Raw genomic sequence first — 542941 nt, 5'->3', positions numbered from 1 at the left:
AGATAAACGTCTGTATAAATAATAAAATCTTCAGAACCACATGCACAAAAAGGTTTGCACCCACCTGGCACCATAAGCAAAAGGGAATCAAAGGTAAACTTAAAGATCGTAACCTAAAAAAAAAAAACACAACAAACTATAAAAGTACAAGGAAATACAAGAAATATTTTTATAATTATTGGGAGAGCCCTTACCAAGCATGACGTAAAAATCTAGAAGCTATCAAAGAAATATTAATAAAACGTACAATAAAGTTTTAATATTTCTGTATGACAAAGTATAACAAAGAGATTAAAAGGCAAATGATAAAATCTATTTCCAACAGAAAGGGTCAAAGTATCTAAAGTAAAGCAGCTTTTATAAATCAAGAGGAGAAAAAAAGAGAGAAATGGGGAATAGGCAATCTACAAAAGAAACACAAATAATTACCACCAAAAATTAATACTAATATATAGCTTGCCACGTGCCAGGTGCTGTTCTACTATCTTTCATAATTAATAAATTTAGAGCTCACAATAATTCTAAGTAGGTCCTGTTATCACCCCTGTTTTACAGATTAGGAAACTAAGGCACAGAGAAATTAAGTGATTTGTCCAAGGTCACACAGGTGTCCCACTCCAGGCTCTTTCTTACCCACAGTGCTCTATCATCAGTCCTATGTACCCAGAGGGGGGGCAGTCTGTATTTAGAGAACACCTTTATTTCAAGAGTTCTTTCTTCTTTTTAAAACAATTTTATTTATTTATTTGACAGACGGAAGAGAGAGAGCACGCGCACAAGCAGAAGGAGCGGCAGGCAGAGGGAGAGCGAGAACCCAACATGGGGCTGGATCCCAGGACTCTGGGATCATGACCTGAGCCGAAGGCAGACGCTTAATCAACTGAGCCACCCAGGCGCCCCTCAAGAGTTCTTACAACATGTACTCACTCCCTTAGCATTGTGTTCATTACAAAAAGTAAACTTAGCCTTTTCACATGGATAGGAACTACGTATTGTTCTTTGCTGCACAGCAAGGCAGCACTATTAACTTATAGTGGTCAATAAAGCTAATCACTACCGAAATATCAGAACTGCTGCATAATCATCCAGTTTCTCTTAATCTCCCTATCTCGGTAATCATCACTATCAAACAGGGTATACCTGGTTGGCAATAAGGATTCAGTTTGTGGCTAAGGAACAATGTGAAGCCTAGTAGTTTACAAATGGTAAATATGAATACTTAAGTACCTTCTTCAAGGAAACAAAGCAAGACAGAATTGGGATCAATATTTGAAAAGACAGACTAGTATATGCAATCCATGAATGTGTAGTTTCTTTAGTGAAAATTTCAGATAGAATTTTCAGCAATAAAAATACAATACTGCTAATTCAAAGGATCAGTTTATTATGCCTGGGGTCTACTATTTGGTTCTACAGCACAAAAGAATTGAAAAGTTAGGCATTTACAAAAATAAATAGTCTACTTTCACATGAAGAAAATCAGTTCACTCCAGGTTAACAAAACATCAAAAAATCAATTAATTTTGTTACGAGGAAGAAATCCGGCTCATACAGGTAAAAATTAAGTACTCTTCACATGAGTATTGAGGGAAAAAAGAATTACATTACTGAAGTTATCTGAAAGAGAATTTGGCAAAGCACACTGCATTTTTCTTCTCTTATGACTACCTGGTTATTCAGTGTCATTTCATTAGATGAACACAGTGCTTATTTCTTCCTTCAGAGTAAAACATGTAATCAGGCAGGCAAATTTAGAAAATAAACCAAGTTGCACAAGACCAACACACATCAGCTTCTTCTCTTAAGGTCAGCAATCAACACAACCAATTGGTCATGGGCCTCTGGTGAGAACGACAAGGAAAACGGCTTATGCTCTATTTAGAAAGAATGAAAATTTACATTCTCAGAGTCAGTTACTTGAAGAAGAATATAAGCACCAATATTTCAAAATGCTCAATGTCTATGTGATTTATAAACAGCTACTACCATCCAGAAATGTAATGAGGAACCACAGAAAGCAACAAAGCTGCAATAAGTATTAGCTACGTTTTACAAGAGCAAAAGAGAAAGAACTACCTTGACCTAATGGAGTTGGTGAAACCCAAGAGAGATGGTTAGCAATGACATTTATCAACAACTATATAAAATAATTTTAAGATGATATTTAAGGAGAGGGGAAAAGACTTGGTAAGTTGAAGAATGGGTGCAAATAAGAGTCCTTACAAGACTATGAAACAAATTACTTTTAGAGAAGAAGTGTTACAGAGACGTAAGATGTTACAAGAACATGTTGCATTCTCAGTGGTGAAATGGGGAAGATAGGAAAAAAAAGCCCATTTAATGGAAAGAGAGTATATATGTTCGAGGTGAAGACAAACCAACCAACAAACAAACCAAAAAAACTGATGATACCTAGAGGTGTGATGGCATGGGGAATGGGAACTCTCAGCTGCTGTGAGTTCACTTTAGTAAACAATCTGTGATCTCAGATGAGGTTTAAATTCCTCTTATGTTACAGCCCAGCACTTCTACTTCTCGATCTACACACTAAAGAAACACTTATATGTGCATGAGGAGACATGTACAAAAATATCCACTGAATTGTTTTATTTAAAAGCAAAGAATGGGAAAGACCAAATGTTTACCAATAGAGGCATTGATTTTTTTTTTAAAAGTGTAAGAACTGTAGTATACTCCTGCTGCACCGTATGATAAACAATTAAAATGCATGAACTAAAGCTGTAGCAATACAAGTCTCCAAAAGAATGTCAGAATGTTTAGCGGAAAAGCAGAATTATCTCTACAATACAATGCAACTTACATAAACATTTAAAAACCACTCAAGCACTGATGGTAATGGTACAAATCTATTTCACGTAGTTCTCTCTGGGGAGGGAAAGGAAAAGGTTTCAGGTGAGACAGAAAAGGGACTTCAATCATGTCTTTATTATTATTCTATTTCTTAAAAAAAAAAAAGACTTGTAGCAAATATAACAAAAGGTCAGCATTGCTAATTTTGAGTAGTAAGTACTGAATTTTTGCTGTAATGCTTCTTTTTTTGGTCTTGACATTTTTCATTAAAAACATGTTCTAAAAACAAACAATAGGAAAATAGCATCAAAGGGTGGATATATTTGAAGTTAAGACTAGAAGTTTACCCTTGATCTCATGAGGGATAGAAAGCCTGAATAATAGAGGAACGTATTTTAAGAGAAGCCATAGAGAATTATTTCAGTTACAATTGTAGATGGACTCTGTTCTACCAGGTAAAATGTTATAAGAATTGTGGTGGAAAGTGACTAGAGCCTAGACAAAGGACTGAGAAGGCTGAAAAGGAAAAAAGAGATTTCACTCATTCATTCTAATCTTTTGGTTAGGTACTATGTGCTAAGCACTGCTCTGACTGCTAAGGATTATCGCAGTGAAACAGGCGGATAGGACCCTTTTACTCAAACTGCTTCCATTCTACAGCAGGGAAAAAGTCAACAAGATAATTACTGACTGTGATATGTGTGTTAAAATCAATAATATTAACAGCAAACTCTGAAATAGCTATTATTATTCACAAAGCACTATTCCCAAAGCTTTCACTGTATTAATTAATTTAATCCTCATAATAACCCTGTAAGGTTGGTACTCTTATTATCCCAATTCTACAAACAAGGCAAGTGAGGCAGAGAACGGGTAATCAGCTTGCCCAAGGTTGTAAGACTACTGAGTGGCAGAGTTAGAATTTGAATTCAGATAGTATGGTTCCAGAGCCCTTGCTATTAGCCATTACCTATATTATTGCCTCTAGAAATGAAGAGATATAACAGAAAGTAACTACCTGGGGGAAGCCAACTAGATACAGGAGTGGTCAGGGAAAAGGTTAGGGCTGTGATAACTGAAATCGTTAGGATACAACACAGTGAAGGTGTAGGTGGTGCTTGCTACCCACGACACAGGAAATATCTGAGGGGGAAAAAAAGGATTTGGTGCAGAACAATGATTTCTGTTATGAACACAGTAAGTTTAAGGTACCTTCAGGACATCTGGGTGGAGAAATCTAACAGGATGTTGGATGACCTGGAGCTAAGGAGAGAAGGCAGGGCTGATTCTATTTATTTGGGTATAATCACTGGATAGATGGAAGCCTTGAATTATCAACATAGATGAAATTGATAAGGAGCCACCAAGCAAGACAAGAAGTAGGCTTAGGATAGAATCCCTAGAGCACCACAGACCCTTACAGATGATGAGTAGAGAGGTGGAGGAACAAAAAGAGTCTACCAGATTTGGCAACAAAGTTAACAGAAGATGCAAAGTTAGTGGAAGACTGTCAGGATGGAAAGTGTGTAGGCCAAAGAGAAGCCAGAAGAGAAAGGAGAGAGAGGCTGGAGGTTTAAGAGGAAAAAAGAATAAGAATTAGAAGAAAAATCTGAAGTGGAAAGAAAAGAAAAAAACGGGGTCGGGAGCACAAATAGAGACATAGACCTTAAAAGTATTCATTGTCCTCAGAAACTGAGGGAATTCATATCTAATAAATACATTTTCTATTTTACCCAGAACATTTCTTGCTGGAAGTCAGGAAGTTGGGATGACTGTAGGGGTTGGGGAGAACAGTGGGTGAGGATAAGTCCTGGAGTGAATCTCTAAGGGGAGGCTCTTTAAGTCTGACACCTACATCCAGGACCATTTAGGCACAGTTCTCCAGGAGAAGTCTGTAGACTACAAGATTTAGGGTTTCTATAATTCTGTAACTGAGGTCAGTGTAATGGGAGTGATTTAAATGAGATAGCTCAGGTGCAATTTGGCTATAGAACAGGCCAAATGTCCTTTCACAACCATTCCAGATCTGACTTTATAGTACTGTGTGGTACAGGCTTAAGAAGCCTAGTAATGTCACGGGTGCCTCGGTGGCTTAGTTGGATAAGCATCTGACTCTTGATTTTGGCTCAGGTTGTATGATTGAGCCCTGCTTTGGGCTCCCTGCTCAGGGGGGGAGTCTGCTTCTCTCCCTCTTCCTCTGCCCTTCCCCCAAGCCTGCGTGTGTGTGTGTGTGTGTGTGTGTGTGTGTGTGTGTATGTGTGTGCGCGCGCGCGCTGTCTCTAAAAGAGATTTAATTTAAAAACAGATTTGATTTAAAAAGAAATCAAATCAAAAGGTAAAACCAAATCAAAAGGTAAAAAGTTAGAAATTAGGAAAGCTAGAGTACTAAAAGAGCTCTACATGTATCTTCATGTAGCAGGGGCCCTAGTTTGAGCCAAAGCAGAAGCTAAAGGGAATGTTTTCATTAGTGAACCAAAGCAGCAGAGAAGTGGGAGACAAAAAGCTTTACGGTACCCATGTGATGGAGCCAGGAACAGAAGACTCTAGGGAATATGGTACCCTGAAGACTGATGTTGGATGCTCTAGGAGATGGAACCTTGGGCAGGGACATGAGCAAATTATTGCAAGCACTACCAAAACTGGTAGTGCACCAGAGAAAGACAAAATTGGAATAGTACAAAAGAGCTGTTCAGGAGCTCCCAGGAGATACCTGGAGAATCCTGGGGTAACCTGGCGAGATTCTAAAGGCATTTAGATATTGGGAGAGGAAGGCAAGAGACAACGCAGTATGTGAGGGCCATTAATGTAACTCCATAGTTGAAAGCTTTATTAACCACCTCTTAATACAGTGGTAGTGAGGATAAAATGTATTTTGCCTTAATTCTAAACCTATCACAGTCTGGGATTAAACTGGGACCTCCCTACTTTTGTGTTAAATGTAGGATTGAAATAGATCAAGTTCTAATAAGCTCTCTTGGCACATAACAAAATCTCTTTTAAAGACTACAAAGAGAAAAAACGACTGGTCTTACCATCTGATCATGCTTTGGGAAATAAACAAAGAACATTTAAACGTTTAGATTCTTGGAAACTGGGCACAGATAATGAGGATGAGACAAGAACTTAAGATAATGGGCACGTAAGGAGAGAGAACATGGATTTTTATTCCATATTGAGTTTAAATGATTATAGTTCATTCTTTAAATAGTGTATTATCTACTCAGAGATGCTTCTAAGCAATGCAACTGGATAGAGGGAACTGGTTGGAGGGAGAAATATTGATGTATTCAGTCTGGAACTCAAGTTTTTCTCTTCTAAATAATGAGAACCACAAAAGTAAATTATTTACCTAATACAGAACACCAAGAAATATGATAGAGAATAAAATATTGTATAATGAAGAATTTGGCTGGCCTTTTCCTTTGTTCCTGGGAGGTAGCTTCCAAATCCTTGCCATGGGAGTGTCTTTGTTACTACTGGTTATGTCCTGATAGTTTACCCTAATGAGGTGACTCATGGTGGGCCCCTAAGTAGTTTATGCTAATGAATGATCCAGGATGGGGACAGGTCACACCAGAAAGACTAACCAGGTAATTAGCAAGTTGGGGTTTTGAACCATGCGATAGCAGCATGACCTCTTAGAAGGGAAGGGTGGGGCGGGAGTATGAGTTCAACTGCACAGCCAATGATTCAATCTTTCATGTAACAAAACTCCAATAAAAACTATGAATGCTGAAGCCTGGGTGAGATTCCTGGACGGCAACATTCTGCCTATTGTCACATATCACTGAATGGGAAGATAATGCATCCTAACTCCACAGAGAGAGGGCAAGGGAAGCTCTGCATTTGGGATTCTCCTAGATCTGGCCCTGTGTGTCTTTCCTTTGGTGCTGACTGCATCCTTTATAAGAAAACTGTAATTTTAAGTTTAGCACTTTCCTGAGTTAAGTTGTTCTAGTGAATTATCAATTCTGAGAGGGTAATAGGAACCTTCATATTTATAGCCAGCTGGTCAGAAGTGAGGGTGGTTTGGTGTCTGAAGTGAGAGTAGATTTGTAGGGAGTACCGTGTCCTTAACCTGTGAAGTTAAGCCCAACTCCAGGTTAGCTGGTATAAGAAGTCACTGCAATTATCAACCTTTTGCATTGTCTAGTCTCATTCGTTACATTCCTTACCAATGTATTTTGTGCTAGGTTCATAGCATATCTGTAGTTTATAGCTCATGAATAAAAGTGAACATCATCATGAGCATATTCAGCCATTCTTAATGCCATCAATGAGAAGGTATATACTTTACATAGACTGTGCCAAGTGCTAGGCTGGTCCCATAAGAAACCTTTATAGTCTTCATGGTATTTTAGCTAGACTGTGATGTGATGTTCCCTTTACTCCTTCAGAATTCTATTTCATTTGGTATTTTTTTCTCTGTATAACTAATATAACTAAGTGAATTTACCTCCATGTACTTTTTAGCCATGACGAGCATTTCATTCTTATCAAAGGATCACAATGAAAATTCTTTGAAGGCCTTAGAAGTATTAAGCTCTGTCATCAAAGAGTCTTAGTAAAACTCATGCTGGGCTTCTGGCACATGTATCTAATCCACCCAAAGGTTCTTTGATGGCTTAATATATTTCATCAACATGTGAAACTTCATATTTTCTCTAGCATTTGAATCAGTAGACCCAACAACCCATTTCTTTCTTACAACAAAATCTGTTTCCTTTATAGGATTTTAATTTAGGTTACAATTGGCATTCTGTTTTATAACTACTGATATGCCACTCTTTATTTCTTGAACTGCCAACTACATTCTTTCTAACAAAGGATCACAACCCTCTTTCAAGAAAGCACCTAGGGATTATGATTGGAGGGAAAAAAAAAAGCTCAAAAATGTTTTATTTCTTCTTTCGGTCAAAGAGTATTTCATGGTCAGTAAAAATAGCTTAAAAACAGCTTGAGGTAGAACAGGTGCTGTCTTTCAGTTGCCCTCGTCTACCTTCAGACTCGACAAAAGGATGTGTACAACAAAGTGCAAATACTTTTATAGCTTGAGGATGCTGCTACTAGGCATGAGTGAACACCGCTGAGACCTTCATGGTCTCTAGCATTCACACCATACACTGAACTTGTACAATGAGCAGATAAAATTTCTCTTTAAAACACCTAAGGTTCTGTCTAATTTAACTGGTTCAACTGCCTATGGCTTTGCAAAAAATGAATAAATTCAATGTCTAATACATTTCAGATCTGATTTTTTAATGACTTTCGTTCATTATTTCCTAGCCATGTCCACATCAAATTGTTTTAGTAGTTATTAATATGTAATAAATTTCTTGCTTTCTTTACAACTGTTTCATTGGAGCTCAATGGGGGCATGCAGTCCTCAATGATTTTGGCATTCCTTTTCGACCTATTAAAAGAAGTTGTGGTTTAAAAGTACTTTGAAAGTACTGAGGTAACAGAACATTCTGCTGTATCTCTCTGGTGATCCCGTATTGTAGTTTGACATCAGATGTGTGTGGTAATCAGTCATTGCGTATGTTCAAACTACTTGAAAAAAACTACATATGATTTTTGTGGAAGTGCCTCCTGTTGGAGGAAATCATACACCCTTCTAAGCATTTGAAAATAAAGGGAAAGAGAGAAAATGTTAAATCCATATAGATTAATGATTTATAGACACCATAAAGCAGTAATTCTTAATTATTTTTAGACCATGAAAGGATCCTCTTGAGAGTCTTATTAAATCCAAGGATCTTTTCTGTAGAAACGCAGCACTCATACTTGTGTATGTTCAGAGACATTTTTGCATGTGGCTTTCAGGGTTTCTTGGTTCTCCAGAAGCATATACATGAATCCTAGAATTAGCAAGTCTTATTTTATATTTTACATGTAATATTTTTATATGCATGTTGTGTATAAAATATAGAATATATATATATGTGCATACACACACACACACATTTCCCCTCCCTTCATTCCCCCCTCCCCCCAACCTTGCTCTCGTCAAATGAGAAGGTGGGGCTGGGTCAAGAGACATTAACTGGGCTTCAGGCTTCCCTCTAGTTACTAAGGCACATCTGTGGAACTCTATGGCTTAGAGGATCTTAGTCTGAAAAAATAAAAATCACTGTATTAATTTTATTAAAGATAACCTGTATCAATCAGAATAAGGGTTGGTCAGCCAGAGAGGTATGATGAGAAAGTTTACAGAGACAATGACTTTTCAGTCCTATTTCACTCCCACCCCACAGGACCAGGAGTCTGACTGAACAGCAGAGAAGCAAACTATAACAAGCAGGGCAGGAAACAAAAGAAGGTAGAAATGACAAGTGCTACATAATTTCAGAGGAGAGATATATGTGAAAATGACATTTAACTCTGCTCTGAGAAGATTTTCATCTTACATAGCTTTCTTTGCTTTTTAAACATACATAACTTGTTAACTGTGAATTTTTCTTCCCAGATAGTTCTATGCTAGTTATCACGAAACCACCATGCTATTTAAGAAATACTATTGCCTTCATCAAATTGCTGTCTCAATCTGCTTCACAAAACAAAGCAAACACAGTATAATGACAGTTGCTAGGTTTGTGATTATGTAAACAGGTAAATGCTAAGTGAATTTTTGTTCTTCAGAATATTTTTAAAAACTGAGACACTAGATACAAAATCTTGAGGAAAGCATTTAAAAAATCTTAAAAATCTTTAAAAACACACATGGGACCTCTGTGTACTATTTTTGCTGTTTCCGGTAAATCTATAATTATTTCAAAGTAAAAAGTTAAAAATGAAAGAAAAAAAATCCCAACATATGTCCAATGTAACACATTTGGAAAATACAGGATGGTATAAAAAAAAGCCATATAGGTATTAAAAATAATACAAGTTTACCATAACCTGGAACACAATTATGAGGTGGGATATTGTCTTAATTATCTTGAAAAGTTAAAAATCTTGAAAAATACAAAAATTATTTAAGAGAAAAAGAATTCCCTTTAACAGTGTAAACATGTCTCTTTGGAAGGCAAAACATTTTAAATGATAATTTCAATATGTAGTCATTTCAATCCACTTATAAGGCCTGAAACATAAGTTTCTAAAAATAAAGAAATTGAGCAAAGGGTAAAATCTGTTTATTTAAAATATATGTAATTATTTACCCCTTAATATCTTTTAGAAAGCACAGGGTTTAATTAACATAAATTAAAATGCAACTAGTAACTGCTATTAATTAACCAAAAAAAAAAAAAAAATTAAAGTCAAGTGCAGATCTGGTTCCAATGAAAAATGAAAAACTGTATGACAATGAAAATTGGAGAGTGTAAGTGTGTGAGTAAAGCTTGGTCAGGAAAGACAGAAAGACCTGAGGGTAGGGTGAAAAGTGAGCAAAATGCCAAGAAAGGGAGGGAGGGACACAGAAAGAGAAGGGCAGTCAGGGAGAATGGGAAAGACAGAAAGAGGGTCAGAGAGGTAGGGAGAAGGTGAGGCACCGAAGAGTAAGAAGATGGTAAGTGAGGAAGAAGGAAGGGGTAGGGGAGAGGACAGACAGAAAGAAAGAGGGAGGAAGGGGCACACTGAGAACCCAGAGACAAAGGCAGAGGGAGAGACAGACAGAGACCAACAGAAAGGGAGAAAAGAGATAGACAGAGAAAGACAGAGAGGGAGATACAGAGATGGCTAGACAGGGACAGAGAGGCAAAAACAGAGAGGGAGATACCAGGAAGAGGGAGAATCAGATGAGCAGAAAAGAAAGAAAGACAGGAAGAGAGACCTTGAGACACCAGACAGATGGACAGAAAGGGAAAGAGACTGAGACAAAGTGGGAAAGACCAACAGGCTGGGGGAAGGAAAGAGGGAGAGAGGAGTGACAGGAAGAGACACTCAGAAAGTCTCTCTCTCTCTCTCTCTCTCTCTCTCTCACACACACACACACACACACACACACGGGTGGGGCAGGCGAAGGCAGAGAGAGATGCAACCAGAAACTTAAAGGAAAAAAAAAAGAATAAAAAAGAGGAAAGGTATTTAAAAAAGTAGAATATGACAAAAGATGGATGAAAGCAGTTGTAGGCAAGAATTCAGAGAATGTGCTATTTAATTTTTTTCTTTTCTACTTCTCAACATAAAACTTCAAAGAAACCCTGAAGCTTAAAAGAGAAATGATGAAATTCTCCTGGCATTAGGCTGAAATAATGTATCTGATAAAAGACCCTAATTTTATTAGTAGCTATTAATATTTTCATGATCCTAATTACTTACACAACTGGGAAGGAGAAAGAAACAAAAGAAAGAGAAGTAATGATATTCAGCATTGATAATAGGCAATTTAGTGATTTTCCTCCTGTTTCCTCTAAAAGAGAGGAGTTATTTCTCAAGATCAAAATAACTTTCTTATGGGGGGGGGTTGAAAATAGCACAGAAATTCCATATACTGGTAAAATTTCGGCTAACTGTAGGTGAAAAGGAAGCAAAACTCTCAAAAACCTTTCAAACGAGCCAGTTACACACTAATGGACATATTTTAGTCATCTCAGTATACCTCACCTATATGGTGAGATTCCTGTTTTGAAGAATTATAAAATATCAAGGTAAATGTCAAAATTTTTAGACAGTATGATTAGAAATAAGATAGTTCTTTAAAATTACAGAGTTTTATTAGCATTAACTCCTTTGCAATGTGGTATGATTATGCTAATCACAGCAATGACAGATCTAGGTATTGCTCTGTTACAAGCACTTTAAAAATTATTCTACCTCTTCCCCCTAAAAAGGGTACAAAAAATTAATATCATCTTTGAAAGTTAAGGTTCTTAGTTTCCTATTTTCAAAAGAAGACTCTCATCTATACTGCACTTGTTCCACAATGAAATTTTTAAGATTCAACAAGCCATACAGCATGTCTATTTAAGATGAACCTGAAAGAAATCATTTCGCCAAATGACAATTTGTTCTGTTATACACAAATAATAAGGAGCATACAGATAAACTGTTCAATCAATACAGTACAAAGAGTTACCACAAATTTGGGGGTAGGGGAGGAGAAACTTGTCCTCGGCTAAGAAGTAAATGACTCCTACTACTCATTCTATCAACCTAAACAAATCTATCTTTGCAAAAATAAGCAAAAACCATTTTTAAAACATACTCTCATTTTGGACAAGGTAAGGATTTTACCACACATGCCCCTAGCAAAATTATGGTACTAAGTGACATGAAGAATAACTCTTCATATATTTGATTACCTTTTGTACACATTTAGCAAATAAACGAAGAGTCCCATACATACCTTCATTGTACTGGTGTTTGCTTCATCATACAGAGTGAATGAAGATATACTTCCCATAGTATCTGTAAACTGGTGCTCTGCATTGCTCCTCTACAGAGCTCCCGCACACACAGCCAGCTGATTAGTCAGGCATCGGGAGAGCGCTGCTTTAGAGCAGTCTAAAGCACTTGCCGAGGACTCAGAGACAATAGAAAGTCAACAGCTGTATGTTGTGATGTCAGTAACACTCTAGCCAGTCACCACCAGAATATCTGAAATGCATCAGAAGCTATATTGAGCTCTTCATTAGCAATTCAGAAGCAATGATGCAAAAGCCCATGAAACTGTGAATGTGCAAAGGCTGTCAGGATTTTTGAGATTTCTCACTCTTAAATTTTGCACACTGATTCCTGACCTCACACTGGTGAAAAAAGTTGAGATAATTACCTGTCTCTGAATTCCCTAAAACAAAAGGTATAGAATCTAGGCATGGTTAATATATCAGCTTTTTAATAACTCTCTTTGACACTTTTAGTATCATTAGCAAAAAAGTCTATAAAAAAATAAAGACAATCTGACTATGGAAGCTGACATCCCATCATAGTTTTGCATCTTCAAACTGACTTAACTGTCACAAAGGAAGAAAATGCAATTAAGAGCATAATTCCTTATTTGTCAATTTGTTTTTGCTAAAATTAAAATGAGCTCGCTTATTCTGGCAAGAGCATTACTTCTTCACACCAACAGATGGAGACAGCAACAGAACTGAGATCAGAGGACAATTCTGCCTTGTGTCAAATGCTTGTTGTCTAGATGAGCTCAAGTGGTGGACTTACAAGAAAAGGAATTAACCGAAATCAAATAAAAAAAAAAAAACCCAAAACAACTTATTAAACATTCAATATCTAGGAGCAGACACACAAAATAAAATGAAGAAAACAGACAACCAATTGTGTCTGTTGGGTAAAACACCAAATAAGCAGACAAATGTGTTTTTTAAATTCTCAGCATTGATTTCTGTGATAGCTGGGTAAAGCACATGCCTGTTTCCCATTCTGTGAAACAAAGATCATACTTTCTGTAAGCATACAGGAATCTTGTACGGATCCTAATCAGACAAGGCTTATACATTACTGGTACATTGGAAGAAAAAAGTATCCCACCAACCAGACATACTACTTTTCTCTGCCACTAAAAGATTAAGTCTTAAAGAGTTGATACGCTCTAAAAGATCAGCAGTGCACTATATACCAGCTAGCAAACAGCAAAATAAAAGACACTGACTTTTTAACTTGGAAATGTTATTCCTTTCTCAAAAATAGGCTCTATTTCAGTCCTATAAATAGACTTAATAATAGATTTAAATCCACAAAACCTTCCCTGACTATACAAACAACAAAGGTGGTAACAGCAGCTACTATCAGGGATTCTTGACTGAGAGGTTTCACATTAATTTACTTAAAGTTCCTCAAAATACCTACCTCCCCAGTGTACAATCCTTACCATGCCCTGTACTTTTTGGTATCTAGGTATGTGTTAAGAGGTAAAAATCAAGCATGAGAATCCCAAAACAAATATCCAAGTTCTTGACTTTTCCATAAATGGTTACTGCTTTTATCAAAGGGTACAAATGATTTTTTCTCAGATAGAATCTGTTACTTATGAGAAACAAATTCAAGGCAGCTTTTCTTAAAAACCATAATAAAGTCTTTTGCTATGAAACAGATGGACAAACTAAAATGCAGAATAATGAAGGAACTCACTTTCATTGTGGCAAAAATTAAAATGAGTATTTCTACTAGTCAGAAAGGTCAGGATAAATCCACTTGTATACGTGGATGATAATGTTCCACATGATTCCATTTCTCTTTGAGCTTTGGAAATTTTTAGGCCTTATAAATTCAAGGAATTTTGAATTAGTGAAAAATCATAACTAAAAACATTTTAAAATGTAGTTATATTACTGTCAAGTAGATTCTGAAGGGAAAGGACTTAGATGTTAATAGTGAATTCCATGGATAATGAACCTTTCTTTTTTTTTTTGTTTAAAGATTTTATTTATTTATTTGACAGAGAGAGACACAGTGAGAGAGGGAACACAAGCAGGGGCAGTGGGAGAGGGAGAAGCAGGCTTCCCGCGGAGCAGGGAGCCTAATGCGGGGCTCGATCCCAGGACTCCAGGATCATGACCTGAACCGAAGGCAGACGCTTAACGACTGAGCCACCCAGGCGCCCCGATAATGAACCTTTCATTTAGGAACATCTACAACTAGCCAATAAGACACAGAACCTTCAATATTCCTTTTGGATACTATACCATTAATAACCATTAATGGATACTATTATCATTAATTACCAAGTCACCTTGTCTGCACCCTGTTAGGTATTCCACACAAATAAATAGTGCAACAGATTTAGAAAGGTTTCTTATGATGCCTTAGAAATGTGCTTAAAACATGCCAACAAGGTCAGGTAACAAAGGAAAACTTTCACGAATAAATCCTCAGGAAAAGAAAGATGAATTAAAGAATTTCATTTTTTGCTTGCATCTCAAGTTTCATACTATACTTCTTAGAATGCTCAGTAATGTCCTCTGCAAAAACTGAAGCACACTGACTCTATTAACATATTGTTTAACTGTAATTATAAGGTAAAAACCTAATTCCCAACCGAATTATAGGAACTAGGGCAACTATGGGACTAATAACAGAAATTTAATTGTCTAAATCTAATTACTGACATTCCTGATAAACTTTCTTAACTTTTTGGTGCCTTAGCTCTCACTTGACTTTTTAAGTACCTGACCTTTAAAGGTGAAAACAACATCTGAATCTAGTTCTCTCACATATTTCCCAAGACATTGTAAATAAAAAGAGCAAATGATTACCATAAGCAAGGGACGTCTTACGGGAACTAATTTTTTAAAAAGTTAACATTTTCCTACAAGTAGAAAATCAGTATTTTGCAACTAGTAATGTAAAAACAGATTCTGGCAAAGATCAGGAATATATGACACAACCTACTGGGTGAAAGACAGTTACTGCACAAGATACTCTCCAATTTATGGTAATTTTTAATTACAAAGAGTAAAAGATATGTTTACAACCTGCAGACTCTACCTTAACCAAGTGACCAAATTTAACATCACAGGCTTCCTGATGTAATGCAGTAGGGGACAAAAATAACAACCTATGTGATATTCCTCTGAAAATATTTCAGCTGAATCTAGTCGTGAAGAAACAATCAGACAAATTTATACTGTGGACCATTCTACAAGACAGCTAGCTTGAACGCTTCATATATCAATATTATGAAAAAAATAAGCAAAATTATGAAAGACTAGAGAGATATGACAACAAATATGAAGTGTTATGTTTGAGTGGATTCTGGATTCTTAAAAAAACTATGAAGGATATTTACAAACAACTGGGGGGAGGTGTCAATCGTATGGTTACTATATGAGATGAAATTTTTATCAATATTAAAATTTGGGGGTATGATAAAAATACATTAGCCAAAGAGACAGAACAAGCAAATATGGCAAAATATTAAGAACTGGTCAAACCAGAAGGTATTTGGATGCTCATTATACTACTATCTTTAAACTTTTCTGTATAACCTGTTCTAGCAGTCTTCCTTCCTTTTTTCTTTTTGAGGTAAAGTCTTAATCTATTGTAGCTTTTTTTATGTATGGAATTTGACATATCTTTTAAACTGTGGTGTACTTTTATTAGGATTATTTTTTTATAATGTTATAAAAGGGGGGCAGGGAGACTGTCATAAGGCAATACTTTATTAGCAAATATATTTTCCTTTCGAAAACTCTGTAATTTGGTAAAAATACTTCACTTTAAAGTATTAAAAAATAAGATGCAGAAGACATTATCCTGCTAAGGGAGGGTTCTTTCTACTACTCCATGCCAAAGAATGTGGGTTTCTACACCTCCCTCCACCCCCTAACACACTCCTTGTGCTACTGAGTAAGCTAGTCTCTCCATGTGGTATTCTGTGTTAGAGATACATTTGAACCCTGGCAATTTCCTCATTTCCTTAAGATTCTGCTACTTTTACTGAAAATGAAATCACAGCAACATAAAAAGAAGAAATTCATTTCCTGTGTCTATTTTTATTTTTCAGCCAGAATAGCCCCCCTCAATAGAAACACTTATTTCCAATAATTGTCAATAAACAACAAAAGTACGAAAATCTTGAGTCTTGGCTTGGTCAAGACACTTCTTTTTATATTATACACCTTTAGTAAAATGCTTTTGTTGATTTATGAAATAACTAATAGAATTTTATACATTTGCAATGAACCTCAAGAACACTCTTACCTAGTCCCCACCTTATTTTATAGTTTGGCAACTAAAGCTTAGAAGTGAAGTGACATGATGACTGCCTGTCTTACTGTAAACTGGATGGTAGTATAAACTAGCTAATCAGATTTTTTTAAAGATTTATTTATTTGAGAGAGAGTGAGAGAGCGCGTGTGAGTGGGGAGAGGGGCAGAGGCAGAGAGAGAGCCCCCCCAAGCAGATTCCCCGCAAAGCCCAACTCAGGGCTCCATCCCAGGATCCCAAAATCACAACCTGAGCCAAAACCATGAGTCGGATGCTTAAACGACTGAGCCACACAAGTGCCTCGCTAATCAGATTCTTTAACAAGTTTTTATCACACACTACTTACAAATTGCCCCAAATTAATCTGGCCTAACTGTTGGCTTGTTTGCAATCAGTGCATTTAATAAATTGCAAAGGTGGATAATATACACATGCAGGGATTATGTCCCTCATGGGATGGATTCCTTTCATCTTGTGAACAATGAAGTTCACTCCTTGATTGCTTTTCCCGTGTCCTGTCCTAACGAGTCTCCAGTTGTCTTATTACTTACATTTAGATGCTATGTTCAGCATTTTTAACATATGCTGAACCTGATATTACCTCCCCCAAAGTGAAACTACTTCATGTCTTAAGTGTTTCCTGTCCAATTAATACATACGTGCAGTTACATTACAAAAATATACATGTTTTGAGTGCTTCAGTAATGATCACCTACGATTAATGTCAATACACTTTTATTTGTTACCAATGTCAGAAAAATGTGGCAAATGTAGTATGCTAGGTAGCAAGCAGTTTGTAAATGTTAATTTAATTAGACCTCATGACAATAACCCTAAAGGAGACATTATTATCCCTATTTTTTTTAATTTTTTTTATTTTTTTTTTAAAGATTTTATTTATTTGAGAGAGAGGATGAGAGGAGAGAGAGAGCACATGAGAGGGGGGAGGGTCAGAGGGAGAAGCAGACTCCCTGCTGAGCAGGGAGCCCGACGTGGGACTCGATCCCGGGACTCCAGGATCATGACCTGAGCTGAAGGCAGTTGCTCAACCAACTGAGCCACCCAGGCACCCATCCCTATTTTAAAGTTGAAAAGTCAATGGTACAACCAGATTAAGTGATTTGTCTTGTGTAGTGTCAGACCCAAGACGTGAGGCTGGATTTAAATTCTACAGCCTTTACTCTTGATTAGTACACGATTCCCTTCCTCTGTAGAAATTAAGGCTAAACAAATATTGGCTCAATTATGAAAGACCTTAAGAATCAAACATTAGAGTTTAAAATGGAAAGATTTTAAAGAAGAATAAAGCAAGAGCGAAGGGATATATATTTACAAAGCCCTCATCTATTATCTCATTTACTACCATTCTGTCAAAAAATTAAATTCACTGAGATACTTCAGGGTCAAAGCTTAAAGTCAAAATAACTGTGAATCTAAGTTGAGGATAATGAGGCAAAGAAAGTAATAATGTAACCTGGGAGGTTCTTATAATAATCTAAATATAAGATGACTATGGTTGCAGATGGGAGTGCTATTTAGGAAAGAAAATGAAGGCAGTGGAGACACTTCAAGGCAAAACTTGGCAAGTTATGGACGACTGATGAAATGACAGGGAAGGTTAGGTCAACGATCCACCAAACACTAAAAACTGGGGAAGGGAAAGAATGTTGATGCTACTATAATAAGTAGGACATTTGGCATGGAAAACTGACATGGGGCAGAATCACTAATTTCTTTTTTAAGATTTTATTTATTTATTTGTCAGAGAGAGAGACTCAGCACAATCAGGGGGAGGGGCACGCAGAGGGGGAAGCAAGTTCCCCAATGAGCAAGGAGCCCGATGTGGGACTTGATCCCAGAACCCTGGCATTATGACCTGAGCTGAAGGCAGATGCTTAACCCACTGAGCCACCCAGGTGTCCCAGAATCACTAATTTCTTATCTACCCAAGCTCATCCCCACCAAAATCAAGTAAACAAATTAGCAAGGGAGCAAATAAACAAGCCCAATCATCCTCTTCAACTCAACATGGCACACAGAGAAGATTCTAGAGTAGTAAGATATTCCCCAGTTAGTCAGATGAACTGAATCAATATTTCACAGACTTTCGCAGTTAATTACAGAAGTAAGGTATCAAGACAGGTAAAGTGAAATGTTCCACATTTCATTTATGACTTTAAGGCAGGATTCATGAGCGTCTCCCAGCTATGGATCTAATGGCAAACAGGACAACCCTGCCCTCAAGGGTCTTGCAATCTACTTTCTAAATGTTTGGATTAAAAAATAAAAAAATAAAAAAATAAAAATAAATGTTGGGATTCCATCGCATTACCATTGTTGCCTTCCTGCTTGATTTCCCCAAGCAGGGGAACTGGTCTCTCTAGCTTTAAAATAGCCATGTCCCTTTCCAATGTATTCTTTATACCACAGATAGTCTGATGAGAGATACAAACATTATTATAATAGCGTGGTGCGTGCTACAACAGGGGAACTAAGTGACGCTACGGAAGCATCTAAGGGGCCAGTGAATGATTTGGGGGAGAAGAAACAGTATGAGCAGGAACCAAAAGGCATAGTATGAGTAAATTTGGTGAACTGAGAGTAGCTCAGCAAAGCAAGAACTTCAAACTCAAGGAAGGGTAAGAGTTTTAAAAATGAGAGTGAAGATGTAAGTCGGAGCAAAACAGCCAAGGACTTGTGAGTGAAGTTTAAGAGCTAGAACTTTTATTGCGACTAATTCTAGAACTTTTATTGCGACTAATTAGGGAGACAGTGAAGACGATCAGGTTGGTGACATGAACAGATTTTTCAATGAAAGGGTGACAGCTGATGCCAAATAAATGGATGAGCTCTCTGAGAAAGAGAGAGAGAATAAGCAAGGACCCGAAGGTTGACCCCTGGGGAATAAAAATAAATACTAGACCAAGTTTCAACAATACTGCAACATAAATATCAATAATAAATACATGTATTTGGTGAATCTATTCACCCTTATTTCAAATAGTCAGAGTTCTGACAGCAAAGGTTACTGTTTTGTCAAAATTTATCCGGTTTCTGAGTTCAGGTAACAAGAGTTCAGGCAGTAGAAGGTACCTGTATCTCAAGCCCTTATCTGTTTTTTAAAAACGTTCTATTTGGAAATAATTTTAGAATTGGGGAAAAGTTGTAAAAGTAGCAGAGTACCTGTATATACTTCAATCAACTTCTCCTAATGATAACATGTTACATAATGATAGTACAATTACTGAAGTCAGAAAATTAACAACGATAGAATACTATAAACTAATCTGACCCTAGTTAAATTCTTGAAGCAAATTAATTCTCCAGTTTATCAATCAATAAGAGCTTTTAATTTTTTTTTTTTTTAAAGATTTTATTTATTTGACAGAGGGAGAGAAAGAGCACAAGCAGGCAGACAGGCAAGCAGTGGGACAGGGAGAAGCGGGCTCCCTACCGAGCACAGAGCCCGACGCGGGGCTTGATCCCAGGACGCTGGGATCATGACCTGAGCTGAAGGCAGATGCTTAACCGACTGAGCCACCCAGGCGCCCCAATAAGAGCTTTTTAATACCTTTTCCTGAGCTAGGATCCAATCCAGGATCTCACGTTGCATTTAGTTGTCATGTCTGCTTACCCTCCCTCCCTTCAATCTGTGACAGTTCCTCAGATTTTGTCTTTCATGACCTTTACACCTTTGAAACACAATGGTCAGTTATTTTATAGAAGGTCAATTTAGGTTTGCCTTATTTTCTCATTAGAAGTTAGATTAAATTAAGATAATGCGTTTTTGGCAAGAATAACACGGAAGTGAAATTATACCCTTCTTAGTGTACCACATCCGGGTATACATGATGTTGCCATGTTGTCTTATAACTGGTGATTTTTACTTTGATTACTTAAGGTGGTATCTGCCATGTTTCTCCTATACAGTTGCTTTTTTCCCCTTTGTAATTAATAAGTATCTTGTCGGGAGGCATTTGGTAACTTTGAAAACATCTTGTTCCTCATCATAATTTTGCCAATATTAGCACCCACTGATACTTCTTGCATGCAATAATTATTACAATGCTGTTTGCCTAAGGATGATTTTCATTTCCTTCTTCTCTTCTATACTTATTGGAAGTATATAGTTATTGGAATTCCATTGTAAGAAAGCACTATCCCTTCTCCCCCTTTAATTTTGTTTTATATGTATGAATATTTGAATATATATTATAATCTAATACCCTCATTTAAAAAATTACTTTCTGGTACTACATGACATTCCAGGCTCATTCATATTTTCTGGGTCCCAGACTCAGACAGAGCCACTTCTCCAAGGATCCATGTTTCCTTTTTTCCAGGAAATGGTATTTACAGAGGATCTGGGCACTCATGTGCTCATTCTGACTAGGGTCTCAGTGCTCTTTGTCCCTCTCAAGAGAGAGAGAGCTAGGACATAAACATTCATACATCTATATTTACTTTTGTATTTCTGCATTTGCATATGCATTCAATCATGGGTTCATGATTTAATGATATGTCCAACTCCAGGGAAAGAAAACACTGTTCATTCTAGACTATTCCTTTCACTATCTTTAAGTGCTTTATCCAACAGTGAGAAATCGTACTTTTGTTATCTATGATATATTCACTTAGTTGTTCAAACTCAGTATACAAAAAAGATAGTCTCAGAACTCCCAACCAATACCTCTGGAAGAACACATTTAGTACAATATTTGTTCTTTTTGTCTTCAGAGTACATAAGTACTGTTTCCCAAGGTTAGTTCTTTTCTTCCCCACTCAAGTCACTGTACTTACATTATTTATTTGTAATATAGTTAGGTTCACTGGCTAGGATTTGTATTCCATTTTGGAATCCCCACCCTCACCCCTCTGCCTGCCCAAACACACACACTGGGTTGATTTTTATTTATTTCTGGAGGGCATGTGAAATATCACCAGAGTTCTAAGAGTCAGAATTATAAAGAAAAGTATAGTTGGAGACATGTTACTTCCTCCTCATCCCAAGTATCTCATTCCCACTATCCCCAACCTTTCTACCACATTCCCACTCATTTCCTATAGGAAACCAATTTCATTAGTTTTTGGTTTATCATTCCTGTATTTTTTGCACAAATAAGCAGATACATGTGTATACTTCGCTCTACTTACACAGAGTAGGACAGTATACACTTTTATACTTTATTCTTTTTTTTTTTTAAAGATTTTATTTATTTATTTGAGAGAGAGAATGAGAGACAGAGAGCCCGAGAGGGAAGAGAGTCAGAGAGAGAAGCAGACCCCCCGCTGAGCAGGGAGCCCGATATGGGACTCGATCCCGGGGCTCCAGGATCATAACCTGAGCTGAAGGCAGTCGCTTAACCAACTGAGCCACCCAGGCACCCTATACTTTATTCTTTTCACTTAGTTGCACCATAACAGTTCAGAGATAATCCTTTCTTTCTTACAGCAACATAGTACTCTATTGTGTGGCTTTACCATAATTGATTCAGCCATTCTCCTGAATGGGCATTTCAGTATTTTGCAACTACAAACACTCCTAAAATGAACAAACTTGTGCATATGGAAGGGTTATCTTTACAGAAGATTCCTACAAGTGGGACTGTTGTGTCAAAAGTGCACGTGTAAGGGGTGCCCGGCTGGCTCAGTCGGAGGAGCACGCGACTCTTGATCTTGGAGTTGTGAATTCGAGCCCCACATTGGGTGTAGAGATTAAATAAATTTTTTTAAAAGTGCATGTGTATTGGGGCACCTGGGTGGCTCAGTCGGTTAGGCGTCTGCCTTCAGCTCAGGTCATGATCTCAGGGTCCTGGGATCAAGCCCCACGCTGGGCTCCTTGCTCAGTGGGGAGTCTGCTTCTCCTTCTCCCTCTCCTGCTCTCCCTGCTTGAGCTCTCTCATTCTCTCCCTCTCTCTCAAATAAACAAAATCTTAAAAAAAAAAAAAAGCATGTGTTTTTATTAGGGATTGCCAACTGCCCTCCAGAAGAAGGGCTATGCCAGTTTGCATTTTCCACCAGCAGTGTGTAATAAGGATGCCTACTTGCCAATAATCTCACAAGAGAATGTGCTGTCATTCTTTTTAATTTTCATCAATCTGACCAGTAAGAAATGTTATTTCAATGCTGTTTACTTTGTATTTCTCTAGTTTTAAGTGAGATTAAACTTAAAAAAAAAATTTTTTTTTTTTCCTAAAGATTTTATTTATTTATTTGACCGAGAGAGATAGCGAGAGCAGGAACACAAGCAGGGGGAATGGGAGAGGGAGAAGCAGGCTTCTTGCCGAGCAGGGAGCCGATGTGGGACTCGATCCCAGGACCCTGGGATCATGACCTGAGCCAAAGGCAGACGCTTAACGACTGAGCCACCCAGGCGCCCCCCCCCCAAAAAATTAAGGGTCATATTTACATTGTGAGTTGTCTGTTTATGTCTTTCCCCCATTTTTCCATCATGTCTTTGGTCCTTTGTCTCTCTCTCTATATTTTTTGTCCTTTAATTATTAAGAGTTCATGGGGAACCTGGGTGGCGCAGTCAGTTGTGCCAGACTCTGGTTTCCACTCAGGTTGTGATCTCAGGGTCATGAGATCGAGCCCCACATCAGGCTCTGTGCTCAGCCTGCTTGGGACTCTCTCTCCCTCTTCCCGCTCCCAGCCCCCACCCGTCAATCCCGTATGCACCCATGCACTCTCTCAAATAAATAAATAAATCTTAAAAAAAAAAAAAAAGAGTTCTTTACTAAACCTTTGTCTGTGGTATATGTTGACAATATTTTTTCCTAGTTTGTCAGCTGTCTTTCAACTTTCCTCATAGTGGTTTTTGCCATGCAAAATGTTCTTATTTTTATGAAATCCACTTTATCAATCTTTTACTTCTTCTGGACTTTTGAGTCATAGCAGGAAAATCTTTCCATACACCATGGTTAAACAAGAAAATCCAATTTCTTCTAGTACTTGTATGATCTCTGTCTCTCTTTTGGAAAATTTTATCCATCTGAAGTTTATTATTATTATTTGGTAAGAGTTTTATTAATATATAATTCATATGCCATACAATTTGCCCATTTAAAGTATCTAATTCAATGGTTTTCAGTATATTCAGAGTTGTTCAACCACCAATACTTTGACCAAATTTAGAACATTTTCATCACCTCAAAGAGAAACACTGTACCTTTTAGCAGTCATTCCCCTTCACCCCAAATTCCCTCAACCCCTAGCAACCACTCACCTGTTGCTATCATTTGCCTGTTATGGACATTTCATGTAAATAATTAATAAAATCTGTGGCCTTTTCTGACTACCTTCTTTCACTTAGCACGTTTTCAAGTTTCTTCCATGTTGTAGTATATACAATATACTACAGTACATACAATACCACTTGCTATTGCCATATAATATTTCATTGTATGACTATCACATTTTGTCTATCCATTTTTTGAGTGATAGACATTTGTGTTGTTTCCACTTTTTGGATATTATGAATAATGCTATGAATATCTCTATACAAACTTTCACATTAAGTCTATTCTTGTGCAAAATGAGGATCTAATTTTATCTCTTTCCAAATGGCTACCCAGATATCCTGATACCACTTATTAAAAAGGCCTTCTCTACCTGAGTGATATGAAATGCCACCTTTATTATTTCCACTTGTACCTTGGTTTGTTTCTGGGCTTTCTATTCCATTGCTCTATTTTATTCCTGTGGCAGTAGGACACTTTTTTAATTGTAGAAGTTGTATGGTAGATGTTTTAATGTCTGGTAGGGGAAGTTCCTCCTGGCAGTTTTTCCTTTTTTAGTCTCTTCTTGGCTATTATTGTATGTTTGTTTTTCCATATAACTGAATACCAATGAGTCTATCTTTATTAATAAAAAGTTTCTTGGTACTATCGCTGGGATTGCATTGAATTTAGAAATTATAATGCAGTTGTCCTATTCAAGTCTACCACTGACCTTCAAAAATGTTAGGAAATTATTCTCATATAGGTTTTGCACAATTCTTTTTAAGTTTATTCCTAAGTATTTAACCTTCTTTGTTGCTATTGTAATTGGGGTTTTCACCACCATTACGAGTATTAATTGGTAATTGTGTATATGAGGCCAAGTTAATTTTATATACTGCTACTTTACTGAATTCTTTTGTTTGATTTAGTCTTACCAGTGATCCTCTGTTTGCTAGCTATACTACCATAAAATATGCAAATAGAGATAATTTTACTTCTTTACCCATTCTCATGCCTCTGATTAATTTCTTACCTAATTATATTTCTTAATACTTCCATTACAATGTTGAATATTAGTAGAGATAGCGAGCACTCACCTTGTTTTCATATAATGTGGAAATACCACTAGTATTTCCCATCTTATAAGCTTTCTGGCTTTAGAACTAAGGATTTTTTTAATTTAAAAAAGTATCCTGCAATTTCTATTTCCTTGAGTTGATATGTGTGTGTGTTTTATTTTTATCATGAATGGGTCAATTTTTTTTTTTTTGAAGCTCTTTCAGTATCTATGGAGATGATTTTTCTTACCAAATCTATTAATATGGAGTATCATATTAATAGATATCCTAATACTGAACCATCCCTGAATTCTTGGAATGAATAAATCTCATATGATCATATCATATTACTTAATAATAACAATGATATTATTTAGTATTTTTGTATCGATATTCATAAGGGATATTGTAGTGCTTTTCTTTTTATTTCGTACTGTTCTCATCAGGTTAAGTATCACCACATTTGTTCCATAAAAGGATTAGGAAATTTTTTATAATTTTCTTTCTTTTTTTTATTTAATTTTTTTTTTTTTAAGCTTTTATTTATTTGCGAGAGAGATTGAGAGACAGAGAGCATGAGAGGGAGGAGGGTCAGAGGGAGAAGCAGACTGCCTGCTGAGCAGGGAGCCTGATGTGGGACTCAATCCCGGGACTCCAGGATCATGACCTGAGCCAAAGGCAGTCGCTTAACCAACTGAGCCACCCAGGCGCCCATTTTCTATAATTTTCAATGCTCTGGAACAATTTATATAGCAGTGGAAATAAAATGGGGTTCAGTAGAAATCCTCTATGAAACCATCTGGCTTTTTAGCTGATGCTTTTTAGTGGGGGTAATTTCTTAATAACATTATTTCTTCTGTGGAAATTGGTCTGTTTAAAATTTCTCACTCAATTTTGGTAATCTGTATTTCCCTAGGAAATTATTCATCTAGGTTTTCAAATTAATTGCTGTGAGGTCTGCTAAGTAGTCTCTTATGAATTTTAAAATAAAAAAAATTTGTTTTCACTAGTTATTTTCACCCTTATCTTATTTTGCATATTTTTGCTTTATTCCTCTACATGATCAAGTTAGCTAGTAATGTCTATTTTGGTAATTTAAAAGAAATTCATTATATAGATTAATTAGGTCTACTGTTTTTCTATTCTCTACCTCATTAATTTCTACTTTTATCTTTGTTATTTCCTTCCTGTGCTCTCCTCAGGTTTACTCTGCTGTTGTTTTTCTAGATTCTGTTTTGAGCTGGAAACTGAATTCACTTATTTTCATTTTTACAGATAAATCTGCTTACGGCTATGAATTTTCATCTGAATACTATTTTAGAGGGATGATTTACAGATACCTATTTCAATGGTGCCCTCTTCTGTCAATATTGCAAATTCCAGATATTTCAGCCAACTGTTTTGTTCTGGGGGAGAAGTTGGTTATGAATCCTGCAGTTTTATGGTTCCCTTTGTCTTGCTGGATTCTGAATTTCCTGCTTTTGCTTTACTCTTTCTTCACCACCCAACTGCCAAAGAAGGCGTCTCCCTTCCTTATGTGCCTTCTTCCCTCCCCTGAAGCTAGACATTTTGAAAGCTGCCGCCTCAAATTGTATCTTTACGTTCTTTCCCTACTCCGATTTGAATCCTTTTTCTTTTAGAATTTTTAGTGTGTACTTAGTCTTTCTGGCTGAGTGTTTAGATCAAGCTTAGCTTCCCTCTCCATTTTGCCCCTCCTTTTTTTGGGGGGGAGCTTTGCTTGCCATAAAATGTTGTGTGGCAGACAGGATGGAGTGAATGTGAGAGCTCATATGCTAGATTTTATATTTTTTCTTTTTACTTAAATTTATTTTGAGGTTTTAAATTCTCTCAAATTATGCTATATCTACAAGTTTTATATAAATTTTTTCTTCTCATTCTGTATTTTTCCCAAGGAAAATTGAGAGACAGTAGCTACATGGCCACCACTGTCTTCAGTGGAAGCCCTCCTGACATTTACTTTTTGTAACAGTTTTATTGAGATAGAATTCACATACCATATTATTTGCCCATTTAAAGTGTACAATTCAGGGCGCCTGGGTGGCTCAGTTGGTTAAGCGACTGCCTTCGGCTCAGGTCATGATCCTGGAGTCCCTGGATCGAGTCCTGCATCAGGCTCCCTGCTCGGCAGGGAGTCTGCTTCTCCCTCTGACCCTCCCCCCTCTCATGTGCTCTCTCTCATTCTCTCTCTCTCAAATAAATAAATAAAATCTTAAAAAAAAAAAAAAGTGTACAATTCAATAATGTTTAGTATATTCACAGAATTGTGTAACTATCACCACAATCAATTTTAGAACATTTTCATCACCCCATAAAGAAACCCTGTATGGTTTAACTATTATGGCCTAATCCCTACAACCCCTACCCAGCCCTAGATAATCATTAATCTATTGTCTCTATAGATTTCCCTATTCTGAACATTTCATATAAAAATGATAGACACTTGAGGGTTGTTTCCCATCTTTTGGTTATCATGAATATGCTGCCATGAACATTCATGTACAAGTTTTTGAGTGGACATATGTTTTTACTTCTCTAGGCTATATACCTATGAGTCAAATTGCTGGGTCAAATGGCAACTCTACTTTCCCAAGTGGCTGTACAATTTTGCATTCCCGCTAGCAGTGTAGGAGAGTTCCAATTTCTCTCTATCCTTGCCAACATTTATTATCTGTCTTTTTGATTACAGCCATCTCAGTGGGTATAAAGTGGTATCTCATTGTGGCTGTAATGTGCATTTCCCCTGATAGCTAATGATGTCTGTTACCCTGCCATGTGCTTGGCCATAGGTATATCTTCTTTGGAGAAATGTCTATTTAGATCATTTGCTCATTTAAAAATTAGATTATGTGTCTTTACTATAGAGTTTTAATAGTTCTTTATGCATTTTCCACATAAAAGTCCCTTATTAGATATTTTCAAATATTTTATCCTTTTCAAATGGGTTGTATTTCTCAATGATGTCCACTGAAATACAAAACCTTTTAATTCGACAAAATCCAATTTATCTATATGTGACATATTTGAAAAACAATTACCAGCAAACATTCTATACTCCACATTAACTAAAAATACATATTGATTCCAGGAATTCTGGTAGTAGAACATGTGTTAAAGCAAGGTATAGTCATCTTTGGGCTCAAGAGAAATGAGTCAAAGAATGTTAAAAGGTGTGTATTAACTTTTCTAAGGGGTAGAAAGGCAGTTTTTTTATAAAGTCATTGCCTAAACGAGTCTTCTTGAAGGAAATTTGGTCACAAAAGATATGTACATCAAAAATAGTTTTGAGGGGGCGCCTGGGTGGCTCAGTTGGTTGGGCGACTGCCTTCGGCTCAGGTCATGATCCTGGAGTCCCTGGATCGAGTCCCGCATCGGGCTCCCTGCTCGGCGAGGAGCCTGCTTCTCCCTCTAACCCTCCCCCCTCTCATGTACTCTCTCTCTCTCTCATTCTCGCTCTCTCAAATAAATAAATAAAAATCTTAAAAAAAAAAAAAAAAAAAAAAAAAGTTTTGAGGGGCGCCTTAGGTGGCTCAGATAGTTAAGTGCACAACTCTTGATTTCATCTCAGGTCGTGACTTCGGGGTTGTGAGACCTGAGCCCTGTGATGGCTCTGCGCTCAGCAGGGAGTCTGCTTGAGATTCTCTCCCCCTTTGCCCCTCCCCTCCAACACTTTCTCTCTCTTAAAATACATAAATAAATCTTTAAAAATAACAGTTTTGAAAATGAGATAGCAAAGCCTAATCAAAGACAAAGGACCTAGAATAATGAAAATGTGTATCTGATGTCATGCAAGAGTAACAAGTCCTCTGGTAATATTGGTGAAAAGCTTTATTTTACATCTCAACAGCAATGTCTAAGATTTACTTAATTTCATTATTTTCATGCTCATTTCTACAACTTTGGGAGAACTGGATAGCTTTAAGGGGAAACTGATATTTTTTTCTTTTGTTTTTAGAAAGGGAGGGTAGGAGGGAAAAAAAAAAGAGGGAGGGAGGGAGATGGGGGTGGGGCGGAGGGAGGGGGGAAAGAAAACCTTCAGCATGCTCCATGCACATCAAGGAGCCCGATGCGGGGCGGAGCCCAAATCAAGAGTTGCATGCTTAACCAACTGGAGCTACCTATATGTTCCAGGGGAAATCAATTCTGATTCTTGCATGAAGTGTGGGATATCATTTTTTTTTTCCAAAGAAGTTTTCGGTCCGTTTGGGTATATGAACCAGTTTTTCTGGTGTTCATCATCCCCTTCTTAGCTGACAAAATTAAGTTATACAAAATAAATTTCCAAGAGGCTGAAGGTAACCAGCTAATCACTTAACCACCAACAAACGAAAGATTTTTTTTTTTTTTTTTTTTGCCAAGCATATGGGCTAAGGCACTATTTGCTTATACATTCCTAAATTAGAGAGACATGTAAGAAAATGCATTACAATTGGACACGACATTCAACATCCAGATCACTTAAGTTGTATATCAATTAACAACCAGAGAATTAATCTGGAGATCAACTGGTGGAACAAAAACTTAAGTGGCAAAGAATAAGGATGACTCAGTTGCTTAAATTTTAAAATGACTACCTCAAATACTCTACCTAAATAAAAGAGCTATTGATAATTAATAGATACAAATTTATTAGCCAAAGAACAGATTCTTCTAATTCTTGGACAAAAACAGGAAAAGGACCATGACCTAACGCTTAGAAAGGGTTTACTATGTGACAGGTAGGTATAGGTAGGTAGGTTTAGGTTTGCCCAAGGTCACACAACTAGCTAGTTGTAAAGCAAGGATTTGAAATGAGTAGTCTAGCTGCAGAGTCCATGTGCTTATTCACTTTGATATATCACCTATTTGTGATTGTATAATTTTTTGAATGTCTTCTACATTTTTTTTTAAATGGAAGGATCCTTTATTTATTTGAGAGAGAGAGTGAGAACAGGCAAGGGGAGAGGCAGAGGGCCAGGGAGAAGCAGACTCCCTGTTGAGCGGGGAGCTGATTCAGGGCTTGATTCCCAGGACTCCAAGATCATGACCTGAGCTGAAGGCAGACATTTAACCAACTGAGCCACACAGGTGCCCAATCTCTTCTACATTCTTAATTGGTTTAAATGGCAAACATTACCATCTAGTCTTGTTTCCTTTTTGTGGTACAAAGTAGGGCAAGTCTGGTCCATATACTCCAGAATATAAAGCCAGTGAAAACAAAACAAAACGGGATTACTGGATTGGGGAGAGACGGAGAAAATAAATGTGATGCTAAAGTTTCTGGCCTGAGCAACTGGTTTTATAGAGCTGAAGTTTGTTAAGATCATGATTCCCTGGGGTGGAGCTGGGGGAGGAAGAAGTCTTCCCTTTGCTGTCTCTTTGCACATTCTTTGTCTTTCACATCAGAGAAATCCCAGAACAGAACTGGTAGGCCTCTTATCTACCTGAGGTGGTTACCTATGTGGAAACTGTTCCTCAGCAGCAAAGTGTTAACTCCGTATCCCTCCACTCCTTTCTTCTAACAGGTCATCCAATATTCACCCTTTGAATAGGGGTTCTAGTGAAACAATTAAAAAGAGAAGAATAATAAAAAGACAAAAAAACCCTACATACAGAAATAAACCCTGAAATGAGACCAGTAGATGATTCTTAGGCATGGTTTAGCCCTTCAATGAAAAGGAGCTGTTATGAATACCACGTCATTTTTTTTTTTTTTTTAAAGGTTTTATTTATTTGACAGAGAGGGAACACAAGCAGGAGGAGTGGGAGAGGGAGAAGCAGGCTTCCCGCAGAGCGGGGAGCCCGATGCGGGGCTCGATCCCAGGACCCTGGGACCATGACCTGAGCTGAAGGCAGACGCTTAACGACTGAGCCACCCAGGCGCCCCAATACCACGTCATTTTAGACATTTAATTAAAAATAGGAAGACCTAACTTAGTTTTTTTAAAGGCAAGATATGAGAGCTGTATCTTGATATATTCTGCATTGCTGGAATTATCAACTTTACCATTCTTGGCAGTACTTCAGGCAAGCAGTGTGCCCCCAACCTTCTCCTTGTAGTAATAAAAAGATTACACTATATGGGTCAAAAGTAAAGCTTATGTGTGTATGTGCATGCAAACATACTACACAATTGTCTATCTTTGGGAATAAATCAAGTCACTGTAAATATGACTCCAGAGTTTAATAGCACCTAAAGTACGTGGGTATATAGTCTCAAGGAGTGAGTACTTATTAATTATATTGGGCCTTAACTGGACCAAGTCTATAAAGAGAAGCAGGATTTATAGGCTATTGCAGGGATTACCAGACTACAAACTGCAGACTGCTGAGTAACAGCAAGATCTATATCCCAGGCATTTTACTACTGACCTTTTAGAAATTAAAACGAAATTCTTTCATACTTGAAAAAGTTGAGACCCTGATCTTGAAGACAAGTACGAGAGTCAGGAGTGCCAACACCAACAAGGAAGAAACCATTTTGCCCAGGCCTATAGATTTGATTGTTCCTTCCCTAGAATAGGTATATTCCTCTGCGACCATCCAACCAACCAACTCACTTTAATCTGCACCCTGGTCACCAAAAACCTTCTAATTATAATCAGCTAGCCCATGCAGGTTACCCTGGATAGAATGCACTGGTAATGCTGACTAAAACAAAACTCAACTCTCACAATCAATTAATAATCTGACATCTGGATTTATTCATTCTCTGTAAACTTTATTAACATATATGACCTGAGTACTTGCTTTATGTGAGTAAAGTGAATCAAAAACAAAACTTCAAAGTTGAGGCTCCAAACACTACAGTTGTGTAAATCCACCAACATAAATGATATCTTGTAAGGTCTGTTGGCAGTACCACTCTTACCCCTAACTCATGCCCCTTCTATAGAGGGAACAGGTAAAATAATATCAAGCATTTTATACGTATCCTAGATCAGTATTCCAAAGCAACTGCCAAGTTTATGAAAACAGAAAAAGAGAAATCTAGTATTCTACTTAGTGTTTCTAGCTCAGGGAGAGTGGTTGTTGAGGAGAACCTTTCAGATAAAATGAAATTCAAGAGTGATATCTGAATCATAAATTATTTGGTAAAGTTTTCAATTCACTATATGTATATCTGCATTTAAATTTCAAACATATCTTCTCATTGCAAAAGGCAGTAATTTATTCTTATTGTTGAAACTGCAAAGCATCTTCAGTTAGCTCTGTGCAATAATTTCCAGTAATAAAAATTTAATAATTACTGTTAAAGGATATTTTTAATTTCTAAATAAAGAAGAAAAAGATGAACATACCTGTGAAAAATAGGCAAAAAAATAGGTATTTCACAGAAAAGAAATTAAAGATTTTGGATTAAAGAAAAGCACAATTTTAGAGAAGAGCGTTTTTCACTGGTAAGGACAGAAGAGAACTCTGACAAGTGCATGGAGGGCCCAGAAAAATGGGCATTTTCATACATTGTTGGTGGGAGTGAAAAATGGTCCAAAAACTTTGGAGGTAAAATTTAGCAGTATATATCAAAAGCCTTATACTGAACATATCCTTTGATCCAGGAAGACTACTTAGAGGAATTTTACCCAAAAGAAAAAATTACAACATGTATCATACTACAGTAAGAAAAACTGAACAAGTGTAAACACTACAGGACTGGCTGAGTAAATGGAAATACACTCAATAAGCTGCAGAAATTCCTTTATTGGCACTCAAGATGATGATATTTAGGTGAAAAAGAAACAAACCAGACCACAAAACAGTATGTACAAAATGATCTCATTTTTTGTTAAAATAAAAAAAGGAATTACTTATTAACTTAGTGATAACTATTTGGCTAGGAAATGCAAAAAATACATTTTTTAAAGTCTGGAAGGATATATACCAAATGTTAACAGTGGTTTTCTCTCCATAATAATAATTTATTAGTGGCTAGTTTTCTTTTCTTTTCTTTTCTTTTTTTTATTAGTGGCTAGTTTTCATTATTTTGGTTGATTTGTATTTTTCTTAACGGTCTTCTAAAATGTATATTAGGTATTTGTTTATAAAAATCAGTAAAAATCTACATGCCACTTTCTATACTTGTGGGAAATGTGACTCTGTCAGACTTACCTTATTCTCCTCTCAAAAATAGACGCAAAGATTAAGCAACTGTCCATGACTACCTTACTGCTGAGGTAGAGATACAAAATATACAGGACAACACATAATAAAGAGCCAAACCATAAACGTTAAAACTTATTTTAAGGCTAGTACTAAGTAGCTAGCTTATTTTTAGTTGTTGGTCTTTGTTCCCTGTACCAGGGTTATAAAAATATTACACTCAGCTTTGCGTACTTTCTCCACCCAGCCTCAGTTTATTTCAAAAATAGTAATGGCTAACATTTATTGAGTGCTGAAAAGGTTATGATTTTATACCAATTACCTCGTCCCAAGTTTAAGATGGCTTCCAAAGTGCCAAAGAGTATACCATAAAATCACTCTCACGGAAAGGAAGACATATGTTAACTATCAAAACAGCTACTACAGATAATCTGATTGAGGATTAATTTGGGTCTGAGTGTTAAAGCAGCAAGGGCAAAAGGGGAACAAGAGAGACATGCAGTTTTCATTCTCAGAAATGAGAAAATGTACCAAATCCTTCAGAACAGAGAGAATTTTTCTTTCTTTAAATTAAAAGGCAATTCTAATACTTCCTTTGGTGGTGCATAGGCAAAAATTAGATTATATGACCCCTGCACAATGATGACATACACATTTGTGAATTATTCTCCTTGCTAAGGATTTCAAGGTACCCAAGTATCGTCCTGTAGACTACTTGCTGTTGTAAGGGATAAATGAAGCAATCAAGTTATCAGCCAAAAAATCCAAAACACCTGAATCCAAAATATTTCTGCCAATGATGGCCATAAGCAAATGACAGAGAGACTGACCATGTAATTTTCTGTCCAAATTAGGGAGAGTGAAGGGGGGCACATTATTTTTCACAGGGCAACAGGTGTAAACCAGTACTTGTGATCACCACAGTTATCAACCTAACAGCAAATGGTAAGGTGAGAAGTAAAAGGAAGAGCTCATTTATTTCCACAAGAAATTAAATGAAATCAATAGTAAACACTTAAACTGCAATTGAAACAGGAAGTTTACCTTTCCTAAAGCTGAATATGTCCCAGCCAGGTAAGTTTAGTTTATTAAACACACTTGGCTTTAAAAAGATACTTGCTAAAAGTACAGGACTAAGGTAGGGATAAGAAGGCCAAAACACATAGCCAACTTAAAATCTCAAGTGATCAACTGTTCAGGTCATCTCATGAACCTGATAGCGTAAATAAACCTGAAATGGTAAGTTTTTTAAAACTAAGGAGATGAAATTTTTCAGAAGTCTAGATATTGGTAAGTGATCTCCCAATTTTCAATAAATGGTGTAAAGACTGGTAAATTTGAGGTCAGTCCCCAGCAAAATTCTAGACTGAATTATTACAAGAAAAGCAACTAAAAAGGAAGAAGAAGAAAACAACATATGATCTTTAATTACTAAGAACTAGGATAGAAAAGTAAATCATATAATAATAACCACAATTTTGAACAGGGTTACTTTTTGTTAATATACTATAGACCATATGCTTTATGATTTTAAAAAGTTAATAACCAAATATGCTATGGAAGCTTTAGGGATAATGCTCAAAGATGGCTAGAAAGATCAAATGTAGAAGCTAATATTCACTTTTGGAATAACTGCTTAAAGCTCACAAACCTTAAAGATCTGATATCTCAGTCTCTCCCTAACCCTGGATATCCATATGCCTTATTCCCACAAACAGCCTAAATTAGCCATCCTCTGTGAAGATACAGAGAGAAAACTATTAAAAGATGGATTTCATTATAAACACTTGAGTATGACCATATGATGTCTGATGGCCCATTTCTCTTTAATAGGAAATCTCCCCACTTTCTTTAATCATTTTCTCTGTGATATGGTTTCTAGACTTTTGGTCTAGCCATCCTAGTGACCATTCTTATACACTAACTTTGTCGATTTTTCCTTTAGAACTGGTTGCCTTTAATTGAATAGATGTGGCTACACTGGTTGTCAAACAGTAGAAAGATACCTGCACTAAACAGAAGACAAGGTTACAATTGGATTAATTTTTCAATTGTCATTTTACTGCTTTACACTAAGTTGACAAGTTTTTTCTCATGAACTGAGTCTGTCTTACCACTTATGCAACTGTTTTTCCTAAAATTAAGTGCAGCTTAACACTTTCTAGTTTATATAATTTTATTCTGAGTTTAATTTTTAAAAATCATTTTTTATTCTGTTTTCAGAATTATCACTCTAGGAGAGATCTGAAAACTATCATATAATAATAAAAAGCTGCCATAAAGTATAAACTTTATCCAGAAGCACAAATGGAGCCAAGAGATAAAATGGTATCAAGAATTTGGCTTACTAAAAAGAGAAAAGTTTCTTACATCTGGAGTTGAACTATAATGGAACAGGCCCTTTTACAGAATGTGCAGTATGGAGATTCCTGATGTCAGAAGCATTCTGCAGGAATCTGGTGGGGTGAGGGATTCAGATGAGATCACCTGTATATTAGTCAGGTTATGCTGTAATAAATAACACTACAACTCACGGGATTAACACAAAAACTTGTTTCACTTGCACCATACATTTGATACCAGTCAGGTGACTCTCTAGTATAGATGTTAGGACCTGCTGCCCCTTTCATATGTCCCTTGAGCTAACATGGTTTCTTTCATTTTTAAAGATCTGTGAAAACAATATAAAACAAACGACAAAAAAGAATGCGTGACAGGAATGGTACGTAGTCTGCAAAACCTAAAATATATACTATCTGCCCTCTGTGTGAGGACTCAAAGATTCATGCTACTTCTACCTGTGACTTCTTGCTTCCTTCTCTAAGTGTCTCTGCCATCACAACACCTACCCTCCATGACTCTCTTCTGCTCACCCTCCAGAAGGACTCATGTGGCACCACTTAACTGCAACAGGGTTGGGAAGTGTGTTGTGCCTGATGTCCAAGGAAGCAGAACAGTACTGATATGGGAAAGCACTGCCAAGTCTCCATCACAACTCACATATTTCATTCTAACTCAAAGATTTCATGGTTCTAAATATTTCAACTATAATTTTCATTTTTAGTATAAATCTTAATGAAATGGTTTTAAAATTGAGTTAGAAAGAAATGTATCGTAATATTGCAGCTGGTGGTAAAGTAAAAATGCTTTATGTGTGTTACAACTAAGACAAAGGAACCTAAACATCATCTGCAGCATGTCTGGATTAAATTGTTTAGTTTACATAGCCTTCAATTTTTAGTATGCCCACAATGTTACTAATGATTCATAAAAACTTGAAATTTTAAACATTAAATGATTTAGAACAGAAGAATTGATAGGTCTTGCAAAAAAAATGTACATGTAGTCACTTTGTAAATAAAAATAAAGTAATTCCTATGCCATCACTGCAGGGAAAACTTGGTAATTTGGTCATTTAAAAATCTCAACACTTTCCACTGAATTGATTTAGTAAGTTATGGAACAGCTGCAAGCTGAATTATACATGATGATAGCAAAATATTTTATAGATTGTTCAGCCATATCTACTGGGCATACTAAAAGACATAAATTGGAGTACCCCCTTTTTTTTTTTAAAAGATTTTATTTATTTATTTGACAGAAAGAGACACAGCAAGAGAGGGAACACAAGCAGGGGGAGTGGGAGAGGGAGAAGCAGGCTCCCCGCTGAGCAGCGAGCCCGATGCGGGGCTCGATCCCAGGACCCTGGGATCATGACCTGAGCTGAAGGCAGACGCTTAACGACTGAGCACTCAGGGGCCCCTGGAGTATCTCTTTTTTCTTTAATTTAGCAAGTGAATATTTCATTACTTGGTAAAAAGACTTTCATTTACACAAACATATCAAGTTTTAAAAACTTAGTTCACAGTTCACTATAGGTTTTAAAAAACCCAGGTAAGTCGGCATACCTGCCCTATACTCATCTGTCAGGCATAATAGGAAACTATATAAATGATAAAAAATATTTTAAAACACACACTAAAGATCAAATGACAGAAAAAAAACTAATCATACCAGAATATGTTATCACATTAGGAAGACTGAAAAGTAATTTTAACAGTCTACATCTCACAAGGAAATTACAAAAACTAAGATCGCCTTTTTATGTTAATAATCAGTATCAATATAGAAAATGAGGAAGGAGGTATAAGAAATGAGATGAAGTACAACATATAAACTTCTAAACAAAGTTCACCACCATTATTACTATGAGAAAGCTAAAAACTTGAAATTAATTTTAGTTCCACATTTCAAAAAGACAAAACACTGTCAGGCATACTTCAAACATTCACTGGGATAGATCTTTCAACCAACTATTGATAAGAAACAACAAACTAATAAACAACTGTCTAAAATATTCAATTGGAGATAATAAACAGGTGGATTGTAGTGTGAGAGGTAGGGAAATGCAAAGGCCAAGGGACTCAGCACTACTTAAGTATCTAACACTAATGTAGCAATTAAGGTGGTCAAGGACTTAAGGAAAAAATTACAAAAATAGAAGAAATACAAGAAGAACCCAGTGATTTTTCTAACATTTCAAAACATTTCAGGGAACAAAATATCAAACAGGTATTAAGGAATGAAAAAAAAGGGATGACAGGTAACATATTCTGCAAAATCGTGAACACCATTAATAAAGGTTAGTTTTAAGATCTCAGTAGGCAAACAATTTAAAAATGGAAGTAGATTAAAATGTAGTAATCTCTAAATTTTGTTTAGTTGTATTCTGACTTTCAGAGAAGGAAATCCTTAAAGAAAAGTTCTGCTGAAGATACTAATCAGTAAGGCCATAGCTATTACTGACAATTCAAAAAGGTTTCAGAGTATTTTTAAAAACATGACTATCATTTTAAAGGTTTCAAAATACATTTAGCCACCTTAAAAATGGAAAATACTGACCAAATCACCACAAATTATGTTCACGGACTTTGGTTTGATAAATACAATTTCCCCCATCTCTCATGACAACCAATCCCAAGAGCTGACAATACTTAGTACTGAAATGTTCTTCCCTAAATCTCTCCAAGCTATATTTAACCCCGTTTTCTATGCTCAATAATTCAGTCAATAATAAGGTACACATTATCAGTAAATGGCCCAAATGCTACAGCTCCAAAAATCTTCAAAAAAAACCAAAAAAACCAAAAACTTAATTAATGGACTACTGGCCCATTTTTTTTTTTTTTAAAGATTTTATTTATTTATTTGAGAGAGAGAGAGAGACAGCGAGAGAGGGAACACAAGCAGGGCGAGTGGGAGTGGGAGAGGGAGAAAGCAGGCTTCCTGCGGAGCAGGGAGCCTGATGTAGGGCTCAATCCCAGGACCCTGGGATCATGACCTGAGCCGAAGGCAGACGCTTAACGACTGAGCCACCCAGGCACCCCCTGGCCCCCCATTTCTTTAGCTCCAATTCTAAGGTGATGAAATGATGACAACAAAGATGATAATGACTAACACTTGAGTGCCGTCTACCAGGTATGTGGTCTGAATGGTCCCCCTAAAATTCATGTTGAAATACTAATGCCCAATGTGAAGGTGTTAGGAGGTAGGACCTCTGGGAGGAGCTTAGGTCATGAAGTCATAATTCATGGAACCCTCATGAATGGGGATTAGTGTTTTTAAAAAAGACATCCCACAGTACTCCCCTTTTGTTAAGTTGATATGCTTTGGATTTCTGTTGCTTAAAATTAAAGGAGCAGAACACTAATCAGAGATAAAGAGTTCAAAGACCCTTGGTATTGTTTGGGAAGTAGAATAAGACACTAATGATCTATTTATGTTAAATATGCATAGTAAAAAAGGGTAACCACTGGGCACCTGGGTGGCTCAATCATTTAAGCGTTCTGCCTTCGGCTTAGGTCATGATCCCAGGGTCCTGGGATAGAGCCCAGCGTCGGGCTCCCTGCTCAGCGGGGAGCCTGCTTCTCCCTCTCCCTCTGCCTGTGGCTCCCCCTGCTTGTGCTCTCTCTCTCTGTCAAATAAATAAATAAAATCTTAAAAAAAAAAAAGGGTAACCACTAAAAGAAATAAATTCCAAATTAGTAAAGCAAAATAAATGGCAAAATCAACCCCAGAAAACCAGGAGTAAACCAACAAAAAAATACCAACTTAGGATAACTATATTGCTAATTGCCACTGCTGAACAAGTGGGACAAGAAGGGCACTTGTCCTAGACTCCCAGTTCTAGGTCTCTGAACTAGAGCCAAGATGGGGTTTAAATGACTCATTAAGAAAGAAAAAAGGCTGTCAAGCCTAGACATTAGCCTGTGTTTTATGTTATTCAATCTTTAACCCGTGGCACCTTTCCTACAAGGGTAAACTACATTTCTGTAGGAAGCTACAGCAATATGATCTAGCTATATAGGAAAATGATGAAACTGTAAGATCTAGAGAACAGAAGTAGAAGAATTTTAATAGTTCTTTTCCCCCTCTGAAATCTAGTGAGTGTTGCTCCAAAATGACAATTTTGATTTTTGTTTTATTAAAGTTAGTTGCTAATGATTCTGTCTCTACAACTAAGAAGGAACTTAAGTCTCTTAATTGTCTTTTCATACCTAGTATTTAACAAAGAACCTGATATACAGTATGTGTAATAAATGATTATTCAATCAATTGTTCCTCCTGCCCACAAATTACAGTGATTTATCATGTGTTCTGTTTTTTAAAAAACTGCTTTATTGAGATACAATTCACATACCATGCAGTTTACTCATTTAAATGTGTAATCCTACGCTCTTAGTATATTCAAGGAATTGTACAACTTTACCACCATCAATTTCAGAACATTTTCATTACCTGAAAAAGCAACCCCATTTCTCTTGGCCATCACCCCCTAATTGCCCCCATTCTCAAAACCCTAGGCAACCACTAATTTACTTTGTGTCTCCAGAGATGACCTATTCCGGACATTCATATACATGGAATCACACAATATGTGGTCTTTTGTGACTGTCTTCTTTTACTTAGAATGGTTTCAAGGTTAATCTATGTTGTACCATGAATCAATACCTCATTTTTGCTATCATATAATCTTCCACTGAATGGATATACCAACTTTTGTTTATTCATTTTTCAGTTGAAGGACATTTGTGTTGTTTCCACTTTTTCACTATTACAAATAATGACGTTATGAACATTCATGTATAAATTCTCTGTGAACTTACATTTTCTTTTCCTTCGGTTATATACCTAACAGTGGAATTCCTGGGTCTATGGTAACTAATGTTCAATCATTTAAATGCTTACTCATTTTGAGGAACTGGCAGTTTTTCAAAGCTGTGCCATTTTAATAACCATGGGTGGTATAAGATCCTAGTTTCTCCACATCCTCAATAACACTTGTTCTTATCTGCTGTTTTGATTATAAACTGTAGGTATGAAGTAGTATCTCACTGTGGTTTTGATTTCCATTTCCTTGATAGCTGATGTGTACTTGCTTTTTAAGCTGATTCCTGAATGCAACAGCAGGATTATGTCATCGGCACAAAGGAGGACGTTTATTTGTTAGGATAGAATGGGCATGGACCATTTCATCTTTGTACTAATTTGCTAAGGTTGCTGCAAATGAAATACTGCAACTGGGTAGCTTAAGTAACAGAAATACATTGTCTCACAGTTTTAGAGGCTACAAGTCCAAAATCAAGGTTGCTGGCAGCATTGGTTCCTTTTGAGAGGTCTATTCCCGGACTCTCTCCTTGACTTTCAATGGTAGTCTTCCTGTTTACCCAGCATTTTCCCTGTATAAGTATCTATCTCCAAATTTCACCTTTTATAATGATATCAGTTATATTGGATTAGAGGCTTACCGTACTCCAGTAAGACTTCATCTTAACCACTCTATCTGCAATGACTCTATTTCCAAGCAAGGTTATATTCTGAGGTACTGGAGGTTAGGACTTCAACATAAGAGTTTTGCATTGTGGGTGGGGTTATAATTCCACCCATAATATTTTCAAAATTTATGGTTTAAAAAAGATGATACTGAAGGAAAGGGCATAGCTTTGTCTTAGATACCCCTTTAAAATTAGATCTTGCTGTGCCAAATGCCTTTTCCATGGACCACGATTCCTACTGGTACTGCTAGGAATATTTTCCAGCAATAACAAAAGCCTGGGATCTTTACTGTTATAAAATGGCTTAGGTCATAAACTGTTCCTCTCCACGTAATCCTAAGGAAGCTAATAGAAGTGGAGGTTCTCTTAAAGAAATATTAGTCTTAAAAAAAAAAGTACTTCTATATTTCAGAAGCTTCTGGCAGTCCAGTGGCTTTCAACTTTCTCATCTACTGCTTTATTTTTCATTGTACCTTGGTGAATGTTTATTTCTTTTCAAATACAAATGTCTTTTATACAACATAAAGTTTTGAAGACTAGAAACAAAAATGAAAAAGTTTTTAAAGAAATACTAAACTTATCCCAGATGTGTAAAAATATTTATGAAATAGCCAACTGATATAGATACCAGAATTTTAGGAACAGCATTCCTTAGATGACCGATACTTTCAACAATAATATAACTGACTTGTAAACTTGGGAAATCCTAAGAAGTTTATAATGCATTTTAAAAACAACTTCATCAATTAAGACAATTCTAATTTACACTAGAAATGTGTAATTATACTATACTCTTAGATTGATTTATTAAAAACTGACTGAAGAGTAAAGTTAATTTCTTAAAAACCACATATGATATATATTTTCCCATGTCTAACTTAGTCCTCTGGAAACAACTTGAAACTGTACAGTGTCTAACTATATTTCTGATATATAGCTTCAATTGTTGCTAAGGAAAAAAATACCAGTACTCTTCCTTATATTATTACTTTGTGAAGCATCCAATATTTAGGCTTCCAGTTACATGTACAGCACATTTTAACACATGTCATTAAATAACAATGGAATCTGGCTTTTAAAAAGTATTGCTTAAAACTGAAGCCCAATAAATCTACAATATAAACAAAAAACACCTCCAACTCAACAATAAGAAAGCAAATAATCCCCATTAAAAAATGGGCAAAGGACGTGAACAGAAATTTCTCCAAAGAAGATATACAAATGGCAAACAACCACATGAAAAGATGCTCACCATCATAAATAACTAGAGGTATGCAAATAAAGGCCACCTCACACCTACTATTAAAAGAGCAGAAAATAACAAGTTTTGGTGAGAATGTGGAGAAACGAGAACTCCTGTGCAATGTTAGTAGAAATGTAAAATGGTGCAGGCATTGTGAAAAACATCATGGTGAATCCACGAAAACTCACAAACAGAATTCTATATGATCTTGTAATTCTACTTCTGGGTATATACCCAAAAAACCTGAAAGTGGGGTCTCAAAGGGATATTTGTATACTTACATTCACTGCAGCATTACTGACAGTAGCCAAAAGCTGGAAACAACCCAAATGTCCACCAACAGATGAACAGATACACAAAATGTAATATATACAAAAGAATTTTTGTCTCAGACTTAAAAAAGAAGGAAATTATCTATAGTTTTGTTTTTCTTTTTCAAGACTGCTTTGGCTATTCAAGGTCTTTTGTGATTCCATACAAATTTTAGGATTGTTTGTTCTACTTCTGTGAAAAATGCTGTTGGTATTTTGATAGGGATTACATTAAATGTGCGGATTACTTTGGGTAGTATAGACATTTTAACAGTATTTGTTCTCCCAATCCATGAGCATGGAATGTCTTTCCATTTCTTTACATCATCTTCAATTTGTTTCATCAATTCCAGACTTCAAGTTATATTATAAAACTGCAGGAATCAAAACAGTAAGGTACTGGCACAAAAACAGACACATAGATCAATAGAATAGAATAGAAAACTCAGAAATAAAACCCACAGTTATATGGTCAGTTAGTCTTGGACAAAGGAGGCAAGAATATGCAATAGGAAAAAGTATCTTCAACAAATGGTGTTGGAGAGCTACACACAAAAGAATGAAACTGGATCACTTTCTTACACCATATATAAATTCAAGATGGACATCAAAATAAATTCAAGATGGATTAAAGACCTAAATGTGAGACTGGAAACCATAAAAATCCTAAAAGAGAGAGCACACAGGCAGTAATATCTCTGACATTGGCTACAGCAACATTTTTCTAGATATGTCTCCTGAGGCAAGGGAAACAAAAGCAAAAATAAACTATTTTTGACTACATCAAAATAAAAAGCTTCTGCACAGTGAAGGAAACAATCAATAAAACTAAAAGGCCATCTATGGAATGGGAGAAGATATTTGCAAAGACAAATCCAATGAAGGGTTAGTATCCAAAATATATCAAGAACTGATACAACTCAACACCCAAAAAACAATCCAATTAAAAAATGGGCAGAAGACATGAACAGACATTTTTCCAAAGACATACAGATGGTCAACAGACACATGAAAAGATGGTCAACAGCATTCATCATAAGGGAAATTCAAATCAAAACTACAATGCGATATCACGTCACACCTGTCAGAATGGCTAAAATTGAAAACACAAGAAACAATAAGTATTGACAAGGATGGGGAGAAAAAGGATCCCTCTTGCACTCTTGGTGGGAATGCAAACTGGTACAGCCATTGGGGAGAACAGTATGGAGGTTCCTCAAAAAGTTAAAAACAGAACTACCCTATAATCTAGTAATCATACTATTGGGTATTTATTTAAAGAATATAAAAACACTAATTCAAAGGGATACATGCACTCCTATGTTTATTGTAGCATTATTTACAAAAGCCAAATTATGGAAGCAGCCCCAAGTATCCATCGATAGGTGAATGGATAAAGAAGATGGGGAATATTATTCAGCCATAAAAAAGAATGAAATTGTGCCATCTGCAATAACATGGATGGAGGTAGAGCATATAATGCTAAGCGAAATAAGTCAGAGAAAAAGAAATACCATATGATTTCACTCACATGTGGAACTTAAGAAACAAAAACAAATGAACAAAGGGGAAAAAAAAGAGAAGACAGACTATGCAACTCTTGATCTCGGGCTTGTGAGTTCGAGCCCCACACTGGGTGCAGAGATTACTTAAAAATAAAGTCTTAAAAAAAAAAAAAAAAAAGAAAAAAGAAACAGTGCAGCGCCTGGGTGGCTCAGTCGGTTGAGCATCTGACTCTTGGCTTGATCTCAGGGGTCGTGGGATCGAACATGGTGGGCTCTGCACAATGGTGGGGAGTCTGTTTCAGATTCTCTCCCTGCGCCCCTCCCCCCACCCCGCAAGGGCATGCACATGTGCTCTCTCCCTCTTTCAAATAAATAAAAATTAAAAAAAAAAAAGAAAAGAAAGAAAGAAAGAAAAAAAGACTCTTAACTATAAAGAACTGATGATTACCAGAGAGGCGGTGAATGGGGGGATGGGTGAAATAGGTGGTGGGGATTAAAGAGTATACTTATCATGATGAGCCTTGAGTAATGTACAGAATTGTTGAATCACTAAATTTTACACCTGAAGCTAATGTAACACTTTATGTTAACTATACCAGAATTAAAAAACTTAATTTAAAAAAAAAGAAGGAAATTCTGACACATGGATAAACTTTGAGGACATTATGCTCAATGAAATAAGCCAGTCACAAAAAGACAAATACTGTTATGATTCCACTTGAGGTACCTAGAGTAGTCAAATTCATAGAGATCCAAAGTACAATACTGGCTGCCAGGAGCTGGGGAAAAGGGAATGGGGAGTTATTGTTTAATGGGCATGAGTTTCAGTTTTGCAAGATGAAGAGTTCCGGAGATTGGTTGCACAACATGAATATACTTAACATTACTGAATTATACACTTAAAAATGGTTAAGATGGTAAATTTTATGTTACATGTATTTTACCACAATAAAATAAAACAAAACAAAACCTGCCAATCACCCAGTTTCAAGATTTTTCTGCCCTAGGTTTAGGATTGTGCACACATAAACTCATAAAGAGAACATATATTAACTATATATAAAAGTACCACATTCCAATGAGATACTGTATTGATGTATAATTAGAGCATGGAATTTTACACACACACACACACATACACACACACACCCCCGCAGGGGCTAGGGGTACTGACCCCTGCATAGTTGAAAATCCATGCATAACTTTTAAGTCCCTCAGAACTGAACTACTAATAACCTACTGCTGACTGGAAGCCTTACCAATAACATAAACAGTCAATTAACACATATTTTGTACATTATATGTATCATGTACCATATTCATATAATAAAGTAAGCTAGAGAAAATGTTAAGAAAATTGTGAGAAAATACATTTATAGTACCATACTGTATTTATTGAAAATAATCTGCACAGAAGTAAACCCACACAGTTCAAACTCATGCTGCTCAAGGGTCAAATGTATATATAATTTTGTATATATCACATATATTTCATATGTATAAATTATACACACAAAATAAGAAATAACTGGATTTAAGCTGTTCAAAAGGTTGGGATTAGTAAAATATATATAGGAATCTTTACCACAGCAGTAGATCTTCAGCTTTTTCTTTTTTGCTACCACACACTTTAGAGACATAATATACTCCTTTCAGAAATCTCAAATGGGAAGAAGGAGAAGGTATAATGTAAAAGAGGCTCCCACCTCTTATCTCCTTGAGGGAAAACAATCTTTCTCCTTTCCATTAAAAAATTCTCTACTTCTCGGAATACAAACAAAAATGAACAAATGACAAAGATGAGAACACTGCAAACAGCACAAACACAGACCAGTAAGCTTCTTTTAAGAATTATATCTTGGGGCACCTGGGTGGCTCAGCTCATGATCTCAGGGTCATGGAGTCTGCTTAAGGTTCTCTCTCTGCCCCCCAGCCCCACCCCCGCTTGTGCACCCTCTCTCGAAAAATAAAATAAAATTGTATCTTACTCATTACTGTGTTTCCTAGAAATCCTGTCACAATCCCTGGCACACAGTTAGGGATCAACACATTCTAAAGAAAGGTGAGGAGTAGGTTTGAAGGAGAGGGACATCTCTTCACTTGGGAGTCATAGAAGAAAAAAGAGTATGGGCATCGAGACAGATACTTCTGAAGTGCCCACACCTAATTCAGTGATCCCATACATAATAAATAGCCTCAATGTCTTCAGAAAAAAGGAGAGAAATTCATTTATGAAAATAAGAGGAGGCAAGGGGGCTTAAAGACAGAGGAGAAAAGAAAACCATAAATGCAGGCTGTGAAATACAAAAGAGATAATTAAAAGTATTACGATCCAAGTCCAAGCCAACATTGATTAAAGAAAAGGTTAAATACAAATACTTCTCTATCTTCTTTTAATACCACCCACATATCAGAAAAAGCATAGAAAGGAGACCATGTGGGTGATCTAGAAATGAAGGTCAGGGCACTGGCCTTGGTGAAGTAACACACCAATGAGAATTTACTTGAAACAAAATGGGTGAACAGGTGGCTAATATCTCTCTGAAAAGGTTTCTAGAAAAGGTAATTTTAATATGGCTTAACAGAACAAAAGTATACTACAAAGCATTTTTTTTCAGGTTAGTATTTATCCTTAGCAATTACACTATCAGTTTCTTATATGGCAGTGTTCAAAACAAGATAATGTCAATTAGCAGTTTGAAAATCAATTCTCCCAACTAGACGGAAAAGCAAGTTCCTCAAGTAGCCATGAAGACATACTTTGGTCCAGAGAGGAAACATGAGAGCATTAGGAAGGATAAGGACAGTTCAGTGTTCATGGATCAACCTAACCGCAGTGTTAAGACTGGGATATGGCATTAACTGGGATACAGGCATCAGGCTAATGAATAGGACATGAGTCTTGAGTTCATTAAACAAAGGGTATCTGCCAGTTATCAGATTGTAATCATTTCTTATCAGAGTCACGCTTAAACCAAGGGGGAAAAATTTTACTCAAGATAAGGTTTTGACAAAATTTTATCTTGAAGTAGACTATCTTTGAATTTATGAAAAAGAAGTTTCTTTTTCTCAACCTGTTACTAAAATATTCTAGAGCTGTAAGGTTCAGTCCTACTATTCTCACGAATCAATACAAGATATCTAATTACATTTAATTCCACATTTATTAAGTACAGTGGTATACAAGGTATTCTATCAAGCTGACCAAGTCCTTGACCTCAGGTAATTTTAAAATGGAGCAGTGCTTCTTTGGATATAGGGGGAAGGCAGGTAGTTAATGGAGGAGAGGTTGTGTACACGATGAACTACATTTAACACAAGGTTCAGAGTAATAAAAGTTAAAAATGACACATATATAGTGCCTCAGAGGAACAAATGTGAGAGAGCAGTTCTGGTATGTTTCAAAACAAAATTGGCATTTAAAAACAGGTTACAGAAACGTGACATACATAGTGGGGGAGGGAAGGATTAGTAAATGGTAATTTCAGTTTGAAGAAATATGAGCAAAGACTGGAAGTGAGAAACTGCATGAGGATTTTAGGGATCACTCAGTTGTTTGATCTGAGTAGGGTTAACCCTGTGTGTTAAGAAATGGTATCGTTAAACAGGAAAAGCTTTATCCATTTCATCTTTAAAGGTTTTTGACACACATAGGGGATTAAATATGCAGATTAGCGAAATTTTATTATTCCTGTGCTCATCAGTGTTTATGGCATCCCCTTTTATTGTTATTTATCTATTTTCTATGGTTCTGTCCATTATTAGGTACATATAATTTAAAATGGCTGTTTTCATTTTGAACTGAAACTTTTACCTTTAGAAAGTCCTGCTTTTTTATCTCTAGTAATACTTTTTTGCTTTAAAAGCTACTTTGCTACAAGGTTGTATGTGTTAAAAACAAAAGAGAAATGGTAAGGTAAGAATTAAGGCAGGATGTTGCTCCACTGCACCCTGTACGTACCTCAACACACCTTTTGCTTTTTTTTAAACAAACAAAACAAAACAAATTATCAAGTGGATTTGTAATTACTTATTTAGATCGCCTCTCCTATTAGATTGGGCTCCTCCAGGGCAAGAGTCCAAATCATTGATTTTTGAATTCTCAAAGCCAGGCAGATATTCACTAAATGTTTTTTTGAAGTAATTGCTAAATGAACAAATGAATGGACAGTATAGTAGAACCAGATCAGAGAGTCTTAAATGCTTATTATTTTCTTCTGTAGGAGATCAAATGAAAATACTTTATGCAGTATCACATTTAAGGGACAGTTAATTCCTAGGAAATAAAAAAGTAGTCAAATAATACTAGAAAATAAAAACAGAAAATTACAGGGCGCTTGGGTGGCTCAGTCGTTAAGCGTCTGCCTTCAGCTCAGGTCATGATCCCAGGGTCCTGGGATCGAGCCCCGCATCGGGCTCCCTGCTCCGTGGGAAGCCTGCTTCTCCCTCCCCCACTCCCCTTGCTTGTGTTCCCTCTCTCACAGTCTCTCTCTGTCAAATAAATCTTTAAAAAAAACAAAACAAAAAAAACAGAAAATTACTCTAAAAGCCATAAAAGTATTTACACATAATCCAACATGGGTTTAAGGAAATTGTATTATTAAATTCTCACAACCTGAATTTGGCTTTAAGATAAACAGTTACATGTACTTCACATTTTAAATGCAGTTTTTATCTATATATTTGAAGTTAAGAAATCAACAAATGATGAGATGAGACTAGAAAAATACTCTTGGGACCTTCTCACTTTTTCCTAAAGTCTACATTTATAATGTCTACGGATCCTTTACATTCCAGAAAACAAAACAAAACAAAACAAAACATAATTTTCTTAAGCTGAACTTGCTTTGCTTCTCTAAATATATATTTTAAAATAAAGGTCAAGAAAATGAGACAGTATAATTTTGGATCTTCATATACAAGGAGGGCCCAGTATCTTTAAATCTTTCCAGACTCAATTATGTTGCCTAAAATTCATATTCTTGAAAATTCGTAATATTTACTGAATTAAGCCATACTTTTAATACTATAATAGTAGTGGAAATTATTTTGTCCCTCTCTTCCAGATCTAGTATTATTACTTTATTGTAATTAAAGAGATTTGATAATACCAAGAAAAATAAGGTGACAGGTTGATTAACATAATAAAATAAAATTAAAAAAAAACTATGAAAAAAAGTCAATAAAAAAAAGAATTTAAAAACCAATTTCCTGATAACCACAACTAAAGTATTAAAGGAAAAAAGGCTAATAGCATAAAGAGGCAGAAGTAGCATTATAAATACCTCAAGAAAAACACAGCCCAAGTAATAATAAGGCAAGGAAATCTGAAATCAACTATCTTGCTCAAGAAAATCTTCAGTAGTTCCCCTTGACTCAGAGACACCATTTAAATCCTTCAGTCTGGCATTTAAAATCTTCACCAATTTTACCCAAACTTAACTTTCCATTTTTATTTCCCCTCAACCATCCCAGACTGCAGCCAAGCCAGACCACTCACCTTTCATTACCTATACTCACTGGTTCTTCCCTTCTCTAGAATGTTCTTTCATCCATGTCTACCTAGTGAATTAAATCTATTCTCTAAGCTCTAGCTCAAACTCTACTGGACCCCTTCCTGTGTTGTCGTTACCTGTTTCATGACCTACTTTCTTCCTCACAACTTTCCCTAACCTCTCCAGTCCAGCCATTCCTTATTCTTTTGAACTTCTCAAGCAGTTATTATTGTGTTCTTCATTTGGCACATCATTATTTGCTCTTGTTCTCTCAGATAAATATATACAAATGAAAAGTCACTAGCTTTTGGAGACAAGAGTACTTGCTCCATAAATATGGACAAGTCTTAGTAATAATCCAATGTAAATCATCTTACTATAAATAATTCATGACAGTTTCCCCAAGTTAAATTAACAAGCTGTTTCATTTCTCCACTCAGTTACTGTATGCTCAGAAGACAAATTATAATGGCAGACTTGCCATAGCATCAATTAAAAAAACCAGCATCTCTTCCAAATACACTTTGAATATATGCAGTTCATTGTACATCCATTATACCTCAATAAAGCTAAAAAAAAAAAAAAAGTCCCCCCCCAACCAAAGAGTTTTTGGATGAAATACTGTGGTGTGGATAATTATATTGAAGACTGTGTTCCTTGGTATTACAGCCCATATAAGAGTTGGCTTGATTTTCTGGCTAATGGAAATATCATGAGGCAACAGTTACGTTGGGATACAGATAAATTCCTAACTTTCCAGCCATTTCTTAACTAATTTCTTAATTATGTGTCATTGGTGGTAAAGGGTGATCAACCAAATGACCAAATGTGAATGGCCCAGTATAAGACCCTCCACGAATAATTAGTGCATATTACTTGCTTTATACTGAGTCAAATGTGTTTGCTTTCATCTTAAAGACAGTTATACAATTAGCAAATAAAAAAATCTTAAAAAACTTGGATGGGCATCTCTGACACCTGTGTAAAAATACAGATCTCTTACAAGTGCCTGACTTACAAATGACCATGTGTAGAAATATTCTCAAATCTCACTGACCCCCAAATAAATAAAAACCAATGGTACTACATTTTTTTCTGTAACCTAGCCTCGGAATCTGAAAAAACTTCTCCCACACCTCTGCCATTAGTTCTTGATCCCAGTTCTCAGGTATGAAGAACATCTTCATGAATCTCTCCTCTACTCTCATCCAACTTAAAGGGAAACATTACCGAGATGTTCAGTTTTGCTCATTGCCTCCATCCTGAGACCACCCTACTTCTAGAAATGTATTTCCCTTTCTTTTCCCATACTCTTTTGCCCCTAAGAGCCTGTCCAACACGTGTATTATGAAATATTCCTCCTCTATCGTTACTTTAAGGAGAAGGATGGCGCTAGCTTATCAAATGAAATTATTTCTCTCAAATTTTAACTTGGAACTCACTGTCCCACTAAAACAATGATAATGGGTTTTGGGTCACAGAGCAACACCAGCATTCTGCTAGAATAATATAAATGTGCTTGACCTTGAAGTTGCTAAAAACTTATTTCCAGGCACCTTTCTCGGAGGCTCTGATCTAGTAGGTAGCAAGTGTGTATTTAAATACTCTAGGTTAATTGTCAGTAGGATGGCCATATCATTTATTGTCCAAATCAGGGCACTTCAAAGTGAAAGAGGGCACTTTTATAATTATGCCACAACAATAGGCATTAACTGGGACTGTCCCAGGCAAACTAGTGACTATCCTAAATATCACATAAGTTTGGAAAAACAGATGAATCAGTATCTCTCCAATTCTCCAACAGGACATAGAACTAACTAGGACCTTTAATGTGTTCATATATACACTGGCATTTTCTGTGGAACACAGAGCCTAAATACTGAGTAATTGTAGAGTGCATAAAAGCTACACAAACATCTAGATATCAAGGTCTACATAAACTCAACAGTAGCCAATAATAAGTACATGAAAAAATGTTCAACATCTTTAATCATTAATGAAATGCAGATCAGAACCACAACAAGATATTACTGCACACCTATGAAAATCACTATAATCAAAGACTGACAATGACAGCACTGGTGAGTATGAGGAGACTGCAACCCCTTCATATTGCTGCTGGGAATGCAAAATTGTACAGCTACTCTGGAAAATAGCTTGTCAGTCCTTCAAATGGCTAAACACAGTTATCATGTGACCCAGCAATTCCACTCCTAGGTATATACCCAAGGGAAATGAAAACATATACCCACACAAAACTTATACAAAAAATTTCATAGCAGTGTTATTCATAATTGCCAAGAAGTAGAAACAACTCAAATGCTCCTCAACTGATGGATTAAAAAAATGTGGTATATCCATACAGTGGTGTATTATTCAGTCACAAAAAGGAAAGAAGCACTGATTCATGCTACAACATAGATGATTCTTAAAAACTATGCTTAAGTGAAAAGACAGTCACAAAAAATGACATATTGTATGATTTCATGTATATGAGATGTCCGGAAGAGGCAAATCTATAGAGACTGAAAGTAGGTTAGTGGTTCTCTAGGTCTGTCTTTAAGATGAAAGCAAACAGTGCTTGCTTCGGCAGCACACATACTAAAATAAGATGAAAGCAAACACATTTGACTCAGTATAAAGCAAGTAATATGCACTAATTATTCGTGGAGGGTCTTATACTGGGCCATTCACATTTGGTCATTTGGTTGATCACCCTTTACCACCAATGACACATAATTAAGAAATTAGTTAAGAAATGGCTGGAAAGTTAGGAATTTATCTGTATCCCAACATAACTGTTGCCGCATGATATTTCCATTAGCCAGAAAATCAAGCCAACTCTTGTATGGGCTATAATGTACAATGTACACTATTAAATTTCTTAATTAGCCCACTCTGAGTAGCTCAGGCTTGGTTATAATGTCATAAATAACTAGCACTTGAGTCAAGAGGGAAGGTCCTCTAAATACATAAGTAATTAGTTTTAAGCAAGTAACACTGTAACGTATAAATGAACAAAGTATGGAGGAGTTTGTTGTAGTATGACAAGCTATCTTGAAATATTCTCCAATAAACTTGCCTCCGTTAAGTTCTGAGGCTAAAAAAAAAAGCATATTAATTGACCTGATTAATTCCTTTATACTTGGTATAGTATAAAGTTGGACTTGTAGTTTAGAGATGTGTGATGAAGTCTTGGCTGGGCTGTTAATTTAGTATCTTTGAAGCATAGGATGCCAGGTGAAGAGTTGTGAGAGAAATGAGATCAAGACAAGAATACCTGTATTCTTTTAAAAAAAAATTTATTTGCGAGAGAGAGTGAGAGCAAGAGAGAGCACAAGTAGGGGGAGGGGCAGAAGGAGAGAGAGAAGCAGACTCCCTGCTGAGCAGGGAGCCCCTAAATATGGGGCTCTATCCCAGGACCCGGGACCACGACCTGAACCGAAGGTAGACACTTAACTGACTAAGCCACCCAGGTGTCCCTAGAATACCTGTATTCTTTATGACAGGATTTTATGATAGGATACGTGAGAGCAATTCAATTCATAGTTACCTGACCACCAACTTTCACTTGGTTTTCTATTGTGCATTTAGAAGGGTAAACCCCTTGGATTGAGATTCCTGTCCTTTCTTTTCCTTTTTTTTTTTTTAAAGATTTCATTTGTAAGTAATCTCTACGTCAACTGTGGGGCTTGAACTTACAACCCCAAGATCAAGAATGGCATGCTCTAGTACTGGAGCTGGCCAGGTGCCCCTTGTTCCTCCTTTTTCATAGCTCATTCATCCTGTCCTATCTTTAAGTAAATATGTTCAAAGACAAGGGGAAAGAAGAGAAGAACAAGTAGGTGGAGGAGAAATCAAGAAAAGGAAATGGAAGCTGCAGCCATTTACAATATGGAAATTTTGACTCTAATGGATTTCCACTAAGTCATGAGCTTCTTGAAAGTAGAGTTTATGTCTTCAAGGACAGAAGCAATTTATTTAGTGGTCATTTCTGTGATTTTAGTGGAACTTTCACAAACAAGAACATCAATTATCCCTTATCGTAGTACCAGCATTTCTTTAAGCATTTTCACAAATGCCACATAAACCAAGAAAAAAATGACATGAGAAAAGATGAATAAGTCCTTTCTAAAATTAAAGTATAGGTGTTATACGCCAATAAAGTCCAGGTACACATAAGCAGTATTTAACATTTAAATCAATCCTCTCAAACTGTTGCCTATTTTATTACTGGGTTTTCCATTTCAGTAGTAAGGTAAATGCTACTGAAACGTTGTGTAGCAGCTGCATGTAGTTTTGGAAAAGCCATAAAATAATTTTCATACGCCACAAACACGGCCTGAAAACTAGACTACAAAAGACACTACTCTCTTTTTGTTTTAATTAAATTTCAAAATCAGCATTCATTAGGCATAACATTAACACTCACAAAAAGCTGTGGAATGTGTACACTGGAACATTATACCAGGATAACCCTTTTGTGTAATGTAATATGGCAACCAGAAAATTTCATTCTTATTTACCATAAAAATTTAACAAAATTTTAAGCTAGAAAAGACCCTCTAGATCACGTATATACGATTTTAAAATTGGGTCTTTAAAATTTCAAAACAATTACCAGTAGAAGCGACAATCTTTATTAAAAAATAAGTGAAATACACAGTACTCCTGCATAGTAGACACAAAACATAACTCAAAAGGTCATGCCTCTCTAGATTAAGGGTGATTCATATAAAAGTTAATGTCAAATTAATATATTCTTTAAAAACTTCTACCTCTAAAATTCAATGACTTTATGTGCTGAAATGCTAATTTCTAGGAAAGACAATTACTTTAAACACCCAATTACCTAAAATCAGTCAATGGACTAGGAAACACAGGTTAATCCTAAAATTTCAATAAGAATGTTCAAAACTTTAAAAAAAGGGGATGACTTTACGGGGTGCCTGGCTGGCTCAATCAGCAGAATATGTGACTCTTGATCTTGGGGTTGTGAGTTTAGCCCCATGTTGGGTGTAGAGATTATTTTTTTTTATTCATTTTTATTTTCTAAAGATTTTATTTATTTATTTTGACAGAGAGAGAGAGAGCGAGCGAGAGAGGGAACACAAGCGGGACATGGAAGAGGGAGAAGCAGGCCTCCCGCCAAACAGGGAGCCCGATGCGGGGCTTGATCCCAGGACCCTGGGATCATGACCTGAGCCGAAGGCAGACGCTTAACGACTGAGCCACCCAGGCGCCCCGAGAGATTTTTTAAAATGAGGATGATTTAAATAATCTTTCTACTTGCTTTTTGTATAGCAAGAAATAAAAAAGCGTGACGGGGCGCCTGGGTGGCTCAGGCGGTTAAGCAGCTGCCTTCGGCTCAGGTCATGATCCCAGGGTCCTGGGATCGAGCCCCGCATCGGGCTCCCTGCTCAGCAGAGAGCCGGCTTCTCCCTCTCCCTCTGCCTGCCGCTCTGCCTACTTGTGCTCTCTATCTCTCTGTCAAATAAATAAATAAATAATCTTAAAAAAAAAAAAGGCATGACAATATTCTCAGCTATTGTGCCTTAATTTTGTATTAACAAAAATTCAAGATCTAGGAAATGAATGGACAAAAGAAATAAATGGATTTTTGTGCTGTACACTGCATGTTAGCAGGTGTTTCTAATTTGAAGTTTAAAACTTATTCTCAAATATTCTTGCGAGTCAAACAGCTTTATTTTATTTATTTATTTATTTATTATTTATTTTTTTATTTTTTTTAAAAAAAGATTTTATTTATTTATTTGACAGAGAGAGATAGCGAGAGAGGGAACACAAGCAGGGGGAGTGGGAGAGGGAGAAGCAGGCTTCCCGCGGAGTAGGGAGCCTGATGCGGGGCTTGATCCCAGGACCCTGAGATCATGACCCAAGCCGAAGGCAGACGCTCAATGACTGAGCCACCCAGGCGCCCCCCAAACAGCTTTATTTTAGATAAAAAGCAGAAACAACACATAGGTGGCAATCGACAGAATAGAAAAACAAATTCATACATGCAACAACATGGATAAATGTGAAAAACATGCTGAATTAAAGAAGCCTTACACAAAAGAGCACATATTGTATGATTCCATTTATGTAAGTCCCTAGCACAGGAAAATATATGATGAAAATGAATCAAAACTTTTGGTTGTTGTTTACTGGCGTGATGGTAATGTTCTATATCTTGACAGACACATGAGTCTATGTATACAATTTGTTGAAAATTCACTGAATGGTAAGTTCCTGATTTATGCATCTCCTGTATGTATATTTACCCATAAAAAATAATCAAATACTGAACTCTAGTTATTTACATGCATGCCAAAGTGTTCAGGAGTGAAGTATACTGATCCTTGAAATTTATTTTGAAATGTGTCAAAAAAATGAGATGGACTGATCTAGAATAAAGCAAACAGAGCAAAATGTTAACTGTAGAAATGAGTCACCTATCAAACTTTGTATATGCTTGGACAATTTCAGCAGCAGGTTTCTCAAAAGCAACCCAGATGCTAGAAGACACCAGCGACACATATAAGTACAAAGGGGAAATGACTCTGAAGTTAGCATTCTATACCCTCCATCAGGTATGATGGCAGAATAAAGACTTCAGGCATCTAAAGTCTGAAAAGGTTTACTTTTCAAGCAACCTTTTAAAGGAAAATATCTCAGGCTATAATCTAGCAAAATGAGTATAAAAACCAAGAGATGAAGGATCCACAGAAGTCAGCAAACAGCTGACTCAACCTCAAAGGGCAGAAGGGAAGTCCCAGGATGAGGGCAAGAAACAAGAATCCAAAAGAAAATCTCTGAGGTAAAGAGGCCTCCATGAAACTGAGACTGAATAACTTTGATATGTTGATGGTACATTATTGCTTGTCAATCAGAAGAAAAGACAATTAGAAACTCCAGAATAAATTTTAAAAAGTTACAGAAAATCCATGCTTTCAATGTGTAAGAAAACAATGTGACATGATTTTGATAAATTGATGGAAGCATAAAGAAGAATGCATTTGATTTTTGGTGCTAAGAACATTCTAGCTCTCTTCAAGACACTCCTGAATCCAGATAATAAGATAGTAGATAAGGGAATGATAATCAATTACAGATCCACTGTACTATTTGATTTTTATGTGCAATACACTGATTTGATTTTTAAAAAAGCTTTTAAAAACTACAAACTTTCCAAAAAGTTCATTTTAGAAAAGCAGTGAGTTTTAAACTGGTTCAGTTTTTATCCCAGTCAAAAAGTAAAGCTTACAATCTGTTGAGTGTATTAAATATTTTAAAAAATTTTAATTTATTTTTTCCTTTTTTAATGAAATATTTTTGACTTTAAAAGACACACAAGTTGGCAAAATTACCCAAGTTAAAAAAGCCAAAACACTTAATTCTGAGCATATTTTTCAAATCAGCTTATCAAAATAATTTAAAAATAGTTTTTAAAACTGTCCTTCAAAACATTTCTTTCCTGTGATCGTACCATCTTGCATAATATAAAAACCTAAAACCAGAAAGTGGTATCATTATGGTCTAGCTTCCTCGTACTGTGACAAGATCTAATGCACTTTGAGGACTAGGATGGAGTCTCTCAGCCAGTAATAATATGGAATACAATCTGGTAAGTCTAAAGAGGGTGCTAAACATCCAGGGGGAATAAAATGGGGAGACACATACCTACCGAGGACATTTACAGGGTTACTTTTCCTTTCCCTTTTCCCCGTTATTAGGACAACTAGGCCAAGCAGGAGGGTCTTACACCTGGGCAGGTAAAGTCTCCCATCCTTACCCACACCTTAGGTTCTACTCTCTGGGGGCACTACTTTTTGTGTGGGATATTTTTGACATGGATATTGATGCACCTTTATGATTAACATTTCAATTACACTCTTCTCCTCCAACTAGATCTCCTCTCCGCTGACTATGCCCTTCCTCCATATATCAAAAAAAAAAAAAAAAAAAAAAGCTATATACACACACACACACACAAATATAAACATACAAATCTACACTATGTACACATCTGTATATATGTATATATCCATATCTGTGACTATATACCTGAAGACGCTGAAACATCCCTTAGAAATGTACTCCTGTCACAAGAATAGTTCAAGCAAAGGCTTAATGACTGTCTGCCTGATTTCTCTGTCCTATCAGATCCCCACCACAGCTGGCTTGAAAGGCAGGAGCCAGGCATCTCTCTCTCCTGTCCTCATTCTAATACCCTCTGGAAGAAAAAAGGAAATGAAAAGCAGATAACTTTAGGACAAGCTGCCCAGGTGATTGCCACTGGATTGATCCCTGAGAACTACTGAGGTTGGACAAGATGAATTCTCACATTCCAACACAAAGATGTGCCTACTGCTCTATGTAAATGCAGGTTAATTTTGTTTAAGAAAAACTACTGCATCTTTTGGTTTAGCACTGAAAAGACAAGAAATCCTTGATAAGTGAAGATTAAAGATTTGGGTTGAGACTTTGCAAATGTCCCTTAAAATGCAGTACATTTGGGATTAAGAGGGTCTACAGTGGAAATGATTCATTTGGCTAAAAATATGCACAGCTGACAGTCCCAGAGCCACACCTCAAAGTGTTCTTAATGTACTTGTTCCTTTAAATACTGTCTTCAGGACAATGCTGCTGAACATCAGTAAACAAGTATAAGTTCCATCTCCATCTCCTCCATTTCATGGCCTTTGCACTTTGTACCTTCTACCCGGAATGTTCTTCCCTTACATATCTCATGGCTTGTTCCCTTACTTCATTCAAGAGTTTGCTCAAATGTCAAGAGGTCTTCCCTGGTCACCCAGTCTCAACAAATAGACCCTATACCTCATTCCGTCAATCCTTAAGCTCTCAACCTGCTTTTGTTTTCATTGCAATAATTTCTATATTTCTATCTGACATTATATTTTATATATATTTCATTTCTTTGTCTCACCCACAAGAAAATGAGATCTAGGAGGGCAAAGGCATTCTCTGTTTTACAAAACCAGTGGAGGGTACAAAGTAAGTTTTCAATAAACACTTTCTGAATGAATGAATCCACACTTTCCATGTCCTATATACTAACAATCAATTCACTTTATTTAGTTTTGCAGATAAATGCAAAGTTAAACTTACTACTCTAATGATGTAGAGTTTTAGTGGCAAGAGTTTTTTTTTTTTTTTTAGAACACTATATATGATTTGGTTCAGTATTATAGAATCATTAAAGATTTGGAGTCATTTATACTTCAATTTTATTAATTGAATACATGCTAAAGAACCATTCTTTAATTTAAGGCAGAGGATTTTTTGGCAGTTTCCTTAATTCTTCAACATTAATAGCAGGTCTGGAGTGAGTGACAAATGATCTTAAAGAAGGCATCAAAATTACTCCCCCATTTCTGATAAATTCTTTTACCTTCTTTGTCGACCCTTCTCTTTCCTTCTTACCGTGATTCCTAGCTAAAAGGAATGATAATAGAAAACTATATAAATAAAGCTCCACTCTTAAGTAAATACCACTACAATGAACCAAATTTACATAAAGGTTACCATGCTGTGGTATGTGAACTTTCCGTGGAAAAAAATTAGCTAATCCCATACAACAGACAGAGGTGAACAAGTATGAATGGAAGAGAACAAGAATCAATTCTTTGGTGGTTTCTATATTCCCAAAACCTTACAGGCATGATCTTGTTTCCTCCCTTCAAAGTATGGTGTCATTTTCCCCATTTTACAGATGAAGAAACAGATTGAAAGGCTCAAAATCGTATCAGTTGTTCAGTGGAAGACTTGTGATATTTAATCAAGTCTCTTGAGTTTCCAAACATGTATTTCTTTCCACTGGACAAGCTGTTTTCAAAGTGTGGTTCAAGGACCACTGTCGATCAAGATCCTTTCAAAGGGTCCATGAGGCCCCTCACTTTTCTTCTGAATATTGGTTTGTGGCCAAATTGTCTTCTTATATTTCAACCAAAATCAAATGTCCTATCAGAGTGAATGCAAAAGCAGATAAAAGAACCCAGCTACCTTCTGATAAGTCAGACATTAAGGAGATTTGCAAAAATGTAAAACAATCCCATTCTTCTTGCTATTTTTTAATTTGGAAAGTTATTTTTCATAAAATATGGTATTTATATTAATATGCAATGAGTTTATTATTCTTTTTAAATGAATCATTACATGTTAAAGAAATTCTCTTATATAATACTGTTAAAAATGGTAATATTCCCCAAATTACCAAACCTACCTACGTGTTTGCCACAATCTGTATCAAAAGTCCAGGCTGATCTTAAACTAGTGAAGAAATAAAAGGGACCCAGAATAGCCATAACAATTCTGAAAAAGAGCAAAGTTGGAGGACTCAGAAGTCCCAATTTAAAAACTTGTTACAAAGTTACATAATCAAACGGTGTGGTACTACTGGTCTAGTGATAGACCTATAAGTCAATGTAATAGAATTTAGAGTTGAGAAATAACCTCCTACATTTATGGTCAACAAAAGTGCCAAGACAATTCAACAGGGAAAGAACAATGTTTTCAACAAATGGTGTGGAGATAAAAATGATATCCACGTGTAAAAGAATGAATTTGGACCCCCTACCTCATACCACACACAAAAATTAACTCCAAATGGATCAAGGTCATCCATATCACAAAAGATGTATCCTCCCCAAGTTGGTGGTCTAACTTTTACTTTTGGCCTCCTCACATTACTCTCCAGTTGCTTTAGAACATTTAGTACTTTTGTATTAAAAAGTGTAGGGTCATACAGTAACTACAGTGTAACTTAACAAGCACTTATATCACTTTCTTCCCCCAAATGATTTATTTGCTGGTTCTGTATGTCTTTACAAGAAGATAACATCTTTTTTTTTTTATAATCAATAGGTTTAATATATAAATATGTGGTTAAATAATGAATACATAGCCTCTTGACAAAATCCTTTTACTGCAACTAGAAAATGAACAATATAGATAACTAATGTCAGATTCCTTTTAGTTTATATGAAGAGGGGTTGAGAAGTCAAAGGGTAGCAAGCCTTTATAAAAGGAGAATGAAGAAAGAATTGGCATTTAGGGAAAACAAGGCATATAAAATGAAAACAGAAACTGCACCTTGGATATGTCTGATGTAGAGGTATTTCTGTTGTCCTCAGATGCATGTGAACTTGACTTGGTAAAACTAACACAAATGAACAATATAAAATGTATGAATGGTATTTTAAAGGATATTTGCTTAAAATTATATTTTTTCTCAATACTATACAGGAACATATATGTAAATACCGGGGTTTGCGCTTAACTTTCATTTTTCAAATAATTATATATTCATAGGAAGTTGCAAAAAAAAGTATAGAAAGCTCCCCTGTACTCTTCACTGTTTCCCCCAATGATAGCATTATGTAAATACAGTTCAACATCAAAAGCAGGGATTGACATTGATATACAACCTTATTCAGATTTTGCCAGTTTTACATGCACTCATTTGTCTTTCTTTTTTTTTTTTTTAGAGAGTGAGAGAGTGCATATGCACAAGTGCTCATGCTTGAGTGGGGTGGAGGGGCAGAGGGAGAGACTCTTAAGCAGGCTCCACGCACAGTGCAGAGTCTGACTCGAGGCTCCATCTTACCACCCTGAGATCATGAACTGAGCCGAAATCTGGAGTCAGACACTTAACAAACTGAGCCACCTAAGTGCCCCCATTTGTCTGTGTTTCTATGCGATGTAGATTTAGGTAACCACCATACAATCAAGACACAGACCCGTTCCATTACTACAAAGATCCCTCATGCTACCCCTTTATAGTTACAACCATCCTGCTCCCTCAAACCCCATCTCTAATGCCTGGCGACCACTAATCTGTGCTCTATCTTTATAATTTGCCATTTTGAGAATGTTATATAAATGAGACCACACGGTTGTCCCATTTTAAAATTGTTTTTTTCACTTGGTGTAATTACTTTAAGATCCACCTAAGTTACTTTATCAGTGGTTTGTTCCTTTTTATTGCTGCATAGTATTCCATAGTATGGATATAGAATAGTTTAACCATTCACTCAAGGAAGGGATTTGGGTTGTTTCCAGCAAAAACATACTATTTTTAAACATAGCAATTCTGTAATAAGCATCTTTCCCAAGAGCACTTTAAAAATGAGGGCCTTATGTTCATTTAAGTCCTTGCTTTGCATACATTTACAGTTTTTTTCCCCACAACATTAGACCTTTCTTTTGTAATTAAATTCCATAGCTTCTCTCCCTATTGAGAAACAAGGCATCAAGGTAAATCTGCAGTTAAACTTCCAACTCAGACTATAAGTTGATATACCGGTTAAGGAATATCTTTCAAGCAGAAGAAAGGTTAGTAAAGTTAACCGTACAACTAGCCCACAAAATTAATTTTTATCTGTCAGTGATAAAACTAAAGTTGGGAGAAGTCAAATCATAGTACTTTAAGCTCTTAGGCAAGACAATATCAAATTATTGCCCTTCAAGAAGAAAGGTCAAGAATAAAAACATATGTAACTTATTTTCCATACTTAATTTCTTTTCAAGAGAAAGTACTTATAGGGAGTTGTAGATGAAAGCACTAGTCAAGCAGGCTATAAGAACAATAATTTAAACATGCTATATGGTTTAGTATTTATGAAATAAGAAGGCACAAAAACCACGATTTGCTTAGAGAAGTGAGCTTACAGGTAGAAGTTTTTTTTTTTTAAAGTTACAAATCTACAGTTCACAAGGCAAAGAGAACAACAAAGATCGTAAGTACAGGTTTTCAAAACTCATTGGGAAAAAATTTTAAGTTAATAGGCACATGTAGAGACTAAGAAGGTAAGAAGAGGCAAAATTTTCAAGGACAAAATCTGGGAAAAAACCAAACTGTTGGAAAATAAGACAAAGAACTAGCTTTGAGCCAGGATTAAATAACTCATCTCTTATTTCAACCATCATCCGATGACTAATTGAATTAAATTCTGGAAAAGATACACATGCTTACATCTTATCAGGTACACACAAATTTGCTTAATTTATATAACATATCCTTATTTGGAAAGCAAAGTTAACTTAATAAAATTCTGTTTGATTTTAAGATTTGATTCTTTGCACATGTCTGTATTACTAGTAAACATGAGACTTCACAGGATCAAATGCAAGACTATTTTACTTTTTTAGGAAAAAATTACTATTATACTGAGAAAAAACTGACATGCTCCTTATGTATCCTAGTTATCTTAAATTATAAATTATAAATAATAAGTTATCATCACTGTATACAGGTGTGACTACAGAGTATAGATTCTATGATTTGGAGCTATAAGAGCCTTTTGAAAAGTTGACTGCTATTTATAGCCACACCTCTTTGACACACAGACTGCCAGAGTATTTACAATAGATCATGAAAGTGTTAATAGTGAAATTTTCTAATTCAAATAGCAACAATATATTATAAACCCATCAAGTCTTAAGTGTTTATTATTGTAATATTTTCAAGAATGGAGAAAATAAAAACTTTATCAACTCTCAGTGCTTCTGTTTCTGCGGAATTAAAAGTTAACATCAACTCAAATGTGTATAATTAGGTATTCTAAAGTGCCAGTACTAGAAAATCTCTTTATTTGGCAAGGCATGGCAGTGCATTTCTTCTGCATAATTTTTGAAAAAGTTTATTTCAATTTTATAAAATATTCTGCTGATGCCATGTAACGCTCCCCAAAGGAGCATCCAATCATACTGTGTTCATTCACCATTCAGCATAAGGTACAGCTGCCGTGAACCCTGGCCAGGCCTTACTATCAGAAGACTTCACAATAAAACTTCATGTTAAACTTTAATTTGCCTACCGGGACAAACTCAAAAGACACTATTATATGTGAAGACCAATACATTTTCAAAAGTGCCTGAAAAGAGAAAGGAACAATGTATCTGGGATACTGTTTCACAGAAAAGAAACACTCAAGTACTGATAAATATTGAGAATTAAAAACAGCAACAAAACTGCAGTCAGCCTATGGCCATAATGAATTCAAATGACTTACTTAATCTTCACTCTGTATTAAAGAGTTGCTTGTCAGTAGCCTGATAGCACAGTGAATATGGAAAGCAACAATATAAACCTTGAAACACCTATCAGCTAACTAAAATTTAAAAGATTTTACAATTTATCACTACAACAATTTACCACATACTTTTATTCCAAATAATTCATTTGAAAGATATTCCAAACATGGGGATTTTAACGCAAAAATTAAAAACCTTCTCTAAAATCAACAACTCTTCAGTATCTGATTACCAGTTTCCCACATACCTTTTACTTTGAAAAATGGCTAGCAGCAAACTGCACCAATTTCAGTCCCTATATAAATGAAAACTCCCGTCGTACTCTGCCATAACAGAGCAAGTTCTGAGGCTTCAACATCTTGTGCATGTATATCACTCATTCTCTTAAGATGCATTAGTAAGTTAATATTTAATAACACATGCTATGTATTAAACACAATAGTAGGAGCTTTATATACTTCATCTCTAATCCTCACAACTCAAAGAGTTAAGTGCCATCATCCCAACTTTATACATGAGGAGACTGAGCTGAGGCTCATAAAAGGGTCCCACAGCTAGTAAGAGAATGTAAAAGTCTCCTGTATTTTCATCAGCCCTTTCTGTACATAAAATATATGAGATCTGAAAGTATCAATTCTGTAACTTATCAATTAGCCAACAAGTTATAGAAAATGCTAAGCTGAGTGACACGTGAATACATATATACTTATCAGTGCTTTGTGGGGAGCTGTGCGAATTTACCTTCCAGGGTTTCATTTTTTTAGCACACATCCACATTTCTTCCATATCCTGAATGTAGGATCTATGTAATTCTGTGTGCAAGTATATTAGCTATGGAACATGTAAGATCATTAAGCCAGTAGGATCTCCTTAGACCCTGAAGAAATGGTCTAACACATAGTCAAAACTCTGATTATTTTTTCAGAAGCCAAGTTTACTCTGGTAACAAGTTAAGCCTCAGAAGTGGGCCTAAAATTTTACCTTTGATACAGCCTTGTCTACAACAAATTATAGAATCCATTATTTAAGGACATACTCACCCACGCAAAACACACACACACACGGCGTGAAAAGATGAGCGCCTAATCAATATGTGAGAAAAAAGCAATCGCTCTCAAATATGCCAAATTTTATTAAACTGAAGCATGTCCAATTACTCTAGTTACACTGGTATCGACTATATTAAATATTACATAGATCTTACTCTTTCAAATATTACAACTAGGTTAGCTTCCAGTTAGACTTTAACCACCTTTCATTACTCAAAAGTTCTTGTAATCAATGACATACAAGCTAACAGCAAAGGGTTTCTTCAGAATTACAATTTGACAAACTATAACCATGGATACTTAGATCTATATACACATATTTTCTGGGACATCATATTAGAAAAATCATCTGCTATTTACTAAGCCTTACTTTTACTTAACTTGCTATCCAGGAAATTACACACGGGACAAGACAGCCTCAACAATTTGTTTCTACATAAAAGCAAGCTCAAAATGCAGAGGCACTCTCCTCTGCACCTAGTAACAAAAAAAGGGAACAAAAAAACCTTCAAAAACATAGGTTTGCTCCTAAGGCTCAACCATAAGGTGTGTAAATCTGACCCCCGGGGTCCGTGGCACTAACAGTCATTCAACTTTCTTTTCAATAATCCCATTGTGCTTTTTTCTTGTACCACAGGCAAGATATGCCTACATTTTACCAACTGGTCGGAACGCCTTATTTCCTTTCTAAAAATTCTCCCGGTGCAAGGCCGGGGGCTGAGGCGTGGGGTGGGCCGGGGAGCCCGAGGCATCGGCGCCAGCCACCCGAGAGAGCAGAAACACGCACGGCACCCGCTCCTGGCAGGCCTGCTGTGGCTGGTTCCCGAGTCCCTGGGGCTGCAAAGGCAGCAAGCAGCAGCCATAGCAGGGACTCGGGAACCTTTCCCCTGCCTCCTCCGCTAGGCCTCGAGGGGTTTGCTTTTCACATGGCCCCCGGGTGGGGGCGGTGGGCACAAGGTAGTGGATGCAGCTGCAGCCGCAGCCGCAGCGGCGGGCCAGGCGAGCCGGGCTCCCTCGGAACCCGACCTCCCGGCGGGCTGGCAGCAGCAGCACCTCGGCGGGGGCCTGGCTGGGGCGCCGATGGCTCGGCGGGGAAGGCCACCTTCTCACACACCTCTCCCCTGCCTGCCTCCTTCTCCGTTAGCGCTACCGGTTGGCGGGCGGGGGAGGGGACCGAGGCGCGTTATTCCCGGGGAGCTGGAGGGGGGAGGGGAGGGCATCTCTTACCCGCGTTACTGAGGAGGAGGAGGAGGAGGAGGCGGTTGGAGCGCGGCGCGGCGGGGCGACGGCGGGGCTGGGTGGGTGCAAGTAAGAGTCTTACGAAAGGGAATTAACCCCATCACCAGCCCGGACACCGGCTCCAGCGGCAGCCGCGGCTGGCAGAATCCCGCCCCTTCCCACCACGCACTAGCCCCGCCTCTTCGTTCTCTTTGAGGGGCAGTCCACAAATCATAGGTTATACATCCTCCGAGTGACAGGAGGATCATCCAATCAGGCTTGAAAAAACTGCCTTCTCTCCTCCCCTTTATCTCCTCCCGGGCCGCGGGAGAGCCGTGCCAAGTCTTCCTCCACCCTCAAGAGAAAAAGAACCAATCGGTGATAAGTAACCGCCCTTGAAGGACGCAAAGGACAACCAATGGTAAAACTAAGAGGACAGCCATTTTGCCCACTTGTAAAAAAGGCACCTTTTCCCACGAGTTGGGAGCCTGAGGTGGCAGAGTTCTGTGGAGTTTTTACTGACCTGGAGATATCGGAAAGACAACCATATTTCTTTAGGGAATATTTATAAAGCTTTCTTGGAGTGAATGAACATTTTTATCCTCCATGGGAGGGGGAAGTGAGGAATGCTGTTTAAGGGCTTGGCTCCTCCCTTTAGCGGTAACGGGTTCTAAGCCGAACACCTGGTTTCTCCAGCTTCAGTGGGGGAAGGCGGAGTTACTGCTCTGTTCGGCCTGCGGGGGACTACATTTCCCAACGTGCTTTGCCCCCGCCGCTGTCCTTTCCTGCTTTTACTTCCCGTGGGGCCTGACGGGAATTGTAGTTCCTGGGAGATACCCATGGCACTTCGTTGACCAATGAGAGGAGACGACCTTAAATGATTGGAGTTTGGAGCGGGGAACAAGTTGCAAGTGTGCGGCGAATCCTTTTTGCCACCCTAACAGAAGAGGAAGGCATAAAAGAGAAGGGTACTCAGAGAAGAGTCTTCTCAGAACGCCGCAGGGGTTTTAGATTCCTGGTATTTGAACTCTCTTACTTTCAGTTTGTCCCTTTGAAGTCACTTCCGCCTTGGGGCGGACGCAAGCCAAACCTGTGGCGGGAGTTGGAGATTCTGCAGCGAATACACCAGGTGTGGCTTTCGGAGTGGCGTGGCGGGCAAGTCAGTAGTTTCTTTCGAGAGAGATAGGAAGTTGAACGGCATGTAATTGTGTTTTAAAGAAAGAGTGGGTGAAATGGGATGGCGGTAGTTCCTAAGTCCGGAATGCCATTCTCCACCTCTAGTCTTCAATCCCAGAGTCCCATTTTTCTTACCTTTTGACTTGCTCACGATTAGATTGCACCCGTGTATTTGTGGAGGGTGCCTCTAATGTTTTTAGCCGCTTTGCGTGCATGAAGCATGGCTTCAGGTCGTCTGTTTGAATAAAAATGGTCTTAGAAGTTCTGAACTAACAACTCCCTTACATACAAACACTCTACTAAAGACTGGTTGGAAGGAGATAAGCTACGGAAGGGTACAGGATTAATACTCAAAAATGGTCCATTACCATTCTTGGGTTTTTTTTTTTTTTTCTTCAGTAAAGCATCAGTGTTGTGGGACCAACAGTCAAAGCATTATCTCTTTTTTTTGGTAATATTTTAATTCAAGTTTGTTAACATATAGTATTAGTTTAAGGTGTACAATATAGGTCTCTTGTTTTCTTAATGCAGTTGGGATTTTCAGTATAATTTTGCAGTGTAGTTTCCTATAGATGCTTAGTTTTGTTTTTGTTGTGAGTTCTTCAAGTAAGAAATAGTAATTGTGGCCATCATTTTTTATTGAGTGTTTCCCCAGCCAGGAATGATATTAAGTGCTTTAAGTACATTTTTCTTGAAATAATCTGCAAGTATTGTTATGTGACATTTATAGTTGAAGAAATTGGTGTTCAGTGACGTTCATTAAGACTTTAAGGCCTTGATCAGTAAATTTTGGAGCTGAGCTGAGATTCATATCCAGGTCTGTCTCATTTCTGATCTCTTAATCACTACTCATCTTGCCTCTCAAATATTTATTAATTCCCCAATATGTGCTATAGACACATAGGGAGAGAGAAATGTAAAATTCCATTCTAGAATTCTGGAACAAATGGTGGCAGTCACTTCTTTTGAAGTATTCTCTGTCACGTACATAGTATGTACTCATTGTATTTAAAAACAAGGAAAATATAAAAAAGGAGGTCATCTGTAATACTGTTATCCAGAGATACCACCATTAAATTGGGGTGAATATCCTTACAGATCTGTTATAGGTACAGACATTTGCATGAATGCTATCATACTACCTTGCTTTTTTGTAAACTTTTTTTAATTCAACAATAGGCTGTGGATATGACTGGATATATATTAATGTCATTTTTAAAATATCATTTTTGGTTGCTATCTGGTATTTCATTGTATGTCTCTAAGATAATTCCTACTTGATGGATAGTATTTTTGATTAACTTTTTTTGATTGTGGTAAAAAACATAAAATTTACAATCTTAACCATTTTTAAGTGTATAGTACAATAGTGTCAAGTATATGTACCTTGTCATTAAACAGATACATGGAACTTTTTCATCTTGTAAAACTGAAACTGCACTTTTTGTACAACTCCCTTTTCCCCCTCCCACAGCCCTTGGCATCTACCATTCTACTTTTTTTGAAGAGTTAAACTACTTGAGTTCACTTGTATGAGTGAACTCATGGCAGTATTGGTTCTTCTTTGACTGGCTTGTTTGACTTACCATTGTATCCTCAAGGTTCATCCATGTTGTAGTGTATGACTGGATTTCCTTTTTCAAAGCTGAATAATATTCCTGTTTGTGTGTGTATACACTACATTTTATTTATCTGTTCCTCTGCCATTAGACATTTAGATTGCTTCTACCTCTTAGCTATTGTGAATAATGCTGCAGCCAACATGGATGTGCACATATGTCTTCAAGATCCTGTTTTCATTTCTTTTGGATATGTGCCCAGAAGTGGGATTGTTGGGTCGGTTATTAACATTTAAAAAGAATGCTCTTGTGAACAAATCTTTATATGCTTGTCTGATTATCCTGTAAATCTAACTTTTTAGAAGTAGGTTATTTAACCACAAATACTCTATAATTCCTAAATTGCTCTTCAGAAAGGTTGTGCCCATTTTCTTACTAACAGTGTTTGAGAGCACCCACTTCCCATCTTTTATCCCATCCAATCAGATTGCAAAAAGTGATTCTTCATTATTTTGTTTGTAACTGAATTCTGTTGATGTTGAGCATTTTTTATATGTGTAGTGTCCATTGTTTAATCTCTTTTAAGTAGCTTGTTATTGGCTATCATGATCTCTTAATTTTAAAGGAATTACTTCTTAGGTTTTTAACTCTCATATTTTGCAAGCCTTGACTCTCATTTTGAAATTTGTCTTTTTAAATTTTAATGCTGTTTTTCCATGAAATAGTTTTAATTATTTTACTTTTGAAATCTGCCTTTTTTCTTTTACAGTTTCTAGTTTATTTGTGATGCTTAGAAAAACATTTCTGATGCTTATAAATTAGATAATAAAAAATAGTATGAATATATAATTTAAAATTTGTTCTTACATTTAATTTTACAATTTATACATACTTGATTTTGTTTGGACTCTGTTTTTTTTCCCCCATTGTTCTGTCTTCGACTTGAACCATACACATTATCTTAATTTCTCTAACTTTAGACTATGTTTTGATATCAAGTAGGTAAAGTGTGCTTCCACTTTTCTTTTTTCGGTATTTTCTTGTTATTGTCATATTTTCTTGTATTTTTTAGATGGATTTTGGTATCATTTTGTCAAAAGTACATCTCGGCACTTCTATATTTTAATAAAGTACAAGTTTAACATTTATATAGATACTGAATGCTACTTAATGACAAGTATTTCATTTCTTATTAATACAGAATTTTTCAGATACAGTCAAGGCTCAATGGGGGCTCTCTGTGCTTTGTGAAAACATGTTTTTATTACAGAATTGGATCTAAAAGATTACAGTTTAAGAGCATTTCCAATTTTTTAAAAATTATATGATCGCTTTTTATTATAAAGGGGCTTCCATTTTACAGGTGGTTTCCAGTAGAAGCTGATGACTTCTGCATGCTTATTTTTTTAAAAAGATTTTATTTATTTATTTGAAAGAGAGAGAGAGAGAGAGAGAGGGAAAACATGAGATGGGGGAGGGGCAGAGGGAGAAGCAGACTCCCTCCTCAAGACAGTTAGTCTGATGTGGGTCTTGATCCCAGGACTCTGGGATCATGACCTGAGCCCAAGGCAGACACTTAACTGGCTGAGCCACCTAGGCGCCCCTTTGGCATGCTTATTGTAACTATCCCTCTGTACTTCATAGTCTTCTCCAAGTACTTCAAACTTAGCATGTCCCCTAAACCTGTTCCTCTTCTCATTTGTTTATTAACAATATAAATAAATAATAAATATTGTTAATATTTATTGAGCACCTACTAAGAGAAGTACTAGCTAATAATCAAGAGAATGGGCTCCAGACTGCCTAGGTTTGATTCTAGGTTCTGCCATGTACTTGTTGGGTGACCTTGTGCAGATTAGTTAGCAATCTGTGCCTTAGTTTTCTTATCAATAGAATACCTACATCACAGGGGCGCCTGGGTGGCTCATTCTTTAGGCATCTGCCTTTGGCTCGGGTCATGATCCCGGGGTCCTGGGATCGAGCCCGGCGTCGGGCTCCCTGCTTGGCGGGAGGCCTGCTTCTCCCTCTCCCACTCCCCCTGCTTGTGTTCCCTCTCTCGCTGTGTCTCTCTCTGTCAAATAAATAAAAAATCTTAAAAAAAAAAAAAGAATACCTACATCACAGGTTGTTGTGAGGATTAAATGACTTCATATACATAAAACACATAAAATAGTGCCTGGCCTATAGTAAGTATGTGGTAGTTGTGTTAATACTGTTTATTGACCTGGCTGATGCTAGTGTGCTGTAAAATGATAAACAAGACAGTTTATGGTCTTTGATTTTATGAAGGCATTCTAATAGGAGGGAAAGACAAAATTCAAGTAAATAGAGGAATTGCTAATTATAATAAGTGCTTTAAGGAAACCAACTGATATTAAGGAAAATGTCAGGGAGTCCATTTGGGAGCTATTGCAGTATTCCAGTTGAGCAGTAATAGCTTGGGATGGCAATGGAACTGGAAAGAAATGGATGCATTTGAGATATGCCTTAGGAATAATTAGTAATAAATGGATTTAGTTTGGTGGGTAAAGGAGAGGGAGAAATCAAGAGCGAACCCAAGTTGCTGGTTTGAGTAACTTGCATGGTTGTACTATGACTGAGAGATTGGACAGGGAGCACCCAAGTTTGGTGGAGAAATAAGACTTTGATTTTGGACATTTAGGCTAGAAATGTCTGTGAGATGTCCAAAATGTCAGGTAGGTAATTAAATATAGGAGTCTGAAGCAAAAAAATTATAAATTGTATTACCTGGGCTATTTGTGGTAGACTTCTAAAATGTTGTTCCAACCCTTACATCTATTTTTCCATATTTGACAAGGTAATCTTTGTAAACTAATGGCCTGATCAAAGTCTAAGAAAGGTCCCCAGTTTCTTACAGGATAAAGTCCAGACTCATTTTCACATGGCATATGAGAACCTCCCTAACCTGGCATAATATTACTTCTCTACCACTTGTCACAAGCACTGTATTTTTTAGCTATGCTAAACTGCTTAGGCTTTTCTGAAACTTTGTGCTTTTGCAAATAAGGCATCTTCCTGTCTAGAATATCCTTACATTGATTGTCCATCTGCAAACCCTGCTTTTCCTTTAAGTTTCAACTTGCATCAACATTTAATTTAATATAGGGGCACCTGGATTGCTTAGTTGGTTAGGTGTCTGACTCTTGATTTCGGCTCAGGTCATGATCTCAGGGTCCTGGGATCGAGCCCAGTGTGGGGCTCTGTACCCAGTCTGCTTGGGATTCTCTCTCCCTCTTCTTCTGCCCCTCCCACCATGTGCTCACTCACTCTCTCAAATAAATCTTTTAAAAAAAATACTTAATATAATGTCTCTTATATACCAAGCATTTTTTTCTCATAAGTGAAGCCTTCTTTGATTGCTTGCTACCTTACACAGAGCAAACACATCCACTATTATATGGTATTCATATATATCTACTTCTTTCATAGCACTTATTGCATTGTGTTGCAATTATTTGTTTATAAGTCTTATTTCTGCCCTAGATTGGGCTAAGATGTGAGGCTGCAATGGCACAAACTCATCTTTGTATACGTGGTATTTTCTGCAATGCCTGGTACATAATGGGCACTCAAAAAGTATCTCTTGAGTGAGTGATTTTAAGAGGCAGTGTTGTATAATGGCAAAAATTCAGACTTAAAATTAGAAAAATCACCGTTCCAGGCTTACTTAATATAACCAGTTGCTAACTGGTAAGAAATTATTTCACATCAATTTTCCTGAACCTCAATTTTTTTGACCTTAATGTGAGGATAATAATACTTTGTGAGTTGTTTTGAGAATTACAAGAGATTAAAAAAAAAATGTGCTCACAGAGAGGTCACTCAATAAGTGGGAGGTATTGTATCATTATTCTGGAAACAGTTGCCTACAGAATGAAAGGTTCTAGTGTCCTTGCTTTTAAAGTAATTAGATACTAGATATGGTAGTTTTTAAAGCCCCATAAATGATTTTTTAAATATTATATAATTTTGTAATTTACTGAAATTAACTTATCATTTTAGAATATTCAGTTTTATTGACAAAAAATGTGATTTCCATTTATTTAATTTAGGTTGTAGCTTAACTGACAATTTTTAAATATAGCTACATCAGATATAAACGTAAAGAGAATGTATGCTATTATGAAAGCACTGAGTATGTTAAAATGTGACATAGGTACATTTTCAAGTCTTGTTCAGATTTGAAGAGTTTCTGTGATTGAATATATGACTTTGTGTATAATCACTTTGAAAATATTTGAGTGGATAAGTAGACTTCTTCATTGACTACCTTTTGAAACTTACAACGATAAACTTTGTTTTGTTTTTTTGTGAATCTGTGGTTTCTGGAATCCATGTACTTTAAAGCAGAATTGTCCAATAGACCTCCATATTAACCACTTGCAGGAACTGGTACTTTTTCAAGCCAAATTTATATCCCCAATAAGGAACTTGGAATTATTTATGTTATTACATGGTTACTTCCCTAGTTGGGAGAGGTATTTACTGAGGTTCCTGGCTTCTAGTCCTCTTCCCTTGCCTCTATCCACCTGCCTCTTATTATTAGTGGGATGGGAGGAGAGGAGGTGTGAGTAATCAGATGTTTTATCATAGGTCCTCCAAGATTTGTTAAGGCATTTCATTGTCACAGTATTTACTGGTTGTATCTATGTAGCCAAACTGCTGTACTACTTGGAACCATTTCCACGGATCATTTTTTTGTTTGACTAGGATGAATTTATGAAATTTAGTTATCTGGATTAACTGAATTTGATCTTAATTTCAACAGAAGATTTGATTGATACTCTGTAGTAGGAAGAATTTTCCATATATAGGCATCCTTTCTATCTTAGAACTTTTTTTAATCACAAATTATTTATTTTATTCATTCAACAAATACTGGTAGAGAATGTGCACAGTGTGCTGGGGACAGGAAGGAATACAAAGTTGAATCGGGCATGGCTCCTAGCCTCATGGGAGGTAGGAATTACATATGCCATAAAAAAAAAGGAGTATGTGAGACAGCTGTCTTCTTAGCTGGGTGAGCAAAGAAGGCTCTTTAGAGAAGGGCACCCAGTGACTGAGGGAAGAACAATGCCAGCGTGGGAAGAGCACCAGCAAAGAGATGACTCTTCAGGGTATTCTAATACCCTAATATCCTAATAGGGAGCCTTAATCTGTATTCAATAAACAACCCTCCCTCTAATCTTAATCATTCTGCAAACTGTGTCCCCAATTTCCCTGCTAAAACTTGAATTTGACTTACTGTCTTTCTGTCTACTTAGGGTGATTTCTGCGTTTGAATGTTTAGCCCAATTGACACAACATGCTAGTTTCTTAGTTCCTGGACTGCTGTGTCTCCTGTGAATTTTTTTTTTTTTTTAAAGATTTTATTTATTTGTCAGAGAGAGACACAGCGAGAGAGGGAACACAAGCAGGGGGAGTGGGAGAGGGAGAAGCAGCTTCCCGCTGAGCAGGGAGCCCGATGCGGGGCTCGATCCCAGGACCCTGGGATCATGACCTGAGCCGAAGGCAGACGCTTAACGACTGAGCCACGCAGGCGCCCCTCTCCTGTGAATTTGATTTCCACACTAGTTCAGCCATGCACTCCTATGGTCCTACTTTATACTTCCTCATCTCTATGAACTACTCTACCTCTAAACTCTCTAATCATGGTACCCCTGTCCTTTGAAACTTGAATGTAACAAATAATATTGAGTGCTTGGTGCCGGGCATATCTAGATGCATGGAATACACCAGGAAACAAAACAGACAAGAATCTCTGTCCTTTTGGAGCTTATACCCTCATGGGGAAAGACAAAAACTGCAATAGGAAACTAAATCATATAGTGTCTTACAAAGTGGTAAGTGCTGTCAAGAAAGAAAACGTAGGGTAAGGTAGAGATAATAGGGAGTTGCAATTCTTGTTTGTTTTTTGTTTTTAAATTTTTAAACTTTTATTCTGAAATAGTTTAAGACATACAGAAAGTCACAAGAATAGTGCCAAGAACTCCCATATGCCCTTGACCCAGAATCACATATTGTTGCCACATTTACTTTAAAATTCTTTCTCTGAAAAATATGTAACAATTCATGAATTTGTGTGTCATCCTTGGGCATAGGCCATGCTAATCTCTGTGTCGTTCCAATTTTAGTATATGTGCTGCTGAAGCAAGCGTGAAAGTTGAAATTTTAAATAAGGTAGTCAGATTTTAAATTTGACATTTCAGAAAAGACTCTTGAAGGAATCAAGAGAAGTAGCCATGTAGATAATTGGGGGAAGAGTGGTATAAGCCAGTGGACCAGCTAGTGCAGAGTCCAAAGCAGGAACATGTAAGGACATCATTGTGACAGAGAAGAAAAAGTGAGGAGGGACGGTAGTAGGAGTGGGAGCAGATTGTAGAAGGGCTTATAAGCCATTAATAGACCTTTTATCTGACTAAAACTGGGAACTGCTGAGGAGTGTTAGGATCAGACTTACCTTTTCAAAGTATTTCACTGACTGCTACATTGAGAGGAGAATGTAGGGAGGGAGGTAGAAGCTGGGATATCAGTCAGATTCTTGCAGAAATTCAGACTAGAAATGATAGTAGCTCAGATCGGGTGAGTGGATTTAGAGGCAGTAGGAAATGGTGGGATTCTGGGTATATTTTGGATGTAACAGGAGTTGCTAATGAATTGGATATGCAGGATGAGAGACACTGAGAGGAGTCAAGGAATTGGTGTGGACAACTGGAAAGATGAGATGGGGAAGATTGTGGATGGAACAGGGTTTGAGAGAAAGATCTAGAGTTCAGTTTTAGTTGTGTTAAGTTTGAGATGCCCATTAGACTGCTAGGTAGAGATGTTTGGTTAGATTTACGAGTCTGAAGTTCAGGAGAGGTCTGATCTCTTTATATAAATGTGGGAGTCATTGGCATAGAGGTAATATTTAAAGCCATGCCACTAATGATATCTCTGAAGGATAGAGCAAGGGTTACTAAGAACTGAGCTGTGGCACACTCTAACCTTAAGTGGGCAGGGAGATGAGGAAGAACCAGCCCAAGTGTAGACTGAGCAAGAATGACCATTGAAGTAGGATAGAAACCATGGGGATGTGGTGTTCTAGAATCTTAAATGAAAAACGTGATTTAATGAGGAAGGAATGATTTACTGATAGGTCCAGTAAAATGAAGACTAAGAATTCCTACCTGCTCTCTGCCTTTTATTTCCAAATCAGGGCCTTTGTATATGCTTCTCATCTCGTTATTGTGTATTCTTTATGTCTCAGCTTTGTATGTATCTCTTAGGAAGCCTTCCAAACCTCCAAATTTGAAAACTGAATTTTTGTTATATGCTTCTTTAATACCTAGTACTTTCCCTATAGTATTTCTTCAAAACTACATCTATTTTTTGTATTATTATGTTTCCAGAGCCTAGTGCAGTGTCTGCTCCATGTCAACACCCAAATATATTTTTGTTGAATGCGTGAAAGAATGAAATTCAGGAATAAGATTCATTAGATAATTACTTATTTTTTAACTGAAATTCTTTTCAGGGCAAATATTTTGACTGTTTAAGATAGATATTTTCACTGTGATTTAGCTCTGAAGCAGAGGTGGTGCATTCCTGTGTTGAAAAGGAAGCAGAGACCCAGGTATATGTTTTACTTGTCAGTGGCTACATAATCTTAGAGTATTATCTTTGTGGACCTCCTCCTGCACTTTGAGATCCATTGCTGTGTGTTAAGCTAGAGTGTTTTCCCATTTTTTTAAATTAAACTTTATTTTGAGATCATTGTAAATTCACATACTGTTGTGAGAGATAATGCAAAGAGATCCTGCATATGCTTTACCCGGTTTTCCTCAATGGTAACATCTTAAAAAACTATAGTACAATATCACAACCAGGATATTGACATAATTAAGATAGAGAACAGTTGCATCCCACAGGGATATCTCATGTTGCAACCATCACTTCTGTCCCTCTCCACCTTCACCCCTGGCAACTACTAATCCCTTCTCCACTTCTATAATTTTATCATTACAGGAATGTTATATAAATGGAATCAAACAATATGTAAACTTTCAAGATTGGCTTTTTTTCACTCAGCATAATTCTCTGGAGATTTATCCAGATTGTTGTGTGTATCAGTTGTGCCTCTTTTTTGTGAATAGTGTTCCATGATATGGATGTACCACAGTTTGACCATTCACTATGAGTATAACTGAGTTCTTTCTAGTGTTTGACTGTTATGAATAAAACTACTGTAAACATTCATGAATAGTTGTTTTTTTGTGTATGTGTATTTTTTGTTTGTTTGTTTGTTTTTGTGGACATAAGTTTTGATTTCTTTAGGATAAATGCCCAGGAGTACCGTTGCTGAGTCAGATGGTAGTTGCATGTTTAGTTATTTAAGAAATTGTCAAACAATTTTTCCCAGTGATTGCATACCCCATCTTCCTAGGAGCATACATCAAGACAGGATTTGTTTTTTCGTTTGTTTTAAAGATTTTATTTATTTATTTGAGAGAGAGAGAGACAAAGAGAACGAACGGGGGGAGGGACAGAGAGACAAGTGGACTCCCTGCTGAGCGGGGAGCTGGACACTGGGCTCAGTCCCCGGACCCTGATATCATGACCTGACCTAAAGGCAGACGATTAGCCAACTGAGCCACCCAGGCGCCCTGTTAGTTTGTTTGACTTTTGCTTGTGTTTTAATTCTTTGGATGAAGATTTACTTCTTTTTAGGCTTTGTAGCCATAGAAGCTTACATTTGAATCCTGGCTTTCTCACTCACTGTGTCATAGTTTCCTCATTAGTGAAGAAAAAAGTACTTGTTGCATAAAGTTCTTAGGATTAAATGAGACAGTATGTGTTCAAATTCTTGGCAAAAAGAAGACACTGTGATAGGCACTCCAAAAATATCAGTTTTCTCCCCCACCTTCAGAACTAATACCTGTTTTTGCTGATGTTCATGTTGTTTTAGTGACATGTCACATCATCTCAAGAGTTTGTTTATATTATAATCAGTTCCAATCTATTAACAGGGTTATCACTTCTTTGTTTTATGTCTTGTTTAATTTTACTAAACATCTCTTATAATTTTTGTTTACAGTTCTTGTATTTCTTTTTATTAGGCTTATTTCTAAAATTTGAATTTTTTGATGCTCTTGAGAATGGTTTTAGTTTAAAATTTTATTTTCTGCTTTTTGTTTATATAGAGGAACACAGTTGACTCTGTATATTGATTATGTATTCATTAATCTTACTAAATTTGCTTATAAACCTACTAATTATATATAAATTATTTTTGTTCTGTCTACATAATCCTGCTATGTCATCTGTTACATTTTAATTTTTTTACTTTATATTTTTAATTGAAGTATAGTTGACATAAATGTTACATTGGTTTTGGGCATACAATATAATGATTTGACAAGTCTATACATTATGCTCACCACATAGCTTCATGCAACTTTAATTATCATGCAACTTTAATTATAATACCATTGACTATACTCCTTATGCTGTATCTTTTATCCCTGTGACTTATTTGTTCCATAACTAGGAACTTGTATCTCCCACTGTCCTACACCCATTTTGCTCATGCCTCCCTCCCACCACTGCTACTACATCCATTGGTGTGTTCTATTTATGGGTCTGTTTCTGCTCTTTGCTTGTTTGTTTATTCATTTGTTTTGTTTTTTAGATTCCACATATAAGTGAAATCACATAGTATTTGTCTTTCTTTGTCTGACTTATTTCACTTAGTGTAATACTCTTTTGGTCCATCCATGTTGTTGCAAATGGCAAGATTTCATCCTTTTTTATGGCTGAGTAATAGTCCATTGTATATATACCCCAACTTGTTTACTCATTTATTTATTGAGGGACACTTGGGTTTCTTGGTTATTGTAAGTAATGATGCAGTAAACATAGGGTGCATATATCTTTTTGAGTTAGTGTTTTTGTTTTCTTTGGGAAAATACCCACTAGGGGAATTACTGGATCATATGGTAATTCTCTTTTTAATTTTTTGAGGAACCTCCATACTGTTTCTCACAGTGGCTGCAGCAATTGCAATAGTGTGTGAGGGTTCCTTTCTCTCTGCATCCTCGCCAACACTTATTATTTCTTATCTTTTTGATTCTAGGTATTCTGACAAGGTTAAAGTGATAATTCATTGTGATTTTGATCTGCATTTCCCTGATGACTAGTGATGTTGAGCATCTTTTCATGTGTCTGTTGGCCATCTGTATGTCTTCTTTAGAAAAATGTCTATTTAGGTCCTCTGCCCATTTTTAATCAGATTTATTTGTTTTTTCGGTGTTGAGTTGTGTAAGTTCTTTATATATTTTGGATATTAATGCCTTACCAGATAGATCTTTTGCAGATATCTTTTCCCATTCACTAGGTTGCCTTTTCTTTTTGTGGATGGTTTCCTTCCCTTTTTATTTTGTTATAGTCCCGATAGTTTATTTTTGCTTTTGTATCCCTTGCCTGAGGAGACATATCTAGAAAAATGTTGCAAAGTCAAAGAAATTACTGCCTGTGTTTTCTTCTAGGAGTTTTATGGTTTCATGTCTCACATTTAGGTCTTTAATCCATTTTTTTTTTAAAAAAGATTTTATTTCTTTTTTGACAGAGAGAGACACAGTGAGAGAAGGAACACAAGCAGGGGGAGCGGGAAAGGGAGAAGCAGGCTTCCCACTGAGCAGGGAGCCCGATGTGGGGCTCAATCCCAGGACTGTGGGATCATGACCTGAGCCGAAGGCAGACGCTTAACAACTGAGCCACCCAGGCGCCCCGGTCTTTAATCCATTTTGAGTTTATTTTTGTGTATGATGTGAGAAAGGGGTCCAGTTTCATTCTTTTGCATGTAGCTGTCTAGTATTCCCAGCACCATTTATTGAAGAGACCGTCTTTTTCTTATTATGTATTGTTGCCTCCTTTGTCATAGATTAGTTGACCATATAAGCATGGGTTTATTTCTGGACTTTCTTTTCTGTTCTGATGATCTATGTGTCTTGTTTTTGTGCCAGTACCATATTGTTTTGATTACTATAGCTTTGTAGTATATTTTGAAATCTGGGACTGTAATACCTCCAGCTTTGTTCTTTCTCAAGATTGCGTTGGTTGTTCAGGGTCTTTTGTGGTTCCATATGAGTTTTAGGGTTATTTGTTGTAATTCTGTGAAAAATGCCATTGGTATTTTGATAGGGATTGCATTGAATCTGTAGATTGCTTCGGGTAGTTGGGACATTTTAACAATATTCTTCCAGTGCATGAGCATGGAGGGTCTTTCTATTTGTGCCATCGTTCATTTCTTCATCAATATTTTATAGTTTCCAGAGTAAGTCTTTGATCTTTGTGGTTAAGTTTATTTCTAGGTATTTTATTCTTTTTACTGGGATTGTTTTAATTTTTCTTTCTGCTACTTTGTTATTAGTGTATAGAAATGCAACTGATGTATGTGTATTAATTTTGTATCCTTCAACTTTACCGAATTCATGTATTTTAATAGTTTTATGTGGAGTCTTTAGAATTTTCTTTAAAGATTTTATTTATTAGAGAGAGAGAGAGAGTGCGCATGAGCAGGGGGAGGGGCAGAGGGAGAGGGAGAAGGACAAGCAGATTCCCTGCTGAGCACCGAGCCCATCGTAGTACTCGATCCCAGGACCTGAGATCATGACCTGAGCTGAAGTCAGATCCTTAACTGACGGAGCCACCCAGGTGCCCGTGGAGTCATTAGAGTTTTCTTTTTTTTTTTTTTAATTTTTTTATTGTTAATGTTAATCACCATACATTACATCATTAGTTTTTGATGTAGTGTTCCATGATTCATTGTTTGTGCATAACACCCAGTGCTCCATGCAGAACCTGCCCTCTTTAATACCCATCACCAGGCTAACCCATCCTCCCACCTCCCTCCCCTCTAGAACCCTCAGTTTGTTTTTCAGAGTCCATCGTCTCTCATGGTTCATCTCCCCCTCCGATTTCCCCCCCTTCATTCTTCCCCTCCTGCTATCTTCTTCTTCTTCTTTTTTCTTTTTTTTTTTTTTTTAAATTTTATTTATTTATTTGAGACAGAGAGAATGAGAGAGAGAGAGCACATGAGAGGGGGGAGGGTCAGAGGGAGAAGCAGGCTCCCCGCCGAGCAGGGAGCCCGATGCGGGACTCGATCCAGGGACTCCAGGATCATGACCTGAGCCGAAGGCAGTCGCTTAACCAACTGAGCCACCCAGGCGCCCTCTTCTTCTTTTTTCTTAGCATATATTGCATTATTGGTTTCAGAGGTACAGATCTGTGATTCAACAGTCTTGCACAATTCACAGCACTCACCATAGCACATACCCATTAGAGTTTTCTATGTGTAGTATCAGGTAATCTGCAAATAGTGACAAGTTAACTTCTTCCTTAGTAACTTGGATACCTTTAATTTATTTTTCTTGTCTGATTGCTGTGGCTAAAATTTCCAATATTATGTTAAATTAAAGTGGTGAGAGTGGACATGCTTGTCTTGTTCCTGATCTTAAAGGAAAAGCTCTTTGTTTTTCACCATTGAGTATGATGTTAGCTATGGTTTTTTCATATATGGCCTTTATTATGTTTAGGTATTGTCCATATAAACCTGTTTTGAGAGTTTTTATCATGAACAGATGTTGATTTTTGTCAAATGCTTTTTCTGCATCTATTGGGATTGAACAAATGATTTTTATCCTTAATTTTGTTGATTGTGGCATATCACGTTGACTGATTTGCTAATATTGAACCATTATTATGTCCCCGGAACAAACCCTCTTGATTGTGGTGACTCATCCTTTTAATGTATTGTGAATGTGGCTTGCTAGTATTTTGTTGAAGATTTTTGCATCTGTGTTCAGGGATATAGTAGTTTTCTTTTTTTAGTAGTGTCTTTGGTATCAGGGTAATGCTGGCCTCATAGAATGAATTTGGAAGTTTTTTTGTTTTTTTTTTCTATTTTATTCTTTGGACTAGTTTGAGGAGAATAGGTATTCATTCTTCTTTAAATATTTGGTAAAATTTGCCTGTGAAGCCATCTGGTGTTGGACTTTTGTTTGTTGGGAGCTTTTTGATTACCAGTTTAATTTTCTTACCATTAATTAGTCTGTACAGATTTTCTATGTCTTCCTGATTCAGATTTGGGACATTGTGTATCTAGGAATTTATCTGTTTCTTCTACATTGTCCACTTGTTGGCATATAATTTTTTATAGTATTGTCTTACAATTCTTCATATTTCTGTGGTGTTGAATGTTACTTCTCTTTCATTTCTAATTTTATTTTTCTCCTGTTTGATTTTGTTTTTTGATAAGTCTGGCTAAAGGTTTTTCAATTTTGTTTATCTTTTCTAAGAACCAGTTCTTAGTTTCATTGATCTTTTCTATTTTTTTTGTTTTGATTTTAGTCTCTGTTTCATTTATTTCTATTCTGATCTTTATTAATTCCTTTCTCCTACTAACTGTGGGCTTTGTTAGTTCTTGTTCTAGTTCCTTTAGTTGTAAGGTTAGATTGTTTCTTTGAGATTTATATTGTTTCTTGAGGTAGGCCTGTATCACTAAATATTTCCCTCTCAGAACTGTTTTTTCTATGTCCCAAAAACTTTGGACCATTGTGTTTTCATTTTCATTTGTCTCCATGTATTTTTTAATTTCTTCTTCGGTTTCTTTGGTGACCTATTTGTGTTTTTTCCAGTTTTTTCATGTGATTAATTTCTAGGTTCATACTGTTGTGGTCAGAAAAGATGCATGATATGATTTCAGTCTTCTTAAATTTATTGAGACTTGTTCTGTGGCCTAAGATGTGATCTGTCCTGGAGAATGTTCCCTGTGCACTTGAAAAGAATGTGTATTTTGCTGTTTGGGGATCAGATGTTCTGTATGTATCTGTTACGTCCTTCTGGTTTAATTCAAAGGTGGTGTTTCCTTATTGGTTTTCTGCTTGGATGAACTATCCATTGATGTAACTGAGGTGTTAAAGTATCCTACTATTATTTTATTACTGTCAATTTCTCCCTTTATCTGTATTAACTTTTGCGTTATGTGTTTTGGTGCTCCATCATTGGGTGCATAGATGTTTACAATTGTTATATCACCTTTTGAATTGTCCCCTTTATCATTATGTAGTGTCCTTTTTTGTCTCTTGTTATATTCTTAGTTTTAAAGTCTGTTTTGTCTGATAGAAGTATTGCTACCCTGGCTTTTTTCTCACTTTATTTGCATGGAGTATCTTTTTCCTTCCTTTAACTTTCGTTTTCTATGTATTTTTAGGTCTGAAGGGAGTCTCTCTCTTTTTTTTTTTTTCAAAGATTTATTCATTTGACAGAGAGAGCACAAGCAGTGGGAGCGGGGGAGGGAGAAGCAGGCTCCCCGCTGAGCAGAGGGAGCCTGATGTTGGGCTTGATCCCTGGATTCTGGGATCATGACCTGAGTTGAAGGCAGACGCTTAACGGACTGAGCCACCCGGGCACCCCTGAAGGGAGTCTCTTGTAGGCAGTGTATAGATTGGTCTCTCTCTCTCTCTTTTTTAAAAATTTTCTGCCCCCCTTTGTCTTTTGATTATATCATTTAATCTATTTACATCTAAAGTAATTATTACTGGGCATGTGGTCTATTGCTATTTTGTTAATTGTTTTTAGTTGTTTTTGTAGGTCTTCTCTATCCTTTTTTCTTCTCTTGCTCTCTTTCCTAGTGATTGATTACTTTCTGTAGTGTTATGCTTGGCTTTCTTTCTCTTTATTTTTTGTGTATTTATTATAGGCATTGTGTTTGTGGTTACCATGAGGTTCAGATGTAGTATTCTAATTATATAGCAGTCTATATTAATTTGATGGTCACTTAAGCTTGATTACATTGATGTCACAACCCTGAGGTCATGACCTGAGCCAAAATCAAGAATTGGATGCTTAACAGACTGAGCCACCCAAGTGCCCCTTATTTTTCATATTTTTATTTGTAATTTTCTTCTAATTATGAACTTTCCTTTTCCACTTAAAGAATTCCCTTTAAGATTTCTTGTAAGGATGCTTTAGTGGTGATATACTCCTAGCTTTTGTTTATCTGGCAATTCTATCTCTACTTCAATTCTGAATGATAATCCTCCTGGATAGACTATTTTTGGTTGTAGGTTTTTTTCCTTTGAGCATTCTGAATATATCATGCCACTCATTTCTGGTCTGTAAAGGTTCTGCTGAGAAATCAGCTGACAGCCTTAGAGTGTTTCCCCTGTATGTAACTTACTTCTTGCTGATTTTAAAATTCTCTCTTTATCTTAAACCTTTGACATTTTAATTACTATATGTCATAGTGTGCACCTTCTTGGGCTATCTTTTTTGGAACTCTCTATGCTTACTGAATCTGGATGTCTGTTCCTTCCCAGGTTAGGGAAGTTTACGTCTATTATTTTTTCAAACAAGTTCTCTACCTTTTTCTTTCTTCTTCTTCTGGGACCCCTATAATGTGATTGTTCATTTGGTCTTGTCTAAGAGAACCTTTACCTTATCCTCATTTTTAAAATTATTGTGCTTTGAATTTGTTTTTTGCTGTTCATCTCAGGTATTTTCCAAACCCTGTCTTCCAGATCACTGATCTGTTCTTCTGCATCCTCTAATGTTTTGTTGATTCCCTCTAGTGTAATTTTTATTTCACTTATTGTATTCCTCAATTCTGATTGGTTATTTTTTTATATTTTCTCTTTGTCAAAATTGTCATTAATTTTTTCCACTTTTCCGTGTGGTAAGCATTTTTATGATCATTACTTTAAACTTTTACCAAGCGTATTGCTTTTGTTTTGTTTCATTTGGAGCATATTCCTCTGTCTCATTTTGCTTGACTTTCTGTATTTGTTTCTGTGGATTAGGTGGAACAGCTGATTCTGTAATTGTCCCCTGTGAAGACTGTGTGTGCCTGGTGACTTTGGCTGGCCGGCTGGAGCTGTGTCTGGGGTGCACTGGGGTTCCTGGGACAGTCTGTACTGGTGCTGACCTGATATGATGGCCTGAGCTGAAGTGGGCATACATTGGGGTGGTCTCAGGGCTCTTTGTGCAGGGGGCACCCTGGCAAGACAGCTAAAGTTGAAATGCATGCTATCCAGAGTGTCCTGGGACTGTGCAGAGAGTGCCTTGGTAGGACAGCTAAAGCTGAAGTGGGTGCGGGCCAGTGCAGTCCCTGGGTTCTCTGCACAAAGGGCACTCTGGCAGGGTACCTGAAGTTGAAGTTGAAGTGTCCCAGGGTTTGCTGCATAGAGGGTGCCCTGGTGGGGCAGCTGGAGCTGAGGCAGGGTGCAGGCCAGGGTGTCCCTTGTGCTACATGCAGGGGCACCTTGTTCAGATAGTTATAGCTGAAGTATGCATGGGTGGGGCATTTCCTAGGGCTCTCCATGTAGATGGTGCCCTGGGAGGACAGTTGAACCTGAAGTGGGTGCAAGCCAGGATGTCCTGGGATGCGTAGCACAGGGGATTCCCTGGTGGGGTGACTGGAGCTGAGACTGTTAGAGGCTAGAATGTTCTGATGTGCTCATGCAGGGGGTGCCCTGGCAAGGTGGCTGGAAACTTTGTGGGGTGGGGACAGTGGTGTCCTGCTGCATTCCATATAGGTGGTGCCCTTGGCAGGTAGCTAAAACTGATGTGGGCATGGGCTGGGGATTCCTGGAATGCTCTGTGGAGGGGGTGCCTTGCATGGGTGGCTGGAGCCTAAGCAGGGGTGAACCGGGAGGTCCTGGAGCACTCTGTACCAGGGCTGCCTTAGCAAGCTTTCTGGAGCCAGAGTGGTGTGGGCCTGGGGTGTTCTGGGGTGCTTCGGTCCTGTATCACCTTGGCAGTATGGCTGGAGTTGTAAGCAAGTGCTGACCAGGAGTGTCCTTGTGTGTGCTGCTCTGGGGCTGTTTTCGTGGGATGGCTGGCCCTGGTGTGGGCTAGGGGCCCATGGCTCACTGAGCAAATAAGCTACATAGGGCACCCAGACCCTGCTCCTGTTTGCACTATCAAAGTGGATACAGAATGTAAACTGTGATGCTCTCTAGCTCCTCCACCCTGGAGAGAGTTCCAGCAGCTCCCTTGCTGTTTGATGGAGATCTATGGCTGGATATTTTACAAACTAGCCTCTCTTCGAAACCCTGACATTTTCTTCTGTGCCCAGGGCATCCGGGGCTGCTATGGGCCAGGGACCCTGTGGTCACTAATGTGGTAGGCTGGCTATTAACACCTGGACCCTGCTGCCATCTGTACTCTCAAGGTGGAGGATGTGCGTAAATGTGGGGTTTGCCAGCCTCTCATACTTGGAGAGAGTTCCAGCAGCTCCACCATTCAGCAGGGTTCTAGAGCTAGTTCCTTTATATTGCAGTTGCCCTTTTAAACTGTCGCTTTTTTTTTCTGTGCCCCAGGGTAGAAGAATCTGCTCTGTGTCTTTCAGTCTTATCCCTTCACACTGCAGATTGCAGCATCAGAGGTGGCATTTCTTTGTTACCATGTCTTCATCTCTCTTGCCTTTCTCTATGTGGTCTATCTTTTGTTGTATAGAAGTTGTTCACTCAGCCCTCAGTTCTTCAGGAGGAGTTGTTCTGTAGTAAATAGGTGTAGAATTGGTGTGTCCATGGAGGAAGTGAGTTCAGGATCTTCTTACGTTGCTGTCTTGGACTGGAACCAAATTTTAATTTTTTTTTCTCTTATTTCTTTGTCCTTTTCCTTTTGTCTTATTCAACTGAGGTGATTCCACTATTAAATAAAATTGGCAATAACAGGCATATTTGTGTCTTTTATGACCTTGCAGGTAAAGCTTTCAACATTTTACCTTAAGTATGATGTTTGCTGAAGGTTTTTGGTAAAAACTTGTATCATATTAAGGAAGTTCTCTTCTATTTTTCCTATGTCAGGTAGCTTTTGTTGTAAATGAATTTCAAATTTTATCAAATGCTTATTTCGCCACTGTTGAAATGACTGTACAACTTCTTTATTTTGTTATTTTTGAGGATTACATTGATTGAGCTTTTTTCACAGTGCATTTTTTAACAGCTTAATTGAGATGTAATGCGCATACCGTAAAATTCACTTATTTTGCAATTCTGTGAGTTTTGTTATATTCATAGAGTTTTGGAACCATCATCACAATCTAATTTTAGAACATTTTCATTACTTTAAAAAAAAACCTAGTACTCATTAGCAATTGCTCTCTGTTCTCTGCCATCCTACTTTTCCCACCCCCTGTCCCGACTCTAACCCTAGGCAACTATTCATTTACTTTATGTCTGTATGAATTTGCCTAATCTGGACCTTTCATATAAATGGAATTACACAATATGTGGTTCATTGTGACTGGCTTTTGTCACTTAGTGTAATGTTTTCAGTGTTCATCCATGTTATAGCATATATCAGTGTTTCATTGCATTTTATTGTCAAATAATACTCCATTGTATGGATACACTGTATTTTCTTTACCAGTTCATCAGGTGATGGACATTTTGTTTGTTTCCCATTTTTACTTTTATGAATAATACTGCTATGAAAATTTGTATGCAAGCTTTTGTGTGTATGTGTTTTTGTTTCTTTTGGGTATATATCTAGAGGTAGAATTTCCAGGTCTTATGGTAAGCAATTATGTTTAAAATTTTGATGAACTGCCAGACCGTTTTCTACAGTGCTATATTTTTATACATTTCCACAAGCAGTGTTTGAAGGTTCTAATTTCTCTACACTTTTGTCAACACTTGTTACTATCTATCGTTTTTCCTTTAGCTGTCCTAATGAGTGTGAAGTGTCTTATTTTGGTTTTGATTTGCAGTTTCCTTACTACTAATGGTGTTGAACATACTTTTGTGTGCTTATTGGCCATGTATATACCTTCTTTGGAGAAATGTGTATTCAGATCTTTTGCCCATTTTTAAATTGGATTTTTTTTTATTATTCAGTTGTAATTCTTCTTTATACATTTTTGTCATACACAATGTACAAATATTGTCTCCCCTTCTTTGAGCTGTCTTCATTCTCTTGATTTGTAGCTGTAAAGTTTTTAATTTTGGTGAAGTCCAGTTTATCTATTTTGTTGTTGTTGCTTTTAGTTTTGGCTTTGTATCTAAGAAACCGTCGCATAACCCAAGGTCATGAAGATTTATTCTTTTACTTTCTTGTAAGAGTTTTTCCATTTTGGCTACTACATTTTAGTCTTTGATCCATTTTGAGTTAATTTTTATGTATGGTGTTAGTTAGGGGTCCAAGTTCATTCTTTTGTATCGGGATATCTAGTTGCTCTAGTGCTATTTCTTGGAAAGACTGTTCTTTTCCTGTTGAATTGTTTTGGCACCCCTGTGAAAAATGAACTAACCATAAATGTAAGAGTTTATTTCTGGACTCTAAAATCTATTCCATTGATCTGTCTATCATCATGCTAGTACTACACTGTCTTAGGTAGCTTTGTGCTAAGTTTTACAACCAGGAAGTATAAGTCCAAGTTTGTTCATTTTCAAGATTATTTTGGGTTTGATTGAGTTTTGAAAGTTTAACTAGGCTTGTGTTCCTAAAATAAGCCCATTTTATTTTATTTTATTTTCCCTAAAATAAGCCCATTTTACATGTCTTGATATTTTAGGCTTTTAATTTATTGCTGTCTTTGGTTTGCTAATATTTTGTTTACCCATGAATATGAGAAAATGGCTTGTGTGTGTGTGTGCTCACATGTGTATGTTTGTATTGTGTTTGTCAGATCAGTGTGTTTCTCCCAACCTGATGGGGGCCCTCAAATGTGGGGTGATGATGATTGGGTGGGGGCTTTTGATATGGGTGGTGAAAGAATTCACCTGAGGCGGGACAAAGGAGATAGAAGTTTATTAAATACACCACAAGGGAGCAAGGGGCAGGACAGCAGAGGAGAGACTGCAATGAGGCAGTGGTTGAGGGTTGTTTTTAAAGGGGGAGGGTGAGGAGGTATTGGGATATATGGAATTTTCCCTTTTTTGGTAAATGTGTGTTTGTTAGTACTCCATTGGTCAGTTAGGGCTTATGGATATTTTGAGGTGGGTTTCCTGATGGGCCTGTCTGTATTCAGCTAGGTGGTCGCTGTGGGCTCTTTTGCCTTGTTCTACATTCCATTGCTCAAGCCTGTTGTCTAAAAGCAGCCTCTACCGGACGCCTGGGTGGCTCAGTCAGTTAAATGTCTGCCTTTGGTGCAGGTCATGATCCCAGGATCCTGGGATCGAGTCCCGCATCAGATTCCTTGCTCATCAGGGAATCTGCTTCTCCCTCTGCCTGCTGCTTCCCCTGCTTGTGCTCTCTCTCTGACAAATAAATAAATAAAATCTTAAAAAAAAAAAAAAAGCAGCTTCTACAATCAAGTTTAGGCTGGCTTCATAGAATGAGCTTGAAAGGAATACATCTGTCATTCACTAAATGGCTCAAGTTTGTATATTGGGTTCTTCAAATCTTCCATATCCTTTTTCTATTTTTAATCTGCTTATACAATCAATTACTGAAAGAAATATATTAAAGTCTTCCACTGTAATTATAGATTTGGCTATTCTCCTTTCTCAGATTTTCCTTTTGTTTTTGTGTATTTGCATTTTATTTTTTACATATTTTAAGGCAATGTTTATGTTTTTAGTAAGCTAAACCTTTTATCATTATAAAATACCCTTTATTTCTAATAATGCCCTTTTAGCCAATATTTGTTGCTTTATGTTAATAAAACTATACCAGCTCTATTTTGATATGCATAATATGTTTTTTTTCATTCTTTTCCATTCGGTGTTTAAGATGTGTCTTTTTAAAGCAGCATATAGATACTGATTTTTAAATCCAGTATGATAATCTTTTTCTTTTAATTGGCATTTTACTTCATTTCTATTTAATGTGTCTTCTATTCACTGATTCTCTTTTTGTCTGTATCTATATCTACTGCTTATTTCATCCAACAAATTCTTTTTTAAATTAAATTAAAATTTTTTAAGATTTTTTATTTATTCATTTGATAGAGACACAGCAAGAGAGGGAACACAAGCAGGGGGAGTGAGAGAGGGAGAAGCAGGCTTCCCGTGGAGCAGGGAGCCCGATGCGGGGCTCGATCCCAGGACCCCGGGATCATGACCTAAGCTGAAGGCAGACGCTTAACGACTGAGCCACCCAGGTGCCCTATAAATTAAATTTTATTTTTAAGTAATCTCTACACCCAGTGTGGGGCTTGAAATTGCAACCCTCCGACCAAGAATTGCATGCTCTACTGACTGAGCCAGCCACACATCCCTCATTGAACAAATCCTTAATTAAAAAAATAAAAGTAACAAAATCATCTCCTCAAAGTCTATAATTTCTCTGAGCAGCCATTTGGTTTTTATTTCCAAATAAATTTATTAGTACTATATTTCAACAATAGCTGATTCTCCTCAACACGATTCTAATATTTATTTAGGAATGTATCAGTAAATTCCATTTGAATTTATCTTGTTCCCAATTGATTATAAAAATGCCATCTTGATCTTAAATAAAATATTGAAAATGAAAACTTCCCTTTATTCACTTCTCAAGTGTTGTTTATGAAGAGAATTGCTCAGAAAATGAGTTCTGCTAGATTTTGCTTTTACTAAACTTCCCTAGCCAATGATTTTAATTTTGATAATTTTAATAACATGGTATTAAAAGGTAAATATTGTTGGTTCCATCTTACCAGCTCCCCCAATCTTACTAAAAAATAAAGTTGTATGTATACACTGAATAAAACTTTTTCCTAAATTTCTGAACTAAATTCTCTATACTTTTCATGATTAGATAGACATACACACTTAGTATTAGTTTCTTGATAAGTTAGAGAGAAGATGAAGCCCAAGTCTTCCTTTATTAACACAATATTGGTTACACCTGACCTTTTGCAGCAGACGAACCTATATGACTGACCTAAATGAGGTATTTTTTATTATAATATAATTTTTAGACTTTCTATAGTATAAGTGGGAAAGGGTATTTTAAAATTATTTTATTTTGAATATTAACTGGAATATCCCTGTGTTATTAATTAATCGTACCACTACTTATTTTTAAGTTCTTTATGTATCCAAATACCTATTTGAATCATCAGTGAAGCAGACATACCACAATTTTAGTTCAATTGAAAGTTTTCTAAACATTTTTGTACTATTGTAGACTTTTTTAATCTTCATCTATATTTTTTCTCTTATTTGCGACTCTCTTACAACAATTTTTTTATTAAGATGGCTTTAGTTTCATTGTTTATTTTTACAAATGTAGTGCTTGATTCAGTCTTACTAAAATAAATCAGATAAGTTGCAGTATGACCTCATTTTAGCAGGTATTTTTTTCTTGGTGTTCGTTAAAAATTTTTACAATGTAAAGAAAGCAAAGATAATAGACAGTAAAATGGTTTTTGTATTTTTTTTTCTGAGCTTCTTGCTAGTGTTCCACCCTAAACTAATGGTATGAGGTACTCCTTAAAACGTTAACCCTCAAAATTGCTTCTGAAACCCTATTAGTTTTGGAAAGCAGACGTGGCACTTTCTACTGCTGCTACCCTTGCCAGAATGGGTTTCACTTATTCATTGCTTCTTTGAGTTTTGACTTTCTGGATTAAAGTCTGGAATGGGTATATCTAATTAGCAAATCCAATTTCTGTAAGGCAGGCTGAGAAAGCAAGAATTTGCTATTTCCAGCTTTTCTATTGGGACATGGTATCTGACTCCTACTCAGATTTGTAATATGAGGAAATTCCTAGACATAGCAGGGGTCCCAGATGTTGGGTGGCCTCAAAGAATAATGTAGATAGACTATCCTATGTCAACTCCCAAATACATATATCCAGCCTTGTTCTCTCCCTAGGGTTCCAGACTCATGTATTTCCAAATCTATTAGACATTTCCACTTCATAATTTACAACCATCTCAAAGTTTATATATTTCTAAAAGATGTATTGATTTTTTTCTCCCCAATCCGTTTCTTCCTTAGTCTTTACTATCTCAATAAATTTGCATAAATTCCATCACTCTAAATGTACATCTTGAGTTCACATGTCCCTCATTCTCCACATGTCTTCCATCAGCAAGTTCTGTTTGCTTTACTTCTGATTCATTTCCTGAACCTCTCCAGTTCTACTGCCAAAGATGATTCTCGCCTTGTCTGTTTCAGCCTGGTAATAAATTTCTTGCTTTAATGCTTTACGCTTTTTGAACCATTCTCTGTTATTTACTCAGTGTTTTGGTGGTGGTGTTGAGAAGGGATGCCTACTCACTGGTGTTTAGGAGGACCTTATCAGACAGGTTTGAGTCTGTCATAAGTCATATCCAAATCCAGTGGCCTTCAGATGTAGTGGGGCCTTTATGGACTGGCCAAGTCCTCTAGGGACATTTCTTTCTATTAATAGCTTTGTCTTCTACTGGTAGTTTTTAAAATATAAGAGTGTGTCTCGCTCCTGCTTAAAACTCTCCAGTAAGTGCTGTCTAATACAGCTTTCAGTGAAGATTGAAATGGTATATATCTTCACTGTTCAGTATGATAGCCACTAGCCACAAGTGGCCACTGAGCACTTGAAACATGGCTGATGCAACTGAGGAACTGAAGTTTTAATTTTTTTTATTTTTATTATTTTTTTCCAAGCCAAACTGTATCCAGCTTTATTAAAGATACTTTTCATAAACAATCATGGTATTTCAGGCAGCACATGGGAAGATAGTCATTAACAATATTCTGTAACTATTATACTCCCTTCTTCCATGGATTACCAAAATCAGAAAGCCACTATAAAACCCAATGGAGTCTTCATCTGATCCCCTGAACAGGGGAAGTTTAGAGTGAGGGTTGACATTTCACATTTAGCATGTTGTTCAACAACCTTTTCACAAGCAGACACTGACTTTCAGGAAATGAAATGAAGATAGCATAATTAGCAATCTGAAGATCCACAAGCTAAAAAAGGAGGTCTTTTGAGGGATGCCATCTCCATGGTGACACTGTAAAGTCCAGATTGCCTGACATATACTGGGAACCATGTCTTGGGGTCAAGTTCCAACAGATCTCTGGGTTTAAGGGAGTTAAGTCTATGTTGAAGGCAGACAGGGAGAAGAGGACAAAAAAAAAGAATTTTAGTTTTTCCACACCACAAGGCATTTGTGCCAAGGTGGCTAATGTGTTTCAACATCAAGGAATCCCTCCTCCTGGGAACCAAAAGGAAGATTCTCAAAACTACAAGGGAATGGTGTTTTTCCATTTGTATCAGTCTAGCTTCAGAGATACTCTGTTAGTGATATATGCCCTTCCCCCCAAACAACAATGAAATGTTCTGTGTGCTAACAACATAGCTTAAAAGAAAAAAGTAAAGCAAAATTCTGCATTTTTATAAAACTTGATAAAAAATAGTATTTCAAACTGTACAGTCACAAGAAATACACAGCTATCAAAAATGCACACACTTCACTTGGCATCTCCAGCACCTTCAGCTTTCTGTGCCTGGTCTGTTTTGGCATCTCTGTTTTCTGCAGGGTTATTCCCAATCTTTGCCCATTGGGTACCTTCTCTCCCTTCTTTGCAGGGGCCTTTCTAGGCTTGGGCTCTGGCTTTAGAGGAGCAGGTTTAGCAGATAACTTTGCAGATCTTCTCTATGGCTCATTCTTCACCTTAGCTTTATCTCCTTTAGCATCCACTTCAGCCTTTCTCTTGGGCATGGTGGTGACGGTGGCACTGGACGCGGAGATATAGTGGCATGGGCTTTGGCTGTCCGGAGGTCATTCTTGTCTCTTCTTCACACCATGCCTGGAGTTTTAATTTTTAACTTAAATAGCCACTTCTGGTTAATAGTGTTTTGGATGGCAGAGCTGGATTGGCTCCCCTTCATTCTTAAAATAGAATCCAAAGCCCTTATCAGGGCCTTCTATGATTTTACTCTTGCTTATCTCAATAGCTTCATCTCATACTATTCTCTCCCTTGGTTCAGCCACATTGGCCTCCTTTCTGTTTCTAAAGATCACTCAGCCCTTTCTCAGCTTGGAGCCTTTCCGCTGATGCTGTCTGCTGGGAGGGCTCTTCTCTCAGTTTTGAACTTGGTTGACTCTTTCACACCCTTCAGTCTATGGAGTAAGCATCATCTAGGAGAGTCCTTACCTGGTCAGCCTACCTAAATTGGCTGTTACGATCTTAAGTTCCTTCATAATATTTACACTATACTGTAATTAATCATTTATTTATTTATTTTTAGTCTCCCCCTTAAGAATGTAAGCTCTGTGAGGGTATGGTCCTTGCTTCTCTAGATCCTGGCATGTAATATCTATTTATTAACAAATACGCACTGAATTCTTGAGATTCTTAGACATTGGATACAGAGGTTGATGATTTTTTTTTGGGTGGGGTAAAATTTTATAAGTCTGCAAGCAATTGAGAAAAAAGTGAATTTGTTTTAAAGATGAAGTGAGATTACACATAAACAGATGAAAAGGTGCAACCTAAATACGAAGTATTATTAAAGAAGTTTTATAGTTTAGTGATTTAATAGGACTTTTTCTTGCAGAGCTCTGAGAATTTACAGATATATGAAATTTTCATATAGAAAATTAAATTGACATTTGTGGAAACCCAGGGGTGAGGGAGGTGCCAGTCAGGCAGAGTTTATACTGTGTATTCATTTGATTTAAAAGAATTCATTTTAATATTTAAAAATGAGTCTCATTTAATATTGATTTAATTATAAATTTGGAGTTAATATCTTTGTATTTTGTAATTTTTAAAATGCAGTTTTATCCCATTCTTAGAAAATTTGGTGTGATATGAAAATGTACATCTACAAAAGGATTAATTAGAAAAGAATTCCTCTTTCTGTAGCAAATCATTCCTTATTTAAAAAATTATTTAGTCTTAAAAATCTGGCTGATGTATAAACTTTCAGTAAAACATTTATTGCTTAAAACAGGATAATGGTTATGTATATGGTTCAATTTGAAATATAAATGAAATAAAGGATGCTGAGTTCCCGAATTGTGCACTAAGTAATTGCTTTTGGACTTAGTGCTTTGAATTTTCTTAATAGCTCATTTTGGATTGTGATGTAACCAATTTATATCTATGTAGATAGTATATCAAAGCTAATGGTAAGTACTTTATTATTATTTATGTTTAGTTCTCTAATACACTCAGTAATAGCTATTTCCCTACCCCTCCTCTTTTGTGATTTCTTTTTTTTTAGGATCAGGATGCCTAAAGTTCATAAGATAAAAAAGTCTCTTACACCTCAGATTTCTTGTTTGACAAATGAAGATTCTTATAAACAGTTGGATTTTTTACCTGACAAACTAAGAGCAAAGCTGCTTCCTTTCCAGAAAGATGGCATTGCTTTTGCCCTCAGAAGAGATGGCAGGTAAAGTACTTTTTTCAAGACATGCTAAAAATATTTAATTTTGGAGTGTGTATATATATAAAAAAGAAAACAACAAAAGTTTGTGCAAACCAGTTTTTTGTGTGTGTACATAGTCTTCCTATTAATTTTTTTTTACTGTATCTTGAAATAATAATTTTAGGATATACCTCATTTTGCCTTCTTGAATTATATTTTAGTTGACAATACAGCTCTACATTAATAGCCATTTTTTTCCTAGCACGTGGAAGGTTGTATCCTATTGACTTAATGTCTTTCATGGTTGCCATTAAAAAGTATGCTCTTGAGTCTCAAAAACTTACTTTGCAGTTGACTTACTGATTACAAAGAGAAAATTACAAAATGTTCATTTAGTATAACCAATAGTGGGGCAGCTATAGGCATAATGTGCTGCACAGGAGTTATACAACATTTCTTTCTGGAAATACTTGTCCTGTTGATAATGGGGAAACAGTCAAACCAGTTCAGAATGTGAGGTATTTTTTTAGGACAATTGACCTGAACTCTTCAAATGATACAGTGTCATGAAAAACCAAGGGAAGTGATGAGAATGTCCTAAATTGAGAGACCGAAAAGTTAAAACATCTGAAAGTAATACATAAATCTTGATTAGATCCTGGATAAGTAAAAAAAAGCTTTAGAGGACATATTAGGATAACTAGGAAAATTTCATCTGTGCTCTCTTAGAGTGGTGTTATTGAATTAATGTCAATTATCATGGGTGAGGTAATGATGTTGTAGTTGAATGTTCTTGTTCTTGGAAAGTGCATGATAAAGAATTTGGGATGAAGAATTGTGATAGCAGCCTACTTTCTGTATTTTCCCAAAAGGAAAGGACATATATATGTTTAGATAAACTTTGAGTAAGTCAGTCACAATGTTAACACTGAAGCTGGTGAGTGGTTAAGGGTGCTCGCTATAGTATTCTCTTTGGATTTTCTGTCAGTTTGAAAATTTGAAAAAAGAAGTGATCAGTCTGATTTTCATTCCTTTGTAGGTCATCTGTGTTTTCTGATTGGATCCAATCTTTTTCTGTATCTGATTTTAAGATTTTCTCTTGGTCTTTGGAGTTCTGCAGTATCACAATAATTTATTCAGTGTGGTTTTCTTCTTGTCTATTCTCCTTGAGATTATTGTGCATTTTTTAATCTGGAATTTATGTCATGTTGATTCTGGAAAATTCTCAGCTATTATCTATTTTTAAAAATTATTTTTAAAGATTTTATTTATTTATTTGAGAGCAAGAGCATGAGCGGTGGTAGGGGAGAGAGGGACAGGGACAAGCAGACTCCCTGCTGAGCAGGGAGCCCGACGCAGGGTTCCATCCCAGGACCCCACAATCATGACCTGAGTGGAAGGCAGACGCTCAACCAACTGAGCCACCCAGGCACCCCTATGTCTTTAAATATTGATTCGTACTCATTCTGTTTATTTTCTTCTTCTGCAACGTCAATTAGACTTAAACTTAACCTTTTCACTCTATCTTATGCTTCCATTAACGTGTCTTATATTTTCTGTGTCTATCTCTGCTACAATATGGCTACTTTTAAAGATCTCTTTTTAAAAATAAAAGATCATAATTTAGTTATTCTAATCCATTTAACTTACCTATTCAGTGTTTAAAGAATTTTTTGAAATGATGTATAAAATATATGGAAAAAAGTATGCAGATTATAAGTGTACAACTTGAAAAATTTTTACAGTATCACCATCACCAAGATCAGGAAATAGTACATTACCCGCATCCCAGAAACCTTTCTCTTGCCCCTTCCCAATCACTACTGCCTCCTTCCTCTCCAAAGGTAACTACTTACCCTAACTTCTCAATCTACAGATTACTTTTATATATTTGACTGTATCATTGTAATCATCCATATGTATCTTTTGTGTCTGAGTTCTTTTGCTCAACATCATTGTGATATTCTTTCTTGTTATTGCATGTGGTTGTAGTTGGTTCATTCTCATATAAAATTCCACTGTGTAAATATACCATAATTTTTTTTATTCATTCACTGTTGATGAATATTTGAATTATTACTAGTTTGGGGCTTTTACAAATAATAATGTTATGAACATTCTTATACAAATCTTTTGGTAAATACATAACATACACATATATTTCTGTCATGTGTATACCAAGAAGTATAATTGTTGTGTCATAAGATCTGTATGTATTACAAGTAAATAACTTCCTGTATTAGTTTGCCAGGGCTGTCATAATGAAATACCACAACTGGGTGACTTAAACAACAGAAATTTATTGTCTCACATTTCTGGAGTCTAGAAGTCCAAATTCAAGGTGTAAAAAAGAGTTGATTCCCACTTAGGGTTGTGAGGGAAGGATCTGTTCCAGGTCTCTTTCCATGATTTGTAGAACACTGTCTTCTTCCAATGTCTTTTCACATCATCTTCTCTCTATTCATGTCTATTCCCTTTCTTTAAGGACACCAGTCATTATTGGATTAAGGCCCACCTTAATAATCTAATTTTAACTAATTATATCCGCACCGATTCTGTTTCCAAATAAGGTCACATTCTGAGGCACTGGGTGTTAGAACTTTAACATATAAGTTTTGTGGGGACATAATTCAACCAATAACTCAGACAGTTTTCAAAGTGTACCAATTCTTATATCAATAATGTGTAAGAGCCAGCTGTATCACTTCTTCACCAACACTTCTTATTGCCTATCTTTAATTTCATTTTAGGTATTCTGGCAAGTATATAATGATACCCATTTAGGTTTTCATTTGCACTTTTCTGATAACAAATGAAATTTAACACCTTTTCGTATGCTTATTAGCCATTCTGTCGTCCTTTATTATTAAGTGTCTGTTCATATGTTATCCATTTTTCTACCAGGTTGTTGGCCTAATTGTTTTCTAGGAGTGTTTTGTCATATTTATATTCTGGATACAAATTTTTTGTCAGATATATATGTTGCAAATAAAATTTATCAGGCTACAGTTTTCCTTTTCTCTCTCTCACTGATCTCTTTTGATAAGCAAAGTTCTCAGTTTTAATGTATCTTAAATACTCATTATTGGTATTGTATTTTATGGCTGGCACTTTTTGCATCTTATTTTATAAACCTTTGTTTACTACAAGGTTGTGAAGTTTATTTTCTATGTCTTCGAAAAACTTTATTGTTTTGGGGTGCTTGGGTGGCTCAGTCGTTAAGCGTCTGCCTTTGGCTCAGGTCATGATTCCAGGGTCCTGGGATCGAGCCCCTCATCTGGCTCCCTGCTCCACGGGAAGCCTGCTTCTCCCTCTCCCACACCCCCTGCTTGTGTTCCCTCTCTCGCTGTGTCTCTCTCTGTCAAATAAATAAATAAAATCTTAAAAAAAAATTAAAAAATTAAAAATAAAACAAAGTTTTTATAAAAACAAAGTTTTTATTTTTTAATTTTTTAATTTTTATTTTTTTAAGATTTTGTTTATTTATTTGTCAGAGAGTGAGAGAGAGAGAGGAGGCATAAGCAGGGGGAGCGGCAGGCAGAGGGAGAGGCAGGCTCCCAGCTGAGCAAGGATACCAATGTGGGACTCGATCCCAGGACCCTGGGATCATGACCTGAGCCGAAGGCAGACGTTTAACCGACTGAGCCATCCAGGCATCCCTGTTTTATTTCTTACATTCAAGTCTACATTCCACTTAGAATTGAGTTTTGTATGTGGTATAAGGTGGGGATCAAAGTTGATTATATATTTATTATTGTATTATTTACTTTTGTCTATTGGTGTCTGATTGATCCATCACAATTTATTGGAAAGACTAACTTTTCCCTACTATATTAGACCTTTGCCATAAATCATATAATTTTATGTGTGTCTTTCTAGATAAGTGCTGTCTAATGGAACTTTCTGCCATTATGGAAATGTTCATATATATGCTGTTTAATTCAGTAGCCACATGTGACTGCTGAGTTCTTGAAATATGGCAAGTGTAACTAAGGACTGAATTTCATATGTTAATGAATTTTAATTAATTTAAATTTAGCCACGTGTCTGGTGGCTACCATATGGGACAGTACAGGTATAGATTCTTTGTTTTATTTTTCTGATTGTCAGTCTGTGTCAGCACCATACTTCTTAATTATTATAACTATAATAGATATTTTGGTCTGAGATAGCATAAGTCTTACAACTTTATTATTTTTTTCAAAATTGCCTCAGCTCTTGTTGACCCTTTGCATTGCCTATAAGTTGTAGAAATCATTTATCATTTTTCACCAAAAAAGCTGCTGCAATTGTGAATGGGATTGTTTTGTATCTGTAGATCAGTTTGGGGAGAATTGATATCTTTACAGTATAAAGTATTTTAATCAATTAATGTGAATATTTTTCCTTATTTAATTGTCCTTCATTTATTTTCATCTCAATTATTCTTTCCTTTAATTTCTTTTCAATAAGGTTTTTTTTTTAAGATTTTATTTATTTATTTGACAGAGAGAGACACAGTGAGAGAGGGAACACAAGCAAGGGGAGTGGGAGAGGGAGAAGCAGGCTTCCTGCGGAGCAGGGAGCCCGATGCGGGGCTCGATCCCAGGACCCTGGGATCATGACCTGAGCCGAAGGCAGATGCTTAACAACTGAGCCACCCAGGCACCCCTCAATAAGATTTTATAGTTTTCAGTATATAATTCTTTCATGTATATCATTATATTTATTCCTAGGTGTTTAGTATTTTTGATGTTGCTGTAAAATGTCATTTCCTCCCTCTGGCTTTTCTAAGATTTTGTCCTTGTTTGGTTATCCAAAAGTTTTGCTATGTATGATGTGCCTAGGTTTGCATTTAAAGTTTTTCATCTGTGGGTTGATGTCATTTATTAGTTCTAAGAAAATACTCAATTTCTTGAAATCTCTTCAAATATTATTTTTGCCCCATTCTTTTCTCCTTGGTCTCCCATTATACCTATATTAGACCTTTTCTCTGTGTTCTATATATCTCTTATTATTTTATTTTTTAAAAACTTTCTGTGCTTTATTTGGATATTTGTGGTTTACTTATATTCTTCTTTACTAATCCTAAATTTTGCTATTAAATTAATTTATTGGATTCGCTAAAGGAAAAGACCATCACTCAAAATACTTGAAACCAAAACCCATTAATTATTGCTGAAACAAAGAGGCTGAATTTATTACTTGCTAAGCAAGGGAGAAACTGTGCTTCTTAAACATGGCAAACATAGCAAAGAATTGGTGTTGAATCAGAGTTTGGGGAAGTTTGGAGTCTTTAAAAAGCCGGAATGTTTTAAGTATTTGCTCAATATCACAGTATACTTAGGATTAGCTGACTGATGTCAAAGAACAGTTAGTCCTTCCCTATCTTGAAATTGGAGAACAGAAACATTTATTTTCTGTTTTTGATGTCAGATAGTGTATTTTTAAGTCCTCGAATATCCAGTTCCTGTCTGCTGGTTATGTTGATAATATCTTGCTTCTTGCCATGTTTTAATTCCATCTCTTCTTTCTGTAAATATTTAGAACATACTTATTTTACATATCTGAAGTCCTTTGGAGGCTAATTTTACTTTTGTTCTTGTTATTCATGATGGTTTATTTCCCAATGTATTTGCTAATTTTTAAAATTTTTGTTTTTATAATTAGGTAATCTTAATCTCTGAATCTTGAGAGACTTAAAGAATGGTTAATTTTTTTAGGGAGGATTTGCAAAATTAAGTTCTTGGTTTTTTTCCCACAGCACAGAGGCAGTATAAATTCAAAACCTCAAATACATTTTCAGGTAGGCTTGTGATTATGAATTTTGATAATTAATTATCACTTCATGTTAAACCATAAGTTTCTTTAGTGGCTTTTAAAAAAATTTAGATATAATTAAATTTAATAAAATGCACAGATGCACAGGTTTTATGTGTATATTTCAGTGAATTCTGATGTTTGTCTACCCATGTGTTTTTTAATACCTCTGTCAATATATAGAACACTTCTACCACCCAGAATAGACCTCTTTCTAATCAACCTCATCCCCATGAATTAGGAAACTATTGAGCTGACTTTTGTCACCAGAATATGTTTTTTTATGGTTACTTGATGCTCTTTATTTTTTTAACTTTTAATTTTGAAATAATTTAAACTTTGATTTAAAAAAGGTACAGAAATAACTTTCATATACCCTTTACCTCGATACACTAATTTCTAACATCTTAGCACTTTTCCTTTATTGTTGTATTATTCTCTCTCCCTCTTCTGTCTTTCTACACACACACACACACACACACACACACACACACACGTGCACTTGCACACAAAGTAGTATTTATTTTTTTCAAAGCCATTTGAGATTAGGTTGCATATATCTTTCTCCTTTAACCTACAGTATTTAAGAATAGTTCATATTTTAAGAACAAAAATATTCTCTAACATAACCACAGTACAATCATCAAATTCACAAGATTTAATCTTTAATCTCCATATATGTTGTTTTTCAGACTTTCATGACACTGAATATAGGCCAACGTATTTTATAGAATGTGTCTCAATTTTTTTAAACATTTTCTCATTATAGGATTTAGATTGTGCAGTCCATTCTGGATTAGTACACAAGGGAGAAAGAAGTTCTATCCTTCTCAAGATACTGCTTTTGAAGGTACACAGTATCTATCAGCCCCTCAGTGGTAGTGTTATTTATTTTTTTTTCCGGAATGGTAGTGTTAATTTTGATTGTTAGGCAAAGTGTTATAACTACCACACTCTCTACCACATAGTTGCTATTTTTCCCTCTCACAATTGTTGCCTATTTAACAAACAACTAACATGAGATGTTCAGACCATGTAAATATGCTTCCCCTTATCTAGTTTTCTCTTTTGAATTTAACTTCCATACATGTTCTTGCTCAAAATAATTTTTCCCCTGATAGTTATGAAATGATGATTTATTAATTGGCATTTTACTGTAAGGAAGAGCCCTCCCTTCTGTTGCAACAATCTCTCTCTTTTTCTCTTTTTCCCTGTCTGTTTCTACCCATTTATCTATCCATCCATTCATCCGTTCTCTTGGATTCCTAGTGGGTTATAATCCCTTACTATACCATAGCTTACTTTAGTCTATTTTGGAACTTGTTGCAAAAGGAATCATGCAGGTGATATGAGTCTCTGACGACTTTTGCTCATCATGTTTTTGAGATTCATATATAGTTTTGATCTCTGAATATAAGAGTTATTTTGTTCATTCACTTGCTGATGGACATATGGGTTGATTCTAGTTTGGGAGTCTTATGAATAAAGATGGTGTTAACATTTATGGACAAGTCCTTTTGTGGACATGTTTTCAATTCTATTGCCTTTTTTTTTTTTAAGATTTTATTTGTGTGTGTGTGTGAGAGAGAGAGCATGAGTGGAGGGAGAGGCAGAGGGAGAGGGAGAAGCAGACTCCCCACTGAGCAGGGAGCCCAATGATGGGCTGGATCCCAGGACCTTGAGATCATAACCTGAGCTGAAATCAAGAGTCTGATACTCAACCGACTGAGCCACCCAGGCACCCCAGTAACTCACTGATTTTGAATTTGTATTTTCCTAAAGACTAATAATGTTGGCCTCTTTCAACATATGTTAATGTTTTACATATGTTTTAATTACTGTCTCTTTATTATTGATTGAAGGAATTCTTTTATTATGCATAGAAGACCTTTGTCAGATACATGTATTATAATTTCTCCTAGTCTGTAGTTTGCTTTTTTAATTTTCTTTATAGTATTCTTTGATGAACAGAAATTCTTAATACTCTGGTTTTTCTTCAGTTGAAATAAATTTTTTGCCTTTTGATGAACAGAAATTTTTAATTTTCTTTTTTTTTTTTTTTAAAGATTTTATTCATTTGCGAGAGAGAGAGAGAAAACAAGCCTGTGGGTGGGAGAGGCAGAGAGGTAGGGAGAAGCAGACTCCCCACTGAGCAGGGAGCCCAACATGGGACTCAATCCCAGGACCCTGAGATCACTATCCGAGCTGAAGGCAGACGCTCAACCAACTGAGCCACCCAGGTGCCCCAAGAAATTTTTAATTTCATAAAATCTAATTTATCAAGTTCTTATGTAGTTAATGCTTTTTATGTTGTCACGAAGAGGTCTTTTCCTACCCCAGGATCACAATGTCCCTATGTTTTCTTTTGGAAGCTTTCTAGTTTTAGCTTTTATGTTTTGATATATGATTCATCTCAAATTAATTTTTGTGTATGGGATAAGACAATAGTTCTAGGTTCAGTCTTTCATATTGATATCCAGTTACTCTGGCACCCTTTCTGGTGGTGCCAGAGTAAAGTCTCTTCTGTCCCAAAAATTACCTTGACATCCTTCTGAAAAAGCACTTGACCATATGTATATAAATCTGTTTTCAGTTTTTTCCCCCCATATTTGTCTTTTTTTAAATTTTTTTTTATTGTCACCCCTTTTCCATTTTTACTTAGGTTATAGCTTTCTTAGGCTTAGGGTTTGTTTAGGAGTCATTTTCAACCTCTGCTTTGTGTAGATATAAGACCTTATTACCATTGCTCTGCTTGGCTGTTAAGTCATAAGATTCCCTGTTGATGGTGTTTGCAGACACCTTCATTGTGGCCTGTAGTTTTATCACTCACCTATCACTCAGGTTTTGATTTTTCTCTTTTGTTTCTGGCAGTTGTAAATTTTTTTACTTTTCTTCAGAACAGCTCTGCATTTTAAAAGATGGTATTTTATCTAAGTTAGCATTTCTAGGTGTTTGCAAAGGGAAGGATCTGAGACTTTATAAACCACCATAGCACTGGGAGCTGAAATCTTACTATTAAGTCTTCATTCATTAAAGATTATACTTGCTATCATTGTAAAATACCCTTATTATAGAATTACTTAATTCTTTCCTATTATATTCCAAATTTAATATTATATAATTTCCCAACAACGATTTCTTTCTGACCATATTTTCCTTGCATGCCTTTAACTATTTTTCTATTTTCAACATTTTTGAGACACTTCTTTTAAATGAGTTTTTAAGTTCCAGATTTGTATTTCACTTTGTGATTCCGTTTGTCTTTTCTTTTAAGTAGTATTAAGCTCACTTTCATTCATTGACATTAGAGCTGTATTTGGTCTTAATTTTGCCATCATAGCATTTGTTATGGTTTCTGTTCCTAAAAATATGTTACTATATAATCACTATATGATCCATTAAATATATTACTATAGTAGCATCAAAGTTTTCTTCATGTTTAGTATACACTTTTAGTAAATTGAAGGGTTTGGAGCTTGAATCCATTAGTAATCTTTGTAACTATAGCCTTGCGTAATACAGTTGATTCTCTCTTTTATTTTATTACGCAGTGTTTTCTTATTCCCAATTATGTACAGTGGCATTTGGTGTATTACCTTTTCCTTCCTTTCTGTCCTTCTTTCTCAGCACATCATATTGGTTAAATTATTTTTCTTGATATTCACCTTTGTATCTTTAAAAATACTTAAATTTGTTCCTATGAAATATGTATTATATATTTTTTGCAAACTTTAGATGATCTTTGCCTTTTTCTCCTCTTTGCCTCTTGTTAAGTATGTCATTTCTGTGCAGTCATTGTCTGTAACTGTTACATTCTTTTCTGTACCCAGATTATTTAAAGAACTAAGTACTTTCATTGCTTTCCTCTCGTCCATTTTGTTTTGCACAGTGTTCTTTGGTTGGGGTTATCTTCTCAAAGTTCTTTTAGAAGGGCTAATAGGAAGTCATTTACCCAATTTCTTGCATTTAAAAATGTCTTTTCACTGAGTTTATACTAAATGACAAATTGGCTGAGTAAGAAATTTCTCAGTCCCAGGGCACCTGGGTGGCTCAGTCGGTTAAGCGTCTACCTTCAGCTCAGGTCATAATCTCAGGGTCCTGGGATCGAGCCCTGCGTCGGGCTCCTTGCTCAGCAGGGAGCCTGCTTCTCCCTCTCCCTCTGCTGCTCCCCCTGCTCTTCTCTCTCTCTCTCTGTCAAATAAATAAAATCTTTAAAAAAAAAAAATTCTCAGTCCCAGTTTCTTTTCTGGCTGGTGTTATAGTTATTGTTCCACTGTTTGCTGTAGACAAGCCTGAGGGCTGCTTGGCTTTTTCCTCTTTGGAGATGGTTGTTTTTTTTTTTTTTTAATTTTTTTTGTCTCACTACTTATTTTGGCAATCCAGTACTAGGGTATGGCTTGTTGTTGACACTTATAGGTCTCTTTCCTTGTTGTGCTTTATTATTTTAATCTCTAGTTTATCTTTTTCTTTAATTTCTGGAAACTTTTCTTGAATTATATTGAGAACAGTTTTCAGTTCTTTTATTTTGGTTTTCTTCTTTAAAGACACCAAATATGCCTATGTTGATTTGTCTTGACCTATCATCTGTATCATTTGTATTTTCTGTCTTTTTGTTTCTTAATTTATTTTTTCTCTAAAACTCTTTTGGTTTCTTCATTCCCTTTGAAAATTTCCTTTCAGTCCTGTCTCGTGTGTAATCTCCCCCACCCCACCCCCTTTTTTTTTTTTTAGCAGTACCTATTCTCTCCTGCTTCCATTTTGTCTTCATTTCAGTGATATTTATTTTTCTTTTACTTCTCTGACCTTCAGCTCACATTTAAGTTCTTCATGTTTCTTGCCATATCTTTCCTGAGTCTTGTACCTCTGCTTTGTGGTTCTTGTGTCATAAAGGTGATTGCTTCTTTAAGTTTATTTTTTTAGATTTATTTATTTAAGAGAGAGAGAAAGAGAGCACAGGGGAGGGGGCAGAGGGAGAGAGAGTCTTAAGCAGATTCCTTGCTGAGTGCAGAGCTAGACTCGGGGCTCGATTCCAGTACCGTGGGATCATGACCTGAACTGAAGGCAGATGCTTAACGACTGAGCCACGCAGGTGCCCCTGTGGCAAAATGTTTGACTATGATTTTCATCTGCTTCATAGGTACTTTTTTTTTTCTGTGTGTTTTTCCATTTGATTTCCCTTTTTCCCTTTTTTTTATTTTTGTAGAATTGATTTTTTATAGTTACTACTCTGTATTCATTGAGGAACATTTTTCCTGAGCCTGCTATTTGCAAAAGATCACCTGAGAGAGGGCCAGAATAATGCTCTAATAATGTTCTAGACTAACACCTATTCTCTCTATGACATTATTTTTATATGTATTTTTTTTCATTTTATTTCCTGAGCCAAACGAAATCAACATAGCGAAGTAGCTAATGTTGCAAATCTGTCATTCCTGCCCTTACTCTGCTTCCCCCCATCTGGGAGTTTTCATTGAAGGCCTTGCCTTCTCTGCTTCTCCTTGTAGCCTGGCTGGTCCTGGGGATATTCTGGCCACCAGTCTGTTTCTTGTCTTGTGGTGATGCGAGGAAAGGATTCTTGATTACGATACAAGTGTCCCTCTCACTTTGGAACTATGTCTTGCTGTTTTGTTTTGTTTTGTTTTGTTTCCCTGAGATGTTTAGTCAAGTGTTCTTTCCAGATATACCACTTTAGTTGTTGTTGTTGTTGTCTTGTTTTTCATATTTAATATTTCTGGTAACCCATGCTCTTTTTTGTCTAGTTTTCAAAGATGATAAATAACCATGCATTAAATTTTTAATCTGTGCTCCAATAAGCTGCATATTGTATCTATTACTTAGCTCTTTATTAAATAATTATTTATATACATGAATTTATGTCTGCATATATGTGGATTTACATGGTTAAAAATAATTGACAAACTTATTAATATATGAAATTTTTGGTATATAGTTGAACAAGAAGGTTTACTGTATGTTGTTTGCTTATTCACATCCAATGAGATGTAAGAAGTCTGTTACTGAATGAATTAATTAGACTTGTCATTGTTACCTTTGTCATTAGTTAATACTCTTTGTATAGATAGTGTTCTGAAATAAACTGTATTTCATTTCTTCTGAAAAGTCTGGCAGAACAGTTTGTTTTAATTATCTGTCTGCGTGGAGGAAGAGAGGACTTTGTGGTATTTAAAGCTTTTACAAAAAGTATAAGAGATGATTTTGTAGTAATTTGTATTCTTTAAGGTATCACTTGATGACAGCCTAATTGCTTTCATTGTTTTCTTTTCTCTCCTAAAATTGAATAGTTTTCTGTTATATTACCCATTTAGATATACTGCTTTTGTAGTGTTACACTCCTCAGTTGTTTCGCTGAATGTAGATTGAATTTTTGCATCAGTGAACAAATATATTGAAACACCTGGTGGTTTTGCTATGAGAAAGTTCTTTGTTAAACTCTTTTAATATTAGGGTATAAATCACCATGCTTATCATTTCAGTTTAAGATAAGAGTAATTAAGTGAAAGTATGAATGAACCTTGAAGTATGGATATAAAAAAGCCAGACGAAATAAGTTAAACAATTTTACTTATTAATTTTATACAGTCTAAGTAATCTGATTTATGAAGTACAAAATCTTGCTATTCTAAATAGTGTTAATTTGAGTTTTAGAATGTCATTGTTTTGCCTCCTCCCCAGGCAGCGAGGGACCCTATAAGGGTGTGTAGAGAGAGGCTTGGCTGTGTCGAAAAGTGTTATTGATGCATAGGTATACATTTTGCACAAGCCAAAAAAAAAAAAGCAAAAATAAATAAATGGGACTACATCAAAATAAAAAGCTTCTGCACAACAGAAAATACAGTCAACAAAATGAAAAGGCAGCCTATTGAATGGGAGAAAATATATGCAAACTATATATCCACTGAGGGTTTAATATCCAAAATACATAATAAACTCGTTCAACTCAATAGCAAAAAACACCCAAATAATCCAATTAAAAAATGAGCAAAGGACATAAATAGACATTTTTCCAAAGAAGACATACAAATAGCTAACAGGTACATGAAAAGGTGGTCAACATTACTAATCAGGGAATTACAAATCAAAATCATAATGAGATACAAGCTCATACCTTTTATTAGAAAGGCTCTTATCAAAAAGGTAAGAGATAACAAATGCTGGCGAGGATGTGGAGAAATGGGATCCCTTGTGCACTGTTGGTGGCAATGTAAATTCGTAAAGCCATTATGGAAAACAGTATGGAGTTTCCTCAGCAAATGAAAAGAAGATGTACGGTGTGATCCAGCAATCCCACTTCTGAGTATATGTCTAAAGGAAATGAAATCAGTATCTTGAAGAGATATCTGCAACCCTACATTCATTTTAGTGTTAGTCACAGTAGCCAAGACATAGAAACAGCTAAGTGTTCATTTATGGATGAATGGGTAAAGAAAATGTGGTGTATATGTATATGTATCTATGTGTGTATACATACATGTATTTTTTGTAATGGAATGTTATTCAGCCATAAAAGAAGGAAATTCTATAATTTGTGACAACATGGATGAACGTTGTTGGCATTATGCTAAATGACATGTCAGAGAAAGACAAATGCTATATCTCATTTATACGTGGAATGTAAAAACGCTGAACTCATAGAAACAAAGAGCATATTAGTGGTTGCCAGGGGCTGGGGTGTGGGGGACTTTGGGAGATGTTGGTTAAAGGGTACAAATTTTCAGTTGTAAGATGAATAAATTATAAGGATCTAATGTATAGCGTGATGACTATAGTATATATATACATAATATACTATAAAAATATACTTGACTGTTTACTTGAATGTTACTAAGAGAGTAGATCTTAAATGTTCTCACTACACAAAAATTGGTAACTATGTTTGGTGATGGATGTGTTAAATAGCCTTATTGTGGTAGTCATTTCAAAATATATACATACATCAGGGCGCCTGGGTGGCTCAGTTGTTTAAGCGACTGCATTCGGCTCAGGTCATGATCCTGGAGTCCCGAGATAGAGTCCCGCATCGGGCTCCCTGCTCAGCGGGGAGTCTGCTTCTCCCTCTGACTCTCCCCCTCTCATGCTCTCTCTCTACCACTATCTCTCTCAATAAATAAATAAAAATCTTTAAAAAATAAAAAAAAACAAAAAAACCCCAAAATATATACATACATCAAATCATTACATTGTACACATTAAACTTACGCAACGTTATAAGTCGATTATATCTTGATGAAGCTGGAAGAAATAGGTATCCATTTTAATAGATGAGCTTAATTGCTGCTTTCGCTTTAGGTAACCTGACTTAAAATCAGACTTATTTATTTGAAAGTATCCTGTGGATTTGAGGAATAAAGTTAAGTGTGCTTTGGTCAACATATGTACTAATTTCTGTTGGAGATGTATATAAAAGCAAAATTGCAATACCACTACTCACCCACTAGAATGGCCTAATTAAAAAAAAAAAATCAGGGATGTGAAGTATCTGTAATTATCTTACACTACTGTTAGAAAAGAAAATTGGCACATCTACTTTGGAAAACTATTTGGCAATATCTACTATAGGTGAACATATGTATATATTCTGAGACCTAGTAATCCTATCTCTAGGTCTATAGATACATATATATGTTCACTATAAGAATGCTCTTTACAGCATTATCCATAAAGGTAAAAGTTGTCCATCAGCAGTAGAAAGGGAAATAACTGTAGTATATTCACACAACAGAAAATTTAAAACAATGAGAATGAACAAATTATAGCTACTATAACAGCAGGATGAATCTTACAGACATGGTGTTGAGTGAAAGAAGCCAGACATAAAAGAATACATACATTAACTGTATATATCCATTTATATAAAATATATGTAAGATACTAATTTATTTATGATCACTTACATAAAATAAATATACTAATTTATGGTGTTAGAACTCAGGAAGTGGTCACCCTTAAATGGGAGAGCATTATGAAAGGAAGAGGGTCAGTCACAAGGGAGGCTTCTGGGGTGTTGATAATATTCTGTTCCTTGATCTTGGTGCTGTTACATGGATATCTTCATTTTATGAAAATTCATCAAGTTGTAGCCTTAAGATTTGTTTAATTTTCTATATTTTTTATATGTGAATAACAAATTTACCAAAAATATTAAACGTGGGGGGCACCTGGGTGGCTCATTCCGTTGGGCGTCAGACTCTTGATTTCAGCTCGGGTCATGATCTCGGGGTCATGGGATTGAGCCTCCCATCGGACTTTTTGCTCAGCAGGGAGTCTGCTTGAGATTCTCTTCCTCTGCCCCTCCCTCGCTTGCTCTCGCGCTCTCTTGCTCTCGCGCTCTCTTGCTCTCGCACTCTTTCTCTCTAAAGTGAATAAAGCTTTCAAAAAATATTAAATGTGCTTTGCTTTTAAATACATATATACATGTACATATGTACACATATATGTCTGTACATATGTATGCACATAGATTTTTTAAGCATAGACCACTATTGAAATATTAGTGTTTCACTACTTTATCAAAAAGAATGCAGGGGTGCCTGGGTGGTTCAGTCGGTTAAGCATCTGTCTTTGGCTCAGGTCATGATCCCAGAGTACTGGCATCAGCCCATGTTGGGCTGCCTGCTCAGCGGGGAGCCTGCTTCTCCCACTCCCTTTTGTCCCCCCCCCCCACTTGTGCTCTCTCTCTCTCCCTCTCTCAAATAATTAATCTTTTTTTAAATGCAATTTCTTTTTTGGGGGGGAGATAAATGTTCATAGTAGCTTGATTAATAATAGGCAAAAACTGGAAAAATTCAATGTCCATTAGCTGTTGAATGGATAAATTACAACACACTACTGTTCAATAAAAGACAGTGAACTACTGATACATGCATCAACATGGATGAATTTCAAAATAATTACACTGGGTGAGGGAAGCCAGCTCCCCACTCCCAAAAAGACTATGTACTGTATGATTCCATTTGTTTAAAACTCTGGGAAATGCAAATTAATCTCTAGAGACAATCAGATAACTTATTGATTGTAGCCTCGTTCATTTTTGTAAGTGCTCTGTGAGTGCTTTAAGAGAATATGTATCCTCTAATTGTTGGATATATAATTTGTTTATGTTATCTTAAATTTGTTAATTTTTTGTTCCCTACCCTTTTGAATTTTATGCTCTCTTAATCCACCAATTACAGAGAGACATTTGTTAAAATGCCCTTCTTTGTCAGTTTAACTCTTGTATTTCTGTTGATTTTTGCTTTACATATTTTGAGGTTATGTTATTAATTGCAAACAAGTTTCTAATTGCTTCATCTTCCTAGAGAATTTTTCCATGTTCCTTTTTTTTTTTTTTAAAGCTTTTATTTATTTATTTGACAGAGAGAGACACAGCGAGAGAGGGAACACAAGCAGGCGGAGTGGGAGAGGGAGAAGCAGGCCTCCCGCCGAGCAGGGAGCCCAATGTGGGGCTCGATCCCACGTCTCTGGGATCATGACCTGAGCTGAAGGCAGACGCTTAACAACTGAGCCACCCAGGCGCCCCCATGTTCCTTTTTCATTACGATTCTTAGTAATGTTTTCTGACTTAACTCTAATTTGTTTAATATTGATATAGTAACACCAGCTTTCTTTCATTGATATAGTAACACCAGCTTTCTTTCTATTAGTAATTTCCAGCTCTACCTTTTTTTACTCTTTTACCTTCAACTTCTTTATATTTTATGTGGATTTTTAATAATAATTGTTAATAATTCATAACAAATTTTAATAGCACACACATATGGTTTCTATATGTTACCTGAACTTGTTAATATTCTGTTTTGTTATTTAATTAGTCAGTAAATATGCTAAGATGGTTCAATTTAAGAGATTTTAATGAGGGACTATTAGGAGGTATGGGTGAAGTTAAGAGAGCCAACATATAGCTAGGGGCTACAAGCAGCACCTGTGGTTCTGGTGGGACCCAGCCACTCGCAGACCTCCTTCTTCCCATTCCCTAATCACCTCCCACTATCTAATCTCCAGCTGGTACCTTCATTGATCAAACTGTTTGAAGCCACCTGGCATGGGAGTAATCTGTAGGAGGAAGAAAATGGAGAATAATCAGTGAAATTACTTCGACTTTGGAAAACTCCTTCCAGAGAATTTATATGGAATATGATGTTTTGCCCTCTAATCACCTTTTGCCTCTGAAGTTCCATTTTTGGTGATTGTCATGTTAAATATACCTATCCATCCATGCATTTTTCTTTCTCTCCCTCTTTCTCTCTTGTTTTTATTGAAGTGTAGTTGATACTGTTACATTGGTTTCAGGGGTACAACATAGTGATTTCACAACTCTATATGCTGTGCTATTCTTACCACAAGAGTAGCTATCATCTGTCACCGTACAACACTATTACAATTCTATTGACTATTTCCTGTGCTGTACCATTCATCCCCATGAGTTATTCATTCCATAACTGGCAGCCTATTATCTCCCACTCCCCTTCATCCATTTTGCCCATTCCCTACTCTCTTCCCCTCTGGCAACTATTGGTTTGTTCTCTGTATTTATGGGTTTATTTCTTCTTGTTTGTATGTTTGTTCTTTTGTCTTTTATTTTTTTTAAAGATTTTATTTATTTATTTGACGGAGACACAGCGAGAGAGGGAACACAAGCAGGGGGAGTGGGAGAGGAAGAAGCAGGCTTCCCACCGAGCAGGGAGCCCGATGCGGGGCTCGATCCCAGGACCCTGGGATCATGACCTGAGCCGAAGGCAGACGCTGAACCAACTGAGCCACCCAGGCGCCCCTGTTCTTTTATCTTTTAGATACCACATACAAATGAAGTCACATGGTATTTGTCTTTTTCAGACTTAATGTATTTAGCATAGTATTCTCTAGGCCCATCTATGTTGTCACAAATAGCAAGGTCTCATTCTCTTTTATGGCTAAGTAATATTCCATTGTGTATATATGCCCCATCTTCTTTATTCATTCCTCTTTCAATGGACACTTATGTTGTTTCCGTATCTTGGTTATTATAAATAATGCTGCAGTAAACATAGGGGTTCTCTATATATAGGCACATATATGTATGTGTATGTATATATACACACATACTTCACAACAAGTAAAATTAAAATTAACACTAAATTTAAAATCACTAAGTAAAAACAGTGATGATTTGTGAACCAATATGATGGTAAGAGTTTAAAACAATAGAAAAAATTTAGGGGTGCCTGGGTGGCTCAATTGGTTAAGCGACTGCCTTCGGCTCAGGTCATGATCCTGGAGTCCTGGGATCGAGCTCCGCATCAGGCTCCCTGCTCAGCAGGGAGTCTGCTTCTCCTTCTGACCCTCCCCCCCCCCCCCATGCTCTCTCTCTCTATCTCATTCTCTCTCTCAAATAAATAAATAAAATCTTAAAAAAAAAAAATAAAACAATAGAAAAAATTTAAGTCATTAGAAATGTGGAGAACTGAATAGTGGTTGAATTTTCAGGGTATCCCTGTACTGAATTTTGCAACATGGTTACCCAAAGTTTTATACTAGAAAGAAATTTTACAAAGTTCAATACTGCAGTTTGTTTTATCCAAACATTTTTATTATGGAAATTTTCAAGTGTATTCAAAAATAGAATAGTATACGGAAACTTCGTGTAGTTGTTACCCAGCTTTAATAATTATGAACATTTCTAGTTATTTGTTCTATTCTGTATTTCTTCCATAAAAGCATACTTTTCTTTAGCTGGTATATTTTAAAGTAAATTCAAGAAATTATATTTTACCCATAAACACTTCAGTTTTAATCTCTAAAAATAGGGATGTAAAAAAATAGTGTAATTATCACAGCTGATAAATTCAAGGTAATTAATTCTTCATTATATCTATTATTTAGCCCATTTAAAAATTTTCCCCACTTATCTCAAAGTGTCTTTTGTACTATTGGTTTTTTCATATCAGTTTGAAACAGGGTCCACACATTGCATTTGATGGGCTCTTTAACTTACAGATCAGCAAATTTATAGGAATATTATATTTTTGTTTATAAATTTGCCTTATTAACTTTTAAAAATTTTCCTAGGTTGAGCTGGATTATTTTTAATATAAGGGAACATTCTGTAATGAATTTAAATATCCACTAGCACTTTGCATTTTTTTTGAATCCTCAAAATAATCTAATGGAATAAAGAAATACTCTAATGACTGGCCTTTCCAGAAAGTATCTACATAGTGCCTGCTGTGGTGCCCAGCACTTGAAAACACTGGTGTGGAGCAAAAAGAGCATGTGCTTTGGCCGTAGCTGGCCTCATGTCTGTTTGTTCCCTTTATTTCCACCATTACAGTCATGGTCATATTTTAAAACTTTGTGAAATGGGGGATGATAACATGATTCTCAGTTCAAGAGAGATTCCCAAAAAGTGTTAGATTTAATTATTGTGAGTTACTTAAAATATTTATGAGTAGATGAATTATATCTGGGAATTTCAGACATTCAGAATGACTGCAGTCAGAGACGTAGATGGAGGGCAGGAAGAACATACTCTCTAGCAGGAAAGACAGAGTAACTGAGACCCCAGTGTTAAGTGAACACTTCGTGTCTAAGTGTAGACTCAGTGGTTAGACCTGATTAGACTATTGCAGAGGGAAGAAGGTCAGATTTTTATCAGTAACAAGTCTGCTTTTTTATTCAAAAACAGACTTTTGGGAATAGTGACAAAAAATGGGAAGCATGTTACATTGATGAGTAGTTACTGTTTCTGGCAGCAGTTAAAAGTGGTCACTGGGAGAGTGAATGGTTGATTCTATCATTAGAAAGGGGGGAAACCAACAGATGAAACACAAAGTAAAACAGCCCTTTGTTCTGCAGAAGAAAAATGCCACCATTCCTATCTGCTCCTGTAGGCAGAGCCCGATGACCAGTATCCTGCAGTAAGTCCTGTGTGTGAATAGTGTGGGTGGGTGGTCTGTGTTGGGATGACGGTCACATCCTTTTGAGTTTCTTCTTAGTTCTGTGTCTCTGCTACCTCTCTGGTATTTATATATACCCTCCCTGCTTTTAAAATATTTAACCTTCATCCCATCGTGGTAACTGAACTACATAGGAATCAAACCACAGCTATTGTTAAAAATATTTCAGTATCCATTCTTTTGTACAAAGAAATTCAGGGCAGGAGTTGGGGTCAAACGTGGCCGATTCCGTTGAATTCATATTCGTTACTCCAACTGGCATGAAACTAATTCTTCTTGATTTTATTGTCATAGATTTCTCTAAGTATATTCATCTATTAAGGAAAGTAAGTTTCCCTTGTAAAAGGTCTTTTTTTTTTTTTTTTTTTTTTTTTTTTAGTTTGGAGCTCCAGAGCTGAGAGTGATTTCTACTGCTCTGGGCCACACTGCCACCTGGGGGCTAACAGGAAAGGCTGTTCTGGTGTTGTCCTAGCCAGTGCCAGAAATCTTTGACATTGACCTTGATTTTATTAAGACAAATACCAAGACACCATTATCTATTGGTAGGTACCAAAATAATGCAGTTGGCTTACCTGGTGGTGGTGTGGTATGATACAATATTATAAAAACATATTTAAAAATTTAATGTGATACTTCCATATTCTTTTGCTGTCTTTCACTTTTCCCTTATATTTTGGGGTATTACCAACTATCTTGAGACAAAGTTAATGTACATTTCCTGGGTCCTTTTATATGTATACTGCTACTTTATACTTATAGAGAGTAGTATGTGAGTACTGGTAGTTTACCTTTTATTACCATAAAATTGGTTAGTATATGAGTGTCCTTCTAGCAGAAATATTTTGAACATATATAAACATTTTTGTACTATTGATATGTATTTCTTTATTTTCTTTAATGAAAGATGATTTTTGTTACTATATGCTATTTGGCGCTTTAAAATGTGTAATTGAAGAACAAAAATTATATGATTCCACTTATATGAGGTACCTAGAATAGTCAAATTCATAGAGACAGAAAGTAGAATAGTAATGGCCAAAGGCTAGAGATAGGAGTGGGGTAATGGGGAGTTACTGTTTACTGGATACAGTTTCAGTTTGGGATGATAAAAAGTGCAGGAGATTGACAGTGGTGATAGTAACACAGCAATGTGGATGTACTTAATACCATTTAATTAGACACTTAAACATGGTGAAAATGGTAAATTTTATGTTATATATATTTTACCCCAGTAAAAAAGGTATTCCTTTAGTAGTATTATTGGGTGGTATACTTTCTTAGGGCATAGGAATGAGTAGGTATGTGAATTTCATTTTATAAAGCAGATGTTATGTGCTAGAAACTTCACATGTATAAGGCTATAACCCTATGTGGTATATACTTACTAGATTTCTTTTACCCATTAAGAAACTAAAGCTCAAAGAAGATCTTTTATAACAAATTTACTGACAGCTTAACTGTTCGATCAGCTCTCAGGATAATTTGTCACAAGTATACGATTTATAAGCTAATGAAAGAAGTAGCGGAGATGTGGACCTATTTCTGCTTGACTCTAGCATATGTTCTTTCTATTCTACCACCCTATCCATGAGAACATTTTAGGTTTATGTTACAGTGAAATGCTGACATGGCATCCTGTTATACTATAGATTCTGACATGTCATCATTCGATATTGGAAAAAGGCCCTATAACAGCAGTGGGAACACCCTGAAATAACCCAAGCTGTATGTAACATCTGAGGGCTTTAAACAGGTCATGTCTAATTTGAGTAGACTATATAAGGTGGAAATGACTCATGTGCTGAGAGGTCATCTAATATAGTATTTTTTATTTTAAATTAGTTTTCCATCAGACATAAGGTTGGTGCTTCTTTTCATAATACCACGAGTCTCTAAGGGAAGAGGTTCATTCTTGTATCTGCTATTTTAAATTGCATTCTTCATTCCTATCTGCTTTTCTTGCTTCCTTTGGGAGACTCCTTCCTTCCAGTGAAAGAAAACTAAAGGTATCTCATCATGATGAGTAATTTAATGAAGAAGTCTCAGCATAATGATTTTTAAACTCTAGTCATGAAACCACCGTCTTTCAGTAATGTTCTAAGCAAAAGAATTTTAGTGTAGACAACAAAAAAGATCTGGACATTCCCTTTATATTTGTGGTAATCTGATTTTACGTATATAACCTTTCAATTACCCTTGGAATTGGATATTTAGAATATTTCATATACTGTGGAGAAAACTAAATCAATCTTACTTTTCTTGAACCCTAGTATTTAACCATCTTTAGTGTTCCTGGGAATAATTCCCCAGTAAGAATGTAATTGTTAAATCACTACCTAATTACTTGATTTTGTCTATGCACAAAATAACTAGTATTTGTAAAACACCTAGGTTTTTAAATGAAGTTAGGATATTTGACTACAGTGAAACAATTCACATATTTTGTTAACGTGTGCCCCAAACTCTTACAGAGTACTGAGCCATACTGGAATGCTTCTTTGGAGGCCAAAGAACTTGTTGCTGACATAGTAATAATTTGGTTGTTTGCACATTTTATAAAATATTAAAATGTTCCCAGTTACCATAGTCCTTAAATAACTTAGGGTGAGATGTTATCTGTGAAGTGTTGGCTTGTGAGTAGGAGGGAAATTATATGTTACAGTGTTATATAAAACTGACTCATATGAGTGGGTGAAAAATCCCAAGAATACCAGACACCCACACTTGAAAAAGCCAGTATGTGTCGTTTTTCTTTTTATACCATGTTCCTGCAGGCTGCTTAATGGAGCTGCATTCATTAAAGAAATCTCTATAAGTTCTTTCATTGCCTTCATGAATATCTTCCTGTTAAAAAAAAAGTGAAATAACATTTTTTGTCATTTAAAAAATCATTGTTCACAGGACAAAAAGTTTGATTCAGTATTTGAAGTAATTCACTTCTCTGTGCTTCAGGTTTTTTAAATTGGTTAAAATCAAGAGAATCAAACATACCTACTTTTGGAGTATATTAGAATATTTGTTAAATCCTATATAAATACAATTAAATTATCTTTTAGCAAGTAGTAATCTAGGTCTTGATAAACAGCTAATGCTGTTTTACTGATTAAAAACAGTATATTATATGGCGATGTTATCACAGATTAGCCCGTTAGGTAATTCAAGTTTAATCAAGGTATTCCTTTGCATAGTAACATTAGATATTTTTAAATATATTTGTTATGTTATCCAAAATGTTTTGGTTGGATTTCACAAATTAGGTTTTGTTTCTATGGAGATTTTTGTTGTTGTTTGATTTTTAAAGAACGCTTCCTTGGTTCTTGCACCACATGTGCTAACTAAGCCTTACTGTTTTATTCAAATTCTCCTTCCTCTTTTTACCATTCTTTGTCCAAACTGAGAATCTCAACTGTACTAAAAAAAAAAAAAAGTTCCTATTGGTTGAGAAGAATGTAACCTTCATTTGAAAATAGTAAAAGGACAGTTCTTGCTGTGAAACAGGTCTTCCAAAAGACACTTTCATTTATGTTTTTTAATTATCATAAGACCTCTTTGATGGTGATGGTGTTATCCCAACTTTTTTGAAATGAAAGCTATAGCTTTGAGAGGTAAAGTAACTTGCTCATCTAATAGAGTTGGGATTTCAACCTAGACAAAACCTCTGTTCTTTTATTTTTATTGTGCTGTAAAACACAGTATATATGCATTTTTGTACATAAATCTTTTGAAGGGTGTTTTGTTGCTGTTTACAGATGTAGCATATATATATATAATTTCTGGTATATAATTTCTGTTATATATATTCTGTTATATATATATATTCTGTTATATATATATATATATAATTTCTGTTGAATTGCATGCCTGTCTTGAACTCTGTTAAAAAAAGAAATCTAATGAGCAATTTGTCCCCTTAATCTTCTGAAAATGAGATTCTATTCAAACTGATTTCTATTATGATTATTAATATATTTTTAAAAATGAGTTTAATATGATTATTAAAATAACTCTCCTTATGACCCAATAGTAATTCTTGTTATAATTGTCATACCCCATCGTGTAACTAAAGCTGTGATCAAATTACCAATATTATTTTTACAAGATGCTTATTTGCTTTAGTTAAGAGGCAGCATGAAAGCATATTAAGTTAATCCTAATTTCTTTGATATATATATATACACACACACATATATATCATGTATGTATATGTATGTATTTATCATTTTGTATTTGTGTATGTATGTATCATAAAATTTTAAGTAGGGTATGTTGCACATGTAGAAAACTGTTGATTTGTCATTTTTCCTGAGACTTTTCTTAGTTAATGAAAAGTTAATTTGATCAGCAGGGACCTCAGAGGATAATTTTAAGTTAGAATCTTTCATACTTGTATCTAAGATTATCATTGCTTGGACTCATGGGGCATCTTTATTTTTTATCATTTATACTTTAATTTCTATGATCTCATCTTAGATATTACTCCTACTGTCTGCAGATAGATGTGTTGAGGTGATAATTCTTGATGATTTTCTCAGTAGAATTTAAGCTATTTGTGACAACTGATTCTTACTTAGTTCTATCCACTAAATCATTGTTTGCAAATATGTCTGTCATATCTATGGGAATTTTTTATTTTGTCTTTTTGTCTTAGGGATAAAAGTTATATAGGTAAAAACTAGTTTCCAGAAATAATTCCCAATTGGAATAACATTTTCATAGAATTGGACTTTGTTTCTTAAACCATTGTTCCTCACATTAGAGTCCAAATAACTCACTTGTTTTCTGAGGTAATTTCAAATAAATATCCACTGAATGGCTATTTACTGGACACAGAGAGAGGCCCTTGGAGTGCAGAAGTGGATAAGACATTGTCTTGTTTTCAGGAAATACATTGCCTAATAGCAGAACATACATAAAGAAATTTTATTGTAGTGTGATGGATGTTACTGTAGAAGGATGTTCGAGGTACAGAATGCATACTGATTGAAAATGAGGGCATGGAACAAAGATTGTATGAGAATGCTTCTCAGGGGACTAAATCTAAGCTGATTTTGAAGGACAAATATGCACTTACTAAGAGGCTGGAATATAGTAGGGAATTTTCATGGGCTTACTTCAGGTAAAATGAACACTGTTTAGGGAAATATATAGAAAAAATTCATATTTATTCCAAAAGATTATTTTAAAACTGTTTCTCCTTGTTTTTTAAGTAAAATATTGCAGTAATTAGAGCATTTATCAAGAACACTTGCAGTGGGTGCCTGGGTGACTCAGTCGTTAAGCGTCTGCCTTCGGCTCAGGTCATGATCCCAGGGTCCTGGGATCGAGCCCCACATCGGGCTCCCTGCTCCGCGGGAAGCCTGCTTCTCTTCTCCCTCTCCCGCTCCCCCTGCTTGTATTCCCTCTCGCTGTGTCTCTCTCTGTCAAATAAATAAATAAATAAAATCTTTAAAAAAAAAGGAAAAAAGAACACTTGCAGTGACCTAAGTATTCAACCATCTCTGATCGTTGGTAAGCATTAATGGTGGTCCTAAATAGCAGATAATGGAAATGAATAAGATACCTGGATTATCTGCCAACTTTTTATATATAACTTTATTATAGTTAGCTGAAAATTTAACTATGTTATTTAAAGTGTAAATTCTATGTGTGATTTATTTATTTAACATACGTATATTGAGTTGGTACCCCCACTTTACAAGCAGAAAACTAAGGTACAGAGGTGAAGTAATTTTCCTACACGTACTGGTATAAATAGAGGAGCCAACATACATTTTGATTCCAGAGCCAGTGCTTAAAGAAATAAAAAAGGTCAGTAGGCTGGAGTGGTGAGGGTGAGACAGGGCACAAAATGAGGCTGGAAGCTTGGCTGTGCTGAGGTGGGAGAGAGTGAAGCTAGAGAGGCAAAGTAAGGAAAGGGAGGCATTCTTGTTTGTTTTTAAGTTGAGTAATACTTAGCCTATGGAAATGCTAATAAAAATGATCCAGCAAAGATGGACAATTAGAAGATACAGGTGACAGAAAAGCTAATCAATAATGAAGGGGCTGAGAATGTAAGATGGGGTGGTACGCCTCTGAAGAGGAAGGAGATGAGCATGGTACTGAAGCAGGTGAGTTAAGGTTGGTGTTGGGAAGTTAGAGGTGGTTAATATATCACCTGCACCAGCCTATTAGGCTGCTTCATTTCTGCACATCATCTTTAACCGATCTCTGTGGTATACCTGCAAGAACACCATATACAGTTTAGAAGTGTTCATGGAATTCATTTGGGAGTGTAATAACTGAAGAGGATAAGAATAGGAGGCTTGGTATTTGGAAGTCTTAAGGGAGAAACCTGTGACTGCATAGTACAAGGGGGAAAATGAGGTAATAGTCTGCTCAGTTTAAATGCAAGCAGAGAATGAAAGCCACTTAGGGGCGCCTGGGTGGCTCAGTCGGTTAAGCATCTGCCTTTGGCTCAGGTCATGATCCCAGGGTCCTGGGATCAAGCCCTGCATCGGGCTCCCTGCTCGGCGGGGAGCCTGCTTCTCCCTTACTCTCTACCCCTGCTTGTGTTCCCTTTCTCACTGTCTCTCTCTCTCTGTCAAATAAATAAATGAAATCTTTAAAAAAAAAGAAAAAGAAAAAGAAAGCCACTTATTCCAATCTTAAGTAAGCTTGGGTCTAGGAGAAGCTGTAGCAAGAAATACAACTAAGTTATAGGAAGAAGTACTGGACTCAGAGAGAAAATACCTCTACCTTAAAGGAAATGAAGACATTCTGTCCACAGTAATAGTGATAGCATCGCACTTTAAAGAATCTAAACTTTTTCTAAGCTCTTTTTCTAAGAGCTTTTGTGTGCAATAACTTTTCAGATCAATGAATCAGAATTCTAAAGCTGGAGGATACTTAGGTATTATTATTGTCCATTTAATAGAAGAGAGAACTGAGACCCGCAGAGGTGAAGTGATTCATCCAAGATCTGAAACACAGCTCTTGGTGTCCAAACTCATACTGCAGGTTCTTAACTTCTAGTTTACTGTTCTTCCCACCACACAATGCTGCCTCCCGTTTCAGCAACTTAACTAAAACTGTTTTTGCAAGGCCCTTATATGTATTTGAAGATTGCCATAATGCCTCATCCTCACATTTCCAAACATTTTTCCTCTTAAAGTAATTTATTCATTCATTCTTCATATGTTGTGTTTTTCATATTCTTCACTCTCCTGGTGACTCTCTTCTGAGTTGCCAGCATTTAATCGATGTTTCTCTTCAAGTGTATAATTTAGATTGTCAGCTACTTGGTCTGCATAATATCTGTTAGATGAAACCATGAACTTTATTTTGCTACTCATTAAACATTTATGATGTGGTAGGATAAATACTCTCAGTGAATATGCTACTTTCTTATTAACTTATATTTTAATTATCTTATTTAAAAACTGTATCAACAGAGCATCCTTTCTAAATTTAAATTTCAACTTTAATTTTTTTTTCTTCCCCTTAACTGGCAGTTACCTAATCTTTTGATGAAAATCTTTGAAAGTTTAAAATTCAGGTCAAGTGACAGTTCATTATCATTCTCAGGATGTATCAGACTGGCTATTCCAGAAGGAATTTGGTGAACAAATGAAGCAATAAGATTTCATATTTTTCTGAATTCTTGTTGTTGTTGTTGTTTTTTGCTGGATTAAATTAATTTGCAGAACATGAAACTGAATATGTATGTGAAGTTGAAAATAAATGTTTAATAACTCAGACTTGTACTCCCGGATATAGATTTCATTAAGTTTTTATAGCGACAGATGGGTAGGGTGATGACAGAATTAGGTAACTGCCAGTTAAAGGAGAAATGTTTAACTGAACCTTAAAACGCAATAAGAACTAAGAATTTCTGAATCTAAGATATTTTGCATGAGTGTCCTTTGATAAGTCTGCTGAGGATTTATTTTCCTCATCGATAGAATGAAGAGACTTATCCATGCATGCAGGAATCATTTGCATCATACCTACTTGTACTAGGAACTGAGGGTACCATTCCAATTCTAACCTTCTTCCATTCTGTTCTCCTTCTGCTTTCCTGTGGACTGAAATGCCTTCTTCCACCCACTTTCTTTTTGGTGTTGGGGTGCAGTCAAGCTGGGGCTGTTTCTCAGTTCATCCTGCTTGCCCAGAGTACAAAAGCTTCTAACTAAATGGGTCTGGAGTAGTTTGTATAGTTTTCTTTCGAAGCAGAGCTGGAGTCCTAACACATCTAACAGACTCCCATCTGGCAACTCCTGTCACCTATTACAACATTAAGTGATAGAGAGATCCTTAAGCCACAGGAGTTAGATGAGTGGCATATGCATGCTGTGAAAGAAGCATACATATGAGGTAACTTTGTACTGTAGATCCTCTTCAGAACCATGCCTGAACTCCTCCTCAAACTACCTTGCAGCGGCCAGGTAGGTAGCACTTACCTCATATCTCAGGGGATAGCTGCTACTTGGGTCCAGCCAGTTATTGTCATACCAGAGGACCCACCAGAGGACCCATCCAATTTTGCTAGATTTCTCCATTTTTCAAGGATTTTTTTAAAAAGATTATCTATTTATTTATTTGACAAAGAGAAAGAGCAGCGCAAGCGACGGGACGGGGGGCAGCAGAGGGTGAGGGAGCAGGGACCCCACCGAGCAGGGACCCCAGTGCGGGGCTTGATCCCAGGACCCTGGGATCCTGACCTGAGCTGCAGGCAGATGGTTGACTGAGCCACCCAGGTGCCCTTTCAAGGATTTTTTTTTAATGAAATATTAGGATTTTTAAATGTTAGCAACGAATATGAATTTCCAGAAAGCTCTCTGGGTCCAAAACAAGTCCTTTTGTGAGCCAGACTGCCAGTTTGCAGCCTCTACTCTAAGGAGAACAGTGTGACATAGATCCCTGGACGTCCCCATAGCCCCACTTGCTACCACTGCCATTTTTACCCTGACTCTGAGACTGGTAAGGAGGAAGAATAACAAAAGCAAGTGGGAACTTACTTGCTTTTTGGGTAAGTTGCATTACTTCATCTCTTCTATTTTTTGAAGAGGAAAAGCATTTAAAAAAAGCATTAAACATTAAAGCTTTAAGCCTATTTTCCTCTGAGAAACTTTTTTGGGTAAGTTTATGTCAAAATGATAACTGCTCAATTTTGTTTCAAGAATTGACCTTACCTGTCTGTTGAAATTGACTGTAGTACATCTCTGAGATTTTATAATTCAGCCTTTTCTTGTCCTTTTTGCTTCTTAAAATGATGAGAATTGTGGATATTTGCAAACATTAATAGGTAGAAGCTTATGGTTTATAGATGAATGGATTTGGAACTTGGTCAGAGTATTTGATTTTTCTCTGAATTAAACTGTTCCCAAGCTTTTTTTTTTTTTTAAGATTTTATTTATTTATTTGAGAGAGAGAGATCAGAAGTGGGGGTAAGGGACAGAGGGAGGGAGACAAGCAGACTCCCCACTGAGCAGGAAGCTGAATGCGGGGCTCTATCTCAGGACCCTGAGATCATGACCTGAGCTGAAGGCAGATGCATAACTGACTGAGCCAACCAGGCGCCCCAAATAATTCCCAAGCTTATAATTCTAAAGCTAATTTCTGTGGCCAATGTTTATGTTAGTCAAGAGAAAGTTTCTGATACATTTTTGGGGAAAAACAGAAGGAAAAGCAGGGGCAATTGGCATTTGTAAGAAAGACCAAATGCCATTTACTGAAAAGGCAAGACTACTTAAAAATTTCTGCTTACTTATGTCATCCTTCCATAAAATTTTTAAATGTTTAATATAGATCCTTTCAAGCATGTATGTAACAGAAAAAGAATAATATAATAGCTTCAACAAGTTACCAACCCACATAGATCCCCCAAGCTTTATCATCCTGCTGGAATTTTTTTTTTTTTTTTTTTTTTTAGATTTTTTTATTTATTTGACAGAGAGAGACACAGCGAGAGAAGGAACACAAGCAGGGGGAGTGGGAGAGGGAGAAGCAGGCTTCCCGCGGAGCAGGGAGCCCTACGCGGGGCTCGATCCCAGGACCCTGGGATCATGACCTGAGCCGAAGGCAGACGCTTAACGACTGAGCCACCCAGGTGCCCCTGGACTTTTTTTAAAATTTAAAAATTTTTATTTATTTTTAAAGATTTTATTTATTCATGAGAAAGAGAGAAAGAGAGAGAGGGGAGGGCTGAGGCAGAGGGAGAAGCAGCTTCCCACAGAGCAGGGAGCCCAATGCAGGACTAGATCCCAGAACCCCGGGATCACAACCTGAGCTGAAGGCAGACGCTTAACCGACTGAGGTTAAAAGTCCAGGCAGCCTGGATTTTTTTTTTTAAAGCAAAATCACAAGCTTTTAAATATTATGCTTCTATGTGTGTACTCAGTTAAAGGGAATTGTCACCACAAATTTCTTCTATAACTGGATGCAGTCATTGGGAATAAGTTTTAAAGTGACCCTTGGGGCCTCAGTTGCCGGGAAGTAGGAGCTTTGTAGTACTTGTGATCAACTGAAGTAAAGAAGACTCCTGCACTACTAGATTTGTCAGACGAAGTGTCTGTTGGTGCTTTTATGTTATTACCCAGTCCATAAAGTGTTTATTAGTGGCACAGCAGTTTATTCAAATGTATGTGTAAGTGTATATATCTGAAGATTGAATAAACTAAGGTAATTAATGTTTTTATTTTACTTTAAGTTACATTTGTCTTTTAATTTGAATTCACATCCAATTTAGTCTTTTTCAGGGTAAGAATGTTTACTGAATTCTTAACTTGCCTAGAGACTCTGCTAAATGATTTACATGTTTTAAATTATTTAATCCTTGTAACAGTCTTTTGAGACATGTACTATTGTCTAGGTTTTGCTAATGAATAAGCCAGACTCCAATGCATTTAATGTTTCTTGGCCAGAAAATGGTAGACTCCCTATTTGAATAGTTTGTTTGATTAATGAACTACTGTCTTTTCATCATACCCTATTGCCAGAGAGCCTATTCAGAGCTGTCTGGTCAGTGTTAAGTGCAGTATTTTCAGTTTATCAGCTCACAGTTTTAGTCTGAACTACTAAACTATAATACCGTAATCTACTATAATATTAATGTTGATTATATTTATCTATAGCAAAAACCTGCTTCATGAATCTGCCACTAGACCTAATTTACAGGCATTTTGTTTACCACTTACTTGACTGTGAAGGTCAAACCTGCCATTCTTATTCATAGTGTAATTTATGAATAATGTATGCATCAACTATCCAGGAGTGATGAAGGTGAGCGTATAAATTTTTCACTCTTATCCTCAATAGGAATATCCGCCTGAATGATGATTTTCAGGCCTTTTCTCTGTCACTGTCTAGTAGAACTTCCTTTAATGAAGGAAATGTTCTGTCTTTGTGGCTGTCCATTATAACACCTGCTAGCTACTGTGGCTCTTGAGAACTTAAATGTGGCTAGTGTGACGGAGGGGCTGAATTTTTTTTTTCGTTTCATTACATTTTTATTGAAGTATAGTTGAAACACAGTGTTATATTAGTTTCAGGTGTACAGCCAGTGATCTATTAACTCTGTATGAAAGAAACTTCATAGAGGTTTTCCCAAATTAGATAACATTCCTAGAAATGTACATGACTTATCAATATTGAGTTGGGAAATTAAAAGGCTATTTGTTGTTTTTTGTTTTGTTTATTTTTGTTTTAATTCCAGTATAGTTAACATACAGTGTTAGTTCCAGGGGTACAATATAGTGATTCAACAATCCTATACATTACTTACTACTACTCATTGCATTCTTAAATGCCTTCACCTATTTCCCCCATCCCCCTACCCACCTCCTTCTGCTAACCATCCGTTTGTTCTCGGTAGCTAAGAGTTTGTTTCCTGGCTTGTCTCTTTTTTCCTTGTTCGTTTGTGTTGTTTTTTAAATTCCACATGAGTGAAATCATATGGTATTTCTCTTTCTCTGACTGACTTATTTTGCTTAGCATTATACTCTATAGATCCATCCATCTTGCTGCCAATGGCAAGATTTCATTCTTTTTTATGGCTGAGTAATACTCCATTGTACATATATGTCCATGTGTATATATCCATATATACCTGGATACGATGAATATTAATGGATAAATTCTTCCACTGTATATGTATATATACCCTTGTATACACACACACACATACGCAATTCTATTCTTCTATTGATAGACACCTATGTTCTATTGATAGACACTTAGGTTGCTTCCATAACTTGGCTACTGTAAATAATGCTACCATAAACATAGTGGTGCATATATCTTTTTGAATTAGTCTCTTCATATTCTTGGGGTAAATACCCCATAGTAGAATTACTGGATCATAGAGTAATTCTATTTTTAATTTCTTAAGGAACCTCCATACTGTACAGTGACTGCACCAATTTGCATTCCCACTAACAGTGCACAAGGGTTCCTTTTTCTCCACATCCACTCCAACACTTGTTTCTTGTATTGCTGATTTTAGCCATTCTGATGGTGTGAAGTAATCTCATTGTGGTTTCGATATGTATTTCTCTACGATAGTGATGTTGACGATCTTTCATGTGTCTGTTGGCCATTCATGTCTTCTTTGGAAAAATGTCTATTCATGTCTTCTGCCCATTTTTAAATTGCATTATTTCATTTTTTGTTGTTAAGTTCTATAAGTTCTTTATATATCTTGGATACTAACCCTTTAGAAGGTTGTCTTTTACTTTTGTTGATGTTTCCGTTGCTGTGCAGAAGCTTTTTATTTTGATATAGTCCCAATACTTTATTTTTGCTTTTGTTTCCCTTGCCTCAGGAGTCATAGCTAGAAAAATTACTGCCTATGCTATCCTACAGGATTTTTATGGTTTTAAGTCTCACATTTAGGTCCTTAAACCATTTTGAGTTTTCGTGTATGGTGTAGAAAAGTGGCTGACTTTCATTCTTTTGCATGTAGCTGTCCAGTTTTCCTAGGATCATTTGTTGAAGAGACTGTCTTTTTCCCTTTGCATATTCTTGCCTCCTTTGTAGAAGATTGATTGACCATATAGCTGTGGATTTATTTCTGGACTCTCTGTTCTGTTCCATTGATGTATGTGTCTATTTTCGTGCCATTACTATAGCTTTGTAGTATATCTTGAAATTTGGGATTGTGATACTTCCAGTTTTGTTTTTGTTTTTCAAGATTGCTTTGGCTATTCAGGACTTTTGTGGTTCCATATAAATTTTAGGATTATTTGTTCTAGTTCTGGGAGAATACTATTGGTATTTTGATAGGCATTGCATTAAATGTGTATATTGCTTTGGGTAATATAGACATTTTAACGATACTTATGCTTCCATTCCATGAGCATGGAATATTGTTCCATTTGTTTGTGTCATCTTCAATTTTTTTCATGAAGATTTTATAGTTATTAGAGTACAGGTCTTTCACCTCCTTGGTTAAGCTTATTCCTATATATTTTATTATTTTTCGTTCAATTTTAAGTGGGATTGTTTTCTTAATTTCTCTTTCTGCTGCTTCATTATTAGCGTATAGGAATGCAACAGATTTCTGTATATTGATTTTGTATCCTGTGACCTTACTGAATTCATTTATCAATTCTAGTAGTGTTTTGGTAGAGTATTTAGGGTTTTCTATTTATAATTTTATTTCATCTGCAAGTAGTAAAAGTTTTACTTCTTCCTTATCAATTTGGATGCCTTTTATTCCTTTTTCTTGTCTGATTGGTGTGGTTAGGACTTCCAGTAGTATGTTGAATAATAGGAGAGTGGATATCCTTGTCTTGTTCCAGATCTTAGGGGAAAAAGCTCTTAGTTTTTCCCCTTTGGGCATGATGTTAACTATGGGATTTTCATATATGGCATTTATTATGTTGCAGTATGTTTCCTCTAGATCTGCTTTGTTGAGGGTTTTTATCACGAATGTATGTTGTACTTTGTCTAATGCTTTTTCTGCATCTACTGAAATGATCACATGGTTTTTATCCTTTATCTTGTTGATGTGGTGTATTGATTTGCAAATATTGAACCACCCTTGCATTTTAGGAATAAATGCCACTTGATTGTGGTGAATGATTTTTTAATGTATTGTTGGATTCATATTGCCAATATTTTTTTGAAGTTTTTTGCATCTGTGTTCATGAGATACTGGCCTATAGTTCTCCCTTTTTTTTGTAGTATTTTACCTGGTTTTGGTATCAGGTTAACGCTGGCCTCATAGAATGAATTTGGAAGCTTTCCTTCATCTTCTACTTATTGGAATAGTTTGAGAAAAATAGGTATTAATTAACTCTTCTTTAAATGTTTGGTTGAATTCACCTGTGAAGCCATCTGGTCCTAGGCTTTTGTTTTTTGGGAGTTTTTTTGAATACTGATTCAGTTTCATTTCTGGTAATCGATTGGTCTATTCATATTTTCTGTTTCTTCTTGATTCAGTTTTGGGAGGTTATATGTTTCTAGGAACTTATCCATTTCTTTTAGGTTGTCCAATTTGTTGGCATATAATTTTTAATAATATTCTCTTATAATCTTTTGTATTTCTATGGTGTTAGTAGTTATTTCTCTTCTTTCGTTTCTGATTTTATTTACTTGAGTTTTCTTTCCTTTTTTTTTTTTTTAAGTTTGGTTAAAGGTTTTTCAATTTTGTTGATCTTTTCAAAGAACCAGCTCCTGGTTTTATTGATCTGTTCTAGTGTTTTTTATTTTCTATTTCATTTATTTCTGCTCTAATCTTTATTATTTCCTTCCTTCTACTGGTTTTGGGTTTTCTTTGTTCTAATTCTAGCTCCTTCAGGTGTAAGGTTAGGTTGTGTTTTTTATTTTTCTGCCTTCTTGAGGTTGGCCTGTATTGTGATAAACTTCCCTCTCAGAACATTTGTTACAGCATGCCAAAGATTTTGGAACAAATTTTCATTTGTCTCCATGTGGTTTTTTTATTTCTTTGATTTCTTGGTTGACCTGTTAATTGCCTGTTAACCTCCATGTATTTGTGCTCTTTCCAGATTGTTTGTTGTGGTTGATTTCTCCTTTCGTACCATGTGGTCAGAAAAGGTGCATGGTATGATTTTGATCTTTTTGAATTTGTTGAAACTTGTTTTGTGGCCTAATATGTGATCAGTTCTGGAGAATGTTCCATGTGCAGTTGAAAGGAATGTGTATTCTGATGTTTATGGATGGAATGTTCTGAATATATCTGTTAAATCCGTCAAGTCCAATATGTCATTCAAAGCCACTATTTCCTTGTTGATTTTCTGTTTGAATGATCTACTTTCAGATCCTTTAGGTTTGTTATTAACTGTTTTATGTATTTCTGTGTTTTCATGTTGGGTGCATAAATATTTACAATTGTTTTATCTTCTTGTTGGATTTTTCCCTTTATGATTATATAGTGTCCCTCTTTGTCTCTTGTATAGTCTTTGTTAAAGTCTGTTTGTCCCATATAAGTATTGCTACCCTGGCTTTTCACTTCCACTTGCATGAAAAAGTTATTTCTATCCCTTCATTTTCAATCAACATGTGTCTTTAGGTCTGAAATGAGTGTCTTGTAGGTAGGTTATAGATAGTCTTGCTTTTTTATCCATTCACTCACCCTATGTCTTTTGATTGTAGCATTAGTTCATTTACATTCACAGTAATTATTTTCTCAAAAGATTTTATTTATTAGAGAGAGCGAGAGAGAGCATGAGTGGGGAGAGGGAGAGTCAGGCTCCCTTCTGAGCAGAGCTCGATCCCAGGACCCTGGGCTCATGACCTGAGCCAAAGGCAGACACTTAACCAATAGAGCCACCCACGTACCCCCATTCACAATAATTATTAATAGGTATGTACTTATTGCCATTTTGTTACTTTTTGATGGTTGTTTTTGTACTTCTCTGTTCCTTTTTTCTCTTGCTCTATATTGTCTCATGATTTGCTGACTTTCTTTAGTGATATACTTGGATTCCTTTCTTTTTTTTCTTTTTTTACATCCCTATTACTGGTTTTTGGTTTGTGGTTACCATTAGGTTTGTATATAACATCTTTTACATATAGTAGTCTATATTAAGTTGATGGTTGTTTTAGTTTGAACCCATTCTTTAGTCCTCTCCCTCAATGCTTTAGGTATATGGTGTCATACTTTACATTCTTCTATTTTGTGAATACCTTGACTAATTTTTATAAATACACTTATTTTTACTGTTTTTAACTTCCTACTTTTCTTACTCTTACTTATAGTCTTTCCTTTCCACTCAAAGAGTCCCTTTGAACATTTCTTGTAGGGCTGATTTAGTGATCATGAATTCCTTTAACTTTTATTTGTCTGGGAAACTCTTTTTCTCTCCTTCTGTTCTGAATGATAGCCTTGCTGGATTGAGTATTCTTGGCTGCAGGGTTTTTTTTTTTTTTTTCCCTTCAGCACTATGAATATATCATGCCACTTTGTTCTGGCCTGCAAAGTTTCTGCTGAAAATTCAGCTGATAGCTTTATGGGGTTTCCCTTGTATGTAACTGTTTTCTTTTGCTGTTTTAGAATTTGCTTTTTATCACTACTTTTTAACATTTTAATTACTGTGTCTTGGTGTGGACCTCCTTGGGTTGATTTTGTTGGGGTTCTCTGTGCCTCCTGGATCTCAATTTCTGTTTCCTTCTCCAGATTCCAGTTTTCAGCTGTTATTTAAATACATTTTCTGCCCCCTTTTCTCTCTCCTCCTTCTGAGATCCCTATAATGCACATGTCATTATGGTTATGGTGTCACCACGTTCCTCCTTTTCTTTTTTAGAAAATATTTTATTTATTTATTTGAGAGAGAGAGTGTGAACACATGAGCGGGGGAAGGGCAGAGGAGAGGGAGACAGAGAGGGATAAGCGGACTCCCTGCTATATATCCAGTGTATTTTTAATTTCATTTATTGAATTCTCCATCTCTAATTTGTTCCTTTTTATATTTTCTATCTCTTTGTTAAGGGTCTCACTGAGGTCTTCCACTGTTCTCAAGTCCAGTGAATATCTTTATAACCATTACTTTAAATTCTCTATCAGTCATATTACTTATCTCTGTTTTGATTAGGTCTCTTTCTGTGATTTTGTCTTATTCTTTCATTTGGGACATATTTTTCTCTCTTCTCGTTTTGTGTACCTCTCTGTGTCTTTTTCTTTGTGTTAAGAAAGTCATCTGTGTCTCCTGCTCTTGAAAGTAGTGACCTTATGAAGATGGAATCTTGTAGTGCCCTTCCATGCAGTATCCCCTGTTCAGCAGGACCTGATGCTTCAGGGGTATTTCCTATGTGTGTTGTATGTACCCTGCTGTTGTGGCTCAATTGCTTTTCCCTTCAGACCAGTTGTCTACCATGGCTCTCTTTGCCTGTTGTAGACAAGGTTTGGTCCTTGTGTTGTTGGTGGGCAAGTCTGGGTCCTCCCTGGGCTTAAGTTGAGTCTAAACAGGCATTTGCTAGAGATGCAGTAGCTCCAAACTACAGGGCACTTTCCTTGTGTTATCCCTAGAGAAGATTTTGTTGGGCGCAGGGCCTGCAATCAGACCACATGTCTGCCCCCAATCCACTGCTGGGGCCTCAATTTGACTGTGATTATATTCCCCTTGCCCCTGGGGCAGGAGTCACTTTAGAATGTTGCTGGCCCCTATCAGGGCTGCTTGCACACTGTCAGGTTTGTGACACCAGTTTGAATGTGTTCCAGCCAAGGGTCTGTGGAAGGGGAAGTCAACAGGACAATGTGGGGGTGAATTGCCCAGTACCAGCAAGGATTGCACCAGTTTGCTGAGTAAGGGGACCTGTAGCTGCCAGGACAATTTGAGACAGTGGATTCATAGAAGCCCATGTAGGGGCCTGTGATGTGTGCAGGGTTTGCCCAGATCTGCTTTGGGAGGAGACCTGGAACCAAGGCTTGGCCGGAGGGGGCATGTCCATAGGATAATGCGTGGGCAGGGTGTGCTGTTAGCAAGTTAGGTAACAAGTATTGGTGCTGCCCTGGTGAGAGGCTGAATTTTTAATTTAATTTACTTTTAATTAATTTAGATTTAATTTGTCTAGTGGCTACCATAATGGATAGCACAGCTCTATAATAATCCTATAGGATTATAGTTTATATTAGATATGAATCATACATGTTATATGTTTATTTTAAATAAAAAATAAGGTATTTAATTCAATTTGGTCCTGAGAAGCCTTATTGGAGCAAGGAGTATAATTTATTAAATTGAACACTTAATACTTGTAAAGAAAATAAGAAATTGCCTTACTCAGATAGCAGAGACCTTATGAAACTAAACTTACTTCGGTTTATTTTATGCAAAAATCATTAAATAAGAAGTTTAAAATATTACTTTATTAATAATAATGCTTTTGGATGGGTGGAAAACTTTTAAGTTCAAAAGTTGTTAGCCATTTGGTCAATTTGCTATTTAAGCAGTAGACAGGAAAATAAAAACGACAGTTGCAGTAAGGAATTCTTGTGGCTGCATTTATAAAAAATTTGAAATAGTAAATCTTAGCCAGGTCAGGAAGAGAAGTCTTAAAATCTTATCTATATTGCCTCTCCCACCCCACATTGATTACCTTCCCACCCTCTGAATATTCTGATATATTTCCCTTTCTGTTTCAAGTGATTTTGTAAAGTATGAAATGTTACTGATGTTGGTGGTATACACACCTCTGAGAATGATGAAGACAATGGGGGAAAAAAAGACTTGAGAGCCAAGGTTTTAAATTTTATAATTTGGAATAAATCAACTAAAGATTTGTTACTTAAAATTCTTCCTTCTTTTAATTTAAAAAGTTTTATTACCACTGTCAAATTACTGTAAATAAATCAGCCAGCAGATTTCTTTTTCTCTTTTTTTTCATTGTCACTATTCCAGAAGATTATATTGAAAGTTTGAATAGAGTCCACTAAAGATGACTACACTGTTAAACAGTTTTCTTCATAAGGAGAATTTCTAAGTAGGTTTTAGCCCTAGAACTGGATGAAAACTTTTTTCTTTGTACAGTTCTTAATTTTGGGGACCTTTTTTTTTTTTTCCTGATTTTAAAAGACGGGTAGAAAGTTAAATAACTTTTTTTTTTAAATCAAAGAATCATAATTTTTCTTTTTTTTTTTTATAAGATTTTATTTATTTATTTGACAGAGAGAGACACAGCGAGAGAGGGAACACAAGCAGGGGGAGTGGGATAGGGAGAAGCAGGCTTCCCGTGGAGCAGGGTGCCCGATGCGGGGCTCGATCCCAGGACCCTGGGATCATGACCTGAGCCAAAGGCAGATGCTTAATGACTGAGCCACCCAAGTGCCCCGAATCATAATTTTTCATTGGAGCAAAGGATTCTGGTTTCTTCTCTCAGGGGCTCTCTTCAACAGAATGATAATAGGACATTTTTAATAGGTATTTGTAGTAATGTTCATTCGTCTGTGTCCAGGGCATGCTTCTTTCTTTTTCCTTTGATTTAAACCTCAAACTTTACTCTGGATAGAGTGGGGCACTAACGCTGTCAGAATAAGCTGAAAATGTATTAAAAGAGATGAAGAGATGAGTTCTAATAGCATGTTGATTGCACTGCAGCCCGAAATAACTCATGTGTATGAGAATAATCTTATGTTTTAACTGAGAGAAGAATGAGGCAGAAGGAGTTAACAAAGTAGAATGATTATATTCTTCCGTAATTACCAATTCCATCATTGGATTATCAGGACCCTGTGAATTCTGAGAATCTGAGAATCTGTCATACAGTGAGAAATAGTCATGATCACTATCTTTTTTTTTTCCTTTTTAGTTATTAAAGAAGATATAAGGAGTAACATGTTTGGGGAAAAGAGGTTTCAATAAACCTAAATTAGAATTTCTCAACCACAATGTCTGTCTGCTGGACTAAGAGCTAAGAGACCTGGGTTCCAGTTTTGTTCTAATGTTAATTATGTGTTTCACCTTGAGCAATTTACTTAACTTCTCTTGATCAGTTTTATTTTTCCCTTCAAATCCGTATTAGGGTTTTCCAGAGAAACAGAACCAACAGCATATCTATATTTTTGTCAAGACTTATTATGAGGAATTGGCTCACATGGTTATGGAGGCCAAAAAGTCCTGAGATCTGCAGTTGGCAAGCTGGGGACACAGGAGAGTCAATCATGTAGTTAGTCCAAGTGTGAAGGCCAGAGAACCAGGAGAGCCAAAGCTGTAAGTTCTAGTCCATAGGATACAAGCTTGAGACCCAAGAAGAGCTGATGTTTCAGTTCAAGTCCAAATAAGAAAAAAAAAAAAAACTGTTGTCTCTGCTTGATGATAGGCAGGAGTTCCTGTTTACTTGTAGAAAGGTTAGCCTTTTTGTTTTATTCAGGCTTCTTTTTTTTTTTTTTTTGAAGTAGGCTCCATGCCCAGTGTGGAGCCCTGTGTGGGGCCCATTAGGGTTCCAACGTGGGGCCTGAACCCATGACCCTGAGAAGAAGACCTGAGCTGAAATCAAGATGCTCAACCTACTGGACCACCCAGGTGCCCCTTGTTTTATTCAGGCTAAGTGATTTAATAGGACCTACTCTGATTAGGGAGGACAATATGCTTTACTTTGTCTACTAATTCTAATGTTAATCTCATTCAGAAACACCCTCACAGACACACCCTGAACTTTTACCCAAATTTCTGGGCAATGCATGGCTCAGTGAAGTTGAGCCACAATGTTAACCATCATACTGTTGCTTCCCACCACCCCCCACCCCTGCCATTTCAAGGCTACATTCAAACACTTCACTACATTTAAAATAGCATATGTAAGGTATTGTTTCTAATAAAGCAAAGTAATAAAATTAGCATTGTCAACCTACAATCCAAATTAAAAAATAGAACATTAGTGATGATGTGGAAAACAAGGGCAAAAGAAATGTAGGTAAAATTAAATCTCCTTACAATTTGCAGCCCATTGACAAATACTTGAGTCAGGTAGAGTGACATTCCTCAAGGAACTTATAACTGCCTTAATGTTAATACTTTACTAAAGGCAAAAAACAACCTTAGCCTGTCGTTAGCCAGACCTCCAGGATCCTGTAAGTCTTCTTTAACATATGAAAATACCTTTGGAAACTTCCTTTATCTCTACCCGCCCCCCCAAGATATATGTTAGTAGCCATCCTTCAAACATACGGCCCAGTGATAAATATCTGGAGGGTCTCATGACTTATGTTTTACTAGACAGTGGTAAATAACCTTATCTTAATGGCAGCTAGCCCCTCAAGGTCCTGGAAGTCTTGCTTCCAAATTCCTTAGAGATTTAAGCTATCCCTAACCCCCACTAAGAAGTATATAATCAGTCACTCATCATTATCCCAGTGCAGTCTTACTGCACACAGGTCCTGTCCCCATGCTTTAATAAAACCACCTTTAAAAAAAAAAAAAAAAGATTTATTTATTTATTTAACAGAGAGAGAGAGAGAGAGAGAGAGAGAGCACACACGCACAAGGAGGAGGAGTGGCAGGGAGCCTGATGTGGGGCTCAATCCCAGGACCCTGAGATCATGACCTGAGCTGAAGGCAGATGCTTAACCGACTGAGTCACCCGGGCGCCCCATAAAACCACCTTTTTGCACTGAAAACATCTCAAGAATTCTGTCTTGCTTGTTTGCTCCCAGACCCCAACTTCACATCAAGTGATACAATTGAATTTAATACAGGGTGTTTTTTATTTTTTTAATATTATAGTATTATAATAGATTTCTATTTTTTATCATAAACTTTTCAGATTCCAAGTAATGTTTATTGAAACTTGCATCACATTTTTTTCATCGATGGTGCTCAGTATCCCTGTAGTACCAATCATATGTTACTGAGCAATTGATGTATTATTCTACTGTGAACTCTAGACTTCGTAACATCTCCATTTGCACGTTTAATAGATATGTCAAAACAGTACGTCTAAAACCAATATATATTATAGATTCAGTGCAATCCCTATCAAGATTCTGGCTACCTTTTTTTTTTGTAGAATTGACAAGCTGATCATAAAATTCATATGGAGTAAGATGCCCAGAATAGTCAAAGCAATTTTGAAAAAGAAAAACTCATATTTCCCTACTTCAAAACTCCTACAAATAAAATCAGAAATGAAAGGTATGACAGAAATACAAAGGATCATAATAGACTACTATGAACAATTATATGCCAAGAAATTGGACAACCTAGATAAAATGGATAAAGACTGAATCATGAAGTAGAAAATCTGAACAGACTGATTACTAGTAAGGAGATTGAATAGGTAATCAGAAACCTCCAAACAAAAGTCCATGACCAGATGGCTTCACTGTTGAATTCTACCAAGTCTTCAAAGAAGAGTTAATAATTATTCTTAAACTCTTCAAACAATAGGAGGGAATACTTCCAAACTTATTTTATAAGACAAGCATTACCTTGATACTAAAACCAGGCAAGAATGCCACGAGGAAACAAAATTAAAGGCCAATACTCCTGACTAACACAGATGTAGAAATCCAGTAAAATATTAGAAAGCCACATTCAGCAATGCACTAAAGGATCATACACTGGGGAGCTTGGGTGGCACAGTTGGTAAGCATCCAGCTCTTGGTTTCAGCTCAGGTCATGATCTCAGAGTTGTGAGATTGAGCCTTGTGTTGGACTCCACACTCAGCATGGAGTCAGCTTGAGATTTTCTCTCCCTTTCCCTCTGCCCTCCCACTCGTGCTCTCTCTCTCTCTCTCGAATAAATAAATAAGTCTTTGAAGATAAAAAAAGATCTGGGCACCTGGGTGGCTCAGTTTGTTAAGCGGCCAACTTGATTTCCACTCAGGTCATGATCTGAGGATCGTGGGATTGAGCCCCAGGGATCGAGCCCCACATCGGGCTCCTTGCTCGGTGGGGAGTCTGCTTGAGATTTTCTTTCTCCCTCTCCCTTTGCCCCTTAACCCACTCATGTTCACATGTGCATGTGCTCTCTCTCTCTAAAATAAATAAAATCTTAAAAAAAAAAAAAGGATCATACACCATGGTCAAGTGGGCTTTATTTTAGGAATGCAAGGATGTTTCAACATCTGCAGATCAATCAATGTGATAGACCGCATTAAAAAAATGAAGGATAAAAATCATATGAGCGTCTTAGTATATGCCAAAAAAGTCTTTGACAAAATTCAACATTAGTTCATGATAAAAACTCTCAACAAAGTGGGTATAGAAGGAACGTACATCAATTTAATAAAGGCCATATATGACAAGCCAAGAGCTGAGATCTTTCTCAGTGGTGAAAAGGTGAAAGCTTTCTAAGATCAAGAACAATAGAAGGATGTCTACTTTTGCCACTTTATTCAACATAGTTTTGGAAGTCCTAGCCAGAGCAGTTAGACAAGAAAAAGAAATAAAAAGCATGCAAATAAGAGAGGAAGAAATAAAATTGTCACATTTACAGATGACATGATATTTTATATAGAAAACCCTAAAGACTACACCAAGAAAATGTTAGAACCGATCAGTAAATTCAGTAAAGTTACAGGATACAGAATCAGTATAACAAAAGTCTGTTGCATTTCCATACACTAATAATAAAGTCTCAGAGAAGTTAAGAAAATAATCCTTTTTACAATTGCATCAAAAAGAATAAAATACCTAGGAATAACTTTAACCAAGGAGGTGAAAGACCTTTACACTTGGTTTCAGCTCAGGTTGTGATCTTATTAATATGATAAGATATTAATGAAAGAAATTGAAGGGGTGCCTGGGTGGCTCAGTCAGTTAAGTGTCTGCCTTCAACTCAGGTCATGATCCCAAGGTCCTGGGATAGAGTGCTGCACAGGCTCCTTGCTCTGCAGGGAGCCTGCTTCTCCCTTTCCCTCTGCCTGCTGTTCCCCGGTGCTTGTGCTCTCTCTCTCTGTGTCAAATAAATAAAAATTTTAAAAAAAGAAAGAAATTGAAGAAGACACAAACCAATGGAAAGATATTTCATACTCATGTGTTAGAAGAATCAATATTGTTAAAATGTCCATACTCCCAAAGCAATCTACAGATTCAGTGAAGTCCCTATCAAAATTCCAGTGGCATTTTTCACTGAAATAAACAATCCTAAAATTTGTATGGAAGCACAAAAGATCCTGAGTAGTCAAAGCAATCTTGAGAAAGAAGAACAAAGCTGGAGGCATCACACTCCTTGATTTCAAACTGTATTTCAAAGCTATAGTAATCAAAACAGTATAATACTGGCATAAGAGCCACATAGATCAATGGAACAGAATAGAGCACAGAAATAAACCCATGAACATATATGATCAGTTATCTCCTGTAAAAGAAGTAAGAATATACAATGGGAAAAGGACAGTCTCTATTGGTATTGAGAAAACTGGACCACTCTATTACACCATATACAAAAATTAACCTAAAGTGGAGTAAAGAAAAAAAATAATAAAATGGATTAAAGACTTGAACGTAAGACCTGAAACCATAAAACTCCCAGAAGAAAGCATAGGCAGTAAGCTCCATGACATTGGTCTTGGCATTGATTTTTTGCCACCAAAAACATAGGCAACAAAAGCAAAAAATAAATAGTAGGACTATATAAAATTTAAAACTTTCTGCACAGCAAAGGAAAACATCAACAAAATGAAAAGGTAACCTTCCAAATGGGAGCAGATATTTTCACATCATATATCTGTTAAGGGGTTAATATCCGAAATACATAAGGAACTCATAAAGCTCCATATCAAAAACAAACATACAATCTGATTAAAAAATGGTCAGAATATCTGAATAGATATTTTTTCAATTAAGACATACAGGTGGCCAAAAGGTACATGAAAAGATGTCCAAAATCACTGATCATCAGAGAAATGCAAATCAAAACCACAATGAGGTACCACCTCACACTTGGAATGACTATTATCAATATGATAAAAAATAACTAGTATTGGTGAGGATGTGGAGAAAAGGGAACCATGGGCACTGTTGGTGGGAGTATAAATTGGTACCACCACTATGGAAGACAGTATGGAGGTTCCTCAAAAAATTAAAAATAGAACTACCATATATTCAAGCAATTCCACTTCTGAGTATTTATCCAAAGAAAATGAAAACACTAACTTGAGAAGATACATGCGCTCCCATTTATTGCAACAAGGGAAATGCCTGTTAACTGATAAATTCATGAATGAAAGTTGTATATCCATACAATGGAATATTATTCATCTTCAAAGGGAATGAAGTACTGATATACTCTACAACATGGATGAATCTTGAAGATATGCTGAATTAATGGAGCTAGTGAAAAGGCCACATATATGATTACATTTATATAAAAGTTCCTGGAATTACATAGTGGTGATAGTTTACAACTTTGTGAATATACTATAAATCACTGAATTATACAGTTTAAAAGTGAATTTTGTGGTATGTGAATTGTATCTCAGTTTAAAAATACTGGATTTAGTGATTTTTCCCCCCAAACCTGCCCCTTCTAGTCGTGTTTCAAAAGCTAGGGACCATTTGAAAGGCGTTCTTATGTTAGAGGTGACAGATTATTGAATCAGAAAGAGACTCAGAGGTAATCAGTAGAGGGATAGTCTGAGGTTCTCTAGGAATAGACTGTTTACCTCACTTCTGTACTTCCCACCTACCGAAAATCTTTGCCAGGCATCACATAATGCGATGGTCTAATTTCAGATCAATTAGTAAGTGTGACTTTCTGGATTCCTTGGAAAAATCACCAGAGCTTTAGGTGGCTGGAACCTTCCAGGATGAATGAGAATTCCTTCACGCACAAGATTAACTAGATTGACACAGTCTGCCTCAAAGCAACTCCCATCTTTCCTCTAAAAATAAATTGTTATAAATAGTGCTTTGACAGAATGGCTATGACAAGACTGATAGCTATTCACCCCAAATCCATTTCCTTTTCTTCTTGGGTATACAGCTGGATACATTTCCTCACCTTTCTTATAGGTAAAAGTAAAATCATGTGAATGAATTCTAGGCAATGAAATATTAGCAAAAAAGAGACTTTCCGAATGTGTTCCTTCACTTTCCCCTTCTGCCAGCCAGATGGAAAAGCTAGAAAATGGCAGATCCTCCTGGAGCCTGTGTCCTTGAATTAGATAGACAAGAGGTGCTTACCAACCAGAGACACCCCTGTTGTATTACTATATAATTGGGAAATAAATTCCTTTTTTAGTTGAATATTTATACACTTTGGGGTCTGTTTGCTATTACAGCCATGCCCACACTAATTAACATATGGGTGACTGCAATTCTAACAAAAATTAATGATGAAGAAAAATCACCGAAGTATTTTAACAGCAGAGGCATGTTGGTACTAGATACTTTTATATTCTTATAAATATTGTTGAGCTTTGTTCTAGGACCCAGCTAATTTATCTAGAAATGGTTTGGTTCTTTTGGGTCTTTAAAAACATATTCAAGTAGGACCAAAGCAGTGTTGAATCTAGGGCTGATTTTGCCTTGCTATGAAGCAAGACCTTTCTGAGTTCCCAACATTCCATGAATTATGAGCAGAAACTATTCCTGGTCTGGAGGTTGTTCTCTCCAATATTTCAAGTGAGTGTTTCCTTGGATTTGGGCATTCCCTGATCAGTACTTGGACAGATTCTGTAGATATCTGGAGCTCTCTCTTTGGGCAGCTCTTTCCTCTTTACTCAACCCTGTGAAATTTGATCTTCATCTCCCCACATTCCTAGTATCGTCTCCGCTCAAGGAGACTGTGGAGACTACCAGTGTGTTCCTCTTGGAAGCTCTCTCCATGCAGTAACCTTTAGCACTTGTAGGGCTCATGTCCTTTGACCTGTTGTTCAGAAATCACGGCCCTTTTTTGGCTCATGTGCAATGTCTTAAAAACCATTGTTTATTTTGCAGGGCACCTGAGTGGCTCAGTCAGTTAAGGGTCTGGCACTTGGTTTTGGCTCAGGTCATGATCTCAGGGTCATGGGACTGAGCCCCGCGTCAGGCTCCATGCTCATCACAGAGTCTGCTTAAGACTCTCCTTCTCCCTCTCCCTCTGCCCCTCCCTGCTGTGCTCTCTCTTTAAAATAAATAAATAAATCTTTAAAAAACATATATATGTATTTTGCATGGGTTTTTTTGGTTGTTTTAGGTGGGAGGATAAATTTAATCTCTTATCCTATTTTAGCTGAAACTCTGTATAATTGTAAGAATAATATAAAAGCGATATGAAAAGGCTCTGAAGCTTTATTGCTTCAATTTAAATGGTGGCCCTTAGACTAATTAGCTGTTTGACTTTGGGCAAATTACTTAAGTTCTCTGTTTCAACTTTCTAATCTATAAAAGGAAAATAATGGTAATACCTCCATTCTATAGGGTGTTTGTGGGGATTAAAAGAGTTATTAGTACATGTGAAGTACTTCAAAAAGTGATTGGCATATAAGCTCTCAATAAATGAGTTATTACGGTTATTATTATAATCATAGAAAATATCTAATGCAAAAAACTTTGAAGTAAGGGAGTTCTTTGTTTCAGTAACCAGCTCTACCACTTATTGTGGCCTTATATTTAGCCTCTGTTAATCTCATTTTGCTCATTACAAAAAGTGGATAATAATAACACCTACTCATTAAACAGTTGTGTGGGTGAAATAAAATGATAATAGTACAGCATTTGGCACAGTGCCCGACACAGATTGGGTACTAAGTGATTGTTATTATTTGGATTATTTATTGCTACATAATCAATTGCCAGGAAGCTTAGTAGCTTAAAACAGCAGTTATTGTTTTATTATCTCTAATGGTTCTCTCCTGCAGTTGTGGTCAGACAATGGCGGGCCTGCAGTCATCTTGAAGGCTTTCTTAGTCATCTGCCTTGTAGTTGATTCTGGCTCTTCACTGGGATCTCTTCAAACCCTCACAGCATGGTGACTGAATTCTAAGAACAAGCATTTTAAGAGGATCAGGCAGAAGCTGCATTCTGTTTTATAATAGCCTCGAAAGTCAAAATCACCTCGTGTTATTTTGGCTGTAGTTACAGGCCCACCTAATTTAAGGAGGAGAGTCAACATCACCTTGCAAGAAAAACGTGTGTAATGGGAGATACTGCTGTAGTCACTTTTAGACAATACAGTCTGCCACAGTTAGCTACTATTCATGTTTACATATATGCAAACATTTTGCATAAAATTTTCATTTCCTCCAACACCACACTTTATATAAGGTTTTCCATGTACTTTTTAAAGCTTTTTAAAAAAGTTTTTATTTTAATTACACTTAGCATACAGTGTTATGTTAGTTTCATCTGTACAATATAGTGATTCAACAATTCCATACATCACATGGTGCTCATCACAACAAGTGCCCTCTTTAATCCCCATCACCTATTTCACGCATCCCCCCTGGTAACCATGAGTTTGTTCTCTAGAGTTAAGAGTCTCTTCTTGGTTTGTCTCTCTCTCTCTCTCTTTCCCCTTTGCTTGCTTGTTTTGTTTCTTAAATTCCATGTATGACTGAAATCATAAGGTATTTGTCTTTCTCTGACTGACTTATTTTGCTTAGCATCATATTGTCTAAACTTTTTTTTTTTAACTTTATTTTTATTTTATATTTTTAGATTTTATTTGAGAGAGAGAGAGTGAGAGAGAGAGCACGAGCAAGGTGAGGGGCTGAGGGAGAAGCAGGGAGCCCAATGCGGGTTCGATCCTGGGACTCCAGGATCATGACCTGAGCCGAAGGCAGACACCTAACCAACTCAGCCACCCAGGAACCCCAGCATTATATTGTCTGGATCCATCCATGTTGTTGCAAATGGCAAGATTTCATTCTTTCTTATGTCTGAGTGATATTCTGTTGTAGATATATATCACATCTTCTTTATCCATTCATCAATTGTGGGCTGCTTCCATATCTTGGATGTTGCAAATTATGCTACTATAAACATTGGGGTGCATGCATCCCTTTGAATTAGTGTTCTTGTATTCTTTGGATATATACCTAGTAGTGCAGTTGCTGGATCGTAGGTTTAATTCTATTTTGAAAAATTTTTTTAAATATTTTATTTATTTATTTATTTGACAGAGAGAGAGAGAGGGAACACAAGCAGGGGGAGTGGGAGAGGGAGAAGCAGGCTTCCCACCAAGCAGGGAGCCTGATGCGGGGCTGGGATCATAACCTGAGCCGAAGGCAGATGCTTAACAACTGAGCCACCCAGGCGCCCCTCTATTTTGAAATTTTTGAGGAACCTTCATACTGTTTTCCACAGTGGCTGCAGCAGTTCGCATTCCTAACAGCAGTGCACAAGTGTTCTTTTTCTCCATATCCTCGCCAACACCTTTTGTTTCTTGTGTTGTTAATTTTAGCTATTCTGATAGGTGTGAGGTGATTCTTATTGTAGTTTTGATTTGCATTTCCCCGATGATCAGTGATGTTGAACATCTTTTCATGTGTCTGTATGTCATCTTTGCCATCTGTTTGTCTTCTTTGGAGAAATCCATTAATGTCTTCTCATTTTTAAATTTGATTATTATTTGGCTGTTGAGTTTTAAAAGTTCTTTATATATTTTGGATTTTAACCCCTTATTGGATATGTTTTTGCAAATATCTTCTCCCATTTCATAGATTGCCTTTTAGTTTTGTTGATTGTTTTCCTTTGCTGTGCAGAAGCTTTTTATTTTGATGTAGCCCTAGTAGTTTACTTTTCTTTTGTTTTCCCTTGTCTCCGTAGACATATCTAAAAAACAGTTGCTACAGCCAATGTCAGAGATGTTACTGCCTGTGTTATCTTCCAGGATTTTTATGGTTTCAAGTCTCACTTTTAGGTCTTTAATCCATTTTGAATTTATTTTTGTATGTGGTATAAGAAAGTGGTTGATTTTCATTCTTCTGCATATTGCTGTCCAGTTTTCCTAAATACCATTTGTTGACGAATCTGTCTTTTTCCCATTGGATATTCTTGCCTCCTTTGTTGAAGATGAATTGACCATAAAATTGTGGGTTTGTTTCTGGGTTTTCTATTCTGTTCCATTGATCTATATGTCTATTTTTGTGCCAGCACCATACTGTTTTGATTACTACAGCTTTGTAATATAAATTGAAGTCTGGAACTGTGATGTCTCCAGCTCTGCTTTTGTTTTCCAAGATTGTTTTGGCTATTCAGGTCTTTATTTATTTATTTATTTTTTAAATTTTGTGGTTCCATACAAATTTTAGGATTGTTTGTTCTAATTCTGTGAAAAATGCTGTTAGTATTTTGATAGGGATTGCATTAAATGTGTGGATTCTTTTGGGTACTATAGATATTTTAACATTTGTTTTTTCAGTGCATGAGTATGGAATGTCTTTCCATTTCTTTGTGTCATCTTCAGTTTTTTTTATCAGTGTTTTATCAAAGTACCAGCCTTTTACTTCTTTGGGTAGGTTTATTCCTCAGTATCTTATTATTTTTGTTGTAATTATAAGTGGGACTGTGTTTTTAATTTTTTTTCTGCTGCTTCATTATTGATGTATAGAAATGCAACAAATTTCTGTGCATTGATTTTGTATCCTGTGACTTTACTGAATTTGTTGATTAGTTCTAGCAGTTTTGTGGTGGAGTCTTTTGGGTTTTCTCTATATAATATCATGTCATCTGCAAATAGTGACAGTTTTACTTCTTCTTTACCAATTTGGATGCCTTTGATTTCTTTTTTTGTCTGATTGCTGTGGCTAGAACTTTCAGTACCATGTTGAATAAAAGTGGTGAGAATGGATATTCTTGTCTTGTTCCTGACCTTAAGGGAAGAGCTCTCAGTTTTTCCCCAATGAGGATGATGTTAGCTCTGAGTTTTTCATATATGGTCTTTATTACGTTGAGATATGTTCCCACTATACATACTTTGTTGAGGGTTTTTTTTTTTTTTTTTTAAAGATTTTTTATTTTTATTAAAGAGAGAGAGTACAAGCAGGCGGAGCGGCAGGTAGAGGGAAAGGGAGAAGCAGGCTCCCCACTCAGCAGGGAGCCCGATGTGGGACTCGATCCCAGGACCCCGGAATCACGACCTGGGCCGAAGGCAGCGGCTTAACCGACTGAGCCACCCAAGCGCCCCCGTTGTTGAGGGTTTTTATCATGAATGGTTGTTGTGCTTTGTCAGATGCTTTTTCTGCATCTAGTGAAATGATCATGTGGTTCTTATCCTTTCTCTTATTGATGTGTTGTATCATGTTGATTGATTTGCAAATATTGAACCACCCTTGCAACCCAGGAATAAGTCCCACTTGATCATGGTGAATGATTTTTTTTTTAATGTATTGTTGAATTTGGTTTGCTAGTTGATTGATTTGCAAATATTGAACCACCCTTGCAACCCAGGAATAAGTCCCACTTGATCATGGTGAATGATTTTTTTTTAATGTATTGTTGAATTTGGTTTGCTAGTATTTTGTTGAGGATTTTTGCATCTGTATTCATTAGGGATATTGGCCTATAGTTCTCTTTTTTAGTGATGTCTGTATCTGGTTTTGGTATGAGAGTAATGCTGGCCTCATAGAATGAACTTGGAATTTTTATTTCCTCTTTTATTTTTTGGAATAGTTTGAGAAGAATAGATACTAACTCTTCTGTAAATGTTTGGTAGAATTTGCCTGTGAAGTCATCGGGTCCTGAACTTTCGTTGAATGCTTTTTGATTACTGATTGAATATCTTTGCTACTTATCAATCTGTTCAAATTTTCTATTTCTTCATGTCTCAGTTTTGTTAGTTTATATGTAAGTTTATATCTAAGAAATTTTTTGTTTCATTTTTTTTGTTTTTGTTTTTTACTGATTATATCACAGAATGATACTTATATCTTTATTTTTTTATTTTTCTTGAAGTATTGTTGACGTACAATGTTATAGTAGTTTATATGTAGTTTATATCTAAGAATTTATCCATTTTTTTCTAGGTTGTCCAATGTGTTGGCATATAGGTTTTCATAATATTCTCTTGTGATTGTTTGTAATTCTGTGGGGTTGGTTATTTCTCCTCTCTCATTTGTGATTTTATATATTTGAGTCTTTTCTCTTTTTTCCTTGATAAGTCTGACCAGGGTTTTATCAATTTTACAGATATTTTCAAAGAACCAGCTGCTGGTTTCATTGATCTGTTCTGTTGTTTTTTTTTAGTTTCTATTTCATTTATTTCTGCTCTAATCTTATTATTTCCTTCCTTTTGCCAGTTTTAGGTTATGTTTGTTGTTTTTTTCTAGCTGCTTTAGGTATAAGGTTAGGTCGTTTATTTGAGATTTTTCTTGCTTCTTGAGGTAGACCTATATTGCTTTAAACTTCCCTCTTAGAACCACTTTTGCTGTATCCCAGAGGTTTTGGACCATTGTGTTTTTATTTTCCATTGTTTCCATGTACTTTTTTAACTTTTTCTTTGATTTCCTGGTTGACCCATTCATTGTGTAGTAGCGTGTTATTTAACATCCATGTATTTGTGTTCTTTCCAGATTTTTTCTTGTGGTTGACTTCTAGTTTCATAGTGTTATGGTCAGAAAAGGTGCATGATATAACTTCAGTCTTCTTAAATTTATTGAGGCTTGTTTGGGGCCTAATATGTGATATATTTGGAGAATATTCCATGTGCACTTGAAAAGAAGTGTATTCTGCTGTTTTAGGATGGAATGTCCTGAATATATCTGTTATATCCATCAGGTCTAGTGTATCATTCAAAGCAAATACTGTGGAATATTAAAGTCCCCTAGTATTATTGTATTATTATTGATTAGTTACTTTATGTTTGTTATTAATTGTTTTATGTATTTGAATGCTCCCATATGGGGTGCGTAAATATTTATAATTGTTATATCTTCTTGTTGGATTGTTCCCTTTATTATTATAGTGTCTTTCTTTCTTTCTTGATACCATCTTTGTTTTATTTTATTTTATTTTTATTTATTTATTTTTAAAGATTTTATCTGTTTGAGAGAGAGAGCAAGCAAGAGCGAGCATGAGTGGGGCGTGAAGGGGAGAGGGAGAAGCAGACTCCCTGCTGAGAGGGAGCCTGATGTGGGACTTGATCCCAGGACCCCAAGATCATGACCTGAGCTGAAGGCAGACACTTAACCAACTGAGCCACCCAGGCAGCCCCTGTCTTTGTTTTAAAGTATATTTTGTCTGATATAGATATTGCTACTCCAGCTTTCTTTTGGCATCCATTTGTATGATAGATGTTTCTGCATCCCCTCACTTTCAATCTGCGGGTGTCTTTGGGTCTAAAATGTGTCTCTTATAGGCAGCATGTAGATGGGTCTTTTTTTTTTTTTATCCATTTTGACACCCTGTGTCTTTTGATTGGAGTATTTAGTGGAAGTTTATACCTCTTAATCCCCACTACTTATTTAACACATTCCGCTATCTGCCCCCCTTTGGCAACCACCAGTTTGTTCCCTGTATTTATGACTCTGGTTTCTATTTGTTTTGTTTTGTTTTGTTTTTCATTTTTTAAAAATATTCCACATATAGGTGAAATTATTTGGTATTTGTGTTTTTCTGACTTCTTTGACTTAGTGTGATAACTTCTAGGTTCACCCTTTTTGCAAGTGGCAAGATTTCATTTTTTTTGTTTTTGTTTTTTACTGATTATATCACAGAATGATACTTATATCTTTATTTTTTTATTTTTCTTGAAGTATTGTTGACGTACAATGTTATAGTAGTTTCAGTTTTACATTATAGTGATTCAACAGTTCTATACACTGTGCTCACCATGATAAGTGTGGCTATTATCAATCATCACATAACATTATTACAATGTTATTTACTATATTACCTGTGTTGTACTTTTCATTCCTTATTTATTAACTTATTTGTCTTAGCATAATAGTCTCTAGGTCTATCCATGTTGTTGGAATGGCAAGATCTCATTCCTTTCTTATGACTGAGTAATATTCCACCATACCACATCTTCTTTATACACTCCTCTATTAATGGACACTTAGGTTGCTTTCATATCTTGGCTATGGTACATAATGCTATCATAAACATAGGGGTGCGTATATGTTTACAAATTAGTGTGTTTTTTTTTTTTTTAGGTAAATACCAAGTAGTGGAATTATTGGTTATATGGTATTTTTATTTTTAATTTTTTGAGTAAACTCTATAGTTTTCCCTAGTGGCTGAACCAATTTACATACTCACCAACAGTGCACAGGGGTTCCCATTCTCCGCATCTTTGCCTATACTTGTTATTTCTTGTCTTATAGATAGTACCCATTCTGACTGGTGTGAGTTGAGATCTTGTTGCAGTTTTGATTTGTATTTCCCTGATGAGTAGTGATGTTGAGCATCTTTCTATCTGTTAGCCATCTATATGTCTTCTTTGGAAAAATGTCTATTCATTTGGTACAATGTCTACCCACTTTTTAATTGGATTGTTTTATTTTTGGTATGGACTCATATGTGGTTTTTTAAAATATATTTTGGGGGTGCCTGGGTGGCTCATTTGTCCGACTCTTGGTTTTAGCTCAGGTCACCATCTCAGGGTCATGAGATTGAGCCCCATTTCTATCTCCGTGCTTAGCGCAGAGTCTGCTTGACATCTCTCCCTCTCTTTCTGCCCCTCTCCCAGCTTGTGTGCACATGCATGCTCTCTCTCTCTCTCAATAAATAAATGAAATCTTCAAATTACATATATATAGATGTTAACCTTGTATCAGATATATGATATGCAAATATTTTCTCCCATTCTGTAGGTTTTCATTTTGTTGATGATTTCCTTTGCTGTACAGAAGCTTTTTAGTTTTATGTACACCCACTTGTTAATTTTTGCTTTTTTTGCCTTTACGCAAGGATACAGATCCAAAAAAATACTGCTAAGACTCATGTTTGAGATTTTACTGCCTATGTTTTCTTTTGGGAGTTTTATGGTTTCAGGTCTTACATTTAGATTTTAAATACATTTTGAGTTTATTTTTGTATATAGTATAAGAAAGTGATTCAATTTTAATTTTTTAATATAGCTGTCCACTTTTCCCAACATCATTTATTGAAGAGTCTCTCTTTGTCCCCATTGTTGTTTTTTTTTTTAAAGATTTATTTATTTATTTTTTAGAGAGAGAGAGAGAGAGAGAGCATGGGCATGAGCAGGGGGAGGGGCAGAGGGAGAGGGAGAGAAGCAGACTACCACTGAGTGTAAAGCCCACCCAGGGCTCAATCTCATAAACCTAAGATCATGACCTGATCTGAAATCAAGAGTCAGATGCTTAACAGAATGAGCCTCCCCAGCACCCCCCCTGTTGTATATTCTTTAGTCTTTTGTTGTACATTAATTGACCAAATAAGTATGAGTTTATTTCTGGACTCTCTATTATGTTACATTGATCTATCTTTCTGTTTTTGTGCTAATACCATACTGTTTTGATTACTGTAGCTTTGTAGTATAGTTTGAAATCAGGGATTGTGATACCTCTAGCTTTGTTCTTTTTTCTCAAGATAACTTGGGCTATTTGGGGTCTTTTGGGGGTCCATACAAATTTTAGGATTATTTATTGTGGTTCTATGAAAAATGGTGCTGGTATTTTGATAGAAATTGCATTGAATCTGTAGATTGTTTGGGTAGTATGTACATTTTAACAATATTAATTCTTCTAATTTATGAGCATGGTATATATTTTAATTTATATGTCATCTTCAGTTTCACCTTGGTTAAATTAATTTTTAGGGTTTTTCTTGGTGCTATTGTAATTTGGATTGTTTTAACTTCTTTCTGCTGGTTTGTTATCAGTATACAGAAATGCGACTTATTTCTATGTATTAATTTTGTATCCTCAAACTTTATTGAATTTATTTTTTATAAAGATTTTATTTTTATTTATTCATGAGAGACACAGAGAGAGAGAGGCAGAGGGAGAAGCAGGCTCCCTGTGAATCAGGGAGCCCAGTGCGGGACTTGATCCCAGGATCCTGGGATCACAGCCTGAGTTAAAGGCAGATGCCTAACCGACTGAGCCACCCAGGCGCCCTATTGAATTTATTTATTAATTCTAATAGTTTTTTTGGTGGATCTTTAGGGTTGCTTATATGTAGTATGTCACTGCAAAGAATGACAGTTTTATTTGTTCCTTATCAATTGGATGTCTTATTTTTTCTTGTGTGATTTCTGTGTCTAGGACTTAACAGTACTATGTTACATAAAAATGGTGACATTTGACATCTTATCTTGTTCTTAATCTTAGAGGAAAAACTTTTAGCTTTTCATCATTGAGTATGATATTAGCCCTGGCTAGGACTTCTTCCAATATTATGTTGAATAGAAGTGGCAAGAGTGGGCATTCTTGTCTCCTTTCTAATCTTGGAGGAAAGGCTTTCAGCTTTTTAACACTGAGTATGTTTGCTGTGGGCCTGTCATATATGGCCTTATGTTGTGGTATGTTTCTCTATACCCACTTTTTTGAGTTTCTATCATGACTCAATGTTAAATTTTGTTAAATGCTTTTGCTCCGTCTATTGAGATGATCGTATAATTTTCAGCTTCATTTCATTACTGTGGTTTATCTTGTTGATTGATTTGTGGATATTGAACTGTCCTTGCACCCCTGAATGTATCCCACTTGATTGTGATGCATGATCCTTTTAATGTATTGTTGAATTCAGCTTAATAATATTTTGTTGTGGAATTTCATGTCCAATCCATGCTCATTAGGGATATTGGCTTGTAATCTTTTTTCTTTCTTTCTTTTTTTTTTTTGGTAATATCTTTTCTGGTTTTGGCAACATGGTAATGCTGGCCTTGTAGAATGAATTTAGAAGAATTCCTTCCTCTTCTATTTTTTCGGAATAGTTTGATAGAGATAGTTATTAACTCTTCTCTAAGTGTTTGGTGGAATTCACCTGGTCCTGGAAGCCATCTGGTTCTGGACTTTTGTTTCTTTGTTTTGGTTTTGTTGTTTGTTTGGTTTTTTTTAATAATTAATGCAATTTCATTACTAGTAATTGGTCTCTGATTCTTCCTGATTCAGTTTTGGAAGATTATATGTTTCTAGGAATTTATCCATTTCTTTGAGCTTGTCCAATTTGTTGGCATATAATTTTTTGTAGAAATCTTACAATTTTTTGTTTCAGTGGCTTTGATTGTAACTTCTCCTTTTTCATTTTTGAGTCTTCTTTCTTTTCTCTTTTTCCTTTTTTTTTTTAGCTAGACTTATCTGGTTAAAAGTTTTCAGTTTTATCTTTTCAAAGAACCAACTCTTCGTTGTATTCATCTTTTCTTACTTTTTAGTCTCTATTTCATTTACTTTCACTCTGATACTGTTATTTCCTACCTTCTACTAACTTTGGACTTTGATTTTTTTTTTTTTTTACTTCCTTTAGGTGTAGATTAGATTGTTTGAGATTTTAGTTGTTTCTTGACCTGCATCACTATAGATCTGCATCACTATAAACTTCTCTCTGAGCACTGCTTTTGCTACATCCCAACAATTCCAGAAAATTTTGTTTCCATTTTCATTTGTCTCCAGTTATCCTTTGATTTTCTCTTTGATTTCTTTGTTAACTCATTGTCTGTTTAGTAGCATGTTGTTTAGCTTCTGTGCATGTCTCGCTTTTTGTTTTGTTTTGTTTTCTTCTGGTAACTGATTTCCACTTTCATACCACTGTGGTCAGAAAAGATACTTCGTATGATTCCATCTTCTTAAATTTATTGAGACTTGTTTTGTTGCCTGACATGTGATCTGTCCTGGAGAATGTTACATGCTCACTTGAAAAGAATGTGTATTCTGCTGTTTTGGATAGGATGTTCTGTATAAATCTGTTAAGTTCATCTGGTCTAATGTGACATTCAAAGCCCCTGTTTCCTTTTTTTTTTCTTTTTTTTTTAAAGATTTTATTTATTTATTTGACAGAGAGAGACACAGCGAGAGAGGGAACACAAGCAGGGGGAGTGGGAGAGGGAGAAGCAGGCTTCCCGCGGAGCAGGGAGCCCGATGCGGGGCTCGATCCCAGGACCCTGGGATCATGACCCGAGCCGAAGGCAGACGCTTAACGACTGAGGCGCCCCGCCCCTGTTTCCTTTTTATTTTCTGTCTGGATGATCTATCCTTTGATGTAAGGGGTTTAAGTTTTTTCGTACTGTTATATTATTATCAGTTTCTCCCTTTATGTCTATTAATATGTGTATTATGTATTTAGATGCTCTTATGTTGGGAGCATAGATATTTACAATTGTTATATCCTCTTGTTGGGTTTATCCCTTTATCATTATGTACTGCCCTTCTTTGTCTCTTATTACAGTCTTTGTTTTAAAGTCTGTTTTGTCTAATATATATATTGCTACCCCAAGGTAATTTTTGTTGCCATTTGCATGGAATATTATCTTCTTTCCTTTCACTTTCAGTCTTTATCTGCGTTTAGGTCTGAAGTGAGTCTCTGGTAGGAGCATATAAATGGGTCTTTTTTTTTTTTTTTTTTTAATTTGTTCGTTCACTGTGTGTCTTCTCATTAGATCATTTAGTCCAGTTACATTTTAAGTAATTATTGATAGATATGTACTTACTGCTATTTTGTTTATTGCCTCCTAATTCTTTTTGTAGTTCTCTGTTCCTTTCTTGTTTTCTTGTACTCTTCCTTTGTGATTTGATGACTTTCTTTAGTGCTGTGCTTGGAGTACTTTTTCTTTTTTGTGTGCGTATCTGTTGTAGATTTTTGATTTGTGATTACTATGATGTTCATATATAACATCTTATAAATACATAGCTATCTATTTTAAGTTCATGGATGCTTAGTTTGAACACATTCTAAAAGTTACGTTTTTATTTCCCCCTTCCTTGCTGTATGTATTTGATGTCATAATTTACATCTTTTTATTTTGTGTATCTCTTAATTAATTATTGTAGGTAAAGCAACTAGTGTAGACATAATTAAAATTACTACTTTTGTCTTTTTACGTTCATTCTAGCTTTATAAATAATTAATTACCTTTAGCATATGTTTCCTTTATCATTGAAATTATTTCTTTTGTAATTTTCTTCTAGTTGTGACTTTTTTTTAAGATTTATTTATTTATTTTAGAGAGAGAGAGAGAGAGCACACGCATGAGTGTAGGGAGGGCTGGGCAGAGGGAGAAAGAGAATCTCAAGCAGACTCCCCACTCACTGGGCACGGAGCCAGACTCGGGGCTTGATCTCACTACCCGAGCCGAAATCAAGAATTAGACACTTAACCCACTGAGCCGCCCAGGTACGCCTAGTTGTGGCTTTTTCTTTTCTGCTTAAAGAAGTCCCTTTAACATTTATTTTAAGGCTGCGTTAGTGTGATAAATGCCTTTTACTTTTCTCTTTCTAGAAGGCTCTTTATCTCTCCTTTACTTCTGAATGATAACCTTACCAGTAGATTATTCTTGGTTGTGAGTTGTAGCTTGCAAAGTTTCTATGAAAAATCTGGTGATAGATAGCCTTATGGCTGGGAGGGGTCTTTCGTGCATAACTAGTTGCTTTTCTCTTGCTGCTCTTAAGATTCTCTATTTTAATTTTTTCACATTTTAATTATTATGTATCTTGGTGGTGATCTCTTTGAATTCATCTTGCTCGGGACTGTCCATGCTTCCCCTACCTGATTGTGTGTTTCCTTCTTCAGATTAGCGAAATTTTCAGCCATTATTTTTTCAAATAAGTTTTCTGCCTTTTTCTCTCTCTTCTTCTGGGAGCCCTGTAATGTGAATGTTAGTGTACTTGATGTTGTTTCAGTGGTCCTTTAACCTATCCTTATTATTTTTTTAATACATTTTTTTCTTTTTGTTGTTCAGTTTGGATGATCTCCACTAACCTATTTTCCAGATTGCTGATCTATTCTATATCATCTAATCTCCTTTTGAGTCCCTCTAGTGTATTTTTCATTTCAGTTATTGAGTTCTTCAGCTCTAATTGGATCTTTTTTATATTTTTACTCTTTTTGTTGAAGTCCTTGGTGAATTCAACCCTTCTTCTCTCAAGTCTGGTGAACTTCTTCATGATCATTACTTTGAATTCTTTATCAGGTAGATTGGTTATCTCCATTTTGTTTAGTTATTTTCTGAGGTTTAGTTTTATTCTTTTATTTGCTACATGTTCCTCTGTCTTTTCTTTTTTGTCTCTCTGTGTTTGTTAGTATGTATTAGCTCAGCTATGTCTCTTTATCTTGAAGTTAGTGGCCTTGTGTAGGAGTACCCTATGGGCCCTAGGAGCTCAATCCCCCCTGGTCACCAGAACCAAGTACTCCAGAGTTGTTCCATGTGTGGGCTGCTTACTGCTGCCCTTGCATTGATGGGTGGGGCTGGCTACAGTGGCTTGCTGTAGCTGCTGTGGGCTGGCTATTGGGTGGGGTTAGCCCCCAAACAGCTGGCTGAGACGCCTTGCTGCAGCTGCTATTGATGTGCTGATGGGTGTGGCCCTTCCCCCTTCCCCAAGGAGTTGCTTTGGCGGGTGCAGAGTCTTGGCCAGGGCTGCCCTGTGGGTGTGGCAGGGTGGTAGTCACTTTGAACATTGTTGTTTTGGGGTTTGGTGGCCCCACTGATACTGCCTGCCAGGTTTGATGAGGCAGGAATTCTTTGGAGGCATGCCAGCCAGGGCAGGCTGGTGAGCTGGGTGGGTTCACAGGAGAAGTCCAGCATGGGGACAAGTAGTGTTAACAGGGTAGGGAGAGGGTGCCACAGCTCTCACCCTTCTGCACGAATGAGGGAAGAAAAATGGTACTTACCAGTCCTTCCATTTTGGAGAAGTTCCTCTTGCATACTCCCTAAAATTTAATCTGTCTTACATGTGGCTCAGGCACTTTTCATATCACTCCTTCTCTGCTGTGTCTCAGAATGAGTGATATTGTGTAGTGTCCTTTAAAACAGAGTCAGTTTCCAATAGCCTGCTGGCTCTCCTGGAGTAAAGCCCTGCTGACTTTCACAGCCAGATGTTGTGGGGGCTCCTCTTCCTGGTGCAGATTTCCAGACCAGGAAGGGAGGGTGCCTGATGCGGTGCTTAAGCCCTCGCTCCTCAGGACGCTCATGATATCTTTCCTGCTTATGGGTCACTGTGCAGGGGGTTTGGTTTCTGATTATTCAACTTGAAATTTTAGAGGAAAAAAAGCATTTCCATTTTTATAACCTTTTAAGAGCATTAAAACTCCCCATTTTCATGTATTTGAATGACTATTTTTAAAATTCCTTTAGACATATTTGAATTCTTATTTTTTATTATGGTCTATTTGGGATTATTTTGACAGTTAAGATCCCAGTTGTGTAATTGAGATTTGCTTAAGTGTATTATTTTAGTATCTTTGATTTCCTGCTAGCTTCATTTTTCTTATTCTAATATTCTCTTGTTACTTTTTTTTAACTCTTAAGAAGACTCTGTTCTTTAAAATTGAATATTGTCTCTTCAAAGATTTATAAATAATCTCAGTAGTTGGAATCATATCGACATCTTTATTTATAGTACCGTGATGGTTTATTAATTAAAAAATTTTTAAGGACAAGTTTATTCAAGTATAATTTACATATAGTAGAATTCACCCTTTTAAAGTTTGCAGTTCAGTGTGTTTGGATAACTTTATACAATTTTGTAACTACCGCCAAAGTCAAGGTAGAGAAGACTTCCATTATCCTAGGCAGCTCCCTTGTACCCTTTTGTGAACAGTCACGTCTTACAAATCTAACTTTTCACAACAACTGATTTGTGTCCCTATAATTTTGTTTATTCTAAACCTTCATATAAATGGAGTCATACAATGTGTAGCATTTTGTGCCTGGCTTCTCTTATTAACATAATACTTCTGAGATTGATCCATTTGCTGAATGTATCATTCCTTTTTATTACTGAGTAGTATTTCATTGTAGGGCTGTACCAAAATTTATCTAGCCATTTGCCTGTTGATGGACACTTTGGATTGTTTATAGTTTTTTATGGCTATGAGTAAAGCTACTATAGATGTACACACACAGGTCTTTGTGTGGGCATGTTTTTATTTCTCTTGTGTAAATACTCAGGGGTGGGTGGGATTGCTATGACATATAGCAAATTTATGTTTAACTTTATAAGAGACTACTGTGCTGTTTTTTAAAGTGGGTGTATATTTTTGATTTGCACCAGCAATTCCAGTCACTCTGCATCCTTGCAAAGATTTGGCCTTCTAAATCTTTTTAATTTTAGTCATTCTACTAGTTGTGTAATGGTATCCTATTGTGGTTTTAATTTACAGTTCTCAGATGACTAATGATGTTGAGCACATTTTTGTGTGCCTCTTGGCCATCTGTACATCTTTTCGGTGAAATATCTATTCAGATCTTTTGTCCATTTTAATAATTGTATTATTGAACTATAAGTGTTATTTATATATTCTGGATACAAGTCTTTTGCTGGCTAGTACATACATGTTCTCCTAGCCTGTGACTTATCTTAGCAAGTGTCTTTTGAAGAACAGATGTTAATTTTGATGAAGCCCAATTGATCAGCTTTTCAGTAGTTTGTGCTTTTTGTGTCTTATCTAAGAAAAGACTAATTCAATATCACAGATTTTTTTTGTTTTCTTCCACAAATTTATGTATTTTTTTAAGATTTTATTTATTTTAGAGAGAGCATGAGCAGGGAGAGGGGCAAAAGGAGAGCAAGAGAGAATCTCAAGCAGTCTCTACACTGAGCACAGAGCCTGACGCGGGGCTTGATCTCATGACTCCAAGATCATGACCTGAGCTGAAACCAAGAGTTGGACACTTAACTGATTGAGCCACCTAGACCTCCCCACAAATTTGTATTTTTATCTCTTACATATAGTTTTCTTTTTATTTATACATATTTAATTAAGATGGAATAGGCATAAACCAAAAAGAAAAAAATCAGGATAAAGTGTCACTGCCATTTTGTTTGCAGGGAGGGGTCAGGAAATGGAACAGATTATCTGGGAAACATCCTAAGACCATCCCAAAGTGGCTAGATTACAGAATATTAAGAGTAGGGCGCCTGGGTGGCTCAGTTGGTTAAGCGACTGCCTTCGGCTCAGGTCATGATCCTGGAGTCCCTGGATCGAGTCCCGCATCAGGCTCCCTGCTCGGCAGGGAGTCTGCTTCTCCCTCTGACCAGAATGTTAAGAGTAAATGATAAAACTAGGTATTATTCCACTTAATCTACAAATGAATAAAGGGAGTCAAAAGTTTATCCTATTTGGTATAAGAATTTTTACATTTAATATATAGTGATTCATTTCTCAGAAAGTAATACCGGTAACTTTTAGAAGAAAGAAATTTCCATTACACAATTGACTAGAAAATCTCAAATGCAACTAAGCAGCTATGCTATAGCTCAGTATGTACCATTAAATTGTTCTGGGCTAGTATACATTTCAGTTTAATATAGAACTGCATTTTGGGTTTTAGAAAGGAGCAATAGTTATGTTTTGGGTTTTATTCTAGATGCTTAACAGTTAAGGCGATAGTTTTATGATACATTTCAACTTAAATTTTGTATATTTTTATATATGGTATGAGATAGAGGTTGAGGGTTTTGTTTTGTTCTGTTTTCCATGTCCAGTTACTCTAGTACCCATTTGTTGAGAAGTCTGTCCTTTCTCCATCAAATTGTCCTGGTATGTTTGTTGAAAATCAATTGATCATGTATGTGTGGGTTTATTTCTCCACTCTATTCTGTTCTGTTGATTCATATACCAACTCTAGACAAACACCACATTGCTTTGATTATTGTAGTTCTATAATAAGACTTAAAATTGGTTTATTCTTACCATGGGAAAACTAGTATTGAGATGAAATTTTTCCATCTATACTTTCTTCCCATTGGTCCTATGATCCTGTTGGTCCTATTATTCTAGAATGTCCTCTAGAATAAGATTACCTCCTATTTTATATGACAGTCTTTCATCTATATGAATAAATAAATGTTTACACAGTTTAATTTGGACTAAGCCTCCATAGGCTCGAGATCTTTTAAATTTAGGACATTTTTGTCTTTTTATCAAAAGAGCTTACCACAAATTAGGAACTCAGTAAATATTTGTTGGAATTGAATTGAACTCTCTGTGGAACAATTATTCATTAGTATCCTTAAAGCAGGTTACTTAAATTCAGCATAGCAAAGAAAGCATAGTTCTTGTGACATTAATTTCATTAGGAAACTGTGGTTCTCATAATCAAGAAATAAATCTTTCTGGACAGTTGATTGTTTGCAGCTTTTTTATTTTCCCGGTTTAGGCATTATCTATTAAGTTACTTTCATATTATGTGCTAGGCACTGGCTGAGCCAATTCAATATGAAAACTCAACTTCCTTTAGTTGGGGAACTTTAAAAATTGTTAATATCAGTATTGTTTATATCCTCGTTTTCTCTTTTTATTCTTTACACATTATTCAGATAATGGATGTCTTGAGTTGATCGTCTAATGTTCCTTTCTCTTTTTTCCTGTTTTCAACTCATTATCTTTTTGTCCTTTGTTAGAATTCTCTTCAACTGTATCTTTCTATTCTGTTAAGCTTTTGATCTCTGGTATTATTTTTTAATTTTCAAGAGCTATTTTTTTGTTCTCTGAGTATTTCCTCTTACTAGCATTCTGTTCTTACTTCATGGGTGATATATCCTCTCTGAGAATTTTTTTTTTTTTTAAGATTTTATTTATTTGACAGACACAGAGAGAGAGGGAACACAAGCAGGGGGAGTGGGAGAGGGAGAAGCAGGCTTCCCACTGAGCAGGGAGCCCGATGCGGGGCTTGATCCCAGGACCCTGGGATCATGACCTGAGCCGAAGGCAGACACTTAACTGCTGAGCCACCCAGGCACCCCTCCTCTCTGAGAATATTAATGACAGTTTTTCTTGAGTTATTTTCTCTTTAAATAGTCATGATTTCCTTCAACTTTCTTTTAGTATGTTTTGAATATTATCTGTCTTTAATATTATTAGTTGTTCTTAAATGTCTAGTGATCTTTCTCTGTCTAGTGATATACTCTGCTTCACTCTCTCCAGAAGATATACTCAGACCTTTGATAGGGTGTGGGAGGACATTGTATGAAGTAGGGAATCTGGGAGTTTAACTGTTTCATAAGCTTTTAACAAATCATACTGTTTTCTTCCCTATTTTTACCCTACTTGCAAATGTACCTTATTGTGCCACTTTCTGAGCTCTTTGGGGGTTCCTCAGTACCAGTCACATTGCTTTTCAGCTTTATTTTCGCTGAAGTAGGGTTTCACTTTTAGGTCTGCTAAGGTGCTTTTCAGTTGTGCATCTGGTTTCACCTTCTGAAATTTGCTTGCTATTTTCTCCCTCTGTCCTATGGGTTTATGTTTTTTAAAGAAAATTCATTTATTGTCATGTTAAGATGGATTCACTGTGATGAAGAAATAAGAAAGATTTCTAGTTAAAGATAACATTTGAACATATAATGTAGCTTTACTTCTTCTTAAAACTTCTCTTTAATCAGAAACCTTTCTTCATTTCTTTAGCCAAAAACCTAATTCTTTTTTCTTTTAAGAGAGGGAGAGAGGTGGGGGGAGGGGCAAAGGAAGGGGGAGAGAGAGAATCCCAAGCATCCTCCATGCCCAGTGCAAAACCTGACACAGGGCTCAGTCTCACAACCCTGAGATCATGACTTAAGCCAAAATCAAGAGTCAGATGCTTAACTGATTGAGCCTCCCAGGAGCCCCCAAAAACCTAATTTTAATCTGAGGAGTAAATGCTGTAAATCATCATTTGCATTAGTAACTTTGATTACATATGTGGAGTACAGTGGGCTTCCCATGCCTGTCCCCTGCTGTACTCTTGCAGTGTGCTGGTGGCTATGCTTTCAATATGATATTCTGCTGCTGTAAAGACCTAGAACAAGAGTGAGGCTGAAGTTATCCTTCAACCTTTATCCCTACCTACTCCTCCTTCCCCCCTCCCCCACTTGTGCTCTCTCTCTCTCTCATGCTCTCCCTCAAATATTTGAGCTGGGGGAGAGGCAGATGGAGAGGGAGAGGCAGACTCCCTGCTGAGCGGGGAGCCCTACCCAGGGCTCAATCCCAGGACCCTGGGATCGCGACCTGAGCTGAAGGCAGACGTTTAATTGACCCAGGCACCCCCCTTTTCTTACCTCATACATAGAAATCAACCCAAAATGGATTAAAGACTCATTTATAAGATCTGAAACTATAAAACTCCTAGAAGAAAACATAGGAGGAGGTAAGCTCCTAGACATTGATCATGGTGATGATTTATTTTTTTTGGCAACAAAAATAAATCAACAGGATTACCTCAAACTAAAAAGTTTCTGCACAGCAAAGGAAACAAAGTGAGAAGGCAGCCTATGGAATGGGAGAAAATATTTGCAAACTGTTTATCTATTAAAGGGTTTATATCGAAAATATCTAAGAAACACCTCCAACTCAAAAGCAAAAAACAAATACCCTGATCAAAAAATGGGCTAAGGACTTGAATAGACATTTTTGTAAAAGATATACAAATAGCCAATAGGTACATGAAAATGTTCTCAACATCACTCATCTTCAGGGAAATACAAATAAATCAAAATCATAATGAGGTATCATCTCACACCTGCTAGGAGAACTATTATTAAAAAGTTGAAAGATTTAAGAAGTGTTCATGAGGATGTGGAGAAAAGGAAACCTTTGTGCACTGTTGGTAGCATTGTAAATTGGTGCAGCTATTATGGAAAACAGTATGAAGGTTCCTCAAAATATTAAACATAGAACTATCACATGACCCAGCAATCATATTTCTGGGTATATATCCAAAGGAAATGAAATCCCTATCTGGAAGAGATATTTGCACTCCTATATTCATTGCAGCATTATTCACAGTAGCCAAAATAAGATAGCCATGGTTAGTGGATGACTGGATAGAGAAAATGGTTGTGGCTTACACACACACACACACACACACACACACACACACACGAGTATATTATTCAACCTTTTTTTTTTTTTAAAGATTTTACTTATTTATTTGATAGAGATAGCAAGAGAGGGAACAGAAGCCTGGAAGAGCTGGAGAAGGAGAAGCAGGCTTCCCGCTGAGCAGGGAAGGGAGCCTGATGCGGGGCTCGATCCCAGGATGCTGGGATCATGACCTGAACCAAAGGCAGACGCTTAACGACTGAGTTACCCAGGTGCCCCTATATTATTTAACCTTAAAAAAGAAGTTAGTCCTGCCATGTGTGACAACATCGATGAAATGAGGACATTATGCTGAGTGAAATAAGCCAGACGTAAAAAGAGAAATAATGCTTAGTCTCACTTATACGTGAAATCTAAAAAAAAAAAAGTCAAATTCAATGTAATAGAGTAGAATGGTGGTTACTGGGATGTAGGGAAAAGAGATGTTGGTCAAAGGGTACAAACTTTCAGTTGTAAGATGAATAAGTTCTGAAGACCTAAAACACAGCATGGTGACTATAGTTAATAATCATATCTTGTATACTTGAAATGTTAAGAGAGTAGATTTCAAGTGTTCTCACCACATACACACAAAAATGGTAACTGAGGGGATGGATATGTTAATTAACTTGATTGTGGTAATCATTTCACTATATATCTCAAATATATATATATCTCTCTCAAAACATCTCATTGTATACCTTAAATATATTTAATTTTTATTTGTCAGTCAAACCTCAGTAAAGCTGGAAAAAAGAAATACAGTGTTTTTAAACTACAACCTCAGATAGCATTAGGTTCTTAAGGGTACATTCAGTAGGTGATGTATTACATATGCCATCAACTAAAATTCACAGATTTTTAAAATATGTTCAGGACTATGGGAACTAAGGCCACAGACTCAAGGTTTAGAGTAGCACTTACTAAGTTACACCCAGGAAGTAATGGGCATGAGGACATAAGAAACTGTAGTTCACCTCAATTCCTAGATTGGCTTTTTATAGACATTCAATTTATATTCTTGAAAAAAAAGCATATAAGATTGGGCAGCAGATTTTTTTTCTAGGCACATTAAATCACAAGATAATGATGTCAAAATGTTGTAAGAAATGTTATATTGCTTAATATTCTTTGTTGTTCTTATAATTGAGTTGTACTTAGAATGCTATTTGTGAAGAATGCTGATAACATGCTTTTGAAAGAGAAAGATCTCAGTATTTGGCCAGAGGAAGTGAAGCACAAAATTTTATCAATTTGAGACTACTTTTTCTCTAGTTGGCTGTCTGTGTGACATTGTAGCTCTTTCTATCTGTGGCATCTGATTTCTTTCTCAACTATTATTTTGTATTTCCTCAATTCTGAATTTATAACAATTCTGTTTTTATACTCAGGCACGGTTCTTTGAACTTAGTCCCATAAAATTACATCTATTGGTATGGGCTTTGCTCATTCTTCTGATAAATCCACATTTTGTTTCTCCATGCAGTGTTAATAGAAAGGTTTTCTTTACCAAACAAAATTCGTAAACCTTTGGCACTGTACCAGAAGCTGCCTTTAGGTCATTAAAGGTAGTTCATGAATATATTCTGAGACCGAGATTGGCAAACTTTTTCTATTAAGGGCCAGATAGTAAATATTTTAGACTTTCCATGCCATACAATCCCTGTTACTACTACTCAGTTCTGTTTTAGTCACACAAAAGTAGCTATTAATAATATGTAAATGAATGAGCTGCACTGTATTCTGATAAAACTTTATTTACAAAAATAACTGATAGGCCGGATTTGGCCCATGGACAGTAATTTGCAAACTTTTGTTTCAAAGGAGTCAGAATTCTTGTTTTTAATTGTTTAGTGCTGAGTTTTCATGTGGATTATAATCTAAAAAATAGTACTCTAAAAGTTTCTGGATTATCTGAATAACTACTTTATTCAGTTGTGGGTATAGTTGATGCTGTTTTACAATTCAGATTGAATGAGGCATCTTTCCTCCTGCACATACTCAGACTAAATACTTGTTATTGTGGAACACTGAATGAGTAGAGGTTTTTACAATAGTTGGAATAGAGGAAAGTGAAATAATTGAAATGTCACCTGAAACATAGGAGTGCATGCATGCAGAGCATCATAGTAATAAGAGAATTGATTTTTCTAGCTTCCAAACTTCTAACTTTCATTATCAGTAACGGTGATAGTCAATATGAAATGAAGAACTTCTTTTCTTCTTGAGTATAGCCATGGCCATATACCTATTTGATACAGATTTCAATAAAACCTCAGAGCTGACTTGATCTGTATGCAATACAGGCTACAGTGTTCCCAAATCACTCTTACCTAAAATTGCCCTTGGAATTTGTGGCAGAGCCTGAGGTTGCTTTCCCAAATCCCTTCTTACCTTTTCCTTCACAAATATAACCCTGGGCGTGGGGTCTATGTGACCAGCTGAAACACTTTTTTCTAAACTCCGTTTTGATTAGGAGTGGTTATGTGATACTGTGTGGCCAATGAGACACCAGTAGAAGTCACTGGATGATGATTCTGGGAAACCTTGCTAAAATAGAGTTGACTTGTTTGGCAGATGCCCTTTTATCCTCTTCCTTTCTTCCTGCATCAGACATTGATGCCAAACCTGGAACTGTGCCAGCTGTCTTTTGACCTACCTGGAAGGAAAGAACAAGAAGGCTGTAGGTGACCCTGGTACCTGGCCACTGCTCCAGCGTGGACTTACCTAACTCCAAACTTCTTGTTAAGGAAGGGGGCGTGGTGGTGGGTGAGGTAGAAAATAATCCTGTCTATTTTAGCCGTTACTGTTTGGCTTTTTATTATGTGCAAGTGGGCTCAAGTGTCTGTCATTGAAGAAGTAAATTGAAACAATATGATAGTAAATTGAGTTGTTTTTATTTTGTGGTTTATTCTTTGTAAATGTGTTCTCATTTTGAAATATTTTCAGATTTTACATATAATTCATTAAATCCAAAACCAGGCAAAAAAGGAATTCATAAATAAAGGTTAGTGTTCTATTATATTCTGAGAGAGGCTCTCAATTTGTAATAAATTATTTAACTTATTTATCTGCCTGTCAACATTTAAGTATCACTGATGTACCTGTCTTTATTAACAAAGCCATTTTGATACTATGAATCATTTTTTCTACTTTTAAAATCACTTTAGACTAGATCAAGCAGACCTAACTTACTCCTTGGTTTCTTTTTATATAAACTATATTTTGTTTGTAGCTCTAATATATTCTAATGAATGTTATTATCTAACTAAGCCCTAAAAATCTTCCACTAATTGCTATAGGAATAATCAACTTTTTTGACCTGAAGCTTTATAAACAAGAATAAATAATTGTGTGAAAGCTAGTATGTGATATAATGGCCCAGTGGGAATTATTATACATCCTGAAAACAATAATAATTCTCTCAAAACAGCTGATACACACCTTTTTTTTTTAAAGCCATCTAGGCGAATGCAGAGATTTTTTCCTATTTTGCTCTTATTAGTAAAAGTTATGGGGCAATTTTGTGCTAATGAAGTCAGACTAGTGAAGCACAATATTTTCAAGATATTATCAAGCATTAGGGACTAGTTTAATTTTTTTTTAATGCTTATGAACAGACAAAGCAATTCTTTTTAAAAACTTACTTCGTTTTTGGTATACAAAGGATTTGTTCATATTACCCCACATCTTTTAGGTACCTTTTATGCCCTTTCTGTATGACTCGTGTTTCATAAAGGTAAAAAGAACTAAAAGAAAACAAAACACCAAATATCCTTTTAACTTGGTTTTCTTTTTCTTTTTTTGAGATTTTATTTATTTGAGAGAGAGAGTACAAGCACTGCACGAGCAGGGGGAGGAGCAGAGGGAGATGGACAAGCAGACTCCCCACTGAGCAGGGAGCCCAATGTGGGGCTGGATCTTAGGACCCCAGGATCATGACCTGAGCCGAAGGCAGACGCTTAACCTACTGAGGCACCCAGGTGCCCCTTAATTTTGTTTTCAAAGTCATAACAGGTGCAGCAGATGTGAGTTGCTTTACCTAAAGTCTTTCTCCTCTTCCTTCCCTATTAACAAACTCGAGAATTCTTTAAGTACACATTTCCTGTGCTTCTGAACATTGGTGGATAAGGATGAATTGTCTGGAGCTATAGGATGACAGAACAGAAAGATGACATGAGTGGGCTGTGGAATTAACCACCCTGTAACCATCCCACTCCTGAATTTCTTGTTATGAATTATGTGATATATTAATTATTTTTAGTGATTAAACCATTTTGAGTTGAGTTTCTATTCTTGCATTGCATCCTAAAGGAAACATTGTTTATAAAACCAGTTTTTAAAGTCAGTCACATTTCCTTCTTTTTTTTTTTAAAAAAGATTTATTTATTTGACAGAGAGAGACAGCGAGAGAGAGAACCCAAGCAGGGGAGTGGGAGAGGGAGAAGCAGGCTTCCCGTGGAGCAGGGAGCCCGATGCGGGGCTCGATCCCAGGACGCTGGGATCATGACCTGAGCCGAAGACAGACGCTTAATGACTGAGCCACCCAGGCGCCCCTCCTTGTGTTTTTAATGCCTAAATTTGAAGCTCCTGTCCTAACTCCCCTATATCCATTGCCAGTATTTAGTTTCTGACAGTGAGCATAGTTATTTGTTGTACAGAACTTATCACCAGCAAAACACCAATAAAGTTTTTTCCATTTACAAAGTACTCTCTTACCTCATTTGATCACAGCTCAGCCTACTTTCCTTAATCATTTCATAAAATAGATGAGACAAAGAAGCTGGATATAGAGGTCTAGGATATATTTAATCATATACTTGCAAATAAAAGCATTGCTTTAAGCTTTTACAGAAATTGGGCAGACTGATTTGACATGCAACCAAAATAAATACTGTTGTTTTGTAATTTTAATTTTAAACAGAAATTTCTGGCCCAAGGGTAAGAATCACACTCAGATTAATTGTTTGAGTAACTCCTTTAGAAATTTTTATTTTATTTTATTTTATTTTAATGTCTAGGGCTTACTTAGCTTTAGTTTCAAATATCAACATACATAGCATGTTATAATAACTTCAGGTTATCAAGGAAAAAAATGTCCAAATAGAGGTTTTAAATGCGAATCTGGATCATATGCTAAAAGCCTTAGGTACAGATTTAGAACTCATATGGGTATCACTTAAAAACTAGGAGAATGGATTATAGCCTTAGGAATAGAGGTAGAACACAAAGAGAAAATGACTATAAAGGTTGAACACTGAACAAGGTGGGTAGAGGTGGAGGCATAGAGGAAGGACACAGAGATGAGAGCTAGGAGAACAGAGCATCTGGGAGGCCCAGGAGAGCTTTTCCAGGAAGTGGTTGTTCTATCCCAGATGTCTATGAAGAGGCCAAGCTAGAGGAGAACTGAACCTGAAGGTTCAGTTGCCAAAGCAATGGAAACAAGGATTTAAAAATAATATATATTTTTAAAGATTTTATTTATTCATTTGAGAGAGAGAGAGACAGCACAAGCAGGGGGAGAGGCAGAGGGTAGAGGGAAAAGCAGACTCCCCACTGAGCTGGGAGCCTAACATGGGGCTCGATACCAGGACCTGGAGATCATGACCTGAGCCAAAGGCAGACACCTAACCATCTGAGCCACCCAGGCACCCCTAAAAAAAATATTTCAACCTCAGTTTTTTCCTTTTCTTTTTCATTCTGTTACGTGCTATATGGTGCACTTTTGGGATTTTACACAAGGTCAGGAAAGGTTAAATCTAATGTTATTAGATATATATGTGTGTATATATATAATAATACTTATATATACACACACATACTTAAACAGAATATTTCTAAAAGGCTACACAAGAAATTGGTAACTTTGTCATCTTCAGAGCAGCTAATATCTGGGACACCCTTGACGAATAGAGATTGGAGAGAGACTTTCCACTTTTGTACCTCTTGAATCGTGTACATGTGGATATATCCCCTGTTCAAAAAATAAATAATATTAAAGCTAAACAAAATAAAGTCCATTTTATTATGTTGAACTTTTATAGTTATGGGGGGAGTATTTTGAGACTTTGCTCTGGCTGGAAAAAGTATTATGATTTGATCTTCTGAACCCATGGTCCCTGTAGCTTTGTCTTTGGGGAGAGTGTGTGGGGTTTATTAAAGTTACAGTAAGTTAGCACTGGTCAGTTATACACATATACTAAAGGGTAGTATGAGATATAATATGGTTTAGTATATAAATGGTTGATTCTTCCTGAAGGACAGATTGCATATAAATATCTAGAAGGTTAATATTTTCCCAGAGGAAATAGCCCACTTCTGAGGCCAAAGCATGCATGGTAATTGACTAAGCAGATCTTGTGTTCAGGTACCAAGTCCTGATTTCTGCACTTACGATTCCAAACATCTTACATATGTTCATTTTACATGTGTTCACCTCACTGAATTATCAGTGTTACCAAAATATCCTTTTGCTGTTTTCTTTTTAGACATGATATATTCAAGAAATATGGGTGTTATTTATTAAAAAGGTGGGTTTTTTTAATAGAAAGAAATTGGAGAAAAGGTTTGAGTTAAATACAAATTGTTCAGTTCTGTGAGTCTTAGATTAGAAATTTAGCTGGTGGGTAAAATGATTCTCAGAAAAGTATAATGCTGTTTAGGGTTTTCTCTTCTAGCTGTATGAAAATTTGAGTTAAAAATAGCAAACACTGAGCGTGTGCATCCAAAGATATGGCTGCTGCAAACACTGGAATATATATGTCTTGATATTGTAAGTGGAAGATTAATGTAAGGAGCCTCAAGGTTTTGGGAACAACTCAGTGAAATGAAAAGTTGCTTTTTGATGTCTGCAGCCAAGCTGGATAAATTATAATTCAAGCAATTAACATGAATTTGGAACAAAGAATATTACTTATTTTTTGTAACATTGGAAAACTGAACTGCTTGTAAAATTCAGATAGAATTATATAGCTGTTGGCACATCAAACCAGGCTTGGCAAATACAATGGATATTCCTTTAAAGAAGGAAGTTTTCTTTTTAGCTGTAGGTTAAAGTCTCTGTAACTCACATTGTGTTTGCCATTTCCCAATGGGAAAAAAAGGGTATTTTTATTTCTATAACTGTGGTTATGGATATAGTCTTTTGATTACAAAGTAGAATTTAGCTTCATCAAATGTGGTATAAAATTTCTCTGAAGTAAGAAATTGTATTGGCCATATTTTCCCTTTTTAAATTATGGTAGCACGGTTAGGTCTTCATCAGTCAGCTTCCTTGTTTTCTTTCACAGTATTAACTCCTTGCCCACTCTTAAGGTTTCCAACATGTTCTGTAGCTACTGCTCTATTTTTAATCTTTTTTTTTTCTTTTGCTACCAAAGTTTCTTTTTAATTACTCTGTATCTGTTGACTCCCTTTTTTGCTGCCCACCATCTTCTTAACCACTTTTGCATAATGCTTATAAGTAAGCTCCTGGTAACTTTTATGATAGCCTTTTAGCCCTCATCCTTTGCAACATCTTTGTGGTATTTGGATACTGTTAACCCATTTACTCTCTTGTGAATGTATTTCCCCTGGGCTTCTTAGACCCTGATCTGTGTTTTCTTTGAACACTTCTCTTCCTTCCCTTTTTTTTCCTAAATGAGACTGTTTCCCAAGGGCCTAGCCATGAAAAATTCCTCTCCATCTTTTTACAATTTCCACATGAGAACCCCATTCATTTCTGTTTCTTCTATGATCATCTCATGCATAGCTACTTTCTCATTTTTATTTATTGTCTTGACTTGATTCTTTATTTCCTAATTCACACTTCTACCTGCCTGCTAGATATTTCACTCATAGGATCAGTAAGGTACTTATTGGGCTATTTTTACTATTCTATGTTTATAAAAAAGTCTTCTCCGCGTCTGGGTGGCTCAGTTAGTTATGCGACTGCAGCTGATCCCAGGGTCCTGGGATCAAGTCCCACACTGGGCTCCTTGCTCAACGGAGAGCCTGCTTCTCCTTCTCCCTCTGCCTGCCGCTCTGCCTACTTGTGCTCTCTGTCTATCTCTCTATCAAATAAATAAATAAAATCTTAAAAAAATAAAAATAAATAATGATGATGAACATTTTTTCATGTGTCTGTTAGCTGTTTGTATGTCGTCTTTGGAGAAGTGTCTGTTCATGTCTTCTGCCCATTTTTCAACTTGATTATTTGTTTTTTGGGTGTCGAGTTTGAGAAGTTCTTTATAGATCATGGATACCAGCCCTTTATCTGTAGTATCATTTGCAAATATCTTCTCCTATTCTGTGTTCATCATCATTAGCCATCAGGGAAATGCAAATTAAAACCACCCTGAGATACTACCTTATACCAGTTGGAATGGCAAAAATTGACAAGGCAAGAAACAACAAATGTTGGAGAGGTTGTGGAGAAAGGGGAGCCCTCTTACACTGTTGGTGGGAATGCAAGTTGGTACAGCCACTTTGGAAAACAGTATGGAGGTACCTCAGAAAATTAAGAATAGAGCTACCCTATGACCCAGCAATTGCACTCCTGGGTATTTACCCCAAAGACACAGATGTAGTGAAAAGAAGGGCCATATGAACCCCAATGTTCATAGCAGCAATGTCCGCAATAGCCAAACTGTGGAAAGAGCCAAGATGCCCTTCAACTGATGAATGGATAAAGAAGATGTGGTCCATATATACAACGGAATATTACTCAGCCATCAGAAAGGATGAATACCCAACTTTTACATCAACGTGGATAGGACTGCAGGAGATTAAGCTAAGTGAAATAAGTCAAGCAGAGAAAGTCAATTATCATATGGTTTCACTTATTTGTGGAACATAAGGAATAGCATGGAGGACATTAGGAGAAGGAAGGGAAAAATGAAGGGGGGAAGATTGGAGGGAGAGATGAACCATGAGAGACTATGGACTCTGAGAAACAAACTGAGGGTTTGAGGGGGGAGGGGGATGGGGGGATTGGTTAGCCCGGTGATGGGTATTAAGGAGGGCACGTACTGCATGGAGCACTGGGTGTTATAAGAAAACAATGGATCATGGATCACCACATCAAACACTAATGATGTATGGTGATTAACATAACATAATAAAACAAAATTAAAAAAAAATAAAATAAAAATAAATAAATAAGTTCTCTGGACCCTAGTTTTCCTGCCAACTACTACCATGTTTCTCTTCTTCCCTTTACAGGGTAATTCTTTGTGACGGTAATCTCTATTTCCTCTCTCCCCATCCTCTCTTCCCATTCTCTCTTGAACCCACTCAAGGGAGGCTTTTGTCTCCTAACATTTTATCAAAGTTGCTCTTGTCAGAGTTATGAATGATCTCCTCCCAAAGCACATGGTCAATTTTCAGACCTCATTTTACTAGGTGTTTTTAAGAGCATTTACTATAGTTGCTCATTCTCCCCTTCTCAAAAAAATGTCTTTCTTTGGCTTCCAGGGCATCATACTCCTCTTGTATCTTTTTACATTACTGGACACTCCTTTTCAGTCCCTTTTGCTGGGTCCTTTTCCACTTCGTACCCCTGTTTGTTGGAGTGCTACAGGGGTCAGCCATAGCTCTCTCCTCTTCTTCCTATACTCTTACTCCCTAGGTGATTTCATTTAGTTTCCTGACTTTAAAAATTATGTTTGGTGTTCTGCTTTAGAATAGTTTTAGTACCCCCTCTCCTTTTCTGTAAGTGAAAAATTAAAGAGAGGTAATAAAAAAAAAATCTCTTTAATTTTTCACTTACAGATTTTCAGAATATGTCCCTTCTGCTTCTAGAGTCCTTATGTAGAATACACATCATCCATTAAATTCATGCATATGAAGCTTCATTGCTGACTAGATTTCCTTTTTATCTTCTCCTGTCTTGAATCTGTATTAAGGTGTGTTTTTTGTTTGGTTATTTTCTTAAGTAGTTTTTCCTTTTCTGGTTTACTTGTGTTTTATAATTTTGGAGATATTGGTTGGCCTCAAATATCTTTTTGCCGTTGCTTACAAGTAATGGATATCTTGGCTAGAATAAAGATTCATGAGTTCTGCTTTCTGTTCAGGTAGTCCGGATCCTCGTTCATGGTTTTTTAGCTTCTAGTGTTGATCATGATAATTCCAATGCCAGCCTTGGTTTTTCCATTTATGGATAGTTGTTCTTTTTTTTTTTTTTAAGATTTTATTTATTTATTTGACAGAGACGTGGTCAGTTGTTTTTCTATGATGACTCATTGAAAATCATGTCTTCTTGTTGAACTGTCCTTAACTGCAGGAATCCTGGTCCTTACCTAGTCCTTACCATTCCCTTGATGCACATATCCAGTTGCCTACTTAACAGTTCGACATGGTAATCTAACGGATACAAAGGTTGCATGTCCCATGCTTGATTGTCATCACCAGACCTACTTCTCCTGAGTCTTTCTTATCTCAGTGAATGGCATCTCCACCATTTTTTAGGGTTAATTGCATAAGCCAGTATCTTAAGATTCATTCTTGACTTCTCTCTTTTATTTTTACATCCACATCCCAATTGATCAACAAATCCTATTGGCTGTACTTTCAGAATGTACCTAAATTGATCACTTCTTACCCCCTCTACCTCTACCACTCATCTGTACCTCATTATTTCCCTCCTGGTCTACTGCAGGTGCTTCCTTACTGTTCTTCCTGCTTCTGCTCTTGCCCTCTACAGTTTATTCTGTATAAGCCAGAGTAATCTTTTTAAAAGGTAAAATGTTGCTTCCCTCCAAAGGCTTCTAAGAAAAGCCAAACTCCATGCAATCGCTTATGAGGCTCTCCATGCCATACGGCTCTCCCAGCTGCCTTCCAACCTTATTTTCTATCATTTTCATGACTTAGTGCATGTTAGTCACATTAGCTTCCTTTTTCCTTCTTAATTGCATCATAACCCTCTTATCTCAGGGCCTTGCCCTTGCTGATCACTTTGTTTAAGAATATTCTTCTTCCAGGGCTCAGGGCTTCCAGGGCTTCCAGGGCTTCTTCTGTGTGGCTCAGATGGTTAAGCCTTCGGCTCAGGTCATGATCCTAGGGTCCTGGGATCGAGCCCCGCATCAAGCCCCGCATTTGGCTCCCGGCTCAGCGGGGAGCTTGCTTCTACCTCTCCCTCTGCCTCTCCCCCTGCTCATGCTCACTCTCTCTCTCTCTGTATCTCTGTGTCTCAAATGAATAAACAATATCTTAAAAAAAAAAAAAATAGTCTTCTTCCAGATTTTCTCATGATTCTCTTCCTCATTAAATTTGTGTCTTGCTCACATGAACAGACATTTCTCCAAAGAAGACATTCAAATGGCCAGCAGACACATGAAAAAAATCCTCAACATCACTTGGCATCAAGGAAATAGAAATCAAAACCACAATGAGATACTGCTTCACACCGGTCAGAATGGCTAAAATGAACAACTCAGGAAACAATAGATGTTGGTGAGGTTGCAGAGAAAGAGGAACCTTCTTACCCTGTTGGTGGAAATGCAAACCGGTGCAGCCACTCTGGAAAACAGTATGGAGGGTCCTCCAAAAGTTAAAAATAGAACTACCCCATGACCCAGCAATTGCACTACTAGGTATTTTTCCAAGGGATACAAACATAGTGATTCAAAGGGGCACATGCACCACAGTGTTTATAGCAGCAATGTCCACAATAGCCAAAGTATGGAAAGAGCCCAGATGTCTATTGACAGATGAATGGATGAAGAAGATGTGGTATATATATTACTCAGCCATCAAAAAGAATGAAATCTTGCCATTTGCAACAACATGGGATGGAATTAGAGGGTGCTAATTGAAATAAGTCAGAGAAGGACAAATACCATATGATTTCATGCATATGTGGAATTTAAGAAACAAAACATATGAGCATAGGGAAAGGGAAGGAAACATAAAGATAAAAACAAGAGAGGGAGGCAAACTGTAGGAGATACTGGCTTATGCATGTAACAAACAGGATTGCTGGAGGAGAGGTGGGTAGGGGTATGGGATAGTTGGGTGATGGGCATTAAGGAGGGCACTTGATATAATGAGCACTGGGTGTTCTATGCAACTGATGAATCACTAAATTCTACCTCTGAAACTAATAGTATAGTGTATGTTAACTAAACTGAATTTAAATAAAAAAAATTTTTTTTAATTGTGTCTTGCTCAAATCTATTCATACTGCCTTATCATAAAGACTGTTCCCTACCATTCTATAGAACAGATCCTTTTCTATGTTGCCTATACCACCTTACCCTGTTTGAGTTTTATTAGCACCTTTTACCACTTAAGCCACATGTTTGCTTATTGTCTTCTTCCAGGCACCTTCTATTAAGAAAGAACTCTGTAATTCACTGCTATATATCTCTAGCACTTAGAACAGTGCTAGGTATATAGTAGACACTTAATATACACTTCAAATGACATCTTTACCAAATTTGAATTGCATTTTAAAATGAAAAAATAAGTATGCATGTGGACCTTTCTGGGAATAAATCATGTTTTTAGATTATTTTTTAGTTTTCTGTTTGTTAGACTTGTTTGCAAAACATGTAATACACTTTTTTACTTTTGAATGTTTTCAATTTCAGTTCAAGTATTTGTATTTTATTTTTATCTAAAAATACTCATTATGTAACCTTTTTTTTCTAAGATTGAAATTCCATTTTACCTATAACTTATCTTTTGATGGTATTTTTATTACCAAATTCTTAGTTTGTGTTTTATTTTAAAAGAAATCTTATAAAACTGTGTGATGTTAAGACCATTGGGAATAAGGGAAGAAGAGAATGGAAATAAGTACTTTATTCCTTTCTAATTCTAATATTCTAGTGTTTTCTAGGTTGTCTGGAAATCCCCTCAGTTACAAGATTGGCTTTTCCCCATATGACGTACTCAGTGTTTCTAAGGGACCCCTCATGATCCTAACCACACCTGCTATTCTTTCTTTTTGTTCTTTGTTTTCTCAGTTTATGACCCCTATCTTCAATTTTCAGTGGACAGAATTTACTTCTATTGGTGAATAAGAAAGAATAGAGAAGAGAAAATTTAGCCAAATAGTAGTAGAAACCAAAATTCAGCTTGCAAATAGGCTTAGCATATATAATGTAGCTATAAAATTGTAGGTATAACATGCTAATATGTGGCTAAGATACATTTTTTTGTACTTTAATACAGCATTCTTCTCATCTCTAGAGAAGGCCAATTTTAAGATTTATTGGTAAGGAGGGCATTCATTGGTACAATCACTTGCCATGTTGCCCTCATTTTTGAAGGGTTATTGTAAGTATCGCCATGGGTGGACATGGGGAACATTTCTGAAGCTAACCCTCCTGCATACCCATATGCCACTGGCCGCTGGAGAGTCTTACAAAATCAGCAGTGGCCCATGTTCTCAAGCACACTTGTAAACACGTCTCTTTGGATTAGTACTTTTAACATTTGTAAACTGTTTTCTGGCAAGCTACTTAATCAAAACTTTTAAAATGGGTGACTTTGGTCATTAAAATATTAACTTGGTTTTATTTTTATTTTTTTCCAGGTGTATGGTGGCTGATGAAGTAAGTGTTTCATGATTTTTACATCTTTTATAAAATTCCACAACCAATTTTTGGTGTCTACTATTTACCATGTATTCTTTGTCTTTCCAAATGACTCTCTGTCTATATATAGAGAGAGAAGGAGAGGGGACAGATAAAGAGAATGAGAATGAGAATGAATGTGTTGTGTATGTGTTTGTGCTTGCGTATATACACACACATGCATGCAAGGTGTGTACTTGAAACATATTAACATTAGTGATCCAAAATTTTATGTTCTTGGCAGAGAAAGCATGAATGTGCTTAAATTCAGCCTCAAATGAAATGGACTCTTTTTGTCATAATACTGCTTACTTAAAAGTTGAATTTTTAAGAATTTACTCTAGAAGTTATTGTTAATTGTTTCCTATGAGTGTGAAACATAATATTAAAGTGTTACTTTATTATCACTAAACAAAACAATTTGGTACATTTAAGTACCATGTACTTATATATATATAATATTCATGTTTTCTCACTAAAATGGAAGTTCTTGTTGTATAAATTATGATACTCTTTACATACATTCTCAGTAATGTGAATCAATAAAGTTCTAATTTTTATTCAGTTTGAGAAATGTGTTGCTGTTTTTATGATGCCTTTAAAAGTAACAGCAAAACGTTTAAAAAACAGAAATGAAGAAAACATACTGAATTTTTAAAAAAATAAAAGTGGAACCAAAGAGATTCTCCCAATTGACTGTCTTAGCTTTAGTTACATATAGACTCACCAATGGCTGATCTCCACAGTCTCTTCTTTAAGAAAAAGAATGAATTAGAGTGTAACATGCACATGAATGCTGTGCAGAAAGTTTGATACAAGGTTTCTTGGTTTATGCTGATTTATGATTACTGAAGTTTTTAGTTTGAACTCTTTATTCTATACATATTCTATATATATGTATATATAGGCATTTCTTTAGATTAGATGTTAGGAGTTAGAAACATAGTCATTGCCTATGAAGAATTTCAACAATGTAATTGAAGGGACAGGACATAGACATTTGGGAAACAGCAGCAATTTCTATTTTGGAACAGGATGAATTCCAAAAGTCTCTTCATAAATTAATAAATTTGTGAGCCCAAAATGACTGAAAGAGGCTCACATTTTTAGTCCCTGGGTGTTTTCACCAAATAGAAATGTAAACTCATCCTTCAAAACCTCAAAACTGGGGCGCCTGGGTGGCTCAGTCGGTTAAGCGGCTGCCTTCGGCTCAGGTCATGATCCCAGGGTCCTGGGATCGAGCCCCGCGTCAGGCTCCCTGCTCAGTGGGGAGTCTGCTTCTCCCTCTCCCTCTGCCTGCCTCTCTGCCTACTTGCGCTCTCTATCTATCTGTCAAATAAATAAATAAAATCTTAAAAAAAAAAAAAACAAAACCTCAAAACTAGGCATAAGCATTTTATATAATATATATAAAATATATGTGTGATACATATATAGATGCATGTGTGTGTTTATATCAGTTTTTTATGGCAGTCCATTTAAAGATTTTATTTATTTATTCGAGAGAGAGAGACAGAGAGAGAGAGAGTGTGTAAGTGAGCAGGGGGAGGAGCGGTGGGGGAGGGAGAGAGAAAGGGATAGAGAGAGAAAGGGAGAGAGAATCTGAAGGAACATGGAGCTCGATCCCACAATCCTGAGATCACCACCTGAGCCAAAACCAAGAGTCCAATGCTCAACCAACTGAGCCACCCAGGCACCTCTATATCAGTTTTTAAACAGATCAATTTTATGTCCATAGAGATTATACTGTCTCAGGTAACAACCATCTTGATAATCTCTCCACAGGTGATAGAGAGGGAAAATCTTAACAGCTGTGTTATGTCATTGCTACCTTGTTCTTTACTTTGATGTCATGGAGACATCATAGAACATTTGAATGGGCCTTAAATCTATGGAAGTGTTCATGGATTAAAATAAACACTTGATTGGCCCCTTAAGCCTTCTTAACTTTTCTTCAACCAACTCCTGCTTCTCCTCAGTTAACATTAGACTAAGAATTGTGTGGAGTTCATGATGAGCCTTTAGCCGGTACGAGTTTTTCATTATACCAACTGCTTTTCCTCATCTCTTACTATTTACAGTTTCATAGCACTTGTCACATATTGAGTGATTTCAACACCATTTGTACAACAACATTCTTATTTCTTAATTTAATAAATTTAAAAGAACTATTTAATATTTCCTCAGCACTTTAAAAAAAAACTCTTACTTTGTGTCCATCATAATTACTTGTCTCTTTTCACCCACATTTTAAAGACTTCCTCTTTTGCACCTATTCGACTTTACAGGGTTATTATGTTAAATCCTATCAGTGATGTTAATTATGAAAAAAGAATCCTCAACAGTGTGATGCACAAGTGTAAGATCATAGCTCACAACCTCTAATATTCTCTGTTAGCAGTAGAGTTGAAATGCCATTTTTATGGAATCTTACTAAACTAATGTGGATGAAAGTTAGTAAAAGTGATGAAGTAGAAAGAACTTGTATATATGTAAATTATGTGAACTCTGGTTTTGACCTTCATTCGATTTTTTAATACTGTTCTTTTCTTGCTCTTATCACAAAGTGGTAGTCAAGTCAGAAGGAAATGTAGTTTATAATTTGGAGGTCAACCACCTTTTTCTGATTTTTAAATTAAAAAGTATGTTTTGATATGATGAATATTTGACTTATCAAATAGCTAAAAGCCTTAGGAGGGCAATTTTACATCTCTGTTATCAAACCTCCTTCTTTTAAATGCTTGAATAACCACTTGGAGTGTTGTGTAATGTAGCTGTCTACTGTGATCTTTCCTCCCTAGCTTTAGAAACAAATGACTTCCTTCAACTGGCATTACTCCTCCTTCTAGTATTTTTCCACTATTATCTTTTTCTAATGTAGTCATTCCTTGTGAACTTATATAATCTATCTAGTGTATATAAGGTAATAATTAACTTTAAATTGGAATGAAAACTAAATTTTAGAGAACAACAAAGCTGCAACATTTAATAAAATTAACTTTAAAAACTGTTTTAAACACTTCCTATTCTCCCCCCCCATCTTGGTTTAATGCAATTAAATATTGTTTCAAGAACTGTGTAATGAATATACAGAAACTCTTGTCAATTTGTGTTCCATAAATAATGGAATTCAGACCACAGTCCACAGTGCGGCTGTTGCACTGTTACCTTGTTTTTTAATAATTACTTGTAAACCACTTTGTCCTTGTTCTTCAGTTGAAAATTATTAAAAGTCTTTATTCATTAAAAAGTTGTAAATGCAGGGGCACCTGGTGGCTCAGTCGGTTAAGCGTCCAGCTCTTAATCTTAGCCTGGGTCTTGATATCCAGGTTGTGAGTTCAAGCCCTTCATTGGGCTCCACACTGGGCATGGAGCCTACTTAAAAAGAAAAATTGTAAATGTGAACAATAGTTTCACATTAACACAAACCAGGTAATTTAATAGGATATACATGCAGAAAAATATTAAATCTACACATTTCCTACCTTATTTGTCAAGTATTTAAAAACTATTGTTCTTGGGGTGCCTGGGTGGCTCAGTCAGTTAGGTGTTTGCCTTCGGCTCAGGTCCACATTGGGCTTCCTGCTTAGTGGGGAGCCTGCTTCTCCCTCTGCCCCTCCCCCTGCTCGTGCTCTCTCTCTGTCAAATAAATACATAAAATCTTAAAAAAAAAACTTGTTCTTTGTAGAAATATAGTATTAGAAAATTTTACAATGTTCATTTTTACTTAAGAAGATGGGATTAATATCCTGGATTTTCATAATGGCCTAATATGGTGTCATAATGGACAAAAGTTTCAGTGCATGGATTCTGTCTTTACTTGTCTACAGTATCTATTATCAAAGCCAGAAAATTCCTACTTTCATCTTATTTAACATTTTTTTGTTAATACTCTATTTTAGTTCCCCATCCCTAACACACGCACACACACACATACACACACACACTTTTTAAAAAGTTTTCTCCTTCCTGTTACTTGAGAAAACATTTGTGGGGGGGGGGGAGTATACCAAATAAAGTGTTGCTTCCTTCCTTTTTCAAAAGAAAAGGAAACCATTTGTTAGGGCTGACCTACTTGGTTTCCCTTTGTGGCTATTTTGGGACACATTAATAGATAAATATTTGGAACAAAGGCCCTATAGTCATCATTATCAATGCTTTTCTTTTGGTCAAGGTGCTTCTCTGGAAGAGGAGTTTGGAGGGGGGAGGCTCTGGGTCTTGTTCCATGCTGGTAGAAGTATTTCTACAGGCAAAAGTCAAGTTTGAAAACCCTTGTCAGTTTCTCTGCAGGCAGAAATGTGTAGATGTGTGGAAACAGTGAAGGACCCCCTTTGAAGGTTATTTTTGCTCAGAAGACCTTAAAATTGATACTGTGATATATACTCTGCCAATATTAACTTTATAGATTTGAGGACTAAGAAATTAAAATAGACATGAAGAATTTTAGTTTTCCTTTATTATAAACTACCCACATTTGACAAAGTGAGCTGAGATGGCAGTTTTTATTCCATTGGTATCTACAAATCTTAGATTTCCTTTACCAGGCCCAGGCTGAATTACACTGTCTCCTTGAGCTCTTACTCTTTTGGATTTATAAGCTTCCTGTGTCTATTGATCCATTTTTGTTGAATGAATGAACTAGTTAAATAGTTAACACTTAACTAACACCTGTGTGCCAGGTTCTGTTCTAATGCTTTACGTGTATTAATTTACTTCATCCTCACAACAACCCTATGGGGTGGTATTATTATTATTATTATCATTATTATTCTCATTTTATAGATGAGAAAGCTGAGGTACAGAGAGGTTAAGTAAATTGTCCAAGAATATGCAGCTAGTATGTGCTAGGAGCTGAAATACTTGACCTGAAGTAATCCAGCTCGTAAGTCTCTCTATCAATTACTATTCTATACGAAGTCTCTAGGTGCCAAACTTTCTATATTTAGCAACAGGAGTCTTTAGGACAGAAGAATCTGCAGGACACAGTACTCAAATGAATGTAGCTGAATGTTAGATTAAGGGTGATGGCATAAACATTTTGCGCTGGTGTGAGTATCTGTATTCCTTTAAATCAGCATCATTTGCCTGTTTCCTTACTTTCCTTATTTTTAAGGCCAGCCTTATTTTTTTTAATGTCCTTTTTAAAAAATAATCTTTTATTTTAGATTTTTAGAATTATTTAGGTTTTGAATTTATAGAATTACAGATAGTACAGAGTTCTTGTGTACCCCATATCCAGTTCCCTATTATTGTCTTAGATTAATATGGTATATGTGTCTTAATTAATGAACCAATATTCATGTGTTATGATTAAATAAAGACTATACTTTATTTAGGTTTTCTCAGTTTTCCCCTAATGTTCTTTTTCTGCTCTCATGCCAGATCCAGGGTACATACCATCAATATGACTTTTCGCCATAGGTGTAAATCACCTGTCTTGATACAGTGTGTGTCAGATTTCTCCACTGTAAAGTTACTATTTTTTCCTTCCTTTCCATACTGTATTTTTTGAAAGAAAGTAACTATATGCAGCCCATAATTAAGGAATATGGAGTTATACTCCATTTGCTTAAAGGCAGAATAAATACACAAACTATTTGGAATTCAATCATTCATGCATTCACTTTATCCGTATGGACTCCTGGATATTTATTTTTATGTTTTGGGTTATTATCCACTGCTACTTTATTTTTTTTGTTGCTCAAATTGTTCTAGCTTTGGCCAGGGGGAACTCTTTCAATTCACTCCTGTGTCCTTTTGACAAACTCCCTTCATTGTGGGCTGTTTTGTTTGTCCAATTTGGGGTTTTGGTTTTTTTGAAGGGTTTTCTTTTATTATTTTGAGCATTTTCTTACTTTTTAATACTACAAGGTGCTCCAGCCTCATCTTATATATTTCTTGTCCCAGTCCTAGAATCACCCATTTCTCTAAGAAATCCTGGTTTCTTTTTATTGAAGAATGATATAAGAACCAGAATCTAGGGGGCTAGGTGTGTATTCATATCTATTGGGGTGTCATTTCTTTTAGATCCTTTCAGCTGATGGAGCAAGGAGAAATGTGTATGTGTGTCTGTGTGTGTGTTTTTGTGTATACACACATACATACACATACTTACAAATACTTTTATATGTAACCATCTGTTCATACTTATGTCTCCAACTGTAATTGATTACCATGTAGTTAATTCTAGCCTCTTCCTCTTGCTTATCTATAACCTCCCATTCCAACAGTAAGAATCCTGGCTCCCACCATCTGTCATCCATTTACTTAATTGTTCAATTCCAGTATACAGGTATGGTCGTTTCAGTAGTGTTAACCCATATACCCTTGGGAAAGAAAATTGTCAACTAGAATATAGTGCTTACGTACAGTTCATTTTGCCATTATTCTTACAGATTCCACTCAATTCTAAAATTACTTAGCTCAGCATCTTATTCCTCTACTTCCTTCAGTGAGAGTGTTTCATATTTAATGATACATTTAAATTCTTTTATCACATTCTGCATTCCATCATGAGATCCCCTGACCACCTAACTTTTTTAAAAAAATATTTGTGAACATTTAAGTTTACTCTTTGTAATGTAAAGTTCTATGGGTTTTCACAAATGTTTTATGTCTTGTATTCACCATTACAGTATCTACAGAATAATTTTACTGCCTTAAACAGTTCCCTGTGCTTCACTTATTTAATTCCTCCCAAGCCAATACCCCAGACAACCACTCATGTGTTTAATGACTATTGTTTTGCCTTTTTTAGAATGTCATATAATTGGAAGGACACAGTTCACTGCTTTCTCAGACTGGGTCTCTTCAGTTAGCCATATGCTTTTAAGATTCATCCATGTCTTTTTGTGGCTTGATAACTTTTTCTTTTTACGACTGAATAATCCATTTTATGGATGTGCAGTTTGTTTTTCCAGTCACCAAGATAAAGCGATATCTTAGTTACTTCCAGTCTTTGACAATTATTAAGGCTACTGTTATTGTTCACATGTAGGTTTTTGTTTGGATAAGTTTTTAATCAGTTGGGTAGTTATCTAGGACTGCAGTTGCTGGATTGTATAGTTTGGTTAGTCTCCTAGAACTGCCATAAGGAAGTTTCACAAGCTCTCTGGCTTAAAACAACAGAAATTTAATCCTCTCACAATTCTGTAGGCTAGAAATCTGAAATCAGTGTGTCCGGAGGTTTGGTTCCTTCTGAGGGTTCTGAGGGAGAATATGTGTGATGCCTCTCTTCTAGCTTCAGGTGATGGCCAGCAGTCCTTGGTGGTTCTGGGCTTATAGATGAATCACTTCAATCCCTGCCTCCATCTTCACGTGCTGTTCTCCCTGTTTGTTTATATCTCTTCTTTTATAAGGATACCAGTCAGATTGGATTAAGGGCTCACCCTACTCCAGTATAACATCTTCTTAACTAATTGCATGTGCAACGACCCTATATCCAAATAAGGTCACATCCTGAAGTACTGGGATGTTAGGACTTCAGTATATCTTTTGTGGGGGACACAATTAAACCCATAATATGTGGTAAGACTGCGTTCATTTTTGTCAGAGGCTGTCAAACTGTCTTCCAAAGTGCCTGTGCCATTTTGTATTTCTACTAGCAATGAATGAATGCTCTTGCCCAGCAACCTTACTAACAGTTGGTATTGTCAAGTTAATTTTTTTTTTTAATTTTAGCCATTCTATTGGGTGTAGTAGTGTGTTCTTTTTGTTTTAATTTGTGGTTCTCATGATGTTGAGCATCGTTTTGTATATTTATATGCCATCTCTCTCTCTCTCTCTATAGGTGTGGTCTCTGTTCAGTTCTTTTCCTCATTTTTAAAACTGGATTGTTTCTTTTTTGTTATTAAGTTTTAAGAGTTCCTTGTCTATTTTAGGTCCAAGTCCTTTATCAGTTATATGTTTTGCAAATATTTCCTCCCAGTTTGTGGCTTTTCATTCTCTTAAAAGTGTCTTTCATAGAGCAGAAGTTTGTAATTTTAAGTCTAACTTATCAATTTTTTCTCATTGATTTTCCTTTTGGTCTTGTATCTTTTTATGCTATGATATCTGTATTACATTGTTCTTTTTATGATGAATGCCTTTCCTTCTGTATCCCACTCTTTACCCAAGTCCATCAACAAAATCACCATTCAAAACACTCTTCAGATATCTCTTATTCTGTATCACCATCCTTGTTGCCTAGTTCTTTTGTGCTCGTATTTCTACTATAGTTTAAATTATGTTCTGTACTCATCTGCTCCTCTCCCATAGATGGGAACTCCTAGGACTCAAGCCATGTCTATCTAATAGTATCTGGGGAATACATTTCCTGTTAATGCTTTATGAATGAATGAATGAGAAAGAGAGAGAACTTTTTTTTTCTTATTAATGTTTTTGTTGTCATTGACTTGAAACCATTGAAACTCATCAAGTAATGTCTCTTTATTTGGACAAGAGGGATATCTTGTCTACCAGTTACCAGTATTTTAAATCAGGTCCACAGCCTACTACTATCCACCTTCACTTATTCTAGGCACAGAGGTAAAGGAGAAAAGATTCCTTTAAGTGGGCTTTGGGGTTAGGGGATCTTTTAATACACTTTATTAAAAAGTCATCTTTTACACAACTATTCAAAATCTTTGGGATGCAGCAAAGGCAGTCCTAAGAGGAAAGTATATAGCAATACAAGCCTTTCTCAAGAAACAAGAAAGGTCTCAAGTACACAACCTAACCCTACACCTAAAGGAGCTGGAGAAAGAACAGCAAATAAAGCCTAAACCCAGCAGGAGAAGAGAAATAATAAAGATCAGAGCAGAAATCAATGAAATAGAAACCAAAAGAACAGTAGAACAGATCAACGAAACTAGGAGCTGGTTCTTTGAAAGAATTAACAAGATTGATAAGCCCCTGGCCAGACTTATCAAAAAGAAGAGAGAAATGACCCAAATCAACAAAATCGTGAATGAAAGAGGAGAAATCACAACCAACACCAAAGAAATACAATTATAAGAACATATTATGAGCAACTCTATGCCAGCAAATTAGATAACCTGGAAGTAATGGATGCATTCCTAGAGATGTATCAACTACCAAAACTGAACCAGGAAGAAATAGAAAACCTGAACAGACCTATAACCACTAAGGAAATAGAAGCAGTCATCAAAAATCTCCCAAAACACAAAAGCCCAGGGCCAGATGGCTTCCCAGGGGAATTCTACCAAACATTTCAAGAAGAATTAATACCTATCCTTCTGAAACTGTTCCAAAAAATAGAAATGGAAGGAAAACTTCCAAACTCATTTTATGAGGCCAGCATTACCTTGATCCCAAAACCAGACAAAGACCCCATCAAAAAGGAGAATTACAGACCAATATCCCTGATGAACATGGATGCAAAAATTCTCACCAAAATACTAGCCAATAGGATCCAACAGTACATTAAAAGGATTATTCACCACGACCAAGTCGGATTTATCCCTGGGCTGCAAGGTTGGTTCAACATCCGCAAATCAATCAACGTGATACAATACATTAACAAAAGAAAGAACAAGAATCATATGATCCTCTCAATAGATGCAGAAAAAGCATTTGACAAAGTACAGCATCCTTTCTTGGTCAAAAATCTTCAGAGTATAGGGATAGAGGGTACATACCTCAATATCATAAAAGCCATCTATGAAAAACCCACAGCGAATATCATTCTCAATGGGGAAAAACTGAGAGCTTTCCCCCTAAGGTCAGGAACGCGGCAGGGATGTCCACTATCACCACTGCTATTCAACATAGTATTGGAAGTCCTAGCCACAGCAATCAGACAACAAAAAGAAATCAAAGGCATCCAAATTGGCAAAGAAGAAGTCAAACTCTCACTCTTTGCAGATGATATGATACTTTATGTGGAAAATCCCAAAGACTCCACCCCAAAACTGCTAGAACTCATACAGGAATTCAGTAAAGTGGCAGGATATAAAATCAATGCACAGAAGTCAGTGGCATTCCTATACACCAACAACAAGTCAGAAGAAAGAGAAATTAAGGAGTCGATCCCATTTACAATTGCACCCAAAACCATAAGATACCTAGGAATAAATCTAACCAAAGAGGCAAAGGATCTGTACTCAGAAAACTATAAAATACTCATGAAAGAAATGGAGGAAGACACAAAGAAATGGAAAAACGTTCCATGCTCATGGATTGGAAGAACAAATATTGTGAAGATGTCAATCCTACCTAGAGCAATCTACACATTCAATGCAATCCCCATCAAAATACCATCCACTTTCTTCAAAGAAATGGAACAAATAATCCTAAAATTTGTATGGAACCAGAAAAGACCCCGCATAGCCAGGGGAATGTTGAAAAAGAAAAGCAAAGCTGGCGGCATCACAATTCCAGACTTCCAGCTCTACTACAAAGCTGTCATCATCAAGACAGTATGGTACTGGCACAAAAACAGACACATCGATCAATGGAACAGAATAGAGAGCCCAGAAATGGACCCTCAACTATATGGTCAACTAATCTTTGACAAAGCAGGAAAGAATGTCCAATGGAAAAAAGACAGTCTCTTCAACAAATGGTGTTGGGAAAATTGGACAGCCACATGCAGAAGAATGAAACTGGACCATTTCCTTACACCACACACAAAAATAGACTCCAAATGGTTGAAAGACCTCAATGTGAGACAGGAGTCCATCAAAATCCTAAAGGAGAACACAGGCAGCAACCTCTTCGACCTCAGCCGCAGCAACTTCTTCCTAGAAACATCGCCAAAGGCAAGGGAAGCAAGGGCAAAAATGAACTATTGGGACTTCATCAAGATAAAAAGCTTTTGCAAAGCAAAGGAAACAGTCAACAAAACCAAAAGACAACTGACAGAATGGGAGAAGATATTTGCAAATGACATATCAGATAAAGGGCTAGTATCCAAAATCTGTAAAGAACTCATCAAACTCAACACCAAAAGAACAAAGAATCCAATCAAGAAATGGGCAGAAGACATGAACAGACATTTTTCCAAAGAAGACATCCAAACGGCCAACAGACACATGAAAAAGTGTTCAATATCGCTCGGCATCAGGGAAATCCAAATCAAAACCTCAATGAGATACCACCTCACACCAGTCAGAATGGCTAAAATTAACAAGTCAGGAAATGACAGATGTTGGCGGGGATGCGGAGAAAGGGGAACCTTCCTACACTGTTGGTGGGAATGCAAGCTGGTGCAGCCACTCTGGAAAACAGTATGGAGGTTCCTCAAAAAGTTGAAAATAGAGCTACCATATGATCCAGCAATTGCACTCCTGGGTATTTACCCCAAAGATACAAAAGTAGGGACCCGAAAGGGTACGTGCACCCCGATGTTTATAGCAGCAATGTCCACAATAGCCAAACTGTGGAAAGAGCCAAGATGTCCATCAACAGATGAATGGATAAAGAAGAGGTGGTATATATATACAATGGAATATTATGCAGCCATCAAAAGGAATGAGATCTTGCCATTTGCAACGACGTGGATGGAACTGGAGGGTATTATGCTGAGCGAAATAAGTCAAACAGAGAAAGACATGTATCATATGACCTCACTGATATGAGGAATTCTTAATCTCAGGAAACAAACTGAGGGTTGCTGGAGTGGGGGGTGGGGTGGGAGGGATGGGGTGACTGGGTGATGGACACTGGGGAGGGTATGTGTTCTGGTAAGCGCTGTGAATTGTGCAAGACTGTTGAATATCAGATCTGTACCTCTGAAACAAATAATGCAATATATGTTAAGAAAGAAAAAAAGAAGAAGAAGAATGTAGCAGGAGGGGAAGAATGAAGGGGGGGAAATCGGAGGGGGAGAAGAACCATGAGAGATGATGGACTCTGAAAAACAAACTGAGGGTTCTAGAGGGGAGGGGGGTGGGAGGATGGGTTAGCCTGGTGATGGGTATTGAGGAGGGCACGTTCTGCATGGAGCACTGGGTGTTATGCACAAACAATGAATCATGGAACACTATATCTAAAACTAATGATGTAATGTATGGGGATTAACATAACAATAAAAAAATTTTTTAAAAATGGTGCAAAAAAAGTCATCTTTTAGTGTGAAATTTTTTTTATCTAGAACACTAGCAAAGTACGAATGCAATTGATTGCATTTTCAATTTTAAAGAAGTTTACTCTGATTTCTTTGGAAGCTGATGTAATTTTGTTCAGGGTTCTTGCTGTTTCATACAGCTGGGTTATTACAATGTTCTCTCAATAATCTTGGAAAAAATTCAAATTGAAAAGCAGAGGTGTCAGCAGTGGTGAGTTAAACCCTACCCAGATACAATCAGACACAAAGTATCTTTCTGTAATTTAATGTTTACAGTCCACATAAGCATTTGAAAGGCTCTGCTTCTATTATCGAACCTTAAGGCACTGTTAATATACATTAACACTTCCAAGTACATTGTAAGGAGGATGTTGCAAACATTCCTGCCTCACCAGTTTTTACTAAATGGAATGTTCTTAATGAATAGAAATTATTTAAAATCAGAAGAGTGGTCAGAATTAAATATTACACCATAATCTGTTTTCCCTTTTCTAATAATGGGCTTAAGTTTCCCCAGAATTTAAAAGCCCAAAGAGGCCACAGCTGCATTGGGAATTGGACAATAATTGTGAATATACATAAGAGTTTCATAATGTTATGGTCAGAAAATGTGCATTATATGACCTCGATCTGCTTGAATTTATTGAGATTTATTTTGTGGGCTAATATGTGATGTATTCTGGAGAATATTCCATGTGCACATGGAAAGGTGTATTCTGCTGTTTTAGGATGGAATGTTCTGAATATATCTGTGAAATCCATTTTTTCCGGTGTGTCTTTCACAGCCGTTGTTTCCTTATTGATTTTCTGTTTAGGTGATCTGTCCATTGATGTAAGTGGGGTGTTAAAGTCCCCTAGTATTAGTGTATTATTATCAATTAGTTCCTTTAAGTTTGTTACTGTTTTATGCATTTGGGTGCTCCTATGTTGGGTGCATAAATATTTACAATTTTATGTCTTCTTGTTGGTTAGCCCTCTTTATTATTATATAGTGTCATTCTTTGTCTCTTGGTATAATCTTTGTTTTAGTGTCTACTTATCTGCTATAAGTATTACTACTCTGGCTTTCTTCTGACATCCATTTATATGATAGATGTTACTCTGTCCTCTCACTTTCAATATGCAGGTGTATTTAGATCTAAAATGTGTCTCTTGTAGGCAATAGATGAGTCTTGTTTTGTTTTAATCAATTCTGTCTCCCTGTCTCTTTTGATTGGAAGGTTTAGTCCATTTACAATCAAAGTAATTATTGATAGATATGTATTACCATTTTATTATTTGTTTTCTGGTTTCTGAAGATTTTCTCTGATCCTTTCTTATCTTTACTCTTTCATGCTTTGCTGATTTTCTTAGTGATATCTTTCTCTTTATTCTTTGCATATTTCTTAGTGTTTTTTTTATTTTTTATTTTTTACTTATTTATTTATTTTATTTATTTATTCGACAGAGAGATAGCGAGAGCAGGAACACAAGCAGGGTGAATGGGAGAGGGAGAAGCAGACTCCCGGCCGAGCAGGGAGCCTGATGTGGGATTTGATCCCAGGACCCTGGGATCATGACCTGAGCCAAAGGCAGACGCTTAATGACTGAGCCACCCAGGCGCCTGCTTAGTGTTTTTTTTAAAGATTTACTTATTTATTTTAGAGAGAGAATGTGGCAGAGGGCGAGAGAGAGAATCTCAAGCAGACTCCCCACTAAGCTTGGAGCCTGACACAGGGCTTGATCCCACGACCCTTAGATGAAATCAAAAGTCGGACACATACCCCACTGAGCCACCAGGGGTCCTGGTTTTCAATATATAGTTACCATTAGATTTGTATATAACCTCTTATGCATATATAGATAGATAGATAGATGTCTATGTTAAGATGATGGTTGTTTAAGTTTCAACCCATTCTTTACTTCTCTCCTTCTGACATTTTAGGAATATGTTATTATGTTTTATATCCTTTTTTTTTTTTTTTTTTGGTGAGTTCCTTGACTGCTTTTTACAAAAATAATCATTTTTTCTGGTTTTGTGTTTCCTCCCTATATGCTGTCACTTTTGGTCTCTGCTTTTCACTCAGTGAGTCCCGTATAATATTTCTTGCAGTGCTGGTTTAGTGGTCATGAACTCCTCTAGTTTTTATTTGTCTGGGAAACTCTTTATCACTTCTTCTATCCTGAATGATAGCCTTGGTGGATAGAGTATTCTTGGCTGCAGATTTTTCCCACTCAGCACTTTGAATACATCATGCCACTCCCTTCTGGCTTTCAAAGTTTCTGTTGAAAAATCTCCTGATTGCCTTCTGGGTTTTCCCTTGTAATTAATGACTTCTTTTGTCTTGCTGTTTTTAACATTTTTTCTTTATAACTGTATCTCACCAATTTAATTCAATATGTCTTGGTGTGGGTCTGCATTTGTTGATTTTGATGGGAGTTCTCTGTGCCTCCTAGATCTGGATATTTATGTCCTTCCCCAGATTAAGGAAATATTCAGCTATTGTTTCTTCAAATAAATGTCCTGCCCCCTTTTCTCTCTCTTCTTCTTCTGGGACTCCTATAATATGAATGTCACTACAGTTGATGGAGTCACTGAGTTCCCTAAGTCTGTTTTCATTTTGCATCAGTGTTTTCTCTGTTTTGTTCAGCTTGCTTACTTTCCATTACTCTGTCTTCTAGGTTGCTGATTTGTTCCTCTGCTTCTTCTATCCTGCTGTTCATTCCATCATGCGTATTTCACATTTTGTTTATTGTGCTCTGTATCTGCTGTGTTATTCCTCATCTAGTGTTAAGGGTCTTACTCGCGTCTTCTACTCTTTTCTCAAGTACAGTGAGTATCCTTATGATCATTGCTTTGAATCCTCTATCAGTCATGTTATTTATATCTCTTTCACTTAGATCTTTGGCTGTAGCCTTTTCCTGTTCTTTCTTTGGGGATAAATTTCTCTGTCTCCTCATTTTGTCTGCCTGTCTGTTTCTGTTTCTGTGTCTTCTGCTCTTGAGAATAATGACTCTATGAAGAAAAGTTCCTGGAGTGTCTTGAAGTGCAGTGTTCCCTGTTCACCAGAATCTGGCACTTCAGGAGAGCATCCTACATACATCTTTTACACCCTGCTGTTTTGTGTGAGTTACTTTTCCTTTCAGTGCGGTCATCAGCACTGACTGTCTGTCTGTTGTGGGTTGTTCTTGCTCTCATGGTGTTAGGGGGACCCAAGTAGGCTAGCTCTGAGGGGGCAAGCCTCCTGGGGAACTTGGAAACAGGGCTGCAGTGTGTGTATAATTTGCTCCAAGCCACTAATCCTATGCCGGATTCCCATGAAGCACAAAAGTGACTGGGGGTGTGTGATTGGCCACTGTATGCCACTGGGCCCAATGCTGTGGCTGGGTGTGGCATACGGTGGCAACTGTGCACCTGGCAGCTGACAGGGACATAGGAGTGAAGCTGGGGATGTGTGGCTGTGTGTGGTGTGTCAGGTGTGTGCGACACACTGTGGCTGCTATGTACCTGGCTGCTGGACCAAAAAAAATTTTAATTGATGTATAGTTGACATACAATGTTACATTAGTATCAGGTGTATAGCATAATGATTCATCAACTGTCTGTGTTATCCTGTGCTCACCACAAGTATAGCTCCCATCTTTCATCATACAATGCTGTTACAATACCATTGACTATATTCCCTGTGCCGTCCCTCTCATCCTCATGGCTTAGTCACTCCTTAACTGGAAGTCTGTACCTCCTACTCCCCTTCACCCATTTCCCCATTTCCCCATCCCCCCTTCCCTCTGACAATGACTACTTTGTTCTCTGTGTTTGTGGGTCTGTTTCTGCTTTCTGTTTGTTTTGTTTTTGATCTTCCAGATATAAGTGAAATCATATAGTATTTTTCTTTGTCTGACTTAATTAAGCATAATACCCTCTAGATCCATCTATACTGTTATGAATGGCAAGATTTCATTCTTTTTTATGGCTGAGCAATATTCCAGATAAACATATAGCACATCTTCCTTATCCACTCATCTATTGATGGACATGTAGGTTGCTTTCCACCTTGGCTATTATAAATAATGCTGCAATAAACATAGGGATGTATATATATTTTTGAATTAGTGTTTTGTTTTCTTTGTGTAAATACCAAGTAGTGGACTTACTAGATGATGTGGTAATTCTGTTTTTAATATTTTAAGGAACCTTCATAGTGTTTTCCACAGTAGAGCACCCAACTTTTCATAGAGAGCAGCTAGGGATTGTTATCAGTCCCGGTTTTATTTTTCTTACATTAGAACATTTTAAAGCCATTTTTGCCTTTAGACATTGATTAACCTACCTTTAACCTCCTGTTTTCAACAAATAAATGTTATTGAGCATCTTCTATTTGGTAAGTTCTTAGGGATATGGATTAAGAAAGATAACCATTCTCTGAGAAACTTTTAATCAAGAATGGAAGATTGGCAAGTATATCTCTCTGTGTACTATAATGTAAATTGTAGGATATTGGAAATGTTAGAAATGAAGTTTACAAATATAAATTCTATAGCACTTTCATGGACGGAACCATTCTGGCTTGATTAAGTTGCAAGGCTTTCTGGAGGAAGTAGATTTGAAGTAAGCCTTGTAGGAGCAAGTAGAAAACCAGCATTGAAAAAGGAAAATTGAGTTTATTGACCAATTTATCTTCCATGGTTTGCACACTATATTTCCCAGAGCTGTATTTCCCATAACCGTGGTTGAGGCTGATGGTATGGAGCTGAGTTCCCTCCTTTACCTCAGCCATAGCCATCTTAGTTTTGTGCTATACAAATGCTGAGTTTCTGTTTGATGTTTTATTTGAAAAGGCTTACATTGCTTTTAAAAAGTTTGAGAAATGTTTTTGTAGATTCTTAGTGTCCTCTTTTTGTATATTACAGTGAAATGAAGTATGTATCTTTCTTAACCTTAACATAATTTTACTCATAAGTGATGCAAAAGGTTTCAGGAGAATGATTCAATCTTTGGCGTTTTTTTCAAGTTCTAATCTCATTCTCCTTCTCTCAAGCTCTAAAGCTAATTTAAAATGTTAAACTAGAATATATTTTTTGATGATGTTATTTTAATGTTGTGAAATTTTATGCGTTTAAGCCTATAGGAAATGAGATGTTTCTTGATAGTCAAAGTCTTTAGGACAGCCAAGCATCCAATTTTTGTTTATCGTAACAGTTTTGAAAGGAAGATATTTTTCATATGATTTCTATGTGCTTCTGTGTCTTTAAACATTGTATACTAAGGATAATTTAACCTTTTTTCATTTGTTCAAGGTTATCAACTACTGAGAAAAGTTAGGCCCTTTATTTAAATCTCAGACTATTTTAAGTTATTGTGTCTGCTTGTAATTATTTTTGCTACTCCAAGGCCTTTTTCTTCCATGTCTTAAGTTTCAAATGTTAACAAAAATTCAACTGAGTAAAATTTAAAGATCTAATTGGCTTTATTAATTGATTGATGAATCAGGCAGCATCCCATTTAGCAAGTAGAGGGGAGCTCCAAAGGGCGACAGAGAAAGAAAGTGTTTAAAGGTAGAAAGGGAGTGAAAAGAAGGAAGTTATTAGTAAAGAATTCGTTATTTTTAGGCACGATCTCCCTCCTAAGAGGATCGGAAGGGGTCTATCAGTAAATTTCCCAGTGCTGACCAGGAAATTCCCATGTTGACTGGTTAAAAGTGACCTTTAATGGGGTTTGAAACTGCAGTTAGGTTAGGTATTAAGCCTTGGTTTACTGACTTGGGACCTTATGCTAAATGATGCCATTTGGAGGCCTGTGGTTTTCTTGTGAATAGTTAGCCCCTTTTGATCATACTCTGAGCTTAACTGAGATGTGACCACAATTTAAGGCATTAGTGCCACTCTCAGCTACTCCTCTGAAGTTCTCACAATTGATGTTCCTTTGTGTGGTAATTCACAGGTCATGATGTTTTTACTTGACCTCTGTGATATTCACAGGTTCACAGTTTGTAAGTTGGTAGTTTTCTTAGTTCTTTTGCCATTTCAGTCTTAGGGAGATCATTTGTTTGGTGGTTCGTGGCTGCAAACATGCGTTTAAAACTTTTGAGAGAATATAACACACCAGGGACATTATTATGATTACTATAAACAGGTTAATTCCCACTGTTCCGAGTGTACTTTGAAGCCATGGTTCCCAAGACCCAAACCAATCAAAATCAAACAAGTGAAATAAGACCCTCCTGAAGGAGTCATTCTTTTAAGCCAAATGACTTGCTCGGTGATTTTATGTAATTGAGTTTCAACTTCCACAGAAGTGTTAATCCAGGTATAGCACATGGTGTTGGCTACAGCACACACCTCCTCACTCAGGTAAAAGATAATCAAGAGCTATTGTATTATCAAGAACTCTTTTGGCCAGATGGCCTAAGAATCTTCATTGGCACCTATTCCTTTAGCATCAGATTCTGCGATAATTTCAAGAATTAAGGAAAAATTCCTGATCATAACCTCGTTTACATTTATCCTTAACCAGGGAAGTGGGGACCTGCCAAAAGAATCCTAAATCATGAAACAGCCCTTGTAGGTCCTTTCTGACTCATGATGAAAATCCAGGGGAGTCAACCAATGAGATTTCATTTTGCTTTTTTTCAGCCTGAAATGAAAGTATGCTCTAAATTCTAATCATTGCCCCCCTTAGCAGTGGCCTGGGAGATATAGTTGAGGTTGTTATCTTTCTAGGCCAGTGCCACAATAGAGGAAAGGAAAAGAAGGAGAAAGGGTGTCATGTTTAGTTGAAGTATGAAGCCTTATTCTGTCCTCTTGGGCAGAAACAGTCTTCCTTGATGTCACCTACTTCTCTTCCTCATCAGTTTGATTTGGAGGTTTCCAGCATCTATACAGGACTAGGTGAGAGCCTTCTTTAGATGTGTGATGTATACCAAAAGCTCAGTACCTTTTAGTTTTTCAACATTGTTAGTGGTCAGGAACACTTGGTAAGTTCCCTTCCAATAGGGCTTAAGTGCTGTCTTCCTCTTATTTTGTTTTAGAGTACCCAGTCACTGATCTCTAGACTGTGGCCAACACATTCTTTTGAATTGGGATCTAGGAAGGCTTTTTTAAAGCTGTTGTTGACAGACTTAAGTATAAGACATTAGAGACTTATAGTAGGTTGTCATACTTGCATGAGACAACAAGGGATTAGCAGATGGTTGTGTACTGATGGATTCCAAGAAGTTTGTAAGGTTTTCATTAAGATTCATATGATTTGCCCAGTGAAGTAGGTGCCTCAGTCACTGGAGATTATACAAAGTTATACCCCCAAGTGGGAAACACATTTTCTTATAGTTTCTTTGCCAGTGTGATGGCATTAGCCTAGCCACAGGAAAAGGCTTCAACCCATCTAGAAAATATGTATACAATAATAAAAACATAATTGATAACCGATAGTAAGTGGCAGATGAATGAACACCTGCTACAGGTGTTCAAAGCGTCCAGAGGAGGAGTCTGAGGCCTCTAGAAATAAAAATAGTTTATTCAGAATTATGGACCTGACAAGTCAGACATTGCCAGTCACTGTTGTTGTTTTATTATAGAAGTTTCCCCACCAGTGTCTTTTTATAATTTGAGTCAACCTAAATGCACTATGGGAGGTGAAGGAATGTAAAAACCAGTAAGTGGGGCTTGCCAGGGAGCCAAGAAGAACCAAATGGCTGTCTTGGTTTCCCTATAGCCCTGACTGTTTATTTAAAAATATTTGCAGCCATTGTTTACCCACCTTAATTTCTGAGATTCAAGAGCCGATTACTGCCATGTTACAAGGACGTCAGGATGGCCAAAGTCAGACAGGAGGGGCAATTTTTTCCAGAAGCAGAATGAACTTTTTCCCCATGTGCCCACAGTTTTACAAATACAACATAAAGTAAATTTAGTACTACTTCTTTTTTCTAAAAAAAAAGATTTTGTTTGAGAGCGAGTAAGAGGCAGGGGGCGGGAAACAGGAGCAGGGGAAGGGGCAGAGGGAGAATCAGACTCCCCACTGAGAGCAGGGAGCCTGATGTGGGGCTCAGTCCCAGGACTCCAGGATCATGACCTGAGCTGAAGGCATAGGCTTAACAGACTGAGCCACCCAAGCGCCCCTTAGTACTACTACTTATTTGACAAGGCTTTATGTAATTTAGCATGGCAAATAAGCCTAATTAGTTTAATAGATCCTTTAGAGTGTTCCGGGGAACCCTCTGGAAAAAAATCCCAGTTTCTTTCAGGTCAAAAAGACTTCATTTAGAATTTGATTTGGTAAGTTTGTCAAAAAAAATGAAAGGGTTTTAAAAAACACTTGGTCAAATAAGATCATAGGTCACTGTGAAACAATACTTAATTGTCCACCTAACCATGGTGACAGTGAAAGACTGCAGGCAAATGCAGAAAGTTAAATAGATGTAAAACAAAACAAAAACTTAGCTTTTCTTAATAGAGTTCAGCTTTCTTAAGTAATCAGAGACTGATAAAGACATAGAAAGTTATTTTGATAAAACCCAGACTCTTGTTTTCTAGGCAGATTACTTAATAGGTTAAGGGGGAAAAACAAAACAAAACAAAAAAAACCTTTTACAGTTTCTTATCAAGAACAGACCTGTAGTCCAAGAAAACTTTGTCTTTTTAATAGGGAGAAAACCACATTCTAATTTTGGACCAGTTACTTTGAAACTTATTTTTAATTAAATGTATTCCAGTCTTAGCCAGCTTGACCACACACTGAAATTCCTTTTCAAAGATCCTTTTTCCACAAGCCTAAAACTTTCTTTTTTACATTTAGATCTTGCCCTATATTTTGCTTCTTTAAACAACCAGGATCACTTTAGGACAAAATTACTTTCCTTTCCCTCAACAGCTATAACAAAAAAATGCATCTCTATTCCTCATACTTTTTTTTTTTAATCAAAAACACACATCCTGCTCTCATTGCATACAGAGTTGTTTCCCTCAGTATTTCCAGTACTTATTTACACTTATTAGATTTCTGAACTCTTAGAAATTTTAGTTTCTAGTTAACGCTAATAAATAAGCAATTATGAACTGTTAAACCAGCATTCTTTAGATTGGCAAAGTTATGAATACATTTCATAATTTCTAGAAACATGTGCTTCTTCATAATTCATTCTCTCAGTAAAGCACAAAACATGTTTACTCACAGACCCACGTTTATCTTTAGTTTCTCTGTAATAAGCAAGCCAAAACTAGATTAATCTGTGTTCCATGATCAATATTTTAGTATTTTATCTTATTTGAAAATTATCTGAATATTTAGTGAATTTAACTTAACTCATCACTCAACCTAACTCAACAAAACTTTAAGGTTTTAATTTACCAAAAGATCTGGAAGACTACTTAAAAGTTTACCTAAAATTTTAAATTTTATTTATACCTCTTCAGTTTAATTGTTCTTAATTATGCTTAGATTACCCATAAAAACCTTATGAGACAACAAATTTAGTCATTCTCCGAAGTTTTTTTCTTTTTAATTTTGTAACAGAGATCACATCAACTTGTTGAACTTAAGTATCCATGCAGAATAAAAGTTTCAATTTTAATGCTGATTACTATAAAGATATGTCCATTCTAATTAAACCAACAACTGAATATTTTCCCAGATCACATGAACTTGAAAAACATTTGAGTTAATTTCTGTCTGAGAGTTTAAGAATGCCCAATCTTAAAAGTGCTTGTCCTCAAGCCAACTAAATAGAGTTCTTTTATAAATTAATTGGCAATAGTATCCATAGGTGGAAAAATATCTCACATTTTCAACATGTATATTTGGACACACAGAGACAGATGTAAGGACCCTATAGTTACTGGTTTTTGTGGAGAAGATTTTTAAGATGTGTATTTGTCACTGGAATTAATCTTAAGGAGGCTGTGCTAGAGTTTGGACACACAGCCCTTTTAGCAGTTTATATTTTTATTTTTATTTTTAAGATTTTATTTATTTATTAGAGAGCGAGCGAGAGAGAAACAGCATGAGAGAGGAGAGGGTCAGAGGGAGAAGCAGGCTCCCCGCTGAGCCGGGAGCCCGATGTGGGACTCGATCCCCGGACCCCGGGATCATGACCTGAGCCGAAGGCAGTCGCCCAACCAACTGAGCCACCCAGGTGCCCAGCAGTTTATATTTTTAAAAGGCTTCTTTTTTTATTCTTCGTTTTCACTTGTCCTGTCCTTTCTAAATCCATTTTAAAGATATGATAAGATGTATTACTTTAAGGGACAGAGAATGCAGGTTCCTCCAAGAAGGACTTTGTTTTCCTAAAGCCAATAATTTATTAACCCTATAAGATAAAAAGGAGACGTTTTGGGATTGGTAAAGAGCTACATTTGTAGTTTTGTAAAGATTTGTAAGATAAGGACAGTTGCCCCTTTCAATTTCTCAAAGGCATAAAGTCAAGCCCAGTTATGCAAAACTAAACGAAGAAGGCAATAACTATCAATCTTTGGGAGAGAAGGATCCATGACCAATGGCCTTGGATTTAGAAAGGACGGGACAACATGAAATTTTATTTTCCTCTCTCGACTGGGAACTACAGAGATAGGGAAAGAACTGATACTATTAAGAATTTTCACCAATTGCTGGTATTTGCCAGTTTTTCCAGGATTCCCTCTGCAGGCTCAGGTACCTACCAGAGTTTCCAGTTGGTTGTTTAAGGTAAAAACAGAGCAGTTAACCAGAAAACTCCTCAGTTTCATCAACTCTGGGAGGGGCCCATATGGGGGCCCTTCTTTGAAGGCAGAGATGGGGATGTCTGTAAGGCCATTAACTTGTCCACATTTTGTTTACAGTTGTGTAGTATTTTCAAAGTGGAAAAACATTGAGACAGAAGATTAGTAGAATGAGTACTCAAAGGAGGAAGGAGGGAAGCAGTAGGAGTTATGTCTGTCTTTTAGGTACTTCTTACATCTTTAATTTTCCATTAGACTTTTGCAATGAATCTATAAATGAAACTACTTTGGAATTTTGGAACCTTTTGGAGGCTTCTGCTTGCCAATTAAAACAGGTATCCCATTCTGTTTAATTTGGGGACCCTCACTTTCAAAAGCACTTCTTAAATGATCTTATCTAATTGGGATGGTCCCCATTATGGCCATTGTATTTCTAAGTTGTAATTCTCCTGAGGGTTGGCATCAGTTTGGTAGGACCCTGGCTGCAAATGGAGTTAGCCCACATATCTCTCTGGCTTTATTTTGGGCCCCCCCCCCCCCCAACCTGACAGTTACCAACCCAAGTTCCTTAGGGCAGAAGACCAGCTTAGTAAAATTTTGCTGTTTCTGCTAGATATCTGTAACTTCTGGGACAATAGTTCTTAAAGATTTTTATTTATTTATTCATGAGAGACAGAGAGGCAGAGGGAGAAGCAGGCTCCTCGCTGAGCAGGGAGCCCGACACAGGACTCAATCCCAGAACTCTGGGATCATGACCTGAGCTGAAGGCAGACGCTTAACCATCTGAGCCACCCAGGCACCCGCGGGACTATAGTTCTTAAACATAAAATAAGCAGATGTGCCGCAAGGTGGTGTGCTTGACTCTTTAGAATTTAAGGATCCCATTCGCTAAGCCTTTGGATTTCTTGGAGTTGAACTAAGACCTAAAAAAAGATGTGCTTCTGGGTTAGGGATTGTGCATGTTTTACAGTGTACCTTGTTACACAGAAGTTTTCTTGAGATTGGTGGGTGAACTAGTGTTAATTTAACCTATTCTGTGACCAACTTTTTTTATCACAGGAGTCTTCTTGAGGTGTCATGCACTCTAATAGCCTTTAAATGCTCAGCCCGGACTCATCAGTTTTTGCAGCTTGTAGGCCTTCGAGATCCCTGTTAACAATAACCTTTATCTACACAAAGCAAGACAAATGAGCTTGCACTCCTTAATGTATTGGTAATAACCAAGAGAAGTTACTGCATCCTGGCCACAAAACCCTATGCACACCACAAAAATTCATTTGGTACTTGCAAGAGTTTTCTGCCTGGGGAACTGTAGTCTGAAAAGGTAGTAGGGACTTGAATCTGGGCAAATATGCCAGTTCATTTGGGCTCCAGGCAAACCATCTGCCACCTCAAGCAGACCTGTCCTTCGAGGAAATCCAATTCAATCAGGTGCTTGAAAGCAAAAAAAAAAAAAGCAGAGCTCCGAGCCAAGAGTATTTACCCACAGCCCCTGCAAATGGCAATAAGGACAGTGTAGTCAGAGGCTTTGCAGGGTACGATGCCTGTGTTTCTCATTGTCTCCAAATGTTCTGTAATTCACTTCAGATCCCACTGCTGCCACCAAATCTGTTAAATAACAAAAATTCAACTGAGTAAATTTTAAAGATCTAATTGAGTTTATTAATTGATTGATGAATCAGGTATCATTCCATCTAGCAAATAGAGGGGAGCTCCAAAAGGCTACAGAAAAAGAAAGGTGGTTAAAGGTAGAAAGGGAGTGGAAAGAAGGAAATTATTAGTGAAGAATTAATTCTTTTAGGAAAGGTCACCCTCCTAAGGGAAATAGGAGGGGACTATGAGTAAATTTCATAGTGCTGACCAGGAAATTCCCATGTTGACTGGTTAAAGGTGACATTTAATGGGGTTTGAAACTATTAGGTATTAAATCTTAGGTTTTGTATTAAATCTTAGTTTACTGATTGGGACCCTAACCTAATAAAGCCATTTGGGGTTTGTGGTTTTCTTTTTTAATACCACATAAAATGAAATGACTTTTCTTTTCTTTTTATTAATATTGGTACTGCGGCTATTAATGATAAATAGTATTATTTATAATACTATAAATAATATTAGAAAGCATAAATGAATAAATAACATTAGCTGAATATTCTTGTCACCTTTTATTTTTTTTGTAAAATCCGTATTTTAGTTTATTTTGATATATATCAACATATCATTGATTGTGTTGGTTATCTTACTGTTTTTATTCTAACATTTATTCCTAAAACTCACTACTTTTTTATTACAACATTTTGATATTTTGTTATTTTCTGTAACTTTTTAGTTCATTACATTGTATTACCTATGAATTTAATGACTATTAACTATTTTCTCCATCTTTAATATCACTAGTACTTCAGTAATTTAAAATCAACTCTGGTTAGATCTTAACATATGCATCGTCCTCATATAAATTGACTTTTATTATTTGTGCTTATCATTATAGTCATTAATATTTTGCAAATGACATTTATTTTGATTCTAAACCCAATTTGAATTATTTTTTAGGCAGATTTTCTTAGATAACATTTTCATTAAGTTTTCTGTAGTTCCAATATATTACATTTTCTCTACTTAACTGGTTCTACAAAAGCAGAGTCAATCATTTATTTTGACATGGATAATATTTAATAAATGAGGACTGTGACTAGCATATGATGCCATTATCATAATTTTGACATATCTCATTTCTTTTCATGGATTAAAATTGAATTCCTTAACTAATAATTGATGGGCTATACACTTCCAAGCCTTTTTTATACATAGATTGATTTAAGAAATTTGGAGCCGTTATTAGTTCTAGTAGAAGATAAAGAAAGAGAAAGAACATACAAGATATCCAATATTAACCTATATTGGGAAAGCAAAGGGCATCCCTACCCAATAAACATGTCAGGAACTAAATATATTTCACCTTTCTATAATCCTTCACTGGGGTTCATGTGACATTGCATTGTAGGAGAAATTATCTATAACTTCATCTAATATGGAAGCAGTCTATACAGATTCTGCCATAGGGAAGAAAATTACATAGTTTAGACCCAGGGATATCCATCTTGATATGGGGTGGTTTCTTTTGGACACACACACACACACACACACACACACACACACAAACCCTCTCTATTCTCTAAACATATAAAAATTTATTTTTAGGTAATAAAATATTAATGGTTTTCTCTTTTTTATTCCTTAGTCACCCAGAATTTTCTTTACAGCCTAAGCAATTTTTAAAAAATATTTTATTTATTTATTTGACAGAGAGAGAGACAGTGAGAGAGGGAACACCATCAGGGGGAGTGGAAAAGGGAGAAGCAGGCTTCCCACCGAGCAGGGAGCCTGATGTGGGGCTTGATCCCAGGACCCTGGGACCATGACCTGAGCTGGAAGGCAGACGCTTAACAACTGAGCCACCCAGGCGCCCCAGCCTAAGCAAATTTAAACAGCAATTTTAATATTTGGTAAGATTCCATGTCTTTTTCTAAAATGACAAATTCATTTTACAGCCTTATTTGATTCACATTCTTGTTTCCATCTCAGCTATAATACTCCAGCCCAATCTGAGTCTTTGTTGGCCATCTTTTACTTTTTAACTGATGAAAGCTTATCTACCCAACTCATTAAGGATCCATTTTTAGTCAATAGTGGCATTTTGGCAACTGGTAGAAGATGTGATTAGCATTTTGTTTCTTTTTGCATGTTTCCTCTTCATTTTATATGACCATTTAAGTGAATTCTTACTTTTCTTTTAAAAAAACTTTTAAGAAGTCTTCTTTTTTACTTCCTTTGTTATATATATAAGACTCATCTTGAAAGGGTCTCAGTTCAGAATCTGAGTACTGAATCTCTGACATTACTTAATTAACATCTTCAGAAATTACTGGATTGAGATTTCAAGTTCTTTCTCATGGTTCTAAAGTGATTGCTATATGTCAACACATGAACTGACAGATTAATACAAGTACTTTTTAAACTGAGAGCATTGTTTTAACCTTGTAAAAATTTTGTCTCTGAAGCTATGATTGATTTGCTTTTCATTGATATGCATTTGATTCCTTATTTTGAAGGAATTTTCCTCATGTCTCAAATAAGTGGTGGCCTTACTTATTCTACCACAATTTTTATGTGTCATTATATAACTGAAGACAATTTTATTTTAATATTCTAATCTAAATTTCAAGATGAGATCTTTTTTTTTTTTTAAAGATTTTATTTATTTACTTGTCAGAGATAGACACAGAGAGAGAGAGGGAACACAAGCAGGGGGAGTGGGAGAGGGAGAAGCAGGCTTCCTGCAGAGCAGGGAGCCCGATGTGGGGCTCCATCCCAGGACCCTGGGATCATGACCTGAGCCAAAGGCAGACGCTTAACGACTGAGCCACCCAGGTGCCCAAGATGAGATCCTTTACTCTTAATTCTCATGTTGTCTTAAAATTAATTGCAGTGTTGCCATATAAAAAAGGATACAGAACATCCCACCGTAGTCATTTACAGTGCTAAGCAAGGGATTTATTCATCTTACCTTTTATAAAATCTTAAGTTGATTTTATCTATGATCATCAGTGGCAACAATCAGGCTTGCCAAATGCAGATGTTCACTATCCACCCAGGCACCCCAGGATTTCATTCTTTTTATGGCTGAATAATATTCTCGTGTGTGTGTGTGTGTGTGTGTACACATCTTCTTTATCCATTCATCTATCTAAGGACCCTTGGCTGTTGTAAATAATGCTGCAATAAACATAGGGGTGCATGTGTCCCTTTGAATTAGTGTTCTTGTATTTTTTGGATGAATACCCAGTGTGTGATTGCTAAATCATGGGGTAATTCCATTTTTAACTTTTGAGGAATCTCCATACTGTTTTACACAGTGACTGTACCAATTTTCATTCCCAACAGCAGTGTAAGAGGGCACCTTTTTCTCCACATCCTAGCCAACACTTGTTGTTTTTTGTCTTTTTTATTTTAGCCCTTCTGACAAGTGTGAGTTGGTATCTCACTGTAGTTTGATTTGCATTTCCCTGATGATGAATGATATTGATCATCCATTTTAATTTTTTTTATTTTATTTTGTTTTTTAGAGAGGGAGGTGGGGGGTAGAGGGAGAGGGAGAGAGGGAATCTTTAGTAGGCTCCACACCCAGTGTGGATCCCAGTGTGGGGCTTCATCTCATGACCCTGAGATCATGCCGTTTGCTGAAGTCAAGAGTTGGACGTTTAACCGACTAAGCGACCCAAGCGCCCCCCACATCTTTTCATGTGTCTGTTGGCCATCTATTTATCTTCTTTGGAGAAATGTCTATGTGGTCTGCCCAATTTTAATTGGATTGTTTGTTTTTTAGGTGTTGACTTATGTAAGTTCTTTATATACTTTGGATGCTAACCCTTACCCAATATGTCATTTGTAAATATCTTCTCCCATTACATAGGATGCATTTTAGTTTGCTAATTGTTTTCCTTCGCTGTGCAGAAGCTTTTTATTTTGACATCGTCACAATAGTTGATTTTTGTTTTTGTTTCCCTTACTTCAGGAGACATATCTACAAAGAAATTGCTATGGCCGATGTCAAAGAAGTTATTGCCTGTGTTCTCTTCTAGGATTTTTATGGTTTCAGGTCTCACATTTAGGTCCTTAATCCATTTTGAGTATATTTTGTGTATGGTGTAAGAAAGTGGTTTACTTTCATTCTTTTGCATGTTACTGTTTAGATTTCCCAACACCATTTGTTGAAGTGACTTTGTTTTTCCCATTGGATATTCTTTCCTTCTTTGTTGAAGAATAATTGACCATAGGATGGTGGGTTTATTTCTGGGTTTTCTATTCTGTTCCATTGATCGATGTGTCTATTTTCGTGCCAGTACCATACTCTTGATTACTATAGCTTTGTAATGTAACTTAAAATCCGGAATCATGATGCCTCCAGCTTTGCTTTTTTTTCCCAAGATTGCTTTTGCTATTATGGGTCTTTTGTATTTTCATAAAATTTTAGGACTGTTTGTTCTAATTCTGTGACAAATGCTGTTGATATTTTGATAGGCATTGCATTAAATATGTAGTTTGCTTTGGGTAGTATAGACATTTTGAGAATCTTTGTTCTTCCAATCCATGAGGATGGAATGTCTTAACATTTCTCTGTGTCCCCCTCAGTTTCTTTCATCAATGTTTTATAGTTTTCACAGTACAGGTCTTTAACTAAACTCTTTGGTTAGGTTTATTCCTAGGTATATTATTATTTTGGGTGCAATTGTAAAATGGATTGTTTTCTTAATTTCTCTTTCTGCTGCTTCATCATTGTTATATAGAAATGCAACAGATGGGGCACTGGCTGTCTCAGAAGAGGATGGGACTTTTGATCTTGGGGTTCTGAGTTTGAGCTCCACATTGAGTGTAGAGATATCTGTACAAAAAAGAATGAAAAAAATGCGATAGATATCTGTACATTGATTTTGTATCCTGTGACTTAACTGAATTCATTTATCAGTTTTACCAGTTTTTTGGTGGAGTCTTTGGGTTTTCTCTCTATAGTATCATGTCATTTGCAAATAGTGACAGTTTTACTTCTTCCTTACTGATCTGTGTGGCTTTGATTTCTTTTTGCTGTCTGATTGCTGTGGCTAGGACTTCCAGTACTATGTTGAATAAAAGTGGTGAGAGTGGACATCCATTTCTTGTTCCTGACCTTATGAGAAAAGCTCTCAGTTTTTCTCCCCTGAGGATGATGTTAGCTGTGGGTTTTTCATATATGGCTTTTATCATATTGAAGAGTGTTCCCTCTGACCTTTCTTCATGGAGGTTTTTTCATGAATGGGTGTTGTACTTTCTCAAATACTTTTTCTTCATCTATTGAAAGGATCATATGGTTCTTACCTTTCTCTTACTGATGTGGTGTATCACACTGATTGTTTTGCAAATATTGAACGACCTTGCATCCTGGTAATAAATCCCACTTGATCATGGTGAGTGATTTTTTAATGTATTGTTGAATTCGGTTTGCTAATGTTTTGTTGAGAATTTTTGCTTATATCTATATATTTGGGTAGTCCCCTTTATTATTATTTTATAGTTTCCTTCTTTGTCTCTTGTTATAGTCTGTTTTAAAGTCCTTTGTCCCTGTAAATAATGCTAATCTGGCTTTCTTTTGACACCCATTTGAAACATACAGGTTTGTCCTTCTCCTCACTTTCAATCTGCAGGTGTCTTTAGGTCTAAAATGAGTCTCTTGTAGGCAGCATATAGATGGGTCTTATTTTGTTTTAATCAATTCTGTCTCCTTGTCTCTTTTGATTGGAAGGTTTAGTCCATTTACAATCAAAGTAATTATTGATGGCTTTTTGTTTATTGCCATTTTTATTACTTGTTTTCTGGTTGTTTCTGAAGATTTTCTCTTTTCTTACCTTTCTCTCTTTCATATTTTGCTGTCTTTCTTTAGTGATATATTTTGATTTCTTTCTCTTTATTCTTTGCATATTTTGTAGTGGTTTTGATAAATAGTTACTAGTAAGTTTGTATATAACCTCTTGTGCATGTAGAAGTCTATATTAAGATGATAGTCATTTAAGTTTAATCTCATTCTTTTCTCCTCTCCACATTTTGTTATGTTATTCTGTTATATATCCTTTTGTGTGTGTGTGTGTCCTTGACTTTTTTTTTTTTTTACAGAAATTTTTTTTTTCTAGTTTTGTGTTTCCTACCTATATGCTGTCACTTTTGGTCTCTCCTTTCCACACAATGAATCCTCTGTAGTATTTCTTGAAGAGCTGGTTTAGTGGTCATGGGTCATGAACTCCTTTAGTTTTTGTTTGTCTGGGAAACTATTGCTCCTTCTATTTTGAATGATAGCCTTGCTGGATAGAATATTTTTGGCTGTAGATTTTTCCCACTCAGCACTTTGAATATATCATGCCACTCTCTTCTGGCTTTCAAAGTTTCTGTTGAAAAATCTCCTGATTGCCTTCTGGGTTTTCCCTTATAAATTGTCTTGCTGTTTTTAACAGTTTTTCTTTGTCACTATGTCTCACCAATTTAATTCAATATGTCTTGGTGTGGGTCTGCTTTTGTTGATTTTGATGGGAGTTCTCTGTGCCTCCTAGATCTGGATATGTATTTCCTTCCCTAGATTAGGGAAATGTTCAGCTATTGTTTCTTCAAATAAATTTTCTTCCCCCTTTTCTCTCTCTTCTTCTGGGACTCCTGTAATATGAATGTTACTACATTTGATGGAGTCACTGAGTTCCCTAAGTCTGTTTTCGTTTTGCGGCATTCTATTCTCTATGTTTTCTTCAGCTTGCTTACTTTCCATTTCCTGTCTTCTAGGTTGCTAATTCATTCCTCTGCTTCTTCCATCCTGCATTCATTCCATCATGCATGTTTCTCATTTTGTTTATTGTGCCTTTCATCTCTGCTGTGTTCTCTCTCTGTTAAGGGTCTCACTCATGTCTTCCACTCTTTTCTCAAGTTCAGTGAGTATCCTTATGATCATTGCTTTAAATTCTCTATCAGTCATGTTATTTATATCTGTTTCGCTTAAATCTCTGACTGTGGCCTTGTCCTTTTCTTTTACTTGGGATGAATTTCTCTGTCTCCTTATTTTGTCTGCCTATGTCTGTTTCTGTGTGTTAAACAAGTTAGGTGTGTCTTCTGCTCTTGAGAGTAGTGACTTTATGAAGAAAAGCTCCTGGATTGCTCTTCGGTGTAATGTTCCCTGTACAGCATAATCTGGCAGTTCAGTACAGTATCCTCTGTGCCTCATTTACACCCTACTGTTGTGTCTGAGTCATTTTTCCTTTCAGTGTAGTTATCTGCACTAGATCTCTTCCTGTTTTCGGCTGCCCTTGGCCACTGTGGTATTACTGAGACCCAGATAGGCAAGCTCTTAGGGGGCATGCCCACCAGGGAACTTGAGAACAGAGCTGCAGTGTTAGCAAAATTTGCATTGGGCCACTAGTCCTTCGGGTTCGCCCAAAACTGGGGGCTGTGGGCCAGGATGGCCAGGTACAAAGCTGGGCACTTGTCACTGTGTGCTATGATGGCTGGGGCACCTGGCCTGGCAGGTGAATGTGGAGCCAGGTGGTTGCTGTGCACCTGGTGGCTTGGTGGGCAAATGTGCAGCTTTAACAAATTTGCCCTGAGCCCAGGGCTGAGGTTAGCAGACTTGGGGCAGACAAGTCCTGAGGAAAACACATGGATGTGGGGCACTGCTAGCAGGTTAGGTATCAAGTGTCTGTGCAGCCCTACATTTTGCAGATGGCTCTGTGTTTATGCTGGGGAGCAGGAGAGGAAAATGACACCTGCCAGCACCTTTGTTTTTGAAGTGTCCCAACATGCTCTGAAATCAGAATGAACAAATCTGTCTCCCACTGGCCCCTGGCACTGTGTAAATTGCAGTTTTTATGTTACTTCTCAGTGTAGGCTGCTGTTTCTTTAAGGGCATCGATCTGGCTATCACTTGCCCTCCCAGCTCCTCCAGTGCTGAGTCAGCTAACTTTTAAAGCTACATGCTCCAAGTCACATTGGTTTTACAAACTTAGAATTCAGGGCCATCTGGGTGGCTGATTCTCTTAAGTGTCTGACTCCTGATTTTGGCTCAGGTCATGGTCTCAGAGTTGTGAGATCAATCCTGGCATCGGGCTCCATGCTGGGTGTGGAGCCTGCTTAGGATTCTCTCTCTTCTTCTCCCTTTGCACCTCCCACCCCCTAGCCCACAACCTCTCTCTGTCTCTAAATTAATTAATTAATTAATTAATTTTAAAAACAAACAATCCCAAACTCATGGAATTCAAAACCTCTGTCTTTTGAAGCCAAACTAACGTTTGTGCTCCCTGGTATGGGTGCCCTTTTCTCTGCCCTCTCTGTGCATGCAGCTCCCTCCTTCCAGTGGGCAGCCTCCCTCCGCCTTTCTGACTGTCCTAACCTTTCAGATGAAGATTCTTCTCTATATTTAGTTGTACAGTTTGCTGTGCCAGTATTCGTATGGCTCTCTGATTTATTGTCTCGGGAAGTGGATGATATCTAGTTGTAAACATGGCACATGGTGATCTTAGGGTCCTCCTACTCCACCATCTTCCCAAGCTCCTGTCCTTTGTTTCTTAGTACTTGTTTTCATATGCTTTTGAAAGACTCTTTTGTTTCCATTTCTGAACAGCATATTTACAGTGTTTTTCCACAAATTTTGCTTCCATTTCACCATCTTCCCAAGCTCCTGTCCTTTGTTTCCTAGTCTTTGTTTTCATATGCTTTTGAGACACTCTTTTGTTTCCATTTCTGAACAGCATATTTACAGTGTTATTATAACACATGGATAATTTTGTATTTTTCCACACATTTTGCTTCCATTTAGGAATGCTTTATGTTTGATTTCTTTGTGTTCATCATAACTTGATATTTTAGTGATGTAAGTTATTTATTCTTCCACTTTTTAAATAGTTAAGTTTTGATCATAACCTCTTAAATATAGCCCTTTAATTGACTACATGAAATAAGAGATAAAGCAACATGCAAATTAGATTTCCTTTTTGAGCCTTTATTAAATTTCTAAAATGTCTTTTTCTGTTAAATTGTTAGTTCATCTAAATAGATTGTGAAGGTAGAAGCAGAATTCTGTTTTTGTTGAAGTTACTCTATATACTAAATAGCAAAGTAGTGTTAGAAAGACAAAATTCAACAGAGTAAATTTAAGGATCTGATTGGCTTTATTAAACAATTCATGAATCAGACAGCATGCCATCTAGAAGTAGAGGGGAGCTCCAAAGAGTTGTACAAAATGAAAGGCAGGTGCTAGAAAGTTATAAGCAAAAGGAAAGAATAGATTATTCCAGGCAAAGTCTCTTTTCCTTAGGGGGGAAGAGCAGAGGATCTTACAATGCAGATTACCTCGTCTTCCTTTGGCGAATGGAGATTGCCTGTGTGAAGACTCGGTGTCCATCATAAAATTACTCACTGACCTGTTAAGACTGCATTTTGGGGGGAAGTTGAAACTGCTCTTAGATGAGGTATTAAGTCTGGTTTTACTGACTTGGGGTCTTATTCTAAGTGACATTATTTTGGGCTTATTGTTTTCTCTTTAGGAGTGGAAAGCACTGTTTATGGTACTGCCTTGGAATTGTAATTTAAGATCACTTAACGGAACAAGGTTATGAAGAAATTAATATGTTCAAAAACAAAATCCTCTAAGTGTCAATTCTGTTTTCACATTTTTTTTAATCTTGAGAATAAAATGGCCAAAAATTAAGCAAAATATGCTAAGATTTTTTTACCCCGAAGTTTACTCTTTAGAGTAGTTAGTCTTAAAATACATCCTAAGAGTCATCCACCGAGAATCACTTTAGGAGTCATTATTTTAAAAGTCCAGTTTAAAAAATAAATAAAAATTGGGGCGCCTGGGTGGCTCAGTTGGTTAAGCGACTGCCTTCGGCTCAGGTCATGATCCTGGAGTCCCTGGATCGAGTCCCGCATCGGGCTCCCTGCTCAGTGGGGAGCCTGCTTCTCCCTCTGACCCTCTCCCCTCTCATGTGCTCTCTCTCTCTCATTCTCTCTGTCTCAAATAAATAAATAAAATCTTTAAAAAAAAAATAAATAAATAAATAAATAAATAAATAAAAATAAATATAAAAATAAAAAAATGTTTAGACAAAAAAAGTCTCATTTATTTAAATTACAATTTGGGGAGTTGGTGCCCAGAAGCCTGAATTTTTAACAAGTGAGTCATTCATGAGTATGTTAGATTTTAAGAACCTAGGTCAAGGGGTGCCTGGGTGGCTTAGTGGGTTAAGCATCCGACTCTTGATTTTGGCTCAGGTCATGATCTCAGGGTTGTGAGATTGAGCCCCATGTTGGGCTCACCCGCTGGGCATGGAGCCTGCTTAAGATTCTCTCTCCCTCTCCCTCTGCCCCTGCCCCCTCAAAAAAAAAAAAAAAAAAAAGAACCTAGATCAAAACCAAAAGTTTCGGCTACTTTTTTTTCCTATTCCTTTTCTTTCTTCATTTCCTCAGCATCTATAATTATGTTCTTTGTGTTGTGTTAGAATTTCGCTTTCAAAAAAGCCTCCAGGCACTAATCCCATAATACATATGGAGAAAATGAATAGAATCTTATTACAGTTTGTTCATCTGATTTTAATTGTAAAAAAGAGGTTTTAAAAAAGATATGAAAAAATATATGGAAAATCTCCTTCTGAACTATGAAGCTTTACCACCAATCTATATCATTCTGTCATGATATTTTATTTATCTTAAGAGTGGTAATGTTTGAATGCATAATACATATACATTTCACATTATAGTTACATATCTCATGTTTTACTATGTCTTATAACTCTTTAAAGCTAAATATGATTGTAAGGGAGGAAATATAATTTTCCCTCTACCCTTCTGAGTTCTTGGCTGAGTCTTCTGGTATAAAAAATAAAAAATATATAAATAGAAGTTTATTAAAATGAACACTTCATGTACACAGTGGAGATACCCAGGAAAAATGATTAAACTCCCTGAGATGCCCCAAGCCACCACCTTAAATACCATGTTCAACTAAACACAAAAGAAAGATGGTGGTTCAGGCAGTTATGGGAGGTTACCAGGAAAAGCATCTTAAACAAGGATAAGGTTAGTTATGCAGATTTAGGTCAGTGCCTTCTCCATTCATGAGAGTTCTTGTGGTTTTCAGGCATCACTCCCTTGCAGGTATAGAGAGGGAGACACATAAATAGAGATTTCCTTTTAAACAAAATTATAATGTCTACTCCATCTTCACAACTTCTTCTGTGTCTGCTGTTTCTCAAAAATAATCACTTTAAAGTAATCATTAATCTATTGAGGCTTATTTTGGAGTGACATACTCTGATTTCCTTCATTAGCCAATTTTCCTAATAGCACTGAGTGAACCATTGTTTTCAGTAGCTTAAAATGCCACTTTTATCATGTTTTCATTTCCCATAGGTATTTGCGTGTTGTTATATTCTCTTCTGTTTCATTGTTCTGTTGTGATTATTCCTTCCAAAATACCAAAGTACCAAACTTTTTTCATCATAATTTGAAACTAGCTACTTATCTGAATTTTGCATGTAATACTTAGGTATTACTACCAATAGTAGTAATTATTTTCCTATTGATTCTTCTGATTTCTAAGTATTTGGTAATATCTGCAACTAAAGTATTTTTTGCTTGTCAGTCCTAATATTTATACATCTCATTTCTTTCTCATTTCTGTTTCTGATATTAATGGGAATGTTTTATCCATTAAAAACAGTACAGCCTTTTTGTTTGTGACACATACTTTTTCTCCCGTGAAGACATTATCCTCTTGGTGTAATAGTCAACAAATAAAAGGGCTTTTATCAAGAATGAGTGTTGATATTTTTTTTTTAGCACATAATGCCTTTTTAGCATATAATGATTACCATAAAACATTTGATTACCATAACATAATGATTACCATAGAACATTTTTCCTTTGATCTGTTAACATTGCGAGTTATAGTAGCAGACTTACTTATGTTGAACAGTCTTTTTATTCCTGGACTTGATCTCCTTTTGGTCATTTGTTATACGTTCAGTGGTCTACCAAGTTCTAATAGTCTACTTAAAATGATTGTGCCAATACTCACAGGTGAGACTGATCATTTATTATCTTTTGTACTGCCTTTCAGGTTTTCATATCAGTGTTATATTGACTTAAAAGTAATTTTTAAAGAATTGAGAAGTTTTTCTTCTTTCAGCACTATCTGGAATAGTTTAGTATCATTTCCTCTTGGCCACTTTTTTGAAATATAGGACAGCCCTCTCATTCCTCCTCCCAGCACAAGTGATACTAGGTTGTGGAACTGTAACTTTTTTGCCTCAGATTTTTATTTGAAAATTACTTCATTCATATAGAAGAGCTGCAAGAATATGAATAGTACAAAGAGCTTCCATATACCCTTAACTCAAATTTACCTGTTGATAACATTTTTCCCATTTGTAAAGCTATGACTTTTAATGAAACTTTCCTAGAAATTTGTCACGGATAAAACTTCATTACTGAAAGCGTAACAATTAACTGCTAATAGTAAAAATGGTTATTTTTAAAGTATATTTGCTCAGATCTAGCCTCTCTGTTCATTGCAGAGCCTCATCACTGTACTCTTTTTGCTATCTCCCACATGGTATCAGTAAGCTGACCTACTTGAGTTTTACTGCCATCCTCAAGTGTCTTATTTTTAGATAAAGAAGTGTTTTATCCCATCGTCTTGCCCCTCGAGACCACCTCCTTTCCAGCCTCATTTGATCCCAGTGTTTTCCCTTCAGGAGAAAGCCTGCTACCATCCATGAGGAAGAGCTAGACAACCAGAGAAGTGTGACAAAGCATTTCTGAAAAGGTCGCCTCTTCATTCTTGAGTAAAGAGAATATCAGGCCTGTATGTCTGTATCCCTATGATCTGTTCTCTCTCCTAGTCTTCTGTAAGACAAAAATACATGAATGAACACACACATGCACACACACACATCTAAGAAGAAACAATAATTTTGCAACATACCATCTAAATCACCTATAGGAAAGGAAATTATAGGCATACCTTGGAGATATTGCAGGTGCAATTCCAGACCACCCCAATAAAGTGAGTCAAATGAACTCTTTGGTTTCCTAGTGCATATAAAAGTTGTATTTCCACTATGCTGTAGTCTGTTAATGTGCACTAGCATTATGTTGGGGAAAAAAATGTACATACCTTAACTTAAAATACTGCTACAAAATGCTAACAGTTGTTGGGTAGGAAGACATTTACTCTGCCCTTCAAGATACTTCTGGCTAAACTGAGGATCAAATTGACATGAGATACAGATTAACAGGAGAAAATTCAGTTTAATTTCATATTTTTTGGGAATCCACATAGAAATGCAATTCCAAAGACAGTTAAAAAAGGTATACATATCATTTTGAACCAAAAAGAAAGGGGTAGAGATGTTGGACTTAAAAGGGAAGGAATGCAGCTCACAGGATGATGAAAAGAGTAACTGGTACATAAATGTTGGCTGGGCCATTTAGAAACAACGGGACATAAAGGACTTTCCTGACTGTCTTCCATACCTGTTACATACATACATATTACAGTGCAGTTATCTATAGTGATAGGGCTCTTCCTAGAGCAAATCCTCCATCTACATTCTTTTTGGCAATCGTGGGGGAGGTAAAGAGCTTTTCCTAAATCCTGTAGGGTTTTAATTGTTACTAACGCAAAATAATCTTAATGACAAATTGGCATATTTTGGGGAGACCTGTCACAAACCACTCTACCAACATCTGAGCTTTCAGCAAGTCATAATTTTTTTGCTGCCAGATGGTCTTGCCTTGATGTTGATGACTGCTCACTGATCAGGTTGGTAATTGCTGCAGATTGGGGTGGCTGTGGCACTTTTTTAAAATAAGACCCAGGTGTTTTATGGAAGTGTTGAATCACTATATTGTACACCTGAAACTGATATTACCCTATATGTTAACTAACTGGAATTTAAATAAAAACTTTAAAATACACAAACAATTCTTTGTAGCATGTGATGCCGTTTGACATAACATTTTACCCACATAAACTGGGTAAAAGTAGAACTTTTTTCAAAATAGGAGTCAGTCCTCTCAAACTTGGCCACTGCTTTATCTACCAAGTTTATGTAATATTCTAAATCCTTTGTTTTCACTTTGACAGTCTTCACAGCATCTTCACCAGAAGTAGTTTCCATGTCAAGAAGCCACTTTCTTTCCACATCCATAAGAAGAAAGTCCTCATCTGTTAAAGTGTTATATGAGATTATACCAATTCATCACATCTTCAGGCTCCACTTCTAATTCTGGTTCTCTTGCTATTTCTACCACATCTGCGGTTACTTCCTCCACTAACATCTTGAACCTTTCAAAGTCATCTAAGAGGGTTGGAATCAACTTTTTCCAAACTCCTATTCATGTTGATATTTTTACCACTTCCCATGAATCACGATGAATGTTCTTAATATCATCTAGAATGGTGAATACTCCAAAATGTTTTCAATTGACTGCTCAGATTCATCAGAGGAATCACTCTGACAGCTGTTTCCTTACAAAATGTGTTTCTTAAATAATAAGACTTCAGTGTCAAAATTACTCCTTGACCCATGGGCTGCAGGATGGATGTGTTAGCAGGCAAGAAAACAACATTCATCTCATTGTCCCTTTCTTTCCATCAGAGCTCCTGGGGAGCCAGGTGCATTTCAGTGAGCAGTGATATTTTGAGAGGCATCTCTTTCTCTGAGCAGTAGGTCTCAAGAGTGGGCTTAAAATAGTCAGCTAACCATGTGGTAATCAGATGTGCTGTCATCCAGGCTTTTTTGTTCCATTTGTAGAATGCAGGCAGAGTAGATTGAGCATAATTCTTAAAGGCCGTAGGATTTTTGGAATGTAAATGAGCCCTGGATTCAACTTAAAGCCACCAGCCATACTAGCCCCTACCCAGAAACTCAGCCTGTCCTTTGAAGCTTTCAAGCCAGTCATTGACTTCTCCTCTCTAGCTATGAAGTCCTAGATGGCATCTTCTTTCAATAGAAGGCTGTTTCGTTTACACTGAAAATCTGTTGTTTAGTGTAGCCCCTTCATTAATGTTCCTAGCTAGATTTTCTGGAGAACTTGCTGCAGCTTCTACATCAGCATTTGTGACCTCCCCTTGCACTTTTATGTTCTGAAGACAGCTTTTGAACCAGCCTCTGCTAGCTTCAGACTTTTCTTCTGAGGCTTCCTCACCTCTCAGCCTTCACAGAATTGAAGAGAGTTAGGGCCTTGCTCTGGATTAAGCTTTGGTTAAGGGAATGTTGTGGCTGGCTTGCTCTTCAGTCCAGACCATTGAAACCTTCTCCATATCAGTAATAAGGCTCTTTTGCTCTTTTATGATTTGTGTGTTCCCTGAAGTAGCATTTTTAATTTCTTTCAAGAATGTTTCACAACTTGGCAACTGTTTGGTACAAGAGGCCCAGCTTTTGGCCTTTCTCAGCTTTTGACATACCTTCCTCACTAAGCTTAATCATTTCTAGTTTTTGATTTAAAGTGAGAGACATGCAATTCTTCCTTTCACATGAACACTTAGAGGCCATGGTAGGATTGTTCATTGGCCTAATTTCAATATTGTTGTGTCTCAGGAAATAGAGAGGTCTAAGGAGAGGGAGATAGATGGGGGAACAGCTTGTCATTGCAATAGTCAGAACACACACAATATTTAAGTTTGCCATCTTATATGGGTGTGGTTTGTGGTGCCCCAAAACAATTATAATAGTAACATGGAAGATTCCTGATCATAGATCACATAATCAAATATAATTATAATAAAAAAGTTTGAAATATTGCAGGAATTACCAAAGTGTGACACAGATACATGAAATTAGCAAATGTTATTCGAAAAATGGCACCAGTAGATTTGCTTGATGTAGAGTTTCCACAAACTTTCTATTTTTAAAAAACACTATTTGCAAATTACATAAATCAAGTAAAATGAGGTATGCCTATATAATTTAATCTACAAGGATACAAAAATAGTTCTGCTAAACCATACATCTCCTTAACAGTAATAAATAATTGAATATAAGATTTCAGTCTGACATTTCTTTTTTTTTTTTTATTTTTTTTTTTATAAGATTTTATTTTTTATTTATTTGAGAGAGAGAATGAGAGACAGCACAAGAGGGAAGAGGGTCAGAGGGAGAAGCAGACCCCCCGCTGAGCAGGGAGCCCGATGCGGGACTCGATCCCGGGACTCCAGGATCATGACCTGAGCCGAAGGCAGTCGCTTAACCAACTGAGCCACCCAGGCGCCCTCAGTCTGACATTTCTATATGTGGGTTTCTTTACTCAATTCAGTCTGTCATTAAGATTTAAAGTCTGCATATCTAAAAGTCTTCTTTAAAGGAATCTCATCTAGAACAAATTGATCACCTACTCTAAAGATGAACCTACATCCTTACCCTAAAAATACAAATTGCTTATAACTTTAAAACTGGAAACTTCCAAAAAAAAATTTTTTTAATTGGAAACTTCTAGTCAAACAAAATTCTCAATCAGAAGGCATTTTCTGATTTATGCATTTACTGTATAAATGCAATCACAATACAAAAAATTGAAAATGAAATTCTGGGGTGCCTGGGTGGCTTAGTCATTAAGCTTCTGTTTTTCATTAAGCTTCTGTTTTCAGCTCAGGTCATGATCCCAGGGTCCTGGGATCGAGCCCCACATCAGGCTCCCTGCTCAGCAGGAAGCCTGCACTCCCCCTGCTTGTGTTCCTGCTCTCACTATCTCTCTCTGTCAATATAAATAAATAAAATCTTAAAAAAAAAAAAAAGAAAGAAAATGAAATTCTGTATGTCAGTTAAGATTATTGTTGTTTAATTTCTCTTACTAATTTTGTGGAGTAAGACATTTAGAAAATCCAAATTTATTCTCCTAAATAAAATAGTGATTTATTATTTTGAATACATTGATAAAATGTATATTTGAAGTTAAAGTATTCTATTTAATTCTTCTTATGTAGTACCTAGATAGTTGTTATGCCTTTGGTTCTTTTTCGATTATTATTATTCATTTGAGACAGAGAGAGAGAGAGAGAGAGCAGGAGCAGTGGGGAGAGTCAAAGGAAGAGGGAGAAACAGATTCCCTGCTGAGCAGGGACCTGGAGATCATCACCTGAGCTGAAGGCAGGTGCTTAACCATCTGAGCCACCCAGGCGCCCCTGTGCCTTTGGTTCTTAATAGTTGATTTAGACTTAATCATCTTGAAACACTGGACCATTTTACTTTAACAAATTCTTTTGTAGTGAGAGCCAATGACTTTGAACCACCTATTGAGTATAGTTACTTTTTTATACCCACATTATTTGAGAGTGTTTTTGGTTTTATAATTGAATGTTATGCTATTTTAATTCTTCGGAAAATACTTGAAATATAAGTACATTTTTTTTTAAAGTTCATATATATATATATAGTAAAAATATTGTCCTAGCAATTATTTTCCTATTTACAAATTTTATCTAGAACTCAATTTTCCTGTATTATGTGATCCACTCTTTCTTTAATGGGAGCATGAGATTTTAGTCATATACTTTTAGTTTGAATCATGTTTTATTCAAGGATGTTCCATGAGATTTTATTTTTTACTGAATTGTGCCTGTGAGAGGATACATGAGAGAATAAGGAAAGGAGACTGACTTGATTTTTTATTGGGTTCATGGAATTGGCCTAAGATCATGGTTTTCAACATAAGGGCTGTGGTTTTGTGGTTTTGAATTTCCCTCTGATGCTAAAGGAAGTAATGCCCACATTTCTTATCAGCTTGCCCGGATTTAGAGCAAGAGGGTAAGGAGGACTAATGGGGCTTAAAAGCTGTCAGCATTCAAACATTAAAAATGGAATCAGACTTTTTATCATACCCTTTGCTTTGCTCCCATTGTTTATTCTTGTATTCAACACGTTACCTTCTTAGCTAAATTAATCCTTCCATTTCTTATACTTAAGACTCATTGGCTTGGGATTCTTTCTTTCTTTTTAAAATGGCTCCTTATTTCTTGATTTTTACTTACTTTTAAAAAATTTATTAGTTTAGTTCTTAAAAGGCAGTCATTTTTTTTATATTATTAAGAAATCATGTGATAAGATAGCTGGGAACAATAAAAAATATTTAGAATTTCCTAAACTTAATGAAATAGTACACTGATAGCTCCCCAAATTGACTTTCCGTTCTTCTTCAGCTGCCTAGATTGATCACTGTATCTTCAGTTCTTTCTCTTCTTAAAGCCATAGGCCACATATTTGAAACAGGCTGCGTAAACCGGTTTGTATCAGAGACTACTCTGTCTATAACTATCAAACTATGCATTGTACCATTGGGAAATGAAGGGAAAAATCCCAGAGAGAAGGTAACTTGAGAGAAAGACCCAAGAAATCTGCATAGATATCACCCTCACATCATTGGCCATTTCTTAAAGTGTACATGCCCAGGATGCGACTCCAAAAAGCCCAGCAGAAATTTGTAGTTGGAGGAGAAAGACCAAGGCAGAGATTTTAGCATTATTGTGGTGCTGAGGACATACATCAGAGTTGTGCCTTGTCAAGGGAGAAAAATCTTGGTAAATACCCTGCTTGGGCTTGTGGTGACCTCCAGAAGTACACCTCCTAGTAGTAAAGACCATACCCTAGTAATAAGGGCAAATATGAAATAAACTTGCCTAAACCAAGACTTAAAGGGAATGAGGTATCTGCTCTTACTCAATTTGTATGTCAAAAGAAAACTTAACCTAATTTCTGTCTGGGGGAAGATATCATCCAAAGCTTCTATAATTTCTTCACCAATCATTTTCTAGAATCCAATTAAAAATATAAGGGATGCTGAGAAACAGTACCAAAAGGAAAATTAGGTAATAGAGTCCACAGTTGATCAGATATTGGTGTTATCAGAAAGAGATTTTAAAATAACAGTGTTTTTTTATTCAAGAGAATCAAGGAAGTGGTGGACAACAGAAATGAATAGATAAAAAATTTCAATAGAGAATTTAATCTATTAAAAAGAATCTAAAAATATATTTTAAAAGATTCTGATGTACATTTTAGAGCTGAAAAATGACACATCTGGAATTAAAAACTTATTCATTTGGTGTAATATAGCAAATATACAAGAAAGCAGGATTAGGGAACTAGAAAATAAAAATAAATTCAAACTTCTAATGAGATTAGCTTTTCAGCACATCTTGATTATTCTTATTCTTTCCTGTATTTATGTCAGTTCCCTCTCTTTTTTCAATCCATAACTTCTCTTTTCCCAACTTTTTTCCTACCTATTGTTTCAGTTTTTGTTTCCACACATCCCTGTTGAAAACCTGTGACCCTGATATCAGTAGCAGACAATATTAGGAAATTTAATTTAAGGTGCCTGGCAGGTTAACACAGAGATAACTGTTAGTCCCACTACATGAAATACACAAAATTCTAGGTAGACAGGCACCAAGTAAATTTAGCAGCAAGCAAAAGATGAGCAGCAAGCAAAAGACCCGGTAATAGAATCTGAGGCACAAAGACTTCTACTTTCCAGAAAATTAGGGTAGCAAACAGACCCCTATTTCCAGAGAAATAGAAGTTAAGAAAATGATCTATGAACCCACTGCAGGAAGCAAAGCCAGGTAACCATAGCTATGGCACAGAGTTACTTGGTGGTATGGTCTACACACACAGAATTGACCATGGCTCAGTTCCCGGAATTGTGCTCCTTTGTCATAGTTGTTAGGGATAAGCAAGCCAGGAAACATCTGTAATTTATAAATTTCTGCTGCCTTGGAATCATATTGGTCCCAGAATCTAGTGATGTTTAAGTGGGTTCAGCTATGAGGATTGGTGGGCTTTTGAGGACAAGAAAATATAGCAGTCATTATACCCGATGTTGGTGCATAATTGCTCTTAGGTTTGGTTTTATAAAACTAAGTTATGTAAAAGTTATTTATTTCTCTTAGGGTTAGGTCTACTACCATCAAATAAATCTTAAATTTGGCTGTGTAGGTCTAAAGGTTGGGGTTATATGCTATTCCTTAGAAAGAGATATAGAATAATAGGCTGTAAAATGATTTAATTTTGTAATAAAGTATGTAGGCTGTGTGTGTGTATGTATGTCTATATTCCTAAGTTACCCAGTTACCAAGCCCTGCCTAACTTAACCAAAATTTTATTCTTCACACCCTAGATAGGAAACGATTTTTATCTGCAAATGGATCTTGTTTCAATATTAAAAGCTTACATATCCAGTATTTTTTTATAATTTTAGGTTTACTGAGGTATAGCAGAAAAACAAATTTCAAGACCTATAAAGTATGCATCATGATGACCTGACACACATATATAGTGTGAAAGGATTTCCCCTATACATTTAACACATCACTCATCGCACATATCTATACTTTTCTGGGTTTTTCATTTTGTTTTGTTTTGTTGAGAACATCTTAGTTCCACCATCCCACCAAACCTCAATCATACAACACTGTGTTATCAACTGTAGTCACAATGCTGTCCATCAGTTCCTCAGACCTTATTCATCTTACAGCTGAAAGTTTGTACCCTTTTACCAGCCTCTCCCTATTCTCCCTATCCCTTAGCCCCCGCAACCACTTTTTTACTCTCTGTTACTGTGAGTTTGGTGCTTTCTTTCTTTTTTGTCCAAAGATTCTATGTATACATGATACCATGCAGTATCTATCATTCTCTCTCTGGCTTATTTCATTTAGCATAATGTCCTCACATTCCATTCAGGTTGTTGCAAATGGCAGGATTTCCTTTATTCTCGAATAATATTCCATTGTATATATATACCATGACTTCTTTATCGGCTCAACCACTGATGGACATTTAGGTTATTTGTATACATTAAAGGTTTTAGACTTAGCTTTGGCTTTTTTTTTTTTTTCTTTTTTGCAGGAGAGGGGCAGAGGGAGAGAAAGGATCTTAAGCAGGCTCCACACCCAGCACAGAGCCCAACTCGGGGCTCACTCTCACAACCCTAAGATCATGACCTGAGCTGTAATCAAGAGCCAGATGCTAAACTGACTGAGCCACCCAGCTATCCAGGCGCCCCTGCTTTGGCTCTATTTTTGAATGTGATTTGCCTCAGAACTTTGAAATGTTAGCTAATAATACTGCTCTTGCACTAAAATCTTTTCAGTATTCCTTCCTGTTTTTTCTCTGCCTGGGTTTTGCCTGTCCCACAGAATTTAACAATCTTGATCTTTATTTACTCATTAATTCACTCATGGATTCAAATATCTGAGCACTTACTGAACACCAGGTCAGAAACAAAGTCACTTACTGCATTTCATTTACCTTGTCTCCATTTGACAGTCTTTATTCCAATCAAAAGAACATCTTCTAAGTAATTCGCACTAGTTTTCTCTTTCTGAGTGTGATTGATATAAATGTTAGCTTGCTTGAATATTCTGGGATTACTTTTGTCATTGTTAATAGCAGTAGTTTAATGAAAAATACATAAAACAAGATTTTCTTAGTGGAGACTTGCTAAAAATCCCAAACTTCCTTTTTGTCTCTTCTTTAATTTTGTTCAGCATTTAAAATTCATTTTAAATTAACTGTATTAGGTATCTATATCTTTTTTCTCTTTGAAACATCAACTCAGGAGTCCTTACATCTTTTAGTCTCTCTCTTATATCCATAATAATAACTACTTTTTTTTTTTTAAAGATTTTATTTATTTATTTGACAGAGAGAGACATAGCGAGAGAGGGAACACAAGCAGGGGGAGTGGGAGAAGGAGAAGCAGGCTTCCCGCGGAGCAGGGAGCCCAATGCAGTGCTTGATCCCAGGACCCTGGGATCATGACCTGAGCTGAAGGCAGACGCTTAATGACTGAGCCACCCAGGCGCCCCTAATAACTACTTTTTTAAAGAAGTCAGTGTTCTTGAGGTGTAATTCACTCTTTTAGGTAAATTCATCCTTTTTAAATGCGCAGTTCTATAGGTCGACAAATGTGTACAGACATGTAACTATCACCACAATCAAAATACAAAACAGCCCCACCATCTCAAAAGTTCCCTCATGCTGCTCTCCTCCCACTCCTCGACTCTGATGTGTTTTCTGTATGACATAAACATGGAATCATATGGTATGTGGCTTTTGAGTTTGACTTCTTTCATGTAGCAAAATGCAACGTGTTGTTGTGTATAGCAATAGTTTGCTCCCTTTTTATTGATAAATAGTATTCTATTACATGGATGTACCCCAGTTTTTATCCATGTACCAGTTGAAGTACATTTGGGTTGTCTTCGTATTCTGGCTGTTAGGAACAAAACCACGAAAAACATTGATTTAGGGCGCCTGGGTGACTCAGTTGGTTAAGCGACTGCCTTCGGCTCAGGTCATGATCCTGGAGTCCCTGGATCGAGTCCCACATCGGGCTCCCTGCTCGGTGGGGAGTCTGCTTCTCCCTCTGACCCTCCCCCCTCTCATGTGCTCTCTCTCTCATTCTCTCTCTCTCAAATAAATAAATAAAAAATCTTTAAAAAATAAAAATGAAAACATTGATTTAGTAACTACTTTTTAAATGGGTACTGCTTAGAAATGGGGCATTATGATATAAGTGTGAAAACAATTAAGTGGGAAGACACCAGAGACCTGGGCTCTCACACTAGTTTTGCATTCAATTAATGTTAAGTTGAATAGAGAATTTAACCACTGTATGCTTATTTCTTTTTTTTTTTTTTTTTTAAAGATTTTTTCTTTATTTATTCATGAGAGACAGAGAGAGAGAGAGAGAGGCAGAGGGAGAAGCAGGCTCCCAAGGAGCAGGGAGCCCGATGCGGGACTTGATCCCAGCACCCTGGGATCATGACCTGAGCCGAAGGCAGACGCTTAACCATCTGAGCCACCCAGGCGCCCCTGCTTATTTCTTTTGTAAGATGTGCATGATTTAGGGCTTATTCTAGCTTTAAAATAACATGATATTGTGTTGTATAGGTAAGGCATTTACCCTTGTGCTCTCTAAGAGATGAACTTATAAATGGTCATATACATCTTTATAAAATTAAGTTATATGAATTCAATATAACTAATATTTTAAATAACAGGTTATTTTGTCTCTAAGTCCAGTCACAAATGCTTAGAAGATAACATAATTTGCTTAATGAATTTTAAAGGTCATCATAATCTTGTGCTTTTTATTAACTATGTAATCCATTTACGTTAGAAAATTATTTTGATGATAATACTCTTAAGTAAATATTTGATTAATATTTTCATTCAAAATATTTCAGCATTTATTTACTTATATATTTATGTATTTTTAATTTATTTTTATTTTAGATGGGTCTAGGAAAGACAATCCAGGCAATTGCAATTGCTTACTTCTATAAGGAGGAATGGCCTCTTTTAATAGTGGTCCCTTCATCTCTGAGATATCCCTGGATGGAAGAAATAGAGAAATGGATCCCAGAGCTGGGTCCAGAAGGTATCAATGTTATTCAGAATAAAACTGACGTGGGGTAAGAACGATTTTTTCATCATTAGAGGGGGGAAAAAAAAGCCTTGCATGTATTTAGTATATACTGATGTTTGGAATAAAGTATAATCTATAAGTCATAATTTAGAACTAAGAGAATAGTGTGGAGAATTTTATTTTACATTTTTAAATATGAATTATTTATCTAAAACTCAACAGTATATTTGATGTTAAATTCCTTTATGATATATTTTTAAACGTAAATACGTATACTTTTGAAGATTTATGTAATATATCTATTTTATATATACTTTAAATATACTTAAAGCTGACGATTTGGGGGTTGAAAATTAAATTTCCCAACTTTTCAATGATTAACTTGAACCTTGTGAGCTTTTATTGTCTGCATCAATGGCAGATTTTGCTTTCCAAGTTGTTGGTTAATATGCAAGTTTTATATATAACTCAAAATTAGTATTAACCAGTTTTATTTTCTTTATTATATTAATTTATAATTTTAATATTTTCTATATTGAATATACTCGCTTTGTGATTATTTGAAGTATCTCCTCAAAAATAAATCATAAAATAGCTACTGGGTTTTTAAAATTTGTTTTCTAGCCATTGGGATAAACCAGTCTATTTGAATATTAGTAATTTGTTACATTGTGTTTCTAGGTGAATTATGCAAATTATCATGTTTCCAGAAATTCAAAATTACCACTTTCTGAGCCTCAAATAAAAGGCAATATACATATTTGAAATAAATGTCTGTTAATAGTTACATTTTTTAAAAAATTTTTTTATTGTTATGTTAATCCCCATACATTACATCATTAGTTTTAGATATAGTGTTCCATGATTCATTGTTTGTGCATAACACCCAGTGCTCCATGCAGAACGTGCCCTCCTCAATACCCATCACCAGGCTAACCCATCCTCCCACCCCCCTCCCCTCTAGAACCCTCAGTTTGTTTTTCAGAGTCCATCGTCTCTCATGGTTCGTCTCCCCCAATAGTTACATTTTTTATTATGATTTTATTGTATTGTATTCTCTAGGATTGTTTATAACATAAAGACTATTTGTAGAAATAATTTTGGCCTTTGTGAATGTCCTGAAAAAATAGTTGGAGGCCTTTTCTCTTTTGACCTTTGAACTAAAATTCTATAAAATATATTTTTATGGGTCTAAGGACATTTGGACAGTATTTGCATGGTCAAAATAAAATGTTGGCAATAATTATAAATTTCCTCTTCTTCAATAAAACTATATAAAATTTAAGACTTAAGGATTTAGAGAATGTAGAATGAACTGAGGCATTTATAGCCACTTTTTGTTAGCTATATTTTATCTGAAAGTTTACATTTAATTTTCTTAAAATATGTATCTTCTATCATCTTTTATTTAGTTCATATAGTTTTCTTTATTTTTTAGGAAATATTGTTCTACAATTAAATAGAGGCTAATATTTTTATTTGGATAACATTTGGTATCTGTTAGATAGTACTACAACCCAGAGTATAACTCTTCTCGAGGATGTCACCTTAGGGAAAGAAAAACTTAGTCAGTGTCTTCCAAGTGCTTAAGAAACAACTTTAGATATATACCAATATCTGGCAACATATATTTACCAAAAATACATGTAACTCCTTTTGGCACATGCCACTTATGCATGGACTGTTCTCAGTGGACATTCAAGCCCTTGTCTTCTGTATATGATTCTCAGTATACCTAAGTTAGTAATATTTATTCTACACTTTTCTTCAGAAAGCTTTCCTAGTGTTTGACTACAAAAAGAAAATTTTAAGTCTCTATATTAGCTAGATTTACCCAGGGCTTAAAATATAGTTGACATTAAGAAAAACATGCAATTATTAATATTATGCACACAATGTGGGAACACCCAAATACATAAAATATTTATTAACAAAAATAAAGGAACTACTCAATAGTAGTACAATAATAGTAGTGGTCTTTAACACCTCACTTATGTCAATAAACAGATCATCCAAACAAATCAACAAGGAAACAGTGGCTTTGAATGACACATTGGACCAGATGGATTTAACAGATATACTCAAAACATTCCATCCTAAAACAGCTTAATACACATTCTTTTGAAGTTCACTTTGGAACATTCTCCAGAATAGATCCCATATTAGACCACAAAACAAGTCTCAACAACTTCAAAAAGATCTAGATCCTACCATGCATCTTTTCTGATCACAACACTATGAAACTAGAAATCAACCACAACAAATAATCTGGAAAGAACACAAATACATGGAGGTTAAATAACATGTTCCTAAATAATAAATGGATCAACCAAGAAGTCAAAGAAGAAATAAAAAATTGCTAAGAGAGAAATGCAAATGAAAACACAGTGATCCATCCTCTCTTAGGTCCTCACTTCCAAGATGACCAAGAAAAGAAGGAATAATTGTGCCAAAAAGGGCCACAGCCACGTGCAGACTCTTCACTGCACCAGCTATGCTTGTTGTGTGCCCAAGAGCAAAGCCATTAAGAAATTCATTACTCAAAACATAGTAGAGGGCTACCATTGTCGGGACATTTCCAAAGCAAGTATCTTCAATGCCTGTGTTCTCCCCAAGCTGTATGTGAAACTACATTACTGTGTGAGTTGTACCATACACAGCAAGGTAGTTAGGAATCGCTCTCCTGAAGCACAGAAGAACTGAACACCCCCATCCCAATTAAGACCTGTGTGTGTGACCACCACCAAAGCCCATGTGAGGAGCTAAGACATTCAAGACTGAAGAAAAACTATTCTTCGGAAAAAAAATAATAAATGGAGATAATACTTTGAAAACAAAGACTCATAAAAAGAGAGAGGTTTTAAATTTAAAAAATCAGAAATGAAAAAGGAGATATAACAACCAACACTCCAGAAATACATAAGATTACAAGAGATTATAGAAAATTTGAACAGGCCAGTTACCAGCAATGTATTTGAATCAGTATTCAAAAACTCAAACAAAAGTCCAGGAGCAGATCAATTCACAGTAGAATTCTACCAAACATTTCTTTTTTTTCTTTAAGATTTATTTATTTATTTGAGAGAGAGAGAGTATGCAAGCTGGGGGCAGAGCGGTGGAGGGACAGAGGGAGAGGGAGAGAAAGAATACCAAGCAGGTTTGATGCTCAGTGTGAAGCCCAACATGGGGCCTGATCCCACAACCCTGAGATCACAACCCAAGCCGAAATCAGGAGTTGGACACTTAACCACTGAGCCACCCAGGCACCCCTCTCCCAAACATTTAAAGAAGCATTAATACCTATTCTTCTCAAACTATTCCAGAAAACAGAAAAGTAGGGAAAACTTCCAAATCATTCTATTAGGTCACCATTGCCATGATACCAAGACCAGAAAAAAGACCACCAAAAGAGAACTACATGCCAATATCCCTTATGCACATAGATGCAAAATCCTAAAAAAAAAATACTAACAAAGTAAATCCAACAATATATTTTTTTTAAATCATTCACCAGGATCCATTGGGATTTATTTCCAGGATGCAGGGATGGTTTAGTATTCATAAATCAGTCAACATATTACATTACGTCACATCACTAAGAGAACAGATAAGAACCATATGATCATTTTAATAGATGCGGAAAAGCATTTGACAACTACAAGATTCATTCATGATAAAAACCCTCAACAAAGTAAGTTTAGAGAGAACATACCTCAACATAATAAAGTTCTTATATGAGAAACCCACAGCTAACATCATCATTAATGGGGAAAACTGAGAGCTTTTCCCTAAGGTCGGGAACAAGACAGGGATATCCATTCTCACTTTTTTATTCAACATAGTAGAGAAAGTCCTAGCCACAGCAAACAGACAAAAAGGCATCCAAATTGGAAAGGAAGAAGTAAAACTTTCACTATTTGCAGATGACATGATATGCTATATATAAAACTATAAAGACTCCACTAAAAAACTACTAGAACTGATAAATGAATTCAGTAATATCACAAGACACAAAATGTACAGAAATCTATTGCATGTCTATACACTAATAATGAAGCAGCAGAAAGAGAAATCAAGAAAACGATCCTGTTTATAGTTGCACCAAAAATAGTAAGAACCTAGAAATAAACTTAACCAAAGAGGTGAAAGGCCTGTACTCTGAAAACTGTAAAACATTGATGGAAGAAATTGAGGACAACACAAAGAAATGGAAAAACATTCTCTGCTCATGGATTGGAAGAACAAATATTGTTAAAATGTCTTTACTACCCAAAGCAATTTACACAATAAATGCAATCCCTATCAAAATACCAACCGCATTTTTAAGAGAACTGGAATAAACAATCCTAAATTTTATTTGGAACCACAAAAGATCCTGAATAGCCAGAGCAATCTTGAAAAAAACAAAACAAAACTGGAGGCATCATAATTCCAGACTTCAAGTTATAATACAAAGCTGTAGTAATCAAAACAGTATGGTACTGGCACAAAAATTGACACACATCAATCAATGTAACAGAATAGAAAACCCAGAAATAAACCCATAATTATATGGTCAATTAATCTTCGACAAAGGAGGCAAGAATATGCAATGGGAAAAAGACAGTATCTTCAACAAATTATGTTGAGAAAACTGGACAGCAACATGCAAAAGAATGAAATTGGACTACTTTCTTTTTAAAAAAATTTTTTAAAGATTTTATTTATTTGACAGAGAAAGAGAGTGAGCATAAGCAGGGGGAGCAGCAGGCAGAGGGAGAAGTAGGGTCCCCACTGAGCAAGGAGCCTGATGCGGGACTAGATCCCAGAACTCTGGGATCATGACCTGAGCTGAAGGCAGATGTTTAGCCAACTAAGCCACCCAGGCACCCTGAAACTGGACTACTTTCTTACATCATACACAAAAATAAACTCAAAATGGATTAAGGACCTAAACATGAGACCTGAAACCATAAAAATCCTCCAAGAGAGCACGGGCAATAATTTCTCTGCATCAGCTGTAGCAACTTTTTTCTAGATATGTCTCCTGAGGCAAGGGAAACAATAGCAAAAATAAACTATTGGGTTTACATCAAAATAAAAAGCTTCTGCACAGTTAAGGAGACCATCAGTAAATCTAAAGGCAGCCTACTGAATGGGAAGACATTTGCAAATGACCTGTGTGATTAAGGAATAGAATCCAAAAAAAATAAAGAACTTACACAACTCAACACCAGAGTGCTCCAAAATGTCAGCTTCAGTTGTGGTGGAAATAAGACCAGGCTTTCTTTTTTTATTTATTTTTATTTTTTCCTTAGTTTTTAATTTTAATTTTTAAATTTTTTATATTTTCTTTTCTTTCTTTTCTTTTCTTTTTTCTTTGGTATCAGGCTTATAGTTTATTGGTTTGTTTCCTTTTCTCATTTTTTTGGATCAGGCTTTTTTTTAAAGATTTACTTATTTATTTTAGAAAGAGTGTGTGCAAACAGGGAGAGGGGCAGAGGGAGTGAAACCCAAGCAAGCCCCCTGCTGAGCAGGGAGCCCAACACGGGGCTTGATTCCTCAACCCTGAAATCATGACCTGAGCCAAAATTAAGAGTCGGACCCCCAGCCAACTGAGCCACCCAGGCGCCCCCCCCCCCGTTTTTAAATCTGGCTTATCTTAACAAATAAATCAAAGCACACCTAGTTAAAGGTCCAAACACTCCCCACTGCAAGCAAGGAGGAACTCTGTAGAGGACTGATCTGTGGGAATGAGCAGCCAAAGCACAACAGCACAGCACACACAGCATACGCCAGAAACATTTCCTGACATGCCAGGCCCTGGACAGTGTGTGACCCCTTCTTAATATAGTATTACTCTCAGGAGCAGGAAACATAACAAGTTTTCATAATATGCAAAATACAGAAACCTAAATGACAAGATGGAGGAAATCTCCCCAAAAGAAAGATCAAAAAGAAATCACAAGCAGGGATTTGATCAAAACAGATATAAGCAATATATCTGAATAAGAATTTAGAACAGTCATGAGAATACTAGCTGGGCATGAAAGAAACATAGAAGACACCAGAGAAACCCTGGCTGTAGCTATAAAACACCTAAAAACTAGTCAGGCCGAAATAAAAAATGCTACAACTGAGATTCAAAACTGACTAGATGTACTCACAATGAGGATGGAAGAAGCAGAGGATTGAATAGGTGATACAGAAGATAAAATTGTGGAAAATAATGAAAAAATAGGGAAATAAAACTATTAGATCATGAATTGAGACTTAGAGAACTCAATGACTCCACAAAGCACAATCATATCCGTACCATAGGAGTCCCAGAAAAAGAAGAGCAGGAAAAGGGGGCAGAAGGTTTATTGGAACAAATTATAGTTGAGAACTTCCCTAATCTGGGAAAGGAAACAGGCATTCAAGTCTAAGAGACACAGAGAGCTACCCTCCAAATCAGTAAAAACAGGTAAACACCAAGATATATCATAGTGCAGCTTGCAAAATTCAAAGATAAAGAGAGAATTCTGAAAGCAGCTATGGACAAAAGGTCCTTAACCTACAAGGGTAGTAGCAGCAGACCTGTCCACAGAAACTTGGCAGGCCAGAAAGGAGTGTTATAATATATTCAGCATACTAAATGAGAAAAATATGAAGATGAGAATACTTTATCCAGCATGGCTGTCATTCAGAATAGGAGATAGAGTTTCTAAGACAAGCAAAACCAAAGGAGTTCATGAACATTAAACCAGTTCTGCAAGAAATACTAAAGGGGACCCTTTGAGCAGGAAGGAGAGACGAAAAGCAACAAAGACTAGAAAGGAACAGACACAATCCACAGGAACAGCAACTTTACTGGTAATATGATGGCAGTAAATCCATATCTCTCAGTAACTACTCTGAATGTAAATGGACTCAATGCTCCAGTCAAAAGACACAGGGTATCAGAGTGGTTAAAAAAAACAGGACCCATTGATATGCTGCTTACAAGAGACTCGTTTTAGACCCAAGACACCTCCAGATGGAAAGTGAGGGGATGGACAACCATCTCTCATACTAATGAACATCAAAATAAAGCTGGAGTAGCCATACTTATATCAGACAAACTAGATTTTAAACCAATGTCTGTAACAAGAGATGAAGAAGGACACTTCATAATAAAGGGGTCTATCCAACAAGAAGATCTAACAATTGTAAATATTTTTGCCCCCAACTTGGGAGCAGCCAATTATATAAATCAGTTAATAACAAACTTAAACTCATTGATAATACAATAATAATAGGGGATTATTTTTGTTAAAGATTTTATTTATTTAAAAGAGAGAGCACACAAGCAAGGGGAACAGCAGAGAGAGAGGGAGAAGCAGACTCCCCACTGAGCAGGGAATCCAACCAACGTGGGGCTCGATCTCAGTCCGGAGATTGTGACCTGAGCCGAAGGGAGCCGCTTAACCAACTGAGCCATCCAGGTGCCCCATTAATAATGGACTTTAACACCCCACTCACAGCAACAGACAGATCGTCTAGGCAGAAGATCAACAAGTAAACAAGGGCTTTGAATGACACACTGGACCAGATGGACTTAACAGACATATTCAGAGCATTTCATCCTAAAGCAGCAGAATACACATTGTTTTTGAGTGCACACGGATCATTCTCCAGAATAGATTACATGCTGGGTCACAACTCAGGCCTTAATGGGTACAAAAAATTTGAGATCATACCATGCATATTTTAGACCACAATGCTATGAAACTTACAAGTAAAAATTTGGAAAGACCACAAATACATGGAGGTTAAAGAACATCCTACTAAAGAATGAATGGGTTAACCAGGAAATTAAGGAAGAAATTAAAAAATACATGGAAGCAAATTAAAATGAAAACACAACAGTCCAAAACCTTTGGGATGTAGCAAAGGCAGTCCTAAGAGGGAAGGTCTTCCTCAAGAAGCAAGAAAAGCCTCAAATAAAAAACCTAACCTTACACCTAAAGGAGATGGAAAAAGACCAGCAAATAATGCCTAAAACCAACAAAAGAAGGGAAGTAATTAAGATTAGAACATAAATAAATGATATAGAAATTAAAAAAAAAAAAAAACAGAACAGATCGATGAAACTAGAAGCTGGTTCTTTGAAAGAATTAATAAAATTGAGAAACACCTACCCAGATTTATCCAAAAAGAAAAGAGGAAGGACCCAAATAAATAAAAACATGAATGAAAGAGGAGAGATCACAACCACACCGCAGAAATACCATTGTAAGAGAATAGTATGAGCAATTATATGCCAAAAAATTGAGCAATCTGCAAGAAATGGACACATTCCATTATATGTTTCTAAACATATAAACTACCAAAACTGAAACAGGAAGAAATAGAAAATTTGAATAGACCCATAACCAGGAAAGAAATTGAATCAGTAATCAAAAATCTCCCAACAAACAAGAGTCCAAGGTTGAATGGCTTCCCTGAGGAATTCTACCAAACATTTAAAGAATTAATTCCTATTCTTCTGAAGCTGTTCCAAAAAATAGAAATGGAGGGAAAACTTCCAAAGTCATTAAATGAGGCCAGCATCACCTTGATTTCAAAATAAGACAAAGACCCCACTAAAAAGGAGAATTACAGACCAGTATCCTTGATGAGCGTGGATGCAAAAATTCTCAACAGGAGACTAGCTAATTGAATCCAACAGTACATTAAAATGATTATTCACCATAATCAAGTATGATTTATTTCTAGGCTGCAGGGATAGTTCAATATCCACAAATTAATCAACATGATTATATTAATGAAGAGTAAGACAATATGTCTTCTCAATAGATGCAGAGAAAGCATTTGACAAAACATAGCATCCTTTCTTTTTTTTTTTTTTTAAGATTTTATTTATTTATTTGACAGAGACACAGTGAGAGAGGGAACACAAGCAGGAGGAGTGGGAGAGGGAGAAGCAGGGTTCCCGCCGAGCAGGGAGCCCAATGCGGGGCTCGATCCCAGGACCCTGGGATCATGACCTGAGCCAAAGGCAGACACTTAACGACTGAGCCACCCAGGCGCCCCAACATAGCATCCGTTCTTAATGAAAACCCTCAAAAGAGTAAGGATAGAAAGAATATACCTCCAGATCATAAAGGCCATATACAAAAGACCCACAGGTAGTATCATCCTTAGTGGGGAAAAACTGAGAGCTTTTCCCCTAAGATCAGGAACACAACAGGATGTCCATCCTCACCACTGTTGTTCAGTATAGTACTGGTTCAGCCGGTTTTATAAATAAATAAATATCTTCTGCACAGCAAAGGAATAAAAGCTTCTGCACGGCAAAGGAAAAAATCAACAAAACTAAAAGGCAACTGATGGAATGGAAAAAGTATTTGCAAATGATATATCAGATAAAGGGCTAGTATCCAAAATCTATAAAGAACTTATCAAACTTAATACCCCAAAAAACAAATAATGGTCAGTTAAGCATTGGGCAGAAGACATGAATACACTTTTCCAAAGAAACCATCCAGATGGCTAATAGACATATAAAAAAATGCTCAACATCACTTATCATCAGGGAAATACAAATCAAAACCACAATGAGATACCACTTCACACCTGTCAGAATGGCTAAAATGAACAACTCAGGAAACAACAGATGTTGGTGAGGTTGCGGAGAAAGGGGAACCTTTTGTATTGTTGGTGGGAATGCAAACTGGTGCAGCCACTCTGGAAAACAGTATGGAGGTTCCTCAAAAAGTTAAAACAGAATAACCCTACAACCCAGCAATTGCGCTACTAGGTATTTATCCAAAGGGTACAAAAATGCTGATTGAAAGAGGCACATGCACCCCAACTTTATAATAGCACTATCAAGAATAGCCAAATTATGGGGCACCTGGGTGGCTCAGTCGTTAAGCATCTGCCTTTGGCTCAGGTCATGATCCCAGGGTCCTGGGATCGAGCCCCACATTGGGCTCTCTCGCTCAGCGGGAAGCCTGCTTCTCCCTCTCCCTCTCCCACTCGCCCTGCTTGTGTTCCTGCTCTCGCTATCTCTCTCTCTGTCAAAAAAAAAAAAAAGAATAGCCAAATTATGGAAAGAGCCCAAATGTCCATTGACTGATGAATGGATAAAGAGGATGTGGTATACATAAACTATGGACTATTACTTGGCAATCTAAAAGAATGAAATCTTGCCATTTGCAACAACGTGGATGGAACTAGAGTATATTATGGTAAGCGAAATAAGTCAGTCAGAGAAAAAAATACTGTATGATTTCACTCATGTGGAATTTAAGAAACAATACAGATGAACACAGAGGAAGGAAAGGAAAAATAAAATAAGATAACAGGGAGGGAGCAAACCATAAGAGACTCTTAACTATAGACAAGAAACTAAGGGTTGAGGGAGGGGAGGTGGCTGGGAGAATGTGCTAAATGGGTGATGGGCATTAAAGAGGGCACTTGGGTGTTATATGTAAGTGATGAATCAATAAATTCTATTCCTGAAACCAATACTATACTATATGTTAACTAAGTTGAATTTAAATTAAAAAAAAAAAAAAAAGAACTGTCATATGATCACACTACTGGGTATTCCCCTAAGAATATGAAAACACTAATTCCAAAGGATATATGCACTCCTATTTTTTTGCAGCATTATTTACAATACCCAAATTATGGAATCAGCCCAAGTGTCCATTGACAGATGAATGGATGACGAAGATGTGGTATATACATAATGGGATACTATTCAGCCATAAAAAAGAATGAAATCTTGCCATTTACACCAACCTGCAGTGTTATAGAGTATAATACTAAGTGAAATAAGCCAATCAGAGAAAGACAAATATCATATGATCTCACTTGTATGTGGTATTTAAGAAACAAAACAAATGAACAAGCAGAAAAGACACAAACCAAGAAACAGACTCCTATCTGTAGAGAACAAATAGATGCTTATCAGAGGGGAGGTGGGTGGGGTGAATGAATGAAAGAGGTGAAGGGGATTAAGGGTAAACTTACCTTGATGGTTACTGGGTGATATATGGAATTGTTGAATCACTATATTATATACCTGAAACTAATATAACACTGTTGTTAACTACACTGGAATTAAAATTTAAAAAATAAATTGAAAAAAATTTTTAAATGAAATTGTTGTATCGTTGTGTTGTGCTATTTAGGAGCTCTGCCATTTCTCTTAGAGGGTAGGGAACTGTAGAAGATTGACTCTATCCTGTATATTTTTACTGGTGATATAGAAAATGCAAAAGTAATGTGTTTTATTATTAATGCATTTATTTGTCCAGTTATTTCATTCTACAAACTGGTTAGGAGCCTATCACTATATATACAAAGATGAATAAGATACATTCTTTGTCCTCATCAGTTTTATGAGGTAGCAAGGGAGATAAATATGTACATGAATAATTTCATTACAACATAGTAAAGAATACTATAGATGTGTGAATAATTAAGTAGTTCAAAATATGAACGATCTCTTTAGGCCGGTGTTTGTCTGCATAAAGTTGTATCCTCCTCTCCTCTTTCCCATGCTTTGGATCACCCGTCAGCGAGTGAATTTTTGTTGTCACAATTTCAAGCACTCTGCTGGCCTTTAATGTGACAGTCCAGGAATATGAAATGCCTTGCAGTACACTGGGCAGCCCTGCAATACTAAGTATTGTCTTCAAAATTCCAATAGCACCTGGCTTGAAAAATACTGCTGTCCTCTTTGTGGGAAGGCTTCAATGAATACTCAGTTAATATTTGTGTATCCACTTTATCCATGATTCTAGATGCCTGTAAATAAATATTCTTAGAGAGTAATGTCCTTATCCTAGTAAAATGTGGCTTGGTGGTTGTCAAACTCTTCCAAAAACCATTTAACCAAATATTTGGTTTTAGTTATCCTTTAAATTTTGGATTCTGCTTAATCATACCTGAAAACTAAAATCTTAAGAGAAACTGAGTTTTAGCAATGTAATACCATCCCTTTTATTTTTCCTTTTATTTTCCTTCTTCCGAAGAGTTGTGTTGTTTATGATAACTTGGTTACTGAAATATTTTTAAATTACATGGATTTTTTTTTTCTTTTCTAGGAAAATATCAACCAGCAAAGTGACAGTTCTGGGTTATGGTCTTTTAACCACAGATGCAGAGACTTTGGTAGATGCATTGAATAATCAGAAATTCAACGTAGTTATAGTGGATGAATCACACTACATGAAGTCCAGGAATGCAACCCGCAGCAAGATTTTATTGCCAATAGTACAGAAAGCCAAACGAGCCATTCTTCTTACAGGAACTCCAGCTTTGGGAAGGCCTGAAGAGGTATTAAAATCCTTAAATTTTGGCTTAAAAAAAATCTTTCACCAAAAATAATCATTGGGAATTTCTAGATGGCTATTAATGATTAAATATATCTTTTATATGACTGTTTTCTCTGTTTACATGTGAACCTTACCTGTGCTTGTACATGTATATAAAAAAATAGTTTTTACTTTCAGTATAAGGTTTTCATATTTAGTATACATTTGTAATATTCATCACATTTGTTTTCTTATGATTCTTATATGGTTTTAGTCTTCATTTATCCAGTTTGTTTGACATTATAAGGATATAATTTAAGATTGGAGTTTAATCTATTTTGTATCTTTTGAGTTGCATTACAGAACTTCTTCCTGTTTCTCTTGTACTTCAACATACATGTTTTGGGGGCGCCTGGGTGGCTCATTCAGCTGAGCGTCAGACTCTTGGTTTTGGCTCATGTCATGATTTTGGGGTCGTGGGATGAGCCCTGCTTAAGGCTCCACACTGAGCACAGAGTTTACCCAAGATTCTCCCTCTCTCCCTCTCACTCTGCTGTTATCCCTACTTGCACTCTCTCTCTCAAATAAATAAATAAATGTTAAAAAAAAAAAAAAAAAAGATCCATGGTCTGGGAAGGTATAGGTATCTGAACTTATGTTCAGATCAGGTAGAATAACTACTTGGGTGGAGAAATAAGGCATTTGTTTGATACCCCCATTTAGCTTTACCACTCTTAAGAGCTATGTAGGGTATGGAGTAAAGGGTTGGGAGGAAGAAATGACAGTTGAAATTCTTATGAGTCTATAAGGGTCGTTGTAACCTAGAGAAGCCCTTTCCATTAATGAACACTGAGTCACAGAAAAAAAATGTACTTTTTGTCTTGTAGGGTTTAAAAATTAAAGGAAATACTGGTTTTAAAGTATCTTGCTATGTGCCCTGGCACATGGTAAGCACTCAACATACAGTAGCCACTTTTATTACTGATTAGTAAGCCAGGCTTGGGAGACAGCTATTGATAAGAGTGTATTATGTTCATTGATTTTCAGATGTTAAACCAACTTTACGTTCCATGATAAATCTCTCTTGACTGGATGTCATCCTTTTTATTTGTTCCTGGATTCAGTTTGCTCTATTTTGTTGATGATTTTTGTGTGTATGTTCACAAAAATAGTGATCTGTAGTTTTATTGTTATATCTTTGGTTTTGGTGTCAAGGCAGTACTGGTTTCATAGAATGAGGTGGGAAGTATTCTCTCCTTTTCTGTTTCTAAGAGGAGTTTGTGAAACATTGGTATTACTTCTTTTTTAAATGTTTGGTAGAATTTAATGGTGAACCCATCTGGGCCTGAGTTTTTCTTTGTGGATAGTTTTTAAATTAATCATTCAGTCTCTTCACTGAATATTATGTCTATTCAATTGTATATTTCTTCTTGAGCAATTTTGATACGTATCTTTATAGGAATTTTCCCATTTTATCTAAGGTATCTAAGATATTAGCATACAGTTGTTCATAATATTCCCTTATAGTCCTTTGTGTTTCTGTGAGGTTGATAGTAATGTTCCCTCCTTTATTTGTGATTTTAGTAACTTGAGTCTTTTCTCTCTTTTTTAATTTGGTTAATGTAAGCTAAAATTTTGTCAATTTTCTCGTTCTTATCAAAACCAATATTTGGTTTCATTGATTATTTTTTCTGTTGTTTTTCCAATCTCTATGTTGTTTATTTCTATTCTAGTCTTTATTATGTTACTCCTTCTGTCTGTTTTGCGTTTTGTGTACTCCTTCTTTCCCAATGTCTTAAGGTGGAAAGTTAGATTATTGATTTGAGATCTTTTTTTTTTAAGATTTTATTTATTTATTTGACAGAGAGAGAGAGCACTAGCAAGTGAAGGGGCAAGGGAGAGGGAGAAGCAGGCTCCCCGCTGAGCAGAGAGCTTGACATGGGGCTCCATCCCAGGACCCTGGGATCATGACCTGAGCCGAAGGCAGACGCTTAACTGACTAAGCCACCCAGGTGCCCCATGAGATCTTTTTTCTTTTTTAATGGAGACATATACAGCTATAAATTTCAATCCTTGGATAACACACTGGCAATTACTTAGAAAGTTAAAAATAGAATTACCAAAAGATGTAGCAATTCCATTTTTTAAGTTTACACACAAAAAACTGAAAACATATGTTCACAAAAAAAAAACAAACTGTATACAGATGTTCATAGTAGTAGTATTTATAATATCCAAAAAGTAGTAAGAAGCCAATGTTCATAACTGATGAATGGATAATGAAAATGCAGCCATAAAAAGGAATGAAATACTGATACATTCTACAACATGGATGAACCTTGAAAGCATTATGCTAAGTGAATGAAGTCGGACACAGAGGCTACATATTGTATGATTCTGTTTATGTGAAATATCCAGAAAGGCGAAGTAATGGAAATAGGAATCAGATTAGTGATTGCCAGGATTGAGGGAGAGAATGGGAAATGACTAGTAATGGGTATGGCGTTCCTGTCTATAGTGATAAAAATATTTAAGAATTAGATAGTGGTGATTGAGGCATTTTGTGAATATACTAAGAGCCACTGAATTGTACACTTTAAAAGTGTGAATAATGGAAGTGGTATATGAATTATTTCTAACTAAAGCAGCTGTTTTAAAAATGTATACTAAAATAATAATGAGACACCACTATGTGCAGTGTATCAAAGTTATAAAAATGAAAAGATTTCATGATACTACTGATGGGACTTGCTTTTTACAGTGGAACACAGTAATATCCATCAAACTTCAAAAAGCATATATCTTAAACACACCTATTTCATTTCTAAAAATATATCCTACAGACTCATCTAATGGAAATACCAATTGGCGGGTGGGTGGGTAGGTGGATGGATAGATGGATAAATAGATAAATGATTGATGGATGAGATGTAGATATTCTACCTACGCCTACATATATATAAGCACACATACACACACATAGACTTACCTGAAGTTATTAACTTATATCATTGTATAAAAGCTAGAAACAGCCTATAGGTCCATGATTAGGAGACTGTTTAAATATTTTACAGTACTTCTACATGATAATGGGTGCTATGAGCCTTTAAATGGTACTTTATTATAGTAATACCATTGCTTAGATAATTTTTAAAACTAAATAAAAATAGATATATATGTACTCTAATGATGTCTAAGACATGTTTTAGGGGACAGAATCCTGGTTTTATATGTATAATAGCATCTTCATGTGAATAAAAGAGAATATATACATATCCCTATATAGGCATACAAAATATGTAAATGTATTTTAGAGAAAAATGTAGCAGTTACCCCTGAAGAATAGGATGGCAGAGATGGGTGGATGGAAGAAAAGGAGGAGGCTGAGAAAGAAGAGGTGGATTTTCTTTTTTACTCCACTATTTTTTTAACTAGATTTATCATAGTAATAATACTTACTTGAAAGTGTTGCAACATATTGAGAACACTTGTATTGTTACAGCTTTTCATGCAGATTGAAGCTCTCTTTCCACAAAAATTTGGAACATGGACAGAGTATGCCAAAAGATACTGTAATGCACGTATCAGGTATGACAAACTACTTTCTATAAATTTTAATTCTTGCATATTTACTGCGAACATTAAGGTTTTATTAGTCATTCTTTGTTCCAGTGCTTTTCAAACTTGTGGTAGCCATGGAATAATTTCTTCAAGTAAAATCTTGTGGGGTGCCTGGGTGGCTCAGTCGGTTAAGCATCTGCCTTCGGCTCAGGTCATGATCTCAGGGTCCTGGGATCAAGCCCAGCATCGGGCTCCCTGCTCCATGGGGAGCCTGCTTCTCCCTCTCCCTCTGCACCTCCACCTGGGCTCATGCTCTCTCTTTCTCCTTCTCAAATAAATAAATAAATAAATAAATCTTTTTTAAAAATTAAAAAAAAAAAATCTTGTGTGAAAGACCTATACATAAAATAAATAAAAGAAGTAGATAATGGCATTTTTTTTTCTTTTATTTTTTACCTTCCATTTTGTTTTTGAAATTATTTATCTGTATTGACCGGATAAATGTGCACAATGTACAAAATTGAAAAGTAAGTTCCCTTTCCACTCATGTCTCCCAGCCAGCCATTTTCCTTCACAGGTAACCAATGTTGGCAATTAATTGTGTATCTTTCTGGAGATACTCCATGCATGAAAAACCGTATGTGATTATGTGTGTATAATATTGTTTCATTCTATTTCTACATATATAGTAATATAAGGTACACACTGTTCTGTAGTTTGCTCTCTTCACCTAATATCTATTAGAGATCCTTCCATATCAGTTCCTAAAAGAGCTTTGATGTTCTTTTTTTATTTTTAAATGCTGCATGTATTCCACTATTTGCATGCACTATAATTTATTTAGTCTACTACCAATAGATGTCTGTTTGTGGTACATAGCTGTTGCATACAATACCACAATGAATATCCTTGCACGTTTTGAGAGGCAGTACATGATATTGGCAAAAAGCATGGAAAACTAGAGCTAGACCATCTGTCTTTCATATTCATATCCAGTACTTACCACGTTTCATTTTACGAAAGTTATTCTACCTCCCCATACCTTCATATATTCAGCTGTAAAAAGAGAAAATTATTCCTATCTCAGAGAGATATTAGGAGACTTACATTAGCTAATATTTATAAAGGGCTTGAATAGTCAGTGGCACGCAGCGAGCACTCAATAATTATGAGTTATTTTAATATTTCATGTCACACACACAGGACTAAATCTGTCGGATAAATTTATAGAATTGGAATTGCTGGTACAAAAGGGCATGTGTATTTTTATATTTTTTAGATTGTTGCAGACTGCTCTACCAACATTATACTAGTTTATATTCCCACCAGCAATAAGATTGTCTCTTTCCCCACACTTTTCCAACCTGTTCAGATATTATTTTATTTTGCCAATGTCTTCTGACTGTTCCCTTCTTATGTTATTAAATGCAGTTGAACATTTTTTTATGCATGTAAGAGACATTTATACTTTTTTTCCTGCTAATTTCTGTTTATGTTCTTTGCCCTTCATCCTACTAAACTTACTGGCTGTTTTTTTTCTTAGCGATATATTGGAAATCTTTATATATTATAGAAATCAGCTCTTTGTCTGTGATATGAGTCCCTCACATTATTTCCCCAGTGCGTGTGTGTGTGTGTGTGTGTGTGTGTGTGTGTGTGTGTGTATGTTTTCCTTTACCCTTTCTACAAGTTTTTAAAGTAACCCTAGTGTGTTTTGATACTTTTTAAAGGGCTGTAGAGCACAGAGATAGAAGGAGTCCTTCCAGATTGTTTGTATGAAGGCATTTCACTGACAGCAAAATTAGACAATATCATACAGAAAAAAAAAGGACCTTTTTTTTACTTAAGATTATAAATGTAGAAATCTTCAATATTATTATAAATGAGAAACTCATGAAAAGATCTAATATGTTAATCAGATGCAAATGGAATTCATATCAGCAAGTATTGTTTAATATTAGAAAATGTATTAATATAGTCATGTTACTAATGAAAAGGGAAAACTTCATTATATCATCTCCATTTATGCTGAGATGTAATTTGACAAAATTCAGCACCCATCCTTTTATAATATTTAATAATTTTTAAATTATTGAAGTGTAGTTGACATATAATGATAAATTAATTTCAGGTATACAACATAGTTATTTGACAATTCTGTACATTACTCAGTGCTCACCATGGTAAGTATAGTGACCATCTGTCACCATACAACATTATTACAATGTTACTGAATTTATTCCATGTACTGTAATTTTCATCTCCATGTTTTATTTATTCTATAACTGCAAGATTGTACCTCCTAATCCCCTTTACCTATTTTACCCAGCTACCCACCTCCACTCCCCTCTAGCAACTACCAGTTTCTTCCCTGTGTTTAAGAGTATGTTTAGTTTGTTTGTTTGTTCATTTATTTTGTTTTTTAGGTTCCATATGTAAGTTAAAGCATATGGTGTTTGTCTCTGTCTTATTTCACTTAGCATAATACCTTCTAGGTCCATCCATGTTGTCTTAAATGGCAAGATATCATTCCTTTTTATGGCTGATGATTATTTTTTGTATTTATATATCACATCTTCTTTATCCATTCATCTATCAGTGGACACGTGGGCTGCTTCGATAATTTGGCTATTGTAAATGATGCTACTATAAACACAGGGGTGCATGTATATTTTGAATTAGTGTTTTTGTTTTCTTTGAGTAAATACCCACTAGTGGAATTACTGGATCAAATTGTATTTCTCTTGTTAATTTTTTGAGGAACTTCCATGTTGTTCTCCACAGCGGTTGTACCAATTTACATTCCCAGTAACAGTGCACAAGGGATTCTTTTTCTCCACATCCTTGACAACACTTGTTATTTCTTTTTTTTTTTTTTAAAGATTGTATTTATTTATTTGACAGAGACACAGCAAGAGAGGGAACACAAGCAGGGAGAGTGGGAGAGGGAGAAGCAGGCTTCCCGCCGAGCAGGGAGCCCGATGCGGGGCTTGATCCCAGGACCCTGGGATCATGACCTGAGCCCAAGGCAGACGCTTAACCGACTGAGCCACCCAGGCGCCCAACACTTGTTATTTCTTTTGATACTAGCCATTCTGACTGGGTTATATTTAGAGGAAACTGTAAATACAAATATGATTTGGAGAAGGCAGCACATTCAGGTTTGCATTTCCTTGATGATTAGCAATGTTAATTGAGCATCTTTCCATGTGTCTATTGGCTATCTGTATTTCTTCTTTGAGAAAATGTCTATTCAAATCCTCTGCCCATCTTTTAATCACATTGTTTGCTTTTTTGGTGTTGAGTTTTATAAGTCCTAATATATTTTGGATATTAACCCTTTATTGGATATATCACTGGCAAATATCTTTCCCCATTCTCTGGGTTGCCTTTTTATTTTGTTGATAGTTTCCTTTGCTTTGCAAAAGTTTTTTAGTTTGATATAGTCCTAATAGTTTATTTTCGCTTTTGTTTCCCTTGCCTGAGGAGACAGTCCATAAATATGTTGCTAAGGGTGATGTCTAAGAGATTACTGCATATATTTTCTTCTATGAATTTTATGGTTTAAGTTCTCACATTTAGATCTTTAATCCATTTTAATTTTATTTTTGTGTATGATATAAGAAAGTGGTCCATTTTCATTTTTTTTGCATGTAGCTGTCCAGTTTTCACAACACCATTTATTGAAAAAACTGTCTGTAGCCCTATCATATAATCTTGCCCCCTTTGTTGTAAATTAATTGACCATGTAAGTGTGGGTTTATTTCTGGGCTCTCTATCCCATTCCATTAATCTATGTGTTTGTTTTTGTGCCAATGCCATATTCTATGAATACTGTGTCTTTGTATTATAGCTTGAAATCAGGTATTGTGATATATCCCTCTGGCTTTGTTCTTTTTTTTCAAGATTGCTGTGGCTATTCGAGGTCTTTTGTAGTTCCATATGAATTTTAGGATTATTCTAGTCCTGTGAAAAATGTCATTAGTATTATAGTAGGGATTGCATTGATTCTGTAGATTGCTTTGGTTAGTGTGTACATTATAACAAGATTAATTCTTCCAATCCATGAATATGTGGTTTTTAATAATCTTAATGTATATGTGTGTATGTGTTCTATACTCAAAGCCACTGTATCATATGAAACTTTAAATCCGGAGCAAGGATGTTCACTGACATCACAGTTTACTTTATTCAGGCAGCACTAATCAGTTCAATTACCCCCAAAAAAGGTAAAAATTAGAAAGAAAAAGGCAAAATTATCATTATTTGCAGCTGATATTATTTACTTGGAAAACCTGAGGGGATCAGCTCAAAAATGCACAAAAGAGAATTTATTAAGATGTTCTAGCACAAAGTTACTATTTAAAAAATCAATTGTCTTAAATACATAAATAATAATACATAGTTTTAATATATAATGCAAAATAGACATGATACTACAAAATTGTTAGGAAACTCTAATGCCAAAATTTTGCTTACAAAGAAACAGACATATTAATTGCATTTATCTTTGGGGGACTAGGAAATCCTAAATGGTCAGAAAGTATTCCATCTTTTCTGATTATCAGGACTTTCATATGACAACAAAAGTGTATAACTGTCCCTTTCTTGATTATTAACACATGCTGTTTGAAAGAAAAGTTTATATTTTGGAAATGCTTTAGGATTGGGGAGATTGTGTTGTTTTCTTTTTACTAGAGAAAGCCATTTCAAGATTATTATGCTTCTCAAAAGACATTTTCTTCCAGATTCCATTTAAAAATTTTTATGTTATTCCTTTTCTTTATTACCTTGAAACCAGTATGGTATCATAGACTCTGATTCAGATCAAGGCACTTCCTGGCATTTTAAGTTAGTTTGGAATGTTAAATTTTTTCCATAATGTTTTGCTTTCATGAAGATGTCAATTTCACACTATAATTTTGCAGAAAGCAAATTATGGTTAGTTATTCAGTTCTAGACCCATATTTTATATTTGAAATATCATGACTGTATTCAAATTAAGTTAAATGAAGCTTGAGCAAAAATACAACTTTATCTTTGTAAAGTTTATTAGATACATATATGATCACAAACAGAAGTATACTAATACAAATGTGGTTTGGTGATGAGAAGTCTAGGTATAGATGACTACTTATCTGGTTTGATTTGAGAGTCACAGAAAAAGTATTACTCAACCAGAATATCCCATATCCACAGCCCTTTACATCACTCACTCTACTGCATTATATTTAGAGGACACTATAAATGCAAATATGATTTGGATAAGGCAGCACATTCAGTTGTCAACCATTAGCACATTAGAGCTAGAAAAGACTTTACAGATCACCCAGTCCCCCTCTGTCACTTTATTACCTGGCAACATTAAATGGCTTGCCTAGTATTTGACTTCATCTTGCATTTTTTTTTCACATTTCCTGAAAGTAAGAAAGACCTCAGGAATGGCAACTTTAATAAAGTTCTTTTACACAGAAAAAGAGGACACATAGATAATCCAGTGAAGCATTCTGTTATCAGCAGCCACTTTCAAAAGGCACGCTATGGGAAGACAAATTTGTCCTCCCTGATGGCATGGTTAAAGGTTAAGAATATCTCAGCATATTTTTACGAAAACTTATCAAATTTTCTAAACCTTCTTTACTGCTGATATTTTGTGCCATTTCCACCTCTTAGGAGAAATAGTTGTCTAAATTTTTGTGAGAGGGAAAATGCTGAATGATACTACATATTAAACATATTTATAGCCATTTTCCAAAAGTGTTAATTAATAGGTCATGTCAGCTTCAAGAAATGTCTCTTATGGAATTGCACTGTACTTTGTCCTCAGCATTGTCACATTTAATGTTCTTAACCGTGGGCTAAATAGAGGTCAGGTCTATTCCATTTGCAAATGGCTCAAATCTGAGAGAAATAGTTAATATACTGGATGGCAAAGATAAGTTTGAAAAATAATTAGATAAAAATTAATAGGACAAATCCTGCACTTATGCTTAGAAAGTCTGCTTTGTGTGGAAGGGATTTGAGAAATCATTACCTATTATCACTAGTTTAGTTCAAAAAGACTTCTGGTTTTGAATAACCCTAGGCTAAATTGAAGCCAACTGTCTGTCATAACTAATAAAAATAAAGTAATATTGGGACGTATTATTCAGATTAACATTCAGAGTAAGGGATGGTTCTACTCCACTCATTGATTAGACTACATCTGGAGTATGGTTTAATTTTGATTAATCCATTCATTCAAAAATATTTAAAGGGTATCTGTTATTTGCCATGCCTTGTGTTAAGCATCAGATATGCATTAGAGAACAAGACCTACATGGTTCCAACCTTCACTGAGTTCTCAAGTCAAACACTAACCAGATAATAACGTTTGTGATGAGTGTCGTAAAAGGGAAGTAAAGGATGTTATGGCGGAGTTTAACAGAGTGAAGTATCAAGTCAGAAAGGACAGAAGGGGTATCCTGTGAGTAAGTGATATCTATTTGCATTCCAGGAAGAAGAATTTTATGTGCTAAGCCTGAGAGCCAGAGAGACTGCTAGGCCTTTGAGGAACTAAAAGTAGTCCAGGTCATATAAATATTGTTGAACTAATAGAAGAGAGTCTCAAGACAAAATGGAGTTAGGCATGGGTCATATTATATGGGATCTTTTTCTTCATCAGAATAGCAGTAAGAAGGCACTGGAAGGTGTTTTTTCCTTTTTAGTTATTAGTGCTATAGGATTTTTTTGTTAGTAAAATATACATAACAAAATTTACTATTTTAACCATTTTTGAGTTTATAGTTCATTTATATTAAGTACATTCACATTGTTGTGCAAACATCACTACCATCCATCTCCAGAATTTATTCATCACCCCAAACATTAAACAGTAACTCTCCATTTCTCCTGCCCCCCTAGCCCCTGCATTGTGGGGTTTTAAAGCGTGAAAGGCACAAACATGACTAGGTGTACAAGTTTGGTTTGTTATTTTTTAAGACAACATTTTCACATTGTTCAACCTTCTCAATCTATATAAGAGTGTATACTTTGAGAAATCTCCCTTTCACTCACTTTTTCTGGAAACTCTAGGTAGTTTTTAATTTTTCCACAAAAATTATGTGCATTTTCAAGGGAATTCATGTTTTTTTACCCAGATACTAGATAGTGTAAACATACAGTGTTTTTTACTTATTTGTCCTTTTTTTGTATATGTAAATAATTTCATCCTTTTTTTTATGGCTGCATGGTATTATTGAGAATATCCATAGTTTCTGGGGTGACAAGAAGTTGAGGGAGTTTGCGTATGGTGACTTTTGTTTTTTTCAGGGAATGGGAAAGACAGTTATGTGTTTAGAGAAATGGAAAAGTAGAGAATTGAATGTTTGATGAGTGTCGACACAGTGTGAAATATTGCTGAAAGGGAGAGTGAGAGCATGAGATTAGTGTGATTGAATTGACAGCAGCACCAAGTAACTATTTGAGAACAGAAATTTAGGTTTAACCAGTGCTCTCAAATGTACGATTTCCCTGGCAGCACCTAGCAGTGTGGGTACGGTCTTAGGAAAGGCTTTTGGTTGGATCTGTTCAAGATTTTTGTTACCAGCTTGTGATGCATGGACTGAGGGACAAGGAAATTATGCAAATTTTTTTTTTTTTAATATTTTATTTATTTATCTGACAGAGACACAGCAAGAGAGGGAACACAAGCAGGGGGGTGGGAGAGGGAGAAGCAGGGTTCCTGCCGAGCAGGGAGCCTGATGCGGGGCTCGATCCCAGGACCCTGGGACCATGACCTGAGCTGAAGGCAGCCGCTTAACTGACTGAGCCACCCAGGTGCCCCAGGAAATTATGCAATATTGATAAAAGGAAAGGTAATGTATGGCCTGGGAAATCCACACAAGGTGAGGAAAGACATGAAGACAGGAAGGATGTTGTGGATATGGTCAAAGTGGAGCGGTCAGTTGACGGAAAGGTCCTGATGTGATAGTGAAGATAAAATGGGTACAAGTGAACAAGTGGGCAAGAAGAGTGGGGCAGTACAGAGTGGAATGTCTGAATTTACCGGTTAGAGCTGTTTTTCAGGACTGGTTATAGTCATGGGAATGGAATGGTTGGAGGAGAGTTTTAGAAGGTCACTGGAGATAAGGAATGTGAGGAACTGAGAGGGAACTAAAAGTCATATTGTAGGAAGCATGTTAACAAATGAAAACATAGCTGGGAAAGGGTGACAAGAATAGTGAGAGTATTTCATATTCATCTCTACAAATGCCTATATTATTGATTGCCTACTATATTTAAGACATTATTTCAGACCTGCCGGCAATATAAAGATGAGCAAGACATAGTGCTTGATCTTATGAAGCCTATAGGAATTTGAAAAACAGAGGGCTTGGGGGGAGCAAGTCTTTAAATATTTAAAGATCTGTCATGTTTTAAAGGAATTAGACTTTTGTCTTTGTGGCCTTAGGGGGCAAAACTATTATCAATGAATGAAACTTAATAGGGTGGTAGATTTAGGTTTAATATGAGTAAGAATTTACACATACATGTGATATGACAAAAAATCATGTAATACTATATAGTAAAACTGGAACAAAAAATACTATAATCAAGTATACTAACAAGTAAATTGTTTTCATTTTTTTCTTTATAGCCTGTATGTAATGCTATCATCTGCTAATTTCATTTAGCATCACCCATCCCATGCTTTAACTTGTCTTTCTCGGTTGTTTTATTGTCCTTTAAAATTTAAAGATAGTGTATTGCTTTGGAAAAATGATTATTTTAACAGATCAAACAAGAAAAGTTTTTTAAGTAAGTAAAAATTAACTGAACTCTCACTATGTAGAAATAACCATACAAAGTTTTGATAACTTTCCCTTTAGATAATTCTCTGCTTAGGTCAATAAGGACAGAGAGAAAGAGGGAGATAGATAGGTAGGCAATTTTAAATAAATAGAGCCATATTATACATACTCTTCGGTATTGTGTTTTTCATTGAACACTATTTTTAGAATAGCTTTCTACATCAATAACTAAAATATATCATTTTTATTAGCTGCATATTATATTTTGTACATAAGCTATATATTTTAGATATATTATCTTTAATTCTTTCAACAATTCTACAAGGATGATGATACGTCCATTTTATAGATGAGTAAACTGAGATTTTGGAAAGATTAAGTCCCTTGTTCAAATCACAAAACTAAAAAGTGATAAAGCAGTAATTTAAATACCCATTGTCACCATTTTTCTTCCATTCTCTTTCCGGTGTTTGAATTATTTGGTAATTCAGTGTCCATGTCTATATGAATCACTAAATAAATAGAAAAAATGGGGTAAATAAATTAAATATTGTTCTCTAAAAGATCAAGTAGTTGACTATTTCTTAGTCAACTTTTTATCTGATAATTAATTATTTCCTTTTTCCATCTTCTGGTTTTTAATAAAGCCATCACAATTTTTTTATTCAAAGACTCCAACAGATCTATCAGCTTCCAAAATGTCAGATGAGCACATAAAATAATCTTTTCTTTTTCTTTTTTTTTTTCATATTCCTGGAGGCTGCCTTCTCACAGCCTTCTGTTCTGCTCTAATTTCCAACTGCTTTATCTTTGCACATAGGTGCACAGGTGTCATCCTGAATTTTCTTTTGCCATTCTACTATATTGCATCCCAAAATTCCTGGATTCTATGACTTTTGTTTTTTCCTTTATTTTCTGGTCCTCTTTTTAATATTTTATTATGGAAAAAATTCAATATATACAGAAGTAGAATAGTATCATGAACTCCCCATGTGCTCTTCATCAGCTTGGATATTTATCAGTTCATAGCCAGTCTTGCTTTAGCTATACAGGCATGCCTCATTTTATTGTGCTTTGCTTTATTTTGCTTCACGGATAGTGCAGTTTTTACAAATTGAAGGTTTTTGACAACCCTGTGTCTAGCAAGTCTATCAGTGCCATTTTTTAAATAGCATTTGCTCACATCTTGTGTCTGTGTCACATTTTCGTAATTCTCTTAATATTTCAAACTTTTTCATTATAATTATATTTGGTTATGGTGATCTATGATTAGGGATCTTTCACGTTACTATCGTAATTGTTTTGAGGCACCACAAACCACGCTCACATAAGATGGCAAGGGATTGATAAATGTTGTATGTGTTCTGACTATTCCAATGACAAGCTGTTCCCGCATCTATCTCCCTCTCCTTGGGCCTCTCTACTCCCTGAGACACAATAATACTGAAATTAGGCCAATTAACAACACTACCATGGCCTCTAAGTGTTCATGTGAAAGGAAGAGTTTCATGTCTCTCACTTTAAATCAAAAGCGAGAAATGATTAAGCTTAGTGAGGAAGCTATGTCAAAAGCTGAGAAAGGCTAAAAGCTGGGCCTCTTGCACCAAACAGTTGGCCAAGTTGTGAATGCAAAGGAAATATTCTTGAAAGACATTAAAAGTGTGACTCCAGGGAACACATGAGTGATAAGAAAGCAGAATAGCCTTATTACTTTTTTTTTAAGGTTTTATTTATTTTTTTGACAGAGAGATAGAGAGAACACGAGCAGGAAGGAGGGTCAGAGGGAGAGGGAGAAGCAGACTCCCCGCTGAGCAGATGGGGCTCCATCCCAGGACTCTGGGATCATGACCTGAGCCAAAGGCAGACACTTAACCAACTAAGCCACCCACATGCCCCACAACAGCCTTGTTACTGATGTGGAGAAGGTTTCAATGGTCTGGATTGAAGAGCAAGCCAGCCACAACATTCCCTTAACCAAAGCTTAATCCAGAGCAAGGCCCTAACTCTCTTCAATTCTGTGAAGGCTGAGAGGTGAGGAAGCCTCAGAAGAAAAGTCTGAAGCTAGCAGAGGCTGGTTCAAAAGCTGTCTTCAGAACATAAAAGTGCAAGGGGAGGTCACAAATGCTGATGTAGAAGCTGCAGCAAGTTCTCCAGAAAATCTAGCTAGGAACATTAATGAAGGGGCTACACTAAACAACAGATTTTCAGTGTAAACGAAACAGCCTTCTATTGAAAGAAGATGCCATCTAGGACTTCATAGCTAGAGAGGAGAAGTCAATGACTGGCTTGAAAGCTTCAAAGGACAGGCTGAGTTTCTGGGTAGGGGCTAGTATGGCTGGTGGCTTTAAGTTGAATCCAGGGCTCATTTACATTCCAAAAATCCTACGGCCTTTAAGAATTATGCTCAATCTACTCTGCCTGCATTCTACAAATGGAACAAAAAAGCCTGGATGACAGCACATCTGATTACCACATGGTTAGCTGACTATTTTAAGCCCACTCTTGAGACCTACTGCTCAGAGAAAGAGATGCATCTCAAAATATCACTGCTCACTGAAATGCACCTGGCTCCCCAGGAGCTCTGATGGAAAGAAAGGGACAATGAGATGAATGTTGTTTTCTTGCCTGCTAACACAACATCCATCCTGCAGCCCATGGGTCAAGGAGTAATTTTGACACTGAAGTCTTATTATTTAAGAAACACATTTTGTAAGGAAACAGCTGTCAGAGTGATTCCTCTGATGAATCTGAGCAGTCAATTGAAAACCTTCTGGAGAGTATTCACGATTCGAGATGACATTAAGAACATTCATGATTCATGGGAAGAGTTCACAATATCAGTATGAACAGGAATTTGTAAGAAATTGATTCCAATCCTTATGAATGTCTTTGAAGCGTTCAAGACTTCGTTGGAAGAAGTAACCACAGATGTGGTGGAAACAGCAGGAGAACTAGAATTAGAAGTGGAGCCAGAAGATATGATGAATTCCTACAATCACATACAGTTTTAATGGATGAGGACTTTCTTCTTATGGATGAATAAAGAAAGTGATTTCTTGAGATGATATCTACTAGTGAAGATGCTGTGAAGATTGTTGAAATGACAACAAAAGATTTAGAATATTATGTAAATTTAGTTGCTAAAGCAGCAGCAGAGTTTGAAAGGATTGACTCCAATGTTGAAAGAAGTTCTGTGGGTAAAATGCTATTAGACAGTGTCACATGCTACAGAGAAATCATTTGTGAAAGGAAGAGTGAATCAATGTGGCAAACTTTATTGTTGTCTTATTTTAAGAAATTGCCACAGCCACCAAGCCTTCAGCAACCACCATCCTGATCAGTTAGCAGCCATAATCACTGAAGGAAGATCCTCCACCAGCAAAAAGGTTATGACTTGCTGAAAACTCAGATGATGGTTAGCAATTTTTGGCAATAAAGTATTTTAAAATTAAACTGTATATGTTGTTTTTTAGATGCATTACTTTTGCACATTTAATAAACTAGGGAATACTGTTAACATAACTTTTACATGCACTAGAAAACTGAAAAATTTGTTTGACTCTCTTTATTGCAATTTCCCTTTATTTTGGTGGCCTGGAACCAGACCCTCAGGATCTGCAGATTATGCCTGTATTCCCATGTAACTTCACCACGTTATGTTGAAAGAAAGCCTACACATGCCCCCCCCCCTTTTTTTTAAGATTTTATTTATTTATTTGACAGAGAGAAAACACAGCGAGAGAGGGAACACAAGCAGGGGGAGTAGGAGAGGGAGAAGCAGGCTTCCCACTGAGCAAGGAGCCTGATGTGGGGCTCGATCCCAGGACTCTGGGATCATGACCTGAGCCAAAGGCAGCTGCTTAATGACTGAGCCACCCAGGCGCCCCTACACATCTCCTTTTAGCTAAAAATATTTCACACTGTGTCTGTAAAGAGTAAGGACTCCACAAAAATCAAGTAATTAGAATCCCATTATCGTACATAAAAATTAAAATAAATAATAGTCAATCTTTAAAGTAAAAAAAAATGCAATAAATGTTCAAATTTTCAGTTATCTTTTTAATATAATATCGCAGGTTTTTAAAATTGTCTTTCTCCACACAGTTTAAATCAGTACCCAAAGGCTCACACTTAACAAATGTTAGATATTTCCCTTAATCTCTAGTGAAGTCTCTCTTAATCTCTAGGGTTTCCCTCTTTTGTCTTGTTTTATTTCTTTATTTTTAATTTGTTGAAGAAAATAATTTATTACTGTAATCTGGATTTTGCTGCTTCCATCCCCATGAAGTTTAACATGTTCCTCTGTTCTCTTATTTCTATAATAGTATTTAGACTTAGGGACTTCAGTTTTTTGGCAATTCTTTTTCATAGGAATGTCATGTTCTTCCATTAGAGGCTCTTGATATCTAAAGCCTCTTTTTTTTGTGATGTTAGTAGCTGTCAACATTCAGTACATGATCTATTAAATCTTTAGGCATTACAAAAGGGCTATAGTCTAATACTCTTCCTTCATTTATTAGTTGACATAGGTCTATAAAGGAAAACCTCCCCTTATCTACTATTTGGAAATCATTCATTCAGTTTATTTAGAAAAAGCAGGAAAAATGCTTACTTTCTCTTTATTTGTTAGTTTTCAAAATAGTAAGTTGTTTGGCTAACATTCTCTAATGATTTCCAATGAGGATTTTCATTTTTTAAATTGGTAATTGTTAAGCCTTCTAACTTTGTTCTTTTTCAAGAGTTTTTTGGCTGTTCTGTAACCCTTGCATTTTTATCTGAATTTTAGGATTAGCTTGTTAATTTTTGCAAAGATGTCAGCTGAAGTTCACATTATTTGAGGGAGTTTTGCCACTTTAATAATATGAACTCTTTCCAGTTAATGAAGGGAGATGTCTTTCCATTCATTTAATTTCTTTCTACAGTGCTGTGTAGTTTTCAGTATATAGTTCTCATAATTTTTTATAGATGCTATTTATCAGGGTAAGAAAGTTACTTTGTAATCTTAGTCTGTTGAGTATTTAAGAATTTTATTTTTAACTCATTTTTTTTCAATTCACTTTATCTATTATCTTTATTGTTGGTTAAATTGTCCCACCTTTAATAAATGGGACCATTTTCAATATGGTCCTTTTGATACAACGCTACTAGGCTTTGATTGCTTTCTTAGTATCTGATGTGAGAAGATGTTCCAGGATCATCTTGTACATTTTTTTCTTTGGTTCCTTTTGGACTATTTCCTAGTTTTCTGGAAAGATAACCCTCAACAGCTTCCTAAGAATAGTGCATAGAAAGTAAACTTTTTGAATTCTTGTATGACTGCTTCTAGATAATCTCTAAATTGATAATTTTATATTTCTGTGTTGAAAATCATTTTTCCTTAGAGTTTTGAGGTTAGTTCTTCATTGCCTCTACTACCAAGGTTGCTATTAAGAATCACAATGCTTTTATGCCTGGGTGGCTCAGTCATGGTTTTAGCTGTAGAGGTGGTTTTAGCCTAGGTGGTTTTAGCTATAGAGGTTGTAAATGAGTATCAGTTGCTTAGGCAACCACCCAATATTTAAAGCCAATCTGGGGCGCCTGGGTGGCTCAGTTGGTTAAGCATCTGACTCTTGATTTCGGCTCAGGTCATGATCTCAGGGTTCTGGGATTGAGCCCTGCGTCCAGCTTCCTGCTCATTAGACAGTCTGCTTGTCTTCCTCTCCCTCTCCCTCTCCCCACCCCCCCAGGTGTTCTCTCTCTCTCTCAAATAAATGAATGGATCTTAAAAAAAAAAAAAAAAGAATCACAACTCCATTCTCATTTTTGACCCTTTGCATGTCTCATAGATATTTATATGTCTCCCCATTCTGGAAGCTTCTGAGCTTGTCCTTTATTGTGGTTAATCTTTAATTTTATAAAAATATACCTTTGTTTAGTTTTTTTTTTATTCTATTGATAGACAGTAGGTATTCTCTTTCAACATGGTAATTTGAGTGCTTATGTCTGGAAATTACTCATTTTTAACTTTCTTTCTCCTTTCCTTCAACGTATCTTTCTGGAACTTCTATTATTTACTTAATTGAATTTCTGATATTTTTGTTTTACTTTTTGGGACATTTCTTCCTTAATCACCCAGGTCTTCTGTTGCATTTTTGTATTTAACTAAAGAAAATTGCTAAAATGTTATAGATTTTTAATCTTTTTTTTTTTTTTTTTTTTTACTCTTTATACCCTTAGTCGCTTTTCTTTCTTTCTTTCATAGCCTCCTGTGTTTGGGGATGCTTATTGTTTTGGGATGCTTGTTGCTGCTCAGGTTTTTGTTATTATTTTGTTTTATTTTTTGTTCTTAATTTTCTGTTTGCTGCATTGTATGTTTACTCTAAATTTCTTTTCATTTTGTTTTCATCTCTGTTGTTCATATTGGATACTTTTCTTCAATGCCTATTGATCTGTGAATGTCCATTCATATTTTAAGATTGAAAATATAAAAAGTTGATTAGAAAAGCTTTTTGACTAGAAAAGTATGGGCTTTTCCCTGGGAAATCCCTAAATGTTAATATATGGAGGTCTTTTTGTGACCTCTTAAAATTTTTTTAAAAATTTTTTATTTAGGAGGGTGGGAGGGATGGGGTGGCTGGGTGATGGACATTGGGGAGGGTAAGTACTATGGTGAGCACTGTGAATTGTGTAAGACTGATGAATCACAGACCTGTACCCCTGAAACAAATACATTTATGTTAATAAAAAAATTTTTAAAAAATATTACAAAATCTTAAAAAAATAAAAATTAAAAAAATTATTTAAATTCAATTTAGTTAATATATAGGGTATTATTAGTTTCATGGGTAGAATTTAGTGATTCATCAGTTGCATAAAGCACCCAGTGCTCATTACATTAAGTGCCCTCCTTAATGCCCATCACCCACTATCCCATACCCCTCTCTACCCCCTCTCCAGCAACCCTCAGTTTGTTTCCTAGAGTTAAGAGTCTCCTATGGTTTGCCTCCCTCTCTGTTTTTATCTTATTTTATGTTTCCTTCCCTTCCCCTATGCTCATATGTTTTGTTTCTTAAATTACACATATGAGTGAAATCATATGGTATTTGTCTTTCTCTGACTGACTTATTTTGCTTAGCATAATACCCTCTAGTTCCATCCACATCATTGTGAATGGCAAGATTTCATTTTTTTTGATGGTTGAGTAATATTCCATTGTATATATATATATATATATATATATATATATATATATATATATACACACCACATCTTCTTCACCCATTCATCTGTCGATGGCCATCTAGGTTCTTTCCATGTTTTGACTATTATGGACATTGCTGCTATAAACATGTGGTGCATGTGCCCCTTTGAATCACTATTTTTGTATCCTTTGATAAATACCTTAGTAGTGCAATTGCTGGGTCATAGGGTAGTTCTGTTTTTAACTTTTTGAGGACCCTCCATACTGTTTTCCAGAGTGGCTGCACCAGTTTGCATTCCCACCAACAGTGTTAAGAGGTTTCCCCTTTCTCTGCATCCTCACCAACATCTGTTGTTTCCTGTGTTGTGAATTTTAGCCATTCTGACCGGTGTGAGGCAGTATCTCATTGTGGTTTTGATTTGTATTTCCCTGATGCTGAGTGATGTTGAGCATTTTTTCATGTGTCTGTTAGCCATTTTTATGTCTTCTTTGTGACCTTTTAAAGTTTTTGAGAGAAAAAGGTATCCCTGGGTGTGCACAGTCACTTTCAAAGTCACTTGTGCTGTATGTGGATGTTTAAACATAGCTACCATCTTTGTGGCATAAACAAAGGAAGCAGAATAATGTTGTCAATTCTCAGCATGTAGACTTTTCTCAATCTGTCTTGGTTCCATATGGCACCATTCCGCCCTCTCCCCCCCAAAGACTATTCTTAGTCTTTTAGGTTTGAACACTAGTTCACTTTCTTTATAGAATAAAACCATGGTCTTGTGGGGGTGGGATAGTAACACGATGACATCAGAATGGCTAGAGAATCTGGGCATTTAACCATTCCTTATACAAACTTTAAACAGTGTCCCTGGTTTTAGCTACCATGTCATACTTCCACCTTCTAAGGTAGCTGATGCTTTTAGTTTCTGAGACATTCCAGGAGTTTGTGGACAGTCCTCTTTTAGTTGTTAGTCTTTAGCTTTCTTGGTTTTGTTAGCTTCTTCAGTTGTTTTTTTTATTTTGTTTTTTGCTTCTAGAATATGTTCATATTGTTGCCTGTTGTGGTTTTTGGTGTTTCTGTTCTTGTTTTTGTTTTCCATTATCTTTGTCCTGGTCAGTTAACACATTCATATTGCTTTGTATTCATTTTGATTGAGGATAAATGTATTTGTTTACTCACCATGGTTTTTTTTTTAAGATTTTATTTAAATTCAAGTTAGTTAACATATAGTGTATTATTAGTTTCAGGGGTAGAATTTAGTGATTCATAAGTTGTACATAACACCCAGTGCTCGTTATATCAAGTGCCCTCCTTAATGCCCATCACCCAGTTATCCCATCCACCCCCACCTACTTTCCCTCTAGCAACCCTTTGTTTGTTCCTTATAGTTAAGAGTTTTAACCAGAATATCGCCTCTACATACCTTCTCTTTACTATAATTTTTTGAAATTGCTTATCCACTATTTCTTCTCTCGTTCTCTTTGGTCTTATTATTTAATAGCTTTTATATTCATTTCTTCTCATGTTGGAAGGTTTTCCATAGAAATAATTGATAAATATGATTAATTTTGTATGCTTAACTTTATGTCCCTCTGCAAACTCCAGTTATTGCTTTAGTTTTGCTTCCTCGGGTATTTCTTTTCTCAAGAACTCTGAGGTGTATTCATTAGTCACCTCATCCATTTGTTCATTAATTCATAAACTACTTATTATATGTCAGGCATCATACTAGGTGCCAGGAATACAAAGACATGGTCTTTGCCATTAAGCTTACACTTAGGATATTCGCAATTCTAACTCAGGTTTTCATAAGAGCTGCAAAGTCACAATATAACTTCGAGATATTTCATGAAGTAATATGTTTTGATAGATCTGAATGAATTTTTAACTTGCTTCCAAATGTATCTAAATAGCTAGAAAAATAGTTCTTGGATTCATGTTTACTTATCTCTGTAATTGAGATACAGGTATGCTTTGTTTACGTGAATAGTTTGCTTCAGTTAAATCAGCTTCTTTTGGTCCTGATCACTATCTGATAGTTCAAATACATCTTAATATTTGCTTTGCTAAAGAAACATAAAGCATTATTTCCATCTATATGAATATTCAGCTCTGGGCCTCTAACCCCTTTGTCATTAATTTTCTTTCCTGGTCCTCTTTGGTCTTGCCAGAAATTACAGTTTTATCCTCAATGCTCAAGAACAGCCAGGTAAGAGATGCATAGGGCAAGGTATAGGGAAGGGGTGTGGAGATTCCATGCCCTCTCTAGTCACTCCACTCTCCCCCACATCTCCCATATGTTCACCAATTAGGAAACTCTATGGTCAACTGATTTTTTAGAAAGATGCAAGGCAGTTCTATGTGGAAAGGTGTCTTTTCACCAAATGTTCCTGGAATAGTTAGATCTCCATAAGCAGAAACAAAGAGACACTGAGAGAGAGAAGAAAAGCAGAAACAGCAGCTCAATTCATATCTCACACCATATGTAAAATTTAACTGAAATGAATGATAGAGGATGCTGGGAAGATGCCAAAGTAGGAATCATCAGGAATCTGTCTTCCCATCAATTTTTTTTTAAAGATTTTATTTATTTATTTGACAGAGAGAGACACAGCGAGAGAGGGAACACAAGCAGGGGGAGTGGGAAAGGGAGAAGCAGGCTTCCCGTGGAGCAGGGAGCCCGATGTGGGGCTCGATCCCAGGACCCTGGGATAATGACCTGAGCCGAAGGCACTTAATGACTGAGCCACCCAGGCGCCCCCTGTCTTCCCATCTAGACAGCAGTTGACACTCGCAGAATCTTTGATATCACAATTTTGGAACTCTGGAGTATATTGAAGATTTGCAACTTCCAGGGGAAGGCCTGGACAGTAAATTGTGGTTAATTTCAGTTAATTCCAGCTTTTACCAAAGTAATAGTTACCATCCTCCACCTACAGCTTCATGACAGACAGCTTCATTGACCTTCCTAGAGCAAGTTGCACACAACTTGTGGGAGCCAGGATGGGCAAAAATGACCGCATTCTCATCAAAGATCTCTTCTCTGATAACTGATTGCTGCTTCTCATCATAAAGGTGCAGATGAAGTGGGAGCATCCATTGTTGTTGCACCTATCCCCATTGCAATCCCCCCCCCCAACTTTTGGCTAAAGTGACTTCTAGAGGATTTAAGGTGCTGGTGCTATTCCCCAGTTTTTCTTTTTTTTCTCCTTTTGGGAACCAGTCATTAAAGATTAAAACATCCATACACAACTGCATATATGGGTTAAATTTGAAAGTGACTGTGCACACCCAGGGAAGGGAGTAGGGTCAGAAGAGAACGGAGAGGACCTCAAGTTTATACCTCAGGCTTATCCTTGGCACAGAGACAGCTTACAAAAGTTAAAAAAATAAATGAATAATTAATCAAAAGGAATAACAACAACAAAACCACAGTAGAACACGGAGGAGGGGGAGAATCTGATTTATATAGTTACCACATTATTAGATCTGAACATTTAGTTTTCAACAAAAAAATCATAATGGATATAAAGCAACAGTAAAGTATGACCCATTGAAAGGACAAAAATAAGTCAACAGAAACAGTCCCTGAAAAAGACCTAATGACACATCTAGACAAAGAGTAAAACAACTTCTGTAAAGATACTCAAAGAACTAAAGAAGATGTGGAAAAAGTCAAGAAAATGATATTTGAACAAAAAATAAAGATGTAGAAAACCTAAAAAAAGAAACCAAAAAGAAATTCTGGAGCTGAAAAGTGTAAGAACTGAAATGAAAACTTTATTGAGGGTTTCAGAGACAGATCTGAGCAGGCAGAAGTTAAGAATCAAAGACCTTGAAGATAGGGCAACAGAAATTTTTGAGTCTGAGGAACAGAAAGAAAAAAGTATGAAGAAAAGTGAACAGAACCTAAGGGACCATCAAATAGATAAACATGTACATTGTAGAAGTCCCAGAAGAGAGAAAGAAAGGGGCTGAGAGAATATTTGAAGAAAGAAGGTGACTGAAGACGTTCCAAATTTGATGAGACATGATTATATACATCTAAAAGCTTAATGAACTCTAAGAAAGATGAACTCATAGAGACCAACATGGAAATAAAGTATAATCAAACATTCTAAAGACAAAGAAAATCTTGAAAGCAGCAAGTGATAAACAACTCCTCCCATATAAGAGATCCTCAAAAAGATTTTCAGCAGGTATCTTACCAGAAACTTTGGAGGGCAGAAGTCAGTGGGCTGAATTACCATATGATCCAGCAATTTTACTTCTGGGATATATTCCAAAGAATTGAAAGCAGGGTCTTGATGAGATTATTTGTACACCTGATTCATAACAGCATTATTCACAGTAGTGAAAATGTGGAATCAACCCCAGTGTCCTTTAATGGATGACTAGATAAGCAAAATGTGTATAGTATTCAACCTTAAGAAGAAAGGATATTCTGACATATGTTGCAACATGGATGAACCTTGAGGACATTATGTTGAATGTAATAAGCCAGTCTCCAAAAGACAAATACCATATGATTCCTCTTATATGGGGTACTTAGAGTAGTCAAATCATAGGGAGGTAAAGTAGAATGGAGATTGCCAGGGCCTGAAAGTATTGGTGAATGAGGAGTTATTGTTTAATGGATACAGAGTTTCAGTTTTATGAGATAAAAAGAGTTATGGAGATTAATGGTGGTAGGGTTATACACTTTTATGAGTTATTTGATACTGCTGAACTGTACACTTAGAAATTTTTAAGATGACAAATTTTATGTTATGTGTAATTAAAATCAATTAAAAATGAATTCTAAACTTAAAATTACTAAAAGGAAATAAAGGAGAAAATCTTTGTGACCTTAGGTTATGCAAGTATTTTTTATTATATAGGATATAAAAAACATGAACTATAAAAGACAGACGTGATGAATTTTACTTCTTTAAAATTGAAAAAATCTTTTCTAAAAACACTATTAAGAGAATGAATGGACAAGCCACAGGCTAAGAAAAATATTTGTAAAGCACATATTTGATAAACAATCTATGTTTATATATATACACATTTTAAAATATACAAAAGGATTTATAAGAGTATATCAAATCTCTCAAAACTCAATAATAAAAAATGTTAAATCATTAGGTTAGGGACTTCATGTAAGAAGATATAGGGAATTCATATAAGCACTTCAAAAGATGCTCAATATTATTAGATATTAGACAGTTGGTAGTTGAAACCACAGTGAGATACCAGTCCACATGCATTAGAATAGGTAATATTTTACACACTGATAATACCAAATGATGGCAACAACGCTGAACAATGGAACTTACATATATTGCTGGTGGGAATGCAAAATGGTATAGGAACTTTGGAAAACATCATGCCAATTCCTTATGAACTTAAACATACCCCTACCGTATAACTCAAGGATCCCAATTAGGGTGTTTCGTCAAGATAAATGAAAACATATGTTCACCCAAAAATCTGTATGCAAAATGTTTACAGCAGCTTTTTATAGTCACCTAAAACTTGAAACAATCCAGATGTCTTCAACTGGTGAGTATATAAACAAGTCATGATATATCCATACAGTGGAATATATTACACATCAGAAAAGAAATTAACTACAAATACATACAACAACATAGATGAATTTCAAATGCATATGGTAAGTGAAAGAAATCAGATTTAAAAGATTACACACCATATGATTGTATTTATATACCATTCTGGAACGTGCAAAACTTTAGGGGCAGAAACAGATTAGTTTTTCCCAGGAGGTAGGGGTTAAAAAAAAGGATTTCTATTAAGGGACATAAAGGAACTTACATTAAAAAAAAAAAAAAATCAGAGGGTAATTTCCAAATTCCACTGTTAACTCTGTATGTGTGCTTTTATGTGTTCATGTGTCTGAGTGTGTGTTTCTAGGAACACAGATAGATAAGCATGCGTGTTCTTGGCCATAAACTTCCTATTTCACCATTATGAGCTAGTGATTTGTGCCTATTGAGAAATACCTTTTTAAATTTATATATTATCAGAAAGAAAAATAAGTTTGTATTTATTCTTACTTAGAAAAGGAAAAATGAAATTTTATTCTGTAAATCTGAATAAGAAAAGGGCTATGTTAATCTCAAAGTAGTTTTTAAGATTCATGTTTTATAACTTGTGTAGAGACATTAGAAATTTTGTTGTTGTTAATTTTAGGTTGTTAGGAATTGAGTTTCCTTTATGTTTAATTACACCTTAAACCATTCTGCTGCTATTTTGTCCTTTAAAAAATATTTCTTTTTTATTATTTACTTATACTTTTCCTCTTTCATCTATATACCTTACCTCTTTGCTATTGCACTTATAAACTTGTATAATTTTCTTTCTTTGCCCTAAAACTAATGAACCTTACAGAATCCCCCATTTATATAAGCCCATTTCAAGGCTCTAGGAAGGGCTTTGGCAACTTACACTGGGTCTTATGTCCCTGTCATATTTATAGAAATAGGCTATTTTAATATTAATAGATTGAAAGATCTCTTTCTAGTTCAATTTTGGGGTGTGTGTGTGTATAATGTAATATCTATATATTATATGGGTATTTATATTGTGTCCTGGTATTGGAGTATCAGCAAGCATTTTGGGGATCAGGGTAAGAGGAAAGTATATTGAAGGTACATTTAGTTTGAGTTTAGTGGGCTATATTTTTGTAGTTCTCAGTAATTTCCATGTATAGTTAAGTTTTTGATAGTCAACTCAATGAGGGAATGGCTTCCAGGAATACTCCTAGAGCAGAGATGGCAGAGGTACTGCTTTGTGAACTTGTCCTTGGTACCTGGTGCTGGAAGGATATGAATCATGGAGAAGCATAATTGAAATGTACAGGGCCAGAGGATTAATCTGTGAATAATTCTTCGAATTCGTAGAGCTGATTATGGCAGAAACTTGATAGAAGATTTTTCAAATTTGACAATTCAAAAGTAATTTTATACAACATGCTGATAATAAGTTACAAGCCTGAAAGAAACTTCTGAAAAGTAAGAATGATAAAAAACAGAATTTGGTCATCCATGCTTGGTTTGAGTCTGAATTATCCTATTTCTTTGTAAAAAATAATATAAAGTTGTCCCATGAAGAGGCAATCAAAGTATAAGCAGTAGAAAATGTCGAAAAGGCATTATAAATATGTGTCCAGTGGTTAATTAATAAAAATGTGTTATTTTCCTGGATTTGGAGACATGTGGAAATATTTTAAAAAGGTAAAATTGGTATATAACATTAGGTAAGTTTCAAGTGTACAGCATTATATTAGACATCTTTATACAGGGATCACCACAAAAAGTCTTGCTACCATCCATCACCATACAATTGATCCCCTTCACCCATTTTTCCCACCTGCCATGGCCCTTCCCTGTGTGACTTATTTCACTTAGCATAATACCCTGAAAATCAATCCATGTTGTCACAAATGGCAAGGTTTCATTTTTTTTTGTGGCTGAGTAGTATTCCATTGTGTGTGTTTGTGTGTGTGTACCACATCTTTATCCATTCTTCCATCAGTGGACATAGCCATTTCTTGGCTATTTTAAATAATGCTGCAGTGGACATAGAAGTGTATATATCTTTTTGAATCAGCATTTTACTATTCTTTACATAAATACCCAGAAGTAGAATAGCTAGATAATATGGTGGTTCTAGTCTTAATTTTTTGAGGAATCTCCATACTGTATCCTGTAGTAGCTACACCAATATACATTCCCACAAACAGAGTGTGAGGGTTCTCTTTTCTCTACATTCTCTTTAACACTTCCTATTTCTGGTCTTTGTGATAATAGCCATACCAAAGGTATGAGATGCTATCTCATTGTGGTTTTGATTTGCATTTCCCTAATAATTAGTGATGGTGAACATCATTTCATGTGCCTTTTGGCCATCTGTATGTCTTCTTTGGAAAAATGTCTGCTTAGATCCTCTGCCCATTTTTAAACCAGGTTGTTTTGTTGTTGTTAGGTTAGATGAGTTCTTTATGTATTTTGGATATTAATCCCATATTGGAAATATGATTTGCAAAATTCTTCTCCTATTCTCTCCAACCCATGCTTGGTTCTTATGAATAGTTGCTTAATAGTCCATATTTGATACAACCTGCATTTTATTCAATCATTTGTCTGAAATAGAAAACCTTCCTGTTTCATACATTTTGGAAATTGAGAGTTAGGAAAGAAAAGTGCAAGACCTGACCTGAAGTCAGGAATGCTTCCTAGTCTTGGAATCTCCTGGCTTTTGTACACCTTCCCCTCCAAAACACACACACAAATGAACTCAGGCATAGCAAAATAATCCCAAGTTCCATATTAAATATGATTTTCATATTGTTATATCAAAGATGGGTTTTATTCAAGCAGGACTTTGGGTTCTGACTGCCAAGCTTTTATCCTAGTACTGCTGTTACCATCTTTTGAGAGCTTGGACAAATTCTTCAACCTTTCCATACTGTTTCTTGTTCATAAAATAGAGATGATACTGGTACTTTACCTATCTTACAGAGTTGTGAGGGTTTAATGAATTACTTCATAGAGTACACTTGATTATACTATTATCTTTGGAATTGATGTTATTGACGTTTGGAGCTAATTGGGGGGATTTTTTTGGTTTTCTTTTTTTACTTTATTTCTCCTATTTTTATATATTTTTTAAAGATTTTTATTTATTTAAGAGAGACAGAGAGAGCATGAGTGGGGGAAGGGGTAAAGGGAGAGGGAGAAGGAGACTCCCCACTGAGCAGGGAGCCCAAAGCAGGGCTCAATCTCTGGATCCCAGAATCATGACCTGAGCCGGAGGCAGACACTTAACCTACTGAGCTACCCAGGTGCCTCTATTTCTCCTATTTTTAAAGTAGGATTTTAAATTCTTGGGCACTGGGCACTTAAAAGGCCTTCAGCTCAAGATCCTAAGCAATCTGACATCAGCATAGGCACTCTTAGCTAAGAAGATCCATAGACTCAGTGGGCTTTGGGAAGGGAATTTGGGGAATATGGAGGACAGAGATTGATATATGCAACCCTCCCCCACCACTTTTTTTAATTAATAAACTATTTTTTAAGAGCACATGTGGGTTCACAGCAAAATTGAGTGGAAAGTACAGGGAGTTTCCATATACCCGCTGTCCTCACAAATGTAAAACCTCCCTCACTATGAAATTCTGCACCACAGTGGTACATTTATTATAGTCAGTGAACCTTCATTGACACATCATTATTACCTTGTGTCCATAGTTTACATTTCAGTTCACTCTTGGTATTACACATTCTATGGGTTTTGACAAAGGTATATTGTCATTTATGTTACAGTGTTTATGGTCTTTAGCATTTCCCTTTTATTTACTATTGTAGTAGCATATGGAATAGTTTTACTGCCTTAAAATTTTTCTATGCTTTGCCTATTCATCCCTCCTTCCTCTGTAACTTCTGGCAACGATTTATCTTTTTATTTCCATAGTTTTGCTTTTTGAGACCATTTAATAGTTGGAATCACATAGTATATAGCTTTTTCAGATTGGCTTCTTTGACTTAGTAATATGCATTTAAGTTTCCTCCATGTCTTTTCATGGCTCATTCTTGTTTAGTGCCTAATAATATTCCACTGCTGGGATATACCACTGCTTACCCATTCACCTGCTGAAGGATATCTTGGTTCCTTCCAAGTTTTGGCAGTTTGGCTGTAAGCATTCATGTGCAGTTTATTGTTTAGACGTAAGTTCTCAAATCCTTTGGGTAAATACCAAGGAGCATAACTGCTGTATGTATGGTAAGACTATATTTAGTTTTGTAAGAAACTGACAATCTTCCAAAGTGGCTTTACCGTTTTACATTTCCTCTATCAATAAATGAGATTTCTTGTTGTTCCACATCCTTGTCAGCATTTGGTATTGTTAATGTTTAAGACATAAGCCATTCTAATAGGTTTATATGGGTATCTCATTGTTGTTTTATGTTACAATTCCCTAATGATTTATGATGTACATCATTTCATATGCTTTCTTGGAATCTGTATATCTTCTTTGGTGAGATGCCTGTTTACATCTACATCTTTTGCCATTTTTTTAAATCAGGTTGTTCATTTTTCTTACTGTTTTAAGAATTCTTTTTATATTTTGGAAAATAGTCCTTCCTAGATATATCTTTTGCAAATATTTTTCCCAAACTGTGGCTTATCTTATCATTCTCTCGATATTGTCTTTCATAGAGCAGAATGTTTTTATTTTAATGAAGTCCCACTCATCAAATTATTTCTTTCATAGATTGTGCCTTTGGTATTCTATCTCAAATGTCATTGCCAAACCATGGTCAGTAACACTATACTACTTCAGTGGTAGTGCAGGTACCTTATAATATCAAAATAATCCTGATTCCTCCCTGCAATCCCTTGTATCATTGCTGTCATTCATTTCACTTATGAATAAACATAGATAGATCGCTGTCATTCATTTTACTTATTATAAGCATAGTTAGAAAGAATATGATGTCATACATTGTTGCTATTATTATTTTGAGCAAACTGTTATTTGTTAGATAATTAAGAATAAGAAAAATAAAAGTTTTTATTTTACCTTCACTTATTCATTCTCTAGTGTTCTTCCCTTCCTTATATACATCCGATTTTCTGACCTATATCATGTTCCTTCTCTCTAAAGAACTTCTTTTAGTATTTCTTGCAAAGCCAGTCTTTTAGCAACAAATTTCCTTAATTTTTGTTTGTTTGAGAAAGTCTTAATTTCTCCTTGACTTTTAAAAACTAATATCACAGAGGGACGCGTAAGTGGCTCATCAGTTAAGCATCTGCCTTAGGCTCAGGTCATTATCCCATCTCAGGGTCCTGGGATTGAGTCCTGCATCAGGCTCCTTGCTCAGCGGGGAGCCTGCTTCTCCCTTTGCCCCTCCCCCCCGCTTGTGCTCTCTCAGTCTCTCTCTGACAAATAAATAAATTAAATTTAATTAAAAAGAAAGAAAACTAATTTCGCAGAGTACAGAATTCTAGATTGGTGAGTTTTTTCTTTCAACACTTTAAATATTTCTCTCCACTCTCTTCTTGTTTTAATGGCTTCTGAGATGAAGTTGTATGTAATCCTTACTTTTGCTTCTATATAGGCACAATGTTTTTTTTCCTTGACTTTCTTTGATTTTCTGAAGTTTGGATAAGATATGCCTAGGTATGGTGTTTTGGGCATTTATCCTGCTAGATGTTCCCTGAACTTACTGGTTCTGTGTTTTGGTATCTTGACATTAATTAGAAAAATTCTCAGTCATTATTATTTCAAATGTTTCTTCTGTCCCAATCTCTCTTTCTTATCTGTCTAGTATTCCAATTACATGTACATTACACTTTTTACAGTTTTTCCCACACGTTTTGGATTTTTTTTATGTTTTTTTTTTCAGTCTTTTTTCCTTTTGTTTTTCAGTTTGGAAATTTTCTATTACCATACCCTGAAGTTTAGAGAGTCTCTTGTCAGCCATGCCTATTAATGGGACCATCAAAGACATTCTTCATTTATGTTACAGTGTTTATGGTCTTTAGCATTTCCCTTTTATTCTTTCTTCGAATTTCCTGTCTCTGTATATATTATACATCTATTCTTGCTTGTTTAATTTTCCCATCAATACCTTTATCATTTTTATCATATTTTTTTAAGTGTGTATATGCTTTATTAAACATTTTGCCAATTGTATTTTCATTCTTCTTTGGCCTAGTATCTATTTTATGAATACCTAATTCTTTTCTTTTTTTTTTTTTAATTTTATTATGTTATGTTAGTCACCGTACAATACATCATTAGTTTTTGATGTAGTGATCCACGATCCATTGTTTTCGTATAACACCCAGTGCTCCATGCAGTATGTGCCCTCCTTAATACCCATCACTGGGCTAACCAATCCCCCCTCCCCCCTCCCCTCTAAAACCCTGTTTGTTTCTCAGGTCCATAGTCTCTCATGGTTCATCTCTCCCTCCAATTCCCCCCGCCCATTTTTCCCTTCCTTCTCTTAATGTCCTCCATGTTATTCCTTATGTTCCACAAATAAGTGAAACCATATGATAATTGACCTTCTCTGCTTGACTTATTTCACTTAGCATAATCTCCTCCAGTCCCATCCATGTTGATGTAAAAGTTGGGTATTCATCTTTTCTGATGGCTGAGTAATATTCCATTGTATATATGGACCACATCTTCTTTATCCATTCATCTGTTGAAGGGCATCTCAGCTCTTTCCACGGTTTGGCTATTGCGGACATTGCTGCTATGAACATTGGGGTGCATATGGCCCTTCTTTTCACTACATCTGTGTCTTTGGGGTAAATACCCAGGAGTGCAATTGCTGGGTCATAGGGTAGCTCTATTTTTAAATTTTTGAGGAACCTCCACACTGTTTTCCAAAGTGGCTGTACCAACTTGCATTCCCACCAACAGTGTAAGAGGGTTCCCCTTTCTCCACAACCTCTCCAACATTTGTTGTTTCTTTCCCTGTCCATTTTTGCCATTCTAACTGGTGTAAGGTGGTATCTCAGTGTGGTTTTGATTTGGATTTCCCTGATGGCTAATGATGATGAACATTTTTTCATGTGTCTGTTAGCCATTTGTATGTCTTCTTCAGAGAAGTGTCTGTTCATCTCTTCTGCCCACTTTTTGACTTGATTATTTGTTTTTTGGGTGTTGAGTTTGAGAAGTTCTTTATAGATTTTGGATACCAGCCCTTTATCTGTAGTGTCATTTGCAAATATCTTGTCCCATTCTGTGGGTTGCCTCTTTGTTTTGTTGACTGTTTCCTTTGCTGTGCAGAAGCTTTTTATCTTGATGAAGTCCCAAAAGTTCATTTTTGCTTTTGTTTCACTAGCTTTTGGAGATGTATCTTGAAAGAAGTTGCTGTGGCCGATGTCAAAGAGGTTACTGCCTATGTTCTCCTCTAGGATTTTGATGGATTCCTGTCTCACATTGAGGTCTTTCATCCACTTTGAGTTTATCTTTGTGAATGGTGTTAGAGAATGGTCGAGTTTCATTCTTCTGCATGTGGCTGTCCAATTTTCCCAGCACCATTTATTGAAGAGACTGTCTTTTTTCCATTGCATGTTTTTTCCTGCTTTGTCAAAGATTATTTGACCATAGAGTTGAGGGTCCATATCTGGGTTCTCTATTCTGTTCCATTGGTCTGTATGTCTGTTTTTGTGCGAGTACCATGCTGTCTTGGTGATCACTGCTTTGTAATATAGCTTGAGATCGGGCAACGTGATGCCCCCAGCTTTGTTTTTCTTTTTCAACATCTCCTTGGCGATTCGGGGTCTTTTCTGATTCCATACAAATTTTAGGATTGTTTGTTCCAGCACTTTGTAAAATGTCATTGGAATTTTGGTCGGGATGGCATTGAAGGTATAGATTGCTCTGGGTAGCATAGACATTTTAACAATGTTTATTCTTCCGATCCATGAGCATGGAATATTTTTCCATCTTTTAGTGTCTTCTTCAATTTCTTTCATGAGTGCTTTGTAGTTCCTGGAGTATAGATCCTTTACCTCTTTGGTTAGGTTTATTCCGAGGTATCTTATGGTTTTTGGTGCTATTGTAAATGGAATCGTTTCTTTAATTTCTCTTTCAACAGTTGCATTGTTAGTGTATAAGAAAGCAACTGATTTCTGTGCATTGATTTTGTATCCTGCCACATTACTGAATTGCTGGATGAGTTCTAGTAATTTGGGGGTGGAGTCTTTTGGGTTTTCCACATAAAGTATCATGTCGTCTGTGAAAAGAGAGAGTTTGACTTCTTCTTTGTCAATTTGAATACCTTTTATTTCTTTTTGTTGTCTGATTGCTGTTGCTAGGACTTCTAGTACTATGTTGAACAACAGTGGTGAGAGTGGGCACCCTTGACGTGTTGCTGATCTTAAGGGAAAGGCTCTCAGCTTTTCCCCATTGAGGATGATATTCGCTGTGGGTTTTTCATAGATGGATTTTATGAGCTTGAGGAATGTTCCCTCTATCTCTATACTCTGGAGAGTTTTAATCAGGAAAGGATGTTGTATTTTGTCAAATGCTTTTTCTGCATCAATTGAGAGGACCATATGGTTCTTCTCCCTCCTCTTATTAATGTGTTCTATCACATTGATTGATTTGCGAATGTTGAACCACCCTTGCATCCCGGGGATAAATCCCACTTGGTCGTGGTGGATGATCCTTTTAATGTATTGTTGGATCCTATTAGCTAGGATTTTGTTGAGGATTTTGGAATCCATATTCATCAGGGATATCGGTCTGAAATTCTCCTTTTTGATGGGGTCTTTGCCTGGTTTGGGGATTAAGGTAATGCTGGCCTCATAGAATGAGTTTGGAAGTTTTCCTTCTGTTTCTATTTTTTGAAACAGCTTCAGTAGAATAGGTATTATTTCTTCTTTGAATGTTTGGTAGAATTCCCCAGGGAATCCATCAGGCCCTGGACTCTTGTTTTTTGAGAGGTTTTTGATCACTGCTTCAATCTCGTTACTGGTTATTGGCCTATTCAGGTTGTCAATTTCTTCCTGTTTCAGTCTTGGCAGCTTATAGGTTTCCAGGAAGGCCTCCATTTCATCCAGATTGCTCAGTTTATTGGCATATAGTTGTTGATAATAATTTGTAATAATTGTTTCTATTTCCTTGCTGTTGGTCGTGATCTCTCCCCTTTCATTCATAATTTTATTAATTTGGGTCCTTTCTCTCTTCTTTTGGATAAGTCTGGCCAGTGGTTTATCAATCTTATTAATTCTTTCAAAGAACCAACTTCTAGTTTCATTGATCTGATCTACTGTGTTTCTGGTTTCTAATTCATTGATTTCTACTCTAATTTTAATTATTTCTCTTCTAATGCGTGGCTTAGGCGTCGTTTGTTGCTTTTTCTCTAGTTCTTTAAGTCGTAGAGTTAGTTGGTGAATTTGGGATTTTTCTATTTTTTTGAGTGAGGCTTGGATGGCTATGTATTTCCGCCTTAGGACCGCCTTTGCAGTATCCCATAGGTTTTGGACCGATGTGTTTTCGTTCTCATTGATTTCCATGAATTGTTTAAGTTCTTCTTTGATTTCTTGGTTGACCCAAACATTCTTGAGCAGAGTGGTCTTTAGCTTCCAAGTGTTTGAATTTCTGCCAAATTTTTTCTTGTGATTGAGTTCCAGTTTTAGAGCATTGTGGTCTGAGAATATGCAGGGAATAATCTCAATCTTTTGGTATCGGTTGAGACCTGATTTGTGACCCAGTATATGGTCTATTCTGGAGAAAGTTCCATGTGCGCTCGAGAAGAATGAGTATTCTGTCGTTTTAGGGTGGAATGTTCTATAAATATCTATGAGGTCCATCTGGTCCAATGTATCATTCAAAGCTCTTGTTTCCTTGTTGACTTTCTGCTTAGATGATCTGTCCATTGCTGAGAGATTGATAACGTATTGTTATCAATATGACTCTTTATTTTGGTTAACAGTTGGCTCATGTAGATGGCTGCTCCCATGTTGGGGGCATAGATATTTACAATTGTTAGATCTTCTTGTTGGATAGACCCTTTAAGAATGATATAGTGTCCTTCTGTGTCTCTTATTACAGACTTTAGTTTAAAATCTAATTTGTCTGATATAAGAATTGCTACCCCAGCTTTCTTTTGAGGTCCGCTGGCATGGAAGATAGATCTCCATCCCTTCACTTTCAGTCTGGATGTATCTTTAGGTTCAAAATGAGTCTCTTGTAGACAGCATATGGATGGGTCCTGTCTTTTTATCCAATCTGCAACCCTGTGCCGTTTTATGGGAGCGTTTAGGCCATTCACGTTGAGAGTGATTATTGAAAGATATGAATTAATTGTCATCATGTTGCCTGTGAAGACGTTGTTTCTATAGATTGTCCCTGTAAATTTCTGTTGTAGATCACTCTTGGGGTCTTTCTCCTTTTATAGAACCCCCCTTAATATTTCTTGCAGGGCCAGCTTAGTGGTCACATATTCTTTCAGCTTCTGCCGGTCGTGGAAGCTCTGCATCTCTCCATCCATTCTAAATGACAGCCTTGCCGGATAAAGTATTCTTGGCTGCATGTTCTTCTCATTTAGTACCCTGAATATGTCTTGCCAGGCCTTTCTGGCTTGCCAGGTCTCTGTGGATAGGTCTGACGTTATTCTGATGTTCCTCCCTCTGTACGTAAGGAATCTCTTCCCCCTAACTGCCCTTAAGATGGTTTCCTTGGTTCTAAGATTTGCAAGTTTTACTATTACATGCCGGGGTGTTGGCGTGTTTTCCTTGATCTTAGGAGGACTCCTCTCTGCCTCTAGGACTCGAATGTTTGTTTCATTCCCCAGATTAGGGAAGTTCTCAGCTACGATTTGCTGAAATACATCTTCTAGCCCTCTCTCTCTCTCCACTCCCTCCAGGATTCCAATGATTCTGACATTGGAACGCCTCATGGTGTCACTTATTTCTCTGATTCTATTTTCATGGATTCTGAGTTGTTTTTCCCTGGCCTCCTCTTTTCCCTTTTTATCTATTATACTGTCTTCCAGATCGCTTATTCTCTCTTCTGTCTCAGTTACCCTAGCTGTTAGATTATCTAGATTGGATTGGATCTCATTGATAGCATTTTTAAGTTCTGCCAATTCCCCTTTCATTTCTGCCCTTAGAGACTCTATGTTGCCATTAATTGATTTCTCCATTCTAGTCATTGTCTTCACAATTGCTAGCCTGAATTCCATCTCCGACATCTTGGTTATATCTGCATCCATTTGTAAATCTTCAGCATAAGTCATAATCTCTGAGTCTTTTCTGTTTTGGGGGCTCCTCCTCCTAGTCATTCTGTTGATGGGTGTTTGAGGGAATGTATAGAGTCCAAATTATTGACCAGAACCCAAGCAAGATGTACCTGTTTTCTTGGGACCTTAGGGTTGTTGGCCTCTTGTTTTCCCAGCCTGTCTTCTGCTGGAGGGGCCTGCTGCGCTGTTACTCAGGCAACCCTGTTTGGGCGTAGTTGCCCTGCCCCCCTGTGGCGGGTGATGGGCTCAGTGGGAATCAGTCTTTGGGGCTTTTGTTCTCTGGCGCCTTTCCCTGGGGGCTTTCCGGGTCTCTTCCGCAAGTCAGAGCAGAAGAGACCGTTTCCAACCCTCTGCCTCAGAGCAGAGAGACCTCAGTCTGTTCTTCAGTGAGCTCTCCAGGCCACACTGTCACCGTTTCTGTCTGTGCTGCTATAAACTGCAGCGTCCTGGGTTGTGCGCCCCTCCCCAGCGCTCCCAGTCCTACCTCCAGGTCGGGGTGCGTCTCTGCCCTTTGTGCTTCTAAAACCACCAGCCGCTCCCAGTTCGCGCGTGCGCACGCGCTTGCGCGGCTCTGCCGCTTGGGGTCCTGTCCTGGGGACTGCAGTTCGCGCGCGCGCGACTCCGCCGCTTGGGGTTTCCACCCCCGGGGGTTGCAGTTCACCGGTGCGACCCCGGCGCACCAGGTTTCTGTCTCGGAGGCTGCAGTTTGCATGTGCGCGACCATCGCTCCGGGTTTCTGTCGGGACGGCTGCAGTTCCCGTGCACGCGACCCCACCGGTCTGGTCCTTCACCCCGGGGGCTGCCCTAAAGTCCTTTCCTGACGCTACCGGTCTGGGAGTCTGTGCCCGTCCGCAGCGTGCGAGGCTGTCACTCACCGGTGGTGTAGGATCCCCACGTCCAGGCACCCCCCCGCTGCGTTTATCCTCCGATAGCTGCCCGCAGAATCACGGCTCTCTGCTTCGTACCTCAAAACCAACTGCCTGCGATATTCTGTTTGTAGAGATCCAGATCTTCTTACATCTCAGGCTGGTTTCGTGGGTGCTCAGAGTGGTCTGGTAGATATCCAGCTCAATTCCGGGGACCAGTTGAAATAGGGTCCCCTACTCCTCCGCCATCTTTCCCCCCTCCTATCATATTTTTAAAAAATTCTAGCATTCTTGCCATATATAACTCTGATACTGATGCTTGTTCAGTCTCTTCAGACTATTTTTACTTTTCAGGATGCCTTGTAATTTTTTTTTTTTTTTCGAAAGGTGGATGTGATTAACTGAGTGAAAAGAACTTCAGTGAATGGCTTCTAATAATGTAGTGGTGTAAGCTGTAGAGTGAGGGGAAGCCTTCTGTTGTCTATACGTCTCAATCTTGTGTTAAACTCATGACCCTGGGCTGTGAAATAAATCAGTGCTTCTCGGTGGCTTTTCCCCCCTTAGTCGGGAAAGGATGGCTAGCGGGACTGGAGTTGGGTATTTCCCTTCTTCTAGAGCAGTCAGGCTCTAATAAAATCCTAGCAGATTAAGCTCCAGTAAAATACTTTTTCTTAAATACAGGCCTAGTTAAACAGAATGTCTGAAATATTTCAAAATCGATCCTTTTCTTTTCTCCATGCCAGAAGCATCAGAGGACTTTTCTTTTATATTCACTATAAGGACCTAGTAGAGCTCCTGTAGGTAAAACTCAAGCAAGTCTGCGGGCCCCGTGCAACTGGACCCCCCTAGAGTTTTTAACTCAGAGTGCTCCCACTGAGCCTCTAGCAATTCATCAATTACAGTTCAGATTTGCCTCTTCTGGCACTGGTTTCCGTGGAAGTTTTTGCCCATGGATTCTGCCTTGGTCCGTTATGATTTTCTGTATCCACTGTCTTTCTAGTTTGGGGGGCAGTGGTTTACTTCGTGACCTCACTTCTCTGACAAATCTTAGAAGAGTTTTTAGATTTTTTCTTGTTAGGATGGAGTGGTAACTTCTAAGCTCTTTACATGGTGGACTGGAAACCAGAAGTCTTCTGTTGAAGGTTTTTAAGCAAGATAATTTACATTTTAGGAAGTTTATCTTAGTATTATGTAGGAGAGATTAGAATGGTCGGAGATAGTGTAGTTCATAGCTACCAACATACCCTGGGATATATTTATTCCACTGAAGACAATTTGACTTGATGAGTTCCATTTATTGTCTTTTTTATCTTACAAAATACTTCTTTACATTTTATTTATGGTGATGAGAGTCACCATCCTGTCTTTAGTTGACACACCAATGTTACGTTAGTTTCAGGTGTACAATATACTGATTCAACAAGTTTATACCATTCTTGCATCTTTGTAGCAAAGTAATCTTGCATGTCAAGTTACACTGACCTTCTGAATACTTGTAGTTTTCTAGCTTATGACATTGAAAATTTTATACATTCATCTTCTTAAAATGTTGTGGGTTTTTTTTCTGTCTTTATTGCTCTTTGGGGGCTTTTTAAAATTTACTTTGTGTTAAAGATTGAAGTACATGAAATACACACACACACACACACACACACAAACACACTGTTTTTCCTCAGAACTTAGTCTCATGTATTAATTGCATAATAGCTATAAATGACCATAATGAGAACAGGGAGGTGGTTATATTGTAGAGCAGTGTTTTTCCAACTTTATCGACCTAATGTCCACTTTTTTATAATAAATGCTATATAATGCTCCCCTTCTTATACTGAAATAAAATTCATAGTTGCAGTAATCTCTGTCTTCATGTATGTTCAAAAAAAACTAATAAAACCCCAGTATAACATAGAGGAGAAATAAAAATTATATGAACTATAACAAAATAATATGTACTTTAGGATGTAAATAGGTAGGAATGACCACAGTAGAAGCCAATTTAAAATAAGAGCAAAATACATATTTTTATGAATCCAAGACTGCCTTGATTATAATATATACTATTATTTTACACACCACTAAGAGAAAAACTGCTCCAACTAGACTGATACATATGTGTGAATATCAGACATATTAAAGGGGAAAAGTATGAATCATTTAATTAATGAAATTTGATATATGTGTAGAATCATTATGAGCACTCTTTCTAGAAATGTAAGCTAATACATCTGGTGTGTTTGCAGGTCAGCTACCACAGTCATGGTGTTAACAGCATGGGTTTTCCAAATTGGCAAGCAACTCAGGGTTAAATTTCAAACAAAAAAATATACAGTATTCTGTGGAATTAACAGCATACATGTGGTTCTTGGAAAATTTATTGTATATTAAAACTGTATAGAAAATGCTTTGTCTCTATATCCCTGGTTCTTGGATCTCACTGTCTGCTCTTAGACTTAAAACAAGCAGATTGATATCTTCAACCCTGTTCTCTTCTTTACATTTTTGTTCTGTTTCTAGGCTACAGAGACATTTATCTTCTTTGTCCCCAAATGTGGCTTTTTGTTTTCTCTGAATATTATTTATCTTGAGTTTGAGGATATATCAAAACCTGGACTTACTGATCAAAATTGTTTGAAAGTTTTTGTTTTTTTTTTAAACTTGTGCATGTATTACTTCAATAAAAATATTATTTAAAAATATAGTTTTAAAATTTGAAAAACAGCAGCTTAATGCTATAGGCAGCTTTCTAGTCCAAGGTAAGTTCATGTGGCTACAATGAAAGTAGATGGTAAACAGATCCTAGTCGGGAAAGATTGGTCACCTTTTTTTTTTTTTTTTTAAACAATATGCCTCATTCTTCCCAACATGAAATCACATGTTGTTAGGATCTACTTCTAATAGTATTTAAAACAAATTAAATAATATTAGGACTTAACATCTGAAATAAGCAGACAAAAGAGTTAATAGAAACAAGGAGATAATAAAAGAGCATATATTCATAAGCTTCATGGGGTTGAAGATTGAGAGAGCATGAGTTATTAGGAAGAGAAACTGTTAACTAATTTTGCTTATTTAGTGAAATTTTATGACTACTGTCTAATCTCATAAAATTGATAAAGCATAATAGAATACTTGGTGTAGGACAGCTGAGTTTTTAAGAACACTTTAAAACCATACAAGTTTATAGTATGGGGGGGAAGTAGTCATCATTAGTCATATTTTCCTGATAAAATATATATAGATTTTACATGCATATAGTGTAATGCTAAACATATATATGCACTTATTCTTGGAAGTAATAATCTGCCTTTAAGAAATAACAAATTGTGGGGCGCCTGGGTGGCTCAGTTAGTTAAGTGTCTGCCTTCGGTTCAGGTCATGATCCCAGGGTCCTGGGATCAAGCCGCGCATCGGGCTCCCTGCTCAGCGGGGAGCCTGCTTCTCCCTCTCCCTCTGCCTGCCACTCTGCCTGTGATCTCTCTCTCTCTCTGTCTGTCAAATAAATAAATAAAATCTTAAAAAGAAATAACAAATTGACATGTACAGTTTTTACAAGTGACTGTCATCTATCACTGGTTTATTGTATATCTTTTTGATAATTTGTCTATATTTGTGGCATCTTTATTGAATATAAGTGTATTTTAAAAATGATTTTGTAGAACTGTTTTTCGCTCTCTTTAATCTCAGCATGCATTAGAACTCATGAATTCCAGTGGTGCTATGCCAATTCCTTATATTAAAAGAGGCCAGTGATATGGAGAAAAGTTTGATACAGGAAATAAAAGAACTATTTTCTAGGGTAAGATAAACAAAATGGCCATCTTTCCTTTTCATTTTTTTTTTTTTTTTCCTGTCACTGACCAATTTCAACCACCTTTCTGGCTTTAACTCTAAAATTCATGTGGTATCTACATCTCCAACTTACTCTATTCTCCTGATTTCCAAACTGCTACATCCAGTGTTAAACTAGTAGGCATCTTCAGTGTATCAATATGCCATCAGCACATAAAAGTCAGGATATTAAAAACTGTGCTTCATCCCTGAAAATTGCTCTTCATCCAGTGGATTCAATCTTGGTTGGTTAAGATTCAATCATATGTTAGTTAAAACCTAGAAGTCAACTTAACTGTTGCCTGTGGCTTACTATTGATATCCATTCGTTTTTCACATCCTATAGACTCTACTGCTTTAACCTTTCTTGAATGTGTACCGTACTCTTTCTCACAGCTACAGTCTCAGTTCAGATCCTTCTTATCATTAGCTTGAACCACATCAACTCAGTTTTTATCTGCCAGTGGAAGGTATTTTATTTCTGAAAAACCATTGTAAGGGTAATTTTCACTATCAAAAATATAATTACCATTTTTTTCAACCTGGTTAAGGGCATTTATTTACAAATAACCCAAAGCTAACACCATACTTAATGGTCAAAGACTGAATGCTTTCCTTAAGACAGTGTTATCTGTTCTTGCCACTTCCATTCAACTTTGTACTGGAAATGCTAGCCAGAACAATTAGATAAGAAAATAAAATAATAATTGCAATAAGATTGGAAAGGAAGAAGTAAAACTATCTCTATTTTCAGATGCCTTGATCTTGTATATAGAAAATCCTAAGAAATCCACTAAAAAACCATTAGACCTAATAAATGATTTCTGCATTGTTGCAGGATATATCATTGTACAAAAATCAATTGTATTTCTATACACTTGCAATGAACAATCTGAAAATTAAGTTAATTCTGTTGACAATAGCATCAAAAAGAATAAAATACTTAAGAATAAATTTAACAAAAGATGTGTAAAACTAATACTCTGAAAGCTACAAAACATTGAAAGAAATTTAAGAAGATCTAAATTACTGTAAAAACATCCCATGTTCATATATCAAAAAGACCCAACACTGTTAAGGTGGTAATACTCCTCAAACTTTTCTATAGACTCAAGAGTCTATCAGTATCTCTGTTGATTAGAAGGGTAATCATGACAATGTAATCAGGACATTGTAACAAGGATAAATATCTAGATCAACAAGAGAATCAATAGCCCAGAAATAAACTCATACATATACAGTTAATTGATTTTTAACAAGAAACTAAGACCATTGAATGGGGAAAAGAGTAGTCTTTTCAATAAATGGTACGGGGATAGCCATATGCAAAAGAATGAAATTGGACTTTGAACTCATTCCATATACAAAAATCAACTCAAAATGGATCAAAGACCTAAATGTAAAACCAGAAACTATAAAACTATTAGAAGAAAGCATAGGGGTAAATTTATTCCTTGGTTTTGGCAAGGGATTCTTAAATATGACTTTGAAACCATGAGCAACAAAATACCAATTAGACAAATTAAACCTTATCAAGATTAATAACTTCTGTACTTCAAAGGACACCATGAAGAAAATGAAGACAACCCACAGAATGGTAGAAAATATAGGGAAAGCATATATTTAATAAGTGACTCATGTCTAGAATGTGTTAAGAACTCATATAATTCCGACAATGGTGACTAATGGTTTGCTAAGCGGAGGATGGAAGTACTGGTTTTAGGGGGCTCTGGGAGTAGAAGGGTGTTGATAGTAGCAGCCAGGGCAGCGAGGGGGTTACCGAAGTGCTCGGATTCTCCCGGCTGTGCAGGGATTTAAACGCCACCATTTCGAGCAAAAGGGCAAAGACCAAGACTACCAAGAAGCGCCCCCAGCTCGCAACATCCAACATGTTCGCCATGTTTGACCAGTCACAGATTCAGGAGTTCAAAGAAGCCTTCAACATGATTGATTAGAACAGAGATGGTTTTGTTGACAAGATTTGCATGACATGCTTGCCTCCCTAGGGGAAAATCCAACTGATGAGTATCTGGATGCCATGATGAATGAGGCTCCCGGGCCCATAAATTTTACCATGTTTCTCACTATGTTTGGTGAAAAGTTAAATGGCACAGATCCAGAAGATGTCATCTTTGCTTGCTTTGATGAAGAAGCAACTGGCACCATCCAGGAAGATTACCTGAGAGAGCTGCTGACAACCATGGGAGATCGGTTTACAGACGAGGAAGTGGATGAGCTGTACAGAGAAGCGCCTATCAACAAAAAGGGAAATTTCAATTATATTGAGTTCACACGCATCCTTAAACACGGAGCAAAAGACAGAGATGCCTGAAAAGAACTTCAAATTCCAGCCAAACGTTCCTTGTTGCCACTTCGGGTATTTCTGAGACGTTCTCTTAGAGTCTGTTGCATGCCCTTAGCTTTGCAGCTTTTGCCTTTCTTGTTGTATTTATTCTCAGCCATTTTGGGCACATGCATCTCTATAATCAGACTGGAAATGGAACTTTTTATGATTTTCAGAATAGAAAATAGGGCAGTTTAACTTACTGGCCCCCTCCCAAAATAACTGCAGTCTACACAGAGTCAGTGTATTTTTTCAGAGAAAGTTATTCACTCAATTTTTTCTGAACCATAATTAAACTTTATGATAAAAAAAAGAACTCATACAATTCAATAGTAAAAAGACAACCCAATTCAAAAGTGGGCAAAGGATTTGCATAGACAATTCTCCAAAAATGATACGCAAATGGCCAACAAGCACATGAAAAAAATGTTTCTCATCATTAAACATCAGGGAAATGCAAATCAAACAGTATGACTACAATCAAAAAGTCAAATAACAAGTGTTGGTGAGGCTTTGGAAAAAATGGAATCCTTGAACAGTGCTGGTGGGAATGTAAACTGGTACTGCTGCTTTGGAAAACAATCTGGCACTTCCTCAAATAATTAAACGTAGTATTACCATATGACTGCTACTCAACACCTAAGTATATACCCAAGAGAAATGAAAAAAATATATGTCCAAACAAAAACTTGTACATGAATGTTTTCAGCAGTTTATTTGTAAAAGCCAAAAGTTGGAAACAACCAAAAATGTCTGTCAACAGATAAATGGATAAATAATAGTGGTTTCTCTGTACAATGGAATATTATTTGGCCTTAAAAAAGAATGAATACATGCTGCGGCATGGGTGAACCTTGAAACCACTATGAAAGAAGAAAAGTGAGAAGAGATAGTCACAAAAGACTATTATATGAGTCTGTGTATATGAAAGTTTAGGGAAATCTTTTGAGATAGAAAATAGATTAATGGTTGCTTGGGGCTGGGATGCAGGACAGTGATTAAGGGAGTGATAGCTAAAGATTATGGGGTTCCTTCTTGAGATGTTGAAAACGTTCTAACATTTACTGTGGTGATGGTTGCACATATCTGAGAGTATATGAGAAACCATTGAATTGTATACTTTAAGTGGGTGAATTTTATGGCATTATGAATTACATCTCAATAAAGCTGCTTAAATAAAAGAATAGGCTACTCCAAAAGTATATATAGTTATCATCAAATTTATCAGGAAGGGACCAGACATTTATAGGTGGCATTTCTTTTAGCCTTCCCTCCCCATCTCATTTCCCCTTTGCACCCCAAACTTGAAGCAGGAGATTCAGCAGCATATTGTCCTGCCAGTACTTTTTTTTTTTTTTTTTTTTTAGTTTTTTTAAGATTTTATTTCTCAGAGAGAGAGAGAGAGCACAAGCAGGGGAAGGGACAGGCAGAGGGAGAAGCAGACTCCCCTCTGAGCAAGGGGCCTGATGCAGGACTTGATCCCAGGACCCTGGGATCATGACCTGAGCTGAAGGCAGACGCCCAACCAACTGAGCCACCCAGGTGTCCCCTGCCAGTATTCTTTAGGGTCGTTGCAACCTGCAGTCTGACTCCAGCCTAAAGAGAAGGGTGTTGGGAGAAAGGATTTCTCTAAACCATGGCTCATACCAAGCATAGGGCTTGCAATCAATCAGTGGTAAAGCACCCAGGAGGCAACTGGCTACAAAAGCTTCTTTCAGTAGTTCATCCTCTCCTGGAGGAGTGAAATAACCTTTTTGTCACAAGCCTGTTACAAGTACGGTGGCATCTGAAATTAGATTGCTCTGACTTCTAAACAGACATGCCCTTTCAGAGCACAAATATTGGTGCTCTGAAGGAGGCCAGTGCGGCCTGTGTGGTTGGCCTGTCTGAAGACATCTGTGTGGAACAATTGTGCCAGAAGGCTTGCACCTAGCATGTTGTATTCCTGCAGAATGTATTGCATAGGTGGAGAGTGTGCTAAATAATTCATTTTAATTGTAAACGTTTCATTCACAAAAAAACAAAAGATCCAACCCCTTTTTCCCATCATTGGTAGTTCTGAACATTAGATTTTTTTTTTTTTTTACCGTAAGGTCAAAATGAACCTAAGTATATGATTGTGAATGGACAAAATGGTGACATAATTGTGTATTGGCAAGTTATTTTTCCATTTTCATTAGTGTGTGAATTTTTAATATTAATATGGCGACATAAAACATAAAGGAAGTCAACTCTCTGTAATATAATTTATGGCAAATATAAATAAATCTAGTAAATCTTTTTTTACAATGCCAGCACTTAGCTTCTTTTTTTTTTTTTTTAAGATTTTATTTATTTATTTGACAGAGAGACACAGCCAGAGAGGGAACACAAGTGGGGGAGTCGGAGAGGGAGAAGCAGGCTACCCGCGGAGCAGGGAGCCTGATGCGGGGCTCGATTCCCGGACCCTGGGATCATGACCTGAGCCGAAGGCAGACGCTTAACTACTGAGTCACCCAGGCGCCCCGGCACTTAGCTTTTTTTAAACAAGAATTGAATTTATTTTTGATCACAACTGAGCAGTGTCTATCATTTTATCAGACAGTAGTTGGATCTGTTCACTCAACTTTTCTAATTGATTCTACATGCAAGTGCATGGTTTTTTTTTTTTTAATTTCATTTATTTATTTGAGCCTGACAGAGAGAGCACAAGCTGGAGGGGGAAAGGCAGAGAGAGAAGCAGACTCCCCACTGAGCAGGGAGCCCAATGTGAGGGTCAATCCCAGGACCCTGGGATCATGGCCTGAGCTGAAAGCAGACCCTTAACTGACTAAGCCACCCAGGTGCCCCCAAGTGCATGTTTTTAATGTTGTCTGTACTATTCTTGTGTGTTTGTTATCAAAATATGTTTAATTAAAAAAATTAATGTTAACAAGTTTCAAATTTCTCAAATTGACACTATTATGCTAAGATACCACACAAATCCCATTAAAATGGATAGTCATTTAATTATTAATATCAGTAATCATGTTACAACCTAATAAGAGTTTTCCTGTTAATTATTCTCCACCAGCTAGCTTCAATAGCATGGGCCCCTAGAAGATGATTGGGAATTTTGTGAGTAGTTTTTGGGTTGTCACAATGTTAGGGGGATATTAGTAGGCCAGTAGATTCCAACCCTTGTCTTTATACCTGCCATCAGTGCTTGGTGCTTCCAACTCCCAATCTTCTCAAAGGTCTAGAGGACATACTCACTTTTGCAAGCATTTTACATTGTGGCTTCTTTTCTTTTGCCAAGTCAGCTATCACTTATCTGTCAGCATTGACTTCTAAACATTTGTTGAAATTTTTTATCCTATGTTTTCTTTCCCATTCTCTCTTTCATAGTGAGTTTCTGTCCTTTTTTTTTTTAATTCCTTTACTGTCTGTCCAGTGTTTTCAAAGGCCAAGTGATCACCAACTGATGAATCTGCTATGCTTAACAGCTCAGTGGGAGATACTTCCTCTTAGAGGATATGGCAAATATTTTAGGTAGTTTCGCTATTATGTAGACTAGCTGGTGTCCTGGCAGTTAGTGCCTAGTTGGGGCTAGATCTGCTAAGCACATTGCCATTTCTGAGCCCACCCAAAATGCCAATGGTACTTAGAGTTATCAGTTCATTCTAACCTTGCATTAACTCATCGTAAACAGTATGTTAGACAATTAACATTTTCTATGACTGAGACTAATTTGTAATCTTACTCATTACTCTTTCTCAGGCTGAGCTTTTGGAAACTGATTTGCATTCAGAAGTAACAGTAAAAACAGTGTGATGGCTCCTTATCATTAAAAGGAAAACACTGGATTTTTTTCATTCCTAACATTCAGCTTTGCTACATGGTTTTTCTTCATATTAACAGATTTTTTGGTAAAAGGCCTCAGTGGGATTGTAGAGGGGCATCAAATTTGAATGAACTTCATCAGCTATTAAGTGACATAATGATCAGAAGATTGAAGACTGATGTTTTAACCCAGCTGCCCCCTAAAGTCAGACAGCGTATTCCCTTTGATCTTCCATCAGCAGCTGCCAAGGTGAGAATGCTTGTTTGATTCAAAGTCTTACTTTAAGTCATTTTAATGAAAGATTGCACATACTGATTTTTCATAGAAGGCAAAGTCTGTTTTCTTAAAATAGGATTAATTAATAGAACATATGGATTGGCTTTGTATCATTTCAAGAAGAGAACAGGAAGAATTTCACTTTAGTCATCAAATGTGAAAAGATTCAGTATCCTACTGATTTAGAAAAAATACTTCTGCTCAGTATAGAATGAAAGCACTTCAACTGCAACGAAGATTTACTATTAAGAATTCTAAGTACCTGTAGGGTGTAAAGCCCAATAATTAGGATGCGAAGTTGTGTTTCTTGCTCTAGGATTTTTTTGAAGTATGAGCTATCTTCTAGAATAACTTGGATATAGCTTCTTCTTGAGATCTGAAAACTCTATGATCATGTTGGAAGAAGTGAAGGTCTATATATTAGAAAGTCAAATTGTATTTTACCTAATCCTTATCTACATATACTTTTAGGGAGTACAGTGCTTATGTTTTCTCTGAAATTTCTTTAAATCTGGACAGGACTTTGTTGACAAAGACTATTTATTGCATTGTTTTATCTTGAAAGATTGAGGAGACATTTTATAAACATTGGCAATATGTTATTGGTAAAATAGGAATAATGATTTTCTTTATCCACCATTTTAGCATTAGAAAGAAAAATAAAAGAGTCAGTATATGATTACATTATATTTTTATTTAGCTAATATTCCTCATGCTTATTTAAATGAAATCATATCTTGTTATGAAAATACTTTGCTATCATACACATTTTCACTGTTTCCTTTCTTATGTATGCAAATTTTTATTTTTACTTTACAAAATGTTTTTTCTTTTTTTTTTTTTTAAAGATTTTATTTATTTTTGACAGAGAGAGCGAGAGTGTACAAGCAGGGGAAGCAGCAGGCAGAGGGAGAGGAAGAAGCAGACTTCCCGCGGAGCAGGGAGCCCGATGCAGGGCTGGATCCCAGGACCCTGGGATCATGACCTGAGCTGAAGGCAGATGCTTAACCAAGTCTGAGCCACCCAGGCACCCCACAAAATGTTTTTTCTTAAGGGGAAGCTCTAATTGTTTGATTTATGATGTTAGCAAAGGCTTGGCTTTCACCCACAGCTTTTCATTGGTTTCTGTCTTTTGTGTGAACATGTGACTGACCTATCTCCATATTGATGTTTTTCAATGAACACATTGGTATCTTTGGGAATTTGTTTTCATATCTTTACAAAGAAAAAAGAAAACAAGTAGGACAAAATAAATTATTGCATTAATTGTTCTTCTGTTCTGTTTTTTTTAAGATTTAATTAATTAATTTAGTTAGTTAGTTGAGAGATAGCATGAACTAGGGGAGGAGCAGAGGGGCAGGTAAAAGGAGAGGGAAAGAATCCCAAGCTGACTTCCCACTGAGTGCCGAGCCTGACTTGGAGCTGTATCTCATAACCCTGAGATCGTGACCTGAGCCGAAATCAAGAGTCAGATGCTTAATCTGAGCCACCCAGCGCCCCTGTTCTTCTGTTCTTTATGCCATATTTCTAAGCATTGTTATTTTCTCCCACATAGGAATTGAATACCAGCTTTGAAGAGTGGGAAAAATTAATGAGAGCTCCAAATTCAGGTGCCACCGAGACTGTCATGGGGTTGATTACCCGCATGTTTAAACAAACTGCTATTGCCAAGGTACTCATTGCTGGGACAGCATATGTTTCTCTTGATACAAATTATTTAATGTATTTTAATGCTTTTATTTAAGCAGCTTATTTGCATACTGTAACATGTCTTTGCCATTTAATTCTTTAACTCTGATATTGAAAAATTCAGACATTCAAAGTAAACAATGGTGGACACCATTATATCTGTGCATATATTGATCTTTTCCAGTATATGGGTACACTTTGATGAGGGAATATAACATGCTTTACACGTTCTCATTTAAAGGACATACATATATTCATCTTTGTCATCAGATTTTTCCGTGGTTTTTGCTACATAATTGCTACAAATAATGTTTATTTAAGTCAATCATTTTTAATTGGTATTATGTTTCTAGTTCCCTACGGAGATAGATGTGCTCATATTCTGTTTGTCTAAAAGTGCAAAGTAGAGGTGTTAGAGTTTTTAAATCTCAGTGTGAATATAAAGTAGATTCATTACACGTTCTTGTTTTTACTAGCATGGTAGAACTTAGACATGCTAATGAGTGTTACTCCTTTCCAATTCTGAAATTTTTTTATATAAGATAATTTTTTAAGTGAGGTATATTGAGGTATAATTCACATTCAGTGAAATTTGTCCTTTTAAAATACATAGCTTGATGAGGCTTGACAAATACATTGAGTAAATCATCAGTACAATCAAGATAAAGAATATTTCCATTTGCCCAAAAAGTTTCCTGATACGCCTTTGTAGTTGTCTCCCTCACACCTGCCCTCTGCACCTCAGCAGTCACAGATCTACTTTCTACAACTGTAGTTTTGCATTTTCCTGAATGTTCCAAAAACAGAATCATAGAGTATGTAGCCTTGTGTCTGGCTTCTTTCATTTACCATAAAGCTTTTGAATATTGATCCATGTTTTGCATATGTCATTAGTTTCTTCTTTTTTATATCTGAGTAATGTTCCAGTGTATAGATATATAACAACTTTTTTCCCTCCACCAGTTAATGGCCATTTGGGATCTTATCAGTTTGGGCCATTATGAGTAAAACTGTTAGAATCATTCATGTACAGGTCTTTGTATGGACAGATTTTCATTTCCCTTGAGTAAATAACTGGGAGTGGGACTATTGGGTCATATGGAAAACACAGATTAAATTTTATAAAAAGCTGCCAAATTGTTTTTTAAGTACTGTATCATTTTGCATTCCTTGTAACAACGTATGAGTGTTCCAGTGGTTCTGCATCTTTGTCAGCACTTGGTATTTTCAGTCTTTTTAATTTTAGCTGTTTTCCAGGGTATGTACTGGTATCTCATTGTCATTTTAATTTGCCTTCTCCTAATGTCTAATGATAGCATATTTTTATGTGTTTGTATCCATAATAGATATCATATATCTGTTATATATATACATGTAAAATATATATATTTTTATATATAAAAATAATGGCAAGCCCATATTTATATTGGATTATAAGAGTTTGTTTTTTGTTTTTTTTTAAGATTTATTTATTTATTTTAGGAAGAAAGAGAGCGGGGGGTGGGTAGTGGAAGGGGCAAAGGGAGTGGGAGAGAGAATCTCAAGCAGACTCCCCACTGAGCATGGAATCCGACATGGAGCTTGATCCCACGACTCTGAAATCATGACCTGAGCTGAAATCAAGAATCAGGTGCTCAACTGATAGCCAATCAGGCACCCCAGAGCTCTTTATATATTTTAGAAACAAGTCCTTTAACATATAGGTCTTTTCCAAAATTTCCTTTCAAGTCTATATATTCCATTTTATTTTCCTGACATTGTCTTTAAAAGAACAGAAGTTTTGAATTTTGGAACAGTGCGGTTTTTATTTTTTCTTTCATGTATTCTGCTATTGAGTCCTAATTAATTTTTGCTTATTCCAAGTTCCCAAAGATCTTCTACTGTGTTTTCTTCTAAAAGTGCTATATCCTTAGGTTATATAGGTAGGTCAAGAACTATTTTGAGTTAATTTTTTTATGTGGTACAAAGTTAAGGATAGAGATTTAGTTATTTTGTTTTGGTTTGAGTAGGTTTTGTTTGATTATTTGTTTTGCTTATGGATTTTCAATTTTCAATTGATACTCATTATTGGAAACCATTTTTCTCTCATTGATTCACCTTAGCACCTTCATAAAAAATCATTTGGTTATATATGTGTGGATCTTCTTCTGAGCTGTGGTCTGTTTCACTGACCATTACATCTCATTTGACAGAATTCTAAAGTATCTGGTTACAGTACCTTTCTAATAAAGCTTGAAATCACATGGTGTTCACTCCTACTTTATTTCAAAATCATTCTGTCTATTATAGGTCCTTTGCTTTTCCTTATGTGGTTTATAATTAGCTTGTTAAGTATGTACACTTTTGATTGGAATTATGTTGAATCTATAAATTCATTTGGAAGAATTGACTTCTTAATAGTATTGAATTTCCTGATCCATGGTAGGAATGTCTTCTTTCATTTCTCCCAGCCATGTTTTCTAGTTTCATTGAATACATTTTGCTAGATTTGCTCTAGTCATTTCATGTATTTTTATGCACCTGTAAATATTTCTTTTTCTATTTAAATTCAGTTAATTAACATATACTGTATTATTAGTTTCAGAGGTAGAGTTCAGTGATTCATCAGTCTTACATAATACCCAGTGCTCATTACATCACATGCCCTCCTTAATGTCCATCTCCCAGTTACCCATCCCCCCACAGCCCTCCCTTCCAGCAACCCTCAGTTTATTTCCTATGATTAAGAGTCTCTTATGGTTTGTCTCCCTCTCTGATTTTGTCTTGTTTTATTTTTCCCTCCCTTCCCCTATGATCCTCTGTTTTGTTTCTTAAATTCCATATATGACTGAGATCATATGATAATTGTCTTTCTCTGATTGACTTATTTCACTTAGCATAATACCCTCTACTTTACATCCACATCGTTGCAAATGGCAAGATTTCATGTTTTTTAGTGGCTGAGTAGTATTCCATTGTATACATATACCACATCTTCTTTATCCATTCATCTGTCAATGGATCTGGGCACTTTCCATAGTTTGGCTATTGTGGACGTTGCTGCTATAAACACTGGGGTGCAGGTGCCTTTCAGATCACTACATTTGTATCTTTGGGGTAAATTCCTAGTAGGGCATTGCTGGATCGTATGGTAGCTCTATTTTCAACTTTCTGAGGAACCTCCATACTGTTTTCCAGAGTGGCTGCTTTTCCACTTGCATTTCCACCAACTGTGTAAGAGGGTTCCCCTTTTTCCGCATCCTTGCCAACATCTGTCATTTCCTGACTTGTTAATTTTAGCCATTCTGACTGGTGTGAGGTGGTATGCTGCCTATGTTCTCCTCTAGGATTTTGATGGATTCCTGTCTCGCAGTTAGGTCTTTCATCCATTTTGAGTCTATTTTTGTGTATGGTTTAAAGAAATGGTCCAGTTTCATTCTTCTGCATGTGCCTGTCTGGTTTTCCTAACACCATGTGTTGAAGAGACTGTCTTTGTCCGATTGGATATTTTTTCCTGCTTTGTCAAAGATTAGTTGACTGTAGAGTTGAGGGTTCATTTCTGGGTTCTCTATTCTGTTCCATTGATCTGTGTATCTGTTTTTGTGCCATTACCATACTGTCTTGATGATTACAGCTTTGTAATAGAGCTTGAAGTCTGGCATTGAGATGCCATCAGTTTTGTTCTCTTTTTCAACACTCCTTTGGCTATTTGGGGTCTTTTGTGGTTCCGTACAAATTTTAGGATTATTTGTTCCAGCTCTGTGAAAAAAGCTGATGGTATTTTGATAGGGATCTCATTGAATGTATAGATTGCACTAGGCCGCATAGACATTTTCACAATATTTGTTCTTCCTATCCATGAGCATGGAAGGTTTTTCCATTTCTTTGTGTCTTCCTCAATTTCTTTCATGAGTGTTCTATAGTTTTCTGAGTACAGATCCTTTGCCTCTTTGGTTAGGTTTTTCCTAGGTATCTTATGGTTTTGGGTGTAGTTGTAAATGGGATCAACTCCTTAATTTCTCTTTCTTCTAATTGTTAGTGTATAGAAAATCACCTGATTTCTGTGCATTGTTTTTATATCCTGCCACTTTGCTGAATTCCTGTATGAGTTCTAGCAATTTTGGGTGGAGTCTTTTGGGTTTTCCACATAGAGTTTCATGTCATCTGTGAAAAGTGAGAGTTTGACTTCTTTGCCAGTTCAGATGCCTTTTATTTCTTCTTGTTGTCTGATTGCTGAGGCTAGGACTTCTAGTACTGTGATGAACAACAGTGGTAATAGTGGACATCCTTGCCGTGTTCCTGACCTTAGGGGAAAAGCTCTCAGTTTTTTCCCATTGAGAATGGTATTTGCTGTGGGCTTTTTGTAGATGGCTTTTAGATATGTTCCCTCTATCCCTACACTGTAAAGAGTTTTAATCAAGAAAGGATGCTGTACTTTGTCAAATGCTTTTTCTGCATCTATTGAGAGGATCATATGATTTTTGTCCTTTCTTTTGTTAATATAGTGTATCACATTGATTTGCGGATATTGAACTACTCTTGCAGCCCACTAATAAATCCCACTTGGTTGTGGTGAATAGTCCTTTTAATGTACTGTTGGATCCTATTGGCTAGTATTTTGGTGAGATTTTTTACATCCATGTTCATCAGGGATGTTGGTCTGTAATTCTCCTTTTTGGTGGGGTCTTTGTCTGGTTTTGAGATCAAAGTAATGCTGGTCTTGCCAAAAGAGTTTCGAAGTTTGCCTTCTATTTCTATTTTTTGAAACAGGTTCAGAAGAATAGGTATTAATTCTTCTTTAAATGTTTGGTAGAATTCCCCTGGGAAGCCATCCAGCCCTGGACTCGTTTTTTTGGGAGATTTTCGATTACTGCTTCAATTTCCGTGCTGGTTATGGGTCTGTTCAAGTTTTCTTCTTCTTCGTCTTTAAGTTCTGGTGGTTTATATGTTTCTAGGAATGCATCCATTTCTTCCAGATTTCCTAATTTGTTGGCATATAGTTGCTCATACTATGTTCTTATAATTGTTTGTATTTCTTTGGTGTTGGTTGTGATCTCTCCTCTTTCATTCATAATTTTGTTAATTTTGCTCCTTTCTCTTTTCTTTTTGGTAAGTCTGGCCAGGGGTTATCGATCTTCTTTCAAAGAACCAGCTCCAGTTTCGTTGATCTGTTCTGTTCTTTTGGTTTCTATTTCATTGATTTCTGCTCTAACCTTTATTATTTCTCTTCTCCTGCTGGGTTTAGGCTTTATTTGCTGTTCTTTCTCCAGCTCCTTTAGGTGTAGGGTTAGGTTTGTATTTTAGACCTTTCTTGTTTCTTGAGAAAGGCTTGTATCACTATATATATCTCCCTCTTAGGACTGTCTTTGCTGCATCTCAAAGATTTTGAACAGTTGTGTTTTCATTTTCATTTGTTTCCATGAATTTTTTTAATTCTTCTTTAATTTCCTGGTTGACCCACTCATTCTGTAGTAGGATGCTCTTTAGCCTCCATGTATTTGAGTTCTTTCCAACTTTCCTCTTGTGATTGAGCTCCAGTTTCAAAGCATTGTTGTCTGAAAATATGCAGGAAATGACCCCAATCTTTTGTGATCTGTTCTGGAGAATATTCCACATGCACTTGAGAAGAATGTGTATTCTGTTGCTTTCGGATGGAATGTTCTGAATATATCTGTGAAGCCCATCTGGGCCAGTGTGTCATTTAAAGCCTTGTTTCCTTGTTGATCTTTTGCTTAGATGATCTGTCAATTGCTGTGAGTGGGGTGTTAAAGCCCCCTACTATTATTGTATTGCTATCAATGTGTTTCTTTAATTTTGTTATTAATTAGTTTACATAATTGGTTGCTCCCATATTAGAGGCATAAGTATTTATAATTGTTAGATCTTCTTGTTGGGTAGACCCTTTAGTTATGATATAGTGTCATTCCTCATCTATTACAGTCTTTAGTTTAAAATCTAATTTGCCTGATATAAGGATTGCCACCCCAGCTCACTTTTGGTGTCCATTGGCATGATAAACAGTTTTCTACGACCCTCACTTTCAATCTGGAGGTGTCTTTGGGTCTAAAGGAGTCTTTTGCAGACAGCATATGGATGGGTCTTGCTTTTTTATCCAATCTGATACCCTGTGTCTTTTGGTTGGGGCATTTAGGCCATTTACATTCAGAGTAACTATTGGAAGATACGAATTTAGTGCCATTGTATTACCTGTAAAGTCCCTGTTTCTGTAGATTGTCTTTGTTCCTTTCTGGTCTATGCTACTTTTGGGCTCTCTCTTCACTTAAAGGATCCCCTTTAATATTTCTTGTAGGACTGGTTTAGTGATCACAAATTCTTTTAGTTTCTGTTTGTCCTATAAACATTTTATCTCTCCTTCTATTTTGAATGACAGCCTTGATGGATAAAGTATTCTTGGCTGCATATTTTTCGCATTTAGCACCCTGAATATATCATGCCAGTCCTTTCTGGCCTGCCAGGTCTCTGTAGATTGGTCTGCTGCCAGTCTAATGTTTCTACCCTTTTAGGTAAAGGACCTCTTGTCCCAAGCTGCTTTCAGGATTTTCTCTTTGTCTCTGAAATTTGCAAGCTTCACTCTTATATGTCTAGTGTTGACCTATTTTTATTGATTTTGAGGGACATTCTCTGTGCCTCCTGTACTTGAATGCCTGTTTCCTTACCCAGATTAGGTATGTTCTCCACTATAATTTGCTCCAATATGCCCTGTGCTCCTCTCTCTCTTTTCTCTTCTTCTGGGATCCCAATTATTCTAATATTGTTTCGCTTTATGGTGTCACTGATATCTCAGATTCTCCCCTCGTGATCCAGTAGTTGTTTATCTGTCTTTTTCTCAGCTTCCTTATTCTCCATCATTTTGTCTTCTATATCACTAATTCTCTCTTCTGCCTCATTTATCCTAGCATTTAGAGCCTCCATCTTTAATTGCATCTCATTAATAGCCGTTTTAATTTCAACTAGATTAGTTTTTAGTTTTTTATTTCTCTAGAAAGGGATTCTCTGTGTCTTCTATGCTCTTTTCAAGCCCAGGTGGTATCTTTATAATCATTACTCTGAACTCTAGTTCTGACATCTTACTTATACCCGTACTGATTAGGTCCATGGCAGTCAGTACTGCCTCTTGTTCTCTTTTTTCAGGTGAGTTTTTCCATCTTCTCATTCTGTCCAGAGAAGAATAGATTAATGAGAGAATATAATTCCAAAATGGTAACAACAAACCCAGGGTAATATACACTAAACAAATCAGAAGAGACCCAAAACCAGAAGAAAAAAATAAAAATTTTAAAAAAGAAAAGAAAAAGAAAGGAGAGAATATAATCAGACAGATGAACAGAACAGAGCAATACACTGGATCCTGTGTGTATTTTGGTCTGTTTGTTAGAAAACTAGATCCCAAAATTGTGTGTATTTTGGTCTGTTTGTTAGAAAACTAGATCCCAAAATTGTAAAGAAAGAAAAACTTATATATGCACAAAAATATAATTAAATGTGATGAAACGATAGAATGTAAGTGTAAAAATGAAAATTAAAAGGACAAAAACAAAAAGAAAATATAAAAAGACAGGTGAACAGAACAGAGCAATACACTATATCCTGGATGTATTTTATTCTGTTTTTTAAAAGAAACTACATCCCAAAATTGTAAAGAAAGAGAAACTTATATATATACAAAAAAAAAATTAAATACAATGAAAGGATAGGATATTACTGTAAAAGTGAAAATTAAAAAAGACTTTAAAAAAGGAATTGATAAAATAAGAAATTGGTTGAAAAGGAACAAAATTAAAATTGAAAGACTAAAGAATCATGAGGAAAAAAAACATGAATTCTATATACAATTTTCCCCTAGTGCTAGAGTTTTGCTGTTCTGTGTGATTGGTAAACTTGGTCTTAGCCGGATGTTCTTGCTGATCTCGGGGTGGGGCCAGTTGCGCTGATTATCAGGTGTCTTTGCCCAGGCAAGAGTTTCACCATCCTTACCAGTGGGCTGGGCTAAGTAAGTGGCTGCAGATTGCTCTATGGGACTTTTGTTCCCTGAAGGCTTTCCACGCTTCTGTAGAGGATGGAGTGAAAATGGTGGCCTCCCAATCTCCAGCCCTGGAGCCGAAAGTTTGCACCCTCCCACTTCTTAGTGCGCCCTTTCAGAATAGCAGTCAGTCACTCCTGTCTCCCTGGTCTCCATCTGCACTCACCCAGCCTGTGACAGAGCATTTCTGTCTCAGGCACATGAGCCCCCTTTCGAGTCTCCAAACTTTGCAGACTCCTGCAGCACACATCCATGCCACTCCTCCAGTGGGGGTGGGGGAAGGGGATGGGAGGGGAGGTGAGTCTTGCCCCTGTTCTGCTGCTCGCTAGGCCAGTCACCCAACTGTGCCTCAGTTTGTGGTTTATGGCAACACTGAGCTGAAAACCCACTCCTGAGCTTGCTGATTGCACCGACTTCCCCTTCCGATGTCTGGGAACTCTGTTGCACTCAGGCACCCCTCTTCTTTCTGTGACCCTGGGGATCCTGAGACCACCCTGTCCCACCTAAGCACCTTTGTTTTTGTTTTGCCACCTGAGCACCTTTTCAGGCAGGGATGTCTTGTTTTGCCACCTGAGCACCTTTCAGGCAGGGATGTCTTGTTTTGCCACCTGAGCACCTTTCAGGCAGGGATGTCCCTCACGGGAGCAGACTTCTAAAAGTTCCAATTTTGCACTCTGCTGCTATATCACTTTGTGGTAGCAAGCTTACAGAGGCTCCCTCCCCCCATGGTTTTTCTTCCATTATATTGCCACAGATTCACTTCTCTGCACCTCCTACCTTGCCGAAAGTGGTTACTTTTCTATTTGTAGAATTGCAGCAGGTTTTTTTAGATCTCCAGTTGAGTTCGCAGGTGTTCAGAATGATTTGATGGCTATCTAGCAGAATTCCAGGGACCAGACAAAACTAGGGTCTCCTACTCCTCCACCATCTTGGACAAATATCCTATAAATATTTCTTAAATTTAAATTTCTAATTTTTATTGCTAAATATAGAATTATTGTCTATTTTTGTTTATTGACTTTTTATCCTTTGACCTTGCTGAACTCACTTATTAATTTTTATGGGTTTTTTGTAAATTTTGGGGGATTTTCTACATAACACATCTTTTTGTCTGCACATAAGAACACTTTATGCATGTAGTCTGTATATCTTTTATTTATTTTTATTGCCTAGCACAGTGAAAGAATGCAAATACAATTTTGAATAGAAGTGATAGAATTGAGCAACCTTGCCTTGCTGCCATTCTTAGAGGGAAAGCTTTCAGCCTTTCCCCATTAATAATGATGCTATCTTTAAGTTTTAACCCTTTTTTAGGTTCAGAAAATTTTCTTCTTTTATTGAATTTGTTGAGAGGAGAAACAAAACATATGAAAATTTTTTACCTGGTAGAGCAAGGTTAGGATGAGGGTGGTTACCATAAAAGTGGACCCAAAAAAATGGCTAAAATTTTAAGAAAATTATAAAGACTGAGCACAGGCTATCATGACTGTTCAGAATAACAGGGTATCTTAACACAGTAAGTCCACACTCACTCACAAGCTTTATTTCCTTTGGCGTCTACCAGGTGCTGACTAGAAGATCATAGAGCAACCCTGTTAGTGGAACACAAGCACAATACCCTATCTACTTCCAGAACCTTTTCTCATACTAAGTGAAATTGCTCCTGGGTGCCGATTCATAACAAAAGCTGTCTGCCCTGCAGGCTAGGTAGAAAACCCTACTGAAATTAGGACCTTGGACTGTTATAAGACAGTTCCATCAATGCTGGAGGAGAGGCATGAAACTCTGTCCTGCCTAGGACTATCCACAGACATAGCGTGGTGTCAGGGAAAGAGGCAGAAACTCCAGGAAAGTGCCACCTTTAAGTCTTAGCTGGATCAAGAGGCCTGCCTTACACTGAATTGGTTCTAGAGACCGAAGATGTCCCCTGCCCAGAGCTTGACACGGAGAAACCATCAAGATAAGTCTACCCCTGGGGGAGAGAAACACCTGTGTATAGGGCAGGCATGCAGGAACTACTGGAAGCTGAGAATGCCGCTGGAATACTTAGAAAAACCCATGGCATACATTATCACAAGGTAGAAGCATTCTGTTGCTGGGGGAGTTCAAAGTTTGTAGTGTACTAAATTAGGTAAATGTAGCAAAAAGAGAATCTAAATACAAGGGAACCTAAATAAAACTCAGTACTGGCTAGATTGTCTCCTTCCCACACTATCATCCTGACCCCCCAAAAAAAAAGCTCATTTCTGGCTGTGTAAATATCAATTATCTCAGACTGTCCTGTTCTTCTACACATAACTTCTAGCACATAATAGAAATTGTGAAATAAAAAAAAAGAAACTTTAAGAAACTAATCCATTCTCAAAAGATAAAGTAATCAATAAAGCCAAATTGATAAATGACCTAGACTGTAGAACTATTAGACAAGGGCTTTTAGGAAGCTATGAATAGTGTTATATGATCTAGTAGCAAAGATAAACAATATGCATGAAAAGGTGGGAATTTTAGAAGAAATATGAATATTTTAAAGACACTAAAATGGTAATGCTAGAAATAAAAAAACAGAATCTAAAAAAATTATTTCAATTAGCTTATAAGCCAATAGAGAAGATGAAATGTAATCATAAAAAATCTAAATGTCCTGGATATTTATCTGAGAGAAATGAAAACTTAGGTTTACACAGACTCCTTTATGGGAATTTATTTATAATACCAAAAACTGGGAAATAATCCAGATGTCCTTAAATTATAGTATATCCATACAATAGAATACTCAAAAGGAATGAAGTATTGATAAGCATGATAAATTGGATGAATCTAAAGGCATTACACTGATTGAAAGAAGCCAGCCTCAAAAAGTTTTCATATATCATGACACCATATTTATAACATTTTCAAAACAATGGAATTTTAGTGATAGAAAAAATTATTATACAAATGTCATTTTCCTGGTCACGATATTGTACTATGGCCATACAGGAAATGATCATTAGGGAAGCTACGTTAAGGTTATGCAGGAACTCTATTATTTTTGCAACCTCTGGTATGTCTAAAATTATTTCACAATAAAAAGTTTTAAAATGTACATATAGTGGACACAATATGGTAACCTAATGTAGAAAACATTCTAAGTTAATCCAAAAGAAGGCAGAAAAGAAAGGAAAGGAACAAAGAACATATGGGTCAATCAGAAGACAACAAGATGTTAGGTTTTAATCTAGTTCTATCAATAATTACATTAAATGTGAATGTTCTAAACCCACCAAGTATATGGTAAGAAGTATCATGTTGCATAAATCATATGATATCTGCAAAAAGTTCTTTTTAAGTATGAAGGCTGAAAGTTGAAAATAAATGGATGAACAAAGATATACCATGCAAACAATAATCAAAGGAAAGCTGAAGTAGAACTGTAATACTAGATAATGTAGACTTCAAAACAAAGATTATTACCAAGATTAGAGGAAATTTATAGATCACTAAGATGATAGCATAGGTTGTTCTTGACTTTGCTTCTCCTCACAAGAATAATAACTAACAACTATTCAGGAAGAAGATACCCCTAGGAGAATCCTAGACACAAGGGTGAAACTGAGACATGGCCCTGCACCTTAAAGACCAAAACAGACTACATTACTAGGGTAAGAGTAGTGGCTACATGTTGACCCTGTTGCCATGCGCCTAGGCCAATGTAGCACCACTCAGGGAGATCCCACCCTGAGCCTCTGGCTCCTCCAGCAGGAGAAGGAAATCCATGGGGAAAAACAAGTACCACCACGCCACCCCACCCCACCACCTGGCATCGTGGGTTGCTTTGCCAGAGCCACTACTCTGATCTTTATCCATGGGAATTGTAGGAGAGTTTGTGAGGCTCAACCACTGGGAAACTGACAGTGACAGAAAGGGGAAAGGAGCTTGCAATAACCAGCACATAAATCTTGGCAGACTGAGTTTGTACCTGCAGCACCCAAGTTATTATCCTATGGAGTGACTTTGTTCGTATGCAGAACCAAGTCAGTGGCATACTCTGACCAGGGAGCTTGGCAGGGTGCAGATCTGCTTGATTCAGATCCTCATATGAGGATTTTTGCCAGCCCTACAGCCCAGTTTCCCCATGCCCAGGCAAGGAGGTGAGTCATACGCCCACTTGCTGTAGAGAATGTGTTCTGGCCACATCTGACCAGAGGAACTGGTGAAAACATCTGGAAGCTGTGAGGCATAGCAGTGCTCAAGCCTAGAGGCAAGTGGGCCAAGCTGATTGCCCCCTGAGCAAAGCCAGTTCCAGGCATGAAGTTTCCTGTGCTATACACAGGCAGGGGCCTTAATTCATATTCAAGGCTGACAGTAGTTCCCAAACCCTCCCAGAGAACCTTTTTGGGAAATTGAGAGTTGCCTGGAGCAGCCCCTCTCCTTCCAGTTGAGGCAAGGGTGAGACTTAACTACACCTACCCACTTGACTCCTCGTCTCATCTGACCACTAGGACTGGCGAGAACACCTGGAAGCTAAGTAGCCCTGAAGCACCCTAGCCGAGGGTAGGGAAAGCAGAGTTGACAGTTTGCAGGGCAAAGCCAGGGACCTGTTCAGCCAGAGAATTTGGGTCATGGGTCAATTTGAGTTTAAGACAACAAAGAGCTTTACTACCATTTTAGCTGCTTCTCCCATTGCACTCAGGCAGGGAAACTAATTTGTAGCCCCACCCGTTTACAGAATATAGCCTCCAGCCTACCGGACCAGGAAACCTTACAAGAACATACAGTATCTGCATAGCCCATCCAACAGCCCTGCTTACAGTGGCATTTGAACAGAGAATACAGCCTCTGGCTTTCCTCATCTGCACAATGAAACTGATGGCTTCACCTGACCAGTATATACTCTTGCCTGATTTGGGTCCCCAAACAATGAGCCTTCCAATCCCATCCTGCTGCCCTCCCAGGGCAGGGAAATTAATTCATAACCCCATCTATTACTGAACCAGACCTGATCATCTAGTCAGCCTGACCAGAGAATCCAGACAACTGTGGAGCCCATTCTACAGCCTCACTTGGGTAGAGAACCAAGCCAGCAGTCCTATCCAGCTATTCTCAGCCAGTAGCACACTCCCTTATCCTCAACCTCAGAGCTCAAACAGTTTTCTTGCCACGTTCATTTATGATAAAACTATCTCTCAGCATACTAGGAATAGAAAGGGACTTTATCATCCGAATAAAAGGCATTTATGAAAAACTTAACAATTAACATTATACTTTATGCTCAAAGACAGAATGCTGTTCCCTTAAAATCAGGAACAATACAAGAGAGTCTGTTCTTACCACTTCTGTTCAACACTGTTTGGTTCAACATTGTTCTTATAACTGTGTAATAAGGCTAGAAAAACAAATATATACAGATTGAAAAGGAATAAGTACAGTTGTCTATATTTAGAGACAACATGATTGTCCACATGGAAAATCCAAGAACACTTCAAGCCACTAGAACTGAGTGAATTTATCAAGGTCTCAGGATTCATGTTCAATATACAAAAATTATTTGTAGTTCTATATACTAGCAATGAAAAATTGGAAGTTGAAATTTAAAAAATACAATTTACAATAACAATAAACATGACCTTCTTTGGGATAAATTCAACAAAGTATATGCACTGAAAACTACAAAACATCATCTAGAGAATATAAAGCAAACTTAAATAAATGACAAGATAGATCATGTTCATAAATTGGAAGATTCAGTATTGTTAAGATGCCATTTCTTTGTAAATTAACTTACATTTTCAGTGCAATGCTAATCAAAATCCCTGGTCTTTGGTAGAAAATAACTAACAAGCTGAAAGTAAAATTCATGAAGCAGCACAAAGGACTTAATTTAGCCAAATTAATCTTGAACAAAGTTGAAAGATTCACACTGCATGATATAAATACTTACTATAAAGTTACAGTAATTAAGATTTTGTGATATCGGCATAAGGATAGCCATTTAGATTAGTGAACCAGGGAAAAGAATCCAGAAATAGACCTTCATATAGATTGTCAGTTGTTAGGGAAGGGGAGGAGATAACTCAATGGGGAAATGATAGTCTTTTCAAGGAATAGTATTCGGACAATTGGATATCCATAGGGGGGAAAAATGGACCTTGGACCATTACTTTGCACCATTCATAAAAATTAACTTGAAGTAGGTTATAGACTTAAATACAAAAACTGATTTATATGGTGTGCCTGAGTGGCTCAGGAGGTTAAATGTCTGCCTTCAGCTCAGGTCATGGTCCCAAGGTGCTGGGATTGAGCCCCACATCAGGCTCTCTGCTCAGTGGGGAGCCTGCTTCTCCCTCTCCCTCTGCCTCTTCCCCCACTCGTGCTCTTTCTCTCTGTGTCTCTCTCTCCCTCAAATAAATAAAATCTTTAAAAAAATAATTTATAAAACTATTTTTAAAAGATTTTTATCTATTTATTTTTTAAAGTTAACTCTATGCCCAACATGAGGCTCTAACTTATGAACCCGAGATCAAGAGTCACATGTTCTACCAACTGAGCCAGCCAGGCACCCTGATTTTAAAACTTTTAATAGTATATATACATAAAAATATTGCCAACCTTTGGGTAGAGACATTTTTTTAGGTAGGGTGCAAAAAACACTTTAAAGGGAAAAAATGGTACTCAAAACTTTAAGACTTAGGGTGTTTTTTAAAAGATATGGTATACAAAACGCATTGTTTTGAAAATGAAAAATGTAAAATACAGATTGGAAAAAAGTATTTGCAATACATTTCTCCCGTTGCTCCATTTTCCCATGTTAAAATTTTTGGTTTGATCAGCGTTCATTGTTTACAATATAATGACTTTGTTAAACATTTCACAGTTGAGCTATAATTATTTGACAACTGTTGTTTTTCCTAGATTTAATAGCTGGGTTTTTTTGTTTGTTTGTTTGCTTACTTGCTTAGCTTAGCTTTCTTAGTACATAATACTTATTGAGTGCAGAAGCTTGCTTAAGGAAAAAGAGTATATTATGAGACCTTTTAGATAATTTCTTGTCTGTGGTGAGAACCCTAGCTGGATGTCAGAGAAATGTCAATAGTCAACAGAAAGTTGGCACCTAATTCCTAGGATCCTTGAAAGAAAAGAAAGGAGATGAAAAGTCATTTGTCCCGAGATTGGAACTCGATCCCAAAGATTAATGGCAGCAGAAGACCAATCCTTGCTGTCCCAATTCCTATTTTAGTCATTTTTCATTCCTTCCCTATTAGAACCTCTGTTCTCAACCACCTAAGTAAACTGGAACTGTATATTTCTATTTCTGGGCTGCAGCCAGAAATCATCAGTTCATGGCATTACCGAGTTGGAATTCTTAATATATTTTCCCCAGAAACATTACTGATAATATCCCATAGTTAGGATCTATAGTAACTGTAAATAATACAGTTTATCTACGTTATCGATGAAATAGACTTTGGGGGAAGTAGCTAGTTATAGACTGCATGTAATATTGTTTCTATGAGAAAATGTGTTTCAGAGTACTCCCAAACCAATTTATAAATGGACTTTTGAAATACCACAGTTTATAAATTGGCTACTATATTGTTTGCATACTAATATTGAGACTTCCTTTCTTTGGTTATTTGGACTTATTCAACAGATATTTATTGAGTGCCTGTTGTTTAGCAAGGATCATGCTTGGTGATAGGGAGGCATGGTGAACAAGGTACAGTGTTTCCCTCTCAAGGAATTTGCGGTCTGTTGGAGAGAACAGTAAAATAAATGTTCAAATACAGCACAGTATATTTAGTATTTAAATTAAAACAGGATGTTGTTGGGAGCACTTGGGAGAAGACACTTGACCCAGTCTTGGAAGCTCAGGAAAGACATTCCAAGGAATGAACAAGGAAGATTTAGCCAACTAGAGTGGAGGGGAGTGAAATGAGGAGGGCATGGCGTTGATGGCGTATATGTCAAGGCAGATGAATACTTTGTGCAAACTCACAAAGATTAACCAGAAATGGCATACTTAGGGTGTCAAAAGTAGGTCATCATAGCTAAAGCATGAAGTGTCAGGGAGGAATTCGGAGACTAGGCTGGAGATCACAGAGAGCAGTAACCCTATCCTAAAAGGTCACATTTCATAGTTTATGATTTATCTTAAGGGTTCTGAGCAATTAGGTATAGTGGAGTAGAGTAAAATGATTGGATTTGTGCCTTGGGAAAAGAACTGTAGCTATGTGGAGAATGCGCTGGAAGGAACAAGCCTGTAGTCAGGGAATCCAGTTGAGTAACAACACTGGTAGTCCAGGCTAACAGTTGGTGACATTAAACCAAGGAGCTGAGGGTAAAATAATCAGTGTTACCGGTAAAAAGTCAACTAGTGAAGGATCCCAGATAATTAGAATTACTTTCCTTCTTCTCTGTCGTTATTTTTATTGCTTTGTAATATTTGTGAGGATACAATGGATGAAAATAAACAAATTATTTTTTTTAAAGATTTATTTATTTGAGATAGAGCGAGAGAGAGAGAGCATGAGCGGCGGGGAGGGGCAGAGGGAGAGGGAGAAGCAGGCTCCTCAGTGAGCAAGGAGCCTGATGCAGGGCTCAATCCCAGGACCCCAGGATCATGACCTGAGCTGAAGGCAGACACTTAACTGACTTAGCCACCCAGGTGCCCCAAAAATAAAGAAATTTAGGATCCGCATAGTACTCTTCTAGGGAAAAAAGACAGATATAAGTGGTATGGTTTGGCCAACCCTCAGTTGTTTTCTGGTACACTGCAACCCCTAACTTTTAGAAAAAACCATTTTAAGAGAAATGCCAGTATCTTTTCTATGAAAACAATTAAACCAACCCATAATTTTAAATTTCCTGTCACTTTGAGGATGACAGCATTCCTTAGTGCCTTAAAAACTTTTTAGAAGGCAAACTGCTCTAAACACGTTTCCATTATGCACAAAGTGCATTTCCTCTTTGCTGTCTTGCAAAGGTAGAATCCTATTTATAATATGCAGTGTTGTATAATGAGGCCACTGCAATATTCCCTGCTGCACAGAGACTGGGATGTTGTCAGACTGAACAGTACCTTGTCCTGTGCCATTCTTTTGTGTAGGAAAGGGACTCTGACTCTAAACCAGACACATTCTGCCTCCTGTTCATTGATAAGGAGATAGTCAGTAATAGTAAAGTACAAATAAAACAATAGTGTTATCATTTTAGAGGAAGAAAGAGATAGTATGTTAGCTATATGGTCATGTGGCATGAAGGAAGGCTTTAATAAAGATGGAGGGGGTAAATCAGAGGGGGAGAAGAACCATGAGAGACGATGGACTCTGAAAAACAAACTGAGGGTTCTAGAGGGGAGGGGGTTGGGAGGATGGGTTAGCCTGGTGATGGGTATTGAGGAGGGCACGTTCTGCATGGAGCACTGGGTGTTATGCACAAACAATGAATCATGGAACACTATATCTAAAACTAATGATGTAATGTATGGGGATTAACATAACAATAAAAAAATTAAAAAAAAATAAATAAATAAAGATGGAGCAATATCCATTTGAGAAGGAAGAGTGGTGTAAGGTTTTTGAGGTGGCAGGAATGGTTCAGTTTGGAATCACAGATGGAGAGATTTGCCTTAGAGAAAAGAAGAAATACTTCTCGTATTACAAAAGGAAAGGAAATGAGGATGAGAGAAAGTAACAAAAGGTAAAAATTTTCACATGATGAATTTTTTCTCTGTGCAGTGGGACATTTGAGGGCCAAAAGGCATGGGTTCTGATTTTGAAGAAAATAGTAAAGGTTGAAGTTGTTTTTGCAGTTTGCTAGGGAAATATAGCAATAATAAGAGCTAACACTTTTACAGTACATACCATGGGCCAAGCACTACTCCATGCATATTTTATGCACTAAGTCATTTAACTCTCACTGCCACTCCATGAGGAGTAGGTACCTTTTGCCCCTTTTATAGATGGAGAAACTAAAGCACAGAGTTTAAATGACTTGCTCAAGGACTCAGATTGTATATGATAGAGGCAGGATTTGAACCCAGACAGTCTGGCTCCAGAGTACATGCACTTGACCATCACTGCAGTAGGATAGCTGAATAAATTTAATATTTGGTGACCATGGGCTTAAGGTGGTATCTTTTTCCTATTAGTGATTTTTAAGCATCCCTGTGCAAGCATAGGGAAGATTTAGAATTTAAAATTCTATATATTCTCTGTGTTACAATTTTTAACACCCAAATAAGGTTTATTCATGCTTATGCTATGGTAGTACAAATCTGATTACTTTATTGATATGACCAATAAGACAGAGTTTGGAAAGAAATTGAAAGTGTTTTTGAAAACTGAATTTAATTTTAAAAGAATTAGATTAGCTGTTTTGATCAATGACTTTTATGATCAAACTTCCATGAAATCAACTTTCATGAAAACAACTTTTTAAAAGTCTATAATACTATTAGCTTTACTTTGTAACTTTGTTTAATTTTGGGTAAACCCAGTAAAATAATCACCAGCTAGACCCCAAGACCTGATCATTACTGCTCACATGCTTATACCCACCGACCTTTATCCCACATTTTTCCTTAAGCTCTTCTTTCCAGCTTATCTCTTAACTAAGGCAAAAGACCCAGTGGGCATAGCATCTGGTGATGGAAACCAAAACTACCCCTCAAGCAATAATGCCTGCCCATAGAGAGAGCTCCTGCCAGCCCAGACCACTAGACCAGTTTGAGCTCAACCCCTGATTCATACATGCACAGATGGACCATGGAGTGATCCATGGAATGACCAACAGTTATTACCTTTATGTCATTATAATACTAAAATCTCTGTCCAAGGAGGAGAGCAAACCTCATTTACATAATATACAATGTATGTATAGGCATGTTTCCTTAAGGTGCATGCATGACCTTATGCCTACCTCTACATATAATGACAAGGTTCCCCTTTCTAAATATTCGTCCTAACCCTAAATAAAAGGAACCCATTCACCCTTGCTCAGGGAGTCATGGCTTTGGAAATTATTCCCTGTGATCTCCATATTTGCTGCAAATAAAGTTTCCTTTGTGTGACAACTCTACCTGATATAGTTTCTATCTGTGACTTACCAAGGAGCAAAGTCACATTAGTTCAGTTACAGAATATGTCATTTATGGGAATGTTCTCTCTCATCTATCTTAGATAGATAAATAGATAGATAGATATTTTGTTCCAAAAAGCTTTATGGAAAGGTTTAGGATCCCAGGTTCTTTTGTAAAATTGTACTGGTTAAAGTATTAAATTGGGGTTGCCCTCTTTTCCGGGTATTATATACCATCTGATTTACTGTGAAATGGGCTGCTTATAAAACTCATTGTTAAAAAATTAGATGTATTAGAAGTGCTAGATTTTCTGTCTACAGATACATTCATAAGGGAATAAAAGTTGCAGGACACAAAATCAGTGTATGGAAACCTGTTGCACTCCTATACACTAATAATGAAGCAGCAGAAAGTGAAATTAGGAAAACAGTCTCATTTATAATTGCACCAAAAACAATAAAATATCTAGGAGTAAACTTAACCAAAGAGGTGAAAGACCTGTACTCTGAAAACCAAAAAACAATGATGAAGAAACTGAGGACAACACAAAGAAATGGAAAGACATTCTCTGCTCAAGGATTAGAAGAACAAATGTTGTTAAAATGTCTAACTACCCAGAGGAATCCACAGATTTAATGCAACCCCTATCAAAATACCAACTGCACAGAGCTAGAACAAACAGTCCTAAAATTTGTATGGACCATAAAAGACCTCAAATAGCCAAAGCAAACTGGTAGTTACCAGAGCAGAGGTGGGTTGGGGATACGGGGGACATAGGGAATGGGGATTAAGAGTGCACTCATCATGATGAAAACAAAAATTAAATGAAATGAGAAAAAAAAAGAAACATGCCTAGAAATAAGAAAGTAATAGTTCCAGTAGTTCACCCAAACCTTCTTTGGAAGTGAAATTATTACTTTCTATGGAAAAATTTTGTCATGGGGCTCAGTGAAAATGTCCAACATACTGACATTATAGTATGGAACTACTGTTCTTCCTCTGAAGGCTGTCTTCTGCTGGATTTGAAAATATTTACTACCAGATTTGAAAAATTTTTTTTCAGACTGATAAAATCCTTTCTAAATTAAGAACCATGGGCAAGGGGGAAGGGATAGCAGAAGATAAATTTTTAGCCTTTCTTTTGTGAGGGTGGGTGGGAGGTGAATAAACAGTACATATTCTCTTTTACTTTTGCACTTTCCTTTTCTCTTATAAGATATTTTAAGGGATAAAAGATAAATCAACTATCACAGATAAATTAATAATAAACAATGTAAGGTGAGCAAGATAAATGCATAAAAACAAGAGAAGCAGAGAAGATATCGATTGGAGAATGGGCAAATAAAATGTGATATATCCATACAATGGAATGTTATTTGGCAATAAAATAAAATTAAATACTGATACATGCTACAACATGGATTGAAAACATTTGCTAATAAAGAGGCCAGTCACAAAAGATTACATTGTATTATTCATTTTATGTGAAATGTCCAAAATAGTCCAATTCATAGGAACAGAAAGTCAATTAGTGTTTGTCTCAGGCTAGGGTATGATGGCTAAGAGGTGAAGGGTTTCTTCTTAGGATAATGAAAATACTCTATAACTGACTGTGGTGATGGATGCACAACTCTGTGAATACACTAAAAGCCATTGAACTGTACACTGTAAATGGGTGAATTTCATGGTATATGAATTATATCCCAATAAAAGTGTTGTGTTTTGGGGGGTTTTGTGTTTGTTTCTATAAAGAACCCAGCTTCTTCTGTCTTTTGCTTTGGCCATGGTAGTTCACTTCTTGTCCTTACTGGCTTCAATAGTACAAGATGGCTGCTGCAATTCCTTATACCAAGTACAGACCATAATGTCCAAAGCAAGAAAAAGCCTTCCCTTTGTCAGTGAAGATTTTTTTGGAAGGCCCCTGCAGACTTCTTCCACTTCTTACTAGTCAAAATCACTTACAGGGAGAATAGAAGTGCTAGGCTTGTTGATTAAAAAAGTCCTGAAGATCTTTCCTTAAAGCATATGGCCACCCCATATGTAAATAAAACTGCATTTGCTCTGGAGCCTGAGGACTTCAGAATTTAAGAAGGTGCTTCCTTTATGTTCACACTCCCTCAACTGGAATTCGTAGCAGCTAAACAAAACAATCGTTCCAATACTTATTAAAATGGTAAGGAAGACTTCATTCAAGATCATTGCAAAGGAGTCAACTCTATTACAGTTGTGGAGAGAGGTCGCTCAACTCTGAATACAACAAGAACCAGTGGGGATTTATAGCCACTGAGCTGGATCAGGAAGGGGGGTCACTGGATGCAAAATTAGTAAGAGGAGACATTAAGGGCAGGGGGATTCTTGCTCAAGGTAGCCCAGGGACTTAGACATCGTTAAGTGGGGGATGAGGAACTTTATCAGATATTAAGGGTTGATCAGGTAGCAAGGGTAGGGGCTTTCTTAACAAACTGACTCTGCAGGATTCTTGCTGAGACTGGGCTGTGTAGGCCTGGCCAGGACAGGCTGAAGCCTAGTCAAGAGGGCCTGGGGAAACCTAACTAACATTTAGTCAAGGAGAGAGTCTGTGTCATAGTGCACGTTTGATGTTTTTTTCATTCATTATTTCTCCCTTTTATCATTTGATTAAAAGCTGACAATTTATATCAAGTAAGTTTCATCAGGTCTTAATGCAGTTTAGGTTTTTCTTTAATTACTTTTTATTTCAAAAAGTATGATGTACACCTACTCACTAAAAAAAAAATTTAAGAAATAAATTTAACACATATTCTCTTCATTTTCTGCATTTCTTTAAATGAGATGTAGTGTCTAGTCTTTGTTATGTAATTTAGAGCTTGGACTAACAGTTTCAGTAAGGTAAGATTGTGAACACAAAAATTTTTTCAACTTCTACAAAACCTGAACTAGCTTAACCAAAATGCTGATCAGGACCTGCCATTCCACATAATTTGTTTAAGATAGTTTGAAAGCAAATCCTGCTCAGATAACTTAAAATATGACAATGCAGTGACAGTTTTAATTAGAATAAAATCAGAACAATTAACTTGTATAGTACATTTTAAAATGCACTCCTTTGCAGTCCCATTTTAAGAACCTAAGAAAAATCCTTACGTTTATTTGTTACATAGATATTTGGTTCTCTTTCTCGCAGGAAGCAAGGTCACAGTGATGGTTAAGTTACCAGGCTAATCCCAAGAGACTGTTTAGCCCATTATATAATTGAACTTTATAATATTAATATTAACCATAAGCCTTTCTAAACCAGTGATTAGAAAGAGTGCGGAACAGGAGGCTTGGGCTTTGACATCAGCAGCTTTTGGTTGTAATGAGGAAGGGGTGATATCAGTGGAGGGGACTCTGGCAGAAATAGTTTTCTCTTCAGGCAGGGAATGCATCTGAGACTGGGGGTACAGTGGTTGTATAATTTGTAAGTCTGCAATGGATGGTAAATGAATGTACCTTAAAAATACTCCAACTTGACATGTGTTTTTTGAAAGACTTATCACAGTAAATACAGCTCTTTAGTCAAACAAGCAGTTTATTAAAGTGGTTCAGTTACCATAGCAACGTATCTGGAATTTATAGCTCCTTATTTTGAGAGGACTTCATTTCACTCTCTGAGGCACTGAACCAAGGCTAAAGTTCTTAATGGCCTCCAGTCTCATTGCATGATGAATTTCTGTTGTTTGGAAAATTTATACATATAAAATGTAACTTGCAAAATCAGTCCTATGACTTCATAGTGGTGTGTGTCAATTTTAAATAGGTACTTTTCAATTTGGAAATGCCCCTCTTTAAAATTTTTTTTATTATTACCAGAGCTACATATGATCATAGTTTAATGAGGAAAAACAGCTATTTGAAAAAATAAGTCTTCTAAAGTTATTCCCCAGAGGCAACCATTTTCTGTTCTTTTAGCTGTTTTGTTTTTTCAGTATTTACTTCAAATCCCTCAGCAACATGTTTATATTGCTTCTTGGTTTGTATTACTGCTTGCTTTGTGATTTTAGCTGTCATCAATTATTTGAGTCTCTGCATATTTGAAAATGGCTTTATTCTACTTTTATAATTGATTTTTAATTTGGCTGGGTATAAATTCTTAGTTAGAAATAATTTTCTTTAGAATTACTAGTACTGATGTTGAGAAATCCAATGCACTTCAAAGCTTTTATTCTATTTTAATTCCTTTCCTCCACTCCCTGGAAGCTTATAGAATTATTTCTTTGTCCCCAGTGTTCTAAAATTTCATGATGATGGACCTTGCTCTAGGTCCATTTTCATCCATTGTGAAGGATCCTCAGAGGACCTATTCCATTTTCCATTTTGGAAACTCATGCCCTTAAGTTCTGTAAAACTTTTTTTATTTCTCTGATTATTTTCTTTCTCTGTTTTCTCTGTTGTTTCTAGAAACTTTATTATTTATGCATTGCCCTCTTGGCTTGGTCCTCTAATTTTCTTGTACTTTTATATTTACTCTATTATTTTTCATCTACTTCCTGGAAGATTTTTTCAGCTTCACAACCATAAATTTTTCATTTCTGCTATTATGCTTTTAATTTCCAAGAGTACTTCCCTCCCTTTCTTCTTTAATCATTCCTTTTTTGGAGCATCCTGTTGCTTTATAAATGTTATCTCTTCTAGTTACACTGCCTGGAAACTCTGTACATGGATATGGCTTGGAGACTATGGCCTTCAGTAAAGGGTAATCTGGCTGGATGTCTTATGGAGGAACCCTCAATATCAGTATCTTTAGTCTTTTCTTCCTGGCTTGTCTGATTCCCTAGAAAATAATCATTTTATATGATTCTGCTGTCCTGTGTAGAAGGCATAAGCCTCTTTATCTTTTGGGGGACATGGGAGGATAAGAAGGCTGAGGGAGAAGGCAGAGCTCAGCATTTATTATGTAACTTTTATTTAATCTCTCTGATATTGTAGAATAGTCTGCCATCAATGTGGGATTCCTTTATCCAGATACCTTCTGTTTTACCCTCTCCAGAAAATAAACCTCTTGCTTTCTGCGAGAGTAGGTTGGAGAAGTACTCTATCATGTGGAACGGGTACAGAGAGGATATAGATCAGTGTTGCACATAATCAACTACTTAAATATTCTTTGACCAATCCTCCTATTGTAGCCACACACCCCTCACTTCCCCTTGCATCATTTCCTAAGCCTTTTTTACATTACCATATTCTAACCCACATGCTTCTCAACTTTCCATATTGCCAACTTAGGAGCTGTCAGGTTGGCTAATCAATTACTAAACTAATTTTTAGTTTCCAAAGTTTTCTTTCTGTTTCTTTTTTAAGATTTATTTATTAGAGAGAAAATGCTCACACACACGAGTTGGGGGGGAGGGGTAGAGGGAGAGAATCTCAAGCAGATTCTCCGCTGAGCATAGAGCCCTCCGAGGGTCTCCATCTCATGATGCTGAGATCATGACCTGAGCCAAAATCAAGAGTCACTGCTGAACTGACTGAGCCACGCAGGCGCCCCTAATTTCCGAAGTTTTGTTGCTATTGATCCCTTTCCAGTTCTCTTTGTCTCTGTACGCCTTACTATACAGCATTGAGGGGGAGTCTAGGTCAAATATGTTCAGCCTGCTCTCCTTTCCCTAAGTTTCTAAATAATTAGTTTTTAACAGTTAAGAGACTATATCCATGTTTTAGATTTAATTGATGCTTTAAATTTAATTCCTATTTAATTCATCTCATATTCTCTTTCTTAATAGGAAAAGTCTTTTTAATCTGAGCTTTCTTTATTTTCTCCTTTCTACTTCACAGTTTCTTCATACATCCTCCTGTGTTCTCAGACCTCCCTCCTGTTCTCTGCATCCCACCACTCCAGCCTCTTCTACAAACTTCTCCATCCTGGAAACAAGTTAAATCCCCTCACTTTCCATTTCTCTTAGCCTGTCTACACATTAAATGGCCTGTTTTTAAACCTATGGAAGTTTCTTAGTTAAGAAACTGAATTAATCAACTTTCCTTAACCCTTAAGCTCCAGTCCCAGCTTTCTTATATTTTAGTTTTCTCTTTTAAAAAAAAAAAAAAGTTATTCATCCATTTCCACTTAGTCTTTTATATGAGCTTTTTTGAAAATTACTTTCTTTTTTTTTTATATTTTATTTTATTATGTTATGTTAGTCACCATACAATACATCATTAGTTTTTGATGTAGTGATTCACGATTCATTGTTTTCGTATAACACCCAGTGCTCCATGCAGTACGTGCCCTCCTTAATACCCATCACCAGGCTAACCCATCCCCCCACCCCCGTCCCCTCTAAAATCCTCAGATTGTTTCTCAGAGTCCATAGTCTCTCATGGTTCATCTCTCCCTCTGATTCCCCCCCTTCATTTTTCCCTTCCTTCTCCTAATGTCCTCCATGTTATTCCTTATGTTCCACAAATAAGTGAAACCATATGATAATTGACTTTCTCTGCTTGACTTATTTCACTTAACATAATCTCCTGCAGTCCCATCCATGTTGATGTAAAAGTTGGGTAGTCATCCTTTCTGATGGCTGAGTAATATTCCATTGTATATATGGACCACACCTTCTTTATCCATTCATCTATTGAAGGGCATCTGGGCTCTTTCCACAGTTTGGCTATTGTGGACATTGCTGCTATGAACATTGGGGTGCATATGGCCCTTCTTTTCTTTGTAAACAAAACCACCAACCCCTTTTTGGCCACAGCCTAATTGACTACCTATTTTCCATTGAAACCTTTTCTTCTCATTCTTGTCTTGTTCTTGTTTTACTTCTCAGAATTAATGGGATTTGTTTTTTCCCCTCTTGTGTCTGTTTTTCCCTTTTCCCCTTAGATGTGGGCCTCTATTTCCCTAGGTTACCTAGAGAACAAAGCAGGAAAGTTCACAAAAATTTTTGACTTTTGAAGTTTTTCTTCTTTGTTAAAGTGATGTGATTTTTTAATAAAGATTTATATGCCATTAATAAGGTTTAACTTTTAATATTTAGGCAGGTGCTGTAAAGGACTATATTAAGATGATGCTTCAGAATGATTCACTTAAATTTCTGGTTTTTGCTCATCATTTAAGCATGCTCCAAGCTTGCACAGAAGCAGTCATAGAAAACAAGGTATGTTATCATTTTTCTGTAAAATACTTTTTAGCATGCAGGTTGTTAATATACTAAACATCAATTGTAGTCTTGTAATTGAGGGTTCTTTTGGCCTTGTTTAAATGATGATATATTAATTATTATTAGATTTTTTCTTGCAAATTATACTAATATTATTATGTTTATTCAACTTTATCTTCTATTCCAGGCTTATAATTTTCCACCAATCTAATTATCTGGATTGATTAAAATATGCTGACTTGATAGGCTATATTGTGAATTCCATTATTGTTACTGGATATACCATTTGAGACTGGTGTAGGCAGTTAAAAATTACAATTTTTATTTACCTGCAAGTCAGTTTTAGAATATGGTGATGTCGAGGGGAAACAGAATGAATTCAGCCAATGTTAGTACCCAGCTGCAGTCATGCCTTTTAAACTGCCAGGCAGCATCCTCTGTAGAGTGTGATTTAGAGTAAGATTTAGTACAGGTGAGTTTCAAACAGATGGTCCAGGTACCCTCTCAGGTAAGCTCCCCAAACCTGCTGGCCTTACTGCATTTTCTTAGGTTCACCTAATACCCAGCAGTCTTATCAGTGACAGCATCTGCCATGTTTTCTTTCAGAGTTTAAACCTGTCATCTCTCTTTATGTGCTGAGGGCTTTTAGAGATGCTCAGAAACAGCCAGAAGAAATTTCCTGACAAATTGTGTGAACTTAATATACATGTTGGAGCAAAACCACTTGCCTATGTAGGTAGATTTTTTAAGTGGAGAAATTAAGCCATGTTTTTTAAAACTTTGTATACATTTTTGAGCGTTTGCCAGTATGTTTATTAACGTTACCAAAGAAGTAATTCTAGTGTTTCCTTCATAGAAAGATTTATGATAATAAAGTGCTACCTGTGAAAATGTGCTCTCGCATTGATTATCATATCGTATCTTTAAAATGCCTCTTGAGGAAGAGTTAAATTAACCTTAGAAATATTTTTTTAATGATTGGGCAATAAAATTAGATTCATAATATTTTCTTATTCTGATTCCATTAAGCTTAAAACTTTAAAACTACTGGGATCTATTCTAAGTATAGCAGTCATTCTCCCCAGTTCTGCTTTACTGATGTGTTTAGAATCCCGTTTAACATCAGTAACAGTTAAAAATGGTAGACAGTCATGGGTTGGAGGTGAATCTTTCCCAAACTCTCCCTAGGCTGACAATGTGTGTTTTCTTTAGAAAGACTGTTGGAAGATTTTACAATCTCCCTTATTGGATATTAGATGGCTCACTGAGCAATGTGTATCTGTTTGTGAAGACATAGAAAGTTAATATGGGACATTCTATTTAATGATTAACTTGACTATTTCCTTATGAAAGTGAATATTGGTATGTCTCAACTATATAAGGCTATGTTTTCCATAGAAGTGCATGTATAAATGAGACTATGTGAAATTCATGACTTAATACTGAATTTTAGAAAGTTGAGTAATGAGTTCTTTTTAGTTACCCTAACACACACTGATTGCTCCCTTTTTCTAACCCAAATCATTCCTAGAAGACAGCACTGTTGAGTTTAGCATTTAATGTTTCCCTACTTTTTAAAAATGTGTGTGAGTGTCTTGGTTCCCCAACTCAATGGAGGTGCCTTATCACATATTTCTGTTAAGTTTAGGAATGTGAAAAAAATGAATTCAAATGGTACACCAAAAAAGATATTTTCCCAGTTAATATTGGGATATTTCAGAAGTCAATGCACTACTCTTCATGAATCCGTAATAACATGGGTAAAATCCTCTTTCTCCCTTTTTCCCTGTCTGGCTTTATTTTTACTTTGGAATCAGTGAACCTGAAACTTTAAAGTTAGTTTGACCTATCATTTAAAGTTTACATGTGAATTTATACAGAATTTTACTGAAGACATTAGCTTAATTCAGTGATGATTTATGGAGCTCCTGTTATATACAAGGCATTGCACTTGGCATTGATGGTATGAGGATGAATTAGACATAAATCCTACCCTCAAGTAGATTAAAAGATTTAAAAATAGGGAATTGTTATAAGAAGCTATTAAGAAATTTGATTAAGATTCTTCTTATATAACATTTACTAACCTTTCATCGTAACCCATTTATATTTTGTTATTTTAAGCATAAAAATAAGGCATAAAACATATAAACTGAGATGGGTGCATAGGGGTTTTGCTAATTTTGCTATTTCCCTTGTTGATACTAGGCTCGCTACATTAGGATAGATGGAAGTGTTCCATCTTCAGAAAGAATACATCTAGTTAATCAGTTTCAAAAGGATCCTGATACTCGTGTGGCTATCCTAAGCATTCAGGCTGCTGGCCAGGTAAGAAATTCCATGTGTAAATTTGATAATGAAATGTCATTAAGATAATAAAAAGGTCATTAACCATAATTATAACTTTACATCAAGATAAAGGTGTAATAAATATTCTACTTTGGAGAGTGCTAGAAAGTATAATAGAAGGAGACCTCAAATCTTAAATTTTCAAGGAAAGAATTTCCTAGATGAATATAGTTAATTTGATGCTAATACTTTTCCAAGACCTTTTTTTTTTCTAACTTTGAATTTGCATAGAATTTTCCTTTCATTTCTTTTTTTTTTTTTTTTTTTTTAAAGATTTTATTTATTTGACAGAGAGAGATACAGTGAGAGAGGGAACACAAGCAGGGGGAGTGGGAGAGGGAGAAGCAGGCTTCCCGCGGAGCAGGGAGCCCGATGTGGGGCTCGATCCCAGGACCCTGGGATCATGACCTGAGCTGAAGGCAGATGCTTAACAACTGAGCCACCCAGGCGCCCCTCCTTTCATTTCTTATAGCACTTATACTTACTTGATTGGTTTCACCAGAGCCTGTGAGGTAAGGTGACCTCAGGGAAAAGAACTTTTTATGGAGCACCCCTGGTTTGACCCTTAGGATTGGGTTTGGCTGCAAGTAAATGAAAACCCAAATTAAGAATGACTCAAATACACAAAGTTTTACTCTTTCATGTAGACAGTCCAAGGTTAGCATGGTAGTTCCACAAAGTCCTTAGGGCTTAAGCGTCTCCTGGCTTTCTGCTTTACCACTCCTAGCAGGTATCTCTTTTTTAAGAGAGCTGCTAGAGTTCCTCCATCATATCTGTGATCCAGGCAGCTGACTGGAGAAAGTCATGCTGCATCTCATTCACCTGCAGTCAGCCCCATGGTTACAACTAACTTCAAGGGAAGCTGGGAAAAATAGCCTTTATTTTGTCTAGTCACACTAAAAATCAGGTGTTATGTTACAAAGAAATAAGAACTGAATAGCTCTTATGGAAGACAATGACAGTCTCTGCCTCACTGTGTAAGGGGGATCCTTCTGGACTTTTTTTTCCACTAACATTCTACAATATTTTGATGTAAATATCTAAGCCAGGATATTTAACATAGGGAAAAGTGATTGAACATATTTTCTGTGCATCCAACCTGATATATAGCATATCTCTAGACTCTGGAATCTGAACCAGGGCCAAAGATCTGCTTTTAGCCAGCTAATTGATGTCTATAAAATTGATTATAGAGAGAAGCTCCATGAGGATAAAGAAGTTCTAGAACTCACCAGGAGTTCTTACCAAAAGGAGGATTATCTCAATACTTCCCTCATGTTGGATTAAACCTCTAGTAGTCTAAGTTTTATATCTGTTAGAATATTCCAGCCAGAGAGAATGTCATCAAAAAGAGCTTAAAATTAGAAACGGAGCACTCATAGCATGGGAGAAGAAAAGTAGAAGGAAGCCAGGCAGGAGGATCTGGGAATGGCTTGATAAAAGACTTTCTGAAGTTAAGATTGTATAGGGCACCCATATTTTGTTCAAAGCTGTATTCCTGAGGACCTGGTATAATTCAAAACTCATATACTTGAACACTAGTATGTTCATAGGAATAAAGGAAAGTAGAAAGGGCTTTGTTCTTGGGGCATGTGAATCTTCCACTGTAGTTTAGTAGTATGTTAGAGGGATGTGGGTCTTGCCAGCATATTTCCCTTTTATTCTTGTATGGTCATATGATGCTTCTAACACACTTAAAGGTTTTCATCCCTCTTTAAATACTACTTGTTATTTTCCAGCATCATCTCTAATATTTTGTGGTGTTTCCTGTCCTAAATAGCAGCACAGTTTAGCTTGATGGTTGTTGGGCTTACCATGTTTTTATCACTTCTAACTTCTGTTCCAAAGTGATGGATCTTTAGTGAATTTTTCAGCTTGAGAACTTATGCCACTATTTAATGAATGCTGGTATGATGTCATTATGTGATATAAAAATATTTTAAGTTAAAGTAATATAAAAATAACAGCACAGCAGTCACAAAAGTCATTCACTGATGGAAGTTCCAGGGCATGTGAACACCAGTGTGGATTAGATGATTCTTTCAAAGGATGATAGGTATTTCTTTCAACCACATAACATCATTTATTACTGTGTGGCAATAGCTTAAGCATGGCTCACATTTCACCCAGCCTTTCAACTTTAAAATCATCCATTTTTGGAGACATTCTTAATTTGAGATTTGCATTATTTTTTGCATAGTGATTATACAACAAGACTTAGTTAATACTTACTAATGTCAAACTGTTTCAAACTGATGTAAAATGCAATTGCACAAAATAGTCAATTGTGTTATATATATATTGAGATAAAAGCCAGTAAACTTAAGGGTGTTTGAGATGTAACATGAGAAATTTCATAGGAAAAGAACAGTGTGACTGGAAACATGATTTTCTTGCTTTATAGAACAACACTATGAATTAAATGAATAGAGGAAGTCGTTGCTCTCTGCCTAGTTGCTATGGATACCATGTGTTAGAAATTATATTCTCATTTATAATGTATTGTATTAGATTTTCCAGTGGTAATGTGAATCCAGTCCTCATCAGAGGATAAAGTGATTTTGTTTATATATATATATCCATCAAACTGACTTTTGAAATATTGAAATACCTTTTAAATGTGTTTTTTGTAGTTTACCTGGCCATTTGCAATAAGCGGTCTTCATTTGCCTTTCATGAATTAAATTTTCTTAATTTGGCTTAAAACGAAAGATTGATTTATTTTTAAGTCCTTTAGCTTTCTCTTGTTCATTTAACATGTTCAGAAAGACTTTGTTATATCTGGCTGTATGTTACATTTTCAGTTTATTTGCATCTCAATTTCTTCACTTTATTGTGCTTAGGGTTTGACATTTACTGCTGCAACTCACGTTGTATTTGCTGAGTTGTATTGGGACCCTGGACATATAAAACAAGCAGAAGACCGGGCTCACCGAATTGGACAGTGCAGTTCTGTGAATATTCACTACCTTGTTGCAAATGGGACTCTGGACACCCTTATGTGGGGGATGTTGAATCGAAAGGTAAAGCTTCAATTCAAACCAGGTTACCAACTTATTCATTATGTAGAGCCTACGTAAGTTAAGAGACTGAGTTGTAGTGTTTTCGGGCAAAGGATATTCAAGTACACTAAGATAGTGGTGTTAATAGGGACCAAGGTTAGAAAAGTCTTCAGCTGGTAGTACCTTACTTATCCTTACTGGGAGAGATGTGCATTTACATGTGTTCTTCCTGTCTTCCAAGGCCTTCATCTACCATTTTAGAGGCCAGAAGAGGATGAGCTAGCAAGGAACCATAACAGTGTCAAACCCCAAGTCCTTTTTGTAAGCAAAGAATAAACCCTTACACAGAAGGATTGAGTTCTGGCTAATTTTGGACAAAGGACAGCCTGTACCTGGACCCCAGAAAGGGTAGGAGGGATGTCGCTTGTTCTATCCACTCAACTGTCCCTTCTCCTCCCCAACCTGGAGGGGTATTCATAGAAAGGATTTGACTAATTGTTAGAGGATGTTTTTCAAGCCCTGAATATATATATTCAAAATGACCAATCATGTGGGTTCAGTTTCAAAGTTTATAAATATAAGAATAAAAGTTTTTATGAGAAAAGAAAATAGTATAACTTCTCTGGTTAGACATTTACCTCCTTAAGTATAGGAATCACCGACTTGGTAATTTGGTTGTAATTTTGAAATATTTTATTACTAAGGTCCATGACAGGTTGAAACACTAAGAGTTTCTTTAGTGAATTGCTTGTGGTTTAAATGCAAAATCAGGTCACTGCTTAGTAAGTATCAGCTGTGAGAGAACTTTTGTAAAATTCATATGCTTCTTCATCTTACAGACACAAGTTACAGGGAGCACATTGAATGGTAGGAAGGAACAACTTCAGGCTGAGGAAGGTGATAAGGAAAAATGGGACTTCCTGCAGTTTGCTGAAGCTTGGAATCCAAATGAAAGCTGTGAAGAGCTCAGGAATGAAATTTTGTTCACTCACGTAAGATTATATGACAAATTCTTTTCTTTTTTAATTTTTTAATATCCTAAAACTATAACTTTATCATATATTTTTTAAATAGCAAATTTTAATTGTGCTGTTAAAAGGAGCTTCCACATAAAGCTGGAAAACCTCTTAGAGCCACCAGATGACATTACAAGGAGGCTGCACCAGTGGCTTGTATCTTCCAACAGTTAATGCCAGTGTTCACTGTTCTCCTTAGAAAAGGAAGCTCAATAGAATCCAGCCTTCAGAAGAAAACGTAGATGGCTGTATGTACAATCCAGAGGACAGGGGAAAATGTATTAAATTTACCACAAAGTGTAACACAGACAGGTCACAGATCTAAAGATATTGGCATTACAATGTCCAAAGTGTATAAGAATTTATACAATTTAATTAGTAAAATACAAACCAACAGAAAAATAGGCCAAGAATGTGAACATTAGAGGACACCTGAATAGCCAAGAAGCATGGAAGGAAGCTCTTCCTCACTAAATTAAGGCAAACTGTAAAGGCACATTTTTCCCTTGACAATTATTAAGTAATCTGTGGTGTGGTACTTTGAGATTATGTGGCTGTCGTGTGTCCAAAACTTTTCATCTGATGGACTTAGCATTCACTCTGATCTTTGTCTGAATCAGTTTTAAATTAGTGGTTTTTCTAATTCTATCTTTGCTTCTATATTTATTAGCTGGCATTTTTCTGTAAAGATGAACTTTATTTTTCCTTATTTAAAAAAAATATCACTAGAACTTGGGGATTCTGTTACTATTAATGTATTATAATTCCTCACTTTTTTCCTTTGTTTTTCTTAAGATCTGGCTTATAGAGGCACCTTTCTTTCTTTTCTTTCTTTCTTTTTTTAAAGCAAGTCCCTACATCGCTCTGAATGCTTTCTAGCTTTCTGATAAACAATTTGAGATTGACCTTGTGTTTTCTTTGCCCCAGACCTGGAACCAGCATTTCTTTAAGGATTCCTGATTCCTTTAACTGGGGAATGATACTTAGAAATCAGGATTTTTTTTTATTGCTCTGGGTATCATTACTTCTGAGCTATTTTCAGTGTATAGAGTGATCTATACACATATACATTTTTGCGTGGATAGGTTAATATGTATATATGTGTATATGTGTGCATTTTTAGTTCGTAAGCTCACTCTAATACTCCAATTCAAATTCAGCACCACCAGGTTCTTTTTCACCTTCTCCTTATATCTATGCAAAAATAAGTATTTATGTTTCCTTTATCCAACAGTAAGAACTCTGGTTCCTGACATCATCATCATATTTGCTCAGTGGCTCTGTCCTTCCATACATGCAAAATACTTGTAAAATAACTACACTAATACCATATTTTACACCTACTAGATTGGCAACAATGAAAATACTTGACATACCAAAAATGTTAGGAACATTTCATATACCAAACTCTTCATATACTGCTGGGTAGGAGTATAAATTGTTGTAACTCCTTTGAAGAGCAGTTAGGCAATATCTGGTAAAGTGGGAAATGCCTTCCAACCAAACCATTCCATTTCTAGGAATATATTCTTACCCATGGGTATAAGGATACGTGTACAAGGATGTTTATTGAATCAGTTTCTGGAATGCCAAAGATTGGAAACAACGAAAATACTCATCAGTAGGAGATGGACTACTTAAATTGTCTTAAGAAGGGCGCCTGGGTGGCTCAGTTGGTTAAGCGTCTGCCTTCAGCTCAGGTCATGATCCTGGGGTCCTGGGATCCAGCCCTGCATCGGGCTCCCTACTCGGTGGGGAGCCTGCTTCTCCCTCTCCTTCTCCCTCTCCCCTCTGCTCATGCTTGTGCTCTCTCTCAAATAAATAAATAAAATCTTAAAAAATAAAAAAATTTTAAAAATAGTAATAAGATACCATTTAGAAGTTAACATGAATAAATTAGATTTATATGTTTTAACATGATTAGATTTTGAAAGCATAATGTTATTTTTTAAATGCATAGCACATACACACAAATAATATTAGGTATTTTATGAATATATATGTATATTTAATCAAATATATAAACATAGATTGGAAGAACACATATTAAACTTGTAATATTGATTTTATCTGGAAGGAGAATGGGTCTGGGGAAGAGTAAAAAATTTAATAGCAACTTCAATAGAACTATTTTACTTTAAAAAAGAATAGGAAGTAAACCTTACAGTATTAGTATTTGTAAATCTTGAATGGTGGGTATGTCTCTGTATAATAACAAATACTATCACAGGCCATATATAACTGAATAAGAAATTATACATTAGAAAAGCTTATAGTCATTCAGACTGTCTGGGTTTTTTTTCCCCTAACCCTTTTGGTGCAATCTGGTGTGAGAGTTAGGGGGAGTTTTTATTTTTTTTTTAATTTGAGTATAGTTGACACACAGTGTTAGAGGTGTACAAAATACAGTTTTAGGGGGCGCCTGAGTGGCTCAGTCGTTAAGCGTCTGCTTTCGGCTCAGGTCATGATCCCAGGATCCTGGGATCGAGCCCCACATCAGGCTCCCTGCTCGGTGGGAAGCCTGCTTCTCCCTCTCCCACTTCCCCTGCTTCTGTTCCCTCTCTGTCTCTCTCTGTCCTATAAATAAATAAATAAATAAAATCTTAAAAAAAAAAAATACAGTTTTAGGTTTACAAAACAGTGATTTGAAAACTTTATGCATTATGCTATGTTCTCCACAAGTGTAGCTATCTGTCCCCATGCATTTTTATTATAGTATCATTGACTATTTTCATTATGCTGTGCCTTTTATTCTTGTGACTTACTCATTCCATATAGGGGGGTTTAATTTTAATTTTTGAAAGAATTGATCATATAGGAATAAAATTAAAGTCTACAAAGTTTAGTTCCATAGGAAGAAACAATGTTTTTTATGTGAAATCTTACTAAATTTTTTAGGTATCTTATTTAGAGCTAGTACTTTTCTTTTTTTTTAGGATACTAGAATACCATTCTGTCAAATATTGCTAAAAAAAAAAAGAAATGGATTACTTCTAAGACTTTTTTCTTTTGTTTAACAAACTACTTTCCTGGGGCGCCTGGGTGGCTCAGTTGGTTAAGCGTCTGCCTTCAGCTCAGGTCATGATCCCAGAGTCCTGGGATCGAGCTCTGCATGGGGCTTTCTGCTCGGTGGGAAGCCTGCTTCTCTCTCTCCCACTCCCCCTGCTTATGTTCCATCTCTCTCTCTCTCTCTCTCTAATACATAAATAAAATCTTAAAAAAATAAAATAAAATAAAAAAAGACTTTCCTTTTGGTGGTGTTTATAATTTTGGTCTATAAAAAAATCAATAGGTATTTAAAATCCTAGGTATTTTAAAAATACATAACTAAAATTATGATTTGTAGCTGTTTGTTCTCTAAAACTTTCTAATTATAGAATTATGTTTCAGGGTTCATTTTTAGGATATTAAGAATTTGAAATGTGGGGCACCTGGGTGGCTCAGTCGTCAAGCGTCTGCCTCTGGCTCAGGTCATGATCCCAGGGTCCTGGGATCGAGCCCCGCATCGGGCTCCCTGCTCCGCGGGAAGCCTGCTTCTCCCTCTCCCACTCCCCCTGCTTGTGTTCCCTCTCTTGCTGTGTCTCTCTCTGTCAAATAAATAAATAAAATCTTTAAAAAAAAAAAAAGAATTTGAAGTGCATCTTCCCATGAGTATGCATGTTTATTGTTTTTAAGTGTATCTGAAGAAGAACATATATCTGTGTACAAAATTTCTTAAAACTCACCCAATCACCTTTACCAAATCTTTCTTTTATGAATCAGGTGTTTTTCTTTCACAGTTCAGTATTACCTTGCACAGATATTTCAATGCATGTCAATTTTTTTAACAGCAAATATTTATTTTTTTATTTTTTACTGAGGTCAAGTTGGTAAATAACATTGTTTCAGATGTACAACATAATAGTTCAATTTTTGTATACACTACAAAGTGATTTCCACAGTAAGTCTCGTACTCACAGTCACCATACAATTAACCCCCTTTACCCATTTCAGCCAAGCCCCAACTCCCTTCCCCTCTAATAACCACCACTGTGTTCTCTGTATCTGTGAGCTTGGTTTGGTTTAGTTTGATTTGGTTTAGTTTGATTTGGTTTTTTAGACTCCACACATAAGTGAAATCATATGGTATTTGTCTTTCTCTGCCCAATTTTTTCACTTAGCATAATACCTTCAAGGTCCATTCATGTTGCAATGGCAAGAATTCCTTTTTTATAGCTGGGGACTAGTCAGTGAATAGATATATACAATACATTTTCTTTATACATTCATTCATCATTTCTTCCTTATCTTGGCTATTGTAAATAATGTTGCAATGAGTATAGGATTGCAATATATCTTCTTGAATTAGTGTTTTTGTTTCTTTGGATAAATGCCCAGAAGTGGAATAGTTGAATCATATGGTAGTTCTATTTTTAATTTTTTTAGTACTCTCCTTACTGTTTTCCATAGTAGCTCTACCAGTTTACATTCCCACCAACAGTACACATTGTTCCCTTTTTTCCACATCCTCACCAACACTTTTTGTTTCTTATCTTTTTGATAATAGCCATTCTAACTGGTGTGAGGTGATATCTCATTGTGATTTTGATTTGTATTTCCCTGATAATTAGTGATATTGAACATCTTGTTATGTGCCTCTTGGCCATCTATATCTTTTTTATTTTTCTTCATCTGTATGTCTTCTTTGGAAAAATATCTCTTTAAATTTCCTGCCCATTTTTTAATTATATTGCTTGTTTTTCTGCTATTGATTGTTTGAGTTCTTTATATATTTGTGATATTAACCCCTTATTAGATATATGATTTACAGATATATTTTCCTATTTAATAGGTTGCCTTTTTATTTTGTTGATGGTTTCCTTCACTGTGCAAAAGCTTTTCAGTTTGATGTAGCCCTGCTTATTTATTTTTGCTTTTGTTGCCTCTGCTTTGGAGTCAGATCCAAAAATTCAGCTCCATGACCAATGTCAAGTATCTTACTGCTTATGTTTTCTTATAGTTTTATGGTTTCAGGTCTTACATTCAACTCTTTAATCGATTTTGAGTTAATTTTTGTGCATGGTGTAAAATAGTAGTCTAGTTTCATTCTTTCATATGTGGTTGTGCAGTTTTCCTAACACCATTTATTGAAGATACTGTTCTCTCCTCATAGTATGGACTTAGCGTTTTTGTGGTAAATTAGTTGACCATAGATGTGTGGGTTTTTATCTGTGCTCTCTATTCCATTGATCTATGTGTCTGTTTTTATGCCAATACCATACTGTCTTGGTTACTATAGCTTTATACTATAGTTTGAAATTAGGGTGCCTGCTACCTCCACCTTTGTTCTTCTATCTCAAGATTGCTTTAGTTATGTGAGGTCTTTTGTGGTCCCATACAAATTTTAGGATTATTTGTTCTGGTTCCATGAAAAACTCCAGTGGGATTTGATATGGATGCATTAGACCTCTAGATTGCTTTTGATATTATTAATCTTTCAATCCATGAGCACAGAATACCTTCCAATTTATTTGTATCTTCTTCAGTTTCTTTCATTAGTGTCTTACTAGTTTTCAGTATACAGGCCTTTCCTGTCCATGGATAAATTTATTCATAGGTATTTTATTCTATTTGGTGCAATTGTAAATGGAATTTTTTTTTTCTTATTTCTCTTTCTGATAGTTCATTAGTAATGGACAGAAATGCAATGTTTGTGTATATTAATTTTGTATTCTCCTACTTTACTGAATTCATTTATTAGTTCTAACCATTTTTTGATGGAGTCTAGGGCTTTATGTGTATAGTATCATGTCATCTACAAATAGTGACAATTTTATTTCTTCCTTTGTGATTTAGATGACTTTTCTTGTCTGATGGCTGCAGCTGGGAATTATAATACTATGTTGAATAAAAGTGGCAAGAGTGGGCATTCTTGTCTTGTTCCTACTCTGAAGAGGAAGAACTTTTTCAACTTTTCCCCATTGAGTATGATGTTAACTGTGGGTTTTTCATATATGGCCTTTATTAAATTGAGGTACTTGCCCTTTGTTGAGAGATTTTATCATAAATGAATATTAGATTTTGTCAAATGCTTTTTTCTACATTTATTGAGATTATTTTTATCATTTGGTTTGTTAATGTAGCATAGTTATTAATTTGTGGGTGTTGAACCATTCCTGCATCCCTGGAATAAATCCTACTTGATCATCATGTATCATCCTTTTAATGTATTATTGAATTCTGTTTGCTAATATCTTAATGAGGATTTTTGCATCTATGATCTTTGGGGATATTGGCCTGTAATTTTTTTTTTCTGTCATGTACTTGTCTGGTTTTAGTATCAGGGTAATGCTGGCCTCATAAAATGTATTTGGGAGCATTTCCTTCTCTTTAGTTTTTGGAAGAGTTTGACAAGTATGTTATTAAATCTTCTTAAATGTTTGGTAGAATTCATCAGTGAAGCCATCTCTTCCTAGACTTTAGTTTGTTGGGAATTTTATAATTTCTGATTCAATCACTTCATTATTAGTCATATGTCTACTCAGATTTTCTATTTCTTCATGGTTCAATCTTAGAAGATTGTATGTTTCTAGGACTTTATCCACTTCTTGTAGGTTGTACAAGTTGTTGGCCTATAATTATTCATAATAGTCTCTTATGATCATTTGTATTTCCCTGGTAACAGTTATGACTTCTCCTCTCATTCCCGATTTTATGTGAGCCCTCTCTCTCTTTTTCTTGAGTCTAGCTAGAGGTTTGTCAATTTTGTATACCTTTTCAAGAAAACAACTTTTTGGGGGGTGCCTGGGTTCAGTCATTAAGCGTCTGCCTTTGGCTCAGATCATGGTCCCAGGGCCCAGGGTCCTGGGATCGAGCCCCACTTTGGGCTCCCTGCTCAGCAGGAAGCCTGCTTCTCCCTCTCCCACTCCCCCTGCTTGTGTTCCCTCTCTTGCTGTGTCTCTCTCTGTCAAATAAATAAATAAAAAATCTTTAAAAAAAAAAAAAAAAACCAACTCTTTGTTTCATTAATCTTTTCTGTTGTTTTTTTTTTAAGTCTCTATTTCATTTATTTCACTCTGATCTTTATTATTTCCTTCCTTTTAACATTATTTCCTTCTTTCCTTTGGGCTTTGTTTGTTCTTTTTCTAGTTCCTTTCTTTATTATTATTATGTTTTGTTAGTCACTATACAGTACATCATTAGTTTTTGATGTAGTGTTCCATGATTCATTATTTGCATATAACACCCAGTACTCATTGCAGTACGTTCCTTTAGGTGTTCCTTTAGATTGTTTGAGATTTTTCTTGTTTCTTTTGGTAGGCCTGTATTGCTATGAACTTCCTTCCCTCTTAGCACCTCCTATGCTGCATTCTATACATTTTGTTGTATTTATAGATATATTGACATATAGATAAGACATATTTCTGTTTTCATTGTCTCATGGTATTTTTTTTATTTCCTCTTTGATTTCTTCATTGGCCCTTGGTTCTTTAGTAGTATGTTGTTTAATATCCACCCATTTGTGATTTTTTTCCAGTTTTCTGTTTGTAATATATTTCTAGTTTCATACCATTTTGATTGGAAAAGATGTTTGGTATGATTTCAGTCTTCTTAAATTGATTGAAACCTGTTTTGTGGCCTAACATGTGATCTGTCCTGGAGAATGCTCCATGTGTACTTGAGAGGAATGTATTCTGCTGCCTTTGGTTGGAATGTTCTGTATATATCTTTAAAGACCATCTGATCTGGGGTGCCTGGATGGCTCAGTCACTCTTGATTTTGGCACAGGTCATGATCTCAGGGCCATGGGATCAAGTCCCATGTTGGGGCTCTGTGCTGGGTGTGGAGCCTGCTTGAAATTCTCTTTCTCCCTCTCCCTCTGCCCACCTCCCTGCTCGTGCTCTCTCCCATTCTGTCTCTCAAGAAAAAATTAAAAAAAATAAAAAAGACCATCTGACCTAGTGTGTCATTTAAGGCCAATGTTCCCTTATTGGTTTCCTGTCTAAATGATCTATCCAATTGTATAAGTGTGGTATTAAAGTCCCCTACTATTATTGTATTGCTGTCAATTTCTTACTTTAGGTTTATTATTATTGGCTTTATATATTTTGGTCCTCCTTTGTTGGGTGCATAAATATTCACAAATGTTATATCTTCTTGTAGGATTGACCCCTTTATCATTATGTGATACCTTTCTTTTTCTTTTTCTTATATTACAGTCTTTGTTTTAAAGCCTCTTTTGTCTGGTACAAGTGTAGCCAAACCAGCATTCTTTTAGTTTCCGTATCTGTGGAATGTATTTTTCTATTCCTTCACTTCCAGTCGTGTGTGTCCTTAGATCTGCAGTGAGTCTTGTTTTTTCGTCCATTCAGCCACTCTTTGTCTTTTGACTGGAGGATGTAGTCCATTTATTTATAGTAATTATTGATAGGTATGTACTTATTGCCATTTTATTAATTTTCCTTTTTTTTTTTTTTAAGATTTTATTTATTTGACAGAGAGAGAGACAGTGAGAGAGGGAACACAAGCAGGGGGAGTGGGAGAGGGAGAAGCAGGGTTCCTGCCAAGCAGGGAGCCCGACGCGGGGCCCGATCCCAGGACCCCGGGATCATGACCTGAGCTGAAGGCAGACGCTTAACGACTGCGCCAACCAGGCGCCCCTTCTTTTCTGACTTTTATCATAGTTCCTCTCTTTTCCTTTCTTCTTCTGTTGCTCCCTTCTGTTGCAGTTTGATGACTTTCTTTAATGTTGTGTTTAGATTCCTTTCTCATTATCTTTTTTTGTATCACTGTAGGTTTTCGCTTTGTGGTTAAAATGTGGTTTATATATAACAGCCACTATATATATGGCAGTCTATTTTGAGTTGATAGCAACTTATGTTTGAATGCATTCTAAAAATTCTACATTTTTCGTGCCCTCTCACCTCAGTGTTTTATGTTTTTGATATGATGTTTACATCTTTCTTTTTTGTGTATCCCATAACTAATTATCATGGTTAGAGTTGATTTTACTATTTTTGTCTTTTAACCTTCATTCTAGCTTTATAAGGGGTTAATTTAATAAACGGTTACTATATATTTGCCTTTCCAGTGAGATTTTTACTTCATATGTTTTTTTGTTACTAGTTAATGCCTTTTCTTTTCAGCTTAAGGAAGTCCCTTTAACATTTCTTGTTTAGTGATGATGAATTCCCTTAGCTTTTGCTTTTCTGAAAAACTCTTTATTTCTCCTTCAATTCTGAATAACAGCCTTGTTAGGTAGAGTATTCATGGTTGGAAGTGTTTTCCTTTCTGGACTTTGAATATATTGTGCCACTCCTTTCTGGCCTGCAAAGCTTCAGCTGAAAACTCAGCTGATAGTCTGATGGGGATTCCCTTGTATGTAACAAGTGTTCTCTTGCTACTTTTTTATTTAAGAGAGGAGGTGAGGGGAGGGGCAGAAAACAAGAAACGCAGGCTCCACATGGGGCTTGATCTCACAACCCTGAGATCATGACTTGAGCCGAAATCTAGAGTCGGACACAACCTACTGAGCCACCCAGTAGACTTTAAAATAAAGACTGTAACCCCTCTTCCTGCTTTTTAAGATTCTCTCTTCATCATTAACTTTTGACATTTTAATTATAATGTGTCTTGGTGTGTGTTTCTTTGAATTCATCTTACTTGGAACTCTGTGCTTCCTGGACATGGGTGTTTGTTTTCTCTCTCACATTAGGGACGTTTCTGGCTATTATTTCTTCAAGAAAGTTTTCTGCCCCTTTCTCTCCTCTTTTTGTGGGACTTCTGTAGTGCAAACATTATTCCCCTGGTGTTGTACCGTGAGTCCCTTAGGCTATCTTCACTTTTTAAAAGTTCTTTTTTTATTATTGCTCCTCTCTTTGGGTGAGCTCCACTTCCCTGGGTTAGGTTGCTGTTCTGTTCTTCTGCATCATCTAGTCTGCTTTTGAACCCCTTTCATGTATTTTCAGTTCAGTTTTTTTTTTTTTTTTCAGTTATTGTATTCTTCTTTCTGTGACTTCTGTTTGATACTTTCTTCTGTTTTCTGTCTGTTTGTTGAAATTCTCTCTCTGCTCGTCCATTGTTCTTCTTACTTTGGTGAGCATCTTTTTTTTTTTTTTCATGTTCTGTATACTGTTTATTATTTTTTTATTATGTTATGTTAATCACCGTATATTACATCATTAGTTTTTGATGTAGTGTACCATGATTCATTGTTTGCATATAACACCCAGTGCTCCATGCACTATGTGCCCTCTTTAATACCAATCACCGGCTAAACCATTCCCCCCCACCCCCCTCCCCTCTAGAACCCTCAGTTTGTTTCTCAGAGTCCATAGTCTCTCATGGTTCGTCTCCCCCTCCGATTCCCCACCCTTCATTCTTCCCCTCCTGCTATCTTCTTCTTCTTTTTTTTTTTTTTTTTTTAACATATAACGTACTATTTGTTTCAGAGGTACAGGTCTGTGATTCAACAGTCTTACACAATTCACAGCGCTCACCATAGGACATACCCTCCCCAGTGTCTGTCACCCAGCCACCCCATCCCTCCCACCCCCCACCACTCCAGCAACCCTCAGTTTGTTTCCTGAGATTAAGAATTCCTCATATCAGTGAGATCATATGATACATGTCTTTCTCTGATTGACTTATTTCACTCAGCATAATACCCTCCAGTTCCATCCACGTCGTTGCAAATGGCAAGATTTCATTCCTTTTTTTTTTTTTAAGACTTTATTTTTTTTTTTTAATTTTTTTATTGTTAAGTTAATCCCCATACATTACATCATTAGTTTTAGATATAGTAAGACTTTATTTATTTATGTGACAGAGAGACATAGTAAGAGCAGGAACACAAGCAGGGGGAGTGGTAGAGGGAGAAGCAGGCTTCCCACAGAGCAGGGAGCCCAATGTGGGACTCGATCCCAGGACCCTGGGATCATGACCTGAGCCGAAGGCAGATGCTTAACGACTGAGCCACCCAGGTGCCCCAAGATTTCATTCCTTTAGATGGCTGCATAATATTCCATTGTATATATATACCACATCTTCTTTATCCATTCATCTGTCGATGGACATCTTGGCTCTTTCCACAGTTTAGCTATTGTGGACATTGCTGCTATAAACATCAGGGTGCATGTACCCCTTCGGATCCCTACATTTGTATCTTTGGGGTAAATACCCAGTAGTGCAATTGCTGGATCGTATGGTAGCTCTATTTTCAACTTTTTGAGGAACCTCCATACTGTTTTCCAGAGTGGCTGCACCAGCTTGCATTCCCACCAACAGTGTAGGAGGGTTCCCCTTTCTCCGCATCCCCGCCAACATCTGTCATTTCCTGACTTGTTAATTTTAGCCATTCTGACTGGTGTGAGGAGGTATCGCATTGAGGTTTTGATTTGGATTTCCCTGTTGCTGAGCGATGTTGAGCACTTTTTCATGTGTCTGTTGGCCATTTGGATGTCTTCTTTGGAAAAATGTTTGTTCATGTCTTCTGCCCATTTCTTGATTGGATCATTTGTTCTTTGGGTGTTGAGTTTGATAAGTTCTTTATAGATTTTGGATACTAGCCCTATATCTGATATGTCATTTGCAAATATCTTCTCCCATTCTGTCGGTTGTCTTTTGGTTTTGTTGACTGTTTCTTTTGCTGTGCAAAAGCTTTTTATCTTGATGAAGTCCCAATAGTTCATTTTTGCCCTTGCTTCCCTTGCCTTTGGCAATGTTTCTAGGAAGAAGTTGCTGCGGCTGAGGTCAAAGAGGTTGCTGCCTGTGTTCTCCTTTAGGATGTTGATGGACTCCTGTCTCACATTTAGGTCTTTCATCCATTTTGAGTCTATTTTTGTGTGTGGTGTAAGGAAATGGACCAGTTTCATTCTTCTGCATGTAGCTGTCCAATTTTCCCAACACCATTTGTTGAAGAGACTGTCTTTTTTCCATTGGACATTCTTTCCTGCTTTGTCAAAGATTAGTTGACCATATAGTTAAGGGTCCATTTCTGGGCTCTCTATTCTGTTCCATTGATCTCTGTGTCTGTTTTTGTGCCATTATTATACTGTCTTGATGATTACAGCTTTGTAATAGAGCTTGAAGTCCGGAATTGTGATGCCGCCAGCTTTGCTTTTCTTTTTCAACCTCCTCTGGCTATTCGGGGTCTTTTCTGGTTCCATACAAATTTTAGGATTATTTGTTCCATTTCTTTGAAAAAAGTGGATGGTATTTTGATAGGGATTGCATTGAATGTGTAGATTGCTCTAGATAGCATAGACATTTTCACAATATTTGTTCTTCCAATCCATGAGCATGGAATGTTTTTCCATTTCTTTGTGTCTTCCTCAATTTCTTTCATGAGTATTCTATAGTTTTCTGAGTACAGATCCTTTGCCTCTTCGGTTAGATTTATTCCTAGGTATCATACGCTTTTTGGTGCAATTGTAAATGGGATCGACTCCTTAATTTCTCTATCTTCTGTCTTGTTGTTGGTGTATAGAAATGCATCTGATTTCTGTGCATTGATTTTATATCCTGCCACTTTACTGAATTCCTGTATGAGTTCTAGCAGTTTTGGGGTGGAGTCTTTTGGGTTTTCCATATAAAGTATCATATTATCTGCAAAGAATGAGAGTTTGACTTCTTCTTTGTTGATTCGGATGCCTTTTATTTCTTTTTATTGTCTGATTGCTGTGGCTAGGACTTCTAATACTATGTTGAATAGCAGTGATGATAGTGGACATCCCTGCCGTGTTCCTGACCTTAGGGGGAAAGCTCTCAGTTTTTCCCCGTTGAGAATGGTATTCACTGTGGGTTTTTCATACATGGCTTTTATGATATTGAGGTATGTACCCTCTATCCCTATGCTCTGAAGATTTTTGACCAAGAAAGGATGCTGTACTTTGTCAAATGCTTTTTCTGCATCTATTGAGAGGATCATATGGTTCTTGTTCTTTCTTTTATTAATGTATTGTATCACATTGATTGATTTGTGGATGTTGAACCAACCTTGCAGCCCAGGAATAAATCCCACTTGGTCATGGTGAATACTCCTTTTAATGTACTGTTGGATCCTATTGGCTAGTATTTTGGTGAGACTTTTTGCATTCATGTTCATCAGGGATATTGGTCTATAATTCTCCTTTTTGGTGGGGTCTTTGTCTGGTTTGGGGATCAAGGTAATGCTGGCCTCATAAAATGAGTTTGGAAGTTTTCCTTCCATTTCTATTTTTTGGAACAGTTTCAGAAGAATAGGTATTAATTCTTCTTTACATGTTTGGTAGAAATCCCCTGAGAATCCATCTGGCCCTGGGCTTTTGTTGGGAGATTTTTGATTACTGCTTCAATTTCCTTAGTGGTTATAGGTCTGTTCAGGTTTTCTGTTTCTTCCTAGTTCAGTTTTGCTAGTTGATACATCTCTAGGAATGCATCCATTTCTTCCAGATTATCTAATTTGCTGGCATAGAGTTGCTCATAATATGTTCTTATAATTGTTTGTATTCCTTTGGTGTTGGTTGTGATCTCTCCTCTTTCATTCATGATTTTATTTATTTGGGTCATTTCTCTTTTCTTTTTGATAAGTCTGGCCAGGGGTTTCTCAATCTTGTTAACTGTTTCAAAGAACCAGCTCCTAGTTTGGTTGATCTGTTCTACTGTTCTTTTGGTTTCTATTTCATTGATTTCTGCCCTGATCTTTATTATTTCTCTTCTCCTGCTGGGTTTAGGCTTTATTTGCTGTTCTTTCTCCAGCTCCTTTAGGTGCAGGGTTAGGTTGTGTATTTGAGACCTGTCTTGTTTCTTGAGAAAGTCTTATATTGCTATATACTTTCCTCTTAGGACTGCCTTTGCTGTATCCCAAAGATTTTGAACAGTTGTGTTTTCATTTTCATTGGTTTCCATGAATTTTTTTAATTCTTCTTTAATTTCCTGTTTGACCCATTCATTCTTTAGTAGGATGCTCTTTAGCCTCCCTGTATTTGAGTTCTTTCCAACTTTCCTGCTGTGATTGAGTTCTAGTTTCAAAGCATTGTGGTCTGAAAATATGCAGGGAATGATCCCAATCCATTGGTACCGGTTGAGACCTGATTTGTGACCTTGGATGTGATCTATTCTGGAGAATGTTCCATGGGCACTAGAGAAGAATGTGTATTCCGTTGCTTTGGGATGGAATGTTCTGAATATATCTGTGAAGTCCATTTGGTCCAGTGTGTCATTTAAAGTCTTTATTTCCTTGTTGATCTTTTGCTTAGATGATCTGTCCATTTCAGTGAGGGGGGTGTTAAAGTCCCCCACTATTATTGTATTGTTGTCGATGTGTTTCTTTGCTTTTGTTATTAATTGGCTTATATAAGTGGCTGCTCCCAAGTTAGGGGCATAGATATTTACAATTGTTAGATCTTCTTGTTGGATAGACCCTTTGAGTATGATATAGTGTCCTTCCTCATCTCTTATTATAGTCTTTGGTTTTAAATCTAATTTGTCTGATATAAGGATTGCCACCCCAGCTTTCTTTTGGTGCCCATTAGCATGGTAAAGGGAAAAAGGGAAAAAGAAAATGGTTTTCCACCCCTTCACTTTCAATCTGGGGGTGTCTTTGGGTCTAAAATGAGTCTCTTGCAGACAGCATATCAATGGGTCTTGTTTTTTTACCCAATCTGATAGCCTGTGTCTTTTGATTGGGGCATTTAGCCCATTTACATTCATGGTAACTATTGAAAGGTATGAATTTAGTGCTATTGTATTGCCTGTAAGGTGACTGTTACTGTATATTGTCTGTGTTGCTTTCTGGTCTATGTTACTTTTAGGCTCTCTCTTTGCTTAAAGGACCCCTTTCAATATTTCTTGTAAGGCTGGTTTCGTGTTTGCAAATTCCTTTAGTTTTTGTTTGTCCTGGAAGCTTTTTATCTCTCCTTCTATTTTCAGTGACAGCCTAGCTGGATATAGTATTCTTGGCTGCATATTTCACTCATTTAGTGCTCTGAATATATCATGCCAGCCTTTCCGGCCTGCCAGGTCTCTGTGGATAGGTCTGTTGCCAGTCTAATATCTCTACCATTGTAGGTTACAGATCTCTTGTCCTGAGCTGCTTTCAGGATTTTCTCTTTGTCTCTGAGACTCGTAAGTTTTACTATTAGATGTCGGGGTGTTGACCTATTTTTATTGATTTTGATGGGGGTTCTCTATGCCTCCTGGATTTTGATGCCTGTTTCCTTCCCCAAATTAGGGAAGTTCTCTGCCAATATACCTTCTGCCCATCTCTCTCTTTCTTCTTCTTCTGGGATCCCAATTATTCTAATATTGTTTCGTCTTATGGTATCACTTATCTCTCGAATTCTGCCCTCGTGATCCTGTGGTTGTTTATCTCTCTTTTTCTCAGCTTCTTTAGTTTCCATCATTTGGTATTCTATATCACTAATTCTCTCTTCTGCCTCATCTATCCTAGCAGTTAGAGCCTCCATTTTTGATTGCACCTCATTAATAGCCTTTTTTATTTCAACTTGGTTAGATTTTAGTTCTTTTATTTCTCCAGAAAGGGTTTCTCTAATATCTTCCATGCTTTTTTCAAGCCCAGCTTGTATCTTTAAAATCATAATTCTGAACTGTAGTTCCAACATCTTACTAATGTCCTTATTGATTAGGTCCCTGGTAGTCGGTACTGCCTCTTGTTCTTTTTTTGAGGTGATTTTTTCCATCTTGTCATTTTGTCCAGAGGAGAATACATGAATGAGAGAACAAAATGTTAACAGGGTAACAATGACCCCAGAGAAATATACACTAAAGAAATCAGAAGAGACCTGAAACTGGGGGGAAAGAAAGGAAAAAGAAAAAAAAAAAAAAAGATAAAGATAAAAACAAACAAACAAAAAACAGAATATGATCAGATATGATCAGGCTGGTGCATAGATCAGTGCCACACACTAGATTTTGGGTGTATTTTGGTCTGTTAGAAGAAAGTGCCTCCCAAAATTTTAAAGAAAGAAAAACTTATATATGTACAAAAATAAGGGTAAATATTATGAGGGGATGGAATATGACTATAAAGATTTTATAAAAGGAATTGATAAGATAAGAAGTTGGTTGAAAAAAGAGAAGAGGATTTAAAAAAAAGAAGGGGGAGAGAATGTGATCAGGCAGGAGACTAGAACAAAGCCATACACTAGAGATTTAGGGTATATTTTGGTCTCTTAGAAGAAAATGTATTCCAAACTTTTAAAGAGAGAACAACATATATATATACATATATATATATATATATATATATATATATATATATATATATATATACCAAAAGTAAGGTTAACTACTGTGAAGGGATAGAATATGACTCTAAAAATGAAAAATAAAGATTTTTTAAAAAAAGGGATTGATAAGATGTTGGTTGAAAAAGGGAAAAAGAAAAATTAAAAAAAAAGAAAGTTAAAAAAATTTAACTGTGAAAGACTAAAGAATCATGGTAAAAAAGCCATGAATTCTATGTGCACTATTCCCCTAGCGCTGGAGTTCTGCCGTTCTCATTGATCGGTAAACTTGGTCTTGGCTGGCTGTTCTTGCTGATCTTCTGGGGGAGGGGCCTGTTGCCATGGTTCCAAATGTCTTTGCTGGAGGCAGAATTGCCCCGCCCTTGCCGGGCTGGGCTTGGTTTTGCTCTCGGGAACTTTTGTTCCCTGCAAGCTGTCCATACAGCTTTGGAGGCCGAGAGTGAAAATGGCGGCCTCCCAATCTCTGCCCCAGAGGAGCCAAGAACTAGGGGCCCCACTCTTCAGTGCACCCCCAGAGAAAAGCAGTCAATCACTCCCCTCTCCCCAGTCTCCGGCCGCTCTCCATGCTCACCCTGACTGCAACGGAGCGTCTCTATCTCTGGCACTCGACCCTGTCTGGAGTCTCCACACCCAGCAGATCCCTGCGGTGCGCTCCTGCGCCACTCCTCCCAGGGGAGGAAGGGGAGTCTCCCCGGATCTGCCACTTGTTGGGTCCCTCCTGGAAGAGCAGTGGCCCGACTGTGCGGCAGATCATGGTTTATGGCAACCCCGAGCTGAGAGCCCACTCCTCGGCTCCGTCTCTGCAGCCGGCTTCCCTGCTCTAATACTTGGGAGCTCTGCCACACTCAGGCACCCCCGGTCTTCCTGTGACCCCCGAGGGTCCTGAGACCACACTGTCCCAGCGAGGGTTCCACCCCCCACTTAGCCACTGGAGCGACGTCCCTCAGCGGAGCAGACTTCTAGAAGTTCCAATTTTGTGCTCCACGGCTCTATCACTTGCCAGTAGCGGCCCACGGAGGCCCCCTCCCCTGCCGTCTATCCTACCGAATATCGCCTCAGATTCACTTCTCCGCACATCCTACCTTCCAGTAAGTGGTCGCTTTTCTGTTCAGAGAGTTGCTGCTATTCTTTTCTTCCATCTCCTGTTGAGTTCGTAGGTGTTCAGAATGGTTTGATCCCTATCTAGCTGAATTCCTGGGACCAGACGAAATTTAGGTCTCCTATTCCTCCACCATCTTGCTCCTCCTGACTGATGAGGATCTTTATGACCATTAGTTTGAACTTTTTATCAGGTAAATTACTTATATCCGTCTCATTAAGATTTTTTTCTGGGGTCTTATATTGTTCTTTCATTTGGCATATATTCCTCCGTTTCCTCATTTTGCTTTTCTTTCTTTGTTTCTATGTATATTTGGTATAACAGCTTCCTCTGAGTCTTGAAGGACTTTCCTTGTGTAGGTGATGAACCTTATTGTTCCATCTTGCCCTAGTTTTTGGTTTCCTCTTGTACCTTTGTGATTGTCTAAGCAGCCTGAATTATTCTTGATGGGTCCCACTTTTGATGGTGTGCCAAGCCCTGTCAGTGTTTGAAAGGGAGAGACCTCAGTCAGCACCTAATTTCAAGCTAACTGGAAGCCAGACCCTGAGGCAGCTGATTTTTATTTATTTATTTATTTATTTATTTTTTTTTTAAAGATTTTATTTATTTGACAGAGAGAAAGACAGCCAGAGAGGGAACACAAGCAGGGGGAGTGGGAGAGGGAGAAGCAGACTCCCCGCTGAGCGGGGAGCCCGATGCGGGGCTCGATCCCAGGACCCTGGGACCATGACCTGAGCCGAAGGCAGACGCTTAACGACTGAGCCACCCAGGCGCCCCGAGGCAGCTGATTTTTAAAGTTTGCAAATATATACAGTCCGAAAACAATGAATCGTGGATCACTACATCAAAAACTAATGATGTATTGTATGGTGACTAACATAACATAATAAAATAAAATTTAAAAAAAATAAAAAAATAAAATTCAAAAAAAAAAAATATATATATATACAGTCCTGTGGGACTGTACTCATAACCCCTGCTGGCCTCCCAACCAGGTGATTTGGAGGTGTGCCCTGGTGCCAGTTGCACACTGGGGCTCCAGACAAGTGGATACGCTCCTTGCTGGGGGATGCCAGCAAGTTGTAGTGAGGCCAAGGGAGAGTACAGCTGGTGTCTCACAGCCTACATTCCCTGAGAGTTCCTCTGTTGCCTCTAGTTTTGTGGTAAATCTGTAGTCTGTCCCTCAGGCTAACGCTCTAGGACACGTAACAAGGCCTTTTTCATAGGAATACTGGAGTTTGTTTCAGTGTACTTTTTGAGCTATGCCCTGGTGTTAATCATCTGCCAAGATCTGTCTCTCTGATTGTTTTAGTCTCATGGGGCCCCGCAACACAGGCCACCGTGGCCACCAAAGCCAGCCGTTGGAGGGGTTTCCCCTCTGTTGACTGCGCGTGCCTGCCAGCTTCAGCAGAGCTGTGGGAATCTTGGCTGTAGCAAGGCCACAGGAGAGCATGTCGGCTGGACTAGCCCACTGGTTACAGTAGCAGAGCAGGAGCATTCAGGGCCAGGGCAAGCCCACTGGCTTCAGGAACCTGCAGGGGAGCCTGGGGCCAGGGCAGGCCTGCCAGCCTCAGCATGACCATGGGAGAACATTGGGGCAGGGCAAGCCCACTGGTGCTAGCAAGGCTGAGGGAGTGCCAAAGTGGTGCCTGCTGGCATGGCAAGGTGAAGTAAGCAGTCAAAAATGACACCCACCAGTACCTCCTTTCCCAGAGAAGGCCCTACCAGCAGATGCTTGTCTCCAGCAGATGCTTAAAGAATAGCTAATGCATCTCCTTTGCATATGGTCCTGGCACTTTTCAAACTTCTGCTTTTGCCCTGGGTCCTAAGATGAGTGAATCTGCACAGGAACCCTTTAAGAACAGACTTTTAATTACCTATAGCCTTTTGGGTCTCCTGGATATAAACCCCATTGGTTTTCAGAGCAAGACTTTTTGGGGGTTTATCTCTACAGTGTAAATCCCAAGGGTTGGGGTGTCTGATATGGGGCACCAGCACCTTGCTTCTCTGGAAGAAGTGCTGGACTGCTGAGATCCCTCCCTCTGGCAAGGGTAGGGTTCTTGACAAAACCATGTCTCTGCCTCTCCTACCCATCTTGATGTAGCCTTCATATCCTTTGTTGTAGATAAGCTCTTCAGCTAGTTTTCCAGTCTTTTTGAGAGAGAATAAATCTATATGTATCTGTATATTTGTATACATGGGAAGAGGTAAGTTCAGGATCTTTCTGCTCCACTATCTTGAACCACTCTGGCCTCACTACATGTCTTTATGCACACATGGTTTTCTATAAATTGGAGTTCTATAATGTGGAGACCATTTGTCTTGATTTGGTTTTGCTTTGTTTATATTTGGTTGGGTTTTGGCCGGGATGTGAAATGTGCTTTAAATGAGTTTAGGTGTGCATTGCTACTACCACTTTGTCTTTATACCCTCCAGCTTCATGCATGTTAAGAAATACTCAATTTGTTGAAAGGTCCTAAGGATATTTAGTCTGATTAACATATTTTTCTTCTGAATGTTGCCAAAATTTCAGCATTTCCTATGGGAATTTTTCTATTTATACTAATTTCTTTCTGATCCTTTTTTAAAGCATTTTTTTTAATTTCCTACATTTAACATTTTTTGAATATTTCCAATTTTCTCAATTAATCTTTGCCAAATTAACCAAATTTGCCCATTGTCATCAAAAGCTTATTTATCTGAAAAGCTTATAACAGTTCTAATGGGATGGTTTTTAACAGCTTGTGAATATTTCTGGAGTGTCAGCATTTTAAGAGATGTTCATTGTCTACCTGTCCCAGTGTCCTGTGGCTGCAGCTGGAGGTTTGAGCTGGGGCCAAGAAGAGGGACCTTCCATTGTGGGGAAAAACAGATTGTGTATGTTAGCACATGACTCAGCCTGGCCCATCAGCCCTGGTGAACAGGAGCCTGAGAGACTCAAAAGAGGAGGGGATCAAGGAGCAGACAGTGAGCTTGAAGGGCAAAGAAAGGATAAACTGAGGGCAGGAAGAGTCAGGAGGCCCCAACACCTGCATCCCAAGCTCCCCAGTCATCTTAACCCTGCAATATATCTTGTTCAACATGCTATGAACTCTATAAATGAGTTTTAGAAAACCAATAAATTTGGTAAATTTGGCAAGTTGGTCTTCAGGGAATTGGGCTTTAGGTCAGTTGTCTTTTAGCATATGGGCTTTCGATAAATTGGTTTTCTGTGAATTGCTCTAGAGGCTAATATTAGTATGATTATGTGCTTGGGGGACAGAAAGCCCTATGGTTAGGAAGAAGAGGAGGGGAAGAATGAGAGCAGTGTTCCTGGACAATGTCTTTATCTGAGTGTTGGTATCTTTCCATCTCTCTCACCTGGTATTCATCGCCTTTCAGAATGGCATTATCTGTATCTCCTTCCTCTCTTAATCAGAATTCTCTTTCTGCTAACTATTGGGATAAAAAAAAAATGGTACTTTACCAGTATATATGGGTATAAGTGTACTGATTGTTACAATATTCAATATTTTGGTAATGTTTGGTAAATAGCCACTTCTTCAGTCCCCTTATTGTACTCCCTCATCCCACCAATAGGGCCTTCTGTCCATCCCTGTGATCTGGCATAGCATGGGGCCTCTAGGACTCTGCTTCAGTGCAACACTGGTTAATGCTCCTGCTATAGCTGTTGGGAAATATTTGATTAATACCCTGCATGGAATTAATCCCCATAACTGAATGAGTCACAATTCTTTACCCATCCTAAATATATTTACATTTTTTAATGAAATTATTAATCCAAATGTAACTCAAATTGAAGTCCAACTCAATGAAAACATCCCACCACCACGAAGAGAGATAGCTCTGCACAGCCCAGTTGACTGTCCCTTAAGTAACCAGTACTGTCCAAGAGTCTATCACCAGGGTCACTGCCTCAGATGCCTGTTTCTCAGGCTTCTTCCTTTTTTTCTACCTCTGCATGTACATGACATCTAAGTACTGTTTTGATTTTGAGGTGTTTTGACTTTCCTACAGTGGTTTATGTTGAGTGATAAAGTTGGTCATTTATAGGTGGAAGGAGAGAAAGATACGGAGTTTATTATTCTATATTGTCATTTCCAAGTGATTAAAGGCTATTTCTGAATAAAATACACTGAGTGGAGTATTCCAATAGGAAGGCTTCCTATTTTCATTTATGCTCCATCTGAGGAGTATCACTTTCTTTAGCAATAGGTGTGGGGATTGGGCCCTTCTCTTAACCTCTACAGAGCCCTTTTCTCTTTTGGCCCTTAATGGATAAACAGTAACATCATTATCCAGCCATCTAGATCACTGGATGACTTCTGAGGTCCCTTTCATCTATTTTATGTACACTATAAAGTATCCAAAGAGAAACTTGGTACATTAGTGATTCATAGGTGAGCAAAAGAAGGGACTCTAATTTAGTATGGGTAACAAGTCCAACTCCTGCCTAGGGCAGGTCTTTCTGCTTGGTTTCTCTTCAAGTCTCAGGAGGCCAGAGCTGCTTCCATTTTGTTTCTTCAAACAGTAGTTCTCTTTCCATTTTGGAACAGGTCTCCAGATCCCAAATTCAGTCTCTGATTTTGAGATCTGTGTTTTACCTTACCAGTTGTTTTCATTTTGTGGGCTCATAATTCAATGTCTCACAGTTTTACTTTCTCCTTATTAGACTCTAACTGGTTGCCTACCTTTCTTACCCTGCCTTAATACTTGCATCTTTGACCTGGCTCACACCACTGTCTTTTCTCTAGCATACCCATCCTCAAGTCCCCTGGTCTGCTGTCCTCAAAGCCTCAAACATCCTTAACCCAAAGCAGATTTGTATTTTAAACACTCATACTTGCATTAATAATATGTAGGATGGTTGCTGGTTTACTGCAAAAAATATTGTGTATAGTTGGGAAGGAAGGCTCTTTAGCACAACTATGAAATTTAAAAATATGCCCTCAAAATTCAAAAACAAACCTTGCATTTTTTATTAAATACCAACATTGTATGAAATGTTTGTTTTATTGTGGGCTAAGGAGGGCAATAAGAAATTATCTCATGCAAATTAAAAATAACCTTGTTTTCCACATAGTGTCTAGTTGAAAAAATGGTAACAGCAAAATAAAGTTGACCATAGGAGCTGTGGCATTCATAAAGTCTAAATTTTTCTTACCCAAAATCTCTTGTTTTTGAATATGTGAATATACTGGTTTCTTGACACTAACACATCTTAAATTAGAATATTTATCTATATGTATTTTAGAATTCAAACCACTCTGTAAACATTGTATGATTAGTCTGCATAATAGCCTAATAATAAGGACAAGAGGGTAACCTCGTTGTTATGGACAGAAACATATAAATATCTCTGTCATGGCTTACATCACATAGTGCTATTATTAGGCATTTGTCTTTATTACTTCAATTCACTCAGTAATAATAATTCACTCAGCAGTAATAATTAACATGTATTGAGTAGCTATTTCATGCAGCCACTGTGCTAAGCCCTTAAAACACATAATTTTATTTAACCTTCATAGCTACACCAAGAGGCAGATACTATTACCATGACCCACTAAAGCTCAGACAGGTTAAGTGATCTACCTGAGTTCATGCAGCCAATAAGTGGCAGAGCTGGGATTGAACTCAGGCCTTTCTTTTCCACAGTCTGCCTTCATGACCTTGCCAGACTATACCAGATGCATTAGAGTTAGCACACTGAGGGCCCTCAGTTATTTATGGAATGAATAGAACACTGAAACACTTCAATTTGATTTAGTCAGAGTGATGTGAAGTGTATTAGTTATGTGATGTGTATATGTATAGAGCATTTAAAGATCATTCATTACATAAACATATATTAAGGTTATATTAAAACCACAATTATATTCCACTTCACACCTACTAGGATGTCTAAAATTAAAAAAGACAGACAACATGTATTGGCAAAGATATAGCAAAATTGGAACACTCCTACATTGCTGTAGGCATATAAAATGGTATAGCCATTTTGAAAAACAGTCTGGCGGTTCCTTACAATGTTAAACATAGAATTACCATATGATCCAGCAGATTCACTTTTAAGGGAATTCAAAATATATGTCCACATAAAAACTTGTGCATAAATGTCACAGTCCAAACATCCATCGGTTGATGAATGGATAAACCAAATGTGGTATAGTCATACATCGGAATATTATTTAGCCATAAAAAGGAATGAAGTTCTGATACATGGTACAACATAGAGGAATCCTGAAAACCTTATGCTAAGTTAAATAAGCCAGACATAAAAGGCCACATATTGTCTGGTTCCATTTATATGAATTGGCTAAAATAGGCAAATCCATTGGGAAATAAAGTAGATTAGTGGCTGTAAGAGGTTTGGAGGAGGGAGAGATGGGGAGTGACTGCCTAATTGGTATGGGGTTTCTTTTTGAAGGTGATGAAAATGTTTTACAATTAAACAGTGGTGATGGTTGCAGAATTCTGAACACACTAAAAATCACTGAATTAGACACTTTAAAAGAGTGAATTTTATGATATATAAATAGATTATATCTCAATAAAGCAATTAATTTTAAAAGACTATATGCTAGGTGCAAAGATAAAACAGCTAACATTCCTTTGGAACTTACTCTTTAATTGGAAGAGACGACTGTAATTAAATCATTTTAATGAGGTATAATGCATGTCAAAATAGAGATATGTAAACCAGGCTCTGGGATCACAGGACAGAATAAATAAACTACCTGGGCTTGTGGGAAAGTTTCCCTTTGGAAACACCCGAGCTGGATTATGAAGGATGAGTTCAAAGGGAGTGGGTGCTAGTTCAGCCAGCCCTCTGGAACACCAAAAGCATGCCTCAAAGCACAGTGATAAGAGCAGTTCTCACTTGTTCTGGGAATGGGAATTCCATGTGAATGTATGAGCATAGGGCACATAAGACGCAATTCAAATGGGAAGAACCCGATCAGATGGAGAGGAGGCCACACGTGTAATGCCAAGAAGTTGGATTTATCATGAAAATAGTGTAGTGTCATCAGAGGCTTTTAAGCAGATGCATGACATGATCAGATTTCTGTTTTCAAAAGACGATCCTAGTAGCAATGTGGGAAATGAATGGGAAGGAGAAGGGACAGAGGTTCTTGGAGGCGGTGGTATTTGGGGAGGGGATTATGTCTGCCATCCCTCCCAACTCATTTTAACCTATGGTAAAGAGAGATTCTGTCTCCACTCTGTCTCAGGGTTTTCTCCCCCTGTCCCTGAGAGATGATTTTTCAGAGCCTGAGGACTTAGCTGGGCCACAGCTGAGGACTAATAAGTTACTGAGCTCCCCCAGAGGCATATCTGTCCTGCGCTTGTGTCTCCCTGGCAGGCCCTACTGTCTAGATTCAGGCTGAGAAGTAGGAAGTCCCATTATGACCTTGGGTTTTAGCTGGTTTCTGTAATACACCTTTTACCAAAATTTTACTTACAATATTAGACATGTACAGGTCTATTAATAAAGTGAGTTCGTTTTTATTCTTAGGGCTATGACTATATAGAAGGCTGCTTTGTCAGGCATTCCCAGAAGGAATTTAATGCCACCCTGAGCTTTAACAGTAGTAGTGGTAATAGGAACAGAAAAATTCCAGACATTGCAGAGGTAGGATCAACATAGTGGGGCCTGGGAGGAATTCGGTCTAATAGCGGCCTGTGCAGGAGGAGGAGAGGGAAGATGCCATAACCAGAGGCATGTGAGTAGGTGATATTCCAGTCACATTCTTCCGAGTCACATTCTAGTGACTTGTGTGTTATACAGAGTTTTGCTGTACATTCTAATTATCCTTACTGGAAGAGATGGCTCTTCCCAAAGACATTTGCTTGCACTGCTTTTGATGTCATCTTTAAAAATAAATAAAAACATTTTCTTTTTTACCACCTTTTTTTTAAACCAGTGTTGTTTTGTATTGTTTGCTTTGTTTTCTTTATGCCCACAGAGGAAAATATATTGTGCCTAAGGAGAGGATCACTGTCAAAATTTTATTTAACTACATGAGAATGGACCATTTTACAAAATCTGAAAAAGTCCCCTTTTAGGAGAACTGAAATTCATTTTTTTTACTTAGATGATTAAAATGGTATTTTTGTCATTCTGTATCCTCTGGCTTGTTTACAAATGTTAGCGAAGGCTCTTTAGTTCCAGTTCTGGGCATCATTCGTCTGCCGTTCAGGACCAGTCACCCATTTGTATCAGAGCGGTTTTGTTAATTCTTTTAAGAACTGGAGACGGATGACATGAAACAGTAATGATTCCTACCAGAGCTGCCCTTTGATCAAAGTCTATGAGACCCGACATGGGTGCTTTTGGTGGTGGTGTGAGCTGTGAGGGAATAGCACCAGGCTTTGAAGTGCTTTCTTGTTTTTTATGAGTTTTACGAGATTTCCTTTTCCTCTCCTTCAGTTCTCATAACTGACTGACTTTTAATCCTGTCATCATGGCCAAGAAATTCATCTCTAAAGAGCAGGAGTTTACCATGGTGCAAAACAGAGCAACTGTATTAGGTCCCTGAACCTTTCAGATAAAAACACACATTTTGCCACCTTGAGCATTTTGTAGTTTTTATTCCCAGCACTTCTCACTGAAAGCAGTATTTTTTCTTTTGTTTTTCAAAAGCAATATTGAACAAAAGTCAGGAACACAATAACTGAGTGTCAGCTATATAACCAAAGAGAGGAGTATCTTCTATTTTCCACATCTTATGACATGGGCATGTTGACTTAACTATATTTTCCCCAAAGCTTTGTGATAAAAATTACTATAAGCTTAGATCATTCCTCCTACTTACAAACACCTACATTTAAGTTCTTTACTTATCACGTATTAAAGGGGTCACTTAATATAGTTCTTTCTTTACAAGGACAGTCATGATGAGTTAGGATATTTGTCAATAATTTGCTAGTAAATCTCTTCTAAATGCAAGAATGTAGTCACAAAAGATAAAGATAAAAAAAAAAACCTTTTTAGCTTAATTGTGCTATTTAAGTAACAAAGCTTTCCTAAGCCATAAAAAATATTTTGTCTTCCTGCGTTCCTGCTTATCTTTACCACTGAGAAATGCTGATAACATTAATAAGGTTGGTAATTTTCCTAATACAGACCTGCCAGAACAGGATGGGTACTGAGTATTTAACTATCAGTGTGGCTATTATAACTTGAGGATTCTGGTCTATTCTGGTAAGACCAATAAAGCTTGCTCCTGTAGGGAGTCTTGTTATTAATAAACCTAATATTTTTAGAAAACATGTTTATTTAGGAAGCATTTTGTTTACAGTTATTTCTTACTGCCTCTTTCTCGAATACTTTAATCAGTGTCCACATTCACTTTATAAAAGGTTAAATTAAAAAGGACAAAAGAGAAGTAATTAGAAGCACCTCACAGATATAGAAGTTTTGCATTCATGTTTAGTATCTGTGTCTACAAATCTTGTTAAAGATCACTTCCTTCTTTCATTAATCAGACATATCCCAGGAACCTGCTGGAGTCTCCATGAGGAGCTGATGGGGATGTATCCCTGTCTCCAAACATCAAGGATAGTGTGTTTTGTTTTGAGTTGACCGGCCTGACATTACAGCTGTGAGTCCTATCAGCACAGCATTGTCTGCTCTCTCAGCCCTCGCGGTTCCTGCGCTCTCCTCTGCTCACCTCATCAGTAGCTTCCTTCTCTCTGGCCATGTGGGCACTCCCATGTCATTTGCTCTCTCCTGAGAAGCTGTTCAGAGTCCAGTTACCGTGACAGATGAGCCAAGTGAGCGTGTTTCAGGCCTGCACACAAGCTATTCTGGTTTGGTATTACTCCGTTTTTAAAATTATTATTTGAGAACAGCTAGAGGGATTCTCATTAAGTATTTAGGGGAATTTATTTCTTTGTATCTCCTTAAAAAGAGTTCATTCACCACCCATATGTACACTCACATAGGAACTTTCACTCTGTCTTTACTTATAGACAATGAAGGAAAGAAACGGAGCTCCTCCAACCACAGGCGCGTGTTCAGATATTTTATTCTAGTCCAGTGGCTCTTAACCTTTGTTGGTCCTGAATCCTTCTGAGACCATGGAGAGGGTAAAGCTCTCCAAAAATGTACATACAATACAGACATTTTATAGCCAATTTCAGGGGTTTCTCAGGCTCACAGGCGGCCATCCTAGGTCTTGTGAAAGGCCCACGGGTCCCACGCTAAGAACGCCTATTCAGTAAACCTGCAGCCTTTATCTGTTCCCAGCCAACATGTATGATTATCGTTAGGATGTGTCAGAGAAATTTTCCCACCTGTGTTTCTATCACTCCTAGCTGCCAAGTAGCAAAGAAACCCCATCAACCACCCTCTTGCCTGATTGTTCAGAGGCTACACTCAGAAAACATAACTATTAACATAAATCAGGCTTGTAATTGATTACCCCAGAGGAAGCCTTCATTTCTGTTGGGCCTTACAGCTTCTGGCAGCCCTGTGGCCACGTTGCTAAGTTCACTACCTATAGCCACGTTCACCATTGTCCAGTGTAGCCATCATAACATTAACTAAAGTCATTGCTACTAATTAATCTTGCCCTCTCTTTTTTCTAAAATTATACTCTAAGTGGATCCTTTGGTTCCCAAAATTATGTAAAATGATTCCCTTTACACCCACACATTCCTTTTCTGGGTTTTACGCACTCAAGTCTCAATTTATTATAACCCAAGCAGCTGAGGTTTCAAAATAACACCTATACTGATTACTCCCGAGTATAAGTTAGCCCTCAAAGCGGCAGAGGTAGCCATCAATTTCCGATTACTGTCAGTCACTGCTGACCTTTACTGTGACTTGCCTCTGGCACATAGCGAGAATTTCTCAAATGTTAATTTCCAAAATTAGTCATTACTTAAATAGTGAAAGATGTTCATTTAAAAACAGCTTAATTAGAGGCGCCTGGGTGGCTTAGTCGTTAAGCGTCTGCCTTCAGCTCAGGTCATGATCCCAGGGTCCTGGGATTGAGCCCCACATCGGGCTCCCTGCTCAGCAGGAAGCCTGCTTCTCCCTCTCCCACTCCCCCTGCTTGTGTTCCCTCTCTCACTGTGTCTCTCTGTGTCAAATAAATAAAATCTTTAAAAAAAATAAAATAAAATAAAAACAGCTTAATTAAATATCTTAATTAAAGAGATCAACTGTAAAAGCTGATGTTTTAAGGCCCTGAGAATTCTTTTTTTTTTTTTTTTTTGAAAGATTTCTTAGGTTTTTGTGTTGTTGGGAGGGTTGCTTTTTTATAAACAAATCTAAAACTATTTTGGGTTTTTTTTGGTGGGAAGATAGATTAAAATGTTTTTACAGAAATAAATTCCTTACAAGGTAGAATGGGACAAAAGATTCTGATACTATCTAAACATTATTTCATGAGAGAGTGGCCTGTTATTATATATTTTATTCATTTTATTTTTTGTGTTTTATGTTTCCTATTTTTTATATTTTATTTATTTATTTAACTATTTTATTTGCTCCTTTAAAAAAATATATTTCAGTGGTGCCTGGCTGGCTCAGTCAGTGGAGCGTGCAACTCTTCGTCACAGGGTTGGGCGTTCAAGACCCATGTCAGGTGTATACATTCTTTAAAAAATGTATTTCAAAATGTATCTAGGAAGAGAGCCACTTCAGAGAGGGGGAAGGCAGTAAATTGAAAACAAGCATATTATATGCAAGACTCCTTAATTAATGATAGAATCCTTAGCACCCTTCTCCTAATCAGCTCCCGGATTACTGGTAGCCAGCATTGTACCCTTCAAGAAGGAGACTGAAGGACTCCTTTCTGGAGAACCAGACCGGACCACGAAAAGACTATGGAGACTGACAGGGTTTCTCTGACAGTCACTGGTCACCTCAGTGAAGTCCCCCACATGAAACTTGCCATTGCATTTTATTCTTAATGCTTATTAAGTCTCATTCTTAAATATGAATGGACAGTAAAGGCCGCGAGGCCTGGAGGAAATCCTTTCACTGGAAAAGCAGAGACCAAAACAAGCATGTAAGCCAAGAAAGGGATCAGAAGAAGCAGAGACAATGGAGAAGACGTTAAAAGGAAACACCAAAACTATTACTAATGTCCATAGAGAAGTGAAAGAAAATACTGTGCCCATGAAACCAGAACAAGGAGAGGAAATGAGACAAGTGAAGCTCGTAGGAACTGGACCTGTCATATCAGACAATAGTAATTCAACAAGGATGGGACAGAAGTAATGAATTCACAAAGAAAGAAGAACAAATAGCGATCGGCAAGTGTGAGAAAAGTTGAAGAAAATCAAATGATCAATCCAGAAGCTTTTTGCCTAATAGGAACTCCAGAAAGAGAAGACACAGAAAACAGAGGAAGAAAACATAATATATGAAAATTTCCCAGAACTGAAGGACATGGGTTTTTCTGTTTTAAAGTGCCCAATGAGCATCTAGTATGAGTGGAAAACGAAACACACGCACACATATCCAATAAAGCTACCACTCTCCTGATTTTTCTCCCTTTCTTACTATTGCTTGTATGTTTCTTTGCTTAATATCTCTTCGTCATTCCACCCTTAATGCTGTTTCTGTACTTTCTGTCCTTGACTTTGACCTTTTCTCACTACCCTCTCCCTCCATGTATCATGACATCAAGTCCTATACCTTTAACCACCTCTCTCTGTTAGTGGTTCCCAGATGTGTGAATCTAGTTGTTTCTTTCTCTTGAACTCCAGATCTGCTTCCTGGAACTCTCCATCCTCGTACCCATCAGTCTTCACACGTGTCTAAAAGTGAACTTATTTCCTTATCCTCTTTTTGTCTTTTTAGGAGCCCAGTTATTTTCCTATATTCCCTATTACAGGAAAACATCATTCCTACAGTGTTACAAGTCAGAAATGTAGGAGTTTGAGATCACTCTGGGCCCCTCCATCTACCTCACCCCTTGCAGTGAATCATTATGTCCTTTTATTTTTTATGTTTTTATTTATTTTTAAAGGTTTTATTTATTTATTTGACAGATAATGAGAGAGCACAAGTAGGCAGAGCGGCAGGCAGAGGGAGAGGGAGAATCAGGCTCTCCGCTGAGCCGGGAGCCCGATGTGGGGCTCGATCCCAGGACCCTGGGATCATGACCTGAGCCGAAGGCAGACGCTTAACCGACTGAGCCACCCAGGTGCCCCTATGTTTTTATTTTTTATTAAGTTCAATTAGCCAACATGTAGTACATCTTTAGTTTTTGATGTAGTGTTCAATGATTCATTAGTTGTGTATAACACCCAATATGTTCTTTTAGAACTTCATGGTGATAAGCCCCATGTGTCCCACATTCCCAGGCCAACCCTTCTATTCTTTCATTGACATGTATGCAGGGACAAGCAAGGTCATTGGCTATTTGGGGCGGAAATCTGTAGCATGAAAAAGGGGAGCAAAAATAAGCTGATAGAAAAATTAACCCTAAAGATAACATTTTAAAAACTCAAATTAGTAGCCTCACATTTAAGATGATATTGCAAATATAAATAAAATCAGACTACTATGAAAAAGGAACAGGAAACAAAAAGGAACTTTTAGATGTTAAAAATATGGCTGTCAAGGGGCGCCTGGGTGGCTCAGTTGGTTAAGCGTCTGCCTTCAACTCAGGTCATGATCCCAGGGTCCTGGGAACAAGCCCCACATCAGGCTCCCTGCTCAGCGGGGAGTCTGCTTCTCCCTCTCACTCTCCCTCTGTGCTCTCTCTCTCTCTCTCAAATAAATAAATAAAATCTTTTAAAAAAATACAGCTGTCAAAATAATTCTGTAGTCACGGTTGCAAGATAAATGAGAGAAAAACTAAGAATTTAGAGGTTAAAAAGACAAAAAAAGGGAAAATATGACAATAAAAGGTAAGACATTATGTCTAGTTCCATCGTTCTGCTAACAGTAATTCCAGAAAAAAAGAAAATAAAGGGGAAGAAGCTATCAAAGAATAATGGAAATTTCCAGGAGCTAAAGCTACTGAGTACCATTCAAAATTAAGGTATCCTGGGTGCTGAGCATAAGGCATAGATATAAATGATACAGATATAGAAATACAGATTATTATGAAATTTCAGAGCACCAGGGATAAAGAGAAGGTCTTGAAAGCCTCTAAAACAAAGGAAAAGTGCAACCTATGAAGGAACATCATCAGCATCATCAGGTGTTGGAAGAAGCAGAGCAATGTCTTTAAAGACTTGAAAAGAATTATACGCCCCATGAAACTACTGACTAAGGGTTAGAAACAAAATCAGTTCATTTCCAGACATGGAAGGACTCGGAAGGTCATGCTTTAACTTTAAATAGCTGATGGAATTTGTTCATGTTTGCTGAACATTTGCTAGTATTTTCAAAATCCTGAAAGCCCTCTTGGCCGTCCTATTATATGGAATAGAACATTTTCTTTAAATGTTTAACTATCTTTTTTGCTTTGTTACCTTTTTAAACACCAAACTCTGTTAGTCTGCTAATCTCTCTGCTTTTCTTCACCCTTTTTTTTTTTAAATGTTTTATTTATTTATTCATGAGAGTCAGAGAGAGAGAGAGAGAGAGAAGCAGAGGCAGAGGGAGAAGCAGGCTCCCCGCCTAGCAGGGAGCCCGGTATGGGGACTTGATCCCAGGACCCAGGGATCATGACCTGAGCCGAAGGCAGACGCTTAACCATCTGAGCCACCCAGGCGCCCCTCTTCACCCTTTTCTTGGATTTCCCTTGTGCCTTGTTTTAAAAATCTTGTCTCATGGTTAATAATTTCCTTCTTTATATTTTTATCTAAATTCTGTAACTTCCATAACTAATCAGATAACTTTTTATAGGACATGAGGTTGTGTAAATAACAGCCATAGAAAATAGAAGCTGTACATTTTGGGGGGGGGGCCACGTGATTTTTTTTCTTATATGTTTTAATTTTACCAATATGGGAACAGCCTAAATCTTCCTGCTTTTTTCCCTTCCTTTTTATATTTGTAAATACATAATCATAAAGCTTGCCATTTTCACCATTTTTAAGTGTACAATTCAGTGGTAATGCCCCTTAATATCACATTCACAGTGTTGTACAATTGTCACCACTATTTTCAAAACTTTTTCCTCACCTCAGACAGACTCTGTGACCATTTAGCAATAACTCCCCATCTCCCTTTCCCTCAGCCCCTGTTAACCACTAATTGTTCTGTCTCTATGGATTTGCTGTATCTTGCTTTCTTGTGCACCACTGCTAAGCAGGTAGATGTATTATGTAAAATATTTCTTTACAATATATGGTATTTTGCTATCATTATCCATAGTGTCTGTCAGTGTTATCTATTGCTGCATAACAAATTACCCCCAAATTTAGTGTCTTCAGACAACAGTAGTCATATATTATTTCTTATGGTTTCTAGGGGTGAGGAATTCAATTGGTGTAATGGAGATGATGTGTCTTTGCTCCACAGTGAGTGGGGACTTTGATGGAAGACCCCATGTCTGAGATCTGGAAACATCTCAAGGCTCATTCACTCACATGTCTGGCAGTTGATGCTGCCTGTAACCTAGGGGCCTACCTGGAGTTGTCAACTCAGACATCCACACATGGCTTCTCCCTGTGACCTGGGCCTCCCCACAACATGGTGGCAAGGCTCCAAAGGCAAGCAACCCAAGACATAAAGAGAAAGAGATTCAGAATGCCAGCAACCAAGTGGAAGCCATATAATCTTCAACGACCTAGCTTCACAAGTCACACAGTGTCATTTTCACTGCATTCTATTGATTGAGACAGTTACAAAGATTCACCCAGGTTCAAGGGAGAGGAACACAGACCCCACCTCCAAATGTAGGCATGTCGTGTCATATTGTGAGAAAAGCATGTCAAGTAAGATAAGAACTGGTGTGACCATCTTTGGAAATGCAGTGTGTATCCACTATGGTACCCCTAACAGGAATTCTCTAAAATTGACTCCTCTGTCTTCCTTCTACAAGCTAATCACTTGTGGAGATATGTATTCCACTTTCTCTAATAAGGAGGTTGAGATTTACACATTGAAGACAAAAAAACATGAGATAATGATGGAGATTTTCTTAGAAAGGGAAATAAATTTCTTGAAAGCAAGATAATTGTTAAGATGTGTCTGTTAAAGAAGTTCTAATTAATAGCTTTAATGCTATTTGAAAAAATGCTTCCTAGTCAAGAAAACATTGTAATATGAAAAACATTGTTTATGAATACTGTATTTATAGTTTGGGCATGGAAACATTTTTGTAGGTTCTTGGTTGACTTGAAATATTTAAATACACAATTCTCCTTTCCCTGATATACCTCTAGAGCAGATAGTTGATGAAGTATAATTTTATTACATAAATTCTGTAGCCACATTACTTAACATCTCTAAAGCGTTAGTGTCCTCATCTAAAATATAGGAAGAATACTAGTACCTGTCTCACAGAACTGGCATAAGGGTTAAATGAGTTAATATATGTAAAGTGCTTGGCACACTGTAAGTGCTAAAAAAAAAGTTAGACACAGGAAGTATATAGATGTGTTAATGATATTCTGCATATATGTATATATGAAGAGTCATAGCATAACTGAATTCATTTCCAACAAGGTATTCAAAAGATAAAGGAATATGGTTACTGAAAATAGTTGGTTAATCTGTTTCATTTAGGAAGAACATATTAGATTGCTTCTTAATTTGATAACTGTTTTTCCTAGTTTGAAAAAGAAAAACAGCATGATATTCGATCATTCTTTTTACCGAAACCTAAGAAAAGACAGTTGGTGACCTCCTGTGATGAATCAGGGATATTCCAAGAGAAAAATACTGTCATGCCAGCAGACCCTGGAAAAAGAGCCACAAGACATATCATTGATTATGAAAGCAATGTTGAACCTGAAGCTAAAAGATTGAAGTCGGTCACCACCAATGACCACCGCAGTGCCCCAGAGGAGAAACCATCCCGGCCCAGGCAGACCACGGCTCTAGCCCAGGCAACCAGCCCAGTCCTTCCTGGAAAGGGCTGGCAGTGTGCTTTCTGCACCTATATCAATAACTCAGTGTTACCTTACTGTGAAATGTGTGAGAATCCTCCAGGCAGAGCTGGTGAGTACATGGAGTGGGGCCCTGGAGGGGGCTGGCGGTGTTGTCTTCACATAGTCTGTGTTTTTAGAGGCAACTGCTGTTAGCACGGGTTAGTGGGACTCGACACTGACTTCAGCTTTTAAGCTAGAGTAAGAACTTTACATAGTGAAGACTGAATTTATCCCCTGGTAGAATGTGGAAAGCTCCCAGTTCTGTCAAGAATGTATATCCCTGAGCGTCTGTGACATGGCATTAATTTGGCACAAATGGACATTTCTCATTAATGCCGGCAGGATGTGAATTCAGTGGGCAGGAATAGAAGCTCTGTTGCTATGGCAGCAAATATGCCTTATAGTCATAGACCTGCTGTTTTCTTTCTCCTGTAGATAATACTTGTTTTTAAAGAAATTATAGATTATTTTTGTTTAAATAGCAAAATAATCCAGGGTAGCTTCTTTGCCTAGTAAAATATACATTGTGTCCTGCTTCTTGTATGACAAATCATAAAAATTCCTCTATAGATCATCTTTTAAGAACCAATTTGGTATCTGTTTTATGAGTTTATTCTTTTCCAAAACATGCTATTTTAAAAGTAGAAATTATAAACATACCTCAGAGTATGTTTTTATAGCATGGTATTACATTTTCTGATGTTTTGTTTTTGAAATTAATTAATACTGAGGTTGTCTTAAGAAAAAAGATCATTAGTATTTCTTTTGTTTCCAGTTTGAGAGACCATTTTCATGGCAACTCAAAAGGCCAACTTGACAGTTTTGGAAGCTGGAAGAAATCATTTTATTTTATCAGTTGTAATAATTGTACACACCTCCTTTTCCATCATATGTGAACTCTTTAGAGAGTGACAGTAACAAAGAGTCAGCTAAGATAAAGGCTCTGCTACTGCAGTTGCTTCCTGTCTTTCTTGTTCTCCTATGTCTTAGTTTTAATCTGAAAGAAAATGTAATCAGTAGCTGAGTCTTTCCTCTTTCAATTCTGGGTGTTCCTACAAAAATGACAAGTCTGCCATCTGGGTGGTTATATTTGTAACGTGGACACCTGTTGTCTGTGAACTAAATTGGAACCACAAGCTTATTCCATATAATATCTCTCACAATTTGCATTATCTCATTCAATTTCCAACTACTCTAGACCATAAAAATAAAGTATCTCATGACTACAGAATAATGCCAGTTCACATTAAGTATAAGTTGAGTGATTTAGCAATGAAAATCATAGTTTAATAGGGTTTGTAGTTCTGATTTTTCTTTGTGACACCAAGAGCAACAGCAAAAGTTTCTAGACTCCTGATTTAATAAGCAAACTCACAAGTAACCTAAAGAAAAATAAAACTCCTTTTGTGACTATGAAAGTCTGACTAAACAGAAATACATATAACAGTGATACTACTGTGTATAAAAGGTTATAATTGTTAGATTAATATTATTGTACTTGGCATAATGATTTCCCACCCTAATTTGGATGTACCCTCAAAAGTACCGAAAAGCAGAATTAATTCTAATTCATCCAAAATTTTCAATCAGTGTTTGCTATATAACACTTTGAGGAAACAGAATCCAAAAAACTAAAGGAGAGGGGCGCCTGGGTGGCTCAGTCAGTTAAGCATCTGCCTTCAGCTCAGGTCATGATCCCAGGGTCCTGGGATCGAGCCCCTCATTGGGCTTCTTGCTCAGCGGGGAGCCTGCTTCTCCCTCTCCCTCTCCCTGCCGCTCCCCATGCCTGTGCTTTCTCTCTCTCTCTCTCTCTCTCAAATAAATAAAATCTTAAGAAAAAAAAAAAACTAAAGGAGCAATATTATGAAATTACAGTCCTATAAAGGTTGCTAATGCATTCTCCAGGACATTCAGTACAATTTGGTATAGTATATACTGAACACTAATATTTGTCAATAAATAACCCTTCTCTTGTGCTTTGTTTTTTTTTGTTTTGTTTTGTTTTTTTAAGTAATCTCTGTGCCCAACATGGGGCTTGAACTCATGACCCTAAGATGTAGAGTCGTATGCTTTACTGAGCCAGCCAGGTACCCGTCTTGCGCTTTGTTCCTAATATCCACATAGCTCATACTTGCCATATTACAGTTCATAGGCCCACACTTGTCTCCCGCTTGAACTGCGGCTCATCCATATGCCTCTGTCTCATCTGCACCTGCTCGTGTGATGGGTACCTCAAGGTGAACATGGCCCAAGGTGGAGTTCTTGATTCACCACCACCACACCTAACACCTAAATCTTCTCTTCCCTCATCATCCCTCCATGATGCTAGAAACGCAGGCAGCGTCCTTGATTCCTTTCTCTCCTCCCACACTTGATTTGTCAGGTTCTGCTGGCATAACTTCAAAGTCTATCTTGATTCTGGCCACGTCTTCCTTGCTGCTACCATCCTACCAGAAGTTACCATTTTCTCTCCCAGACCTCAGTGGCCTCCCAGCTAGCCTCCCTGTGGCCCTTCAGTACAAACAACCAGAGTGAGCCTTTAAAAACTCAGATGATTCCATTCCTTTACCTAAAACCCTCAATGGCTTCCATTTACATTTACAATCGGGTTTGAGAATACAGGCCCTCGGGCTGGGCCTCCTAGATTCCCGAACAGCCCTCAGCTCAGATGGAGTTCGACCCAGAGCTTGGCCCTGCCGACCTTTGCTCCCCAATGTCCCCTGATTACAAAACCTTGTTTTATTCTCTTGTTTTATTTCTTTTTCTTTATTCACTGGCCTTTATTCTCCTTCTCTGATTTTTTTGTTTCCTTGGTGATTGTCTGTCTCTGACACTTAGAATGGAAACTCTAGGAAGCAGGGATTTGTCTGTCTCATTCCTCACTGCCTGTCCAGCACCCCATCATTTGCACATGGCGCATTTAGTGACTCCCAGCAGGTGTTTCCAGAGAATGAACAAATATTGTTGACCGTGTTTCTTTTTATAAGACCTAGCTGTGACTTTTTAAAAACTGACCGTAGGGGCACCTGGGTGGCTCAGTCGTTAAGCATCTGCCTTTGGCTCAGGTCGTGATCCCAGGGTTCTGGGATCGAGCCCCACATCGGGCTCCCTGCTCCGCAGGAAGCCTGCTTCTCCCTGACCCTCCCCCTGCTTGTGTTCCCTCTCTCTCTGTGTCTCTGTCAAATAAATAAAATCTTTTTAAAAAATAAATAAAACTGACCTTAGAGTAAATAATGATTTTACCTAAATTTGTGTGTAAATTGTTTGTTTGATTTTCATAATTCTACAACTAGATAGCCTCAGCTCTACCCAGGATAAAAACGAAGATGAGAAAGGTGATCCTCAGAAAGACACTTCCAAAAACGTTTGGACTAGTTCTGACTGTGAAAAACAAGTCCTTGCACCCTCAGAACCTAACCCGTTGGCTGAAAGCAAGGAAGAAATATCAGAAATCAAGAGAGAAGACGGACTCACACCCCAGCCAGGTGATGGTAAGTCTGGTTTCCACTTCCAGTGTCCAGATGCAAACCATGCACGTGGATAGATAATACTGTTGATAGATTTGCTACTACTATCCCGTTCCAGGTTCCTTGCATTGCCATTTTTGTATTAAACATTTGGAACCACACACTGAAATACCAGATGGCTGGAAGAGCAGAACTGTGGGCATTCAGACATGACCCAGAGAGCAGAACTGACATGTAGCTCTGCCCATGCTGCCCCCAGGCCGCTCGCCCAGCCTCATCCGGGTCAGGCCCATCCACGAGTGAGGGTGAGGTTTTGATATTTGGGAGGTTCTTTTGGACAAAACAGTAAGATGGACATATTATTAACAGCTACTTAACAGATCATTAATCATTTGCACATGAATTTCTTTTAAATGGCTACAACTAATTGGCCTATTTTAAATTTAGGATTTTGGGTGTTTTTTTTTAAGAAAACGTTTTCAAGGTACATAATTTCAAGACTATATGAATCATGACTGCACTTGGAGCCAACCATGTAGTGTTTGGATTTATTTACTCTTTGGTTGATTCCATTCATTACTTCAAGCTGTGAAGGTGGGTGCATACCAGCCCATATGTCACACATCACTGTCGTTATGGGCCGACTGGCCAGAGTTGGTGAGTACTTTGGGGTTATTTTCTTTGTTAATCGGTTAGTGACCATAGTAACCCACAGACTGATGTTCTCATTATAACAACACCAAAACCGTTGAGATGGGACAGTTGAAGTTTTCCTTCTAAATCAGTTGCTATTAAACACAGATATAATTCAGAGTCAGATTCATTTAAAATGAAACGTTCATTTAAGAATTTCTGAGCTCAAGCCATTCTCCTTTCTTTTTCCCTCAGCCCTCCTTCCCTCTAATGCCTCAAGGTCTTCTCAAATAATGTCTTGGAATGGACCCTGTTTTAGGTGTGTTAATTTTAACGGTATTTAGGTAGACGGTGTAGTCTCAAGTGGGGTATTCCCTTCATAACTCTGGTTTCCTTCCTCCTGCTCTGACAGTCCCTCAAGTGCTGATGAAGCCCTTGTTGTAGGACAGCGTGTGGCTCACTGGACTAAACATCAGACCGAAAACAAACAACTCATGGACCATGAGTCTCTTCATCTGTGGCAGGGAAATTCTGGTTTGTTAGTTGGAAATTGGTCCCTTGATGAAGGCAGATGCTAGGTTTACTTACACATACTTTTCAAAAATCACTAGACCTTTAGAAATTCTATTCTGCCAGTGAAATTTGCCTTGGCCTCATCCACTCCAGACAATGCCAACTTTTCCCCCATTCCTGACTTCTCAGATCACTGGGCTGAGAATTCCATACAAGCGATAATGTTTCACCTCTCCCCACTAACATGGATTTCCATGAAAAACAAACAGAAGGGTGACAGGGGGCACACTATGTGAAAATGTTTATTCTATGCACATAAGCTCTTCTAGAACTGGAGTGGTATGTGCTTTGCGGGGACTGTGGTTTTGTTCTAACTGGAATTCTAAGGGTCTGGAAGGATGGCTGTGTCTTCACAAGATGCGTCATCTCTAGTCTCGAGCCATTAAATTATACTTCATGAAAATAATGACAAGAGAAATATGTTCCCCGATGTAGCTGCTAGCTACCAAGAATATCAACTGATTTGGAATCAATCCTATAATGCTTTTTATCAGAGAATGACTTCTGATCTTTAAACATTAATACATTAACTATGGTTCTTCAAAAAATCTGAAGACACAGTGATTATAGGATGCACTTATTTTATGTACATTAAAAAAGAAAGAAACTCTAAAAATTAAGCTGTGACTTAATACCCAGTGAATGAGAGCCCAGACCAGGTCAAACCACCCTCTGTTGCTTTGATATTTCTTTCATTTGTCCTGAGGGATTCGGCAGTCCTTCTGCCTTCATTGCTGAGCTTGGCATGTACTAGGGCAACCTTTCTGTACATCTCAGGATCCAGATGTGAGAGGGCTTCCTCTGTCTGCAGGGATCTCCTTTCCTTAGGTTCCATGAAGCACTTAGTTATTCCTTTGCAAGAATATAAAAAAATTTTGGTTCTTCCTCCAACGATACATATTTACTTCTTTAATATCAAATTTATCCTCTCCGGCCTTATATGCAAAATTTTTTGGTACGCATGATAACTTTTCATTTCAATACCAAATCATAGTGAAACGTTTTGAAGACATTGTAGAGGTAATTAAATTGAACTCATGTAGTAACAGACAATGCGTTTGACTCAAGTGTGGTGTTGAAGTAACAGTAGTATTGTAGTTATGACTAAGCTCATGGGTGCTCGGGCAGTGACAACCACTTCGCACCTGCCACTGGGCCAGCAGTGAGTGTAAAATGGCACAGTTACTGGCCGTACAACGTGCCAATCTCAGGGGTGTTAAAGTGTGGGAAAAGCTGACGTTTTTGAATTTATGAAATATGGGAATACTCCCAAGTTTGTAAAATGACCAGTGGCTTGATTAGAAAAATTAAAATATGATGACCTTGCCAAGTAGAATGACAAATCATAGACTTCTAGATCTGGGGAAGCACTTTAAAAGGTCACCGAGGAAAAAATAAAATAAAAATGATGATGATGAAAGTCGTTCAGGAACTGTGGCAGAGGTTAAGGGCATAGGCTCTGTAGCCACATTACTGGTCTTCAGTCCTCTTACTGGTGGTGTGACCTTGGGCAAGTTAAGTTGCCTCAGTTTTATCCTCTGTAAAATGCACTACTTATTTCTGAGAGATGTTAATATATGTACTGAGAACAGTGCCTGGCACATTGTAAGTACTTGATAAGTGTTAACCATAATTATTATTTAGATCCACTGTGTTAACCCTCCCTCTCCTATATATATTGGTCAGTGAAACTGAGAAGTGGTAAATAAAAGAAGATAATCAGAAAAAAACTTGTCCACATGTCCCCTTTTCTGAATGTGAAGTACTGGGTCATAGGGAATCTGGCATTTAAGTGGCCTTTCACAGAGCTGGATTGCTGCTGGTAACCAAAGTGGTGCTCCTTCAGTCCCAGCTTAAAACCACTCTTGGAGAAGTCCAGATTCTAGACTCCTTTAAGACCGATTAACAACTCTCGGTGGAGGAAGTTCTCTCTCATACCTAACTCATATCTTTTCAGCTAATTCCTAATTTGTTTCTCTCTTATGGGGTCATTAGCAAAAGTGCAAAGCAACTGGTTTCCATATAAGCCAATGTGGTCTTAGATGGCCTGCCATCGTAGTTTTATTTCAAGTGCAGACACATGTTCTTTGTCAAATATGTTGATATGTTTTATATAGCTCTTTCATCATTCTAACCCAGAGAAGATTAAAATAAGCTATTTTGGTTAGAGGAGAGGTAAGCCTTCAGGTTCTTTTTTATCTTCTTAACTAGAACAGTTGAAGAGTTCAGACAACTTGCCAGTGTATGATACCTTGATGTTCTGTGCAAGTAAGAATACTGACCGGATTCACCTCTATACTAAGGTAAGCATCATGCAGATTCTGTAGCTTGAAACATACAAAAGGCTTCCTTTTTTTCATGTCTCAGTGGAGATATTTAATTTTATTAACAGTGATATAGGTATCTGGTTCTTTTTCTCCTTAAAGCTAATTCTAAAATTCTTTTGTTAAATCTAAAGACAATGAGAAGCAAAACAGCGTAGTAGTTAAGAGCACAGACTTCAGGGCCAAACTGCTTCAATTCATATCTGTTACTGAGCATGGAATCTTGAACATATTACTTAACTGCTTTGTGCCTCAGTTTCCTCAACTGGAAAATGTGGAGAGGAGTTGTTGCAAGGGTAACATGAGCCAATTCCTGTAAATCACTTAGCACTGTGCCTAGCCATAAGAAACTCTCAGTAAGAGCTCCTAGATGTGGTATACACACACACACCCCACATGTACACAATGGCATATTATGCGGCCAAAAAGAACAAGATCTTGCCATTTGCAACAACACGGATGGACATAGAGGGTATGATGCTAAGTGAAATAAGTGAGACAGAGAAAGACAAGTACCACATGATTTCACTTATGTGTGGAATCTAAAAAAACAAAACAAATGAACGAACAAAGCAGAAAAAGACCCATAAATCAGAGAACAAACTGGTGGTTGCCAGAGGGGACAGGGTGGGGGCATGGGCAAAATGGAGGAAGGGGAGTGGAAGTTACAGGCTTCCAGTTATGGAGTGAGTAAGTCACAGGGATGAAAGGTACAGCACAGGGAATACAGTCAATGATAATGTGATAGTGTTGTATGGTGACAGATGGGAGCTACACTTGTGTGAGCACAGCATAACGTATAGACTTGTCAAATCACCATGTTGTACACCTGAAACTTATATAACGTCGTGTCAACTGTACTTGCAAAAAAAGTTAGCTCCTTCACAGATCATTTGTAGCAGACGCAGCACCTTTGCCAAAGCCTGACTCTGCCCATCCATGTCGAATAAATTCTAGGAAGCTTTAAAAATATGATTGCTTGGATTCATGCCATAGCCTAGGTTAGTGGTGCTCAAACTTTTTAGTCTCAGGAGCTCTTTGTACTTTTATAATTTGTTGAGAACCCCAAGGAGCTTTTGTTCATGTGGGTTATATCTGTTGATATTTACTGTATTTGGAATTAAACTGGAAACACTTAAAAATATTTATTAACTAAAGATAGTAATAACCCATTGTTGATACTCATGTCAATAGCTTATTTTTATGAAACGTATTTTATAAAACAAAGATAACATTTAGTGAGGAGAGTTGGCATTGTTTTACATGTTTTGGGGATTTTTTTAAAAAAATTATTCTAGAGAGACACAGAGAGCGGGGTGGGGGGGCTGGCGGGGAGCAGAGGGAGAGGGACAAGCAGGCTCCACGTTCAGCAGGAGCTTGACACAGGCTGGATCCCAGGACCCTGAGACCATGACCTGAGCTGAAATCAAGAGTCGGACGCTTAACCGACTGAGCCCCCCAGGCGTCCCTTCACTGTTTTATATTTTTACCAGTTTCTCTAGAGTCTTAATGAAGACATTGGGATTCTCATATCTGTCTGTCCCTGGGTAACATCACTGTGCTTTTGTGAGAGGATGAGGGTGAAAAGGGCAAATGTTGTTTTACTGTTATTAAGAAAACACTTTTGCCTTTGTGGATCCCCTAAAGTGGTCTCAGGGGCCCTGTAAGAATCTGTGGCCTAGGTAAACTAGTGTGAGTATTTGAGGAAAAACTTGTTGAGATGATGAATACTTTGCTCTACAGTATCAAATTCCTAGTCTTTATAAGTAAAATAAAATATTTGTAACTTCTTATACTCATGAGAGCCTACTGAAAGAATGCCTTTTTCAAGATAACTTAGGTTACAGGTTTTACACTAAACCAAATAGAAATATAGATAGATGGCGGGCTGTGTAATAATCTCCAGTGCCAACTAATAATTAGAAGGGATTGCTAGAAGATTAAGAGATGACTAGGATCGTGAATGTCAGAAGCCCCACACTGCTTCTGTCATGGGACCACAGCCAAGAGAGAGACACCGGGAACAAAGCCAGCCAGGGAATGATGCTTCTCTTTAAGGCTTGGACCCCTGTCCACCATGTGGAACCTCTGGGTGTGGAGGGAGCACAAGGCCTTCTCAGCTCATGTAGAGGCAGGTCTGAGTGCCTGAGCACCCTCATCTGCAGTGTGGGGAGAGCTCCAGGCCATGGTTCCCAGACCACCATGTGAGAATAATAGAGAACTGGTCCCCAGAGGCGATTGAAGGTCAAGAACCCAAAAGGCAGACACCGGGCAGAGTACAACACAGAATTCAGAAGCCCTTAAATTCCTTACACTTTTTATTCTGTACAGTGAAAGCTCTGCATCCTGGGTCATCTGATCAATGTTTTCACCCCTTTGGGTGGAGATAGGAGAGAAACTGCAAAGTCCTGGTGCGACAGCCTCGCTGACCCACCTTCTAGTTCCAGCACCCAGCCTGCGTCGCGTGGGCCACCTCACCTTCTTGACATCTCTCTTAATAGTCTCAAGTGCATTTTTATGAATGAGCTAAATACTTGCATGTCCCTTTACCATAAAATGTTATTCAATTAATTTTCTAAATATGAGACCCTAAGCAGAGGACACATGAACAGTTCTTTTCACAGCTGTAAGGTGAGCTGAGGTGAATCTGGAAGTAGGAATTTGGATAAAAACCCCTTAAAAGGAAGATCAGTAACAGCTGTTTAGCATCCTATGTTGCAGTAACAGTGTCCCTCTAAAGAGCTATTCATTTTAGCCAGAATCCCAAGTCTAATTCAGAGTTTATAGGAACCATTACGTGTCTAAACTTTGAATCAGTATGTTAAGTACTTTTTGTGTGTTTTTTTCCAAAGTGATTGTGGAAGCTGTAACTTTCTTTTCAGCTGAGAGAATTCCAATATGGGTTCAGCTTTTATTGATACAATAGATTTTCACTTGCAGAAGTTTTTCTTCCCCTTTATAAAAGAAATACTCATATTTAAACCTCATGTTTAACTGACTACAGCCCTCTACGTGGTATTTTTACCCTTAAGAGGAAAGCAGTGGAGGCATTCAGAGCGCCTGGGGGCCTGGCCCCTCTGCCCAGCATCCACGCAGGGCATCTGTGTGTGTGGAATCTTGTTAGAATGTGCCGCCTCCATTTATCTTTTAGGAATATTGTGCCATAATATAATTCTTTACTTTTTAAAATAATTAGTAGTGCCTATAGACCAGATGGATTAATAATGCCTTCCTAATCTATAATCAGGATGGAAACCAGATGAACTGTAACTTCATTCCTTTGGATATAAAATTAGAGCTTTGGGAAGACTTACCTGCAAGCTTTCAGCTGAAACAGAATCGCTCCCTGGTAAGACTAGTTCTGTGCATTTGTTTTAAGTTAAAATCTGTTGAGTAATTTAAGACCATTTTCAGTTTAATAAAAGTAAAGTTACCTTGTGGCCTGGTGCAGAGTCAGATCACTGGTCGCATTTTCGTCAGTCCAGGCACTGCCTATGATTTACCTTGGTGCTGAGAATAAACGTGAGATCTGTTTCCTTGGTGAGTGATCACACCTAGGTTGCTGTTTCTGTGGATAGAATTATCCTCACATCGTTTAATTTCTCATTCACAGGATTAGCAACTGTGGTATATGTATCTGACAGAATCTCATTTTATCTCTGACGGTTAAGTTCTAACAATGGCCAGTTCTGAGAGCAGGGACGATGCCGTGCTGGGGGACTCTGGCATCCTCAGAAGCGCCGTATACAGCCACAGACCAAGTACACGCTCGGAGGCCTTAAGCCTGATCTGTGGCCAATTGACCTTCACTGCTGAGAAGGATCAACATGGGTGGGGCTGACAGCATGCAGCGTACCACTTTTTACAAGAGAATAGTGATTATGTTTCTGCCCTTTGAGTGAAAAGCAAACGTTGCCCATGGGTCAGCCATACCCGTCTTAAAGGAAAAGGTAGCAGTGAGCTATTTTCTCTGGTATCATTGAATCCTGATTCTCAGATTCCCAGAAAATAGCCAGTTACATATAATTGACTAATAAGCAAGAATAATAGCGACCCTGGTAAAAATGTGCCAGATTTATTGCTGGCTGTTTGCCTATGAGAAGTCAGGCAGTCGGGTACAAAGCGATTCTCAGATGTGGCGCTGAAACCTGCCGCCGCTGGAAGACCCGCTCTCCCCAAGACCACTTTTGCCTCGGCTACCGCTGGCTTTGTGCTTCTAACAGCTGGGCCTCTTTTGGTCTCGCTGAGCACATTGTTGCCATTGGTCCCTATGTGCATTAAGGACATATGCTGGATGTCCTGAAATGTGTCTTTGGGTTGAAAGAGACCTCTGCAGAACTGGCCACAGATATTTTACAATAAAGATATGAAGATGCATCAAACTGAAGAAAGCCTTAAATTGTGACATTCAGAAGCCTATTTGGGGATATAATAAAACAGCAGTTTTCTGATGTGATATGGGGCTTACTTTCAAAGGAAGATGCCTGGTGAGCTGGTTAACTCTTCATTACCTCATTTTCTGCCAGATTTTGAGATTTGTTCGAGAATGGAATAGTCTAACTGCCATGAAGCAAAAGATAATCAGGAAAAGCGGGCAGCTCTTCTGCAGCCCAGTTCTTGCTTTGGAAGAGATCACAAAGCAACAAACCAAGCAAAACAGTACTAAAAGGTATGCATTGTCTTTCTTTTTTATTTTGTAGTTCATTATTTGTCATGGTTATTTCTACGGGGGGGCAGGGGGAGAGACATTTTATGTAACCAGTAATGAAATCCTCATGAGTTAAGAGAAAATTATACATAAAATAACAGCTTATTTTATAGCAACATAATTAGATATTTTGTGAATTTGATCAAATCTGCTGGAAAAAATCAGGTTTTCTGGGTCTTGGTCCCATGAGTCCCCACTCATCAGGAGAGAGGCCAGAGTGACAGGCGGGTGTGACCTGTGACCTGCCAAGCCCGGGACACAATTTACAACAGGAAGACAGGTCCCTATTAGAAGAGCCGCTGCCCTGCGCTCCTGGAGCGTGAATCTGGGTGCCATGCAGCAGGGGGGCTAGTTCTGCTGGACACACCAGCACCCCGAGGATGGCGGGGAACTCTTCTCGTGCCCATGGCCGGAAGCAAAATGAAAGGTCAGGTGTGTCCTGTCCGTGTTTTACCTTAAACATTACAGGTTTCTTTCTAATCTCTGTACACTTACTTTCCTTTCCTGGCTTCATAATCATCTCTGCCCAGCTCAGGTATCCCCTGCGGGACCTCACTCCCCCTTCTCTGAAGACTCTTTCTTCAGCATGAAGTAGCGACATGCAGTCCGCTGTTCTGTTTCCCAGCTCCCGCGTGGGGAGAGATCACAAAGCACCAAACTGTACAGCCCCTGTCACTCTTGCCATCTCTATACACCAGTAATGTGTCCTCATCCTCAGTTTATGATCTCTAGACTTGTCCATGCACACAGGTGAGAAACATCCATCAATGATATGTGAGAGGGTGCAGTTGATCATACAGCTTGTATCCCTATACAGTGAAAAATCCCTTCAGCTGTTGCAAAATGTGGCATATGGTATATGCATATGTGAGAATAAGGAATGATACTTGTGATATATTATTAAGAGTAAAAATAAGTATAAAAAAAAGATGGAGATATAGATATATGCAATTGCTCTTATGACACAAAGTATCTAGAAGGGTACCCTAGGAACTCTTACCAGAGGTTTCTCTAAGACAGTAGCTCTCAGCTGGGGGCAATTTTACCCCCCAGGGTGGCAATGTTAGGAGACATTTTAGTTTATTACGATTAGGGGAAACAACCGGGGAACATGTAGTGGCTAGAGGCCTGGGATACTGCTGAAAATCCTACAGTGAACAGGACTGCACTCCCAAGCAGTTATCTGTTTCAAAATGTCAGTAGTGCCCCTGATGAGGACTCTTGCCCATATAATAGGGGAGTTGTGGAGATAGTAGGGACTTTATATTTTAGGCCTGGATCGCAAACTCCTATGACTAAAAGCAAAGCAGGAACCAGAAATGAACACATGAGATCAAGTGTAAAGCCAGAGAAGGTTGAGGTAGGGGGGAGAAGTATAGCAAATTGGAAAGTGCATAACCCATCTGAAGTCATTTAAATTCAGATTAAAAATAAAATACTCTGTGAATCAATTAAAGCCCCTTGCCTAGTTGGATTTGTGCACAAGCTGCCAGTTTTGGACTCACCTAAACTCTTTTGTAGTGCTTAAATATTTCCCACGAATGTTGATTACTTTATATAAAAAATACATTTAAAATACCTGTGTGTATTGCTATGTATATGTACACACACATGCACACACACCCCTACACATACACTCACGTGGAACAAAAAGCATGATGCCTATGCTGTTTCTCTCGATCCTTCTTCCAGTCCCCTACATTTTCTCATTGCCATTACCACCGTCTTAGTTGCAGTATTGGTGTTCTCTTTGCATGACCTTAATTTCCTTCTTAACTAAATTTACAGCCCACTCCAGCCATTTCTAGACTTGTCACATTGTTTCCTCCCCATCAGACATGGCTGACCACCTAAATAACCACCTGAGAAAGGTGGCCAATCAGGTGTAAAAGCAAAAGTCATGAAATCAATACAAACTAGAGTCAGACACACCGGTGTTACCTATACAGTTTTCTGGAGATGATCCATGAAAGCTCAAACATGTATTAGGCAGCATAGTCAGCGTCGGGTTTGTGTTTTTCAGAGCTCCCTCTGGCAGCAGTTGGGAAATGAGATCAAAAGAGAGGACCTGAAGTAAGGAAACAGGCTGCATTGGCTCTCTGTCTCTGGCTTAACACACCACCACAAACTTAGCAGCTCAAAGCAACAGAAATGTATTATCTCACAGTTCTGTACGTCAGAGGTCTGAGATGACTCTTTGGTTTCTCTGCTCGGGATTTTCTAAGGCTGAACTCAAGGTGTCGGCTGGTTGGACTCTCACTGAGAGTCTGGGAAGAGTCCATTTCCATGTTCAGTCAGGTTGTTGACAGAATTCAGTTCCTCGTGATTGTAGGACTTGGGTTTTCTTGCTGGCTGTCAGGGTGGGGGTTGCCCTTAGCTTCTAGAGGCTTCTTTCTAGTTCTAGCACATGGGCTCCTACGTCTCAGGGTCAGCAATGGTGTGTCAAATCCTTCTCATGCTTGGAATTGCTCCCTTTCTTAAGGTCAACTGATTAGTAACCCAAATTACATCTGCAAAGTCCCTTTACAACATGACCTAGATGAGTGATTGCCTCACCAGAGACAGGAGTCCTAGGGAGAGATGGTTAAGATACTGCCTCCCACACAAGTTAAGAGACATTAGGAGCAATGGGAATGGAGGAAAGAGGATGAAGAGAGGTGTTAGGAGATAGATCTGGAGACCTTGGTCACTGATCAGAGAGAGGAAGAGAGAGGGAAGGCTCCAGGGAAGTGGATTTAGCAGAGCCATGAAAACAAAACCTGTGTGCCTGCAGAGGGGTGTGCTTTGGGGGAGCGTGCTGGTTCTTGCTGGCCAACCTCAGCACGTCCCAGTGACTTGGCGTAACTCTCTCTCTGAAAGCAGGTGTGAGAGATCAGGCTACACAACAGCACTGATTGGAAGTCTGTATGAGGAGCAGGTAGATACTGGATGCCTTGCCCTCCCACTGAACCAGGGAGGCACCAGCCTTGGAAACACCAGGCTTAGTGGAGATAAAGGGAGAGGCATTATATTGGAAACCAGCACTCCCCGGGCCCCTTTCTTCACTTCCAGGATACTAGAAGCCACATTTTACTTCCTAGCAGAAAATTAGAGAATTCCTCTCTGAAAAAATGGAATGACCTTAGAATAAAGACACATAGACACTAATTTTAAGCAATGGCTAGATCTCCAGCCGGATTATCCTGTTCTTGGGACGCATCCAAGCTCAGAGTTTGCAGTTAGCTTTTGAGTAGCTCCATCTTAAATGTGAATGGAAGCCAAGATCACCAGCTATTGTTTCAGTTGCTGAGTTCCCATTTGTTGAGGCCGGCCTGCTTCCCTTGGAGCCCTGTTAGGTTTAGAATGCCAGCGATTTATTTTGACCCCCAAAGCAGGTCAGCATCCTAGAGCCCAGCACTGCTTTCCCTGTTGTGGGCCACTTTCCAACACACTCTTCTCTTTTTGCAAAATTTGCCATCTTCTACTGCCATGCCCATCCAGGAATTACTTTAGTAGACAGTGTTCTCCCTTCCCTATTTTTGAAAATTGGGATTTACCATAATCCTTTTGAGAGGTGGTATACTTACATCAACTTCCCAGCAAACCTCAATGGAAAATTAAATGGTGGTAACACAACCATGTTTGAGAAGTTGCCAACCTCCCACTTTGTGGGTTGATTGATCTGTTTCTTGTGGTTTCCAGAATTTTGTGCTTAAATCTCTTGTAGGAAAGGTTATTTTTAGTTCTTAAGTCTCTGAATAGATTTCTCAGCATCTTTTAAAGTTACTGAATTAGGTCTCTAAGCTTTTAAACATTGAATAATACCTGAGGCAAGGCTTAATATCCCCTTGCCCCTCAAAGCCAGGAAGTGTTTGAGTTCATTAGAATCCACTGAAATACTTAAGTGAAGTGCTTTTGTCAAGGGAATAAAATGGTTGAAGAATTGGGGGATGGAGGGACGTGGGAAATTTAGGAACCAAAAGGGCAAGTTAGAGAATTCTAAAAGAATTCACTGCGATTCTTTTTTTTCCTTTGCTTTCAGAATAACACACCAGTAGAAATGCAAATATGTGAAAAGAGAATCATTTTTCATAGGAGAAATGCAGGTTTAAAGCTATAAGGAGATGTGTATCACCATTAGCAGAGATGTTTTTAACTGACATATCTTGTGCGAGTTTAAGTGTGAGGAAACAGGTCCTCTCCTGCATTGCTGGTGGACCCATATATTGGTTGGTACAAACCCAAAGGAGAGAGCAATGTGTCAAAATCTGTCCAAATTTAAAGCACCCAAGACCTTTGACCCAGCAATTCTGCTTCCAGAAAATTTATTCTACATATATTTAATGTGTAGAAATATGTGTAGGGATATTATAGCATTTTTTATGATAGCAGAGACTAGAACAACAACCTAAATGCCATTAATCGGAAACTGGTTAAACATATGATTTATTCAAATAATGGAATAACATGCCATCATTAAAAAATAGGGCAGCCTGTGTGTACTAATCTGGAAAGATCTCTGAGATGTATGTGCAGGTAAAAAGAGCAAGGTGGAGATTAGTGTGTATATTGTGCTACCATTTGTTTTTAAAAATAAAAAGTATAGGGGCGCCTGGGTGGCTCAGTCATTAAGCGTCTGCCTTCGGCTCAGGTCATGATCCCGGAGTCCTGGGATCGAGCCCCGCATCGGGCTCCCTGCTCCGCGGGAAGCCTGCTTCTCCCTCTCCCACTCCTCCTGCTTGTGTTCCCTCTCTCTCGCTGTGTCTCTTTTGTCAAATAAATAAAAATCTTTAAAAAAAAAAAAGTATGAGGAGTGACTGCTAATGAGTACAGGTTTCTTTTTGGGGTGATGGAAATGTTCTGGAATTAGTGGTGATGGTTGGACAACCTTGTGACTGAACTAGAATGCACTGAAATGTAAACTTTAAAATGGTAAATTTTATGGTTTATGAGTTATATGTCAATAAAAATAGAAAATAAAAGGTATAACCTCTACACAGAAAAAAATTTTTTCTGAAAGTATGTATTAAAAACTGGTCATAGAGATAGCTCTGGGGGAGGGAATGGGAATGGATGGTAAACTTGCTCTTCACCATATACACCATTGCATGCCTTTTGAGTTTTGAAATATGTGCATGTATCAAAAAATTAATAGTTTATAAAAAGAAGCAAATCTGTTAATTATTAAATCTACTTTAACAGAAAAGCAAATTTCTAAGATCTTACCTACAATTACACAATTCCATCGTGATTTAACTTTAATTTTATTGTCAAGATACCAAATTAAGAAGTACTTGGAAATATGAAGAAATTCATGTTTAAACTAATTAAAAAGGAAAAAAATCTACAATAAGTGTAAACTACCAGAGAAAGTGGGCCATGCTAATTAGAAGGAATTAATTGGGTAATTGCATTTTACCTACTTAAAATCCCCCGTCACCTTTAATTGGAATAACTTTCCTCTTTACTTCCAGTCCCTAAACCATTCTGTGGTATCGATAGTGTTGTGTAATAAGGTTCTGAATCCCCATCAAGAGTGGCGTTATTTCAGTGGAAGGATTCCATAAACCCTGTATTGCTGATAATAATGGAAACAGCCTTAAGATTATAGAAGATGTGATGGAACCTGGTTAACTAAAAAGAGAATCACTTTACCCAAGTACGCTGATACACTGTTGTAACTCATCAAGGTGATTGGGGGAACCTTAAAGGAAAGGCCAAGAGGGAGGTAAACATGCAGTGGGAGATTCTCTGTGCAGCGTGGCAAGCTGTTTACTCATGGCTGTCAGTTGTGCGTGGATTTGGTTGTTTCTTATTCCTACACCCACTCCACTTGTCCCCTAAGTGAAAACTGGTCCAGAGGATATTGAAGGACTCTTGAATATCTTAGAAAAATAAATCTTGAAAAAACCACTTTGGAACAGAGATATGCTTCCCACACGTGGAGGCCAATGTAAAGGTAGGAAATATTCCCTAATGTTCGTATTAGCACCATGAAGACTCCTGTCTTACCTTTTCTCTTGCTTTTACAAGGAGGAATGTGAGCATGAAATAGAGAAACTCTTAGAGGAGAGAGAGGAAATCTTAACATGTAATTGTTTTAGATACATCACCAAAGAAGATGTTGCTGTAGCCTCACTGGACAAGGTGAAGAAGGATGGGGGCCATGTCCGTCTGATCATGAAGGAGTCCGGGCCGCGGGAACCTTCTACACAGTAAGGTTTCATTTATGAGAAGAACATAGTAGTACTACTTGTACTCCTTTAAATTTCTGTATTCATATTTGTAATCATACTTGACCTTGATGTGGCCACTTACAGGTTAGAAAGAGCTTTCACAATATGGTAACTCCTCCATCCTCCTAGCAACCCTGTGAGGAATAGGATGTCCTCACCTTAGAAATCAGAAGGACCCTGAGACCAGGTGGACCAAGTGACCCACCCAAAGATACTAGATGTTTCCAGTCATGAGCTCTATCACAAGGAGCTTTTAACACTTCTGAGAAACAGCCATGGAAAATAGGCAAGCAGTTTTGGTAATTCCGTGTAGGACCTTTCAACATAATTGAGGGATGTACCTTTTCGTTTTATTTTAACAAATTGAGTGCATGTCCTGTCATGTCCATTTCTCATTTTAATTCAGTCAAATCTGAGTTTACCTGTAGGAGGCACATACTTAGCAAGTCTTCTGTTCCAGCTCCTAAAAATAGTATTAGCATCTTGGCTGTGTCACTCCGTGGGTGTGACTGTCTCCTGGTGGCCAGCAGGGGCTCCCAGAGGGTGTCATGGAAGCCTTAGTAAATGGCCTCTCTGTCCTGCTACAGTGTGTGGTCCAACACACACAGAGCACGGGAGCCCCAACTTCAGGTGGGGTTTCACATTAGTCTGTCCTTTCCCAGCCTGAAGAAGCATTTTCTAACTTCTCATTTGCCAATTTCTTCAGATGTTTCCAAGTCTGATTGTTTAACTTGAAGATATCTAAATTCCCAAGAGAGGCAGCATATTTGTATTCAAATTAATTTTTTAACACCCCATTCTTTGCTTTATTTGGCATGAAGCATCAAGTGCTGACTATAACTGTTGTTTCCACACTGAATCACAGAATCTGTGGGTCCTGCACTTACTGTTTATCAGTATAGAAACTTTGAAAACCATTCATTATATGAAGTAGTGACTAGTGTTAAGTGTTCATTAGTTACTTATTGCATGTTTTGCTCAATTCTAGAAAGTTCCTTGATGATGGAGTGTGTGTCCCATTTCTAAATCCCTGCATAGCCCAAGCTGATCTCACTGGGAAGCCTTCTATATCCAAAGGCTATCTGCAAGCTATGGATAATGAAGGAAATCCACTTTGCCTTCGCTGTCAGCAACCCACTTGCCAAACTAAGCAAGAGTGTAAAGTGAATGCTTGGGATTCACGATTTTGCTCTCTGAAATGTCAGGAAGAGTTTTGGATTCGATCTAATAACAGTTACCTGCGAGCCAAAGTATTTGAAATTGAACATGGTGTGTGTCAGCTATGTAATCTGAATGCACAGGAACTCTTTTTACGTCTGAGAGATGCCCCCAAAAGTCAGAGGAAGAATCTTCTGGACATTACCTGGATCTCAAAGCTCCCATTGGAACAGGTAAATTATAATCATGTGGCAGACAGAAGGCTGCATTGTACTGAGTGATGAATATTGACTCACTTTTTCTTTAACTTTTTAATATGGCAGTTTTTGAAAATATACATACAGAAGTAGAATAATCAACCCATAGATCCATCACCCAACTTGAACAGTTATCAACATTTTGCCTTCATTTTCATTTGTCCCTCACCTCAATCCTTTTTTCTCCTGGAATTATTTTAAAGCAAATTCTAGACATTTCATTTCATTTCCTTTTTTTTTAAGATTTTATTTATTTACTTGACAGAGAGAGAGACAGCAAGAGAGGGAACACAAGCAGGGGAAGAGGGAGAAGCAGGCCTCCCGCTGAGCAGGGAGCCCGATGTGGGGCTCGATCCCAGGACTCTGGGATCATGACCTGAGCCAAAGGCAGATGCTTAATGACTGAGCCACCCAGGCACTCCCCCCTTTTTTTTAAGTAATCTCTACATCCATCGTGGTGCCTGAACTCATGACCCTGAGATCAAGTCGCATGCTCTACCAACTAAGCCAGCCAGGTGCCCCTCATTTCCTCTTGAAATACTCTCATTATGGGGGTGCCTGGGTGGCTTCTCCCTCTCCTGCTCCCCCTGCTTGTGCTCACTCACCCTGTCAAATAAATAAAAATATTTTAAAAAATACTTTCATTATGTACCTCTCACAGAGACTTCCTCCCACCCTCCTTCTTTCTTTCTGTCGCTTTCTAAAATATAATCCTATACCCCAGTACCCATTATTACACTCAACACAATTATGATTCCTTAATAAATCCAGGCTTAGTTTCCCAGATTGTCTCAAAAATGCCTTTTTGCAGTTGCTTTGTTCAAATTAGGATCACAATATGACCCACACACTGCATTTGTTCATTATACCTCTTAACGTTCCAGTTAATCTGTAATATCACCTCCTTCCTTTTTTACACCACTGATTGTTCAAGAAACTGGATCATTTGCCGGTAGGATTTCCTACATTATGGATTTGTCTTCCTCTATCCTCATGGTATTATTTGACATGTTTCCCTATCCCCCTGATTCCAGAATAATAGTTATAAGATATAGTGGCTTAATTAGATTCTGATTAAATTATTTTGGGAAGAGAGCTTAACAGATGATACATCCCATCAAGAAGTACCTATGGTCTGGTTGTTCCACTTTTCATGATGTTAGGATTGAATGACAAGAGGCAAACAGATAACTCCCAAAATGTAGTTCATTACAATGTGAAGAAAATATTTGTTCATCCCATTGTAAAATGTAATTTTAGCAGAGCAATTTACGGAAAAATTATTCTTAGAAAACAATCACCAGGATTCACTTTTATTTCACATTAGAAACTCAACTGGTTTCTAATGTTGTGATCTAATCAGTTCTAAGTTTCAAACTAGAGCAAAATGTATAATTTTGTAGTGTGCTTAATTTTAAAAATCACTCCTGAGCCATTCTCTCCCCACTAAAATAATGGATAAATTTCTGCCAGTTGGTCAAATCATTTTTATTCACCTAGTATCACCAAATTATGACAGAATTAATTAAGCATTTCTGCAAAGATGAATTAGTGTGTCTTTGAGAGCTAGGGAAATAAACTATTTCCTTCATGATAACCAGAGTTCCTGAAATATCCTTTTGTCTAACTGGTGAGGGACACACTGCACCCATCCCAGGGGTGTCAGCCAGATGGCAGTCAGTGTCTGCTGCCTCAGAGCCGAGTCTTCCAGAAGACAAGCAATGAAAGGACTCAAGGACATCGTGAAAGCAGCCTGTCCAGGAACGCAGAAGTTATTACGTAGTGTACTACTAAAACAGAAGTGCTCCGAGGCTAGGGAGCATCGTACGGCTCTTACTGGGGAGGATCAGTCAGAGAGGGAGTGATTATTTTAAGAGTTAAATTTAGGATGCTGAACACTGACCCCAGGTGATTGGCCAGGGAATTACTAGGAGGAATAAAGAAGCACATCTGGATTAGAGTCCATCCGAGGAGAGACGACTGTTGAGAGCAAAAGAATTGGTTACAAAAAGCAGACAAAATGGATCTTTTTCCCTAAGAACACGTCATGTGCTTGATGCACAAGACTGCCATTTGTAACTGCTTCTAACAATGCCGGCCTCAGCTGGACAGAGTTTACCGCTCCAGCTTGCTGCTTCTTGGGCCTCCTCTGGGGCTGGGGTCCCTCTGCCTCCGCGTGTCTAAGTGCTGTAGAACCATGACACAGGTTCCCCTGCCAGCAGCACGCAGCCAATTTTAATTTTGTCCTTGTCCAAGACCAAGCTTCATGCTCATCTTTATCATATTGAAAAAACTACAATGCTGAGCTGGTTTTACTGCCTCAGGCAAAACGTTAAAATACATTCCATTTTAAGGTAGGTCATCACAGATAAAATATAAAGTGTATATATGTGAGCTGGCCTAAATAGTGCTGCTTTACATGGACAACTTTGTTTATTCCAGATACACCAGTGATAGAGATCTGTTGTGGAAACTTCCTGCCAGTCCATGGAACTGGACTGGAGAGGCTCCCCAGTGAATGGCATAAAAGTTCCGGCTGACAGCTGTTAATATTAATTTTTCACTGTTTATAATAAATGAATTTAGGTCAATAACTAAAGATTATTTGACTCTGTAATATTCAGAAGTTTTTTTCTAATCTGATCTTACTCTTTTCACAGTTTTCTTTTAGTGACTATCTAAACTAGCTCAAAGGTGCAGAAGCAAGTAATTTTCCCTGATCTGTCAGGAGTCTTGGTATTTTATACTTGCTTGTAATTTTTTCAAAATGGGTTAGGTAAGGGAAAAAGAACTTTTTCAGAAACATATTTTATTGCTTTCAAATTGCTAACCTAGAGGCTTTTTCCTACTCACAATAAAAGCTATAAAAAGCCATCCTAATGTGTTTTTCGCTGTGATTTTGCTGTATAAACATGATTGCACGAGGCAAAACCAACAGTTCCCACAGTGTATGATGAAAAGTGCTGATCTTGTGTTCTTACTGCAGCTTAATGAAATGATAAGAAACCCAGGAGAAGGGCATTTCTGGCAGGTGGACCACATCAAGCCCGTGTCGGGTGGAGGAGGACAGTGCTCTCTGGACAACCTGCAGACGCTGTGCACAGTGTGTCACAGAGAGGTGAGTGAGGCTCTACAGACCCATGTGACTTCTTCCTGGGCCAGCAAATAGAAAAGTGTGTTTACAGGTGCGGGAGACAGAGTGGATGAATCTGTATCCCTTGTCTGGGTTCCGAGATGCCTTTATTCCCTTCATCACCTGAGTTTCCTCTCGAGGCTGATGTAAGTTCTCAGTCCCAGACAGAAGAGAAGCTGCTTTCCTTTGCATTCATTCTAGGACAGGAGATCGTCACCACCACCTAGAAGAAAATGAATGTAACTTACACAGTGTTGAAGAGACCCATCAACCTAGAAGACTGGTGAACTGGAGCAGTGACGTGTGTTTGCATTTGCAGCTAAGGCTGTCCTGACATGTCAGAGAACATTAATAAATTCCTTCTAGGACCAACTCCGTTCAACATGCAGACATTACACTCTTGGCCAAAGTGCAAAATCTGTTATCCTTGGCACATTTTTGAGCAGTTACCTGTTGCTTAAAACAGGAGGGAAAAATATGACAACATTATTTACCAACTAGGATGAATTTTTAACAGGCCGTCTAGCAAAAGGATCTACTGATTAAAATTTTCTTAGAAAGAAGCATACATTCAATATGCAACTTTGGATCTAACTTTTTTTCCAATTGTGGCAGGATTTAAGTATTTTCCCATGTTCCCATGATAAGCATTCATGTTTATCATCCCAAATAGCTACACGTTATTGAGTCTATGTCTGCTATAGTTTATTTAGCCATTCCCATACTAATGAACATTGAAGTGGTTTTCATTTCCTGTTTACATACTGTTCTTTCCATTTTGAAGTTGTTCCTTAAGATAGATCCTCAAATGTAAAATCACAGAGTCAAGTGTTTGACCGTAGGAATTTATCTCCAAGCAGTTTTCCAAAGGACAGTGTTCTGCGTCTCTTCCCCCAGGGGACAAAAGTGCCCATTTAACTGAGCTCATCAGTGTTCATGTGCCAGGAGAAGGGCCTGCCACTATTTTGTTTACCAAAGATACTGAGGTTTTTAAAAACGCTCATCAGTGGTGTTTACACTTTCGAAACCTGTTCAGATCCTTTGCCAGTGTTCATATTGTATAAGCACTCTTAGCCTTATTTTAATATTTTAGGTTCCTCAGTTTCTTCACAAATATAATTCTTACATAAATGGGATCCTGTAATAGGGTTTTTTGTTTTATTTTTAGTTTTAATCCTCTTTTCTCTCCCCACCCCTTCTACCTGGATAACTTCACACATACATGAACTTCAACTGGGAAAAAAAAGTCATCTGATTTCTCTGCTGTGAAAATTACTAGCACATTCAAGACCTATAAGAGAATTAAGATATAACAAAAAGAAAATCCACCCCTTCTGTAATCACTTTTTTAGATTCTCATGAGAAATTCTATTTGTGGAAATAGCAGAAGAATTCAGTTTTGATCTACCTCATTTTGTTTTTCTGCATTGGCTTGGGAGTGGCTTCTGAGCCCACAGAATAGGAAGCTGGTAGGCCGTACGTGCACTGCACTATGAGAAATCGCGAGACACCTCATGTATGCCCTCCCTTAGATGAGGAGAATCAGGGCCTACTGTAGTCCCCGAATGAGGCATTCACAGTCTCACTGGGGAGTAAGTCATTCCCCAAAGCATCTGGTCCTAAGTGAACGTAGGACCTCAGGGCACTTACCAGAGCTACTGGGGTCCTCTGCTTGTGGTGTGGTGTCCCCTTTGAGGGCAAAGCAATGGGAAGTGGGCATGGTGATAATGTAGATTTTTCCGGACTAAAGAAATACAAAAAGTTTTTGAGATTCTGAAACCAGTACTCTTTTCCTAACAGGTGTACATTTGTATATTTTTTAACTTTTAGAGAACTACCAGGCAAGCTAAGGAAAGAAGCCAGGGGAGAAGACAATCTCTAGCATCAAAGCATGGATCAGACATCACAAGATTTTTGGTGAAGAAATGAAGTATAAAAATTTTTGAGTGGATGACAAATGGTTTACATGTGGAGGAACTGAAACCTTTTTTTTCATGTTTCTCAGATTGAGTAAACATTTTTAGAACAAAAAATCAAGAATCCAACTTTCTCTTTCATATTATATGCTTTTAGTGTCCAATACCTTTTGAAAGTACTTAACATAAACTGAGATATAATACTAAATATTTCTGTGATCTTCTTGATTTCAGGCAGGCTCTCAATTATGTTTCAGTAAGGTTTTGTTAAGCTTTCATTTCCCCCTGCAGTACCTTAATCATGGTATTATGTATAGACTGTATTTGAAAAATATACTCTCAGTTATTTGGAAAATGCTCAGTATTGCTTCTGAACTGCTGTGTGGAGATGCAGAACACTGGAAAACTGCAAGGGAAATTTCGGAGGCAAATCATTCAGGAATTCGGGGTCAAGCATGACCTTCCTGCTTAGTATGCAAGAGAGACTCTTGTTCTCTGACTGCCTCCAAAATGGGCTTCGGGTACACATTTTGAGTGTTGCCCTATTTGTTTTATTTCTTAGCAGATTGTCTTTATTGAAAAGATGCTTCTGAAAATAAGCTAATTGGACCTATGGTGTTGATAGATGATTTTGGGTTCTAGATAGCAAGTAATTGTTAAAACTATTTAAAACTGAAAACATAAAATGTAAAATGTCACTTACTTAAACTTCATTTTTCAGTTAGTTTGTTAGTTTATGTTAATGCATAAAACTAGGCTCACAGTCCAAGCGCCCTTTGTCTCCTGGTTATCATTTTGTTTTTAAAATCCCGGTCTTATTAGAAGTGTATTCCTGGTACCTCTTTAAAAAGGAGTGAGGATGATAAAACACTTATACTAAAGCATGATCAGATGGAGATAAAGGTTTCAAAAATACAATGGTAATACTAACATGTCACTGACATTCAAAAATAAAAGCATGACAATGAAAACCAGGATACAGTCCTGCAAAATGTCAAAGTCATGAGAGGAACGAGAACTACACAAAATACAGGTCCAAGCAAGAATTACATTCACGAAAGGCCTATTTGTAAACACTGTTTGGATGTAAATTTCATTTATTTATTTGAGCACTTTACAATTTTCATTAGTAACTGATGCTCTACAATGTGTAGAGGACTTGTTTTTAGAAAGACTATCCAATCATGAATTATCCTTCCAGAGTTCTTAAGGTTTATAACTATTTTATTGCATGAGATCAAATAGTGTTGTTTATTTTATAAATTAGGCCAGGCTTTCTTTTGCCTCCTTTCTGCTTTGCTGGCCAGGCTCTTTGCAGTTTTCTGCCTCATTGCCAGGGTTACCTAGGATTCCTCACGGCTGAGAGCTGAGAAATCAGCTGAGAGCTGAGAAACCGGCAGGCTGCTTTTCCTCCAGCATGGGGTGCTTGCCAGTGAGACTTAGGTCTAAGTAAGTAGTTCAGGTGTCAGTGGCAGTTACCGCTTTAGATTAAACTAAGGTGGCAGTTCTAGGAATAAAGTTCTCAGATATAATAAAGGAATGATGGTTTGAGATTAAATGACCCATGTGCCAGATTTCAAAATCCCAAACCAAATAAAAATGCCATAAAAACATCAAAAAGAATAAAATACTTAGGAATACATTTAGCTAAAGAGGTGAAAGATAGATATGTACACTGAAACTACCAGACTTTGATGAAAAAAAAAAAACTGAAAAAGATACAAATGGAAAGATATTCCATATTCATGGATGGGAAAAATTTATATTCTAAGGAAGTACATACTACCCAAAGAAATCTATAGATGCAGTATAATCCCTATCAATATTCCAGTGACATCTTTCATAGAAATAGAAAAAGAAATTCTAAAATTTGCTCGGAACCACAAAACTCAAAATAGCAAAGCAATCTTGAGAGAGAAGAACAAAGCTGGAGGAATCAGGCTTCCAGGTTCAAACTATATTACAAAGCTGTAGTAATCAAAATATTATGGCATAGCTAAAAACAAACCCACAGATCAATAGAAGAGCATAGAGAGCCCAATAAAACCATGCATATATCTTCAACTGATTTTTTTTTTTAAAGATTTATTTATTTTATTTTAGAGACAGAGCACAAGGGGAGGGGCAGAAAGAGAGAGAGAATCCTCAAGCAGACTTCCCGCTGAGCTCAAAGCCCGACACCAGGCTGGATCTCACAAACCTGAGCCGAAACCAAGAATCGGCCACTTAACCAACTGAGACACTCAGGTGTGCCCCCTTCCTAATTTATTTATTTTATTTTAGAGAGAGAGAGTCAACTGATTTTCAACAAACGAGCCAAGAATATGTAATGGAAAAAGGATAGTCTCTTCAATAAATGGTGATGGGAAAACTGGACAGCCACATGCACAAGAATGAAACTGGACCCCCTACTTTGTAGCATATACACAAATCAATTCAAAATTGAATAAAGACTTGAATGTAAGACCTGAAACAATAAAACTCCTCAAAGAAAACAGGGAAGATTTAGGTCCGAGATGGCGGCTAGGAAGACCTTTAACTTACCTCTTTTCACAGACACAGCAAATCTATACCTACATATAGAGCAGTTCCTCCTGAAGAAGAACTGAGGACTGACTGAACAGCTTCTGTACAACAGAGGATAGAGAGGCCACATAGAGAAGAGCAGGAGAAACAGAGACATGGTAACAACAGGAAACCCAACGCTGAGGTAAACTGCAGTGGGAAGGGATGGCACACAGGGACTCATGCACAGATTCACCCATGCTGGGGCATGGAAGAAAGCAGCAGTTCAAAAGGCAACTACACTACCAGTGAACCAACCCTAGAGCATTCAACAGTGAAGGAACTGCTGGAACTTTCTCCAGACTCAGAGGTGCTAGTGAGTACCATTGTTTACATTCATCCTTCACCTTGATGGCACAGATGGGCTCAAGGTCCCAGCACTCTAGCCAGCCTGCTGCATTAGCAAACACCAGGGCCCTAGCCCACACCAGCCTGACATCTCCCCAAGGCGGCTCCTGCACACATGCCTGCCCAACCTCCAGTTGTCCCACCAAGGTGAGCCCAACACAGTGCACACCCGGTCATTCCTTTAGTGTGCCCATTACAGCTGCAGCCAACTTACCAAGATAATACAGGCACAAAACACTCCAAGACACCCCAGGCCTCCAACTGTTTTAGCTGCAGCCAACTCACCAGGGTACCCCCTGTGTGAGGCCACACCCACTACAGCTGGAACCATCCCTCCAGGATTCTCCAAGCACAGAATGCCCTGGGACCACCCAACCCATGCCCACTTCAGTTCCAGCTACCCCACCAGGGCACCCCTTTATGGAGCGCCCGTCCATGCCTGCTTCATCTCCAGCCATCTTACCAGAGTGGCCGTAGGGTAGACTGCCCAAGGAATTCTCAGGCCACACCCCTTACAGCTCTAACCAGCCAGCCAAAACCACGAGACATACAGTCTACACCAGGGATATGCCTATACAAGTCCTGTCATCCAGAATGGGAGAGGTAGCTGTTTTGCCTAAGTAAAAAGAAAGTAAAACAAAATGAAGACAGAGGAATATCCTCCAAACAAAAAAAATGAGACAAAACTTGAGGAAAAAAACTAATTGAAATGGTGATCACCAGTCTATGATAAGGAGTTAAAAGTAATGGTCAAAAAGATGCTTGTCAGACTTGAGAGAAGAGTGGATGAAAGATGGAAGTATCACAATTCCACATTTCAAGATATACTACAAAGCTCTAGTAATCAAAACTATATAGTACTGACACAGAAATAGACACATAAATCAACAGAACAGAGAGCCCAGAAATAAACCTACACATATATGGTCAATTAATCTACGACAAAGGAGGCAAGAATGTGCAATGAGGAAAAGGCAGTCTCTTTAATAAATGGTGCTGGGGAAACTGGACCACTTTCTTATACCATACACAAAAATAACTCATAATGGATTAAAGACCGAAATAAGAGATCTGAAACCATTAAAATCCTAGAAGAGAACACAGGCTGTTATTTCTTTGACATTAGCCATAGCAACATTTTTCTAGATCTGTCTCCTAAGGCAAGAGAAACAAAAGCAAAAGTAAACTAGTGGGACTACATCAAAATAAAAAAGCTTCTGCACAGCAAAGTAAATCATCAACAAAACTAAAAGGCAAACTATAGAATGGGACAATATTTGCAGATAACCTATCCTATAGGGGTTAATATCCAAAATATATAAACAGCTCCTATAACTCAACATCAAAAGAATGATAATCCAATAAAAAAATTACTTGATTACTTGAATAGACATTTTTCCAAAGAAAATATACAGATGGCAAACAGACATATGAAAAGATGCTCATTACTAATCAGGGAAATGCAAATCAAATGGCTAATATAAAAAACACAAAATAACAAGTGTTGACAAGGATGTAGAGAAAAAGGAACTTCATGCTCTGTTGGTGAGAAGGCAAATTGGTACATTCTCTAGGGAAAACTGTATGGAGGTTTTTTTGGAAAATTAAAAATGGAAATAATATATGATTCAATGATTCCAGTGCTGGGTGTTTACCCAAAGAAAATGAAAACACGAATTTGAAAAGATATAGGTACCCCTATGTTTACTGCATTATTTACAATAGCCAAGATATGGAAGCAGCCCAAGTAGCCATCAGTATATGAATGGATAAAGAAGATATATATAGGGGCGCCTGGGTGGCTCAGTTGTTAAGCATCTGCCTTCAGCTCAGGTCGTGGTCCCAGGGTCCTGGGATTGAGCCCCACATCAGGCTCCCTGCTCAGCAGGGAGCCTGCTTCTCCCTCTGCCTGCTGCTCCCCTGGTCATGCTTGCCCTCTCTCTCTGTCAAATAAATCTTAAAAAAAAAAAAAGAGTATATATATATACACACACACAATGGAATATTACTCAGACATAAAAGAAGAATGAAACTTTACCATTCCTGACAATATGGATGGACATAGAAGACATTATGCTACATGAAATAAGTCAGAGAGAAAAAAGACAAACACCATATATTTTCACTTATATGTGAAATCTAAAAAAACAAAACAAAAGCAGAAACAGACTCTTAAATACAAAGAACTAACTGATGGCTGCCTAAGGGGAAGAGAGAGGCAAAACAGGTGAGGGTGTTTTCCACTTACAATAAGTTACAGAGATGGAAAATACAACACAGGGAATACTGTCAATAATTAATAATTTTGTATAATGAAAGATAGTGACTACACTTACTGTGGTGTACACTGAATACTGTATTGAACTGATGAATCACTATGTTGTATAGTTCAAACTAATATAACATATGTCAACTATACTTCCAAAAAAGTAGAGAGTGAGCCCCTTGATAGCAGTCTTGGCTGCAGTCTTTTGGATTTGACATCAATAGCAACAAAAGCAAAAATAAACAGGTGGGACTATATTAAACTTAAAAGCTTCTATAAAGTAAGGAGACTATAAGCAAAATGAAAAGACAACCTCCACAAAGAAAGAAAATATTTGCAAACATACTCAATAAGAGGTTAATATCCAAAATATATAAGGAACTCATACAACTCAATAGTAAAAAAACCCAATTTAAAAATGGGCAAAGGACCTGAATAGACATTTTTCTAAAGAATGCATAAAATGGCCAGTATCACTAATCATCAAGGAAATGCAAATCAAGACCACAATGAGATACCACCTTCCACTGGTCAGACTGACTACTATCAAGACAAGAGATAATAAATGCTGGTGAAGATATGGAGAAAAAGGAACCCTTAGGCACTACTGGTGGGGATGTAAGTTGGTAAATTTCCACTATGGAAAATGTGTTGGGGGCGCCTGGGTGGCTCAGTCAGTTAAGTGGCTGCCTTTGGCTCAGGTCATGATCCCAGGGTCCTGGGATCAAGCCCCGCATCCAGCTCCCTGCTCAGCGGGAAGCCTGCTTCTCCCTCTCCCACTCCCCCTACTTGTATTCCCTCTCTCGCTGTGTCTCTCTCTCTCAAATAAATAAAATCTTTTTTTCTTGAAAAAAAGAAAAAAAAAATGTGTTGGTTCCTCAAGAAATTTAAAACAGAACTACCATATGAGACCACAATCACACTACTCCATATATACCCAAAGTGAATGAAACCACTATCTCAAAGAGGTATCTGTACACATTCCTTGCAGCTTTATTCACAATAGTCAAGGTATGGAAACAACCTAAGTGTCTGTTGACAGATGAATGGATAAAGAAAGTGTAGTAGGTGTCTACAATCAATATTATTCAGTTTTTAAAAAGACAGAAATCCTGGTGGGGTTCCAAGATGGCAGCATAGGAAGATATCCTGAGCTCACCTCCTCCCATGGACACACCAAAGTTACAGATACATATAGACTAATTCTCTCTGAAAAAGACCTCTAAAGACTTACAGAACAGCTGTTCTACAACACAGGGCAGAAAAAAGAGAGAAACCCACCTACAAACTGGTGGGAGGGGCAGAGAAGTGCTCTTGCCAGGACTCCTACCTCCAGCACATCAACCCACAAGAGGGAGGGATATCACAAACTCACAGGTCCTCTCTGAGGAACAAGGGGTTTGAGCTCCACATCAGACACCCCACCCATGGGACTTGCACTGAAAAGAAAAGCCCCCAAAACAACCGCCATTGAAATCAGCAGAGCTAACATCCAGGAGAGCCAGAAGACTATAGGAAACTGAGATTCTGCTTTTCAAGGGCTGACACACAGACTCCCTTGCTACAAGTCCCAGTGCAGAGGCAGTAGTTTGAGAAGCTGGGCTCTGTGTGAGGGAGGTTCATTTATTAGTCTTAGGGAGTATACCAGAAGGGCGGGGGGTTGAGTATAGATCTCTGCAGAGAGAGGTGCTGACAGGTGAATTTTAATTTTCTCTCCTTCCTTGCTAGCCCTGTGCTGGACAGTGCCAATTTTGGTGCTCATAATCTTCCTCATTAGTGCCACTTCCTCATTAATGTGGTCCCCCAATGTCCTGCAGCCCTGCCCTACCAGACCCAGCCCAATGCTTATCCACCATGCCTCCACCCTGTGAGATCTGACATGTGGACTCCAACCACAACAGTGCTCATCCACTAGGGCCCCCAGCCCACCAGATCCAGTAGAAGGCTTATCCAAGCCCCACACAACTCCATGGTGGCCCCTGCCTTGCCATATCCAGTGGATAAACACTCCCCAGTCTGGTGCTTATCCACCATGACCTACAGCTGGCAAGACCCAAAAAGTGAACACACTGCACAGGCAATACTCCTTGAGCATCTGGCAATGGCTCAGGGTGCAGGACGGGGTTGTATCTCTGGGCTCCACAGGACTCAAATATTCAAGAGAGACAAGAGCTTGGCAGGCTTCCACCCCAGGGTATTACACAAACAGCAGAATGCAACACATCCCCAGTCTTCCAATGAATAACCCTTCCAAGTCTGGAAGACAGAACTGCTTCCCTGAATATATAGAAATAAATGCAGAGAGCCAGACACAATTAGGAGGCAGGGGAAGATGATCCAAATGAAAGAAACAAGACAAAACCTCAGAAAAATACATTAACAAAATGGAGATAAGCAATCTACCTGATAAAGACTTCAAAGGAATAGGCATAAAAGCTGTTCACTAAACTCAGGAGAAAAATGAATGAACACCATGAAATCTTCAACAAGACAGAAATATAAGAAATGTACACACATAAGTTACAGAGCTAAAGAATATAATACCCAAACTAGAGGGGTTCAACAACAGACTGGATGAAGCAGAAGAACTGATTGGCAAACTGGAAGAAAAAGCAATGGAAATCACACTGGACAGAGCAGCAAAAAAAAAAAAAAGGAAGATTCTTTATGGGAACATTAGGACAACATCAAGTAGAATACACATTCACATTATAGGGCTCCCAGAGGGAGAAGAGAGAATGGACCAAAAAAATTTTGGAAGAAAGCTGAAAAGTTTCCTAATTTGGGGAATGAAACAGGCATCCAGGTCCAGGAAGTCCAAAAACTCCCAAATAAAATGAACCCCAAGAGATCCGCACCAAGACACATAATTGTAACAGCAAAAGGTAAAGACAATCTGAAAAGCAGCAAGAGGAAAACAACTTATCACGTATAAGGCTTTCAGCGTATTTCTCAGCAAAAACTTGGAGGCCAGAAGAGAGTGGCATGACATAGTCAAAGTGCTGAAAGGAAAAAATTTCCAATCAAGAACTCTAACCCAGCATGGTTATTCAGAAATGAAGGAGAGATCAAGAGTTTTCCAGGGGCGCCTGGGTGGCTCAGTCAGTTGAGCATCCAACTCTTCATCTCAGCTCAGGTCTTGATCGTGGGGTCCTGAGTTCAAGCCTTATGTTGGGCTCCATGCCAGGCGTGGAGCCTACTTAAAAAAAAAAAAAAAATGTTTTCCAGAAAAGCAAAAGCTGAAGGGGTTTATCGCCACTAAACTGGCCTTACAAGAAATGTTACAGGAAATTCTTTGAGCTGAAAAGAAATACAAAACATACAAAAGTAAAAATCTCACTGGAAAAAATAAATATATAGTAAAGGTAATGGATCAATCACTTATAAAGCAAGTGTGAATGTTAAAAACCAAGAGTAGTAAATTTAAACTACAATAATCGGGTAAGGGATACATAAAATAAAAATATGTAAAATGTGACATCAAAAATATGAATCATTGGAGTGACTGAGTAAAAATATAATGGTTTGGAATGTATTCAAACTTCAGTTGCTAAAGAATAAAACCAACTGTTATATACATAGGATCCTGTGTGAGACTCACAGTAACCACAGGCAAAAACTCATAGGTAAATGCACAAAAGAAAATGAAGATTCTAAACATCACATCATGCTAAAGAAAGCCATCAAACCACAAGGCAAGAAAGAAAAAAAGGGAGAGTGAAGAACTATTAAAAAGCCAGAAAACAAAAACAAAATGGCACTTCACAAACTAGCAATAGGTACATACTTACCAATAATTCTTTTAAATGTAAATGGATTAAACTCTCCAATCAAAGACACAGAATGGCTCAGTGAATAAAAATACAAGACCTATCAATATGCTGCCTAAAAGAGACTTCAGAAGACAGACATTAAGACTGAAAGTGAAGAGATGGAGAAAGATATTCCATGCAAATGGAAATGAAAAGAAAGCTCATGCAGCTATACTCATATCAGACAAAATAGACTTTAAAACAAAGACTGTAATAAAGACAAAGAAGGGCATTTCATAATGATAAAGAGGTCAATCCATCAAGAAGATACAATGTTTACACACACACATACACACACCCCATAGGATCACCAAAATATATCAAGCAAAAATTAACATACCCAAAAGAAAAATTGACAACAATGCAAAAATAGTAGGGATGTTAACATCCCACTTACATGAATGAATAAATTAACCAGACAGAAAATCAATAAGGAAATATCAACCATAAATGGCACATAAGAACAAATGTACTTAACAGATATATACAGACCAGTCCATCCAAAAGCAGCAGAATACACATTCTTCTCAAGTGCACATGGAACATTCTCCAGGAGAGATCACATATTAGGCCACAAAGAAACATTGCAATAAATTTAGGAAGATTGAAATCATAAGCACCATCTTTTCTGACCATAATGGTATGAAACCAATCAAGTACAAAAATAAAATTAGAAAACAACACCAAAATGTGGAGATTAAACAACACACTACTGAACAACCAGTGAGTCACTGAAAAAAATTAAAGAATTTCTTTTTAAATAATGACAATTTAAAACAGAAATAGGACATGCCAAAATCTATGGGGTGTAGCAAAAGCAGATCTAAGAGGGAAGTTCATAGCAATACAGTCTTACCTGAAGAAGCAAGAAAAATTTCAAAAAATAAAAAAAAAACAATCTAACTGTACACCAAAAGGAACTTGAAAAATAAGAACAAATAAAACTTAAAGTAGTAGAAAGAAGGAATTAAAGATCAGAGTGGAAACAAATAAAATAGAAACTTAAAAAAATAGAAAATATCAACGAAGGGGCACCTGGGTGGCTCAGTCGGTTGGGCCTCTGACCCTTGATTTCGGCTTTGGTCATGACCTCAGGGTCTTGGCGTCAATCCCCGCTTCGGGACCCATGCTTAGTGAGGCATCTGCTCTTTCTCCTTCTCCCTCTGCCCCTCCCCCTGCTCATACTCTCTCTCTCTCTAAAATAAATAACTCTTAAAAAACAGAAAATATCAATGAAACTAAGAGATGGTTCTTTGTAAAGATAAACAAAATTCACAAACCTTTACCTATAGTAACCAACACAAAAAAGGAGGGGTCAAATAAAATCAGAAATGAAAGAGGAGAAGTTATAACTAATACCACAAAATACAAAGGATCATAAAAGACTACTATGAACAATTACATACCATCAAACTGGACAACCTAAAAGAAAGGGAAAAGTTCCCAGAAACATGCAATCTTCTAAGACTAAATCATGAAGAAATAGAACATTTGAATAGACTGATTACTAGTAATTAAATTGAGTAAGTAATCAAAAACCTGCCCCAAAAAACAATAGTCCAGGACCACATGGCTTCACTGGTGAATGCTACCAAACAAAGAAGATTCAATAGCTGTCCTTCTCCAAGTCATCCAAACAACAAAGAGGAGAGGAGGGAATGCTCCCCAACTCATTTTATGAGGCAAGCATTACCCTGATATTAAAACCGGAGAAAAACAACACCAAAAAAAAAAAAAAAATTACATGCCAATATTCTTAATGAACATTAATGCAAAAATACTCAACAAAATATTAGCAAAAAGAATTGAACAATATATTAAAAGGATTATATACCATGATTCAGTGGGATTTATTCCAAGGATGCAAGGCAGGTTCAACATCTGCAAATTTTTTGACATTACACACATTAACCAAATGAAGGACAAAAATCATATGATCATCTCAATAGATGCAGAAAAAGCATTTAACAAAATTCAACATTCATTTATGATAAAAACTCAAGAACACGGGGATAGAGGGAATATACCTCAATATAAGAAAGGCTATATGAGACAAAACCACAGCTAACTTTATACTCATTGGTGAAAGCTGAAAGATTTTCCTCTAAGATCAGGAATGAGACAAGGATGCTTACTCTTGCCACTTTTATTCAACATATTTTAATTCCTAGCTACAGTGATTAGATAAGAAAAAGAAATAAAAGTCATCCAAATTAGAAAGGAAGAAGTAAAACTGTCAGTATTTGTAGATGACATGATACTCTAAATAGAAAACCCTAAAGACTCCACTAAAATACTGTTATAACTAATGAATGAATTCAGTAAAGTTGCAGGATACAAAATCATTATACAGAAATCAGTGGTGTTTCTAAACAATAATAACCTACTATCAGAAAGAGAAATTAAGGAAATGATCGCATGTCCAATTTCATCAAAAAGAATAAAATACATAGCAATAAATTTAACCAAGGAGGTGAAAAACCTATACACTGAAAACTAAAAGATACTGAAGAAGAAGGAACAAATGAATTGAAAGATATTCTGTGCTCATGGATTGGAAGAACCAATATTGTTAAAATGTCTATACTACCCAAAGCAATCCCTGTAAAAATTCCAGTAGCATTTTTCACAGAACAAATCAATCAAGAATTCGTGGGGAACCATGAAAGATCCCCAACAGCCAAAGCAATCTTGAGAAACAAGAACAAACATGGAGGTATCACACACCCTAACTTGAAACTATATTACAAAGGTATAATAATCAAAACAATATGGTATTGGTATAAAAAAAGACACACAGATCAGCTGAACAGAAGTGATACCCCATAAATAAATATACCCACACATATAAACATAATTAATTTATGACAAAGGCGCCAAGAATATACAATGTAGAAAGGACAATCTCTTCAATAAATGTTGCTGGGGAAACTGGACAGCTACATGTAAAAGAATAGAACTAAACCACTATCCTCTACCAAACACAAAAATTAGCTCAAAATGGATTAAAGACTTGAATGCAAGACCTGAAACCAGAAAATTCCTAGAAGAAAACACATGCGGTTAGATCCTTGACCTCATTCTTAGTGATGTTTTTCTGGATCTGACGCCAAAGGCAAGGGAAACAAAAGCAAAAATAAATAAATGGGACCACATTAAAGTAAAATGTTTCTGTGCAGCCAAGGAAACCATCATCAAACTGAAAAGGCAACCTGCAGAATGGAAGATGTTATTTGCAAATCAAATATCCAACAAGGGGTTAATATCCAAACTAAAAAGAGAGCTCATACAGCTTAACCAAAAAAAAAAAAAAAAAAAAAACCCAAAAAACCAAACAACTTATTTAGAAAAATGGACAGAGGATCTGAATAGACATTTTTCCAAAGAAGACATTCAGGTGACCAAGAGACACATGAAAAGATGCTCAACATCACTAATTGTTAGGGAAATGCAAATTAAAGCCACAATGAGATATTACTTCACAAAAATTAGATCGGCTCTCATCAAAAAGACAAGAAACGACAAATATTGGTGAGACTGTGTAAGAAGAGAACCCTCATACTCTGTTGATAGGAATGTAAATCGGTATAGCCACTATGGAAAACAATATGGAGATTCCTCTAAACATTAACAATGGACTACCATATGATCCAGCTCTCCACTTCTGGGTATTTATCCAAAGAATACGAAAACATTAATTCAAAAAGATGTATTCCAATATTCAGAGCAGCATTATTTACAATAGCCAAGATACGGAAACAACCTAAAATGTCCGTTGATGGATAAATGCATAAAGATGGTATGGTGTATATATACAATGGAATATTACTCAGCTATAAAAAAAAGTGATATCTGACCATTTGCAACAACATGGATGGGCCTTGAGGGTATGATGTTAAATAAGTCAGAAGGGAAAAGAGAAAAAAACAGTACAGTGTCACTCATACGTGGAATCTCAAACAACACAAAACAAATAAAGAAACAAAATAAAAGCAAAGACATAGACACAGAGTAGATTGTTGATTACCAGAGGTAAGGGGATTTAGAGGGTAGGAGAAATGTGCAAAGGGGTCAGATGAATCATGATGGATGGTAACTAGACTTTGTAATGAGTACAGACGTCAAATTACAATGTATACCTGAAACTTATATGATGTTATATTCCAATTATACCTCAATGAAGAAAAAAGAAATCCTGCCATTTGCAACAACATGAACTTGGAGGGCACTGTGCTAAATGAAATAAGCCAAAGAAAGACAAATACTGCATAGTATCACTCGTATGTGGAGTCTAAAAAAACAAAATAATTTTTAAAAGTCTAACTCTTATAAACAGAGCGTTGAAAAATAATTACCATGGACAGGGAGGTGGAGGAAATAGGGAAAGTTTCCTAAAAGGGTGCAAACTTTCAGTTATAAGATAAAGAAAATCTGAGCATGTAATCTATAACATGGTGTCTATAACTGGTAACACTATACTATGTAATGGAATTTTGCTGACAGTAGAACTTCAACATTATCACCAAAAAAAGAAGATAAATACACGAGGTGATGATATGTTAGTTAACTAGATGGTAGTCATCCTTTTACAACGTATAGGTCCATCAAATCACCATGTTGTGCACTTTAAGTATCTCACAATTTTGTCAATTATATATCAATACAGAAAAACAAAAACACTATAAGGAACAACAAGCATTTGCCACACAGGGTGTTGACTGGCCTGTCCCCTCCCTTCCTGCCATGTCTCAGATCTTTGTACCCTGCCTTCCTGATTGTTTTCTACTTTACAGCTGTGGGGCACACTGAGGGGAAGCATTCTGGGACTGAATATAACAGTAATCCATCGAACGGCAACGACCTGAGAAGGTAAGTCCGGCAGGGCCATTTCAGAGAGTTCTTTTTCTCCACGATGGGAAGAGAAGCTGCCCTCGGTTGTGCAAATGGAAGGTTCCAATGGAAGGCAAGTGTCAGGGCAAGTGGTGGCCCCTGTGTGTGGAAAGAAGTGCAGAGGGCCCTCCGAGGAAGAGGACGGCGGCTCCCACACAGGAGATGGTGACTAAGTGGAAAACAGTGGGGCGGGGTGGATATGAAGAAGGGAGGGCCCAGCTCAGAAAAGTCTCAGAAGTTACACAGCGCAGTTTAGGCTTAGAAAAGATAAGGCGCTGGATCTGCAGAACAAAAATGGGAATTAATAGCTAAACAATAAACCAGTTTACAGTATGGGAGCGGAGAGAATCTGGTTGCCCAGAGAAATGTGGTGCCCCCATCAGTGAGGCTGTGCCCTTGCCCTGGCCTGGGGTGTACAGCTGTGGCTGCAGGGGGCGCGGACCCCCTGAGCGGGGTGGTTCATGCACCCAAACTACGCACAGCCGATGTCAGGCTGAGTGACCTCAATCTCCAGACACTCCAATGATGGACAGAGTTGCTTCTGGTAGTCCCAGAGCCGTGGAGAAGATCTTACTTGGAATCTCTGAAGAAATCATCTCTCAGCATTAATCACAGCCTAATGTACATTTCTTGGGGAGATTTTCCTGTGACAAATGAATACCTTTCTGTATTTCCTTAACTGTTCATGGGAAAAGGATTTGCTGCCCACATGTCTTACTAATAAATCTTCAGATGCTTGAGTGAAACATTTAAAATACAGTTTCTTTGGAAATAAAAGTATGAAACACTTTAAATTATACGTCTAAGGAGTCAACATTCTTGAGCTCTTCAGAGTGAAATGGAAAAATTGTGTTTACTTAAAGGATACAGAATCATGGAGACTGAACATCAGAAATAGGTTGTGGAAATAAAATCTCATTTTCTGTTGCATGTTATTAACCTGTCTCTCATTCCACCTTTTATTCTTTGAAACTGGGAAATGTGAGCTCCTCATCCTTGCACAAATCTATTTGAATTATCCAACCACCAGAAAAATGTCCCATCACCTCTCCAGTTTGTCAGTGGCTTTATAGTGGTGAGGGTGCTTTGCCATGGTGCCTGTGTTTATATTTACTACGGAGAATGTTACTGGTACTGAAATGAACTCTGGGCTCTGTACCGCCTCTGTTTCAACAGCTTCTCTCCTAGCTCTTTGAAATTACTGACTTGCTCTGTCTCATTAGTAGATACCAGCTTTTTTTAAATAGAAACTGGCATATGGAACACCTTAAAAATACTGTTAATTGTTCTGCATGTCCTAAAGTGTTCATATTTACAGTCTCTCTGCTTATACATCTGACATCATCTTACAGAAACCCCAAACATCTGTATCTGTGTAACAGCTAAGGTCTGTTTAAGAAGGATCTCAACAAGGTTTTGACTTACTCTACAAAATGAGCTTTAAAAAACCACTATCCCAGGATCTGACCCTAGCAATTTCTCAACAAGCATAGTTTACACACACATGCCACACATAAAGCCCAATCTTCTCAGCTGTAGAGCTAGACTACTGCAGTTCACCTGCAAAATGTTTTACCTGCTTTCCATAGAATACTCACTTGAAGAACCATGTCTTAACTCTAGCTTCAGACTTCATCAAATGGATATTTTAAAAGGCATGAAACCACTGGGACTCCATCAAAATAAAAAGCTTCTGCACAACAAAGGAAACAGTCAACAAAACTAAAAGATGACCTACTGAATGGGAGAAGATACTAGCAAATCACATCTCTGATAAAGGATTAGTATCCAAAATATATAAAGAACTTGTACAACTCTATACCAAAAAACAATCCAATTTAAAAAATGGAAAGATACGAACAAACAGATGGCCAACAGACACATGAAAAAGATGCTTAACATCACTCATGATCAGGGAAATGCAAATCAAAACCACAATGAGATATCACCTCACACCTGTCTGAATGGCTAAAATCAAAAACACAAGAAACAAGTTTTAACAAGGATGTGAAGAAAAAGGAACCTCTTGCACTGTTGGTGGGAATGCAAACTGTTGTAGCCACTGTGAAGAACAGTATGGAGGTTCCTCAAAAAAAAAAACAGAACTACCCTATGATCCAGTAATCACACTACTGGGTATTTACCTAAAGAATATAAAAACATTAATTTGAAGGGATACGTGCAACCCCATGTTTATTGCAGCATTATTTACAACAGCCAACTTAATGGAAGCAACCTAAGTCTCCATCCACTGAAATGAATATATATATACACACACATATATATATAATGGAAAATTACTTAAAAAGAATGGAATCTTGTCATTTGCTCTGACATGGATGGATCTAGAGAGTCTAATGCTAAACAGAATAAGTCAGTCAGAGAAAGGCAAATACCATATGATTTCACTCATATGTGGAATTTAAGAAACAAAATCAACAAAATGGGGAAAAAAGAGATAAACCAAAAAACAGACTCTTAAGTATAGAGAACAAACAGATTCCAGAGGGAATGTGGGTGGGGGGATGGGTGAAATAGGTGAAGGGGATTAAGAGTACACTTACCTTGATGAGCACTGAGTAATATATGGAATGGGTGAATCACTGTATTTTACACCTGAAGCAAATACAACACTGTAGGTTAACTATACCGTAATTAAAATAAAAAATAATGAATAAAATAAATAAAGCATGAAACATCACTATGCTATTATTCTGTTGTTGTTTTAAAAGCTGCCATTAGCTTTGGGGAGGATAATTATTAATACCTCTCCGTCACATCAAATTGGGAACTGGTTGAGAAATGAGGCACAGGAGTCAGACTGATAGAATTCAAAATATCAGTTTTGAGGCTAATAAAGTAGAACTGGGGATCATGCATGAATCTGCTCGCCAGTCAAGCTGATAGTTGTGGCCTCCTGTTTGGTTGGTACCCAGGGCAGCCCCCTTGCAGGAAAGTAGGAGCCTCATATATTTTGGAGGGCAAGCACAACTCCCTGAAACCCTGCCCCACAGCCACTTGGCCTCATCTTGGGGACAAGAGAAGCATCCGTAGGCCTATCTTCAGGGCCTATGTCCTCAGCACATAAAAATGGTAGAGCAGAGGGGCACCTGGGTGGCTCGGTCGGTTAAGCATCTGCCTTCGGCTCAGGTCATGATCCCAGGCTCCTGGGATCAAGTCCCGTGTCAGGCTCTCTGCTCAGCAGGGAGTCTGCTTCTCCCTCTCACTCTGCCTGCTGCCCACCCACCCCCCTCCCCCGCTTGTGCTCTCTCTGTCAAATAAATAAATAAAATCTTAAAAAAAAAAAAGTGGTAGAGCAGAAAGCCCTAGTCTTACAGACAGGCTGATCAGAGAGAGGAGAAGCGGCAGGCACTTTTATGCTCTATACCTTCTCCTAAATTCTCCAAAGGCATAAGTCACTCCGTCTCCATCAGGGAGGAAGGACTAAGGGAGCAGAGAGGCCAAACATTTCCCCTTTTAGCAGAATCTGAGGTGTGAGGCCTCAGTGTATCATGTCTCATCACTGTGTGCTGTCTTATGTACACAATGACAAAAGTAGTTCCTAATGAATGTTATCCGTCCCTGAACCCTGGAAATGTATTCACTAGTTCCTGAATTCCCCTTGGGCTCTGGAAGCCATCTGCCACTCTGAAATGGATTCTTACCCTATGTGCATCTCTGGAAACCATTTTGTTCCCCCATGCCTGGAGAGCTGCTAGGTAAGTATGACTCACTTTAGGTAGTCCTGACATCATAGCAACATTAACTTTTACAGCTCATGAACACAAAATGTCTTTCCATTTGCTTGTCTTCTTTTTTTTTTTTTTTTTTTTTTTTTAAAATAAAGATTTTATTTATTTATTTGACAGAGAGAGACACAGCGAGAGAGGGACACAAGCAAGGGGAGTGGGAGAGGGAGAAGCAGGCTTCCCGCGGAGCAGGGAGCCCGATGCGGGGCTCGATCCCAGGACCCTGGGATCATGACCTGAGCCGAAGGCAGACGCTTAACGACTGAGCCACCCAGGTGCCCCTCCATTTGCTTGTCTTCTTTAATTTCTTTCAACCATGTTTAAATATTTTAGTTTACAAATCTTCTTTTCCCTTGGCTAATTCTTATGTATTATTTTTGATGCTATTACAAATGGGATTTTCTTAATTTCCTTTCCAGATTGTTCATTGTTAGTGTGTAGAAATGTAACTGATTTTTACAGGCTGATTTTTTATTCTGCATTTTTGCTGTATTCATTTATTAGTTCTTCAGTTTTTTTAAGTTTTAATTTAAATTCCAGTTAGTAAATGTACAGTGTTATATCAGTTTCAGGTGTACAGTATAGTGATTCAACACCTCCATACATCATCCAGTGCTCATCACAAGTGCCCTCCTTAATCCCCATCACCTATGATACCCATCCCCCCACCCACCTCCCCTCTGGTAACAATCAGTTTGTTCTCTATAGCTAAGAGTCTGTTTGCTGGTTTGCCCCCTCTCTTTTTTCCATTACTCATTTGTTCTGTTTCTTAAACTCCACATATGAGTGAAATCATATGGTATTTGTCTTTCTCTGACTTATTTTGCTTCAGTCATAAAACAGAATGAAATCTTGCCATTTGCAATGACATGGATGGAGCTAGAGTGTATTATGCTAAGTGAAGTAAGTTCTTCATATGTGTGTGTGTGTAATCTTTAGGGATTTTTTTACATATAACATGTCATCTGCAAATAGATCATTTTACTTTTTTCCTTTCCAATACAGATGCCCTTTATTTCTTTTCTTTGCCTACTTGCTCTGGCCAGAGCTTCTAGGACTGTGTTGAATAGATGTGCTAAAATTGGGAATGTGAATTGGAAGGAAAGCCTTCACTTTCACCATGAAGAATGGACGTTAGGTGTAGGCTTTTCTATATATGGCCTTTATGATGTTGAGGTGGTTTCCTTTTATTCTGAATCTGTTGAAGTGTTCTTATCATGAAAGGGTGCTAAAGTTTGTCAAATACTTTTTCTGCATCAATTGAGATGATCATATAGTTTTGGTCCTTCATTCTGTTAATATGGTGAATTACACTGATTGATTTTTTTGTATGTTGAACCATCCTAGCATTTCAGGGATAAATTCCACTTGGTCATGGTGTATAGTCCTCTTAACATGTGGCTGCATTTGGTTTGCTAGCATTTTGTTGAGAATTTTGCCTTGATGTTCATAAGGGATATTGGTCTGTAGTTTTCTTCTAGTGTCATTGTCTGGCTTTGGTGTCAGGACAGAGGTGGTTCCATAGAATGAGTTAGTAAGTGTTCCTTCCTCTTCAATTTTTTGGAATTGTCTGAGAAGGACTGGTGTCAGTTCTATAACTATTGGGTAGAATTTATCAATGAAAGCATCAGGTTCAAGGTTTTTCTTTGTCAGGAAGTTTTTAATTACAGATTTCATCTCTTTCCTAGTTACACAGTTCTACTCAGGTTTTCTTTCTCTTCATTCAGTCTTGGTAGATTTTTTTTTTTTAAGATTTTATTTTTTAAGTAATCTCTGCAACCAATGTGGGGCTCAAACCTATTAACCCAAGATCAAGAGTTTCATGCTCTAGACTTGGTAGATTTTCTGTCTCTAACAATTTGCCCATTTCATCTCAATTATCCAGTTTGTTGGTATACAATTATTCACTGTGTGCTCTTATATACTCTTTTTATCACTGTAGAATCAGTAGTGAATGAACCCACCTTCATGTTCATTCAGTAATTTGAGTCTTCTTTTTTTCTTAGTCCACCTACCTAAAAGTTTATCAATTCCATTGATTTTTTGAATAACCAATTCTAAGTTTTGTTGTTTTTTTCCTCTATTTCCTATTTTTTTTAATCTCTGCTCTAATATTTATTATTTCCTTTCTTCTGCTAGCTTTGGTTTTTGTTTGTTCTTCCTCTTCTAGTTCCTTAAGGTATTAAGTTAGGTTGTTGACTTGAGAAATTTCTTCCTTTTTTATGGAAGCATTTAGAGCTATAAATTGACCTCTTAGCACTACTTTTGTGGGATCCCATAAGTTCTGACAGGTTATGTTATTTTCAATCTTTAAGTATTTCCTAATTTCCCTTGTGATTTCTTCTTCGACCCTGTGGCCGCTTAAGAGTGTGTTATTTAATTTCCATAATTTTTTGAGTTTTCTAGTGTTCTATCTATTAATAATTTCTAACTTCATCACATTGTGGTCAGAGAAGATACTCTGTGGGACATTCATCTTTTTAAATATATTAAGATTTGATCTGTAGCCTAATTCATAACCTATCCTGAAGAATATTCCATGTGCAGTTGAAAAGGATGTGTATTCTGTTAATGTCTGGTGGAACATATTTTTCTGTTAGATCTAGCTGCTTTACAGTATTTTTTTTATTTCTCCTAACAAAGTAAATGAGTCTTCTCTTTCCATACTCATCTTCTATCTGGTTGTTCTATCTACTGTGGAGAATCGGATATTGAAGTCTCCAACTATTAAAACTGTCTATTTTTCCCTTCAATTCAGTCATTTTGCTTCATGTTAATAATGTTTATAATTGATATATCTTATTGATTTACTGAAACTTTTATTAATATATAATGTCCTTCTTTGTCTCCTGTAACCATTTTTGACTTAAATAATACTAATTTTCTGTGACACTATTTGTATTAGGTATTAGTATGGCCACCCCTGCTATCTTTGGTTACTAGCTATAATAAATATCCTTTTTTGTCATTTCACTTTCAACCTATGTGTCTTTGGATCTAAAGTGAGTCTCCTGAAAACACTGTAAAATTGATCTTTTTTTTTTATCCTTTCCACCAATCTCTTTTGATTGAAGATTTTGATCCACTTATATTTACAGTAATTAATGATGGGGAAGGACTTCTGACATTTTGTTATGCCTTTTCTATATGCCTTATAGCTTTTTTGTTCCTCATTCTTGCATTACTGTATTCTTTTGTGTTCAGTTGATTTGTTCTAGTGAGACTTTTTTTTTTTTTAATTAGTCTTTACACCCAACGTGGGGCTTGAACTCACAACCCTAAGATCAAGACCTGAGCTGAGATCGAGTCAGACACTCAACCAACTGAGCCATCCAGGCACCCCTCTAGTGAGACATTTTAATTCCTTTCTCCCTTCCTTTTGGGTATATTCTGTAACTATTTTCCTTGTGACTACCTAAGGATTACATTTTATATCCTAAGGTTATAACACTCTAATTTGACTCTATAACAGCTTAACTTCAATAACGTAAAAAAACACTTTTATACAGTTCCATCCCCAACCCCTTATGTTACAAAATTACATCTTTATGCACTGTGTGTCCAAGAACATAGACTAAGAATTTTTCTATGTATTAATCTTTTAAATCATGTAGAAAAAGTGGTGTTACATACCAAAGTTACAATTTACCAGCTTTTATATTTTCCCATGTATTTATTTTTATTGGAAATATTTATTCCTTCATATGGCTTTGAGTTACTTTCTAGTATCCTTCATTTCAACCTGAAGGACTCCTTTTAGAATTTCTTGTGGGGCAGTTCTAGTGGTAACGAGCTCCTTCAGCTTATGTTTATCTGAGGGTGTCTTAATTTCTCCCTCATTTTTTTAAAGATTTATTTATTTGAAAGAGAGAGAGACCATGGAGGGGAGGATCAGAGGGAGAGGGAGAGAGAAACTTAAGCAGACTCTGCACTGAGCCTGACGTGGGGCTTGATCTCATGACCCTGAGATCGCAACCTGAGCAGAAACCAAGAGTTGGATGCTTAACCAGCTGCACCACCCAGGTGCTCCTCTCCCTCATTTTTGAAGGACAGCTTACACAGTTTGGTTTCTTGGTTGACAAGATGTTTTTGTCAGGCAGCACTTTAAATGTATCAACCCACTGTCTTCTGTCTTCCACTGTTTATGATGAAAAATCTGCTTATAATCTTATTGAGATCCCTTACATGTGATGAGTCACTTCTCTCTTGATGCTTTCAACATTCTCTCATCCTTGGTTTTTGACAGTTTGATTGAATGTGTCTGAATGTGGGCCTCTTTGAGTTATTCTATTTGGAGTTCATTGAGCTTCTTGGGTATTAATATTCATATCTTTCATCAAATTTGAGGTTTGGGGCCATTATTTCTTCAGATAATCTCCTTGCCCTTTTCTCTGTTCTCATGAGACCACAGTACATATGTTGGTCTGCTTTATGGTACCCCACATGTCCATAGGCTCTATTTACTTTTCTTCCAGTTCCTCAGCTCAGTCATATCACTCATATTTTCCTCAAGTTTGCAGATTCTTTTTCCAGCTCAAATCTACTTTTGAATCCCTCTAGTAGATTTTTTCTTTCAGTTATTGTACTTTTCAGCCCCAGAGTTTCTTTTCAGTTCCTTATGTTACCTATCTCTTTATTGATATTCCCATATTATTAACAGATCATTTTCTCAACTGTGTCCTCATCTTCCTATAGTTCTTTGAGCATCTATACGATAGTTGTGGTCTCTGTGTAGCACATCCACCTCTGGGCTTTCTCGGGGATGGTTTCTGTTGTTAAATTTCGTTACTTTGAATTGTTCATAGTTCTTTTTTTCTTTGTCTTAGGATTTTTTGTTGAAAACCAAACATTTATTTATTTTTTATTTTTAAGTAATATCTACACCCAACAAGGGGCTCGAACTCACAACCCTGAGATCAAGAGTCACATGTTCTACTGACTCAGCCAGCCAGGTGCCCCAAAACCTGGACATTTAAATCTTATACTGTGTTAACTCTGGAAATCAGCTTTTCCACCTGCCCCAAGGTTTGCTGATTTTGTGGTTGTTACTATATAGTATCTCTGTGCCTAGAGAAACATAAACTTAAGATCTTCCCAGGTCTTGGGGCTCCTGGGTGGCTCAGTCGTTAAGCATCTGCCTTCGGCTCAGGTCATGATCCCAGAGTCCTGGGATCAAGCCCCGCATCAGGCTCCCTGCTCAGCAGGAAGCCTGCTTCTCCCTCTCCCACTCCCCCGCTTGTGTTCCCTCTCTCGCTGTCTCTCTCTGTCAAAAAATAAATGAAAAAATTAAAAAAAAAAAAAAAAAGATCTTCCCAGGTCTTTTCTAAGCCTGCACTTTCCCCAGGTATACACAGTGACTTTGTAAATTCCCTGTCTATGCAATTGCTTTTGAATGACCTAGTCCTTAAATGTCTAGCTGCCAACAAGGGAGAAAGGGGAAAATGAATGGGGAAAGAAAAATAACTCTGAGTCTTTAAATCCCCTGGAAACCACGTTAGATGGTGGGGTTGGAACAATGAGTGCTCTCACCTTTGTGTCTACACCTCTGTAATCACAAGCAATCATCAGAACACACATCGCTGGTATCTGGAGGACAAGGTCCTTATTACTCACCCTGGCTCCCACAGCTGTGCACAAGCTGCCAGGTACATGGGCATGGCTGCCTACCTTGGCAGTGGGAATGGGGGATACGTAGCCGCTAATGTGCTAAAAGCTGTAATTGACCAAAATTAACCACAATTTACTGTCCAAGACTTGCCCTGGAACTTTCGAGTCTTTGAATAGTCTGCAGAGCTCTAAAGTAGTTACATCAGACAGACTGTGCTGGTACAATTATCTAGGTAGCAAGATGGATTCCCGGTTCTTCCTACTTCACCATCTTCCCTGATGTCACGCCATGTCTGTACTTTAAAATTTTATAGTAACCACTTTTAAAAGCAAAAAGAAACACATAGAACCTTTAACAATATTTAACCCAGTGTATCAAAAATATGATAATTCAATGTAATCAACATAAAAATTTTTTTACTATCTTCAAAAGTGTGTGTTTTATACTCAGAGGAAATATCAACTCAGATGGTAATTTTCAAGGGTTAAAGTGAAGTGTTGTACTGCCACAACAATAACACGTTTAAGAAAAAAATACTCCACATTGCTTTTGTTTTATGGTTTAACCTCAGTCACAATTAAGCAAAACTTAAAATCCCGTTTCCCAGCTGCACGAGCCACATTTCACTTGCTCAGTAGCCCCATGTGGCAATGGCAGCTCTAGACGCCCAGCTCCAAAAAAATGAGATTTGGGAGGTGAAGTTTGGTTTGGTTTACCTTCTATCCTTTACTGAAGGCCCTTCTGTTCCTTGCTTTTCCAGAAGGCCCACTGGATTAGCTTAGACACTTACCCTGCCCGGCAGTCAAGTAATCGGCAGAAGGCTGGCAGGTTGCTGTCGCCCTCTTAAAGGCCGCCACACAGCGTAGGAATGAGTGGCTGTACCTTCCAGGCATGAGTTTCCAGAAGGCATGAGAGATGTGCGAGTCATTTGGTACTTGTCTTCCATTCTAGAAGCAGCAGTGCATTCACACTCAATCCAGCAAAAACCCACCAGTTCTGAAGAGAATAACAGGGCTGGCAGCAGCTTCGGCTTCATTTTACAAGCCTGACGAAGTTCTGCTGTGTGGGGTCATGCTGTGAACATCCATGTGGAGGATACCAGCTGCTTCAGGGAGAACTGTTCTTAACATTGCTGAATGAGTGTGACAAAAAGAACTTCATCAGCATTTTTCAATTTGGGGGTTTTTTAAAAAAAATTTTCAGATAACTAACACAGGACAGCGCATGTCAGCAAATGCAGGTAAAACCGTAAGAAGATGCCATTTCACACACATCAAATTGGTAGAAAAAATTTATCTCTGTCAATGTCAAGAGCTGGCAAGAATAGGAAGTAAAACGAACTCTCATCCAGAACTAGTGGGAAAGTAAATTATTTCAGCCACTTTGGAAAAACATTTTGCCATTATCGGATCAAGCTGAAAGCACAGATCCCTCACAAGTACGTGCAGAAGTCCCCACTTATCCCTGAGGGATATTTTCCAAGACCCCCCGTGGACGCCTGAAACTGTGGATGGTACTAAGCCCTATATATACTATGTTTTTTCCTACCCATGCATACCCATATAAAGTTTAATTTATAAATTAGACACAGTAGATTAGCAACAAGAATAATAAAAGAGAACAATTACAATAACATACTGTAATAGAAGATGTGAATGTGGTCTCTCTCTCATACTCTTTTCTTCCTATGCAGACATATCTCTGATCAACTTTAATTTATAAATTAGGCAGATTACTAATAGATTAACAGTAACTAATAATAAAACAGAACATTTGTAATAATACACTGTAATAAAAGTTTAGTGAATGTGGTCTCTCTCTCACAGTATTTTATTATACTGTACTCACCCCTCTTCTTGTGATGCTGTGAGGTGATAAAATGCCCACGTGAGGAGATGAAGTGAGGGGAACGACATAGGTGCTGTGGTGTAGTGTTTGGCGACTACTGACCTTCTGTAGATATACCAGGAGGATCATCTGCTTCTGGACCACAGCTGACCACAGGTAACTGAAACCATGGAAAGTGGACCCGTGGATAAGGGGAGACGATGTAATAATAAATGCACTTTTGTATCAACTCTTCTACTTGTTCACTTAGTAGTCATATGTAGTGTGGGAACTTGATGGATTAGACAAAGATGTAATGGTCCCCACCCTTCAAGACTGTGTGATCTAGCAGATTCGAAGAGCTTGCAAGCCTGTTGCTAATGTATCCGGACAACCACAACTGGCCTCCTTTATGCTAGCATGAAGTAATTCATTAGATTAGCAAAAAGGCTTTGAAGGGTCGCATAAATGTATTGATGGGTGGCTCACAGAGGGGGGTATATAAAGAGTGGGAACAACCAGTGGCAGACTGGATGACTAGTTTAGAGAGGAGGGAAGGATTCTCAAATAGCAGGATTTCAAATATATGTTTCACCCATTCTGTTTTGCTGAAAATCAGCCCTAAATCTTAGAAATTATATGTCAAGTAAAAGGCAGATATCATCTTCTCATTTTGCCACTGAAAGAATTGACATTTTCCTGCTTACCCTGTTCAGAAATACATGTGGTATTTAGCCAGACTAGTCAAGAAAAAAACAGAGTAGTCAAATAAATGAAATCAGATATGAAAGAGAAATTACAAATGATACCACAGAAATACAAAAAATCGTAAAACATTACCATGAACAATTATATACCATCAAATTGGACAACCTAGAAGAAATGGATAAATTTCTAGAAACACACAGTCTTCTGAGATTGTATCAGGAAGAAATAGAAACCTGAACAGACTGATTACTAGTAATGAAATTGAATCTATAATCCAAAAACTCCCAACAAAACCAGTCTATGACCAGATGGTTTCATAGGTAAAATCTAGCAAACATTTAAAGAGTTAACACCTATTCTTCTCAAACTATTCCAAAAAACAGAAGAGGAAGGAATGCTTTCAAAATCATTCTATGAGGCCAGCATTACCTAGATAGGAAAACCAGACAAGGACACTATAAAAAAAGGAAATTACAGACTAATATCCCTGATGGACACTAATGCAAAATTCCTCAAAATTTTAGCAAACAGAGTTCAAAAATATATTAAAATGATCATTCACCATGACCAAGAGGGACTTATTCCAGGGAAACAAGGATGGTTCAATATACACAAATTAATCAATATGATATACTCCATTAACAAAATGAAGGATGCAAATCACACCAGCATCTCAGGAGATGCAGAAAAAGCGGTTCACAAAATTCAAAAACTGTTCATGATTAAAACTCTCAACAAAGTAGGTATAGAGGGAACACACCTCTTTTGCCACATATGACAAATGCACAGCTAGTATCATACTCAGTGGGGCAAAGCTGAAAGCTACTTCTCAGGAAATGCGGGTCTCCCTGGGTAGCGCTGGCCTCCTGGCTTACTGGAGGCATCATTTTGGAGCTGAGCCCATTATTTTATTGGTAACTTTTTCATCCAGCACCCTACTTCCTACCACCGTCCCTGATTCTGAGGGGCTGTGGGCCAGGCCCTTACACCTGACATTTACATCTCAATAGGTATACTGCTGAAAAGGCTCATTCCTTCCGTAAGAGGAAACAGGGTAACTGAAGAACAAAATACCAATTCCAGTGCTTGGAAAATGCAATTTATAAAATTCCTACTAAGGCATCTGCTATATGGATTGTTCCACTGATCTGAATTAATAGCAACCAAATGAATCATCACAGTTAATTGGCATGATTTGCCTTCTTTTGTTATTTTTATAAATGTTTTACTTAGAAAGCAGCCTATTGTTCCTAGTAAACTTAATGGATGGTGAATATCAACTCAACAACTCGGGATGTTTTCCCAAAGTGTCTTCCAACTGTTCCTTTGAAAACTAAGGGAGCATTTTATTGTTAGTCCCCTCTCTTCCTTTCCAGACTAAGCCACAAGAACTATCAGCTTGGTATAAATATCTTTCAGCTGATTAAATGGTGTCCTGGCAAAAGGAGATTTGTTTTGGTATAATTTCTTGGACACTCTTCCAAAGAATGCTTTCTACATGAGAACCCAATGACATTTTCCATTCCTTGAAAGGAGGGTAACAAAGGAATGATCTTCCTGCTGAAATGGGTCAAGAGTTCTTCGCTCTTTGTACCACTATGACAAGCCAGCCTACAGTTCCGGGTTGGAATTGGGCATCTTTTTCATTTTTCAGCAGCATGCTTAACGCAGTCGGGTCCAGGCAGAATGAATCTTGAGGTACAATGTGACCTTCAGACTCAAGGCCAGCAACATAAGTGTCCATTCCCATCCTTTCTCCAAATCAGTAAAAGTGCTCAAAGCTAGATTTTAGGATGATTTGAACAAACAAATCCTCATTCCTTCTGAGAACACTCCCATCTGGTGGGCACTGGGCGCTGCGGCAGAGTCGGAGGAAACAGGCTGCCGTGTGTGACCCCCTTCACTCTCCCAGCTGCCCTGCTTCTCATCCTGACCCCACACTCAGGTTTGTACAGAACTTTCAAGCCATTTTTCTACTTCCATTGTGACCCTTCTGGGAAAGAATGCCTGGCTGAGGTTTCCCTGAGAAGCCGGATCCTTCCCCAGGGGAAGCCTTCAGCTAGTGGCATGCCTGACTTGTTTGTCAGACAGCGAGATCTGCTAACGGCCCAGTGACACGCTCTCCGACTCCTCTCTCGACACTGGAAGGGGATGCTATGGAAGGTCTTTCTGGAGACCTGCTCACCATGGTCCACCCCAGTCCTCACATAAATACTTTCCTTGGATGTTTTCCAGGAAGGATGGATTTATCCTGAAAGGAGGGCAAATTTTGCTGAGCTCTAAAAGACTTCCAGCTTGTTTACAAACTCCACAGTTTTAACCTGAGCTACAAGCAATCAAATGTTCTCCATGAGAAACAAGTCAATTCCACGGTAGATTTTTTGCAACACTTGCTTACCTGTGGTTCTCAGAGACAGGTAGCATCCACTTACTTGGACAGCGACAGCCCCCAGGAAGACACTCCCAGGAGCCATACCACCAGCCTTGCCCTCTATCCCACCTACACATGGCCGCCTGAGTGGTCATTATAAAAAACCAGCGTGACCTGTTCTCTGTTCTCCATTAGTAATCATCTTGGGATATTCAATACTAGCTGCCACATCAGAAAAACATCCAATTCTCAATAGCTTCACAGCCCCTCCTGGGCTGTCATGCAGGGAAAAGGGTGGAGGGGGCCTGGGGACCTTGACCGCCTCCTCACTTAGCTCACAGACCAGTGGCCTCAACACCCTCATCACTAGGAGAAGTTTTCATGAGCTCTAACTCCCTGCCTTGCTCATGGAGTATCTTGTCAACTTTTCTACCCGAGTATAGTACCTATAAGGGCAGAGCAAAGTGAACAATTTACTGTCAGGAAGTCTGAGGGGGTACCCTTAAGGGAGTCCCAACCAGTGCACACTTTCCTTAAAGTATTTTAAAAATCATGCGTATTTGCACCCTGCTCCTTGTTACATCCATGTTCATTTTCATATGAAAGTCTTTTCTGACATCAGGAAAATACTGCCTCTCAATTTTGCAATCCTACATCTTACAAAACTGAAATGTTCAGTTCCCACTCAATATACTATTTTTTTAAAATAGTAAAATGAATAGCAATATACCCATCACCTAGTTTTAAAAAAAATAGGATCTCTCCAGTACCTTTAATGCTTGTATGCTGCTCCCCAATTATATCTTCTTGCCTTCCCCACAAACAAAACCACTGTTCTGAATTGTGTATAAATCATCCCCTTGCTTTTCTTTATAGGAGTACTACATATGTAGCTATTCCTGAACAGCTTCTTGTTCAGAGTTGTCTGGTTTTGACTTTTAAATAAATGAAATCATACTGCATAGATGCCTCTGTGACAAGCTTTTTATCCTGAGTTTTGTGTCATCCGTGCTAGTAAGTGTCACGGTGGATTGTTTATTTCCACTGCTCTACGGACACACTGTAATAGGATTATCCTTTCTACTGGTGAAGGGTATCAGGGCTTCTAGTGTGCAGATTTTACCAAGTGCTACTGGGAACACTCCTGCTCGAGTCTCCTGATACACACACACACAAACGTTTCTTGAAAGCAGCGGTTCCAAGCTTGAACGTGCATCAGAATCACGTGCAAGGTTTGCTCAAGCACATAGTGCCGGCCCCCCCAGACCAAGAGTCTCTGGTTCGGCAGGTCTGCGTGGCTGGAGAAGGTACATCTTTAACAAGCTCCCGGGAGATGCTGATGCTCCCAGTCTGGGGATCACACCATGAGAACCACTCCCTAAAGCACCCGCCCACGGACAAGTTACTATACTGTAGGTTAGCATGTGCTCAAATTTTATTAGGAAATGCAAATTATATTTCCAAAGTTGTACCAATTTACACTGTTGCCAGCAATGGATGAGTCCCGGTTGCTCAAAATCCTTGTCAACACTTGAATATTGTCTAACTTTAAGATGTGTGCCCACTGTGTGAAATGGTACCTCACTATGATTTTAATCTGCATTTCTCAAATTACTAAAGAGGATAAACATCTCATAAATGTTTTGCTCATTCTTTTTTCTCTTTCTATGACCTGTTCATGTCTTTTTCTGCCTATTTTGCTAGTAGGTTTTCAGCCCTTTTTAACTAATTCATGGCAGGTGGGGGCAGGGGGAGGATTTTTAAATCTATTCTGGACACTAATTCATGTTGGTTGTCTGTGTGCAAATACCATTTTCCAGCCTGTGGTTTCTCTTCTCATAGTCTTTATGGTATTTGTTGAAAAGAGGTTCTTAATAGTAATGTAGCCAAATTTATCTTTTGCTTTACGGTGAGTATTCTTTGTGTCTTTTTTTTTTTTTAAGATGTTATTTATTTGAGAGAGAGACAGAGATAGAGAGAGAGAATGAGCGAGGAGAAGGAGAAGCAGGCTCCCCACTGAACAGGGAGCCTCACATGGGGGCTCAATCCTAGGACCCTGGGATCATGACCTGAGCCAAAGGCAGACACTTAACTGACTGAGCCACCCAGGGGCCCCTCTTTGTGTCTTATTAAGAAGATCTCCTTCCAGGGGCGCCTGGGTGGCTCAGTCGTTAAGCATCTGCCTTCGGCTCAGGTTATGATCCCAGGGTCCTGGGATCAAGCCCCGCATTGGGCTCCCCGCTCCACGGGAAGCCTGCTTCTCCCACTCCCACTCCCCCTGCTTGTGTTCCCTCTCTCACTGTGTCTCTCTCTGTCAAATAAATAAATAAAATCATAAAAAAAAAAAAAGAAGAAGAAGATATCCTTCCACTAAAATTTTAAAGCTACTTTCCCCCATAGTAGTCTAAACATTTTATGTGGAGGTTTTTTGTTTCTTATTCTTTGTATTTACGTAAGAGTCTTTCATCTGCCAGGAATTGATTTTTGAGTAGGCAGTGATATAATAAGCATCCAATTTTTTTACTGAACTATTATGAGCCATAAATTATTATAGCATTATAATAAGTTTTAATATCTCATAAAGCAAGACCTCCTAATTTATTATTCTTTTTCAAGAATAGTTTGGCTGTTTATGGCTGTTTGCTCTTCCATATACATTTCAGATTCAACTATTCTAGTTCCCACCAAAACTCAAAAAAAAAAAAAAAAAAAAAAGAAAGAAAAGAAAACCAATTTGGGATTTTATTAGACATAATATAGGTAGGTCATTGTGGGGAGAACTGACATCTTTGTGATACCAACTCCTTATATATAAGAACAAGGACCTATCTCTCAATTTATGCCTTTGAATTTGTTTCAATAAAGTTTTATGATTTTCTCCTTTAAAAGGTTTGCATATCTTACCTGGACAATTGTCCAAAGAAGACATCCAGATGGCCAACAGACACATGAAAAGATGCTCAATATCACTCATCATCAGGGAAATGCAAATCAAAACTACAATGATATCTTACCTCACACCAGTCAGAACGGCTAAAATCAACAACACAAGAAACAACGGGTGTTGGAGAGGATGTGGAGAAAGGGGAACCCTCTTGCACTGTTGGTGGGAATGCAAACTGGTCAGCTACTCTGGAAAACAGTGGGAGTTTCCTCAAAAAGTTAAAAATAGAGCTACACTATGTCCATAAATTACACTACTCTGTACTTACTAAAAGAATACAAAAACATTAATTCAGGGGAAACATGCATCCCTATGCTTATAGCCGGCATTGTTTACAATAGCCAAATTATGGAAGCAGCCCACGTGTCCATCAATTAATAAATGGATAAAGATATGGTGTGTGGATATATACACAATGGAATATTACTCGGCCATAAAAAAAGAATGAATCTTGCCATATACAACAACATGGATGGATCTATAAAGGAAAATGCTACACGAAATGTCAGAGAAAGACTAATACCGTATGATTTCACTCATATGTGGAATTTAAGAAACAAAACAAATAAGCAAAGAGAGGGAAAGAAAGGGAGAGGACAAATTATAAAAGACTCTTAACTACAGAGAACACACTGGTGGTTACCAGAGGGAAGGGGTTGGGGGATGGGTGAAATAGGTGATGGGGACTAAGGAGTGCATGAGTTATGATGAGCACAGGGTGACGTATGGAACTGTTGAATCGCTATACTGTACACCTGAAACTAATATTGCACCGTATGTTAACTAACTGGAATTAAAATTTAAAAACTTAAAAAAAAGTACTTAAAATTCTAAAACAACAACAAAAAAGTTTGCATATCTTTTGCCAAATTCACTGCTAGGTAAATTTTTTGTTATTGTAAATTGCGTCTTTAAAAAATTAAAATCTGTATAATATACACTTTAAAAGACATTTGATATTTAGTATTTCAGTTGCTTTGGCTATGGTTTTTCAGAGAATCTAGGATGTCATTTTCTTAAGCTTTAACTGCATGATTTTGTCTTATGCAATAAAAATAACAAAAGATCTCTACCATGTCTGATAGGATTCAAATTTGAAAACATATCTCCTAAATCAGCTCCATACTGTTCTGACAACTTCTTTCCTGAGAATCGACCCAACATAGCTTTTGTCATTTCTCTCCATCACAACACAGGGGGAAGAAAAGCTAAGTGGGCAGAGGGGAGATAGAGACATTCATCATTTCTATTTAACACAGATTTATTAAAAACTAGGCTAGGAAACTAAAATGGCAAAATTATTGACAAGGGGTGAATCTGCATAATGGATTTACAGGATTTCTTTATACTGTACTATTCTTGCAACTTTCTAAGTCTGAAGTAAATAAAACATTAAATGAAACTTTAAGGAATAACAAAAATCATGACCACACTAGAGTTACTGCCACACCTCCTGCCAAAGGATTCTTTCCTGTTCAAGACCCTCCCCTAAGAGGACAATCCATGGACATCCGTGAACCATTTCTCAGCTGTAGTTGAAGGGATAACCCAAGGAAGTTAATCTGTTGGCTGGCCCGTGATCCAAAAATTATGCCTAATGGGCTGGATTAAAAGATGAACTGGGCTGGTCAGGCACTTTATAGAATTGGAAAAGTGAAAGACTAAACTAGGAAGCAAGAGAAGCTGGTACTGAAAGGTGGTGATGTCAAAGTTAAGAGAAGCTGCCTTGGACCCTGAGCAAGCTCACTCTCCACAGGAACCAAACTATGAACAAGATGAGGAGGCTAGCTGGCACCAGGACAGAAAGATGGTCACTTGGAGCCACGTCGCATTCCTGGTCATACACGAGCAGGGGGGAAGCTGTGAATTCCTGCAGCTAAGTTTCTCTAGAGCCAACCCAAATTTTAAAACCTACTCCAGACTCTAGACTCCATGAGGTCGAGTCCTGTGATGGCTCAGTTTCATTTCATGGCCTTCACTGCTCCCCATGAATCCTTACTTTAGGTCTTTATTTGTTACAATCAAAAGAACCCAAGTAAATTCCACTAACCAGTAAGTTTCCCTGTGAAACTGAAAAATGTACAGCCTTTAATGATTTTGTAAATAGAAGCCCAAAGTCATATACAAAGGTGTGCCACTAAATGCTATATTATATTCATTGTATGTAACTATATCACTAACCAAAGCCATTCTACCTTGGTCAGAATACCATAAACAGGAAGGCTTGCCAACAACAGAAATCTGTATCTCATGGGTCTGGAAGCTGGAAGCCTCAGATCATGGAGCCAGCATGGTCAGGCTCTAGTGAAGGCCCTCTTCTGGGCTGCAGACTGCTGATTTATACGGTAGAAAGAACGAGAGAGCTCTCTGGGGTCTCTTTTATAAGGACACTAATCCCATTCATGAGGGCTCTATCCTCATGACCTAATCATGTCCCAAAGGCCCCACCTCCTAAAACCAACACACTGGGGGTTAGGACTTCAACATGAATTTTGGGGGGACAAAAACATTCAGTCATCCTTTTATTAACTTTCTCCTTTTTCCCCTCTGGCTTTCTTCCTTTACAGGGCCAATATTTCACAGAACCTATGTGAACACAGAGAGTAAGGCAGATGCTGGGTAGCCAGCCAGAGTTATTCACTAGCCTTCTTGCCTCTAGGCAGGATTCAAACCCCTATGCCAGCCAAATGACAAGTAACCACATGTCACGGCTACCACATGCTACATTGAGACCCATGAGTGAACTGAACCTCTGACCTTCCCGTGCATCTGGCAGGCCCTTCTGTATGCGGCTCTCGCAGCTTGGTTGGGCTTCCACCTCCTAGGCTCCTCCCATCACTGACCCTGGAGAGCACATCAGATGGTCACAAACTTAGAATTGTCCTCTGTACAGAGCTGGGAGGAAGGCTAGCAGAACTTACACCCATGGGCCCATGAACATCCCTTCACAGGCAAGGAACATCTTACATACAGTAAACCCTTGGAACGGACATATAAAGTTTCAGCTCGATGTTGTCCATTTAATCCAGTATTGTGATTACTGCACAAGCTAATGTGCTGTGTTTCTCCCTGGAAATAGCTCTCTATCACATCTGACAGGTTCTGTAGACCTTTCTCCCACCACAGGGTCTAAGGATATAGTCCCCAGGGTCTTTTGAGTTCTGTGATGCTTCTTAAAGTGTTACTGCTTTGTTTTGTTTTCATTTCAGTGGTAGGCTGAGCAACGACTATTAGCTATTCTGACTCACATGAAGACTGGGGTGCCCACATTTACAGGTGAATTTGCTCTCACAGTGCTGCTAAGTGATCTGAAGATAAACGCCAGGGTCTGTAAGAAGCTGTGCCTTTACGATACACCATACATTATTTGTGCTTGAGAAACTCTGGATTAGTTTATTTAATTGTGGGATAATTACCTGCTCTAAGATCATATATAATTTGACTATTTGCCAAAGTTTCAGATGAAGTCTTCAATGATGAAGGTCACCTATATCCCAGCTTTCTCATAGGACTTGCTGAGCTGAATTGTCCCTATTAGGACCTGAACAGTTCTTCTTGGGCTGCCCCCAGCAGCACCCCTGTGCTTAGAGGTAGGTCAGCTTTTCCTACAGGTTGGTCCTACAACAGCTTCCAGAAGCAGTTTCCAACTAGGATACTCTTGGGGAATCCCCTAAACCCATGAAGGAAACCTGTCTGGCTCTCCAGCCAGATGGTGTAAGATCTGAAACTCCTGGGCTCTTCGGAAGATACATTTTTATAGGCCTTCTATGGCTCAGCAGAGACGCATCCAGTTGGGACTGAGCAACTTCCGCACAGACCCATTCTAGGGAAGCTGCCTTCTTAGGCCATATCCCCTCAATTAAGCTACACAAGCCTCCTGACGGACAGCTGGGAACAAGCTTTTCAAACTTATTCAAACCACCTTGTCCTCCTGGTTTGACCCCCACAGGGGGTTCAGCCTGTCACTAGACTGCTTAAGAAGAGCATTTCATTTGCTTTTGGTCATTTTTTCCCCCAACCTTTGGAATATCCTGAAGCAACAAAAATGAAAAACAGCCATTAAAAGTATGAGCTGCTAAAAATGTAAAACTCTGTGCAGAGAGAAGCTCTTGCCATTTGGCCAGGGAGCGGAGGGCACCAGGAAGTTTCCCGCCATCTTGCAAGGACCACGTTTCGGCCTCAGCCTGGGAAGACTGGGCCCTCTCCCCACTGTAGTCCTCCCTCCATGACGTTATGCCTCCAGGCCCGGAATAGTTGAGAACGTTTGGGAAATTCACACTCCAAAAATATTTCCTTTTTTCGTGTAGGCAAGATAACACAGGAGTGACAGTGGGTTACTAAGAATGCAGTTCCCTCATTATGTAACGCGGACAAAAATAAAGAGTGTTCTGGGCCAAAAATAGGGCTGAGAAAGGAGAATGTGAATAAATAGCACCAAGAAGTCATTATTTACTCAAACTGTCAAATGGCTGAAGAACTTAAGAAAAGTTTTGATCTGTGTCCCATCACTTGTTAGTCAGGGTCTGACTAGGCCCTGGAGGGAGGCGATGTCACTTTCCTGACAAATGCGTAACAGAAACAAGTGTGTGTGCAGAGGCTGCTGAAGGAAAGGCGAGTACCACCGGGGCTCCCTCCCCTCCCCTGTCATTAGCAAGCTGGTAAGACTGAGGACTGCTGGATGCTGTATGTAATGGGCATTTCCCCACGGACATCGTTCTACCGTGGGTCCTGTAACAGAACGGGTGCAGATCTCACTAGAGTGCGGACGGAGCAGTACTCCAGCAGGGGCTTCCATGGCAAGTGGCTGTGCTTAGGCTGATGACGTACCACAAATCTGAGCCAGGCGCTGCCTCTCACGACAGAGCAGCTGGCCCCTCGGGTCAGAGCCGGGCATCCAGAACACATCAGCCTTCGCCGACCACCTCCTCCTGCACTTCACCCAGTGTTACCTGCTGTATCTCTCACCCCATCACCACCACGCAACTCAAGGCCATGGCCATCCTTTGCGGGGATCACTGTGGCTCCTACGGGTCTGAGTCTAAGCTTGCACCTCTCTCTCTACTGAAAACCTCTCGAGCTCCTCCACTATCACTTGACAAGGTCCAAGTTCTTACACCGGGAAGGAAGGCTCTGGAACCTACCACCACTTCCTCTACCTTGCCTCTCTTTCCCCTCACTCTTCACCCCGGCCACACCAACACCGACACCGTGTCTGCAGGACTCTGCGGATAGGCCCCTCCGCCTGGAACGTGCCTCGACTCTTCCCAACTTCCCACCCCGGTCCTCTGACTTGACAGAGTCTATTCAGTTGTTAAATATAGTTTCCTCCAGGGAGCCAGTGACCCAAGGAGGGGAAAAGGGATCAAAAGAAACGAGCTCATTTGATGAGATGGTAGGCGATTTCGGTCACTCTTCTCGTGATGGGGCTATCTGGGCTGTCAAGTCTAGGAACACTGGCTGGGTAGGTGTGTCCTCACGTAAACAACGGCTAACCATTCATTCGCCCACAGCTGTACCACTTTCCAGTACAGTTCCTAGACACAGTTTGTTTTTATTAAACAACTACCTATACCATGCTGGGCATTTTTTAGATAGTATCCTGTTTAATTTTGTTACAATGTGTTGGATACTTATTTTTGTCCCCACTTTGGCAGAAGAAGACATTAGGTACCAGCCGAGGATCTTGCAGCCAATCAAGGCAGAGAATGGAACTGCTCTCTCCGGAGGTGGGCCCGCGCTCTTACACATCAGGCCCCGTGGCCTGCCACCAACTAGCTGGGCATCTGTCCAACCGGGGGGCTTCTGAGTGATGCTTGTAGGTGTTGAATTATGACCCCTGCTCCCGTCCAAAAAAGAAATGCATGTTGAAATCCTAAACCCCTAGTACCTCAGACTGTGATGTTTGAAGCAGGGTCACTGCAGATGTAAGAAGCTCAGATGAGGTCATGCTCGTGTCCCAGGAAGAGAACAGACACAGCCGAACAGGAGAGAAGGCCACGTGACAACAGAGGCACAGACTCAAGTTCTGCCCCTGCAAGCCAGGAATAGCAAGGACTTCCGGCAACCACCCAAAGCCAGGAAAAGGCAAGGAAGGATTCTCCCCGACAGGTTTCAGAGGGAGCATGGGCCTGCCAACACCTTGATTTCACACTTGTAGCCTCCCGAACTGTGAGACAATAAATTTCTGTTTTAAGCCACCCAGTCTGTGATACGTTGTTACAGAAGCCTTAATAAACAAATACAGTGACTCATTCTGGTTTCCTTCCCCGGGGAGTACTTTTTATCACAAGCTTAGGTACTGCAGATAATCAACTCACCAGCTTTGAACCCGGCGAGCAGCTCCTCCAGCATGAGCCAGCCCAGCCCAACAGGTCTCCCTCACAGGCTATTCATCCACCTTATTCTGGGACAAGAGGAAGACAAACCTGCAAACCCAAACAAAGGACAGCCCATCATGGTTTTACCTGGGGAGAAAATCTACCTGTTTATCAACCGGAGAGGGAAGAAATGTAGTTTCCTTAAAAAGGCTCATCCAGCTGGAAAGCATCAGGGGTATGTGTGCCAAGAGCTGCCAGAGGCCCCTGCTGCCGAGGAGGGCCACGCAGAGGGGACAAGAGGAGTGCTGCCACAGACCAGTCAGAGACTGGCCCACAAGACTAGGGGCCAAGTAGGGGCCTTTTGTTCAGCTGCCTTCTTTGACTGGTAAGCTCACCCCAGGAAGGCTCCCTGCGACAGATGAGACTGTTCATTTGAGGCAGGTTTATCCACGACCACCTGTCAGACATCACAGGCCACCAGGGGGAAACTGCTGGCAAAGAAGGCATGCTAAGATGAACTAGCTTTATTCTGTAGTTCAAGAATTAGCCACGCCCATTTATATAGGCTGATGCCATGCCCCACTTCTCAGAGCTAAAGAAATGCCGGCAGCACTGCTCTGGCTTCCAGAGGCTCATAATCTGAAATATTCTGCTTTCATGGTGCCCGATGGCCAAAAATTAGAGTCCAGAAGATTCAAACACAATAGTGGGGCCTCCCTTGCCATCAAGAGGTGCTCATCCATTCAGGGTGTGTGGAGTGCCAAGCCCTATCCATCACCCTGTGTGCCCAGAAGGAGCAGGCAGTGGTGGGGCAGGGAAGAGGGGTGTGATTGGCTCGGAACAGTGGCTTCATGCTCTTGCCCTACCCCAGAGGCCCCTGGCGATGAACAGTGTGCGGTAAGCACAACCCCACTTGGCTTGGGCAGAGGTGCACCAGCCTCCCTCCAGCCTGCCACTTCCCTGCTCTTTCCCAGTGAGAACTGTGTTTCCTTTCTGCACGCAGTTGTAACAGTCAGTCCTGAGCTCTTGTCTTACTTGACATCTCAGTAGCATCTGACACAGTTAATCAACTCCCACCTCCTTCAAATATTTTCCTTCCTAGGTTCTGAAACATCACACTGAAGGGTTGTCTTTCCACCTAGCGCCTGCTCCTCCTGAGTCTCCTCTGGCAGTCCTCCTCCTCTTCCTGATCTCTGGTCAATCTCCAGACCTTCTCTTCCCACTGTACTTACTCCGCAGGGCTCTCCTACTGTCTCTGCCTAAGTACTATCTACACTGAAATTTCTGTTTACTGCACAAGTTCTAACCTTTTCCTGAAACCCCAAACTGACTTAATCACTTGGGTACTTTGTTATTTTGCTGTGAAACAAACTGTCCCCAAACTTAGTTTAAAATAAAAACATTACCTCACCCCAATTTCTGAGGGTCCGCAATCCAGGAGCAGTGCAGCTGGGTACTTCCGGCTTGGGTGCCTCAGGAGGCTGCAGTCTTCTGAGACTGAGGAGAATCCACTTCCAAGCTCACCCACAAGGCTGTTGGCAGAAGCCCTCAATTCCTCACCATGTGGGCCTCTCCTTAGGGTTGTTTCTGGCATGGAAGTTGACTTCCCCCAGAGCAAGTGATGAGAGGGACAGAGAGAGAGCATGCACACGAGAACAAGCAGCCAGAAGTTGCAACATCTTTTATAACCTAATCTTGGAAGTGACATATCAACACTTTCTCCATGTTCACTGGTCAAAATGTGGGAGGGTGGGGACTACACAAGGGTATGAATACCAGGAGGCAGGGATCAGTGGGGGCCATCTTAAAGGCTGGCTACACCACAGGTATCTAAATGCTCTCTCAAATTAACACATCCTAACTCAGAACCTTACATCATCCCCCAAAATGCTCTTCCCTCAGTCTTCCCCACCTGAGTAAATGACAGCATCATTCACTCAGTTACTCAGGCCCCAAACCTTCAAGTCATCCTTGACTTTGTCCTACCCTCATGCATTCCATCAGCAAAATCCATGCATTCTGCTTTGAAAATATACACCTGATCTGCTCACCTTTTATCTGAGCAGAGACCTGAAGGAAGTGAGCAAACGGGCCTTGTGAGAATCTGGGAGATGGTTCCAGACAGGGAATAGCAAATGTAAAGCCCTGAGGTGTGAGGAAACGTGGGAAGCTGAAGACACAGATGAAAGGTCAGTGTGGTTAGAGTAAATGAAGGGAAGAGAGTGGAGGAAAGGAAGTTGGACAAATGCACATTTGTCCAAGCCCCAAGGTGCAAGTACTTTTCAAGTCTCCACCTGTGTCACACTTGCTAATACTCCAGTGACCGAAGAGGCATGGCTAAGTCCAGATTGGAAGACAAATAATGTCCAAATATACAAAGTAAACCACACTTCAAGGGAGGGGCAGCAAAATCACAATAAATTATCAGCAAGTGTACGGGATGTAGTTCTTTGCAAGCAATTTACTCTACTTCCCTAACCCTTTATCAGCTCCTACTCATCTTCTGGTCTCAATCTAGAAATTACCTCTAAGAAGATTTTCCTGATCCCTAAAGCCTGAGTGAAAAACCTCAGGCATAACACCTTATTATTACACACATTAGTCTCTTCACTAATATTGCATGTATTACTCTATTGCCACTGAATGAATGAATGCATTTATACAATAAATGTTGGACTTCCAATTCATTCAGATGAGTTGACTGTACTCACCATTTTACGGCAATGTAACATCAACCCTCCCTACACGACAGAAAGGTCACTGAAAAGGAGGGAGTGTTGTGGTGTCTGTTTTATCTTTACCGCCTAGTACAGTACCTGATATAAAGTAGGTACTTAGTATCTGTGAAATAAACCAACACACAGCTATAATAAAAGTAAACTGGGGTAACTGCCACTAAAAGAGAAGGCACAAAGAGTGTTCTCTGAGACCCCTGCAAGACTCAGCAGGCTGCAAATATTTAAGAAGATGTGAGACAGAATTAAACTAACTGAAATAAGACCAAAGTGCACACCAGAGGAGAGAAAAGACAAGTAGTCAGAGAAAGCAAGACTTTCCTTTTTATTAGATTCACAATGCTATTTTAAAGTCCAACTTCTCTTTGAAAAACGTTTCTTTGCTATTAACTTCCTCATTGGAAAGCAGACAAATCCTGTCCTTGAAGGATACATTTTCTACTTGGTACAGCGCTCAGTACTCAGGCCTGCATCTGTATGGTTTACCAGCAGCAATCAAGTCCAGCATCTCAGAGAGAAGCACTGTGAAGGCTGGGAGGTCACCAACCAGGGCTCCCCTACTTCATATATACATATATACGTATATATGTGCATATATACATATATATGTACACACACACTTTTTTTTTTTTTACAAAAATAATATAATAGGGTTTACACAGCTCTTTTAATTCTTTAAATTACATAGGCAAGGTCTATGCTTCAGTATAACCATTTTTTTGCTTTGGATTAAAATGAGAATTTTAGGCCTAAAAATAGACTTCAGATTACTGAACAGAGGCCATATAGCAATACAGATTTAATAAATCTTGATCACCACATAACTAGAAATATGCTGCTTTTATCCTTATGCTGGGTGCTATATATCTGCATCAATTATTTTCATTTTAGCTAAAACACAAAAGCAAAACAGTTCACTGAAATAATCTTGTATTCATTACATTAGCACATACACCAAATTATACTAAGTGCATGATCATCTCTATGTTCCAAAGCTATATCTGTAGCATGTGCTCATCTCTACTCCATTAAATACAGCATCTAGCCGGCAATCACAAAAAAGGAATGCATGCTGTACAGCAGGAGGAGAACCGTCTGCAGGGTGGTCTCTTACTGGCAACCAAAAACAAAGTAAGAGAAACAAACCTCACAAGATAAGATACAAAACTAATTTGCAGTGACATTTAATACATAGTTTTATCAGAAGGAATACATTTAGATCATAGTTACATGGAAAAACACATAAACTATGTGAAATTCTGAGTTTTCTCCTAGAATATTCAAAATACTCATCAAAAGTTAATTAGTACAATCAAGATGGCCACTAGATGATTGAATAAACAGAATGTCATTTAGTATTTCAAAAACACAGATTCTGGGAAAAGCAGCTACCACCAAAATATCCAGAAATCTCAATTAACAGACACTCTGTCTTGCATACCTGATACTAACAAATATAACAAGTGTGTTTGCACAGACTATGAATGCAAGGCAATAGCCTACGGGATAGTCACAGGAAAGAATAAATGAGCACAATCCCACTGGAGCGAGTACAGAGAGCTCCTGCTGTTCTTCTGGTCCCTGCACATCCCCCACCTCCTGCCCCTGACCCCTGGTCAAACAAGGGCCATTTCTTTGGAGAAACAAATCTTTCAACAGCTCAAGCCCATTCTCTCTGACCCAACCAAGATACAACAGAGCCCAAGCATGGTGCTGGAAAGTCTTTCAGATGCTGGTATGATTCCTGATCATTGGACTGGACAGGTCCTCTTCACAGCCTCTCAAGTTCTGACTGGCACAACCTCCCTCCCTCAGAAGGGGTCAGCATGGTCTCTGAAGCCATAAATGAGGCGGCTCTACAAGAATTAGAAGAAGGAGGTATCTGACGAAAAGGCACCTGCAAGTCTGAAATCCTCTTTGGTGAGAACACTGTACATGCGCTGAGGCAGAGCCCGGGAGTACGGAGCCGGGCGTGGCACGGTGGTGCGCAAAATGAGTTCCCGGCCAGCAGGGGGTGGGAAGTCTGACACGGAGTTCTGCCTTCTCTCTTCTGGAGAGCCCATTCGCTTCAGTTCCTCCTCCGGTGGAGCCATGGCTGCAGCCTTGAACAGAATCAAATGCTAAATTCAAGAGCAAGTCCAAGGCTAAACTTAGATCATTTTGAAGGACAGATGAATAAACATGACAAATATATAAAAAAATGTTCTACGTTACTCAGTAATGCAGTCAGCCATGTTATGATTACTCAAAAACCAACAGAAAAAGCAAGAAGCTTGAAACACTGCATGAGCAGCCAGAGATTACAAATAAATTGGTGACAGAGACAAAAGAGATAATGACTGCCAGGCAATCTGCTTTGAAAAGTAAGGGCCATATTCCGACATCTGAAGAGGGAAAATGTAGCACTGGTTTCTACACATTTCTTCTAGCAACAACACACGTTCAAGTCTGATGTCCTCAGTCCAGTAAGGAGCTGCTTCTCCCCCAGAGTCTGGAAAGATGGTTTTTATCTCCACTCTTTCATTTTTTAAAGTTCATTTGCCAAATTAAAACTGGGGACATTGGCTTTGTTTGCTGAGCAGCTAAGGTGATAAAGAAATGATAGAGGTCCATGTAATGTAGCAATGGCCACAAAAGAGAAGTTCTCAGTATTAAAGGCATCTATTTTTTTGCATTAAAATTGCATAAAAAACATTCAATTAGAGCCTTCATTTTAACCTTGATCACTATACTTCTTTCATTTCTCTGATTATTAGATTTCTTTCACAATACCATCGATTTAGAAAAAAAAAGTACTGTTTTGGTAATGGAAATATGAAATCATGTTATACTAAACATCAGCATGAAAGGTATGCCAAATCCAGACTGTTAAAGAGGTGGTTAGTCTTAATGACCTTATGAAGTTAGAGGGATGGGAAGGAACAAGGAACTATGAGGGACAAAGGCTATTTTGTTACCTCATCAGAAGATTCAGTCAGCTTGAGAAAAGGTGAGAAAAGAAACAGTGATGAAAAGGAAACAAGCAAGATGGTTTAAAAAGGGCTAGACAAGAGATTTCAAGATCATTTCAGAGATGGCATGCACTACATTAAGGAACAGGATCCTATCAAAAGAATATCAAGACAGACACACACCACATAAAACACACCTAGCTGTTAAATTGAGCAGACATATCCTACTTCTCATGCATCTGATGGTTCAACAGGCAACATACAGTGTCATTTAATGGGCAAAACTGGTAAAACTGAAGCAAAATCCAATCTGTGGTTTATTTGCTGAATTCCACTGGAATACACCACTGACACATGTAATCATGATGAAGTTTAAACAAAGAGTTCTAAATATGTAAAACTGCTGTATGCTATACAAAATTCTCACTGAAATTTCATTACTTTCTAAAAAAAGTGAAAATCTTGATTAGTAAAACTGATATAAAGTATCAGTTAATTATGAAAAGTTACAGATACTTTAATGGTTTACATCAACCAGACACTTAAGGTTTGAGTTCAAAAATGTACCAACCAGGTGCTTGTTTTATGGATTAAAGTCTGCCAATTCCCTAAAAACATTCCCTACAAGGTTTGAAAGTTTGAAATCTTCTACAATTACATAACGCAGGAAAAATGTACAATTTCACCCCTTAAAGGGTATTAGCTATTCAAGGCCACTGAAAAGATGATACACTCCTGTATTTATTAATGTAATAAGATAATTAAGTGGAACACAATAACAAAGTAAATCACAGAATATAATCCTGTTTTTCTAAAATATATATGTATTTATATATACTACATGTCAAATGTTGACAGTGATCATCAGAGGGTAGTGAGATTAATGTGATTAAGTTTTACTTTATATTTTCTGTATTATCCTACATTTTACAATAAGCCTTCTAGGGGGCGGGGGGAGCTATTCCCATTCTGGGGGGCAGAGGGGAGCTATTTCCATTCTGGAAAATATAATTTTGCTTAAATATTCACAAGTAATACTCTCAGCATTAAAAATAAAAATGCTTGAGATTTCAAGTCCTCTTAACACACAAGTTTTTTAAAAGTGAGGACAGAGGAAAGAATATCAGCAATAGGAGGAAAATTCATATTGGTGGTGACAAGGAAATGTGGTTGTTAGCTTTTGGCTAGTGAGCTAGTGAAAGATATAGGATGCAAAAAACAAACTTGGTTCCTGATTTCATGCCAAAGACAAAAACAAATCAAAGTAAGCATCTATTGTTTTCTAGAACTCTAATTTATAAGGAAATAAAATACTTGGTTTTTAACTTGAAATTCTTAAAGTTAGGGAACAATCCCATAAATAATCACAGGTTTCAATTCTTGCTAAAAATTCAGGTCAGTACATTTGGCTGTGAAACTGAATATATTAACTAGATATACTCCAGACAGACTCAAAGGAGATTATACAGTTTTTATTTCATATGTAAACCCATGAAAATTCTTATTTGATTCTGAGAATTACACTTTCAAAAGTGGGTCATTCTAGAGTCATCACAGTTCCAGGTAAAGGGCACCCTTGTACTTATATATCTTCCTTTACTTACAATTGTGTTATATCCCAATAAACCCATCCTAAGTTGAAAATATCCTAAGTTGAAAATACATTTCCTACACCTAGCCTACCAAACATCACAGCTCAGCCTGGCCTACCTTACCTGAGCTCAGAACATTCACTTAAGCCTACAGTTGGGCAAAATCATCTAACACAAAGCTTATTTTATAATAAAGTGTTGACTATCTCATGTAATTTATTAAATACCGTACTGACAGTGAGAAACAGAATGGTTTTTGGGGTAGAGTAGTTGTAAGTATATTGGCTGTCTGCCCTTGGGGTCTCATAGCTGACAGGGATCTGCCCCTGCCCAGCACCATGAGAAGATTATGCTGCATATACCGCCAGCCCAAAAAAAGATCAAAATTCAAAATTCAAAGTATGGTTTCTACTGAATACATATTTTTTTCCTCCATCATAAAGTTGAAAATCCTAAGTCAAATTATTGTAAGTCAGAGACTGTCTGTATTACACTCTATAATATTTTTATCATAATCTTTCACATAATGAGTGCTGACATGAAAATCCTCTTAACCAGTAAACAAGATCAGTACAGAAAGTATCCACACAAAGTATAACTAGCATCACCTCCATAAAAATTCAAATTTTAAGAGTTTCAGAATGTCAGAAAGTACTACATATCTTTTGAACCTTTACTTTCAGTAGCAGAGGTAATGGCAAAGATAATTATTCAAACTGGGCTTTCTTTCTGTGCTAAAGCCTGTTTCCATAGTCCTAAACATCTGAAATCTTGCTCTTCCTTAGATCAATGCACCATGACAAAAATAGACAAACTTCACAAATGAAACTGTGAATCCATTTGTAGTACATGGAGTTTAAAATTGGTAAAACTGAACTCTATTCTAATATGAAAGTAGTCAACATTTTTTCCTACCGCACAGCACTGGCCATTGCTAACACCGAGTCCCTATTAGATTCTGGAACAATGGATTTCAGACCCTTCTGGGTCTGGAAATTTATATCCTAAAATATACTTATTATTTTACTTAAACATGTAAGAAAGCAAATGGATTTCAAAGACTCAAAAGTCACTGTTGAAAGTCATTGTTTTTTTTTTAATGTTCAAACCCAATGCCCAGACTTACACTCAGCAGCTATATAACCAGCCAAGTGTGGGAATCAAAACAGCATCTTCCTGAGGAGAGGTCTGAAGAGATCAGGATCAGTCAGTAAGGGAATTCACATACCCTGTGAGCATTCACGAACAGCTTGTGAATGATTCTGCCAGCATGGCCTCTTCCTGCACCCACGACTAACACTTCAGGCTGCTCCAAAAGGCAACTCACAAACCTGGGGGAGAAAGGTAATGAAAGGACAGAAAGCGAGCTGCTCAGTTCACACTGTGCCAGTCCTCCCAAATTAATTCTGTAGACAGACTCTCAAACCATACTGGCTAAACCTACTAAGGCTAGAGTGGAACTTTTATAACAGAGGGACATTTGGAATTAAAATAGACTCAAATGACAATCTTACTGCCTTTCAACTGTTTTCATAAAATTTTCCTAAAAATCTCATATCTGGGGATGGCTGGGTGGGGCTCAGTTGGTTAAATGCTGGACTCTTGATTTCAGCTCAGGTCATGACTTTAGGGTCATGAGATCGAGCCCTGTGTTGGACTCTGCATTCAGTGGGAATCTGCTTGGATATTCTCTCCCTCTGCCCCTACCCTACTCTCACGCCCCTCTCTCTCTCAAATAAATAAATAAATCTAAAAAGAAAAAAAAAACAAAACCTCACCTCTGTCAAAGGGTAAAAAGAAATATTGAGTCTATTTCTTTCAGACTAGGAGCTTAGAAAATACTACAGTAAATAAAAGATTAAAACAGTATTTTGGGGGATGCCTGATTGGCTCAGTCAAGTTAAGCATCCGACTCTTGGTTTTAGCTCAGGTCATGATCTCAGGGTCATGAGACCGAGCCCCACATTTGGCTCTGCTCTGTGTAAGGAGTCGCTTAAGATTCTTTGCCTCTGCCCCTACCCCTGCTCATGCTTTCTCTCTCTCTCTCTCTCTCTAAAGTAAATGAATAAATAAAATCTTAAAAACAAAACAAAGTATTTCTGGACAACAAAAACCAATTTATACATATACAGCAAAGCAATAATCCATATCTCTCATTATTTGTTCTTTTAAAGTGGGTGTGTATGTGTGTGTGCATGCATGTGTGCTTAAAATACACATTTTTCTGGGCAAAGCCTCAACTGTGCCATTATGTGCTGGAAACACTACACCTCCAAGTACATCCCAGAGAATGTATGTACAGCTATCAGGGTCAAAGCACCACGCGTGCACCACTAATTCATACTGCTATTTCAGAAACGATTCCCTTGATTAGTACTTATTCTTCTCATTTAAAAAGGAAGGAGTTTTCAAGAGCAAAGAAGCCTAGGAGAAAATTTCACTCAACACAAGATATAAAATTCTAACAAGAACTTGTTAAGAGCTATAGCACATGCCTTGTCATATTATCTTAATTATTTAGCATCAATAATGACATTTCATTTCTGAAAAGGCTGATGAAGAATTTAAAGTTATGATAAATTCAAGTTGCTGAAGTAACAAATTTGGAAATACTTTATCACAATTAAAATAACATTGTTCTTTCAAGTACCACAGGCAAAAATGGCAGGGACTCATACTGACAGGTAATGGTGTCAAGTCTCTCTCAGGAGGAGGAAAAGATTGACCCGGTCATCTGTATCATCCTGGAGAGGCCATCTGGTCACTCTTTCAAAATATGTTCACAAGGTGCACAGGATATGCACCTTTGCTTTCAAAAGTATTGTTTAAAGTTAAATAAATAACTGAGCAGAAATACAATTTCAGAACACCTCAGACTGTGGTAAAAGAACAGTGAGAGCTAAGCAAAGAGAGAAAGCAAAGCTCTGGGGCATTTCACGTAACAAAGAGTGACTAGCTCTTCCACCGGGAACTGCAGGCACATCTCCAAGAGCAAACGAGGACATTACTAGAAAAAAAGACCTGGTAGACTTGTTTCTAAATGTGGAAGGAATGGAAATGCCTCGCAATTTACCCAGAAATATAGGAGAGGTCAAAGTCTGTAATAATTAAATATTTTTCTGTCTCTAGCTGATGCTTGTTACAAATAAAATAGGGTACCACAAAAGAATCTCAGTATTCTATTAAAATGTTCTAAAGAGAGTGGTGGCTTTTCCTACTGCAGACAAAAGTTACTCAAATATCAATTACCTTTCAAGATCTTCTTTTTCCTCCTCTTGTTCACATTTCTCAGTTCCAAACTTGGCTTTCAGTGAGCGGGCTCTAGCAATTATAGCTTCTACATTAGTAATTTGATGGATGATTTCCTAACAGTGGAAAAGAGAGAGACACACATTGGAAAACAGCAAAAAAAAAAAAGGCAGCCTTTTAAAAAAATGTATCTTTAAAATAATCAGTGCCAACTAGTGAGAACATTTGGCAAGATCCTGACACCATAGCAAACTTACTTCCAATTTCTTGTCTTCTGGATTGGGGAAGTGCAAAACTTTACTGGAATGGGTTATTATCTGCTTTATAATCTTCTTAACTGAAGAAATGTTTTCCAGATTTTCTATTTTTAAGAAGATCAAAGCCATCATTAAATAAGTCAGGCAAAATATACTTTCATTTTGGAAATGAACTAATGACTAACCAAATAAGACACTTACCTTCTTCCTTTACCTTGAGTACAGCTGCGTGAATTACACAAGGTAACAGGTGCCGAGCGAGGTCTGCAGGTTTCTGTACCGCCAGATAGTGCAGCACCTGAAGGAGGCACAAAGTTACATGAATGATCAATGGAGCTGTCAAAGAATAAAGTAGCCATTTATGAACGAAGAAAAAAAATCCTCTGCACCACTGAACTCACATCTATAACAAGAGTTGAGAAGAGCTCTCTTCTCTTGGTACTTTGCCCTACTCATCCAGGTAAGTAGCTACTACCCACAATAGTAAGAATAACGTTACTGAAAACTAATAAGGATTTTAGAATTTTATAGTGGTGACTATGCAATTTTGTTCTTCTTTCCAGTATGTAATACATGCAAATTAGGAAAATACAAAGAAAACAAGAACCATCTGTAAATTATACCACCGAGAGATAACAATTATTAATGGTGGAAGATTCTCATTCTGGGATTTTTTAAGATACTGAACACAGATATTAGGTAAATGAATATTAAGTATGTAAAATACTGTTTTGTAACCTGCTTTACTCACTTAACATTTCTAAACATTGATGGAGACCTTCCACTAATTTTCTGGTTTATCGTTTATCCAAAATGCAAATTGTTTTATTATTGTTCTAATTAAAAAAATACAGAGAAGTTATGTATAACACATGGACCCTACCTTTAAGCTCCTTATTCAACAGCAGTAAAGATAAAAGAAATCTAATCTCATTACGTGAACCTGGATGATAAATGCTCACAGATCTCTGAAATGAATGAATGAACGAATGAATGCATACATACATACACAGAGTATAATGCAAAAACTCTCCAGAAATCCTACTTCCTAAGAAGCAACACATTTTTGTGTTTATCTTCTCAGGCTTATTTCTATGTCCATTTAAACACAAAGATATAGGCATATTCAATTTCTTAACAAAAAACTGTAATATACATACTATTTTATAACTTGCTTTGTTCATTTAATGACTTATAACCTTTACTTTTTGGCTTGCAGAATTTTGTGTGGTTTGATAATTTTCTTTAATTAAGAAATACACATACCAGAGTATTAATAAATAACTTAAAGACAACATGAACACTTGTTTACACACCACCAACCAGCTTAAGAAACAGAACATCACCAGCACTTTCCAAATCCCCGTGTGCCTCCCTGATCAAGTCTCCCTCCCTCACACACCCCACCATCAGTAAGTGACTACTAATCATTCTTTTGCTTGTCGACATAGTTTTCTCACATATGTGTATAGCCCCAAACAATGTATTGCTTAGTTTGGTCTGCCCTGAATCTTTATATAAATGGAATGTTTCTGGTTCCGACCCTCAGTGACTTGTATACAGCATTCTTTTAGAGATGCATATGTTGATACATACTGTAGTTTATTCATTTTCACTCTATATTAAAATGTTCCTCCACTGATGGACAACCCCCCGCCCCCCCATTTTTGGCTATTACAAATAAGGTCCCTGTTTTATTATTGGGTATGTTTCCTGGAGTACATGTAGGGGAATTTCTTGAGGGCATATACCGAAAAACAGAACTGGATATATACAAGATAATGCCAAACAATTATTTTTTTGTATTGAAGTCATATTCCAAATTATTTTACAAAGTGTTTCAAAAGAGTTACATCCTTATCTAGAGTAATAATAGTTCCCAGTGTTGTACATCTTTGCTAACACTTACTATTCAACTTTGGTTTTCCTTAACTTAAAACCAAACAAATTTGCAAGAAGACAAAATATATCTATACCCTTTGCCTAGACTCACCTTTTACCTCATTTAATCACACCCATCTCTTTCCTCTGTATGTGCATACGATATATTACACACATACATTTTTTTCTGAGTAATGTGAGAGCAAGTTACATACACCATGTCCTTTTACCCCCAAAGATCTCAGTGTGTATTTCCTGAAATTAAGAATGTTTTCTTATATAATCAAAAGACAAACTATTGTGATTATATAAACTACCTTTAACACTGATCAAATACTTTTAATGTAGCCTACTTTCCCTTATTACAATTTCATCAATAGACCAAATAATGATTTTTATAACCTTTTCCCACCACCATACAGGATCTAGTTAAAGATCATACACAGCATTTAGTTTTCATACTTCTTTAATCACAACAAATCTGGAAGTTTTCCAGTCTGTCTTTTATAACATGGACATTTTGAGTACAGTGCCCTCCCCTCCCCTTTCTGAATAACTGAATTCCATGCTTTATTCATATTTTCTTAATTTAAAAAAATTTAGATACAATTTACATACCATAAAATTCACCACTTTAAAATATACACTTCAGTGGTCTTTAGCATACTTACAAGTTATACAACATCACCATTATCTAATTGCAGAACATTTTAATCACACCAAGAAGAAACCCATTACCCGACAGCAGTCACTCCCTCATTTCTCCCAGCTCCTAGCCCCTGGTAACTACTAAACTAACTTTCTGTCTTCATGAATTTGCCTATTCTGGTATTTCATATAAATGGTATCATGTTACATGTAGCCTTCTATTTCTGGTTTCTTTCACTTAACATAATACTTTTAAGGTTCCTTTGTGTTATACCATGTATCAGAACTTCATTTATTTTTATGGCTTAATAATATTTCATTGTATGAATATGCCGTGCTTTACTTATCCATTCATCAGTTGATCGATATTTAGCTTGGTTTCACTTTTTTGCTATTATGAATCATCCTGTCAATATCTGTATATTCACTCTCCTCAGTTTTTATTTAATGTCCTTTTCCTATTCCAGGATCCCAACCAGGATACCACATTATATTTAGTAGTCCTATTTCTAGGCTCCCCTCACATGTGACACTTTCTTAGACTTTTCCTTGTGTTTACTGACCTTGACAGGTTTTTTTTTTTTGAGATTTTATTTATTCATTTATTTAAGAGAGAGAAAAAGTGAGTGTGGAGCTCAACACAGGGACCCTGAGATCATGACCTGAGCAAAAATCAAGATTTGGGCGCTTAACCAACTGAGCCACCCAGGTGCCCCTGACTTTGACAGTTTTAAGGAATTCTTGTCAGGTATTTTGTAAAAGGTGCCTCAACTGGAACTCAATGTTTTTCTCATGGTCAAACTGGGGTTAGGAATTTTGGGGAAAAGATGAGAGAGTTATAAAGTGGTACTTTCATCACCTCATATCAAGAGTACATGAAACTCATCAATATTGACTTATCCATGTTGCTAACCTTGCTCACCTGGCTAAGACAGTATTTGTCTGGTTTCTGTACTGTAAGGTTACTCATTTTCCCCAATTTCCATACTGCACTCTTTGGAAGGAAGTCACTATGCACAGTCCATGCTTACACAGTGAGGAGTTCTGCTCCATCTCCTTGTGGGCAGAGCAGGTTTGAAGTTCTTCTGCATCGATTTGTTTCTTCTCGCCAATTTATTCAATCATTTATTTGTAACAGTATAGACTCAAGGATGTCTATTTTATACTTTGAGTTACAGTCCAACGGTACTTTATTTTGTTGCTCATACTGTTCTAGTATTGGCCACTGGGTAATGTTTCAATTGATTCCTGTGTCCCTTTAATATACTCCTAGAATTGTGTGCTGTGGATTGGTTTTTTTTTTCAGCTCTTTTTTAGAACAGAATGTTTCTCATTTGGGGTTTACCTAATGCTTCCTCATGTTTAGATGCAGAATATGTACTCATGGGTCAGTGCATAAGTGCTGTTGGATCCTTCAGAGTATCACATCTCAATGCAGACAATCTGCATCTATCCCTTATTAGTAATATTAGTTTTGACCATCCATTCAAGGTATTGCCCCATTTCTCTACTACATAGTTATTATTTCCTTGCAATTCTCCAGTTGTCTTGGAGAGACACTTTAAAATCATGCAAGTATGATGCTCTTCACCCAGATTTCCACCTAGACATCTACTGATGATTCTCACCTGAACCAATCTTTACTATGAATATGGTCGTAAAATGAAGAGTTTCCTACTCCAGCATATCCTCCATATTTATTGGTCATCTTTGAGCTGAAACGCCTCCCTTCTCTCCCATTTCTTTATCTGCAAATTGTCAATATGGACCCATGGGTTCCGATTTTTTCCCAATAGTTTAGAATTCATTACTGTCCTTAGTTATTTGCCATTCAAATTGTCCAGATTTGGCAATTAAGAGTCCCTTCAAACTACCTCCTTATGATATACCCCTATCTTCTTTTAAGCAGTTCCTTATTTTCTGGCAACATATAATGTTCCACACTCATACCTTCCTTGTCCCAATTCTGAAATCAGCCATTTCTCTGAGGAAAGCATGGTCCCTTTTAATGAGGAATGTTCTAGAAATCAATATATATGTGTTCACTGCTACTGAGATGTCACTGTTTCTAGACCCCTTCAGAAAAAAGCTAGGAAATATATATTATTATGCCTATGTACATACCCACATTATCTATCCATACTTTAGAAACCTATGGGTCCACACCAATACTGCCATTTCCAATGCACTGCCATTTGGTCTTCCTTGCTTTCCTCAATTCCATGTTTGTATCTGACTTCTACAGTGAGAATTCTGGCTTCCAACAACACCAACACATTTAATTACTCATTTAATCAAACAATAATCCACCTAGAAGTTTCAGAATTGCTTACCCAACACCACTACAAAAAACAAATCTAGAAAATAGAGTTTAGGATTTGTTTGCAGTGCTCTCCCACCTCTCCCCATACCTGGGGGTATACAGTCAAACATATTTTATGTGATCATAAATTACTGAATTAGATCCTCCTCCTAACTCCGACCCCATTTCAGTGTGGTTATGTTATTCATTTAAAATACACCTGGACAGGTGGTTAAGTGTCTGCCTTCGGCTCAGGTCATGATCCCAGGGTCCTGGGATTGAGCCCCCCATCGGGCTCCTTGCTCAGCGGGGAGCCTGCTTCTCCCTCTGCCGGCTCTGCCTGCCGATCCCCCTGCTGTGCTCTCTCTCTCTGACAAAATCTTAAAAATATATATATATATACCTGAACTAATTTATCTCAGCTTGCTTTCAGTTTTGGTCATTTCCCCTCTTTCCATTCTTGTTGATTTATTTTAATTTTTGAATATGTAGACAATTAACATTTTTCCAGAAGTCAAAAGTATACAGAAAGTATACTCTTTCCTAAATGTCATTCCCTCCCATATTCCTTTTACTCCTATTTTTTCCTCCCTTTTCAACCATTCTGGGTAACTAATTTCAGTGTTCTCTGTTTGTGAAGATAAATTTCTTTTTATGACGATCAATAGACATGTTTTCTTAATCTCCCTTTTTTACACAAAATGAAGCATACTATATATATTCATTTGCACTTTACTTTTCTCTTAAAAACATCCTAGAAATTGCTATCATTTAATAGATATTTTCCTCATTTTTTTAACAGCTGTCTAGTCCTCAGTTATGTAGATAAACCAGTCTTCAATAAAGCTCCTAAGTTTGGGCATACAGAGAGTTTCCACTATTTTCTAATTACAATTAATGCAGCAATGAACAACTTAGTGCATCTTTATTTTTGTACTGTTGAAAATATTAGTGCAAATTCCTAGAAGTGGGATTGCTTTTGGAGTGAAAGGGTAAATGCATATGTAAATTTTATTAAATACTGCCAAGTTCCTCCCCACATGGGGATTGTATCATCCTGGCTCTCACCAGTAATGTATGAGAGCTGTTGCCTCAGGGCCTCATTGAGTATTAATTAAGCTGTTAAATTTTCACCAATGTGATGTGTGATAAATGTTATCTCAGTGAAGTTTTTTAATTTGCATTTCTCTTATTATGAATAAAGTTGAACATCTTTTGAAAAGTTTAAGGGTAATTATCTTTTTTGGGGATGAGCTATCTCCTCAGACCTCTTGCCCATATTTCTAGAGTATTTTGGCCCTTTAACTGTAATACATATATTTCTCCCAGTATACAAATATTTCTCAGTTTATCGTTTGTCTTCTGGCTTTTTTTCAGTCCATTCTTGTGTGTGGTATGAGAAACAGATCTAAGTTCATCTTTTGCCAAATGGTTATTCAGTTATCCCAAAACAGTTTATTAAAAGGGTCACCTAGGGGAGCCTGGGTGGCTCAGTCAGGTAAGTGTCCAACTCTTGATTTTGGCTCAGGTCATGCATGATCTCAGGGTTGTGAGATTAAGCCCATCATCAAGCCCCGAGTCCAGCTCCATGCACAGCATGCTTAAGATTCTCTCTCTCCCTCTCCCGCTGCCCCTCCATCGCCCTCTAAAAAATAAAGTAAAATAAAGTAAAAGGGCCATCTATACCAGTGATTTGAGATGCCATTTTTATCATATACTAGATTTCTACATGCATCTATGAACTTGCTATTCGGTTTCACTGGACTGTCTATGCACCATTATCACATTATTTAAATAGTGAGGCTATGTACTATGTTTTAGTATCTAGTTGGGTTAGTTGCCCGCCCCCCCGCTCCCCCCCCCAAAACACCTACCTCATAGCTCTTTCTTTTCAATCTATTCTTAGCTACTCTTATTTATTTTATTTATTTATTTATTTATTTATTTATTTATTCATTTATTTATTTATTTGACAGAGAGAGATACAGCAAGAGAGGGAACTCAAGCAGGGGGAGTGGGAGAGGGAGAAGCAGGCTTCCCGCCGAGCAGGGAGCCTCATGTGAGGCTCAATCCCAGGACCCTGGGATCATGACCTGAGCGGAAGGCAGCTGCCCAACTGACTGAGCCACCCAGGCGCCCCTATTCTTAGCTATTCTTGCATGCTTTTTTAAAATAACAATTTACCCATTTAAAATATACAATCCAATGGTTTTAGGTATATTCATAGTTGTACAACCAAAACCACAATCAATTTTAGAACATTTCCATCACCCAAAAAAGAAACCCATTAACAGTCACTCTCCAAACCCCTCAGTCCTAAGCCTACATGTTTATTTTTCCAAATAAATTTGAGTATCAACTTATCTGGCTCCATAGTAAAGACTTTTGGTATTTTATTGGGACTGCATTAAATTTATAAATTAATTTAAAGAGAACTGACCTTAATGATGTTGAGACTTCCTAACCAAGAACAAGCAGTATCTATTGTTCAAGACAGTTCTACTTTCTTTATTCATATTTCTAACATTTCTGGTTAGCTTTATTTCTAGGTATTTTACCATTTTTTTCTCTTTTAATGAAGAGAAAATGTCATTTACATCTTCAGAATGGTTATTATTTGTGTATATGAATACTACTAGATATATTAACTTTATATCCTGCTGCCTTGCTGAATTCTTCTGTATGAATTACTTTTATCATTGGTTCTTTAGATTATTCCAGGTATACTGTCACATCATCTACAAATAAAAAGTTCTTCAAGTCCTATGCTTCTGCTTTCTCTTTTCTAATTATAGTGGGTAATAACTTCAGAATAACATTAAATGGAAGTGGAGTTAACAGGCACCATTGCCTTGTTCCTGACCTTAGTGAGAATAACTCTAGGATCCCCCCTATTAAGATGCTGTGTTTAGGATTGAGCTCTATACATCAAAAACTAATGATGTAATGTATGGTGATTAACATAATAAAATAAAATAAAATAAAACAAAAAAAAAGGATTGAGGTCTATATTTTTCATTTTAAGAAAATATCTACCCATTCTTATTTCTCAATTTTATTGGGAATAAGTATTAAATTTTATCAGACTTTTTCACTATATATGGAAATGATATATTTTCTGTTTAAACCTATTAATGAAGTTAATAAGTAAATTTCCAAATAATCATTGTGTACTCAGTCGACATGTATTATTTTCTTAAAGTGGTGAGAGTATATTCACTTAGGATTTTGCATTCAATTTCTTAAGTACTACTGGTCTGTACTTTTTTTTTATATGCTACTTTTATCAGACTTAGGGACCAATGTTATAGTCAACGTTTCTGATAAAAGATTTTGGGAAATTTCCTCCAACTGCTATGTACCAAAACAATAAAGTAGCACTGGGACTATCTGGTCTCTCAACATTTAGATGAATTCACTGTGAAACCATCTAGGCCTGGTGGTTTTTTATGGGGTCATTTCTTGGCAACTGTGTCTATTTCTTCTATGGAAATGTCGGTTTAGATTTTCTATCTTTAGTCATTTTTGATATGCTGTATTTTCCTCGGAAATCATCCATTTCATCTTCATTTACAAATTTATATACAGAATCATACAAAGTATTGGTTGTTGTTTTTGTTTTTTTTACTATTTCCTCCATATCAAGTTATTGGCACTTTTTGTCATTTCTTATTTTGTATATGCATGCTTTTCCCTCTGTGATTAAAGCAGTCAACCATGTGTCTATTTTGATTTTTTAAAAATAAAACCAGATTACTTTGATCTGTTTTTCTGCTCTCTATTTATCACTCTTTGCTTTTATCTTTATCACTGCCTTCCTTTCGTTTTCTTTTGGTTTTACTTTGTTCTTCCTCTAACTTAAGTTAGAAATTTATTAATTCAGTAATTTTCATTCTTCTGTTTTTTTTCTTGATGGAGGTATTTAGGTCTATGGATTTTCCTTTGAGCACTCCTGAAATATATCTTACAGGTTCAGGTGTATAGTGTTTTCATTATTTTTCAGAAATTTATCTTAGTATTTCTCCTTTACCCAAGAGTTAATATAAGGCTTTTACATTTCCAGGTAGAAGGCCTAGTTTTTTGTTGTTTCATTTTTAATTCCTAGTTTTACTGCAGAGATCAGAGTACTGGTTCTATTTCCATTATGAATCCTGCTGATATTCTCTTTGGGCCCTAATATACTATCAGATTTGTGAATTTTCCATGTGCACATGAAAAAAAGGTACAGTCTCTACTCTCAAGGTGTCATGTTTGGGATATATCTAAAAGATCAACCTTATGACCTTGTTTCGATCTTTCTTTAGTTTTGTCTACTTGACTATCTTGTATTAAGAGTAATGTGTTCAACATCCTCTGTTTCAATCTGTTTCTCTTATCTCCTGTGGCTTCCTATTTTTATAGATGGCTACTGTGTTATCTAGTGTATAAACATTAACAAATGTTATATCCTCATTATCAAATACCACTTTAAGATTATAAAGCATATCTGTGTCATCATTTAATGCTTTTCTGCTTTACTTCTACTTTATTTCGTATCAGGACCATAACCCCTGCTTTCTTTATTGCTCTCATGTACCTGGTAAATCTTTGTCCACTGTTTACTTTGTAACCTTTTTGTATGTGTGATAAAATAAAATTTAATTATGTAATTAAGCATTGGCAGAAAACTAAAGGAATAATTTGGTTATACCCTTATTCTGATCATATCTCTATGTATTTTATTTTTTATTTCATTAATTTTTTGAAGCATAATATACAGTGTTATATTAGTTTCAGGTGTATGATATAGTGATTCAACAGTTCTATCCACTTCTCAGTGATCAAGATAAGTACTCTTAATCCCCTTTATCTATTTCACTCACATCCCCACACCCATCTTCCATCTGGCAACCATTAGTTTGTTCTCTATATTTAAGTCCTTTTTTTTTTTTTGTCCTTTTTCTTTGTTTTGTTTCTTAAATTCCACTTATGTGTGAAATCATATGGTACTTGTCTTTCTCTGACTAACTTATTTCACTCAGCATTACATTCTCTAGGTCCATCCATGTTGCTGCAAATGGCAAGATTTCATTCTTCATGGCTGAATAATATTCTACTGTAAATAGACAGATAGATAGATAGATATATCACATCTTCTTTACTCATTCATCTCTCAATAGACACTTTGGTTGCTTCCATATCTTGGCTGTTGTAAATAATGCTGCAATAAACATAGGCGCGCATGCATCTTTTCAAATTAGTGATTTCATTTCCTTTGGTAACCCAGCAGTGGAATTACTGGATCACTGATTGTTACTATGTGTGTTTCTCTATTTAGTGTGTTCTTTGCTTTTTAAAAAACTCTGTAGGTACTTAAGAAGGTTTCTATTTTTATTCTAGTAGAGATTTTTGCGGTTAATACTTTTTATGCTGTCCTTAATTCCCTCGCTTTAAGTGTTTTATAATTTGGTCTGACAATTTTAAATGCTATCCTCTGATTACCATCTTCTTCGTCTACCCATATCCTCACCTAGTTTTAGTCTTAGCTCTAAAATTAATGAAATAAAATGCTCACCGTTTCTCCAGTCATCTCTTGGCTGGATCAAGTTCATCCTCCTATACTATGTTGTTCAATATGAACAAGGCAGAACCTAGCCACATGCAGGCATTTAAAATTCAGTTCTTTTGTTATACTAGCCACATTTCAAGTGTTCATTAGAGCCATATGTGGCCAGTGGCTGTAATTTCGAACATCACAGCTACAGAATGTCTCTAACACTGTAGAAAGTTCTATTAGACACGGCAACTCTAGTGGATTCCTCAGAAAGGGTGCATGTGTACAAAAATTTCTATGTGTAAAACCTCAGAGAAAATTTTCTTAGAGCCTTATTTGGATACCTTGGTAGGATATATATCTTTGGTTTGTACTTTTTGCTTACATTTCTTGAAAATGCTGCTCCATGCTGCCTTGCTTTTGAGAAATATGATACCTATCTAATTCTCCCTTGTAAATTATTTTCATCTTTTTGCCTAGAAGTCCTGAGAACCTTTTTTTTTTAAAATATTTAAGTTCCTGGGGCACCTAGGTGGCCCAGTCGTTAAGCGTCTGCCTTTGGCTCAGGTCATGACCCCAGGGTCCTGGGATCGAGCCCTGCATCGGGCTCCCTGCTCAGTGGGCAGCCTGCTTCTCCCTCTCTACCCCTTGTGCTCTCTCTCTCAAATAAATAAATAAAATCTTTAAAAATAAATAAATAAATAAATAAATAAATAAATAAATATTTAAGTTCCAGTAGTTTACAATGATGTATTTTGGAGTTCATTATTTATGGAGCATTTTTCCCTGCATCTAGTGAAAGAGCCCTTTCAATATGTAAACTCAGGTTTTCTTTTATTTCCAGAAAGTTTTCTTGATTACAGTTTCAAATACTAGTTCTGTTCCAATGTTTTGGTTTTTCCTCTTCAAAGACTCTGATAAAATGAATATTATTCCTACTTTTCCTATCTTTCATTTCTACTAGTTTCTCTTCAACTCCTTTTACTCGTCATCCATTTTCATTCTCTTGGCTGTTTTTGCTGCTTTTCCTTGATATCTTTTATTAAATTTAAATGTAATTCCATTCTCCTTTGGGCCCTTTGTAATTTAGTCTTTATTTTTGATATGGTTGTTATTCTTCTACTTCTATCCTGAGTTAAACCAGCTGTGGTTTCATTTCTTTGTGGGGTTTTTTGGTCCATTTTTGCTGTTGGCTTTAGTATTTCTGATTAAACATGATTTTTCATATCCCCCATGTTGGTTTGAGGACACCTGACTCCTTTCAGAGTGTTACATTACAATTTTTTTCTGCTTCATGGTCAATTTTCTGGGAAATGTTTTTATTAGCTCAAATAATCATATCTGCAGTTTCTGCTTTTTTATAGTAGTTCTGTATGGATATGATCTGCTCTTTACCAATCCTAGTCATGTCACAGTTTAAAAGTGCCCTCTTCTGTAACGTTTCTTTAATGGATTGGGGAGAGGGTGACGGTCTTATTTCTTATTTCTATTGCATTTCTGCAGGATCCCTAATTTTCCCCTTATTCCTTTTTTCCCATCATTGCTTTATCTCAAAGGGGTATCATTCCTTCTCTATATATCTGGTTCTTCCCAAGGCAGTGTCTCTCCGAGTGTCCACTTCTATTCCTGCCCACTTCAAGCCCCTTCTCTATAGCCGTGCTGTGAACTATCAAACCATATTTGCAAAGTTGAGTATTTTGCACTGAGTATTAATGTCAGGTTCTCTCATGCTGGGGGTGACTCTGTGCTCCATCTAAGTCTTCTATATCCCTCAGCTCTTCTTTTTAAGACTCCCTGCCCCCACTCTCTATATACAGGCTTACAGCACTAGGAACTCCATTGAAATTTGACTTATTTCTCTACTGAAAGTTAATTCAAAGGTCACTATAGTCTCTATATCTTAGTAATGCTGAAAGCATAGATTTATTTTCTTACTAATTTCATGGGGTTTCGGGGGAGCTATGGGAGAGTGTGTAGGACAATTTGTTATCAGGTGTATGTCACTATTCTCCAGAACTCTAAATGTTTATTTATTTATTTATTTATTTATTTAGATTTGATTTATCTATTTGACAGAGAGAGACACAGCGAGAGAGGGAACACAAGCAGGGGCAGAGGGAGAGGGAGAAGCAGGCTTCCTGCTGAGCAGGGAGCCCAATGTGGGGCTCGATCCCAGGACCCTGGGATCATGACCTGAGCCGAAGGCAGACGCTTAAAGACTAAGCCACCCAGGCGCCCCTCTAAATGTTTTTTTAATAATTACAAAGCAGTCCACCAAATGATTATACCATATTTATTGAACCAAGCCTTATCTCTGGAAACCTTTGTTGTATCTACCTTTTCACTAGAAAACTTTGTTGAACATCATTCTTGTACATTAGTATTTCTGTATTTCTTATTATTTCCTTAATAAATTTTTTGATACGAACTGCTAGGTCAAAGGATGTGACCATCTTTAAGGCTTTTGACATATGCTATAAGACAGTTCAATGGTGAGCATTCTATATAAAATATACATGTCTTATTCTCCGGCCTATTTGCAACTAGTTCTAAAATCTTAAATGTGAATAGCAGATATATAAAAGGCCCATTAAATTACAATGCTTTGCTTCTCAGTTGTGTCCAAAATTTCACATCTATTATAGTGAATTTTTAAAATGCTAGAAAAATTGTTAGCTTTCCAGTATTAGATACTGAAACCTCAGTTACCTTTTCTGCTTCCCGTGTATCATCAAAAAGTCTCCTTTGCCTCCTAGCAGGAATTGGCTTAGCTGTTTCCCAGGCTTCTACCCACATATTGCTTGGAATCTTCATTCGGGCACTCAGTTCTCCTTTCAGAACCATGTTGCCCTTTTCGTCAATGACCTCCTCTTCAATATAATCCCGGGGTGAGTACCACCTCACAAAATCTTCCAGAAAACAACCTGGATTAGCTGCCTAAAATAAGGCAAAAAAATTTCAGCAGAACCAAATAAAAATCAACAGGTAATGATAAAACTGTTTACAAATTCATACTTTCACAAAAAGCTTATCTAATCTTTACAAAATCTAATACATGACATGAGTCTGGGTGTCACCTTTAAAACAGGTCAGATGTTCAAGTACCAAAAGCATTTTCTTTTGTTGTCTCCATTTTATAGAAAAAGAAAACATTTGATGAATTTAGAAATAAAAAGTTGATGGGAAATGAAAATAATTCTCTTAAGTGTATTGTTAAGTTACATAAGTTAGTTTAAAATTATAATATAGTAACTACTCAATACTTGGAAAAATATGAAATAAGCTCAAGTCAAGTAATTAAATAATATACATAATGCGATCAGAATAATAACACAATTAACAGAAAAGTTCTACCGTTTTTTACCTCAATAAATCACTACTGGTACTGCAATAATTATCAGCTAACCTCAGAAATGTTCTTTTTAGTCATCAAATTCTTGTGCTTTATATAACAAATTACCATCACATAAATTGCTTTTGTCCTGTTAAGGAACTGGAATTCAAACTATTGCTTTTCAGGTTTCTGAAACCAACTAATTAAACTTTTATTTAGTAGGTAAGTCTGTAGAATTAATGATGATGCATGCTAAAATGCTTTAAGTAATTCTACAGTCAAGCCTGGAAAAAAGGAGAAGCTTCACAGTGTTAGTGGTAAGGCATGGAGGTCGTCTTTGCAAGTGTCCAGTGATGTATCAGTAGACTACTAAAGATGGATACACACACACACACACACACACACACACACACACACGCACTATCTCAAAGAATATGTGTGCACACATTAAACACATACCTTTTTGGTTAAATTCTCTACCACAATGTATACTTCCTACCAAGAGTACTATTTTATTTTCCTGAAATAGTTAAGTGATATAAACATTAACAAGGAAGTGCTAATCAGAAGATAATTTTCTTCCTTTTTAAATTAAATTAACCTCTAACCAAAATGAAAACAGACATAAGAATAGTCAGTCTTAAATGTAAAGAGCAAAACTGCCCATTTCTCCTCATTGAGTTCACTGTCTCTCAGCTTCACAATCCCCATCAATTTAGGAAATCCCCCTGAGGGATGAGGACTCAGAGGAAGGTCCTTAACTGAGAGTCGTCAACATCAACTTCTAAGGGCTATGGCATCATGGCAACCAAAAAATGCTGTGAAGTGCAGTGGATCAAGACTGCTGCATGACTCAGGATTCATGTACAAAGATCTGGTTATTAACCAGGCAACATCACACCTGCACAAAAACATCTTAGGAACTAGAGATAGACCTTGAGAAAAGAGAACGAACTTAAAGAAAATAATACTGAACTCCTGCACTACAGAAGTTAAAAAAAAAAAAACAACTTTTCACACAAAAATTCTTCATCTGCCTGGCCTTACTGTACCAGGCTGAACATACAGCTACCAGGAGAGAGTCAAGCCTCACTTCAGCTATGGCTTATCTTCTTTCTACTGTTAAGGTATGTACTCCAAGGACATGCTTGAGAATAGGCCCTGTCCTATTGCGAGGTGTAGGTACCTCAGGTACATATCACCATTCATCCAAAGCTCTGCAGACTCTCCTAAGTGCCCCTAATACCAAGTCACCCCTATATAAAAAGGTAAAGGCAACCATGTCTATTTTAGAATGACTATGTTTCCTTAAATATATTAACTGATTCCCACATAGAGACAGATGTGTAAGTTGGCTATCTGAAATACAATCTTTTTATTGAAACCATGTTTTAAGAGATTTGTAGGTACTCAAGGTAGTCTAAAACAGTCTAATGAACCCAATCTTGCTGAGGTACAGTGTTGGAATTATACAGAACTTTCCTATGAGGAGCCAATATGTTTCTTCTATAAGGACAACTTTTACACTTCCAATTTGCAATTTCGTCTGGTAAGTGCCTCTGCAAGGAAGCTGTAGCAGGTTAAGGACAGATACATATGAAGGCAGCTAGAAGTCAGGTACAAAAATAGCTGCTGCACACTCCTACTATGCACATACACCCTTTCTACCTTTTTGATTTAGCACATGTCCTGAGAGTCAACTGTCTTCTCTTTATCCACTATACCAACTATTTGTCTTAAAACAATTATGTCTTTCTTGTCTCATGGCAGAACAAAATGCACAGATTTTCCATATCTTTTTAGTCTCTAAGAAAAACACATACCTCTCAAGAGGTTTCCTGAATATTTTTTTTTCTTTTGGTAAAGATGGGGTAAATAAGCAGAGAATAAAAGCATTCCCTTTTACTGTCACTAAAATCTGCTAACAGGGAAGATAAAAGTGACATAGGTTTTCATAGGGTATTTATATTGAAAAAAAATCAATCTCGGGCTGGCATACGGCATGAAAGCAGGACTGATTGGAGGCTATGGAATGGGGAGATGGAGGCCAACACAGGTAGCAGCAGGTCAAGGAGGAAAATCTGGGCATGGGAGACAGTTCAGAGTATCAGCAGGAGGCACAAGGAAGGCCTATGGCCCACTAGACTACCCACACTTGGTTGTTTTGTTGCTGTTGTTCTTGTTTTTAATACACATGGCTTCACCTCGGCTTTCAAAAATAAGTAATTCAAAAACAAAAGACCTTTCTTCATCCCTGGGTTTTTAAGCTAATAAGCTAAATGTCACCATTCTCTGAATCCTCTATGTTCTAATATAAGCCTATATCTAAGCTTAAAATATTCTTCTCCAGGTAGCAAATGCCTACTCATCCTAAATGGTGACTCTTCTGAGAAACCCTCCATGACCCACTCAGCAAAGTCAGTCACCTTTTTGACATTGCCTTCATAAGTGAAGGCATCACCTAATTATTTACATATCTCCCTCCACAACTTCAATAGACTATAACTGAGGATAAACATTGTATTTCCTACTTATCTAATAACAGTACAAGTCATAAAGTAGGCAATCAGAAAGTTTGTTGAATGAAGCAGCCTATGTTAAATCCTAAGGGTTTCCTAAAAGCCATGCATTAAATTGGCTAAACACACACAAAGGAGAAAAACATCCCAATGCACATAAAGAAACGATTCAATTCTCAACTTTCGACTACTATTCAAAGATTGTTCTTTTCTTTTTTTAAATTTAAGAAGCAAGTCTGGCTACAACGTTTAGGAGATAAATGTAGGTTGTTGTAACTACTAAGAAATCAAAACGTTTAATAAAAAAGACATTCAGGCCTTCACACCACTTTAGAGAGTGACTTTCACAGCTTCATCCCAGAATAGTTCAAAATAGACTCCCAAGCTCTGACAGTGTGACCCACCTTAAAAGATTCCATATCTGAAAGCAGACAGGCACTCTGCATGCGTGCTCGGAGGTGAGCCCCTTCTGCTGATGTACCTAATTTAGCTAGAACCTCCGACTGCTCTTCTAGCAGATCTTCTGTCATAGGCGCTGGTTCCTGTGAAGCACAAAAGGACAAAGCTCATGAACAGCTTTTTTTAGAAAAAGCAGAACTATAAAAACAGAATAAAGACAATCATATCAGCTCTAGCAGTCACAAGATCTGTATTTAAAAGAATTTAGAGAAATTCACAAGTTTTTTGGAACCTACATAAAAAATTAACAAATTAATAATAAATATGACTTTCAGGACCCCCCCCCCCACAACAAATAAGATTATCATGTTTCCCTTGACAAGGATTAATAAAAGAGGAATTTGGGTGCACCGAACATTTTCCTGCCTCTTAATGATAAGAAGTGAAGTTCTAATGATATGTTTATATATGCCACCGTTAGTTACAACCAGGTTTTTATTGTAACTCCTAAGAGAAAAAAAAATGATAAATATGAAAATTAAAATAAAGGCAAATTAATTGAATCCCAACTAAAAGACCCCAAATAACTAAGTTTTATGTTGGAAAAGCTGCTTTGAGTTTAGGTTCCAAAGATATTCTAATTACTAATTCCCATAAGAAGTCTTTGGATTTTTGTTTTGAGAACCAGGGACATTATAGATTCTAATGGTAACCCCAAATAAAAAAGAAGCTAAGGCAAATCTAAAGGAATACATAACTACAGAATCATTATGAACATTCCAAGCTGTTCAAAGGGTCTTAGGAAAGTTCTCTAAGAATTGATTCCATTAGATTTTATATCTGAAATACGAAGCACTCAACAATCCAGAGACTAACCAAACAAAGCTTGCCTGCTTCATTCTTAAAGCCAAAAAAAAACATGGACTTTTCTATTCCTAGATAATAAGATAAAGCACAAGAGAAATAATTTTTTAGAGCATCTTGCCAATAAATACATTCTAGATTTCAACAGCTTACTATAAAGCAGGTTTTATAGCCTCAGCACTACTGACATTTAGACTGGATAATTCTTCATGGTGGGCCTGTCCTATGCATTGTAGGATGTTTAGCAACATCTATGGCCTCTACCTATTAGATGCCGATAGCACCACTCCACCTCATGATAATCAAGTGTTTCCAGACATTACCAAATATCCCTGGGGGGGAAAAAATCACTCCCCAGTTGAGAACCACTACCGTAAAGATAAATAATTTTCACAAATATCTGTCAAAAATAAAGTAGGAGCATGGTAAAGCTATGGCATTCAAAACAGAGCAACAAACAAAAGAAAGTAACTTTTTCTTCTATCATCCTCATTTTTGAAACAAACCTAAATGAGGCACTTTCACATACTGCTGAAGAGAACATAATGTATAAGCTTTTCTAGATGACAATCTGGGAATCAATACATGGCATTAATGATGATGCCCTCTGACCCAATAATCCACTTCTAGAAATAGCACTATAGCATTACTTAGAATAGTGTGAGAACTGGAAAGAATCTCAATGTACAATAGGAAAATTGTTTGATATAGGAAAAATGGAAAGAAACTGCTCTAACAGTGATTATCTGTGGATTATGGAATTATGAATTTTTGTTTTCTTTTCTGTACAATGAACATGCATCACTTTTAAAGTCTCACACCGATACTCAGGGTTGAATAATAATAGGTAAGGCAATATGACACAGTGGTTAAGAGCTTGGGCTCTAGAAAAAAACGTGCCTATGTTTGAATCCCAGCTCTATGACCTTGGATAATCACTCAAGCTTTCTGTGACTCTTTCTTGTGAAGAAAAAATCCTGGCACATACTCAATAAATGCTAGCAATTAGAGACAAAATAGTTAGGTTTTAATTATAACCTCCCACTGATATCAAAATACCACAAATTAAAAAAATTATATGAACCCCCAATGAAGCAGTACTCAAGAGCAGAAGCCTTCAGTCTTTTCATTAGGAAGGAGCTACTTTTCATTGTCCTACAGCCCTGAAATCTCAGGATGGCAAGAAAGGAACAAGATGTTGAAAAGATACTGATAACCCTCCCACCTGGAAATCTCAGGCCAACTATAAGTAAAGAAGAACATGATTAAGAGGAACATAAGCAGCAAGCAGCCCAAGGACCATACGCTTTCATATCTACCACTTCTAAATATGCTCAAAGCTTTCTCATATACATGATCTCATGTGATCATTGAGAGGAGGTCAGAGCATTTCACAACTGATGAAACTGAGGTACAGAGATAAGTGACCTACCCAAAATCAAGTGGCAAAACTACAAAGTGTCAAACTGAAGGCAGAATCTCAGACATCTATCTGATGCTGACTTTGAGAACTACTAGTTTGGTTCAATCCACTAGTTAAGGAGTCTTGCTCCAAGAGAGTCTCCATAGGTTTCTCTTCTAGCCCTGGCTCTAGAATATTAGGTAAAGTCTTCAAGCTTTTCCTAGCCATAAATTTTAGGTTGAACTAAGTCTACATGAAAGAAATATTAAAGTGTGCTTGAATTCTTATGAAGCAAGGATCTATATAGTCTTATTTTTGTGTGTGTGAAGTGGGCAATTGATTAATGGCACATTTTAAGCTAACTTCTAAAGTGTGAAATTTTAAGTGTTTCAACTGAGATCATTTTGAATTCCAACCATTTTATGTAAGTACATATACAATGATTATAATTCAAGTGAGATTAACTTTTAAGAAAGTAAAATAGACTAAAAATCTGCCCTGATTTGCCTAAATGTAAGATATAAAAATGAATTTTTAAATACATAGGATTCATATTGAGAAAAAAATAAGTTTAAATTATTCCAGATTTATATAATAAATCTGAATGTAGAAAATGAAGCATCTAAAATGAATGAGGGGGGTATAGCCTTTTGAAAAGAAATAATGCTTGAGCTTCCAGAATAACTTTTTTGGACTCTTCATTAACCCAATCAAACCAAGACAACATAATGTAACTAGCTCATTAAAAATAAGGAATACTGTTAATTAAAATTTGGAAAGGGAAAAGATGTAATAAATTAACCTTTGTTGGATACTTACATGCCAAATGCTTTTAAACATACATGGTTTAATCCTTAACAACCGAGAGTAATACAAACTATTCTTGGCTTTTAAAGGATTTAATATTTGATTATTAAACAAATAAATAGGGTTTTCAAACTGGAGATATGTTAGAACAGAAATACTTTCCTTTTCTTCCTGTCAAGCACTGATCATAGAACCACTTAACTTTTTTAACCGCTTTTGTGAAGTATAATCGACATATAATAATTTAAAGGGAACATGTGATGAGTATACATCCATGAAACAATCACCAAAATCGAGATAATGAATATATCCATCACTCCTCAAAGTTTCCTTATGATCATTTTTGGAATGTCCATCAAAAAATGAATGGACAGGGGCACCTGGGTGGCTCAGTTGGTTAAGCGACTGCCTTCAGCTCAGGTCATGATCCTGGAGTCCCAGGATCGAGTCCTGCATCGGGCTCCCTGCTCAGCGGGGAGTCTGCTTCTCCCTCTGACCCTCCTCCCTCTCATGCTCTCTGTCTCTCATTCTCTCTCTCTCAGATAAATAAATAAAATCTTAAAAAAAAAAAAAAAATGAATGGACAAACTGGTATATCCATGCAATGGAACACTACTACTAAGCAATAAAAATGAATGAACTATTGATAGACACAACAGTATGTATGAATCTCAAAATAATTATGCTCAAAGAATTCCTACACACACAAAAATAAAAATGAGTAAAACTTTACACAAAATTCTAAAAAATGCAAACCAACCTATTATTTTTATTAGAGAGCAAAACAAGGCTCAGAAAGAAAACACAGCTTGTACTGGCAATACCGTTAATAAGTGGTAGTGCCAGAATATAAATCTAGTTCTGGTAGTTTCCAAAACCAAGGTCTATACCACAAGACCTTAATGCCAACTGCATGCTCCAAGACAAAATTAGATTAACTATACACTCGGTTTTTAGTATTAGAATATTCTGTCCTAATATTAAAATTTAATAATGAAATACCTAAAAAATATAATTTACTTTTAAAAGGATATAATGAACAAAAAGCATAAGGCCTGTCAAACAAAAAAACTAACCTTGTAAATAATAGCCACCTGCCAACAGTATAAGCATGGAACAGAATCCATGCTTAAAATTATCAAGCAAACATCCCAATATCCAACTGTATAAATATTAAAATTAATCAACCCATTTCAAAATATAAAAACTGCTTACAAACTTTTAAGTAAATCCTTGCATCTTGAGAAGCAATACTAGCCACTTATGTCTTATAAGAAAAAGTCCTCAGAAGAATAATAGCTAAAAACTGAGTGCTTATTGTGGACTAGACACTGTATTCACTCATCATGTGCTATTTCACTTAAAATTCACAATTAGCTTAATGATAACCTCAATATGCAGAAAAGCATTTGATAAAATATAACACCTGTTCATGATAAAAACTCTCAAAAACCCGGAATAGAAGAGAATTTCCTTAATATGATAAATGATATCAACATCAGATATGCTCAATGATTATTACATGCTTTCCTCCTGAAATTGAGAGCAAGAGCAGGTATCCATACACTAATCAACACTGTCCTGGTGGTCCAGTACAATAAAGTATGAAAAAGAATTAAAAAGTATAAAGGTTAGAAAATCAAAATTCAAATTGTCTATATTAACAGATAACATGACTGTGTATACAGAAAACTCCAAATAATCTACAAACTGCTAGAAATAATAAGTGAATGTACTAAGATTGCTAGATCCAAAGTCCATATAAAAAATCAACTGTTTCTATGTATCAGGGAAAAAAAATTTCAATGGAATTTTTAAAATGCCATTTATAACATTTAAGAAATTACAAAAACTATGAATTAAATCTAATAAAAGATATGCAAAACCTCTACATTGAAAACTATAAAACACTGGTAAGGGAAAGTAAAAGAAACCTTAAATAAAATGAAAGGTATTTCACGGTCATGGGACTCGAAATTGTTAAGATGTCAATTCTCCTTAAATTAATTTATAAATTCAATGCAATATGGATTAAAAACCCAGCAGGATTATTTTATATGTGGAAAATGACCAGCTAATTCTAAAATTTACATAAAAATGCAATGAACACCCAAGATAATCTTGAAGAACAAAGTTAGATTTATACTACAAGACAGAAAGACTGTAAGTTGTAGTAATATAGTATCTTATTGGTACAAGGATAGACAAAGAGACTAATGGATAGAATAGTCTAGAAATAGACGAACACTCATTCGATCATATGATTTACAACAAAGACACCACTGCCATTGTGTGGGAAAAAGCAGTTCCTCTGAATAAGTGTTGGAACATAATTATATATCCTTACAGAGAAAAGACAATCTTTTCCTCATACCAAACACAGTCAGTTTGAGGTGGGTCACAAACATAAATGCAGTAAGTAAAACAATGAAGCTTCCAGAAGAAAACATAAGAGACTACACTGGGGCAGAAAAAGATTTTTTTTTTTAAAGATTTTATTTATTTATTTGACAGAGAGACACAGCAAGAGAGGGAACACAAGCAGGGAGAGTGGGAGAGGGAGAAGCAGGCTCCCCGCCTAGCAGGGAGCCTGATGCGGGACTCGATCCCAGGACCCTGGGATCATGACTGAGCCGAAGGCAGACGCTTAACGACTGAGCCACCCAGGCACCCCAGAAAAAGATTTCTTAAAAGGGAGACAAAGCACTATCCATATAAGAAAAACACTGACCGCTCAGACTTTATTAAAATTAAGAATGCCTATTCAACAAAAGGCATCATTAAGAAGGTGAACAGACAAGCTATCGATTGGAGAAATTATCTATAATACATATAACTGACTGAAAACTCATATCCAGAATATATGAAGAAACCTGCAAAGCAGTAAGAAAAAAAAAACAACTAACTTTTTAAAACAGGCAAAGGCTCCGTATAGGTACTTCACCAAGAAGATATCCAAATGGACAATATATAGAATACAATATATGAAAATGTGTTCAGTAGCATTACTCACCAAGGAAATGTAAAAACATGAGATACTACTACATACCCACCAAAAAGCCACAAATTTAAATGACTGAAATAATCAAGCATGCAGAGAAGACTCAACATAGCAGACTTAAGACTGCTATCCTTTGAAAGGCCTGTTTGCAAAGTTGACCCTTTGCTGGCATCTAGAAACTTGGATTTTGACAGGGTCTCCACTGTACTCAGAACTGATAAAAATGGCACACTGTGCCTAAATTATTTATGCAAACGATATGGTTTATGCTGAACACCTGCTTTCCTTCTAGGAATCTGGAATTATGGTATGTGCTAGGCGGAGGGTGCCAATATGACCAGACCCCCAGTAAAAACCGGACCCTCTAAAAAGTCCCTCTGGTAGAAAACATTTCACATGTGATCACAATTCATTGCTGGAGTGAGAATTAGGCATATCCTGTGTGGCCACACTAGGAGAGGACTCTTGTGTCTGATATCCTCCAAACTTTGTCCCATGGTTTTTAAAAATGAAAAAACTCACCAAGCAGTATACTTTAAGATTTGTGCACTTTATATATAGTTTATAAACCAATGAATAAGCAAATGTCTTTTAAATGACAGGAGAAAACATGTACAATATATATAACAAAAGGATCTATATCTAAAATATGAAGGACGAATAAAAAATCAGTAAGAACAGGTCAGCAACCTAAAGGAAAAATGACAGGCAAGTCAAAGGAAAAGACGGCCAATAAACATACTAAATGATGCTTAATTTCATCAAAAATCAGGGAAAACAATCTAAAACACTGAGATACTACTTTTGTCCATCATACTGGTAAAAATTTATATGACTGGTAATGTTTATAAAAAAATTAAATAAAATATGAATATAAGTTCCATGAGTACAAGAACCTTACTGTCTACTTTACTGCTAAATCCCCAAGTTCTAGAACAGTGGTTGGCATATATTAGGCCCTCAATACAGATTTGTGCCAGGAAGGAATTGAGAAAGGGAAGTTGAGTAAAGAATTAAAAAAAAAATAGTATTCCCTTATTCCTATATATGCACCAGTGACCAGAGTATTAAAAAAAGGTACAGCCTTTTTGAACAGCCATTTTGTAATTTGTGTATCTGCTTATCTAGCAAATCCACTTATTTCTTTCCTTAAGAAACATTAAAATGTGGGGGCACCTGGTGGCTCAGTCGATTAAGCATTTGCCTTTGGCACAGGTCATGATCCCAGAGTCCTGGGATGGAGCCCCACATCGGGCTCTCTGCTCAGCGGGGAGTCTGTTCTCCCTCTCATTCTCCCTCTGTGCTCTCCCTCTCTCTCTCTTTCTCTCGCTCTCAAATAAATAAAATCTTAAAAAAAAAAATTAAAATGTGAACACACAATATGTGAAAAACTGCAAGAATGTGTACTGTAGCACTATTATAGCAAAAACTAGCATATAACATATACTGTGCATTAAAAGGGGAATGGTTAAATAAACTATGTCTCCTCTCTGCCATGGAATATTTCACAGCAATTAAAAAGGAATAAAGTAGACCTACATGTAATGGCATGGAAAGATCTCCAAGACATACTAGGTTAAGGGGCACCTCGGTGGCTCAGTCGTTAAGCGTCTGCCTTCGGCTCAGGTCATGATCCCAGGGTCCTGGGATCAAGCCCCACATCGGGCCCCCTGCTCCACAGGAAGCCTGCTTCTCCCTCTCCCACTCCCCCTGCTTGTGTTCCTGCTCCCACTCTCTGTCAAATAAATAAAATCTTTAAAAAAAAAAAAAGACATACTAGGTTAAACAAAAAGTTGTACACCAATGCACACATTTAAAAACAAACAAAACAGGGGTGCCTGGGTGGCACAGTCAGTTGAGCTTCCGACTCTTGGTTTCAGCTCGGTCGTGATCTCAGGGTTGTAAGACTGAGCTGAGTGCTGAGAGTCTGCTTTCTCCCTCTCCCTCTTCCTCTTCCTCTGCCCCTCTCCACCTCTCTCTCTCTAAAATAAATAAATTAAAATCTTAAGAAGACAAAAAGCAAAACCAAAACCAAAAGTCCACTAAACTCTGTATCTTATGTATACACATATATGTACATCAATATATAGGAACAGGTATAAGAAATGATAACCCAAACCAGTAACAGTGGTTACTTCTAGAGATGTGAGTTAAACTAGTGGGTAGTGGTTTTTATTTTTTCTAGATTGAGTTTTTCACAATAAAATGTATTCACATACTTATGCAAAAACAACCCAACAAAACTATTGTTCTTCCTTAGGGGTTGAGTTGTTGCTGTTCTACTTCATAATGGTGTAAAGTGGCTTTGAACTGTATTTTTGAACAGACAAAACTAATCATATAAATTCAAGGAATTTTACTTTTGCTCTTTCTCTATTTTTGGATTCTGTTTCTTTTTTTTTTTTTTAAGATTTTTATTTATTATTTGAAGAGAGACAGGGATAGCGAGAGAGGGGAGGAGAGGGAGAAGCAGACTCCCCGAGAAGCAGGGAACCTGATGACAAGGGGCTCAATCTCAGGACCCTGGGATCATGACCTGAGCCGAAGGCAGACATTTAACCGACTGAGCCACCCAGGCACCCCTAGGCTGATTATTATTTTTTTTTTTTAAAGATTTTATTTATTTGACATAGAGAGACACAGCGAGAGAGGGAACACAAGCAGGGGGAGTGGGAGAGGGAGAAGCAGCCTTCCCGCAGAGCAGGGAGCCCAATGTGGGGCTCGATCCCAGGACCCTGGGATCATGACCCGAGCTGAAGGCAGACGCTTAACGACTGAGCCACCCAGGTGCCCCAGGCTGATTATTTTTAAGAAACAACAGACACACTGAAAACCAAGTAGAAGATACCATTTTGTAAGAGGCGTTTACATACTATTTTTAAAAATATTCTTTCTTTCTTTCTTTCTTTTCTTTCGTTCTTTCTTTTCTTTCTTCCTTATTTTAAAGTGAGAGAGAGAGCACACAGAGGGGAGAACAGAGGAGGAGGGAGAAAGTCTTAAGCAGACTCTGTGCTCAGTGGTGGAGCCCGATACAAGGCTCCATCTCAGGAGCCTGAGATCAGGGCCCTGAGATCAGGACCTGAGCCGAAACCAAGAGTCGGATACTTAATCTCCATTTTTTTTTTTTTTTTAATTTTATTATGTTATGTTAGTCACCATACAATACATCATTAGTTTTTGATGTAGTGATCCACGATCCATTGTTTTCGTATAACACCCAGTGCTCCATGCAGTACGTGCCCTCCTTAATAACCATCACCGGGCTAACCAATCCCCCCTCCCCCCTCCCCTCTAAAACCCTGTTTGTTTCTCAGAGTCCATAGTCCCTCATGGTTCATCTCTCCCTCCGATTTCCCTCCCTTCATTTTTCCCTTCCTTCTCCTAGTGTCCTCCATGCTATTCTTTATGTTCCACACATAAGTGAAACCATATGATAATTGACTTTCTCTGCTTGACTTATTTCACTTAGCATAATCTCCTTCAGTCCCATCCATGTTGATGTAAAAGTTGGGTATTCATCCTTTCTGATGGCTGAATAATATTCCATTGTATATATGGACCACATCTTCTTATCCATTCGTCTGTTGAAGGGCATCTCGGCTCTTTCCACAGTTTGGCTATTGCAGACATTGCTGCTATGAACATCGGGGTGCATATGGCCCTTCTTTTCACTACATCTGTGTCTTTGGGGTAAATACCCAGGAGTGCAATTGCTGGGTCATAGGGTAGCTCTATTTTTAAATTTTTGAGGAACCTCCACACTGTTTTCCAAAGTGGCTGTACCAACTTGCATTCCCACTAACAGTGTAAGAAGGTTCCCCTTTCTCCACAACCTCTCCAACATTTGTTGTTTCTTTCCCTGTCCATTTTGGCCATTCTAACTGGTGTAAGGTGGTATCTCAATGTGGTTTTGATTTGGATTTCCCTGATGGCTAATGATGATGAACATTTTTTCATGTGTCTGTTAGCCATTTGTATGTCTTCTTCAGAGAAGTGTCTGTTCATCTCTTCTGCCCACTTTTTGACTTGATTATTTGTTTTTTGGGTGTTGAGTTGGAGAAGTTCTTTATAGATCTTGGATACCAGCCCTTTATCTGTAGTGTCATTGGCAAGTATCTTCTCCCATTCTGTGGGTTGCCTCTTTGTTTTGTTGACTGTTTCCTTTGCTGTGCAGAAGCTTTTTTATCTTGATGAAGTCCCAAAAGTTCATTTTTGCTTTTGTTTCACTAGCTTTTGGAGATGTATCTTGAAAGAAGTTGCTCTGGCCGATGTCAAAGAGGTTACTGCCTATGTTCTCCTCTAGGATTTTGATGGATTCCTGTCTCACATTGAGGTCTTTCATCCACTTTGAGTTTATCTTTGTGAATGGTGTTAGAGAATGGTCGAGTTTCATTCTTCTGCATGTGGCTGTCCAATTTTCCCAGCACCATTTATTGAAGAGACTGTCTTTTTTCCATTGCATGTTTTTTCCTGCTTTGTCAAAGATTATTTGACCATAGAGTTGAGGGTCCATATCTGGGTTCTCTATTCTGTTCCATTGGTCTGTATGTCTGTTTTTGTGCCAGTACCATGCTGTCTTGGTGATCACTGCTTTGTAGTATAGCTTGAAATCGGGCAACGTGATGCCCCCAGCTTTGTTTTTCTTTTTCAACATCTCCTTGGCGATTTGGGGTCTTTTCTGATTCCATACAAATTTTAGGATTGTTTGTTCCAGCACTTTGAAAAATGTCATTGGAATTTTGGTCGGGATGGCATTGAAGGTATAGATTGCTCTGGGTAGCATAGACATTTTAACAATGTTTATTCTTCCGATCCATGAGCATGGAATATTTTTCCATCTTTTTGTGTCTTCTTCAATTTCTTTCATGAGTGTTTTGTAGTTCCTAGAGTACAGATCCTTTACCTCTTTGGTTAGGTTTATTCCGAGGTATCTTATGGTTTTTGGTGCTATTGTAAATGGAATCGTTTCTCTAATTTCTCTTTCTACAGTTGCGTTGTTAGTGTATAAGAAAGCAACTGATTTGGATTCTGTTTCTTAAACATCTGTGTACTCACCACTCATTTTAAGAAGTAACATCACCTTAACCATGATGAACTACTTATTTCCCTAACTTCAAAATATTTCTCAATTTCAGAAATGATAATACCTGAAAGCCCCAAAAGTTTATTTAGATTTGAAATCTTAGATCTTTGAACACAGATTTGTTTAAAGAATTGCTCCTACCCAAAGCAAACATTTCCTACTAGGATGAAGATATAAAGAACAAAATAAAAATAAATAAAGCTTAAAGAGCCAGTCCATATCCTACCTGGGTCACTGGAATGTAGAGAGGTTCTCCATTATGTAGCAGTGTGAGTTTTCCATGCTGATATAGTCGTCCCTCTGGTTTTAAGCTTGTCATCTCCTTAGGTCCTCCTTTCTTGCTACTCTCTTGTCCGTTTCCCTTAAATTCTTCAGTATCACTTAGGCATTCAAAAAATTCTTCTTCACTGTCACTCCAAGAATCCCAAGATTTTCCTACCTCTCCCTTTTCCTTATCCATATCTTTTAGATTATCTGGCGCCAGCTGGTCTCCAGCTCTTCCAGCATCCCCTGGATACATATCTGAAGTATTTGTCTTTCTCCCCTCATCACGGGCCTTCTTTCTTTCAATACAACAATTTAACATCTTAAGAAAACAGAAATAACATTTATATTTAAGTTAGTTACAGTAAAATAAAAATCTATCCACTTCTTCGATATTTAATTTGCCTTCTCCACCCCTTCCCTGGACCCTATTGTGAATAACAGTGACTACAAGTAACCTACAGCAGCACAATGAGAATAGCCTATAATCCATTATTACATTTAGTATTAGAATAAACTCCAATTAAGACCATATTTAGATACTGTCGTTGGGAAATCTTTACCTGTAGTTTCTGATGTAGTAAACAGCATCTTAGATCTGGGGGTCCACTTGCTAATCTATCAAATAAAGCAGTGGGAAAAGTTAGTTTTAGGAAAATGGCTTCAGGTATGCAAATTTCTTACGCTACCATAAATTTTAGCCATTTGATAAGAAATCAAAACTAGATTTCAACAGGTAAGATAACTGAGATGGAGCAAATAAAGACTAAAAAAAAATCACATTTTATCCTCCTAGTCCACCAACAGCAAATATATTTTTCAAAGCATAGTAGCAAACTAGTAATAGTTCTCAAGTTAATAGAAACTTAAAATGAAAAAATGTCTCTAAATCTATCCCAGGGAGTAGCTACCATACAGTATTTCACACCATACAAAACAGATTAGTTACATATTCAGTTCTCAATTATTATAGTGGATTCTCAATATAAAAAAAATATTGATTTCCACCTCTCTTTTGCCAAGAGGAGCCTAAACTGCCTCTAGTTCTAAACCACTAAGTTCCCAAGAATCAGCCAAGAGATAATCCAGCTAAGCAGAGACTGGCAAATGAAACAGAAGTAAATATTTTTGGCTCAATCACCAATTTATACTACTCATATCACAATTCTGCCTTAGTATATGTAGATGAGCAGTAACCTACGCAATATTGAAATATATGGTAACTAAACTCTTCCACTTTATTAAGTGAAATGTCAACATAAATTCCACAAAAAAATTACAGGTGAGTACCTGAACTTATGAACTCTAAGAATGTTTTCTCTTCAACTATAAAAATTTATATTCACTACAGAAGGCTTAGAAAATACACAAATGTATAAAGGACAAAATAAAATTTTATTTCACACCTGGGAAAAACTACTGTTAACATTTGGCTTTATTTCTTCCCAATTATATTTCTATAAATATAGATCAGCAAAACTGAAAGCACTTAGTATACAAAACACTGTATTCTACTTTACTACAAATACTATGATCATTTTCTATGTTATTAGATTCTTGAAAAAAAATAAAACTTGTAATAGATCCATAACTTTCCACTGTAGACATATATCATGATTTACACCATTCTTTTATGTTTGGTACTGAGGTTGCTTCACCTTTTTTCCCCTATGATAAATTTGCTACAATGAACACCTCTGAGTATAAATCATGTCCAGTTTCTTACCACTTTCTTTCCTAGAAGAGGAAAATTAATGGGCCAAAAGACTAATTATGCTAACAAACAAAAAACCTACATATACAAACGAAAATTCAAATTCTTACCCTGGAATCAGAAAGTTGTTTTCCCATCTGAAACGCATTTCAAGAACAAATTCCTGCCAGAGATGTGCCACTCCTTTTAATCCTCCATGGTAGAAATTGATCATACAAAGACACAAAGCCAATTTGTATGTTAAACTGTCAGATGGTGCAGATTTGAACTGATTGTAGAGATTCTGAATTTAACAAAATAGAAACAAAGCAAAACTTGTTAACAACATATTTGCAGGTATAATCAAAAACTGTGTGGGGAGAGATTTTAATACTAAAATTAACCTATCCTACCAAACTACCTTTTATCAAATACTTAATACATTACTGCCTAAATTGTTCTTAGGCAGTCCCATGTTTTCAAAATTTCTGCAAGGATCGAAAGACTGATGCTACAGTTTAGAAAAGCTAAAGTCACAACTTTCAATTTCCTCTGTGGAACCTTCAAGATGTATTCCAAATATGTTGTTTTTAAAATCTTTTATTTTTTTTTTAAGATTATATTTATTTATTTGAGAGAGAGAACACGAGACAGAGTGTGTGTGTGCAGAACATGAATGCGGGGAGGGGGGGCGGCAGAAGGAGAGGGAGAAGCAGACTCCCCGCTAAGCAGGGAGCCGGATGTGGGGCTCCATCCCAGAACCCCAGGATCATGACCTGAGCCAACGGCAGACATTTAACCAACTGAGCCACCCAACAGCCCCTTAAAAATCTTTTAATTATAAATGAGTATAGATTTATTATCAAAATCAGAAACATAAAATCAAAACTGTATAAACCGAAAATATAAAGCCTCTGCTTTTCCTCATTTCATGAAATCTACTTCCCAAAAATAACTACTGAAAATAGTTTATCTCTATGCCTGTCATTTAAACATCTCATTTCTCAATTTATTAAAGACCTGGATAAGGAACACATGAAAATTTTGCTTCATTTTACACATTTTACTTCATTAAAGTGTTCCACTCACTGTCTGGTTTTGAAATACAGAGAAGAATCAATGGCAAAACATCAATTTGATAATTTTATAAAAAGTCTAAAATGAGGGAAATCCTACAATCATGCACAATATACTTATTTTTTCACTGTTTCCAGAAAAGTTCTTGCTACCCAAAATACATATGTATGGTCAATGTATCATAATCTGAGTGGAGGCCATGATCTCTACTCAAGCTTTCCTAAGGTGATTTTTAAAATTAAAAGATCCTTGGGGCGCCTGGGGTGGCTCAGTCGGTAAAGTGGCCAACTCTTTTTTTTTTAGAGAGAGAGAGAGAAAGAGAGCACGAGCAGGGGGAAGGGACAGAGGCAGAGGGTGAAGCAGGCTCCCCGCTGAGCAGGGAGCCCAATGTGGGGCTCGATCCCAGGACTCAGGGATCATGACCTGAGCCAAAGGCAGATGCATAACCGACTGAGCCACCCAGGTGCCCCAAAGTGGCCAATTCTTGATTTCCACACAGGTCATGACCTCAGGACCCTGGGATAGAGCTCTGCCTCAGGCTCCGTGCTCAGCAGGGAGTCTGCTTGAGGATTCTCTCTCCCTCTCCCTCTGCCCCCCGCACCCCTACCCTGGTCACATGAGTGTGAGCCCGCTCTCTCTCTCTCTAATAAATAAATATTTTTAAAATAAAATTAAAAAATAAAAAGATCCTTATGTTACTAAACTAGCAATATAGCAACCCCTTAGAAATTCAATGCATTTTAAATATTTTAATATTAAATTCCAACTTACATAATCTTCACTCTCTGATACAGGATTATTGTTGTCCGTGGAAGAACTTCCATCTAATGGTTTCTCAGAAGCAGCATCAGGGAATAAGAACTTAGGGAGAAAAATAAAAATAACCACATTTCAACCAATTTCCTACTTTGTTGATATTCATAACTCATATAAACACTATTTTATTTTTTTATGGTTTTGCTATTAAAACAATGGAAATGTGTTTATTGTACTGGCCAGTGGGTTCTACATTATATCAAACATTTTCTGTTTTTCTTTAAAAATACATAGTTTCAGTGATAAGCCAATTTTAGAAATCAGAGATTTTTCTTAAAACCACCTGGTTGTATAGACTAAACAATGAAAAACCAAAATCTCTTCACTATGATCCATGGTCATTAAATTTATAAAAAAGTATTAGACAAAACCTAAGAGAAAAAATTTAAATACGCACACATTCATGAGGCTCTATGAAGTTATACAGTCCACAGGTTTTCATATATGAAATATTAAGACTATGATATTTAAGATGATAACTTTACAAGATACCCCTAGAAAGTCGGAAGCAGTCTAAACCTGTAATGACCAGTTCATCTTTTTCCACGTGGTTTCTGTTTACGTGTATGTAGGAATGGTAAAAAAAAAAAAAAAAAAAAAAAAAATTCAGTGCATTTGGTAACTAGAATAAAATCTCTAAGGATATATTGTTAAGAAGGGGCCTTTCCCAGGGCCACTGGGTGGCTCAGTCGGTTAAGCATCTGACTCTTGATCTCAGCCCAGGTCTTGATCTCAGGGTTGTGGGTTCAGGCCCTGCATTTGGCTCCCTAGCGTAGAGCTTCCTTAAAAAAAAAGAAGGGGCCTTTTCTGCAGAAATATATTTTCAGTCCTTTTATCACTGTTCTTCCCAAGTGTGTGTTGTACTGCTGACTTGTGATTCCTTTTACTATGCATACTATGCCACATATTACAGAACGTGCTCAGGAGACTTTTTCAAATTTAGAGGAACTACTCTGTACCAACGCCCACTACTAGGTACATTTGCAAACAATATCCTAATCTAAAACCACTGTGTAAGGTAAATATTACTGCCCACTTCTTACAGATACACAAGCTGAAAATCTGGTGAAGAGTTTTATTCAGATTAATGCTGGGATGAGATTAACATCAAGTTTCCACGTCCAGTATTCTTTTCATTGCACTATTCAAAGGTTGTTCCCAAGATTGTCATAATGCACAAATTGCCAGAAATATGACTATACTTACAATTATAGTAAGAACAGCTATCATTTTACCAGAGGCCTATTATATGCCAGGCAGTGTTAAGAGATGGTCCTTTCATCCTCCAAACAATCTAACAGGGTTTCATTAGCCTCATTTACAGATGACAAAACTGAAATTAAATGACTTACTCAAAATGATATAGTAAAATCAGGATTAACCCTGGTGTGTGTGGTTCCCAGGCTGGGCCTGTTCCACCACTCTATACCTAGGAGACATCTTAGCTCTTTCTAGTACTTACTATAAAGCTTTCCTTAGACTTTTGTGAAAGGAAGCTTTCAAAAATCCAGTTCTGATGTTGACCCTCTGCTTAAAATATTAAACTGCAAGATGAAGCCCGGTGTTTCAGGACTGTTCATCTGTTTCTAAAACCTTCTCTTCAAGATGCAACTCAAGTGCCCTTCTTTATGACACCTTCCCTGATTCCCACTGCCCAGATAGAGACAGACACATCCTCTGCTGTGTTCTCACAGCCAAACTGCCAGACTTCTCCCATGCAACATGGTATTGTAACTACAGTTTACCTTCCTTCTTCCCATTAAACTAGTGGGAATTCTCTGAATGTGGAGACTTGTTTTACTCATTTTATATTCCCAATCCAGTGCTTGCCACATAGAAGGGACTGGTTGATAATGAATAAATGAGTATACATACAGACATAGAAAGATACCACATTTAGTTACCAAGAAATGAGTATACATACAGACATAGAAAGATACATTTAGTTACCAAGAGAATAGTATTGAGGACATCATTATTCAGTGGTGACTCTTCTACACCTCTGTGTTTTCGTATTTTCTTCTTTGCACTGTGTACCATATTTGAAACTGATAATTTATGAATTGGAACCGGTGCTGGCTCTGTCAACTTTGACAAAGCATGAGTTATATCAGCAATTTCTATAAAAAGAATAGAAACGAACAGAAATTATATCACCAACCTTAGCAAGTTAAAGTGATGAATAAACTGTTGATTGTATAAAACATTTTAGTCACTTCACTGGTATTATATGGTCTCAGAATTACAAAATTTTAAGACACATTCAGCTTTATATGCGTCCATAATGACAAAGGTGTAACACAAATTATTTCTCTCCAGAAGTTTTAAAAAAACCTCTAAAACCCTGCTTTTCAAAATATCTTACAGTTTTGGTAGAAAGAACTTATTAAATGTACTTAATTTTTAAGCTCAGGGTAAAGCCCAGAGAGAAATGGTAGCAGTCTACTCCATCAAAACTTGTTTTTCCAACTTAATTCAAATGTGAAAATAGTTGAAAAGTTACTAGAAAAATGCCAAAGAAAAAGGGTTAGATGTCTGAAAGTAACTTAAAAAAAGGAAAGTAGGTCACCTCTCCCTTCTTCCTCAAATGTGGATCGTCCAAGAATTTCATCAGTTGACTCCTTTCGACGGCAAATTTTAAAGAATTCAGTGACAAAATCACCTACATAGAAAAAATGTTACTCATATTTGACACTTAACTAAAAGAAATCAGCCCTACAAATTAAAGTACATGTCTTTTCACAAAAGCTGTAAGAAAGATTTGGTAGAAAAAGAAACCATTCAGTTTTTCCACCCAAGACAAAAATTAATCCTCTTTCAAAGATAGCCTTGTTCTTCCCTTCTCTCCATGTCACAAGATATTAAAAAAGTTTTTCCTTAGAATCCCTTCTAGAATGAAAAGTAACTGTACCTAGTAATATTAATCACTTACTATGTGCCTGAAGAAGACAAATAATTATCTGTTCTCAATGAATTGTAGAAGTAACAAGAATATTACTATATGCACAAAGTGCCACCTTAACTGCCACCCTTCTAGAATTCTGGGTTCATTAAAAAAAATTAAAATTAAAAAGAACTTCTGGTCCTTTTTTTTTTTTTTTTTTAAAGATTTTATTTATTTATTTGACAGAGAGAGAGAGAGCAAGAGCAGGAACACAAGCAGGGGGAGTGGGAGAGGGAGAAGCAGGCTTCCCGCTGAGCAGGGAGCCCGATGTGGGACTCGATCCCAGGACTCTGGGATCATGACCTGAGCCGAAGGCAGACGCTTAACGACTGAGCCACCCAGGCGCCCATGAGAACTTCTGGTCCTTTCATGAAGATGGTACCAAAGGTCAAGAAGGAAGCCCCTGCCCCTCCCAAAGACGAAACTGAAGCAAAAGCTTTGAAGGCCATGAAAGCGGTGCTGAAAGGCGTCCACAGTCACAAAAAGAAAAGAAGATCTGCATATTGCCTATGTTCCGATGATCCAAGACACTGCGTGTCCGAAGGCAGCCCAAATATGCTCAGAAGAGCGCCCCCAGGAGAAACAAGCTTGATCACTATGCCATCATCAAGTTTCCCTTGACTACTGAGTCAGCCATGAGGACAACAACATACTTGTGTTCATTGTGGATGTCAAGGCCAACAAGCACCAGGTCAAACAGGCTGTGAAGAAGCTCTACGACACTGAGGTGGCCAAGGTCAATACCTTGTCAAGCCTGATGGAGAGAAGGCATTTGTTTGACTGGCTCCTATGATGCTTTGGATGTTGCCAATAAAATTGGGATCATCTAAACTGAGTCCAGCTGGCTAAATCTAATTTTTTTCACCACAAAAACAAAAACAAACAAAAAACCTGAAGATATGTTTCTAGAGGATTAAGAAATCATGTAGCATAAAGTTATTTTAGCTTCAGCTGCATTATTAATGGTACACTTCCTGTCATTATTATAAGGGGAAAAGGTTTGATATCTTCTGAAGACCTGCAATGAGACATTTGTACAAAAAAATTAAAGTTTAACAGGAATTAAAGTTTAATCATCAGTACTAAAACTACCAGACAATACAAGATATTAAATTCATCAACTAGTTCTGAATAAATCTAGAATACTTTCTGGACTTCTTTAGAAAAGTAAGATAATCCTATAATTCAATCATATAAACTATATGACTCTAGTTAATTATATGACTACATAATCCTTTAATCTCATCATATAAACACATAAAGTCAAAGAGTAGGGTGGGATCATGGAACAATAACTTAAAATGAGAATACTTTAAATTCTAAGGTCCTCTACAATTACCACAGAAGTCAGTGGATGAGAAACAATAAGGAACTAGGAAACAATTTAGTAAATAAATTTAACAATTTAATAATCCAATGATTTAACAAGAGAAACTATTTATTGAGCATTTACTATACAAAAGGCCGTGTATTAAATGTGATACACAAACACACACATAATCTTATTTGATCCTCTCAATAACTCTATGCATATACTATTGTCTCTATTTTACTGAGACTTAAAGAAACTAACGAAACTTGTTCAAACTGGCAGACCTAGGATTTAGAATAAAAATTCTAAAACTCTTAATACCAACCCTCCACTGTCTCCCTAATACCCCAAGACAAATTCACCAATGGCAGGAATTTTACCTTCTACATCTTTGTATTCACCATTATGTAGTTAGCAAAAATGGCAAGTGTTAATTAGCATTTAATGAATAGCATGTGATGAATTTTAAAGAACCCAAGAAAATAATATTTTAGAGAAATGCATCATTACTGTCATCAATAAATATTTAGTAACTCCATTAGCTGAATGGTAATATATCAGGTTATATGGAATAAAGGTGGTTTATATAAAAAAACAGAAATGAAATATCTTCATATGTACTAAATATGAGAGAAAAAGATGGAAAGACACATTGAGGAGATGGGTTCAGAAGACTTCATGAAAGAGACACATCTACAAAAATGATAAAAGAAAGAAATGCCAGATATGGGATACAATAATATTATCCCAAAGGCAAATTAACATTTTTTCAAGTATTTCTATTTATGATATTTCACTTGAACCTTTACACCTCTTTCCCTCTATCAGAAAATAGGTTTGCAGATGTCGTACAACCCTACAGAAGGGCTCGTTCTTCCCCTCACATACCACAGGTCCAGAGGATGGCAAAAGGCAGAAAGTGCTGCACTAACAAGAACGGAAGATGCAAACTGCCAGAAGAAGAAAAAAAGGGAGTAACATAAAAGCCTTAGAAGAATAAAACTCAGATCATGAGAAAATATGTGAGAATTCTGAGATGTAGACTGCTTAAAGCTAAAAGACAAGAAAGAAATCCTGTGGGTGCCTGGGTGGTTCAGTCGTTAAGTGTCTGCCTTGGGCTCAGGTCATGGTCCCAGGGTCCTGGGATCGAGTCCCATTGGGCTCCCTGCTCAGCGGGAAGCCTGCTTCTCCCTCTCCCACTCCCCCCTGCTTGTGTTCCCTCTCTCACTGTGTCTCTCTCTGTCAAATAAATAAATAAATTCTTTTAAAAAAATAAAAAATAAAAAAAAAGAAAGAAAGAAATACTGCTAGTGCTATTCAAGACTTACTAGGATTCACCGCTGTTGACAAAGATTTCTTTTTTAGTGGTAATAACCGAGAAGATCACAAATGTAAAAAAACAAAAATGTACCCTTTTGATAGGTGAAATAAAGTATAAAGAATACATTCAGTCTTCCTAATCTGGAAGATGGGCAGATTGGTGGGGAAGGAACATAATTTCAGGAAAGGAACATAAGCATGTCTTACCCAGCAAACACTGAGGATTTTCAGCTTTTCGAACTCGAACAGACCAATGGGGAGCCTGAATAGGATCCAAATCACTAAAATACAAAACAAAATAAACAAAGATCCTAATTATGACAATGTACAACTCATTAATTTATCAAAATGCAGCCTAATTAATTATATAAAAGGACAAGCAATCCATTTTGCGTCCCTTAAACTTACTGTTACTCAGATAAGGCCATTTGGGTAAGTTTAAAAAAAAACCAAAAAACCCAGAATTAAGAAATCAAAGTTTGTAGACAAAAAAGCAAAAAAGAAAAACCACAATCAAAACAGAATAATCAAAACACACATATAAAAATTATTCTGAACAGGCAATGCACACAGATAATCTAATAAAACAATTAATTTTAGAAATAATAAAAAAGAAATGATCTTAGTTTTTTTATAACACTAATAGTAAAAACAGAGACTACAAAAATTTGCACAAGATCAAATGTGCCCTATTTTCTCAATTAAATAGATTATTATACATCCACTTAATGGATTATGCAGCAATTTTAAAAATAACACAGATCTTTATTTATGGGCATATAATATGTAAAGATACATACTAAATAAAGCAAATATATAAATTTAAACTTTAAAAATATACGCTCCCATAAAAATACTGAATCATTATGTTGTACATGTGAAACTAATATAATGTTACATGCCAATTACATCTCAATTAAAAAAAAAAAAAAGTATACACCCCAAAATGCTAACTGGCTATTTTTTAAGTAACAGGATTGCATGTAGTCCTTATTTTCTTCTTTATAGCCATCTAAATTATGTGATTAAGAAAGCTCATGTTACTTTTATCATCAACAAATACAACCTATTTATTTTCTGATTAAGAAAGCTCATGTTACTTTTATCATCAGCAAATACAACCCATTTATTTTAATTACAACAAAAAAGTGTCCTATTTCTCACTGTTCTGCATCATGCATGAGAGATACTAAAATCGTATTCCTCTCTCTCCACACTCTTCCTAACGTTTGCTATAATTTTTGAGTTGTTTCCATTGCACAAGACTGGGAAGTTTCATTATTTATGACATTTAATGTTCAAATATTACTCCCACACATTCTAATGACCATCACCTCTTCAAAGTATTTCATGAACTGCTTCTAACTAGCTAAGAAAAGTTCAACAGAATTATGCACTATATCCCTCTTGAAGACATCTTTGCTAAAACAAAGTAAGACTGAGGTTGTTCAGGGTAGGGGGGATGGGTTAAATAGGTGATAGAAATTAAGGAGTGCACTTGCGATAAGCACAGGGTCATGTATGGAAGTGTGGAATTACTACGTTGTACACTTAAAACTAATATAACACTATATGTTAACTAACTGGAATAAAAATAAAAACTTAAAAAAAGGGAGACCGTTCATTATCCCTGAACTAAAGATCACATCCCCAAGGTCAACAGCTTAAAATACATCTCTAATACATATCTAATCAGCCTAAAAAGCTACCTTTAAAAGTAAAAAATCAACCAACCTAATCAGAAACTGATAGAAAAAGGAAAGTTGCTAACCACTTGGCAGTTAATTTATTCTACTGAAATGTTTGAATCTCAATATACTACTCTTAACATACTTACGAATAAACATCATTATCCACAATGATACCTTCTGTCAGGTGAGGCCATGTAGTTGCTAAATGGAGTTCACTAAAATAAACAAAACATAAAATATATCCAAAAGCTTTAATATTGTATGTATATCCTCTGACTCAGCAATTCTACTTCTAGAAATGTATTCTAAGTAAATAACCAGAAATGTACATACAAGTATGTTAAAAGTGGTGCTATCTATAATATAGTAAAACAGGAGACAACTAGTTTATTAGCAAATGGTAGCACACCCATATGAAGTTAATGTCTTGCAGACATTAAGAACACATACTATACCTAACAGCCCGAAAGTGTAAATAACCCCAATATCTATCAGCTGATCAATGGATAAATAAAATGTGGTATTAGCCATATAATGGCATATTCTACACCAATAAAAAGCAATGAAATACTGACCATGCTACAATACAGATGAACCTCAAAAACATTTTGCTAAATGAAAGAAGTCGGACACAAAAGGCCACATACTGGATAACACAATTCATATGCAACATCCGGAACAGGCAAATCCATAAGGAAAGAAGGTAGATTAGTATTTGCCTAGAGCTGGAGGGCCTGGGGAGATCAATGGGATGACAGCTAAGAGGTGAAGGGTTTCTTTTTGGGACGATGAAAGTGTTGTGGAATTAGAAAGAGATGATGATAGCACAACTTTGGAAACACTAAAAACCACTGAATTTTATACTTTATATGGTGAATTTTATGGTACATGAATTATATCTCAATTTTGAAAAACTCATGTTATATATCAGAGGTTAGCAAACGTTTTCTACAAACGACCACATAGCAAATATTCTAGGCTTTTGGGACCATGTAGTCTCTGTTATATTCTTGGTTTTTTCTTTTAAAACTCTAAAAATGTAAAAGAGATACAGAAACAGGCTACTGGCCAGATTTGGTCCAAGGTCATAGTTCACTGACCTCTTAATATAGATAAATTTTAAGTTTCAAAAAGTTTGCATGTAAAATAAAGAAAGCAAGCCACAAAACATAGAGGATGACATATATTTATAAAATATACAAACCTATCGAGTGAAGAAGAGTTATCATAGCAGGCCTGATACTTAGAAAAGGACAACCTGCGAGGTTCACCCTTGACTTGCCATCTGGGAACTTAGATTTTGGGGGGTTCCTATCATTCCTTGATAGGGATGGCTCACTGTGCCTAAACTACTACCTAAACAGTATGGTTTATGCTGAACGCCTGCCTTCCTTCTGGTACATGGACAGAATGCCTAAGTAACCAGCCTCAGATAAACACACCATGTAGTGAGCCTCTAATGAGTTTCCCTGGTAGACAGCCTTTCACACATGTCACAATTCATTGCTAGGAGAATTAAGTGTCCTGAGTGGCTACACTGGGAAAGGAAGCTGGTCCTTGGTTGGCTCTGGACCTCACCCTATGTGCCTTTTCTCTTTCCTGATTTTTGCATTATATTCTTTCAATGTAATACACCATAGCCATGAGCACAATTAAATGCTGTGAATCCTCCTAGCAAATCACTGAATGGAGAGTCTTGCAGAGACCAAGTTGTCATCAGTGACCATCTATGAGTAGTGGGATTATGAATTTAGTGAATATTTTTTTTCCTGTCGAGATTTTGAACCCACTTCTTGGAGAGTAAAGTTTGGAGAGTAAAGAAGCCAAAAGAACCAATTACTTATTTTCTCTGATCTTCAGTGGTGCTCAACTGACTGGCAGCTCCAGTCTGGACTCTACATTTTAGAATTCACTGTGGTAACAGGGCCAGAATCTACGACAATACAGTATAACCTTGGTTAATAACTGGACAACTAGCCACCATTGGCTCAAGCCTATTTTCTGAACTGGGTCCTATAATGGTCCCAATTAAACTTCTGTGTTACCAAATACCTCTTCAGTAAGTTGATTTTTTGACTGAATTAGTCACAGTTGACTACTATAGTTTACAACTAAGAAACTTGACTAGCAAACATGGTTTTTGCCTCTTTTTATGTTTTCTAAATTTCCCTTACTTAGCATAAATTTATTACTTTCATAATAAAACAAATTTTTAAGGTAAAAAAATGACTAGACAGTATGTGATATTAAAGGACATGAATGATTACAAGTTTAAAACTCTAAGCTCTGAAATAATTTTAGGTATTAACCTCAGATTCATTTCCTAAGCTTTTTTTTTTTTTTTTAATATTTTTATTTATTTTTTTCCAACAGAGAGAGAGACAGCGAGAGAGGGAACACAAGCAGGGAGAGTGGGAGAGGGAGAAGCAGGCTTCCCGCGGAGCAGGGAGCCCAATGTGGGACTCGATCCCAGGACCCTGGGATCATGACCTGAGCTGAAGGCAGACGCTTAATGACTGAGCCACCCAGGCGCCCCCTAAGCTTTTATGACTATGTTCTCTCCTCACCCTCTAACTACAGAACAACAACTCTGACAAGGAGGGGACACTGAAAAATGCCTCATTCCCTCTTCCACCACCAAAGATACCTTTTCAAAAGCACTGTGCGTGCCCACAGCATTTGTGATTTAAATGGTTTACCATACACACCATCTCATCCCCAAATTATTTTTGTACTCTTCTTTGATCATCTATTTCTCTGCTGATTCCTCATCATGACTTAAAATTAAGAAATATTTATTAACTAATTCCTTCACATTTCTATTACCAGGTCAATTTTATTCTCTCTCCCTAAAATTTTCTCTAAGCAAAATCTAATGACTGAACCAGCTGGAGGGCCACAAATATACCATTTCTCCCTTATTTACTATGCCTTGATGGCCACCTTCTTTATCCTCTGGTAAATTTCACCAAACTCTTCCCTGTATCAGGGCCTTTACACAGCCTCTTCATTCCACCTGCAATGGTCATTCTCTCTCTCTGCCTGGCTAAATCCTCCCTGAGACATTTCCTTTCAGAATACTTTCCTGATGGCATCCCAATCCAAACTAGTTTCTCATTTTACTGTTATTATAACCTGTACATTTCCTTCAAATTACCCCACAGCTTATAAAACTGTTCACTTATTTAGGTGATTATTTTGTCCATTTCCTGCAATCAGATTGTAAATGCCAAGAAGCCAGAAAGTGTTTTATTTACTTCTATAGCTTCCTAATTCAGCATAGTGCCTGGCACATATAATAAATATCAATTACAAAAGATACTTACTTTATCTTTCCCTTGAGTGATTTTAAGTTAAAACTACTACTATTTCTACCTCTATGTAAGAGTATTAAGAATATATGTATGTGTGATAATCTCCCCACGACAATATGCCACTCGCAAAGAACCTCCTTCATCCCTCCCTGAAAGAGAAGATTCGGAAGCACAAGAAGTGCCTGGTGCAGAGCCCCAAATCCTACTTCATGAACATGAAGTGCCCACAAGGCTACAAAATCACCACCATCTTTAGCCATGCACAGTTTTGTGAGTTGGCTGCTCCACTATCCTTTGCCAGCCTATAGGAGGAAAAGCAAGGCTTACAGAAGGATGCTCCTTCAGACAGAAACAGCACTAAAAGCACCCTGAATCAAAATGAGTGGGAAACCATCCCAATAAACACATTTTGGATACAAAAAAAAAAAGAAGGTATGGATGTTTGTGCATATATTTTTTAATTAGCCAAGTAGTTTAACTAAACAAACAAGACAGTTTCTAAATCAGCATTATTTATATTTTCCAAATATTTTGCTCTCAGTGATTAAATTTTCCAAGCCTTACATTTTTTTATAAAGCAAAATTTTCTTAAAGTTCAGTAGCTCTTCTAGAAAAGCAGTTGGGTAACCTAAGAGGTCTGACTTAAGCCTTAACTTGTATATTTGGAAAAAGTGGTCAGGAAAAATGTAAACACTTGTTAATTCTCGGTGATGACTACATGAAAGTTTGTTATATATGACATTCTCTGTGCTTTTCAATATATAAAATATTTCCCAAAAAGTAGGCCAAGAATCACTTCTATAAAGAATAATCAATAAGTGGCATTATACACATTTTATGTATTATTTGAAAGCTTCTTTTACTTCTAAATTACAGAGGAAAAACAAAACAAACGGACAGACTGTTGGGTATAGGTCTGCTTCCGGTACTGTACTCATTCCAGAAGGCTACAAAACACAGTAATCAGTATTAATAGGATTTAAAAAGTAAAGTCCCAGGGCACCTGAGTGGCTCAGTCAGTTAAGCATCTGCCTTTGGCTCAAGTCATGATTTCAGAGTTCTGGGATGGAGCCCCATGTCGGGCTCCCTGCTCAGCAGGGAGTCTGCTTCTCCCTCTGTCCCTCCCCTCTGTTCCTGCACATGTGCTCTCTCTCTCTAAGTAAAATCTTAAAAAAAAAAAAAAAAAAAAGTAATCCCATAATTCAAATGATATCCCACCTTATAGGATCTTCACAGGCACCAAATGGTAATTTGCCAAACTCCAGGCCTCCAACTTCTCCTCCTACAAGGGCATCTATATCTAAACAAAAGGAATATTTTTCCGTTATTCAGCAAAAAATGAAGAAATAAGAATTTAATTAGGTTAGCTCTTTGGGCAATCATATATTTAAATGTGCCTATATCAAGAGCACACACAGAAAGTTAGAAAGCAAAGAGTCTTTAACTGGACTGCTTGTAATAAAAGCAGTTATAATAAATAGAATGTTATAATAAGAGAACAATTCCTATTTGTATAGTGTTTCATTCAAGCCATGCATTCTACATTTTACCTTTTTGAAATATTCCTTAAACAATGCTTGAGAGAACATTAGTCCTGTAAATTTTTTTGCATTTTCTAAGAATGTGATTAATATCATCTAAAAGAAAGATTATCCAAGTATTTAAAAATGTAATCACCAACCTACAGTTCTGCTGTCAATAATTTCTGAATAGCAAATCAGTTATCATTAATAAATTTTTACTTCAGATGGCAGTACATGGAAATATTTTAAGTTCAACAAAGAATTTCCTTTCTGTTATGAATAGTATCTGCGATTAGAGGAGAATGTAGCGGGTAAATCACTCTCCTTACTCCACCCCTCTTAAAGAACTAATAAAACACTTTTAAAAGACATCAAAAAGATTTCTCTTTGAAATAATTCAAATGGTTGCTTTTCATTATTTGCACTATACTGGGAATTCCACAAATTAAAGTCCATTGTTGAGTTATGAATATTCCCCAGATTTGCTAAAATCATGTTTGACAATTATCTACAACCTAACTAAATTAAAATTAGTCATTAAATAGGGCTCAATTACTTGAATCAGTAAACTTTTTCAAGTCAATTTCATTCCATTTTTCCAACTAAAGAATGCTTATAATAATAAAGATTACAATGACTAGGTTTATTACAAGATGTGAATTTTTAAGAGCTTCAAAATGTGTAGTAAGCATATTTTATAAATTAATAAGCTAAAAATTATTACTAGACCATAACTGTGCAAAAGTTTTAATTCAATTAAAAGTTCCGAAGCGGGGCACAGGGGTGGCTCAGTCAGTTAGGCGTCCAACTCTTGATTTCAGCTCAAGTCATGATCTCAGGGTTGTGAGATTGAGCCCCATGGCTAGCTCCACACTGCGAGTGGAGCCTGCTTAAGATTCTCTCTCTCTCTTCTCCCTCTCTTTAAAAAAAAGCAAAAAAACAAACACAAACACACACACACACACACACAAAGTTCAGAAGCAACACTGTGGAATGAAAGTATCATGGGATTTGGAGTTTGAGCAGTGTTTGAAAGCAAACTTTATCATTTGATGACCATGTGACCCTGGGCCAGTTACCTATGTTCTCAAAGACACATATATTCTCTAAGAAACATCACAGATAAATGATAATTACATGAAATAATATATAAAATGCCAAGCACAGTGTGTGGCCCATATTACATGTTCAAATCCCTTCCTTCCCTTTATAGGAAAAAATATTAAAAATTTATATGGCCTTCAATTCACTGCAAATGGTTAATATTTTGGTCATCATTAAAAAAGAACTGGCAAGAGAACATTAATAAAGGCTTTACTGGCAATCAAAATTATAATGCTAACATTCTGGCTCTTGGGCTTCCTCTTAGATCACCACAGACTGTATCATCTTGGGAAATATTTAAAATTGACTAATAATAGAGCAGCCTTTGAAAAAAAGGAAAAGGAGGGCAGGAACTGAAACTTTCACAGAGAAGCTGGCTACAAATTGTCTAGAGGGTATTGTCTGGAAACTAAAATTACCAAAATGAACACTTGAGTCTTTCTTCTAATTTAATTCACAGCTTAGCTTTTATTTCCCTTTGCTACAGTTTAGTTGCAATTCTTTTATTGTACATTAGAATTTCAAATTATTCTGTGGTACATAAATAAAATACTGATAGCATATATAACTACCAAAGGCTAAGGATGTACTACATTAATTCTAATATCATTCCAAAACTACCGATTTTCCATCCTATAAATAACCAACGACTTGAAACAAAAACAGTAAAGAATATTGTTTTATTCTAATTTATTTTTCTCTGAGCGGGGTAGAGTGAGAAATGTGTCAGGCTAGTAAAATCCTTGTAATTATTTATAAATTTGTATTACATTTCTTATAGATATACTTGAATATAATTACACTTCTATGTGAGAAACACCCAGGAACCAAACCCTCACTTAATTAGGCTATATGTCCAGTAGGGTGAACTTTTCTAGAACTTAGGTAATATCTTGTTCACACCTGCAGCCCAAACATCCCAAGCTGGCCCATTATAGGTTAATAATTAATGATTACTGAATGAATCAGTTTATCAGTATATACTGCTTTATGGCTAAGTGGGTAAATTGGTTTTAATTACATCAAAAGCAAGTTAAAGTAAAATATTCTAGAGCTCTACCTATCGTAAGTATATGTGTATATACACATTTTTTTTTTCTTTTCTGCTTTCCTTATTTAGCACTCTTCTTCAATCTCTACTTTCCATAAGGTTCTCAGCTTATGAGAGTGGCTTCCGTTATTACATTCTAAAAACAGACATTTTAATCATTCACTACATACTAATTTACAGCACATGATGTTCCACAGCAGGGGGATGCTTTATAAATAATGTTAGCTTTCAAAGACAGATTGTCACATATAGAGTAATGTTGTTTCTAGAACAAACTTCAAAGCGTTTTTCAAGAGAAAAAAAACGATAAAGGCAATGAAATCAGCAATACTGCATTTAGAATGAATTACAAACATTTCAAATTTAAAACACTTGAAACACACTGTTAAATAAGTTTAATTTCTGAATATATTTTCTTTTCCACTTATATTCAGTAAGTTAAATATACTCTAAATTATCTCACCTGGAGGTTGCTGAGGCCAAAAATACTGCTGCCAATCCTGAAGTACATACGTAAAGCGAATAGCAATACTAACTGGAGGCAAAGGAGTTAAAGGACATCCCTAGGAAATAAATGCAAAGACAATATAGTATAGCTTTAAAAAAAAGTGTTTTAAAAACAATGCCAGAGAGCAAATTACATGAACATGAAGCTGTTTAAACTACTAACTGGAGGGGCACCTAGGTGGGTGAATGGTTAAGCCTCCAACTCTGGATTTCAGCTCAGGTCATGATCTCAGGATCCTGAGATTGAACCCCTTGTGTTGGGCCCCACATCTGGCCCATGTCAGATCTCTGGGTTCCCCGCTTGGCATGGAGGCTGCCTGTCCCTCTCCCTCTCCCATTGCCCCTCCCCTAGCTCGTGCTCACTCGCACTCTCACTCTCTCTAAAATAAATAAATCTTTTAGGGGCGCCTGAGTGGCTCAGTCGTTAAGCGTCTGCCTTCGGCTCAGGTCATGATCCCAGGGTCCTGGGATCGAGCCCCGCATCGGGCTCCCTGCTCGGCGGGAAGCCTGCTTCTCCCTTTCACACTCCCCCTGCTTGTGTTCCCTCTCTCGCTGTGTCTCTCTCTGTCAAATAAATAAATAAAATCTTTAAAAAAAAAAAAAAAAGATAAGTCCGCAAATAAGAGGACTTGACAGCACTAAAATAAAAAATAAATAAATAAAATAAAATAAATAAATCTTTTAAAAACAAACAAATAAATAAATAAACCGCTACCTGGAAACAAACTAAATGCTCCTTCAAAATATTTTTAACAATTTTAATTATACAAATATAATTTCTTACTATTCTGTTCAGCCATAATGAATGTGAAAAAATCTGATTCATTTTTTAAATAAGTGAAACTATTATAAAGTGTAGGACTAGGATTGAGGAGACAATGTCTTTTCTTTCTTTCAAATGAAAATAAACTCAAATTAAAGCCAGTCTTGAATAATTTAACCATAATTTTAGACTAAGACAAATGGTCACTCATGCAAAATATACTAATGAATCAGTTAACATAAAATTTAGATTCATCTCTGCATTCATTAAAAATCATGAAAATAAATATCACCTAAACATCCTATGATCTCAGATAGCCTTAATAATGGTTAACCTACATTAATGTGGAGTAGGACTTAAATATACAAGGATTCACCTATGGAACATGTGAAACCATAAATTCAAGAGTATTCTGCATATCTAACCAGTTACCAGGTGTTGCTGATACTACTGATCAGGAGGAATAAAAGACATTTAGCTCAGTAGCAGCATCTATAAATGTCACTAGTAGCTTTAACCAAATACAAACTCAATCTAAAGTCACAATACAAGGTGGCCCAAAAGAAAGATAATTCAGTTTTGGGCTGCTGTGTCCTAGACGAGCAAGGTAAGATTCTGGCTGGTTAGGAATAATAGACTTCTCAGTCAAGTGCAGATATTAAGTGAGTGTTCACCCATAATAAGATACAAATAGTCTAAAAACCATAACAAAGTTGCTTTGACACATAACCTCTGCTCCAGTTAGATAGCAACATAGATAAATATAGAAGAGATAACCAGAAAGGAACAGCTAGGATCAAACATGACATAAATATATCTTTTGGGGCCCTAGAAAAGGTACACAAAATCCCAAGTTTTAAGTGGGGCTTAAGGCACATGCCTGCTGAGTTCCAGGTGTGGAAGAAGGCAGTGACAGCCTAGGATTACAGACTGCATTAAGTGGAACTGGAAGTTCAACTCTGCCCAGAGTGAGTGCACTGTAATACTCTGCTTAAGGCAGACACTGGGACAGGGCACGCCTACTTGGTACAGTAGCTTTGTTGGAAGTTAGGGGCTGGGGAGAGTCACTGAGTGAGGGGGAAAAAACACTCTCATAATCTAAGCAAGCAATCCAGTAATTCCAAGACCAGATAATCAATATCCCCAATATCACCACAGAGCAAGAGGCTCCAAACACCATTTTAAAACCCAACTCTGAAATTTTCTACAGGTAGGGAGCAACCACAAGATTACAGAGCCACAGGGGAGGATAGGAGAGAAAGTTAAAAATTTTAGATACAACATTCATTCTAAATGAGCCTGCAAACAAAATTTCCACAAAACATGAAGAAATGTAGTTCTAAAAGAGATAAATATCCAAATCAACATTCAAGAATGTAAAACCATGATATATAAAGAGCATGTGAAAGACGGAAGAATGTCTAAATGAAAAAAGAAAAGACTAGAGTACGAATTTTCATATATTTAGAGGATCATGGCAGAATTTAAATTTAAATTTTATGTACCCCAAAGGGCAAAACTGATCCCCCACCCCTGCCAGAAGGAAAGCCTTTTCTAATAAATTAGATCTATGCAAAAACGAAATAAACTTCCAGTGAAGGGTGAGTGCTCTGGAACATTGCAAGCAGGTGTTAAAGAGTAATTTTTATAAAGATAGCTTTAGGGGTGCCTGGGTGGCTCAGTCGTTAAGCATCTGCCTTCAGCTCAGGTCATGATTCCAGGGTCCTGGGATGGAGCCCCGCATCAGGCTTGCCGCTCAGTAGGGTGCCTGCTTCTCCCTCTGCCCCTCTTCCTGCTCATATGCTCTCTCTCTCTCAGATAAATAAAATCTTTTAAATAAATAAATAAATAAATAAATAAGCAAGCAAGCAAGCAAGCAAGCACATAAGCATCTCCTTGAAACTGAATGGAGAGAAAAACAGATGGATGGCAAGGATGGCCAGGACAAAACAACATTGGGCTGCTCTGCGGGAAGCCTGCTTCTCCCTCTCCCACTCCTCCTGCTTGTGTTCCCCTCTGTGTCTCTCTCTGTCAAATAAATAAATAAAATCTTTAAAAAAAAAAGTAAAATAAAGACAGCTTTAGAGAGATATTACAGAAGAGTCACATACTGGGTAGTTTTAGCTATGTAAAACCCCTAAAGTACCCAAACAACTCTCAATTATTTTAACTCTTATCAAATCAATTTTGAGGGGCGCCTGGCTTGCTCAGTTGGTAGAGAACACGACTCTTGATTTCAGGGTCGTGAGTTCAAGCTCCACATAGAGCGTGGAGCCTACTTTTAAAAAAATCAATTTTGAGAGGTGTTTCATATCTAGGTGAGTGAGTTTTGTGAAAGTTCTGTCAGATAATGTGATGAACTGATTAAGAACACTTTTTCTAAAAGTACAACTAGCAAACTGTCATAATCTAAATTAGGCTCCACAGATCAAGGTGGTCCCTAGTTTCAATAAAGAGAAGTTCAGCTACGTAAGGGACATAAAAGATCCATGAAAATAATGTTCACTAATGTTTTTGAAGAAGGAATAAAGTATTAATATTTGCATCTGACCAGAAACCTGATCTGACCAGAAACCTGATCTAAAAATACATAATTGAAAACTTCTGGTGAGAGAACAAAGGGAAACAAATGGGACAGAAATATATACATACTTACCTTTTTCAAATATTTCTCAAAACACCACATGTAGAATGAAGCAGTACTTAAAGCTTTTCAAAGTTTTTGAAAAAAATTTACATACATACACAGAACTCTCTAAAATATATGCTTCTATGATCTTTTGGTGGCAATAAACACAAGAAACTGCTAACAGTAGTTATTCTGAGGAGCAAGATTGAGAGATGAAAGGAAGCTTTTACTTTATTTAAATTTCTTAACATGGTGACATGCACTACTTTTTTAAAAAAATGTCAAATGGATTTATCTGGGTGGTAATAATCCTACCCTACACTATTTAGGGCCTCAACATTGAAAACATTTTTATGAAATTAAGTTCTAATCCTAAATAGCTACCATACCTACTAAAAGAGAAATTTCAGCATTTTCCTCATTATTTTTTCCTTTTTAAAATTTCCCAACCGTCAGAAAGACTGCAAAACTAGTATAATTAACAAGCAGCTACCTGAAGCACACTCATCTGGGGATGTTGGCAATAGCTGACCCCTGAACATGGGTCTGAACTATGCAGGTCCACTTATAGATGAGCTTTTTACAGTACAGTACTATAAATGTGTTTTGTCTTCCTTATGATTTTCTTAGTAACATCTTCTTTTCTCCAGCTTACTTTATTGTAAGAATATGATATATAGTACATATAACACCACAAAATATGTGTTAATCAAGTGTTTATGTTACTGGTGTGCTTCCAGTCAACAGCAGGCTAATGATAATCAAGTTTTGGGGGAATCAAAAGTTATAAGTGCATTTTTGACTATGCACAGGGGAGGTGGGATGTCAGGATCCCAACCCCCGTACTGTTCAAGGGCCAACTGTTTTACTATTAGAGGAGAAAGAGTAGAAAGAGATAACACAGTAAATAAATGTTAACAAACTGAACAAAATTAGTTTAATTAGTTGTTCTTTAGCATTAGTACACTGAAAATCTAACTGGATACTGTTTCTTTGAACATACATAGTAATTTATATAGTCAATTATATCTTTCTTCCACTAATTACGTTATCAATATTATAGAGAAATGTTTCTACATACTCAATAAAATTACCAAACTGCTACTTTCATCTGGATCCCAGATAAGACTGACAGTATCAATACAAACTCACAATCTTTGATTTGAAGATATCCAGCAGACCTGATAAATGAGTGTACTGATTTGGCACTTTCCGAAGATGAACCATTTCAAAATCAGTTCGGACACCATGACCCTGACATTCTCCCACATACATTCTTCGCCATTTGTGATGAATTTGCACAAAGAGTGGCACCTGGCTGTAGGACACAATTAAATAGGATTAGATTTTAAGTTCATTAAACACTAATTCCTAAATCTAAAAATTTCCCCATTATTTTAATCTCAAATATTTAAAAACACTAAGCAAGGATCATTTATCAGGCTTATATTTATAAGAGACACAGTTAGTTTCTTTTCTCCGTACACTAATAAGCTGAAGAAACGATCACCTAGTGGAACTTTATATTCAGACAATTGTTTTAAAATAGCTGAAAGTAAAAAAAAAAAAAGGCGCAATGAAAATTTTCTTGAATAAAAATGATCATATTAAGATAGGGACTGAAGGACTCCATAAAAATCTGCTTTTTGCTCCTTTTCCTGCTTCTACTTTTGCTAGGACCTGCACCCCCACTTTACACATGCCTCAGTAGTTTATGTCCTCCTTGTAAGAGACAAGGAGTTAATGATTTCTCTAGAAAAGATAACATTTAAGGAAGGACCAGGTGAGAATGACCAGACAAAGCTATCATATGTGCATTCCAGACCACCAGCACTAGACATATCCATGTCAAGATACCCAGGCTCCAAGGAATAACACATGGGCCCTCACCTTTGATCTAACCAGTTCCTGGATGTCTGAGAGGACACATACACCAGACCATGATCCTCAACAAAAACTCCCAGGCCAGAAGCAACGATGAGACTTCCTCCTTTCCTGAGTCTCTCAGATACTCTGTACCTGCCACTCTCTCTATGCCTTTAATAAATACCGCTTTCATCTCTTGCTGGCTCACATTTGATTTCTATCCTGCACGCATCCAGGGATCCCTCTGGTTGGTCCTGAGGGACCCTCTCTGGGTCCAGATCAGGCCTGCTGGCATCAGTACCATATTAGCCTTTTAAAGGCAAAATAAAATTTGATTCACAGGTATGAAACAATACAAATCAAAACAACATTAGTGGTGAAATATTTTTTACTTTATCATTTGAAGATAGAACCAATCCTTATTATTCACAGATTTGCATGTTTGCAAATAAGCCTACTCCCTAAAATTTATTTGTAACCCCCAAATCAATACTCAGCATTTTCAGTCATTTGCGGACATACATAGAGCAGCAAAAAGTTTGAGTCATCTGACTTGGGCAATCTCAGTTGAGGTCGAACAATTCAACGATCTGTTTTTAAGTTTGAAAATTAGATTTTGTAACAAAATTTAAATAAACTAAACATTTGAAAGTGAAACACAAAAAGAGTACAATTTACTCATTTCAAATATTCATTGCATATTTCAGTAAATTTCCCTTTAGAAATGCACTCACTAAAGGTTTTGAGTTTGTCCTTCTATATGATATTCCAATATAATAATGCATAAGTAGGAATCCTAAGAATTTTTTTTTAAATCTTAACTTAGAAACCATTTTCCTTCATTAATTATAATTAAAAATAGTTTTTAATTCAATGTCTAGGTTTTTCAAAATGTTCACCTACCAGCCAGTGTTTCCCAAAGCAATAGACACAGAACTCAGAAGAAGATTGCACTTAGATTCACTGAGAACTGCATCATGGTTTGCAGCAGGGGCAATCACCACAAACTCCCGCAGTCCATACCTTTAAAAAAAAGAACCACTGCCATTAAACAGGGAAAACTTCAGAATACAAAACCATTATTTGAAAAAATCTCCCTGCATTTTAGCAAGTCATGTCTGAGATATAGGTGTTTCTCTTTTTTCTCAGTGGCAACTGAACTGACAATAACATGAATTTCCTTCATTTAGTAAAACACTTCCATTATTCACCTAATTCCTCTCAATTCTTGACAAATTAAAAGCAATTTGCTGAAATCACAAAAGAAAAGCATTAACAGTTTTGCCTTAAAAGTTAAGTTTCCAAGACTGAAATCTTGCTTTTAATTAACTGATAACATTAAGTCCAATGATGTGGAAAGATAGAGTTTGACAGATTCCCTAAATGGGAGGAAAATAATTATCATCCATCATGTATTTGTGCTGTCTAAATGTGAAAATGTGGTTTACTCAACTAAGGAATTATTATATTGTTGTTGTTGTTGTTTTAAGAGAGAGAGAGAGGGTGGGAGAGCAGCAGAGAGAGGGGGAGAGAGAGAATCTTAAGCAGCACCCCCAGCACAGAGCCTGAAGCGGGGCTCACTCTCACAACCTCGAGATCATGACCTGAGCCCAAATCAAGGGTCAGATACTTAACTGACTGAGCCACGCTGGTGCTCCAATGAATTCTTATATTCTTTTACACAATAACACATCAGATAGGAGTCACAAAATTATCAGAGAATGGCTTACTCTTGCTACAGTATCTTGCAAAAATGAAAACTTCTCATTTAGTTGTCAAGTCCTTTAAATAACACAAATTTGTGGCCAAACTTTACAAAAATATAAGATCAAGTTAGTGATTTTGCCTATTGAAAATTCCTGCTCTAGTCACTCCTAAATGTATTTTTATTTAATATTTTTAAAATTAATTATGAAAGGCATTACCCATTTGCCTAATTTATTTTAACGCTGATATGTAGAGTTGTGAAGGCTTATTTTTATGAACATTCTCAAGAAATCCCACAGTGATAAAGATCAAAAAATAAAAACAGTCCAAGCTATAATCTGTTTATTGTTTAGATGACAAAAATTTAGTTCATCTTCTCACTTTGCCTCTATCCTCCTACCCCTGAAATCAAAAATTAGTTATACAGAAATGGCATTAAATACTGGAAAGAATCCAGAGCTATGAATTTTAAGCTCTAAAGGTTTTAAAAAATACGCTTTTCTCTTTTTTAATGTCCTTGGAAGAAAGAAAACAAAACAAGTGAACATTTTTCCCCATGCCATCACCCACACTAGAGTGAAACCACAGTCAACAGTTCTTGGTTATTCTGGGGCGCCTAGGTAGCTCAGTTGGTTAAGCGACTGCCTTCGGCTCAGGTCATGATCTATCTATAGGATAAAATCCTGTTAAGTTGCCGGATAAAAGAACATCTGTATCTGTTATAGCTGCTGCCAAACTATCTTCTCCCTCTCCACACACACACAAATGTGCCAGTGTATACTCCCAATAACAACAAATAAGCCAAACCGAACTGCTTTCTGTATATAAGCAATAAAATTGTGTTCTCTATGTCTTTATTTCCTCTAACTGGAATGTCTTCCCTCATTCTATCAGTATCTGACTGATACATTCTTTGAAGATTTACCTCAAATACTACCCCACCACTCCTGTTAAAAATATGCTATCTTCTCTGAATTCTACTGTATTTTTCCAGGTACTATTATTATCTTTGAAGGATCAATATATATCACTGATTTACTATCTGTATTAGACCTATTTGAGGCCTGAGACGATGCCTTCAACTAAGCAAACATTAAGTGGAGGCCTTAAAAAATGAGAAAAATCAACAACAAAAAACAAGCAACCTGATTAAAAAGTGAACAAAGAACCTGAATAGACATTAGTCCAAAAAACATATACAATAGGAAAGTAAGCACATGAAAAGATGTGGTCAACATCACTAATTAGGAAACGTAAATCAAACCCACAATGAAATATGACTTCACACCCACTACGATGGCTACTGTAACAAGCAAAATAAAACACACAACAAACATTGGCAAGGATATGGGGAAGTGAGAACCACTGAGCATGAATGGTGTGAATTTAAAATAGTACAGCCACTATGGAAAAACAGTACCGTGATTCATCAAAAACTGAAACACAGAATGACCAGCAGTTTCAGATCTGGGTATATACCCAGAAAAATTAAAAGCAGGGACACAAAGATACTTGAACATGCGTGCTCACAGCACCTTATCCACACAGCCAAAAGGTAGAACAACCCAAATGCCTATCAATAGATGAATGGATACACAAATGTGATATATGCACACAGTGCAATATTATTCAGCATTAAAAGGAAAAGAAATTCTGATACATACTACAACACAGATGAACCTTGAAGACTTAATGCTAAGTGAAATAAGCCAGTAACAAAAGGATGAATACCATATGATTACATTTATATGAGGTACAAAGAGTAGTCAAACTTACAGAGACAGAACATAGAATGGTGGTTACAGGGCCTGGCGGATGAAGGATTGAGGAGTTATCATTTAATGGGTATAGAGTTTCAATATGGGATGATGAAAAAGTTCTGAATACTGGTGATGGTTGCACAAAAATATGAATGTACTCAACACCAGTGTACACTTAAAAAATGGTTAAAATAGTAAATTTTGTTATCTTTCACCACAACAAAAAAAATTTAAACAAATATATGAGCAAAACTGATACATATTTTAAAGAATAAGAAATATCAACAGCTAAGCATTTTATTCAAAGATGTCCAACCTTATTAGTGATTAGGAAAATAAAATTAAGGGAAGATAATCACTATTTACCAATTAAATTGGCAAAAAATATAAAATACTGGTAAGATCCAGTATTGGCAAGAGTTTGGGACATGCCACAGGTGGTGGTATAAACTTTTAAAACATTTTTGGAGAACAAAAAGGCAGGATATATCAATATTTAAAATTCACAAACTTTGTACTAATTATATTTCTTTTTATCTATTTTACAAAAACATTCATACAAATGCATTATCTTGAAGATATTGCGGGTTCAGTTCCAGATCACCACAATAAAGCAAATATCAAAATCAAGCACGTATAAATGATTTTTTTGGTTTCCCAATGCACATAAAAGTTATTTTTATACTACACTGTAGTCTATTAAATGTGCCAACAGCATCTTGTCAAAAAAAATGTAAATACCTTAAATAAAAAATACTTTATTACTAATAAATGCTAACAATCTTCTGAGATTTCAGCAATCACAGATTACAACAATAAATAGAAAAATAATGAAAAAGTTTGAAATACTGCAGGAATTATAAAAATATGACAGAGACCAGAAGTGAATAAATGCTACTAGAAAAACCGACTTGCAGATATACACTTGCTCAACATAGGGTGCTACAAACCTTCAATTTGTAAAAGATGAGTATCTGCAAAATACAATAAAGCAAAGCACAAAAATGAGGTATGCCTTTATGCATAATGATGTTCATTGTAAACAGTTTCATTGTGAAAACTAAAAACAACCTAAATATCCTTCAATGGAAAAAAAAAATGGGTAAATAATTACAGAACCCTCTCATACTACATGATACTTGTCATTAAAAAAAAAATAAGGTTTTAAAAGAAAAGTTTACTGACATAAAGGCAATCATGAAATGCTAAGACAAATGTATATCAGAAGACACATAGTAAAATCTAATTTATGAAAAAAAGTCACAAATCAAAAGCACGAAAATACATAAACATATAACTAACATAATCTTAAAATATCCAGATGGACATATCCCATATTTCCCATGATTTCCTGCTTGGTTGTCCAAAATTAGTAAGTATGAGATGTTTAAACCCCCTTTTTATATGTGTGTAGAAAGGAAGGGATGGGGAGGAAAGAAAAGGAAAAGTGAAGGGGGAGTAGAATGGTACGGTAAGTTTCATTAATAAATCTTTACGTATCCTACAATATCTAGTCTAGTAATTTAAATTTATTAGGTGTTCAACCATATCAACACAAATAAAAATCCCACTATGGCAATTTTTAATAATAGAACTGTTTTATGTTAGATAATCTGTTAGATTACATTATGTACAGGCTAAATACTAAATTTAAATATAAATGTGCCTTAGCATCACATTCTCCAACTGAGAAAGGTAGGACAATCACTCATTTTTATCTATTTTGTTCTAAGATACATTTTTCTTTCTTGCTCCAATAAAGACTGAAAGCAACAACAAATAACCAATATTTGTACCTGTTGTTTATCTTGCATAGGAAAATCATAAAAACACACACCAACTTTGAATGCTACCATTTTACATCTCCTACATGTAGAGTTTCTTTCTTAATTTAGAAAGAAATATATTCAGGGGCACCTGGGTGGCTCGATCAGTTAAGCGTCCAACTCTTACTTTTGGCTCAGGTCATGATCTCAGGGTTGTGAGACTGAGACTCATGTGAGGCTCTGTGCTGGGTGTGGAGCCTGCTTAAGATTCTCTCTCCCTCTCCCTCTGCCCCTCCCCCCTCCAGAAAGAAGGAAAGAATATATTCAGAGCCTCTTTGAATAGTGTAAAGAATATATGCATAAAATATTGGATCACCAAAAACAGTAATGATAAATAAAAAACTTTCTTGGACATATTTATATCTAGCATGTACAATATACCTGAGAAAATGGAAGTGTTCAATAAGCAATTTCTTTTTTCAATTTCATCCTCCCAGACACCTCTGGATACTGCAAACTGTACCTTTAATTTATAAATCTATTCGGATTAATTCTGATAAAATCTAGCAATTTTACACAGTATAGCTCCATTTCCTCCCCTATTCCTTTGTACAACACTGTCATATACATTATATTTACCTACGTTATAAACCCAACAGTACAGCGTTATAATTATTGCTTAAGCAATATTAGGGGCTTTTTTAATTAAGAGAATATCCCTTTTGTATGTACTAGAGTATTTCCAATGCTCTTCATTCCTCCTATGGATCCAATTATCATCTCTTTCTTTTAATACTGCCTATATAAGGTAGGTCTCCCGGCAATGAATTCTCTTTGTTTATGTAATGGTGTTATTTCATCTTTATTTTTTTGAAAGATAGTTGTGCTGGATACAGAATTCTAGGCTGGCAGTTTTTTTTTCTTTCAATACTCAATATCTCATTGCACTGCCCTCTGGCCTCCAATGTTTCTGTCAGCAAATAGTATTGTTCTTTTGTACATGACAAATCATTTTTCTCTTGCTGCTTTCAAAATTCTCTTTGCTTTGGGTTTCAGCAAGTTGATGATAATGTGTCTAGATTTGGTTCAGAGTCCTGGGTCCATAAATATTTTTTCATTGAATCTAAGAAGTTTTCAGCCATTATTTCTTTGAGTATTTCCTCCCCCTGCCCTTTCCTTCTCTTCATCTGGGACACCCATTATTACATGTATGCTTTGTAACACCTCACACTGAACCACAGATCTACTAAGTGCTGTTCATTTTTCTCTATTCTTTTTTCTTTCTTTCTTTGGATTGGATAATTTCTATTAATCTTTCAAATCCATCAACTCTTTCTTCTGACATTTCAGATCTGCTTTTGAGCTCATCTGGTCAAAGTTTATTTCAGTTATACTTTTAAACTCTAACATTTCCATCTGGTTCTTCATTATAATTTCTGTTTCTTGAGACTGCCTATTTGACGCATTGGTAGCATATTTTTAATTCTCTGAATATACTTCAATTTTTTTTAACATACTTATAACTGTGGCAGGATACAAAATCAATGCACAGAAATCAGATGCATTTCTATACACCAACAACGAGACAGATGAAAGAGAAATTAAGGAGTGATCCCATTTACAATTGCACCAAAAAACGTAAGATACCTAGGAATAAATCTAACTGAAGAGGCAAAGGATCTGTACTCAGAAAACTATAGAATACTCATGAAACAAATTGAGGAAGACACAAAGAAATGGAAAAACATTCCATGCTCATGGATTGGAAGAACAAATATTGTGAAAATGTCTATGCTATCTAGAGCAATCTACACAGTCAATGCAATCCCTATCAAAATACCATCCACTTTTTTCACAAAAATTGAACAAATAATCCTAAAATTTATATGGAAACAGAAAAGACCCCAAATAGCCAGAGGAATGTTGAAAAAGAAAAGCAAAGCTGGTGGCATCACAATCCCGGACTTCAAGCTCTATTACAAAGCTGTAATCATCAAGACAGTATGGTACTGGCACAAAAACAGACACACAGATCAATGGAACAGAATGGAGAACTCAGAAATGGACTCTCAACTCTATGGCCAACTAATCTTCGACAAAGCAGAAAAGAATATCCAGTGGAAAAAAGACAGTCTCTTCAACAAATGGTGTTGGGAAAATTGGACAGCCACATGCAGAAGAATGAAACTGGACCATTTCCTTACACCACACATAAAACAGACTCAAAATGGATGAAAGACCTAAATGTGAGACAGGAATCCATCAAAATCCTCGAAGAGAACACAGGCTGCAACCTCCTCAACCTCAGCCAAAGCAACTTCTTCCTAGAAACATGCCGAAGGCAAGGGAAGCAAGGGCAAAAATGAACTATTGGGACTTCATCAAGATAAAAAGCTTTTGCACAGCAAAGGAAACAGTCAACAAAACCAAAAGACAACCAACAGAATGGAGAAGATATTTGCAAATGACGTATCAGATAAAGGGCTAGTATCCAAAATTTATAAAGAACTTATTAGGGCGCCTGGGTGGCTCAGTTGGTTAAGCGACTGCCTTCGGCTCAGGTCATGATCCTGGAGTCCCTGGATCGGGTCCCGCATCGGGCTCCCTGCTCGGCAGGGAGTCTGCTTCTCCCTCTGACCCTACCCCCTCTCATGTGCTCTCTCTCATTCTCTCTCTCAAATAAATAAATAAAATCTTTAAAAAAAAAAAAAAAAAAGAACTTATTAAACTCAACATCCAAGGAACAAATAATCCAATCAAGAAATGGGCAGAAGACATGAACAGACATTTCTGCAAAGACATCCAAATGGCCAACAGACACATGAAAAAGTGCTCAACATCACTCAGCATCAAGGAAATCAAAATCAAAATCTCAATGAGACACCACCTCACACCAGTCAGAATGGCTAAAATGAACAAGTCAGGAAACGACAGATGTTGGCGAGAATGTGGAGAAAGGGGAACCCTCCTACACTGTTGGTGGGAATGCAAGCTGGTGCACCACTCTGGAAAACGGTATGGAGGTTCCTCAAAAAGTTGAAAATAGAGCTACCCTACGACCCAGCAATTGCACTACTGGGTATTTATCCTAAAGATACAAATGTAGTAATCCAAAGGGGCACATGCACTCCAATGTTTATAGCAGCAATGTCCACAATAGCCAAATAATGGAAAAAGCCTAGATGTCCATCGACAGATGAATAGATAAAGAAGATGTGGTGTATATATATACAATGGAATATTATGCAGCCATCAAAAAAATGAAATCTTACCATTTGCAATGAGGTGGATGGAACTAAAGGGTATTATGCTAAGTGAAACAAGTCAATCAGAGAAAGACAAGTATCATATGATCTCACTGATATGAGGAATTTGAGAAATAAGACAGAGGATCATAGGAGAAGGGAGGGAAAAATGAAACAAGACAAAACCAGAGAGGGAGACAAACCATAAGTGACTCTTAATTTCAGGAAACAAACTGAGGGTTGCTGGAGTGGAGGGGGGTTGGGAGGGATGGGGTGGCTGGGTGATGGACATTGGGGAGGGTATGGACATTGGGGAGGGTATGTGCTATGGTGAGCGCTGTGAATTGTGTAAGACTGATGAATCACAGACCTGTACCCCTGAAACAAATAATACATTATATGTTAATAAAAACAAAAGAAAACTACATTTAGATAATAAAAACCAAGTTTAACTTTTCTGAGGGTTCTTTGCTTATATTTAGTAACTTGTCCAGATTTAAACTGTACAATCTGTCTTTCCCAAGACATTCAACTACTGAAGTCTTTATTCAACCATTTTATTCTTCTTAGCTGGCTTCCTAGGGGCTACCCACTGTCAATACAGCTTTGTGATAAGCCAGTAATTGGGGTAAAGAATATGCTCAAACACCTGAGCCCATGAGACCTGCTGACTGATCTGCTGGGAGGGGGTGCGGGTGCATTTAAAGTTGCAACCAGTTCTGAAGTTTGGGCTCTCTTACATCTTCCCTGCACACATGTAGTTTCCCTATGATACAGGGATGCGTAAAAAGTGTATACAACTCTTCTACGGCTCTCATACATATAGTATGTCCCTATTAAATTTCTGACTAACCCACCAATTGCCTTGAACTAGAACTACAATCTTGGCCTAGTTCAGATACAACTTTTCCTTATCCATTCTCAATCAAGTCTACTACTCTTAGATGGCAGAGCTACAGGTTTTTGCCCTCTACTCGTATCAAGTCTGCTCATCTGCCAACAGAACTGGTGGTTTTCATGACCAGCCTAGACTGGAAAGCCACAGTTCTCACCAACATAGATTGGGGAGGGGAGGGGCAGTAGTAACAGTTACAGGCAAAATGGCCAGAGAATCCATCTATCTTAAATGAAACACCAGTAATTTTTCAAAAATCAATGTTTCGTGGGGCACCTGGGTGGCTCAGTCGTTAAGCCTCTGCCTTCGGCTCAGGTCATGATCCCAGGGTCCTGGGATCGAGCCCTGCATCGGGCTGGGCTCCCTGCTCAGCGGGAAGCCTGCTTCTCCCTCTCCCACTCCCCCTGCTTGTATTCCCTCTCTCACTGTCAGATAAATAAATAAAATCTTTAGAAAAATAAATAAATAAATAAAATAAATGCTTCTTAATTTGTTGTCTGCTTTTGGGTAATTTCCAGTACCCTAAAATTGTTGTTTTGCAATTTTTTCCAGTTTCATACCTTTTTTTTTTTTTTTTTGCAGAGGAGGAACTGCCAACTGTGTTATGTCACCATCACTAGAAGTCTTCTGAACATTTCTGCTTTTGAAAGAGTAAGAACATCTTACACGTCCTTAGAGCTATTCTAAAATACTATTCTCTCAAAACTATCAGGTCCTTTTGCACATATCTCTTTCTACAGCTATCTAAAAAATGCATTAAAATCACAAAAATATATATTTCAAAAGCCATCATAATTATTCAACTACACAATTTACAGGATTGTGGGCCATTTCTTTATGTTGTTCCTGCTATTCCCTTAAAGTGTGGTTGAGCTGAAGGTCCAGAGACTAGGCTGAACAAAGCAAAACCAAAGAGACAAAAATCATGAGTTAAACCCAGCTGTACTTTCAGTGTATTTTTCCAATCTCTGTAGAGCTTCCCTCCCAGGCATATAGCATTTATGCCCTTATTTTTTGTGTTGTTTTCATACTGCTGCTGTAACAAATTACCACAAAATTGGTAGCTTAAAACAAATTTATTATCTTACAGTGCTATAGGTCAGAAGTCTAACAAAAGTCTTACCATGCTAAAATCAACTTGTCAGCAAGGTTGTGCTCCTTTTGGAAGTTTCACAAGCGGGAATTCATTCCTTCCCTTTCCCAGTTTCTAGAGGCTCCCCTCATTCCTTAGTTCCTGGCTACCTTCTTCAAATCCAACAATAGCAGGCCAAGTTCTCATATTACACCACTCAGACACTGACTCTCTTCTGCCTTTTCTCCACTTTAAAAAATTCTTACGGAGCGCCTGGCTGGCTCAGTCAATTGAGCATCCAACTCTTGAGTCAGATTCTTGATTTTGGCTCAGGTCTTGAGCTCAGAGTCGTGCGAGCCCCGTGTTGGGCTCCACACTGGGGGTGGAGCCTGCTTAAGATTCTCTCTCTCCCTCTGCCGCTATGACCCCGCCCAAGCTCCAGCATACACAGTCTCTCTCTAAAACAAAAAAACAAAAAAAGAACTCCTGTGATTACACTGGACCCACCCAGATAATCCAGGATAAATCTCCCAATCTTAAAGTCAGTTAATTAGCAACCCTAATTCCATCTGCTCCCTTAATCCCTTGGGGCCATGTAACCTAAATTCACAGGTTTTAGGATGTGGACAGGTTTGGGTTGTAGAGAGGTTCATTATCCTGCCTACCATTCATTCTTATCAAAACCTCTGCTCGAGAAAGTCAATTGCCATATGGTTTCACTAATTTGTGGAACATAAGGAATAGCATGGAGGGCATTAGGAGAAAGAAGGGAAAAATGAAGGGGGGGAGATCGGAAGGGGAGACAAACTATGACAGACTATGGACTCCGAGAAACAAACTGAGGGTTTTAGTGGGGGGAGGGATGGGTTAGCACAGTGATGGGTATTCAGGAGGGCACATATTGCATGACCAATGAGTGTTATATGCAAACAATGAATCATGGAACACTACATGAAAAACTAATGATGTACTATATGGTGATAACATAACATAATAAAATAAATAAATAAATAAAAATAAAACCTCTGCTCAGTAAAGATCTCACAAATTTACATTTGGGCATAAATGTCTCCTACGTTAGAAGAACCATGAGAGACGATGGACTCTGAAAAACAAACTGAGGGTTCTAGAGGGGAGGGAGGTGGGAGGATGGGTTAGCCTGGTGATGGGTATTGAGGAGGGCACGTTCTGCATGGAGCACTGGGTGTTATGCACAAACAATGAATCATGGAACACTATATCTAAAACTAATGATGTAATGTATGGGGATTAACATAACAATAAAAATTAAAAAAAATAAAAATAAAAAAATAAGTCTCCTAGGTTAATGTCTATATCATTTCCAGGGCTACTTATTTTATAAGGAGTAACAATCAAGGGAATAAATCTCTACTTATGGTTGCAGGAATCTGCCATTAGAAGATAAAGGATAGGTATATAAGGAGGTAGAGAGAAGTATCCAACAAATCACATCATTAACATCAATTATCTTGCCTAGACCATAAAAACTGATCATGCCCACATATCTTTCAACGACCAGTTTTATAAAATACCCTTAAAAAAGTTAAACAGGCTTAGAGCTTATCTGGCAGGTGATTAATATAAAAAGTGAAACTACAAGATTTCAAAATAGATGTAGATAAAAGAACTATCAAAACTGAACATTGCCATAAATGCCAAAATTCTATTTCCTAAAGTTTGGTTTGAAAATATAGGTTTTGTTTTTTTGAAAGATTTTTTTATATATTCATTTGAGAGAGAAAGAAAGAGCAATCAAGAGCACGAGCCGGGGGGAGGATCAGAGGGAGAAGTAGGAGCAGACTCCCTGCTGAGCAGGGAAGCCCAATGGGAGGCTTTATCCCAGGACCCCAGGATCATGACCTGAGCCAAAGGCAACCACTTAACCAACTAAGCCACCTAGGTGCCCCAAAAATATAAGTTAATCATACATTAATTTTATCTCATTCCGACAGGGTCAACCTATGCTAATTGTATATGTATGGTATAAATGAGTATTTTGCATAATAGTTATCAAATTTTCAATGTCATTGTTTTAGTATTTAACTTTTAGAAAAGTAAATATTTATAGATGAACACTTTTGTGTATGTTATTCTTCAGGTGCTAAGAAGCATGACAAGTAATTTATAACTTTGAAAAATGTAAAATTTAAGTTTGTAACAATTATAATTTTAAAATTCTATTTAAAAAACAAGTATAAGAACATTATGGGAGCACCTGGGTGGCTCAGTCATTTAAGTGTCTGCCTTCAGCTCAGGTCATGATCCCAGGGTCATGGATCAAGCCTCACATTGGCTGCCTCTCCCTCTCCCACTTCTCCTGTTTGTGCTCTCTCTCTGTCAAATAAATAAAATCTTTAAAAAAAATTATTAAAAAAAAAAAGAACATTATGAAATCTTCTTAAGATGACCAGTTCACATTAGGCCCAAAATACACAGATACCCTCTCATCTTCTGTCATTCTCAACCCTCTGCTGCTATACTCCATGCTTATCAAACTACTTGCATGTTTAAAATTCTTAACTTAAGCATTAACATCGCTACTAATGCTCTTGTTCTGCCTTGAATATCTTTTTACCTAGCTTCACCTGGCTTATTCTCACTTGTCTCTCAGGATTGAAGTGAGGTAATGCCTCCTCTGAAAACAATTTCCTGGCTTGATCTCTATTAAAAAGAGACACCTCCTGTGAGTTTGCATCAAGCCCTGTGCTGTCTTCCATGAGAGCATTTATCAATAGTGCTGCCACTGTTCCCTTATGTAGCCCCCTACTAATCCCAAAGTTTACTGAGCCAGGGATAATATTTTATCCTTGGTATCTCAGTATCTCACTCACAGTAAATGTTTAAAAAAAATGTTTGCTGGAAAAAAGAAAACACATATACCTTTAATATGGTTAATTGTCAAAAGTTTGATTGCTGGCCTTCTAATCTTTAAGAAAGATCAAATTTAAAAAAATGAAAGCAAAGTGGCAGACTGGCATGACACAGACTCCCCCAAAAATAAACCAAAACACTTTATAAAATATGACAATGTTTTAAAATACATAGCTGAACTTCAAAGAAAAAAAAGGATTGATAAAAAGGGTGACAGAAACAAAGAGGGAACTGAAAGGCAAAAGTAAGCACACAAGGTGACTCTGAAGAAACCCAGGGGATTATCAACTCTGGATTATAGGCCCTAATAGCTAGGAACTGGGGATTGGGATTTTACAGGATAAGCCTTTTAGCTGCTAAAAGCCTGCTAATGTGACTCACAGAGATGTGTGCAAAATTGACCATGCTCTGATAGATTCAAGAAACTAAGAATTGTAAAAGAAAAGTCTGCTTATGTCTGCAAATACCATGTATTTTAGCCTAGCAGTGATAATGTGAATTATATAACTCTGAGATTGATAAGGTATACCCAGCCCAGGGGAGGTGGTCTCTGGCATGTATCCAGACAAGGCTATGTCCAAAATTATCCCAGCTTCATAGTAATCATAAATAAAGTGAGATCTGGAAACTATGATTCCTGAGGGACGGGAAACAAAAGCAAAAATGAAACAAAAGCAAAAAGGGACTTCATCAAGTGAAAGATTCTGCACAGTGAAGGAAACAATCAACAAAACTAAAAAGCAACCTTCAGAATGGGAGAAGATATTTGCAAATGACATATGTGATAAAGGGTTAGTATCCAAAATCTATAAAGAACTTATCAAACTCAACACCCAAAAAACAAATAATCTTCTTCTTAAGATAGGGCAGAGGAGGGGTGCCTGGGTGGCTCAGTCGGTTAAGTGTCTGCCTTAGGCTCAAGTCATGATCCCAGGGTCCTGGAGTCGAGCCCCGTATCTGGGTTCCCTGCTCATCGGGGAGCCTGCTTATCCCTCTGCTGCTCCCCCTGCTTGTGCTCTCTCTCTCGCTGTCTCTCTCTCAAATAAACAAATAAAATCTTTAAAAAAAAAAAATTGATATCCCAATTCCTACATTAAAAAAAAAAGAAAGGAAAGGGCAGAGGACATGAATAGACATTTTTCCAAAGAGGACATACAAATGTCTAACAGACACATGAAAAGATGCTCAACATCACTCATCATCAGAGAAATACAAATCAAAACTACAATGAGATATCACCTCACACCTGTCCAAATGGCTAAAATTAACAGCACAAAAAATAACAGATGTTGGCAAGGATGTGGAGAAAGAAGAACCCACTTAACACTGTTAGCAGGAATGCAAACTGATACAGTCACTCTGGAAAACAGTACAGAGGTTCCTCAAAAAGTTAAAAACTACACTACAGTCCAGCAACTGCACTACTAGGTATTTACCCAATTCGAAGGGACACATGCATCCAGGTGTTTATAGCAGCATTATCAATAACAATAGCCAAATTATGGACAGAGCCCAAATGTCCACTGATTGATGAATGGATAAAGAAGTTGTAGGGGCGCCTGGGTGGCTCAGTCGTTAAGCGTCTGCCTTCGGCTCGGGTCATGATCCCGGGGTCCTGGGATCGAGCCCCACGTCGGGCTCCTGCTCGGCGGGGAGCCTGCTTCTCCCTCTCCCACTCCCCCTGTTTGTGTTCCCTCTATTGCTGTCTCTCTCTGTCAAATAAATAAATTAAAAAAAAAAAAAAAATTAAAAAAAAAAAGAAGTTGTAGTATAGGGGCGCCTGGGTGGCTCAGTTGGTTAAGCGTCTGCCTTCAGCTCAGGTCAAGTTCCCAGGGTCCTGGGATCAAGTTCTTGCTCAGCAGGGAGCCTGCTTCTCCCTCTCCCTCTGCCTGCCTCTCTCTCTCTCTGTCAAATAAGTAAATAAAATATTTTTTTAAAAAGTTGTGGGGTGATACACACACACACACACACACAGGATGGAATATTAGCCATAAAAAGGAATGGATCTTGACATTTGCAACGACTTAGATGGAGCTAGAGTGTATTATGCTAAGCAAAGTCAGTCAGAGAAAGGCAAATACCATATGATTTCACTCACATATGGAATTTAATACAAGAAAAAGATGAACATGGGGGAGAGGGGAAAAAGAGAGAGGAAAACCAGAGAACAGACTCAACCATTGAGGGTTGCTGGAGGGGAGGTGGGCAAGGGTATAGGTTAAAAGGGTGATGGGTATTAAGGACGGCACTTGTGATGAGCACTGGGTGCTGTATCTAAGTGATGAATCACTAAGTTCTACTCATGAAACTAGTATTACACTATATATTAACCGACTGGAATTTAAATAAAAACTTGGAGAAAAAAAATCTGACAAAACATATACAGGATTTATATGCTGAAAACAGTAAGACACTGATAAAATAAATCAAAGAAGATGTAACCTGGTGAGACCATGTTCATAAAATGAAAGATTCTGCATAGCAAAGATAGCAATTCTCCCTAAACTATCTAGAGATTTAAGGCAATTACAATGAAAATTCCAGCAGGACTTTTTGTAGATATAAATAAAACAATTCTAAAATGTAAATGGAAAAGCAAAGGAGCTAGAAAAGTCAACACAACTGTGAAAAGGAGAAACAGAGTTGGCGGAATCACACCACCTAAATTAAAGACTTCTAAAACTACAGGAACCAAGAGCATCTAGGAATATACCCACACAAATATGGCCAAGTGATTTCTGACAAAAGCATAAAAGTCAGTCAATGGAGAAAGGAAGCTCTTTTCAACAAATGATACTGGAACAACTGAACATTCATTTGCAAAAAAGAACCCTGACCCAAAACTCTTACCTTATACAAAAAAATTAACTTGAAATAGATAACAGATCTACATACAAAATGTAAAACTTTTAGAATAAAACACAGAATTGGCCATATGATCAAAGTTAACTAGTGATTAAGTCATGTTGATAACATGACCTTCTGATATGTGATGAAAAAGGCAATTAATTCACCTCAATGGTGTTCCTTCCAAAATCCCACAACTCAACTGTTACCAAAAGCAAAACAGAGACAAACCCAAATTGAACGACATTCTACAAAATACCTGATTCGACCTCCTCAAAACTGTTAAGGCGATGAAAAATAAGGAAAGACTGAGAAACTTTCAAAGACCAGAGACTAAACAAACCAAAAAGACATGATGACTAAATGCTTGGATCCTAAAACAGAAAATAGACTTTAATGGAAAAACTAGTTAAAAGTTAAGCTAATAACAAGGGACCAATGTTGGTTTCGCAGTTTTGACACATATATCATGGTAATATAAGCTGCTAACAGTAGGGAGAGCTGGGTGAGGATAATATACTAGAACATACTGGACTATCTTTGCAACTTTCTATAAATGTAAAATAAACCAAAAATTTTTTTAAGTTTATTTTTAAAACATATGAGAAAGCTCTGGGACCCGGTGCAAAGAGTTCTTAGACATGGCACCAAAACATGACCCATAAAGTAAAAAATTAATAAACTGACAGGACAACACACCTATTACAATGGCTAAAATAAAAAATACTAGCACCAAGTGCTGATGAGTACAAACAGCAACCGGAACTCTCATACATTGTTGGTGAAATGTAAAATGGTTCAGTCACTCAAGAAATCAGTTTGGGGGGTGCCTGGGTGGCTCAGTCGGTTAAGCATCTGCCTTCAGCTCAGGTCATGATCGTGGAGTCCCAGGATCGAGTCCCACATCGGGCTCCCTGCTCAGCGAGGAGTCTGCTTCTCCCTCTGACCCTCCCCCCTCTCATGCTCTCTCTCTCTCTCTCTTATTCTCTCTCTCTCTCTCAATTAAATGAATAAAAAATCTTAAAAAAAGAAATCAGTTTGGCCATTTTTTTAATTAAGTTTTTAATTCCAGTATAGTTAACATACAATGTTACACTAGTTTTAGGTGTACAATACAGTGACTCAACAATTCCATACAACACCCAGGGCTCATGACAAATGCACTCCTGAATCCCCATCACCTATTTCATCCAATCCCCCCACACACCTCCCCTCTGATAATCATCAGTTTGTTCTCTATAATTAAGTTTGTTTCTTAGTTTGTCTTTTTTTTTCCTTTTGCTTGTTTGTTTCTTAAATTCTACATGAGTGAAGTCATGTGGTATTTGTCTTTCTGACTTATTTCACTTAGCACTATAACCTCTAGCTCCATCCATGATGTTGCAAATGGCAAGATTTCATTTTTTTATGGCTGAATAATATTTCTGTCTGTGTGCATGCGCATGCACACACACACCATATCTTTTTTATCCATTCATCTATCATTGGACACACTTGGGCTGCTTCCCCATCTTGGCTATTGTAAATAATGCTGCTATAAACATAGGGATCCATGTATCCCTTTGAGTAAGTGTTTTCATATTTTTGGGGTAAATACCAGGACTGCGATTACTGGATCATAGGGTAGTTCTACTTTTAACTTTTTGAGGAGCCTCCATACTATTCTTCCCAATGGCTGCACCAGTTTGCATTCCCACCAACAGTGCAAAAGGGATCCTTTTTCTCCACATCCTCACCAACACTTACTGTTTCTTGTGTTTTTTACTTCAGCCATTCTGACAGGTGTGAGCTGGTATCTCACTGTAATTTTGATTTGCATTTCCTTGATGATGAGCAATGTTGAGCATCTTTTCACATGTCTGTTTGGCCATCTGGATGTCTTTTTTGAAGAAATGTCTGTTCAGGCTTGCCCATTTTTTAATTGGGTTGTTTTTTGGGTGTTGAGTTGTATCAGTTCTTTATATATTTTGGATACTAACCCTTTATGGGATAGGTCACTTGCAAATATCTTTTCCCAATCAGTAGGCTGCCTTTTAGTTTTGTTGACTGTTTCCTTCATTGTGCGGAAGCTTTATATTCTGATGCAGTCACAATAATATATTTTGGCCATTTTTTATAAAGTTAAAAATAAACACTTACCATATGACTAGCAATCTCAACCTAGGTATTTAGCCCAGTGAACTAAAAATGTACTTTCACACAAAAATCTGTTCACATATATTTATAAAAGCTCTATTCATAAATGACCAACCTAGAAACAACCTTAATATCCTTCAACAAGTGAATGAATAAACAAACTGTGATATACCCTCACAAAAGAATACTACTCAGCAATAAAAAGGAACAAGCTACTGATACAGAATTACTTAAAAGATCTTGAAAGCATTACATTGAAAGAAGCTAGTCTCAAACAGTTACTATATGATTCTATCTCTATGACATTCTTAAAAGGACAAAGCTATCAAAACTAAAAATATATCAGTAATTGCCAGAAATAATAATGGACAAGAAGTTTTTTGGGAGGTTACACAATTGTTGTATATCCTGATTATGGTAGGAGTTTTAAAAAACCTATATATATGTGTTGAAGTTCAGTGAACTATTCATTAAAAGAAAATCAATTTTACTATATGCTAATTTTTAAAATAAAAAATTTTTTAAGTAAATGTAAAAGTTAAAAAAACTACTAACAAGTGATTTTCATTAATATAAAGAAATATATCACTAACAAGTACTTCATTAATACATAGAAAGGTTTTGCTTATTTATTCAACAAATATTTTTAAACTATGGACAATGTGTCAAACCCAGTTTTAGGAAATAAATATTAAAAAGCTGAACAGAACAAATATGTTTTGTCTGTGGAATGGACATGAACTGGGGGAGACTAGATGTCAGACTGTAGTGGGTTACATAGTGTTCCCTATGTTCCCAACATTCATGTCTATCTAGAAGATTTAAAAAAAAAAAAGCTGAACAGAAATTATATAACAGCATTCAGAGTTTGACAAACATACTATGTACCATTATCTTACTAAACCCTCACAATTACTCTTAAAGGTGCATATTATTTATTATTCTGTCTTTATCAACGTAGAAACCAACTCAGAGAAATTAAGTAATTTGCCCAAAGTTGACAATAAGTATTTGAGCTAGAAATTAAACATAAGTGTGTCTAATTCAGTGTCTGGCCAAACAGCAGATATTCAATTAATGTTGAATGAATGAATACATGCAAACTCATGCTCTATGATATCGTGCTGCTTTCTGATGTATTCTGTCATTTTAAATGTATATATTCACATTTTAAAAGATCAGAAGAGATTCTGGATTAATTAAATTAAATGGCAATGTACTCAATTCTCTTATATTTGTTTAAGTTGTTTAAGTTCACAGTTTTTAAAAGATCACACTAAAATGACAGGCATACCCAGTTTATTTGCATTTGCAATTAGTTTTAGTGTGCTACAGTCTACTTGTTATAGCAATCACACTAGAATGAAGAAAAAAGAAGCAAAGGTATCATTTTTTCCTTTCTTAGAAATTCTTTAATAAAAAATCAAGGGGTGCCTGGGTGGCTCGGTTGGTTAAGCAACCGACTCTTGATTTCAGCTCAGGTCATGATCTCAGGGGCATCGGGCTCCTTGCTTAGCATGGAGTCTGCTTGAGGATTCTCTCTCTCTCTCTCCCCCTCTGCCCCTCCCCCACTTGCACACACGTTCTCTCTCAATAAATCTAAAAAAAAAAAACTCAAGAGACCAACTCACACCAACACACTAATGTAAAACCAGTAAAAAAATTTATTTTAACTAGGTCTCCTTTCTTGACCATAGACTCACACTTGAGACATTTTGGTGGTGGTATGCTTCAACACCACCCCCACCAAAATAAGATAAAGACCTTTTAAGTGTGATGTACCTCTTATATTAATTTATCACATTTATAATTTAGATATAAGTGAGTCATGATGTTATCATGTAACTGAGATCAACATTTTATCTCAAGTCAATTTCCAACAATAAATACTAAGTTTTCTATGATATGTAAATGTTCTATGCTAGTCATCAGAATTATAGTTAGGCTCTACCCTAGATTATGAAATATATTGTGCAGAAAGAGTTAACAGCAGGCCTGTGACTACTATCCTTAGAATGGCCTGCATGTAAGGCTGACCTTCAGCAGGCTTCTAGGAGTTTGGATTTGGAGAGAGTTCTCAAAAAAACCCTCCAATAAGAGTTACTATGCTTGGGCGCCTGGGTGGCTCAGTCGTTAAGCATCTGCCTTCGGCTCAGGTCATGATCCCAGGGTCCTACGATCAAGCCCCGCATTGGGCTCCCTGCTCCGCGGGAAGCCTGCTTCTCCCTCTCCCACTCCCCCTGCTTGTGTTCCCTCTCTCGCTGTGTCTCTGTCAAATAAATAAATAAAATCTTAAAAAAAAAAAAGTTACTGTGCTTAAACTGTTTGTACAAACAATGTGGTTTATGCTAAAAACCTGCTCTCCTTCTGGGAGTCTGAAATTTTGTTATGTACCAGTCAGAGGCAGTGCCAGCCCCCAAATATAAACCCTGAGAGCTGAGCCTCTAAACAAGCTTCCCTGGTAGAAAACATTTCATACATGTTATCACAACTTGTTGCTAAGGAAATTAAGTATGTTCTTTGTGACTCCATTAGCAAAGCATTCAAACACGAGTTCCTCCAAACTTTGCCTCAGGCACCTTTTCCCTGTGTTGATTTTGTTTGCAGACTGTCGCTGTAATAAATCGTAGTAAGTGCAACCATATGCTGAATTTTGTGCATCTTCCTAGCAAAGCACTGAACCTGGGGGAGATGTTGGAGTCTCCCCAACACACACACTAAAAGTTACCTGAGTAAAACGTATACCTACCATCTTACCAGGCAATGTGCTCTTGGAGGAAAGTCATTATTCATACACAACAAATCTTGCATAGATTGTGGAATAACATCTACAAGAACATTTAATAGTGAAAAAATTAGTATGTTCATTTTAAGGCAAAATTTTATAACATGTCTGAAAAAAAATCACATTATGTAACATGTTGTGCTAGTCCGTGTAGTTTTGCAATTGCTTAAGGATTTGTATCTAGGACTAGCTCTAAGATTTGGGATGACAGATGTCTCTCTCCCATTGTCCTTTATTTTAAAAAAGCCAGCCTCTAAAAACAAAAGTATTATTCTTACATGTGTAGTATTTCCTTTCTTCTAAGTCATGACTCAAACGTTTTCTCATCCTTCCTAGAAAGTCATGTTTTATCTGTTCTTCTTGGTCTGCCCTGTCCCTACTTTTCTTCAAAATTCTACTTAGAATCTTGTCAACATCTTATCACCTCCTATGGTTAGTCTTTGCTGGCCTCTGGCCATCTTAAGTGTTCTTATAAAACCACTAACCAGCTTCCCACTTATTACCCATGCATCTTTAAGCACTTGTATTGCCATTTATAGTAAGATACTGATATAAATGATCCTTATTTATTCATAAATGCATAATAAATTCAAAGTATAAAGAATATTTGTTCATAAAAATATTTCCTTTTGCTGTATAGCCATCATTCCTTAGCAAATTTATATTTTGTTCATTTTCAAAAAGAATAGGAGAACACTAAAGACTTGATGCTTTAACTGAAGCAATGAACAACCCCAACAAAATAAAAGATCAGTGCTCAAATCTTCTGACCTCTGATAGTATAGTTTTAAATGTGTATCTCCAAATTAAATGAGTTGATGATTTACTTGTAACTTCTATCATGAGGTACAGCCTTAATCACAACCAAACTGAAACTGCACAATACATATACATATGCAATAATAATGACTTAACTAACTTAAATCCATTCATCTTCTCTCATATCACAGTCTCCTATATGAGTTCATCTCAGAAACACTGATTCTAAGCCTCATCATTATAAGAGCTTCTCCTTGATAGATGATCTTTCCTCAAATAACAGCACTCAAGATTTCTCTACCTTTTTTTTTTTTTTTAAGATTTCTCTACCTTTAACAGTTCCTTCATTAGTCAGAAGAATGTAGGACCTGGAAATCTCTGGGCTATTATCAGACTTCCCACCAGTTGCACATACTTCCCTCATCCCCTTACTCCTAAAGTACATACATTCATATTCTGGTGTAATTATTTTATTTAGTGCATAACTGTCACTATATATGTGTATAGATGGTCAATGTTATCTGTCCTAGTTTAATTGTCACTATATGTGTATAGATGGTCAATGTTATCTGTCCTAGTTTATGAATCTGAATACAGATGCTAACTACTTTATTGTTTCTAAAAAGAATGCATAGAATACAAAAGGTAATATAATTTTATTCCTATACAAGAAAAGGTACAAGTATTTCAGGCCTACACTTACAAATGATAATCTGTTTTGATGAGAAAAACTTTTTTTAATTTATTTTTTCAATTGAAATATAATTGACATTTAACACTATATTACTGTCAGGTATACAACATAACAACTCATTAACTGTATACACTACAAAATGATCACCGTAAGTGTAGTCAATATCTGTCACCAGTTAACAACAAAACTTTCCTTGTCATAAGAACTTTTACAATTTGCTCTCCGAGCAACTTTCAAATACACAATACAGTACTATTAATTATAGTTACCATGCTGTACATTAATTACATCCCCATGACTTACTTATTAACTGTAAATTTGTACCTTTTGGCCCCTTTCATCCTTTATAGACCATATCCCCTTACTGGACTGTAAATTTCTTTTAACTGTGGGTTAAAAGTGCACTCAATAAATATTTGTTAATCTAATTAATTTTGAAATGATTGCTATGACTGTTCTTTAAAAAGATCATATTCTGTTTCAGATGTAGTGAAACAACTTGGCAAATGTAAAACATCTCCAGAGGACATAACCTAATTAAGAGAACTAAATTCATAATTCAAAATTATAATCACTCTTACACTCAAGAGTTTCAAAATATGTAGCCAACAACTTACCTTCCAATACTTCATCCTTTCCTTCTTTATCAGTGGAGTCTTGTACAAGATAATGATGAGTGACTGAGAACTTGAAGTCGGCAAAGGAAATTTCATCTGATTTCTCTTCCCATGTTCCAGAAGTAAATATACCCTATATTTAACAACAAAATGGAAAAACATCCTCATTTAAAAAAAAAATTCCCTTAAAATATTAACTATCAAGTGACATACAAAATTATAATTTTTGAATAATCTTGTGAGATAAATATATAAAATCAAGAATATACAGTAAGTCCCATGCCTCTTACATACAAAAAAAAAAAGCATTTTTTTTTCTCTACCATTAGCAGAATCTCTGAGTTACTTTTAGCTGAAAATGATAACATTTTATAAATTTTATAATTCAGAAAAAAATATATGGCAATAAAATGTACTTTTATAAAAATCTCAAATCTGATAACATCACTATATAGTACAGAGCATTACTGGATATCAGAAATTGCTTAATAAAAAAGCAGTTTGTAGAATCAACTTGAGTGACATGATATTTGTAGCACTTATTTGCTTAATATGTTCTGCAACCATCTTTATCAAGCTTTGGTATTCAAATATTTTCATTTAAATAGCAACTCCTTGACTGGAAAACACTTTAATTAAAAGTTCCAAAGAGCCCCCTCACTTATACAACATAATCCTAAAAAAAGGATTTTTCCCATGGGCCTCCAATCTCTCATAGCTATTCCTTCCACTGGAGAGGAGGTATATAGTCATTACAGCATATAGCACCACTATGAGGCAGGAAATACCAACCCAGCAACTTGGCAAGCACAGTCCAGTTTCAAACTAGACCGAAAATATGTAAGGAATGAGTCTGTGAGTTACTGCGTCTTTATAAAAAGTGTTTTCATGACCATGCCTAATGTAGAACACTCAAATTTTTTATATGTGTTGCTGGCAAAGTTAAGGGTATCTTATTATTTTAATATATCAAAGAGCAATCTTTTTATTAAGGGAAAAACCACCATGTATGATACATATCAAAACCTATAATTTTATATGTTGGGTGTCTCTAAAGTGAGGTTAACCTGTATTGAATTAAGACATATATGGCCCATACAAAATTCTCAAATTGTAATAAACATTATAATGATATACACAAAAGCTTGGTGTGCTACGAGGAATGCCCACTATAAAGCAGTTAAGGCTAAAACTAAGGACAAGGGAGAAGCCCAGAAAATGAGAGAAAACCTCATTTGTCAAGCATGCAGAAAAGCTGAAATACTCTGTTTAAGTGATATAAAGAAACATTACCTGACCCTAATTTTGGATTCTGAGAATTACTGTTAACCTTACCAACAGCCATTAAGGAGGATTTGGTTGTATTCAATAAACAGGAGGTATACAGGTTCTGTCTCCCAGACAGACTTTTTAAGATAATTAGTTCAACAGAAAACAACACTCTAATCTGCTTTCCTTCAATTCCATTATGATGCAGTCCTTTGACACCAAATTTCAGTATGGTGTATATTTACAATTAGAATCAGAAATGACAACTGTGGTTCAAAACTAATCTAGTGATTCATCAAAAATAACCTCTGAGGGCTCTGATCAGACAATAAAAAAGAATGGAAAGAAATAAAACGGTCTGCATTCACAATGATCTGATATGTACCTAGAATAGCCAAAGCAACCTACAAACTACTAAAACTAACTGATGAGCTTATGAAGTTGTGGAATTCAAGATCAATATACAAAAACCATCTGTATTTTTATATACAGGCAGCAAACACTTGGAAAATGATTTTTTTTATATACCACTCTTACAACATCAAAAATAAATTAATTAGAAATACATGTAAAAAAGATGAGCAAGAATTCTACCTAAGAATGCTTCAAAACATTGATGAGTGATTATTAGAGACCTAAAAAGAGCTAAATGTACATGGATTGGAAGATACAACAGCATTAAGATGTCATTCTCCTCAAATAGATCTATAAATTCAACACCATCTTAATCAAAATCCCAGCAGGCATTTTGTAGAAATTGGCATGCTGATCCTAAAACTAATATGAAATCCAAAGGACCTAAAATACTTAAAATAATTCTGATGAAAAATATACTACCTCATTTTAAGATTTATTTTGCTATAGTAATTAAGACAGTATAGTACTGGCATAAAGACAAATAGATCAATAAGACATAATAGTCCAGAAATACATTCACACTTATACTCCATTTTACAACAGAGGAGCTACTGCAATTCAGTAGGGAAAGGGGAAAGGATGGTCTTTTCAACAAACAGTCCTGGAATAATAAGATATTCATATGGAGGAAAATGGAGGAGAACTGTCTTTACAACCTTGAGATAGGCATAGACTCCTTCAACAGGACACAAAAGGCACTAATAATTAAGAAAATTATTAAGGCACTAATAATTAAAAATTAAGAAAATGAGGAACACCCAAATACATAAAGTAGCTAATAACAAACAAAAAGGAACTAATCGATAATAATAGCAGGGGACTTTAACACCCCATTCACATCAATGGACAGATCATCTGTCTAAACAGAAAATCAACAAGGAAACAATGGCTTTGAATGACACAATGGATTTAACAGATATATTCAGGATATTCCATCATATGACAGCAGAATACACCTTCTTTATAAGTGCACATGCAACATTCTCCTGAACAATCACGTTAGGCCACAAAACAAGCCTCAACAAATTCAAAAAGACCACCATGTATCTTTTCTGACAACATTATGAAACTAGGAGTCAAGCACAAGAAAAAATCTGGAAAGACCACAAATACATGGATGTTAACTAACATGCTAATAAGCAATGAATGAGTCAACCAGGAAATAAAAGAAGAAATAATAAAATACATGGGGGAAAAAAAGAAAATGAAAACATAACGGTTTAAAACCTTTGGGATATACCAAAAGTTTTAAAAGGGAACTTTATGGGGCGCCTGGGTGGCTCAGTCGTTAAGCGTCTGCCTTCGGCTCAGGTCATGATCCCAGAGTCCTGGGATTGAGCCCCGCATCGGGCTCCCTGCTCGGCCAGGAGCCTGCTTCTCCCTCTCCCACTACGCCTGCTTGTGTTCCCTCTCTAGCTGTCTCTCTCTCTCTCTCTGTCAAATAAATAAAATAAAATCTTTAAAAAAAAAATAAATAAATAAAAGGGAACTTTATAGCAACAGGTCTACCTCAAGAAGCAAGAAAAATCTCAAACAACCTAACCTTATATGTAAAGGGGCTTCTGTAAAGATAACAATTAACAAAACCTAAAACCAACAGAGGGCAGGAAATAATAAAGATTAAAGCAGAAATAAATGAAATAGAAACCTAAAAAAACATTGGAACAGATCAATGAAACCAGGAGCTGGTTTGTTTGGGGGAAAAAAAAAAAATCAATAAAATTGATAAACTTCTAGCCAGACTAATCAATAAAAAAAGAAGACTCAAATAAAATCACAAATGAGGAGAAATAACAACAAACATCAGAGAAATACAAACAATTATGAGAGAATATTATGAAAAACTATATGCCAACAAATTGGACAATGTAGAAGAAATGGATAAATTCCTAGAAACATCAAAACTGAAACAGGAAGAAACAGAAAATTTGAACAGATCATTAACCAGCAAAGAAATCAAATCCGTAATCAAAACCCTCCCAACAAACAAATGTCCAAGACCAGATGGTTTCACAGGCAAATTCTACCAAACGCTTAAAGAGTTGGGACGCCTGGGTAGCTCAGTCGGATAAGCCTCTGCCTTTGGCTCAGGTTATGATCCCAGGGTCCTGGGATCAAGCCCTGCATCGGTCTCCCTGCTCAGCGGGAAGCCTGCTTCATCCTCTCCCACTCCCCCTGCTTGTGTTCCCTGTCTCACTATCTCTCTCTCTGTCAAATAAATAAATAAAAATCTTTAAAAAAATAAAAAAATTTTAAAAATTAAATATAAATAAAGAGTTAATTTCTATTCTTCTCAGGCACCTGGGTGGCTCAGTCAGTTAAGCATCTGCCTTCAGCTCATGTCATGATCCCACAGTCCTGGGATGCAGTCCCATATCAGGCTCCCTGGAAAGCAGGGAGTCTGCTTCTCCCTCTCCTTTTGGCCCTCCCCCCACTCTTGTGTTCTCTCTCACTCACTCGGCTCACTCTCCCAAATAAATTTTTTTTTTTAAAATCTTTAAAAAAAAATCTATTCTTGGGTGCCTGGGTGGCTCAGTCGTTAAGCATCTGCCTTCTGCTCAGGTCATGATCCCAGGGTCCTGGGATCGAGTCCCACATCGGGCTCCCTGCTCAGCAGGAAGCCTGCTTCTCCCTCTCCCACTCCCCCTGCTTGTGTTCCTGCTCTCGCTATCTCTCTCTCTCTGTCAAATAAATAAATAAAATCTTAAAAAAAAAAATCTATTCTTCTCAAACTATTCCAAAATATAGAAAAGGAAAACTTCCAAATTCATTCCATCAGGCCAGCCTTATCCTGATACCAAAACCAGACAGACACCACAAAAAAAGAGAAATACAGGCAAATATCCTTGAAGAACACAAATGCAAAAATACTAAAGAGAATACTAGCAAACTGAATACAGCAATACATTAAAAAATCATTCACGCTGAGCAAGTGGGATTTATTCCCAGGATGCAAGGGTGATTAAATATTCGCAAATCAATCAAAGTGATAATATCACAGCAATAAGAGGAAGTATAAGACCCATATGATCATCTCAATAGTGGAGAAAAAGAATCTGACAAAGTACCACATCAACTCATGATAAAAACCCTCAACAAAGTAGGCTGAGAGAGAACTACATCAACACAATAAAGGCCCTATAGGAAAAACCCACAACTAAAATCATCCTTAATGGGGAAAAATAGAGCTTTTCCCCTAAGGTCAGAAACAAGACAAGGAGGGCCACTCTCACCACTTTTACTCAACACAGTACTGGAAGTGCCAGTCACAGCAATCAGACAACAAAAAGAAATCAAAGGTTTCCAAATTGTTAAGGAACAAGTCAAACTTCCACTATTTGCAGATGCCATGATACTATATAGAGGAAACCCAAAAGACTCCACGAAAAAACTGCTTAGAACCATTTAATGAATTCAGTAAAGTTGCAGGATGCAAAATCAAGATACAGAAATCTATTGCATTTCTATATACCAATAATGAAGCAGCAGAAAAAGAAATTGAGAAAACAACCCCACTTACAATTGCACCAAAAATAGTAAGACACCTAGGAAGAAACCTAACCAAAGAGGTGAAACACTTGTACTCTAAAACTATAAAACACTGATGAAAAAAAATTGAAGATGATACAAAGAAATGGGAAAACATTCCATCTTCATGGACTGGAAGAATACTGTTAAAATGTCTGTATTACCCAAAGCAATCTACTCATTTAATGCAATCCCTATCAAAATACCAACAGCATTTTTCACAGAACTAGAACAAATAATCCTAAAATTTGTATGGAACCACAAAAGACCCGGACTAGCCAAAGCAATCTTTTTTTTTTTTCAAAGATTTATTTATTTATTTTAGAGTGTGTGTGCATGCAAGCAAGGGAGGGGGCAGAGGGAAAGAGAATCTCAAGCAGACTCCCCACTGAGTGTGGAGCCCAATACGGAGCTCAATTCCACGACCCTGAGATTATGACCTGAGCCAAAATCAAGAGTCAGATGCTTAACCGAGTGAGCCATCCAGGAGCCCCTAGCCAAAGCAATCTTGACAAAGAAAAACAAAGCTGGAGACATCACGATTCCAGAGTTCATGTTATATTACAAAGCTGTAATGATCAAAACAGTATTGTACTGGCACAAAAATAGACACATAAACCAACAGAACAGAATAGAAAACCCAGAAACTAACCCACAACTGTAGGCCCAATTAATCTTCAACAAAGCAGGAAAGAATATCCAATAATAAAAGATTGTCTCTTCAACAAATGGTATTTGGGAAAAGTGGACATCAACATGCAGAAGAATGAAACTGGACCACTTTCTTACACAAACACAAAAATAAATTTAAAATGGATTAAACAGGAGTCCAAGATGGCAGAGAAATAGGAGACCTAAATTTCGTCTGGTCCCAGGAATTCAGCTAGATAGTTATCAAACCATTCTCAACACCTACGAACTCAACAGGAGATCGAAGAAAAGAACAGCAGCAACTCTATGAAAAGAAAAGTGACTACTTTCTGGAGGTAGGACATACAGAGAAGCAGATCTGAGGCGATATACGGGAAAATAGAATGCAGGGGGGAGGGAGCCTCCAACAGCCAGCTACCGGAAAGTGATAGAGCAGCAGAGCATAAAATCGGAACTTTTAGACGTCTGCTCCGGTGAGGGACGTCACTCCAGTGGCTAAGTGGGGGATGGAACCTTCGCTGGGACCCACTGAAAGGGGTCCTCTAAGCAAAGAGAGAGCCTAAAAGTAACATAGACCAAAAAGGAACAGAAACAATATACCGTTAACAGTCACCTTACAGGCAATACAATGGCACTATATTCTTATCTTTCAATAGTTACCCTGAATATAAATGGGCTAAATGCCCCAATCAAAAGACACAAGGTATCAGACTGGATAAAAGAGCAAGACCCATCAATATGCTGTCTGCAAGAGACTCATTTTAGACGCAAAGACAAGTATCATATGGTCTCATTGATACGAGGAATTTGAGAAACAAGACAGAGGGTCACAGGGGAAGGGAGGGAAAAATGAAACAAGGCGAAAACAGAGAGGGAGACAAACCATAAGAGACTCTTAATTTCAGGAAACAAACTTAGGGTTGCTGGAGTGGAACGGCTGGAAGAGATGGGGTGGCTGGGTCATGGACATTGCGGAGGGTTTGTGTTGTGGTCAAAGCTTCCGCACAATGAAGCAAACAGTCAACAAAACTAAAAGGCAACCTACTGAAAGGGAAAAGATATTTGCAAATGACATATCCCATAAAGGGTTAATATCCAAAATATATAAAGAACAGATACAACTCAACACCCAAAAAACAAATAACCCAATTAAAACTGGGCAGACATGAACAGACAATTCTCCAAAAAAGACATCCAGATGGCCAACAGACGCATGGAAAGATGCTCAACATCATCATTATGGGGAAATGCAAATCAAAACCACAGTGAGATACCACCTCACCCCTATCAGAATGGCTAATGTCAAAAACACAAGAAATAGTAAGTGTTGACAAAGATGTGAAGAAAAAGGATCCCTCTTGCACTGCTGGTGGGAATGCAAACTGGTGCAGCCACTGGGGAGAATAGTATGGAGGTTCCTCAAAAAGTTAAAAATAGAACTACCCTATGATCCAGTAATTGAACTACTAGATATTTACCCAAAAAAAATACAAAAACACTAATTCAAGGCAACATGCACCCTTACGTTTATATAGCAACATTATTTTCAATACCCAAGATATGAAAGCAGCTCAAGTGCATCCATCAATAGATGAATGAATGAAGAAAATGTGACATACTCTTAATTAATGAAACAGACTCTTAATTATAGAGAACAAACTGATGGTTACCAGAGGAGAGGTGATTGCAGGGATGGGTCAAAGAGGTGAGGGGGATTAAGGAGTGCACTTGTGATGAGCACCAGGTGATGTAGGGAATTGCTGAATCACTAAGTGTACACCTGAAACTAATATAACACTGTATATTAACTAACTGTAATTAAAATAGAACTTTAAAAAAGTTTGAGAAAATGAACTTCACTAAAGTAAACATGCTTATCAAAAGACAAGAAGAAAATGATTGGGGAAGCCATGACTGGAGGAAAGACTCAAAATACATATATCTAACAAAGGACTCACAACCAGAATATGAGGATAATTTAAAAAACTAAACAATCCCATTTAAGAAAAAAAAGGAGCAAAACACTTAGCAAAAGAAGATATAAATGACCAATGAGGGTGCCTGGGTGGCTCGGTCAGTTAAGCGTCTGCTTTTGGCTCAGGTCATGATCCCAGGATCCTGGGATTAAGTCCCTGCTCAGCGGGGAGTCTGCTTCTCCCTCTGGCCCTCCCCCTGCTCATGATCCCTCTCTCTCTCACAAACTCTCAAATAAATAAATAAAATCTTTTAAAATAAAAATAAATGACCAAGAACACAGTTAACTATCATGAATTAGTAGATACTACCACATATTAGTAGTCATCACTGAAATCCAAATTAAAAAACCAAACTGAGATACCACCTCACACCCAATGGATGGAATGACTAAAAATAGAAATCTGACAATGCCACCTGTCAGAAAGAATGGAATAACAAATCTTACACATTGCTAAGAACAGAAAATGGTACAACCAGTTTAGAAAAATGGTTTGGCAATTTTTTTTTTTTTTAAGATTTTATTTATTTATTTGATGGAGAGAGAGAGCACACGCAAGGGGAGCAGCAGAGGGAGAGAGAGAAAGAGACTCCCAGCTAAGCAGGGAGCCCGATGCGGGGCTCGATCCCAGACCCTGGAATCATGACCCAAGCTGAAAGCAGACACTTAACCGACTGAGCCACCCAGGCGCCCCACTAATCATTTTTTATATATTTGTTTCTCCACTACATTGTAAAAAGCAAAGACTATGTATGTTCTATTCTGCTTTGCATCCCAGAACTCAACAGTTCCTACATAATAAGTATCTTAGAATTACCTTTTTTTAATATTTATAATAAACCCTCATATGTCCCAAAGACACTAGGAAATATGTAATGCATTTTAAGTATGTGAATATATTTAAATATTTAAATATACTTAGAAATATTTGTGAATGTATCAGAAATATGTAATATATTTGGATAATATATACACTGTGATCTATTCTAACAACCTGAAATAGCACACGACCCAATCCAAAAGGTATTCTCTATGACTTGAACTGATACATGTACATCAGAGTCCTCGTGCAGTGTTTTTTGTGAAATTTATTTCCTCATTGCATGAGTTAAACACAGATGAGTAAACTCAGTGCCTTTCTGGATTAAGAGATTTTCTCTAACACCTAAACACAAGTCATCTTTAGGACTTACTCTTTACCAGAATTTAATTTCATCTTAAATGGCCTATCATGTAAAATATAATCCTCCTTCTATTAAGAAATATAAATTTAACAATTAATTGTTTAGCAAATTAAAAACTGTTTCTTCTACTGCCAAATGCAATACATTATTGAAAGGGAGAAAAACATGGTAAAGCATTAAAAAAACAGTGAATTTTTTTCCATTTCTTTTTTTGAGGAGGATACCGCTATGGTTCTCAACCTAATTAGACTTTAAAATCACTGAAGAGGCTTAAAAAATGTACTGACATTTATTTATTGAAGAGGCTCCACAATAGACCAATTAAATCAAGATCTCTGAGGTTGCAACCTAATAAACACTAGAATTTTTCAGAAGCTCCTCAAATAATTCCAATGTGCAGCCAAGGTAGACAACCAAATAGTGTATGGAGCTAAAATTAAAGTTTTCATCCACGGGTATAAGAAATCCTTTTGACCACAGACAGTATTAAAATATAAGCATTAAAAAATCATCTGTGCTGGGACAACTGGATATCTACATGCAAAAAAAAATGAAACTGGATCCTTTCCTCAGACTTGACATGAAAAGTAACTCAAAACGGATCACAAATCTAAATGTAAGAGCAAAAACTATAGATACCATCAAGAAAGTTAAAAGATAACCCCCAATGATACATGCTACAACATGAAAAATAGGGGAAAATATTTGCAAATTATATAGCTCCTAAGGGACTTGTATGCAAATGTATAAGCAACTCTAATACTGAATAAAAAGACAAATAATCCAATTTAAAAATGGGCAAAGGATCTGAATAGACATTTCCCTAAAGAAGATATACAAATGGCGAGTAAGAATATGAAAAGATGTTTAATATCAAAAGCCATTAGGCAAATGCAAATCAAAACAACCAGATATCACTTCACATCCAGTAGGATGGCTATAATAAAAAAGATAACAAGTGTTGGTGAGGAAGTGGGGAGATCAGGACAAATACATTGCTGATAAAAATGTAAAATGATGCAACCACTTTGGAAAACAGCCAGGCAGTTCCTCAAAGGGTTAAAAATAAAGTTACCATATGAACCAACAATTATACTCAAAAGAAATGAAAATATACATCCACACAAGAAACTTACACATGAAGGTTCAGCATTACTTGTAATAGCCAAGAAGTAGAAACAATGTAAATGTCAATCAACTGATAAATGGATAAATAAAATGTGGTGAATCCTTATGATGCAACAGTAATCAAAGACTAATAAATGCTACAATATGGACCAATCTTGAAAACTTTATGCTAAGCGAAAAAATCCAATATACCAAAGGCTCCATATTGTATGATTCCATTCACACAAAATGTTCAAATTAGACAAATCTACAGAGACAAACAGTAAGTCAGTTGTTGCCTCAGGAGAGGAGAAAATAGTAAGTGACTAACAGGTATAAGGTTTCTTTTGGGAGTGAAGGAACTGTTCTAAAATAGATTGTAGTAATGATTGTACAGCTCGGTCAATATACTAAAAACCACTGAATTATACACCTTAAATTGGTTAACTGTATGGTATATAAATTATATCTCAATAAAAAATTTAGACTGAGAAGATTTTCTTTTAATCACAGTATTTTACATCTATCTACTCTGCCTGAAAAACAGTCCAGGCAGTTTCAAATCTGAATGCACAAGAATCTTCTTTAAAAATAAAGGGGGGGTGCATGGGTGGCTCAGTTGATTAAGCGGCTGGCTCTTGGTTTCCGCTCAGGTCACAATCTCAGGGTCCTGTGATGGAGCCCCACACCCAGCTCCACGCTTGGCAGGGAGTCTGCCTGGGGATTCTCTCCCTTTCCCTCTGCCCCTCCCCCTTTGCACTCATGCGTGTGCTCTCTCTCTCTCTCTCTAAAATAAATAAATCTTTAAAAAATAAAACTCAATGAACATTTCATCCATTTATGGAATAAAACAAACCAAGTGTTTCTCTAGTCAAAGGTGACTCTAAAACAAGTTGTTTTCCTAAAACAAAACAAATATGCCAGTATGCTGGCAAAGTAGCATGCAAATAAACACCTAGAACAGTAGTCGACCCTCACCCGCAATTTCGCTTTCAACGGTTTCAGAAAACCACAGTCAACGTCAGTCCAGAAGTGGATGATCCTCCTTCTGACATATGGTCAGAAAATCAGTAGTAGATTAACACTATATCACAATGCCTATGTCATTCACTTCACTTCATCTCATCATGTAGGCATTTTATCATCTCACATCATCACAAGGAGGAAAAAAAAACGGGTGAGCACAGTACAATAAGAGAGACATTTACATAACTTTTATTACAGCATATTGTTATAATTATTGTTTTATTATCAGTTGTTGTTAATATCTTACTGTGCCTACTTCACAAATTAAACTTTATCATACGTACATACATATACAAAAAAATATCTATAGGATTCAGTACTATCTGTGGTTTCAGGCATCCAGAGGCATTTTTGTAACATATCCCCCATGGATAAGGGGGAACTACTATAGAACTCAATTCCAACAGATTCTGATGATTCCAAACAGTAACTAAAAGACAGCAAAAACATGAAAGAACATACTTAATCTAGAAAGCTGACATTGCATTCTCCACGTATTTTGTAAAAAGGAGATTAACTATTACATTTGAGGAATTTGTTGTGAAATGGATAGAAGTATGTGATACAGTTTGCAATAGTAATGAATGTTCCATGGCAAAGTTTCCAGTTCAGTGTATTTATTATACAGTCATGGATACTGGCCATGACAACTTGAAATTAATAAAAAAATGACATCTAATCTCACACAGACACAATCTATAACCTTCCACTCTTCACAGGTAGCCTGGTTGGCCCTCTGCCTGGATCAGGATCATTCCAGTAAAAGCACTAAGGCTCAGTCCAGAAGCTCTTCTACATGGAACTTTGACTTTAGTTCCAGAGGATTATTAAAAACCCTCACAAAGGAAGTTCAGAAACAAAGGGGAATTTGACATGAGTCCCTCTTGAATCAATAAAGAGCCACAATTCATCCAGAGAACATTCAACTACCTAAGAACTCTAACAGTAAGAGATCCTAAGAAAAGGCGACACAGCCAACTACAAGTGAATCATAACAAATACAACAGGCTAATCTTTAGAGAAAAGAACTACCCAGTAGATTTAAGTATGCATAAGACACATTGGTTGACACAAGTTAAGTCTGCTTTACAGGCAACAAGTACTCTTTACCACCACGTCGGGCACTCAGCTCTAATAGGAGTTTGGGCCTACCTCCACAGCCAGAACTTAAAACTCTTCTGAGTCAGCGTGGCTTGTAATTTAAGCCCAAGCATTTTATCTCTTGATCTGACCTCTCCATCTGTAGAGATGAGCTTCTCACTTGTTTACACAGTACTTGTTTAAACAGTGACATAGGCCCTACACCAAACTAAAGTTCAAAATGTAATTCATGATGTACACTGAAAATTTTACTTCCCACTGCAAGAATGTTGTGCTATAACTCAATGGCAAGCAAAAAATCTTTTTAAAATCTACAAAAGAAAGAATTAGGAAATAATAGAACTAAAAACATCTGAAGACACCTCTAATCTCTCAGATTAAACCTGAGTTTTTTCAGCCAGAATACATTACATAAAACTTCTCCCCACCTGGATGATAAATTTTTAACTTCTAGGAGCTCTAAGGAAACAATGAATCAATTTTACTGCAAAAAAGTGTTAAGTAATTCTGTGTTTATATTCTACTCTGCTTAAGCAACTACCATTTGAAAGCCTCTGGTGAATACTTCTGAGAGAGCTGCAGCAGCAACAGCAGCAGGGGCAGCTAATACTAACTGAGATGGCACAGTGCCACACGGGGTTACGGTAAGCAACAGAACTAGATTTTCGGGGTGCCTGAGTGGCTCAGTTGGTTAAGCGACTGCTTTCAGGTCAGGTCATGATCCCGGAGTCCTGGGATCGAGTCCCACATCGGGCTCCCGGCTCAGCGGGGAGCCTGCTTCTCCCTCTGACCCTCTTCCCTCTCATGCTGTTTCTCTCTCTCTCTTTCAAATAAATAAATAAATTCTTGAAAGAAAGAAAAAAACTAGATTTTCAACACCAGCAGTGCAAAGCCCAGCCTCGTCACTCAGCTAGACATTTTATATTACAATAAAAACTTTAACACAACAAAGAACTCCAAAAACTTTCAATTTGAAATAAAAGGAAATATGATAAAATGCTAATTTTTTCCTTCTGTATAATATTCAGAAAAGTTACATACACTATGGTTATTATTGAAAGGAAAAACAAAAATGGAGGGGGAGAAAGGACTATAAACCTTACCTTAAATAATCCTATTCCTAAAAACATTACAGGCATGCTTATAGGCTCTATGTTGCTTTCATTCTGATTTACTTCATTTCAGAAACACTATTCTCATCACTGACTGACCCTCAACTGTCTAATTTCCAAAAACTTTGTCTTTAAAAAAGTCTCCACTCTAATCCATAAAACATTTAAATATTCTGCAAGAATGCAAATAAAGGAATCTAAACTGTTCATAATGTTTCTATCAGCCTCAAGTTTGACCTATTGTTACAACTTAGTTTGGGAAGTTTCTCACACAAGAGAAAACCTATAATTCAAATTTATTTTATATTTGCTATGTGAACTTTAAGTACTGAAGTGTCATTCCAATCTACTAAGTGGGTATGAAAAATCTGAACTCATTTCAATACTATTACACTCACTATTCTTCTTTTAATATTCTAAAGTAATGATTCTTCTTCCATAAATTTTTAGTGAGGTAAGAATCAGTCACTGACTAAACAGTTCAATTACCAGATCGTGCCATACTTAAACTTAACATCTCAAAGTAAGTACTTATAATTTCTGCTGGCTATATAGAATCATAAAATTACAAGGCTAAAAAGAATTTAAAAGGTCATTTCTATCAATCCCCTGCCTTCAAGCAAGATCACACTCATACCACCAAGACTTTTGACCAAGACTTTTAACTATTTTATTAAGCCCAAGACACTAAGATTCCAAAATCTGCTTTAAAAACTTTTTCTAATACTTCCTCTACCTAAGTTTACATTTACTTAAATCTCTAAACCAAAAAAGGCAGAGTAAAATAGAAACAACATGAAAGCCTTATTTCTTGTCCATAAAATGGGTAACACTTAACCATTAAAATTTGCCTAAGAATTAAGATTAAATAAATTAACAGACACAATCCCTATTATATTACATGGCACCCTAACTGACGCTCAGTAACTGCCATTTCCTCCTCTCTTAAAATCATTTCCCAGCACTTCAGGGTCTGTTATGGTAAAGTAGCTTGGTCAGATTAACCATCCTTCAGATAAAAATTATAAACTCTGGACAAAAACAATTTTTCACAGCTCTGAAGAGTAACCAAATGGAGGCAAAAACCAGGGTGTCCATGAAAAAAAGGAATTTTATCTGATGAGATTTGCCTGTCTGTACCTTTTTGTCTCAGATAGCAGTTCTCAAAATTTTTTGCCTCAGGACTCCTTTGCTCTTTACTTTTAAAAATTACTGAGGAACCCATATTAGAAAATAAAAAGGAAAAAATTATAAATTTTTAAATTCATTTAAAAATGATAATTTGGGGCACCTGGGTGGCTCAGATGGTTAAGTGTCTGCCTTCGGCTCGGGTCATGATCTCAGGGTCTTGGGATCGAGTCCTGCATCAGGCTCCTTGCTTACCAGGGAACCTGCTTCTCCCTCTGAGTGCCACTCCCCCACCCTCTCTCTCTGGCAAATAGATAAATAAAATCTTTTTTTTTTTAATATTTTATTTATTTATTTGACAGAGAGAGAATACAAGCAGGAGTAGTAGCAGAGGGAGAGGAAGAAGCAGGCTCCCTACTGAGTAAGGAGCCCAATGTGGGGCTCGATCCCAGCACCCTGGGATCATGACCTGAGCCGAAGGCAGCCACTTAACTAACTGAGCCACTCAGGTGCCCGATAAATAAAATCTTTAAAAAATAAATAAATAAATAAAATAAAAAATGATAACTTATTACATGTTAATGTTCTACCAATATTTTCCAGAACAAACAAAAATATGAATGAGAGGGATGGCACTGTTTCACATTTTGTAAATCTCTTTATTGTATAGTTTAAAAAAGACATTTAGATTCTCGTTATCCGTACCTTCAATCTTTGCAATCCATTGTTCTGACTGAAGTATATGAAGAAAACTGGCCTCAAATACATAATGTAGTTAGAAAAGGCAGGGCCTTCTCAACCCATGAAAGGGTCTCTGAGACCAACAGGGTCTCAGGCCACACACCATGAGAATTGCTGATCCAAGGGTACTCTATCCTGTGCACAACTCAGGGTTGCAGAATGATGGAGCTTTACTGGATTCAGGCAACAGAGGACATACTTCAAAGATGACAGGAAAGTTCTAAAGTTAAGATATAAATTATGGAAGGGAAGAAACCCATAGGGGGTAGCTCTCAAATTTGTATATAAACTCTGCCCCAAATTTTTGGTTACTGTTAAACCTGGCATGAACAGTGGAGACTCCACAGTACAGTGACAAAGAAAGAAACTAAAAGAAAAGATTTCAGGGGTGCCTGGGTGGCTCAGTCAGTTAAGCGTCCAACTCTTGATTTCAGCTCAGGTGTTGACCTTGGGGTCATGGGTTTGGGCCCTGCACTGGGCTCCAAAAAAAAAAATTTTTTTTTTTTCAGTGCTGTCACCAACGAGAAGAGAGTGGAGTTTTAGTGCAAATGAACTGCTTGCTAAAATAAAAAAATCCCTCTTCAGAGGAACACGACAGAATATAGTCTTCTACATTTCATGCAAAATTCAAGCATATAATTAAGAAATTACTGGATATGCACGTGCACGAGACAAACTAAAAGAAAAAAAAGAAGAAAAAAAGGAAACAGGAAAATATGACCTATACTCAAAAGAATACAGTCAATAGAAACCAACCCCAAAAAGGCCTAGATGTAGCAACTGGCTTTAGATTAGCTATAATAAAATGCTCAAAGACTGAAGGGAAATATTTTCAAAATAAATTTAGAGATGAGAAACCTCAGAGAATTGGAAATTATGAAAAGAACCAAATGGAAATTCTAGACCTAAAAAGCACAATAACTAAATTGAGAAATATATCAAACGAGCTTAATAGCAAATCAGAGACAGCAGAAGAAAGAGTAAATGAACTAAAAAAAAAAAAAACAAGAGAAATTAGGAGAGAGGGAAAAAAAAAAATGAGGACAGCAGAACCTCAGAGACCTGTGCAAAAGTACTAAGAGTTCAAATATAACTTAAGTCACAGAAAAAGAGTAGAGAATGGGGCAGAAAAGTATTTGAAGAAATAACAGCCAAAATTTCCCTAGTTTGGTGAAAAACAAAAATTTACATATCCAATATTAACAAACCTAAGCAAGAAAAATGACAAGTAAATACATCTAAGCACATTAATAGTTAAATGACTTAAAAAGAAAACTGAAGAAAAAAAAGCTTAAAACCAACCAGTGAGAAAAACACCAAAATAGAAAAAAAAAATATGAATGACACCTAACTTCTAATCAGAAACTATTGAGAGAAAAAAAACAGAACTACATCTTTAAAGAACTGGAATGAACAAATGAATGAATGAATGTCAAGCCAGAATTCTTCAGCAAAACTATCCTTCAGAAACAATGTAAAATAAAGGTATCTTCAAACAAACAAAACAGAATTTGCACACAGCCAAAAGTACGGCAATTCCTCAAAAAATTTAAAAAATTATCAAGCAGAGACTTGAAAAGATATTTGTACAACCACATTCACAGCAGCATTATTCATAATATAATTCATAATAGCCAAAAAGGAGAAACAACCCAAGTGTCCACCAACTGATGAATGAATGGACTGACAAAATGTCATATATACATACAATGGAATATTATTCCACCATAAAAATATTTTTTGACACATTCTACAACATGGATGAACCTTGAAGACATCATGCTTAGTGAAACAAGCCAGACACAAAAAGACAAATATGCTATGATCCCACTTATATGCAATACCTAGACTACTCAAATTCATAGAAACAGAAATAGAATAGTGGTGGGCGCCTGGGTGACTCAGCTGGTTAAGCGTCTGCATTTGGTTCAGGTCATGATCCTGGGGTCCTGGAATCAGCTCCTGCAGTGGGCTCCCTGCTCAGCAGGGAGGCTACTTCTCCCTCTCCCCCTCCCCTCTGCTCATGTGCTCTCTCTCTCTCAAATAAAAAAGTAAAAAGTAAAGAAATAGGATAGTGGTTACCAGGGGCTTAAGAGGAGGCAAGAGGAAGTTACTGCTTAAGGAGAATGAAGTTTTCAGTTAGAGATGATGAAAACTTCAACAATGTCAAAGTACTTAATGCCACTGAGTTTTACACCTAATGGTAAATCTTATATATATTTTGCCACAATAAAAAAAAAAAAATTTAAGTCAACATGATTTACCACATTCAGAAAACAAAAAGGAAAAGCCACATGATTATTTCAACACAGAGTAAGATTTCAAAAAATTAAACACTCATTTACCATTTAAAAAAAAAAAAAAACAACTTTCAGCAAACTAAGAAAAGAATTCCCTCAGCTTTTCCCCATTGAGAATATTCACTGTGGGTTTCTCATAGATGAATTTTATGAAATTGAGGAATGTTCCCTCTATCCCTATACTCTGAAGAGTTTTAATCAGGAAAGGATGCTGTATTTTGTCAAATGCTTTTTCTGCATCAATTGATAGGAACATATGGTTCTTCCCTCTCCTATTAATGTGTTCTATCACAGATTGATTTGCGAATGTTGAACCACCCCTGCATCCCAGGGATAAATCCCACTTGGTCGTAGTGGATGATCCTTTTAATGTACTATTGGATCCTATTAGCTAGGATCTTGTTGAGAATTTTGGCATCCATATTCATCAGGGATATTGGTCTGAAATTCTCCTTTTTGATGGGGTCTTTGTCTGGTTTAGGGATCAAGGTAATGCTGGCCTCACAGAATGAGTCCAGAAGCTTTCCTTCTGTTTCTCCTTTTTGAAACAGCTTCAGGAGAATAGGTATTATTTCTTCTCTGAATGTTTGGTAGAATTCCCCAGGGAATCCATCAGGTCCTGGACTCTTTGTTTTTTGGGAGGTTTTTGATCACTGCTTCAATCTCGTTACTGGTCTATACAGGTTATCAATTTCTTCTTGTTTCAGTCTTGGCAGTTTACGAGTTTCCAGGAATGCATCCATTTCTTCCAAGTTGCTTAATTTATTAGCATATAGTTGTTGATAATAATTTCTGATAATTGTTTCTATTTCCTTGATGGAACATGACAAGGATACCCACTCTTACCACTACTGTTCAACATAGTACTAGAAGTCCTAGCAACAGCAATCAGACAACAAAAAGAAATAAAAGGTATTCAAATTGGCAAAGAAGTCAAAATCTCTCTCTTTGCAGATGACATGATACTTTATGTGGAAAACCCCCAAAGACTCCACCCCTTACTAGAACTCATACAGCAATTCAGTAATGTCACAGGATACAAAATCAATGCACAGAAATCAGTTGCTTTCTTATACATTAACATGTAACTGTAGAAAGAGAAATTAGAGAATCGATTCTATTTACAATAGCACCAAAAACCATAAGACACCTTGGAATAAATCTAACCAAAGAGGTAAAGGATCTATATACTCTAGGAACTACAGAACATTCAAGAAAGAAATTGAAGAAGACACAAAAAGATGGAAAAACATTCCATGTTCATGGATCGCAAGAATAAACATTCTTAAAATGTCTATGCTGCCCAGGGCAATCTATACTTTCAACGCCATCCTGATCAAAATACCAACAGGATTTTTCAAAGTGCTAGAACAAACAATCCTAAAATTTTATGAAATCAGAAAAGACCCCGAATCGCCAAGGAAATGTTGAAAAAGAAAACCAAAGCTGGGGGCATCACGTTGCCCGATTTCAAGCTTTATTACAAAGCTGTGATCACCAAGACAGCATGGTACTGGCACAAAAACAGATACACAGACCAATGGAAGAGAACAGAAAGCCCAGATATGGACCCTCAACTCTATGGTCAAATAATCTTTGACAAAGCAGGAAAAAATATGCAATGGAAAAAAGACAGTCTCTTCAATAAATGGTGCTGGGAAAATTGGACAGCTATATAGAGAAGAATGAAACTCAACCATTCTCTTACCCCATACACAAAGATAAACTCAAAATGGATGAAAGACCTCAATGTGAGACAGGAATCCATCAAAATCACCTCTTTGACATTGGCCACAGCAATTTCTTTCAAGACACGTCTCCAAAGGCAAGGGAAACAAAAGCGAAAATAAACTTTTGGGACTTCATCAAGATAAAAAGCTCTGCACAGCAAAGGAAACAGTCAAGAAAACAAAGAGGCAACCCACGGAATAGGGGAAGATATTTGCAATGACACACAAAGGGCTGTTATCCAAGATCTATAAAGAACTTCTCAAACTCAACACCCAAAAACCAAATAATCAAGTCAAAAAATGGGCAGAAGACATGAAGAGACACTTCTCAAAAGAAGACACACAAATGGCTAACTGACACATGAAAAAATGTTCATCATCATTAGCCATCAGGGAAACTCAAATCAAAACCACACTGAGATACCACCTTACACTAGTTAGAATGGCAGAAATTGACAAGGCAAGAAACAACAAATGTTGGAGAGGTCATGGAGAAAGGGGAACCCTCTTACACTGTTGGTGGGAATGCAAATTGGTACAGTCACTTTGGAAAACAGTGTGGAGGTTCCTCAAAAAATTAAAAATTGAGCTACCCTATGCAATTGCACTACTGGGTATTTACCCCAAAGAAACAGATGCAGTGAAAAGAAGGGCCATATGCACCCCAATGTTCATAGCAGCAATGTCCACAACAGTCAAACTGTGGAAAGAGCTGAGATGCCCTTCAATAGACAAATGGATAAAGAAGATGTGGTCCATATATACAATGGAATATTACTCAGCCATGAGAAAGGATGAATACCTAACTTTTGCATCAACATGGATGGGACTGGAGGAGATTATGCTAAGTGAAATAAGTCAAGCAGAGAAAGTCAATTATCATACGGTTTCACTTATTTGTGGAACCTAAGGGATAGCATGGCGGACATTAGGAGAAGGAAGGGGAAAATGAAGAGGGGAAAATCGGAGGGGGAGACGAACCATGAGAGACTATGGACTCTGAGAAACAAACTGAGGGTTTTAGAGGGGTGGGGGGGTGGTGGAGAGATGGGTTAGCCTGGTGATGGGTATTAAGGAGGGCATGTATTGCATGGAGCAATGGGTGTTATATGCAAACAATGAATCATGGAACACTACATCAAAACTAATGATGTACTGTATGGTGACTAACATAATAAAAATAAATAAAAATAAAAAGAATTCCCTCAAACTTATAAAGGACACCTATGAAGAACCTATGATGTTCTTAATGTTGAACCACTGAACATTTCCCCCCTTACAATGGGAAGAAGGCAAGAATGTCTACTCTCAACAGCTCTCAACATGTTACTAAAAGTCCTGGTTAGAGGCGCCTGGCTGGCTTAGTCAGTAGAGGACGTGCCTCTTGATCTCAGGGTCGTGAATTCAAGCCCCACGTCTGACACAGAGTTTACTTAGAAAAACAAACAAACAAACAAAAAAGACTGCCCTGATGACACTGTGCATAACTGACAGGGGTCACTAGCTGTTTTAGTAAATTAAAAAGAAAAAAAAGGTCCTGGTTAGTGCGTAACAATAAGAAAAGGACAAAAATTGAAAAAGAAGTAAAACTGTCCCTATTTGCAGGCAACGTGATTATGAATGTAGAAAATGCAAAAGAATTAACAATAAGATTATGAATCTTTACTTTAGCCAGGTCTGAAGATACAAAGTCAACATATAACCTATAATTACAGAGAACTAATGGTTGCCAGAGGGGAGGTGGATGGGGAGATGGGCAAAATGGGTGAAGGGGAGACACAGGTTTCCAGGTATGGAATGAGTAAGTCATGGGAATAAAAGGCACAGCGTAAGGAATATAGTCAATGAAGCTGTAATAGGTTGTATGATGACAGATGATAGCTACATGTGCGAGCATATTATAATGTATAAACTCATCAAATCACTATGGTGCACACCTATAACTAATATAACATTGTGTGTCAACTATACTCAAATAAAAAGAATTTTTTTAAAGTCAACATACAAAATTTTATTGTATGTCTATGTGCTAACAATAAACAAATGAAAAACTAAACTAAAAAACAATTCCATTTACAACTACATACAATATAAAATACTCAGTAATAAATTTAACAAAAGATATGCAACACCTCCATCAAAAACGTTAAAGCACTGCCAAGAAAAATTAGAGACTTAAATAAATGGAGCAATGTGCCATTTTCATCACTGGAAGCTTCAAGACTGCCCAAATGTCACTTCTCCCCCAAAGTATCCTATAAATTGAACACAAACCCAATCAGTTCCAGCATAATCATAACCCTTTCTATAGAAACTGAGAAGCTCACTCTAAAATTCACAATGGAAACATAAAAGACCTAGAATAAACAAAACAATCTTGGGAAAACAACAAAAGCTAAAGAATTTACATTAACCTCAGGACTTAGTATAAAGTTATTCAATAGTTCTCAACTGAGGGCAATTTTGCCTCAGAGGACATGGGGCAATGTCTAGATACATTTTTGGTTGTCATCATTGGGAGAGTGCTATTGGCATCTAGTAATTAGAGGCTAGGGATACTACTAAATATTCTATACTGCATGGGGCAGCCCCATAACAATCTGGCCCAAAATTTTAATAACGCCAAGGCTGGGAAACCCTAAACTACAGTAATCAATACAATGTGCTACTGACATAGTATAGTCAAATAGATTAATGAAACAATACAGATTCCAGAAGGTAACCCCCTATTGCAACTGTCTGACAAATTTAATGGAGAAAAGTGTTTTCAACAGAGGGTTCTAGAACAGGATATCCCTACGTAAACACTGAACTCAATTCAAACCATATACAAATATTAGTTCAAGATGGATCACAGACCTAAAGGCTAAAATGATAAAGCCTGTAGAAGAAAACATAAAAAGAGTATCTTCATGACCTACAAAACTACTATCTGAAAAGACTTAAAAGCAGAATACATAAAAGAACTAAAAGACTCCTAAAACTCAATAAAAACTCAAACCAATTTAAAACATGGACAAAAAAATTTGAACAGACATTCCACAAAGACAAATGGCTAATAAGCACATGAAAAGTGGTTAATATTAACATTCATCACAGAAATACCAAATGAAAACCAGAATGAGAAATACAAATAATTCCACAAACTACATACCCATTTGAACGACTAAAATTTTTAAGACTGAAAACAAGCAATTGGTGAGAATGTACAGCCACCCAAACTCTCATACATGTATTGCTGGTAGGTGAATAAAATGATATAAAAAGCTTTAGCAGTTCGTTAAAGTTAAGCATATACCTATCCTATGATCCAGTAATTTCATTCCTGGGTATTTATCTAAGAGAAACAAAAACACAAGTCTCCAAAGACCTCATACAAGAATATTCTGCTTTAGGGGTGCCTGGGTGGCTTAGTCGTTAAGCGTCTGCCTTCGGCTCAGGTCATGATCCCAAGGTCCTTGGATCGAGCCCCGCATCAGGCTCCCTGTTCCGCATGAAGCCTGCTTCTCCCTCTCCCACTGCCCCTGCTTGTGTTCCCTCTCTCGCTGTGTCTGTCAAATAAATAAATAAAATCTTTAAGAAAAAAAAAAGAATATTCTGCTTTATTCATAGCCAGTATATCTGTCAACAACTGAAACTGCAGTATATCATACAACAGAGTACTACTCAGCAATAAAAAGAAATAGTGATCCTTGCAGCCATAAAGAAACCAGGCACAAAGAGTGTATATACTGTATGATGCCATATCACAAAATTCAAGATCCAGGCAAAAGTAATCTCTAATTTAAAAGAAAAAAAGAGAACAGCAGATGCCTGGGGAACATGAGTGAGGAGCACTGGGATTAACTGGAAAGGGTTGCTAGGGACCTTTCTGGGGGGGCAGCAATGTTCAGTTTCCTGAGTGAGGAGTGTTGTTACACTGATATAAACATTTGTCAAAATTAAGCAGTTTTGTGCATTAAAATATATGTAAATTTTATTTTAAAAAATCTAGTGGGGAGTGAAGAATTGATAGAGGTACTACTGAAACAAGAAAATAGCAGAACATTGTTAAAACTGAGTGATGGGCACATAGGGGTTAATCATACTATTTTGTCTACTTTACAAATGTTTGACATTTTTCATAATTAAAGGGTTTTTTTTTTAATTTCTCTTAATTCCCTCATTACTGGAGGAAGAGAGTTGGTAATCACTGTCCTCCACATGAATTAAAATCTCTTCAGTCACTATTTAAACTTTCTTTTATATGCTCAATAATCCCTGTCCTTTACACTTTCTTTAATCTTATTCATCATAATTAACAGCTCACCTTGCAATCTATTCATGTTTTCCCTAACTCACTTATTCACCACTATCTACATGGAGGAAAGGGTTGGAGAGAGTTAACCTTCCTTTAGCCCATGCCAGGCAGTATGCTACGTACTTTGAATACATTACCGAATTTATATCCCAAAATTGAATTTAGCATCTAAAATTTTAATCTTATTTACTTATTACTTCTCTCCCTCATCAGAATTTATGTTCAATGACAACATGGATCCTGTCTTGTTCATTATTTCTTCATATATGGCACACAACAGATACTCAGCAAATATGCATAAATCAAAGTATTAAGGAATATAAATAACATCAGAGATCACAAATACTCAGTTCAGCTCTCTTTTTGGTGCTGCAAATCATTTCCCATTCCAGTTATAGCCACCTTGTTTTGCCCTTAATTTTACTGTCATCTATATCAATTGTTATGTATTTGTTTCAAGTAGAATAGAATGATCTGTGTTTGAAAACTTCACATTTTCTCTTTATGAAAAAATGTAATCATAAAAATATTTAAAAAATCAATTTATATTTCAGCATATCTTTAAATGATTTTTTTAATGATGTGTGATTTCTGTATGCAGTGTTACTTTTTCTGCTCTTCTTCATATGAATAAAGAAGAAAATCCTAATGCTTTTATAATCTCAAATTCTGTTACCATCACCATAAAGCTTAAAAACCCTCGCAAATATTCAGAGTTCCTTACAGAAGGATAAACTGTAGTTAATAACAGATTTATAATAAAAATGATCAATTTTACTTCAAAAAAATTATCTAACAAAACGAAGCATCTACATAAGCCTAAAATCAAATCATTAGTTCCCTTTAGTGCAAAACAGAAAATCTAGGTTTGTTCTCAGAGTACATTCTTTAGTAATCATTTGGGGCATGGTTTATCTTAGATTAGAATTAAGTATCTTAATATCCAGCAGTATCTTAGATTAGAATTAAAGTTCCACCTCAATTTTGAATAATTTCTTCATTCTTAAATATCCTCAAAACTTCCATAAAGTTAAAAAACGGGGTGGGGGGGACAAATCTATTAGTGGTATTGTAAAATACAAAACCTGAGTGAAATAGCTGCTAATAACAGCAAGTCAATTAAGACCAAGATTTCTCCTCAATAGTTAAGCAAAATACTCTATCATGAAGTTGGTAATTGCAATGTTTCTCTGACTAAAAAACTTCTGAAAAGATTTTCTAACATTCTAAGGGAGAAAGCAAGAGAGAAGTAAACATCAGAAGAAACAAAATCACTCACAAAGAATGACATTATACATATAAAATTCTATTTAAAAACAGTTCACAAACGTCTTACATATGTTTTTTGCCAGATTCAAATCCAAGTTCTTTCAGATGCCACTTTATGTTCATAGATCATACATAACTTTAAAAAAACATTTAATTCAAAAGTACCAAATGCAGCAAAGGGCTTAAAAATAGAAATTTCAAAGCAAATACTTATTTAGAGACACCAGCAAAAAGATCTGACCTTTTCAAGTGGCTTTCCCAAAGAGTTTCCAATCAGTTTCCAATCATTTAAGACTTCTTCAACTTTGGAAATAAACCTAGGGAGGAGTAAAAAACAACAACAACAAAAAACTTTCTGAACATGTAACAACTCTTTTTTTTTACTATTGTTACACAATTTCTTTAAAACAGTATTTTTTATATTTTAACATTTTTATCAGAGAAGACTCAGTAAATTTAGTATTATTAGTCTATTTTATGGATATGGAATAAATGTGGAAATAATCTTCTCTAATCCAAGAATTCTTAAATTTTGATTTTTTGAAATAAATATTTTTTAGTAAACTCTACCCTCAACATAGGACTCGAACACAGAACCCCAAATCAAGAGTTCCAAGCTCTATTGACTGAGCCAGCCAGGCACCCCAAATTTTGACTTTTTTAAAGTCTACTTCTTATCCAGTTAAAGCATTCTGCTTCTATAAAATATAAATTAAGAATAAATCTCTCTATATTAAAATGAATATAAATTTGGAACAGAAGTAAAAACTGTCAGACTAAAAGGATACTAGTAAAGATAACTATGAAACCGGGACACCTGGGTGGCTCAGTCGGTTAAGTCTGCCTTCAGTTCAGGTCATGATCCCAGGGTCCTGGGATCTCTCTGACAAATAAATAAATAAATAAAATCTAAAAAAAAAAAGATAACTACGAAATCAATCACTTTTCCCTACCTTCAAAATAACTAAGCTATTTAAATTAAATTTTCCTTTGAAAATACTTAGGAACTGATTTATCTCCCCCTCCCCCGCAAAAGAAAACATTCGGGAACTTTGCTCATTAAAATAAACCATGTTTTGGGGCACCTGGGTGGCTCAGTAGGTTGAGCGTCTGCCGTAGGCTCAAGGTCATGATCCCAGGGTCCTGGGATCTAGCCCTGCATCTGGCTCCCTGCTCCATGGGGAGCCAGTTTCTCCCTCTCCCTCTACCTGCCTTTCCCCCTGCTTGTTCTCTCTCTCTCTGTCTCTCTCTCAAATAAATAAAATCTTAAAAAATAAACTGTGTTTTAAGGGACAGCTGGCAAGAAACTACAAGGAGATCTGTCAGCTATAAGGAATAACTGACAGATTTTAAAACTAATCACTATCTAATCTTTAAATCTTCTGATGAAGCAGACCTATTAAAAAGAGAATGAATTTTGGGGTGCCTGGGCGGCTTAGTTGTTTAATCGACTGCCTTCGGCTCAGGTCATGATCCCAGGGTCCCGGGATCAAGTCCCGCATCGGGCTCCCTGCTCGGTGGGAAGCCTGCTTCTCCCTCTCCCCCTGCTTGTGCGCTCTCTCTCTCTCTACCTCTCTCTGTCAAATAAAAAAATAAAATCTTTAAAAAAAAAAAAGAGAATGAATTTTGACTAGTGACATGCTCAATATCAGCAAATTAAAACTGTCAAATCTCAGTAGTAGCATTAAAAGACTCTTTCAGAAGACTTTTATTACTCTTAAGAAGCTAACTTCTTATGTAAGTATGATGCAATCTAATAGCAAAATTGCTCTCCTAAAACACCTACATCATATTGCTAGAGTAGTAGAGTTAATTCTAGTCAAAATATATTCACAGGCATCAGGTTTTTTTCTTCAGTGACATAATTATAAGTTAATACTTACATCTGTTGTAAGACAGTAACGATAGTAATGATAAATCGGAGTTTTTATGATTTAAATGAACCTTCTAATTAATTCCTCTTTAAAAGTAAAGGCAGTATTAATAAATATACTAATTCACTTCTGCGTAGTTCAGTCAAAAGGCAATTAATTATTGGTGATGAAGATGAATACTCTAGAAATAAGTCAACATGTTTACCAAAAAAAGGAAATAAAAATTTTAAATGTATCCACATGTGAGCAAAAATGTGCATGTGAGGGGCACCTGGGTGGCACAGTTGGTTAAACTACCGACTCTTGGTTTCGGCTCAGATTGTGATCTCAGCATCGTGAGATCAAGCCCTATACCAGGCAATGGGAAGTGTGTCTGTTTAAGACTCCCTCTCTGCCCCTCCACCACTCTCTCTAAAATAAAATCTTTTTAAAAAATGTGCATGTGAAATGTACATTGCATTTATAAAGGTAAAAAACTGGAAGCCACCTAACTGTCCAACTGCAGCAAGCAGCTGTAAATTTATGGTATATCCACTGAATGGATTAGTATGCATCCATTAAAAATCATTTTTGAAGGCCATTTGAGGAAATAAGAAAATGCATTTCATATATGAAATGAAAAATGAAAGCTATAGAAATAAGTGTTAATATGTCTTGATACAAAATGTTTACAACACACAGATTAGAAGAAATTTTCTCAAAATATTAATAGTAGCTACCTCCTAGTGGTACAATTATAGGTTTCTTAGATTCTTTTTTTCTTTTTAATTCTACTGTGAGGTATTACAATAAAAAATTAAAAAAAAAAAAATCATTTAGGGGCGCCTGGGTGGCTCAGTTGGTTAAGCAACTGCCTTCGGCTCAGGTCATGATCCTGGAGTCCCGGGATTGAGTCCCGCATCAGCAGGGAGTCTGCTTCTCCCTCTGACCCCCACCCCTCTCATGTGCGCGCTCTCTCTCTCTCTCTCATTCTCTCTCTCAAATTAAAAAAAAAAAAATCTTTAAAAAAAAAATCATTTAGAGGCACCTGGGTGGCTCAGTCATTAAGCGTCTGCCTTCGGCTCAGGTCATGATCCCAGGGTCCTGGGATCGAGCCCCGCATGGGGCTCCCTGCTCCGCAGGAAGCCTGCTTCTCCCTCTCCCACTCCTCCTGCTTGTGTTCCCTCTCTCGCTCTCTGTCAAATAAATAAATAAAAATCTTAAAAAAAAAAAGAAAAATCATTTAAAATAATATTGCTTTCACAGTAAAAGGAACATATCAAAATACTTATTTTATGATTTCTACTGGTACTAGCTAAAAGAGAAAAATTAGTCTAAAATATTGAGAATTTGACTAGAAAAAATTAATAACTATCCCAGAAAAATCTCAAGGATCACAGTCGAAGGGTCATTTCCTCTGACTCCTCACTCTGTATTAGATTCCTTTTTTATAGGCCCTTGTAAGACCAGGTGTTTCCCCTTCTCAGGTCTTATTTCAATTGTAATTACAGACTCATTTGTATTATTATTTGATTCATGTCTGTCTCTTCCACTAGACTATATGTTAAGAGCAGGAATTATCTATTTTTATTGACCACATCCATATGTCCTGCACTGTATTTGACACATGGGCACTCAAATATTTCTGCAAAGGACAAAAGATTAAAAAGAGGGGGTTCTATTCAGTCCTCTCAATAAATTGTATGGCTCCTAACATATTAACAAGAACTTTCATTCACACATTAAACTCAAGGTTTAAGAGACTCCAAAGTTTTAACATTTTCCCATGAGCTGTAAAACACTACTTTAGCTCTAGAAACAAGAGGATAAAAGCCAAAAACCAAATTTCCTACTTTGTGGTAGTTCTCATAACTGTATTAACAATTATTTCCGTATCAAGAGCTAAAGGACTTAATATTGCACTTCAGGATATTTTAAATATTTATCTAAGGGGAAAAAAAAAATCATGTTTCCATTCCATACCCTTGTTGCTTCCTCACCCCACCCTCTAAGATTCAGGTTACATTTTTCTATCTACCTTCAAGACATCAAGTTATTATTTCAAATTCAACATGTCTAAAACTGCACTCTTCCCACTTTGCCACTTTATCTTCATTCTTCCAGGCAAGAAATTCCAGTGGCATGTTTCTTTCTACTCTAACATTTCATCAAGTGTATCTAAAAATCTTTGAAATGTCTTACAATCCTCCCGCCTAGCCTCCCTTTCTCTCCAGTCTCCAAATCTCCAATCTATTGATCAAAGTAAGTCACTTGGCTTCTTTTTACCTAATCTCCTGTAACAACTCTCATCCTATCACTTTGCTACTCTAAAATCAAGGGCCTCTTTAATGGTTCTAAGTGTGGTCTCTTGACCAGCAACATCAGCCTCATCTGGGAACTTGCTAGAAATGCACATTTTTAGGTCCACCTCTGACATGATCAGAAATTATGATTCTGATGCACACTGAAGTTTGAGAATCCCTGGTCTTAAAGCACCAAGTCTAGAGATTCCTTTACTGAGCTTTGGAGGCTGTCCATGACCTGTCCCATTTTATTAATCTTATGTATTTCCCTTCAATAGATAGCCTTCACTCCAGTAAAGACATCTTCATGAAGTCCCAAAGGCTCATTTTCACCCGTCTCTTCTCATGTTAATACCTTCTCATGTCTAACCAACCACTTCCCACTTTCAAGGCCCAGCTCATTTCCTATCTTTTCTATGAAATTATCTCCCCTAATTGTGATCCACAATATCATCCTTCTTTAAATTATTATTTTTTGAAGATTTTATTTATTTATTTGACAGAGAGAGACACAGCGAGAGAGAGAGAACACAAGAAGGGGGAGTGGGAGAAGCAGGCTTCCCGCTGAGCAGGGAGCCCAATGCGGGGTTGATCCCAGGATGCTGGGATCATGACCTGAGCTGAAGGCAGACGCTTAACGACTGAGCCACCCAGGCACCCCTAAATTATTTTTTTTTATAGTTAATACAAGCTGGCTTACAATTTAACCATTTGCTGTTTTGTTTAACACATGGATCAAAGGTTCTGTTTTATCCTTTGTTCTTTTCCACTAGTTTAACTCTGGACACAGAATACCTGCTCAATAAAGCCTTGCCAGTATGGTTATGTCTTACAGACTTTTCTGTTTTGGAGGATACCACAAGTCAAACTATTATTCCAGCAGGGATTTTTTTTTTTTTTTAAGTAGGCTCCACACCCAGCATGGAGCCCAACACAGGGCTTGAACTCATGACCCTGAGATCAAGACCTGAGCTGAGATCAAGAGTTGGCCGCTTAACCAACTGAACCACCCAGGCGCCCCTCCAGCAGGGATCTTTTATATTTTCCTCTGTCATCTCATGACAACATGCACAAATTTCCTCTCCCAACCAGAAAGATTATAAAACATTGCAACAAGCTAAATACTGACCTCCACACCCATAAGGGTCTCTGTGACACCGACCAGAAAATCTCTCAATCTAAGCTATCACTCCTTCACAAAGTTGGCTTCCAACTAATTTCAGTGATAAAATTTCACTCAGCTGTTCAGTGAGGTTTAAAAGTCACAGGAAGGCTGGGCACATTACCCACTGGAATGTAACAACTTGAATCAAAGAGTTCCAAAGCCATCTGCAGCCTATCTTAAAAGGTTATTCTAAAGGACAGAATGGAGATGGTGGGAGTGTGACAGATGGACAACCACCAGTACTATGAAGGCCCCCTCCAAAAAAGGGTATACCAATGCCTAGGACAGGAAAAAAAGCAACTGCCAAGTTTACTGCTTATGATAACAAAATGAGTTAAACGGAAATGAAACCAGGAACGGAAGTGGTAGCTACGGAAATTGTTTCTGCGGGTGGGCAACAACCAAGGTCTGAGGAAAGTGGCCTCAGAGTAAACAAAACTTTTTCTGAGAGCTGCATCTCAAGGGTTTGGCTGACGGGGGCGGGCCGGGGCTTGTCAGACGCTAGACGCGGAAGAGCCTTGCAGCACACTGGGGACAGGAGAAGACGCAGAGCCGGGGCTTCGCCGGTCTTACTTTTCCCGCATAAGTAGCATCACATGTGGTCTACGTTGGGGAAGCGGCAGGGGGACGCCGGGGCCCACGGTACTGATAACCAATCATACGACTCACTCACCTTTCCCATTCCGAGGCAGTAGTGAAGTCCGTGATCTCAAATACCTCGGATTCGGGCTACGGTAAAGAAAAGGAAAGAAAAAGAGATTGAGCCCCCGGGCGCTGACACGGAGGAGCGAACTTACAGACAGGGATAGGTAGGGAGGAAACACCTCACCTCACTGTCGGCCGCCATCTTGAGGAGCACCGGGAAAGGCGCTAGGGCTGCCGGGAAGAGGAGCAGGACGACGGAGGGAAGGAGGATAAGGAGGGGGGGGAGCGAGGGGGGCGGGGAGCGAGCGGGGGTGGGGGGGAGCGAGCGGGGGCGGGGCCTCGGCGCAGACCCGCCCCCGGAGACACCTCCCCCTAGTAGTGAGTCCTGCCTAGAAAAGTCCTCAAAGGCTGAAATCATTTGATTTAAAAACAAACAAAAAAGAAAAACTTTGAATTTGAAATTTTCCTTTAAAGTAATGAATTCCTGAAGAAAACAGAAGCAAGGAGGTAAGACAAGGCCCTAGATTCCTGTGGATAAAGTTGTATTAAAAAACCTAAACCACATTGAATTTGTTTTCATTCAACCTCTATTTATTGACTGCAAGGCCCAAGGCTAGATGCTGTAATATCCACCCTCCTCCACCCCCCTCAAATAATTTACACCAGTTTGAGGAGCATGAAATAAAATCATTGTGCTAGTTACCTGGTTTCTGGGAAGAGCAACATACTGTTCAATGAATATTTCACTTTTTAAGCCACTGAGGAACAGAAGGGGTAGCAGCTAGATAATTATATCTCATACATACTGAAATGTATATCATGAAATGATACCATGTCCAGGATTTGCAAGAAAATGATGGGAGGGGAAAGTGGGTAGGGCTAGGAATAAAACCAGATTAGCTATGTGTGGGTAATAGCGTAAGCTAGTGATGGGTACATGGCTGTTTATACTATTCTACTTCTGTTAGGTCTGAAATTTTTCATAATTAAAAGCGGAAAAAGATTAAATCTCATTTAATGAGTTTTGCAACCCACAAGAAGGAATTTGGTAGAGGACTAAGAAATTTAGCTTCAGTGATAAAAACATTTTTTTGATCTCGTGATTCAATCAGTTAAGTGTCCAACTCTTGATTTTGGCTCAGGTCATGATCTCAGAGTTGTGAGATTGAGTCCTGCTAGGGGTTCCACACTCAGCACGGAGTCTACTGGAGATTCTATCCCCCTCCCCCTCCCTTCCCCTCTGCTCCTCTCCCCACCCTACCCCCACTCATTTTCTCTCTCTCTCTCTCAAGTAAATAAATAAATAAAATCTTTTTTTTTTTAATTTTTATCTTAAAAGGTTAAGATATCAAAAATTCAGTGATATAGATAGGGCAGATGAGGAAACTAAAGTCAGAAGAATTTTGACAACAGATAGTTATTTCTAGTGCCAAACCTTGAACCCCTATCTTCTGATGTTCCTTCTAGTTTCTATCCACTATACCAGTGGGGGATTGTGAGTTACTATGGCTCAGTCTTTCCCAAGAGGTCTCAACTTGCATCCCTCATTCATTTACAAGCATTTATTAAACAGCTAACTATAAGCCAATCACTGTGCTAGGATATTAAGATGTATTGTAAATATAGACCCTTACTTCAAGGAACTCAAAGTCTAGTAGGGAAACTGGAAATTCATCGCACAACAGAATGAAGAGGTGCTACATGTATCAGCATTAGTATTAGCAATGTAGAGGTCAATGGTAATCTTGACAAGAAGAATCTTTTTTTTTTTAAAGATTTTATTTATTTATTTGACAGAGAGAGACACAGCGAGAGAGGGAACACAAGCAGGGGGAGTGGGAGAGGGAGAAGCAGGCTTCCCACCGAGGAGGGACCCCAATGTGGGGCTCGATCCCAGGACCCTGGGATCATGACCTGAGCTGAAGACAGACACTTAACGACTGAGCCACCCAGGCGGCCCTTGACAAGAAGAATCTTGAAGGAGAGCTGAAGGATAAGATGGAGCAACCAAGTTGAGAGTGGGGAAGGCTTCTAAGCATGTCTAGAGGCTCGAAGGTGGGAAAGTCTGATCCATCCAATGAACAAAAAGGGGGCACTTAGAGCACAGTGTTTGTGATGAAGTTGGAGAGGTATGAATGGGCCAGACCAAATAGAGCCTCTGGCCAGAGTTGGACTGTATTTGAAGCACAACGAAAGTCACTGAAATATATTCAGCAAGAGAGCAATATGATCCAATTTACATTTTGCAAAAGTCTGGGTACTATATGAACAGATTGGGGGTGCAGGCATTGTAAAAGAAGTAGGGTCAGCTGGTGACTATTAAAGCATCCAGTGAGAGATGATGGTGTGGGGTCTTGGACTGGGGCGGTCAGCTGACATGGTGAACTTATTTGATATGCATTTTGGAGATAACAATAGTTGGGACTTGATGCTGGATTAAATGTAGAGATAAGGGAAAGGAAGGAATCAAGGTAATTTTCAGGTTTCTGGCCTAAGCAAATACGTGGGAAATGATGCCATTTCCTGAGATGAGCAAGACTGGAAGGAGCAAGGAAATTCGTGTTTGGTTTGGGTAGTGTGAAGTTTGACAAGTTTGTACCCAAAGATACTCAAGGAGAGGTGTCAAGGAGAAAATTGGGTATAAGACTAGGAATCAGAGGCAAGACCTGGTGGTGAAGATTTTTGGGTGGATCTTAAATCACAAGAACAGATGAGGCGATTTAAGAAAAGAGCCTCATCTGAAGACCTGAAAACATTTTATATTTAGAGAATGGATAAAGGAAAAGTATTCAGTGAAAGAAGGAGGAAAGGAATGGCTTGAGAAATAGGAAAGCAAAGAAAGAGTGATGGCACAGAACCCGAGAGAGGAAAATGTTTCACGATGGTAAATATTGACTGCTGCTTAAAAGCGAGTGATAGAGGAATATAGGATCAAGGGTGATTGATTGATGTTGTTTCTGGGGTTTTCCTTTGTCTTTAAGGTAGAGGAGAACAGATATGTTTGCGTGTGGATGATAATCTAAGAGAGAGACTGATGATGAAGGGGAGCTGGGAGAGTTGAAGTTCCTGATAAGGTAAGAGAGGAGGAAATCCAGAGCTGTTGGTCACACAACCCCTGGGGGCACCATTCACATTGCATTCAGAAGTCTTGCTTCAGGAGGTGAACCCCTGAAGATCACCTTTCAAGTAGCACTCCCTGGAGTGAGCAAGGAGCCTGATGCAGGACTCGATCCCAGGAGTCTGGGATCATGACCTGAGCTGAAGGCAGACACTTAACTGACTGAGTCACCCAGGTGTCCCAAGTCTGTAGCTCTTAAGGTCAGACAAACCCAGGTTCAGCCATTTACTAACTACAGTATATGACTTGGGGCAAATTACTTAATTCTTCCAAACCCCAGGGTCTTTATTAGTAAAATAGGACTTCTAAGACCTCGTATTGCAAAGAATTGTGGCAAAGATTAAGTTTTATGAACCTATGTAAATTGTTTAGCTCAATGTCCTGGCATGTAGTAGGTGATCAACTGTAGTAGGAGCATTTATCATGAATTTACTATGAAAACCAGAAAGTGCTACTCACATGAAAGGCATTACTTTTTCTTTTTCTTTCTTTTTTTTTTTTTAAGATTTTATTTATTTGACAGAGAGAGACACAGCGAGAGAGGGAACACAAGCAGGGGGAGTGGGAGAGGGAGAAGCAGGCTTCCCGCGGAGCAGGGAGCCCGATGCGGGGCTCGATGCGGGGCTCGATCCCAGGACTCTGGGATCATGACCTGAGCCGAAGGCAGACGCTTAACGACTGAGCCACCCAGACGCCCCGGCATTACTTTTTCTTGCTCCCCGCTTATCCATGTTTCAGTACATACCAAAATGAGAAACTAAAAAATCACAAAGACTTTGCTGCATGAAGTTAAATTTTAGAAACTGGATGAAACAGCCTTACCGGGTTGCTAGGTAAAGTTTTCTTCCAAGATATTTTTGGCTTCTTGTCTCCTCCCTGGAGAAATTTTTAAAATAAGTTATTTGTTAAAGCGAAGTGTGAAGCCAGGATGCTAATGATGTAAAGTACCCAGGGGAGACACACTTTTATTAGATTTTCACTGGTTCACAAGGCAGAAAAGATTTTGTTTCTTCAGTATTAAGAGCTCTTTGGCTACACGTCCAAAGGCAAGGGTTTTTCTGTTGCAAGCACGTTTCCTCACTGGCATAATTTTCGGTTATTTCAAGGTGTTAACCAATAATAGCCATGGGGAAAATTTTGACGCTTAAGCAATTTAAGAGGTTAGATGCCTGGAAAAAAAAAGTCACCCTTGGCTTAGTCCTCAGAGGAATGTGGGGGCATAACAGTTTAATTAGGTCTTAGTGAAACAGCAAACATTGTGAGAGGGGCAACAGCAGTGAGACTACACCATCCTCACCTACCGGGATGCCTCTGTGCAGGGAGGACAGCTACAATAGAAGGTAGAGCCGGAAGACAAACACGTGCTGTGAAAATAAGAAACTCTTTAAAGAGAAATCTCTAAAGCAAAATCCTCAGGCAGCATTTTTTCATTCACTCAGTAATATTTATCAAGTCATAGCATTGTGGTCAATCCTACGGAGGGATTCAAAGAATCATCCTGGCTCACAGTCTGAGATAAGATATATAAGTATGATATGGTTTAGAAAGGGATGCATGATGGTTAATCCGACTTCTTCAAACTCTTTCCAAAATCAGTGGTAAGAAAATAGCCAAGTTACCTTTCAGAACACACACACACAATATTTTTTTAATTATTTATTTATTTGGGAGGGGGCCACAGGAAGAGCGAGAGAGAATCTCAAGCAGACTCCCGGCTGAGTGCAGAGCCTGACACAGGGCTCCATCTCACAACCCTGAGATCATGACCTGAGCAGAAATCAAGAGTTGGACGCTTAACTGACTGAGCCACCCAGGCATTCCAATAGTGGAGTACTTTTTTAGAATATTAAATACTGTGTGTGTGTTCTTCAGCTCAAGTCATGATCCCAGGCTCAGCGAGGAGCCTGCTTCTCCCTCTCCTTCTGCTGCTCCCCCTGCTTGTGCGCTCTCTCTCTGCCAAATAAATAAATAAAATCTTTTTTAAAATTTTTTTTAAAAAATAGGGGCACCTGGGTGGCTCAGTCGTTAAGCGTCTGCCTTCGGCTCAGGTCATGATCCCAGGGTCCTGGGATCGAGCCCCGCATCCGGCTCCCTGCTCCGCGGGAAGCCTGCTTCTCCCTCTCCCACTCCCCCTGCTTGTGTTCCCTCTCGCGCTGTGTCTCTCTCTGTCAAATAAATAAATAAAATCTTTAAAAAAAAAAAGTACTCCACTATTTCTTGAACTAGAAAAAGGTACAATCACCAAGGCAGGGAGTCTCCAGAGAATTTTTTTTTTATTATGTTATGTTAATCACCATACATTACATCATTAGTTTTGGGTCTCCAGAGAATTTTAAGAGAAGTGATTTATTCACTCCTTCACAGTCTTTCGTCACTTACCACTCATTCTGTCATTTCTTCATTTGCTAAACATTTATTAAAAGCAGCTGCTATGTGCCTGGTACTTTGTAGAAACTGGGAAACAAAAACATAAAAACAAGATGCCTGCCCTTAGGAATTTTCAAGTATAAAGTAATTGAAGTCCTTCAAGATGATAATAATAAGTCGAGAACAACCAGTTCCAATTCTTAAGTGTGGCACATGTCTGGTAGATTCAGTTAAGAACAGTACTGTTGACAGGTTGATTTAGTTTGTCCAAGATTGTGTTTCCATTTTTAAAATATTTTAGTGGGTCTTGAACTCAGAATGGAGGAAACAAAAGAATTAATTGAGGAGTCTTGAGAATTGTGTACAAGTTTATGGAGTAATCATATCCTTCTAAGGGTACCTGGGTGTCTCAGTTGGTTAAGTGTCTTGCTCTTGATTTTGGCTCAGGTCATGATCTCAGGGTTGTGAGGTTCAGCCCCGCGTGGAGCCCTACATCGGGCTCTGCATTGAGAGTGGAGCCTGCTTAAGATTCTCTCTCTCCTTCTCCCTCTGACCCTCCCCCTCTAAACAAACAAACAAGCAAATAAATAAAATTTAAAAATAAAAATAAAAACAACTTAAAAAAATAAAAAAATTCTAAGGTAAAATTTTATTATACCTGCATCTTTGTGATCATCTGTCAGAATTACTCTAGGGTGAATACTGAGAAATGGGAATACCAAGTTAAAGAATGTGTGCATTTTAAAAAGCAATAGATAGCACCAGATTGCAATGTCCAAAATGAGTGTTACAAATTTATATACACTCTAATAGCGTATAAGAGTTGCCATTTTCCCACACAGTTAATATTACAACTCTTTTAAATTTTTGTCCATATGCTAAACAAAACATGGTTTGATTTACATTTTCCTGATCCCTAGTGACGTTAATTTGTGATTTAAATGTGTTTCCCGGCCATTTGTATTCCTCTCCTATTAAGAGTGATTTCAGGGGCGCCTGGGTGGCTCAGTCGTTGAGCATCTGCTAGTGGCTCGGGTCATGATCCCAAAGTCCTGGGGTCGAGCCCCACAAATAAAATCTTAAAAAAATAGAGTGATTTCAAATCTTTCACTTGTTTTTCTGTGGTCATTTATCTTTTCTGTCATGGATTCAGGTTATGTCTCCATCATTTGTTTCCTGGCCCACTACAATAATCTTTTAACATTTCTATCTGCCCCTCTCCTTCAATTAATTGTCATTCCTGCTGTCAGGAGGATATTCCTAAAATACAGATTTGATCATGTCTCCCGATGAATAAAATCTTTTTTTTTTTTTTTTTTTTAAGATTTTATTTATTTATTTGACAGAGAGAGGCAGCGAGCTAGGGAACACAAGCAGGGGGAGGAGGAGAGGGAGAAGCAGGCTTCCCGCCGAGCAGGGAGTCCGATGCCGGGCTCCATGCGGGGCTCAATCCCAGGACCCAGGGATCATGACCTGAGCCAAAGGCAGACGCTTAACAACTGAGCCACCCAGGCGCCCCGTGATGAATAAAATCTTCTAACGTCTCCCAATTCAGCTGGAAATAGCCTCACTTCCCCTCCGCCCTTCTCCGCCCCCACCATGGATTCTGTGGTCCAACCACACATGTACATGCCAAACACAATATTTTCAACATTTTATGCTTTCTCTTTCCTCTGGACATGCTGTGGTTTATTTTATCTGCAATATCCTTCTGTCTGTGGTTTACCTGGTGAACTATTTGTCCTTCAAATTTCAGCTCAGGTAATTATCTCTTCTCTGAAGACTCCCTATGCTGTTATAGGCTGAACTGTGTTCCCCCCAAAATTCATATGTTGAAGCCCTAATCCCTAGTACCTCAGCATGTGATTATATTTGGAGGTAAGACTTTCACAGAGGTGAATAAGTTAATGAGGTCATTAGGGTGGCCCCTAATCCAATCATATTGGTGCTCTTATTTAAAAAAGGAGATTAGGCCACAGGGAGAGACACCAAGGGCTCGTGCACAGAGAAAAGACCCTATGAGAACAGTGAGAATCAGCTACCTGCAAGCTGAGGAGAGGAGCCTCAGGAGACACCAAACCTGCCAACAAGTTGATCTTGGATTCTCAGCCTGCAGAATTGTGAGGAAACCAACTTCAGTTGCCTAAGCCACCCAGGCTGTGGTATTTTGTTATGGAAGCCCTAGCAAACTAACATACCCCAGCCCTTTCAACTGAGAAAGTTCCAGGCTTCCCCAGAGCCTTCTACATAGCTCTGTGGTGGCCTTCACCTAATACAGGAGCCCCCCCCTTATCCGTGGTTTCCGTAGTTTTAGTTCCCCATGGTCAACGACCCTGGGGAAGCAGAGGATCCTCCTTCTGACATATTGTCATAAGGTCAGCAGTAGCGTGAGGCTACGTCCGTCACAGCGCCTGCGTCGTTGTCATTCCCCTCACTTCATCTCATCACGTAGGCATTTTATCACCTCACATCATCACAAGAACTTGGGTGAGCACAGTACAACAAGTTACTTTGAGAGATAGAGAAAGACCACGTTCACAGAACTTTTACTACAGTATAATGTCATAAATGTTCTATTCCATTAGTAATTATTGTTTCTAATCTCTTACTGTGCCTAATTGATAAATTAAAGTTTATTCTAACTATGTATGTATATTCTAACTATGTATGTAACTAAATATGTATAGGAAAAAAACCAGTGTATAGAGGGTCTGGTACTATCTGAGGTTTCAGGCATTCACTGCAGGTCTTGAAGCATATTCCCTGAGGATAAGGGGCAAACACTGGATTCTCCTTGTTTTGCATGCTTATCTTGCCACTGCTTCTGAAAATTTGTGTTTCTTGAAAAAAAAAAACATGATTTGAGTGAATGACTGTTTCTCAAAATGAGAGACAAGGGGAGGACTGCTCTCTGAGGAACCAATAGAAAGATTCATGGACTGCAGACCAGGCTGAGCCCAAGGGTAACCCTGCAGAAATCCTAAACATCAGAAAGTACAGTACTTACAACTTTCTCTTGACATAAAAGCTAAGAAAGAGTACTGTTCCTCCTGGCAGCAGAAACACGGAAGGTTGTAGAAAGTAAAACTGAGTAACAGCCTGCATGTGCTTGGATTAGCATTAAAGCGCTTCAGGCTGGGGCGCCTGGGTGGCTCAGTTGGTTGAGTGAGACTGCCTTCGGCTCAGGTCATGATCCTGGAGTCCCGGGATCGAGTCCCGCATCGGGCTCCCTGCTCAGCGGGGAGTCTGCTTCTCCCTCTCTCGGTCCCCCCTCTTGTGCTCTCTCTCTCTCTCTCTCATTCTCTCTCTCAAATAAATAAAATCTTTAAAAAAAAAAAAGCGCTTCAGGCTGAATGAGGTGATGAAAGAGTGTACAGAAACCTAGCAATCTCTGAGTGGTCATTTACCCTGCAACGTTCACTGACTCAAGGGGTCTGTGTGTATGTGTGTGTGTGTGTTGTGTGTTAGCATAGTAAAAGTGGTTAATATTTCAACCTTGCAGTCAGGCTGCTTTGGTTCGGTCCCTAGCTCTACCATTTATTAGCTTAAAATTTCTTCTAAGCCTCCGTGTTCTCATCTGTAACATGGGGAATGATGGTGATTATAGAATCAACTCCTTAGAGCTGTTGTGGGGGTTAAATGACATCATTAACGTAAAGGACTAACCTAGTAAGAATTTAATAAATGCCACCTGTTGTTACAATAAAATATTTGCACCCTTTGCAGTTGAGTATATTTAACATCTTCCGAAGAAAACCCCCTGCATCCTCCAGTAAGTGGCATAAAAAAAAAAAAAATCTAGCAGCACACAAATGGCAGACAACCCTATGTTTTAGAGTGCCTTGGGTCTACCTCCTCATGAGTGTTCTTGTAGTCCACAACTTAAAGTCTCTTACAGCTGGGTTTATTAGCTTTTATGACTCAGACAAAAATACAGTCCATTTCCTAAAGACTTTGCTTGGGAATATCACAAGTCTAGACAAGAAATATGTTCTGATGGAAGAACTTCCATTCACTGGTGCTTTTTCAAACATGACTCTAAGAGTACAGCCAGTCTGGGGGTAACCTATTGGATTCTCCTGCTCTGTATCTTATATTTAGATTTGGAAAGGGATCCTTCTAGCACATTATGGCAATAACAAAGGTATGGCTTTCCTGGAGAAAATCTCAGTGGGTAAGATGATAATGGCAATTGTGCCAAGCATGGAAGTACACTAGGGTCCAACTCCTTCAAGCACTTAAACAGCAACTTTGAAGAGTGTACAATGCTTGTTTTCCTTCCTGGATGAGATTGTCCTGCCTTCAATTCTCAAAGCTGAATGCACAGTGGATGGTTGCCTGGGAGACAACCCGTAAACTAAGCAGGCTCTTTGCAGCTAACTGAAGGGTTTGTGCACACAGAACCAGCTTTAATTACTTTTTTAAGTACTTTGAGCTGTGCAACATTGGAAAATAATCAAAGAAAAAATCTGTATCTATGCTGCTTTTAAATGGATCCTTTACTGAAGCGTGGGTTGACAGCTGTCCCAGAAATCAGTGCCACAATAAATTAGGATGACACTGACTGCTGTTTTTCTCAGTCTTTCTTCAACTGTGTATCAGCTCCCTCGGCAAAACGCAACATAGGTAAGCCAAATCTCCACTTTTTGGCACATTTTAGGTATTGCCCTATGTTGCAACTTTTTTTCTTCTCCCCAAAGGATGTCCCAGAGGAGGAACGTCAGGTAAACTGATGGAGGAAACTATGTCCTAATCTCAAATAATTATATCCTTAGAGTTGCTGTAATAAATTATCTTTGAGTTTTCAAATATCAAGACAATCCTTTCTAATACTTTATGCAAATGCCTCTAGATCACAGGCTAAACTGGTAAGGGCAAGAAAAGTATACAAGAATACTTGCTTTGATTTAATTATACCCAGGGACATCTTTTATTTTAGTTTAGTCACTTAAGTATGTGTTAACTTTAAATGATATGTCTTCTTTTTTTTTTTTTTAAAGATTTTATTTATTTATTTGAGAGAGAGAGAATGAGAGAGAGCATGAGAGGGGAGAGGGTCAGAGGGAGAAGCAGACTCCCCACTGAGCGGGGAGCCCGATGTGGGACTAGATCCTGGGACTCCAGGATCATGACCTGAGCTGAAGGCAGTCGCTTAACCAACTGAGCCACCCAGGCGCCCGATATAAGTCTTCTTGTAAACACTCAGTACTGTATATATGTGACCTGGCCATATTTTCTCAACATGAAAAGGGATCCCATTACTTTAAGTCTCAATTACGTAAGATTCCAAATGAAACGTACAGTGTAATAAAATGCTTTGTTTTACAAGTAGACTAACCATGCACACAGTGAAAGATAAAAGACACTGGGTTTTTCTAGATGCTAAACCAGAAATCCCTGTGGAATGAAATATTATTGCTTAAAAATCATTGATCAAAACAATCCTAAAAGGAAAATTGAGAAACATTTTCTTAGTAAAAACAACAACAACCTGGAAATGTGCTGACTGAAGATCAGAAGAGAAAATGGAACTCACTAACAAAAAGCAATGTGGGTCTGTCCATGTTAATTGAAAGAGCTTACCTGTGTATAGGAATACTGCTATATGCTGATCCAATTTTCATTGTCTTCCTCCAGCCACGACTCACTGTGTGAGACAATGAATGACCAAATAATGACCACATTGCCCAGTACTGTAGTGGTTTGATTTCATAAATTTCAGGTTGCAATTTGGTTTAACTCTTTTTTAAAAAATTTTTAATTCCAGGGGTGCCTGGCTGGCTGTTGGTAAAACATGTGACTTTTAACCTCAGGGTCGTGAGTTCAAGCCCCACGGTGGGCATAGAGCCTACTTAAAAAAAAAAAAAAAATTAATTCCAGTAGAGTGAACATTATAGCCTTATAATAGTTTGGTTTAAATCTGGTGTATTTTTTATTAGAATGGCAGATACTACTTGTGAAATGCTCTCACTTAAAGGTAACATTAAAGAATTAAGCCACAACTCCTGAACATCCATTGTCATTTCATTGTTAGGGTAATAACCTTGCAAAGAAATACCTTTGGGGTTTTATTTCCACTTTATGAATGAACATAAGTATATATTCCTTGCCTAGTCATTATTTGAATACCTGATTTTCAGCTTTACTTTGTTTCTGAAGGTGTTTCTTTTACCTGTGATATTGCAAACACTTTTACATTTTCAAAAAGAAGTATATAAATCCAAGTTTCAAAGCCGTTTGCTGGGACAAATATGTATGCTGATTTTAAATTTTTCTATGGCCTAATTTCGAGTGTATCATTTGATCCTTCAGTCCCTAGCAATGTTCCAAGTACACTGCTTATTCAATGTTGATGATAATGATAATGATGATTAAGTGACAGCAATCAACCAAATGTCTGCTTCCCTCAGAAGAGCTTAAAGAAAACAGGCACTACTGGTGGGAGTATAAATTGGTGCAGCCATCATGGGGAATAACCTGGCAGTATTTCGTGAAATTAAATACATTCGGCTCATTCACCTTATTTTTTTTATTTTTTTATTTTTTATTGTTATGTTAGTCACCATACATTACATCATTAGTTTTTGATGTAGTGTTCCATGATTCACTGTTTGCGTATAACACCCAGTGCTCCATGCAGAATGTGCCCTCCCCAATACCCATCACCGGGCTCACCCATCCCCCAGCCCTCGACTCATTCACCTTAGAGAAACTTTTGCACAGTGCATAACAAGGCCTGAACAGGGATATTTCTTGCAGTGTTGTTTATGGAGTGGCAAGTTGGAGGCAACTTAGATGTCCATAACCAAGGGACGGGATAATAAAGTGTGGTGGAGACATGCTATGCAACCATTAGAAGCAAACAAACAGAGGTACGCATAAGTATAAGGTTAAAGCTTTAAAACAAAGTATTAAGTTAAAAAGTAAGTAATAATACCATTTGGGCAAATTTAAAACATGCACACGTACATAATGGCACTACATGCTTTTAGAACTATCTACCCATCTGAGGATACCTCTTACCCACATCAGATTGGCTCCTGTGAGGCAGAGGGGAGTGGGAGAGATCAGAGATGAAGAAAGAAAAAATAAAACAAGAGGAAAACTAGACAGAGCCCAGTACTGCTAATGGGTATGATCAACCCACCCCTCTCTACCTGGGATCCAAAGAGATGAAAATAGGCTTACTTTACAAATGTTCCTGTAAATACCAGTTGCATTAAGTCTTTTTTGGGTGCTAGCACCGACATGTCTCCTGGGTGAGAGCCCATTTTGCCAACACCTGTGCCTAATTCTCCTCATCTGTAAAATATGGATAATAATACTACTCTCCGGATGGTGTTGTTTGGAATTAAATAGATAAAATATATGTAAAGCATTTAGAATAGCATATGGCATGTAGTAAGCATTCAATAAATGTTAGACATTACTGCTGTTATGATTATATTATTTTTTTTTTTTTTAAGATTTTTATTTATTTATTTGACAGAGAGAGACACAGCGAGAGAGGGAACACAAGCAGGGGGAGTGGGAGAGGGAGAAGCAGGCTTCCCGCGGAGCAGGGAGCCTGATGCGGGGCTCGATCCCAGGACCCCAGGATCATGACCTGAGCCGAAGGCAGACGCTTAACGACTGAGCCACCCAGGCGCCCCTGATTATATTATTAATATTATTATTAGGTAACAGCATTTTGAACAAAACTAGGGAGAGACTTGAGGAATTGATTCTCTATTTCAATTTATTCTCTATTAGAAATTTAGGGGAAAATGGTATTTATTCTAAGAAATTTAAATCAAAAGGAATAAGTGGTAATGTTAAATGTCAATTAGAAAATAAAACGAGGAGCACCTGGGTGGCTCAGTCAGTTAAGTGTCTGACTCTGGGTTTCGGCTCAGGTCATGATCTCATGGGTCACAGGATTAGCCCTGCATCAGGCTCTGCACTCAGTGGGGAGTCCACCTGGAGATTCTCTCCATCTGCTCCTTCCCCCATGCTCGCGCTCTCTTTCTCTCCCTCTAGCTCAATTAAATAAATAAATCTTGGGGAAAAAAAGGAAAAGAAAATGAATTGCAAGAAAGATTGTGGATTGGATTCTAACCACTAGGTCTATGTTTCTAGAAGTTGTCTAATGATAGAAATCACCTGAAAGCTTGAGCAAAAAAAAGGTATGTCCTAGAGACAGTAAAAAAATAAGTGGTTGCCAGGTATTGAGGGTCAGGCAGTTGAATAGGTGGAGCACAAAGGATTTTTAGGAGAAACTAATAGTATAAAGGTGGGTACATATCATTATACATTTGTCCAAAGTCCTAGAGTGTACAACACCAAGAGTGAGCCCTAAGAGTAAATTCTAAACTTTGGATAATAATGATGTGTCAATGTAGGTTCATCGATTGTAACAAAGGTACCCGTGTGGTGCTGGATGTTGATAACGGGGAAGCTGTGTATGTGTGGTGTCAAGGGGCATATGGGAACCCTCTGCACTTTCCATTCGATTTTGTTGTGAACCTAAAACTACTCTAAAAAAAATAAAGTCTATTTAAAGCAAGTCTATTAAAATTAACTAAATAAAATGAGTCTATTAAGATTTTTTTAAATTAAAACAAAAAATGGGGGGGAATCC

At 37.0% G+C, this 542941-nt stretch overlaps 3 protein-coding genes, 1 non-coding gene and 3 pseudogenes across 21 annotated transcripts; 3 read left to right on the top strand and 4 right to left on the bottom strand.

Annotated features, from left to right (window-relative positions):
• The first annotated feature begins 66364 nt into the window (after positions 1-66364).
• ZRANB3 (zinc finger RANBP2-type containing 3) lies at positions 66365-375795 on the top strand. 4 transcript variants are annotated; one of them, XM_078070719.1, is made up of 21 exons: positions 66365-66529; positions 94405-94575; positions 174576-174594; positions 222217-222395; positions 234415-234646; positions 238127-238212; positions 281845-282016; positions 283599-283715; positions 309807-309926; positions 312138-312257; positions 315122-315301; positions 316120-316272; positions 350320-350707; positions 353931-354128; positions 357522-357613; positions 360882-360983; positions 362161-362303; positions 368426-368536; positions 369546-369948; positions 372959-373090; positions 374936-375795. In XM_078070719.1, exons 2-21 carry the CDS (start codon positions 94412-94414, stop codon positions 375032-375034), a joined length of 3210 nt encoding a protein of 1069 aa, XP_077926845.1. In that variant the 5' UTR covers positions 66365-66529; positions 94405-94411; the 3' UTR covers positions 375035-375795. The 4 variants fall into 4 exon arrangements, with proteins under 4 accessions (XP_077926845.1, XP_077926844.1, XP_077926846.1 ...); XM_078070718.1 differs by having other exon boundaries at positions 66366-66640; XM_078070720.1 differs by lacking the exons at positions 66365-66529; positions 94405-94575 and adding an exon at positions 153296-153397.
• LOC118527431 (U6 spliceosomal RNA) lies at positions 74322-74421 on the bottom strand. Its single transcript, XR_004913112.1, has one exon. It is a non-coding gene; the product is annotated as a U6 spliceosomal RNA (small nuclear RNA).
• On the bottom strand, positions 92546-92902 carry LOC118527412 (non-histone chromosomal protein HMG-17 pseudogene; annotated as a pseudogene).
• On the top strand, positions 275783-278281 carry LOC118544957 (myosin regulatory light polypeptide 9 pseudogene; annotated as a pseudogene).
• Positions 371539-414077, bottom strand: LOC144381608 (uncharacterized). Of its 13 annotated transcripts, none has more exons than XR_013447095.1 (8): positions 413833-414077; positions 412427-412534; positions 400108-400267; positions 399050-399391; positions 391467-391518; positions 390501-390595; positions 374756-374849; positions 371539-373328 (listed from the first exon to the last, which is right to left on the bottom strand). XR_013447095.1 is itself a non-coding variant. In XM_078070722.1 (8 exons), exons 5-8 carry the CDS (start codon positions 399150-399152, stop codon positions 373260-373262), a joined length of 318 nt encoding a protein of 105 aa, XP_077926848.1. In that variant the 5' UTR covers positions 399153-399391; positions 400108-400267; positions 408867-408953; positions 412427-412534; positions 413833-414077; the 3' UTR covers positions 371539-373259. The 13 variants fall into 13 exon arrangements, 9 of the variants coding, with proteins under 9 accessions (XP_077926848.1, XP_077926852.1, XP_077926847.1 ...); XM_078070722.1 differs by lacking the exon at positions 390501-390595 and adding an exon at positions 408867-408953; XM_078070726.1 differs by lacking the exon at positions 390501-390595 and adding an exon at positions 408867-408953 and having other exon boundaries at positions 413838-414077.
• A 1385-nt stretch (positions 414078-415462) lies between these two features.
• RAB3GAP1 (RAB3 GTPase activating protein catalytic subunit 1) lies at positions 415463-529106 on the bottom strand. Of its 3 annotated transcripts, XM_078070716.1 has the most exons (25): positions 529021-529106; positions 528865-528920; positions 523112-523187; positions 498033-498165; positions 495927-496005; positions 475761-475880; positions 474144-474309; positions 469556-469655; positions 466633-466714; positions 462247-462315; positions 460617-460690; positions 457403-457495; positions 456784-456953; positions 454789-454878; positions 453072-453244; positions 451811-451865; positions 451210-451569; positions 439832-439969; positions 436284-436511; positions 423412-423508; positions 423211-423314; positions 422954-423069; positions 420933-421035; positions 418119-418139; positions 415463-417263 (listed from the first exon to the last, which is right to left on the bottom strand). In XM_078070716.1, the coding sequence occupies exons 1-25, from the start codon at positions 529036-529038 to the stop codon at positions 417027-417029; spliced, it is 2958 nt and encodes a 985-aa protein (XP_077926842.1). In that variant the 5' UTR covers positions 529039-529106; the 3' UTR covers positions 415463-417026. The 3 variants fall into 3 exon arrangements, 2 of the variants coding, with proteins under 2 accessions (XP_077926842.1, XP_077926843.1); XM_078070717.1 differs by lacking the exon at positions 418119-418139; XR_013447093.1 differs by lacking the exon at positions 418119-418139 and having other exon boundaries at positions 417125-417263; positions 420831-421035.
• On the top strand, positions 465531-465845 carry LOC118544959 (small ribosomal subunit protein eS27-like pseudogene; annotated as a pseudogene).
• Positions 529107-542941: the final 13835 nt, after the last annotated feature.

The sequence above is a fragment of the Halichoerus grypus genome, chromosome 4 (assembly GCF_964656455.1).
Source record: "Halichoerus grypus chromosome 4, mHalGry1.hap1.1, whole genome shotgun sequence".
NCBI lineage: Eukaryota > Metazoa > Chordata > Mammalia > Carnivora > Phocidae > Halichoerus > Halichoerus grypus.
The sequence above is the reverse complement of the archived record's forward strand: the minus strand, read 5'-3'. Positions and strand labels throughout refer to the sequence as shown.

Bases quoted from the DNA above. Each gene is read 5' to 3' on its own strand.
- ZRANB3 (XM_078070719.1), top strand. From the start codon at position 94,412: ATGCCTAAAGTTCATAAGATAAAAAAGTCTCTTACACCTCAGATTTCT. The intron at 312,258-315,121 runs GTAAGAAATTCC...TATTGTGCTTAG, and splicing joins GCATTCAGGCTGCTGGCCAG to GGTTTGACATTTACTGCTGC. The intron at 360,984-362,160 runs GTAAGACTAGTT...ATTTTCTGCCAG, and splicing joins TGAAACAGAATCGCTCCCTG to ATTTTGAGATTTGTTCGAGA.
- LOC144381608 (XM_078070722.1), bottom strand. From the start codon at position 399,152: ATGCCTGGAAGGTACAGCCACTCATTCCTACGCTGTGTGGCGGCCTTT. The intron at 391,519-399,049 runs GTAAGTGTCTAA...TATTTGCTTCAG, and splicing joins TTACTTGACTGCCGGGCAGG to GTGTAAAATACAGTGATTCA. The intron at 374,850-391,466 runs GTAAGTGTACTC...GTATTTCTTTAG, and splicing joins ATTACTCAGTGCTCATCAAG to TCCGGAAAAATCTACATTAT.
- RAB3GAP1 (XM_078070716.1), bottom strand. The intron at 475,881-495,926 runs GTAGGTATACGT...TTTTTTTTAAAG, and splicing joins GCACATTGCCTGGTAAGATG to GTATGGACTGCGGGAGTTTG. The intron at 469,656-474,143 runs GTGAGTTTGTAT...TTTATTTCCTAG, and splicing joins ATATCTTCAAATCAAAGATT to GGATGTCCTTTAACTCCTTT.